The 576,716-nt window shown below is 38.7% G+C and overlaps 5 protein-coding genes across 80 annotated transcripts in view; 2 read left to right on the plus strand and 3 right to left on the minus strand.

Annotated features, from left to right (window-relative positions):
* Nucleotides 1–19,001: 19,001 nt before the first annotated feature.
* LMO7 (LIM domain 7) lies at nt 19,002–247,750 on the minus strand. 50 transcript variants are annotated; one of them, XM_017970816.4, is made up of 33 exons: nt 247,363–247,750; nt 166,823–166,893; nt 153,974–154,043; nt 121,866–121,972; nt 85,975–86,005; nt 84,712–84,825; nt 80,621–80,819; nt 77,004–77,256; nt 75,783–76,064; nt 75,259–75,462; nt 73,386–74,105; nt 72,388–72,417; nt 64,140–64,257; nt 61,669–61,811; nt 59,642–60,074; nt 57,257–57,562; nt 47,765–47,879; nt 46,557–46,718; nt 45,608–45,795; nt 44,496–44,556; nt 42,768–42,824; nt 42,576–42,617; nt 40,868–40,893; nt 40,488–40,592; nt 39,794–39,886; nt 38,711–39,066; nt 37,764–37,829; nt 35,307–35,359; nt 28,997–29,210; nt 24,601–24,897; nt 22,634–22,742; nt 21,394–21,496; nt 19,002–19,764 (listed from the first exon to the last, which is right to left on the minus strand). In XM_017970816.4, exons 1-33 carry the CDS (start codon nt 247,429–247,431, stop codon nt 19,742–19,744), a joined length of 5,220 nt encoding a protein of 1,739 aa, XP_017826305.4. In that variant the 5' UTR covers nt 247,432–247,750; the 3' UTR covers nt 19,002–19,741. The 50 variants fall into 50 exon arrangements, with proteins under 50 accessions (XP_017826305.4, XP_078200145.1, XP_078200568.1 ...); XM_078344019.1 differs by lacking the exon at nt 75,259–75,462 and having other exon boundaries at nt 45,608–45,714; nt 247,363–247,560; XM_078344442.1 differs by lacking the exons at nt 75,259–75,462; nt 75,783–76,064 and having other exon boundaries at nt 45,608–45,714; nt 247,363–247,560.
* Nucleotides 247,751–277,953: 30,203 nt separating this feature from the next.
* Nucleotides 277,954–346,429, minus strand: UCHL3 (ubiquitin C-terminal hydrolase L3). 9 transcript variants are annotated; one of them, XM_035296171.3, is made up of 9 exons: nt 346,338–346,429; nt 346,212–346,223; nt 334,737–334,865; nt 328,783–328,939; nt 328,322–328,407; nt 326,230–326,277; nt 301,014–301,089; nt 282,565–282,623; nt 277,954–281,660 (listed from the first exon to the last, which is right to left on the minus strand). In XM_035296171.3, exons 1-9 carry the CDS (start codon nt 346,377–346,379, stop codon nt 281,577–281,579), a joined length of 693 nt encoding a protein of 230 aa, XP_035152062.1. In that variant the 5' UTR covers nt 346,380–346,429; the 3' UTR covers nt 277,954–281,576. The 9 variants fall into 9 exon arrangements, with proteins under 9 accessions (XP_035152062.1, XP_035152069.1, XP_035152059.1 ...); XM_035296178.3 differs by lacking the exon at nt 346,212–346,223; XM_035296168.2 differs by lacking the exon at nt 346,212–346,223 and having other exon boundaries at nt 346,275–346,429.
* An 11,351-nt stretch (nt 346,430–357,780) lies between these two features.
* On the plus strand, nt 357,781–371,644 carry COMMD6 (COMM domain containing 6). Of its 3 annotated transcripts, none has more exons than XM_008981484.5 (4): nt 357,781–357,871; nt 357,960–358,175; nt 366,395–366,547; nt 370,315–371,644. In XM_008981484.5, exons 3-4 carry the CDS (start codon nt 366,422–366,424, stop codon nt 370,363–370,365), a joined length of 177 nt encoding a protein of 58 aa, XP_008979732.1. In that variant the 5' UTR covers nt 357,781–357,871; nt 357,960–358,175; nt 366,395–366,421; the 3' UTR covers nt 370,366–371,644. The 3 variants fall into 3 exon arrangements, with proteins under 3 accessions (XP_008979732.1, XP_078202484.1, XP_002742659.1); XM_078346358.1 differs by having other exon boundaries at nt 357,960–358,136; XM_002742613.6 differs by having other exon boundaries at nt 357,960–357,971.
* A 15,980-nt stretch (nt 371,645–387,624) lies between these two features.
* On the minus strand, nt 387,625–408,900 carry LOC144578857 (uncharacterized). The gene is made up of 2 exons (XM_078346907.1): nt 408,665–408,900; nt 387,625–387,800 (listed from the first exon to the last, which is right to left on the minus strand). The coding sequence occupies exons 1-2, from the start codon at nt 408,896–408,898 to the stop codon at nt 387,732–387,734; spliced, it is 303 nt and encodes a 100-aa protein (XP_078203033.1). The 5' UTR covers nt 408,899–408,900; the 3' UTR covers nt 387,625–387,731.
* Nucleotides 408,463–576,716, plus strand: part of TBC1D4 (TBC1 domain family member 4) — a 179,956-nt gene continuing 11,702 nt past the window's right edge. Inside the window, exons 1-17 of one of the 17 annotated variants that reach the window (XM_054252393.2) lie at nt 408,463–409,376; nt 520,346–520,927; nt 523,039–523,128; nt 526,709–526,813; nt 529,824–529,956; nt 532,473–532,564; nt 532,798–532,908; nt 536,431–536,550; nt 544,191–544,265; nt 545,597–545,823; nt 547,622–547,786; nt 551,583–551,606; nt 558,666–558,859; nt 561,348–561,557; nt 565,035–565,193; nt 569,084–569,242; nt 572,521–572,765. In XM_054252393.2, the coding sequence (XP_054108368.1) occupies nt 408,879–409,376; nt 520,346–520,927; nt 523,039–523,128; nt 526,709–526,813; nt 529,824–529,956; nt 532,473–532,564; nt 532,798–532,908; nt 536,431–536,550; nt 544,191–544,265; nt 545,597–545,823; nt 547,622–547,786; nt 551,583–551,606; nt 558,666–558,859; nt 561,348–561,557; nt 565,035–565,193; nt 569,084–569,242; nt 572,521–572,765 (3,189 nt within the window). In that variant the 5' untranslated portion in view covers nt 408,463–408,878. Of the gene's footprint in view, nt 409,377–515,307; nt 515,462–520,345; nt 520,928–523,038; nt 523,129–526,708; nt 526,814–529,823; nt 529,957–532,472; nt 532,565–532,797; nt 532,909–536,430; nt 536,551–544,190; nt 544,266–545,596; nt 545,824–547,621; nt 547,787–551,582; nt 551,607–558,665; nt 558,860–561,347; nt 561,559–565,032; nt 565,194–569,083; nt 569,243–572,520; nt 572,766–576,716 lie in introns of those variants that run through there. The other 16 variants (XM_008981661.5, XM_054252411.2, XM_078346490.1 and 13 more) reach the window with 16 other exon arrangements.

Genomic DNA, 576,716 nt, shown 5'->3' on the forward strand with positions numbered 1-576,716 from the left:
CATTCACCCAGGGGGCTGTGAGAAAGAGGAACTCCAGGAACCAGCAAAAAATAAGAGCAGTCTGGCTTAGAAGCAGTCTGATCTGCATTACATCCTAGCTCTGCCAGTTGCTAACTGGGTAATCACTGGGCAAGCTACATAACCTCTGTGAGCTTCAGGATCCTTCTGGGTAGAATGTGGACAATGCCCACCTTTTACAGCTGTCGTGGTGATTAGAGGTAACACGTACTGCACAGTGTCTTGCACACAGTAAGCACTCAATAAATGCTAGACGTTATTGTGGCATGAAATGCATGTCATTGAACCCAAACAACATTAAGGGCTAGAGTTGAGAGTACTCAAAGGCCCTATCAGAAACATCGGATTTTGTTTTACTTAATTTTTTTAATTTTTAAGTTTGTATTAAAATTTTTCATTATTTACCCTGTGTGAGATACAGAAGCAACCAGGGGTTGTATTTGCCTGCCCCCTAGTGGTGAGACTAACCTACTTCAGACATGCTTCCTAACGTCTCATTTTATTGACTAGAAACCCAAGGGCTGAAGAGGTAAAGTGACTTCCCCAAGATCACCGTGTTTTAAAAGGCGGCCCTGGAGTTCCGGTCTTGGCACTCCTCATCATGTTATTTTCTAACCACAGCAGGGCTTCAGAGATCCGAGGTAAGTTTAAGCTGGACGTTTAATGGATAAAAAGTACGGATCTCCCTCCCATCACCTCTCTTAAGCAATAAGGCTCTTTTTCCTTGTGTAATGAAAGAGTTGAAACAGCCAGCCCTCCCACCACCGGGAGCCTGGCGTAAATAAAATGGTTTCTGACAAACAAAGGGAAGCTTGCCGTGCTTGTGATCAGAGAACGCTGAGCTCCCTTGGGGCAAAAGAAGCCAAGTTGATGCATATTTTTTAAATCGTGATTCAGGGGTCACCAAGCACATATTTTACAAGGAAAGTGACAGAGGTTGAATAGAAAAGCTAAAGGCTCTCACCCTGGGGTCTGAGCTGGGAATAGTTTGCAGCCACATGAACTGGTTTGAATCTCTTAAATGTCTCTTAAGTGATCTTTGACTAATCTTCACAGACTACATTTTGTCATCTTGCCTTTGAGAACCAATACTTAGCTAAAAAAGAAAAAAAAAGAACTATATCTGAGTACCAAATGGCAAGATTTTCAAAAGGAAAGGTTGTTTTATACATAACAGAGTTTTATATAAATGCAAGATGTTACTATTTTCACATTGCAATATACAGTGGGTTGTAGATAAAAATCTACAACTTCGGGTAAATGTCTGTAACTCAGTTCTGTTCTGAAGAAGGCTTTTAACCTCTGTGAGCCTCACTTTACTCATCTTAAAATATAAATATTCACTTTACAGGTTAGTAATGAGAGTTCATGGCACATTGTCTGTGTTCGAGAAATGTTGGTTGAATCTAAAATGAAAGCAACCAAGCCTCAATTTTCTTCCTTCACTGTCTTCCCTAAAACCATAAAAATAAGCAAGCCAGAAACTAGAGATGAAACTCAAGTCAGCCAATTTGAAATTTTTATCAGAGATTTCGTTGATAGACAAGATTAAAAGCACAGCTCTGCAGATTTATAGGTGGGTAAATAGCCCTTAGTAAACCCAGATCCATTCACGTGACAAGATGGCCTGGCTATAGTGAGACGAATACCTGCCTTTTCTTTTGAAATTTAGGAAAGAGAATTTCCCAAGTTTTAGGGTTTTTCAAACTGTTTTCTCTGAAACAATAAGGTTTTGGCGGGTTGGTGATACTAGGAGAAGGATAAGCAGCCGGGCTTCTGGGAGCCCCTGATTCTCTGCATCAACCTAAGTATCCACACTTTGTATGATTTTATATGGGGGAAAAATTTCTGCTCTAAGACAACTTTTTGAAAATATGACCACAATCCTTATGAGGCCTGGTAGATACATCTATCTTGATTTGTTGGGCCTTTTTACATGTTCCAGAAGAGGCACCATGAATCCCAACCAATTCTCTTATCAGCGAGGACTGAGGATCACAGAGGGAAAAGGCTGAGAAGAAACACAGAGAGATCATTAAAGTAGCTTGCTGGTGGGTACGGGAGGCTGGGGAAGGGATAACGGGGAAAGAAGACACGTTGATCAAAGAGTCCAAAGTTTGAGTCAGACGGGAGGAATCAGTTGGTGATCTGTTGCACAGCATGGCGACTACAGTAAATCATCATGCATTGCATATTTCAAAATTGCTAAAAGACTAGAATTTAAATGTTTTCCACACACACACACACAAAAATAAGTATGTGAGGCCACAGATTTTTTAATTAGCTTGATCTCATTATTCTACAAGGTAAACCATATATCAAAACATCACATAGTATCCCATAAATATTTACAATTACTACTTGTCAATTAAAAACTTTAAAAAATAAAGGAGCTGGCAAGGACTGAATACTTACTTTGTGCCAAGTCACTGTCCTATGTCCGAAATGAATTTGGTGATTGCTCATAACAACTGCGTGATTTGTGTACTGCTGCTATGATCCCCATTTTACAGAGGAAGAAAACGGAGACACAGAGAGATTAACTTGCCCAGAGAGTGAGCAATGGCGTCCACAACAGGAAATTTGGTGCCAAAAGCTGCACTTTTAGCCTCTCTGTTAGATTGTTTCTCATGCAAGTAAGTGTAACTATGAAGAAAAACAGTCAGCTCCAGTGTTGTCGGGAGTGCACCCCGCTAGACAAAGGGTGATAGGCTATTAGAGGATCCAACTTCTCTACATTTTCCACCGAAGAAACCCTAACTGAAGAAGAGGTGATGTCCCTAAAGCAGGCCTATGCAAGGGACAAATTCTCCTAGAAGTTTGTTTTAGCTTAAACAACAAATCATATGTGGCTAAGCACAGTAGCTCAAACCTATAATCCCAGCACTCTGGGAGGCAAAGGTGGGAGGATCTCCTGAGCCCAGGATTCAAGAACAGCCTGAGAAACATAGTAAGACCCCCCATCTGTACAAAAAATAAAAATGCCAGGTTTGATCATGCATACCTGTGGTCCCAGCTACTTGGGAGACTGAGACAGGAGGATGGCCTGAGCCCCCTGGGAGGTCGAGGATGCTTTGAGCCGAGAATGTGCCAATGGACTCCAGCCTAGGTGATAGAGTGAGACCCTATCTCAAAAAAAAAAAAAAAAGTCACATGCAATCTGCACACTTTACAAATGAGAATTGTATTTTTAAAAATATTTCAGCGTTAAGATGACTAGTAACTTACCAGTGAAATCACCTAACCCTGCCTCCCCTTTATCCACCACCACACTTCCAGTGAAATCATTCCCAAAGCCACGGTGTTTAGCCCATGTTTTCATGACATACCTGCTGGTGAAGCACAAATGCAAAAGATGGGAAATCTGTTCACTATGGTCTGTTCAGTATGTTTTGAACACTGGGTTATATTAAGTTATTCTCCCAAACAAATCCGATGCTCCGGATCTCCTTTTCCCTCAATGACTTAACAGTAGGGCAGGAATATCTTCCCATTGCCCTAGAGGTGGATTATCATGGAGCTCATGAATCTTAAGGTTTAGGCCCCTTAATTGGACACTAATGCATTGACAAAGTCATAAGAGTTTGTAAAGTCGGCAAAAGAAAAATATCTTAACCACAATCAGTTGAGATCCCTGTCTCTTTTCATTTTGACTTTCCCTCTATTACATCTTCCTTCTCGTTCTTCCTTCTTGTATATCATCTTGGGGCAGCTGTGTGCAACTTTCTTGGAGAAGCAAAAGTTGATTTAAAGATGTATCATTTGTGTGAGTGAGACAGTCATGTGGCTTGCAGTCACTTCTGTGTATTACTAGCTGTCTAGGAACAGAAATGGTTTCAAGGAAATGACTGTCCTACTCTGTGCCGACACACCCTGCCATACTGTACATGAGGATGTAAGGCAATAATCAAATGAGTTATGAATAAAAATGTGGCAGCCTGCTTTAGGACTGTTCAGCAATAGGAAAAAACAAGGTTTGAAATGAACAAAATCAGAAGCTAATCTCTGAAAATGCCTCCAAATATTACAGCTCATATGTGAAGAAAATTTCTAAGATGTTTTCCCAATTTTGAGAGTCTCAGAAATTTACATGGCATAACCAAAAAGAAGTGTAAAGCTGAAAGAAATGCATAAACTGTCAATATTTGGCTCAACTATGCTAAGAGAAAGACTAAATTATCTATTATCCATCAGAAACGTATGAAGAAGCAGAGTGTCACCAAAACTGTAGGAAAAGTGATACTTACAGATGTGTCAGGCAGTTAATGAATAAAAATGTCCTTACTGGACTCTGATGCATACACCTTTATCGGCTTTTTGAATTTTGGAATTTCATGGGATTTTCTTGTTCTAAATATTCACATTTGCACCTAAGTCTGTATTCTCTCTTAAAGAGGGTGACAATTTTTTGTAAGTTTCAGATTTCAACAATCTGTACCTGCCCCTACCTGACCTGAGCCTTAGCCCTCCAGTGTCCTCAGAGCACCTGTATACTCTTCCTTTTGCCTGGAATATTCTTCCCCTAGAAAGGTGCACATCTCATTCCTTCACTTCATTCAGGTTTCCGCTAAGACATCAGCATACTCAATTTCCCAAGCAAATTCCCATCTAAAATAGAATCCCCTAGGACCCTCGTGTGCTTTTGGAAGGAATGTAAATTAGCATAGCCACTATGGGGAACAGTATGCAGGTTACTCAAAAAGAGTAAAAATAGAACTACCATATGATCCAGCAGTCTCACTGCTGCGCATGTATCCCAAAGAAAGGAAAGCAGCATGTCAAAGAGAGACATGCACGCCCATGTTTATTGCAGCACTGTTCACAATAGCCAAGATAGGAAATCAGCCTAAGTGTTGATTAATGGATGAATAAAGAAAATGTGGTACATACACACAATGGAATATTTTTCACCCATACAACATAATGAAATATTGTCATTTGCAACAATATGGATGGAACTAGATGACAATATGTTAAGTGAAATAAGCCAGGAAGAGAAAGACAGATTTTGCATATTCTCACTCATAAGTGGGAGCTAAAAATTTAAACAATTGAACTCATGGAGACAGGGAGGAGAATAATGATTACCAGAGGCTGGGAAAGGCTGTGGGGAGGATAAAATGGGGATGGTTAATGAATACAAAAATACACACAGGGTGACTATAGTTAACAATATCTTGTTGTACATTTAAAAATAACGAAAAGGGTGGAATTGGAATGTTCCCAGCACAAAGAAATAATAAATGCTTGAGGTAATAGATACCCCAATTACCCTGACTTGACATTACACACTGTATGCTTGTATCAAAACATCACATGTACTCCCTAAATATGTACAACTATTATGTATTCATAGAAATTAAAAATAAAACAAAGTAAATAGAATCCCCTGTATTCCTCACTACTCTCCATTCTTTTATATCACTTTACTTCACAGTATTTACCATCCGATGTGTCCCCCCACTATCATATAAGCTTCATAAGAGGGGTGACATCCTATTTTGTTCACTGCTTCATCTGTATTATTGAGATCGGTGACTGGCACACAGTGGACACTCGAATATTTATGGGTTGAATGAATAAACAAAAATGTGAGATATGTACATGTGTGCATGCAGATTTACAGAGGCATGATTGACAGATGGAGCGAGATGACAGATAGATAGGTAGGTAGGTAGATAGATAGATAGGTAGATAGATAGATGATAGATAGATAGATGATAGATAGATAGATGATTGATAGATAGATAGATGATAGATAGATAGATAGATAGATAGATAGATAGATAGATAGATAGATAGATATCCAAACCCATGGAATGGAAGGGTTGGTCTGGGCTCAAGAGCCATGAAAATCCAAGTCAGAAAAGGAGCAGGAGTTCCCACCTTCCTGGGTCCCTATGCCTTTGTCCAGCCAGGTCATCCCAGCTTGCATTTTAACCAATGGCAACTCCAGGAATTTACTCCTATTTTTCTCAGAGAAGCCCCAAGTAGTCATCTAAAAAGAATAAAACTTTTAGTTTAAAAACGGGCAGTTTTTAAAGTCAAGACCCCAGTGACCTGGCAAATACTTGCCTCTCCCACAGGGTCACAGAGAAATGACTTCAGCAAAATCCCACCCGCCAAAGGTTGTTGCCTTATTGTCTGGGGGATTATTGAGATTCCTGAAACCTGACAGCCTCTGTCAAAGCTGCCAGCTAGTTCCGGGAAAATCAAGGACTCTCCAGGCCGCTGTATAATGAGCTAAAGCGTTCCTAAGTCAGCTTTCGTGCAAAAAAAAAAAAAAAAAAAAAAACAGTCTTGTGCAAACCTCTAATAGAGGAATTAGGACGTAGTTCCCCCACATTGCAATGGACCACATTTGCTCCTACGAGGCCATGATCATTGAAATGTCCTGTTAATCCCTCAGCCAGTGTCCTGCAGGACTCGGCGCTGAGGTGTCCCCAGACTACCAATATGGAGTGATCAGTGGTTCAAAGGCTGACTAAAAACTTGTAAAACTGGAAAGGGAAATGGGGGGAATGAGGAAACCCGCAGTATTTTTTTTTCCCGTCTGTGCTAACACTGCCACCTAGTGTTACGAATACAAAGAACCTGCAAAATCAAAATTCTCACAAAGCAATGCAGATTTGTATTTGTAGAAAGAATTAGAACACTTATGTGTATTTATATGTTTGAAAGTAAAAATTTTAAGTTTTTCTAATAGCTCATGGAAGGACTGACGCACATATGCCTGTCTTTATGGCTGGGTTTGTCACACATGGTATAGAGAACATGACATATTCTGAAGGCAAATGGGAGTTCCACACTGTGCAGAGGTTAATATAGGTGCTCTCTTGATCATTTGCTTTCAGCATGTTGTGATATATTGTGGCATCACCCTGCAAGCAGCATTTTTAAAAACGAAGCATGAAAAACATGAAGAAAAATTCCCACAGTATTTTTCAGTGATGTTTACTGTCAAGTAAGGTTTCAACCTATCCTGATAGGATATAATATACTGTCTATAAGATAGATGCTTAGAAGCTTCTGATATTTTATTATGCAGTAGCAGATGACAGAGGTGAATACCCTCACTCTTCCTTCCATTAACCTGAAATGAGGTTAAAATGACTGAAATAACATATTGAAAATAACATGGAGATGCCTTTGTCAGCAAATTTTGCTGGGAGATTCACAGAAAACACTGAAATCCGGGAGAAATGAGTATGAAAACAACTAATTCAGTGTGGGAGGTTTGCTACACAGTGCGTTTATCCCTAACGTATCTCAGCTGATGATATTTGCAAAATTCTGTTGACAAAATAAAGAAGTGCTACTACTAATGAGCCATCCAAAGAAAAACATTCCAGAAGACAAATATAAACAATAAATTACTTCTGTATTAAAAACAATATATGATAAGATTATAAGCTTACTGTAACATTGACGGAATCGCTGTTTTGGAATAAAAAGATTCCAGAATAAGGTTTAGAGAGCCTCAGATTTCATCGTTATTAAAATGCTATCTTTACTGTATAATTTGTTGCAAGTTTTAGGCTCAAAGAAATGGAAGCCAGAAATGTATAAATGTGGTTAATTTTATAAAAACAAGGTCTTTACTAGAGTAGAATAACACTTTGAAATGAGATGAGGAATGACCTTGAACATTTTGTTTTGTTACAAAATTGTTTGATGGCTTTGTTTTCATTACTTTGGCCATAGTTGAAGATGTTCTGCATTTTTTCTTTTTCAAAAAAAAAAAAAAAAAAGCTTTCCAAATTTGTTGACCTTTTCCTTGATAAATAGTTGTCATACTTTTCCTAACAGATATTTAACATGCAAACACATGGGCAGGGTGCGGTAGCTAACACCTGTAATCCCCATTCTCTGGGAGGCTGAGGCGGGTGGATCGCAAGGTCAAGAGATTGAGACCATCCTGGCCAACATGGTGAAACCCCATCTCAACTAAAAATACAAAAATTAACATGGCATGGTGGTGCATGCCTGTAGTCCCAGCTATTCAGGAGGCTGAGGCAGGAGAATCACTTGAATCCGAGAGGGGGAGGTTGCAGTGAGTGGAGATTACACCACTGCATTCCAGCCTGGCAACAGGGGGAGAGTTAGTCTCAAAAACAAAACAAAACAAAATAAAACATTAAAAAAAAAAAACCCACATCAACTTAATTATGTTTTCTTCTCAGATAATTGTCACCATTTAAAAATAAATAAGAAAACATTTTGAATGAAATGTGATAGAATGTTTTCAAAATTAATACTTACAAAGCTCCCATTGTTATACATTTTTTGCAAACAAATATTCACAAAAATTCTCATCAGAAATCAATATGTTTAAAACTATTTTCAAATGGTATATTTTATCAGAGTTCAAACAAATTTATGACAATATACAGAAAAGGAAGAGTCAGTGACTCTCCTGGAATGGAAATTTACTAGCTTTTTTTTAACAAAGCCTCCACTTAACTCGTAGATGGCACTGAATAAAGAGCGCCATGATTTAGTAAACCAGCCAAGACCAACTCCATTCGCCTCATCTTTGTATCTGTATCCCTTTGTGAGAGCCATGCCTACACACTAGCTCACAACCGAGCCTTTAATCTTTATCAACCAAGATATTTTGTAAAAACAGACACTGTTTAATCACATTACTTGTGCAAAAATTAAAATAATTTTGAGGGAGGCAAGTTTGTTTTGCATAAAGCTTTTAAATCGCTAAAATACTGCTTTTATCTTGGTCTCTTTTATACCTTTTTAGCATAGTTTAATGATAGACACAAAATGTAGTGCTTGTATAAGATGTATACATAAATATGCATATTGGGGGCTATATGCATCTCTATTTGCTTTAAACCGAGGTGCCTTGTTTAAAAGGATGGATTTTAAATGTTTAACAACCTGGCAGTGGAAAGCCTAAAAAGTGAACTGAACTGATGAAGGTGTCTTTTCATTCCGTCTGGCCTTCCCAGCCTACATTCTTGTAACATATCTTTATGACTCCATGTGAAGCGGACTGTATTAAAACGCATTTGCACCTCTGGAGAACTGGAGCATTGGCCGTAGGATGCACTCTTTTGCTTGTTTTGTTATACCTGTAGTAGAATCTTAAACTCTTGTACACAGATCTCCGTGTGAAAAGCTGTTGGTGATCATCAGATAACACTGTCTCCCCTTAATTTTTTTTCCTCACTAAAAGGTGTTTGTTCCCCAACTCCTCAAGGGTTGAAGTTTTCTAATTATTTTGCATTGTCTTTCTGGCAATTAGCACTTAGAATGAAGGACAGGATGGCATGAAAAGTGAAGACAGCAGTTTGAGAGTGACACTATCAGAGGCTTAGTGGCTTCCTGCACCTGTAACCTGATGGCCTTACTTTCCCTCACGTGCAAAACGAAAGGGAAATGGGAGTCACTACGGCACCTCTCATGAGCTTCTTGTGACCACAAGCTAAGTGAATTCACGTGAAACTCTTGGAAAGGTGGCTGGAAAATAGAAATAGACGTTAACTCATAGCTTTTGGGAAGAAATAATACCTATACTGTTTTCTTGAAAAACTTATTTCAGCTTTCCAGATCAAACATGACTGACACCATTTTAGAAGAATCAACAATAAATGCAGGTTTAGAAACATGGACTCGTCAAGTGCCATCGAGTCTTACACTTTATTTTGGATGGCAATAACCATAAGAAATGAGTTATGTGCTGACGAAACAGGCATTGTAGGGGTCACTGTAAGAATCACTACCCCACTGAAAATTAGGTCTTGCAGACATTACAAGGTGCCACTTCATCATAACTCTTTGTGACGAGCACACACTTATAATAAAGACAATTTAAGGAAAATATTAATATTTGTAGTCAAAATCATTCTAATGTACTTTCCTTTAAAGAAGCAGAGCCATGTGGGAAAGGTACTCATGCTTTTAGCCAGTAAATATCAAAGTGACTGTGGGAAGCTGAATAATGTCTCTTCAAAGATGTTCTTCTCCTAATCTCTGGAACCTGTTACCTCAAATGGCAAAGGGACTTTGTAGGTGTGTAGAGGATCTAAGGGTAGAGATGGCCTTTTGCTGGCAGAGCAGGCCTGGTGACCCAAAGGAGTCGCACCCTGGAGGTGAAGGAATGGATGCTGACCCTGCATCCTGGGTAGGCTGTGCTGCAGATACTTTCTAGCCATGGGCCAGATGGGAAAGTGGACACCCCAGAGGAGGATGTCATGGAAGGCCAACCCATTAGAAAGACCACACAGATCAGCAGACACTGCAGTGAACATCGCTATAGAAACCAGGGAGAGCAAAGGGCTTCTACAGGCCCATGACACTGTCCCTATGCAAACATACCCAGTGATCAGATGCCACCCATGGGGGAAGGAGAGAGGGAGGAAAAAGTCTGATTTGACCGGATTTAAATCAGAAGCAGCTGCAGAAAAGAAATAGATAAAACTAGATTTGTGTGTCCTGCCTTCCAATGAAATGGAACTCCAAACAGATATCAAGTCCAAGTATAAAAAAGTTAGTGGTAATTTTCATAACTTTGTTAATGTTGATGTTCATAATTTTAGCAAGGCAGTATGAAAATACCACCTTGCTGGCGGGCTCCTGAGGCAAGAGAATTGCTTGAACCGAGGAGGCGGAGGTTGCAGTGAGCCAAGATCACACCACTGCACTCCAGCCTGGGCAACAGAGCAAGACTCCATCTCAAAAAACAAAAACACCTATTAAGGTGAACTCAGGAGGGCTAGAGGATCTTTCCTGTCTCCTCTGCAGCTGTGAGCTCTATCCCTGAGAGAAAGGCTTGATTATGCAGAATGAAGCCATCATGGACATTCTAAACCTGATTGTATATTAAAACTTCAGAGAGCTTCTTCAAAACTGGCATTTTATGGCTAGGAGATACTAGACAGCTAGTCTGATTTGGATGTAGGAGTGGATTCAAGAGCATACAGGACTGGAGGGCTTGACCCAGAAGTTCTTCTGGCCGCCTTTGATGGATGTTTTCCTGCTGCTGTGAAACAGGTTGAAAGGGCAAATGAGCTGCTGACAAATGCAGGAAGAACTCCCTATTTTAGCCTACAATGGCAACAGGCAAATCAGTGCCTTGCATGCAGGTCTGTGACACTGAATTCATTACAGATCCAAGAAAGCACTTTAAGGGGTAAAAGAAACAAGAACAGTAAATAGCATCAAAAAACATCTTGTGTTAAAAGCCTGGATGTAATGTAGAAAAACTGCTGCATTGTTTCCCTGATTCTAACTGGGTTCTGGTAGGGAATTTTGAGTAAGTCTTATTTCTTCTCCAGTCGAATTTTAATGGCCAAGAGTGATGATAAGCTTCCACAGAAATAGTGTTGTGAAAAATCCTTCTCCGTGACGAGGTTTGAGGATCTTTACAGTGAAAGTAGCAAAGAGCTTCACACAGGGTTGTCAAATGATAATCAAGTCACTTAATAGGTCACCTAAAACTGTGTTAAACAATACCATCAGATATTGGCATGTAAAATCCATAGTGTTTAAAATATAATCACAAAAGGATGAGTATTAGTTTTATGATTTGCTTTTATGAGCTTTTGTAAAAGAAACTTGAATAAGTATGAGATATTTCTCATGCTTTACAAGTATTCACAAATTACCAGGCTTCCAAGTTTTCACCTGTTACCATAAGCTGATCTTTTATATTTGCTAGAACACATCAAATTTTCAATCAAGTAACTACTCCCACACATGATCTTTGTTGGGTACAATTGAAGGAAAGATCCTTGTCCCCTCTCCTGTTCTCTCTATATTGTTTAAGAAACTCATCATTCTCAGCAAACTGACACAAGAACAGAAAACCAAACACCGCATGTTCTCACTCATAAGTGGGAGTTGAACAATGAGAACACATGGACACAGGGAGGGGAACATCACACACCAGGGTCTGTCACAGGGTGGGGGCTGGGGAGAAATAGCAGGGGCTGGGGGGATTTGGGTGGGATAGCATTAGGAGAAATAACTAATGTAGATGACGGGGTGATGGATGCAGCAAACCACCATAGCACATGTATACCTATGTAACAAACCTGCATGTTCCGCACATGTACCCCAGAACTTAAAGTATAATAAATAAATTTTTAAAAAAGAAACTCATTGGAAATGAGACAAGGTCTTGCATAAAGCAAATGCTCAGTAAATATTTTTGAGATAATTCATAATGTCTGACAAGGGTAAACACTGCATTTGACCCCAACATTAATTTCATCACACGCCCATCGGTTAGCAATGGCATGATTGTAAGTTGGTCTTCACTGAATGATTGCCATGAGAATGGGATTAACCTTCGTTCAAAAATGGACAAATAACTCAAGTCTGGCCAATGAGAACAAAAATACTTTGCTGAAAGCTTCTGGGAAGTTTTCCTACACACTTGAGAGCACTGAGCCATCTCTCTCCCAGTAGATGCTAACGAGGAAGCATGAAGCCCTTCACCTGTCTTGTAACCATGGTGGTAACTAGGCTTAGAATCGGGACAACATTGAGAATGGGCAAACGGCCTGAGACGAATATCTTGCTTTAATTACGTTATTGAACTGCTGGATGAATCAGCCTTCTCGACTTCCTTTTAGGTAAAGAAATAAACTTTTTAAAGTCCATTTGAGCATGCAAATGAATATATTAATGGATATTTCTTTTACTGTTTAAACCCAATCCCCTATTTCCAGCTACCTTTAGACACTTCTAAATGTATGTCACCCTGCGGTATGTTCTATCCAACACAGGACTTATCTCCACCTTCAACAAATATCTGAACTACCCAGGCTTCAGGTCCCAAACATATTCATTCATTCGTCTTTTGGTCCATCATCACCCAGGACAGCCATCCCCAACCTTTTTGGGACCAGGGACAGGTTTCATGGAAGACAATTTTTCCACAGATGGGGTGGGCAGGATGGTCTCGGGATGAAACTGTTCCACCTCAGATCATCAGGCATTAGATTCTTATGAGAGTGCTACCTGGAGCCTTTGCACATTCAGTTCACGACAGGGTTCACACTCCTATGAGAATCTAATGCTGCCACTGATCCGACAAGAGGCAAAGCTCAGGCAGCAGTGCTCACCTGCTCACCCCTCACCTCCTGCCATGCTGCCCAGTTCTGAACAGGCCACAGACCAGTACCAGTCCATAGTGAGGTCGCTGGGGACCCCAACCCAGAATATCTCTAGTGACCTGCTCATTCTTCTGCAAAACAGGCTAACTTTGTAAGTTCAGTAGGACTACACAGTAAGGGAAGAACCACTGTGATGTTTATCTTAACTCAAAAATAATATTTTGCTCTTTCCATGTGCTCTGTTAAGATTGTATCTGCACTTATATATGTAGTTTAAACATCAACTCTGCTGTGAGGTCATTTCCTCCCTTCTCGCACACTGTCTGTCAGAGGCCTCATCTCTTCTGCCAGGTACTAGGATACTTTGGGGATGTGCCTCTCTTCTTTCTGTGAGAATAACGATTGTTTTATATTAATCATATAAATGCTGAGTATCTACACATTTTATGAAGAAGAATCTGGAAGTTGTTTTCCTACCTCCTATGCATGGGTTTTAGGCACAAATTAGTTTTTTTTTTTTTAATGTCATTTTTACTGACATGAACTGGGTCTTGCATTAGCATGCCTTCTTCTCCCTCCTCCAGATTGCAACGATGGATGCTAAAGCGCAAAATGAAACAAGTGAAATCCCAACCCTGAGACACCCCATCAGGCCTGTCTCTCAACTCTAACCATCAGGCAGCATATTACCATTCTGTGCCTATGTATCAGAATTCAGAGAATTTCACCCTTTTTTGGCTAGTTTTCACCCTTACATAAACATTTCAAGTAAAATGCTAAGATTAAATTCCTTAGCAGAACAAATTCAATTTTTACGCTTCCCTTCCTGAACTTGGCAGATGTCCCATGCCTTCATATAGAGGGTAAAATCACCTTCTCTCCTCCTCTACATTTATGCCAACCTGGAAACATTTGCTTTCTCAGGAATTCTGGAAGAAGAAATCATTCTTCTCTCTACTCTACTCCCTTGCTTCTCCCCACAGAGGGAAGAAGGACAAACACTACCCACTTTGGGACAGACTGAATGTTAGAAGTGGCCACTCCTCACACACCTGTAATCCCAGCTACTTGGGAGGCTGAGGCAGGAGAATCACTTGAACCTGGGAGGGCAGAGTTTGCAGTGAGCCGAGATCACACGACTGCACTCCAGCCTGAGTGACAGAGCAAGACTCCGTCTCCAAAAAAAAAAAAAGAAGTAGCCCCTCCTACATGGCCTGCGCCCTTAACTATTCTTTGACCTTGTCTTCGAAGCTGCTTGCCCACACGCCACATGCAGTCCTCTCCCCTCCATTTGGTTCGTCCACAAGTACAGAGACAAAGAACCCTTCATTTCGATGCTCCATCATTAAGCTCCATCCAAGTGGGAAGTGGTCCAATGGAAAATAAGCTGATATTTTCCATCCTTACCACCTATAAAAGGTTCCCAATTAGCTCAGCACTGAGGGAAGATGGGTTTGATTACCTACACATGTCATTCTCAAATATATCAACTGAAGAAATGAATGGCTAAAGAATATACCTGTACCTACTGCCTCTAAGTCAAGGATAGAAAGATGTAAGTTTCAGGAATATTTATGACATCCCAAAACACAGAACTTGGCCAGATGCAATGGCTCATACCTACAATCCCAGCACTTTGGGAGGCCGAGGCAGGAGGACTGCTTGAGCCCAGGAGTTTCAGGCTTTAGTAAGTTGTGATCACATGGATGACAGAGCTAAATGCTGTCTCTAAATCAATCAATCACAAAACTAACCTATACCTTAATATAACATCTAGATAGCAACTTTTTATTCAGCTTCTCCCTGCTTCCCACAAAGCATAAACACATTGAAAGTAAAAAATTATTAATGCTAAGATTTAAAATTGGAAAACTAATTCTAGAATTGAGAGGGAGTTTCCATCAACTACCATATTTCTGAACTGTGTCAAAACTTAAGGACCATGTATTCATAAGGAATGCGGGGGTGGGGGAACCTTAGGGACCAAAGCTTGTTTGTAGCTGGAAATCAGACAGACAACCCTGTATCTCAGTTAAAAGACCTAGGGTTTGTATCAGAACATTGCAGAGCAGAAATGCCCCCCAGCTGGCCAGCTCACACCTCTTAGGCAGTTAGGATAGCCTCAACCCCCAAACCTTTATTTCCACAATATTCTCAGATCCTCAGAAATTATAGGACAGATGGAGGAGGAGAAGAATCACTTATGTGTTAAGTATACAACACACTGGGAAAGTTACTAGTACATTACAGGGAAGGGTGCACACAATAAGTGGTCTGGAGATGACTTTCTATGTTCTCCTTCAGCTCATCTCACTGGGAAAACTAGGCAAAAACATCAGATCCATTTAAAGACAGCCAGGCACTGAAAACTGCGCCAGCTACCATCTATGTGAGGAGCCACCAACTGAACCTTTGAGAACAATATCAAACACAAATATGTGCATGACCGGGGGAAAAGCACATTGCAAACTGATCTCCAAATGTCAACTCTCAGGCCTAATTTTACGGGATTTCTGGGAAGCATTTGACATGACAGGTGTCTCCCTCCTTAAAATATGAACTTGACTTGGCTTCTAGGGCACCAGGGTCTTGGTTCTCTCTCGTGCTCACTTTTCTGCATCTCTGATCTCTAGTGTGCTGGAGCGCCTCAAGATTCAGTCCTTGGACATCGCCTCCACTCTAGTTACATTCAGATTCCAGGTGATGTCCTCCCAATTCTCAGCTGAAAGTACATCTACACACCGATGACTCTACATTTATATCCCCAGCCTGGGCTTCTCCCTGGCACAGCCAGCTGCCTACTCAACACTGCTATTGAGGTATCTGATAGATGGCTCAACCTCACAACTCAAGAGTTTTAAAAACCAAACCTCTGATCACCCTACCCGAATGTACTCTACCCCTAAACATCTCCATTTCAGAAAAAGGCAATTCCATTTTTCCAGCTCCTCAGGCCAACATTTCAGATTCGTCTTTGACTCCGCCCTGTCTTTTGCTTCAACCAATCTATGATCGAATTCTACCAGCTTCTCCTTCAGGACACACACACACACACACACACACACACACACACACCAATCTTCCCACTCCTCACTACCTCCCCTTCACCCACCCTGTTGAAGGCAAATCTCATCTTTTGCCTGGATAATTTCAATAAGCTCCAAACCAGCCTCCCTGCCTTTGCCTTTGTCCTTCTGCAGGCTTGTTCATACAGCAGTATTGAGCAGGACTTTCAATACATCAGTCAGTTCATTTCATTCCCCTGCTCAGAATCCTCCAGTGTCTTCCTATTCCATTTAGAGTAAGAGCCCATGTCCATAGTGACTGCTGCTCTGTGCCCTCTACTTCCCCACAGCTCCTAAACCCTCCACACTCACTCCACTCAACCATGCTTGCTTCTTGGACACACCAAATACTTTCCTGTGTCAAGACGTGTCACTTGCTGCTGCCTGTGTCTGGAATGCTTTTCCATCAAGTCTCTGTTTTGCTCCCTCATTTCTTCAGGCTTTGGCCCAAAGATCAAAAGGCTGAGCACCTGAACAGAAAAGCACTGTCAAACTTCTGTTTCCAGCACTTGCATGGCTCTTACCCGGTATTTGTTCTGTGTTGCTCTCATCACAACCTGAATGTTACTTTCTCATGTATTATTTTATCACCTCCCTCAACCAGAAAAATAAGACCAGTCAGAGCCAAGACCTTGTATTTCTTCACTGTTCTACCCATGGTGCCTAAAGCAGTGCCTGGAGCATAAAGTATGAATAAAAAAAAAATTGTTGAAGGGCTGGAACCTTCCCTTGTGCCTAGGTGAAGTAACAAATACCCAGGGGCACATGTACATGTGTGTTTGTTGTGGCACTGTTCACAATAGCAAAGACTTGGAACCACCCCAACTGCTCATCAATGATAGACTGGATAAAGAAAACGTGGTGCATATACACCATGGAATACTATGCAGCCATAAAAAAGGATGAGTTCATGTCCTTTGCAGGGACATGGATAAAGCTGGAAACCATCATTCTCAGAAAACCCAAGAACAGGGAGGGATAGGAAGAGGTGACAGGATAGAGGAGGAATAGCATTAGGAGAAATATCTAATGTAGATGACGGGGTGATGGATGCAGCAGACCACCATGGCACATGTACACCTATGTAACAAACCTGCACATTCTATGCATGTACCCCAGAACTTAAATTATATACATATAGAATATGGTGAATATCCATACACCCATCACATTCTACCATTAACATGGCGTTATACTTTATTATGACTTTATACCTTAAAGTTTTCTATTTTTTTCATTAAAGGTTTAACTCCCCCAACTCACAAAAAAAGACAAACAAATACCCAGGGGTTTACATAAATGTAGAGCCAGTATCCTACAGGAAAATAGCTCTGAAAACTGTACTTCTAATTTGTACTAACGGAAATGTTATCACTAAGACAATGTGAAAAATGAGAAAAAAGTCATAAGAAAACAAGAGCAGATGAAAGGACAAAAGGCTTAGATGAAAAGGAGCGAATGTCAGAAAGGATGTTGGATAAGGAAACTAAAATGATGGGAGAATTAAGGCATGCTCTGGGGACGGTGAAAAACAGAATCAACAAGGCAGAAACTGATAGTGGTCTCTTCATTCATTTATTCAACCACTGCATACTGAGGGCTACCTCTGCATATACATAAAACAGAGAACAAGGCAAAAGAAACATATCTTCCTAAACATGTGTGAGGTGAACAAGCCCATGTGCTGCTTATCAGAGCCCAAGCCCAGAGCCTTTCTGGAAACCACGTGGGCAATATATACAATGAGTGTCTTAAAATGCATAATCTTTGAGAGACTATTTCATGTCTATGAAAATAATATAAAGAAATAGAGATGATCATAGAGTATCATAGAATTTACGTTTATATATGTAACATGCATATTAAAATTTTCCATATTAGAAACAACTGAAAAATACACAGTAATGGAATTATCAACTAAATATTACCAGGGCCAAACAATGGAGCACTATGCAACCATGAAAAAAGACAAAAATAATTTTAAGAACATGGAAAAATCCACAATCCATAGATACTTACAGGTAAATAATTATATGCAGAATGAATTCAAACACAGAGCTCTTGTCTTTGGAATTTGGGATTCAGAATTATATATTTTATGCTTTGGGGCATTTGACAAGTTATCCTCAAGGAATACATTATAAAAATACAAATAAAATTTAGAATACAAATTTTAAAATTTTTATTAGAATAAAATTCTAATTTAGAATACATTATAAAAATAAAAATAAAATTTTTGCCTTCCACATTAACATTTCTTATATATTTTGAAACTATTCCAGCACAGTTCTCAGTTCCTAGAATTGTCCATTCCACTTACATTATAAGAGATTCCAGTAAATTTAAATGTTTGCCCAGAGCATGCTTAAGTTTTGTATTCTTGCATTCCTTCTCCAGATTTTTGAAACAAGACACCACATTACATATATATATATATATATATATATATATATATATATATATATAATAAATATTCTATACTCACTGTTGTTTTTTCCTTTTATCATGGGGTAGTAAAAGAAAATATTTTATTCAAATAATCAAACAATTCATCACTCTCATGATACAAATGTATTGTATCCAAAAACATGTAACTTTACCAAAAATAAAGTGCCTTATTAAAATGTTTCAGTAAACATATCAAGACTGTGGCTTAGTTTCAAAGGTATACACCATGTCACAATTTGTCAAATTATACACTTTAAATATGTGCACTTTATTATATCAATTACAACTTTGTAAAGCTATTAAGACATAACATCCAAAAAGGCCACATACTGAAATATGACGAAAGGCCTAAAGTGAGACACACACACCAGAGAGAAAGAAGACCCACTCCTTAAATGCATCAGCAAGTTTATTTACATATGTGGTTGAACAGAAAGGCTCACGAGTTTCTGGAGAAGACTTCTAGTATACAAACCATGGTTATTTTTCATTAACGAAAATAAGCAGCTTTCTATTGGGAATTACTTAGCAACATTTCTGGTAAAGAAAATAGAGCTCCCTCATCAAGCAAATAAATGGTACACTAGCTACATTTTTAAAAATCAGAATACATAGGTAGAAGGTAGGATACAGAAAGCACATTTGGGGGTAGATTTTACTGAAATTTTCCATATGGTTCTGCATTAATTTAGAATACATTACAATAAACAGAGCAAATGCAATTACATATTTATATTAACTATTTCAAATAATGTTTAAGAACCTTTTTTAAAAAAAAACAATAAAATATCCTCTTCAAAACACCAGTAACTAGAAAGTCAAACTAGATCATTATCTGCCTCAAAAATATTCTTAAGTTCTTATTTTTTTTTCCCTTGTGCTTTTAAGATGCTGAATTCAACAAGTAAATACCGCACTTTCCCCACACACAGTTACCTTATAAATAAACAACAAAACTACAAGCTCTACAGACTACAATGTTTCTATATAATCTAAAGAGGCAAAAAAAAAAGTTATTATTTTTTTTTAAAAAAAAAGCAAAAAGGACATACAACACATATTTATAGCTCTACATCAGCAGCAACCCCCTCTTCTTCTATCTGCAACAGTGCTCTCGTATGGAGGCTTACATCACATGGCGGTTGGCCGTCCAGCTGATCGGGCAAGGAGAGAAGAAAGAAAAGAGCTTAGATTCAGAAATATGAATATTGCCACCTGGGATACATAGCAGTCATCACTCAGAAAGTGGCCCGATGAGGTAGAAAGTGTCACCTGTCACTCACTCTTAGGATAAAGCTAGGCAAATGTCAGTGTCTGGTCTGTGGAATTCTCTATTTGTAAAAATGGAGTAAAAATGAACAACTCATGCCGGGCGCGGTGGCTCACGCCTGTAATACCAACACTTTGGGAGGCCGAGGCGGGTGGATCATGAGGTCAAGAGATCGAGATCAGCCTGGCCAACCTGATGAAACTCCGTCTCTACTAAAAATACAAAACTTAGCCAGGCGTGGTGACACATGCCTGTGGTCCCAGCTACTCGGGAGGCTGAGGCAGAAGAATCGCTTGAACCCAGGAGGCAGAGGTTTCATTGGGCCAAGACTGCGCCACTGCACTCCAGCCTGGTGACAGAGCAAGACTCTGTCTCAAAAAAAAAAAAAAAAAAAAAGAACCACTCACAATAGAAATAAATTGCACTCAACTCTCTATTATTTGTTTTGGAGAAGAGAAAAGGCATGGGCAATTTTACAATAATTCCAGAAATCGTTTCTATTTGGCTTTGGAATTTGATGAGAGAGAAAAAAAAACACACACACACATACACACACCCACCAGTACATGCCCAGCCTTGACTTTCTCCAACCTCAGCATCAGCATCCAGGAAAGGACTGGACAGCTGCAGCAGGAAGGCTCAGAACCCACCGACAGGTAAGAGAGAGTTGACTGGGCTTAAACCATTTCCAAAGCACTCTTCACATAGGGGCCATACAAATACCTCAGAGCTCAAAAGCAAATGGTTTTGCTGATACCACTTGTAACACCCTTTCACAATAAGGAAGAAACACACGTTACCAGCATCAAGGTTTAAAATATAAACAGCAATAATATTTTGGTTGTTTTGCTGTAGCTATACACAATACACAACCTAGTTCTGCTAGTCTACCTTCTATAACACACAAACACATGCTTAGGGGCAAAGTAGCATTTGAAGTTTTTGAAAACTCATTTTTTCCAAAAATGACACTAAAACACCATAGTTAATACTTTCCTTTTAAAATTGTATATTGATATATATTAATATAAAGCATAAGCTGACTTATTTTGTATTACATAGAACAATAGTTTTTCAAGTTGGTCAGATTCTAAATCACATAATCAACACCCATTGTTAAATAATAGAAATAAGTTGATGATGAGAGACCAATCTTTAGTCAAGACTATAGCCTACAGCCTACATAGGAGATTAATTTAACTCTTTTGGCTTGTATTCTTGAGTCATTAAAGGTCTCTACAGACCTTGGGCAGATGACACAAGACACCATCTTGACTTTCAGGAACATGTTCCTCTCCATTCCTTGGCCCCACAACCCACTCCCGTGTAGTTGGAACCCTGAACAGTGACCCATTCTATACACAGCATTGAACAGAACACACTACGATTCCTGAAACCTGGACTCCTACAGCAGTGAACTTGAAGGGGAGCTGGCTGCAGGTTCAGGGAAATGCATGGGAACCCGTGGTCTCCTTAAAAGGCAAGAAATTTTCTCTCTGATTTGCTCTCTTACATTTGAATCTGAGATAGCAGTCATTGCAGTACAGTTGGTGGTTTCTGATTCTAACTTCGGCTCCTGAGGAAGAGCCTCCGAGGTCACACTGACAGGCAACACACTGGGGAACAAAAAAAAAAGACACCCACAATCAGTCACAGCTGAAGAAAGCTTGAGGCACTCCTGCGGGTGGGGGGGAAATGAGCAGAACGCTACTTCTAAGCTCTTAGACACATTTCAGCAAAGAAAGAAAAAGGCCGAAAGATGATTAGTAGATTAAAATAAAGCCTGCCAGATAGGATGTTAAAGAATTCATAAAGCCAATATTAAGAGCCAAGATGATCAGTCTAAATGTACTCCCCCAAAATAAAAATAATTTGCTGAATGACTTAAAGAAATTTAGTATAAAATACTAAATTCCCCTAGAGGAATGGCAGATAAGGCCCCCCATGAAAGAACTGGCCAGAGTGAATGAAGACGGGGCTCTGGCACCCTGGGGTGGGCCGCTCCCCGTGCCCCTGCTGCACTAGCGTAGCGAGTGTTCTCACACAGCGCTTCACTTGAAGGCTGGGTATTTAGATTCCACGTGCCCAAACTCTAATTATCTTGACTCATTCTGCTCTGCCTAAGAACAGCCCAAGCCAGCAACATACAAACTTAAACAAGCTGTGGTCTGCGGGCCTCCAGGATCAACAACCAGAATGCTTCTCTGGCCTAGTGCAAGTTCAAGAATTAAACAGCTATGTCTTTAGAGACAGGTATTACAAAACCAGTTACAGCCTTAGTTTCTTCCTAGAAAGAAAAACCTACCAGGTATAAACAGGCTGTGCAATTATAAAAATAGCTACAATGGTAATGGTTTTCTGTATACATTCCTCTTGCTCAAAGCTAGGCTTTCAGACATTATGATAATTGCATGTGTTCCTGCCCTTAACAGTACTAGCAAGTTATTGGTAAATTATATTTCAAGGATGCCTCTGACAGCATCTTGGAGAAAGCAACTTATGTACTGTAAATGTATAGGATTCTAACAGATTAGAAATAGAAAATGCAAAATTTTTCCAGATTTCAGTTTTAAAACAAGGTTCAAGATTTGAGAACTAGAAAGTAGCAAGCAATTTGTGATTCAAATGCAGCACAGACTGACAAATACAGCACCTAGCTTGTTAATGGCACATCTACACCCAGCGGCTCAAAGAAGCCATGCGCTCTCCAAGCAAAGCTTTGCAGGCCTGCAAGCTGTTTGTCTCAGTCTCACCTTAAAACAATGCAAATGATAACAAAGACCCAGGGACTCGATGATCATGGCGGCTCCTTTGCCCAGAATGTTATTGCAGTAGGAGCATATGCGCTTCCCACTGACTGACCTAGATGTAGAACAAGAATGGAATGGAGGCTTTCACCTGGGCAGCTCAAGATCCTTCTTTAAAGTCACACTCTGGTATTAACATTGATAATAACTTATGCAAAGCTCTATACATGTATCTGTGGGAGAATAACCTTTACCAGCCAACTAAAGAATGCCTTGATTATACTCTAACCTTGAACCATCTCCATGGCAGCTCCAAGGCCCTTGACACCTATTCACATAAATGAGCAATTTCAGTGTAATTAGTCCATCCGGCAGTTTCTGATGCTATCCTTCCTTTGATCACCTCTGTACTCGGCAACAGTCTCCCCTCATCTCATCTACCTCATCTTCTTGCCAGTTAACTGAAGCACACAATGCTGATTGTGTCCTTCTGACCCCCTCAGAACACCAAAAGAGTGGCCTCAACTTCTTTCGAGAGACTTTGCAAGTCCTCTATGACCTATTTTCTCAGCCTTATTTTTCACCCTCTTTCTTGGTCACCCAGTTTTCTAGTTAAACAGAAATGCCAGTGCTTTCCTCACTGTCCATCTGGCTTACAGGACTGTCTCTGTGAGGAAGAAAATGAAAAGTTCTTGACCACTGCCGTGGACAGAGAAAAAGAGGATTTCTACTCTACTTTTGGATAAAGATCTTTTCTCCTCTTCCAGTTGGCACAGTGGTGCCTGCCCTTCCACACCTCTGCACCCCCACAGCATGAGCACAGTACTTCAGAGGCCACCTCCTAGATCAGGACCTTCTTAGGTCAGTAAAGCCCTCAGCCCTCTGCTCTCCCAGAGTGGGCCTCTCAGCCAGTAAATGGATCCCCTCTCCTCTGCCTTCCTCTCTTCCCATAGACTGGACCTCCCCACCATACCCAAATTTACCCTAAAACCTCACCTCTGTTCTCTCAATTCAAGCTCATTGATACATACTTTATATCTCAGTACATGCAAAATTATGTTGGATTTATACAAAACATGTTTTCTTGTGAGTCTCTTATCTGATGACTTTAAAAAGTCCCAATATTAATCAGTGTGTTTCTACTTTTAACTATTCCACTTGTGCTGGAAAGGAGTAAATGTCAACAGCATTCTCTTGTGGTAATGAGAGCAGCACTGCCTGATGTACCTACATGAGGCATGAAAGATCTGTGGAGAAGCTACCCAGATCTAAAGACCAGGCAGGGCTGATATCTGAGCTTCACTCCATGTAAAAAAATTACACCCTATCACAACATATACACTTCCCACACCATATGCCCTACTGAATCCAGCTGATGTAGCCTGAACAAAACATGGGCAAACAGAATGGCCAAGCAATGATTTTGGCAATCAAAAACCCCAAAAGCAAGATCTAACTGACCACATTTCTTTAATCCAGCTAGTTAAAAGTCCCCCAGACAATGGAGCATGCCTGGAAAAGCACTGTAATGCTCTTCTTTCACACTCAGTTCCTACGAGTCTGTATGACACTATCAGGAAAATAATCAGATATTTGACAATACTGCTTTCCCTCAGAAATTTGAGAAGCATTCATGAGCTGCTATATGTTTTCATGATTCCACACCAAGAAGTATTCGGGTACGTCTTACATCCAAGACACTGACCACAAGCACAGGCAAATGAGACAGTGGCAACAGGTAGACGTCTTCAAGGTCTCCGGTGGCTTCACAAGACATCTAGAAATGCTGTTAGAGGTGCATGGAATGGGATTGAGCAAGCCTTCATTACTTTCATACAAGAATACCAAGTGTGACACATTCACAAGGGCTTCTTTTTCTTTTTTGTTGGAAAACTTGGACAGGATTTCGGGGATATTTCAATGAAAAAAATACCCAAGGCTAAGAGAAGAAAGAGAAACAAGGAGGGCCTCACCTGTTGCGCAGCTGAGAGCCTGCCTGTGACGCTGAAGGGGAGTGGCTTCTCGGGGTGGGGGACTGTGTGGCAGCCACACCTGTGGTGGAGGTCTTCACAGGGCTGGCTGAAGGCGGGGGCATGCTGGAGGAAGGGTTCCGCATGTAGGCACGGTTTGATGTGGACACCAGCTGAGGCGGTGGACGACTAAAGTCTTGCACGGAGGAAGAAGCATAGAATCCTGTGGGCTGATTGAGCCAAGGAGGCTGTCTCCAAGAATTGGATCTGGGGGAGTCCAGGTTATCTAAAGATTCGCCTCTGAAACACAAAAGAGACTCATCAAAATTATGTGATATATTCAACTAGAAATCTATTTGATTCATCATTCCATTCATTGAAAATCCATTTCATATATTTTATGTCAGGGTAGTCATCTAAGTATTCTAGTTACATACACAGATGTTTCTCGATGTCTGATGATGGGGTTGTGTCCCAAAAAACCCATCATAAGTTGAAAATACTATAAGTCAAAAATGCGTTTAATTCACCTAAACTACCATATATCATAACTAAGCTTCACACACCTCAATCATGTTCAGAACACTTGCCTTAGCCTACAGTTGGGCAAAATCGACTAACACAAAGCCTATTTTACAATAAAGTGTCAAATATACAACTTACTGCATACCGTACTGGAAGAGAACACAGACTGCTCATGGGGTACTCAAAGTACCGTTTCTACAAATGCTCATCACTTTCACATCATTGTAAAGTCAAAAATCTTAAGTTGAACCATTGAAAGCCCAGGACCCACCTGTAAAATTACCTTTAACAAGCAAAATGGATCTTCACCATCAGTGGCATCAAGTTTCATAGTTAATCAACCTTCTTCTGTTTTGTTTAATCTGTTTTTCTTTCCAACTTTTATTTTAGGTTTAAGGGATACATGTGCAGGTTTGTTACATGGGTAAACGAGTGTCATGGTGGTTTGGTGTAGATGATTTCATCACCCAGGTATTAAGCAGAGTACCAGAGAGGTAGTTTTTTGATCGTCAACTTCCCACCCTCCACCCTCAAGTGGGCTCTGGTGCCTACTGTTTCCTTCATTGCGTCCATATGTACTCAATGTTTAGCTCCCACTTACAAGTGAGAACACCTTTGTTTATTTTTATTTGTATTTATTTGGTGCTTAGGTAAAAGAATAAATACCAACCAAAGAAGAAAGAAAAATACTAAGAAAAATATTTAAAAATAAAAGCTGGCTGGGCGCAGCGGCTCATTCCTATAATCCCAGCACTTTGGGAGGCCAAGGTGGGTGGATCACGAGGTCAAGAGATCAAGACCATCCTGGTCAACAAGGTGAAACCCTGTCTCTACTAAAAATAGAAAAATTAGCTGGGCATGGTGGTGCGAGCCTGTAGTCCCAGCTACTCGGGAGGCTGAGGCAGGAGAATTGCTTGAACCCAGAAGGTGGAGGTTGCGGTGAGCCGAGATCGTGCCATTGCACTCCAGTCTGAGTAACAACAGTGAAACTCCGTCTCAAAAATAAATAAATAAAATAAAATAAATAAAAATAAAAGTTAATGATCTGCGAAGTCTAAGAAGATACTTATCCTTTAAATCTTTGTTGACACATATCAACCAGAAAATCTTTTAAAAATTCAAAGAAATACATTTTCAAAGCTTAAATAGGACAAGCATTAGGTTAGACACTTTCACAAAAATATTAAACTTATCGAATCTTCACAACTCTAAGACTTTTTTTAATCTCATAGAAGTGAGTTTCTCATAGGAAGAGCCAGTCAATGGTAGCACTGGCTTTCAAACCACAGACCATGCCTCCTGTGAAGATCTCATTTATGTACCACCGAATCCCTAAATTTAGCAACTATTTAATGTCTACATTATAGGAGCATTTATCATGCACATCCTTTAAAGTACATATGCTTTTAAAATCAGATTTAGCTCCCAGATGGATTTAAATACAACTTTTGGGAAAATCTCTCTTAAAAGTTGTGTACAAAAATGAACTCAAAATTATGAAAATTTGTCTACCTGGTCAAATTTGTTTTTATTGCTTTTAAAACTTTCTCTTATCCCAAACTTGATTTTTAAAATTTTAACATTATAAAAGTGATACATTATCATAAGGAGAAAGACTGAAACTGCAGAGAAAGACATCTGAGGGAGAAGGAAAGTCCTTCCTCTCTTATGACTCACCTGCCCTAACCCACAGAGGTAACCCGCATTAACTATGTGTCCTTCCAGACCCTTTCTCACACATGCCAGAACATACTTACATACGCATGCAAATTTACATATGTAAGTACAGATGTGTCTATATACATATGCAATGTGTTTAACAGTCTTAAACAAATGGATTACTCCACAACACAGTTTCAATAACTTCTTTTCCACTTAAAATGTATTATCTCAGAACTCTCATCATTCTGCTCATATGATAGACTATATTTCAGTGGCCTCCAGTGAACCACATCTTTTGGTATCCATGCCCTTATGTAGTCCCCTCCCACTGACTCTGGGCTTGGTTACATGACTAATTTGGCCAGTGGGGCATCAGCAAACATGATACACATGGCGGCTTGATAAGCCGTTGCTAATTAGCCATTGCCTTGGTGCAAGCTCTGCCTCTTTGAATCCAAGTCCCATGCCATGGGGCAGCCCAAACAACTATGTGGAGAGGCCAATATACAGAACACAGGCCCCTCGACTAGTAACTCTGGCGGAGTTCTCAATGAAGCCTCTACAGCTACAGGGGACAGCAAATTACAGCCTGCTGCCAAGATAGACACAGCTCACAAGCTGAGACCACTTTTCACATTTTCAAAGTCTTAAAAAAAAAAAAAATATGTGACAGAAACCTATGTGGCCTGCAAACCCTAATATCTGGTCCTTGTGCATAAAATCTTACCAACACCTACTGTAAATGACTACAGCTGCTCAAGTGCCCCAGCCAACATCATGCAAAGAACTGCCCAGTCAATCTGCAGGACTGTGAGAGATTATGAATTATTGTGTTAATTCACTAAATTTGGAGGTGGCTTATTATGTAGCAACACTTTTCTTTCATTCTTCGATAATCTTACAGTATTCTAGCTTATCAGTATGCCACTATTTACTGAATAACTAGTGAGTATTCAGTAAATATGATTTTCTTGTAGTAGACAAGTGCTTTCCTTTTCTTACTAGGAGACACTGTGATTTTCTTTTCTTTTGCCATTAACAAATAATGTGTACATCCTTGAATATACCTTTGCACATTTATCCAAATATACCCAGAAGACACAGTACTAGAAACTACATTGCTCAGAGTCAGATGTATACATTCTTGCTTAATACACACTAAAAAACTGTCCAACCAAGTGGAAACAAGAATTCCTATTTCCATATACAACTGTCCATACCAAATTTAATCAATTTTAACTTTTTACAAATCCAGTAAGTAAAAGAGATACATTCTTGGTTAGGAGTAGTATTGATCTTTTATCAATAAAAACTGGCTTTGTGTTTCTTTCTCCCATGAGCTGTCTGTTCATATTCCTTTCTCTATTTTTTATTTTTTTGAGACACAGTCTCTTGCTCTGTCACCCAGGCTGGAGTGCAGTGGCGTGATCTTGGCTCACAGAAACCACTGCACGGGTTTCAGTGATTCTCCTGCCTTAGCCTCCTGCATAGCTGGGATTACAGGCACATATTTATTTTTTATAGAGTTTGCAGGAATAATTTTCTGATTTCTATGAAGTTATTAACATATTAAGATAATTAGCTCTTTCTCTGTGATATGTTACACATAGTATTCCCCGGTCTGATTCCCCAATCAGAGTAGCTGCAGGATTAATTTACATAAGATACATCTTTTAAAATGTTCCCCTACTCATTTCCAATTAATATCTCTATCTTTATCTTCCATAAAGTTATAAAAACTAGGTTTATTACTTTTTCAACCCAGTTATCATGATTCCCATCTAATCATTATCTCATTATAAATATAAAAAGATGAAACTTCTATTTGTTGAAGTTCAGCAGCCAAGACAGTTCTAAGAGCAGTGTGCATTAAGTAAGCATCTGAACCCTCACTTCAGAGGTCCCCATCCAGATTTGCAACCTTGTAACCACAGGATTTTGTCAATGTCTTCCCTGAGTGAGCCAAAGTTTCCTCATATTGAAAACAAACAAACAAACAAACAAAAACAAAACAAAAACACAGATTATCTCTACCTCAAAACATTTTCCTCAGATTAGATGAGGTCATGTAAACCCAAAAACTGGCTGACACGTAACAGTCCCCCAGGGAGTTTGCTCTGTTCCCTTCATCTCTTCTGTCTAAAGCATGTCCACAAATTAAATATTTCTCTCTTAGTAAAGACAAGAGAACAACTCCTAAGATGTCTCGCACCTTCTCATGACCCCAGGAACACAAATCGGATCTTTGTTGACACTGGCACTGCGCTGTCGGATCCAGCTGTTGTCATTGTGAAGGGGTGTTCGCTTCCTCATTTCCTGAAGGATTTGTTGCCTCTCCAACTCTGCTTCTGATGGTACTTGTTCTTTCTTGGAACTCCTCTGTGAAGTGGTCGTGTTCCCAATTTGGTCTAAATATTTATTGCTTCCTAAATTAATTAAAAACAAAAGCTTCCAGATTAGTACATTTTAAAAGTGACAGCGATGATTGACATCACTAATGATCAGGAAAATGCAAATAAAAACCACAATGTGATACCAGCTTACTCCTTCAAGAATGGCCCTAATCTAAACATCAAAAAATAATAGATGCTGGTGTGAATGCGGTGAAAAGGGAACACTTCTACACTGCTGGTGGGAATGTAAACTAGTACAACCACTATGGAAAACAGTGTTTAGCTTCCTTAAGGAACTGAAAGTAGAACTATCATTTGATCCAGCAATCCCACTGCTGGGTACCTACCCTGAGGAAAAGAAGTCATTATACAAAAAAGGTAGTTACTCACTCGTGTTTATAGCAGCACAATTCACAATTGCAAAAATGTGGAACTAACCCAAATGTTTATAAATCAATGAGTGAATAAAGAAAATGTGATGTATGTGTGTGTGTATATACACACACACACACACCGTGGAATACCACTCAGCCATAAAAAGGAATGAATTAATGGCATTTGCAGCAACCTGGATGAGACTGGAGACTTATTCTAAGTGAAGTAACACAGCAATAGGAAACCAAACATCAGATGTTCTCACTTATAAATGGGAGCTAAGCTATGAGGATGCAAAGGCATAAGAATGACACAGTGGACTTCGGGGACTCAGGAAGGAATAGTGGGAAGGGGGTGAGGGATAAAATACTACAAATTCAGCTTAGTGTATAGTTCTTTTTTTTTCAGTTCTTAAAAGATAGGTGCACCAAAATCTTATAAATCATTGCTAAAAACATACTCGTATAACCAAATACCACCTGTTCCCCAAAAACCTATGGAAATAGAAAATTTTTTAAAATAAAAATACAAATATAAAAAGGGAGGGAGAAAGAAGTGATATAACAAGGAAATAAAATGTATTTGAAATTGCAGCCTCAAAAAATAATTAAATAAATAAAAAGTGACAGTGGATAAATCACCCAATTGCATTGCAGCTTAAAATGTGGCATTGGGCACATGTACTAACATTGCCAATTCTCAATGAGGGTGCTGCGTGAGAACATGAAGTAACCACCTCCTACTCCAGAAGGTCCAGTTCTACAGCCAGAGCCACACCACAGAACACACTTGGGAAAATGAACAAGGCCGCTCAAAAAGGAAACAATCAGTACTGGTTTCGGTATTACTTAGTTACAAAATGCTCATCTAGAAATAGTTTTTCTTCCACTCTTCCTTTCCCACATTAAATCAATCAAGAACATGCTCAAATGCTTGCTGTGACAACTCTAAAAGGAAACAGGAAGTTTTCTTCTCTCAAACAAATGTAGCTCTTCCCTGGGGAGACAGGACATAAATGCACATATCACTAGCGGACAGGACCAAAGTGTGCAAGTGACAACCAAGATGTAAGAAGAAAAGCACATTAAAACATTGAAATGGCTTTTGTGAAAAGGAAAAATATTTGAGCAGTCCAAATAATCATCCATAAATTAACATTTATATCATGTATATATCATGTATATCATTTGGGTTGGTTCCACATTTTTGCAATTGTGAATTGTGCTGCTATAAACATGAGTGAGCAACTACCTTTTTTGTATAACAACTTCTTTTCCTCAGGGTAGGTACCCAGTAGTGGGATTGCTGGATCAAATGGTAGTTCTACTTTCAGTTCTTTAAGGAAGCTAAACACTGTTTTCCATAGTGGTTGTACTAGTTTACATTCCCACCAGCAGTGTAGAAGTGTTCCCTTTTCACCACATTCACAAGAGCATCATGTAAGATAACGTTTATGGATGACTATGTTGCTTCTACTCTAAGAAACTGACACAAATATAATTTGAAAGAATTTATTCGTAACAATTAAGTCAGGTTTTATCCTGAGGACTTTGTCTCTTGGATTTGGTGATTAGTTTCTGATTGGGGTAAAACACCCACAACTCTCACATATCATTCCCACCTTAATCTGGATTTCCTAATCTCATCTAAGGATTTATTTTTTTTTTCTTTCTCTATATTTACTGCTGCTGCCATTCTTTTGAAATTTATTGTTTGTTTGTCTATGCCTTGACCAAATGAGTAAGATCAAAGGTTTCTTATATAACTGTATTTACATTTGTGTATATACAAAGCTTATCAATTTGGTCAGACTTTAAATAAATGTTGTCTTTCTTTTTTTGAGACAGAGTCTCGCTCTGTTGCCAGGCGCCAGGCTGGAGTGCAGTGGCATGATCTCCGCTCACTGCGACCTCCTCACCCAGGTTCAAGTGATTCTTTTGCCTCAGCCTCCTGAGTAGCTTTGATTACAGGCATGTCCCACCAGGCCTGGCTAATTTTTGTATTTTTAGCAGAGACAGCATTTCACCATATTGGTCAGGCTGGTCTCAAACTCCTGACCTTGTGATCCGCCCACCTTGGCCTCTCAAAGTGCTTGGATTACAGACATGAGCCACTAAGCCCAGCCTCATTTTAAAATGTCTTTTTGGTATAACCAAGTTGTTAAATCAAATATTTAATAACTTCCACTGCCTGCTATCCAAGAACTTGCAATGAGTTAATGAAGGGGGGAAACATACATACACAATAATCTGATTAATGATACAAGTCACAAATATTACCAAGATTATTCTGGAGATTCACAGTTGCCATTACTAACATGTCTTGTGTTTAAGTTCAGGAGACATAATCACTGCAGGTTAGAAATATTTCATGGAATACTGAAGTACTTAAACTATAATTTTAATGGTGGCTAAAGGCAAGTTCATCTGGCACTAGACAAGGATGCCCTCTCTCACCACTCCTATTCAATATAGTATTGGAAGTTATAGCCAGAGCAATCAGGCAAGAAAAAGAAATAAAGGATATTCAATTAGGAAAGTAGGAAGTCAAATAGTCTCTATTTGCAGACAACTCAATTGTATATTTAGAAGACCCCATTGTCTCAGCCCAAAATCTCCTGAAATTGATAAGCAACTTCAGCAAAGTCTCAGGATACAAAATCAATGTGCAGAAATCACAAGCGTTCCTCTACACCAATAACAGACTTAAAGAGAGCCAAATCAAGAACGAACTGCCATTCACAATTGCTACAAAAAGAATAAAATACCTAGGAATACAACTAACAAGGAATGTAAAGGACCTCTTCAAGGAGAACTACAAACCACTGCTCAAGGAAACAAGAGAGGACACAAACACATGGAAAAACATTCCATGCTCATGGTTAGGAAGAATCAATATTGTGAAAATGGCCATACTGCCCAAAGTAATTTATAGATTCAATGCTATTCCCATCAAGCTACCTATGATCCTCTTCACAGAACTGGAAAAAAACACCTTAAACTTCATATGGAACCAAAAGAGAGCCCACATAGCCAAGACAATTCTAAGCAAAAAGAACAAAGCTGGAGGCATCACACTACCAGACTTCAAACTATACTACAAGCCTGCAGTAATCAAAAAAGCATGGTACTGGTACCAAAACAGAGATACAGACCAATTGAATAGAACAGAGGCCTCAGAGGCAACGCCACACATCTACAAACATCTGATTTTTGACAAACCAGACAAAAACAAGCAATGGGGAAAGGATTCCATGTTCAATAAATGGTGTTGGGGAAACTGGCTAGCCATGTACAGAAAGCTAAACTGGACTCCTTCTTGATACCTTACACTAAAATTAACTCCAGATGGATTAAAGACTTAAACATAAGGCCAAACACCATATAAACCCTAGAAGAAAATCTAGGCAAAATGATTCAGGACATAGGCATAGGCAAGGACTTCGTGACTAAAACACCAAAAGCGTTGGCAACAAAAGCCATAATAGACAAATGGTATCTAATTAAAGTCCAGAGCATCTGCACAGCAAAAGAAACAGAATGGGAAAAAATTTTTGCAATCTACCCATCTGACAAAGGGCTAATATCCAGAATCTACAAAGAACTAAAACAGATTTACAAGAAAAAAACAACAAACCCATTTAAAAGTGGGCAAAGTATATGAACAGACACTTTTCAAAAGTGTCTTCATATTTATGAGACCAACAAACATGAAAAAAATGCTCATCATCACTGGTCATTAGAGAAATGCAAATCAAAACCACATTGAGATACCACTTCATGCCAGTTTGAATGATGATCATTAAAATATCTGGAAACAACAGATGCTGGAGAGAATGTGGAGAAATAGAAACACTTTTACACTGTTGGTGGCAGTGTAAATTAGTTCAACCATTGTGGAAGACAGTGTGGCACTTCTTCAAGGACCTAGAAATAGAAATTCCATTTGACCCAGTGATCTCATTACTCAGTATATATCCAAAGGATTATAAATCATTCTATTGTAAAGACACACACACGTATGTTCGTTGTGGCACTGTTTACAATAGCAAAGACCTGGAACCAACCCAAATGCCCATCAATGAAAGACCAGACAAGGAAAGTGTGGCACATATACATACACCATGGAATACTATGCAGCCATTAAAAACAATGCGTTTGTGTCCTTTGTAGGGACATGGATGAATCTGGAAACCATCATTCTCAGCAAACTGACAGAACAGAAAATCAACCACTGCATGTTCTCACTCATAGGCAGGTGTTCAACAATAAGAACACATGGAGACAGGAAGGGGAGCATCACACACTGGGGTCTGTTGTGGGGGCATAGAGGAGGGACAGTGGGGGTAGGGAGGTTGGGGAGGGATAACATGAGGAGAAATGCCAGATATAGGTGACGAGGGGATGGAGGCAGCAAACCACATTGCCATGTATGTACCTATGCAATAATCCTGCATGTTCTGCACATGTACCCCAGAACCTAAAGTACAATAAAAAAAGTGATCCCTTAAGGGAAAAATAGCTCCTCTGGAAAGTTAAACTAGAACCAAATAACAAAGGTCCTAACTGTTTGAAGAAAGGAATAATTATAGAACTGTAAATCTCAATAAAAACTAAGTTTTATAAGCTTTGACCAGAGGTTAAAAACTAGCTGCCACTAGAGTATTTGGCCTGTAGATAGATTGTTTTGCTCACAGAGGATTTTAGTTTTATTAAAAAAATCTCTTGTCCTTTTGGAGGCCAAGGTGGGTGGATCACGAGGTCAAGAGATCAAGACCATCCTGGTCAAAATGGTGAAACCCTGTCTCTACTAAAAATACAAAAAAATTACAGGTGGCGCATGCCTGTAATCCCAGCTACTCAGGAGGCTGAGGCAGGAGAATCGCCCAAACCCAGGAGGCGGAGGTTGCGGTGAGTTGAGATCGCGCCATTGCACTCCAGCCTGGGTAACAAGAGCGAAACTCCATCTCAAAAAAAAAGAATCTCTTGTCAGCACATAAAAGATAACACATGAAAACAGATACATATATATTTTGTTTTTTTATTTTCTGTTACAACAGGAAGAGTAAGCAATCAGAGGCTTGCCTTCTCCAGCATAGCAATGATAGGCTAGAGCTGGGCAGTGACTGTCCACCTTGATGGGCATGTCTACCTCAGCCTTACCTGGACCTTCATTCATTCATATAAATGACCAGCCACCTGCTTATGCAAATTTTGAGATGCAAACCCTGCTTAAAATGGTAATTATTGCTTAGGGTTTTTTTCATACATACATAATTTCAGTTACATGCATTCTTCAGAGACATATTTTATACTAACAATGTCAAGTCCTAATTGTTTTTACAGAATTAGTGAAGTCATAATTTTTTCTTTTTTTGATATTTTGGCATGTACATAATTCAAATTAGTATGCAATTTTTAATTCCTCCAGTATTTCACAGAAATCTTTTCTATACCATTTCTTCAGCTGCAAGACAAAATCTACTCTAGGCAACTACATCAGCACGACTTTGCAAAATTCCCACATATTTCATTAGCAATTTAAAAGCCATTTTAATCTCCCTATATTTTTCCAATATAAAATAAAGCCAAAATAAACACAAGACAGTTGTTTTTCTATACAGAGGTTAAAATACTAAGTATTTTAATTATGTAATCTTAATGAATCCGAAATATCTTGACCTTAAAAAATACTTATCATAACATAGCACAAATAAGCAATTGTGAAGGAATGTGGGGGGGAAATCGCATTTACCATTTTTATTTGTGGAGTAATTATCCAGTTCAGTAGTAGATCTGGATTTATTCCTAAAATACAAAACACAATATATTAAATATGTCTCATTAATAACATCTTTTTTATTTATGAAGTAAAAACACCAAAGAGATTGATTTTTAAAGCATTTGATTTATTTTGTGTTTCTGAGAGCAATTATTTCTAAACCAAGAAAAGTTTCATCTTTCACAAGCTAAAAGAAAATCTTGACATCCCTAAAAAAGAGAAGTTTGGTATGCTGGAAATACATACAGACATGCGACAGTAATTCTCCAGTTTGTATGATAATTAAGACTATAATTTATTGGTCAAGTTTTGTCAGTGTTCACTCTGATCCAGACCTTAAATCTCATCAGGCTTACAAAACGTCTGCCATCAGATCACCTACACTCAGACTGTCCCACTTCCTCCACACTGCTCAGGGTTATAATGTCAACTTCTTGGGCATTGGAGTGCCACTGACTACTGTGGAACATTAATTTCACCAATGCCATCTTAGTGTTTCAAAGAGGTACTAAAGCATACAGCATAGTCAACTTCAGGAAATGCCTTAACTTTGTACCAATACACTTTAGGTGTATAAATCAACACATGCTAATCTCATTCCCATTCTGCTAGACACACTGAACTTTCAAAATAATAGTAGTGGCTCAGCGTGGTGGCTTGCTCCTATAATCCCAGCACTTTGGGAGGCCGAGGCAGCCGGATCACTTCAGTTCAGGAGTTTGAGGCCAGCCTGGCCAACATGGTGAAACCCCGTCTCTACAAAAATACAAAAACTAGCTGGATATGGTGGCGCACTCCTGTAGTCCCAGCTACATGGAAGGGAGAATCACTTGAACCCAGGAGGTGGAGGTTGCAGCAAGCCGAAATCGCCCCACTGCACTCCAGTCTGGGTGACACAGTGAGACTCTGCCTCAAGAAAAAAAAAATTAAATAAAATAATAGTGATAACAATGCATAATATACATTATAAAATAATCTGTAATATTATTCTTATGTACGTACATATACATATATTAAATATGCATAAATCCAACAATCAATAATACATAATAATGTGTCATAAGTGGTAGACAGCTGCACTTGGGAATACTTTCACTTGTATCTACATAGAAGAAAACACTTATTACCAGATGCCTAGCCACATTCCACAATGTCTCTAGGGTATGCTCTATCAGGATTGCCTGCAGGTATTTCATATTTCCCAGGCTTCCTTAAGTTTTCTTTCTCTGCATTTTAATTATTTTCCCCAAGCTAATGAGCTATATAAATAAAGCTTTTGTAAATATGTAAGTAAATTTGTAACTTTTAAAAGGATATAAAAATTTGAATGATTTACCATTACCCTGAGAGATCATAAACAAGGTCATCTATCACTAGATTTTTCTTTGGCTTATTGTCAGCCCATTACTGCTTATCTGTTCCTTTCCTTTTCCCCTTCTATTCTGAGCCCTATTCAGTCATGCTGGTTGCTTGTAGACACAAGTCTTTCCTTATATCTAATAAGTAAGATAAAAGGAGAAATTTCAGCTCTGAAAACACTAGGGAAAGGCCCTACCCTCGACACTTGTAGACAGACTGTTAGAAGTCCTTAGTGATTTCAAAACTGCAAAGCATTTTAAAAATTTACTTTAACACATTAAAATAATGTTTTAGAAAATTTTAAGACATGTATATCTTTTCAGATATCTGAAATTTTATCTTCATTCCCCAAAACTGACCAGTAGTTCCAGCCGAACTGCCTAAAACAAAGGTCTCCATTCCCATTTCAGATATCCATACATAACCCTTTTGGGAGTAATGTTAGGCCATTATTACTAACCTTTTTAAAAGAAAGATTACATTGGATTACAGAAAATTGACACCGTCCTTTCCCAGCCCTGTCCATTTCCCTTGGTCAAGTTTTGTCAATGTTGACCTGTGAAGAGGCTGTGTTCTTCTCTTCTCCATGACCTGTGACTGTGACTTTAGTCAACAATTTAAATCTTAAGATGCCTTGTGGATTTTCTCTCTTTATTTCTCTTTCCTCTGCCCCCCTACCCCACCACATGTATATAAGACCTCACTGGCTCGGTGGATGTTGAAAGAACATCCAGTTGTTCTCACTGTCCCAGCTGACAGCCAGCCAACCCCCAAAAGCAAGGCTGCCTAGTTAATAGAAAGCAGATACATGAGCAAGTCCAGTCAACTAAAAGGCTGCCCAACTGTGCTCAGCCTACAATGCTGACCCGCAAAATCATAAGCTAATTCATTAAATTCAGGAATAGTTGGTTACACAGCAAAAGCTAACTGATACAAAGGTCAACCAGCAATTTCTCTTTATGTCCCACAGATGACAGAGGGCTAAAGTAGTTCTACAAATCGAGGCAAGCCCTGGAATATTATTTGAAGCCAGTTATCATCAATTAAATTACAATAACATGCTCTACATACTTGTCACCAGGAAGAAAACCTGAAGATTCTTCTTCTGTCTTTGGTATGTCATAGGAATCAATGGGCCTAAAAGATGGAAAAAGATTTTGCAGTCAAAATATTAGACTTTAAGCCCTTCCCTGAGTTATCAAAATAATGTCATTCTAGCCTGTATGCAAATAGTCTTTGGGCTAAAAACTAACATACAAAGGTATTTCAATGAGTAACCACAGAAAACAGACCCACTATTGCCAACAGACATTTGCAAGCCATTCATTCACTCATTCATTCCACAAATACATACTGAGTGCCCACCATGTTGCAGTACCACTGTAGGAATGAGCTACCGAGGTGTATAAAACAAACTTAATATCCTCCAAGCACTTATATCTCACTGCAGCAGACAGGCCAACAGGTAAACAAATAAATGCATAATATAAAACAAGGTAAGAGGATACAGGGAGAAGGACTGAGAAGGGGCGTGTATTTTAAATCAGGTATTCTAGAAAGTCTAAGGAAGTGAAGTTTGAGCAGAGACTAAAAGAAACTGAGAACACAAGACACACAAACATTCGATGACTTCTCCAAGCAGATGGACTAGAAAATGCCAAAGTCCTTGGGCATTTTCAAGGAAGAAACAGGAGGCCAGTGTGGCTGGAACAGAGTAAGGGGAAGAATGGGGGTACTGCAAAGTAATCTAGCTCATGCCAGCCTTCTAGGCCATGGCAAGGATGCTGGATGGGCTTCTGATGTGACAGGAAGTGATCTGGAGGGCTCTGGGCAGGGAAGCAAGATGACATGACAGGGTTTATAATTTAAAGGTTCTGTTTGGTGGCTTGTATTCACTTGTGTGGAGAATGGGTGGTAGGAAACAGGAAGAGCAAGGGGGTGCCTTTGAAGTGGGGAATGGATACAGCTAAGCCAAGCCACCCTAACAGCCCTTGTGCCCTCTGGCTGTGGGGACGGACCTCCTGTACTGGTATATTCTGACTGATGTTTCCCGCTCTCTCTCTGACTGGTGCTTCTGCTCCTCCGCAGGGCGCTTCTGCTCCTCAGCCTCAGCCTGCAGCCACTTCCGCTCCTGCTCTTCCTGAAGCTGTTGCTCCCATTTCCTCTCTCTCTCAAGAACAAGTTGATCCTGTGGCTTCTTTTCTTGGTCCTCATAAACAACTTCCTCTTGTGGCTGTCTCCTCTCCTCTTCTCCTGCTCGGGTTCCTTCCCTGTCTGAAGACTTGGACCCTTCACTCCAGGTGGCTTCCCAAGTGGCAAGAGAGGGCTCCCGTGTGGTCAGAGACATGCTGTTTGAGTTTAGGACCATCAGTTCCTAGGTGACCAGTGAAAAAAGAAATCCATCTAAATCTGTTTAGCTCTATAATTTCACATAGACATAAATATTCCGTTTCAGATGATACTAACTATAGTTGGACCAGGACTCCACTCAAAAAACATGTTAAGTGTTTTACCACTAAAAGGCCAGGTGCAGTGGCACACATCTGTAATCTCAGCACTTTGGGAGGCCGAGGTAGGTGGATCATGAGGTAAGAGATGGAAACCATCCTGGCCAACATGGTGAAACCCCCTCTCTACTAAAAATACAAAGATTTGCTGGGTGTGGTGGTGCGTGCCTGTAATCCCAGCTACTCGGACGGCTGAGGCAGGAGAACAGCTTGAACCAGAGAGTCGGAGGTTGCAGTGAGCTGAGCTCGCACCACTGCACTCCAGCCTGGTGACAAAGCAAGACTCCATCAAAAAAAAAAAAAAGTTTTACCACAAAAAAGCTACACATGAGTGACTAAGATGTGACTTAGAAGAGGAAGATGCACCTAAGTTCTATTAACGTAATTCCTTAATGATGTATTGCAAAAACTAGGAGAAACGCTGAAACATCCAAGCAAAATTCTAACAAATCAGACCTCACTGGATTTTTCAAAGAGCTACACAGGTGAACAGAGGGTCAAAGGTAGAGAGAAATGAAGTGTCTCCTGCTTCTCAGCTAATCCCACCAACAAGGTAAAGAGAAGGAAAACTAAACAGGCATGTTCTAACGCTACCTCATCCAAGTACTTGGAATTCTCTCTCTCCGCCTCCTGTTTGGCCCTTTGCCACTCTTCCCTCAGTTTCTCCTGCTCACGTTGATACTTTTCCTGTAAGAAAATATGACGTATATTAAAATAACAGATTAACTCTTCACATTAAGAATCTTCTTCGTTAGCATTTTTATGATCTCTAAACCTTCAACCTCAAACTTTTTGAGACCATGATTTTATTTTCATAAGCCAATCACAGTTTAGTCCCTAAAGTAGAAAAGAGTGGATATTGAATTAAAATGCAGACACTGGGGTAAAAGATAAGATAGACACAGAATTCAACCCGTATCCATCCTTTATCATGGCTGTAACTCATTAAAGCCTCTAGCAAACTGTATACTCTGCCATGGACCTAGCAAACAGTTTATGGGAACCAAGTCATCACAAAGTCATGCACTTCACACCCTCTAAGGGAGTTCCCTTCATACGCTATAAAAACATACATGGGGTTAATAAATAATGATTTTTAAAGGATGATTCTGGAAATCTTCAAAATGGAAAAGTACTTGTTTTATGGAAAATGTACTGCATACAAAAATATTTGTTGGTTGTGAGACTGTTGAGTTTAAAGTTAGTGTCTCAATACTGGTTGACACAGACTGGTGAAAAGCCATGAAATCCAACCTAGTTCCGACTCATCCACGTGAGCCAGAGCTACCTGCAGCAGGCGGTCCTGCTCCTTCTGCCACCTCTCCTGCCGCTTCCGCTCCTCCTCTTGATCCCACACCCAGCGGCTCGGGGCACTGACGGTTGGAACTGGAAGCTAATCAGTTATCAGAGAAGAGACACAAATAGAGAACAACTTCATTAAGTCATCTACTGAACCACTTTCGCACACATAAATTATTCATATCACAGTTTGCTTAAACTGTACCAAGGGAGATCTGGCTTTGTATTTTAAAATAAGTTTTTCAACTTGGAAGGGTAACTCTCTGATAAACTCTTATGCAACTTAAAATCAGCGTAAGTACACTACTGTACATTAATTCAGTCTCACCAAGTTCACCTTATTCCAAATGACAAACGAATGCTACTTACATCAGGAACCACAGAATCAGAGCTTCCTGTGTGGCAGCACATGGGCAAGGAAGAAAAAATACAATGTAAGTCTTCATTCCTATGAAACAATTCCTTTCAGAAACTTCTATCATTAGCTGTCTCTATGCCAGTATACTAAGTGACAACGTTTTTTGAATAGTCAGGAAATCCTTTTTTCTCTAGGTGTAACAGTTTCATCTGTTACCCATCTTTCAAATTCAAAGTTAGTAAAAGGAAGATACAGATGCCAAAATAAACCCTAGCTCTAGGTATTAGAGTAGGATCAGTGGATATTTCTGAAGAAGCTTCAAGGTTCTTTTATTAGTAAACTGGGCAGTATCTTATAGTTTGGCCTAATAGGAGAAAAAAAAAAGAATTTCAAATGTTACAACATCTACAAAATCCCAATTTTTTACTTGCCACTACTCAGTTACATCATGACAGCTGCAAGTCACATTTTTCTAGTCTTCTTACTAATGAGTCACCTTTCATAAGCAAGCCACTGCAACAAACATGTTCAAGGAACATTTTCTTTTTCTGCTCCTAGTATTTGAAACACAAGTATTCAAACTTCATGTATAAACCTATGGGTAAAGTCTTATTCTTTTTATTCTTCGGGGACCTACACAAGTATACCTTTACAGAGAACAATGATTATTTTAAAAGTAAAATATCAGAAAATATACTATCATACAGTACTTTTAAATTTTCTTGAAATCTCAGCTGTCAAATAAATTATTCACATACAATTTTTTAAAGAAAATTGCTTTGAGACCTAGAAAAATATTCTTCCCTAGAATAGCCTGTTGAAGAAAAGTGAAAGAAAATTAGAATAGAGAAAGAAAATGAATTGCTTTATTTTAGCCAGTTTTAGCAAAGAGTATCATAATGTTTCAGTTAAATAGCCATAGACAAACAGGAATTTTATTTTAAAATACAAATCAAAACCACTAAGGATACTGACACAAACAGACTTACATAGCCAGTAAGTTATTTCTGTTTACGCTCAAAAAGAGACCTTAATCCAAAGGAAAGATATTAGGTGATTAACACAAAATATACAAACCCAGTAAGCACTGTGTTATAAGACATGTTTCTCAACATGTTAATAACCTTAAAAGTAAGAAATACTAACATTTTTGATGGCAACAGCACGATATCCTCAGACCACTGCATCTCAAATGTTGACTATTACTTTTAAGTTCTTAGTAGCAAAACAGAGCTTGAACAGCATTCATGAGACAGAGCATTGGGCAAATGTTACAGGGAAGCAAATGTCACATGCACAGCACATCTTGAGGCAGCCCTGCCCAATTACACCAACACAGAGAATCTCAAAGTGCACCTGTTCTCAGATGCAACCAAAACGTATTTACTCTGCATTTACTTCAAAGTCAACAGGACAATCAAATCAACACTCCAAAGCCACCAACCCATAGCAAAAATAACTCTTCTTTATTAAGAGTATTTTCCACAACCAAAAACAGGTTAGAGTTTTTAAAAACTCAGCCAATTGCATGTTGGTGTAATCTAATATTAGGCAATTTATAGTAAGCAGTAAGGCTTAGATGAAATTCCTCATTTCTTACTGTTACCCAGTGGAAAGAAGTGTTAAGAGCATCTCCCCCAACCTTTTTTTTTTTACAAAGTTAAAAAAAAAAAAGTAAAACCTTTAGAGGTATACAAAGGACACACAAAGACCCATTACCACAGAGGTAGACCCATGAGCTGTAAGAAAAGCCTGATGTCCCTAGGGAAAGAATGGAAATGCGTTATGCTGCTTGGTCATAATGACACACAAATTGAAGAGGCTCAGTGCCCAGCACCACAGACCAGGAGGAGGAGTGGAGTGTGAGAACAATTCCATGGAAGTGCATGAATTGTTAGCTTTGTGGTTTACCTTGTTCAAAAAATTGTGATCGCCTTTTTAAGTTTTTCAAAGAAATGGATTCAGATGCTAGTTGAAAAAAAAATAAACACCAGGTCATTCATTTTGATTTCTCACCACTGGGAAATTAAATGATACTTGATATGCCTTTCCAATCTGTAGCAAGATATTTTAAAAGAGGACAAACTGATAGCCATAGAAGATATAGATTATTTCAAGGCACAGGGACACGCAATTTTAGTAGCCTACACTACATTCGGATTAGAAGGAACAAATATTTATATTAATAAATTTTAGCACGCAGCATCATAGTTCACAGCTATGTAAAGCCAAAGTGCCATTGTCCATGCTACGTCACACTGTTTTAGGGAAGAGGAAATTAATAGTTTTTGCTTAGGTTCAACAATCCATAATCTCGTCTGCTACATGGAAAACTGTCTATAACAGGTTTCACAACGCTTATAAGAAGTGAAACGTAATGGGGAAGAAAACAAACAAAATGATACCCAGAGAAAGATCAAATAAAACCAAATAATAAAGTCGCAACATTCTTCTAATTAGAATTTTTTGACCTAGTTTTCAAGATCTGGTAGCTACTAATATTAAGTCAAGCAAATGGAGTTCAGCCAAGAAAACGAAAAAAAACATTCTGACTTCTCCCATAGATCTGTCAAAGACTACAGCATAAAATATATATGTGATTATTACTTGATAGTAGTTAGTGGTTACTTATCTAAACAAAACCTTCCAATGACAGGGCCCACGTAGAGTCCCCTAGTCATCAAAGAGTTAGATGACTGATCAACTATCTCACCTGAGCCACTGCAGAACAGGACCCAGGTGCTTTGCATGTAACATCACAGTGAAAAATAAGCAAAGTTTGCTTCAAAAACTTCTTTGAAAAAGAATGCAACTGAAAACAAAATGTAGTCATTTCTTTCTTTGTTTCAGGTGAAATGAAATATGAAATTAAATAATTGATAAGAAAAGGGAAATTTATGTATTTAGGTTGGCTTTAAGATAATGTATTATAAACTGTCAAATGTAGATTTAAAGCCACCAAAGCACTGTGAAAACCCAGTCCCATTCTTGGCAGTCTAGTTTCAGGGCAGAAGTCTCACCTTCATTGTGTTCCTTCCCCTGCCTACATTGACTGGGTCTATTCTTGTTTTTCTGTGCCCAAGGAATAGCACAAAATGTATGGCAGCTAAATTACTTCCAGATGGGCAGAAGAAGGAAGATGGAGATAACTCCAAAATTTCCCTAGATACTTTGCCTTCTTTTTCATTACAAATGGGTACATCTGCTAATGACTTCATTGCCACTAGCATTTCCCTCTTATGGCTAACTGCCTTCAAGCTTGTCCCTTTCACAACAATAAAGAAGAAAGGAAACTTCATTCATAGTTTCATGCTTAGCTAAGATTCCCTGTTGCCAGCATACCATAGCAAGAAAGCTGACAGCCTCAGGAAAACCAGTCTTTCTTATTTGACTTGGGCAGGCACTCAAAGCTCTGGAATATGCTGCCAAAGCTTTGTTTGCAGTTCCTGAACTATTCAGCACTGGAACTGAACGCCCTTCCACCTGGCTGCAACTGGATCTGTGTGCTAACCTTTTTAGTTTCAACTTGCAGCAGATCAGTTTTTCTTTCACTTACAGATATTAATTTTTAGAATAGCAGAACTTGAGTGCTGTGTCTTTTCCTGTATTATAAATGTAAGTTAGAATAGTGATATTTACCTTTTGATTCAAAAGCATTGCTTTCATCATGGATTCCATTGATTTCTTTGGATTCAATATTCTGGAAAGGATAAAAGTGCTAGTTAATATTCTCTCCAGCTAGACTTTGGGCTTAAATAATGCATTTCTCATTAGTGAATATATATTTTAACAAGATTAGTTTCTCGAGATATTGATCCATTTCTTACAACCTTTTACATGTAGTAGAAACTTAAGTTTTTTTATTATACTTCAATATTTGTGGCAGAATTAATGACCAGCTGCAGGCATGAATGATTTTAAGTTGAATCAATCATTAATTTTCCAAGAAATAAAATCAACTAGATAATTATTAGTTCATTTTGCTTATATTTATGAGCACACAAAACAGTCATATTGGATTATCAAACATTTAAACCTTTCTTATACAATATGGTAAGATTTCCTTATTAAATAAAAGGAGTTACTTGGACTTGAAAATAAAAATAACACAATCTAAGAAGTGAGTATAAATGCACAATATTTAGTTGAAATTTAAATTTATTAACTTAAACAATTTGTATCATAACTAAAAACCACATTACTTCAAAGTCTATATAAAAAAATTCCTTTGACACTTAGAAAAATTTCTACATTATATTTTTTATCAAATTAATAAAACGGATTTCTCTTAACCACATATGTAAGTCTACCCATCAAATTCATCTACACAAAAACTAAAAATGCTTCATGAAGTTTTACATTACACCCAACTATTACATTTATTTGCCAGTCAAGACTAAGGAATGCATAAAGGAGTTATAGTGTATAATTTTATATAATTGCTACTTTATGCTCACAAAGATCTTAGAGGTGGGTCTAATGATGAAAGGCTGGTGGAAACACATGCAAGTCAACATTATGGGATCTTCTGATTTTACCATTATGTAACTCACAACTACTGTATGAGGAATACCTATGGTTTTCAAAAATATATTTTATAATATCTCTTTACTGTATGTTACCTTATTCAATCATTTACATTTTAAAGGTCGTATCAAAATTGCACAAACAAAATAAATTATTTTCTTCCATACACAATTCTAACGGCTGCTTTGCTCCACACCAGCACTCCTACTTCTCTAAATACTCACAGAACTGTGAAGGCTTTCGGAGAAATCAGTTGTTACAGACAGATTTGAAGATTTTTCTGAGTTGTAAATTCCAGAAGTTGCATCAATCCACTTTGTTTCAGGTGAACCTATAATTTTGGTAGCCATACTGGTGAGATTGAGGGTTTTATGCCGTATAAATGGCAGGGAAGGTTGGTCTTTGCCCCAGTCTGATTGGCACATGAAGATCAAATGAGTACACATAAATGGTGAAGTAGAAAGAATAAAGTCATTGAATACACATATTAAAAAAATCTACATAGACAAGACAAACAAATCAGGCAGTGTGTGAAATAAATCAAGAGTTTAGGGCTTTTTACCAACAGACCACCTTCCTGAAACACAAGGGTTAAATCATGTTAGTAATGAAAAAACTAGCAAATTTGCTGAATCTTTCCCATGGACCAGAAAAAAAATATTTTGATATCATAAGCTGGTAGGTCTGCAGAGGTTTAATACCCTTTTCCATCTAACCTCTAAAACTAAGAAACACATTAATGGAATGCACATTCAAAGTTATTTGAGAATCAACAGGAGTATGACGTACCAGGCTCTTTCTATATATACCAGTATGGTTCTGGCGCTGCCGAGAAAGTTAAATCATAGCATAATTCTTAATACTCAGTATTTTAAACAACTCCTGGATGCAGATACATTTGTCTTCAATTGATATTTGCATTCAGTCAGACCAGTATATAAATCATTCAATAAATAATGTAGAATTCAGTAAATTTGCTAGTGAAAAGTCCAGACAGAATATTCAAAGGGGGAGGGTTCAAGATTTGTCACAACGTGACTACAAAACACCTTTAATGCCAAAGCATAAGTAAAGTGAAAAATATAAAAAGTTATTGCAGCAAACTGTTAGAAGCACTTGCCAAGCGCCAGGCCCCAGTTTCAAAGGCCAGGCATGGTGGTAGCACAAACTCACCAGCCTTTCCATAGCGCCTCACATCCATCACTAGGTTTCCAGTTTCTTGAGCTTTAGCCATGGTTTCCTCCCACTTTTTTGTATCCTTATATGGAAACTTGATGTTGTTAATAGCAATAATTTCATCATCTACCTGTAGCTGAGAAAATTCTGCTGGGCTACCTAAAAATGCAAAACAAATTAAACAACCAGCTGGGAAAAATTCCACATGTTCTACTAGTTGCTGCTTTAAGCTTAAGAAAAATGACTCTTAATTTCAATTAACCATTTCTCTCTTTTGCAGGTGGAGAAAGGTCACTATTTTTTTAATATCGAGTATCTACGTACAACATGCAAAGCATTAGAGTTAGTTTTTAAGTTCTATAGAATGCATCTTTGTTAAGAATTAAAGGAAAAATATATTCAATAAAACTTCTTTATTAACCTCCCAAGAACAAAAAAAAAAGTAATTCTTAAATTTGAAATGTGAAATACACTGCATTTTAATGAGCTTGCAAATCAGATACATTTTGGAATGGAGCAGAAGAAAACATAGCTATTTAAAACTGCTTAAAATTACTCCATAACTAAAATACCATTATCTAAATAAGGCAATCTTAAGATGTAAAAGAAATAACTGGTGTTAACATACAATTTTATATAGCTGAAATATGTAAAAAATAAAAGTAAAAATAAAGGAACTCCTCTTAGATACAACAGCTTTCATTTTAATTTTAGACCTTGTAATGTTTTGCAAAGAGTTCCTGGGCTTGACATGGTATAGACCTGGATGGGGGAGGGGAAATTCTTTTGCAGAAGTCCCAAAGACTTCATAGGCAATGTATATTAGAGCACTCAAAAAAAAAATCACCTTATTAAATAGCACTTATATATCTACTGCAAAGTATGGTGATCATGGCAAGTTCTTTCTGAATCTTAAGTGCTGTTAGTATTTCCAAATATAATATCCAAAATGGACAAAATCTGTAAAATCACAAAACTAATGCTCTTCAAAACTAAAATTAATTAGGCAAGAATAATAAACAATATGGAATTTGTAACCCCAACTAATAATCCCAGGGAAGAGTACGTATTCCGTGGCCTTAGAGTTGCATTTCTCACACATTTTCTCCTCCTATGTTAAATAGACTAATTTCTGTGGTCCCCAACCCCACAACGAAAGATGAAAAAGGAGAAGAAAGTTCAGTAGAGCTGAATATATCATTTACCTGCTTCAACTGATGCTACGAAGAGCCCAGGAATATCCCATTTTATTGTAAACCCAAAGTCAAGACTCTTCCCAGGCGTCTGGTTTATGCTGATTCTCATATCACTGAACTGATCCTGAAAACAAAACATGAAACGCTCATATCAGGTGTCCCTGGCAGCCACATGGAGGAAAGTCTATCCATGTAAGAAGGAAGGCTGCACGCTAGGTATACTTGAATCATTTCATGATAAGCTAGAAGCTTCATTCTTTCTTCCTTGGGTTGGTAAAGCTTTCATTTATATAAATAGCACCAAGTTTATTCTTTTTCCACTAAAATAAGGAAAATCTTATTGCCAGTACATCTTTTTCTTCATATTAATAATGTAATTCAATTAGCTGTGGACAAGCTTAGGTTTCTGCCCACTGTACAATTGGGTCTAATACACAGACCATGTATTCATTGCCCAGATATAAGTACAGTGATTTAAATCATTTATTCAAAAAGGACCACCAAACTTGTAAAAACCTATACCCAATACTTGACATATTTATCTGAATAACTTCAAGTGGTTCACAGACACATAATTTAGCCTCCAGTAGCACCCACTAGGACTGGTACCACTGCCCAGTGGGTATGTGAAGTTTGGAAGGGCATTTTTGCTTGCCCAAATGCCAGGTGAAAATTTAGTGTTTAAGGTGTAGCTGTTCTAAATGCTGCAAAATGCAGAACTATGTCAACTGTAAGGAATTATTCCTTAAGATACCAAGAGGGTCCCCTATTGACACACCCTGAGCCACAGACCATGACTTCCTCAAAATAACATCAGCCCATAAGCCCCCAAAAACAATAGCCTCTTGAACAAAAGGTATAATTACTCCCATTGCTATCATTATACTACCCAATAAATTCTGAATTCCATGGAACTTAAACTATTTTCTAAACCAAATGTTTCAAGTTTTACAGTATATTGTCTGTGCAAACCTTAAGTTCTTTTGTAATTTACATATTTTGTTTTGAGTGACCAACAGACAGATCATAAATATGAATTTATGAGATTCGTGCTTCAGCTCTTTGCTTCCTAATCATAAAAAGCAGACTTACCTGTTAGAATTCTTCCTAAACCTGTTTTACTTTCCAGAAAAAGACCTACCAATCTCCATTTTAATTTGGCAGTTAAACCTAACCCAAGGACCAATTCGGCAATTCATAAAACGTTCTGCCTTAGTTCTTCTACCCATAAAACAAGTTTAAAACAAGTGGCAATATTCTGAGAAAAACTAGGATAGTACATGCCATGGTATGGATGTGATTCATCACCAAGAAAACTCACGTTAAAATTTAATGGCCAATGTGGTGGTGTTTGGAGGTGTTACCTTTAACAGGTGTTTGGGTCATGAAGGATCTGCCCTCATGAAGGGATTAATGCAGTCTCATGGGAGAAGTTCTCACTCTAGCATGACTGAATTAGCTACCACAAGAGTGGGTTGTTATAAAGTGAGGTTGCCTTGTGTTGGGTCTCTGCACACCACTTGGCTTTCTGCTTTTCCATCATATTGTGACACAGCACATGGCCCTCACCTGAAGCCAAGCAGATGCCAGTGTCATGCTCTTTGACTTTCCAGACACCAGAACCATGAGCCAAATAAACCTCCTCTTTTCTTTATAAATCAATCAGCCTCAGGTATTCTGTTATAGCAACATTAAATGGACTAAGATAGTACACAAGAATTTAAAGGAAGGTACTAAATAAAAGATTAAGAATTTGCTACTCCATATGGATATGCAGAAGTACTATGACATTTCACTCATTCAACTGTTTGACATATATTGATTGTTTACTCTGTAGAAAACATAATACTTAGCACTGTGGGAAATAAAAATAAATTAGGGCTGATTATTGCTCTCAAAATATAATTGTTGATTTTTCAGTGGGTATAGGATTTTTAGGTTTCAGTAGAAAGCCTTTTGTAAAGCAGTTGGAATGTGGAAATGCAGATGTAGTCATAACACTTGTTAATAATCACCTGATGAATGCCAATCTGAAGAATATAATAAAACTCTGCTAAGAATAGCAAAAATTACTGGTTGTTTCTATTTCCTAGCCGAAACCACCATACACTTAAGTCAGAGATGACTCAGTGAAAATAAGTGGTCATCTTCACCACTCTTACAAAAAAAAAAATCTGACTTAGAGCCAATTAAACTGCAGAATCTATTTGCTGTGTAAGAAAGAGACAAATCAGGGGTTACATATTCAAAACACTGATGTTTTCTAGTTCTAAGAATAAAAGACAGGATGGAGTCTTGATAAATACTCTCAAAGTACATTAAAAATATTTCGTGGGAGATGATAGCAAGCGAACATTATCCTTTTCTACCAAATATAGGATCAAACAGAACGAGCTTAAGCCCTAGAGGGAAATGTTTCACTCTTATATTAAATTGGAAATACTGTCTCATGAAGGACTATACTTACCTCAGAAACAAAGAAATCACTATTTGAACATCTTAAATAGTAATAAAAGGGCAGATAACCATCTCTTCTTTGAAAGAGTTAACAGAAAGGACAGCGTCCCTGTGGCTACAGCCAGGCAGACTGTCGTTGTCAGTTGCTGGGACAGACACAGTCAAAGAGAAAAGAACCACATGGGTAATTACCGGTGCATTTCTCTCATTAACCAGGTGACCACATGCATGTCACTGGGCCTGGTAAAGCCTTCTCTTTCATAGATACTGATTTTTAATTTTGGTTTTAAGAAGCCTACTTTCAAATCAAAGTCTTATGCAGAGCGCCTCTTTCCAAACCAATATACGGAAAGGATTAAAGTGAGTGGCTGTGGTTTCAAAGTAAGAGTCCCAGAGCCCCACTTGTGTGGCCTTCCCCTTATGGCACTCTTGAGGCATCTCTGTTCAATCCCATGTTCTTACAGTAAATTATTCCTGAAACTTCTTGCAAGTGAACATATCTATAATTACATTCAAGTATAAATTGTTCAACAATGATTTCAGGAAGGATTTCAACTTCCTTATTTTTCTCTGCAAGGTATATGCCAAGTGAGTACCCTACAAAGAATCCAAGCTTCAGAAGATAATAATGGCAATATCATCTTTGAACTGGATGGAACAGGAATATAAATTATTGGGGGAGATCTAGATTCCTGATGACTGATAATGAACTATCCAAGTGGTTTCAGTTGTTCATGCCAGAAAAGATAAGGCAGTTGTCTATCAACATCTCAGTATATAAAATTAAAATTTCCCTCAAATTATGTACAACGTGAGCAGAAGTATCCATTGAAAGTTCAGATGGCCCCACCAACTGTCAGACTGATGCCTGATGAAACAGAAGTACAAGATTCTACATTTTTAAACAAAAACATGAGGGGGGTCTGGAGTCCCAAAGGTAACATTTATTTCTGCTAAATCTCTTGAATTAAGATTTTCATGTCACCATAGAATTTAATTTTAAAAACAGGGCCAATCTTAAATGTCAAATCAGAAAGCTACATTCCTCAAATTTTTTCTATTAGACAAATGTGTTAAGGGAAGCCTACTTAGTTGATAAAATTAACCCTAAAAGTAAATCTGGACTGTAAAATCAGGAATATCAGAGGAAATACATAATCTTTGAATTTGTATACATATAGTTCTTTAGTGTCTTTCTTTCAGAGTCTTACTGGAATGAGAAAATGAATTGAGTAGTCGTCAAATCTTGGTCTTTCTCTCTAAATCCTTCATTCCGCTGCAGCAGGTAGTGTTTCTATAATACACCCGTCACTGTCCTTATCCCATTCCAAGATTATCTTCTACCTACCAAATGCATCTTGAGTTTTCATCCCTCCAGGCACTACCCACTATTCTTGCTTTCTGGGAAACAATCTTCTAAAGTCACCTATTATCTCCACTTCTCCAGCCTTCCTTCCCATGTCTCTTGCCACTCAGTTTCACGAGCATGTTCCTCTTTTTCTCTCCTCTTTTCATTGTGTTGTTTGTTCCTTAGTCAGTCTCCAACCTCTCTGACTACATGCTTTTCTGAGCAACCTCCAATGTCCAAGTCCAACAATTTGAAAATTAAATTCATTATCTTCCTCCCAAACCTGTTCTTCTACCTCTTGCTTTACATATTTTGGTTGATTGCATCAATAGCTCATCAGATGCCCAAGTTAGAAACACCGGATTCTTTCTGGGCCTCTTTCTCCTTCCTTCCCCTAACTGTTCCCCACTCAAATACCACAATCCCTGTACTACTACTCTCCACCATACACGCTTACATTTTACAAAGTTCTATCAAGTCCATAATCCATCTTGAATCATCCCCACTTTACCACCCTCCCTTGGGGTATCATCATAGCTCAGGCCATTATCTCCTCTAAACTCCTATGGTTACCCCGGGTTACTGGCTCTCTTGCCTCCAGCCCTTATTCTGTTCATTGTCCACACAGCTGCCAGAACTTTAGTTATAGAATATGCTATTATATCACACTCTGTTTTTAAATTGCTGGCAGCTCCTTACTGCCCTACTTGGAAGATTTTGAACTCTGCATGTTAGTTCTGGTAAGTTTCAATAAACATATAATATCACCTTTCCTCAAAATGATTTCAAGGATGATTTTATCTTTATAGACAAAAAGGCATTTCATCCCCCAGTGGTTCTAAAATCCTAAAGACATAGCAAAGTCCAAATAAGTCAACATGTATTCTCTTAAATATACATAAGGCAGTCCTCAAATATGAGTCTGTCATATTTCAAAAAACTTTCACATCAGATAAATCGCAGTTGTGGCCAAGGCATTTCGCCAGCCTGGGGCAAGTTTTATAACTTTCAAATCTCAAGTACTTCATTGGTAAAAATGGGGCTAATACACCTACTTTGCAGGGTTATTGAGATGATTAAATGAAACATTTAAAAGGTGTCAAGGCAGACATGACTGATGCCCAGTAATGGCCTTCTTTTTCCCATGGAAGCAAATGTTAAACATAATACCCATGCTGGCTAAGCAGTTTCCAGATCAATTAAAGAAAATCCCATTTAATTCTCAAATACTTAGCTCTAAAGCCAAGAAAATTTGGTCAGCATTCAGCGAACATGTACAGATCCAGGCACTTCACTGACAAGGAGGAAGGGAGGGTTGTGTTTCACCCTCATGGAGAGCAGGTTCTAGTGAAGGTGAAAAGTTAGCAAAAGTGCAGCTATATCCAAAGGGTCACTAATCGTGGGGCTGAGATCAGGATATGGACATGCAGAAAGGTTCCTTTCTTCCATATGTGTCATCCCATTTAGGGGTTACTGCTTTAAAAAATCTGGAGCAGAGTTTCTGGAAAGCGGATTTGTAGAGAGTTTGAAAATCTAGAGCTCTGAAAGGACAGAAAAAAAAAACCAGAAACCTGTAGGCAAGACCAACTTTGGGGAGAATCATGAAAACCACATCTGCATGTGGAGGGGGGTGAAGAACTCCAGGAGTCACACTCCCTCTCCTTTGCCTGGGTTCACCTCCAGAATGAGCTTGGCAGCTGGGATTGGCAAGAAAGGTAGAGAAAAATCAAAACTACAAGAGAAGAAAGGGGGAAAAAAGAAGAGAGAAGGACAAAACCCACAGCTCAGCTATGAGGATGAAAAGGAAATCTCTATGGGCAGATTTTAAATAAGACCATATTAAGTGCTTTCCTTCATTATGATTTTTCTACTTTATGGCACATGCCACCTTATTAGTGCAATTCTGAGAGGCTCCTAACTAGTCTCTGCTTCCAGATTTGGCTTTCCTAAAATAACTCTAGGGAACACCATAGTGCTTACATTCCTTTTTTTTTTTTTTTTTTTTTTTTTGAGACCGAGTTTCGCTCTTGTTACCCTGGCTGAAGTGCAATGGCGCAATTTCGGCTCACTGCAACCTCCGCCTCCTGGGTTCAGGCAATTCTCCTGCCTCAGCCTCCCGAGTAGCTGGGATTACAGGCATGTGCCACCATGCCCAGCTAATTTTTGTATTTTTAGTAGAGACAGGGTTCCACCATGTTGACCGGGATGGTCTCGATCTCTTGATCTCGGAATCCACCCGTCTCAGCCTCCCAAAGTGCTGGGATTACAGGCTTGAGCCAACGCACCCAGCCAGTGCTTACATTCCTAAAACAACCCTTAATCTTCAAATGCCCACACTAAAGAACCAATAAGGACTCTAAATTACCTGCCTGATCAAGTTCATACTTCAGCCTAGTAATCAAGGCCTTGAATACAGTTCAAGTCAGTAAAACTAAGTGCCAATTATATGTAAGAATGTACAAAGAATATCAGTGAAGGAGGAACACGTAACTATATGGGACAAGGAAGAATTCAGTGAGTGAAACTTTTCAAGGGTACGAAGTTTGATTCCAGTGGGGGAGGGGTGATAACTTGTTTCATGAAGAAAGTGGTCCTCCTGGGCTTTTGAGGAACAGTAAGACTTTAAAAGGCAGAGATGTGTGAAATAAGCATCTTCAAATGGGGAAGCAATGATGAGCTCCAGAAAGTACAGGACGTATCCAAGAAAAAGCAAGCAGCCATATGCAGGTGAATCACCTCTCTTTCCCAGGACATAGCATGCTAGCATAACGTGATACTAAATCTTGAGTCAGACTGTCTGGGTTCATATCCTGACTCCACTTGGTACCCTGCACAGCCCTGAACAAGTAAAATGCCCATGCCATGCCTCAATTTTTATGTTTATAAAATAGGGATAATCATGATCGTCCACATCGGACTGTGGATGACTTCACAGGGCTGATGTGAGGATTAACTAAGATACCTCCCTGAGAAGCCTGGTTGGCACATAATAAGCATGCTACCATCAGCTATGACTGCGCTACAAAGGGAATGAGAGATATAAGTGCTTCCCTGAGCACTACGAACTTCATTCAGCAAACCCCACAGTGCTACTAGAAGCTTTGGAGTAGAGAAATTACTGAGTCCAACCCGGCATCAAGTTAATCTGATGCCAGTCTTGTGCAGTACACACTAACACCTGTAACTATTTGCACAGATAGGAAAAGGGCCTGGATTAGCGTAATAGAAGCCAGGATAGAAATGATTATAACATCAGCTGCACATGGTGGCTCACATCTGTAATCCCAGCATTTTTGGAGGCCAAGATAAATGGATTGTTTGAGCCCAGGAGTTCGAGAGCAGCCTGGGCAACATGGTGAAAGCCCAACTCTACAAAAAAATACAAAAATTAGCCAGGAGTGGTGACATGTGCCTGCAGTCCCAGCTACTCAGGAGGCTAAGGTGGGAGGATTGCTTGAGTTCACTGTACTACAGCCTGGCAACAGAGTAAGACCCTATCTAAAAAAAAAGAAAGAAAAGAATAACATCAGGGGGATTTTGGAGTTTGGAAAAGACAGTGCCAGCAAAAGTGCAAGGTATGGAAGAGAAAAATAACCTGAAGAACATTCTTTTACAAACCTACCAAAACATTTAGATGATCAGCCACATGCTACTCTTGATTCTGCTATCCTCTGAACACCTAGAGCTACAGTGTCTGAATGAAGTCTGGAGGAGTGTTGCACGGGCCCTTTACATATTGCTCAGCCGTCATACACATTCACACCCTTCTCTCAAGGCAGTAAGCTCCTTCTGAGACAAAGGCAGTGCGGTGGTATAGAAGCTATGGCCCTACTGGCACAGAAATGGACACACCAAGCATCAGAGATTGGTAAGTCACCTTATGAATTATGTCTATGTTAAAGAATTCCAATGGCTTCCACTGTCATCAGGCCTAATTTTTCTTGGTGAAATACCATCTCAAGTTTGGGAACAAAGAAGTATAAATCCATTAATGATGAAAGCTGAAACAGTGCCACATTAATTGAAGCTCCTCTGAATTGCAATAACCTGAGACACACCCACACACCACACTTTGCCTCTGTTCCTTAATCCGAAGTTGCAGTTACTCAGCTGCCACCCTGAGGGAGGTACTAACACCCAGCATGCAGCACCTGATTCAGGCTGCTTTGTTGGATTTACTATTTGAAAAAGGTAAAGGCAAATATACAAATCCATGAAACAAAAGACACTTTGCTTTTGCTTTTATTATTCATTCCTGGTACCTTATGTTCCCCAAGTACAATACAGCATAGGCTATTGTTCTCCTCAACTGAGACTTAGGATGTTAATTATATATTTCCAGTTCCTTCAACATGGAATGATAATTTGCAACTAATTATTTCGGCAAGCTAAAGAAATTGTTTTTAGATATATGCCTGTAAATATGCAAGGGAAAAAAACAAAAGAAATATACCTAGATGTTAACAATTACCTCTAAATGATGGAATCATCAGAAATTTAAATTATTTATACTTCCCTGCATTTCCAAATTTTCTAAAGTACATAGTACTTTATAACTAGAAAAGAAAGTTTAAATTTCTTAAGTTTTCCCACACAAATAAAAAATCAATAATAATAAATATGAAATGCCAAATAATTTTACATCATTTAATTAATATAACTTAGGACAAGTCATATATATATATATATGTGTGTGTGTACACACACATGCACATGCACACACACACACACACACACACCATACACACACTGTCTTTCTCTTAAAGTTTTGCAGGGCAACAGGGAATACTAAAGCAAGTCGAAGAACCACAAAAGCTCCTCCATGCTAAGGGGTTCATTCAACTATCAAATTGCTAAGCAAGAATTTTTCTAAGAAAGAGCTTTCTGTTCACCAAAGACTTTCAGTGTGTTTTACAGGTAGGCTACAAAGAACATTTATTACCTAATCATTCTCTAAGAAGTCATCTATTAGAATTTTAAGTAGGAAAAACCACACACATCCCCAATCATTCTTCACCTGATGGTATATTTTGTTTGGACTCCAAATGTTGTGGAATACAATTGTCATATTATAACAAGCCTGGATAGTCCCATTAAGAGACAAGAGGCCATCAAAAATTATGTTCAGATGTTCTAAAGTATGAAATAGTATTAAAAGTCATTAGAAGATTAAAATAATCGAAAAAGAAATGCCATGTCCCTAGAGGCGAGCACCTATCATGTGCATCAATTTTTCCTTGTGGCCTGTTAAGTTCCCTGGGAAAGGGCTTCTGTCACCCAAAGACACCCAAAACACACAGACTCATGTTCAGCTTCCCTGGGGCAAGAATGAGGCACATTCAGACCTGCATCTAAAACCTTTAAAGTGACAACTGTACCTGAAACCTGGGACTACAGGGCACTAGCAGTATAAGGCCACAACTACTGAAATGTGGAATACAGAGAAAACACCAGCCAAATCCCAAGGAGACTGGTGCACAAAGTCTCCATAGACTCACATCACAAGTGTTATCTGGATCTATGTACCCAGAGTAGAAAGAGACAGACTTCCACCAAGATCTGTTCAATGTAAGCCATTGTATCATTTTTCACATTTTTAGCCCAGATTAACACGTAGAGATTTGAGGTTTGAGACAAGTTTCCAGTTTTAAATGCATGTCTGAGCCACAGATGATAAAGAACTTTCCCAAACTCACCTGGGATGTTGAGACTTCACTCTGGGGGGAGTTTTCCCCTTCTCCAGATTCAGACATTAAATCAAGGCCAGATGTGGAAGACAACGTAGCTTTAGAAGTGGCAGCCTGGTCTTGGGAAAGAGACGAGAAGGGGGATATGGGTGAGGGCAGCCTTGTCACATCTTCTGCTGCAGCTACCTGTTTCTGGCTAGATGAGCTTGAAGCCAGTTGGCTTGCATCCAGGTTTGGTGCAGGGGAGCTGACCACACTGTTTTGAGTTCTCTTAATGTCTTCCACATCTCCATTATACTTCCAAGCATCATCCATCTAAATAAGAAAAAATCACTTTAAACTTGATATTCTGTTACCTTTATTTCTGTTTCTAAAAGTTAATTATTAAATTACTATTTTAAAACTAAAATAACATACCTCCTACAGTAACATAACTATTGCTAAAAGCTTGGACTGAGTTCTCTCACACTAATAGACAAACACACATGTAGTAGGGGGAATCGTTTTAGCAAAAGCATTCATATCACATACAAACTTCTGAAATTTGCTTTGCTTGTTTACTCCAAGCAAACATCTTAAGCATTAAATTTCCACTGAATCTAAGCTGGCATAAAATAAAATTGCCATATATACGTGTGTGTGTGTGTGTGTGTGTGTGTGTGTGTGTGTGTGTGTTACGTGCAGTTTACACAACAAGACGGTGTAACTCCAACCTCTGTACAAGTTCACCAACATTTTGCTCTTCAGAACAGACTAAATGAACTGAGAACATTTTTTGCCATGTAAGATCTGAGGAATGATGAGATTCCCCTTGACTGAGAGCCAAAAGGTCTCAGTGATGTGTGTGTATATATATGCACACACACACACACTTTACACACTTTAAGTTCTGGGGTACATGTGCAGAATGTGCAGGTTTGTTACATAGGTATACACATGCCATGGTGGTTTGCTGTACCCATCACCCTGTCATCTACATTAGGTATTTCTCCTAATGCTCTCCCAGTCTTGTTGTTCTTTTGATCCACTCCAGGTCAACAGATAAAACTCTAACCAGTCCCTTTACTTGCTGAATATTCTGTAGTATGGACATCAACAATTTATTCATTTGATGTGCATTTAAAGTTGCTTAAAATGTTCTGTCACTTCCAAAAATACTGTAACAAATAACCATATCTCTTTATAATTGAAACTTTCATTTTTATAGCACAGATTTCCAAAAGCAGGCTTGCTGGAACAAAAGTTTTATATATATATAGTTTCTAAAAATAATTGTAGCAATACACTCCCAAAGTAATGTATGAGAACATCTGTTTCTTGGCATCCTTGCCAACGCTAGACATTTTCAATGTTTTAAGTCTATATGACTCTGATGGATAAAAACTTATATGCCTCATTTTTGCTCCAGGGATGCTGAACGTACTTCTGTGTGCTTTGTTACCAGCCATTTGAATCCCCTCTCTCTTGAAATGGCCAATACTTTTCTATATTCACTTCTCTAGTGCTTTTCCTTACCCATTTGTGGAAATATTTTCTGTCTTAGAGATATTTGCCCTTTACCTATAATACACTTTGCTAACACTTGTCTGCGTCTATACGTATAGTCTTTTGACTATGTAAAAGGTGTCTGCCATGAAATTCTATGTTCAGGAGTTGCCCAGTTAGCCTAGGTAGGCTTCTCTCACCCCAAATATTCAATTTTTTATATTCTTTTAGTGTTTGGGATTGTACATTAGCAGAGCTAAAAAAAAATTCTGAACATTAATCATAGGACTGTGTTGCTGCCTTTTGCATAATTCAGATTAACACATTCACTGTCAGATATGGTAACACTTTATTCTCAGGAAAAACGCTTCAATATTCTATATCTTCAAAATCCTGATATTAATGGAAATACATGTCTATAAACAATATGATGTATTCTAATTATTATATTCAAACATATCAAGTTCTGATGAAGTAAGAAATCTAAAAAAAGCAGAAATTTGTACATAAGCACCTGAAAATATCTAGGCTAAACCATATGAAATTGCTGTTCTGTAGGTCAAGAAGAACAATCATACCAACAACTTCATACTTTTCAACCTAATAATTTACAAAAGGTACATCTAAAAAAAATGACATTATAAAATAATACTCTGCCTTAGAATATATCTTCTTCATTCTTTAAAATGTATCAGCCCTATTTTCACAGAATTGAAAGTTTAATAAATTCTGTACCATTGCTATATCTTAAGTGTTAAATTTGCATTGAATTGGCACAAAATAAAAATTTCCTTATATATGTTATGTATAGTTTACACATCAAGTTGATATAACCCCAACCTCAGCACAAGTTCACCAGCATTTTGCTCTTCAGAACAAACTAAATGAACCAAGAACATTTTTTTTTACCGTGTAAGATCTGGGGAGTGATGAGATTCCCCTTGTCTGAGCGCCAAAAGGTCTTGGTGTGACCACAGATGTTAACCTGGCTGTATCAGTTTTCTGGTAACTTCTGGGGAGAGAAGCTGAAACACGAGTCGACTCCATTTGTGTGCTCAGTGAACTCAGAGAAGACAAAGAAGCGGGACATTGTTGCTCCATGGGACTTTGAGAAGGAAGCTGAATTTCAGTAGTTACACTGTCCTCTCTTTTTGCAAAAATGGCAGAATCTTCTTTAGGAATTTCTGAAGGATAAGTTGTTCCCTTCTCTTCTACTCTCTCACTCTGGTAACTTGCTTCTGACATCGTCAGTGTGGGGGGTCGCTTTTCTTCATCCAGCACATCATCAAAAGAATACATTCTCCTCCTCGATGGAACTGTAGACTTTTGATCTTGGGATTCCCTTAGCAGAAAGAAATGCACCATCACCACAAAGATACACATTTGACACAGAGAGTAATCAACACATAAAATGGACTGGGAATAAAAAGCTGTTAACTTCACACAAGAATCAACACAACACTTACAGAGCATAAAGATGCAATTATCTTTTTTTTTTTTGAGATGGAGTCACACTCTGTCACCTAGGATGGAGTGCAGTGGTGCAGTCTCAGTTCACTGCAACCTCTGCCATCAGGGTTCAAGCAATTCTCCTGCCTCAGCCTCCCAAGTAGCTGGGATTAAAGGCATGTGCCACCATGCCTGGCTGATTGTTTTATATTTTTAGTAGAGACAGAGTTTCACCATATTGGCCACGCTGGTCTTGAACTCCTGACCTTGTGATCTGCCTGCCACAGCCTCCCAAAGTACTGGGATTTCAGGTGTGAGCCACCCTGCCTAGCAAGATGTATGTAATTATCCTAATGTCCCAATTAAGAAAGAATAAGAACTTGACTTCTTTAATTAAAAAGATTCTCAAATATTTCACTCAGATATATATTTTTAATTGTAAAGAGATTTTAATAATGAAACAAGGAAACTTTAGTAAGAGATTATTCACAAAATTTTACCCATAACTTTATTACTTTCAAAATTAAATCATGATTGATAACCAATTTGAACCTTCCAAAGTCGTAGATTAATTGACAGTCCTGTGAGGATTTTTACCTGGAAAAATCTCCAATAATTAAGTAAAAATAAAAGATTACAAAAGACTCGGGCTTTTGTGGAGATCAAACTAGTGTATGATTTAATATAGCTTGACCGAACTTGTATGAACAATAATTAGGGATTAAAAGTTACCATTCAGATTTACAGAAAGGTTTACAAAACACCTTCATCTCTCACATTTAGAAAGGAAAACCTACCTTCCAACCTAACTGAATTACATTTAAGTGAACGAAACTGTGCTTATCATTGGCTTTTAGGGCAGAAAGCAGCCTTGTTTAATTTCATCTGACAGCATATTTCCCTTCTAACATTATTCTAAAAGTAGATTTTCCTCCTCCTTGACCTGTAAATACCCTAATGTTTCATGCAGTAACAAATGCTTTACAGGAAAGTTTAAATTTGACCTTTATACTGTTATATTGTAAAGCAAAGAATAAAACACACACATTTATAAAAACTTTCTTTAAAATATAATGAATTGTACCATTAAGCATGAAAAAGAACCTTGTTATATTTTACACAATTTAATTAAAAGAGCTGGTTTTATTGGACCATCTCATTCCTTAATTCGCTTAAGAGTAAGATGTAGTGTATTTCCTGCACCAAACATAGCCAACGGCATCCAATTCTGCATGTGAATGCATAAGGTAAGAGAAGAAATAATGAACACCTATTTTAAGTCTTCATTTATTTTGTTACTCTAAGTCACTATTTCAACAATGCTTTGCTTTTTCACTGCAGACCAAAATCTGGAACGTTTCTTTGCATATTTGATTAAAGTTGAATATTGGTGGACACTTACATCACACTACACTTACACAAAATACCTGTTTATAAGCCTGGCATCCCCATCCCTGTTACAACCAAGGTGCATTCAGCATTATTACCTGTCCTGGAGCATTTCCTTAAACGTCTTAGAGCTTCTCTCAGACTTCTGAAGTGCCTGCTTTTCAATTTCTTCCCTCTCTTCTTTTTTCTTCTGCAGATCTGAAGTGTAACTTTTTCGACGATCTTTCCATTTTGCAAGGTCCTGACAGAAAAATCACATCAGCAGGGGCACACCTGAATTTCTAGACACCATTTCTAGCAGCGAGAATGTGCCAGAGTATCTTATTACATCACTGAAACTATTCACTCCAACTGGATGCCAAGGTGCCCTAATTTTGCTTTTTATAGCCAGTGTTTCTGTACTAAGCCTTTATCTGTGTCTGTCTGAAAAACCTGACCTAATAACATAGACCCCATTTTTGTTTTCCCAGAAAGTATCTGCCTCATTGCACACTTCACAAAGAATGCTAAATGCTTGTAATTAGATCAAGAACTGTTTCAAATTCATTTTCATCTCACTCCAAAAACCTGGCTGTTACGTGAAACATGTTTCACTGGTAAGACTGAAACAGAAACGCGACTGTGATGGTTAAGCGCAGATGTAGTCTGTCTTTCATTTAACGAACAGAGCTCAATCCCTACTTTGAGACAGGCCCAAGTGTAGGAACTATTAATACATACATGCATAAGGTGTGGTTTCCCTCAAGAAACTCTCAGTTTACAGAGGAGAGACAGACATCTAAATAAAAGTTCAGGAACGAGTGTGACAGGATTGCGTGAGAGAGTGGGGTCCTAAGGAGACCATGGGGCTGGTTCTACCTCCGGAAGCGGAGGCTGTGGAGAGGCTTTAACTGGGAAGGTGAGACTTGAGTGTGGGATTTCATAAGGGTTAAGTCCACCTAGGTTAGGGTAATAAGGAACATGTGGTGAGAACAAACTCACACCTGTCTCCCATATCCCCAGGAATGTTAAGTCTAACCTTGCTGGGTGATCCCAGGGACAATCACCCTAATTCAGCTTTTCACTTCCACCCAGAAACCTAGGCTGGTTCTGACACCCAGGGGGTTAAGACAGTTTTCAAGGTATAAAGTTTTCCATGTCTCCAAAATAGAGAAACACCATGCTAAGAACTGTTAGTGGCATTCCAGTCCAAACAGAACCACATTCAAGGTCTCAAACAAAACCAAACTTCACCCCCAGGGCATGCAATGTAAGTTTGGTTTATACCCCTTGCCAGCCCACAGAGCCACTCCTGCTTTAAAAACAGCCTGAGACCAATAGGAACTTCTTCCAGAAAGAACAAAAGCAATCCACACTTAGTCCTATAGCATAACTGCCATGAATTTTTATCTGATTTAACCTAACAGATAAGCCCTTAATACTTACTCTCATACCATAAAATTCACCATGTATTTTGGCAAAGTGATACTGAACTACTGTTTCTTGACAATTAAATTGAGTTCCCAATTAAAGAAGGCACTAGAATTTAGAAAGGTAGGCAGGGCAGGGGTTTCTTCATTTCAGAGACTATTAATTCCTTTGAAAATTAAGATTCACGCTGACTCCTGTGTTCATGCTATCACTCAACTCTCACCGTAAAGTCGTCCTCAAATTTCTCTGATCATTTGTCTACTGTATTTCTTTGCATTTCTTCAGTTTTTCACAATTACTTTATTCAAATAAATGGTCAAGCTTTTTTCTTCAGGATCAAAACTAAAGATTAAGTCTACATCTATATAAACACCTGGATATACGTCAATTCTGCAAAAACATTTCTTTTTTTTTTTTTTTTTTTTTTTTTTTTTAAGACAGAGTTTCGCTCTTGTTACCCAGGCCGGAGCGCAATGGTGCAATCTCAGCTCACCGCAACCTCCGCCTCCTGGGTTCAGGCAATTCTCCTGCCTGAACCTCCTGAGTAGCTGGGATTACAGGCACGTGCCACCATGCCCAGCTAATTTTTTTTATTTTTAGTAGAGACGGGGTTTCACCATGTTGACCAGGATGGTCTCGATCTCTTGACCTCGTGACTTATTCAGCCAAAATATTGCTCTGAGTTCTATTACTTATTTCTCCCCAAATCTCCTTAATTAACTCTTAATTACTAACCATTTTCATCTTTCTTTACTGATGCCAAGATCTCAGCCAGAACCCTGTTCTTCTTCTGTCCCGAAACTTTGCCCAGGCAGGTCTTTCCCATCAGAAGCATACTCAATGTGCATATCCCAAATTCAACCAAATAACCAAGTGAATAAGTTCACTATACTGCAAGGAAGCAACTCACATTTTTGAGAACTCAGGGAATATTAGAAAATAAACACTCAGGTATATTTTTCACAATGGCCTTTAAAATATGCAACAATAATAGGAAGAAAATGGTTTTAAAATCTTTGTAAATGAAGTTGGTTACATTTTATACAGAACTGAATTCTGTAATAGCAAGGAAAATGGTCTTGAGTATATTGACTTTGAGAAAAGCAAAGAATAGTCAAACAAATACACTCTCCCCAGTCCCAACCCCCCAAATACTCACATCCTGCCATTTCTGATCTTGTTCTTTTAATTGTGATTTTAATTTTTGCATCTCCTCGTAACGAAGCTGACGCAAGTTTTGAACATCCTCTGCGCTGACATCACTCATGGACTTACTCCTACAATAAAAATACTCATGGTTACTATGGAAGTTCACATGACCAGACTTAGGGGTTAAACTGAGGTTGGACTTACATTTGGAAATTCCACCTAAATTTCTCCCTTGACACTTCAGTGATAGTGTCACAAAAGTAGCACTACAGAGATAGATGTGTTTTTCCAAAACTCAGAAACAAGAGCCTAGCACTCGAGTGTGAATTTTTTCACAAAATGGCTAGATTAGCCCTATATGAGTCTGACAAAAAAATAACCCGGTTTATATTTAAAGAGGTTAATGCATAAAGAGATTACTTTAGGGAAAAGAATAGTCACTAGAATCATCTCTTTTTAGTTTCTATCTCCCTCAAAGATAATCTGCTGAGGTTTGGCTGCCTTTGCTGGGCACTTATCAATAATTTAATGTTTACCTGATATTTTTCTCCTCAAGTTCAATGCCTTGAATAAATGTGCTGCTGCTTCTAAAAGATTCTGTGCCCTACCACAGCACTAGACCTATTCTCAAAGCACCACAGGTAGTTTCTAACAGTCCTTTATAACTCCCTCTATAACCCTCTTCTTTCATGAGGGCAGCTTGTATGCATTCAACTTGTAACACAAGGATGGACTGAGGTTAAGCTTTGGGAGAGCTCAATCCACAGTAGAAACCAATGAACAGAGTGGGGCATTGGACACAGGCACATGTGTGCTCTCTACATGCACATAAAAGAGCCTGGTAAACTCTACCAGACGGGAAAGAGAGACTGAGGGTGGTCTCAAGGAGAGGGAGAGGTCAGATCTGAATACAGAGGAGCAAGTAGGAATGAGAGAAAGAGGCTTTGAAGCTCTTTCCTACTGATCTTTTATACTGTACTCCTGACTTTATTTAACTAACTGTTCATCTCCTGCCTGGACATCTAAATTTTGCCTTCCACGAAGTTGCCATCATTATTTATTTTAAAGCATGTTTGCTCTTAGCCAGTTTAGGAATTCCTAGCTTAGCTAGCTCACGGAGTTAAAACTTCCAAGCGATTCCCAATTCCATAGTTAAGGAACCAGTCCTTCCTTTAACTCATTTTCAATTGCTCCTTGAATGAATAATTCTGCAAGGATATCCCCTAGGCACTTCAATTGTCAAAGGGCTGATTAAAATAATATCTACAAGGGATTTTGTAAACTGTAACTCACTAAATGCATGGTTATTATTAATGTGACCAAATTCAATCTTGTCCCCAAACCTGCTCTTCCACTTATGATGACTAATGATGCTACCTGCCCTCCATCTTCCACATCTGAAACCTAAGAACCACATTTCAGCATTGTTTCTCCCTTCTCCCCACTTTCCATTAGTTATCAAGTCCTTTCATTCAGTGTCTCTTTCTTTCCATCTCTATTGCCAATACCCTAGATCAGAGTACAGTCAACTCACCTAGACTTCCAAAATGGCTTCTTAAATTAATATCCGACCTCCAGTTTCAACAAACATCTTTCCTAAACTGTTCCCTCTGATTCAAAGGCCCTTTACCAGTATACATAACTTCTTAAATGCCATTCACTCCTCAGGATCCCAGAAAGGTATATCCAACTTCTATTCATTCTCCACTTGGAAGCCTAATAGGCATCTCAAGTTTGTCACAGATAGAAAACCTGATTGTCCCCTTCACAACCTGCTCATTTCTCACTTTCCTGATATCAGTAAAGGCCACCTCTGTCCTTCCCAACATTAGGTCACACATCTTGGAGTCATCCCAGATTCTCCTCTTTCTCTCATATACCATAACTAGTTCCATCAGGATATCCTGTGCCTCTGCCTTCTAAATATATCTAGAATACGACCACTTCTTACCACTTCCACCGCTCCACCCTGATCCAAGTGTCTCCTACCTGGATGATTACAATTATTACAATGATCACATCACATCTGCTACCTGGATTGTAACAATTAACATATCACCTCCTACCTGGATTATTACAATTATTATAAAAATGACATCACTTCACCCACCCCTTCCTACCCAACAGCAGCCAGAGAGGTCCTTTCCGACTGCACTCAGATCATGGTATACCTCTACTCAGCACCCACTCCTTTCTTCCCATTTCACTAAATTAAAGGCAGGTTCTTCCAAAACTTAAGAGGTCCACCATCCCTGGTTCCTACTTCCCTCTCTGTGCTCATTAGCGCCATGCTTCCACTCCCTCTGCTCCAGCCAACTGGTCTCCCTGCCCTGTTTACACCTCCTGCTTTTCTCCCTACTCTTCATCTGCCTGGAATGCTCTTCATCAGATATCCACACAGCTTTTCTCTCACTTCCAGGCATCTGCTTAAATGTGCCCTCTGTATTTCCTTCTCTGACCACCTTACCAGAAATAATCAATGCTCCTCTCCCCCGACCCAACCTGTCCTTTGCCCTTTGCCCTTTCTCTCCACAGCATTTCTGGCCATCAGAAATGCACATTTATTTACATATCACTTGCCTTGCCCTGTAAGATTATAAAGCAGGAATTTTTAATTTGTTTGCTGGTACATCACCTGTACCTGAAAGGGAGCCCAGACCTGCTGGATACATGAGTTAAATTAATGATCTAGATAATATTCAGCACTTTGGTGAAGTCTTCCCAGCTCTTCCATATCAAAGCTTCTCTGTCCCTCCTCTCAACCCCTCTACAGCTTCAGCTACACCTTTTTCATGGTACTAAACCCTCAGCCTTATATCTTGAACAGTGCACGTGTGTACGCATGTGCGTGTTTGGATTCTCTTCATTACAAGTCATGTGTTGCTTCCGAGGAAAACACATTAGCAGTACAAGGTGTGTAGGATATCCTCATTCAATATCTGTGATAAGAATGAGGTAGGTTTCCCATATTTAATCAAGTAAAATTTACTATACTTAAAATGTTTCTAATTCTTTTTGTAAGATTATTATGGCTATCCCCAGCTCTATGAAGAAAGTTTTATAGCATTTATTAAAGACTATTAAGAAATAAATTATATAGAGAGATTATATGAGGACATATATGAATATAGATGAATCTATTAATATAATATATCTAACTATAAAATATAAAATATAACTACTTATAAAACTGATTTGTGTGAATTTGAGAATATAAATTCACGTAAGTCACACTGTGAAGAATGAGGCTATTTGAACTAATACTATGACAGACTCACTAAGAAGAGGCAGGACAAATTTTTCAAGAACCAGGCATGAGGGTATCTAGACACTCAACACATGAGATTACATAAACCCCAGGACAAAAAAACAAAGGAATGCTAATGAATACTTTAATAATCTTGTGATGGGAGAAAGGCTACAAGGCCCAGGATCTCCCAGGGGTGCTCTCCTTTGGCCCAATCCTCCTGCATCATGCAATGCTAAGGTGAATTCCTGTGAAATGTCTTTCTCAATGGTAGAGGCTGCAACCTCCTCCTGGGTACCCCCAACACAAAGCAGAGCCTGGCACACAGGCAGTCCTTAATCTGAACAAAGTGAACCAAATAACTCTGAAGTAGACAAGTCACTGTGTAAGGCATAATGTGAGCACAGTTCACTCCCAAGGGTACATAAAGTTAGCCACACTGAGGCTGCATACATTGGATAGCAGCTGGAGCCAGGCACCACAATAAGCCAGGAGGCAGAGGGCTGCAAGCCCAGCCATGGTGCCAATTTTCACCCCAACCTAACACACATCAGTTCACTTCCTAGCCCCGGCTTCTCACCTGCTAAGTGAGGAAGGGATTATGAGAACTGGATATGGCTGTGTGGGTTGCATGTTTTAAACCATCTGGGCCATACACTAACTTTCTTTAAAGCGAACATGATTACATGGGATCTCCCACAAGCAAACTCTTTAAGCTGCTTCAAATCAGAGAGGTCCCCGCAGACCACAATGATACAATCTAGAACTTTTGGAGCAGAGAAAGGAGTCTCTCGGCCAGATCACAAAGAATTATTTCCTCCCTTATCAGCATTAATGGCATAATATTCAGCTTCTGTGCCAGCAACCTCGCCAAGCAGTCTATGTGAATTACCTCAGAGGCAAAGCCCTAGTCCGGTTCTACCACTCACAAGTCACATGTCCTTGGGAAAGCTGCACTATTTGTTTCTCTATCTCCACATCCCTATCTGTCAGCCTCACAGATTTGAGATAAGCACCAAAGATAGCATCAGAAAAACTGTTTGGGAAAACTATGAAGGACTGCACAGCTCTAGTATGTTTTGTTGAATGAAAGGTGATTAGATGCCAAACCACATGTCTCTGACAAGTCCTGCTTCATTTGTATTTCCTTATTTGGAAGGTCTCCAATTTAGAACTGCAACTGGATTTTTTCCAAAAAAATACACATCTAGCATCTTGCCTTTCTGTTGGACAGAATTTTTTAAAAATAGCATTTGGGAGAAAACTGAGGAAAAATGTGAAGTTTAAGGAAGAAGGTGTCAATCATAAAATAAGGTCGCTAAGTCTTACTCTCTTCTTCCACTATGTGGACTGCCTACTATGCTCCTCTGCTTACACCAGGAGTAAGAGGAGTAATAGAGGAGTAGGGGATCAAAAAGGACCAGCATGTAGCATATTTCCTCAAATATAAAATCATGGATAGCCTCACACAGCAAACAGAAATTTCATGATACTAAGGTTAGGGATCCTGGACTTTCAGAGGGAGACAGGAATATACTACCTTATGTACCTCTAAGTATATTTCCCTCAGGTATTATAGGAATCGTCTGAAAAGCAATCAGTGCTAAAACTTGGGCAAGAGGCTTTGGAATTACCATTCACTAGAATAAAAAGGCAATGTGATGAAGATATTTTCATTTAGAGTCTCAATGAGGGTTCCTCAACAGCACCACTGTTGACATTTTGGGGCCAGAAAACTCTTTGTTGTAGGGCATTCCTGTGTACTGCAGGACATTCAGCAGCATCACTGGCTACGAAGGCACTAGTTGCCAGTAGCACACACACCTCCACCCACCCAGTGGGACAATCAAAAATGTCTCCAGATGCTGCCAAATGTCTCTGGGGGGATGGAGGGAAATCCTTAGAAATAACTCACAGTGGCTTTTTTCCTCTTCTTTTTTGCTGTCCCATGGCTTTATAATTCTACAGACTCTTTTGGCTAAACTCATAAGTGAAAAAATGGAATCAGTGTTCATTTCCTATTAATACTGGCAGCAGATTCAATAGCTGAATCACATACAAGATTATTACTACATATCCTTACAAAAATTTGGTCATTAATTTCTCTGACAAAACACATACCCAGATTTTCAAGTTTCATGAAACTATACAGACATAAAACCATGCAAGACAAAAGTACATACAAGAAATAACAACCACATACAAAGCATCTTACTAAACATAAACAGACAAACTGACAGGTGTTAAATGCTAAATAAAAAGCAAGCCAGAAATTAACAGTCTCAGACTTCAAAAGATATTGCACATTTCTCTTTAACCCAGTCCCTACCAAAAAGAAAGCATTCATGTTACAGGCAGTTACTTTTCCGTGACAGCATGTTGAGCAATAATTCTTTCCCAGGTTACTATGCCAGGCTTGACAACGTACATTATGTTCAGGGACATATCACCCAGTATAAACATGAAATAAGTTCTAGATTAAAAGCCTACACTTAATCCAATTTAAATTTCTATTTTTACTACAGCAGATCGACTTAAGAAAAGCACCAGTAGGCCAGGCATGATGGCCCACATGTGTACTCCTAACACTTTGGGAGGCCAAGGCAGGAAGAATGCTTGGGCCCAGAAGCCCAAGACCAGCCTGGGCAACATAGCAAGACTCTATCTCCTTAAAAAAAAAAAAAAGAAAAGAAAAGAAAAAAAACACTAGTAACTGATAGACTACAGAGAAAAATCCTTTGTTACAGATTTGACTTATTTGACTTCAAGTGGTCCGAAACACACTTGAGTTTTCTGAAGACACATTCATATTATAATACTTTTCAGTGTTTGACATGTCATGCATTATTCAGTCTCCGTTTACAGACAATCTTGCTTTATTTATGTAGTTACCTTGGCATTAAACTGCATGCAGAACAGCCTTTAAAACAAATATTGTACTATCCAAACAACTATCTTGGGTTAGAAAACATTTGCAGCCCTAATCCAGAAAAATATTTAGCTTTTCAAGCTTTGGTTTTAGGTTTCTCTTTTCTTCTCTAACTCAGTTATATAACTTACCCTCACTAAGGGGAACACAACCAGCCATCAAAATGATTGTACATTTTGACATTCCCATCACATACTTGTACTCTGGGTATGTGTATTCCCTTTAGGAAAAGCAACTATTTTTGAGAGCTGCTTACATTATAAAGTTATTTAATTTACAAATGAAAATTACTCTGAAAGTTACAATTCAACATGCTTAAAGCTGCAAAGAGATTATAATCAAGTTAAAACAGCTTTCCTATGACTTGAGTGTAGCAAATGCTTAAGCGTCATGCGGATGAGCTGGACAGGGGATAATGTGCCTTAGCATGGCACAGGGAAAGCATGCAGGGACCCTGGTTTTTAAAATCAGTGGCTAGGCCAGACATGGTGGCTCACACCTATAATCTCAGCACTTTAGGAGCCTGAGGTGAGTGGATTATTTGAGGTCAGGAGTTTGAGACCAGCCTAACCAACATGGTGAAACCCTGTCTCTACTAAAAATACAAAAATTAGCCAGGCCTGGTGGTACATGCCTGTAATTGCAGCTACTTGGGAGGCTGAGGCAGGAGAATTGCTCAAACCCAAAAGATGGAGGTTGCAGTGAGCCAAGACTGCGCCACTGTACTCCAGCCTGGGCACAGAATGAGACTCTGTCTCAAAAAAAAAAAAAAAGAAAAAAGAAAGAAATCAGTGGTTAACAAGTATTTGCAATTTGTTGCCTATGGCTCAGTTACATCTTCAGCATCTAGAATGGTTATACCGCTTCACGTTTAGTAGCTTCCAAGATTTCTGAATCATCAAAATTACAAAAAACTATCAAAACTAGAGATTCTTATATTTGAAGTAAATCCTTGTAAGGGGAGATACTTAGCTACTGAGGCTTGAGCAGATTAAAATACTTGTCATCCTTTAACGTTCTTCCTCTTGCTCAAATACTGTTAGCCCTTAGATTCACAAAGTTACAAAGTTTGATGGAAAATATTACGATATAGCCACCTTGTGATTTTGTACTAAGAATGAATAAATGATTTATCTAATAAGTGTAGTTTTTGCCTGTAATCCCAGCACTTTGGGAGGCCCCAGGGGGTGAATCACCTGAGATCAGCAGTTCAAGACCACGCTAACCAATCTGGTGAAACCCCGTCTCTACTAAAAATACAAAAATTAGTCAAGCGTGGTGGTGCGCAACTGTAGTCCCAGCTACTCGGTAGGCTGAGACAAGAGAATTGCTTGAACCTGGGAGGCGGAGGTTGCAGAGAGTCAAGATTGTGCCACTGCACTCCAGACTGGGCAACAGAGCAAGACTTCATCTCAAAAACAACAGCAACAACAAAAGTAGTTTTTGCAACGATACTAGAAATTACAAAGATTTTTGCAGTTTTTGAAGGCCAATTTTGTACTATAAACATGGCTATGTTATAACTTTTTTTCCTGATCAGGACTCTTGAAAATATAATACTTCCAAATACCACTGAGGGAAGATTAATGCTTTCGTACTAACAAAGTTCCCAGGGGGCCAATTATATGGATATGGCAGCTGCGTGTATTCTAAACTTGAAGTAAATACTCATATCCTTTTTCTATCACAGATTCTCTAAAATATAGTAATTTTTGCTTTAGCATCCACAAATCAGGATTTTACTCTATGTAGCAATCAAATACCAAAATACATATATATACCTAGTCTTAGGCAAGTGTTTCTGTTACTTTTAATTAACTCATTAAATTTTTAAAAAGGAAAAAAAACAAAGGGATGAAGCTGAATTTTAAATTTCTAACAAAACAAACTATTTGTCATGCACTGGGCACTGAGACACAGAAATATTACCATTAGGTTGCAAAATAAAGATTTCCCATTTTAAAAATTTCATGCATAGCACACAGCATCCCCATTTAGTGACATGCCATGCCAGAAATACAGTAAGTTAAACAAAGAACAAACAATATGCACAGATATTTTACTGTGAACCATGTAACTTACCCATTCTCACCATAAATCTTTTGAAAGAGTCTAAGAAACCAGAAAACCAAAAATTAAAAAGTCATTTTTCCCAGTTGTATTAGTTTGTAAACATTTAATGTCTTTTACTTAACAATCTAATTGGAGATGGACAAATCTCAAAAGGTCACTTCTTCCATCACATTCTTGATCATGTCTCAAGTTCTCATCAATTTCCTATCTTAAGAAATTCAGATTAAGCAAAATGAAGAATTTCCTCAATTGACTGTCAGCTATTGCATCCATAAGAAAAGGATGGGTAAATTAGATTTGGATCCTCTAATTTTATTCAACCTAATTAGATTTGTCCTTTCCTATGTTCAACAAACTGAACATTCATCAAAAAGGCAAGTTGCATAATATAAACTATCAAAATGGCCATGATTACATACATATAAAATTCAGCAGACCACAAATACCATCCATGCATTTTAACGTCAAAGTTTGCACTGAACTTTATAAATAAAAATAAGTTACAAATTGACAGTCCAAGAAACCTAGGCCAAAAACAAAAATTAAGTTAGATGAAATTTGCAATGCCATATTTTAAGGGAAAATTTTACTCTCCCCCACCAAAAATCAGATATTCCAAAATGTGAGCAACGCATTAAACCAAACTATAGCCAGACTGTTACAGAAATGCCTGAACATGAGACATCTGTAAATGTAAGTTGGAAAACATTTTATGAAACTTCATATTGCTGAATAGTGCCACAGTACTGCTTAAGTGAAAGGCAACCTTTATGTATATATAGTCGTAAACAGGCCTAAATAAGTGATTTAGAGATATGCAAATATGGAATTGCACTTATTCTACAAAATGACTGAGGGTTTTCTTAAGCAAATTAAATTTTATGGGATGCTTCAAAATGGCACGCGACATGCAGAGTTGAGCAACACGATGAGCTGCTTTCTCGCATGAGGAAAGTCACGCAAGACCATCCATTACAAGCAAAATCCTTGCAGAAACAGACTCTGACCTCTCCACCATCAGCCTTTTCTTGTGCCTAAGTCTGCTGGCCTCCCGGATGGCCTCCCATCTCTGCATGTCAGCCTCACTGCAGGGGCCAGGGGTAAAACTGATGGGAGACACCGTAGTTCCCAGTTTCCACGACTGAATCTTACGCGTCAACATGTCATCTTTCTTCCGCCGATAGGAAGGAACTAATATTCTACAGCTATTACTTTTTTCTTTGGATGGGCACGTCCTTTCAAGTACACAGAGAAATTTTGCTTGCATTTCTGGAGGAAGAGTCCAGGGTTCAGGGAAAGGGACTGGGTGGTATCTATCTGGGGCCCCAGACAGCGGCACTTCTTTCTTCTGTGCTGGAATTCGGCGAACGATCATATCGTCTTTTTCCAAATCCGGAAGAACAAGTTCACCTTCTCTACACTGTAAAATTATATCTCGTTCTACAGAATCATCTTCCTCAGAGAACCTTCTAAAGTCTTCAAAAGCTCGGAGAACATATGGATTTGCATGGAAAGCCCCAGTCTTTCTGACAAAGAAATCATCATTCTCTAAGTCAGGAACCAGGGCTGCCATCTCGAAGTCATCTCTTTTATAGCCCGGTTCATAAGAGAGATTCTTCCTGCGGGTTATGAGCCTTGGGCCAGAAGTGGGATCAATTTTGGTATGTGTTTCGGAAGACAAGATGTCATCAGAGTATGTTTGGAGGGCCTGAAGCAGTAAAAACTGACTGATGCACAGAAAGGAAAAAGGAAAGAGAATCTTATTAAGTTTGGGAAGAAAAGGTAATTAGCAGACCAGCTAGCCAGTTGCTGAGAATAAATTATTTTAGAGGACCACTGGGGAGGACTCTTGCTAAGAAGACAGACTAGCATTTAATCCAACACCCAGGATTTTTCTGGATACTCTCTAAAGAAATAAGAGCAGATTATACTTCTCAGGAAAGCTGGGCACCACAGAGGCCACTGATGCGGCTGGAGAGTGGACTAAGCCAGGAGAGCCACTTCCTGGTACCCCCTTTTTTTTGAGATGGAGCCTCACTCTGTCACCCAGGTTAGAGTGGCGTTGTGCGATCTCAGCTCACTGCAATCTCTGCCTCCTGGGTTCAAGTGATTCATATCCCTCAGCCTTCCGAGTAGCTGGAATTACAGGTATTCCCTCCAATGGCTGGCGAATTTTTCAATTTTGTAGAGATGATATTTCACCATTTTAGCCAAGCTGGTCTCAAACTCCTCATTTCAAGCGATCTACCTGTCCTGGCCTCCAATAGTGCAGGGATTGCAGGCATGAGCCACCGTGCCTGGCCCCTGGTACTCCTTTCTCATTCCATTTGCCACAGTGGCCTAAGTTCCCTCTGAACAGGAGGAATAATCTTTAAAAGTTTATAAGTTTGGCATCATGCACTTTATGCAATAGGTACATATAATCAGCAGGAAAAAGGGAAAATAGACTGCTCTGAAGTTTTATAAAAGAGCTCAAGGAATCTTCCCTTTGTATTTTCCCTAGACTTGCCTTTCCCAGTCTTTACCTAAAAGTTACTTCCTTTCTCCACATCTCCACACACAGCACAACTGTAAAATTAGGTAAACTTTCTAACAAGCCTTTTTGAACTGGCTTCTCAAAGGAACTGCTACATGTAAATATATCCTGTCTCACACATTATTGTGCTAAAGAAGAATGGTTGAATCCTACAGACTTCCAAGCTGACATAGTGGCACAGAAAGCAGCATGTTATACATTATGCTTTTGTACTAAGAACACTAAGTGAGTCAGGTTTCCTGATTCAGTGCAATCAGGTCCCAGGTTAATGGAGCAGCAGAAGCGGGCTGAGGGGTGTCTGAGGCCAGACCCCCGGCAGGCAGGCTCATACAGACAAGGGGCACCTGGGCTCATCCGAAGCACTACTGCTTCTCCTGGCTGCATGGGAGTCCAGCGGTTTTACAGCCCGTTTGGTAGCTAATTCCAGCAAGAGTGAAGGTCTTTGGCAGTTGCCGTCTAGCCTATGCTCCGCCTTTCGTGCTCTACTAAAAATGGTGGCGCTTCTGTCAGAACCTGAGTCCTCATCCTCAGAGTCTGAATTCCTTTTACTGTGAGTGACATGGAGAAAAGAAGGGAGGAGGGAATGAGACAAGGAATTGGAGAAAAGCAGAACTACTAAAAATAATGCCATGCAATGGCTATGGATGGAACAGGATTTTTTCAGATCCAGGTCCTCAGGTTTAAATTTAAACAGAAATTCATTTCCATTATATAGGTTCTATAGATGCTAGAGGACTAATTAGACTTTCTCGGTCTCTCTTATTTTCATTAAAAAAAAAAAAAAAAAAAAAAAAAAAAACATGCACAGAGAACCCCAGCTGGGTTTTCAATGAACACTGGTGTAACAGAAACATGCACAATGACAAACCTGAATCCCTGAAATTCCTTATACCATGGCTTATAAGTTTCCCTTTTTATTCTTTTCCAGTTCACATCTTCTGGGGTCCAACATTTGGGAAGAAACTGATCAAAAGCATTCCCTGGGTTTGGCATGACTGGACTTAGCTTGCGCACATAAAGATCATCCTTTATGATGTTGGGTATGCTCCTTGTCTTTGCTTTTTCCTCTTCCAAATAACAAGAGGACTTTGAAGTTCCTTGTACAGTTGGCCAGTTCTCCACACTGGTGCCCCAAGTCCTCCTCTGATTACTGTTCAAAACATCCAACCGGTTAAGAGACTGTATGAGCATTTGTGACACAGAACACAAACAGCATGCTTTCTGGCTCACAAAGGTCACACCACTGTGAACAAAGCAAATTCGTTTCCATTCCTGTCACCACCACAGTTCCTAGGACAAAGTTATGATAACAGCATCTCATTTTAATTCAAGGATAGCTAGATACACATGGGCCAAAGATACTGCATTAGAAGCTGTGTTAAAAGAAAGAGGTACATTACAAACGATTTGGGGTGTTACTTTCTGAATTAAAATCAGAAGCATGATAGACAGCCAGATCCAGGACAAGTGTTTCTGACCTCATCAGTCCATATAGCCCAGTGGTGAACACATCAGCAGGAGAAAATATTTGCAGACAAAAGTTAGGAGAGGTGATTTTCGAGATGAAACTCTGGGGCCTCTTTTTCACTTGGAATCTACGGTTGGCTAAGTCATCCAAAACTACATCAGGAAACCTTCGTTCATCCTCAGAGTCCGAACCACTTTCAAAACCACATGCCGCCCTGTGATAGGAAGCTGGATTTGCAAAACCACACTCTGTTCTGCTAATTTGCTGAGAAATTAAAGGATTCTTTTCATGTCCTCTAATATCAGTCAAAAAAGGAAAAACATAACATGGCAGGGTTCATCATAAGCAACATAAATTATCTGGTAAGCTGAAAAATACCAATAAACTGAAGTCATGCATCTAAAAAAAGACCCAGCAAATCCTATGCTGACGTTCTAAAACTGAAGAAATAGCTTTGAGATATGTATAACTAAAAATAGAGGGATGAAAAATATTCTCACTAGTCAAGCTTAACGTATTATCTAGGAAACACATTTAAGAGCCATTCTTTTTTACCACATTTAACATCCCACCACATTGAAAAAGCATATGACACTCAAAAATCACATCCCATCTCCATACCTTGAAAATGTTCCATCTGCTTCTGTATAAACTGGGCTTGCCCAGCTTCTCCTGTTATCCTCATGTTTGTCCGGCTTCTTCTTCCTCAGAGGTGCTGGTACATAGGATGGCTGTCTACTTTTGTTGGGTAAAAAGCGATTGAAGGGTAATGCCGTCTTTGGCTCAACAGCTGAAATCCTTCGATACGACATATCATCTTTATTATAATCCTGCATCTTGAATGTAAATTCAGAATCTGTGTCACTTTCAAAACCTATAAAGGAGGCACAAGAATTAGCTTTACTCTCCAGATTATTCGCCTAACTGAAACCCACACAGCGCGCCTGCTTTTTCTTTGCCTTAGAAACCCAGTGCTGCCACTGCTAACTGCAGGGATTATTTTTAGAAATTTGTCACGAAGTTGCGATAAGATCCATTAGGAGGAACTTGCTTTGCATACTGGAGGCACATGCAGTACATTCTTTAGCTGTTGTGGGCTCAAAGCAGAAAAAGTCCTATTTTACTAGTGAGCCCCTTTTCTTCAGTCTCTGCCTCCATGATTTTCCATAAGATTTGTTGATGTAATACATAGAAATAAAATCTAGCAATGGAGTCACAGATACTTAAAACAACATGCAAAAATAATTCTAGGAGAACTCAGTAATTTAAAATAAGGCATGCAGCTATCTATCGTTTACATGAGGGGAGAGATCAGGAAATATGTAGAAAGAGAAGGAACAAAAAAAAAAAAAGCAGGCTTGCAAAGGGTCTGGATAGATATTATGAACCGGAGTCACACATTAACTAGGAGGTTGAACTGGATGACTTCCTAAGTTCCAAAGGAATCTCAACTCTTATGCCCAAATGAGAGCACAGAACTGACAGTTTCTTCTAAGTGGCCATGGAAATTACACTGGGAACCTGGTACTGTGATTCAACATCATTCAAACACAAATTCAAAAGAATACTCTTTGATACCCCTCAAGGTCAGAGATATACAAATAGTAATCTGCTTTCTTAAAAGAAGAAGAAGAAATCTACTCTTTTAAAGAGGAGAGAACAACACTACAGATCCAAGCCAAGTTTTTTCTTTCTTGCCCTTCTTCTCTTCCTGCCTCCTGTGCATTTGTCAAGGTTTGGAAGTGTTACTTCTCACCAGGGTTCTCTCCCGGCCTGGCTGTACACAGAGCCTGCCAGCTCTAAGCTCTCAGCAGGTGGAGTACCTGCAGGGTTAACCTGAGTTAAAGGCAGTCTCTTCTCCTCCCTCCAGCCTGGCAGGAAGCTACAATAAATCACAATGAGAAGGGTCTACAGGAAGTGGCTTAACATACAGCTGTAAAGCAGGGACAGAGTAAAAGGAGAGTAAAGTCTTAGCAAAAGAGAGAAAGTAAACGCAGTTATGACCATGAGGAGTAGTAGTCAATAATCTGGTGCTTTCTTTTTAACACCTTCTAAACAAGTAAGACATTTATCTCTCATTTCCAATAAGTATATCAACGACTCTTGCCAAAATCTATACACATGGAATTTTTAAGTCACAAATAGCCTATTTTTAATTTTTAAGATAAAGTCTTTTTTGGGGGGGTCCAGTATGGTGCCCTGAAGAGGATTTTTCCCCCAAAATATCATTCTTGATATGAGTTTTCATATAAAACTAGAGAATGTGACATTGCAATTCTGTTATCCTCAAAGTATTATCCTACTTATAGTGTTCGTCAATTTAGGACTACCATCTAGAGGGCAGCAGCAGAATTTTAACACACCGGTCACAAAAGAGCTTTATCATCCTGGTGCCTCCATTTTTTTCCCTGCTTAGTTATAATTTTCAAGACTTCATGTCTGCACTCTTTAAACAGGGTCTGCAGCCCCTTTCCAAGATCAGGAAGGGATGTGACAGTGGCCCTCTGCTTTTGGTTACATGTATAGGTGCCCATCCAACAAGGATCTGAGAAGATGACTTAGCCTCCAACCACTGGGCAAACCACTGCGTCTGAACTGACTGAAGCCTGCATATTCCCACACGCCCCCTGACTTTTCTCCTTTTATTCCTTAGCTAGATATAAAGTCAATCATTACATGGAGTAGGTTTTTCCATCAGGACAAAGAAATACACAAGTTCAGAATGTAAGCCTCTGCTTTTACAGCTCTAACCACTCAGATGAATCACATACTCAGATTCATTTCCTTAAACGTATTGTAATCGTCATCTGGGCTATGAAAATGTCACACCTAGATAGCAAATAGCCAATACATGTGGCAGTGATATAAAGATTAATGCTTACGTAGCCTTTCACATTTTTTATTTTGCATTTTTAAAAACTACTACTACTCTGAAAGATAAAGAATTCAGGTTTTTTTGTTACCATGCTTAATAAATTGTTGATTGATTTTTTTGAAAAACAAATTCCTAGTATGTCATATTTATGTAAGTTTTACATCAGACATAAAACAAAGAATAAAGTCCAGTTAATGATGTGCATACTGGAGTATTTAGGACAGGTGTAATATACTCTGAAATGCCTCAAAAAATAAGATGATTACATTGTAATCAAGAATGAAAGAGGGAGGGGGAAAGAGAAAAGAGAGACAGGTTTAAGATAAAGTATGCATAATAAAACATGGTAGAATTAGGCAGTGAATACATGTGTGTTCACTGTAGAATTATTTTAAGTTTGCGGATTTTTGATATTTTTTTGTAATAGATATGCTAGGAAAAAATATCCAGAAATATAAAAGATTCCAGATACACGAGCAATGTAAAATCCCTAACAATCAAGCACAAATTCACAGCCAGAACTCAATGTGTTCACATTGGTGTTGGCAGAAGCACAGAAATATTTCAGAAAAAACTTTGTGATTTCAATCTAGTCGAATCTGAATAGCTGGAGATGTACAGTCATAAATTGCTGACACTATACCCAACAGCCACAGGATTAAGATGTACGTTGAAATAACTCAACTGACCATAGCTTGGGATTTTGAAAGAAGTTTCCTTCCCACAACAGAATGTCTCTAACATGTTCCTTTCTCACTTGCTCTGTCTTGGGTTAGCTCTGAACCTGAAAGGACCAAAGGAGGATTTCCACCAGCACATTAGGTGGTGGTACATTACTCAGTCTACAGAGTTTAACATAACATTCTGTCATGACAGATAGCAATCATTTCCTCATCTATAGAAATCATTGCGAAAATATTTCTCTTGTTTTTGCTTAAGAGAATTCTTTTAATCTTTTGAAAAAAGCCAAGGATGAAAGTTAGTAAATAGAAGAGACTTTTTTTTTTTTTTTTTTTTTTTTTGCAGAATCTTATATTCCTTTTTATGTTCAGATACATCAGCTTATAGAACTCATGAACACAGATTATTAAGCCTGAATCTGGAGAGAGAAGAGCCAGGATAGATTACCACTGATGAAACAGGCCACAGTACTTTCCAGAAGTGAAATTTTTCAAAAATGAAACTATCACCACAATGAAGAAGGAAAAAATAACAAAACCCCCAATTATACCTGCGTCTTTATAAAAATCCACTTCTAAGTGAAATTTTTGCCTAGTTTTCACTCCATTTTTCTACTCTGTCCTGTTCCCAGTTCTCCCTTGATATGTAAACAAATAGACTGACAGCCAAAAGCACAGCACACCTTCACGTCCCCCTCTCAACGTGAGATCAGAGGAGCAGCTTGTCAATGACCTAGAACCCAAAGAGTCCAAGCTTTCAAAGGAATCTTCTCTCTTATGGTGTCTTGGAGGAGCAAGAAATTCTCCACGTTCAGGACACCAGATGTCACCGTAGCCACTGTCCCTGCCACTTCTTTTCAGGAAGCTGGAGTCTTCGAGTGCCTAAAGAAAACATGTTTTAAAGAACAGTAAGTTAAATAAACTTCCAAAAAATATAATTGGTTATTATTTGCTTGTTTGCCTAATTTAAGTTGGGCTTCATTTGACATGTGAGGCAATGAGGTTTGTCAGACATAGAAAAAAGCTGATGAAAAACAGAAAATAAACCTATAATTGTTTCCCCACAACTGATACAATAAGGAGGTATTCAATATTCAAAGCAACAATAAGGAGATATCCAATATTATTTAATAAACTAGTACCTATGTTCTACTTAAAAATAAGGAAGGGAACTCATTTAATGGAAGTTCAGAATAACATTGAAATTTTAAAATCAATTATCACAGTTCTCTAGCAATAAATATGAAAAGAGTCAAAGAGACAAATTAACCTTAACTTAGCCAACCAAAAGGAGATTAACCAGCAAGATTATATTCAGTCTATCTCCAGGAAACATTTGGGATGGCTTATATAACATAAAACCTTAACAACTGAAGTTATTTAACTTCCTTCCCCAGAAAAATAAAAAGGAGCAAGTGGGCATACATTCCACAGAATTCATTTACTTTCACTAGTTACACAACCTAGTTCTGAGGTCCTGGCAGCTGGGTTATTCTTCCTGCTGAATTGAGAAGCATACTTGTTTGCCACATATAAAGCTTATTTTCTCTGGACCTAAATTAATTATTTGTTTGGCTCAAATAAAGGATACATAGAAACATCACAAATGATGTTAACTGTAGGTTTGCGAATTACATAGAACTTACTCAAGATAAACACTTTTAATTAACATTCTTCTATGAATGCTAGTGACAAAAATATAACCTGGCTTTTTAAACAATAGGATGTGAGTAAAATTTACAATGCTCATGGCATAGCCCTGACTTATACTTATCAATGTAACTACAATTTTTTAAGATGGTGAAGATAATTTTGTCACAGTAAAAAATCAGAAATGTTGCTTTCAGATGAGCTTACTAATATAGAGACAGTTTAAAGAACCTAGTAATTACTAACAATCAAACTATTATGTGACCCTTAAGTCATGATTCAGATTAAAAAGTTCTATGAAAAATAGCTGGAGATAATTAAGAACGTTTTAATATCAATTGAATATTAGATAATGGGGAATATCTGAGTTTTCTTAAGTATAATAAATGCTGTAGCTATATAGAAGAATATTTATATTCTTAGGAGATGTATATTGAGTATTTGGGAGAGAAATACACCTGTAATTTATATTAAAATGGTTAAGTAAAAACATAGATGGATAAACACCTATGTAGATAAAGCCAGTATAGAAAAATTATAATAATTGAACCTGATGTTGTGTACCTGGGTATTTGTTGTACTCTTCTTTCAACTTTTAATTATAAATATTTTCAACATATAAAAAAGCCAAAGAGTGTTTGCAGTGAATAATTAATTAGCAGCTGTCTCAGGCATACTTTTGATGTAATACTGTCAACTCATGATTTAATTGTTTGACAAGTGTTTGGAGCATCAATAAGGTCTAGTAGCTTTCAGGGAGGTTTCATGCGCTTTAGATGCCAGAAACCCTGGAATTAGAGTTGACATCCTGTCATGAAAATGCAAGTGCCTACCTTACATCCTGCTACTTCCAGACTGATGGGGAAGCCAGGCCTAGCGCTGGTGCTGCCAAAATTCTTCTCAAATACAGATAGATTTTTTTTAATTTAAGTGTTTAGATCCATCAGGTTTCTTAGACATGTACTTGCTAAGGCCTTAGAGTTCAACACACAAGATGGATTTTTGACCTCATAAATGTTAAAGTTATTGATAACAGTCACTCCAGTTTTAAAATAACCTGTCTGACCCTGGCGCCTGACTTTTAAGGAGGCACCCTGATGAGTCACCTAAAATGAGTCACCACCAACTTAGAAGATGACTGAGGTGTTACAACTTACACCAGTGATTTTTAATTGGCATTTCATGTTCGCTTTTAGGCATTATCTGGTTAAATGGGAAAAGCCTGATGAACACATTGGTTTTGATTTTAATAGAACTGATGCAAAACCAGTGATATGGTCACATGCCTCCACAGCTACCCCCCCCCACTTTATTATAATAGAATAATAGAACCACAATGATAGTTTTATCTACCATAAGGTCTTCATCTATTCCCTCTGGTTTTGAAACTGGTAACAGGAAACAGCCTTTGACAAAGCATTCCTGGCATAGACACTGTATTAGGATTATTCAACCTGAGTCAGACTGTCATTCAAAGGACCAAAAGCTATAAAGAGAGCACTAGTACATAAGTCAAAGTCCCACACAGTTTTTAACCAAAAGTTTTCTTAGCTGACATAACTGTAAGGCAAGGCTCTCCCTATGTTCGAAGCCCCCTGAAATTCCTCCATTAGAGCCTCACCATTCTTCATTGCAGTGACCACTGTGCTCATCTATCTCAGACAATCGTGCTTTCTGAGGCTAGGTAATCTCTCACAAGTGTTTTCTCAACACTTAGTACAATGTGTATGCATGTTAATATCGCAGCTATTTCTTGAATTAACTTATTCAAGGAATTTGAACAGAGTGTTATTGACTTCTTACATTTGGGAGGTGAACAGGAATTGCTGTATCGTGGCAGGGCTCAGGCAAAATTATTTAAAGATCAGGGTAGATGCGGCTGGGCATGGTGGCTCATGCACACCTATAATCCTAGCACTTTGGTAGGCCAAGGCAGGGGGGATCACCTGAGGTCAGGAATTCGAGATCAGCCTGGCCAACATGGCAAAACCCTGTCTCAACTAAAAATGCAAAAATTACCCAGTCATGGTGGTGCACACCTGTAATCCCAGCTACTTCAGAGGCTGAGGAAGGAGAATCGCTTGAACTCAGGAGGTGGAGGTTGCAGTGAGCCTAGATGGCGCCACTGCACTCCAGCCTGAGTGACGGGAGCGAGACTCCATCTCAAAAAAAAAAGATCAAGGTAGATGCAAGGCAATGTGATCATGTTCATCCTGGTCTAAAATTTCAATCTTCCAATCACAGCAACTAACATTTATTGCAACCTTACAATGTGCTAGAGACTAACACTAAATGCCTTACTTGTGTGGTATCATTTAACCATTAGAGAAACCCATGAAACAATGACTACTAATTCGATGATGAAACACTATTGTGACTACACAATAGGGCTCTTCTGAGTCCTACAAATTTCCCTGAATAAATACCCCTACCCAGAGAATTTGTATTCCCATATAGATCTTATAAATGAAGACTTGGCAGGACTGTGGTCAGTCCTAGCACTTGGCTCTCTTCAAATGGTCCTCAAGCATTCAAAAGGCTGTCACATTGATTCCAGAATATGCATGACTAGAAATGTGTATAAAACAAAGGATTCTAACTTAAAAACTTTGTATGAAGTTCCAGTTCACACCATGTACTACTCTTTAGGAAACAGAGCAGCGTGGTAGAACTGTGGGGATATTAAAGTGTGGGCATTAAAGATCATCACCTATGACAACAGCACATTACTGCAAAGAAATTGAGTACATTCCATGCATGTTAACAGTCCAGGAAGCACCTGTCTACTACAGGTTGAGTTTACAATGAGTATAGAAATACATAAGCTATATAAAGTGTGTAGGGAAGGAAGCCAATGCATGTGTCACCAAATTATGTAGAATTAAAAGGTAAGTCTCTACATCTTGGAAATTGCTCTGGAATAGACTCAATTCACTCCTTGGTGGTGACATATAAAGCCAGTAAATGAGTAACAATTTCTTTACTCAGCCCTATCAAGTGCGACAAAGATGGTCAGAGTTGCCATACTTTGTTATAGAGGAGAAGAAGAAAAAGGAGAGAGGAGGAAGGGAGAGTAGTGGTACTGTATTACAGCAGTAATCTCACACAGATGTGGTTTACTTACCTTCGTCAACACTTGTCCTAAAAGATTCTCAAATGCTTTCAAATTAAGATGGGGACCATTATAGTAGGGGTTGCTTTGTGCTTTTCTTCCCAGCCAGTACAATGTTATCAAAACCTTTAAAAAAAAATCCATGAACAACAATCATTCTATTAGCAACCAATTGCAAGCTCAAATGTAGGTGAGTCTACACATGACTCTATTGTTGAAAAGGAGACCTTCTTTTAAGTTTATGGGAAAGTCATTAAAAATCTTAATTTTTCTTCCTAAATTCTGTCTCTGAGAAAGTTTTTAGACCAAAAGTCCAGACTCCAAAAGGTATTAATGCATATACCCTACTAGTATATGTGAAAAGGGAAAAAATAAGAGAAAACACAAATGTAACTTCTAAAGCAATCTATATTTTTTCATCGAATTTACAGAATGATCACCTAAGCGTCAATAATTCTCAGCTTCTTTAATAAGGGTATTAAGCGTTTTAAAAATAAAGCTGCAACATTTTTAGATATTCTTTCAATTTGCATAAAATATTTTAAGATGTATGAGTCTACATTGAAGAATTACCCAAAGTCCTTAAACATTTAGTGTTCTTCCTTGAAGTCTGAATTGGTAGTTTCCGATTTACTCCCATAAAAATCTGAAAATGTGTTTACTTGACTTTACCATATTACTAACACATAACAGCTTCCTAAATCTAACCTATCCTCTTATACCACTCAACCCAAATGTTTTTAAATTTAAGTTCCGGGATGCATGTGCAGAATGTGCAGGTGTGTTACATAGGTAAATGTGTGCCATGGTGGTTTGCTATCAAACCCATCACCTATGTATTAAGCCCCAAATGCATGAGCTATTTATCCTGAGGCTTTCCCTCTCCCATCACCCAACAGGCCCTAGTATGTGTTGTTCCCCTCCCTGTGTCCATGTGTTCTCATTGTTCACCTCTGGAATACTATGCAGTCATTTTAAAAAAACATGATCATGTCCTTTGCCATGGTGAGAACTGGAAGCCATTATCCTCAGCAAACTAATGCAGGAACAGAAAACCAAATACCACATGTTCTCCCTTATCAGTGGGAGAGGAACAATCTAACCATTTGTTGTAAGGCATAAATTTAAAGATATTTGCAGTTTGTAACTGATTGGTTTGCAGCAAAAAATTAATTAGAAAAGGGATATAGAGTATACTTTTAGATTCACCGCCTTCTTATAGAACATGGAAGTGAAAGCCACTTATAATGCTCCATTAAGGTAAGTGTAACTTACATTTTTTACTCTCCTATCAGTCTCTTCTTGCCTGTAAAGAAAGAAAATATCTATTAGGTAATATCTGTGAACCTTAAATAATTAAAAACTCATTTTTATTCTAAAGTTCTATGAATATTAATATCACCTGGAAGTTCAAACCTCTTAGCACTCATATGATCTCCATCAGAATTCTTCCATATTCATTGATTCGACAAAAGTATAATGCATTGATTTTCTACATTCATTGACATTCATTAATGCAATTGTCAGTTTTCTATAAAAAGCAGTGCTATTGTATTCATTTTAATCTAATTTTGAAATACATAATATGCATTTTTTGTATTTCCATCTTAAATAATTTTTAAACCCAATAAGAGGGCATCAGTTTGTTCATAAAAGAAAAACTGGGAAATGGGAGAGAAAAAAACAACAACCTTAAATATAGGAATTAAAATAGAAGCAACTTTGCACTGAGGGCTTTTTTCCCCCATCATCCATAAGGTTTTTCATCCAGGTTCCCCAGAGCAAACTGCTCAGAGACCTTGACCCTGCAAATGTTGAAAAGTGGCCATTTAAAAAATAGCCATGAACCTCTGCCTGAAGAAACTTCACTGTATTATATGAATCATGGGTTTTTTGCTTACCTAAGGAAGGGCATGATATTTATGGGAGAAGTTAAGAAGAGGCAGATGGCACCAGAGTGTCGAAGAAGCAACAACGTGCTACTTAACAAAGGGAGGGGTCATCCTAAAAGAACGCACTTCCCCTCATTAGAGACGCTTAAGCAGGATCAGTGTGAATTCAGAAACTTGTAGGAGCCTGAGTGAGAAAACTTCTAAGTGGCCTGTCCAGTCTAACGGCACAGTCGTATATTTGTAAAATAAAATACACACATCTATATATGTATGTAGAAGACATCAACATAAAACACATATATATTCATACATACAAAGAGAAAGAAAAAGGAGAGTGTGAGTACACGGAAACAAATTTTTAACTTAGCTTTCAAAGAATAAACAAGGCAACTATGATCATTCCTTTCCAGAAAACAAACATGTACTGAAATGAACCTAAGAATAGCATGCACCTCTCACACACCTCCCAAAAGACATCTAAACAATAAAATTTATCAACTCCCACACTACTGGCGGAAATGTAATTTTGTATAACTACTTAAACTCTTAAGCCACTTGGTAATACCTATTCAGGCTAAATACAATGATATTCTATGACCTAATAATTCCATTCCTAGGTATGCACCCAACATAAATGCTTATATATGTTATATATGAAAAGATTTATCACAGCACTATTCATCACAATAAAAACTGGAAGCAGTGTAGATGTCTTTAACATTGTAATAGTAAATTATGGTATATCCACATAATGAATTATTACATGACAACAAAAATAAACAACCTTCAACTGCATTCAACCACAGGTTCAACCTCTCAAACAAGGGAAAGAGAAAGAAGCCAAATGCAGAAGAGAACAGGTTGTGTCATTCCATTCATATAAAGCGCAAAGACAGGCTAAACAACAATATCCTGCTAGAAGTCAGGATGGTGCTTACCCTTGTGGGAAGAGAATGACAGAAGAGATTGAAAAAGGATGGGGGCCTCTAGGATGCCAATCATTTGTGCTTCAATCTGGAAACTGGTTACTTAAGTGCACTCCGTTTCCAAAAAGTATTTAAGTTGTACACTTATGTTTACTTTTCTGTATATTATCCCTCAAAAAAGTAAACAAGTAAAAAAATTCCACAGCACAAGTTAGCAACCCATAGCTTATCTCTTGGATAAAAAGAAAATCCTCTTATAAAAATGCACAGCACTTTAACTTGGAAGTTGTAAGCGGGGAAAGTCACTAGAAACTGACAACAAAAAATAGCAGAGTCGTAAATATATAGCCCCTTTTTTGGACTAATGACCAACATACACATGTCAAACATTAAATTAGCCAAAGCACAAAAGAACCATCAACACCTAGACAAAGAATGTACTTGGCCGATCATCCTCCTACTTTGGATCTGCCTCACACTCAAGGCAGGAGGAGAAACACAGCTCTCTTGAACCCCTGATCTCCTTTCTACAGCCCTCAATGAAGATTTCAGATCCAACACACTCATTTGCTTTTCACTTTTTATCATGATAAAGCAATCATTGGAAATACAAGGGATGGCCTATTCTGTGATGAACGCAGTGAGCAGTGACCTTCGCATTATTACCTTTTACTCACTTTATATTCCCTTCTAAATGTGAGCATTTATAACATGCTCTTGGACATGATGCATAGGCCAGCCAAATTAGTGTCCTATCTCTGAAATGCAATGCCAGGAATTCAAGCAGTCAATGATTTGCTGGAGTAAACAGAGTTCACTCTCTCACAAACAAATGCATCCCACTGCATGGAAGTCAGTAACCAAGCAGCTCCTTTGCCTGTCATGTGGCCACAGGGCATAACCCTAACTCTTTTAAAATAGAACTACTGCAATGGTGGAGGGAAGCTCACGGTAACACAGGTAACACGCACACTCTATGATCCAGCTAACCTACTGCACAAAACATCAGAATGAAATAAAAGATAGCTTTAGCTCCAAAGTTGGATAATTCTTCCATAACAAATATTTCCAAAGTTGACATGGTCTGATACTATGTTTAAGTGCATGGGCTTTGGAGTCAGATCTGAATGTCACTGTGTTCATTTGGCAATTTACTTGATTCTCATAGCTTTGGTTTCCTTCCAGAAAAAGTAGGAATAATGCCCTTCTAATCTTTAGTGGATTCGAAGGAAATGTACAAATTTACTTAGCCAAGTCCCTAGCCTCCTGGTGAAGTGTTCATCAAGAAACAGGCCAGGCAGGGCCAGGCGCGGTGGCTCATGCCTGTAATCCCAGCACTTTGGGAGGCTGAGGCGGGTGGATCACGAGGTCAACAGATCGAGACCATCCTGGTCAACATGGTGAAACCCAGTCTCTACTAAAAATACAAAAAATTAGCTGGGCATGGTGGTGCATGCCTGTAATCCCAGCTACTCAGGAGGCTGAGGCAGGAGAATTGCCTGAACCCAGGAGGCAGAGGTTATGGTGAGCCGAGATCGCGTCATTGCACTCCAGGCTGGGTAACAGGAGCGAAATTCCGTCAAAAAAAAAAAAAAAGAAAAAGAGAAAGAAGAAAGAAAGAAAGAAAGAGAGAGAGAGAGAGAGAGAAAGGAAGGAAGGAAGGAAGGAAGGAAGGAAGGAAGGAAGAAGAAAGAAAGAAAGAAAGAAAGAAAGAAAGAAAGAAAGAAAGAAAGAAAGAAAGAAAGAAAGAAAGAAAGAGAAACAGGCCAGGCACAGTGGCTCATTCCTGTAATGCCAACACTTTGGAATGCCAAGATGGGAGGATCGCTTGAGTCCAGGAGCTTAAGATCAGCCTGGAAAACATAGCAAGTCCCTGTCTCTTAAACAATGTAAAAATTAGCTAGGCATAGTAGCACATGCCTATAGTTCCAGCTACTTGGGAGGCTGAGGTCAGAAGGATCTCTTGAACCCAGGAATTCAAGGCTGCAGTGAACTATTACCACACCACCGCACTCCAGCTGGGTGAAAAAGCGAGACCCTGTCTCAAAAGAAGAAAGTGAGGGGAAGGGAGGGGAGGAGAGGGGAAGGGAAGAAGAAGAGGAAGGAAAGGGAGGGGAGGGGAGGAGAGGGGAAGGAAAGGAGAAGGGAAAGGAAAGGGAGGGGAAGGGAGGGGAGGGGAGACCAAAGAACCCATACTGGCATTGAAACCCAAATCTACAATAAAAATGGGTAGAGATGAAATATTAATAGTTTCAAAAAATACCTATCTTGAGTATGTTGATAGCCCTTACTCTACACTATGATCAAAGAACAACAATTCTTTGAACAAAGAATTAATATGAGGCTGTAAGCTACATGAGGGCAAGGCCCATCACTGGACCCCAATACTGAGAATTGCAACTAGCCCACCTGACACACCCAATCTATCATCCGTGCTTCATTTTCGTATTTAAAACCATCTACCATATCCATGTTTTTCTCTCTTCCACCTGAATCCAAAAAGATTCTTGTGTTTGTTCACTGCTATATTCCAACTGCCTTAACACAGGGTCTACCAGTTGGCAAGCACATAAAAATATTTGATTAAAAATGCCTCACATAGTACATGACACACAGGTGCTCACAAATTCTGATTAAATACATTTGTTTAACCTATAGAAACATAAATTAGCAAGAAAAAGCCTGAAATCATAAAAGCTCAGGAAATAATCCTCATACAATGTCAGAGAACAATTAAATTGCATTAACCTACTTAAAATATGTCCAATTTTGACTCAAATTGTATTGATACTCTTTATTATGTTTCTTACTAAGGTGTTATCTTTAAATTGCAATAAAATGAAATTCTTAAGAATCAAATCAATAATCCCTCCACAAAACAGATATAGAAACGAAGACCAAAGCATTTTATACAAACTTCAAAGGACTAAATATAAAGCTTACATGCTGGTCTATGTGATGAGAAAGCTTCCTTAAAGAGCTCTGAAAGACCGAGCCCAAAGAACCCACACCTGCACTGAAACACAAATCTGCATTAAAAATGGGTAGAGGGCTGGGCACCGTGGCTCACGCTTGTAATCCTAGCACTTTGGGAGGCCGAGGAGGGCAGATCATGAGGTCAGGAGATCAAGACCATCCTGGCCAACATGGTGAAAGTCCATCTTTACTAAAAATAGAAAAATTAGCTGGGAGTGGCGGTGTGTGCCTGTAATCCCAGCTATTCAGGAGGTTGTGACAGGAGAATCGCTTGAACCCAGGAGGAAGAGGTTGCAGTGAGCTGAGATTGTGCCACTGCACTCCAGCCTGGGTGACAGAGCCAGACTCTGTATCAAAAAAAAAAAAAATGGGTAGAGATGAAATATTAATTGCTGCCAAAAAAAATACCCATCTTGGGTATGTCGATGGCTCTCACTCTATACTTTGATCATACATTAACTTTTAAATATCTTTAATATTCAAGAAATCGCAAATATAGCATAGATATAATCTTTCACTCTATTAATGGAATCCCTCTGGTAACGCCTTTGATTCCTGACAAAGGGCCAGAAACTATATGCCCATCATGGACATCTCAGCTTTCTGCCAGACAGTAGGAACAAGGGAGCCCCAAGCTCTCGCAAGAACTCATCCAGCTGTAATCATCTCATCCTAATTGCTACTGTGTTCACTTAGAACCAGGAAGCTCTAGGTCTCATCCCCTTGTCTTTATTCAAAGGTTATAAATACTAGTACCAAGTCAATCAAGAAATATCATTTCTAACCAAAGGACCTGGGGAGAAAAAAGTCCACATAGATGCTGTGACTCTTCAGGGCTCCCACGCAGGGTCCTTCCCTGAGGAGGCAGCTTGGTTGAGTGTAGGAGTTTGGGTTCAGACCTCTAGAGCCTAAATTCCGGCTCCACTTTCGCTAGCTGTGAGGACTTGGTCGCATCACTTCACTGTCTCCAAAGCCGCACCTGTAAAATTGGAACAACAGTACCAGCCTCACTGAGCTTTACTGAGAGATTTAAGGAATATTTAATCAGGCTGGGTGTGGTGGCTCACACCTGTAATCCCAGCACTTTGGGAAGCCAAGGTGGGCAGATCACAAGGTCAGGAGGTTGAGGCCATCCTGGCTAACATGGTGAAACCCCATCTTTATTAAAAATACAAAAATTAGCCAGGCATGGTGGCTTGCCCCTGTAGTCCCAGCTACTTAGGCAGCTGACACAAGAGAATCGCTTGAACCCGGAAGGCAGAGGTTACAGTGAGCTGAGATCTTGGCACTGCACTCCAGCCTGGGCAACAGAGCGAAACTCTGTCTCCAAAAAAAAAGAATGCTTAATCAAAGCAGAACAAGTAAGTGTGACAATTGAAGGCTATTCCTTAATTATCCATCTCAACCAAACGACTAGGAGACAGGACAGTGGCTGAAGCAGTCAACTCAGCCCCCTTAACCCCACACACACAGTTTTCCTCCTCAGAAGAGACATTTCTGTGAAGAATAATTCAAGGCACTCTTTTACATTATAGTTTCCTTACCCTTTTGCCATAGAAGGCTTTAAGCAAGGATAAGAAATTATTTCTAGAAGGTCAAACCAAGGACAAAGCACACTGGCATGGCATTACTATCATCGTCCAAACTTCCACATTGGCACCAAGCCAGCCCTCCCCACACATCCGTGGTCTACCAGGGCCTACCTTGGCCAAATACCCATACATTTTCCAAAATCTGAGGAAAGATGTGCCTACACAGCCAAAATCTATCTTCATGTATGATAGAGTTTGGGAATAAGGTGCTAATGGGTAAGATTATAGTTTTACCAGAGTACACCAGCCAGTTATGTTCTAGGGCTAAAGCTGCACCGAAAATATTTCCAAACACCTTCTGTTTATCCAAGGAGCTAATTCAAGGCCCACACACATGCACCCGGCACAGCCTTCCCCATGGTATATTTAGAGCATACTATGCTCTAAGGAGTCTGTGTGTGGGCACAGACAGCAGAGAGCTGGAGCCCCACTGGCCACATGGTTGTATCCCAGAGTCAATCAAAGTCCTAGCTAAGAACAGCCAAGCATTTAAATGTTCATATACGAGTTACCTAAAGCCACTCACAGAACCAGCTCAGCAGGTCGGGCTAAGAAAGATGTAGGAAAATTTCCCCAAAATGAGAATAAATCTTCGTAGAGTTCACCACAGAATCCCACTTCTCAATGTTCCTCTCACATGTCTTAGTATCCCTCTTCCTCAAAGTACCAGCATTCTCATTTGCAGCACTGGAAGGCCTGATCTCCCCATGCTCTGCCCTGATATCATAACCTCCTAGGAGTTGAATTCTTTATGCTCCAAAATCATCTCTTCTCCCCACATCCCAGTCCCTATACTGTCCAAGCCAACCTTGGTTAAGATCCAATACAGTTTACTGACTGAATCGTGTATGAGTAAAAACTCATGCTGGAATTTTTGACACAGTGGGAATGCTTTTGTCCAAAATACCCCAGAGGAAGATTAATCCACATCCTAACAGAAAAGGTAAGAAGTTTACACTCACTTGCCCCCACATCCAGCTTCCAGCCCATGTCTCCGTGGTTAACAGGGACTCTGAAATTCTACAAGGGGCTGGAGCAGAGGCAACTGCCCAGTTCAGACTCCACCCTGCTACCAGAATAAGTATCCGCCTTGCTTTGTTGCCCAGAACAACTGCAACGCATGAGTGATTCTGTCCCCAGCCTCTGCTTCCTGCGGCCGCTTCCCAGAGCAAGGCGTGGGTTCTTCCTACAGACCCAACCCTTCAAACGCCAGTTCCAGCCCTGCCCTGCCCTGGGTGGCACCAGATGACCTGGGAGTTGCCTGTTTGGAAACTGATATTAGAAGAGCCAGGCTTACAAGATACTTGGTCCCTCTCCAAGCCACTAAGTAATCTCTGCTCTCCAGTTGTTGCTAATGCAGTTTGACCACCTGTTCACAAGTCTTAGAAAATCAAGAAATAAGGCCCTGAATCATGATTTCATAAGCAGCCACAGGAAGAAAAAGTATGTGGACTGCATCTGGTTTAAATCTGTCACGTATGTATGGGGCAAGAGCGGAGGCATGTGTGGCAGTTGGAGACAGTAGAGAAAATTTAAAGCAGAAGGAAGTCCTTCTGAGGACACAGTGGTGGCATCATTTTTTTTTAACACAAACTTTTGCTCTTTTTGCCCAGGCTGGAGTGCAATGGCACGATATAAGCTCACTACAACCTCAGCATCCTGGCTTCAAGCCATTCTCCTGCCTCAGCCTCCCACGTAGCTGGGATTATAGGCACCTGCCACCATGCCCAGCTAATTTTTTGTATTTTGATTAGAGATAGGGTTTCACCACATTGGCCAGGCTGGCCTCAAACACCTGACCTCATTTTTATATATGCAACAAGCCAGTCTATATGCAAATGGGAGAAAACTGCAGGTGTCCTAAGAAACCCTAAATGTACTAAGTGAAATTTTAAGAAATATATGAGAAAATAGTTTCTAATACCACTGTCTCTAAGGGAAGGGGCCACTGCTCTTCAAAACCTAGGAATTACAAAAAAGAATTTAGGAGTATATCAGGTACTGGCTTCTTGTTCTATTAATGGAAGTTCTATCATTCTATTAATGGAAGCTCATCCATCACATGAGTTAAAATAGAGAAAGTGCAATCACCATTGTCTCATCACCATGTCAAACAAAAGAGATATGTGAATAAAACAAGTTAAAGATGAATTCTTAGAATACTTTTACTTCTTTCCTTCTCTCAAAAAAAGCAAGATGCACTAAAAAGAAAAGTAAGAAACAGAATCTTCCTCCTTCCCTCCCACCTTCATTCCTAAAAATGAAACTGCATTCCATTTGACAACCTCCCAGTGACGTCTAGAGGCTTGTGACTCACTTGGTTTTAACCTGCTATTGCTACAAAACGGAGCTATGTCTAATCGTTGTGGAAACTATTAAAATGACATGAGAAAATAACATCATTCCTGGAGACAATTAGTGAGCCCAAATACATAAAGTTGACGATTTCTGTACTTACTTATGTGAGAAAAAAACTTAGAAATTCAACTTTTGCCCTAGCAACATAATGCTTATTCCAATCTTGACAATGAATAAGTACCCTCTTGTTAAAAATAATTTGTTATTAAATTTCACAGCTCTCCCACAAACTACTAAGAACAGCACTGTTTCACTTAAAGAGAAAAACACACACACACACATGCATTCAAAGATGCTGGCACACAGTCCCACTTAAGTAACACGACTGAGGAGTGCTACTGCAGGAGCTGAAAGATGGGTTTAACCCTCTCAACCAGAGACTTCTAATTCTTCTTTCCTACCAATATGCTTGTTGTTACATAAAGCTGATTTCATGACTGAGACTCACATGCATCTCCTCAGATGGTAAACCAGAAACAGAGTGCATATTAAGGTGACTACTGAATACAGAATTTAGTATTCATTATGTATGATCTGTTTATTAAATGCAGTTATAACATTCAGTTTTATAAAATGTGTTCAGGGAGGGACTAGATACCAACTAAACTTACACGTGATTTTTTTCCCTGTGATTAATAAAGTGAATAATAAAGGAAATTATTATATTACATAATTAAGTATAAAGTAGAACTTAAATGGATCACAATTAGAAAACTTTATTGCTACTATGCCCTTAAGATTTTTAAACTGTTCTGCCAAACAGTTTAAAAGGTAACAATGCTGGGTAACTGCAGCAATGAGAATAGTAGGCTTTGGTTTTAGATATGTTAAGTGTGAAACACTTAAAGTAAATAACAACAACACCAAAATGTTGAGTAGGTAAATTGGTAATTAGACATTCAAGGAAGATGCTCCAGATAGAAATTTAGAATAGGGATATAATTAGTAGAGTTGTCAGCATAGAGATGAAACAAAACCTCATAAGACTGAATGCAATCATCTAGAAAATAAATACATAGAGAGAAGCAGTCCAGGTGTAGTGTCCTCACAAACCCAACACTTAAGGGTTAAGAAGTAGAAGAGAAACCAGCAAGGCTGACAGAAGAGACACCCAGGGTGGTAGGAGTGGCCACCGCAGCGCAGGCAAGCAAGACACAGACACTTTATATCCATCATTATGTGGGATATTCTACATGATCTCCTTACCGACATGAGGATGTAAAGATGTCGAGGTTAGGCAGAGCCAACAGTGCTATTGAGAGGTGGAGCGGATTAAGGCTGAGGATGAACTCGTGGATCCTCTTCTTACCCATCATGACGTCTCACACACACAGTCACACCACACACACAGTTACTAAATTACTAGTGACTTCTCTTCAAAGGAGGACAAAGAGTAGAGACAAGTATTAACATCAACAAAAATCTTTTCCAAACCACTGAGATGAAAGAATACGGAACTAGACATTTCAGATGTCCTTCCAGACTTGATCCCATGCTCAAAATCCATATAAAATTTAATAATAGAAATCTTTTAGTCTTTATCATCATGATATTGGAATCAAGTTGCCTGATTATATACTTTCTTCCAAGTGTTTCTCAAACTGTACTGTGAAACAGGACAAACTGGCCGCATTTTAATAGGTCTGAAGGTCAAAACATTTTTTAAAGTGCTAATTCTATGCTGTCCTCTTGAATGCATGTAATGGCAAATTAAAATTATGAGAAGTCCTATAAAAAAGACCCATTTTACTTACACTTTGAAAAATTTATTTTTTGGGCCGAACAGTTTAAAAATCTTAAGGACACTCGTCTTAATGAAGTGTTTTCTAGCTGTGATCTGTTTAAGTCCTACTTTATACTGAATTACATAATGTAATAATTGCCTTTATTAATGACTTATATTAATCATTATGCTGATGATTCTACATTATCTCCTTTAATCCATACAACAAAGTAATGATTTTGAGATTAGGAAACTGCAACTCCAAAAGCTTAAGAAACTTTCCCAAGGTTACGAAATTATTAAGGTTTGATGTGATTTATAGACTCTTCCAACACTGCATTCTATTAATAGTATGAGTATAATCACAAATATTTTCTACATTGCTATACTTTAAAATAAATTACTTCTTTCTTAATCCCAAAAAGTTATTTTTATAATATCCTGAACTATAACTCAATTTTTTCTCAAAGTGTTGATTCAAACCCTATATTGCCAATAATTTCCTTCCTAAATCCATCACCCAAAGACAACGGAAGAAGTTACCCAGCACTTTTTAAAAGACTTCCAAGTAAATGAAATACTATCAATTCTCATACTGAGAGATCGACAGTAAAGTACTTTACCACTACTGGCTCTTTATACATAAGATGTCTGTAAAACGAATACCCATCAACTGAAAATAAACAAGATTACACACCAAGCATGTATAAGATTAAATAGAAAAGTCTGTTTCCTGAAGTTACATTTTATTATGTTAAAAAATAGAGATAATATCTATCTTTAGATGTGTGAAAATTAAACATATTTAAAATGCCTAGCACAAAAATATGTTTTCTTTCTAATGTACATGAAAGTTCTCTGTAAAGCATAAGCTGATATAAATTGTCGTTTGTAAGTTATCATTGCACCTATTCCTTAGCTTTGATATTAAATGTGCTGTGTGATATGAACACTGGTCAAAATAATGCATGCCAAACTATGTATGCATGCAACACATTCAGAAGTCTACATCTTACTTAAAAGTAAATTATTCTACCCTGCCTATAAGGGAGACTTGCTTCAAAATTTTAATTTTCAACCATGAGGAAAATTAGTACCCTCCCCAAACGAGATTCCAAACCCTCAAGTTTCAGGTCATAAATCACTGTAGTCCTAAATATTGCCTGCTCCACAAAAGCCTCTTTATCTCACATTTACTGGCACAATCCCAATATAGAACACACTCAATTTTTTTTACAATGTGATTTATGCCAAAGATTAATGGAGACAATATAATTTTAGATCATGGTTTCTCAACCTCAGCAATATTAACACTTGAACCTCATAACTCTCTGCTTCCAGGGGAAATTGTGCTATGCATTATGGGATGTTAAGCAGCATGCCCGACCTTTACCCACTAGAGACCACTGCCACTCCCCAACCCCAGGCATGAAAATCAGAAACCTCTCCAGATATCATCAAATGTCACAGAGTTGAGGGAAGCGGGGGTACAACATTTTCCATGGCTGCGAACCACAGTTTTTGAGGATCTAAGAATTTAGCTAACTCCACTAATCAGATAAAGCAGACTTAGGTTCCCAGAGGTCTAAAATTAGCTGAAAGGCTCATTTAAAGACTGAAACCTAGAAAAATATATTGAATGTGTGAGCAAAGCAAACAGACAAGAAAGGACTATACACCTAAGAAGTTAATAAAAAACATACTATCAGACCAAAGGGCATGATGTACCTCAGTGCCTAAACCATTAACAGACACTCAGTAAATATATATATTAAATACTAAATACTGTAAGAATTACAATTTAGTCAAGCCAGGAGCTCAACATTCTTGCTACCTTGAAAAAAAACTCATTCAAGCTGTCTCATCTTTTGGATACAAAGTGTGAGGAAATGATGTATCTGGCCTGGGAGGGTGGCTCATGCCAGTATTCCTAGCACTTTGAGAGGCTGAGGTGGGTAATCACTTGAGGTCAGGAATTCCAGACTAGTCTGGCCAACATGGCAAAACCCCATCACTACTAAAAACACAAAAATTAGCTGGGCATGGTGGTGTGCACCTATAGTCCTGGCTACTCAGGAGGCTGAGGTGGGAGGATCAATTTCAGCGAGCTGAGATTGTACCACTGCATACTTCAGCCTAGGCAACAGAATGAGACCCTATTAAAAAAAAAAAAAGACACATGATGTCTTCATTTTCTCCATTACAATGATATTGCAATGTATTTCTAGCAACTAACTGAGATGACCCTGCTCCCTCAGCTGGGCCTTATTTAAGTAATTACCTAATATTACACATTTTAGATGCCATTTTTATGTGTTCCAGAATGGTTATGTACATGCTGTAAAATACATCTGTACGTAAAATATATCGTATGTGAATAATCCATGCTGTGCCACCATAAATGGTTTTCTTAGCTTGAGAAAGAGATTCGATTTTGAATTCTTTGTTCCTACTTCACACTTCAAAATATTGATGATTTATTCAGTTCAGTGGGAGGCTGAATAATGACCTCACCCCCCACCAAGTTCTACTTCTAATCCCTAGAACCTGAGAACATTACCCTATATGGCAAAAGGGACTTTGCAAATGTGATTAAAAATCTTAAGATGGGGAAGCATCCTGAATTATCAGTGGGTCCTAAACATAATCACAAGTGTCCTTATGAGAGGGAGGAAGAGAGCGACTTGACTATTGTAGAGGAGAAGGGATTGTGACCACAGAGGCAGAGACTGGAGCAGTGATGCAGCCAGAAGCCAAGGAATGCTCGGAAGTGGAAGGAGAAAGGAGTAGATTCTCCCCTGGAGCAGTAAGAAGAAACCAACCCTGCTGACACCTTGATTTTAGCCCCTTAAGACTCATTTTAGACCTGACATCTAGAACTGTAAGAGAGTAAGTTTGTGCTGTTTTAAGTCACTAAATTTGTGGTCATTTGTTAAACTGACAGCAGAAAAGAAGCACAGGCACTATATCAGGATTCCTCTACACATTTCATATGCAGCTTAATTTGATCACCAATGCAGTTCTATATTTAGTGTTATTCCCATTTTACAGATATGAGACTGAAGTTTAATGAGATTAAGCAATTCCAGAAGTCACTTTTATTATATTGTTATAATTCAAGCCCAAGTTGATCTGACCTAAAAGCCTATTCACAGCATATGAGGATCATTTGGCCAAAGAAAATGAAACACCTACTCCTTATTCTCCTTTTTAATCCTCATCAACAGCTAATCACTGCCAACAGTTATGACAGTGAAGCTCTGTCATAAACCCTGTCTTCAATTCAGTGAAGCTGAATTGTGTTAGCAAATTTTCACATGAAACTTTTCAATTCCAATTAGTTTAAGAAAACAGAATAAGATTTAAAAAATACTCCCAAGACTTCATGTTTTCCATTAGAAAATTACAAAATGTATATTTTAAAGTACAGGTGCCATTAGAGAAAGGAATGAGAAATTTCTTCTGTGAAAGCACATTTTCAAACTTCCAAGGACTAATAAAACCAAATCTAATCTATTTCATGAATAGAAAAAAAGTTGGAGGAATTTAGCAATAGTAACCATTCAAAAAATGTAAATCATAATGTCTGTTTTTAACTAAATATTTTATATTTCAGATAACTTGTGTAAAGCTACTTGTCTTTAGAAAGTCAACCGGATGCATTATGTCCATTTTTCCATTTACATAAATTTGATATATATACACACAAGCACGCACACGCACTTCCTATCTAGCCTTCCATATAACACTTGGAATTTCAGAATATTAGAGTATCACCAATGATCCTGTATAAACCATTGAGAAAGAATGGACATACTTCAAACAAATAATATAACTGGCTTTCAAATTCAGGTTAATATAATCCTGCTGGTCAGTTAACTTCCAAGTTCAATATACATTTAATCAGATGTCTTTGAGACTAGTTACATTGATTACAATCAATTTCAATGTTCTCATTTTATGTTTGAGTATCTTGCAAAACCTTCCCAAAATTAATGAATCTTATGAGTTCTCCCCATATCCCCATCTCCTGTTCATCATGTTTAGTTCCAACCTAATTATGCTAAGACTTCTCAGGAAACTTCTCAGCTATGTCCTTTAGAATGTCACTGTCGCTATCTCTGCCCAGAATTTAAAGTTTGATAAGTTCTTAATCACATGCATTATCTAATCCTCAAGCCTGTACATCCTTCCACATGCTCTGCTCTGGCTGTGTGGGCTTGAGGATTAGATGATGCACACACTTGGATGAGGGCCCCCCCAACTTTCAGAGTCAGAAGCTGAGCCCTAAGCAAAATAACTCCCTTTCCCGAAAACTCTCATCACCAAATCCCACCAATTCCAGCTGCTAAATATCTCTTGAATTCATTCTTCTTCCTCAGAGGTAATTCACTTCCCGCCATCCTGCAGTCTTGCCCTAAACCCTTCTCCTACTCGACAGGGATGCCTCCAGAACCTTCCTCAAATAGAATCATCTGGGAGAGTTAAGGGTCTAGTAATATGTGCTTTAATGAGCCTTGCAGGTAATTCCCATGCATGCTACTGATTGAAAACCCTTGCCCTAGCAATATACCAAACTTAAAATTACGTCTGAACTGAAACTACAGCTTCAATGAGTTTAGCTATTTCTCTGAAAAAAGTTCAACTGAAACCTAAGTCCTCTAGCTATGCTCAACTAGAATTAAAAACGAACAATAAAAAAACACAAAGAAACTCAAAGTGAAAAGCCTGGAACAACTGCCAGTGATTTTCAAGTGTTGTCCCCACAAAAATAAACCGTCAATTTGCCTCACGGTGCTTACGTCTGCTTAAGGGCACCCTGTAAAAAGTCACTGTATTTGCCACGATCACTATGCACAAAGCTGGCTCTCAGCAGGCCTTGGTCCGGGGATCAAAGTACAGGAAAGGTCATTGAGTTTATTATTTCACACCTCATAAGCACTAACACTCCAAAGGATCCAGAAGAGAACTCCTAAGATTGGCGGAACACGCCTGTTGTACCAGCTGCTCGGAGGCTAAGGCAGGAGAATCACTTGAACCTGGGAGGCAAAGTCACAGTGAGCCAAGATTGCGCCACTGCACTCCAGCCTAGGTGACAGAGAGAGACTCTGTCTCAAATATGTATATAAATACCACAGATCTTGAGTCAACAGAACAAAATGTTTCAAGTAGCACAGAAGAAATTACTTCCATAAGATTTCTGAAAAGTCAACCGCAGACAGCTTTAAAGGAATCCTATTCAGAAAGGTGTTGCTTTTCTTGCATTGGTTTTAAAACGTCTTCATAATACCAAGCATTCCTGTTGTAGTCTCTGAAGAAGGGTAATTGGTGAGAAACCAGGCTAGAGAGATTTTTGTATTGCCTAATCTCTAAATTGTTTTTCCAGTTAAGAAAATCTGAAGTAAATAACATTTGAATAATTTATCTGAATGTGATGACATATTAAATGAGCATGAATATAAGGCCACCTTGTTGGAAAATCCTACTAAGAATTATAATACCAAAGTATTCTCCATAAAAATAGTGATGTGTAAATCGAGTTGTAAGGCACCAGATTTAAAACAGGAAAACAGACCAACGTTCTGAAAATAGGTACACAAAATGAATGAAGACAAGTATATCGTGGCTGGAAAGAAAAATTTAATTGCCTTGGTAAACTTTCTTCTTTGCATTCTAAAATGTGGAATGGCATGAACATACTCTAGTTTGCTGGTTAAAGGAGGTAATGTCTTCAAAATTTAAGGCTAGCCTTATTTTGTTCAGATTCCTAAATCTGAACTATAATAATAAAGCAAAATGTTAACAAAGCACCATTCGTATAAACAGTCATTCACTGAAACGAGTGAACACTAGGGAAAAAGAGAACAGTGCCCTCATTCAAGTCCTTTGCTGCTCCACCTGAGCTGATGATGAGGTGCAGTGGAAATAGCTATACCTGGACTGAGGATGTAGGACTTCAGGCCACTCACCCTTCTTGGCTCACTGGCTGATATTATAAATGCCACTTAACCTCGTCTGGGACACTTTTCTCATCTGCAAAAGGACTGCCCTGGATGAGATTATTTCCTTAGTACTTTCCAGCTCTGGTGTTCTGATTCTTACCTCTTAACAAAGGAACATTTCTGAAAAGTGCACATTTCTCAAATTAACAATTCACACTACAATTTTTCAATTGATAGGAAAATCAACCTAGAGCTTTACAAGTCTCCCTAGAGAGCCCCTCTCTCTGAGTTTTCTGGTAAGTTCAAATAAGACAGTGAACACTCATATCAACTGCATGACATGATGAAGCACTCCGAACTAATATTGAGATGTTTCCATGTATTATCTCGATTATAATTATGGGATAATATGCTCCAGAGCTGTTGAAGGCTAATAACTATTTAACACCGTATTTATCTCCTCCTAAACTATGTCAATGTTTTAGTCTTCAGAAATTAAAATTCTTTTAAAATTACAATTGAGGTGATTGGTAGCAAAAAATGGGAATGTTATTGAAGGATTCATAAAAGCTATTCCACGAAATTTTCCAAAAAGCTTTCAAATCATATAACTCCAACTTTCTTCTTACAGTTTCAATAGAATATAAAAAGAGATCCAACACCAGATTGTCAAATTATTGACTTAGGAGTGGTAGACAAGGAAGAGAATCGAGAACAATGCACCTGGAGACAAGGGAAATGAATCTACAGAAGTTCAAAGGTCTATCTAATTGAACTTCCTGCTTCTGTAACTCCCGCCATTTTATGAATGAACCAACTTCAAGAAGACTTGAGGCCCTTAGACAGAAGGACATTTTACAACTTCTTTGTAAAATGATGCCTTTCCTAGTTCTGTAATTTTCTTTAATATAACTATTACTAAAATGAGGAGGACAAATGATCCATCTGTGGACAAGTCTTTAAGGAAATAAGAAAAAAACAATCATTCCTAATAATGAATTAGATTAAACAAAAAAATAAACTGTTAGTGGGCTATTCTATAAATATTCTATAATTTTACATATTTCAAATTGAGAACACAGAAATGTTTTTCATCTTTTTCCTTCTAAGAACACTGTTTTCTGTTTATAAAAAATAGATCCAAATGTTTATAACTGTTATAGTAACCAAAATAGCCAAGAATTACAGAGAGAGCTATTATTATCTCTAAATCTGTAGCCTTTTATGCCTTAAAATTTAGATTGCCACATACTTTTTAGTTTATCCTAAATATCAGAAAACTTAAAAAAAAAAACTTTCCTCTCCATATAAAAGGGGAAGGGCCTTTAGAGGTTCTTCCTCCCCTATTATTGTAATTATTGTGGGTAGAATTCTATAAGAATATCACACAAGCCACACCATTTTCTCCTGACAAAAGGAGCCACGCTAGCCCCCTGGCCACCCCTCCCTTCCTCCACACATGCTGCTGTTTTCCTCCTTGGAGGGTCTCTCCCTTTTTTTTCTCTTCATGTGCACTGATCCTTGATTTTCCCTTCCTTCTTATTCCTCCAAGACTAAAACCATACTGCTTAGTCCAGATTTGAGAAATGCACCCTTACAACCCTTTCTTAAGATGCAGCAATACTTTTAACTACAAAATCACCTTTACCTACATCTTATTAAGTGAAATTCCTGGGAATCAGAAATTACAAATTTAAGCAGAGGCACACATAAGGGAATTAAGATTTCTATGAAAAAATATATAGATTAGTTCATATCTAAGAGAAAAAAATACAAAAAGAAAAAAACAAAACAGCAATTCGGTGGAACTTCTCCTCTTGCCTTGTACCCATCGCAAATTCCCTGCAAGTCTACGTGGATGAGAACCCATCCCCAGATCTTCTTTGCTCCCTGAGCAATCATCCTGTTCTTACTCAATCATCATTTACCACGTATTTTTAATTCAGTCTAGTTTTGGATATATTAAGAATTATTAGTTTAAAATCTACCAGAAAGGTTAAAAATGAAATAGAAAAAAATTAATGTAAATTGTACATAGCATGAAAGTTCAGAGGACAGAACTGTCTAAAATATTAATCAGAAATAGTATCAGTAATATTAAAATGGCTAATATTTACTAAATATTTGCTATTCATCAGGCCTCTAAGCTCTTTTAGTCCTCACAATGGTCCCTATGCAGTAGATACTGGTGCTGTGTCTCATGTTATAGTTAAAGAAATGGAAAGACAGAGAAGGAAAGAAAATGTGCCACAGTCCACACAGTCAGTAGTGGCTGAACTGGGACCAGTATCCAGGTACCTGGCTTCCTCTCCTAGTAAGAGATGGCTTTGCGGATGAGGCAAGATGAGCCTGGCCCCCAAGAATGGCTGTCCAGGGTGCAGGTGGGGGTGCAAGAAAAGATAAAGCTGACCTAACTTGTTGACAAAGCTTGCATGGAAGGGAAATGAAAACACAATTGAACAAGCAGCAAGTAATCAGAAGGCAGAACTGCATAAAACTCTTATTGGAGGAGTGTTCTTGGATCTGCCCCAATGGGTGAATGGGAGCCATGGTGGGCTTATGAGTGAGAATGCATGGTTCAAGTACACACAGAAGATTCGAGGAGAAGAGTAGACGAAACACCAGATCTTTCTAGAAAAATTAAGAGTCAAAATATCAATAGTATTTAACCACTGGATTGGAGTGAGCTTCCTGGAATTTAAATCATACAAAATTCTTAAAAGAAAAACAGAAGTTTAATGTGCTCAGTCATTGTAAGGGTGAAATCTATATGAAAGACACAAGCCTTATGTAAGCCAGTGATCTGCCAGATTTTAGGGCAGGCATGCAGAGGAGAGAGGACCTCATATGTACACACAAATGCACCCTAAACTTCAGAAGTTAGTGTGCCTTCTTTTTTTAATTAACAAAAATTATATATACTTATCTTGTTCAACAAGATGTACGTATTGTAGACTATAAAAATCTAGCTCATTATTATTCACATTACCTCAATGTGCCTCCACTGTGGCTGAAAACTTATTTTTATCTTTCATAAATTTAGGTGGTACAAGTACAGTTTTGTTACATGGATATATCGTGTAATGGTGAAGTCTGGACTTTTAGTGTCCCCATGACCTGAACAGTGAACACTGTACCCACTTGGCAACTTTTCAACCTTCATTCCCCCTCCATCCTCCCACCTTTTGGAGTCTATTTTTCCATTCTGTCTATCTATGTGTAGGCATTGTTTAGCTCCCACATATAAGTTCGAACATGGAGTATTTGATTTTCTGAGTTATTTCACTTAGGATGATGACCTCCAGTTCTATCCATGATGCTGTAAAAGACATGATTTCATTCTTTTTTTTAACAGGAGACTAATATTCCATGGCATAAATATATCACATTTCTTTAGCCAGTCGTCCACTGATGGACACAGATTAATTCTGTATTTTTGCTATTATAAATAGCGATGCAATAAACATGAATGCAGGTATCTTTTTGATACTATTTCTTTACCTTTAGGTAGCCACTGGAGAGATGACTGCTTACTCAAATGGTAGTTTTATTTTCAGTTCTCTGAGAAATCTCCATACTGTTTTCCATAGAAAATGTACTAATTTACATTCTCACCAATAGCATTGTGCCAGCATTCTCTTTTTTCTGCATCCTCACCAACATCCAACACCTGTTTTTGTTGTTGTTGTTGTTTAACATTTTTCATAATAGCCATTCTGACTGGTATAAGCTGGTATCTCATTGTGGTTTTAATACGCATTCTCTGATAATCAGTGATGTTGAGCATTTTTTTCATGTGATTGTTAGCCTCTTGTACGCTTCTTTTGATAAATATCTGTTCCAGTCCTTTGCCCACTTTTTGATGGGGTTGTTTTTGTTTTTGTTTTTTCTTGTTGAGTTCCTTGTAGATTCTGGATATTAGCCCTGTGTCAAATAGTTTGAAACTATGTTCTCCCATTCTTTAGGTTATATTTTCACTCTGTAATTTTTATTTATTCTTTGCTTTGCAGATGCTTTTTAGTTTAATCCATTTAAGTCTCATTTGTCTATTTTTTGTTTTGTTGAGTTTACTTTTAAGGACTTAGTCATAAATTCTTTGCCTGGACCAATGTCCAGAAGGCTTTCTTCTAGGATTTTTATAGTTTCAGGTCTTACCCTTTATCCCATCTGGAGTTAATTTTTGTACATGGTGAGAAGTGTGGGGTCTGTTTCATTCTTCTGCATATGGCGATCCAGCTTTCCCAGCACCATTTATTAAATAGTGTCCTTTCCCTGACAAGAACTTTAAGACACTAAAGGCTCAACTCAGTGAGCTTTTTGCAGATAAAGATTACCAAAACTGATAATGACATTGTTAGCATACAACATTCATTCCCACAGCTTGTTATATTTGCTATTAAGTCTACTAAAGAGGTTTATCTAAAAATATACTTAAAATATCATATCCAAAAGAACCTTCCTGACACTCTCTCTTTCTCACCCTGCTCTATTTTTCTTCATAGTCCTTATCACCTCCCATAATTTTTGATTAGACAATAGCTTTGCAACATTGAGTTAGACAAAGATTTGTTAAGCAGAATACAAAAAAGCATGGATCATAAAAGAAAAAATAATCAAATGGTAATTTCATCAAATCTTTTGCTCTTCAAAAGACAAATTGTGAAACAAAAAGGCAAGTAACAGAGTGGGAGAAGATAATTGATATCTTCTAATCACAGTATATAAGGAAATTTTATAACTCACGGAGATAAAGACAACTCAAGTTTAAGAAGCTGGCATATGATGTGTAAACATTCAGAAAATAATGTATATTAAAACAGCCATTAAGTACATGGAAAGATGCTGAAAAATCACTAGTCATGAGGAAAATGTGAGCTAAAATCCTAATAAAATACCGCTATGCCCTAGGCAGAATGAGTAAATTCAATAGACTGATAATATGAAATGTTGAAGAGAATGTAGAACAACTGATGTTCTCCTACATTACAGACAGAAATGCCAAACGGTGCAGCTGCACTGGAAAGCACTGTGGCAATATCTTACAAAGTTGGTTATACATTTCCCATATGACCCAGCAATCCCTTCCCAAAGGACTTATCCAAGAGACATGAAAACGTTCACACAAAGACTTGTATGTGAATGTTTATAACAGTGTTATGCACAATAGCCAAAACTTAGAAACGCAAATGTCCATCAACTGGTGAGTGGGTAATCTGTGGCAAATCCATATTTAAAAATACTACCTAGTAATAAGGAATTACTCAGCCTATCAATTTTTTAAAGTATGCAAATTGAAAGTGATCAAACACAAAAGACTATATACTGTATGCTCCACGTCTATGATAATCTAGAAAAAGCAACACTACAATGAACTATACCGTGGCTAGAGATCAGGTAAGACTGATCACTAAGGGACATGAGAAAACATCTAGGGTTCTACATCTTGATCATGGTGAAGGTTACCCAACTGTATTTAATTACAAAAACTCAAACTGTAAACAAAATAGAATAAATTTTGTTGTAGGTAAATTATACTAAAATAAAGCTGAAAAAAATTGTAAGACAAATAGCAAAGACAGGTAAGAAGGGTCTCCCGGAGAAAAAAACAGCACGGAGAAAGTATGGCTTGGTATTGAAGTCAGCAGTGATCATTTTACACCAGGAAGAAAGCATCGGCAGTAAAAAACAAAAAAGCAACACAAGAAAGTGCTCATTTTCAAAAAACGTATAAGGAATACTTCTGTTTCCATCTTCACTTCCTCAGAGCTAGACTTTGTTTTCCTACAAAGGACTATTATTGCTTCATAGATGCCTCCCAAATCTACAAACCCAGAGCTGATTTCTACTTAAATATATTGCCAACTCCTGTATTTCCATTTGAATGTTCTACTCTCACATCCAACACAGTGTGTTAAACACTACTTTCCATCTTCCCTCCAAATCAGCTACCTTTTTTGTTTCTGTTAATGGTTGCACAGCTCAAAAACTAACTTCTTTCTCCTTCACTTGACTCAATCCTCATCATGTCTTATTCCAAACATCTCTGGCATCTGTCTCCTTATCTACATGTTCATTGCTTTAGCAGCTGGCTTCCTTATCACAGCACTCATTGACTGCAATCATTACCTTACCTCTCTCAGCCTCCATACTTGTTCTCCTTCCATTCATTGTGTAGGCTACTTCTAAAGTTAGAAATAATTTCTAAAGACTTGGTACCTTATATTTCTAAGTCTGACTTTAACATTTTAACTTTCTGCTCAAAAGCTTTTGGTAATAATCCCATTACCTATGAAATAAAGTTTAAATCCCCTAGCCAGGATCTTTGAGGCCTCACTCAAGCTTGTCCCAACCTAGTTCTCACCCTGCCTCCAATCTACCCAACTCCATTAAAGACATGTCTTAAGCGTCTCCCATCAGAATGTAAGCCTGAAGAGCTAAGACCTTATTTAACTCATCTTTACTCCATGCTGTACCTCCAGAAGGCTCTGTGAAGTATTGGATTTGGACTTCTTGCCTCTGTGCCTTTGGACACGCAGTGGTCTTTGACTTCTCATTTAAATCCTACACATCCTTTAGATCCACACTCAAAACTTACACCTCTGCAACTTTCATTAAAGTTCACCATGTGATCACTACTTTTTAATATCTAAAGCTTTGTTACTCATTGTGGTCCTCATTGGCAAGACCTAAAGGCTTATTAAAAATACAGAGTCCCAGCCCTGCCCCAGACCTAATGAATCAGTTGGCATTTGAACAAGATCCCTGGTTGTTTTACACCTACATTGAAGTTTGAGAAACACTTCTTTAAAGCTCTCTAACTCTCAGTAAAGTCTGCGTAACTTCTCACCCATAGCTTCTAAAAATTACAAACTCTTCCATATCTCCAGAACTGCCTTACTGCCATACCTAACAGATATACATTAACATGTTTTTCTTTTTAAAAAAAAATTCCTTCATTTAGTGTTCATACCCTTCATTTGGACATAGACACAATTTTATAAGAGAAACATAACTGGGTTTGGAGTCATATGAGTTGCACCATTTACTAAGCCTGTGACCTTGAGCCTGTGTCTCAGTTTCCATACCTGTAAACTCAGTCAACCACTCTATCTTATAAAGTGGTTGTAAGATTACAAAAGGCATTAAAGCAAAACATTCAAACATTTTCTTTTTTTTTTTCCTTTGAGATGGAGTTTCGCTCTTGCTACCCAGGCTGGAGTGCAATGGCGCGATCTTGGCTCACCGCAACCTCCGCCTCCTGGGTTCAGGCAATTCTCCCTCAGCTTCCTGAATAGCTGGGACTACAGGCATGTGCCACCATGCCCAGCTAATTTTTTGTATTTTTAGTAGAGATGGGGTTTCACCATGTTGACCGGGATGGTCTCGATCTCTTGACGTTGTGATCCACCCGCCTCGGCCTCCCAAAGTGCTGGGATTACAGGCATGAGCCTCAAACATTTTCTTTCCATTCTCTACTCACTCTTTCAAAGGTAGTATTTTTCCTTCGCTTATACATTTAATAACTTTAAACCTCAAGTGTTTATCACATCTAACCCATCTACTAGTTATTTAAAGGACAATTATCCCTCTTTGTCTTCTTTTGGATATTCGTATTAGTTTCATGTGTCTTTGGCAATCTAAAGCATCTCATTCATGAAATGAAAGATTAATAAATATTTCTTCCTCCTAGTAAATGGCAATCATTTGGAAAGTTAGAAATAATTTCTAAAGGCTTAGTAAGAAATGCTCAGTTCATATATTATAAATCTTGGTAAAGAAATTCTTAAAGTATTTCTGTGCTTGAGTCATTTCTTGGGCTTTGCTTTTCTGAGTCACCATTTGATCCCCACTCTTCTTTCTGCAACCAGAGAAGAGTTTCATCGTACTGGAATTAGTCTGCACTATTTATTGTTACACTTGATGTGCTATGCTTCCCACCTGTTTATAACTCTCCAATGGCAACAACGATAGCAGGACTCTGGGCAATGTACTGAAGTAATTTTTCTTCTTTAATCCAACAGAATTGATACTTTTACTGTAATTTATCTTTCTGCTTATAATTTAGTTTCTGGAATAGAACTTCAAATTATTAATGTTTAATTCTTTGCATAAAATTTAATATATAATAATTTAAATTGCAACAAAATAATATCCCATGTTCGTTTTCTTTTTTAAAGACCACTTATTCCCAGCCAAGGATGTCTGGAGGAAAGAGACACAGTCTAGTGTGGTTTTAATGAGACTCAGTAACATCAAAAACTGGTAAACAAGAGAGTGTTCTAAATAAAATGTATTTACTAATTCTATTTTTAAAGGCAGGTTTCATGCCAGTGCTATAAAGGTCAAAGTGTGATAGTATAATCCCGAGCAATTTAGATTAGTAAGGTTTTACAATCCTCAGCACCTAACAAGAATGTTCCATTATCACAGCAAATACAATTGAACATTCATAAATAAATGCATGAAAGTCATAAAACTTATAAAGGCATTTGCGTACATATATCAAAATCCAAATATTTTATTATTTCTCACTAGCCAGTGTTAGAGGACCACATTTGTACCGTATTTCTTCTATTCTCAGGCACACATGTTCTCATTTAACATTCCTAAAATTAGGAGAGCTTAAAAAAAATTATCTGAGACTTTTTTAATATATCCACTCAAAGTTACTTAGGTCACAAACTCAGAAAAAAATTTAAGATCATTATGCAAAGATATTTGCTATGTATCAAATAAGGTATTCTCAATCATGTACACAAATTCATTCTGGGTACATCTGGCCTGGTTAAAAAGTAACTGATGACAATTTTAGTCACATAGCCCTAGAAAGAATGTCAGCAAATTTTTAAAGTCTGTTTAAGTCTGTTTAGACAACACACTGGGAGAAGCAGGAGCATGCAGGCAAAGATACCCTAGGAACTAAAAACCTAGCTTCATTACTTGTGCAAGGTCATCTAACTAAGTAACTTACTCTTCTCTGCCTCATTTCACTCCAGGCATGTGAAGCAAAAGAGAAATACCTGGCCGGGCTGTTGCGAGTTGAGAAATAATTTATGTAAATGACTTGACAGTGTTCAAAAGCTCTTATCTTTCAGTATGTCTAAACTTAATTGAATCACAGTGACAGGAATATTTCTGAGATACTCTGGAGGCTGTAATACAGAGATTTCCTAACCTTGTTGCTATTCATCACTCCAAATCCAGCATTCCCTTAGAGTTGCACACTAAATCACAAGATTTAAGCATGCTTTTCTGCTTCTCCACTTTTGGCTTTAAGATTGAGGTAGGGAAGGAGTAGGTCTTCTTTTTCTTATCTACATGCAAGATTTGGGATCTGTCCATAGTGAATATGAAATATTCAGTGGATGCTACTGACAAGGCACAAGACAAAAGGTCCACAGTGAGAGGACTCAACAGCAAGGGTAGATAGAGCATGTGAGGCTCTAGCCAAGTCCCCCACACAACCCATCCGCATCCCCATCAGCACTGGGCTGCTTTTCTCTATTTCTTAATAACTTGGTATGCTGTAGACACTTATATTTAAGGATACTGCCCCTATTTCTACTCCAGGACATGGAACCAGGTGAAAAAAAAAAATTCATCACCAAAACAAACAAGGATTCAGGAACCTTTAGGTTCTGGCACCTCATCCTGTGAGGCCTCCGAAATCTCATCCATATTCTTATTTAATTGTGTGTGTGTGTGTGTGTGTGTGTGTGTGTGTGTGCGCGCGCGCGCACACACACACACTCTATTCTTAGTCATTTTAAAAGTGAATACACCCCTATTATACACAAAACTGAGCATGAGATAAACAATAACTGTGGATTAGAGATTTTTATTTCTCAGTATGAGGCCAAAAGAAGTCTAGTAATCTGTCAGTCAAATTGTTGACCCAGATACACTAATTCCTTTGATTTTCTCTGTATCTCAGTAAATTAAATATAATACAGAAAAAAAGCATATCAAAAAATTGACAGCCACCAATATTACTATAATGTAATGAAATAGTGAAATATAGTAATGACAGTAATACTTGATATTTATTTAGGGATTTCTCCCTCAAATTGCTCAAAGCACACAGAGCAAACCCTTGTTAAATTTGCAAAGGTTAATACAAACACAGCTTAATTCACAGCAGGTGCCTCTCCCAGGCCCACCAGGACCCCACTTTTTCCTTTAGAAGCTTAGGAAAATCGTCTTATCTGAAGTGTGGTGATTCAACATGTGTTTTTAATCTAATGAGATTTTATTACACTAAAAATATCTATCATTTACATTTAGAATATTGTTAGTATGAATTACTAAGTGTACAAGCATACCATTCTTTTTTAAATTAAAGGTTTTACAGTAACTCTTTGGGAACATGCTTTTTTAGGTTTACTGTGCATATTTGGTCAATGGTGTCTGAAGCACTAATACCAAGCTCTTCAAAAGATAAAGTGACACAGAATCCTGCCTCCCAGAATAAAGGAGCACTCTGAAAGGCACGTCTCTGAAAAGCAAAGGATAAATCCATCAACCACCAATACCACCCAGGATTGCTGCTCAGCATGACAGAAACCATACCAGGACAATTACCGCTAAAACATAACTGCTCCATTAACCTAAACTCTAAAAACGGAACACTAAATAGCCAATAAAAAAATTTTATGCCTACTCTATTTAACATGTGATAGTCAGGTTCTACTTTTTTAAAGAAAAAAAATAAAGTTTTATGTTACTGTATTTCAGCATAATATTATACTTCCCAGTTTCTTGACATTTCATTGTACACAAGTAACATGGAACCAAATAATAAGCATGTCTTTCATCTCAAACACAGTACCTATTGCTATTTATAATTTTTAATGCCTAGGGTAAAAAACAAATATTTCAAATGATATAATCAAGATTTTTCATGTTGTTAGTATGATAGCCTGTCGACGAGTAAAGCGAATGAGAGAAGTCCAGAAGGAGCAGCTACGTTTTCTCTAAGAGGAAAATGTGACTGCGACATACATTTGAGTTCAGTGAAGACAAGATTTTGAACACCTATTCCAAAAAGAAAAATACTCATAAGCTCTACAAAAACCTTTCAGATAACAGCTTCTTATCTGTATAGGGGGAAAAAACCAAACAACAATAAAAATAAACCAATAAACAATGTAGTTTGGGGTTTGAATTTGTGTTCACTGACTAGTTTGGATTTTTTTAAGGGCTGTTTAAATTTTCACTTTTTTAAAATACGGAAATAAAACTTTTTAAGGAGACATTCAAATCAAATTTAAAAATTTCAAAGATTTCAGAAAATACAGAAAGAAGTTTGGTCTCTAAAAAGTTAATTCCATTGTATTGCTCCCATGTACACAGAGGCTAGAGCAAATAACTCGGCTGTCTGTTCTCCGGTCTCCAGCTTCGCTATTCTAATAAAATAATAAATTGTTGTTTTATTAACAATTTCATGAACCATAAATGTTGGAAAAACATATTTGTTTTAATATCTGCTCCCAATGGAGAAAAGGGATAAGTTTTAAATGGCCTAAATTCTCAGAAATAAAGAGCTTGTATTTGTAAGCAAAATTTAAGTAGCCAGAGGCCAGATTTTTTCCTCCATGTTTCCCTACAGGAGACACATATCTTCCTAGGATCGAAAAAAAAAAAAAAAGAAAGCCAAATTACAAAAATGATCAGAATGATCATTCAATACCATTTATGGAATACTTATTATATACAGGCACTATACACTTTAAATACCTGACTTCATTTAATCATTACAACATCTTTTTGAGGCATGATATGATTTGCCAAGTCCCAAGCAAACAGCAATTACAACTCTCTAATGTACTATTACCAGGGCTTAGCACACAGCTTGGCACAGACAAAGCAATAAATAATTATTTGCCATAAAATTAAACTCTTGGAGAAGCAAAGCCATTACAGGGAGGAAAAGTAATCTGTCTAAGGTCATTTGGCTACTAAGTGAAATGATGGGATTAAACCCAAGTAAGGGAATACCAACATTTCTACTCTCATCAAGGACGATTCTCTTCACAACCATGGATACATATCTGCTGCATGTCCTTGTTCCTTCCTGGAAAGTGACAAATTGAGCCTGGGCTTTAGTAGAAACAGCTCAAATAAACTGTGAAGAAATCTTCAAGTTTCTCTGTGTTCAGGTCCTTCAAATGTTTCTGATTATGCCAAAGTCAAAGTTAATGTGACCTTTTTTGAGAAGGGGGGCAGGCTTTGATGTTTAATACTAGACAAAGGTAAAAAGTAGTAAGGCAGGTAACTTGACTTTGGAAGGAGTGAGGCTTACTGTAAACTTGTTGGTAAAATTTCTTATTAAAGTAATATTGATGACTTCTCATAAAAAATTACTTTCCCAGCTGGGCATGGTAGCTCTTGCCTGTAATCCCAGCACTTTAGGAGGCCAAGGCAGATGGATCACAAGGTCAGGAATTCAAGACCGGCCTGGCCAAGATGGTGAAACCCTGTCTCTACTAAAAATACAAAAATTGGCCAGCTGTGGTGTGGGGTGCCTGGAATCCCAGCCAGAAGGCTGAGAAAGAGAATCACTTTAACCTGGGAGTCAGACGTTGCAATGAGCCTAGATGGTGCCACTGCACACCAGCCTGCGTGACAGAGCAAGAATCCATCTCAAACAAACAACAACACAATTACCTTCCTCATGGGTTCCTGCTTTTAAAATGTTCTATTCTTTGCCCTTGAGCTTCTTCCAATACCTAGATAACCACCGTATTTTTCTACCCAAAAGTCTCAAGTATACACTTTAGATTTGTTTCACAAGATAAAAAGTGATCAGTGATGGCCAGACATGGTGGCTCACTCCTGTAATCCCAGCACTTCAGGAGGTTGAGGTGGGCGGATCACCTGAGGTTAGAAGTTCAAGACCAGCCTGGCCAAATGGTGAAAACCCATCTCTACCAAAAATCCAAAAATTAGCTAGGCATGGTGGTGCATACCTATAATCCCAGCTATTCAGGAGGCTGAGCAAGAGAATTGCTTGAACCCAGAAGGTGGAGGTTGCAGTGAGCCAAGATCACACCACTGCACTCCAGCCTGGATGACAGAGTGAGACTCTGTCTCAAAAAAAAAAAAAAGTGATCAGTGATTATGAAGACATTGAAATGTTTCTAACACTTTATATAAATAAACATCCTTTAAATGTCAGTTAAGCATTCTTAACAATTATTATTGGCACATCAGCACAAGGATTTATTAAAACTTTGAACTACCTTGAAAGGCACATAGTCCAAAGTTCCAATTTTAGTTTATTACATACAGAGCTGAAACACACACTCCTCTTAAACTGCATAAGTTTTAGATTATGTTGTAAAATGCCATATCATTATCATTATTCTAGCATAAGTAAAAGCAACGGAAACCAAAAGTGCAGTGACTGCTTTGCCAGATTTGCTCTGCATTTGAATAATGAGAATAAAAAGAAGATGAGTTGGCAAAGATTAAGACAGGTTTTTCACAATCTTCAAAGCCTTGTTTTAAGATATCCAGGAAGTCTTTGTAATTAAAACCCAATTTTCAGATAAACATGTAAAGACTTATGGTACCAGGAACCAAGGCGCTAAAGGGAATAATACAGGCTCCCTGCCCTCAAATAGTTTCAAGTCTCTGGAAGAGCTAGATGTAGAGGAAACAAAAAGTCCTTTGAAAGACCAGATGAGAAACCAATGTCATCTCCAATTAGATGAGTTTCCTGATTCAAAAGCTGCAATGACTGCACATCTCTATATACACACAGAAACCTATGCATTTATCTTTATGTAATGTATTCCAGCTGTGAGTTTACAGGGACATCTCCCCAGTTATAATGTGAACCCCACTGAGGGCAGGTCTCCATCTTATCCATGTCTGTGTAAGTATATGCCACATGGAAGATGCTGAATGAGTGCTCATTACATAACAAACAAGTGATGACTTCTCTAAAACCAAAATTTCCTCTTACTGGATGAAGTATCATTTTCTACTCTGTAACTCCAGAAATAGATTTAAGCACATGTACCCCCAGCGCCTATACCCTCGCACAAATAATCACCTAAATCAAGCCAGAATAGAACATGAAGGTGAGGAAAACAAAAAATAATACTTCTGGTTACTGGTAAAGCTCATATTAAGAAAAAAAAAAAAACTGAGGGAACTACAGGTATTTCCGTATTAGCAATTTTAAAAGTTGGATTAAGTCAATATAGGCAGCCCTACAGACAATAATTTGAAAGAAGAATCTCTTCAACAAAAACATCTCTTTGGTTTAACCCTTCCAAGGTCCCTGTTATAAAACAAATGCTAACTGATCACGGGACACCAACAACTTTCATTCTCCCATTAAGTGACTCATGTCACCTGCTATTTAGATTGGCCATCAAGCGAGACCCTTTGGAGTAATGAAAATAAGATAGGATAGTTTTAAAGATATAGATCCGGCCGGGCGCGGTGGCTCAAGCCTGTAATCCCAGCACTTTGGGAGGCCGAGGCGGGTGGATCACGAGGTCAGTAGATAGAGACCATCCTGGTCAACATGGTGAAACCCCGTCTCTACTAAAAATACAAAAAATTAGCTGGGCATGGTGGCTCGTGCCTGTAATCCCAGCTACTCAGAAGGCTGAGGCAGGAGAATTGCCTGAACCCAGGAGGCGGAGGTTGCGGTGAGCCGAGATCGCGCCATTGCACTCCAGCCTGGGTAACAAGAGCGAAACTCCGTCTCAAAAAAAAAAAAGATATGGATCATGGCCAGGGAAGTCCACAGCCTGAAGGCTCATCCAGTAGGTCAAGACAGGCCTCGGGGCTTTTTTGGATTTGAGGGAGTACAAAGCAAAGGAAGAAACACTGGCATTCAGAAACGTGGATATCTGAGAAACAGACTAAGAACTAGAAATGGAGAAAAGCAGCTACAGATAAAACTTCAATTATTCCATGGCTTGCCCCAGCATCAGACCTGCCTCACATCCCACAACCTTTTCCTGCAACTAGGACTCTTAGATATTTAAACTCTGTCGTGAAAGAGCATTTCCAAATTTGACCATACATTTTTGTTGATGGTCTGCAACAGAGCCTTAGCAAGCCAGAATTAATGTTCCTCTCCTTCCAGTAAGCACTTCACAAAAGGGAAAGGCTGAATGCAATAGAGATATATACAATGCAATCAACTTCCTTTTTGTTTTATGCTCTTCTAATAGTTGGCAGAAAGGGTACGTTTTAAAATAGTCACAGGAGTTGACAGGTGGAAGTCACCATGCTCGAGTTGCAGATCCAAGTTTGGATATCATTAAGCTCGCTTAAAAAAAAAAAAAAAAGATTAAAATGTTGGGAAACTCATTTGAAAAATATGTACTTACCAAAAATATGTAAAACTAGGCTTAAATTATTTTCAAAAGCAGAAATTAAGTAATTCAAACTAGGTATATTTTTACTTATATGAATAAACCTTAAATACACATATACACTTACATACCTCAAGCCCAATTTGGCAGACTGTTAAAACAGAGTGCCATCTGGGAACCTGATTCCTAAGAAATGACTTTAGAGCACTGTCACAAAATCAAGCACACTTCTGAAGCTTTAGTGAACAGTTACATCCTTGAAATACCATTTTGAGACTCTTATTTTCCTGATGGAAATACGTTAACACTAATTTTTATTCCAACTACTGTTCCTTTGGCACCTAGTGTGTGTAAAGATAATTGATTTTTAATTTCTGTACTTTCATTTTAATAGACCTAAAAAAACAAACTCAGTTAATATCAATGTTTACTTAAAGTTATATTTTACACCTAAAATATCAATACTCTGAATAATAGAGTAAGTCTATACTAGAAAATAATTTCTTTGCATGACAAATAGTATTCAAAGTCATTGCCATCCTGTAATTATATTATGAACAGAATGTATCTGAAGAAGTGCTAAAAACTGGATTGGAATGGTAAGGGGGTGGAAAGAAGAAACATGTTTACAATCTGTTCAATTTCTCAGCTTAACATTTTTGATATATAGAGCAATGGTTTAAATACAAGACTTAGTTTCTGAGTCAAATTGCTAGGCATATAAAGTTAAAACCTTTAATAGTTAGACCCTACCTTTCTGCCAACTTTTAGTTCTCCAATACAGGACCTCTAGGCTACTCTGTTGAGTTGCTTTCTACTACAACCCATTGTTCTGTACCTCTCTTAATGACCAGATGCCACCACAAAGACCATGGCACTTGCCAGGGGAGCTCTCCGGTGTGCTGTGGCAGGCTGGTGGGGCCATTATGCTTGATCTCCTGCAGCCCTTTTTATGGAAGGCCTGCACAGATGGCTCTGTGGGAGCCTCACCACCTTTTCTCTGTGGAGTGTGTGTGCTCAGTATGGATGTTTAGTAAATGGTTAAGAATAATGATGCAGTTATTCATCCACACAGAAGACTGATTTTTGTGGTCTCAGATTGAGGTAGATCTCAATCTACCATTCATAAAGACTACATTGTAAATTTGTTTATTAGCATTTTGAGAAGAAAAGAGGTATATACCTGAATTGAATCTCAGAAAACATAAAGAAAAGAGGTTTCTTCTCAAAGAAGAAAAGAATGGAATCTTAATGGGACCATACCCCTTAAGTCAGGAATATCAAAATTAGAGGTATCACTTCATCCTTGAATATATGTAATCCCTAAATAAATGGAATAATTCAAACACATTTGAAAAAATTAAAACTGCTTCCTACAAAGTAAAATAATTATTAGAAAACTAGAACACAAAATAGGATAATTTACAGAACTATAAAGAATACTCTAGCTCTGTTTGATTAGTGAAAAGTTACTACTGTGAATTAAATGGTTCATTTCCAATTGCTAGAAAATTGAAAACTAGTTGGAGTCCTGGATTATTGAAACTGTTCGTTAACAACAGCTCTTGACTTGCTTCTGCTACCGCCACTCATTTTCAACACACATGACTCTCTTTGTGGTCCATACAGCAACTATCACCACTGCCCACTAACTAAAAAGTTCCCCACATTTTCCAACAGAGAGAATATTGACTGTCCTTTCCTATTTGCTCTCATTATGTGTCATAATTAGATCCAGTATGCAGCAAGGCCAACACACATCTGTGCACTGATAGATGCAGTCTGAGCAGTCATAATACAGCATTTAAAATAATCTAATCATTTGTTACACTTTGTTAAATTTAATGTATACAGATATGCAAAATAATTTCAAAGTGCTCACACATATTACCACACTCTCAGACAAGTTACAATGAGCCTTCCCATTTAAACAGACAATAAACAAACACAGAAATATATAAATTATATGTCACTAAATAAAAAGTTATATTTTAGTAGAATGCCAAAGGTGTCACAGTCAGTATCCTTCATTTCCACATGACTATTTTTCTGGCAGTGAGGGATTAAGTAAGAAATTCTAAGCCTAAAGCAAGAGTTTCTCAACTCCAGTACTATTAATATTTGGAGTAGGAAAATTCTTTGTTGTAGGGGCCATCTCATGCATTAAAGTGCATTCAGCAGCATTCCTGACCCATTAGATACCTGTAGCACCCCTACCCAGCTATGGCAACCAAGTGTCTCCAGACGTGGCCAGACATCCCCTGGTTGGCAAAACTGTCCCCAGTTGAGAACCACTGATCTAACCAACACCAAATCCTTTAATCTGCAATAATGATAGGACAAGAATTTTGACCCAAAGGAGTCTCCACATTATATATTTCTAAAAAACTAAAATGCATTACTATGTAGAAAGCAATGATTTGCTTTTCTTTAAATCTGCTTCCTTTAGAAAAAGTGCTATCTCAAGGCATAAGAGCTTAGACAACATTTTTAAAGAAGCTGCTGGTCAGTTTCCTTAGTCTCATCTGGGAGGCTGCAGTGCTTCCACTGCAGCAGACCCAGGGTCCACCCCTTTGCTCTTTGGCCCAATGAGACAGAATTATCAGAAGGAATGTTCATGAGTGAAGTCAAAGTTCCTACTCAGGCATTCTCGCAGGTACTACTTAGGCACACCTTGCTTCGACGGACTTGTGGTTTCCACCAAAACAAGTTGTTCTGCATACTTCTCGCTACAGCTCTAACTACGTGACCTCGCAGTTTCAGTTTGTCAGTAATTTAATTTCACTGAAGGCTGAGCCCAGATACTAATTTGTCTTAAACATTTTAGGCCCAACATCTCATGAAACAGGCTCCAGGCAAACACTCTTGGACTTGGGAGCCAACAAACATGTTTCGCCTAGTCCTCAGCCTACTCAAATACAGGCTACAGACTTTCAAAACAGAGTCTATGATTTTCGGGAGAAGCACGTTAATGCTTAACAAGCATCAACAACTTAAGAAAAAGACTTTCAAAGTCTAAAGCGCCTTTGCCCATCAGATAGGCCTTATGAAGAAATGTGCTGATAAGGAAAAATAAAACAAATACATCCAAATATTTCATTTTTATGGAAAGTAAGCATGACCCCACATACTGTAGAAGCACACACTTCACTTCAGTGATGAAATTTATAATCTCTAAACTATCTTTCAATTAGTCAGAAATGCAGGCAGATTCATCCCTCCCGTAGACATTTCATTACCATGGAGTTTAGAAAAGCTTATTCACCAGAACTAGAAGCAGGTAGGTTCAAAACAGCGTGTTCATTTAAAAACATATATTGTTAAACTTTAGAAGCATAATTCTACCTGGGTTTGGTGCTGTTTTGTGTACTGCTAGAAGACAACGTGTACTATCACAGATAGGTACGTCACTGGTTATTTTTCTTCAAAAAAAATTGGTCATTTAGTTTTAAAAATAACTATTAAAGCTTTTACACAGGGATATTAACCACATAAGCTAAATCTTTGAACTGGTAGAAACTGATTTTTCAATTTTCATTATTTCTATAGATAGAATAAGGTGTTTATTTTCTCCCTTACAAAAATATTAATTAGGTTTAAGAGGCAGGATGACAAAGAGATAGTTATTATAAAATTAAATAATTTTCCTGTCACCTTTATCTGGTGATACAGTTTGTTAATGATTGCCTGGAAGTAAATTAATTTATAGGAAAAATAAATAAATCTCATAAGAGCTTAAAACCAGATTTCCTGAAACTGTATACTCCCACACGAACACCATTTTCCACCTAAAATCTAAAAGATACTGGCATACGTGTTCTCACCCCCACTTTCACTTTCTCATCCACACTACTAAGATCGTGGAAAACAGCTCATTTTTAAAATTCAGCCACAGCCGGCAAGGTCCTTGGCATTACATGTTGGTGCCAGGCACTGCTGCCTTCCCAATATTAAGAGAGTCTTTTCTTACCACTTTCCTATCTAATTTTATGCTAATAATTATGTCTTCATTCCAAATATATTTAAAAAATTGAATATTGTTGTTACTCTACAAACTATAATATAATCCCCAAATTCACCTCATAAGTATAACGAATATCCTCAACATTAGCAACCAAACACTACCATGTTGGACAAGTGTTAAACTAATAACACTACTATTCTGGTCAGATTAGAGATTTATATTAAGACCATGCCATGTTACAAGTTACAAACAGCTTCACATTCACAGTCCCTAAGCCATTTTTAAAACAGTCTCTTTTAGAATGAGAACAAGAAGACAGAGAGAGAGGAAGATTTTTTTCTGTAATCATGAACTCTCAGCAATTCATTTCACTTAAGCTACAAGCCCTAAGTTTAAATGTATGTGTATATATATATATATATATATATATATGATAAACTGTTGAAACTTACTTGACAGTGACTCGATTTGATAAATCCTGTAGATCTCCAGGATGGAAAAGCTGGGCTTCTTTCAATCCAATCTGTTCACAAGCTTTCAAGAAAACGTTTATATTATCCTGTGAAAAGAAGTGGAAAGTGATTGCTTAGCCGAGCTCTCTCTCAGACAAAGGTTACAAATTTTTATGCTATAACTTCGAGGCTTCAAAGTCCAATTACAGTCAGCAAAAGAGGCGGCAGCAAGACCCATGCATATAAATATTTGAAAAAAAATACATAGGGCTTGTACAGCCTTTCAGTCCTCCAGAGCATACACGGTTGTGCTATCTTATGCCCGGACATACGCTGCTTCTGTGATCTTTGTGACTGGCACGTTAAACATTACCTGTTACAGGACAAGTGCCTAGCCACTGAGCAGTAATCTACACTTTGATGTCAGCTCTGCTCTGCAAACAAACGCCCTCTTCCCAGCTTTGCACGGCAAGCCTCACCTCTCCTCTTTAAAAATAACTCCAGCTACTGACATTCACCCACCCAGAAACTGTTGGCAGGGAAGAAATAAGAGGAGGAACATTCTGTTTCTATGATTACAAATTACAGAACGACTGTGGAATACCACACCTGGAATCTGGGTTTGGTTGCTGAGCTGGCTCTTGACAGACAGGGAAACCATACTATAGGACAGAGGAGAAACCTAGCGCTCATTGGCTAAATTGCATAGTTTGTGTGGCACATTACTCACTCCCTGCACCTGCCTCAAGAGCTGTCTCCAAAAAATATGAAAGTCTATCCACTCCCTCCAAGGTTGCCCTCATATCTAATTTCAAAACCCAAATCCTCCATTCACAAACCAGTGCTTTTCGTTAATATAAACTGCTGCACAAACACAGATTACAATATAGGTTATTTTAAAGCCAGCTACATTTCAGAGACATATGTTTGGTTACCAGAATTAGCTTAGGCTTCATCTCTACTACTCTAAAAAAAAAAGGAAGAGAAAAGAAAAGACTTTATAGGGTTAAGCTTGTGCCGAGCTTGTTCAGGCTCTCCATATTCACTGTGTTAGGATTCTCAGGTAAAGGGATGGTCCCCCCAGCATGCCAACACACATCTGTCCACTGAGGCAGCTGGCAATGCTACCTCTGTGGTGTGAGCCTCCTTGAACGTCGCCTCCCCTCCCTAACAGGTGACTTTCACAGACCAGAAGACAGTCTGTCACTTGGAGAAAGGCAATTACTCTTTTCCCAAGATAAAGTGGCTAAATTCTACAGCTTGGGTTCTTGGAGAGTAAGCGGATTTAGGGAAAGCACAAGAAAAGGTGTGGCAAGAGAAAGGCAGCACTGATTACCAGGGAAAGAGACATCTTAAAAAGCCAGTATTTGTATAGGTAGGAGGTCATTCCAATCTACTGTGAATAAAAGGCAGTGAGAACAACCTAGCTGAATGCTGAAATCCACGAATCATTTTAAATACGATAAAGTCAAAGAGTAAAGACTCTTGCAAATCAAAAGTTGAGCAGCTCAATGAAAGGTGTTTTTCATTTGACTTACTATGAAAAAAAGAGAAATAATTTATTGGCAACATTCCAAGAGGAGCAAAAAGTGATAATTTTGTTAGGCCCCCAGTTTCTAAAAACTATACTATCTGTAATTATCAAATGATACAAATTAGTGGTTCTAAAATTGGCCTTTTGAGAAGCAGGCAAGAACAAATGGTTGGTTGTACCAATACCCCAAGTTCCATAGTGATATGGTTTGACTCTGTGTCCCCACCCAAATCTCATCTCAAGTTGTAATCTTCACATGTCAGTGGAGGGAACTGTAATCCCCACATGCCAAGGGAGGCAGATGACTGGATCATGGCGCAGTTTCCCCCATGCTGTTCTCATGATAGTGATGAGTTCTCAGGAGATCTGGTGGTTTTATAAGGGGCTTTACACCCTTCACTCTCTCTCTCTCTCACCTGCCTCCATGTAAGACATATCTGCCTCCCCTTCTGCCACAATTGTAAGCTTACTGAGGCCTTCCCAGCCATTCAAATCTGTCAATCAATTAAACATTTTTTTAAATAAATTAGCAAGTCTGAGGCAGTTCTTTATAGCAGTGTAAAAATGAACTAATACATGCAGGAAGCAAGTTTCATATCAATAAAGGAAAAACAAACCATTAGAAATCTTCACACCAATTCAACCTATTCAATTTGGTTCTGAATGTTTAAAGTATTACATAAAATATTAAAATAAGATTAAACTAAAAGTTAACTTAGTGAAATGAGAGTCAAAACAATTCTTCAGATATTTTATACAAACATAATAGCATTCTTCTGGTTGACAAATAGATACAGGTTGATAAGAACAGATAAATAAAGCCACACTCTCCTCAAAAAACTCTGACGTAGAACGAAAGCATTTGGTATCTAAAGTGACTATACTTAATTGAAGACAAAGTTCAAGAGAAGATACAAATTAATATGGTTAAATTCTAGTCTTAAATAAAGCCTTTATTTTAAGAAAAAAAAGCAGAATATCTTTTAAATTGTTCAATGATGCTCAAGTTTAAAACAGAACAACTTTACAAACAAAGTCACACATGGCCTATGCAGCAGGACCAGGCTGTAGTAAGATCGGTAATGTAGCCTCAGTCATTCCTCCTGGACTTGAGCTCACTGGTAATTTATTGCTTGCAATTTCAAAGGATCCAGGCAAAGAGGTGCCTAAGCATATACATAAAATTACAAAATAAAATTGTCATGTCAGTTAAAACTTCAAGAAGCCACACCAAGCTCAACATATTAAAAGGGAAATATTTAGTTATCATTTAATGCAATTATTTTCACTTTAAATTAGCAAAAAGAAAAATAGAGGTCAAGTGAAAACAAATCTTATCTAATTGGACCAGTAGCCAGGACTCCAAGTTAGCTTTGTCCCTAAACAACTGTCTGGCTTTGGAAAGAGTGTTAACATTTCTGGACCCATTTTCCTCATCTCTGAAATGAGCAGTTTGTGAATCTGTAACCCATTATCAAGGGTAACCATTTTTCTCTATGAGAGAAGGGAAACCCAACCCTCCCTGGCCCAACCCAGCACACAAATATTTCATTGCCCAACTTCCATAAAATACTTCATGCCAAAATCCTGCTCTAAACATCTGTAAACCCTGTACTTTCAGGACCAAAAGTGGCTTCTCAAAGAGAAACCAAAACACGCGCACCTGCGCACACGCAAAAGAAAACAACGAACCCTAAATGTATCTAATAGCTCCTTTTAGCTTTAAATTTTTCCATGACTATGAATAAACACAGGCACTACATAAACAGGAAATATACATGGCTTTAAGATGTTCATATTCTCTCCAATCTCCCTTCCACCCCTTATCCTCGATCAATTATAAAGTAGTCATAACAGGTGTAGGGTGGAGCAGGCTAGGGTAAATGAGAGAGCTTAATGATCAGGCACAACAGTACTTACCACTGAGCTAAGATGGAGAAGACACAAAGATCTACCAAGACAATTAAAGTTTGTATTTGTTCACTGTAGTACCCTACTAGTTATCTATTGATGTATCTATTGATACATTATCCCGAAACTCAGCACCTTAAGGGGAATAGGCGTTTATGACTTCACATAGTTTCTGAAGGAAATTCAGGAGTGGCCTTAGCTGGATATTTCCTTATTGGGGGACAGGACCTCTCATTAGGTTGTAATTGAGATGTCAGCCATCACTACAGTCATCGGGAGGCTTTCCCAGAGCTTGGAGGAGCTGTTTCCAAGGTGGCTCACTCAGGTGACTGACAAATCAGGGCTGGTTGTTAACAGGAAGCCTTGATTCTTTACCAAATGGACACCTCCAAAGGGTTGCTTGATAGAGCCAGTGATCTAAGAGAGCAAGATCGAAGTTGGAATGTCTTATGATGTAGCTTTTGAAGTCACATTCCATCATTTCCTCAGCATCCTCTTGGTTACACAGTCAGCCCTATTCCATGCAGGGAAGAGGGCACAAGAACACAAACCCCAGGAGGTGAGAATCACGGGGTTGGAGGGTGTTCTCTGGAGGACTGGCTACTATACTTCACTCTCTGGACCCAGCTCAGTGATTCATGTACTGACGATGGGCAAAATAAACTTACTCCAAAATGGGCCCCAAAAATTTTCATCCCTTTACAAGGTGACGTGGAATCTCCTCACCTAAGTCAGATCCAGGAGTGTCTGAGACTTCTCAGGTATAATTCCTTAAGTATGGCCCTTGAATAAAGTTCCTCTCAACTTGAATGCCAGTGAACTAAGACAAGGTACCTGCTCCCATACTCCCAGCATGCAATAGAGTGACAGGTGTAAGATAAATCACTATAGACACTTCAGATCAGAGTAGAGAAATGAAAGGCACACAGGAGTCATTGGTCCACTGACATTCTGAAATCCTGCAAGACACAGGTTGGCAGTTCCTTTATGAGAACTCAAGGCCGTGAATCAAAAATTCATGATTTTTTGCTAGCCCCTCTGGATTCCTGGTGCCACCCTAAAAGTCATCTTTGCTTTTCATTGAAAAGTAGCCTATTCTTTGTGGTTATGTGGGTTTTTCAATCTACTTCTTTACCCCACCCATTCCAATTGAGAGAATTAAGGGTCTCTTAAGTACACAATTCTCTATCCCTTTCAGCCTCAGCTGGCAGTGTTTCTGCAAATACAAGTCTCTCAAAGATGCTATAAATCTTCTGTGAATCTTATTGGGGTTTATTCCATTAGACACAAGCTGCATCCACACATCTCTTCAAGAGCAGCCCTTCTCTTCCCTGGTCTCCTGCTGAGATGACTGGAGGACAATATGTTTAAGGTTCTTAGAAGCCCTATTGCTCGACTGGACAGATCCCCAAGTTACCATCTTGAATCTAAGAACCTAAAGAATTTTACAACCACATTCTCAACTCTTTTGTAGGCCTTACTTTCTTGCAAAGTCTCTGAATTTAATCTTGCAAATTCTTTGATTTTAATCTATGCCTGAAAACCATTTCTCAATTCTACCATCTTAGAATTTACTTACTAAAGAGGTGACAATTTTCAATAGCAGCAATTTCTATTTCTCCCATGTTTGTCACCCTATCCTTCAGTTTCTCCTCTCACATTTTACTATAATCCACAAAAAGAATCAAGGCATCGCTTCAATACTCTGTAGGTCACCTCACTAGAAGAATGGAATCTCCCCAGTGGATCACTTAGTTAATCTGGTAAAATTCCTAGGTACGAGTAGGTGAATATTAGAAAGTGAGAATCATTGGGACCATTTTGGAAGCTGGCTACCACAAGACTTTTAATAATAAAGAATATGGAACAATAAAAAATTTAGAATAGAAAAATGAACTTTTAGAAGTGTTGAGTTTCAGATGCTCAGCTAGTAGTTAGGTTTGCAGCCCATGAGAAATATTGGATCTTAAAACATGGTTTGGGAGTCTAGCACACACTGGTAGTAGTTGAAATTAGGGATGTCAATGTGCCCTCCTTGCCCTGAAAGTAAAGAGAAAGAAGGATTCACAATCAACCAACAGCATTTAAAGGACAGTTAGAGAAAGAAGAGTCAAGAGAGAAATATATCTGGGATCCAGATAAATAAGAAGAAAAGCAGAAGAGAATAGCATTATGGAAAACAAGGGAAGAGATTTTCAAGAATGGAGAGGCAGATGATGCAGTAAAAAAAAAAAACCACCCAGCTGGGCACGTTGACTCACGCCTGTCATCCCAGCACTTTGGGAGGCGGAGGTGGGCAGATCACAAGGTCAGGAATTCGAGACCAGCCTGACCAACATGGTAAAACCCTGTCTCTGCTAAAAATACAAAAATTAGCTGGGAATGGTGGTGTACACCTACAACCCCAGCTACTCAGGAGGCTGAGCCAGGAGAATCACTTGAACCTGGAGGCAAAGGTTGCAGTGAGCCGAGATTGTTACACTGTTCTCCAGCTTGGGCAAGAGAGGGAGACTCCATCTAAAAAAAAAAAAGAAAGAAAGAAAGAAAGAAAGAAAGAAAGAAAGAAAGAAAGAAAGAAAGAAAGAAAGAAAGAAAGAAAGAAAGAAAGAAAAGAAAAAGAAAAACTACCCAAAGAATTTGAATATCAAATAAAGTAGATATTCAGTGGGCAAAAACTCCAGAAGACCAATGAGTAAATAATAAGTGACAGTGAAGATCAGCCGCTGGCAACAGATGCGGTACCACCCAGAATCTGAAAGACCTCCTTGGTCTTTGACTCTGCAAGCCTGTCTCCTACTCAAGCCTCCTATCAGTCCTCTCAAAGCTACCACCCTCTTGACCCTCCAGTGTTAAAATGCCTCACCCCTTGAGGGAAAGGGTGAGGAGAGAAGCAATGCTCATTCTTATTCTCTTGACCCCAAGTGTAGGGTCACATTCCACCTCCACCCGATATTTTCCAGTTTGCAACAAACACAATTACACACTTCAGTGGAATCTTAATTCTTCTCTACTTCCATTATAAATCCTAAAAAGATTGTTATGAGAACAGCATAAGGCCAATATCAATATTCTCACACTGGTCCCAAGGGTAAGAGATGTCTTTGTTAACACTTCACCTTTCAGAGCCTTTCAACCCATTTTCCTTCCAAAAGCATTTGTCCAGTAATATATTTTCAAGTCATTATAGCACATTTCCTTGCTCTTTCATCAGTAAGGGAAGTGCTTGAGAAGAATGTCAGGGATCAAAAGTTGAATTCATCATTCCTATTTAAGCAAGCTCTTATCAGTCAATAGAAGGGCTCTGTCATTTTATTTTGTCATTTTTATTATTTTCCTTCTCATCTCACATTCCCACTCATTCCCATTCCCTTCTATTAAAATATTCCTTCCCCCTAGGTATATATTTTATATATATATATATATATATATATATATATATATATATATATATATATAAAATAAAGAATTTAAAAGATTCTCAAATAAGTACATTATATGTACATGCATGTACATGTCAAAAGGTACAAACAGCTCTGGTGTCTGCCAAGAGGTAAATGGATAAACATGCTGCATGGTCTATCCATTCAATGAAATCGTATTCAGCCATAAAAATAAATTATGTACTGATATGTGCTACAAAACATTACAGTAAGTGAAAGAAGCCAGCAAACAAACGTCACATATTCCATTTGTATAAGATATCTAGAATGGATAAAGCCAGAGACAAAATTCAGGTTGGTGGTTATCAGGGGCTGACTGGAGGAAGGAATGGGGAGAAACCACTTAACATTAAGAGGTTTTACTTTGAAATGTTAGAAACGTTTAGTGGTTGCTCAACTTTGTGAGTGTAGTAAATGCTACTATATTGTGTGCTTTAAAATGGTTTTAATACTTTATGTTATATAAATTTCACCTGAAATGTTTTTTTAAATTTTTTAATGTCAATAGCTTTAGGGGTACAAGTGGTTTTTGGTCACATGGGTGAACTGTATAGCTCTGAAGCCTGGGATTTTAGTGTACCCATTTCAAATTCTTTTTTAAAGATGCCTTCTCTATATGTTTAACAATGTAAATGTCTAGTTGTATTAGTTCATTCTCATGTTGCTATAAAGAGCTGCCCAAGTCTGAGTAATTTATAAGGAAAGAGGCTTAATTGACACACAGCTCCACAGGATTGGGGAGGCCAGAGGAAACACAATCGTGGTGGAAAACTTAGCAAACATCTCCTTCTTCACATGACAGAAGGAAGGAGAAGTGATGAGAAAAGGGGGAAGAACCCCTTATAAAACTATCAGATCTTGTGAGAACTCACTCACTCACTAGCACAAGAATAGTATGGAAGGAACCACCCCCATGATTCAATTATCTCCCACCAGGTCCTTCCCACAACACCTGGGGATTATGGGAACTACAACTCAAGATGAGATTTGGGTGGGACACAGCCAAACCATATCACTAGTCTAGGCAAAGAATTTATGACTAAGACCTCAAAAGCACAGGTCGCAAAAACAAGAATAGACAAACAGGACTTAAACTAAAAGGCTTCTGCACAGCAAAAGCGTAATGAACAAAGTGAACAGGCCACCTGTGGAATGGGAGAAAATATTTGCAAACTATACACATTCAACTGCTGACTGATATTCAGAATTAGTAAGAAACAACAAAAATCCAAATAATCCTGGGCCAAGGATATGAATAAATCTTTTTCAATAGAAGACAAATGGCCAATGAAAATATGAAAAAATTTTCAACACTGCTAATCAGAGAAATGCAAATTAAAATCACTATATCATTTAACATGCAAAACAATGACTATTATTAAAGAAAAAAAACAAAAATGAAAGAAATAAAGTGAATGCTTATACACTGCCAGTGGGAACGTAAATTGGCACAGTCTCTATGAAAAACAGTGTAGAGATCTATCGAACAAATAAAAATAGAACCACTATATGATCCAGCAATCCTACTACTTGATATCTACCCAAGGAAAAAGGAATCATTATATCAAAGAGATTCCTGCACTTATATGTTTTTTGCAGCACACTATTCAGAATAGCAAAGATATGGAATCAACCTAAGTGCCCATCAATGGAAGACTGGATAAAGAAAATGTGGTACACGCACACAATGGAATACTGTTTAGCCATAAAAAATAAAATCATGTTTTTTGCAGAAACACAAATGGAACTGGAGGCCATTGTCTTAAGTGAAACAACTCAGATGCAGAAAGGCAATTACTGCATGTTCTCATAAGTGGGAGTCAAATAATGTATACACATGGAAGTAGAGCATGAATGACAGACAATGGGGACTCAGAGCAATGTGGGGATGGGAAGGCAGTGGATGATGGGAGGTTGCCTGGTGAATACAATGTGCAATGTTCCAGTGATGAATGCACTGAAGGCCCTTACTTCACCGCAATGCAATATATCAAGGTAGCAAAATTGCACTTGTGCCCCATGAATATAGGCCAATTTTTAAAAATGTTCTTCAATAAGCACTGTTGCATATATATATACATATATAATCTAATTTACATAAATGCCATTATGCTCCAGATTTTTCTTATATATTCAATCATTTCATCATGCAAAAGTCTAAATCCTCATGAAAATGCACTGTATCATCCTAGGCTCTTACCCTACCCAAAGTCACTTTCATTTTTACTTGAGGGATCAAAAAAGAAATCTTTGATAAAATTTTAAGCATAACAACTTCCAACATATAGAGGGAATATTCTGCATCAGGGAACCTTAATGTAGCAATACAGAAATATCTACTCATAAAATCAAGGCAGTTAGACCCACTTCTGCAAAAACTTCCTGAGTGTACAGGGTCAAGAGCTGTCGTCATAAGTAAAAGTAACAAGACACTTTTTATAAACAGTGTAAAAATAGAGACAAGGCTAATGAAAGGGTTTATTACAAAAGTCCTAAATAAGTTCAAAATCCTAACTAATTCTGAAAATGAGTGAAGTTGTCCTGAGGACTGTGACCTAAAAGCCTTACACAGCTTAAACCAAGGCTCCCAGAATGACACCACCTGAAAGTGCTCCCTGTCAATTAACCAAATACTCTATCATGTTTACTTTGGCCCGGCATTCCCAGAAAGGGTTCTTGCCTACTTTAAACAAGTTTTCAATTAAAAAAGAGCCAAGTACATGATGATGCGGATCAATACGTCCTAAAGCCAAGATACTCGATGACCTCAATTCCTTTTCTATTTATGATGTGGCAAAGTCCCTTCCTCCTCTAACGGCGAAATTGACAGTGCCAAAAATGTTAGCAGGTATGTGCCAGCAATCAAGAGATAACTATTACTTGAAGCAGAGAAATTCAGCTAAGTCTGTATGTCAGCATTACTGTTTACAGACATGGGGCCCCAGTCAAAGCCATGACAGGGAGTTACACAGCCATGTTTAACTCAGATGTGGCTGAAGCACCGTCAAAGTGGAGGACCACTGACCCAGTCACTTGCTCCACAAAGCGTGCTCCACAGACCATCAGCATCAGGGTCACCTGGGAGCCTGCTAAAAAATCAGAATCTCTAGCCATACCCCAGACCTACCGAATCACAATCAGCATATTAAGAAAATCCACGGCCAGGTGCGGTGGTTCATGCCTCTAATCCCAGCACTTTGGGAGGCCAAGGCAGGAAAATCACATGAGATCGGGAATTAGAGACCAGCCTGGGCAAAATAGTGCGACCCTGTCTCTACAAAAAAATAAAATTATTATCTAGGCGTGGTTTTCATGCACCTATAGCTACTTGGGAGGCTGAAGCGGGAGTATACTTGAGCTCGGGAGTTTGAGGCTGCAGTGAGCCATGATTGCACCACTGCACTGCAGCCTGGGCAACAAAGAAAGACTCTGTCTCAAAAAAAAAAAAAAAAAAAAAAAAAAAACAGGATCCACTAGGTGAACTGAATTTTAGTGAACAAAAGATTTTTGGCAATTAAAGTGACCAAAATGTTTTCATTAAATATAACTTAAGACAATGTTTCTCTGCACACAAATCACCCAGAGATTATGGAGTTTATTAGATCAGCAAAAGTGCTTGAATCTTATTCTTATGCTATATTGTGACCAGTTATTTTAAAACAGCTTGTAAGTATCAGGGTGACTAAAATATATCCAAATTTGCATTTTAATTATACAATTTCCATTAAGAAAGCAGTTGAGTGTGCTTTGATGTGCTAGCACTGGTTTTTTTTTTTTTTAATCTAATATTCTGGATAATCATCACTTTTTATGGCATAGCTAATAATAAATGTAATTTATATTATGACTATATTTTATATATATTTTTGACTATAATATATAGGTAAACACTCAGAGATCCAACTTCAATAGTTATTTGTGAAGAAAATATGCAGTCAGTCTCATCCACTTTTTAAAATTTTTCCTCAGGTACCAGTTTCTCTCAAAAAAAAAAAAAAAGGAGAGGAGGTACTCAGCCATTTGCTGATAAGAAAGGAACTGAGGACAAGGAGAGTGGTAAAGTTTAGTAACGTGTGAAAGTAAAAATAGGGACCAACTAGGAGAGCTTAAAGGAATTGCCGAGAGACACTGTGGGTCCAAGGGCTTACATTGGATAGCAATGCCAGCACCATTTGGCAGAGCTGGGGCAGCAGCCAAACCTAGCCAGGCAGAGCTCAGCTGGCAAGTTAGGGCAGCAGCAGGTCAGGGAGGGAGGGCTGAGCATTCTGGTAAAGCCTAGTTAAAATGCTGCATCAAGTCGGGTTACAATTAACTACATAAAGCAATAGCAGGCTGTGGCACACTGCGGTTTGAATTAAGTGACAGTCTTGCATATGAATCATCAAATTAAACTTTACATCAAAAATGAGATAATTCTAAAACTCACCAACTCTTTTTCCAAAGTGCTGAAATAGATGCTTAAGTTCTATCCTCATTATCCTCCATGTTCCAAAGCAAAACAAATAACTGCTTTCAGAAAAAAATGTCATTGTGATGCTAAAATGCATATTTTATGAAGCACTAACATGTATTTAACAAAGGAACACTACATGTAAAACTTTAAAGCCAGCTGGAAATCGGGGCACCTTTAGAGTAGCCTGTCCCAACCATCTTTAGCATCACTTACATAGATAATGAATCTGGATCACCACCTTTTGTTTAAAATTTTCCAGCTCCAGAGACTCACTGCTTTATGTGGCTGATTCACTTTTAATCCAGCACTTTGAAAGGCCTATGCAAGAGGATTGCTTGAGCTTAGGAGTTCCAGGCCAGCCTGGACAACATAGTGAGAGCTCATCTCTACAAAAAAAACTTTAAAAATTAGCAGGGCATGGTAGCCAATGCCTGTAGTCCCAGCTACTCCAGATGCTGAGGTGGGAGGATCACTTGGAGCCCAGGAGGAGAACGAGGTTGCAATGAGCCAAGATCATGCCACTGCACTCCAGCGTGGATGACAGAGCCAGGTATTGTCCAAAAAAAAAGAAAGAAAAGGGAAGGAAGGAAGGAAGGAAGGAAGGAAGGAAGGAAGGAAGGAAGGAAGGAAGGAAGGAAAGGGAAGGGAAGGGGAAAGAAAGAAAGAAAGAAAGAAAGAAAGAAAGAAAGAAAGAAAGAAAGAAAGAAAGAAAGAAAGAAAGAAAGAAGGAAGGAAGGAAGGAAGGAAGGAGGGAAGGAAGGAAGGAAAAAAGAAGAAGAAGGAGAAAGAGGAGGAGGCGGAAAGGAAGGAAGGAAGGAAAGGGAAGGAAGGAAAGAAAAAAGAAGGAGAAGAAGAGGGAGAAAGAGGAGGAGGTGGGAAGGAAGGAAGGAAAGAAGGAAGGAAGGAAGGGAGAGAGGGAGGGAGGGAGGAAGGGAGGGAGGGAGGAAGGGAGGGGAAAGAAAAGAAGAGGAGGGAGGGACAGGATAGAGGGAAAGAGGGAGGGGAGGGGAGGGGAGGGGAGGGGAGGGGAGGGGAGGGAAGGGAAGGGAAGGGAAGGGAAGGGAAGGGAAGGGAAGGAAGGGAGGGAGGGCAGGCAGGCACGTGAATCTAAAGACTCCCTCACTGTAAAATTTTATTTTCTTCCCATGAGAGTACCTTCCCTACTTAGACAATTCTGTTGCCTCATATTCCAAGCTCACATCCTCTCTTTATATGCCCCTTGTTTCCTCAACATCTATTGTCTTTCATGTGATATTTTCCAGTTTCCCAACTGACCCTCCCCTTAATAGCTAGTTTTCCTAAGTTAATATTTACTGAGTTCTTACTATGTGCCAGGTAACATACTGAACCACTTTATGCTAATTGTCTTACTCAAATTCTAATCAACAATGTTGTGAAGTCTTGTTATGATTGCCTCTTCATACACGAGGAAACTGAGCTGTAAGGGGTTATGTGACTTGCCCAAGGTCATACATTAGGGTGTGGAGTTGGGATTCAAATCCAGCAGTTAGATTCTTGAATCCATGCTCTTAACTGCTGTATTAGTCTCCTATAACTGCCATAACAAATTCCCCACTATTTAGTTGCTTAAAACAATACAATTTTATTATCTTACAGTTCTGGAGGTCATAAGTCCAAAATCAGTCTCACTGGCTTAAAATCGAGATACCCTTGGGACTATGTTCCTTCTGCTACATATTTTAGGAGAGAATCCAGTTCCTGGCTTTTTCCAGCTTCCAGAAGCCACCTGCATTCCTTGGCCATAACCTGTTCCTCCATTTTCAAAGCCAGCAGCCTCACGCAATCTGCCTAGTAACAGCTACATTTCATGACTGTAATATATAGGTAAACACTCAGAGATGCAACTAAAACCTAGGTGCCCAACTAGCTCTCCTAGTTGGTCCCCATACATGAGGCTCCCTCACCTGCCCATCCATCTGGTCTCTCTCTTCTCATTCCCTCTTCCTCTTACAGGGATGCTTGGGATTACACAGAGCCACCTGGATCATGCAGAATAACGTTCGCCATCTCAGGATCAACTGATTGGCAACCACAGTCCCATTGAAACCTAATTCTTCCTTACCTTGTAAGAGATTCACTATTTCCGTGGATTACAACACAAACATCCTTGGGGGCCATTACTCCACCTACCACAAGTGCCAGGCCACCTTAAAGACAAGTGCCTGTGGGTTTTGTCCTCCTTCCTGGAATGAAGCATCTGTAACTCAATACTGGATTCCAGGTGCAGCTAAACATCGCATGAAGACTCTCTGATAATGCTCATTTCATGAAAGTAACAGTGTAAGTGTAAGAGTTTAGTGAGAAAAAAAGATAAAATGTGATTGGCAGTTTCTAGCATACAGTGAGTGGTTAGAACTTGCCTAACTTCTCTTGTTATCTGCTATGGGTGCTTTTCGTTGTAGCACCTGTATTAGGCTGTCAGCTAACTGAGATCATGTGTGGCAGCAAATGCCCGGTGACACCAACATCACAGTTCACAGGAAGATGGCTTGGTACCTTTAATGAACCATGGGCTAGTCAAATTTAGAAGAAAACTAAGTTGGACACAGAGAAGTAATTGAATTTTAAACCCTTTGATCATGTCAGTGAGGTACCATGGATAAAGGCTTAAAATGCATGGTTAAGTTTGTAGACAATGCTGACAAAATGGTGTGAGTTCCCGTCTGAAAAACAGCAGGCTCTAGACTTTAGGAGAGCCAATGTTTCAATCCAAACTCCAGCAGTCAGGCAGGAAGAATTCCCTCTTGCTAACAGGAGGGTTGGCCTTTTTTTCTAATCAGGCCTTCCATGACTGGATGAGGCCCATTCACAATAGGGAGAGCAATCTGCTTTACTCAATCTACAAATTCAAATGCTAATCTCATACAATAACACCCCAACAAACACACCTGGAATAATGATTGAACAAATATATCTGGGCACCCTATGGCCCAGTCAAGTTGACACATACAGTTAATCATTATAACCACTTAAATTGTTCAACTGGCTTTGCTTCATCTTCTTGATTTCTTTCAGTTTATTTTTCACATAGCAACCATTGATTTTGTATTATTTTAACAGTTTTATTAAGATATAAGTCACATAATATACAATTCATCCATGTAAAGTGTACACTTCAATGCTTTTAGTATAGTCACAAATATGTGCATCCTTCTTCACAGTCAACAGATGACCTAATGACAGACTGTTCTCAAAAGCCCTCAATACTCCTCACCACACTTCAAATAAAATGTAGGCCACCCATCAAAGCCCACAATGCCTTAACAGCCTCACCTGGCTACCTCTTCTCATTCTGTTCAGACTTTCAGGACTCTCCTTGCTGATCCCCTCTCTGTTTCTCTATCTGAAAACCTCCCACCCATTCCCATATCTTCCCAGGGCCCACTCCAGGCTCCTGATCAAATGTCAACTCAGAAAGATATCCATGAGCCCTTCTCTAAAATGCTTCTCATACATACACTCAATCATTCTTTATTTAATCACATGGTTTTCTCAATGTAACTGTTGGTAACTGTTAAGGCATTATATATTTTTACACTGTAATTTTTGGCACCTGGAGCTGATATGCCATTTCATCACCTCTAGCATTTCTTCTGCACTCTCCATGGGAACCAGCACATGGATCTGTTGCTTTAGATCACTGTGCTTCTGGTCGACAAGACTGTGCTCCCTGTAACCCCCCATCCATGGCATGTCAGCACCATGAGGGAGAAACATTCTGCCTCTTTTACAGCTGTGACTGCCTTGTTTATAGTTGTATCCCGAGTTCCCTGAAACAGTGCCTGACACATAGTAAGTGTTCAATAAATATTTTTAGGATGGGAAGCACAGTCTTGGGCCTAAGACAAACTGGGTGACCAGTGCCTTCACATCAGTTTTACACCTTGGATTCTATTTCCTGTCAACTTCATTTGCTCTTCCTTTTCCACTTTCTACATAACAAAAGGTACCTAAGGGGACACTTCCAAGTTTATCCGAACGAAACTGTCATGTATGATATAATCCTACTTGAATACTGAAACAATTACTTTTGCCTCTACAAGTTAATTACAGTGTTGCTTTAGCAATTCTAACTCATTAACGTTCAAAAAAAAAAAACTTGCCCTCAAGGCTGAAACTTGGCAAATAAATGTTCATCTTAGATTTAAAAACAGGCAGGTTTTGGAACTCTAGGAAATGTTCTTAAACTTGAGCCAATGCTGTGAGTAAGAGATTAGGCTAGAAATAAAATAGCAGTTTCTTCACTTTCAGTGCTACTTCAAGAGTATTGGAAACAATTACAATGTTGATCCCAAATTGTTAAGTTTTCTTTCTGGGTAATATTGACCCTTAATTAGGAACAGAAGAGATGCAGGAAGACAAGGAGACTCAAAGAAATTTCCTAAGAATACTTTATAAATAAACTCTACCATAATGGACTTATTTTATCTCATTTACATGACGGTGTTAAGGCATTCAGATATGTACGATCAAATATTTGTTATCTTGAAGATGGCAATGCACAATCTTCAGTCTATTCATTAATACTGGATAACCCCAAACTATGTCAAATTACAGGTGGTGATCCACAGAAACTCCAGTAAAATGTGCAGTATAAAAAATTACTTAATACTCAACCTTGAAAAATGATGTTTTCTTTTTTATTTTGTTTTTGTGGGGTTTTTGTTCCGTAACTTTTAAGTTCAGGGATACATGTGCAGGTTTGTTATACAGGTAAATTCATGTCACGGGGGTTTGTTGTACAGATTATTTTATCGCTCAGGTACTAAGCCTAGTATCATTTGTTATTTTTTCCTGATCCTCTCCCTCCTCCCACCTCCAGCCTTGGGTAGGCCTCCATGCCTGTCCTTCTCCTGTTTGTGTCCATGTGTTCTCATCATTTAGCTCCTATTTATACATGAGAACATATGGTATTTGGTTTTCTCTTCTTGCTTTGGTTTGCTAAGGATGATGGCCTCTAGCTCCACCCATTTCCTGACAAAGGACATGATCTCATTCTTTTTTATTGCTACATAGTATTCTGTGCTATGTATGTACAGAATTGTACATTTTCTTTTTCCAGTCTACCATGGATGGCCACTTAGGTTGATTCCATGTCTTTGCTATTGTGAATAGTGCTTCAATGAACATAAATGTGTATGTGTCTTTATGACAGAATGATCTGGGTATATACCCAGTAATGGGATTTCTGGGTCAAATGGTAGTTCTGTTCTTAGCTCTTTGAGAAATCACATACCTTCCCACAGTGGTTGAACTAATTTACACTCCCACCAATGTTCATTTTTCTCTGCAACCTCGACAGCACCTGTTGTTTTTTACTTTTTAGTAATAGCCATTCTGACTGGTGTGCGATGATATCTCATTGTCGTGTTGATTTGCATCTCTCTAATTATTAGTGATGTTGTGCTTCTTTTATATGTCTATTGGCTGCATGTATGTCTTCTTTTGAAAGGTGTCTGCTCATGTCCTTTGCCCACTTTTTAATTGGGTTTTTGTTTTTTTCGTGTACATTTAAGTTCCTATGGATGCTGGGTATTAGACCTTTGTCAGATGCACAGTTTGCAAAATTTTTCTCCCAATCTGTAGGTTATCTGTTTACTCTGTTGATAGTTTATTTTGCTGTGCAGAAGCTCTTTAGGTTAATTACATCCCATTTGTCAATTTTTGCTTTTGTTGCAATTGCTTTTGGCATCTTTTTTGTGAAGTTTTTGCTCATGCCTATGTCCAGAACGTTATTGCCTATGTTGTCTTCCACAGGTTTTATAATCTGTTGCTTTACACTTAAGTCTTCAATCCATCTTGAGTTAACTTTTGTATATGGTACAAGGAAAGAGCCCAATTTCAATCTTCTGCATATGGCTAGCCAGTTATGCCAGCACTATTTATTGAAGAGGGAGTTCTTTCCTCATTGCTTGTTTTTGTCAGCTTCATCAAAGGTCAGATAGTTATAGGTCTGTGGCCTTATTTCTGAGCTCTTTACTCTGTTCCATCAATCTATGTGTTTGTTTTTGTACCAGTACCATGCTGTTTTGGTTATGGTGGCCCTGTAATATAGTTTGAAGTCAGGTAGTATGACGCCTCCAACTTTGTTCTAGTTGCTTAGGATTACCCTGGCTTTGGGGGCTTTTTTGGTTCCATATTAATTTAAAAAAATTTGTTCTGGTTCTGTGAAGAATGTCATTGGTAGTTTGATAGGAATAGCATTGAATCTATAAATTGCTTTGGGCAATATGGCCATTTTAATGATTTTGACTCTTCTAATCCATGAACATAAAATGTTTTTCCATTTATTTGTGTCACCTCTGATTTCTCTGAGCAGTTTTTTGTAGTTCTTATTGTAGAGATCTTTCACCTCCTCAGTTAGCTGTATTCCTAGGTATTTTATTCTTTTTGTGACAATTGTGAATGGGAGTGCATTCCTAATTTGGCTCTAGGCATGACTCAAGTTAGTGGATAGGATTGCTAGATTTTTGTATATTGATTTTGTATCTTGAAACTTAGCTGAAGTTATTTAACAGCTTAAGGAGCTTTGGGGCCAAGACTATTCAGTTTTCTAGTTATAGAATCAAGTCATTTGCAAACAGGGACAGTTTGATCTCATCTCGTTCTATCTGAATGCCACTTGTTTCTCTTGCCTGACTGCTCTGGCCAGGACTTCCAATAACTATTGGAAGGGCAATGCTTCCAGCTTTTGCCCATTCAGTATGAGGTAATCTCTGGGTTTGTCATAGATGGCTCTTATTATTTTGAGGTATATTCCATCTCTACATAGTATATTGAGAGTTTTAACATGAAGGAGTGAGGTGTTGAATTTTATCAAAAGGCTTTTCTCCATCTATTGAGTTAATCATGTGGTTTTTGCCATTAGTTCTGTTTATGTGACGAGTTACATTTATTGATTTGCGTATGTTAAATCAACCTTGCATCCCAGCAATAAAGCCTACTTGACTATGTTAGATAAGTTTTTTGATAGGCTGCTGGATTCTGTTTGCCAGTATTTTGTTGAGGATTTTTGCATTGATGTTTATCAAGGACACTGGCCTGAAGTTTCCTTTTGCAAACATCATTTTCAATGTATAAACTAACCTTATTTTTAGTAAATGGCTAACTTTTATGCTAGAAATTCTTACACAAGTATAACAATACTATTTGATAATGGTAACACTATTGTACTCTCCTATGTCTTTATTTAGAAGAAAAAGCACTCCATGTTTTTGTTACTGGCATTTTGCTTTTAAAGAAATTGATGAAAAACTAGTAAAATAAGAACAGTTTAAATGTTAGTGTTTGAGGCATTATATCACAACTTGTGACAATGGTTCACCCTCCCTTTGAAATAAAAATATTTACTCAGTGTAGTTTTAATAAAGAGACCACAATTTGGCAGTTTTAAGCAGGTTTATTGATATCATTTAATATTCACTGTCTCTATTAGGAAATGGAAGAAAAAGTTAAAAATCAAATATTTTTAACTCAATGAAACACCTAAGTCTGATGCAATAGATATAAAATTGATCCAATACACTGAATGGTGAAAAGTAAACAAAAACTGAAAAACATAACTTACAGAAACATACAGACTTCAGTATTTATCTAAGTACCAAAAAACAAAAGCAGACGTGAGGCAGAAGTTGTGCCAGACCCATGCTATAGGAGGGGACTTCAGTGTTGCCCCACCACACCCTCCTTAAGCTGCAGAGGCTGTTTGCAGCCATCAGACAATGGAGGTCATGGCAGCCAGAATCAGCTCAGTACCAATGCTGCTCTCAGTGACGAGGCAAGTAAGTAGGAAAGGATGAGGGAGTCACAGCTTTCACCCAGTGGAAGCATTTCTTAAATTTTCTAGGTAGATCCTCTCCTCAAACAAATCTACAAAATCAGCAATAAAATTCCAGAAGAGAAAACAGATGTGAATGATCTTACCTTTAAGTAGTTATTTTAAACTAGCTCTACAATACCACCTTCGCATCTCTTCCCAAGTTGTTGCTTATATCCGTGTTTTGGTTTTTTTAATTTATTCTATTTATTTAAATATGGAGTCTTGCTCTGTCACACAGGCTGTACTCCAGTGATGCAGTCACAGCTTACTGTAGCCTCAAACTCCTGGGCTCAAGCAGTCCTCTCACCTTGGCCTCCCAGAGTGCTGGGATTACAGGCGTGAGTGACCACGCCCAACCCCAGTGTTTTGTACACTTGAACATCCAAACATACTCACAAATGTCTATATTGCTTATTACCACTAGAGAGATACTCCCTCTGAGACACACATGGGGCTTGACCCAGCACAGAGCAACCCTCCACATCACCACTCTTTGAAGCAAGGCGCACATTGTCTGCTTATTCCCATAACTCATCCAAGCCACATTCTAATATCCCTTGAGTATTTTCTCTTCAACCACACAATATTCCTGCTTCCTATCCAGAAAAGTGCTACCACTGAATGAAAACAGTAATTATATTTGTACTTGTTATATTATTTCCACTTAGATGGGAAAGAAAAGAGAAGTGTGCTTTTTCCCCCAAAAAAAGCACTCTGTCTTGAGGTCTCACATCTTGGTTTCATCTTTGGTAAGGGCTTGCAAGCTCCAGGATCCCATAAACCTCCCCTTTCCTCCTCCAGAAGAGGGGGCAAGGGGGGGTGGGACAAATAGAGTTCATGACAAGAGAATGATTTTTAGAAAAGTACAGGACAAAACTTGAGTAGAAATATTTAAATGGTATAGCAGATTTCTCAAGTGAATTTTCCATTGCTGCTGGAAAGGAACAACCCAATGTGTCAGCAGTGACCTCCACATAGAGCAGGTCACACTTTTTCGCCGTGGGAGAGTGAGAGGAAGTGTGTAGGAGAGTAAAGATGAAAGAGTCAGAAGTAATTTCACACAGGTACAAAAACATTAGCTATTCAAAACCTTCCAGAAAATAGCAGTCAGAAAGGATGCATAGACATGCCTTTTATTTATTTCCCTTGCCATTATGAATGCAAGGAAAATAGCATATCCAACAGCTTAAGCTAGCTGGCATCATTGCCCATTTTCTGCATTCTACAGCACTCCTGAATGAGGAGACAACCTTCCCAGCCTCTATGGTCACACTGTACACATTCTACTCCTGAAAGTCATCTGAAAGATGTTCAACTCAGCACCAATTTTTTACATAAATACACTGAGGATTTTCCCACTGAGCCCACTGATTGACACAGACATTCAAAGGAATCATTCAAACCAAATTTTCTAGAATATCTTTGCTTTTCAAAGAGAAATTAAAATGGGAAGCATGAGTAGGTAATCAAATCTATAGTCAGCCAGCCAAAGAGCCTGTGTGAAGCATAGTGTTTAACTTCTTGATTCTTTGGCTCCATGGTTCTCAGTCAGGGATAATTTTTTCCCATGGAAGTCACTGGCAATATCAAGAGATATTTTTACAATCTACAATGCATATGACAGACCTCCACAACAAAGAATTATCTGGCCAAAATGTCAACGGTGCCAAGGTTGAGCAACCTTGCTTTAGCTAAATGCAAATAAATCATTAGGGTTCCAGGCTGACTGTAGATCTTGGGGTTAATTACTTCCTTGATGTTAGTAAACATGTTATATTTTGTGCACACTAACATATGAGATGGTAAACATTATTCTGATTCAATAGCTGTTTTACTATCAGGATAATTAGGATATCCTACCTACTTTTCAAGGTTTTAAAATTGGGTTTTTTTTTTTTAATTCCCAAATAAAGTTTTAGTTTTGAGTTTCAGGGATTTGAACATACCCACATTTAACACCAGCTAATTTTTTGGAAGATTCAAACTCTTGGGTTAGATTTTTTTAAGAAAACATGGTTTTTGAGAACTTCCGCCAAGATGGCCAAACAGGAACAGCTCCAGGGTGCAGTTCGCAGTGACAGTGATGGAGAAGGCAAGTGATCTCTGCATTTCCAACCAAGATAGCAGGTTCATCTCAACGGGACTGGTTGGACAGTGGGTGTAGCCCAAGGAGGACAAACTGAGGCAGGATGGGGCACTGCTTCACCTGGGAAGTGCAACAGGCCAGAGGACCCCCGCTGCTATCCAACGGAGGCCATCATGATCTTTTCTGGCCACTCTGGCACCCTGGTTCAGATATTGCACTTCTCCCACAGTCTATACAGCCCACAAACCAGGAGATTCCTGAGGGAATGTGTTCTCTTTCTGGGTCCACAAGGGGGCGTAGTTCTAAGGGCAAAAACTTCCCAGTGCCATGCCCCACTCCCATCTCTCTCCATCCAGGAGATTTAATGGTTTCTGTTTTAATTTTTGCAGGCTGGGGAGAGGGTCAAAAGTCAATCGCTCCAGCAGAAGTTCCAAGAAACTCCTTTCATTGGCCAGGGGTCTTAGAGAAGGTGGGGGTACCTCCCGGGTTAAAAGTCCCCTTCTTCCATACCCCTTTGGACTGCACATTTGGGTCGCCTTCCATGAACACTCCCTTCATGGAAGCCGCCTTTCTCTCTCCTGGATTTCCCCTCTGGAGTCCGCTTCCACACACTCTCGTGGAAGCCTGTCTTCCCCTCCTAAATTCCATCTCTGTCTCAATTCCCTTCCACTCAGTGTAGAAACTGCTTTCCTCTCTTGGATTCCATCTTTCTGGATTCTCTCACTCAGTGTGAGAGTTCGCTGTTTCTTTCTCTCTTTCTCTCTACCTAAATAAATCACTTTCTACAAACACTTTTGAGTCTGGCATTTACTACATACTGTGCCATGGTCTCCTCTCCCATTCTTGCAGGAGTGATAGACCAAGAACCTCGAGAAATGTCCTCTGAGTGGAACTAAGGGCTCCCCTGAACCCGAACATTACATTCCCACCAGGCCCACAAGCACCACAGGTTTCCAGCACAAATCTGCGCAGCTGTTTTAGTTGGCACCTGGAATGCCTGTGAGACAGAGCCGCCCATTCCCCTGAAAAAAAGGGGACTGAAGGCAGGGAGCCAACTGATCTAGCTTAGGAGGTCCCACCACCACAAAGACCAGCAAACTGAAACCCACCGGCTTAAGATTTTCACAGCCAGCACAGCAGTTTGAGCTCAACCCAGGACGGTGGAGCTTGGTGTGGGGAAGGGCATTCACCATTACCGAGGCAGACCACCGTTACTGAGGCAGTTCTAACCTTAACTGTGTAAACAAAATCTAAAGGTAGTTTACACAGCAGCTGGGCAGAGCCTGCGGCAGCTCAGCAACACCTCTTCAGGCAGACTGTGACTAGACTCCCTCCTTGCTGGACACCACATCTCTAAAAAACGGCAGCAGCCCATCAGGGACTTATAAATAAGGCCCCACCTTCCCAGGACAGAGCACCTTAAGTCCACTCCCACAGACTTAAACATCCCTACCCAGCAGCTCTGCAAGGAATAATGGAGCTCCCAGCACAGCATGTGAGCTCTGATAAGGGACAGGCTGCCTCCTCAAGCAGCTCCCGGACCCCCATATATCCAAAGAAACACCTCATGCAGGAGAGCAGTGGCTGACATCTGGCAGCTACCCTTCTGGGATGAAGCTACCAGAGGAATGAACAGACAGTTCTCCTTGCTGTTCTGCAGGCCCCACAGGTGATTACCAGGCAAGCAGGGTCTGGAGTGGACCTCTAGCAGCTCTGCAGCAGAGGGGCCTGTTAGAAAGAAAACTGAAAAACAAAAATAAATAGCTTCAACATCAACAGAAAGAACATCCAGTCAGAGACCCCATCTGAAAGTCACCAACTTCAAAGACCAAAGGTAGATAAATCCACAAAGATGGGAAGAAACCAGCACAAAAAGGATTAAATCACCAAAAACCAGAACACGTCTCCTCCAAGGGATCAAAACTCCTCACCAGCAAGGGAACAAAACTGGATGAAGAATGAGTTTAGCAAATTGACAGAAGCAGGTTTCAGAAGGTAGGTAATAACAAACTTCTATGAGCTGAAGGAACATGTTCTAACCCAATGCAAAGAAACTAAGAACCTCACCCCACCTTCCCAGGACAGAGCACCTTACGAAATGCTAACTAGAATAATCAGCTTAGAGAAGAACATAAACGACTTGATGGAGCTGAAAAACACAGCACAAGAACTTTGTGAAGCATACACAAGTTTCATAGCCCAAGCAATCAAGCAGAAGAAACGATATCATATACTGAAAATCAACTCAATGAAATAAAACAAGAAGGCAAGATTAGAGAAAAAGAGTGAAAAGAAATGAACAAAGCCTCAAAGAAATATAAGATTATGTGAAAAGACCTAATCTACATTTGATAGCTGTACCCAAATATGACAGGGATATTGAATTCAAGCTGAAAAACACTATACAGGATATTATCCAGGAGAACTTCCCCAAACTAGCAAGGCAGGCCAACATTCAAATACAGGAAATACAGAGACCACCACAAAGATATTCCTCAAGAAGAGCAACCACAAGACACATAATTGTCAGATTCACCAAGGTTGAACTGAAAGAAAAAATGCTAAGGGCAGCCAGAGAGAAAGGTCAGGTTACCCACAAAGGGAAGCCCATCATACTCACAGGGGATCTCTCGGCAGAAACCCTACAAGCCAGAAGAGAGTGAGGACCAATATGCAACATCCTTAAAGATAAGAACTTTCAACCCAGAATTTCATATCCAGCTAAATGAAGCTTGATAAGTAAAGGAGAACTAAAATCCTTCTCAGACAAGCAATTGCTGAGGGATTTTGTCACCACCAGGTCTGCCTTATAAGAGCTCCTGAAGGAAGTACTAAACATGGAAAGGAATAACCAGTACCATCCACTGAAAAAACGTACCAAATGGTCAAGACCATCAACACAATGAAGAAACTGTGTCAATTAATGAGAAAACAACCAGCTAGTATCAAAATGGCAGAAACAAATTCACACACAACAATATGAACCTTAAATGTAAATGGGCTAAATGCCCCAATCAAAAGACACAGACTGGCAAATTGGATAAAATCCACAAATTGGATAAAAAGTCAAGACTCATTGGTTTGCTGTATTCAGGAGACCCATCTCAGGTGCAAAGACACACATAGACTCAAAATAAAGGGATAGAAGATTTACCAAGAAAATGGAGAGCAAAAACAAAAACAAAAAAAAGCAGGGGCTATAATCCCAGTCTCTGATAAAACAGATTTTAAACCATCAAAAATCAAAATAGACAAAGAAGGGCATTACATAATGATAAAGGAATCGATGCAACAAGAAGAGCTAACTATGCTAAACATATATGCCCCCAATACAGGAGCCCCCAGATTCATAAAGCAAGTTCTTAACAACCTAAAATGAGACTTAGACTCCCACACAATAATAGTGGGAGACTTTAACACTTCACTGTCAATATTAGACAGATCAAAAAGACAGAAAAGGATATCCAGGACTTGAACTCAGATCTGGACCAAGGAGACCTAATAGACATCTACAGAACTCTCCACCCCAAATCCACAGAATACACATTCCTCTCAGCACCACATCACACTTCCTCTAATATGGACCACATAATTGGAAGTAAATCACTCCTCAGCAAATGCAAAAGATTGGAAATCATAACAAACAGTCTCTCAGACCAAAGTGCAATCAAATTAGAACTCAGGATTAAAAACTTCACTCAAAACCACACAATTGCATGGAAACTGACCCTTGGTCCTGAATGACTACTGGATAAATAATGAAATGAGGCAGAAATAAAGATCTTCTTCAAAACCAATGAGAACCAAGACACAACATACCAGAATCTCTGGGACATATTTAAAGCTATGTCTAGAGGGAAATTTATAGCACTAAATGCTTACATTAGAAGTGAGGAAAGATTTAAAACTGACACCCTATTGTCACAATTAAAAGAACAAGAACAGCAAGATCAAACTAATCCAAAAGCTAGCAGAAGACAAGAAATAACTAAGATCAGAGCAGAACTGAAGGAGACAGAGATACAAAAGAACTTTTCAAAGAAATCAATAAATCCAGGAGCTGGATTTTTGAAAAGATCAACAAAATAGACCACTAGCCAGATTAATAAAAAAGAAAAGAGAGAAGAATTGAATAGATGCAATAAAAGTGATAATGGGGATATCACCACTGATTCCACAGAAATAAAAACTAAAATCAGAGACTACTACAAACAACTCTACACATATAAACCAGTAAATCTAGAAGAAATTGATAAATTCATGGACACTTACACCCTCCCAAGACTAAACCAGGAAGAAGTTGAATCCCTGAATAGACCAATAACAAGGTCTAAAGTTGAGGCAGCAATTAATAGCCTACCAATTTAAAAAAGTTCAGGACAAGATGGGTTCACAGCCGAATTCTACCAGACATACAAAGAGGAGCTGGTACCACTCCTTCTGAAACTATTACAAACAATATAAAAAGAGGGAATCCTCCCTAACTCATGTTATGAGACCAACATCATCCTGATACCAAAACCTGGCAGAGACACAACTAAAAAAGAAAATTTCAGGCCAATATCTATCATGAGCATCAATGTAAAAATATTCAATAAAATACTGGGAAACTGAATGCAACAGCACATCAAAAAGCTTATCCATCATGATCAAGTAGGCTTCATCCCAAGGATGCAAGGCTGGTTCAACATACACAAAGCTATAAATGTAATCCATCACATAAACAGAACCAAAGACAAAAACCACATGATTATCTCAATAGATGCAGAGAAGGCCTTCAACAAAATTCAACAGCCATTTTTGCTAAAAACTCTCAATAAACTGGGAATCGATGGAACATATCTCAAAATAATAAAAGTTATTTATTGCAAACCCACAGCCAATAACATACTGAATGGGGAAAAACTGGAAGCATTCCCTTTGAAATCTGTCACTAGACAAGGATGCCCTCTCTCACCACTCCTATTCAACACAGTATTGGAAGTTCTAGCAAGAGCAATCAGGCATGAAAAAGAAATAAAGGGTATTCAATTAGAAAAGGAGGAAGTCAAATTGTCCCTATTTGCAGATGACATGATTGTGTATTTAGAAGATCCCATCATCTCAGCTCAAAATCTCCATAAGCTGATAAGCAACTTCAGCAAAGTCTCAGGATACAAAATCAATGTGCAAAAATCACAAGCATTCCTATACACCAATACCAGACAAACAGAGAGCCAAATCATGAGAGAACTCCCCTTCACAACTGCTGTAAAGAGAATAAAATAACTAAGAATACAACTAACAAAGGACATGAAGGATCTCATCAAGAAGAAATACAAACCACTGCTCAAGGAAATAAAAGAGGACACAAACAGATGGAAAAACATTCCATGCTCATGATTAGGAAGAGTCAATATTGTTAAAATGGGCATACTGCCCAAAGTAATTTGTAGATTCAATGCTGGCCCCATCAAGCTACCATTGACCTTCTTCGCGGAATTGGAAAAAATACCTTAAACTTCATATAGTACCAAAAAGAGTCCAAATAACCAAGACAATCCTAAGCACAAAAAACAAAGCTGGAGGCATCACTCTACCTGACTTCAAACTACACCACAAGGCTACAATAATCAAAACAGCATGGTACCAGTACCAAAACAGAGCTATAGACAAGTGGAAAAGAACAGAGTCCTTAGAAGTAATGCCACACATCTACAACCATCTGATCTTTGACAAACCTGACAAAAACAAACAATGGGGAAAGGATTTCCTGTTAAAAAAGTGGTGTTGGGAAAACTGGCTAGCCATGTGCAGAAACATAAAACTGGACCCCTTCCTGACACCTTACACTAAAATTAACTCCAGATGGATTAAAGATTTAAACATAAGACCTTACACCATAAAAACCCTAGAAGAAAACCTAGACAATATCATTTAGGACAGAGGTACAGGCAATGACTTCATAAATAAAACACCAAAAGCACTGGTAACAAAGCCAAAATAGACAAATGGGATCTAACTTAAGAGCTTCTGCACAGCAAAAGAAACTGTCATTAGAGTGAACTGGTAACCACCAGAATGGGGAAAAAAATATACAATCTACCCATCTGACAAAAGGCTAATATCCAGAATCTACAAAGAATGAAAACAAATTTACAAGAAAAAAAACAAACCCACTAAAAAGTGGGCAACAGATATGAACAGGCACTTTTTAAAAGAAGATATTTATGCAGCCAACAAACATATGAAAAAATGTTCTCTCATTAGAGAAATGCAAATCAAAACCACATTGAGGTACCATCTCATGCCAGTGAAAATGGTAATCACTAAAAAATCTAGAGACAACAGATGCCAGAGAGGATGTGGAGAAATAGGAACACTTTCACACTGTTGGTAGGAGTGTAAATTAGTACAACCATTGTGGAAGACAGTGTGGCGATTCCTCAAGGATCTAGAAGTAGAAATCATTTGACCCAGCAATCCCATTACTGGGTACATATCCAAATGATTATAAATCATTCTATTATAAAGACACATGTACATGTATGTTCACTGTGGCACAGCTTACAATAGCAAAGACTTGGAACCAACCAAAATGCCCATCAGTGATAGACTGGATAAAGAAAATATGGCACATATGTACCATGGAATACCATGCAGCATTAAAAAGGATGAGTTCGTGTCCTTTGCAGGTACATGGATGGATCTGGAAACCAGCATTCTCAGCAAACTGACACAAGAACAGAAAACCAGACACCATGTGTTCTTACTCACAGGTGGGTGTTGAACAATGAGAACACATGGACACAGGGAGGGGAACATCACACACTGGGGTCTGTTGTGGGGGTGGGGGGCCAGGGGATGGATAGCAGGGTGTGGGGAGATTGGGGAGGGATAACATTAGGAAAAGTACCTAATGTAGGTGATGAGGGGGATGGAGGCAGCAAACCACCATGTCATGTGTATACCTGTGTAACAATCCTGCAAGATCTGCACATGTACCCCAGAACTTAAAAGCATAATTAAAAAAAAAACATGGCTTTTTCAATAACAGAAGGAAGAGATAGAGAACATGTATTTCTTTATAAAAATTAAACTCAGCCAAGTGAAAAAGCCCTATCCATACAAGAAAAAATCTAGGGAAACATGGTTGCTTTCCTCCCAAAGATAAATAATTACATGAATGTTTCAAGAAAAACATTCAGTATATTTCTAAATTATCTAAACATGTCTCTCTGCATTGCCATTGCTCAAGGGATGTCTTCCATGTTTTTCCCACAGGTCCATATGCAAAAGGTAAATCTGTTGCCTTGACACCAAACCTAAATACACATGGTAGCTGAGGTAACTTGGATGAAGAGCATAGCTATAGCAAGGGGTGTAAGAAAGGAGTAATGGAAGATGGGGTGTGGAACACCATAACTACTCAACTTAAACCTTTACACAGAAATTTTTACTGTATTTGAATCGCTTTGGTGTATCTACCTTACACAAAGCTCCTTCACAGAACCCACCTCAACCTGAACTGAATGACTCAAAGAAAATCAGCACTCCCGACCATAGCTCATTTGGCCAAGGTGACTGTCTTCTTATGGAACTCATCCACAGGCTAGCCAGTGACCTGTGACACCAGTAGCCTTCAAAGAAAAAGCAGCCTAACCCATTCAGATTCCTCTTTGGGAACCTCAACTAAGAGACACCAAAGAAACTGTGATAGAAATGCAGAAAACTGGGTGAAGGGTACAGAGGCTCTTTTTGTACTGTTTTTTGCAATTTCCTATGAATTTATATTTATTTCAAAGCAAAAAGGTGTGGTTTTTTTTTTACATCAAGTATCAACTAAAACATGTACCTATTCTGTATTAATTTCCTAGAGCTGTATTCAGTACTTTTTTCCTTTTGGCACAAAATACCAGAAACAAGGTTGCTTAAAACAACAAAGATATTTTGTCTTACAGTTCTGGAGGCTAGAAGTCAAAAATCAAGGTGTTAGCAAAAGCCACACTCCCTATGAAATCTATAGTTTTCCAGCAGTCTTAAGTGTTCTCTGGCTTGTAGAATTATCACTCCAATCCTCTCTTCACATGGCATTCTTCCAGTGTGTCTGTGTTTTCACAGGCCATCTTTTTATAAGGATACGAGTCATATTAGATTAGGGGCCCTCCTTACCCCAGTATGAGCTCCTTTTAACTAGTTATATCATCTCCAACAACTCTTATTCCCAAATAAGGTCACATTCTAAGGTACTAGAGTTTAGGACTTTAGTATATTTATTTTGGGGGAGAGGGACACAATCCAACCTATAGCGCTATCCCATCAAAGACCCAATTCTAGAATCTATTATTTTTCACAATGGAAATCTTGTTCATTTCTTTAATAAATCTTGATCTCCTATATATATCAGTCACTGTGCTAGATGCTGTGAACACAAAAATAATTAGTATGACAATTCTGGCTCGAGTTATTCATTCATTTTCTGTGAGTGTCAGCTAAGGTTTCTAACATCCTCCTTCTTAAGAAATTTTTAGAGGTCAGTCTTCATAGTCCCAATACAACTGCTCATAGGCATGCCACAAATGTCACCGTCCACTGTAATGCTCTGTGGCACATTTATTATGTGGTGCTTTCTTGCTTGTTTGCTAATTTATTTGTCTGGGCTCCCCTCCTTCACTAAAATGTAAACTCTATGAGGTCATGGTTTGTGATTGTCTTCGTTCCTCTGATACATACCTATAAACTAGAAAAATCTTCAACCTAGTAGGCGCTCACTTATTTGTTAAAAAAAAAATTCACTGACAATCTGCATGTCAGACTATCTATATATTATCCTTTTAGTCCTCATAACAACCCTCCCAGGCATCTGCTGGAGCCCTGATTCATACTTGGAATTAAGGCTTTGAAAAGTTTTAATATAACCATCCTGACAAACAGGCATCAGAAGGAGTCATATGAGGCATTATAACAACTTCAAACCAATTGGGCTTAGCCCAGTTCTGCAGCTGTTTATGCTCCCACAGCCAATCGAAAATGCTCCGTGCCCTGTATTCAAAAAATATTCCTATTTAATATACCGGAAATACAGTTCACTTTAATTTCTAAAGATAAAATCCCAACTAGATAGAATTTCTGATGCTTGAAATAGGAATCCTTGGAGAGATCTCTGAATTTAAAAATAAAACACATTTGTGCTTTCATGTAATCATATAATCAGAAAACTGAATATAACTTCCACTGGCCAACAACAAACCACTACAATTCGAGCATTCCAAATATGCAGGGTGTGTGAGATCAAAGTCTAATTTGCTTTAAAATGCATGTAATTGATCCAAGAAATGACGCTTTTAAATTAAAGCAATAAGCTATTTAATTCAAGCCATTTGAAAAAAATAGTTTCAATACTATTGAAACAATATTAAAAGTACATTATATAAAAATATTTCCTAAGTCATTTTTAAATAAACCTCATTTGTTTTATTAAACTGAATATTTCCTCCTAAAAAGACTTCAAGTATTAATTTTTTTCCATTTTATTCCTTAAATAATAAACCTCTTCTGACTCACTATATTACTAGTAGAAAATTGTGTGTGTGTGTGTGTGTGCGTGTGTGTGTATAATTTCTTTAACCTAACACACATATTTATATAATTTCTTTAACCTAACCAAATTTGAAACCAATAAAATTGTTAGGTCACCTATCTACTCATGATAGACATAGAATGGAGGCAACTCGGTAGGAAGGGAGGAGTTAATATTTGAGCCCAACTGCTCTGGGAACTTTACAGGTATTATGTTTTGAAGTAAAACTATTAAAAACTTTTCATTCCTTCTCTCCCAGACAGATATTTTCTGAGAAGCACTCTGCAACCAACACCCAGATTTTAATGAGATTTTCACAACTTCTGCAATAAAATTTTAAATTCTCATGCCTTTAACATCTGTAAACACTTGAACAGACAAACAGAAGTTTCCCAAATGTATTATAAACAGCATGAATAGTCTAAAAATAGTAAACTTTGTTTTTACATTCCAATTATTGGCTATCTTAAACTTCAGTGTTTTTTGAAGTTCATTTAGCTGACTCCTACCATCCTGTTGATTTTTAAGGATTTCTAACATTTTAAATATTATCCATCATTTGTATTTAATCATATATTATTTCCACAGACAGAGCCCCATACCATTATTGTCCTCTGAAATATCTTACCCCATCTGAATAGCTACCTTGAGACAGTGTGGGGTACATTTCATACACAAATTCCTGATTTGAAAGCTAGAAAGAATCTACAGAACCATCACACCCTTTTTATGGGTAATATTACTGTGGCAAAGAGGAAGACAGTGACTTGTCCAGCCTCACACAGGACTTTGGTGGAAAACCTTGTACATAAAGCCACAGAGCTAGCAGGCGTTGACTAATTTGCAAATGCACTTAGGATCTGTGTGCTGGCTGAGGGTAACGCAAAAGCATTATGTGGCAGAAACATATCCGCTGGTGAACATCTCGCAGTCTGGGGCATCACTGCGGTAGCCAGCAAACAGCGCACACAGGGCTGAGCTTCCAAGGTGGTGGTGACCCTGAACAAATGTAATTTGTGGAAGAAATAAGCTAAGAAAGGAAACATATAAAGCCTGATGGCACAAAAATCACAATAAACAAACAATTAAAAAATAAAAGCCTCCAGGCAATAGGGAAACAGAGAAAGGAATTACAGATATAATGAGGACATCACCACACTTTGCCTAAACAAAAAGACTATAACCTACTTTCAATGGTAATTTCAGATACAAATACCTGCCTCTGCCCACCTCTTTACATTTCAAAGACAAATAAATTTAGTTGTGAAGAAAATTTTCTACTTACCAATCCTGCTATTGGTGTAGACAGTCTATTGATCTTCTTAATGACGCCAGGTTTAAGCTTATTAATCAAACTGAAAGTAAATAAATAACATATGTAATTACAAGATGCCAATATCAGTTTAGTAATTTTTTGAGCATTCTCAAAAATAACATATATCAGTACTCCCTCCCCCAAATGTGTTATACAGAGCCAACAGCCCGTCAGAAAGCAAATAACCAAGAAATCAAGTTGAGAGACAAAGAAAAACACCCCACACACGGTGAGTGGTCCTCACTATTCTATATTCTCTATGTGTGGACACAGACATACTTCTATGTCCAAAGCCATCCTTCAAAGAGTTAGTTTCACATTTATTAAAGAAAGATATATTTGCTTCTGTTTCAATTGCCAGTTTAAGAACCTCTTCATCATAATGTTGTTCACTTCACCGAAAGAATACTATTTTCTACTAATAGTTTTCACTGATTTTTTTTCTCAAACTGATCATTTTTAAAAGTAGCTTCAAAACCATATTATTTTGCCACATTTAAAAGGTAAGGCAGACTCATACAAGTAGTCAGCTAACTTTCTGGTAATTCATTCAAGCCCATAATTGACTGCTTTATTGCCATAGCAGAATGATGGGGCAAACATTAAATTAAATGTACCAGAATATCCCAAATTAACTAAGTTACCTAGAGTCTAGTACTTTAGATTAAACAGAACAAGTTTAAATTAAAATGAAAGATACTGCAAAGATATATATGTCTCCGTACTCTATAAAAAAGAAACTTGGCTTTGACAACTGAAACTTGAGTACAATTTTGCTTCTAAATCTAGATTATGAAGAATCCTTTTTTTATGGTTGATCAGTAACACTGCACCAGGTCATGTAGAAATTTAATACTCTAAAAATGCTTTTCTATTAATGTTAGCTTGGTTAATTAATCATTAATCACTGTAGAGAACACTACCTTGAAACAGATTTTCCTATTCAAAAACCATCCACAAGAAACAATTTTTTATTTTGTAACAGAGCTCCAGAAAGAAGGCAAATCAAGGAGAAATCATTAAACATTCTGAATTTACTTGTCTCCTTGGCACAATGGAAAGCAGAAAAAAAGAAAATCTGAAGCCTGTGGAATGTCACTCCTTCAACATTCCAAAGACTTATATATACACTTGAGCATGCTAAAAATAAAAAAGACAAAAGTCTTGATGTAATAACCTACAGAATGTTGTTGGGCAGGATTCATAATTACAAAACTGGCTTATGAAGATGTAGTTTGGTGAACAAATGATGTTTTTCTGTTTTCATGGTTTCTACACACAAAGATCATTTGATAAGTTAGTCGATATAGTTAGTAATACCATCCTCTCGCTAGAACAATTATTCCCTGACACCTAATTTCTGATTTGTACACAGAAAGCCAAGTAGAAAGGAAAGCTTTCACCCTCATGCCCACATGATTGTTTCTCTTAACCACTAGCTAAGGAGGCAGAAAAGAATTTAGTAAATTTATCAGAAATAATAATTCCTAATTAATTCTTCTACTTGTTTCCTATGAACAAGGTATTTCTATATTTCCATCACTGGTGGCATTCTTGCAATGCACAGAAGAACTACTAACTGCAGTATTACTGAATGGGAACATAATTCTGGCAAGTATAAATCAAGAAATTATTTGCAGTTTGTGACTACTACCTTGGCACTGACTTTCTTATAGTAACTTGTATTTTGAAATTTAATCTTTAAATGACATAAATTGGAGGCCATTATGAGCTGGGGCAACATATAAAATGTCAGGGAAGTCTGGCTGGAGGAAGAGTGTCATAAATTCCTGTTCCACCTATTTGAGGCACTGGTGACTTTGCCCAGGTCATTCCGTTTATCTGTTTATATCACGTATCATTTTTATGTTACTGATATTGTAAGAGAAAGTATGTTTTTAAAAATACAGTTTCTGGAATTAGAATTAATAATATCACCTACTCTCAATCCAGTCAGCCAAGGAAAGTAGAAGATACAGCTAAAAGAAACAGAAAAGATAAATGTCGTCTCCCAGTAATGAGTTAATTAACTCCTACCTCATCAGAGGGTTCCAAAGCTATTACTTAGAAACGACATACACACATGGATTAGCATTCCTTTTCCACCCTAAACCTTCAAGTACATATGCAAACACGGAAATAACCATGAGGAAAAAACAGCACTCTGAACAACACATGAACTAGCCTCTAAAAAGTTGAGTCACTGGAGGAAAATGCTGTATTATTTTGTTAGCAGTTACAAAGGTCATCTATTCTAACACTACAAGCTGGAGAAAAGACACAGGTAGTCTTGGCAAATACTGAACATCCAATTAAATTGTGAATCATCAAAAATTATTTTCATATGCAATTGAAGGAAAACCTTTTAGACTATTTCTTCTAAGGAGAAACACAGTGAGTCTTACAAAATCTAAACGTCTGTGAAATTTAAGTGTGCCTAGAGAAATGCGGGCATAATCTTAGGTCAAATCAAAAACAAGGGCCATCTGTGGAAATGCTCTTTTCTACAAGTAGAACTTCTTTGCATAAGCGTTTTTCAATCACACATATGGAATTCCTAAGGTAACACTGGCTTCAGGTAACTGACCCTATTCAAGATTCAGGTAACATAATAACCTTCCAGATACCTCTATGTAGTAGGATCTAGAATCAGTCAAGGAGCCATTTCATCTGTTTGTTTCCCCTTGTTCCAGCTCTCTAGCCCTAGGTAGAATTATCTCTGTCTTCCTCCAAGCCTTTCCTTAAGGCCAGAGCCTGAGCTGGGTTCTGTGCTTGGTTAGTGAATCAGAGGCTTGCTCTTTTGGTAAGATCAAAACCAGAAGAGAGCACCTGGTAATTTGACACCGCCCAAGGCAGAGCATTCACAGGTAAAGCCAGCAACTTCTCTCCTCCCTCAGCTCACCCCTTGCTAGGATCGGAATGTTTACATTCTTCCCAAAACTCATACCTTGAAATCCTAACCCTGAAAATAACAGTATTAGGAGGGGGAGCCCCTGGGACATGATTAGGTCATGAGAGTAGAGCCCTCAAGAATGGGATTAGGTCCCTTATAAAAGAGGCTCCTGAAAACTGCCTTGCCCCTTCCACCACGTGAGGTTACAGTTAGAAGTCTGTCTATGAAGGAAGCAGGTCCTCATTATACTCCATATATGCCAGTGCCTTGATCTTAGACTTCCCAGCCTCCAGAACTGTGATAATAAACGTCTATGGTTTATAAACTGCCTAATGGTATCGTGTTATAGCAGCACCCCACACAAAGGTATCTCTCAAGTCGCCTCCTTCCTTTTCTTCTCACTCCCCTCCTTCAGCCTCAAACATATTGTCCACTCCCTTCAGAGGAGTTGCACGATGACAGATACTAGAGAGTTGGCTCTGTTCAAAAGCCTCGTCAGTAAATATAACCCACCTTTAAATATAACTCAGAGAGGAAATTCAGGAAACTATACATAAAGCTCTATATAACGTCTGGCTCAGTTATAAGAGCTTTAGTGAGAACTAGAATTTGATGCTGTTTCTATTAGCGTCCAGGAACTAGTTTTAAATGCCAAATTTCATTTTTCCCTTTACCAGAAAGATTTTCAGCTGAGGTACAAAACTTATGGACAACTTTTGAGCTCCTATTTCCAAAGATTTTCAAAATGAACAAGAAAGATGACTTTGAATAACATATTAATACACTGAATGAACTTTTTAACCTGGGAATTACTGTATTGTCATTCACACATACATAGTTCTAATATCTTTTTCATATGCATTTTCTAAATATCTCCTCATATTATCAAACTTCTATTAATAACTAAATTTTTTAAAGATATAATAAATGTATTACATATTGTTCACCAATTAAAGAGCAATGATTTTTGATTTTTTAATGTTTTATTTTTTATTTCAGTAGATTTTTGGAGAACGGATGGTGTTTGGTTACGTGAATAAGTTCTTCGGTAGCGATTTATGACATGCGGGTCAGAAATCGCTACCGAAGAACTTACTCATCCCATCACTACCCATCCCAACACTACCCATCACTTGAGGACTGGACACTGTACCCAGTGTGTAGTCTTTCACCCCTCACTACCCTGTACTCTTCCCCTGAGTCCCCAAAGTCCGATACGTTATTCTTAGGCTTTTCCATCCTCATAGCTTAGCTCTCACTTACGTTGAGAACAAACGATGTTTGGTTTTCCATTCCTGAGTTACCTCACTTAGAATAATGGTCTCCCATCCCATCCAGGTTGCTGCAAATGTCATTATTTTGTTCCTTTTCATGGTTGAGTGGTAGTCCATGGTATACACATTTATACCATATCTTCTTTATCCAATCACTGATTGATGGGCATTTGGGCTAGTTCCATATTTTTGCAATTGCAAATTGTGCTTCTATAAACATGGGTGTGCAATTATCTTTTTCATATAATGACTTACTTTCCTGTGGTTAGATACCCAGTAATGGTAGATCTACCTTTAGTTCTGTAAGAATCTCCACACTGTTTTCCATAGTGGCTGGACTAGTTTACATTCCCATCAGCAGTGTAAAACTGTTCCCTTTATACTGCATCCACACCAGCAACTATTTTTTTTTAATTTTTGTATTATGGTCATTCTTACAGGAGTGAGGTGCTACTGCATTGTGGTTTTGATTCGTGTTTCCCTGATTATTAGGGATGTTCAGCATTTTTCCATATGCTTCTTGGCCATTTGTATATCTTATTTTGAGAATTGTCTATTCACGTCCTTAGCCCACTTTTTGATGGGATTGTTTGTTTTTTCTCTTGCTGATTTGTTTGAGTTCCTTGTGGATTCTGGATATTAGTCCTCTGTCAGATGTACACATTGTGAAGATCTTCTTCCATTCTGTGGGTTGTCTGTTTACTCTGCTGATTACTTCTTTTGCTGTGCAGAAACTTTTTAGTTTAATTAAGTCCCATCTATTTATCTTTGTTTTTGTTGGATTTGCTTTTGGGTTTTTGGTCACGATGTCTTTGCCTGAGCCAATGTCTAGAAGGGTTTTTCAATGTTGTCTTCTAGAATCTACATGGTCTCAGGTCTTAGATTTGAGTCTCTGATCTATCTTGAGTTGATTTTTGTATAAGGGGAAAGATGAGCATCCAGTTTCATTCTTCTACATGTGGCTTACCAATTATCTCAGCGCTATTTGTTGAATAGTCTGTCCCTTCCCTACTTTATGTTTTTGTTTGCTTTGTGGAAGAACAGCAGTTGACTATAAGTACTCGGCTTTATTTCTGCATTCTCTATTCTGTTCTATTGGTCTTTGTGCCTATTTCACACATGATTTTTGTTTTATCCACTACATGGCATTAATGCATTTCCTTACTTTTCCTCTAAACACAAATTCTGCTCCTTAAGCATTTTAATGTGTACTAAATATGGCACTATGCTGGGATCGGCAGCAGAGCAATCAGACAGTCCAGCTGCTAGAGGCACAGATGACCTTCTCCCCCCAAACAGCATCGCCTAGCCCTTAGTAAAACACCTGGCATTTCACAGGTGCTTTACAGATATTTACTAAAATCCACTGCCCCGTTTTAAATGCAGAAATATTTCCGTGAAATATGAAACAAATGATTCAAAAATCTCTATCTTCTTTATAAAGAAATTTTTAAATATTTTACCTCTGCTTTCAAATGCTAGAAATGTTTTTGGCTTTTACCAAAAACACTCCTCTCTAGTATTTTTTTGTTGCCAGACAAGCCAAGCTTTGATATTCTCTTACTGCCATTGTCGATAAAAAATAAACTATCAGATATATTAATTTGGACTGGTTAGCTTAATTATGTAAATGCCTTACTAAAATTTTAAGTTAATATTTTAATATTTTCAAAGATTGCTAGCAAAATTGATGTAAGTTTAATTTCTAGAATCTCTATGGTAGTAATTTTGAATACTGCTGGATCACCTACAACACACAGTAAAAGTTAACAGTAAATGTTAACATGGGAAAGTGTATGGAACAGCAACATCAGTCCCAAAGTAATTTGTAGTCATCACTTTCTTATGATGGAACTTTATCTCATAGCCTTACTGTTCTGCTTGAAGCATCCTGAAGTGAGTCTAGCAAAGCTTGAGAAGCCTCAGGGCAGATACCTCTTATTCTGAGACCCTCAGTAATTATAGTACTAATGGGTTTCACTGAGTAGTAGAAAATTTCCCGATATCACCACAAAAGCAAAGGGCATTTAGACACAGACCTTACCCTTCACAACAATGATCTCAAAGTGGATCACAGACCTAAATATACAACCAAAAACTCTTAAAACTACTAGAAGAAAACATAGGGGGAAGTCTAGAGACTTTAGGTTTGACGATGACTTTTTAGCTATGACACCAAAAGCACAATTCATAAAAGAAATAATTGAAACAGTGGACTTCATTAAATTTAAAATTACCTGCTTTATAAAAGACACTGTCAAAGGAATAAAAAGATAAGCCACAGACTGAGAGAACATATTTGTAAAAGACTTATCTGAAAAAGGACTCTTATCTAAAACATACGAGAAGTCTTAAAAAGTCAACAATAAGAAAATCTGATTAAAAATCTGATTTAATCAGGTAAGAAAATCTGATTAAAAAAATGGGCCAAAGACCCTGACAGACACCTCACTGAGGAAGACATGAAGATGACAAATAAGCACATGAAAAGATGCTCCACATTGATATATTATCAGGGACATGCAAATTAAAACAACAATGAGATACCACTACACAGTTATTAGAATGGTCAAAACTCAGAACCCGGACAACATCAAATGCTTACAGGGATGTGGAATGAGAACTCTCATTCTCTGCTGGTAGAAATGCAAAATGGTACAGACATTTTGAAAGAAATTTTGGCAGTTTCTTACACAACTAAACATACTCTTACCATAGGATCCAGTAATCATATTGCTTGGTATTTACCAAAAGGAGCTAAAAATTTACATTTACACAAAAGCTTGAACATGGATTGTATTAGTCTGTTCTCATGCTGCTATAAAGAAGTACCTGAGACTAGGTACTTTATAAAGAAAAGAGGTTTAATTAACTCACAATTCCTCAGGCTTAACAGGACGCATGACTGAGAGGCCTCAGGAAATTTACAAACATGGTGGGAGGCAAAGGGGAAGCAAGCCCGCCTTACCATTGCAGAGAAGGAGAGACAGCAAGTGAAGGCAGATGTGCCACACACTTTTAAACCATCAGGTCTTGTAAGAACTCACTATCAAGAGAACAGCATGCCCCCATGATCTCATCACCTTCCACCAGGTCCCTCCCGCCAACATTGGGAATTACGATTTGACATGATATTTGCATGGGACACAGGGCCAAACTATACCATGGATGTGTATAGCAATTTTATTCATAATTGCCAAAACGGGGAAGCAACCAATATGGCCTTCATTTGATGAATGAATAAACAAACTCTGGAACATCCAGACTGTGGAATGTTATTCAGCATTAAAGAGAAATGAGCTATCAAACCATAAAAAGACATGAAAGAAAGTACATATGATTCAGTGAAAGAAGCCAACCTGAAAAGGCTATGCCCTGTATGATTCCAAGTATGTGACATTCTGGAAAAGGCAAAACCATAAAGACAGTAATGATCAGTGGTTTCCAGGGGTTAGAAGTAAGGGAGGGAGGGATAGGAGTAGCACAGAGGATTTCTGCAGCAGTGAAACAATTCTGTGATACAGTAATGATGGGTGCATGTCATTATAAATTCATCCAAAACCACAGCACATACAACACCAAGAATGAACCCTCATGTAAACCATGGACTCCGGGTGATGATGCTGTGTCAAGGTAGATCCACCATTTGTAACCCATGTACCCCTCTTTTGGGGATGGTGCTAATGGGGAAGGCTGTGCATGTGTGGAGGCATGGAGAACATGAGATCTTTCTGTACCTTCCCCTCAGTTATTCTGTGAACCCAAAACTGTTCTATTAAAAAGTCTTCAAAACAAAAACAACAGAAAGCAAAAGGAATCTGGCTCCCTGTACTATCTAACTATGAAGTAATGTTACTAAATTCCTCTCGATCCCTCAGGTAAATGAGAGCGATATATCAGTCACTCTTCATGATTTCAACCCTCAACTTTGAGGCCACAATATTAAAAAAACAAAAAAACTTCTGCAAAACTTGAAATGAGTCTTTAGAGTGTGTCTATCAAAAGTGAAGTGAATTTTTAAGTTGCTGTTTGCCAAGCTTTTAACTTGATATACTCTTTCTTTGAAAAAACAATCATGTTTTTTGCTAGGTATAGATATGACATCACAGGTGAAATGAACCATGATGCTTAAAAAGAAGGCATGCAGATCTCAACCGTAAAACACTGCCACAGACAGAAAGCACACTAACATTTTTACATTCATTTTTATGAACTTGAACCCTTGCACCATTGTTTGCCTATTGCTGGACTATCATGTAACATGGAAACTTCAAAGCTTATATTACTTGAGAGCAAAGAAGAAGTTTTCACAAAATTTCAACAGGCTATAAAAACAGATCAGCATCAATAAATAGTGATGGCATGCGGGAGCGCTGTATGTAAGCAACTGTCCTCCTTAGGAAATTCAAAACCAGAAACACCTCTAAGAAAAAAGGCCCTTCCCACTACCTGAAAGCCTCAGGGCTTCCCATGGAACACTGCGCAGAAGCCCCAGGGGCCTATCCATATCACCAGCACTCTATGTGTGGGTGGAGATCTCCAACTCCAGCAAAAAGATAGAAGACTCTTGGCAGGAATGACAAGTGACAACATTCTCTATCTTACCCAATGCCTTAAAATGATCATCTGAGTGCCCCACAGTAAACAGTAGTATTTGCAATATATATATATATATAACTGAATATATGTTATATATCTTTAATAAAACATTATTCTTAGGCAGATAGTTGCGGTTGCACAGCTAATACAAATAGAAACAGGATCTTTCAAACCAATAGGGGTGAACATCTTGCTCCTGTCTTTCCAAGGTGCAAGAAAGGGAAAAGAAGACCTGGTGACGGTGTTCTTAATGTGAGCCATGTGTTCAAAAAGGCATAAACTTCTGATGCGTGGCTGACTGTGGCAGAGACCTGGGATCATTCCAGGAATGGGATGTATAGACTGACTAACCAGTGACACACCCAATCAGACTATCGTCAAGCAAATCTTCTCTCTTCATCAGAGAAAAAAAAGAATGTTTTCATTTGAATATTTCCAAGATTGCCATCATAAGATGAGTAACTGGGAAATTACTGATATCATCATCTGTTTATGTCTCAACCAAGTATGCTTAGAGAAGAGGAGTAATTCTGCTAGAACCCAGGGTAAAACAAGATCATGGACAGTGATGAAGTGACACATCTTTTACATATTTTTTTGAGATGGAGTCTTGCACTGTCATATATTTTTTAAATATATATAAGGCAGTCCACACAAACACCAAGAAATACAGAAAATAGAAGACAGATTAATGAACACTACTAAAAAAAATCATAGTACATTATAACAAGGACCTAAAATCACCTTATACACACTTGTCAATCCTTTTATTAATGAGAAAAGCCAAAATATCAGACAGTGTTCCCATCTCACTGTTTAGGAAAGCCAAGAGAGACTACCATATACTTTCATCAAGGGATTATTCTTTAGCCCTCAACTCACGAGATCCCACAGTCAAACTGAATGACACTAAAACGACAGAAAGATACTAGCTTCATTAGTCAATCAGATTAAAAGGCAATGAACACACATAAGCATCCTCATTACTCAAATGTATATCTTGTCTGAAATCTCAGTGCACACTTTATCCCCACTTTAGACTACCTGAAATGTCAGTACACTTCCAATTGAGTGAAAGCTACAATAAGTCATTTGAACTCTTCACTTTGATATTTCAGAACACCCGTTCAAAAGGAAAGAGTACTACTAATGCATTTTTTTAAACTGCTGAAATTACTGAATGAAATATTAAGAAAACCCTTTAATGGTGGTAATAAATAAGAATGCCTAGAGGCTTCTAATAGGCAACAAGCAGAACCTATATTTCACAAGAAATATGATTCTGGCAGTGAGCCACATAGAAGTCAGCCTTATCCTGTATGAAAATGAATTCAGGTTTTAAAAATATCCCAATCATATTTCAGCTAACACTTGGGCTCTGCAGTGGGTAAAATATCCTGAAAGACAAACAGTTTACTATAGTTAGCATTAATTAAAAAGTCAGGGCTTGTAATACCAGACCTCTGAACAACTGACCTTGTTTCCCTCTCAGGCATTATATATAAAACGCAGGTGGATGAGGCCACAAACAGCAGTGCCTGCTTAACCATTTCATAGAGCAACCAGCCAGGCTTTCCTCAGTTACAGATTTCACACGAAATCTAGTTATCTGGACTTTTTATTCGTTAACACCACAGTTTTTAGATGAATGTGTCATCATTAACCAGTGACAATAAACAATGTGATTCACAATTTAGAGAAAGTTTTTTTAATAAAGATATTTTGCAGTACTTTGGTGTCCCACAGTAAATTACAAGCTGATCACCATGGCTTAAGATTTACTTGAGCTACTTTTGGGAAACATTAAAGAATATTGGGTACTAAGAGATTGATTAGACTTATGTGGTAATGCACAAAACTCCCAACTAGTGCTATTCCAATTAGAAAACAGTATTAGAATGAGCTTTGGAAGTCTCAGAATTAAAGTGACTTTTTAAAAAAACCAATATAACTCTAAACATTCATCCAAATGTTTGCTGTTGCCATTAAGGTAGAAATTACATATTTATTCTAACCTGTACTGCCTGTGTTCACAATAGCTTTTCATCAACTCCGAATATCTTCCCTGGTCACACTATGCTGATCTTTTCAGGCTGGGTATAGCTTTTAGAAATCACTTCCAATCATTCAGAGCCCAGCCTGGTGCATAAGATGCATTTTAAATCAAAAACTGTGTATCACTATCAAACATGTTTAATGATCTATTTATGGGCTTAATGTCCCAAAAGTGGGATCCCTAAAATATTATGGGCATAGTTGATTCCTGGAAATATATAACCTACAAAGTGACTTATTTGAAAAGATCATGTATTTGAGATATATGCTTTTGTAAATCTAAAAAGAAACCCTGTGCTTCATAGGCAAACTTCCTATAAAACCTACCCAATTCTTATTCAGACTTGTGGGGTGTATGGTTGATGGCTTTTCTTTACTGCAAACATCAAATAATAGCTAAGGTAGTTTGCAGGTCACATGCCTCTTTCTAATAGGCACTGTTTCCCCTCCATCTTCTAAACATTACTAGAATACATTTCAATCCTACAGTTTTCAAATTAAGAGAAAAATAACTTCCCATTAGTGACGAATTGGGCTACGTGGTCTACTTAAACTAGTTGAAACACTATTTGACTCATTGTCCAACTAATTTAAACACTATTCATATTCCCATGAATGTGACACTGGAAGATGACAAGAAACACACTTTAAACTTTATTCCTGACCCTTATTCACGTGTCTGTCCTGCTATACATTAGGTGAAACCACATGAAACTGACATTTCTGTCAGTCACAAGTGGTTAGACACCACCAACTTCATATGGAACAAATTAGTAATATCATCCTAAGACAAAGAAGTTTGAACACCTGCTAACAGCACGGACAAGACAGAGACTGTTATTTACATGCCCATCCTCTAGCAACAACTTGTATTCATACCAAGTTTGACAGTTTACAAAAACCTTAATATATACACATGCTGTTGAACTCAGCAACCCTGTAAATTAAGTACAACAAATACCTTGATCTCCACTTTACAGATGAGAAAATAAGGCTCAAATGTTAAGTCACTTGGCCAATGTTCAAAGATTTGAAGTGACTTATTCAAAGGTCCAAAAGTAATGGAGCTAGAAATCTAACCTAGGCCCTTTGATTCCAGACCTTTCCTGCAAACAACTCCTTGAAAAGGATTAAAAAATCTCTAAGTACTAGTGCATACACTCTCACTGCTTACATGTGGACAGATAGCATAAATGCCTGTGCAGTAAGTGTCTAAACTGAAATAATTAAGTGCTTTCAAAAATGTGGGTGAGTACTTAAGTACATTCTTAGAATTTATTTGTTCACTTCTGCAACTTCTACCTTCACCCAGGATTTCATCGTTATGCTCCACAGGCCTGCCTCTCCCTTCTTCCCAAAGGTTGCAAGCTTGGTTAACTGCACAATGCATCCGTTGGGGAACAAAATATCACACTACAGATGCAATGTAGGCCTTATACCATCATTCATGGTTACTAGCCTATTTTACTTCTTTGTAAGCAAAGTCTAGGGTATGGTTCTCAATGGTATCCATTAATTGAATGAATCGTCCTTAACTCAAATTGATTTTGATAATGACTCCACTTAAAACTTAAAAGAAAAATCTACCACTCCAATCATCATGATTGATTGATGAAGAAAAAACTTTGTGTATTAAGTTCTAAGCCAGGCAATTCTACCCATTAGATTATTCAGACTAAGAGATCAATGGTAAAATGTTGTAAGGCTTCTTTATCAACCATCCACCCACTACTGGTCCACCATGTAATGGAATCTTTCTTGTTTACTAATTAAAAATAATACGTATGTTACCAGTGCTATCTGTAGCTACAGAGACTGATAACCCCTTCTTCCTACTGTCTCGCACTGTGAGGTATCAATTTGCAGGGATCAAATCTCACCTGTGAGCAAGAACACATTTCTGCGACTATGGTGGCCTTGGGAGGAGCCAAACCCTTCATCACCCACACACACATATTTTTGCCTTTGAAGTATTTTTTAAATATTTTAAATACTTACTCACACAGCAGAACACCGTTTTCTAGAGAAGCTCGAAAATCTTTTGTTTCAAAATTCTTCTCTGTTACTGCCTGAAAGATAGATTTGGGTATTAATTTTCTCTTAAGTAGGGATAACACTCAAGTCAAATTCAATATTAGATTAATTAATATGCATTTAATGTTATACTTGAAGGATTAGACTGTTAGATCCTATAATCTGTTCCTTAAAGGACTATGTAGTGTTTGTTTTATGTTACAAAGAGAGAGGTTAACCATCTTAGTATGCCAAGTATATACAGGAAAAAAATACAATGAGGGTTTTTGGTAACATAATCATTTTATTGGATGATAAACAAAAGGTAAGAGCTCAACTAAATTTCCAACATATTTTATATATTTTTTAAAAAACTATGGATGGTCTATTCTACTGAGTGAATAAAAACAGTTTAAGATCTAAATTCAAAATACCAGCTACACTGAATACACATATCATTAATTCCAATTCCATCTCTATAGTCCTCAAGTTTCATTACAAAGATAAATAACAGAGGGCACGATGCTTTTTAAACTTATTTATGAAATGGCCATAATTGATGCACAGAGCCATTTATGGAGACACCCTAGGGAGGAGACTATTAAATCCTGGCACAGAGAGAGAGGTGAAATGGTGAATATTTTAAACAGGCAATTCCCAACTTAAGAAATTACATAGTTGACAGAGATCCAAGATGGCTAATCACTAACAGCTCAGGATTGTAGCTCCCAGTGAAAGCTCAGAGAACGAGAGGACGCCACACTTTCAGACGAATTTTCGCTGCTCACGGACCAGCAGATTTCTAGTGGAGGAGCCCCGCGGTTCACCAGCGCGACTCTTGTGGCTGGCATAGCGGTTTTGCCGGCGCCTTGGCGCGACAGCTCTTCATGCAGAGTAAACGGGACTGGTTCCCTTACTGACCGGTGTTTGGAGCTCCGGGAAGGCAGAGCTGCTTGTTGCAGACTCAAGAAGGAAGCCAGACCAGAGATTCCCGGGCAGAAGAGCACCATCAGTCTTATCGCTGCTATTTTGGCCGGTGCAGTGGGTTGCTTGAATCCCAGCACTGGTAATCAATAAATTGGACGTCGACTCAGAAACCTAATTAGAAAGGCGGTAATTGTAAAGACGACAGATGGATAAATTTATAATAAAGGGAAAAAAACAGCCTAAGAAGGCCGAGGATACCCAAAATCAGAACCCCTCTCCCTCTACAGGGGATTGCAGTTCCTCATCAGCAACGGAACAAGCCCTGATGGAAAAGGACTGTGTTCCATTATCTGAAGTAGGCTTTAGAAGGTGAATGATAAGAAACTTCTAGGAATTAAAAGAATTTGTTCTAACCCAATGTAAAGAAACTAAGATCTTTGAGAAAAGGTTTGACGAAATGAATAGACAATATAGAGAGGAATATAAATGAACTAATGGAGCTGAAAAATACAACACGAGAACTTAGTGAAATATGCACAAGTTTAAATAGCAGAATTGATCAAGCAGAAGAAAGGATATCAGAGGTCGAAGACCAACTTAATGAAATAAAATGACAAGACAAGAATAGAGAAAGAAGGATGAAAAGGAATGAGCAAAGTCTCCAAGATATATGGAACTATGTGAAAAGACCCAATCTACGTTTGATTGGTGTACCTGAATGTGATGGAGAGAATGAATCCAAGCTGGAAAATACTTTTCAGGATATTAGTCAGGAAAATTTTCCCAATCTAGCAAAGCAGGACACTATTCAACCCCAGGTAATACAGAGAACACCACAAAGATATTCCGCAAGAAGAGCAACGATTATGTAATCGTTAGATTCCCAGGATTGAAACGAAGGAGAAAATACTAAGGGCAGCCAGAGAGAAAGGCCAGGTTACCCATAAAGGGAAGCCTATTAGACTTACAGCAGATCTCTCAGTGGAAACCCTACAAGCCAGAAGAGAGTGGGGGCCAATATTCAACATACTTAAAGAACAGAACTTTCAGCCTAGAATCTCATATCCTGCCAAACTAAGCTTCACAATTGAAGGAAAAATAAAATCTTTTATGAACAAGCAAGTACTCAGAGATTTTATTACCATCAGGCCTGCTTTACAAGAACTTCTGAAAGAAGCATTATACATAGAAAGGAACAACCAGTATGAGCCTTTCTAAAAATATACCAAAAAGTAAAGAGCATCAACATAAAGAAGAATTTACATCAACGAATGGATAAAATAGCCAGTTAACATCAAATGGCAGTAACCCTAAATTTAAATCGACTAAATCCCAATCAAAAGATACAGCCAAAACCTAATGGTGTATCCAAAGATACACAAAGACTCGAAACAAAGGGTTGGAGAAAAATTTACCAACCAAATGGAGAGCAAAAATAAATAAATAAACGAAAAGCAGGAGTTGCAATTCTCACATTTGATAAAATAGATTTCAAAGCAACAAAGATACAGTGGTAAAAGGATCAATGCAACAATAAGAGATCTTAATACCCAGATACATAAGACCCATAACGAGATTTAGACTCAATGAGACAGAAAATTAATAAGGATATCCAGGACTTCAACTCAGATCCGGAACAAATAAACTCAATAAATATTTATAGAGTTCTCCATTTTAAATACACAAAATATTGATCGGCCATTATTAATACCCATTTTTAGAATGAAGCAATATCCCTGTTCTCTCTCCCTCTTTTTCTTCCTCTTCCTCTCCTTCTCTCCTTTTTTTTAACTTTTCAACAAACTAGTTCCTCACCTCTACTCAATACATTCCTCTGAACACCTGATTCCTTGTGATTCTCCCATCCCACTAAAAAAAAAAAAAAAGAAAAGAAAAAAAAGAAATTACATAGTTTTAGTGACCTCTTACACTAAAACTCACTTCAGATGGATTAGAGACTTAAACATAAGACCTAACACCATAAAAACCCTAGAAGAAAACCTAGGCAAAACTATTCAGGACATAGGCATAGGCAAGGACTTCATGACTAAAACACCAAAAGCATTGGCAACAAAAGCCAAAATAGACAAATGGGATCTAATTAAACTCCAGAGCTTCTGTGCAGCAAAAGAAACAATCATTAGAGTGAACCAGCAACCAACAGAATGGGAAAAAATTTTTGCAATCTACCCATCTGACAAAGGGCTGATATCCAGAATGTACAAAGAACTAAAACAGATTTACGAGAAAAAACAAACAAACAAACAAACCCATTCAAAAGTGGGCAAAGGATATGAACAGACACTTCTCAAAAGAAAACATATATGAGGCCAACAAAAATATGAAAAAATGCTCATCATCAATGGTCATTAGAGAAATGCAAATCTAAACTACATTGAGATACCATCTCATACCAGTTAGAATGGCGATCATTAAAAAATCTGGAGACAACAGATGCTGGAGAGGATGTGGAGAAATAGGAACACTTTTACACTGTTGGTGGGAGTGTAAATTAGCTCAACCATTGTGGAAGACAGTGTGGCAATTCCTCAAGGACCTAGAAATAGAAATTCCATTTGACCCAGTAATACCATTACTGGGTATATATCCAAAGGATTATAAATCATTCTATTATAAGGACAAATGCACATGTATGTTCATTGCAGCACTGTTTACAATAGCAAAGACTTGGAACCAACTCAAATGCCCATGGATGATAGACTGGACAGGGAAAATGTGGCACATATACACCATGGAATACCATGCAGCCATAAAAAACGATGAGTTCGTGTCCTTTGTAGGGTCATGGATGAACCTGGAAACCATCATTCTCAACAAACTGACACAGGAAGAGAGAATCAAGCACCACATGTTCTCACACACAGGCAGGTGTTGAACAATCAGAACATATGGACACAGGGAGGGGACCATCACACCTTGAGGTCTGTGGGCAGGGACTAGAGGAGGAACAGTGGGGGGTAGGGAGTTGGAAAGGGATAACATGGGAGAAATGCCAGATATAGGTGATGGGGTTGGAGGCAGCAAACCACATTGCCATATATGTACCTATGCAACAATCCTGCATGTTCTTTACATATACCCCGAACCTAAAATGCAATAAAATACATATTTTTAAAAATATATATAAAGGAAAGAGGCTGATTCCCCACAGTGGGTTCTTCCTCTCGAGGATTGCCTCATGTTTGGTCCTGCCAATGTTCATTGCATTTCAATACCTTCAAACAGTTTATTGTGGATGTTTTCCAGCTTTTATTGTTTTTACCAGGAGGTTAGTCTAATACTACTGACTCTATCACGGTTAGAAATGGTGTTCCCTCCCGCTTCTCCAAAACTCCCTAACATTTCTCTCTTTATAGATGTTTATCATCAGTTACAGTCATTTTCCTCCTTCTGGGGCACTTTAACTGCATCTTCACACAGAGAGCAGAGATGGGATTCTTTCCTTTCAAATGACTTCTGATTTTTAAAAAAACTATTTAAGGAACCTCTCAAAAAACACATAGCCACAATTTGCATCCCAAGAATCTCTAATATCTCTATGTTCAGTGGGTAATACTATATTCTCCAGCCATGGCTTACTAGGATGTTCCAGACCCTCCCTTCTGAGAACACCAGAAAAGCAGGCTAGGCATGGTAGCTTATGCCTGTAAACCCAGTGCTTTGGGAGGCCAAGGTGGGTGGATCACTTGAGGCCAGGAGTTCAAGACCTGCCTGGTGAACGTGGTAAAACTCCATATCTCTAAAAATACAAAAATTAGCCTGGCATGGTGGCATGCATCTGTAATTCCAGCTACTCTAGAAGTTGAGGCAGGAGAATCTCTTGAACCCAGGTGGTGGAGGTTGCAGTGAGCCAAGATCCAGCCTGGCTGACAGAGCAAGACTTCCATGGGTAGAAGAGAGTGGCTTACCTGTGCTTCACCCATTAAGAGCAGCCCAATGAGGAATGAAAAATCTGAGGACTAGAATTCTATTGATCTTAACATAGAGGTAACAGCAGTATTTATAGCAGCTCTATCTACTGTGTGTATACTACCTGTCTATCAGGCGTGGGGTGAAGTATCTTAGGCCCCATGGCTCCAAGGGAGGGCCCCAGGTCAGCCTCATCTATGCCACCAGGGAGCTGGTTAAAAATGCACAGTCTGGCCAGGTGCAGTTGCTCACATCTATCAGCCCAGCACTTTGGAAGGCTGAGGCAAATGGATCACTTGAGGTCAGGAGTTTGAGACCAACCTTGCCAATGTGGTAAAACCCCATTTTTACTAAAAAATATAAAAACTAGCTGAGTGTGGTGGCACACGCCCGTAATCCCAGCTCCTCAGGAGGTTGAGGCAGGAGAATTGCTTGAACCCACACTCCAGCCAGGGCAACAGAGTAAGACTTCGGGTGTTGAACAATGAGAACACATGGACTCAGGGAGAGGAGCATCACACACTGGGGGCAGCTGGAGGGGGTAGGGGAGAGACAGCAGGGGGTGGGGAGGGAGGGGAGGGAAGGGAGGGTGGGGAGGGATAACATGGGGAGAAACGCCAGATATAGTATGCACCTGAAGTGAAAGAAAGAAAGAGAGGGAGAGGAAGGGAGGGAGGGAGGGAGGGAGGGAGGAAGCGGGGGAGGAGGGAGAAAAGAAAAGAAAAAAACAGAAGTTCAAAGTCTCAGGCCCCAGCCCAGACCTACTGAGTCAGGATCTGCTTTCTGGCCAGATCACTAGGTGATTCATGTGCAAACTAAAGTTTGAGTGTTGGTGTGGACTCACTGTTTCATGACCCCTCACTTAAACAGTGGTCTAGGCTCCTCATTTTAATCCTCATAACAAGCCTATGGGGAGACACTGTTGTCATCTCACTTTAGCAGGTGTGAAAACTGCCTCTTATGTTTCTCTCCTTGTCAAACTTTTCATCTCCGTGTGGCTGGCAGCACTGGAGCCAGATCCTGGACCCACGTCTCTCTGACACCCGAGCTGCTGCACATAGGAAGTGTGGCATTACCTTGCCTGCTGGCTCCTTCTACTCTCAGTGTCTGGCTGACATCCCACATAATAATCCATTGTCATTCAGGTCTTTTTTCAAATAATTAAAAGTTTCCCACCCTCTACAAAAAAAAAAAAAAAAAAAGAAAAGAAAAGAAAAAAGAAATGACATAGGAAGAGGCACCTGCAGTTACCACCACCAATAATGCTGGTAAAACCTTTAGAAAAATATCTAGATTCTCTCTCTAAAGGGGAAGGTGGTCGGGAAAGAAAAGGGGATTCCACAGCGGAAACAGTAGCAGAGAAAATGAAGGCATGGTGGGAAAAAACTGCTCCAAGAACAACCCCCGAGTCCCAGCTCGGGGGGAGGACAGGGACCAACAGCAGTGACAGCAGCTGTCCTGGAGATGTAGCTGCCACCTAAAAGCAGGAATAGTCCTTGCTTCACCTGCTGCTTCAGAAAGAAATACATTTCTGGAATCCTGAACTGGAAAGTCCCAAATCTTAATCTTAAATCCCAAGTCAGCTCCAGGGCTCAATGAAGGGACCGTCACCACCATCCCCCAAGCTGTCCTCACTGCTTCCAGCTTCACAGTCCACCTAGAATCCCTGAGTATCTTCATTCCACAACACTGCTGCAGCTAGGCATGATATCTGTTAGCTGACAAAATATTGGCTGTGTTTCTCACAAGCTGGTCTATACATCTGGACAGGAGCCTGGGCCAGGAGGTAACATGCTGAAACTCAGAAGAATTAGATCCTTCCTATACTTGGCATTAAACTACAGAAGGGCTGCACTGCTGCTTTACTTAAGCAAAGGCTGGGTGTCTGTTACAGCCACTACCTGAATAGTGGGTAGGAATTTACCAAAAGCACTTTTTTTAAGGCAGGCAGTTCTTCCCTCAGGGAGTCCACAGCCTCATATGTAAAACATAATGTTTAAAGTACAGTAAAACATACCCAAAGAGAATGGCATATTCTTCTGAAAATAACTCTGGGAGGACCCTGGATTATCCCAAACAACCTGTGCAACACAAACTCTTTTGAATTTGCCCCAAATTATTCCAACACCAACTCAAGAGGAGTGTAGATCTCAACTACAGAAAACGTCGTAACATGTCATTCATCTGAAAACTCCTATGCAAAGCCAAAAGCATGAAAAAGACCCAGAAATATCCGACGCAGATGTTAAAGTCCATTCTCTCTAGTCATAGCAAAGCTCCTCAGAGCCACTGACACTTACTAAAATCTGGCAGTTACTTTTCCAAATCAATATAGATCAGAAACAGTGACTTAGAAGAAAGAAAGGCTGTGTCCTACAGAGACTGGATAGCAGTGAAGAATGACAGTCAACAGCAGTGAGTGGGCCAAGTAAGGGGGCATCCTGTGGCAAGCGGCAAAATGGAAAGAAAAAGAACTGAGGCTGGGCGTGGTGGCGCGCACCTGCAAACCCAGCTCTTTGGGAGGCCGAGGTGGGTGGATCACCTGCGGTTGGGAGTTCCAGACCAGCCTGACCAACATGGAGAAACCCCATCTCTACTAAAAATACAAAATTAGCCAGGAGAGGTGGCACAGGCCTGTAATCCTAGCTACTCAGGAAGCTGAAGCAGGAGAATCACTTGAACCCAGGAGGTGGAGGTTGCAGTGAGCCGCGATTGCACCACTGCACTCCAGCCAGGGCAACAAGAGCAAGACTCCATCTCAAAAAACAAACAGAAAAAAGAACTGAAGTCTGACAAAAGTCCGCTCAAATTCCATGTTCACTACCTAATAACTGTGTTATCTTAAGCAAGTTACATAACCTCTCAGCACCCCAGTCTGCTCATCTGAAGCAGGGAAAGTATCACCTGCTTATTAGTTTGTAGTGGCTGAAATGTGCAGTCAAGTTCCTGAGGGTGGCTAAACAGTACATGCCAAACCTCATCAAGTGCATGGACCCTGAAGTTACCACTCTGACAATACTCCAATAATTCATCCTCAGAAACACAACTCTGCATCATATAGGCATTGCCGAGTTGCCTATATTTAGAATATCTTTTAATAAAGTGGGAAAAAATGGAATATTCAAAACTATTCAGAAAATCTAACTACCCATAATGGTTCATCTCACCCAAAAAGACAATAGAAAGGTAAGATCATGTGTATTAGACTTCAGACCCCCCATATATCCAAATATTGATATACTCTTATACTTAGGTACTTTCCAAAACCTAAATAATGATGATAGAAGACCAGATTCCATTTATACTGTATTTTTTAAAAGACAATATAAAAACTAAATGAAGGTTTTAAATAATAGTTTACATTTTGAGGACATGACATTCTGGCATGCTCTGTACACTACTGAATATAATATGATACCACAATTCTAGAAGGTAATTAATGATATGCAACACTTATACTAGGACAACAGGACAAGCATACAAAACAGAACTGTTTCACAGCATTCCAAAGAATAAGCAGCAACAATTACAAATACCCTGAGTGCCCAGCAATAAGAAATTGATTACATTATGATATAACCATAAAACAGGAAAGTACCCAATTTATGAACCAATACATGGAGTATAATCCCAATTTCTATAACTCTATAAGAATATATCATAAGTAAACATGAAATAAATATACTAACAGTAATTATTTCTAAGTTGTAGAATGGCACCTATTTTTAACATTATCTTTTGCTTATCTATATTCTTTAAAGAGTACAGGTGTTTGTGTATAACAGATATATAAATGTATTAATATAAAAGAACAACATTCAAAAGAAGTCAAACCAATCGGATTTAGGTCAATTGCCTACATCTTCTGTACCTAAAGGAACAAATAATAGAAGAGGCAGACACCAGTTTTTGTGCTAGGTAATTTTTCTCATTATCTATGCATTCTACACAAGCCTTAAATTTAATAATTTTTATTATCTACGAAATTTGAGGCTCAGAATGTTTAACTTTCTAGAAAGTTACACAACCACCCACATGAAACAGGCACCAAAACCGACAGCATTTTTAAAATACTCACTCAGTAAAAGAGTAACTCAGTTACATTAGACCCTAAAGTATTTTCAGGCTAAAAAATTAAATTATCCTCAATCTATTTAGATATTTTTAAAGTCGGGTATTTTACCATACAATATGCCTTCAAAAATAATCCTCCTCTGTTAAGGGTATAGAAGGTAGATCAGTAAATAAAAATGTTCAATTAATCTTTTATTCCACCTTTCCTGGATAAAAAGATGTGTTAACATATCATGACTTTGTCTGTGTATGGACATAGGTGTGAGAGAGACAGAGAAAGGAATAAAGATATGATACTCTAAACTTCAATATAAGAGAGATTCCTTTAAATGTTTTAACAGCTTTGTGGACATTTTCATGAAATTAGAAAGCATTCATACTGCACATACTAGCTACTCCAACCTCAGTAACTTGGAAAATCTGATTAAGTTTTTAATTAGCAACTCCTATCCCATGCCATTGTAAATTCACCTAAGACTCTTCCTAAAAAAAAAAAAAAAAAAAAAAAAAAAGCGTATGAGTTCAAAACCAGAAAAGAAAGGCCAATTTCATAGCAGGAATGCTAGGTCTGCAGAGGCTGCCTCAGCTACTTACCTTAAGGTCACAACATGCTGAGGCCAAGTAGGGGCTGTGCAACAGGATGCTTGTGTTTAAAGCCCTGCTCTGCCACTTTCTACCCGCAATTCTGAACAAGCTGTGTAACATCTTAGTTATTCCATGTGTGAAATCCAGACTAAATATACCCATTTCACAGGGCTACGGACAGAATTAAGTGAGATGGTATGCATGAAACACTTAGCACTTGCCTGGCCCAAGAGAAGCACTCACAAATATTAGCTGTTATTATTATCTGTTACTGTCCATCTGTAGACTGAAAGAAGCTGCCTCTTAGCAGACATATGTCTGTTTTGCCAGAGGCAACATCCTTTATTTAAGGGAAGAAACTGAGTTACCAAATTATTTTCTGTGTCCTAAACACCGCAAAATTTATAAATCCACAAGCAATCTTAAAACATAGTGAAAGTAATTTGTTTAAAAATAAGAATAACTCATACTTTAAATGTGAACTCATTCTGACGTTCAGAATTCAGTATTCGGAAGGAAATTACAATATTTTAAAAGAACTGTTTAGTAGTTCTCATCTAACAATTACTCATTCAGTTTTTCTATAATTTTGAACCTTACTCGTTAGCGAGTTATTTAAGGTGTGACACATTTCACGTAATGCTGCTGTGATTCATAGAAATGAAATAGAGACCACGTGTTTCCCACTTAAATTATCAAAAGTCAACACAAACAGGAGTGATGACTGCGTAGTCAAACAGCCACACCCTGCCTTCTCTACAGTTTTTTTTCTTTCTTGTTTGCCCCTTTCCGTATTTTCCTAATGCAGTTAAATAAAATCATCCCCACCTAAAATAATCTGAGGAGATACACATTAGGAGAGAATACCTGAGGTTTAATCCTGGACCCATCTCCCATGACACACTTCTAAATCACCACTCAGTCCCTTAATTTTAAAAGAGAAATTAATATTTGCCTTATCTACCTCATAGTACACAAGTGATGTGTGAAGGTATTTTGACTCCTCTGGGAAAAAAGGGCTACACGCTAAGTGTAGGCTTCTGCCAGCCTCCTGTGGCAAAGAAGCTGGGAAGCAACAGGGCCAAGTGTGAGGCTCTCGGGGCTTCCTCTGAGGTTGTAATTAACCTACCTGACTATATGAAGGGCGGGGCAGCCCGCCAAGGGCATGTTCCACACAAACACCTCTGCCAAACCTGTCTTACCACCTGTGGCCTCCGAAGAAGCCCTTGATAGGAAGTTTTTAAAAGCAGGTCTTGTGGAAGAAAATATCTAATAAATAGAAAGGCAGTAAGTGCCAAGTGCATAAATTTCAAAAACACATCATTTCTTTTGCTATGAGGTATATTCATTTCATAAACAAATGGGAATTATCTTCACACCCTTTACTGTTTTGTTTATGGTTTTATTTTAATCCTCTTGCTGGATAAGATTTCCCGCCAATGTAAGCAACAAGTTTCCCCAAAGCTCTATCGCTCAGTTCCAGTTCTAACCACATAATCCACATGACTTAAATCCCAAACATTCCGGGAGCTTCTTGAAGACCACTTCATGCCAGACTGGTTATCAGCAAAACGCCCACTAGTGTGAGTCAGCAGGCACTCTTCTCGTTTAACTTTTTCAATTCCTTGTATAAGCCATGTAAAAGGCGCCTAGAATCCCAAAAGCACTCTCCACCATATTTATGTGTGAACCACTGTGCAAAAAACAGTGTTTGAGCTTGTATTCAAAGCTTGGGAGGGGTGTTTGCTGATAAAAACTAGGCTCTGAGTTTCAACTGGTCTCACGGTGGATTCCAAATTAAGTTACTTACTAAGCAACAGATCAGCTACTAGGTCATGATACTGAAGATACAAACCATCATCACACCAATCATTTCGACATTAGTAATGAGAAACAAAAACATCCCAACAAATATTGACATGAGAAACCACTGTGGTACAGATGAACCGCATCATGAAACAATTCCCAAGAGCCATGTTTGCCATAATTTTTCAAAGAGAAAACTGAGTGTTCACATATCATGACCTTATAATGAGATAGTACAGGGCATTGTTTCCACAGGGAGAAGCCCCAGGCTGGTATATATTGAGGAGCTAGCTGGATGCCTTCCCTAAAGCTGTCGATCAATTAAAAATACCCCTCTCTACTCCTTTCTTTAAACATTTTTGAAGCAACCATTACATGAGCCCCAGGATTCCACAAAATCGGTCAGAATTTTATAATAAATTCCATGAGATGTCTACATCATTATTTATGATGCAACAGCTTTGACAGATCTCATTGTTTACGCATCCCAAAAACTTACAAATGCCAGGATGATGGCTTACCATAAACACGTTAGGTAAAAACGGAACGTAATTTAAATGGAATAAATAGCTCCTACCTCTCTCCAGTCCCAGAATAGAATTATTGAAAAGGTTATTCATGATGTCAGAGAAGCTAGTTCTTCACAAAAGTATGGGTTTCACCCTTTTAAAACTGTACTCACAATACACACACACACACACAGACACACACACCCTGACAGAGAAGCTGAGATGGGAGTACCTGACTCCTTGGGTAATGAAAACTGTCTCCTAATTTCTTAAGGCCTCAGCTATAAAACAGACACCAGGGCTGTGACGGCCAACATTCACTCACACTGTCTGCTTTGGGCCTGAATCCTCGTAGCAACCCCATGTGGTAGCAACTCTTACTCCTGGCTTACACATAAGAAAATTGAGCTACAGTAAGGTTACTGGAGTTGACCTAGGTCAATAGGTGGTTCCCTACATAACAGGGCATTGAGCATCAAATGAGAGTGTCTGTGAAAGCACTCAGGGAACTCTAAACTATATAATTAGCAACCTACCTCCTATTCCCCAGGCATTCCAGTCTACACTGCATACTCCCGAAAGCAGGAGTCTCTTACCCAACTTCTCACTGGCTGAAATACAGCTTACACATCCTCATCACTTTTCAATCAAAGTATTCTTCCTGTAAATAGTTGCTATTTACTTATTTATAGAAATAAAAAAACAAAAACCAAACAGATGATTAAATTTCAGGTGTGTGCTGGAGGGATGAGGGAGTTAGTTGTGTTTTGGAGGAAGAACCTTCCGCAGTTCCGACATCACTGTATTAAGGTAGCCTTCTACTGCACAGGAGTATCCTAGCTTTGTCAATAGCTCAAGAATAAAAACACACAAGAGTACATGGAAATGTATCACTCTAGTGACACTTTTTGAAAGGGTATATGGTTGGATGAAATCTTCAAAGTTGAAAGCTTGTCACCACTAATAATTTGCTACATGAAAGTTCTTCCAGGCTAAAGAATATGTTAGAGTCCATTTAAATAATCTGTCTTAATTTTAACTAAGATACAAAAAATTCATTTATTCATTCAAAAATCATTTAATGACAACCTGCTATATATATATATACCTGACATGATACATAGCACTAGGAATGTAAAAAGTAAAATGAAGCAATTTTTGGAAATTCATTTTTAAAAGTCTAACCCTGTTTTTAAATTGCAGTCAAAATGGCATATGTGGTTAACCCACTGAATTACAGCATGTTCTTGGTTAACTTATACTGTATATTCAGCAAATACCATTCCTTTAAGGGACATAATTCTCAAGTCACTCATCTTTATTAAGATTTGGCATTGTACTACATAATATTCTGGAATATACTAGGACTATCTTTGCCAATACTAATATCATTTGATAGCAAAACCAAACCCAACTCGCAGTCTTCCAAAACAACGGTAATCAGAACTGCACAGATCACTGAATTCCTGATAAAACCCAAAAGTCTCATAGGGGTCAAAATTCTAAACATTTCACCTGCCCCTGTGCCCCCTTCCCCAACTTTCATCTCAGCGTGCCTAGTGTCACCTACGCCTCCAACAAGTCTTCACACAGCCAGGAGGAAGAAGTGGGAAACAGCCAGCAAAATGCAAAGCTCTGGGTTGGGTGCCCAGATAATTAAAAGCCAGCTGCCTTTATAAACACTCAAAATTCTCACTCAATCATCATTAAGCCAGATGTCAGACACACTCACATTTTGAGGGGAAAAAAAAAAAGAATAAGTTTAAACATTTCTAGTCCAGGAGAAGCCCTCTTCCCTATACCATAAACAGCTTTTAGCTTACAGTCTCAAATTATTTTTATTAAACAACAATTATTATCAAGCCAAAAATGAAATACAACTGGAAGAAAAAAACTAAATAAAACAGGGCAGAAAGGAAGGAAGACTGGTTCCAGGACTGACAATTTATGTGCGAGGTTTCATCAATCCATCAAAATCCAAGACAACCTGAGTCCTATTAGAGGCCAGTTAAGTTCAGCAAAAACATCATATACAAAAAACGTGCTAGTTTTACAGCCTATCCTTCATTATATTAACAATCACAAAAACCACTTCTATTGAGTAAATTGTATTTTGCCCATAAATATAGGCTTATACTCCAATTTATGTTGTTGCAGACAATAAGGAAAATATCCCAAGGGAAAAAATCTAGTCTTAAATTATTTTTTCTCTAGATTAAGGAGTTTTTAAATGACTGCCACACAAGGCACAAGTAGATGTGAACAGTCATTATCAGGATATTTTAAGTATAGTTCAAATGCTTAATATAATCATGGGTTCTCAAGAGCAAAAAGATGGCGTCACTTTTTGCAGAAATGTTTCACACACACACATTAGCAAGTCTCAACAACTACCTACTTAACCTCCCTGTGAATTACTAGGAGAGGCATCGCTGTGGGAACACATTCATTTTGGGAAATGGTATATCTCTATCACAGGTAAGAGTCACTACTTATTTCATATAAACTTCAAAGTGACAGTTACTCCCTTGCTACCTAGGATATACTTTACCATCCAGTTTAAATTTGATATTAAGTAATGGGGTTGAGATGCCCGGTTACACAGGAATTCCTGCAATGATTCTTCATGGTTTCCCACTGCAAGCCAACAACAACGTGGTCCTGCTGGCATCCATCTGTCAACCTTCCAGAAGTAAAAAGGTCATACAATCGATTCCCAGTGCATACCCACATGAGATGAAAGCATGCTTCCACACAAAAACTAGTCTATGAATGTTAATGACAGCATTACTCATTTAGCCAAAATGTGGAAACTACCCAAATGTCCATGAACTGATGAATGAATACATATAACGTGGTATAACTATGCAATGGAATATTATTCAGCAATGATTGGAATGAAATACAATCATTCCTGCCTCCATGGTTCCACTTTCTGTAGTTTCAGTTACCCACAGTCAACCACAGACCAGAAATATCAAATGGAAAATTTCAGAAATAAACAGTTCCTAAGTTTTAAATTGTGCATTGTTTTTGCATAGTGTGATGAAATTTCAAGCCATTCTGCTGTGTCCCCTCTGTGAACTGCCCCTTTGTCCAGCACATTCACACTGTAGATGCTCCCCGCCCATGAGTCACTTAGCAGCCTTCCTGGTTTGTAGATCAACTGTTGACAACGATGCTTGGGTGCACGTCACCCATGTTTGACATAATAATGGTGCCAAAGCACAAGACAGCGATGCTGCCAATTCCAAAATGCCAAAGGGAAGCTATCAAGTACTCCCTTCAAGTGAAAAGGTGAAAGTTCTTGACTTAATAAGGAAAATAATCCTATGCTGAGGTTGCTAAGATCTACAGTAAAAAATAAATAAATAAATGAAATCTATCTTGGAAATTGGGAAGAAAGGGAAAGAAATTCATGCTAGTTTTGGTTGTCACACCTCAAAATGCAAAACTTATGGCCACAGTGCATGACAGGTGCAGAGTTAAGATGGAAGAGACATTAAAATTGTGGGTGGAAGACAGGAACACAACTGTGTTCCGATCGACAGCAGTCAAGCTTTGAACTTTCCTCAGGCCCCTACTGGGGTGAGGAGGGGGTCTTGGAAGACACTCCCTGTATCAGGAAACATACTTCCTGGTAAGGGAAGACTGCTGTACTAATACATGCTATGACATAAGTAGACCTTGAAAATGTTAGGCTTAAGTTAAAGAAAGGCCAAATATGATATTATTCCATTTATGCAAAATGCCCAGAATAAGGTAATCCTGGAAACAAAAAGCAGATTAATGGCTGTCAGGGGCTGGGGAAAGAGAGAACGGAGAGTGACTGCTAATGGTGTCATGGTTTCTTTTGGGGTGGTGAAAATGTTTGGAAATTAGATAGTGGTGATGTCTGGGCAATTCCGTGAATATATTAAAAACCACTGAATTATATACTTTAAAAGGATGAATTGTATAATATGTAAATTATACCCCAATATGTGTTTTTTAAAAAATTCATTGAACTGTACACTTGGACATTTGTGCATTTTGTTCAAACTCAGTAAAGATAAGTTTTTGAAAGATAGTTACAAAGACCTTTCACACCATCTCATGCCCCATACACAAAAGAAGTTCAACAGAAGTTAAGCTATTTAAATGATTCATGCCTGCTCCTCCCTCAAAAAAAAAAAAAAAAAAAAAAAAAAAACACTTAAATATATTATGGTCAGAATTCCAGCACTTTGGGAGGCCAAGTGGAAGGATCACTTGCAGCCAGGAGTTCCAGACCATCATGAGCAACACAGTGAGAGGCCACCTCTACAAAAAATTTAAAAATTAACCAGGTGAGAGGCACATGTCTGTAGTCTCAGCCATTCAGCAGGATTCCTTGAACCCAGGAATTCAAGGCTTCAGTGAGCTATGATCCTGCCATTGCACTCAAGCCTGACCAACACAGCTAGACTCTATCTCTTAAAAACATACATCTGTATAATATAGTATATGTTATATACATATGTATTTATATGATATTTTTTCACAGGAATAGGTCTTAATTTGCAAAGTGGAATTTCTAGCCCTTGCTACCTTATACCCATAAATATTTTAATATAAAATTCTGATATTTCCTCCTTTCATATATTTACATCTATCTTGTTTTTAAGTATGTCATCTTTGCATTACATCTAAACAATTCCACGGAACGAGGTTTTCTCAAGTCCATTTACGTCTTTTTCCATAATTCACCTTAATTGTATGGTCTCGAAGCTGAAAACACACGTAAGGTATAACAAAGAGGGCCACAATAAATGGGCTTATAGAATTCCCCAACACCCTATTGAGAATTAATTACATTCTCAAGGACAGAATTGTGGAGTAATCAGTTTTCCTCAAATAATTTGAAGAAACAAGTTTCTCCTAATTCTTTCTAGGGCCTTAATAGATCTCAACAAACTTTCCAGTTATTTGTCTCAAAAGTAGATATGCTAACAGCTGTACAATGCATCTAATTATTGGTTTACCCTGACCAAGTAGTAATTTTATTTCCACTTATTGGAATCATTTGATTAAAGCTTACAAAAGTTGAAGCACAAAGAATAATATTTTAAGATACTTTCTGGTATGTTGACACATATAAAAGACCAATATACATGTTCCCTTTCAAAATAACAAAGAGAAGGAAGATGCTGCCTGATATGGTTTGGTTGTGTCCCCACCCAAATCTCATCTTGAATTGTAGCTCCCATAATTCCCATGTGTTGTGGGAAGGACCTGTGGGATATAAGTGAATCATGGCAGGTGCTTTCCCCCACATTGTTCTTGTGATAGTGAATAAGTCTCACAAGATCTGATGATTTTATAAAGGGAAACCCCCTTCACTTAGTTCTCTTTCTGTCTTGCCTGCCGCCATGTAAGACATCCCTTTCCTCTTCCTTCATCTTTGGCCATGATTGTGAGGCCTCCTCAGCCATGTGGAACTGTGAGTCCATTAAACTTCTTTCCTTTATAAACTACCCAGTCTCGGGTGTGTATTTATTAGCAGCATGAGAATGGACTAATACACTGCCCATACATGAGTTTGTTTTTCAAAAACAATTTTGGTGGCCTTGAAAATGTGACTTCAGGAAGTCACCTGACCTCCTTCAAGCATGTAGCTGGCTCCCTCTGCCTCCACCATCTCCTCATGCCAATCTGAATGTCTATTTGCATTCATGGCTCCCTTACTGACCTAAGCTCCTAAAGAAGGTATCACAGACCTCTGGCTAATTCCAACCTGTAGATATGTTTTGCTTGGCCCACACAGTATGTCAAAGTTGGGTTAGATCAAAAATGTGGATCACTAGCTTCCTGTAAAAAAGAAATGGTCTGGCAACATTGGGAGTGCATTACCTCACAGCCACAATTGGCTGCTCCCAAGAAAACCCACTCTCAGGAGAGTGGCAGTCCCCATACCTCCTCTCCACTCAGTCCACCCAGAGTCCACCTGTCTGGCCCCTGCAGGCAGGCCAGCGTGGGAATACTGTTTGCATCCTCAAGACCCAGCATAACGCCTGCCCTGTGGACAGGACTCAGCTGTCAACTCAGGGTTTAGTGTGTAGAAGAACTACTAAAAGAGAGCTTGTAAAAACAGTAAGCAAATAGTAGTCCCAGGCCTTCCTCTCAGAAATCCTGATTCAAATGGCCTGGATTGACAGCTGGAAGTCCGCCCCTCCCAGAAGGACACTACTGGGTTTTACTAAGAATGATCTCTGAAAGAGTTTTAGTGGAAAGAACTTGAGAGACCTGCTACTGAGTCCCCACTCTATAAACAAGTGTTTTATTTTGAACAGGTATCTAAGGTTATGAGATTTGATTTCCTTATATGAAAGAATTTTTACTAAATTATCACCTCATCTTATAGCTTTAAATGCTTCAGTTCTTTTTTTCTTTTTTTTTGAGACAAAGTCTCGCTCTGTTGCCCAGTCTGGAGTGCAGTGGTGCGATCTTGGCTCACTGCAACCTCCACCTCCCAGGTTCAAGTGATTCTCCTGCCTCAGTCTCCTGAGTATCCGAGACTACAGGTGGGGGCCACCACACCCAGCTAATTTTTGTATTTTTAATAGAGACAGGATTTCACCATATTGACCCATGATCTGCCCATCTCTGCCTCTCAAAGTGCTGGGATTACAGGCTGAGTCACCATGCCAGGCTGCTTCGGGTCTTAATCTGAAATCTAAGGAAACCAGGCATAAAATCAGTTTCTGTTCTCTGCTACCACCTGGGGGCAGATTCTGAGTACTGCAGAGGTCTAAACAGCCTTGGGACCACTGTTCTCCCCTGTTTTTATTGCATTTTAGGTTTTGGGGTACATGTGAAGGACATGCAAGATCGTTGCATAGGTACACACATGGCAGTGTGATTTGCTGCCTTCCTCCCCTTCACCTATAGCTGGCATTTCTCCCCGTACTATCTCTCCCCAACTCCCCACCCCCACTGTCCCTCCCTTATTTCCCCCCAACAGACCCCAGTGTGTAGTGCTCCCCTCCCTGTGTCCATGTGTTCTCATTGTTCAACCCCCGTCTATGAGTGAGCACAGTGCAACCAAGTTAGAACTCAGAATTCGGAAACTAACTCAGAACCACACAGCTTCATGGAAACTGAACAACTGGCTCTTGAATGTTGACTGGATAAACAATGAAACGAAGGCAGAAATAAAGAAGTTCTTCCAAACCAACGAGAACGAAGACACAACATACCAGAATCTCTGGGACACATTTAAAGCAGTCTCTAGAGGAAAATATATATCAATAAGTGCCCAATTTTTAACAGCTAGATCTAGGTACATAAAACATAAAACAAAAACAGCTTATTTCAAACTTTAAAACACATCATCAAGTAATCGTTGGTGAAAATGAAGACGATGTGTATATGAAACCACTAGTCTGTCAGCTTTATTAAATATACAAGAGCTTCTGATGTCTCTCTCCAAAACTGGTTTTGGAGCATTAAAATAGATTGGGAATTTTCAAGGCCAAATTTGCACATTAAAGTAAATAATCTGGTTGGTTATAGGTTTGCAGCCCACAACATGAAACAACTCTTTAGGGTTAAAACATTCCAGGATGGAACGATGTGCATTTTTAGAGGAAATTTCTGACATAGAAAACGTTCAGAAGCCAAACATATGTAAACCACCTGGATTCGGTGATTCCCTCAACACCCTCAAGGCTTTCTCTTCTCCAAGACAGCACGACCAAGAAGCTCATGAAGCTGGGTTCTCTGGGGCTTATGAATTTAGGTTACACACGGATTCTGCCTTCTAGCCTGCAACTACAGCTCAGAAGGGAGTTAATACAGGTGGACAACTGAACATCATAAATTGAAGATCCTTGCCTGAATGTTGAGGCAAAACTGAGAAAAATTCACACCAGGAGCCACAGGGTGTGTCGGAGTGTGTGGGAGGCAGGAGGGCACAGGTTAATCCCGAGGCTCCTGGAGGATGATGACTTCACCCTCGAAACTGTGCAGGTTGACCTGCCAGCCACTCCTTCCAGTTCCCCCTGAGCTCAACTGCTAGGCGCTCTTCCTCTAATATCATAAACTTTGTTCATTCAAGTACAAACTCCAAGCACTAGTCCTCAACGTAGTCCTCTGATTCTCCCCACTCATATTTCCTGCTCCCAGAAGAGCATTTCCCCTGGCGTGCCCTTATCTTAACTCATCCCCAGCATGGAAACAGGCCTCCCCTCTCACCCAAAACTGAGCTAGCACATCTCACTTTTCTACTGAACCCATGATACCAACATTCTCCCAACTTCCCAGTCTCAGCATCAGAATGAACTTTCTCTGTCCCTCCAAATACATGTCATTCTCTCTTCAGCCTGGTTCTAAGCTTCTCTGGCAGATATGACACTCACATTCTCCTATAGATTGTTCTGCTTCAATCTCCTCCCCCACAACCCTAACCCTTCAACGCCTGCCTGTAAGATTCCTTAAAATTCCAAACAGTCACCAGGCACGGTGACTCATACCTATAATAATCCCAGCACTTTGGGAGGCCAAGGCAGGCAGACTACGAGGTCAGGAGACCGAGACCATCCTAGCCAACACAGTGAAACCCCGTCTCTACTAAAATACAAAAAAAAAAATTAGCTGGTCATGGTGTCATGTGCCTGTAGTCCCAGCTACTCAGAGGGCTGAGGCAGGAGAATTGCTTGATCCAGGGAGGTGGAGGTTGCAGTCAGCCGAGATCACACAACTGCATTAAAGCCTGGTACCTGGCAAGAGAAAGACTCTGTCTCGGGAAAAAAAAAAAAAAAAAATCCAAACAGTCTTCCTCATAAAAACAAACACAGCTGAAAACCCTCTGGGGGTCCATTCTGCCTTCAGAGTGAGCCTTCCTACCCACCTTCCAGGCCTTTCGCCCCTTCATTCTTACAGCTGAATCCTTGCTTTTACATAGACAAGAGAACCCAGTGCCTTCATTTCTCCATCCTAACAACTCCTATTACGTCTCTTCCCTGTCCACCCCAAACATGACTGTCCCAAAGGGAGTCTTTCTCCTCCATAACTTCCGTAATGCTGATTTTCTAAGTCCCTAAGTCAGGAATTACACACCATTCTGCCTTATATCCTCCTCATTTGCTCATCTTCTCTTCCATCCCAGATTGAAATTTTATTCAGGTCAGGAAACTCCATAAGGGCTTTACACATCTTTTTCTGCATTCTCCCACTGCATAAGATGCGTGACAATAAGTATTTGTAATTAATTTTTTTTAATTTTAAGATCTTCTAAAAGCAAAATGATTAAAAGAAGAGAGACCACTGCTGAAGACATATGGAGAAGTTTTAACTCAGGTTCAGTGACTAAAGAGCACAAATCAGGAAAAAGATGTTGACTTTAGGTACAATGAGAGACAGCAAGATGGGGGAGCTGCCCAACACCCACAGAAGGCAGCCACAAAGAGGAGGAGGGGGCAAGAAAGCAAACCAGCCTCCCTGCCTCTTGGCCAGGCCACCCATGCTCCTCGGCCACACGCAGAAACCAGCGTCCCAGAGCAGACAGATGGCAGCCACGCTGGGGAGAAACACTCCCAGCCTCTGGCAGGAAATGAAAAATCTAACAAATGCCTTTACGGGAGAGGGGAAGGCCGAAACCCAGCATTAACTAATATTTTCCTCCACAACAGAGAATGATGATGATTATCCTACGTCCTGGAACAGAACATGGAGTCAGAAGATGGAAAAGCTGGAGGAAAAGGAGAACAGATTCAGTGATGGTAGGGGGGAGGTGTGCGAGTGCCCCATGAAATAATTATCACCCCAGCCTGAAGCAGAGCCAGATGGCAGCCACAGACAGGGGAGACCCACATGGCCGATATGAAATTTTGATGAATTCCTTAATGGCTGCACAATGAAGCCCATATTCCAGAAACGGGCTAATAATAGAACAAAGGTCAGTGCTGCACAAAAAGACTTAAACTTGCCTTTGTTGTTTACTCATCTGTATTTATGTGTTTACCAAAATGTGGTTGTTTAATAAGCACTTTCACCGATAAGAAGGATGGTGGATTATATCATGTATACTAGTGTTGCTTTTTTGAACTCTACGCTGATATTCCAGGCCACTGTATTAATTGTATTACCAAGAAAAAGGGCCAGATAATATGGCTACCTGTATACTTGACCCAATATTATAGCTTCAGTGATGAAGTGAGATCCGTACATGCCACTTTCTGACATGGTGGAAAAGAGCAGAGGTACAGCTTCTATATTATGGTCTTAATCTTCAAAATAGCAGACTCCCTTTCACAAGCGTATGCAGAGTGCCCTATAAACTCCAGCTTGTCTAGGCCAAACAGGATGCTTCTGAATTGCTTCACGTTTGCCTAAAAGCCTTCTTTTACCCTCCAAAGTCAAAATAAGAAGGCTGAAGGGCACCAGTATTCTCTCCTTCTATAAAAAGCCTTGGTGAAGTAAGTGAAATCTCCTAGTAAGAGGTTACACTCCAGGAAGACACTGATTGAGAAGGCACAGCCATTTGATAACCTCCCAGTTGAAAGAGCTAACACATGACTAGACAATCCTAAAAGAACACAAGTAGCAGCAAGCACACATGCAGGATCTGAAAGTAATTAGGAAAAAGTTGGCCGAGCGCAGTGGCTCATACTTGTAAGCCCAGCACTTGTAAGCCCAGGCTGGGCAACACAGAAAGACCCTATGTATACAAAAAATTATAAAGATTAACCATGGTGGTGTGTGCCTATGGTGCCAGGTACTCAGGAGGCTGAGATGGGAGGATCCCTTAAGCCTAGGATTTCAAGGCTGCAGTAAGCTATGATCACGCCACTGCATTCCAGCCTGGACAATAGAGCAAGACTCTGTCTCTGGAAAGAAAAAAAAAAAAGGAAAAGAAACATGTTTAAGAAATTGTAGCACTCCTATGGGTTATGCATAAATAATCTCTTAAATAATAGACACTGAATGAACTTAAACCCTGAAACTAGCTGGTGTCTGTTGGCTTGTGACCCATTCCACAGAACTAGGGCCGGGGCAGTCTGGAGCTGGAACAGATCAAGAATACTTGAGCAGAATGGTAACAGTTGTGTTTTCCTGGGTAGGTATAACAAGGGGACGACAGAGCAAGTTTGAAGATACGGTCACAAAACTAGCTTAGTATTAGCCTGTGCAGACTACTTTATGCAGGGGGAGGAAGAAAGCAGAGGTTTTGATAAAACAGGTATAGTTGAAGCTGCAAGGTTAAGGTGTTGGGATTTAATAATGTAAAAGTGAAGCCTCCTCAGGAAATTACTAAATCTAGTACTAAGACATCAAAGGAAGTAGCTGGAGTGGAAACAGAGGTCATGGAATAGGCAAGTAAGATAACCCAGCAGCCCCTCCAGGTCTGTCCTGTATTTACCCAAGAGGACAGCAGGGTTAGGGTGTGGAAGAAGCAGTCAGGCACAGTCTTGACTGAGTAAAGAGGGGTAAATGGGGGGTCAGTATCCAAACGAGGAGGAGGGATGTCGGATAGTTTAACCCAATGGGATTAAGCATAGATATTTCTATGGGAACAGTTCAGGCTGTCTGGAAGTAACCCCTTTTTTCAGCTCTGGAGTATGTAGGGTGCAGAGGAAACAGCAAACCCCACTGAGGAAGGCTCTAGGAGAAAGAGAGGACTGGGTTTCAAAGCCTGAAGAAATAGATAAACGTTGGAGTGTCCATCACAGAACAATTGCTCCAGAGGCCAGAGTGAAAAGGCCTAGGAGGAAGCATGGGAACTGGGCGGGGAGCCTGAGTGTTGAGCAGTATGATGAAAACTCCCCCATCCCAGGCCGTGACCGAGGCTGACATGAGATGGCCAAGTTGTTTACGATAGCACGAAATTATTTACTGTTAAGTCAGGCCAAGACCATACAAATCCTGCATATTTTCTTATAATAAAGCAGTCTGCATCTTGAAACTAAACTGAACAAACATCCTCTACTCAACACACACCCAGAAGATTGATGGCATGAATAAAACTGAAAACATGAGGTCATTGGTCTATCAACAGTGAGAACGTTTGGTTATATTCACATTACCTGAAGCAAAACTAATTATATCAAGCTTGGTGAAAAACACTTTTCTCAGACACAGTTTGGCTTACCGAAATCTTTCAGTTTTGTTTAAAGAGTACACTCCAAATGGACTTAACAAAACTTCTCGTTTACTAAAATTAAATGTCCAGTGTTAACTGTATGTAAAATATGTGTGAATATTTATACATATCTACATATATTATAAGTATGTATAAAAATATTATTTATGTGTAAAGACAACTTATCGGCAATCCCTTACATAGTCTCTGAAAACTTCCTTGCAACATTATCAGAAAAAGTAGTGGCAATTATTATTCAGCCAGTGGAAACTATTCATCCATTCAGCAAGTATCTGTGCACATTTTCTCAGCACTATGCTAAAAGTAATGTGGAAGACAAAAGAAATGACAACCTCAATTTCCAACTTTATTGAAAACCACACCTTAAACTAAGGGTGAGCAAACTAGGGCCTGTGGGTCAACCCTGGCCTATCACCTATTTTTATAAATGAAGTTTTACTGGAACGTAAGCCTTCAATTACTTACAAGGGGAGTTCTTACTACAATGGAGAGAGGGGGTTGTGTAGTCTTACCACAGACCCATGGGCCATAATGCCTAACAGATACATTATCTTGTCCCTTACAGGAAAAATTTGTCAAATGCTGTAATTAACATTTGTCAATCAAGTACTTTATTTATTCAAACACATTAGAGCCAAACCTAGTACTCAGATAGATACAAATATATATATGTCACAAAAGTGACATATGTATTATTTATATGTGTGTATATATATGTATGTATATATATAGACACACATATATACACATATTATATATATATCATATATACATACACACACACACACACACACACACACACACACGGACATCACAACATGCCCTGAAGGAGCTTTCAAATACAGGACAAAACACAAAATAAGAGCATGGGGTCCTGTGACATCTTGGGTAGGCCTCCTAGAAAGCCTAATGTAGGCAGATCAAAGCAGAGAAGACCCCCTAGCCTGGAGCACTTTTAAAGAAAAAGATCACTGTGATCATTTGACCTTTTCTGAAGAAAAGGTGGCTCAGATTGTGTGGGGGCTACAGCCTATAATCCCAGCTACTCAGGAGGCTAAGACGAAAAGATCACTTGAGGCCAGGAGGTGGAGACCAGCCTGGGCAACACAACAAAACACTCATCTCTAAAAGTAAAATAAAAATAAATAGAATTGTTGTAAAGAAAGAAAAGAGAGAGAGCGTGCATGAGCTCAGCACCTTCCAGGCTCCTTAACGAAAAAGGGTTTCTCTTTCCCACCACTGCCAAAGTGAGCGAAGTGAGTGTATTAGTCAGGGTTCTCTAGAGGAAAAGAACTAATAGGATGCATGTGTATATGGTTCATTAAGGTGTACTGACTCGCAGAATCACAACATTAAGTCCCACAATAGGCCCGCTAAAAGCTGAGGAGCAAGGAAGCCAGTCTGAGTCTCTTCAGTCTGTGGCTGAAGGCCCGAGAGCCATGGCAAACCACTCACATTAAGTCCAAGAGTGCAAAACCTGAAGAACCTGGAGTCTGATGTTCAAGGACAAGAAGCACCCAGCACAGGAGGAAGATGAAGACCAGAAGACTCAGCAAGTCTGCTCTTTCCGCCTTCTTTTGCCTGTTTTATTCTAGCCTTGCTGGCAGCTAATTCGATAGTGCCCACCCAGATGGAGGGTGGGTCTGCCTGTCCCAGTCCGCTAACTCCAATATTAATCTCCTTCGACAACACCCTCACAGACACACCAACAACAATACTTTGCATCCTTCCTGACTCAGCCTCCTGAGTATCTGGGATTACAGATGTGCACCACCATGCCTAGATAATTTTTTGTACTTTAAGTAGAAATGGGGTTTCACCATGTTAGCCAGGCTAGTCTTGAACACCTGACCTCAGGTGATCTGCCCGCCTTGGACTCCCAAAGTGCTGGGATTACAGGCATGAACCATCACTCTCAGGCTTAGCTGACAGTGTCTTCACAAACAACTTTAATTACTTTGTTATAAAAGTAATTCTTAAATCTTTAGTGGGAGACAGTAGGTAGAGTTAATATTTCAGTCACATTGTAAAAGCTGTTAATTTTCTGTTCCTTTGATTATTTCCATAAAAAGTCAAATAAAATGTACAACAAGTGCTACATAGAGGTATGTATTCAATCCTATAGGGTAACTCTGCTTGGGTAAAAAAGAAGTTTGAGAGAAAAAAGTATTTTAGTGGAGTTAACCAAGTAGAGAAAAATGGAGAAGAAGACAAGTATAAAGTCAGTATGAAGCTCTCTTCAGTCTGTCCTTTTATCCCCAAGAATCTCAGTGGTAAAATGTGAAGTTCAAGAAATCCTTGTTAAATAAATACTACCCTCTGGTGGCCACATTGTACTTTGTGCTCCAGAACTGTCCCATTTTTTCCCTTCAAAACTTACCCATCCTGTATTCCAGTCATCTAAGACTGATCTGAAATGACAGCCTAATATTTCTGACAAAACTGATGCTAATACGGTCAAGTTTTAGACTTCCCATCCAATCAGTGGTCACTTGACAGAAACAAATCCTGGAAAGAGTCACTAAAAATAAATCCAGGACAGGGATAATACCCTTCATGCAGGCAGAATCCAGAGTGGATTCCTTATTTCCCAACAGGATGAACGTAATGGACTGAATGTATCTTCCCAACATTCATCTGCTGAACACCTAACCCTCAATATGATGGTATTAGAAGAGGGAGGGCCTTTGGAGGTAATTTAGGCCATGAGAATGGAGACAGCATCAATTAAATTTGTGCCCTTAGAAGAGACCCTAGGCAGCTCTCTAGCCCCTTTTTACAGGTGTAGGTGCCCACTCCCAGCTAAGTCTAAAAAATATTTTAGTAGAGACGTGGTCTCATGATGTTGCTGAGGGTGAACACACATGGAGAGTGCCAGCTATGAACCAGGAAGTAGTCCCTCACTTCCAATTCTTCTGGTGCCTTAATCTTGGGCTTCTCAGCTTCCAGAACTATGAGGAGTAAGTGTCTGTTGCTGAAGTCATGCAGCCTATGTACCCTGTTATAGCAGCCCTGATTGACTGACAATGACCAACCAAATATTTTCTCCTCAATGTTTCTCTAGCTTTCTCACTACAAGGATTCACTTTTGGATATTGCTGCCACAAACTTTGCCTAGACCCTTCTGTACACATTCCATTAGTGAGTCAAATCTAAAATCCTCTCCCATAAAGCCAAATCCAATATATTTTATCCATTACAGAGGGTAAAAAAAAGGTAAGATGGGGCCAGGCATGGTGGCTTACCCCTTGATATGGGGTAGCTGTGTACCCACCCACATATCACCTTGAAATCTCATGTTTTGTGGGAGGGACCAGGTGGGAGATAATTGAATCACTGGAAGAAGGCTTTCCCATGCTATTAAAGATCTGATCGTTTTATAAAGAGGAGTTCACTTGCATGAGTTCTCTCTCTTCTCTTGTCTGCCACCATGTGAGACATGGCTTTCACCTTCCACCATGGTTGTGAGCCACATGGAACTGTAAGTCCAATAAACTTCTTTCTTTTGGAAATCATCCAGTCTTAGGTATATCTTTATCATAGCATGAAAATGAACTCATATACCCCTGTGTAATCTCAGCACTTTGGGAGGCTGAAGTGGAAGGTCTGCTTGAGCCCAGGAGTTCAAAACCACCCTCAGCAACATTGTGAGACCACGTCTCTACTAAAATATTTTTTAAACTTAGCTGGGAGTGGCTAAAATATTTTTTAAACTTAGCTGGGAGTGGTCACCTACACCTGTAACCCCAGCTATGCAGGAGGATCAGTTGAGCCCAGGATATCAAGGCTGCAATATGCTATAATTGGGCCACTGGCAGGGTGACAGAGTGAGACCCTCTCTCAAAAAAACAAGAAAAAGAAGAGGTAGGATGAGAAACCCTTGGTTTGATTGGTCTTCATTTCCCAGTGAATTAAGAGTAATCATTTTTTCCCTACGTATCATTCCTCATTTCATGTACATAATTCTGGCCTGTGGATATATCTCATATGTCCAGGCTTTTCCCACCTTCTCTTACTCTTCAGTTTTTATATCTATCAGCCACGATTCCATGCCTCAGAGAGCTAGCATTCAAGGGTAAGCCTGAAAGTTTGGTTTCATTTCAACACATTCTCCTGCAACCATTTTGGTATAAACAAGGAGCAGCTGCGTACCCAGTTTCCACAGGACAAATCCAAGCAAATATTCCACAGGTTCAAGTGCTTTCCACCCACTGTTGATAAGGCCTGGAGGATGCTCAGGATGGACAGATGAGAAGATTAAAATGCATTGCCAGGCTTTCATCTTTTAATTGGGCTCTCTCTTTGGCATTCTTTTGGAAGACAAAAGCGTGGGATGAGGCTTTAGTTTCCTTCCACTTCACACAAACATGAGTCACCTCTAGCCAGAAGGGGTAAAGAATACTCAAATATGAGGCCAAGCAGCCTCATTCCCAGAGGCCAGCACCATTCACAGAAACTACAAATCCAGCTTGCTCCAAGTTCATGTCTGTGTTTTACAGGATGTTCACTGAGTATCTGCTAACCAAAATGAAATCAAAGCAACTTCCATGGAAAATCTAAACCAAAAGATACTCAGGTGGAATATTTTCATGTTACCTAACAAATTCTGGGAAAATCACCCAGATGATAAACAACTGGAAAGTTATGGAAAACATTGTTTCCAGTTTCCAGTATTGCTACTTTCACACAATAATTTACTGAATCGCTGAAGATAGTGGGAATTCACCAGAGTTAACCCAACAAATCACAATGCCATAGAAGATCAAACCTTGAAGGGGCCTCTATGATTACCTAATAGCTGGTGTAAGTGTAAATCGCTACGCGTAAGTGAGAAAACTAGGGCTCTTCCCTTAAAGAGACAAAGTAAAACTGGTAGGGCTGAGCAGACAGTGTGTGTGTGTGTGTGTGTGTGTGTGTGTGTGTGTATCACAGAAAGCACAAGGTTTGGGTTAGACACAACTGTTTCAATTCCAGCCCTGCCACTCTCTAGCTATGTTACAGGATTTCTGAGCCCTCCTCTATTTTTCCTTCTATTTAACCCAATTTACCTAAGAACGTTGACCAACTCCTATGTCCTTCCCAAAGGCTTTCTGCCTTCCATGGTAAAACTTGTTTAACAGCAACAACAAAAAACAAAAATTTCAAAGTGACTAAGTTGGGATGCAAAGCACTTTTCCACTACTTCTGTACACCAAAAATAAAATTCTAAGGCCCCCCACAACCATCTGAATGGACAGCTCCTCTCAGCCAAGGGCATTGCAAAGTTAACCTGAAAAACTAGTTCAGGCTATGATGGGAAGTAGGGGTCAGATGCCTCGTTATGCCCTCCTCCCTTTTGGAATTCAGGAAAATCTGACCTGCATTAACATCAACATAGACCTTAAGTCTGATAAGATATATTCACAATTTATTCTTTCTGAAGCCTGCTACCTGGAGGTTTCATCTACCTCATAAAAGCGTGGTCTCCAAAACCCCTTATCATCACCCAGGCATTCCTTTCTATTGACAGTAATTCTATCAACACATTGCCAATCAGAAAATGTTTAAATCTACTTATGGCCTAGAAGACCCCCTGCATTGAGTTGTCCCACACTTCCAGATAGAACCAATGTAAACCTTACATGTACTGATGCATTATATCTCCCTAAAACATATAAAAGCAAGTTGTACCCTGAGGTACCCTGATATATGTAGGCACATGTCAGGACCCTGAGGCTGTGTCCTTAACCTTGGCAAAATAAACATTCTAAATTGATTGAGACATGTCTCAGATACTGTTGGGTTCACACATCATATTGCCAATGTATGTACTTACGATGCTGCCCTTGGGTTTAAAAGTACTAAAGAACAATGGCATAGCTGACTAGAAATCTGCTAAGGAAAATATAAGGATGACAATGTATTCAATAAGAATGACAATCATTGTTACAAGAACACAACTGGACGTCTATATGCAAACAAACATAAACCTCAATTCAAACTGTCCACCATATGCAAATATAAATCAAAAATAATCTTAGACCTAATTGTAATATCTAAATGTATAAAACTTTTAGAAGTTTTATAACATTAGAAATAAATTTTGTGATATTAGGCTAGGGAAAAATGTATTAGATATGAACCACAAACACAATCAATAGAAGGGAAAAAAGATAAATTGAATTTCATCCAAATTAAAACTTTTACTTTTTGAAAGGCATTGTTAAGAGGCTAAGGCAGGAGAATCACTTGAACCTGGGAGGGAGAGGCTGCAGTGAGCTGAGGTAGCCACTTCACACCAGCCTGAGTGACAGAGCAGGAACCCATCTCAAAAGAAAAAAAGAAAAAAAAGAAAACAGTCAAACCACTGGAAGAAATGTTTGCAAAACGTATCTGATAAAGGATTTGTATCTAGAAAATAGAACTCTCAAGTAATCCTTTAAAAGATGGGCAAACAAATAATCTGGACACTTCGTTGAAGATATATGGCAAATAAGCACATAAGAATGTGCTTAATATCGATAGTATAATAAAAGACACAGATTTTAGCATAAGTCTTGTGGATTTATTAATTCAATGGACATTTATTAGGCTCTTATTGTAGTAAACACTGGATTTGCAAAATCATATGACATTCATTGTTTTAAGGAATTAAATGTGCAGGGAACAAAGGTAAATCAACAATGAAATGGACTAGAATTATAGTAATCTATACCATAATCACTGAATATTTCTGAGAAGTATACCGTCAGGCGATTTTATAAAAAAAAATTAAAAAGATTGTGTTTGATGTTGACCTCTCACAGCTTTCAAGGCCCCCACCCTTCCCTTTCCTCTTCACCCCACATCTGGACAACTTAATAAGAAAGCCCATATATACCATCTATCCCTTGTAACTCATGGAAATTTCAAACTACCCATCCTGACTGGCAAAAGAAAGAACACGTCATCCAGGCCCGATCGCTTAACCACAATAAAAGTCTCAAACCACCAACCCTCTCCCCATCTCCTCAATTCAGACAAGGTCCAAGCCCTTCTCCTGTAAATCTTTGGCTATTTACTTTATGAGTCATAAACTATTTAACATCCCTGGTACCTGTGTGCCATTTGTCCTGACTCCCAGAAATTCATGGAGAAGGAGAAGGCCTAGTGTCTAACAGAGGATGCTAGGAACTCAAGCGAAACAAGTCATTAGAAAAATTCAGATTAAAACCACCTCTGCATACCTATAAACATATTGGTACTACCTTTAAGAATGGCTAAAATTTTAAGAACTCACAATAGCAAGTGCTGACAAGGGCATAGAAGAATAGAATTCTCATACATTGTTGGTAGAAACGCAGAACAGTGTGGCCAATGTGGAAAGCAGTTTGTCTATTTCTTGTAAACTTTAGCATATACTTTCCATGTGACTCATCAATTCCACTCCTCAGTATTTAGTCAAGTAAATAAAAAGCCTAGTATGAATGTTCATAACAGCTTCATGTTTGCAAAAAAAAAAAAAAAAAAACCTGGAAATAACCCAAATCTCCCTCCAGTGAATTAACAAACTGTGGTACTTTCATGCAAGGATGACTACTCAGCTATAAAAAGAAATGAGGTATGGATGATATAAACAACACTATGGATAAGTCTCAAATACATTATGCTCAGTGAAAGAACCAAGACTCAAAAGGCTACAAATAATAAGATTCCACTTATACATATATGACATTCCCAGAAAGACAAAACTACAGGTACCTATAAAGACTGAAAACAGATCAGGGGTTGCCAGGGCAGAGGGTGGAGTGGGAAGAGTTGACTACAAAAGGGTGCACAAAGAAACGTGGTGGGGGAGGGTGATGGGATAATGCTGCATTCTGTTGGACTGACAGTTACATAACTATGCATTTGCCAAAACTCAGTATACTAAAAAGGATAGATTTCACTGTAAATCATATCTCAATTTAAAAAGATGAGTCAATATTATGAAACAGCTATCAGAAATGTTGCTGTTATCTGAACTGATAGTAACAGAAATTTAGGATAGTAGCTCATAAACTGTACTGAGGATTAATAACTCAAGAAGGACTAAAGATTTAAATGTAAAACCCAAAACTACAAAACCCCAGAAGGAAATCTAGGCAGTACCATTCAGAACATAGGCATAGGCAAAGATTTCATGATGAAAATATCCAAAGCAATTGCAACAGAAGTAAAAATTGACAAGGATCTTATTAAACTAAAGAGCTTCTGCACAGCAAAAGAAACTATCATTCTGCAATCCATTCATGTGACAAAGGTCTAATATCCAGAATCTATAAGGAATTTAAACAAATTTACAAAAAAAAAAAACTCATTAAAAAGTAGGCAAAGGACATGAAAAGACACTTCTCAAAAGAAGACATTCATGCAGCCAATAAACATATGAAAAAAACCTCAACTCACTGATCATTAGCAAATGTAAATCAAAACCACAATGAGATACCAGTTAAAATGGCAATTATTAAAAAGTTAAGAAACAGCAGATGTTGGCAAGGCTGTGGAAAAATAGGAAACCTTTTTACAACGTTGGTGGGAATGTAAATAAGTTCAACCATTGTGGAAGACAGTGTGGCAATTCCTCAAAGACCTAGAACCAGAAATATGATTTGACCAGCAATCTCATTACTGGGTATATACCCTAAGCAATATAAATCATTCTCTTATAAGGATACATGCATGCACATGTTCATTGCAGCACTATTTACAGTAGCAAAGACATGGAATCTACCCAAATGGCCATCAATGATAGACTGGATGAAGAAAATGTGGTACATATTCACCATGGAATACTGTGCAACCATAAAAAGGAACAAGAGCATATCATTTGCAGGGACATGGATGGAGCTGGAAGCCATTATCCTCACCAAACTAACACATGAATAGAAAACCAAACACCATATGTTCTCACTTACAAGTGGGAGCTAAACAATGAGAACACATGGACACAGGGAAAGGAACAACACACAATGGGGCCTGTGGGAGGGAGATCATCAGGAAAAATAACAAATTCATGCTGGGCTTAATATCTAGGTGATAAATTGATGGGTGCAGCAGACCACCATGGTGCATATTTACCTATGTAACAAAGCTGCACATCTCACACACGTATCCCAGAACTTAAAATTAACTTAATTTAAATTAAAGGAAAAAAAAAGAATCACCAAGACTGCTGGGTGATCACACCTGTAATCCCCACACTTTGGGAAGCCAAGGCAGGTGGATCACTTGGGTTCAGGAGTTCAAGAGCAGCCTGGGAAACATGAAAAACTGCATCTCTACAAAAAAATACAAAAATTAGCTAGATGTGGTGGCACATGCCTACAGTCCCAGCAACTGGGGAGGCTGAGGCAGGAGGATCGCTTAAGCCCAGGAGGTTGAGGCTGCAGTAAGCTGTGATCACACCACTGCAACCCAACCTGGGTGATAGATTCTCACCTCTGCCCCCATTCATGGGTCAGTGTGTCCAGGGTAGGATCCAAGAATCTGTAGTTTAATAAGCATTTTAGATGATTCCGATGCAGGTGGTCCAAAAATTGCACTTTAGAGTTGTTATGCAGTGTTATCATGGCAAAAGCTGACAAAAACACCCTTCCACCATTTTTTCATCTGAGTCTTACTCATTTCAAGTTTCAGCAACTCTAGCTATAATGACAGAAGTATGGGCATTTTCTGGAACTGCCGCTCCCAGCTTATTGCCTCTGAATGAGTGAGACACATGAAACATGGCAGTTTGGAGCTCATCATTGTAGGTGCAAACTTGCAAACTACCTATGATACAGAAGCGCAATGTTTCTTATATGTGAGGTGCTCTATCCATGTGTTTTGAATGAAATATGCTGTGTGTGTCATGAAAAGAAAGGGGGAAAAAAAAACAATGAATTCTGGGCTCTAGAAGACTGAACCTAGTATGTGATAAAGATAGAAATAGCTGTGAACAAAGGAAAAGAAGCCTTTGTCACTGGAGGCGCCGAGCACAACAAGCATAATTGAATAACCACATACTAACATCTTTTCCAAACTTCCAACTCTAGCAGAGCTATGGATTTCAGATAATCATCTGCTTACTGTCTTGAACAGTTTTACTAAGCTGTAAAGATAAGAGAGGAATTAAATTCATAGAGAAACACAGATCATTCTTGCAACAAACGTTAATCACAGAACATCTAAAGCCCTTGTGTTTATGGCAAACTTCAAACAGAAAAAATAATTCTGCATTTTCTGACATTCATCATTCCATTTGGAACACAGACTAGAACATTATTTTTAAAGACACACTGTGCTGAATTCCTGTGTGCAAATTGAGAGGAGGAGAGCTGGTCTCAGTGAAGAGGTGTGAGGGCAAAGCAGGCATAAATTCTTATCATCCCCGGAAAAGCATCTGCTCTGTAAATCCCATCCCCATCTCCCAAGGGACACCATGTGAGAGCTGTGCTCACAGAGTCCCATTTGGAAACTTTCCTCCAAAATAAAGTTACAGGATAAATACAAAGCCTTCTACTGGGAAAAGAAATCTAGCTTATTTCCTAATATTAGATAATTTGGCTGGATTATGTAACTTCACATGTATTGGTCATTCCATATATTTGTCTGATATTTTCACTAAAATATCCCAAACATGTAGAAAACTCACTGGCTTTTTTAGCCAGTGGGTACTTAAATATTTGTTGAATAAATTAATTTCTAAATATGATCTAGCTTTTAAACAGCAATATGTGACAGATCTTCAGAGTTATTCAAATTCTCCTTACAGATATCAGTAAGAATTGAATGTCAAAGGTTAACTCTTCCAGAGAATAACTGCAATTTTAGAAACTATTAAGTAAATAAAACTCTAATTAGTCAAAAGTATTAGAGCAGACTTGTGTAGAGGACGTTCCATTGTCCCTGTCTCTGTCCAGCATCCAGGCCACCACCCCAAATATGCCAGTCATACTAATGCTAAATGTGTATATAGTCAGCTCTGTCTCTCTGAGTTAACCAAAATTATGAAGACTAAATCCTGGGGAAAAAAGTGTTGGGTTCATTCCATATCATAAATAAGGTCTTAAATGTCTTTTTTTTTTTTAAAAAAAAAAAAAAAAAAAAAAGAAAGTTGTTCTTATCTCAGATACAAAAATAAACTTGTACCACTTGAATGTGAGCCCAAAGTAAAACTTCATAGCTTTCATATTAGAATCTTTCAATTACAGACTTAAGGCTGCAATTCCAAATTACAATTTGGAACATTTGACAGGTAAAAAGCCCATTAAGAATGCCTTGCGTCCAACCATCAAAGAACTGCCACCGTATACTACCCCTGAATCACTGCTTTTATTTAAAAAATAAAATAAAGGAGGGGGTTGTCCTCAACTTATTTACATGGCACCCCCCTTAGCAGCTAAAAGCTTTGTTAATAATGCAATGCTTCTCATCTTTGTTAGCTAGTGAAAGGAGGTTTGAATTTCACATTCAGTTGGTAGCTGCTATGGAATGCATTAAATAATGAACGTCTTATTCAGAGCAGAACAAACTAATCTTCAGGTGTGGATTGATACAAAGAGAGAGACATTCACAAAATTCAAAACAGAATCAACATCTAACAAATTCTTGCTCTCCACCCGGGTGTTACATTACCTACTACATTGCTTAGAAGATTCTTTCCTCCCTGCAAAGACACTTAGAAGGTATTCATATTAATGTAAAGGAGCCAGCTTGGAATATCTGTATATAACTTAGATACAGAAGGGCGAGCTTTGAAAATCTTTTGTGTTATCTATAATTACATTAACATTCATAAAGAGTAATGAGTAGAACAGTTATTGTTAATTGATTAAGTCAGCCAAATACTGAGTCTGGATAGAGGCATGTACTTACATAACTAGTATGTTATACTTGACAGCATAATTTCTTTTTCCACAGTAACTCTTATGTAGAGCAGTAACAGCAAAATTTTACTCATCCATTTAACCAACATTTAGCGAACATCTACTATGCTCCAAGCAGGATGCTAAGGATACTCTCAACAGAAATGTGACTACATCTAACATCCTAAATACACATATATATATATACTCATTAGTAACATAGAGTCTTTTACAAACATGTGCAGCTTTAGGGAACAATTATAAAATTGTCCCACATATTTTAACTATGACTTTGCTTCATCTAAGATTCACTGTGTATATGATGTGTGCGTGCATATGCTCGTGTGTTTTACCGGGGGAGGAATTTTCCAACAGGGGGCCAATTTATAAAATGTTCTTCTATTTTATGTTTTACAAGCATCATGTCTCACTGGCCAACTCTTTCAACTAAATTAGTAACTGTCGTTCTTTGTACAAAAAGAGTATTTCAGCAAGGACTGACTGGGTAACATTGAGATACAGAACTCTGTCTCAGAAATTTCACCCACTGTATGGGAGTTTGTCTGCAATAAAGAAGTCTTAGGATTTGTCTTGTTGGTTCAGAATTCCACCAATACCATAAAAGAGACAGCAGCTTCCTAAAGAGTGCTTCTTTTTTTCTTGGAACTAAATGCTAAGAAGAGGAGAACTAAATGTGTATCAAAAATTGAAACCCAATTTTCTACTAGTTTATTTAAATATTATTTCATGAAAATATTTTATAATCATGAGACCTAGCTTAAATTTGATTTACAAAAGATTTTATAACTGAAAGGAAATACAAGGTAGAAATACGTTGTGACACTCTCCTGTTATAATTTAACCTGAAGCTAAAAATCACAAAATAACAAAAATTGAAACAGACTCTGAAACAATATGCTCACTACAAGCTATTTGCTGGCAGATTTAATCCAGTAATTCCAGTAAGATATAATTTGTACTTTCTTTCATTAAGTCTGTATTTTTTAAAGATTGGCTATTATTATTCCATGACTATAATCAGAACATTGTTCAAATAATACTTTTTTCATTTCCCTGGAGCAGGTTTTCTCTTTCAAACACTCAGCTAATACCCAAGTGAGAGCATAAATGGTTTGAGACACCATTGTATTCAACTGTAACTTTGTGTATTCCCAAACTCTCAAGTCCTAGTTGGAAAAGGCCAAAATATTAAGAACAACAACTACTAATTCATTCCTTCCATTTAGTTGCGTTCTTCCATTATATTTCCCCTTCCGCTTTGAGTTAGCTAACGTACGTATACACGGAAGCATTCTGACCTCTACTGCCAGAAGCTGGAACTTTTTTCTCAAGTGTTTTTACTTCAATTATATTTTTCTGTAAAATTCACAATATCCATAGAAATGTTTCTGAAAGCATAATCCACAACAACTTTCTTGACGGCCCACAAATGCTAGGAAATTTTTTAACCCGTTGTTTTCATTTGATGGTATCCTTCTAAACCTTTCACGAGTTATGAAGGCAAAAGCAATTCTTTTACAATGTCAATTCAAATTGGAAGATTTTTTTTTTTTTTGAGACAGAGTTTTGCTCTTGTTACCCAGGCTGGAGTGCAATGGCGCAATCTCGGCTCACCACAACCTCCACCTCCTGGGTTCAGGCAATTCTCCTTCCTCAGCCTCCTGAGTAGCTGGGATTACAAGCACGGGCCACCATGCCCAGCTAATTTTTTGTATTTTTAGTAGAGACGGGGTTTCACCATGTCGACCAGGATGGTCTCGATCTCTTGACCTCGTGATCCACCCACCTCTGCCTCCCAAAGTGCTGGGATTACAGGCTTGAGCCACCGTGCCCGGCCCAATTGGAAGATATTTTAAAATGAATAAATGTTTCTTAAATTGGAATCAGTCAACATACTTTTGGAAGTCACAAACACTGATCCACAATATTGTTCATTTCAGATGTGTTTAAGCATTGTTTTCTTTAAGAGTACAAATATAAGTTTTGTTAAAGTTACTGTCTTCTGTTGTTCTGTATTTAAATTTGCAAACAAATGATTCAAGGAATAAATGTACATTAAGTCATGTATTAAAATTTGTGAAATTGTGATTTGATAATGAATACACCATTTTGAGAGAAAGTTTCTATTTCTGAAAAAATACTAGTTGAAACTTTAAAATGACTAATAGCCAAAGAAGAAAGTAGGACTACAATCGAAATTATTTCCTTAGTTTCATTTACCAGTGAGTCCGTTCGTATATTTAAGAAACAGCTCACTATAATAGCAAATAAACTGAGATCACAGAAAAAGGTGTCAAAGCTTTAAAACATATATATAAAACTGGTTATAATAGTTACAAGATTATGAGTGACTAGTACTTTTCTCTAAGCTTTTCAGTAAATTATGGATTTTTCTCAATAAGCATTATTTCTTCCATAATCCAAAAAAATGTTTTTCAAATTACAGTATAAATTTAGTATATAATAAAGATAATATATTCTCTATGAACACATAAGATGAGAAAATAATTAAAAACCTAGTTAAAAGTGGCTTGAAGATAATGGTTTTGTTCTAAGTAGCAAGAAATCCACAGCTATACACCAGTCCCAAAATGTCCTCAGGGTGCCAGGTCCATCCTCAGTATAATGGCCTTTATCTGCATGCTTGGTTGCCTCAGGGTCACAAGGTGGCTGCTGGACATCTGTGACTCACACCCTTATCCAAATCAGAAAAGGGAGAAAGGATAAGATTAAAGGGTTATACCAGCAGCCTGTCCCTCTTGACCACCAAGGCCATGCTCTCCTGGAAGCTACACTCAGTAGTCCTCTGGGACACACGGCCACTCCCAGCAGCAAGGGTGGCTGGGAAGACACATATTTTCATCTGGATTTACTAACATTCTCATAAATTTCAGGGTTCAGATGGGAAGCAATGAGAGTATGAAGTAGATGATTTGTAGTATCTACCAGTAGATCCTGAAAAAAAAAGTGAATTCACCCAGGTCACTGTCTATCAAGACAAATCCTAAGGTTTCTAAACAGTTAAAATAGATTCATCACTCAAGCCTTACACTTAAGTTATTTCAGGTAGATGATGATTTCAAAGCATGAAAGGTGAATCCACAAAATAACCTAAAGATGCTAGGATAATTTTTACTCTCTAGGAATGAGAAAGGTCTTTGTAATACAAAACCCAGAAATCATGAAAAAAAAAACCTAGATAAAAAATATTTTAAGTTTTTCATAGAAAACAAAAGACAAATTGACACATCAAGTCACATAGTTCACATATTAGGCAAAGAGCCAATTTCTATCATAAGGAAAGAGCTCCTACAAAAGAGGGGAAGAGGACATAAAGCATTAACAGAAAAGACACAAACTTATTTAGACATATAAACCTCACTTATCAGATAAATATAAAATCAAAAGTATGAGAGATCATCTTCAGCTTTAGTGGACGGAACAAGAATGGGGTAACAACCTTTCACGTGAGGCTGATGGGAATAGAAAATGGCCAAGCACCCAGAGAAGAAAAGCAACAACTGAGCTGCTGAGAGTTTCCCTACTGCTAGAATCACACACACACAAAACCACCTGTGCTCGATGTTATGAACTGAAGTATTGCTTATAATCACAAATATTAGGGAAAAGGGCAGATAGCAAAAGAGGACAAGTTAAATGAATTCTAATTCATCCATACTATGTAATACAATGCAACTGTAAGAAAAAAAAAACTTTCTTTTAACAAAGCACTTTATGTGCCAATAGATAAGTGCAGTCAAGCTATACTGTTAAGTAAACAAGACCCAGGGACAGGATAGTGTGCATACAGTCAGCTCTCTGTATCTGTCGGTTTTACAATCTTGCATAAGGACCTTGAACAACCAGGGGTGATGGTATCTGCAGGGAGTCCTGAAGCCAATCCCCCAGGCATGCTGAGGGTCTGCTGTATTGTGCTGCCATTTGTATTTTTAAAATTAAGCAATGTATTATATATGAAGAATATCCAAAGCATTCAAAACCTCAGAAGCCCTCTGAATATTTTTGTATTTACTATGCACAGTTGACCTGCACTTTCTCACCAAGCAGTGACAACTCAGGATGATGCCTAGCCTTTATAGAAGGTGCAAGAGGCAACAGGCTGGCAATGGAACTTGAGATCCAGAGGTGACTTGAGATACTTTACTCCTTGCCAAAGAGCCTGAGGACACCAGGATCCAAAATGCCTGTAACATAAATTCAACCAGCTATGGATTCACTTTTTTAAACAAATTTCTTATTGTAAGACATGAATGTTGGTGGAGAGTTCCCTCTCATTTAATCTTTAATCAAGGATGTTTATCTTCCATCAAAGATTTTACCTAATATGAGTAGCACATTGACAGATGGCAGCTTCATGAGGGCTACAAAAAACAGGACAGTTTGTTAATTCGCTTTGGTGAGAAGGGGACACTGGGAGACAGAAAAGTCATCATGCGCCAGATAAACGTTTAGGTCAAAACCACTGACTGCAGTATGATGGTGGTCTCATAAGATTATAATGGAGCTGAAGATGTTCTATCTTCTATCTCGTGACATCGCAGCAATCACAGTATCACAGTGCAGTGCACTATGTGTTTGTGGTGATTCTGGTGTAAATGAACCTACTATGGTGCCAGTCATGTAAATGTAGAGCATGAACAGTTATGTAGAGGACATAATATTTGATGATAATGATTATGTTACTATACTGTTTATCATAGTTTTAGAGTGCATTCCTTCTACTTACTAAAACAAAACAAAACAAAAAAAAACGTTAACTGTAAAACAATCTCAGGCCAGTCCTTCAGAAGGTATTCCAGAAGAATCACAGGAGACAACAACGCCATGTGTGCCATTGCCCCTGGGGGCCTTCCAGTGGGACAAGATGTGGAAGTCGAAGACAATGATATTGATGGTCCTGACCCTGTGTAGGCCTGGGCTAATGCTTGTGTTTGTGTCTTGGCTTTTAACAAAAAAGTTTAAAAAGTTTAAAAAAAACGTTTTACAATAAGAATACAGAGAAAGAAAATACTTTTGTTCAGTTGCACCATGTGTTTTTAAGTGTTATTACAAGAGTCAAAAAGTTTAAACTTTGGATATTTTATTAAAGTAAAGTTACAGTGAGCTAAGTTATTGAAGAAAGAGAAATACTTGTTTATAAATCTAGTATAGTCTACAGTGTTTATAGACTGTGCAGCAGTGCACAGTAATGTCCTAGAGCTTTATATTTAGTCACCACTGACTCATTGATTCACCCAGAGCTACATTCAGTCCTGCAAGCTCCATTCATGGTGAGTACCCTATACAAATGTAGCATTTCTTATCTTTTACACTGTATTTCTACTGTATCTTTTCTATGTATCTGAACATTTCTGTTCAGATATGTTTCAATGCACAGGTACCACCGTGTTACAGTCATCTACAGTATTCTACATAATAACATGCTGCATAGGATTGTAGCCTAGGAGCAATAAGCTGTACTATACAGCCTATGTGTTTGGTAGGCTACACCATCTAGGTTTGTGTAAGTCCACGCTATAATTTTCACACAATGACAAAATAGCCCATATGACACATTTTTGAGAAGTATCCCCATCATTTAGTGACACATACATGTACTCTACTTCTCAGTGGCAGAAAATAAAAGAAGCAATAGAAATGAGCCACAATAGACATTTTAGATGAACTTCCCCTACTTCAGCATGCTTTTCTGATTCCCATGCTAATTCACCCTAGCATCTTCCCAACAAATAGAATTTCTCTCCGATTAAGAAAAGAGGCCAAGAGGCAGGGAGGAGGAGGGAAGTGTGTGTATCTCATAGTTCCCTACTAATCCTGCACGAAGTTTAGGGCCTTTCTCTGTTATAAGGGCCTATAAAAGTCAAGTATTAGGAAGGGTATAGCAACTTGTAATCCCTCCAGGGACCTCAGAATAAGCAGGCATAGACATAAGGGAAACCTGGGACCAGAAATGTTCTCTATACCCTTGGCACCGGGAACCACTGTTTGCACCAGATCATGTCCCTATCCCATATCCTGAAACCTCTGCCAGTGAGCCACATTAAGTCTTTACTATGTGCAGAGTAACAATAAAACCTGCTATTGGTAAATAACACCAAAAATACAGAGAAAAATAAGTCCATGGAACTCATAACTTCTTGCAATTAAAAGCTATGAATGCATGCATGCCAGCCCACAGAGCCTCTAGAATTTACAACAGAGCAGCTTTTACCAACTAAAAAAAACTCAGTACATAAGCACAAAGGGGATAATATAGCAAGTGGCCTGCAGCAGATGAGGCCAGGCTGGGCATTGCTATGCTATTCACTTAATCTTATTCCCCTCTATCATGCAATCTCTCCTCGCCTTATCACCCAGACTTCCTGAAAGAGAATTCTACACGGCTTCCTTTGCATCTCCAATTTACTTCTCAGTGAACTCCAACTTGTCTTCTACCTTCCCTCTGAAATTGCTCTAAGCCACTAGTGAACCCTAATTTGCAAACAAAATAGACATTTGGGGGGGTCACTTTTCTGAATGCCTAATTTGATACTATCTATTTCAATGTTTAACTATTTGTAGGTCACAATGTTTTCTGGAACTACGATGAATGCTATGAGACTTCTCCCCAGAAATCTCTCTCTCACACACACTCACAATGCAGAGGGTTCAGAAATGCCCTGAAACTTAATCCTGGAATAATTAGGTCAATAGATCCCAGGTTAAGAACTGCTGACCACTCTTTCAGTTTTGGCTGCACTTACTTATCATTCTTTTTCCTGGGTTCCCATTGTTCTGCTGACCTCTTACACATGACTGTTTCTAGGGTTATAAATTCAGGCCAATCCTTTCATTTAAAATATTCCTCCTTGCTCATCTACTCTCATGATCTCAGGCATCACCTGCATGCTTAGCTGTCTGAAACCTCTAACGCCAGCTCAAACCACACCTCTACGATTCTTACTTCAAAAAATCTCCACCAAAATACTCCACATGACCAAAATCAAATTCACCCCCCTTTGCTCCCCGTCCCCCATATAGCCAGGCTGTCTTTCCATTATCTCTCTTTCCCAGTTCATAACATCAAGTCAATATCACAATTCTGCTTCTGGGATGGTTAAGTAGTTCCCATTAGACCAACTCTCCTACAGATAAAAACTACAAACTTAGGACTAATGTATAAAAACACAATTTTCTGAGGATCCTGGAGAGCAACTGAAAGCAGGCATTTACTAGAGGTGAATTAACATGTAAGGAACTGCAGTAAATGAGCATCTAGTTTGTTAACATTGAGATTGTCTGAAGACAGGCCCTGGTCGGTGCATGTTAAGTGGCTAAAATTATGATGGAAAAACCAGTCTCATCTGCCTTCAGAAATAGAGGACAGAGTTCAGGACAGCCACAGTCACGGAAACTAAAGCAGAAATTTCAGGCAAGACAGAACTAGAGAGAGAAAATATAAAAACTCCCAAATCTCTAGATGGCCCTGAACCACAGATGTGCAAGCTAATTCCAAGCATCCTAGCGAAAGCAAGAAGACCTGACCTGCGATTTAAGCTGCCACCACTACAGGGAAAACAGAACTTGCAGTTTGAGTCCAGGTAAATTAAGTGCCTGGTTTGGTTTTTTGGTTCTTTTTTGAGACAGATTCTCACTCTGTCACCTGGCTGGAGGGCAGTAGCACAATCTTGGCTCACTGCAGCCTCCACCTCCGGGTGTTCAAGGAATTCTCATGCCTCAGCCTCCCAAGTAGCGGGGATTACACGCATGCACCACCACATCCAGTTCATTTCTGTATTTTTAGTAGAGACAGGGTTTCACCATGTTGGCCAGGCTGGTCTCGAACTCCTGGCTTCAAGAATCTGCCCACCTTGCTTCCCAAAGTTCTGGGATTACAGGCATGAGCCACTGTACCCAGCCTAAATACCTGTTTTAACAAAACAAACAAAAAACACTTTTCAGCAAAACATAACAGAATTGTGAGTTTCTACAACTTATCATTTATAATGACATATTACTTGACATAAAAGAACCAGGAGAGAGTGGCCACTTTCCAGGAGAAAAGACAATCAAGAGAGACTCCAAGATGCTCCAGCTATCCTAGTTAACAAGCAAGCATTTCAAAGCTGCTATCAGTCCAATACCTAGCTACGGAAAGGAAAATATGCTCATGACAATCATGAAAGAAAATCTCAGCAGAGAAACACAAACCATAAAAAATGAACAAAAAATAAGAACCAAGCCCAAAACCTGAAAAATAAAGTGGCTAAAATGAAAAACTTCACTGGATAAGACTGACAGCTGAAGAGATGACAGAGGAAAGAGTCAGTGAACCTGAATAGAGATCAATAGAAATCACTCAATCTAACATATTGAAAGACATAGATTGACAAAAGCGAACCTTAGGGACCTGTGGGAAACATCAAAATATCTAACACTACTGGATAACAACTGGTACCCCAGGAAAAGAAAAGAGTAGGACAGAAAATAATATTTGATAAAATATTAGCCAAAATTTTCTCCACTACTGGGGAAAACACATTCAGAGATTCAAGATCAGCAGATACCAAGCAGAATAAATGCAAAGAAAATGGTATGTGGCAAATCAAACCACTGAAAACTAAGTATAACCAGAAAATTTTAAAAAGCAATGAGAGAAAATGACACATCACATGCCAGAGTACCTTGATTTGAATTACAAGTTACTTCTCATCAGAGACAATGGAACTGGAAAACAGTGGCACATTACAACTGCACAAAGAAAAAAAAAGTCCACTCCGTTTATCATACCACTGGCTACTGGGCTCGGACATCAGAAACCTGAGAGTAAGCTACACTGTTTTCTCCAACACTCAAACCCTCCCAGGAATACTGATTCTACCCCCTTTAGATCTATTTGAGCCAAAACATCTCTCCCAACAAGTAGCAACTTGAGCCCTCATTTCTCTCCTGAATTCCAGCAATAGCTGCTCAGCTGGCCCCTGGGTAACTCACATTTCAGAGGATGACCAGGGCTCTCTAAGAATACTGATCAGCTCACACTCTTACAAAAGTCACTCAGTGACTTCCTACTGCATTCAAGGTAAAATCCAAACTCTTTACAAGGGAATTTTCAGACTTTTGAATCTCAGGGTCTTTTTACATTTTTTAAATTTATCGAAGGCCCCAAGGAGCTTTTGTTTAGGTGGAATTATCTATACGTATTTGCTGCCAATACAGCCTAGGACACTGAACAAATATAACCAGGGAAAAATCATGTCAGGGGAAGGCTGGAATGGCCTTAGGAACACAGTGAGTTCCCAGCGCAGCATCAACAACCTTCACAACACCACCACAGGTCACCAAGCATACTGAATATCTCATTCTAGAACCATGCAGAAATGAGAAGACTTTAGGAAGAGTTCCTCTGTTTCTAGGTCCTGACACAAAGAATTGGGACATTGTGGAACTTCACTTTCAAGAAAAAGATTAGTTACAGAATAGTCAAAGTAACACACAACTTCCAAATTGATCCATTTATGCCAGAGGTTACAAAACTTTTTTATGAAAAATCACACCTTGGCAATGACCTTGAACAGTATGACATAAATAACTCCCACAAGCTTAGCATTCCACAGTAGAGCACCAGGCATAAATGGGTTAAACCAGTTTATTGCTAACTTTTAAAACATATTTTAGTTTATATCAATAAAAATATGCATGGTCTCTAGCAATAAAAATAACAAAACCAAAAAAGTTTTTTAAAAAAGTTTAAAAGTTTTCTCTGACTCCAACTGAAGTCAGAAAAACATTAGAATATTCTATGGCAAAGGATATTAACAGGCACTTTTCAAAAGAAGACATTTATGCAGCCAACAAACATATGAAAAAATGCTCATGATCACTGGTCATCAGAGAAATGCAGATGAAAACCACAATGAGATACCAACTCTTGCCAGTTAGAATGGCGATCGTTAAAAAATCTGGAGACAACAGATGCTGGAAAGGATGTGGAGAAATAGGAATGATTGTACACTATTGGTGGGAGTGCAAATTAGTGCAACTATTGTGGTAGACAGTTTGGCGATTCCTCAAAGATCTAGAAATAGAAATACCATTTGACCCAGCAATCCCATTACTGGGTATATACCCAAAGGATTATAAATTGTTCTGTTATAAAGACACATACACATGTATGTTCATTGTGGCACTGTTTACAGTAGCAAAGACTTGGAACCAACCCAAATGCCCATCAAAGATAGACTGGATGAAGAAAATGTGGCACATATGCACCATGGAATACTATGCAGCCATTAAAAAGGATGCGTTCATGTCCTTTGCAAGAACATGGATGAATCTGGAAACCACCATTCTCAGCAAACTACACAAGAACAGAAAACCAAACACCACATGTTTTCACTCATAGGTGGGTGTTGAACAATGAGAACACATGGAGACAGGGAGGGAAATATCACACACTGGGGTCTGTTGGGAGATTGGGAGGCTAGGGCAGGGACAGAAGAGGGTGGGGAGGTTGGGCATGGATAACATTAGGAGAAATACCTAATGTAGGTGATGGGGGGTAATGGAGGCAGCAAAACACCATGGCATGTGTACACCTATGTAACAATCCTGCAAGATCTGCACATGTACCCCAGAACTTAAAGTATAATTAAAAAATAAAATTAAAAAGAATATTCTATGACAAATGTTACTTCGGGGAATATCCTAATACTTTGTTTATCATTTTTATTCTGAATATCTTATATATTCTAACACTTCTTTTAATAACCTAGAAAAGAGGATTTTAAATAGAAAATACACTTAGTTGAGTAGCAACATTTGTAACATTTATTCACTTCTGGTTTCTAGCCTCCAACATTGAACACCCATAGAACATGGAAAATGTAGGCTCAGGAGACATAAATTTCCTCTGAAGTAGAATATAATCAAGTCAATTAATCCATTCAGATTAAAAGTTTAATAATTTATAAAATGAGAATACAAAAGTAAATCTATTATTTTCCCATATAAAAATTTCTAAGTTACTACTGTACTTCAATATTTCCATAATATATTTTAAAAATAAGCATACTATAGACAGAAAATAACAGACTTTTTTCTAAAAAAAAAAAAAAGAGGAAAGAATAAACTATCAGAACAGATTTGCTTCTGTACTTTAGTTGGTTTTAAATTTACACCAAAAATTTAAAGATTTAAATATTTTAGAAAATTACTAAAAATCTAATAGGATATTCCACCCAAGGGAAACATCAAGAGAAAAAAATTGAGACTAACTATAAAACAGTGTAATTTTCTAAAAAATGAATGGCACTAAAAACATTTTATTCTATATACACATACACACACCTGACCCTCAATATTGTTATTTTAATTTAAACTAGGTAATAGAAAGCACATTTTTACCACCTTTGAGGCCCCTTAGGAATAATTATATAAAAAAGGCCTACCAAGTTGGCTACAGTAATATTATGTAATACGAATTTCGTTGTATGAATGCAGAATGAATAAAGGATGGGGATTATGAAGTCAATACAAAATCTACATAACATCTCTGGATGGTCAAGTATATTAAAGTGCAGCTGAAGAACTAGAAAACTTTTATTTGTACCTCTAGTAAGAAAGAAGCCAAACTTGCAAGTCAAAACTACAAGGAGAGATCACCTCACACCAGTTAAAACGGCTTTTATCCGAAAGACAGGCAGTAACAAATGCTACCCAGGATGTGAAGAAAAGGGAACCCTCCTACACTGTTGGCGGAAATGTAAATCAGTACAACCAATATGGAGAACAGTTTGGAGGTTCCTCAGAAAACTAAAAGCAGAGCTACCTTAAGATCCAGCAACCCCACTCCTGGGTATATACCCAAGAAAAAGGAAATCAGGTATCAAAGAGAAATCTGTACATTTAGCACAGCACTATTCCCAATAGTCAAGATTTGGAAGCAACCTAAGTGTCCATCAGCAGATGAATGGATAAACAAAATTGGTACTTACACACAATGGAGCACTATTCAGCCATAAAAAAGAACAAGAAACTGCCATTTGCAACAACATGGATGGAACTGGAGATCTTTGTGTTAAGTAAAATAAGCCAGGCACTGGATCATTAAAAAATCTGGAAACAACAGATGCTGGAGAGAATGTGGAGAAATAGGAACACTTTGACACCGTTGGTGGGAGTGTAAATTAGTTCAACCATTGTGGAAGACAGTGTGGCGATTCCTCAAGGATCTAGAAATAGAAATTCCATTTGACCCAGCAATCGCATTACTGGGTATATACCCAAAGGATTATAAATCATTCTATTATAAAGACACAAGCACACATATGTTCATTGCAGCACTGTTTACAATAGCAAGGACCTGGAACCAACCCAAATGCCCATCAATTATAGACTGGACAAGGAGAATGTGGCACATATACATACACCATGGAATACTATGCAGCCATTAAAAAATGATGAGTTTGTGTCCTTTATAGGGCCACGGATAAATCTGGAAACCATCATTCTCAGCAAACTGACACAAGAACAGAAAATCAAACATCGCACGTTCTCACACGTAGGTGGGTGTTGAACAATGAGAACACATGGACACAGGGAGGGGAGCATCACACACTGGGGTCTGTAGAAGGGGCCAGGGGAGGCACAGTGGGGGGATAGGGAGGTTGGGGAGGGACAACACGGGGAGAAATGCCAGATATAGGTGACAGGGGGATGGAGGCAACAAACCACATTGCCATGTATGCACCTATGCAACAATCCTGCCTGATGTGCACATGTACCCCAGAACCTAAAGTACAATAAAAATAAATAAAAAATAAAAATAAGCCAGGCACAGAAAGACAAACACTGCATGTTCTTATAGACCTAAAAGTTTATTTTTACACACTAATAGTTATTTTTTATAAATTTGTGAGTAAAAAATTAAAACAATTGAACTCATGGAGATAGAGAGTAGAGGATGGTTACCAGAGGCTGGAAAGAGGAGTGGGAGGTGAGAAGGAGGAGGGGAGGGCTAATGGTTACAAAAACATCAGAAGAATGACTAAGTTCTAGTATTTGCAAGGACAACAAGGTAACTGTGGTCAAAAATAATTTAATTATATATTTTTAAATAACTGAAAGAGTATAATTGGACTGTTACACAAAAGATAGATGCTTGAAGTGGATATCTCATTTGCCCTGATGTGTATTACACATTACATGCCTGTAATATATATAATATATAATATCTATATAGATAGATAGATAGATACAGGCATGTAATGTGTAATACACATCAGGCAATATATATATATTATATATATATATATATATATATAAAATGTATCAAAAAAATTAAAAGTTAAAAAAAGACCCAACTTTAGAAGTGGCCATATTCCTATATTCTCTTAATGAACTTGGTTAAATAAAATTATAATCACGGAAGCATACTTAAGAATTCACTGACATACTTCTTACATGCACCCTTCTCTATTCCAAAATCCTAGTTACAGAATATAAAACCTTTTTTAAAAAAAATCTGAGGTAACTCTAGAGAGCAGAGAGAAAATATATCACAGAAAGGAGCATTAGGAAAAAAATCCTGGCACAGGGAAGAGAATAGAATGAATTTCGAGAAAAAATACCAGATAAAAGTAAGTCTAAAAAACAAGTCAACCCTAGAGAATATATAGACATAGATACAGATATAGATGGATAAATAGATCAATCTATAATTTTTAAAAAACTTACTTATACATTTAATTAGCAACTACAATGACCCATGGGAAAATATACTCCGTGAGACAATATACAATGACTCACAGGAAAATACAATCCACAAGTAATATTGGGATTAAAAATTAGAGGTCCTTGTCTCAACCCCACCATTTGAAAGCTATATATAAGTCCCGTTAGTGGGCTTTCATTTCCTCATATGTAAAATGACAATTTTATCTGCCATTCCTAACAGAGAGGGGTTCTGAAAGAATCAGATGAAAACACACAGGAAAGTACTTTATAAGACCTAAACCACCAATGTGAATTATGTAAGTCTGGGCCAGTTAAATTAACATTTTTGTTCACACAGTCCTCATTCAAGGTTAATCATTATCTCCTTACTGACCTTTACAGGGTAATTGTAAAAACAACCTAATACTTCAAGAATGCAAAGGTAAATGAGGAAGGAAAAAAAGTAGCTGAAAATTATAATCCTAGTTAAATGATCGGCTTCTAAAAATTTCATGAGTTGGACCATACAGAAAAACTTTTGGCACATTAAAAAATGTTTTGCCAGGGCAGTGGCTCACGCCTGTCATCCCAACACTTTGCTTCAGCTCAGGTGTTCAAGACCAGCCTGGGAAACACAGTAAGACCCTGTCTCTGCAACAAATACAAAAACTGGCCAGGTGTGGGGACACACACCTGCAGCCCCAGCTACTCTGAAGGCTGAGGTGGGAGGATCACTTGAGCCTGGGAGGTTACAACCGCAGTCAGCCAAGATCATGCCACTGCACTCCATCCCGGGTGACAGAGTGAGACTCTGTCTCAAAAGCAAAAACAAACTAGTTTCAAGGTGAAAAAGACATGACAGCCGCCCTAGCCTGAGTTGTTTACTCCACTGAACAAGACTCATGGGATTCATGAAACCACTGAAGTTGTGTGCAAAACGTGTGCTTATGTTCGTGTTTTTAATAAAAGAAACCATAGCTTTCACAAGAATGCTGAGTACCACATAATGAACAAAACTGGAAGCTCTATTGTCAGGAAATAACAGTCTTCATAAAGTTTATTAAGTTTGACATATGAGTAAAGGTGAGTCATGGGTCAAAGGTGAGTAGCCTTTCAGTTAAACTGTCACTTTTTTACCTAACAGTACAAAAGAATTTTATAAACAAAATTTTAAAGAGCAAATAAATAAGAATCTGAAGTTATAAATCCCACATACCAAACACTTATAATTTATCATTGCTAGCAACAGAAAAGCACACCATTTAAGAAAATATCAGTCCACTGTAAAAAAGTAACCCTCAGAAATCACGATAAGGTGAGAGAATGCTTAAGAATCTTTCATCAAGAAGGAGAGATTTTATAGCATGCAAACTATAGCTCAAAAAAGTTGTCAAAATACAAATGATGGAGTACTAAACACTGGGGTCTATTGGGGGGAAAAGGGGAGGGCCAGTGGGAGGGGGAGGTGGGGAGGGATAGCCTGGGGAGAAATGCCAAATGTGGGTGAAGGGGAGAAGGGAAGCAAAGCACACTGCCATGTGTGTACCTACGCAACTGTCTTGCATGCTCTGCTCATGTACCCCAAAACCTAAAATCCAATAAAAAATTTAAAAAAAAAATACAAATGACATAAAAATAAAGCACAAGAGCAGACGAGAACACCTGCTTCCAGTGCAGATGTGCTCTGAATGTCACAGTCCTGGTGGAGGGGATGTTTTTTCATGCCTCCTGTGTACTCAGCCTGAGAGATTAGGAACAGGAACGAGAAACAGGTGGCAGGGGCTGGAACTCATGCCTGGTGACTTACCTACTTTTTATGGAATCTGGCCCTTTTCCTTACTTCTAGTGTCCACATTTGACCATATTCCCTCATTGCTCCAACTGAAACAGCTTCTTACTTGCTTCCTCTCATCCTCTGAACCCCATGAAGCAGGTTTTACCCCCTCTTTGCAATAAGAAAGCTAAAGCCCAGAGAAGTTCTGTAACTTGCTCATGGTCACATAAAACAGTCCACAAAGCATTTTCATAGATGTGAATTTTATTTTTGGCTTTCCAATATCAAGAAGCTACTTTCTCTGTCTAAAAGCAGGGCTTGACAATATTTCATTTAACACATCTCAACTTTTCTCTGGCACCTACTATATATACATAGTATGATGAAAAGCACAAAGATGAAAACCCAGTCTCAGCCCTTTCCGTGTTCTCATTAGGGTGGGAGACAAAGCTATATGAGCATCACTACTTTAAAGGAGATAAATATATACAACAGAGGTCCAAAGAAAGTAGTAAGATAATACGTAGAAGGAAGAATTACTGCTGGAGAGAATTATTAAAACTTCTTAGGATAAGTAATCTAAAATCAACAGTGAGAAGATTAAATGTGAAAATACACATTTGCCAAAATGTCTGTGGCCTTGCATCATTTAACCAAGTCCGTACTCTCTCGCCTACGTTCTAAATTCTGTTGCCAAGTATCTGTTATCAGTCAGCCTTAGCCCTACCTGAAATTCAAGGGATGAGGAACCACTCCTCCTACTACTCAGGAAGGGGCTCAGAAACAAAACCTCAAAGACTCAAGGGAGCGGGTTTTTAAAAACAGAAAACATGACAAACTAACAGTCATGTTTAGAAACCGAGGTCCTTCTACTCATAGACAGCACAGGAGACGGCCTACTCGACAGCCTCCTGAGACCATGAAGCCCCAGGCCTCTGGTGGGCAGAAGAATCTGAAAGAAACAGAAATAACAAAGACCCTGTGAAGAGAGAAAAGCAAGATACAGTGAGTGCTCCTGACATAGTAACGCTGTGCACTGAAGAACACTGCATCCCATCAGCTAGGAAATCAAGAAGCTGGAAAATGCAAGTGTGAAAACCAAGAAACAAGAAGGAAGGTGTAAAGAGAAGGGTAGAAATGATGCAATGGAGATTCCATTCCCTGCAAACATATCAAAAAAATTCAAATTAAACCAAAATTGATTCTTTGAAATGATCACTTAGATAAACATACCTCTGGATAGGAATTTTGTGAGATTTAAAGGATAACTTATAATAAGAAAAATACAGAGTAAAATGAAGCAATAAACAAAGATTTAACACAATGTTAGCTAAGGTGTATTTTTTTAATCTCTCTCACTAAAATGCAAGTAAGCCTCACAAGGCTACGGACTTTTCTTCATTTGATTGTTGCTGCTTCCCTAGTCCCTACATCGTCTAGAACATAGGAAGTGCTCAGTAAGAATCTTCTAAATGAATACACCAAGGTGTTTTACAAGAACATTATGAACTATTAACTACAATTTGAGAATCTAACTAGAATAGTTTTAGAATCATATAAAATTCCAACATAAATGCAGAAGGGAATTGATCTTTAATCTGTGCCCCCCTGAAATATGTCCCAGACTTAAATATTTTTACACATGACAGACTAAGAGAGAAGGCAACACAATTCATTTAATGAGGCTAATAAAATTTTGATTCCAGATCTAACCAAGGCCCAAAGACAAAATGCAGGGATAATTCACTTAGCAACATAGGCCGGGTGCAGTGGCTCAAGACTGTAATCCCAGCACTCTGGGGGGCCGAGGCGGGTGGCTCACGAGGTCAAGAGATCGAGACTATCCTAATCAACGTGGTGAAACCCCGTCTCTACTAAAAATACAAAAAATTATCTGGGCATGGTGGCGTGTGTCTGTAATCCCAGCTACTCAGGAGGCTGAGGCAGGAGAATTGCCTGAACCCAGGAGGCAGAGGTTGCGGTGAGCCGAGATCACGCCATTGCACTCCAGCCTGGGTAACGAGCGAAACTCCATCTCAAAAAAAAAAAAGACTATAAAAGAGAAAAAGTCTTAGAAAAATATCAAATCATAGAAGCTAATAAAATATTTTCAAAATTCACAATCACAAAAAAATGCTGTTTTTATCCCAAGAAAGCAAGGCGATATGGTTTTGCTGTGTCCCCGCCAAATATCAACTTTATCTCCCAGAATTCCCACATCTTCTGGGAGGGACCCAGAGGGAGGAAATTAAATCATAGGGGCCAGCCTTTCCTGTGCTAGTCTCATGATGGTGAATAAGTCTCACAAGACCTGATAGGTTTATCAGGGGTTTCCACTTTTGCTTCTTCCTCATTTTCTCTTGCCACCACCATGTATGAAGTGCCTTTCGCCTCCTGCCATGATTGTGAGGCCTCCCCAGCCATGTGGAACTGTAAGTCCAATTAAACCTCTTTTTCTTCCCAGTCTTGATGTCTTTATCAGCAGCATGAAAACAGACGAATACAGTAAACTGGTACCAGCAGAGTGGGGTCTTGCTGAAAAGATACCCGAAAATGTGGAAGTGACTTTGGAACTGAGTAAGAGGCAGAGGTTAGAACAGTTTAGAGGACTCAGAAGAAAACAGGAAAACGTAGGAAAGTTTGGAATCTCCTAGAGATTTGTTGAATGGCTTTGATGAAAGTGCCTGATAGTGATATGAACAATGAGGTCCAGGCTGACTGAGGTGATCTCAGATGGAAACAAGGAGCTTGTTGGGAACTGGAGCAAAGGTGATTCTTGTTATGTTTTAGCAAAGAGACTAGCAGCATTTTACCCTACCCTAGAGATTTGTCAGACTTTGAACCTGAGATGATTTAGGGTGTCTGGAAGAAGAAATTTCTAAGCAGAAAAGCATTCAAGAGGTGACTTGGGTGCTGTTAAAAGCACTCTATTTTAAAAGGAAAACAGAGCATAAAAGTTCTGCAAATTTGTAGCCTAATGATGCAGTAGAAAAGAAAAACCCATTTTTGGAGGAGAAATTGAAGCCAGCTGAAGAAATTTAGATAAGTAGCAAGAAGCCTAATGGTAATCCCCAAGACTATGGGGAAAATGTCTCCAGGCCACGTGAGAGAACTTCACGCAGTCCCTCCCCTCACAGGCCTGGAGGCCAAGGAGGAAAATGTGGTTTTGTGGGCCAGGCCCAGTGGCCCCATCCTGTTGCAGCCTAGGGACTTCATGCCCTGTGTCCCAGCTGCTCCAGCCACGCTGAAAGGGACCAATGTACAGCTCTGGCTGTGGTTTCAGAGTGGGGAAGCCCCAAGCCTTGGAATCTTCCACATGGTGTTGAGCCTGCAGGTGCACAGAAGGCAAGAATCGAGGTTTGGGACCTCCACCTAGATTTCAGAAGATGTATAATAACGCCTGGATTCCCAGACAAAATTTGCTGCAGGGGTGGGGCCATCATGGAGAACCTCTGCCAGGGCAGTGTGGAAGGAAAATGTGGGGTCAGAATCCCCACACAGATTCCCTACTGGGGCACTGCCTAGTGGAGCTGTGAGAAGAGAGCCACTGTCCTCCAGTCCCCAGAATGGTAGATCCACCAACAGCTTGCACCATGTGCCTGGAAAAGCCACAGACACTCAATGCCAGCCTGTGAAAGCAGCCACGACAGGAGGCCGTACCCTGCAAAGCCACAGGAGCAAAGCTGCCTAACACCATGGGAACCAACCTCGTGTATCAGCATGACCTGGATGTGAGACCTGGAATCAAGGGAGATCATTTTGGAGCTTTAAAATTTGACTGCCCTGCTGGATTTCAGACATGCATGGGTCCTGTAACCCCTTTGTTGTTGCCTATTTCTCCCATTTGGAATGGCTGTATTTACCCAATCCTTGTAACCTCATTGTGTCTAGGAAGCAACTAGCTTGCTTTTGATTTTACAGGCTCATAGGTGGAAGGGACTTGCCTTGACTTGGATTAAACTTTGGACTGTGGACTTTTGGGTTAACGCTGAAATGAGTTAAGATGTTGGGAGACTGTTGGGAAGGCAGGATTGGTTTGGAAATGTGAGGTCATGAGATTCAAGAGGCCAGGAGCAGAATGATATGGTTTGGCTGTGTCCCCATTCAAATCTCAACTTGCACTGTAGCTCCCAGAATTCCCACATATCGGGGGAAGGACCCAGGGGGAGGTAACTGAAATAATGGGGGTCAGTCTTTCCTGTGCTATTCTCGTGATGGTGAATAAGTCTCAGAGATCTGATGGTTTTATCAGGGGTTTCCACTTTTGTTTATTCCTCATTCTCTCTTGATATCAAAATGTAAGAAGTGCCTTTTACCCTCCATCATGATTCTGAGGTCTCCCCAGCCATGTGGAACTGCAAGTCAAATTAAACACCTTTTTCTTCCCTGATTAAGTATCCTGATAAATTATCAGGTATGTCTTTATCAGCAGGATGAAAACAGACCAATACAAAAGGGTAGCTTAATATTATAACACTTGCCACTGTATTTCACATTAATGGACTGGGGGAAAAACTCACATAATTTTAGTAGATGCTAAAAATTCATGTGACATAGTTCAACATCCAACTATGATGAATATTCTCAAAACATGGAATAAAGTGCCCATAAATTGATTTGTTAAAAACATGTATCAAAAGTTATAGCATAGAGTAGAAAAGCAGAAAACAGAAACTTTTGACCCATTCCTATTAAGATAGAAGCAAGTCAAAGATATCATATAACAATGAAGATGCTGACCCAGGTAATAAGAGAAAAATATGAGAGAGTGGAAGGAAAGAGACAAAACTCTGATGATTTAGAGATGATTTGGTCATCTAAAGAGAAGAAAATTAACTCTTAGAATCAATGAGTTGAGTTCCTAAATAGAAAAACATTTAGGAACTCAATAGCATTTTTCTACACTAACCAATGAGAAGATATTGTTGAATAAGATACCATTCAGAGCTGTAGGAAAAACTATGAAGTTCCTAGACTTAATCTGATAAATACAAAGTTTAGTCATATTTTTAAAAAATATATTAAAGGAATATTAAAGAAGACTTGGAAAATAAAGAAATATACCCTGTTCACAGACAAGATAAAACATTGTAAAGATGTTGATTCTCCCCAAAATATTCAATAAATTTTAATCAAACACTAGCTGGATTATCTAAAAAAAATTCAAACTAATTCCAAAGCTTGTGTGGAAAAATACAAATTTGTAAATAGCTAAACCAATTTTGAGAAACTGAAGATACACTACCTACCTGACACACCTCAAAACTGATTTAAAAAAAAAAGTGATACTGGTACAGCAGTAGACAAACAAATTAGAGAGAACTCAAAAACAGGTAAGTGTGTATGAGAACCTTGATGTATTTTTAAGGAAGCAGCAAGGAAGGAAGGATGAGATAATTCAGTATATGGTGCTAGGAAAACTGAAGGGGAAAAAGAAAAGCCAAAATAGCGCTGGGAAAGGTTGGCCACTATCTCGTACCTCACACATAAAATCCAAATTAATTGGCTATCCAAATGTGAATATAAAATTATAAAGGCATCAGAAGGATATTTAGAAGAATATCTTTGTTTAAAGGATCCACAAAACTATTAACCATAAAACAAGAATGAATGACTGTGACATCAAAGTAAAGAGTCTGTTCAAGAAAGACTCCCATGGAATAAAAGTAATAAATAGGTGAGGGCCTCACAGAAGATCTTTGGAACATGTAAATGTAACAGAGAATTATGTCTAAAAGATACAAAAAACCTTCTACATATTAATAAGAAATCCAGTAACCAATGGCAAACAGATATGAGAAGGATAGTCATTGAAAGGGAAACCCAGGAAGTATTAAATGCAATTCTTTTTAACTTGAGTTGGTTTCTGAGGAAATTGTGTCACTCTAGGAGAATCCAGTTCACTGAGTGGGCTCGTACTCATTCTCTCTTCTACCTGGCAGGGATCTGGATCATAATATCTGAGAGTTCTCGTTTTGCTGACAGTAGTTCAGGACTTTCATAAATACGCTTCAGGTGTTCCTTTGCTGGCTCATTAAACTGACCACTGCTGTCACCAAAACACACATGTATACATACACACATATGCATGAGATACTTTGCACTCATGGAATTGGCAAAAATTACCAAATAGAGATGATGAGTGTTTGCTGGTATTTCCTAGGGCTGCTGTAATAAAGTACCACAACTGAGTGATTTCGAACAACAGAAATGTATTGTTTCACAGTTCTGAAGTCCAGAAGTCTGACATCAAGGTGTCAACATGGCCATGCGGTCTCGGAAACCCACGGGAAACAGATCCTTGCCTCTCTGTTCCCACAGTCTGGTGGTTTGCTGGCAGGCTTTGGCATCCTCGGCTTGTAGAAGCATCTCTAATTCTTCATCTTCCCATGGCTTTCATCCCTCTGTGCATGTCTGCCTCTGTATCCACATCTACCGTTTTTTTCTGTATCCAAGTCTACCCTTTTTATAAAGACACAAATAACACTGGATTCATCCCACCCTAACGACCTCATTTAACTTGATTACCACTGTAAGGGCCCTATGTCCAAATAAGAAACATTCTGTGGTACTGGGGGTTAAGGTTTCAACATATCTTTTTGTGGGGACACAGAGCAGTGTAATATTAAAGAGTAAGCCTAGCTCATCCTAGGACTGATGACTCAACCAGGGAAGGGAAAAGGAGGCTCCTGAAGTCTAATCCTCTTCACAGGGTGGGGTACTCAGGGAGAATGCCTGTGTGCCAGTCCTGGGCTAAGCTCTTACCTAGCCAACAGAATCGCTGTAACCTTTCCAAGAGCCACACACTCTACATCCAAATGAAACTTGTTGGCTAGGATCTCTCTCCACTGGCGCTAACTATAATCCTTCCATAGTCTACTAACCACAAGCTAAACAGGGCATCTCAACTATGACGACCCTTTAGCATACAAAATATGCACACATTTATTCCCAAGTCATAACGTAAGAGAAAATGTTACAGTCCAGGTTTTGACATATAGAAACAATTTTAAATGATGGAAAATTTTGAATTTAAGTTTCTTTAAATATATATATTTCAAACGTGAATTACCAATTTGAATTGGTGAGTAGATGGGCAAAAATATGAAACTATTAATAGTACATCTACAGAAAGGCTAAAGCGTTTTTAAACATATTAAAAAGTTTAAAATGCTGGGCACAGTGGCTCACGCCTGTAATCCCAGCACTTTGGGAGGCCGAGGCGGGCAGATCACAAGATCAAGAGATCAAGACCATCCTGGCCAGCATGGGGAAACCCCCTCTCTACCAAAAATACAAAAATTAGCCGGGCATGGTGGCATGTGCCTGTAGTACCAGCTACTTGGGAGGCTGAGGCAAAAGGATCACTTGATCCCAGGAGGCGTAGGTTGCAGTGAGCCGAGACTGCGCCACCGCGCTCCAGCCTGGCGACAGAGCAAGACTCTGTCTCAAAAAAAAGTAGTAGTTGCATGTTAAATGCAATCTTCGTTCCTCTCCCAACTTCAAATCCAAACCAAACACCTCCCCTGGACCCACAGTTCCAGGCAAAGGATTTGGCCCCCAGAGAGCAGACATCTTGTCTGCTACAGGACTATCTTAGCTTCAGCATGAGAGAACTGGAAGACCAAGGGGGGAAGAGCCCCAAGGTAAGGCTTTGCCCACACTTTGTAGGACGAAGTGACCTACAGATAGACCTGGATCCCCAAGGGAATCACAACAACACTTGCCATGGCTTCCAGGATGAGAGGAGGTAGAGATGTTTTCCTGAAGGCAGGAAAACAAAGGAACCTAAGAGCAGAGACATCTCCTGCGGGTGTCTCAAGATGGGACAAGGACTTGCTGCAGATTCACCGCCTGTGGCATGGATAGAAACCACTGAGCTGCCATTACACAAGGCAGCCCAGAAATGTGACCTGAGCTGCAATGACAGCACAAAGAAAGACTAACCACATACCTCAGGGGGTCCCGCAGCCAAAGACAGAACAAACAAGAAACACCCTTCCAACTCCTAATGAGTTTGAGCTCCTGGAAGACGCAGGTGACAACCTGAAGAAACAACAAGCACTTCAGGAAATTCAAGTAAATATTTTTAAAAGGCCCCTTTTAAAACAAATATACATATATATTCCATGAACAAAAATATTCAGCAGATAAATTGAAGCACCAGCACCACCAACATCAGAGACCTCAAATAAGTATCAACCACAGAGCAACACTTCTACAAAGAGATAAAAATCATGGAAAGACTCTGCAAAGATCTGTAGAAAATCTAAATGCAAACAAAAGAAATTGCAAAAATATGTGAGATGAGAATCAAATAGAATAAATGTCGCTGAGTCAGAAAAAACCTGACATTCTGTGGTGAAGAAAACTATTTTTTAAAAAAATAACAAGCTTCCAGATAAGCTTGTAACAGGTTACAACAGGCTTTTCATCTACAACGCTGGAAATTAGAAGACTGTGGAACGACTCTACCCACTTCAGAGGGACAAGCTCCACAGACTGAAACTTCTATAGCTAGATAAGAAACCACTCACCTCTCAGGTAATAAGAATCTGCAAGGATTGAGAAGTTGTATTATCTAAAAAGGGATGGAAGGAAACTATTTGAAAAATAAGTATAACTAAGCATGTATTGAAGACTTTGAGATAGAAGAAGAGGAGGAGAAAATAAAACAATAGACCAAGATCCTGGGTAATAAGACTGGAATGTGTAATCATGTTAAGTAAGGAAAATCGCAAAGAGAATCTCAGTCTAGACCTAATGTTAGGCCTCAAGGAAAGAGAGATGCAGGGGAAAATGCATTCTATTTTGGTTATTTTGCTTGCCCCATCCCTAGCCCTGACACACCCCAGCCCCATCTATTATCTGGCTTCTATCAGATCCAATTACACTCCCTTCCTGTGCCATGGGAGGCTGCACGCTAGAGACCATATCATCTTGGCTATTTGGCCAGTGGCTTCTAACTAGATTAGACCAATACAATGTGTAGGCTAAAAATAAGAAAAAAAGAACAGAGAGATCAGACTAATTCTTCCCCTTTCTCTCTCATTGTCTCAAGAAATCCCATAAACTAAAACTCCACCTGATTGCCCTCACAATGGCCCCGGATTTGATTTTCTGGTTTCGGCAACAGCATTTCTTTCTCAAACCTTTTTGGCCATTCAGGATGATGTCTTCCTACTGTTGCTACCTTCTGCAGTTTGAATACTTTGAAGGTCTCCTACACATTCATAAGCTCTCCCCCTCTTTAAAGTCTCTTCATGTCAGTTGTGAACTATTTCCTGCTAGAAATTTTAATATACATTCCAAATTCCTTATTTGGGGAAAAGGTAGAGGGTAGTGTATGGATGTTAAGAGTGAGAAAGGTACTTTTTGTGTGTGAAATAAAACCTAGATTTAGTGTTGCCTTTTGATTTAATTGCATTCTTTTTCAAGAGATCCACTGTGGTTGCAAAGGCCAAGAAAAGTACACAGTGAAATTATATATTTGCTAATTTATTTATTTGCTAGGTTTTAGGTACAAACTTACCTAAGTTTACATTTGAGCAATATAAAAAATCTCTAACACTCATGATGGCAAGTTGTAAATTATCTGTTGCCTTTGGTACCAGAATTGCAAATGTAAATTCACTAGGATAACAGAAAACTATTTGCTGGACTCTGTCATTACAGACCTGTAATGTATTCCTTTTAACTGCAAAATACCTGAGCCATTACAGACTGCTACCAGGTGTACTGATGGCTTTCCTTCTCTTACTCAGCATTTCTTCCCTCCAGAAGCTGCAGGTCCAAGTCACTATCTCAGATCTCAATAAATAATACTTTATAATACCTATATTATGCACGAAGCACTGAATCCATTCAACGTGTTTTCCTTTTAGAAATTTCAGCTGGGCTATCTATCATCAAGGCTCCAGGCACTGTCTTGGTGCTGAATGGTTTAGCACCTCCCTTCAAGAAGTTTATACCAAAGCCAGACAACTAATACTCAGTGAAGTGGCGCAAGAGTGTCGTTCTCCTTTAGTAAAATATTCACAGAATAAACGTTACTGGAAGCAATTATGATATCACAGAAAGCACACCAGGACTGAGTCCAAGGTTTGGGTTTAAGGCTTCCTCTTCCTCGGGCAAGTTACCTAGGCTATTTCATCTACAGTTTTCTTATTTGTAGGACACAGTTGCTTGAAATGACTGGAACTTAGATATTCAATATACACAAGATATGTTAACTTTCTTTTTTTCCTTGAAGAGGCAAGCGTTCTTCAGAAGTTGAAGAAAAAAACAATTCATTGAATATCTATTACATGCTACGCACTGATCACTTTCTTCTTCTATACTGTGTCCTGAGGTGAATGAAAGAGTGTAGGGGAGGCGGGGCACGGTGGCTCACGCCTGTAATCCCAGCACTTTGGGAGGCCGAGGCAGGTGGATCACTAGGTCAAGAGATCGAGACCATCCTGGTCAACATGGTGAAACCCGGTCTCTACTAAAAATACAATTAGCTGGGCATGGTGGCACGTGCCTGTAATCCCAGCTACTCAGGAGGCTGAGGGAGGAGAATTGCCTGAACCCAGGAGGCGGAGGTTGCAGTGAGCTGAAATCGCGCCATTGCACTCCAGCCTGGGTAACAAGAGCGAAACTCTGTCTCAAAAAAAGAAAGAGTGTAGAGGAAAGCTGGGCTGTAAAGGGCATGGATGAGGCCATGATTCTGTCCCTGAGTTGACTTCTAGAAAGACTAAGATTATGACAATGACTTGCACAGATACCGGAACATATGGCAGGAGTTTGAATCCATCTATGGTTTAGTATATCTTTCTCATGTGCATGCTCTGCTTGTCCTATGTTCACTATCCCTTCAATTCATGATTCGAGTTTTGACTCATTATACTCCATGGATTTATGAATTATGTAAGCCCTCTCAATTCAATTTTATAATAAAGTGAGTTTTCTAAAAGTTTAATAAAGCAGCATGTATTTTACTTGTATGAAATTCTGCCTTGGAAATAATTGTAACCCTCATTCAATCCATGGTTTTCTACTCTTCTATGATGTATATCTAAAAATACACACACACACACACACACACACACACGCTGAACTTGTGGTTAAACACAATGAACTGGCTACGCATTTCTGTCCTCACTGCCTCCCAAAATGGCAGCATGAATTTAAGTCAATAACCCACAAGAGCAAAGAGACTCAGAAAAGAGAAAGCAGTAAAGGAGACATGAACAAACTTTTGGAAGATGGAAAGTAGATGGAGGAGTGGTACTTGACTGCAGAGAATGAAGGAAGTTAAAACTTCAAAACCTACAAAGGGACACTACAGCAGCAAAGCATGCACGTCTTCCTGAAAAAGTCTCAGAATCTAGAGGCAACAGGTCCTTCGGGTACGGAATGGTAGTAAGGAACATGGCTAGAGATACAGAGATTGGTTGAGAATTCAGAAAGCAGTTGGTAAAGGATCTACCCAAAGTTTAAAAGAAGATTCTAACTTACAAGAGACCAAAGCCAAAAGGGAAAATCAAAAGGAACTTGGAAGAAACGGAAACAATTCAGGAAGGAAAAAAAAAACTATAATATTATAATATCCTCAGCGAGCTAAAACGATAGATTGCAATCATAAAAAACCAAAATGCTATGAAACAGGAACAATCAGAAAATAAGTGTGGCAGAGATACAGCTGAACATTGTCAATCTCTGCTTCCTTAGTCATAGGTGACCCATATTACTGGAAGCAGTGACACACTCAGCTAAAACCTTTTTCAGACACCCTTACAGATATGGTAACCAATAGGAAGTCGGCAGAAATATTTAGTTGGGCTTTCAAGAAAGTTCTCCTTTATGGCACTAGCAGAACTTCCCTAAGGGTCTTCCACTTGATCTCCTTTAAGACCTGGACCAGCCACAAGCAGAGGATGCCTGATATCTTTTAGTCACAGACCAAGCCAAATGTGGAGGCACTGGCCACATTATAAGCTTGAGCCACAAAATGACCCACCAAAAAAGCAATTTTCCCCAAAAGTGTTTCAGTTTTACAAAGTATTTTAACATCCCACTGGCCATCACAAGTACAGATACGGTTGCTGTAACTAGCTGAATAACAAGGCCAGGAGCAATAGCTCACGCCTGTAATTCTGGCACTTTAAAAGGCTGAGGTGGGCAGATCACCTGAGGTCAGGAGTTTGAAACAAGCCTGGTCAACACAGTGAAACCCCATCTCTACCAAAAATACAAAAATTAGCCAGGTGTGGTAGCCCTTACCTGTAGACCCAGCTACTTGGAAGGCTGAGGAAGAACTGCTGGAACCCAGGAGGCAGAGGTTGCCATGAGCCAAGATCGCCCCACTGTTCTCCAGCCTAGATGACAGACTGAGACTCTGTCTAAAAAAAAAAAAAAAAAAAAAAAAAAAAAAAAAAAAAAAACTACACTGAATAACAAAACCTGAATTTTAAATAACTTTGTAATAATCAAGGAGCTAGAAACTCATCTGGAATTTATTAAGCCAAGTAGATTCATTTCCTTACATAAAGAGCATTACTGTAAATTCCAGTATGGCTGTCAACCACATTCTTTTACCAGAACTAAGGCCAAATTTCAAAAATATCAGCTATTTGGCAAGTTATACCTTTCAAGACTTACAAGCATTTTTCTAAGTCTAAAAATGTTTGCAAATTGGCTTAAAAACAGGCAGTTTTATAAGCTTTATCCTTTGAATAAAACACCTAAAACTGCATTTCTTTTCTCCGTGGAAACAATAAAAGCTTTTCTTTTCTAAAGAAAATAGCTCATTAGGTTCATTTTTAGTAAGACATCAGAAAATGTCCTTCTTCCCTGTCCAGTCTATCATTGATGGGCATTTGGGTTGGTTCCAGGTCTTTGCTATTGTAAACTGTATAGGTGATGGGGAGGAAGGCAGCAAATCACACTGCCACGTGTGTACCTATGCAACAATCTTGCATGTTCTTCACATGTACCCCAAAACCTAAAATGCAATAAAAAAAAAATGTCCTTCTTGAAAGATCTTAAAGTTACATCCTCCAAACTGAATACACCAGAAGAGCTAAATGAGTAAGATGACTCAAAGACATGCATGAAAAATACAAAAATTAATTTAAAGAAGAAAAAGTACATAAGGAACAGTGAATAGCTGAGACAAAACCATAAACATTACTGTATAGACACAAAAAAACAATTTATTTGAAAAAAAAAACTTAATGCATGTAATCTATAAACCCAATTCTAATCTGAAAATTCACACAGAGAGTAGCTAAAGGGAAGAGGACAGAGAGTACAAGAACATATGCCCAGGTTTTCAACAGTACAATAAACAGGAATTTTTTTCCTTCAATATAAAACATTTCAGGCAAGCCAACTAGCCCTAGGTTTTATTACAAATCCACTGACAAGAAAGAATATCAAAGAAGTGCAAATATGAGCACAACGATCTCTGGGGAGAGGATGATGAAGCATCATTAAGAAACAAGATGTGGCCAGGCACAGTGGTTCACACCTGTAATCCCAGCACTGTGGGATTACAAAAGGGGAGGAATACTTGAGCCCAAGGGTTGGAGACCAGCCTGTGCAACATGGTGAAACCCCGTCTCTACAGAAAATATAACATTTTTAAAACAAACTATCTTTACCAAATTACTGTGAATTAAAACCTTGGAGCTATGAAAGATATTTTCCCCTATTTTGAAAGGAGAAATAATCTCAGAAGGAGGTTAAAGTGACCCCCCTAAACAATCTTCAGTGGATCAAGCATTTCTAAAACAGAGCAGCATGCATCAACTTTAGTACTTCATATAGCAGGCCAGGTGATTCTTTCAGATTGGTTGTCTCAGAGTATAATTTCCTTAGATATTACAGGTTTCTACCTTTAATATATATCCAAGCAGGTCAGTAAGCTGACAATAGGGAATGATTTTGTGAACACAAATAAATAGCATCTTTGGGAGAATGTTGATTTCTTGGATAGCTCTTCCTTTGTGGAGTGCCTGCCTCTCTACACCAAACTTTACCAAGCTTGGCTTGGCTCCCCACCAACACTCCAGATCTATACTTTTTTTTTTTTTAAAGACTAGTCCAGTGCAGTAGTGAGAAGGGGGGAAAGAGTAGAACAAGGAGTTTGATCTGTAACTGACTGTGAACAATCAATTAAGATAACTCACTACCTTCAGACCAGCCGAGATCTATACTTTCAACAAGTGAGAGATTACTCTCTTGCCAGCTTCAACAGTCTTACTCCCATTTTCTTTTCCCTTGATCACTCCTAGTTTGGAACACTCTTCATAATCCTACTCTCTCTCCTTACCTTTCATAACACCAGTGCTTCCCTTAAGATCTCTAAACATTCCTAGTTTTCTACTAGCTTTTGTACCACCACCTCCCCCTTCCCTTCCTGTCTTCCTAACAGAAGACATTGTCCAAGGGGTTTAATCCTTAATCCTCTAATATGTAATAGGGTCTTTCCCCTCCACTGACCCATTCTGTAGAATAGATTCTAACATCATCTGAGGGGAGATTAAAAAAAAATCAAAATTGATATCCACTATTTGGTCTTAGATCTTATAATTCTTCCTACCTTCAAATCAGCACTTTCCACACTAAGTAGACTACTAGCTGCATTGTCCTGCCCAAAGGACAATTCAATGGATGCTTCCTCATGCTCGCACCACTCCTACCCAACTTGAATGCTTTCCACGATACTTCCCATGCATCAGCTTTCTGATTCAGGTCAAGAAAGACTCTCTCCATTACTTTCCAAATGCTTTTCCCATCCTCAAGCTTCCTGTAGGTTTGCTGTCCAACATGTCTGCACTTAACTCTTATACTGTCCTGTGGCTGTTTCTTCCCTGACAGGACAAGTACCAGAAGGGACTTCACACCAAGTGAAACAGGAGAAGAACCCAGAGTGCAATGAACAGACTGTTTTGAGGGGAAGTTATCACTAATTCTTTCTGATGCTTTTGGTAGATTGACAAGTGCCCTATTGTTCCCTTTCTCACCACAACACACACTGTCTCTAAGGCCCTGTCCCATCCCAACATGAGAAAGTCATTTAATAGTATCTACTTACACTTCAGTGTGAATTTATATGCCATACTTTATCTCGGCTCGCCACAACCTTCGCCTCCGGGTTCAAGCAATTCTCCTGCCTCAGCCTTCCAAGTAGCCGGGATTGCAGGTGCACATACACCTGGCTAATTTTGTATTTTTAGTAGAGACAGGGTTTCTCCACGTTGGTCAGGCTGATCTCAAACTCCCAACCTCAGGTGATCCGCCCACCTCAGCCTCCCCAAGTGCTAGGATTACAGGTGTGAGCCACCAACCCAGCCACTACATGCCATATCAAGTCTAATCACTTTTCTATGCTTTTTAACTTAGTTTCAATTGTGAAACAAGAAAGTGAGTGAGACAGGCAGATATATAGAATAGCCAATGGCACAATAAGATGTATATGTGCCACAAAACAGGCAGGGCTATGTAAGGGAGGGTGAGAAACAAAGGAAGATGAATGAAGGGGTTGAGAGCTTGATTTTTCTATTAGACAGATCTAAGTTCAAATACTGGGCCTGCCAGTACCATGGTGTTGGGGAAGAAGTTTAACTTCTCTGAACTTCTTTTTTTCTCATTTTATATATATATATATATATATATATATATATATATATATATATATAATCATTTTTAAAAAGAATATCTTTTAACTCAAGTAAGAGCTAGAAACAATCATAAAAAACAAGTAAGGTTGGGAGCAGTGGGCCAAGTCTGCAATCCCAACACTTTGGGAGGCCAAGGTGGGAGGATCACTTGAGGCCAGGAGTTCAAGACCAACCTAGGCGACATAGCAAGACCCTGGCTCTACAAAAAAAAATTTAAAAATTATTCAGGTATGGTGGTACACCTATAGCCCCAGCTACTCAGGAGTCTGAGACAGGAGTTCAAGCCTGCCATCAGCTATGATTGCACAACTGTACTCTAGTCCAGATGACAGAGTGAGACCCTGTCTCAAAAAAGAAGAAAAAGAAACTTAAGAGAAAATCAGTTTGTACAAAATTGTATCAGGAGCTTCAGCTTCCCTTTTCCCTTCACTTCTGAGCAAAACCCTTTTGAAAGCCTCCACCCTCAGTTTTGTGTGTCATTTCAGAATGATTCCATCAGAAAGCTGGTATAAAGTACAACCCTTTCAAAGCATTAAGATGGGCCTCTGATGTTTAAGTTGGAGCAGATGATAGAAACTTTCCTGTTCTCAATAAAGTTTCTATTTTTTTATTTCTAAACAGGGTAAAGCTATTTTCTGCTTTTCTGTCTCCAATTATGACTGCAGACCATGCTCAAACTGCAGGACACAACTCAATCAGCAGGTTGTGAAATCTTTGTCATGAATAGTACCCCAAAGTTTCATGATGACATATTATCCCCAAGCATAGGGTATTCAGCTAAAAAGGCTCATCTTCAAATTTACTTGCACTTTTTTTCATGATACTTGCTTACTTTTGGGCATCTTTAGAATTGGTTAAATAAAGTCAATTTGGCATGGTTTAAAAACTTGCTCTTTTCAAAAAAACATGTTCAAAACTTGCTCAGTCTAGAACAGAACTCGAAAAAGCAGGGGAAAACCCAACTAACACAACAAAACCAACTTCTCTTGTTGAATGAAGCATAACCAAGTAGTCAGTCATGTCACAGGGCTAAAAAGATTTCAAGTGCAGAGAATTAAAAGGTATTTGTTGGTTCATCCACTTACTTTTCCCAGGAATATTGAGTGCCTAGTAAACACTTGCCACTATTCATGACTTGAAAACAAAATAAGCCCTTGTACGTAACACACATATATCCTAGTGTAAATAGCTGAACAAACACACACACACACACACACACACACACACACACATATATAAAATGCAGAGGCAAGTGATGATATGTGCAATAAAATCTGAGTATGGAGGGACAAGGGAAGATAATGGCAGTGGGAGGGAAAAGGAGGTATCATTTAAGCTAAGACCCGAATAAGTGAAGAAAATGTATTCATGCAGAAGAAACAGCAACACGAAGACCTTAAGATAAAGCCCTTTTCTGTACATCTGAGGAACAGCTGGAAGCCAGCATGAACACAGTAAGCAAGTCAAAGAGTAGGGGTGGAGATGAGATAGGCAAGCAGGGGACAGATCACGTGGGGCCCAAGAGAATGGCTTAAAAATTCAGGCTTTATTCTTAATGTAATGGAAAGCCATTGTCAGGGGAGAGGGGCAAGGGTGCAGAGTCAGATGTATAATCTCTGACTTCCATTTTTAAAGAGGAAACTGGCTGCTATTTTGGAAGCAAGGAGTCCAGGCTGCTGGAACAGCATAGATGAAAGGTGATGGTGGATGTGGTAAGAAGTGGTCAGAGTCTGGATCTATTTGAAGATATAACCAGTTGGATTTCTTCAGATTGGATGTGGGGTGTGATGTTATAAAAGAACAAGAGTCAATAATGACTTCAAATTTGGGAGCCTGAGCAACTGGCTGAACAATGACGCCATCTGCTGAGACAGAAACACTGGGGAGATGAGGAGATGATTAGGAAGGGGTGGGGAGGGGGTAGGACTAAGAGTTTTGCTTAGAACCCAGTGAGTGTGACATGCTTATCAGACCTACACTGGGAAATCTTGGGTAGATAGTTACTAAAATTTAAGGACAAGGTCGGGGTCAAGAACGTAAATATGGAAGCAATCAGAACTTAATAACACTGCTAGGAAGATATTGTAGACAAAGAAAAGAAGACATAGAAGATGAGTCCTTGGATGTTCTAACATTCACTGATGACAATCATTAGAAAGACTGAGCACAGAAAAATTAGAAACACCAAGTGAAATAGAAGAAAAACCTAAAAATGGTTTGAGAAGGCAATGAAGGGTTTGAGAAGAAAGTTTTCACCAACTCTATCTAATGCTTTTTATAGACTGACAATATTTTCTTCAGACTAAAGGGTAAATTCCAAATGTGTTTGATACTGTTCCAGAGGCAATACATTCACTTACTGTCCCCTTCCTCACATAGAACGAAAAACATTAAACAGCCGTGCAAAAAAATAATTCTACAATGAACTTCCTTTTTCTTGTTTTTTTTTTTTTTTTTTTTGAGACAGGGTGTCTCACTCTCTCATCCAGGCTGGAATGCAGTGGTGCAAAATCATAGCCCACTGCAGCCTTGAACTCCTGGGTCAAGCCAGAATGAAATGTTATAATGAGACTGGCAATGACCTCCCTTCCTTTGAATGTTACCAAATGGTGCTATAACAAAATAACTCAAAATATTTCTTTCCCTGTTCACACATCTAGATCAAATTTCAGTCTAGTGCAAAATCTTTTCATCAGGGTCCCCACTTTGGTACTAACAAGTTTAAACACTAACTAAAAAGTATCCTTATCAAAAACATGACATATATTTTGAAGCACTGTACAATAACCATCGGTACAATTTAGTATGCATGAACTACAGAAATGTAGGTCACATAAGAGAAGGTGATACTTTTATAACTTATCCTACAGAAGAAACTACTTCCAGATCTATTTCCTAGTCTAGCTCAAAGTATAACTCCGTGTCATATTAAAATGTTTCCCTTTTTTAATACTTTACATGGTTGATTGAGGCTGGTCACAGTGGCTCACACCTGTAATCCCAGGACTTTAGGCGGCCGAGGGGGGCGGATCACGAGGTCAGGAGTTCAAGATCAACCTGGCCAATGGTGAAACTCCGTCTCTACTAAAAATACAAAAATTAGCTGGGTGTGATGGCGCATGCCTGTAATCCCAGCTACTTAGGAGGCTGAGGCAGGAGAATCACTTCAACCTGGGGGACAGAGTTTACAGTGAGCTGAGATCACACCACTGCACTCCAGTCTGGGCAACAGAGCAAAAAAAAAAAGGGTTGATGAACACTAACAATCACTAAAATACAATCAAATACATAAACCTAAAGCCTGCAATTGCTCAACAGTGTCTATCTGGCTGGGCATGGTGGCTCACAACTGTAATCCCAACACTTTGGGAGGCCAAGTTGGGAGGATTGCTTGAAACCAGGAGTTCAAAACCAGCTTAGGAAACAAAGCAAGACCTTTTTCCTACCAAAAAACAAATTAATTATCTGGGTGTGGTGGTGTGTGCCTATAGTTCCAACTGTTCCAGATGCTGAGGCAGGAAGATTGCTTGAGCACAGGAGTTCAAGGCTGCAGTGAGCTATGATCATACCACTGTACTCTAGCCTGGGCAACAGAGTATTTGATGATCATGTACTAATATGGCACTAACACCACAAGAAAGAATTTGTGCTGGTGAACGGGAGTTGCATAGGATTTGTCATGTACAAAAAATAGCTGATCTTACAGCTTTAGGTGGAACAAGGACAAAGAGCCCATTCCTTTCTTCTTTTTTTTTTTTTTTTTTTTTTTTGAGACGGAGTTTCGCTCTTGTTACCCAGGCTGGAGTGCAATGGCTCGATCTCTGCTCACCACAACCTCTGCCTCCTGGGATCAGGCAATTCTCCTGCCTCAGCCTCCCGAGTAGCTGGGATTACAGGCACGCGCCACCATGCCCAGCTAAGTTTTTTTGTATTTTTAGTAGAGACAAAGTTTCACCATGTTGACCAGGATGGTCTTGATCTCTTGACCTCGTGATCCACCTGCCTCGGCCTCCCAAAGTGCTGAGATTACAGGCGTGAGCCACTGCACCCGGCCCATTCCTTTCTAATTCTAAATTCCTAAACAGTGATGAACTACCAGGCCAGCGCCACTCCCAGGCAGCAGAGAATAATGACTAAGAGGGCAGGCCATAGGTATTCAAATCCTCAGCCAGCTCTTACAGCTTCTAGTGTTTCCTTGAGGAAATTATTTTACCTTTCACCCCTCTTTTCTCTCATTGGAAAGGAACATCCTCAGGTAATAATAGTCCTTCATTATAAGATACATGGATATAATGCATTAGCCACTTACGCATGTGGCAGTAACTCAAGAATACTAGTTGCTTTAGTTGTCATTTATTCAGCTTCTTTTGCAAAAAACCTTCACTAGTAGGTAACTTACTATTCAAGTCAGCTCCTCTAGTGTAGGGCACTGCTATATTCATAGAAAGGTCTTCAAAATACTGAGTCAAAAGTCTCACTGTGACCAGTTGTTACCAGTTCTGCCCTCTGAATCCATACAAAAATTTCCTAATCTCTCCTACATGACAATCCCATTGTGCTTGACTGACAGAAGGTCTAGTGCTCTCTACCAACATAAAAAACCACTCAAACACCAAACTCGGCATTCTGTATCCAGGTGTGAGAAGCAGTCTTTGGGTATACCACTGGGGTAATTCATAATCTTTGGCAAGGCTGTTCACAGGACTGTGCTGTGACTCATCAGAGTAGAACTTGCCAATGTCCATCACTTTAAGCAAAGCTGCAGGTTGAGTGTGTTAAACCTCCATTTCAAAGTTGTGTGTATATGACAGCTATTATCTTTATTAAGAGCTTTGACTACATCAAATGTGTGGGTTTTTTTGTTTTGTTTTGTTTTTAGATGAAGTTTCGCTGTTGTTACCCAGACTGGAGTGCAATGGCACAATCTTGGCTCACCACAACCTCTGCCTCCTGGGTTCAAGCAATTCTCCTGCCTCAGCCTCCCAAGTAGCTGGGACTATAGGCGTGTACCACCATGCCCAGCTAATTTTTGTATATTTAGTAGAGACAGGGTTTCACCTTGTTGACCAGGATGGTCTCGATCTCTTGACCTTGTGATCCACCCACCTCAGCCTCCCAAAGTGCTGGGATTATAGGCGTGAGCCACCGTGCCCAGCCTCAAATGTGTTTTTAAAGAAACACAACCAAAAATTATTTAACACATTCTGAAACTAAAGAGTTAAGTACAGGTATGCATAATTTATCACTTCCTCAGGCTCTAACACATTTTTGACAGTTAACAGGCTTAAGGAGATCTGGAAACATCAATTAAATAGGCCAACCTTTTGATTGAACACAAAATATTCATTCATTCAACGAGTATTTGGGAACGTTCTGGCAGGAACTGTAGGGTGCAGGAACAACATAAGCAACTCAATCTGCAGACGCTAATTCAAAGACAGACTTCACCTGCAAGGCGTATTTCCTCCGAACTAAAAGGATTGGGCAAATATGTTGATGTCGCTTTGCTTTTCTTGACTAGCATTCACAGAGCTAATGTGTTTCTATAACTCAAATGCTGGTATGTTGAGAAACAGTCTTAATAGGAAGTGCGGAGGTGAATTCACGCTTTAGTCTCAACAGCAGTCCCTCCCTGTCCAAAGCACCCTTGGCGTCCAGAGAGAAAGAGAGCTAGAGCACTTCACAGAAAGACAAGAACCAACGCAGATTGAATAAATCGGCATACTCCCTGCCGTCCAATCCAGGACACTATTCCTCTCTCCCTAAGCTTAGGAGAAGCTTTAAGGATTTGTGCTTTACAAATGGCTTAACAAACACCAAGGTTTCAAGGCTTTTTCACAAGGGCCAGTTGTGACTTCATTGAGCCTTTTTCGGCTTCGTTAAGAGGACACAGAACCCTCCTTTTCTCAGCTTCATCCTTCCTCAATGGAGGAAACCCAATGGGTCATCTATTACAAAAATGTTTAATATCACCAATAAATAATATGAGGAAAAATTAGGACAACATGTGTCTTTCATCTGTTCATTTAGAGGGAAAATACAAATCACAATTTCCAATTTGGGTCAGAATATGAGGAAAATGTTGCCCTCAACCCCTGCTCATTGTGCAAACTGCCAGAGAGGTTTTAGAGGGTATCTTGGTGATGTGTATCAAGAATTATAAATCATTTATTATTTTTCACCCAGTGGGTCTACTTCCCTAACTGGTTCAAGAATACCCTATGTATTCATTTACTTTTGGAAACAGGAACTTACTCTGTCACCCGGGCTGGAGTGCAGTGGCACAATCACGGCATACCACAGCCTCAACTGCCTAGGTTCAGGCGATCCTCCCACCATATTGGCCAGGCTAGTGTCACCTTTTTTTTTTTTTTTTTTTTGGTAGATTTCTTCTGGGTTGACCAGGCTGGTCTTGAACTCCTGGCCTCAAGACATCCTCCCTCCTCAGCCTCCCAAACTTCTGGGATTGTAGGCATGAGCCACCATGCCTGGCTGACACCCTGTTTTACTAAAGGTCCAAGTTCTTTGTATTTTTCCTCACTTTATGAAAGAGGTCATTTCTAGCTTTCAGTGCATCAGTACACTGGAAGAATCCAGAATGATTGACACAGTGCTGGAACCCTCCCAGTTCCTCAGGAAACACTTTGACATATCTGTTTACACTTCCTGGAGTCAGGCTGTTCTAACAGCGTTCCTGCCCAGGTTCCTATTTGTGTGAATCAGTTCCCTCCCAAGAGGATTTCATGAACTCCCTCATCTCTTGCCACCCCTATCTTTTCTAGGATCCTTTCTTATTTGCCATATAAAGATGCCATGTTCAAGAAATTATAAAACACTGTACAAAGAAAAAAATGGGGCCAGGCATGGTGGCTCATGCCCTGTAATCCCAACACTTTGGGAGGCCAAGGCAGGTGGATCACTTAAGGTCAGGAGCTTCAGACCAGCCTGGGCAACATAGTGAACCGCTGTCTCTAAAAAAAAAAAAAAAAAAAAAAGAAAAAAAAAAGACATACAAAAATTACGTAGGCATTGTGGTGCACACCTAAAGTCCCAGCTACTCAGGAGGCTGAGGCAGAAGAATCACTTGAACCCAGGAGGCAAAGGTTACAGTGAGCCAAGATCATACCACTGCATTCCACCCTGGGCAACAGACTGAGATCCTGTCTCAAAAAAAAAAAGTAAAAGAAAAAATGAGATGACAAGCAGGCATTAAGACATTTCTTGGCCATTCACACCAACCTTGAGAAATCCATAGTGCTAGAAATCAAAGAGTGGATCCTTACCAAAGGAGTGGAGATTGATGTGCCCTCTGGATGGGAACTCTCTTGAGTGATAAAAAGTGCTCCGTATCTTTGGCGGGTGTGGTGGCTCACACCTTTAATCCCAGCAATTTGGGAGGCCAAGGGGGGCAGATCACGAGGTCAAGAGATCAAGACCATCCTGGCCAACATAGTGAAACCCCGTCTCTACTAAAAATACAAAAATGAGCTGGGCATGGTGGCACGCACCTGTAGGCCCAGCTACTCAGGAGGCTAAGGCAGGAGCATCGCTTGAATCTGGGAGGCAGAAGTTGCAGTAAACCGAGATCACGCCACTGCACTCCAGCCAGGTGACAGAGAGAGACTCCATCTCAAAAAAAAAAAAACAAAAAGTATTCCATATCTCGCCTGGGTACTGGCGACTTAGGCATATAGGTCTGACAAAACTCCTATATGGTATACTTAAAATCAGTACATTTCACTGTGGGTAAAACATGACCTCAGTAAGGTACTTCAGCGAAAGTACTCTCAGCAACTCCTGGAAGCTATGTTGTATGCAACTTCAAGATTTCACACATGACAAGTTAAAACAGGCCAAAATGCCCCAGCCTAGTGGGCAAATGGGTCAGCCCCACTGCAGCCTCTGCTCAAATGCTGCCTTCTCTGTGCACTTGACCTGTCTCTCCAGGTAGACTCAGGCTACCTCGTCAATGCCATCACATGAAGTAGATGAACTTCACTATCTGACAGCACTGCTGGGTCTGTCTGTACATCCGCTTCTCATGGGAGCTGCCTCTCTTTGAAGGTCCAGGTAAGGGCTAAGAATCTGGTGACTGAATCCATAAGCCCAGCAAGTACCTGGCACACAGTAGGCACATAGTAGGTATTTTTGAGATAACTAAATGTAAATTCCCATGAAGGAAATCATGGAGTTGAGGGCAGGAGTAGAGTAAGGTGACTCAGGAACAGGGTTGAGGCAGAAGAGGAAATGCTAAGTAAATAGACAAGTACACACTGGCAGATGAAGACACATCCTGCAGCAGGTCGCAACCAGACAACTGTAACCAATAAAGCTTAGCACACTAAAGCAAGTTTCCACTGGAAAGATAATGAGTTCTGCTCCTTAAAACCTTTTTTTTTTTTTTTGAGACGGATTCTCGCTTTGTCACCCAGGCTGGAGTGCAGTGGCGCGATCTCAGCTCACTGCAACCTCCGCTTCCCGGGTTCAAGTGATTCTTCTGCCTCAGCCTCCCGAGTTACTGGGACTACAGGCTTGCCCCTTCACACACAGCTGACTTTTTTGTATTATTAGTAGAGACAAGGTTTCACCATATTGGCCTGGCTAGTCTCAAACTCCTGACTTCGTGATCCACCTGCCTCAGCCTCCCAAAGTGCTGGGATTACAGGTGTGAGCCACCATGCCCTGCTAAAAATGCTATTTTTTAATGTTAAAGCTGCAACTTTATTCGCACTTTCATTCAACAAGCATTCACCAGGCACCACACCAAGCACTCAAGCAATAAATAAGATATGATTCCTGCCCTCAGTCAGCTCACAGACTAATACAGAAAAACAAATAGAACTATACCACACGATGCAAAAAGAGATATTTATGTGAGTAAGACAGGGGAGAAAGGAATGAATGGGCTGGAGATTTGGTGGTTTTGGGAAGGCTTCACATAAAGATCGGTTTTAGCCCAAGTATGGAAGAATGAAGAGGCGTTTACTAGGTCAACAGGAGTAACAGGTATTCCATCCATACAAAAACATGGAGGTGACAAAACTGCATTCTGTGCAAAGAGAAGCACAAGCAATGGATTAGGGAGCATTTGCTGCTCTACCATCAGCATCCACTTAACTGGCACAACCACCAGGGGAGATTAAGAGGAAAAAAGACCTACAGGATTTGAATAGTAGAGTCCACACTTGAACGATGATTTGACTTCAGAGCTGTACCCTTAATTGCTATGCTATCTGGCAGCCACACAAGCAGTTATAGAGAAAATGATTGAAAATCCAGATTAGACTGATAGGCAGGAAACAGATTATAAAAGGCTATGAAGGCTACACTACGGGTTGTGGACTTTAAAATCTTTTTATGATTCTCAGAAAACAAGGAATTAACAAAATCAGGTTTATATTTTGAGAAAAATGATTTAGCTACAACAGCTAAAGTAAGAATTGCTTTCTAACACTACAATTTTTAAACAAATATTAATCACACTGTCTTTAATATCTGTTGATGGAAATTATAGGTGAGTACCAAAAAATGCTTCCATGAACTCAGAAACATTTTCAAATGACTGTCTTTGTCACTCTACATACATTTCAAAGGCAACAGGACAAATGCATAAGACCTGCATTTAGCCTTTTGACAATGCTGGTGTACAATGAAGATTCATGTACTGCAGGCAAACTTTTTCAGACCAGACCAGACTGACAGCTGCTAGTAGAGGGGATATTTATGAAGAAAGAGGGAAACCATTTAGAAGAATTTCACTAATATCAATGGAAGACCCAGAGTGCAATTCCTTAACATGAAACACTTTAAACATGATTTTAGCTGCAGCAGCTAGAATAAGAATTGCTGTGTAACACTACAATTTTTAACACGTTTATCATAATGTTTCAATATCTGTTGTTTGAAACTGTACATAATTACCAAAAATACTTCCATTAGCACTAAAGGCAAAACAGTTAAAAGGTGATGAACAGCACATGCATGAAGGATGAAAATTGAGGCAGGTAGAGAAACAGACCAATTAGAAGTGAGGAAGGACTCATATTCTAGTGCCAGACTTGGCGATGAGCTCAGGTTGGCATCCCTTACAGGGTGACAGCAATACTGAAAAAAATCCAATCCAAAGATAACGGAAAGGGCAGGTGAGCAGGAGGGTAGTGAATTAAGTTATCCTCTTCTGCTCCAGCCATAAAAATTACTCTTGTATTTGAACCTCGACCTAGATAGCAAAATTAACTTGCAGACTAGAAAACTGTGACCTACCAGTGCAAAGTGTTACATATGTTAGTTTCAATCTCATTAGTATTTTCTCAAGGCTTTCAGGTGACCCCAAACAGAGAGACAAAGGCAACTATTTGGCAGAGAAAATTAAAAGGTACTGCAGAAGAGGCCTAAAATTAGAGTCTTGGCTGTACTTTCTACTACTTCATCACCCACTAGGTAGTCTTGCTAGCATCAAGTTTCCCCTCTGCCTTTCCCTTCAAACCATTACATTACTTGGTTTTAAACTGGTGTTTAATCATAAACCAGCCCTGATATATTATTAATGTTCCAAACAGCCTTTCCAACCACATAATAATCCAGTATCATTATGTTATCTTAAAGGGTAGCACTCCTACATTTGCTTTGAATTGCAAAATTAGCACCAGAAGACAAGTCAGTTTGTATATATACTCAAGTATATAAATACAATTTGAAATGAATAAAAACAAGATTCGTAAAATGCTAATAATTGGCAGAATAGCAACTAGCTCTTACCTCAATCTCCTCCACTCTAAAAAAATAAACTTAAAATTTAGTTATGAGAATTACACATTAGCTAAAGTCACAGACAGAAAACTGAAATGGCAAGATGCTGAAATGGAGTCCAGTCATCATTCAAAATTTTACAAAGTTATTGGAGTCAGTGACTTTGGGGTATTCAAAGCTGCAGAGAGAATAAAAGTAACAGATTACATCTAATACATATAGAATCTATATAATACATATGTGTATATGTGCATACATACACGGTATGTACATTTAAATACCCTTCTGTATTTCAGTAATGTGTAAAGGAATAGGACAAAATGTAGCAAGAATATTAGCAAGCAGGAAAAAGAATACAAATACACATTGGAATCAACCTTTCATCTTCAAATTAGGGGTTCTTAAAGAGGTTGTGGTGATGACAGAGTCATTCATCCTGCTTCTTTTGGCAAGAACAATATTTTAAAATATGTGCTGTGGTGGCAAATGCAAAGCTGACAAGAGAGATAAATGTGGACACTGGCTGGAGAAACAAAATAGCCCCAACACTGAGCACGCTGTGGTCATTTCACATGCCCAGAGTATACTAAAACTATGTGAACATGTAAATTCCTCACATATACACAGTGAAGGCAAACATACTGTCTTGCTCCATGTGGCATGAAAAACATTACTTAATTTTAATTTCATTAACTATATTAAAAGGATATGTCAGGCCAGGTGTGGTGGCTCATGCCTATAATCCCAGCACTTTGGGAGGCTGAGGCGGGTGGATCACGAGATCAAGAGATCGAGACCATCGTGGTCAACATGGTGAAACCCCGTCTCTATTAAAAATACAAAAAAAAAAAAAATTAGCTGGACATGGTGGCACATGCCTGTAATCCCAGCTACTGGGGAGGCTGAAGCAGGAAAATTGCTTGAACCCAGGAGGTGGAGGTTGCGGTGAGCCGAGATTGCTCCATTGCACTCCAGCCTGGGTAACAAAAGCGAACCTCCGTCTCAAAAAAAAAAAAAAAAGGATATGACAGTAGCTTTAGGAATATCCAGCTTTCTGCTAATGGTGAACAAAATAAATTACTGACAAACACCTTTACATAGACTGCGACGAGAGTGAAAAGAGGCCATATGTACTATGCCCAATGATATCTTTTAACACGATACACTTTCCCCTAGTTCATTATATACAATTTTCTTGGAGAAACCCTATATAATTATGACCAAGCAGGGACAAAAAAGGAATCCTTAGTTTTCCAGACTCTACATACTAAGAAAAGGAAAGGGTGTGGAATCATTCGTATTCACGTTTCCTGAAACAAATACAAAGCATGCAGACGCAAACTCCACGCAGAAGCCATGTATGATGGAAACATGTTCCCACGTCTCCCCTTCTCCCTCCCTCCATCCCCAACACTCAAACACAAAATGGCAAGTTTGTTTTCTAAAATTATGCAGAACACATACTGCTAATGGAAAATTACAGTTGGAAGTCTTGGCTTTTCAAAGTTTATGAATGAGGGAAGTTATTTCTCTTAACTATATTGCTGAAATTTTTCCACTCTCATTTCAATTCAAAATACCGTGTTTATTCGTCTCCCAGCTTCCCATGCCCTCCCTTTACATCTAAGTCACCTTCAGACCAGTTCTAAGTTTCCATCTAAAAAGACACTAAAAGCTCATTCCTTAGACCTCCCAACTGTCCCGTGGGTAATGCTACTCACATTTCACATTCCTTTATTTAGTGTAAGAAATGTAACACTGAAAGTTTATTCTTTCTTTCCATACACATATATGTATTTCTTTAAGGAAAAATACATTATTTTCAAGTATTGTTCGCCTTGGAATTCGTAAACCTGTTGGGTTTTTTCCGTGGAATAATCTGTAAGACTAATTCGACGTTTTAAATACGTTGATTAAACCAGCACGTGGCATCAATAACTCCTAAATGACTGCAACGCTGGTGCAAGCCACAATTTTCAACAGTTGTTCCTGATTCACATCTGCTTCGAAGACTTTTGCCTCCAGTTTTAAAAGTCATCTTTTCGTCCAGTAGAATAACGGCTAGAAGTCCTGATGTTAACCTTCTACAGAGGAGAGACCCGCCCTTTTTCAGGGGGAAAGAAGGGAATGGAAGATCTTGTCTGTGAGGCACAGCTGGAAGGATAACAACTCTCAATGAGCGACCCTAGGATCTTAGTCTTATCAAAGCTGAAAATGAAGCAGCACACACCCCCTGGGGCTTGGATGCAGCTGCAGAGAAGTCATCCTTCCAGGTGCTCCTCCGGTGTGTTACCTCCTCCACCTACCCTCCCACCCACCCTTCTTTTCCGCTCCCCCTCCACACTGAATACACTGGCTTCTCAGGTATAGGTCGAGTATCACCACTTCTAGGCACCCCGAGGGAATGCACCCGGGTGCTCTGGCCCAGCTCTGCACCACGCGCTCTGGGCTGTGCCCTGCAGAGAGACGCCCCGGGCCAGCCAGGGCCGACCTGCGCTGCTCCTCCCGGACGCGCAGGGCCGGCACCCGGCGGGCGAGCGCTCACCTCTGTCCTAGGAAGCCAGTGAAACGTCGGGGGCCTGGGGTTAGGCAGCGCTAATCAAAGTGGGACATTAAGAGGCAGGAGAGGCAGAACCCGCAGAGTCCCCAAAAGTGCACAAGCAAAACAGCTTTTTCGCGCCGGCTGGGTCACACAAGGAGACCAAAGTGCAGAGTGTCCGGGGCTGCAGTCACGTAGCGACAGCCGCCCGGAGGCAGCCAACACCTGCGGAGGGGAGAGCAGTGAAAGGCACTCACCTCCACCCATCTCTGAGCCTCGGCGAAAGCCACGGAGCAGTCGGCCTCCGCCTCCTCCAGCCCTTCCATGGCTAGGACAAGGGAGGGGGAGAGAGACTCAGTGGGTGCCTGGAGGGGCGGGGGTATCCCCTCGCGTCTGGGCCCAACTGGCGGGGAGGGTTCGCAGGCCGCCGCCAGGCTCAGGCTGCGAGGGCGCCTGGGCTCTTGTTCCCTTTGTTGCGTTCTGCAGTTCGTTAAGGTTTCGAACTTACAAGAACGTGAAGACCTGGCGTTCTCTAAACTCCTGAAAGGGACCCGAGGTCCGCGGGTACCCGGGCAGCCTGGCACGACGCGCGAGGCGAAGCGGGCACCCAGAAGCAGCGCGCGGCTCCAGCCCCGACGACAGTTTGGACTTCAAAAGTCGCAGAGCAGCTGCCGTCCTCTCCGCGGTGGCCCCGCCCTGGCCCCGCCGCCGCCCGCCCGGGGCCGGCGGAGTCGCCGCTTCCGTCCGCCCCTCCCACTGCTCCCCGGGGCTCCCGGCCGCGGCCGCCTCTGCGGTCAGACTGTCTGGCCCGAGGGATGCCACGGTCCGCCAGGCTCGAGTTCCCGCGCCGCCCGCCCAGCCCGCGGCTCAGCCCTAAGGGGGGTGCCCCGCCGCGCCCGCACCCTTCCCGCACCCGCCCCGCTGGCCGCCGGCCCGCCCTCCCTCTCCCGGGCCCCTGAGAGCTGCGCCCTCCTGGCTCGCGGCCGCCCGGCCCGCCTGACATACCAGGAATAGCAGCACACAATTGTACCTTTCCCGGCCCAGAAACATCCCCCGCGGGGGAACGCGGCCCGCGGCCCTCACCTGCCGCCGGCCTGCCGAGCCCTCTCAGCGCTCTCCCTCCGCGATCCGGCCCTGCCGCCAGGTGCGCGCCGTCCCCTCCCACGCTCCCCGCCCCCTGCGGCCGTCCGACCCTCCCGGCGGCAGAGGAGAGTCGTGGCCTTGGCACATGCGGCAGCTTCCGCGGAGTCCGGCACCCAGGTGGGTGCGGTGGTGGAAGGAGGGTCCCTGTCCCTCCACCCCGGCTCGACGCCGAGGGTTCGAGGGAGAGCGAGGGAAACTTGCAATCCCCACTTCCTGCCCACTCAGCCCAGTCCGGGCCCTGTGACCCTCCCTCGCGCTGAGCGTCAAAACTCCCACCCTTCGTGGTTTGAGGACATTCAGGGGACAGCGAGGTGGCACGTTATTCGGTATCCGTAGCGGCCCTGGGTAGGTGTGCAGGGCCGTCAGGCGGGAGGCGCACTGTCGGCTTGTGCGGGTTTTTCACAGGGTGCTCAAATCAGGTGTGCAAAAAGGAGCCTGCTCCTCTGTCTACACTCCCTGGGCCCTCAGGCCATGCTCCTGAGGCAGTGTCCAGGCCACAGGTTGATGGCTCCATCTTTGGAGGAAAATAAAGACCGGTTCTTACTCTGCTGAAACAAAAGCAAACCCTGTTCTTATTTTTCTGGTCGTTTATTTTTTACGAAGAAAAACATCAGATACAGAGCAGAGTCTAATGGATAGGTGCTGTCTAAAACCTAGGGTCTATATTTAACAAGTGTTTACATTTTGCCCTATTTAATTCATCGCCTTTTCTGCTGGAGGGTTTTATTTTTTAATTTTTTAAATTTTATTTACTTGTTTGTTTTTTAAGAGACAGCTCTGTTGCCTAGGCTGGAGTGCAGTGGTGCCATCATAGCTTACTGTGACCTTGAACTCCTGGTCTCAAGCGATCCTCCTGCCTCAGCCTCCCAAGTAGCTGGGGCTACAAGCAAGTGATACCACACCCAGCTAATTTCTGTATTTTTTTCTAGAGAGAGGAGTCTTGCTGTGTTGTCCAGGTTGGTCTTAAACTTTGGCCCCAAGCAGTCCTCCTGCCTTGGCCTCCCGAAGTGCTAAGCCATTATACCTGGTGGTCAGTTTTAAAGTAAAGACAGACACCCCTAAATGGTACAATATACATATCATTTTTAAAAGGACGCTTTCCTACATAACTGTAATACTATTTTCACACCAAACTAAAACTAACAATAATTATCAACTCATATCACATTCTTCCAACTGACCCAAAAGTGTCTTTTACAGCTGACTTACTCAGACCAGGATTCAATCCATGACCGCCCAGTTTATTTGAGTACATCTCAGAAGAGATGAGACTCAGAAGAGACTCCTACTCCTCCTCACTTCCCCTTTTTCTTGAAATGACATTGCCTTGTTGAAAAACCCAGACTATCTTCTGAATTTATCATAGGCTTCTTTGTGGTGTCTTCAACATATTTCCCTTCTCTCTGTACTTCCTGTCCTCTGGAAGTTAGCTCTAAAGGCTGGATTGGAAACTATCTCTTCTGAGTAAACAGTTCACCACCCACATTCTTCCAGATTGGAGTGGTGGTTTTTGTTTGTTAGGTTCATTTTTGTTCAACCACTTTTTATTGGCACTGTCGATAGTCTGTGGGTCTGTTTAGAAAAGCTGACAAGCTTTAGGAATACAACTGTTCCTGCTGAAATGGAAGTAACCAACTGGACCACCTATTTGCCTCTTGGCTACACTCTGATCAAGCCAAACCCCCCCAAAAAATGGAATGAAGAAAGAAACTGGGAAGATATTTCTCCCTTGTTGGCTATTCAAAAAACTTTTAAGTGCGGCGGGGTGTGGTGGCTGACGCCTGTAATCGCAGCGCTTTGGGAGGCCAAGGCAGGTGGATCATTAGGTCAGGAGTTCAAGACCAGTCTGGCCAAAATGGTGAAACCCCATCTCCATTAAAAGTACAAAAATTAGCCGAGTGTGGTGGTGTGTGCCTGTAGTCCCAGCTACTCGGGAGGCTGAGGCAGGAAGATCACTTGAACCAGGGAGTCGGAGGTTGCAGTAAGCCAAGACCGTGCCACTGTACTCCAGCCTGGGCAATAGAGCAAGACTCCATCTAAAAATAAAAAAAGGATGAATGCGATAGCTCACACCTGTAATCCCGGCACTTTGGGAGGCTGAGGCGGGTGGATCACAAGGTCAAGAGATTGAGACCATCCTGGCCAACATGGTGAAACTCTGTCTTTATTAAAAATACAAAAATTAGCCAGGCATGGTGGTACATGCCTATAGTCCAAGCTACTCAGGAGGCTGAGGCAGAAGAATCGCTTGAACCTGGGAGGAGGTTTCAGTGAGCCGAGATTGCACCACTGCACTCCAGCCTGGCGACAGAGCAAGACTCCATTTCAAAAAAACAAAAAAACCTTTTAAGTAATTGGTGAATACTTCATATGTGCTAGATGTTATAAGTGATACATTTTAAAATTCTAGACACTGAATCCCATGCACTATTCAGTCCAGTAGAACATTCCGCAAGCTTCATGAGGGTTATTATTACTAGAGTTAATATATACACACATTACACCATTCAAAGCTGCTGCTGTGTAACTAGCTTTGAGGGCAGCAGCCCGGAATGTTAAGAAGTGCACAGGATTGGGGATCTGAATGCCTTACATTAGCAAACTACCAGAATCACTAAGCTTCAATTTCTTCATCTGAATAATGTGAGAATACTTCAAAGGATTGTTGTGAGAATTAAATATGATGGTGGATATAAAAGCCCAATGTATTGCTTAACATAGAGTAGCCACTCAATAAACGAAGGTTGAAAGTTATTTCCCTTTGGCCTCTTTTTCCAACAGTGTGTCAGATTTTTCCTAAAAAATGGGGATTTCACGTACTTGTTCAAATAGTTATAAGAAAAGGCTGAAGGGTTTTGCGAATCCTGTTTCAAGTTAGGCACCAATCACTGCTTGGCCTCTTTAATGATGAAAGTTTCCAACTCAGAAGACCCAGATATAATTCTTAGCCTCCTAATATCAGTCATTAGAGCGTTTTAACCTTCTGGAAAGATTTATAGAGCTCTATAGACAAAGCTCTATAGAGAAGGTACAATACTTAGGAGTTTGAAATGAAATTCACAACAATAAAACATCAAAATTTGTAATTATTTTCCAAAGGAATTGAAGTACTTTTCAATATTTAAAAATATGAAACATTGCAATTGTATGTATGCATTAGTGATGAACTCTTGATGGGAGAAAGGGGTACAATCTTTCTGGAAGATCACTTGACAGTAAATATAAAAAGATTTTCAAATACCCATGCTCTGTCTCAGCAAGTCCATCTCTTGGAATTTATACCAAGGACGTGCACCAACATATATGCACAGAATGAGTGATGGGGCACAGAGATGCCCGATAGGAGCTTCATAGGAGGATTTGCCTCACAGGAGGACTTGCTACCCAGCAATTGAGAGTGTGGTCAACAGATACCCCCAGTTATCAGCCCCTTCAGGGTTGGCCTCAGCTGCAGAGTGCAGCCTCACCTGAGGTCCTTCCCCTCCCAGGGTAGCCCTCATCTGGTCAATGAAAGGCTTAAGATTATAAAAACCCAGTCATTTCCACCCAATGAGACAACTCTGGGGTCTGCTATAGACCCTGGGGTCTGCTGAGGCCACGGGACTGTACCACAATTCACCTTCTCCCTCGCCCATCCCTGCTCCTTCTCTCTTCCCTTCACAGGGATCCAGCCCTAGTTAATATGTTACATCACCAATGCCATTTCTGTCAGCTTCTGAAGACTCAACTTGTGATGGCATTAAGCCTGACTTGTTAAGAATGAGAACCCCGTCTGGGCGCAGTGGCACATTCCTGTAATCCCAGCACTTTGGGAGGCCAAGGTGGATAGATGGCTCAAGCTCAGCAGTTCAAGACAAGCCTGGGCAACATGGTAAAAACCTATCTCTACTAAAAATACAAAAATTAGCTGGACATGGTGGTGCACGCCCGTAATCCCAGTCACTTGGCAGACTGAGGCATGAGAATTGCTTGAACCCAGGAAGCAGAGATTACAGTGAGCCAAGATCACACCACTGCCCTCCAGCGTGAGCAACAGAGAGAGATTCTGTCTCAAACGAAAAGAATAGAAAAGAAAAAAATGTAAAAGGACATTCAGTGGCACAGGGAAAGTGTTAAAATATATTGCAAAGTAAAAAAGGGCAGTATATAAAGCGCCTTTGTTTGGGTTTGTATTTTTTAAATGTATAATTTTGACCACATAGAAGAATTTGAGAAAAACATCACTGAACTTTTAACAGTGGCTATTTCTTTTCTATTTGTTTTGTTTTATTTTGTTTTTTGAGACAGGGTCTCACTCTGTCACCCAAGCTGAAATGCAATGGCACTCACTGCAACCTCTGCCTCCTGAGCTCAAGGGATCCTCCCACCTCAACCTCCCGAGTAGCTGGGACTACAGGCACATGCCACCACACCTGGCTAAGTCTGGTATTTTTTGTAGAGGCAGTGTTTCATCATGTTACCCAGGCTGATTTTGAACTCCTGAATTCCGACAATCCACCTGCCTCAGTTTACCAAAGTGCTGGGATTACAGGCGTGAACCACTGTGCCCAGCCACCAACAATGGCTATTTCCAAGTGGAGATTTTGTGCTTCTCTCTCTTTTCTAAGTGTTTTTGCAAAAGATATGTATATTACCTTTATAAAGGAGAAAATCTGTATGACACAGAGATACAATTGGCTTTCTATATGTGTAGTTTCTATGCCTGCAGATTCAACCAACTGTGGATCTAGAGGGTAGAGAGTGAGAGAAACAATAAAAAATAATAATACGATTAAAAATAACACAAATGTTAAAAAATATAGTATAACAACTATTTACATAGCATTTACATTGGATTAGATATTATAAGTAATCTAAAGATGATTTAAAGTATATGGGAGGAATATGTAGGTTTTATGCAAATACTGTATCATTTTATATAAGGGACTTGAATCTTTGGGGTTTTGGTATAAACAGGAGTCCTAGAACCAATTCCCCCAAATCCTGAGCGATGACTGTATGCCCAAATTTGAGTTTCTATGTCATCCCACAACCTTCAGTCTCCTCCTTTCTTTCCTGACTTGGTAAATGGTACCATGCCTAAAATTTGAGGGTCATGCAAGAGCTTCTCGTCTCTCATCCCAATGCCAACCCCATTCCCAGTCTTGTCAATTCTATTTCTACTACCTTAGTTCAGACTCTCATTAGCTCTCACCTAGATTTCAGAAACAGTATGACCTTCTTGAAATCTAACTCTTAAATCACCAGCACACTCCCCACTCCTGACCCAATTAACCCCTCTTTAAAGGGCTTCCAGTGGCCTTTAAAAACCATCTGACAGTAGCCAACACATTAAGTGGTGTCCTTCGGGATCTGCTCCTGCCCATTTCTCTAACCGCATCTTGACCTGTGCTTCTCCCTTTTCCAGAAATGTGTTTCTCTCCCTCCCTTTGCCTCGCTTTCTCTGACCTATTCTTCCAGGTTCAATTCAGGCTTCTTCCTTCTCAGAATTCAAAAAAACTTAGCAGATCCTCCTAAGCAAGGTGAGGCATATCTTCTTTATGCAATCATAGCCCCTTTCACGAGGTATTATATTGCCTCTTTTCCTCATTGAACCTTAAGCAATTTAAGAGGGCCAGCCTTGGTGCCTGACACATATCTAATATTCAACAACTGTTTATTAACTGGACTGTGTATATGTAAAACTTATAACAATGTACAGAATTAATAAAGCATTGATAAGAGCAGAGTAGAAAATATCCTTGCTTAGTGCCACTGATACAATAATTTCCTTACAGCAGGGTCTCTCAACAGAAGGACAATTGACAATCCGGGTCAGATAATTCTTTGCTATGGGGATTTTCCTGTGCATCATAGGATGTTTAGCAGGATCCCTGGCCCCTACCCACTAGATGCCAGCAGTATCCCTGTAGATGTGATAACGAAAAATGTTTCCAGACACTGCCAAATGTCCCCTGGGGGCAAATCACACACCCCCACGCCACCCCCATTGAGGACAACTATTCTACATAGAGAAACTGGCTTTGTTTGGAAATGCTTTTCTATAGTAAAAGTGAAACTTAGGCCCAAGTTTCTTGCAGCAAGTGGCAGGGTAGGGTGGAGAGGAGTTAGGATGAATTGGGCAGAAAAAGGCCCAAGTTTCTTGCAGCAAGTGGCAGGGTAGGGTGGAGAGGAGTTAGGATGAATTGGGCAGAAAAAGGCTACTCTGTGTTGTAAAGGAAGACGGAATGGGGCTGAATGGTACCTGGGCAGAGATTATGAGATAGGAGGCCCTGTTGGCTGGAAATAATTGAAAGAAGAAACATATGGTAGGAATTCTTCTCATAAAAGAACTGAATGTTGTACTGTGATTGGTTATGATTCAAAAAGTATCTGCCCTTATAAGTTCAGAAATAACCAACATATGGAATATGTGTGTATTTCTCATGCTTATAGGACAGCTTATTTAACACAAAGAAAGACTCCTAGAAGGTAGATTAAAAGTATATTTAATAAGAATTGTACTTACCCTATCTCTATCCCATTTTTACCCACAAAAAAATACATCCTTCAGTGTCAGTAATAAGAAGATATGTTGTCAGTACTTACATAATGCTATTCAGACAGGAAGGTTAAATTCTATATTTGGAAATCAAAGCCAGAGAAAAAAGAAGCCAACGTGTTACAGAAAATGATTAAGAAATGAACATAATAGGGAAACGTGTGTGCACCAGAAAGCAAAAGGAGAAAAACAAAGTGAATCCCATAACACAACACTCCTCCAAAAAGAAGACAACCCTTCAGGAAGTTTCCAGTACAGCTGTAGGAAGAGGAATGCTTCACCCAGTGGACTAAGGCAAGGGTCCTAAATTTGACTTCTGAAGCTACTGGACTGTTAACCGAGAAGGGATAGATGAGAAGCCCTCAAGTTCTTATCGACCTTCGTCTCATGTACACAGACATCTCATTAAGAGATCAACTGAGATGGTAACTTTCAAAACATGGGACCAACCCTATAATTTGAAAAGCAGTTGGTTGTTTTCTCCCTACTATAAAGATCTGAAGAGTTTTTTTTTTAACAAGTAGAGGGGTTTCCTATCATTGAACTTAAATCATTTAACATAAATTCAAGACCTTTTTTAAAGGTCCCCCATTCTAGCTAGAATTGCAAAACCACATTATAATTCTCTAAGTGATAGAAGTGAGATCAAAAGGACTTACCCTAGAATTAGCTTTAAAATAAACTATTGCAGCTTCTGGGAAAGAGGAAAGAGAGAATGTGTGTTTACTAAGCTTCTCTTCCTGAAGCCCATGAAATGAAAAAAAATAAACTCTGTGTTTTCCCTAGAAGGATATCTTTAGTAAGGATAATCAAAGATAAAAATAGTCAAGTCCAGTTTTCCCTAAAATATATCTGTGTGTGTGTGTGTGTGTGTGTGTGTGTGTGTGTGTGTGTCTTTGTGTCTTTTGGTAGAGAATTTCTACCTGATCACTCATTAACTTTATTTGATAAGAGACATAACCTTACTCTCAGTTCAAACTGTTCTGCTGAAAAGGCAGGGAAAAATATTTAAGCACAGTATGCACTGAATTATTAATACAGATGCTCATCCACTTATGATAGGGTTACATCTGATAGACCCATTATAAGTAGAAAATATTGTTAAGTGTTTAACCTAGCAAACATTATAGCTTAGTCTAGCTTCCTTAAACATCCTCAGAACACGTACATTAGCCTACAGTTGGGCAAAATCATCTAACACAAAGCCTATTTTATAAAAGTTGTTGAATATCTTGTAATTTAGCAACTATACTGAAAGTGAAAGACTGACTGTATGGATACTGTTAAGTATGGTTTTGGCTAAATGTGTATTTCTTTTGCATCATCATAAAGATAAAAAATTGTAAGTTGGGGACCACCTGTTCTTTAGAATTGTAATTGCAATTCTTGTTTACATTCTGAAATTGGACTCAGAGAGGAAACAAGCCATAAATTATAGGAAATTTATACTTCCTATAAAAGTTTAAACTCCTATTTTTATAATAAACATCTTTTCCCCTGTATTCTATGACTACTAGGTGGATACCAGTAATATTTTAGCTTCAAAAAGGAAAGGATAGTATCTATAGTCAACAATAAAGTACTGTACTCTTGAAAATATATTGGCCAAGTACACTGGCTCATGCCTGTAATCCAGCACTTTAAGAAGCTGAGGTGGGCAGATTGCTTTATCCCAGGAGTTCAAGACCAGCCTGGGCAACATGGTGAAACTTGGTCTCTATAGAAAATATAAAAATTAGCCGGGTGTGGGGATGTGCAACTGTGGTCCAAGCTACTTGGGAGGCTGAGGTGAGAGGATGGCTGGAGCCCAGGAGGTGGATGTCATAGTGAGCTGAGATTGTGTCATTGCATTCCAGTCTGGTGACAGAGTGAGACCCTGTCTCAAAAAAATTTAAATATATATATATGTTAAGAGGGTAGATGGTATGGTTTGGCTGTGTCCCCACCCAAATCTCAACTTGAATTTTATTTCCCAGAATTGACACGTGTTCTGGGAGGGACCCACAGGGAGGTAAATGAATCATGGGGCTAGTCTTTCCCAGGCTATTCTCATCATAGTGAATAAGTTTCACAAGATCTGATAGGTTTATCAGGGGTTTCCACTTTTGCTCTTCCTCATTTTCTCTTGCCGCCACCATGTAAGAAGTGCCTTTCATCTCCCACCATGATTCTGAGGCCTCCCCAGCCATGTGAAACTGTAAGTCCAATTAAACCTCTTTTTCTTCCCAGTCTCAGGTGTGTCTTTATCAGCAGCATGAAAACAGACTAATATAGTAGATCTAACGTTTATCACAATAAAATTTTCAAAAATCCTTTTTAAGGAAAAGATTAAAGACTACAGGACTGACTGGCCTGGAGACAAGAGACCTAAGTTGTATTCCTAGTTTTACCATTATTGTTAATCTGGGCCTCCATTGTAAGAGCACAGTGATCTTAAGCAAATCTCACCCTCACCTCTACACAGTGTGAAGAAACCTTACAAAAAGCTATGAAATGAAGTTTTTGGCTCGTCTTCAGAGCTTCAGCATGGCCGTGAAACCTTGTGTGTACCAAGACAGGTCTGGTACTCCCTCAAGAGTTGAAAATAATCATGAGAGAAAAGGGAAGCCTTGGAGCCAGCTCCATCAGAAGATTCTCTATGAAACAAGGTAATGGAGTATCCCTGAACATGAAGATCAGTTTAGAATTCTCATAGGGATCATGAACAACACCAGATGATCTCTAAGGTAAACCATCAAAGTCTCACACGCTCTTGGACTAGGAATGTTCTATCCATTACTCTATTATAAAACTCTTTGGCCCCTGTGGACAGAAATAGAACAGTGAGACCAAACTACTCCAATCTCATGTAACTGAAATTACGAAAAAGCATATCTATAACCCTAGGGCTTTCTCTAGACAGAGGGAGAAAACATCTATCTACAGCTTCATTTCTACTTACTGAGAAAATCAACTGGAGAGGAAGCCTTGCCTAAGACTTTAATATGAATCAAACACACACATGCGTGCGCGCACACACACACACACACACACACCCCTCTTCTGCTGAAACTTCACATGGTTAAAGGGCTATCAACTTCTGTTATTTAAGGAAGTGCAGTCGCAGTCTCTATTTGACTTCTGCAGAGATAGATCTCTGGGCATGGTATAGATAATCAGAAGAATATGAGAAGAAAGGCCAGAAATAATGCTACATAAATACAAAAGGCTATTTATTGTGGAAAAGAGAAATTATTTGCTAGACATAGTTTCCTTAGACAAATATCTCTGTCCCTTAATATGTGTCCAGACTGTCCAATCCTTGAGAATAGCTCTTTGACCTTGGGAGATCTTGCGTGAATGTATTTTATTCAAAAGGCACTCAGAGAAGACCAAAAGAAATCAGGAAGAATAAAAAAGGCCGTGATTACTTCCTACTGGCTGAGAAACCTCAACACAGGCAGCATTTCTCACACCGACCACCATTCTATATTTTTGTGCTATAGATATTCACCACTGTTCCCACCACTTCTACAACTCAGATTCTAGAATACATAATCCTGTATGGATCCTCGTGTCTAAGAGTGTTGATATGGTTTGGCTGTGTCCCCACCCAAATCTCATCTTGAATTGTAACCCCTACAATTTCCATGTGTCATGGGAGGAACCTGGTGGGAGGTAATTGAATCATGGGAGCGGGTCTTTCTCATGCTGTTCTCGTGATAGTAAGTCTCAGGAGATCTGATGGTTTTAAAAATAGGAGTTTCCCTGTACAAGTTCTCTTATCTGATACCATGTGAGACGCACCTTTCACCTTCCACCGTGATTGTGAGGCCTCCCCAGCCACGTGGCACTATAAGTCCATTAAACCCATTTCTTTCGTAAATGGCCCAGTCTTCGGTATGTCTTTATCAGCAGCATAAAAACAGACTAATACAGGTGGGGTTTCCCTGAACGTGAAGTTCTAGTAAGTTCCAGAGTAAAACCAAGTCCTTCAAGTAGTGAGTAAAATATTCTTAAAGTATGGGAAATTGGCCCTATGAAACATTTATGAAAGTTGCTCTCAGGCCAGGCGCAGTGGCTCACGCCTATAATCCCAGCACTTTGGGAGGCCGAGGTGGGTGGATCACGAGGTCAACAGATCAAGACAATCCTGGTCAACAAGATGAAACCCCGTCTCTACTAAATATACAAAAATTAGCTGGGCATGGTGGGGCACGCCTGTAGTCCCAGCTACTCAGGAGGCTGAGGCAGGAGAATTGCTTGAACCCAAGAGGCGGAGGTTGCAGTGAGCCTAGATCATGCCATTGCACTCCAGCCTGGGTAACAAGAGAGAAACTCTGTCTCAAAAAAAAAAGGAAGGTGCTCTCTCCTACAAATGAGAGCAGGTGGATCTTGATATAGAGCAGAGATGCTAGGAAGCTGGATAAAGCTGCAAAGGGTCTAATATTTTTGCCTTAGATTTTGGAAATAGTTATATTCAAAATACAGGTTTACAGTAGTGGTGGGATTACTGTATTCTAATTTTCTCCTGAAGTGTTGCAGGGTATGCCAATGCCCAACCAGAGGCATAGTGCTCCCTGGGAAGGATCACTGTCTGTCATAGATGAGGAGACTGAAACAGAAATTGACAAGTCAGCAGAAGTAAACCATTGAATGAGAGATGGCTGGAGATATGTACACCCCGGATAATCCATGAGATACTGGAGGAAGCCTGGGATGGTCATTCAAAGCATTCTGTTTGAAAATTAAAGGAGATGTAACTCCAAAAGTTTGAATATTTAGGAATATCAAAAAAAAAAAAAAACCTGTTTATTATGTGTTACAAACTGACTGTATTCTCCCACTAGTAGAACAGGCTGGGAAAAACGGCATTACCCATCATGTCACCGTCCAAAGTTTCATTCCTAGTTACACCACAGTCAGATCTTCAGTAATTTTTATCTCCCTATAACATTCCTAAAAACAAATCTAAATCGGCAAATATCAGTAAGCAATGTTTTCATTGTTTTGAAAGAAAAATTTTACTTGATGATACCTAAAATAAATTACCAATTTAATTTTTTTTTAATGCTTGGTTGGGCACAGTGGCTCATACCTATAATCCCAGCACTTTGGGAGGCCAAGGCAAGCGGAACACTTGAGGTCAAGAGTTCCAAACCAGCCTGGCCGACATGGAGAAACCCCATCTCTACTAAAGTACAAAAATTTGCCTGGCATCGTGGCATACATGTAACCCCAGCTACTCAGGAGGCTGAGACATGAGAATCGCTTGAACCCAGGAGGCAGAGGTTGCACTGAGCCTAGATCGCACCACTGCACTCCACCCTGGGCAACACATCAAGGCTGTATATATATATAAACACACACACACAAAAAAGATGCTTTGGCCTTTCTGATTCTGCCTTAGAAAATACAGAAAAATATTACCTTATTGAGAATAGTTCTTCCTGAATTTTCCTCAATCCTCAAAATTATATCTGTGTTAAAAGTAATGACTAGGAAAGTTAAAAAAAATACAGAAAAAAATGAAAAGTAATCAACAAATATTTATTGAATAAAAACAAATATTTTACTGAGTTTCCAAAGCATAATACTGTGTACTAGAGAGGCTGGTCCCCAAAAAAGTCAAACACAAGAAAATACTAACAATATTTTAAGTTTAATTTAAATTTTAGAGACACTTAAAATTATTTTTGCTTTTCCAGTGGTTTGCAAGAATTATCATTTTTAAAATAACTGCAATGTCAAATTAATCTTTTATTTTAGTTTCAACAAAATAATTTTATAATAACATTTTGTGCCTGCAAAATTCTTTGCCAAAAAGGTATTTTGTTCATTAAGTCCTAGTGGCCTAAGAGAAGCTTATTGACTACTAAACCAAAAAAAGCAGAGTTATTAAATTTAAGATCTGCTTTCAATTGGTATCCTGATATATTCAGCCAACACAATAAAACATAATAAAATCTTCTTATGCATAAAAAAATTATTGAAAATCAAAACCCGTTAGTATGCTCTACGCTTACTGCCAGAAGCATTGAATATATCTAATGTCAGGTTAGGAGAGTGGTCGTAAATCAACGTGACACCTCGCTCTAAGCATCCATTTCTGGTTTGATCCCTTGAAAGGTGCTCTAGACCTATAATTCTTAAAGTACTTGAAGACATCATCAGAGTAGAAATATTTTAATTATGAAGGTAGTACTTACGGACAATTACAAGATTGAGAAAAAGAATGAGTAAAAAAATTTTCAAAGCAAATTCAAGCAGGACTTAATAATACTGGACACACAAACCTAACGTGGTTGACATGTCTGCATGTACTTACCATGTTGCATGTAAAAGCGCCTTAGAAACTACAACATGTCTTATGCTGTTACAATATTTTCTCCTGCCAAGGCATATTCTACCAGTGCAAGGGATCAACAATGATCTGATAAGAGGGAGTTACCAATTTCCAGTCTTGTGGTTACTGACAATAAAAGTTGAAGTTGAAAATGCCTGGGAGGGGATGGATACCCTATTCTCCATGATGTGGTTACTATACATTCCATGCCTATATCAAGGTATCTCATGTACCCCATACACATATGAACCTACAAAGTACTCACAACAATTTTAAATGGAAAAAGGGGTGGAAAAAAAAAACCAAGAAAATGCCTGGCGAGAGTCTACAAAGTGGACTTAATTTTGTATCAGTTGCCACATTTACTTCTTGCCTTCCTACTGAATCCTCTTTTCCACCTACATGTGTTCCTGAAGAAAAGCCAAATGGAGATGCTCTGCCTTAGTTCTTTCAAAGTAATAATATAAAAGTATTCAAGGAACTGTTATTACCTTTTTTTTTTTGCTGCAGACTCTGTCCATGAGACACAGCCCACCCACGCAGATGCAGACATGAGCACATACCAGTTGCCTCAAATTTCCAGAGCTCTGAGCTTTGTTCTCTGGAAGAGGACATCCAACTGTAAAATGTGAAAATGTGGCAGATCTTAATTTTCTTCATAGCAGTTATAATAAGAAATTAAAATAGCTTTACACCATACCCATATATTGAACTTATTTGAACTATACTGGCACTCTAGCACCATATTGAAATTCATCAAAATTCAAATAGCTATAAATGAAAAATGAATGGTAATAATAACTTGAGATGTTGAAATAATTGCTCAGGGTGATTTAGATTTTATAAACATAGTTATCAAAAAGAAAAATAGCATTCTTTGCCCCCAAGAGTAAAAGATTCAGATAAAAATGTTTTCCTAATGAGCAGTGTGCTTGGGTATAGTATTACTACAGGAAAGATCAAAATTCCAGTCATCCTTGCTAAATTGCATATCTGCTAACTTCAGCTATTTTGGGATTTTTAAAAGTTAAACCATTTCCGAGTCACAGGAGAAATATGCACAGTTCCCCTGTGCATGGAAACAAAATGTAATTTATTCAATCTCCTTATTTAAATTTTTTTGAAAATTAGGTGAATCTGATGATTTATGCAACAACCTTTCATCCTAAGCTTATTGCAATCTTAGGATGATGGTAATGATGATAGATACCATTTGTGACTGCTGGACTTTATGTACTTCATTTATAATTCTCATATAAATTCTACATGAGAATATTCTTGCTTAAGATATTAATTTGCTCAGGAGCACTCAGAGTAAGTGCCAAGAATAAAACCAGGTCTCACATCAAAATTTGAGCTCTGCTCATGAAGCAATGACTTTTACATAATTGTTTGAGATCCTAATGCCTTTTTTTTTTGTACAGCCACTATATTTTATGCCATAATCTCAATGTTATGTTCTCAATCAAGCACTCTGAGAACACTGAAATTCTACATTACCAGGACCAGAAGTTTCAAAGTGAAGCACTTTTCATAATGCAGCCACTTAGTGGGAAAGAGTACCAATTGGATATTAGGAAAATTATTTTTTTCTCTTAAAAAGTTACATCTGATACAATCTCCAAACTCAATGCAAGAGGTGTGTATTTCTCCCGTGCAAGATCACTTCCCCAACTGGGTTCTAGTAAATCACTACTCTAAGTATGACCTTGGGGCCAACAGCCTTAAGATTATCTGAGTGCTTGTTAGAAACGCACAATCTCAGGCCTCACCTACCAGCTGAATCAGAATTTGCGTTTTAATTTTTTTTTTTTTTTTTTTTTTTTTTTTTTTTTTTTTTTTGAGACGGAGTTTCTCTCTTTTTACCCAGGCTGGAGTGCAATGGCGCGATCTCGGCTCACCACAACCTCCGCCTCTTGGGTTCAAGCAATTCTCCTGCCTCAGCCTCCCGAGTAGCTGGGACTACAGGCGCGCGCCACCATGCCCAGCTAATTTTTGTATATTTAGTAGAGACGGGGTTTCACCATGTTGACCAGTATGGTCTTGATCTCTTGACCTTGTGATCCACCCACCTCGGCCTCCCAAAGTGCTGGGATTATAGGCGTGAGCCACTGCGCTCAGCCAGAATTTGCGTTTTAATAAGATCTAGACTCTCATGTGCTCGTTAAAGTTTGAAATGCCCTGCTACCCTACCCCACCCTAGGTTCCTCATTATTCTACTTCTTTCCGTTTTCTTAATTTCTCTCTATTGTTTTCTTTTCCTCACATGAAAACATTCTTTTAAAAAGTCCTCTGCTGATTCTGCACCCCCATTTCCCCCATTTCTCTTCTTTTCTCAACCAAGCGTCATGAAAGAAGTTTCTAAACTTTCTGAGTCCACATTTTCTGTTCATTTCTCAACACACTGCAGTGTAGTTTAGTCACCTACCAAATATCTGGCCATTACTATGTGCTAAGCACTGTATTAGACTCTGAGGATAAAATGGTGTACTAAAGACATAGTCCTTGTCCTGGAATTACTAACCCCAAAATCATTTTGACATAGATCACCACTGATTTCTTGAATTGTCAATTCTGGGAGGCACGATTTATTATCAGTAGGAGAACAGAGCTGTCCTGCTGAAGTCAGATCTTGAAGAGATTTTGAAAAATACAACAGTGGCACTCTTCTCACTAACTTTATTAAGAAAATATTTTTATAAAAATGTTATTTATGTTATCATGTGATAGATTTATTTTTAGTTTAGTTTTAAATGAACAAATATTCCTAAATTTAATTTTAATTTTTTCTTCTTTTGAGACAGAGCTTTGCTCTCATTGCCCAGCCTGGAGTGCAATGACACAATCTCCGCTCACTACAACCTCCACCTCCTGGGTTCAAGCAGTTCTCCTGCATTCAAGCAGTTCTCCTGCCTCGGCCTCCCAAGTACCTGGGATTACAGGCACCTGCCACCATGCCCAGCTAATTAATTTATTTTAATTTCTAAGAGATAGCAATTCGTAACTCTCTAGGCTGCTCAGTAATTTTTAGAGTATAAGGGGCTCCTGGTGTTAAAAAGTTTGAGAACAACTGGATTTCATATTAAAACCTTGTTGGTTGCTTAACGATATAGTTTGGATATTTGTCCCTGCTCAAATCCCATGTTGAAATGTAATTCCCAACGTTGGAGGTGGAGCCTGGCAAGAGATGTTTGCATCATGGGAACATTCCTCATGAATGACTTGGCACCATCCTCTTGGGGCTGTCCTTGCATCAATAGTGTGAGTTGTTGCAAGATCTGGTTGTTGAAAATTGTGTAGTACTGCCCCCTCACTCTCTCCCTTGCTCCTGCTTTCACCATGTGAGGTGCCTGCTCCCTCTTCACCTTTTGCCGTGATTGTAAGCTTCCCGAGGCCTCCCTAGAAGCCTCTAAGCACTGCTATAGAGGCTGCAGAAGCTGTAGAACCTGCAAAACCATTAGCCAATTAAATTTGTTTCCCTTACAAATCACCCAGTCTCAGGTGTTTCTTTATAGCAATGCAAGAATGGTCAGATACACTCAATAAATCCAGTATCTACATAGGTGTCAACTCTAGAATACATGTGAATAAATTGCCTTAAACACTTTCTCTCCTATATTTGGTTAATTTAGCTGTAGGAGTCGCTTTCAAGAGATAAGGAGAAGATGGCCAAATTAAAAGCCTCCACCAACCATCCTCCCCACAGGAACACCAAAGTGGGGCAGAGCACCAAGAGGGCTCTTGAGGTCCCTGATTCTAGGCCTTAGCTCTTGGACAGCATTTCTGGACGTGACCTGGGCTACAGAGGAGTCCATTTCCACGCTTCCCTAAAGGGTAAGTCCCAGGCCTGGCAGCAATCATTCAACTACAAGCTGATTGGAGAGACCCTGGGGCTTCAGTGAACACCAGTGGTAGCCAGGCACTACTCACTATAGGCCTTGGGTGGTGGTGGCCACAGAGACAGACTCCTCTGCTTGTGGAAAGAGGAAGAAAGTATGGATGTCAGCTTGAGGTTTGGATGTCAGCTCAGCCACAGCTGAATTAAGCACCAGGTAGATTTTAAGATTTCCAACTCCATGCCCTGGTTCCCAAATGGCATCTCTGGACTGACCCATTGCCCAGGGGCACTCACTACCATGAAGGGAAGGACACAAGCCCGGCTGACTTTGCCACCTGTTGATTGTAGATCCCTAGGGCCTTGAGCAAACATAGGTGGTAGCCAGGTAGCAGTTACACCAGGCCTTGAGCAAGACCCAGTGCTGTACTGGTTTCAGCTCTGAAGTAGCATAATCCCAGTGGTGGTACCACAGGCGTTCTTGTGTTACCCCTCTCCAGGGTAGCTCCAGGCAGCTCAAAACAGAGAGGCAGGGGAAGACCATTTGTCTGGGAGAGAGTAAGGAAAGAGAACAAGAGTCTCTGCTCAGTAATCCAGAGAATTCTCCCAGCTCTTATTCAAGACCACCAAGGTGTTACCTCTATGAGTCTGCAGGAACCACCATGTTACTAGGCTAATGCAGATATGGTTGCAGTGACCAAACACTCAGATTACAACACCCAAGTCCCTTCAAATACCTGGAAAGCCTTTCCAAGAAAGGTGGGTGAAAACAAGCACAGACTGTGAAGATTATAATGGATACTTAACTCTTCAATCCTCAGACACCAATGAACATCCACGAGCATCAAGAGAATCCAGGAAAACATGACTTCACTAAACAAACTAAATAAGGCACCAGGGACCAATCCTGGAAGGACAGAGATATGTGACCTTTCAGATAGAGAATTCAAAATAGCCATTTCAAGGAAACTCAAAACAAACTGACAAATATCATAGGGGTTGTAAACCTCCCCTAATTCCAAGAAGGGAGAAAATATTACTCCCGGCATCACAGAGGGTCTACACCCCACCTGTGATATTGTTTCTAATAAACGGGGGTGGGGGAGAAAATGATATTACTCCTAACATTGCTGGAAATGTACACCCTCACTCTCATATTGTTTCTAACATTCGGAAGTGGGGGTGAGATTACTCCCAATATCACACAGTGTGTAGCCCCCCCCATGATATTGTTCCTAATGTCCAGTGGGGGAGAGAATGATATTACTCCTAATATCGCAGTGGGTGTACATCTCCCTAGTGTTTGTTTTTAAGCTCCAGGGGGTGATAGGATGATATTACTCCCAGTATCACACCAGGTGTACACCCCCCACCTTGACATTGTTTCTAATATCCAGGGGGAGATGATGATATTAGTCAATATCAAAGGGCCTGTACACATCCCCCATGCTATTGTTTCTAATATCCTAAGGCAGGGAAGATGATATTACTCCCAATACAGCAGAGGCTGTACACAACCCCCTGTGATTCTGTTTCTAATATTCAGGGATCAGAGAAAATGACATTACTCCTGGTCGGGCAGAAGGTGTATATTGTTCCTAATCTCCTGTTCTTGCAGAATGATATATCCTTCCTAATATCCAGGGAAAAGACGGTGACATTGCTCCCAATATCGCATGTGGTATACACCACCCCCCGTGATATTGTTCCTAATATCTAGAAGGAAAGAGGATAATATTACTCTTAATATCACACGTGGGGTACACTCCTCTTGTAATGTTGTTAGGAATATCCAAGGATACAGAGAATGATATTACTGTCAGTATTGAGAAGGGTGTACATCCCCCCTGTGATACTGTTCCTAATATCCAGGAGGAAGAGGATGATATTACTTTCAATATCAAAGAAAGTGTACACCTCCCTATGATATTGTTTCTAATAGCCGAGGGAAGCAGAACGATATTACTCCAAATAAAACCCTGCCTGCGATATTGTTAATAATATACAGAAAGGGAGAGGATGATATTACTCCCCAATATCGCAGGGAGTGCACATACCCATTATGATATTGTTCCTAATGTTTACCAGAAGGGGAACAGTGATACGATTGTCAATATAGCAGAGGGAGTACACCACCCCCCGCCCCCCGTGATATTGTTCTTAATGTTTGGGGAAGAAGAGGAGGTTACTTTCACTATCAAAGGGAGTGTACACCCCCAGGTGATAGTTCCTAATATCCAGGGGAAGAGAAAATGCTATTACTCCCCAAATCGCAGAGGGTGTACACCCCTCCTGTGGCATTAGTCATTCAATACAGATCAAGTGTGGATAATTTACTTCCAGTATCGCAGAGGGTGAAGACCCCTTGTGATGCTGTTCCTAATATCCAGCGGGGGGGAGGACATTACTCCCAATAGCATAGAAGGTGTACACCTGTCCCTGTAATATAGTTTCAACTATCCACAGAGAAAGAGAACGATATCACTCCCAAAATTGCAAGATGGTACACACCCCATGATATATTATTCTGAATATCAAGGTGAAGAGTATTATATTACTTTAAATATTGCAGGAGTTGTACACTCTGACTGTGATATTGTTCCTAATATCCAGACAAATAGAGTCCGTTATCACTCTCAATATTGAAAAAGATGTAGAACCCCCAGGGATACTGTTCCTGATACGCAGGGGTAAAGGATGATATTACTCCTAATATCGCAGGGAATGAACGCTCTCTTGTGCTATTGTTCCTAATATCCAGAAAAGAAACAGAATATTACTCTCAATATGGTAAGAGGTGTTCGCCACCCTGTGATATTACTAATATCCACAAGAAAAAAAATTATATTAAACGAAATATTGCATGGGGTGTAATCCCGCTGTGATTTCGATTCTAATATCAAGAAGGGCGAGGAAGATATTTTTGTCAATATCACAGAAGTGGGACTCCAACTAGTGTTATTGTGCCAAATATGAAAAAAGAAACAGAATAACATTATATTCTCCCTATGATATTGTTCCTAGTATCAAATTACTCCGAATATCCAAAGTAGCCGGTGAGGGCACCCCCCCCTGCCATATGGTTCTTAATAACCGGGGGGGGGGGCCTGGGTGATATTACTCTCCATAGGGGGGGATGTGGGCACCCCCTGCCATGTGGTTCATAATATCCAGGCGCGAAACCCCACAATATGGTTCCTAATCTCCAGGGGCCGCCAGAGTGATATTACTCGCTATAATACTTGCGGGGCGGGGGGAGGTGGGCGCCCCCCCACATGCGCCCGTAATATCCAGGGGCGGCTGAGGTGATATTATTTGCTATATCGCGGGGGGTTGTGGGCGCCCCCTACTCCCCGCGATATGGTTGGTAATATCCAGAGGCGGCCGGGGTGATATTACTCGCCATATCGCGCCCGAGATATGGCCGGGGTGCTTCAGGTGACAGACACCCCACTGACGTAATGATTACAAGTTGGATGCCTGTAACAAAGTATCTCATGCACCCCATAAATATATACACCTACTTTGTACCCATAAAAACAAAAAGTTAAAGGTTAAAAAAAAAATAACTTGCACTTGGTATTTCATGTACAGTTAAAATAGAAAACAAAACAAAAAAAAAACAGAAGATGGCTCCTAGTCCTTCAAAAACTAAAAGCCTTCACTGGAATCCTTGTAACAACTGACCTACATGCTTTACTCTTCCAAAAATGGGAAAAACAAGATTAAAACCATAGTCTGCTTTAGATATTCTTCAAGTTTATATTGCCCATAAGCCATGTTTTCTAAAGTTCTTAAAATTAGTACTTGTGTGCTCTTACCTTGAATACTTCAAAGTACCTGATTACAGTATTGGAATGTAGTTATAAGAACAAATGTCTTTATCATATTTAATATAAAAATATTCAAGGTATTTGCATTTTGTTTTAAAATCAGTTCCTCAGAAGAATGCATCTTTTTTTTTTTGAGACGGAGTTTTGCTCTCCTTACCCAGGCTGGAGTGCAATGGCGCAATCTCGGCTCACCGCAACCTCTGCCTCCTGGGTTCAGGCAATTCTCCTGCCTCAGCCTCCTGAGTAGCTGGAATTACAGGCACGCGCCACCATGCCCAGCTAATTTTTTGTATTTTTAGTAGAGACGAGGTTTCACCATGTTGACCAGGATGGTCTCGATCTCTTGACCTTGTGATCCACCCGCCTCAGCCTCCCAAAGTGCTGGAATTACAGGCGTGAGCCACCGAGAATGCATCTTTTAAGTTATACCCAGACTATGAAATATGATGTTTTGGTCATGACGGTGAAAAATATGCACAGAGTAACATTCCCTGCACGCTGGTATCAAACGTAAATATTTCTGTAGTGGTGGAAGAAGAGAGAGACTTCTGCTTTCAAATACTTAGCATTCAGGGAGAATAAAGAAAATGCCCCTCTTGAAAAGTACTTTCTTGGCTTAGCCACACAGGAAAATTCAGATGCAATTTTTTTTTTTTGTCATCTTCACCCATAGGTAAACTCTCAGTAAGCAATGCAACTTTTCATCAGACAGGTTTTACTGCATTTTTAAAGAACAGTCTAATTTACAACCTTTGCATGGGCTTCAAGTTTTTCATGTTTACGATGCAAATAAAACCTCAAGCAATTTGTTTTCATCTTGTAGTCATAAAACATGTGCAGGACACAGAGATCCTTTAGCTCTTAAAGGACACACATATTAAATAAACATAACTTATTTATTTGAATATCAACCATGTTTACGTGTTGAAGAAGAGCACAGTCCTGAACCAAACAACTAAATTATGCCATTCACATTACTTAGCTGATTTTTATTTTAAATAATTCAGGTTATATTCATATCTACCTTGTGGATTATGAGCTACATTATATATTTCTAAGCAATTTTAAATTAATGTTGCAAAATAGTTTTCAGTATAGGTCATATACATTTAGTGTCCCTAAACCAGGGGTTTCCTTGTCAATTAGACAACAAATAATTGCTTATAATATACAGCCTTCTATTGTCTGTATAACCTCCTATATAATATCTAGTTGTGGCCTGTGGAAAAATGTTGTACTGATAACCCTCATCTATCAAGTAGGTAGAAGCAACAGACAGGTTCAGAACCACTATCCTAAACAAAGTCAGGAGAAAGACTTAGAACAACTTTTATTCAAAAGGAAAACAAATGAGAATATTCATGAAACTGAGGCATGCAAGGTTGGTCTGATCAACTGGTGCCAGCGGTACAAGAAAATTAATGCCCTTCATGATGTGGAATCTTCTACATCACAGTAGTAATGTATGTTACGGAGGTAAAAGTTCTGAAAATCAACAGAAGCACAGGAAATGAGAAAACATTTTTGCTGCTATCTGAAAAGAATATATTCCACACTTGGTTTTTAGTAGCAATGTTGCCGAGAGCGCAAGGAAGCTCATTTTAAGATTTTACCAGGGAATCTGGTAACATTAACTATTAAACTTTATGTATGTGTATATAAATCCCTCTAAATCAGTTCTTAAAACCTTATATAATGCTTTTTTTTTATTTTGAGACAGGGTCTCACTGTCACTGGGGCTGAAGCGCAGTGACATGATCTTGGCTCACGGCAGCCTTCACTTCCCAGGTTCAAGCAATCCTTTCACCTCAATCTATGAAGTAGCTGGGACCACAGGTGTACACCAACATACCCAGATAATCTTTGTATTTTTAGTAGAGATGAGGTCTCACCATGTTGCCCAGGCTGGTCTAGAACTCCTGGGCTCAAGCAATCTGCCCACCTCTGCCTCCCAAAGTGCTGGGACTACAGACATGAGCTGCCATGCCCAACTGGTTACACGCTTTTCAAAGTGATTTTACTTAATTTCAGCCATGGATTTAAATAAAACAAAGGATTTAGACCAAGCTTATTTACCTTTTGTTTGTATGAATGTGTGAACATATATGTATAAATGTATATACACACACACATGCATGCACACATATATATACATGTAGATACATGTATATGAGTATATATATATATATATATATATATACCCACATAAGATTTACCTAAAAGAAATAAATTTCGAAATGCTAATTCGGAGAGGACTCAAGATGGCACTGTGAGAACAACCCAGGATTGGAGCTCTCGTTGAATCCGCAAAGAGGTGAGTCCGAGCTGCATTTTTAGACTGATCTTTGTTGCCCACAGAACGGGGAAACTCCCAAGTATAGAAAAGACACGGGACGCCAGGCAGTAAGTCTGCCTGGCGAGCCGGCAGCCGGGGCGGCGGCAGCCGGCCCTACCCAGCAATCCCCACAGGGCGCGCTTGTCCGGGTGCCCTGTTGAACCGGCAACCTGAGACTTGAGAGGGCTGGACTTGAGACTGAACGAGACTTGGACAGTAGGCCAGCCCAGGGGATTGCAGGGACAGAGCGTTCGGGATACCCAGTGGGACGAACAAAACCGCGATTTCAAACTATCCCGAGCAGACGGTCCGAGACGCTCTGTGGGGGAGGGGCGTCCACCACTACCAAGGCAACCCACCCCAACTGAGATACACACCCACTGCGGACTCAGCCTCCCGTGGCCGAGGCAACCCGTCCCTACTGAGATACACGCCCACTGCTGACGCAGCCTGCCGTTGCCGAGGCAACACGCTACAACGAAGAGACTCTGCCGCAGGGCGTGGCGGAGACCACAGCAGAGCCTGCAGGAACAGGGCGAATCACACAACAGCAGGGCGGAGTCTCGTCAGGCAAACAGTGGCTAGTCTGCCTCCTAGCTGGGCAGGACACCTCAAAGAACATCGAAGAATAAAGCCCGAACCCCCCAACACAGAGCATTTGAGAAAAAAAGGGTTTTTTTTAATGAGCTCTGTTGCAGCAGAATCAAACATAGCAGCCTAACAGCCCTGAATGAACAACAGAGCTCACAGCTCAGAAATTGAGCTCCTAAAAAGAACAGACTGTCTCCTCAAGCAGCTCCCTGACCCCTCTATATCCAAAAGACTGACATTTGGCAGGCATCGTCCTGGGACAAAGATAGCAGAAAAAGAAACGGGTAGCATCCCTCGCTGTGCCACAGCTGCTAGAGGTGCACCCCAGACAAGCAGGGCCTAGAGTGGACCTCAGCAGTCGTACAGCGAAGGGGCTAGGCTGGTAGAAGGAAAACCAAGTAACAGAAATACTTCATCATCAACAATCTGGGTGTCCACTCAGAGACCCAATCGAAAAGTCAGCAACTACGCAGACGACAAGCAGATAAACCCACAAAGATGGGAAGAAACCAGTGAAAAAAGGAGGAAAACACTCGAAACCAGAACACCTCGCCTCCTAGAAAGGACCAAAACTCCTCACCAGCAAGGGAACAAAGCTGGATGGAGAATGACTGTGATGAAATGATGGAATTAGACTTCAGAAGGTGGATAATGAGAAATTTTTGTGAGCTAAAAGAACATGTATTAAATCAATGCAAAGAAACTAAGGAACTTAAAAAAAGATATGAGGAAATGATAACAAGAATGGATAACTTAGAGAGGAATATGAATGAATTAAAGGAGCTGAAAAACACAATACGAGAACTTCGCGAAGCATGCACAAGTTTCAATAGCCGAATTGACCAAGCAGAAGAAAGAATATCTGAAGTCGAAGACCAACTCAATGAAATTAAACGAGATACCAAGATTAGAGAAAAAAAGCGCAAAAAGGAATGAACAAAGTCTCCAAGAAATGTGGGACTATGTGAAAAGACCTAACCTACGTTTGATAGGTGTACCAGAAGGGGATGAAGAGAATGAATCCAAGCTGGAAAATACTCTTCAGGACATCATCCAGGAAAACTTCCCCCACCTAGCAAGACAGGCCAACACTCAAATACAGGAAATACAGAGAACACCACAAAGATATTCTGCAAGAAGAGCAACCCCAAGGCACATAATCGTCAGATTCAACAAGGTTGAAATAAAAGAGAAAATACTAAGGGCAGCCAGAGAGAAAGGTCGAGTTACCCACAAAGGGAAGCCCATCAGACTCACAGCAGATCTCTCGGCAGAAACACTACAAGCCAGAAGAGAGTGGGGGCCAATATTCAACATTCTTAAAGAAAAGAACTTTCAGGCCGGGCGTGGTGGCTCAAGCCTGTAATCCCAGCACCTTGGGAGGCCGAGACGGGTGGATCAAGAGGTCGAGAGATCGAGACCATCCCGGTCAACATGGTGAAACCCCGTCTCTACTAAAAATACAAAAAGCTGGCTGGGCATGGTGCCACGTGCCTGTTATCCTAGCTACTCGGGAGGCTGAGGCAGGAGAATTGCCTGAACCCAGGAGGCGGAGATTGTGGTGAGCCGAGATCGCGCCATTGCACTCCAGCCTGGGTAACAAGAGCGAAACTCCATCTCAAAAAAAAAAAAAAAAAAAAGAAAACAACTTTCAACCCAGAATTTCATATCCAGCCAAACTGAGCTTCAGAAGTGAAGGAAAAATAAAATCCTTTGCGAACAAGCAAGTACTCAGAGATTTTGTCACCACCAGGCCTGCTTTACAAGAGCTCCTAAAAGAGGCACTAAACATAGAAAGGAACAACCAGTACCAGCCATTCCAAAATCACACTAAATGCTAAAGAGCATCAACATAATGAAGAATCTACAACAACTAACAGGCAAAACAGCCACTTAGCATCAAAATGGCAGTATCAAATTCACACATAACAATATTAACCCTAAATGTAAATGGACTAAATGCACCAATCAAAAGACACAGACTGGCAAATTGGATAAAAATCCAAAACCCATCAGTGTGCTGTATCCAGGAAACCCATCTCACATGCAAGGATACACAAAGGCTCAAAATAAAGGGGTGGAGGAAGATTTACCAAGCAAATGGAGAGCAAAAAAAAGCAGGAGTTGCAATTCTTATCTCTGATAAAATAGACTTTAAAGCAATAAAGATCAAAAGAGACAAAGAAGGCCATTACATAATGGTAAAAGGATCAATAAAACAAGAAGAGCTAACGATCCTAAACATATATGGACCCAATGCAGGAGCACCCAGATACATAAGGCAAGTTCTTAATGACTTACAAAGAGACTTAGACTCCCACACAATAATAGTGGGAGACTTTAACACTCCACTGTCAATATTAGACAGATCAACCAGACAGAAAATCAACAAGGATATCCAGGGCTTGAACTCAGACCTGGAGCAAGGAAACCTGATAGACATTTACAGAACTCTCCACCCCAAATCCACAGAATATACATTCTTCTCAGCACCACATCACACCTACTCAAAAATTGACCACATAATTGGAAGTAAAGCTCTGCTCAACAAATGCAAAACAACTGAAATCATAACAAACAGCCTCTCAGACCATAGTGCAATCAAGTTAGAACTCAGAATACAGAAACCAACCCAGAACCGCACAGCTTCATGGAAACTGAACAACTGGCTCTTGAATGTTGACTGGGTAAACAATGAAATGAAGTCAGAAATAAAGAAGTTCTTCGAAACCAATGAGAACGAAGACACAACGTGCCAGAACCTCTGGGACACATTTAAAGCAGTCTCTAGAGGAAAGTATATAGCAATAAGTGCCCATATGAGGAGAATGGAGAGATCCAAAATTGACACCCTATCGTCAAAATTGAAAGAGCTAGAGGAGCAAGATCAAAAAAACTCAAAACCCAGCAGAAGACAAGAAATAACTAAGATCAGAGCTGAACTGAAGGAGATTGAAACACGAAAAACCCTTCAAAAAATCAATAAATCCAAGAGCGGGTTTTTTGAAAAGATCAACAAAATAGACAGACCACTAGCCAGATTGATTAAAAAGAAAAGAGAGAACAACCAAATAGATGCAATAAAAAATGATAAAGGGGAAATCACCACAGATTCCACAGAAATTCAAACCATCATCAGAGAATATTACAAACAACTCTATGCACATAAACTAGTAAACATGGAAGAAATGGATAAATTCCTGGACTCCTGCATCCTCCCAAGCCTAAACCAGGAGGAAGCTGAAACTATGAATAGACCAATAACAAGGTCAGAAGTTGAGGCAGCTATTAAGAGCCTACCACACAAAAAAAGCCCAGGTCCAGACGGGTTCACAGCCGAATTCTACCAGACACACAAAGAGGAGCTGGTACCATTCCTTCTAAAACTATTTCAAACAATCCAAAAAGAGGGAATACTTCCCAAATCATTTTATGAGACCAACATCATTCTGATACCAAAACCCGGCAGAGACCCAACAAGAAAAGAAAACTTCAGGCCAATATCCATGATGAACATAGATGCAAAAATCTTCAATAAAATATTGGCAAGCCAAATGCAACAGCAAATCAAAAAACTTATTCATCATGATCAAGTAGGATTCATCCCGGGGATGCAAGGCTGGTTCAACATACGCAAGTCTATCAACGTAATTCACCACATAAACAGAACCAAAAACAAAAACCACAGGATTATCTCAACTGACGCAGAGAAGGCATTTGACAAAATTCAACAGCCCTTTATGCTAAAAACCCTCAATAAACTCGGTATCGATGGAACGTATCTCAAAGTAATAAAAGCTACTTATGACAAACCAACAGCCAATATCATACTGAATGGGCAAAAACTGGAAGCATTCCCTTTGAAATCTGGCACTAGACAAGGATGCCCTCTTTCACCACTCCTATTCAATATAGTTCTGGAAGTTCTAGCCAGAGCAATCAGGCAAGAAAAAGAAATAAAGGGTATTCAAATAGGAAAGGAGGAAGCCAAATTGTCTCTATTTGCAGACGACATGATAGTATACCTAGAAGACCCCATCACCTCAGCCCAAAAACTCCTGAAACTGATAAGCAACTTCAGCAAAGTCTCAGGATATAAAATCAATGTGCAAAAATCACAAGCATTCATCTACACCAATAACAGACTTAAAGAAAGCCAAATCAAGAACGAACTGCCATTCACAATTGCTACAAAAAGAATAAAATACCTTGGAATACAACTCACAAGGAACGTAAGGGACCTCTTCAAGGAGAACTACAAACCACTGCTCAACGAAATCAGAGAGGACACAAACAGATGGAGAAACATTCCATGTTCATGGTTAGGAAGAATTAACATCGTGAAAATGGCTATACTGCCCAAAGTAATTTACAGAATCAACGCAATCCCCATCAAGCTACCATTGACTTTCTTCACAGAACTGGAAAAAACCACCATGAACTTCATATGGAACCAAAAGAGAGCCCACATAGCCAAGTCAATTCTAAGCAAAAAGAACACAGCGGGGGGCATCACACTACCGGATTTCAAACTATACTACAAGGCTACAGTAATCAAAACAGCATGGTACTGGTACCAAAACAGAGATATAGACCAATGGAACAAAACAGAGGCACCGGAGGCAACACAACATATCTACAACTATACAATCTTTGATAAACCTGACAAAAACAAGCAAGGGGGAAAGGATTCCCTGTTTAACAAATGGTGTTGGGAAAACTGGCTAGCCATGTGCAGAAAGCAGAAACTGGACCCCTTCCTGACACCTTACACTAAAATTAACTCCAGATGGATTAAAGACTTAAACATAAGACCTGGCACCATAAAAACCCTAGAAGGAAATCTAGGCAAAACTATCCAGGACATAGGAGTAGGCAAGGACTTCATGAACAGAACACCAAAAGCATTGGCAACAAAAGCCAAAATAGACAAATGGGACCTAATGAAACTCCACAGCTTCTGCACGGCAAAAGAAACAGTCACTAAAGTGGATCGGCAACCAACAGAATGGGAAAACATTTTTGCAGTTTATCCATCTGACAAAGGGCTGATATCCAGAATTTACAAAGAACTGAAACGGATTTACAGGAAAAAAAAAAAAAAGCCCATTCAAAAGTGGGCAAAGGATATGAACAGACACTTTACGAAAGAAGACATATATGAGGCCAACAATCATATGAAAAGTGCTCATCGTCACTGGTCATCAGAGAGATGCAAATCAAAACCACATTGAGATACCATCTCACGCCAGTTAGAATGGTGATCATTAAAAAATCTGGAGACAACAGATGCTGGAGAGGATGTGGAGAAAAAGGAACACTTTTACACTGTTGGTGGGAGTGTAAATTAGTTCAACCATTGTGGAAGACAGTGTGGCGATTCCTCAAGGCCTTAGAAATAGAAATTCCATTTGACCCAGCAATCCCATTACTGGGTATATATCCAAAAGACTATAAATCGTTCTACTATAAGGACACATGTACACGAATGTTCATTGCAGCACTGTTTACAATAGCAAAGACCTGGAATCAACCAAAATGCCCATTGATAATAGACTGGATTGGAAAAATGTGGCACATATACACCATGGAATATTATGCAGCAATCAGAAATGATGAGTTCGTGTCGTTTGTAGGGACATTGATGAATCTGGAGAACGTCATCCTCAGCAAACTGACACAAGAACAGAAAATGAAACACCGCATATTCTCACTCATAGGTGGGTGATGAAAAATGAGAACACATGGACACAGAAAGCGGAGTACTAAACACTGGGGTCTATTGGGGGGAAAAGGGGAGGGCGAGTGGGAGGGGGAGATGGGGAGGGATAGCCTGGGGAGAAATGCCAAATGTGGGTGAAGGGGAGAAGGAAAGAAAAGCACACTGCCATGTGTGTTCCTACGCAACTGTCTTGCATGCTCTTCTCATGTACCCCAAAACCTAAAATCCAATAAAAAAAAAAAAAAAAAAAAAAAAGAAATAAATTTCTATGAAAGTTTTTAAAAAGTGATGAAAATATGCCTCTTTGCAATTCTTAGCAGCACCAATAGAAGAATCATAAGCCTATAGACACTTCTTTTGAAAGCTATAGTAGTAAACAAACGTTAATGGCTAAAAATATCTTTTAAGCTATATTATTTTCATTAAATAAGCAGGTTGTATGTTTTACACAGCCCGGTGATAAAGATTACCAAATAAAACTTGCACACAAATCAAAGATGGAATAAAACAAATTTAAATCAGATTCATTTAAACATTTTTATAAGGAATCAAAGATAATTTCATTTAAGACAGCTCAAACTTTGATTTGCCATAGAATACAGATAACTTCTGCTTTATTCACAAATGAACACTGAAAATATTTGGGTTAAGTATTACGGGGCCCATAAAAGCTCATCTGTTTCAATAATTTAAAGCAAACCATTATACCCAGTGAAAGATGTTGTTCCCCAAAGTCCACCAAGCAAAAACATTTAGTTCCAGCTCTCATTTTAGTTATATTTTCCCCACTATCATGGTCATTAACAGCAGTATACAGAAATAACCCACAACTTGATCAACCTTAGTGTCTCCATGAGTTTTCACACAAAGTAAACTATTAATCTTTTCTACAAAAGCCAAATTTTAAGAAAGGGACTAAGCAAAGTATTGTAGGGAATAGAGTTGAGGAGAACTAAAAGTTTACACATAACCTAAGAGAGAAGGAAAAAAGTTTTCAAGCTGTCTGTTCCACGAGGAACTACCACCTTAAACTGTGTGCCAAAGAATGCTAGCTCTAAGTGCTGCTCCATAAAATGCTTAGAAAATGTTGTTCATAATACACAGAATATTTTTTGAAAAAACTGAGGCATTCTATAATTGCCCCCCTCCAAATATACCTGTAACTTTCAAAAAAATTGTTTAACCCAGTATTTTCAAGATACTTAACTTCATAATCTTTCTTACCTATCAAGAGTTCTGCAAAGTTAGTGCTCCTTACAGCATATTTTGAGAAACTATGTAAATTCTAGGTAATGTGCCATTGATTTAGAATCTATTAAGGAATCATATGATTAAGAGAAATCCAGCAAGGCAACAGGAAGAAAACTGCTTAGGAATGTTTAAAATATTTAAGATAACACACAAAAGATAAACAGTGTAACAGAAATAGAACACCTGGTTATTATTCGTTTGGTAAGCATCATCTGCATATACAGTCTATCAAATTGTTTCAGATTATTTTTTCATCCATATTGCCAACATTTCACCCATTCCCTTTCAACCATAGAATAATGGTAAGCTTAAATATTTTCCCAAGTTATTTTCCGTGTTATAGTCTACTTTTTTAAAATCTAGTGCTTCTGAAACTTAATTTATTGCTCATGAATAAGCAGGGATCTTGTTAAAAATGTAGGTTTTGGGGATGAGGTCTGAAATTTTTCTAACAAGCTCCCAGGTAGTACTGATGCAAATACACTTGAGTAACAAAGATCTAATTGATTCTGAAAGCCATGCCTTACTACTCTTAACTCAGTGAATTGTGCATAAACATCTGTATTCAATTACTAATCCAAAACTTCATTTTGGACCTATCTGGTTTTTCTCCTAACTACTATACTCATTTCAACACAACCCTGGTTTAAGATAAAATGTATGTACAGTACAGACTTCAAATGTACAATTCAGTTATGATAAATGCATATTCCAAGTAACCCTTACTACCTCTCCTTAAGGTAAAACGCACATACAGTAAAGAACAGATTTTTAATATACAATTCAATGAGTTTTTATAAATTTTTACACCCAAGTAATGACTACACCCCTCCCAAGAAAATACAGAACACTGTCACCACACCAACTCTGTGTTCCAGCCCAGCTCTATAAATGCCCTTTCACTTTTCCACTGCCTATCCACTTGTCCTTAAAGACTCAACTGAAGCCCTTCCTTCTTCAAAGCACACCCAAAATTCACTCATGTACCACTATCTAAATGTATTTATTATTTTTGAGACACGGTCTGCCTCCATCACCCAGTCTAGAGTGCAGTGGTGCAATCATGGCTCACTGCAGCCTCAATCTCCTGGACTCAAGCAATCCTCCCCACCTCCGCCTCCTGACTAGCTAGGACTACAGGCACATGCCACCGTGTCCAGCTAATTTTTTCATTATTATTATTTTAGTAGAGATGGGGTCTCTTTGTTACCCAGGTTGGTTTCGAATTCCTGGCCACACACCTCAACATGGTGGGATTACAGGCATGAGCCACTGCACTTGACCTCTGATCTACCACTTTTTTTTTTTTTGAGACAGAGTCTTGCTCTGTCACCAGGCGCCAGGCTAGAATGCAGTGGTGCAATCTCGGCTTACTGCAATGTCCACCTCCCGGGTTCAAGCAATTCTACTGACTCAGCCTCCCACATAGCTGGGACTACTGGTGCGTGCCACCACACCCAGCTAATTTTTGTATTTTTTAGTAGAGAGGGGGGTTTCACCATGTTGGCCAGGATGGTTTCGATCTCTTGACCTTGTGATCCACCCACCTCAGCCTCCCAAAGTGCTGGGATTATAGGCGTGAGCCACCACACCCGGCCTGATTTGCTACTTTTAAGACCCAGCCATCATCATCCCACTGAACAATACAGTGGCACCTCACAAGTTTTTCTACCTCTATTCTTGCTCCCCTCCTCAATCCATAGAGTCGTCAGAGTGATCCTTTAAAAAAGCACATCCCTGTCCTGCTTAAAATTCTCCAATGGATTACCATCACATTTGCAATGAATCCAAATGCCTTTTCCTGTATCACAAAGCCCCTCTTTTTCTGACCTCATCTCTTGCTACTTTCCCTGTTACTTTCTATGCCCTGGCCAATTGAACCTCCTTCCTGGTCCTACAATACAGCAAGACATTCCTACTTTAGGGACTCCACATTAATTACTTCCTCTGCTCTTCCCCACCACCTTTATATGACAGGCTTTTAGTCATTCAGATCTCCACTTCAAAGTCACCTCCCCACATTAGCCTCCCTGACAACAAAATCTAAAGTAGCTACTCGGTCACTCCCTAACACAAATCCTACTTTAATTCTCCACACAGATCTCTAGTTGGTATTTATCTTAATGAGTTTGTTATTTATCTCCTCTCACAATAGCATAAGCTCCATGGCTATTCAATTTGTCAACAGCATTCAATGCTTTAACTTCTAAACCCAGAACAGCATCCATTTCATTACAAGTAAATGCTTAACAAATGTTTTCTTTTTGAGATGGAGTCTCACTCTGTCACCCAGGTTGGAGTGCAGTGGCGTGATCTCGGCTCATACAGCCTCCGCCTCCAGGGTTCAAGCAATTCTCCTGCCTCAGCCTTCTGAGGAGCTGAGACTACAGGTGTGTGCCACCATGCCCAGTTAATTTTTCTCTTTTTAGTAAGGACAGGGTTTCACCATGTTGATCAGGCTGATCTCAAACTCCTGACCTCAGGTGATCCACCTGCCTTGGCCTCTCAAAGTGCTGGGATTGTACAGGTGTGAGCCACCACACCCAGCCAATAAATGTTTTCTAAATAAATATGTTAACATATATAATATATACTCATATTATGCAGATGGAATTGTGTCTGATATCCCAATATAAAATTTTCTATAAAATCTAAAAAGAAAGCTATTGCTAGTTTTCAAACAAGATAAATCCTTCGTAAGAAAGAAAGAGGAGGAAAGCATTGCACCTTTAACTTGGAGCAAAAATAACATAAAACACAAGTTAAGTCAAAGTTTAATTCACATAAAGTTTAATCATCAATGAAAATATCAAAATTTTTGAGTTAGTGTATGGCAGAGAAAATTTAAATTTTGTTGCAAATAATACAATATTTGGTGTTTCCATTATTGACAAGCTATGCTGCAGAAAGAGCAATCGCATTAAATCTTAGTTCATCGGGGTCACGCTCCATAAACTTCTTGCAAACTTCTATGGCATCCTATGGAGAAAAAAAGCAAAAAAAAAATGTATGATTTTTCAATGTATAAATGTTTTGTTTACAAATGATAAATTTCATATTTTTATAATTCATACTAATTTTATACTGCAAACTTCCTTTTCCAAAGGGGAAATAAAGAACACCAGAGGAGTGAATAGTTGGGTGCCCTCATTTGCCATGTACAAAAGTATAAGATATAGTAAGTGCTCTTTTATTTTGAGACAGAGTTTCGCTCTGTCATCCAGGCCGGAGTGCAGTGGTGCAATCTCAGCTCACTGCAACCTCTGCTTCCCGGGTTCAGGCAATTCTCCTGTCTCAGCCTCCCTAGTAGCTGGGACTACAGTCACATGCTACGAAACCCAGCTAATTCCTGTATTTTCAGTAGAGATGCGGTTTCACCATATTGGTCAGGCTGGTCTCAAACTCCTGGCCTCAGTTGATCCACCCGCCTCAGCCTCCCAAAGTGCTGGGATTACAGGTATGAGCCACTGTGCCTGGCTGCAAGTGTTCTTAAAATGCTATTAAAGAACTTTTCACCTAAAAATCACATTTCATTGATTCTAAGCCACACAATTTATTCATGTTTTAAAATCTCTAAAATCAGGATCAAGATAGAATTAATGGGATCCTGGATTTGATGAAATCTGGGATATAATGAGTAAGTCTTTCAATACTATTCCTGTCTTTTCAAATTTGACAGCTGTTCCTTGAAAGAACTCTGAAAACCTCTTTGTTGTAGATTTTTAACACTAACTTAAACTTTCTTTTTGAATTTTCTAGAGAGAACAAGGATAAAGAAATATCCAAATACAGAGAAAATGTTATTCAAGTGACCTTTAGAGATGTTTTAAAGAGGATAAAATATTAATAGCACTTAAGATGGGCCAACAAGTTTTATTGTTACCTCTAATAAAGTTTCATCACTAGTTTCACCATGATTAATTGGAAATGGTTTCCGCCCATCTGTGGAAAACAGACAAACAATTGAATGCTTAGCTGGATAATGTATTTTCAACTTCCATTTTCCAATTCCCACAGTGAGGCAAGAAAAGTTAAAAGTCATTTTAAATAACATATCCTAAAACAAATGTTTTGATATGCTAACCATGAATATTTTTTATGAAAGCTTATTAGTTAGACCTTTGCTTCCATGTTTGAAAGCCTAAATTATCTTCATGAACAGAATTTATTACCATGCTGGCTTTCATTTCCTGAAAATAATACGCAAAATTATTGCATATTATTAAAATTAATTTAGTTTTTTAATTTTTAATAAAACTAAATTATTTTTAGTTTTATTAAAAATTATGACCCAAGCTTTTATCCTTAGAAATTTAAAAAATTTCTTTTCTCACTTTTAAGTAGGAAGATCTCAAGTAAGACAGACATGTTAAAAACAATGAAAGGGAACCACACTATCATGGCTTATACAACACTACCACTAATTGTGTACTACCAATGCAGTGACATAGCAGAATAATCCAAATAGCCCAGAGTTATTTTACTGATCGCTGAAATAACCAAGTTCACAATCAACATAAATAAACTACTACTTTTTGAATATTATAAAAAAAGAAAAATTCCAGAATTATTTAAACTCATGCTAACCTAAAGTCAACTGATAATTATATATCCAAATCCATAATTTCAGGTGTCTTGTAAGTGGCTCCTCATTGAGTTCAATCCACAAAACACAGCCCCTTCTACGATTCCATGGTTTCTAACCATAATAAAAATTTCTGAATATGCATATAGTAATAGACTTCATTAGACACTTTTTAGAAAATTAATGAAAATTAACACATAAATACATCTCCATATAATGTAATATTAATTTCTATAAATTATATCATCAGAATTTGTAATTCCTATTTTTAGACTAATACTGAGATAAATATTCAAAATCCTAAAGAAACTTTTCCTTAATTTACAATGCCTAAGATGTAATTCCTAAAATTTCTAAGAACCTTTAGGAAACATTTTCCTATAACTATATTACACATGAACACTTAATTATCTCTATTTCTATGAACTTATACTATCTTTCTAAATTGTAATGTACATTTCTCAATAATATAAAACATATTCTAATATATCCTTTTGTGGCAAATGCTTATTCTTCAACAGACTGTTTATATTTATTTGACTATCATATTCATTATGTGCGAACCCATTTTGGATTTTTTAAAATCTTTACATAAAAACAAAAGTATAAATAAACAATGTAGGTTGTTCCCTGCCTATCCAAATTATAAATTGATATACATTTTTTCCTTTTGTATTTTTCTTTAATTTAGAGATAGGGTCTCACTTATATTGCCCAGGCTCAACTTGACCTCCTGGGCTCAAGCAATCCTGCCTCAGCTTCCCAAGTAGCTGGTACTGCAGGCACATGCAATAGCGCCCAGCTTAATATGTGTATTTTCCTGGTTTCCATCAACTTTTTGTGTGTCATTCATGAGACTAAAGAGCTAATAAACTCAGTTATGGCTGCGTGTGGTGGTTCATGCCTGTAATTCAAGAAGATTGCTTGAGGCCAGGAGTTCAACACCAGCCTGGACAACACAGTTTAATAAATTAGCCAGGTATAAAGGCACGAGCCTGAGGCAGGAGGATCACTTGAACCCAGGAGTTCGAGGATGCAGTGAGCTATGACTGTTGCACTGCACTCCAGCCTGGGCAACAGAGTGAGATTCTGTCTCTAAAAAAAACAAAACAATAAAGTAAATAAATACAAATAAAAAATAAATGGCAGTGAGCAATTTTCCTTCAAACACAGCTACTTAAAGTAACATACAATTAATTTCAATTATTATAGACTAAGATTGTTAAACAATTGATCCTGAAATGTCAGAACTGTGAAGTTTCTTTCTAGAACAGCAGTACAGAACTATGATTTTTACTTTTATTCTAATCCTGAGGTTGGCTAACTTCAGCCCATCAGCCAAATCCAGCCCTCACTGTATTTTTAGTGCCTCCTTTAAGCTAAGACTGGTTTTTATGTTTTTAAAAGACAGTATGTTGCCCACAAAACCTAAAATATTTACTACTTGGTAAATATTTTACAGAAAAATTTTGTCAAAACAATAAAATCTAAAATTTGCTGCTGTTCCAAACACCACTAATAGAAAACTGTCATTTGCCAACAACGTTGGGTGTAATTTATGTAAATGCATACCCTGCAGAAGAATCCAAGAGGCTCAGAGACTGTCACACTTACAGGCCCCTTCTAAATGAGGCAGAAAAAAGCTGCAATTTGTGCATAGGTCACATAACCTAAAAATCTCAGTCCAAATGGGCTATGCCACTTACAGGCTGGACAGGGAAGACAATAGTAGCCTGACTTTTTGGTAGTAACTAAGCAATTCATTCGGAACTTGTTTTTTGCATAGTTTGAGCACAAGACCTCAGAGAAAGGTGACAGCAGAGTTGGACAAGAGACAAGAGACATGACAAATACCATGAGATGCTTTTTGTTGCAGATAACCAAGTAGCAGCTACCATCAAATACCCAAGGACAGCCAATAACATGAATGATGGAGCTTAAAAAGCAGAGACTATACAGAAATAAAAACTTTTAAAAAATATATAGGCTTAAAAAACAGATTATTCGGAAATAAAAACTTTTAAAAAGTGTACAGGCATGCCTGAGAGATACTGTGGGTTCGCTTCCAGAACGCCACAATAAAGCAAGTATTACAGTAAAAGGAGTTGCAAATTTTGTTTCCCAGTGCATATAAAAGTTGTTTATATTACTCTGTAGCCTATTAGGTGTACATTGGCATTATGTTTAAGAAAACAATGTATATAACTTAATTAAAAAACACTTTATTCCAAAAAACTCTAATGATTATCTCAGCCTTCAGCAAGTTGTCATCTTTTTGCTGATGGAGGGGCTTGCTTTGAAGGTGATGTCTCCTGACTGAACAGGATGGTGGTTCCTGAAGGCTGGGGTGGCTGTGGAAATTTCCTAAAATAAGACAATAATGAAGTTTGCCACATTGGACTCTTTCTTTCATGAAAGATATCTCTGTAGCATGTGATGCTGCTTCACAGCATTTTACCCACAGCAGAATTTCTTTCAAAAATGTTGTCAATCCTCTCAAATTCTGCTGCTGATCAATTAGATTTATGTAATCTTCTAAATCCTTTGTGGTTTGTGGTCATTTTAACACTGTTCATGACTTTTTTATTAGGAGTAGATTCCATCTCAAGAAATCAGTTTCTTTGCTCATCTATAAGAAGCAACCTCTTTCTTGTTCAAGTTTGAGCCTGAGATTGCAGCAGTTCTGTCACATCTTCAGACTCCCCTTCTAATTCTAGTTTTCTTGCTGTTTTCACCATATCTGCAGTTAGTTCCTCCAGTGAAGTCTTAAACCCCTCAAAGTCATCCATGAGGAGAGAACCAACTTCTTCCAAACTCCTGTTAATGTTGACATTGTGAGCTCTTCCCATAAATCATGAATGTTCTTAATGGCATCTAGAATGATGAATCCTTTCCAGAAAGTTTTCAATTTACTATTCTCAGATCCATCAGAGGAATCACTATGGCAGCTATAGTCTCGCAAACTGTATTTCTTAAATAACTAGAAATGAAAGTCTAAAGGATTCCTTGATACATGGGCTACAGAATGGATGCTATGTTAGCAGAAATGAAAATATTAATCTCCTTGTACAGATATCTACCTCAGACCTCTCGGATGACCAGGTGCAGTGTCAATTAGTAGTAATATTTTCAAAGGAATAGTTTTCTGAGAAGTAGGTCTCAACAGTGGGCTTAAAATATTCAGTAAACCATGCTATAAACAAGTATGTTATTATCCAGGCTCTGCTGTTCCATTTATAGAGCACAGGCAGAGACTATATAGCATCATTTTTAAGGACCCTAAAATTTTCTGAATATCAAATGAGTGCTGGCTTCAACTGAAAGTCACTGTCTGCATTAACAAGAGAATTAGCCTGTCCTTTGAAGCTCTGAAGGCAGGCACTGACATCTCCTCTCTAGCTATGAAAGTCCTAGATGACATCTTATTCCCAAGAGAAGGCTATTTCAGCTACATGGAAAATCTGTTGTTTACATAGCCACCTTCATGGAAGATCTGAGCTAGATATTCTGGATAACTTGCAGTTTCTCCATCAGCATGTGCTGATTCACCATGCACTTTTATGTTATGGAGATGACTTCTTTCTTTAAACCGCATGAACCAATTGCTAGCTTCAGACTTTTCTTCTGTAGCTTCCTCACCTCTCTCAGCCTTCACAGAACTGAAAAGAGTTAGGGCCTTGCTCCAGATTATGCTTAAGAAAATGTTGTAGCTAGTTTGATCTTCTATCCAGACCACTCAAACTTTCTCCATATCAGCAATAATGCTGTTTTGCTTTCTTGCCCTTCATGTGTTCACTGGAGCAGCACTTTTAATTTCCTCCAAGAACTTTTCCTTTGCATTCACAACTTGGCTTACTGTTTCACACAAGAGGCCTATCTATCAGACTCTCCGGGCTTTCAACCTGCCTTCCTTACTAAGCTTAATCATTTCTAGTTTTTGACTTAAAGTGAGAGACATGTGACTTGAATGCTGACAGGCCTCTGTAGAGTTTTAATTGGCCTCATTTCAATATTATTGTATCTCAGGGAATAAGGAAGTCCAAAGAGAGGGAAAGAGATGGGAAAATGGCTGCTTAATGGAGCAGTCAGAACATATACAAGAAATCAATTAAGTTTGCCATTGTATATGGGTATAGCTTGTGACACCCCCAAACAATTACAATAGTAACATCAAAGATCACTGATCACAGATACCATAACAGATATAATAATAAAAATGTCTGAAATGTTGGGAGAATTACCAAAGTGTGACACAGAAACACAAAGTGAGCACATGCTATTGGAAAATGGTGCCAATAAGCTTGCTCACAGTAAGATTGCCATAAACCTTCAATTTGTAAACAAACAAAAAAAATGAATATACCTAAAGTACAATCAAATGAGGTATACCTGAATTATTACTATCCTTAAAATGAGTAAATTCTACATACATAAAAGAATAGAATGCTATATTTTCAAATGCTATGAAAACTCAGAGAACAGAGTAACTCAAAAATTAAAACTACGGGCTGTGTGCAGTGGCTCATGCTTGTAATCCCAGCAATTTGGAAGGCTAAAGCAGGAGTATCACTTGAACCCAGGAGTTCAAGATCAGCCTGGGCAACATAGTAAGACCCTATCTCTACAAAATTAAAAAAAAAATTAGCCAGGGATAGCGGCACAGGCCTATAGTCCCATCTACACAGGAGGCTGTGGCAGGGGGATTGCTTGAGCCTCGGACATCAAGGCTGCAGTTTGAAGGGGTTCCTTACAAAGACCAAGTCTAAAATAATTTGAGCATAAAAATACATGATATCATGGATTATAATCATTTAAGTAAAATAGGATTCCATGAACCCATTCTGATTATAAATGAATGAATGAGAGGAAAAGGAAAGCTTCTAATGTTGGGGGAATTTTTCTTTAATTGTGATTTGGCAGCAGTCATAATGATAATCCAGTCATGAATAATAAATGGATGCAAAATCTGGGTGATAAAAGCTTGATGAGAAACTACATGACACACTTGTTAACTTTATAGTGAAGAAACTACATAAAAGTGACTAAATATCACCAGTAATGGGGCAAATTGACATCACATGACTCTTGATATAATACACTGAAAAGAACACAGCATTACTTTGAGTATTCCTGCCAAAAATGCATAAATCATGAGGATAAATCAGACGGCCCAAATTGGAGGATAACCTCAAAGTATCCTATACTCTATTTTTTAAATTTAATTACTATACTTTAAGTTCTAGGATACATGTGCAGGACATGCAGGTTTGTTACATAGGTATACATGTGCCATGGTGGTTTGCTGTATCCATCACCCCATTATCTACATTAGATATTTCTCCTAATCCTATCCCTCCCTAATCCCCTTGTCCCCTGCTATCCCTCCCCTAGCCCCCTACCCTACCTGACATGCCCCAGTGTATGATGTTCCCCTCCCTGTGTCCATGTGTTCTCATTGTTCAACTCCCACTTATGAGTGAGAACATGCAGTGCTTGCTTTTCTGTTCTTGTGTCAGTTTGCTGAGAATGATGGTTTCCAGCTTCATCTATGTCCCTGAAAAGGACATGAAGTAAATCTTTTTATGGCTGCATAGTATTCCATGGTGTATATGTGCCACATTTTCTTTATCCAGTGTATCATTGATGGGCATCTGGGTTGGTTCCAAGTCTTTGCTATTGAGAACAGCGATACAATAAACATACGTGTGCATGTGCCTTTATAAGAGAATGATTTATAACCTTTTGGGTATATACCCAGTAACGGGACTACTGGGTCAAATGATATTTCTATTACTAGATCCTTGAGAAATTGCTATTCTGTCTTCCACAATGGTCGAACTAATTTACATTCCCACCAACAGTGTACAAGTGTTCCTATTTCTCCACATCCTCTCCAGCATCTGCTATCTCCTGATTTTTTATGATCGCCATTCTAACTCATGTGAGATTGTATCTCAGTGTGGTTTTGATTTGCATTTCTCTAATGACCAGTGATGATGAACTTATTTCCTTATGTTTGTTGGCTGCATAAATGTCTTTTTGAAAAGTGTCTGTTCATATCCTTTGCCCACATTGTGATAGGGTTTTTTTAAATTATAAATTTGTTAAAGTTCTTTGAGGATTCTGATTATTAGCCCTTTGTCAGATGGCTAGATAGACTGCAAAAATTTTTTCCCATTCTGTTGGTTGCCAGTTCACTGTAATGACAGTTTCTTTTGCTGTGCAGAAGCTCTTAAGTTTAATTCAATCCCATTTGTCTATTTTGGGTTTTGTTGCCATTGCTTTAGGTGTTTTAGTTATGAAATCCTTGCCCATATCTATGTCCTGAATGGTATTGCCTAGGTTTTCTTCTAGGCTTTTTATGGTATTAGGTCTTATGTTTAAGTCTTTAATCCTTCTGAAGTTAATTTTTGCATAAAATGTAAGGAAGGGATCCAGTTTCAGCTTTCTGCATATGGCTAGCCAGTTTTCCCAACACCATTTATTAAATAGGAACTCCTTTCCCTATTGCTTGTTTTCATCAGGTTTGTCAAAGATCAGATGGCTGTAGATGTGTGGCATTGTTTCTGAGGCCTCTACTCTGTTCCATTGGTCTAGCTACCTGTTTTGGCACCAGTACCATGCTGTTTTGATTACCGTAGCCTTGTCGTATAGTTTGAAATCACGTAGCGTGATGCCTCCAGCTTTGTTATTTATTTTTTCTTAGGATTGTCTTAGCTATGTGGGTTCTTTTTTGGTTCCAAATGAAGTTTAAGGTGTTTTTTTCCAATTCTGTGAAGAAAGTCAATGGTAGCTTGATGAGGATAACACTGAATCTATAAGTTACTTTGAGCAGTAGGGCCATTTTCATGATATCGATTCTTCCTAACCATGAGCATTAAATGTTTTTCAGTCTGTTTGTGTCCTCTCTTATTTCTTTGAGCAGTGGTTTGTAATTCTCCTTGAAGAAGTCCTTCACATCCCTTGTTAACTGTATTCCTAGGTATTTTATTCTCTTTGTAGCAATTGTGAATGGGATTTCACTCATAATTTGGCTCTCTGTCTGTTATTGGTGAATAGGAATGCTTGTGATTTTTGCACATTGATTTTGTATCCTGAGAATTTGCTGAAGTTACTTATCATCTTAAGGAGATTTTGGGCTTAGATGATGGGGTCATCTAAATATAAAATCAAGTCATCTGCAAATACAGACAATTTGACTTCCTCTTTTCCTAACTGAATACACTTTAATTCTTTTTCTTGCCTGGTCAGAACTTCCAATACTATGTTGAATAGAAGTAGTGAGAGAGGGCATCCTTGTCTTGTGCCAGTTTTCTAAAGGAATGCTTCCAGTTTTTGCCCACCCTGTACTCTTTAAAATAAATGTCACAGCCATGAAAGACAAGAAAGAATTTCAAGGAATTGGTCCGGATTAAAGGAGTCAAAGAAAGATGACAATTAAATTCAACACAGAATCCTGAATAGAGGACATTATTGTGATAATCACCAAAATTGTAATGGGGTCTGTCGATTAGATGATAATACTGGATCAATGTTATAGTAATTTCTTGATTTTAATATTCATACTACAGTTACATAGGAGAGTATCCACTTTTGAGAAAATACACACAGAAGTTTTAAAGATAATGGGTCATTATGTCTTCAACATTTTTCAAATGGTTCAGAAATATGAATGGAACCTAGGTAATCTGTGGAAGGAAGATGGAAGCTCTGTATACTATTTCTGTAACTTCTATGAAAATTTAAAATTATTTCAAAATAAAATTTCTAAAACTGCTTCAAAATATTCTGTTACTTCAGGTAGACAATAATTTATTAGTTAATGGTTTTTTAATCTGATTGTTCATTCAGTTCCATATTCACCTCTAAATCCCAATGCTCTACTCTATCTGTAAGGAGTCATTACATCTATTTTAAAATATGTACTTCTTCCCCTTTACATATGCCAGAAGGTACATGAGGCCCCAAGGAAAAGGAAGGGGTGATAACAAAAGAGAAATAACTCCGTCCTTTTCATTGGTTAACCTTCAATTTATTAGAATAGGGAATGAATCCATTAAAAACTACCACCATTCTCTGTTAAATATAATTATCCTATAGAAATTAACTTGCACTGTGCCTACAATCATATAGCCTTGGTTGTAAAAATAAAGTTATAGGGAGAGGACTCAAGATGGTGCTGTGAGAACAACCCAGGATTGGAGCTCTCGCTGAATCCGCAAAGAGGTGAGTCCGAGCTGCATTTTTAGACTGATCTTTGTTGCCCACAGAACGGGGAAACTCCCAAGTATAGAAAAGACACGGGACGCCAGGCAGTAAGTCTGCCTGGTGAAGCCGGCGGCCGGGGCGGCGGCGGCCGGCCCTACCCAGCAATCCCCACAGGGCGCGCTTGTCCGGGTGCCCTGTTGAACCGGCAACCTGAGACTTGAGAGGGCTGGACTTGAGACTGAACGAGACTTGGACAGTAGGCCAGCCCAGGGGATCGCAGGGACAGAGCGTTTGGGATACCCAGTGGGACGAACAAAACCGCAATATCAAACTATCCCGAGCAGACGGTCCGAGACGCTCTGTGGGTGAGGGGCGTCCACCACTACCGAGGCAACCCGCCCCAACTGAGATACACACCCACTGCTGACGCTGCCAGCCGTTGCCGAGGCAACCCGTCCCTACTGAGATACACGCCCACTGAGGACTCAGCCTCCCGTGGCCAAGGCAACCCGTCCCTACTGAGATACAAGCCCACTGCTGACGCAGCCTGCCGTTGCCGAGGCAACATGCTACAACGAAGAGACTCTGCCGCAGGGCGTGGCGGAGACCACAGCAGAGCCTGCAGGAACAGGGCGAATCACACAACAGCAGGGCGGAGTCTCGTCAGGCAAACAGTGGCTAGTCTGCCTCCTAGCTGGGCAGGACACCTCAAAGAACATCGAAGAATAAAGCCCGAACCCCCCAACACAGAGCATTTGAGAAAAAAAGGGTTTTTTTAATGAGCTCTGTTGCAGCAGAATCAAACATAGCAGCCTAACAGCCCTGAATGAACAACAGAGCTCACAGCTCAGAAATTGAGCTCCTAAAAAGAACAGACTGTCTCCTCAAGCAGCTCCCTGACCCCTCTATATCCAAAAGACTGACATTTGGCAGGCATCATCCTGGGACAAAGATAGCAGAAAAAGAAACGGGTAGCATCCCTCACTGTGCCACAGCTGCTAGAGGTGCACCCCAGACAAGCAGGGCCTAGAGTGGACCTCAGCAGTCGTACGGCAAAGGGGCTAGGCTGGTAGAAGGAAAACCAAGTAACAGAAATACTTCATCATCAACAATCTGGGTGTCCACTCAGAGACCCAATCGAAAAGTCAGCAACTACGCAGATGACAAGCAGATAAACCCACAAAGATGGGAAGAAACCAGCGAAAAAAGGAGGAAAACACCCGAAACCAGAACACCTCACCTCCTAGAAAGGACCAAAACTCCTCACCAGCAAGGGAACAAAGCTGGACGGAGAGTGACTGTGATGAAATGATGAAATTAGACTTCAGAAGGTGGATAATGAGAAACTTTTGTGAGCTAAAAGAACATGTATTAAATCAATGCAAAGAAACTAAGGAACTTAAAAAAAGATATGAGGAAATGATAACAAGAATGGATAACTTAGAGAGGAATATGAATGAATTAAAGGAGCTGAAAAACACAATACGAGAACTTCGCGAAGCAAACACAAGTTTCAATAGCCGAATTGACCAAGCAGAAGAAAGAATATCTGAAGTCGAAGACCAACTCAATGAAATTAAACGAGAAACCAAGATTAGAGAAAAAAGCGCAAAAAGGAATGAACAAAGTCTCCAAGAAATGTGGGACTATGTGAAAAGACCTAACCTACGTTTGATAGGTGTACCAGAAGGGGACGAAGAGAATGAATCCAAGCTGGAAAATAGTCTTCAGGACGTCATCCAGGAAAACTTCCCCCACCTAGCAAGACAGGCCAACACTCAAATGCAGGAAATACAGAGAACACCACAAAGATACTCTGCAAGAAGAGCAACCCCAAGGCACATAATCGTCAGATTCAACAAGGTTGAAATAAAAGAGAAAATACTAAGGGCAGCCAGAGAGAAAGGTCGAGTTACCCACAAAGGGAAGCCCATCAGACTCACAGCAGATCTCTCGGCAGAAACACTACAAGCCAGAAGAGAGTGGGGGCCAATATTCAACATTCTTAAAGGAAAGAACTTTCAACCCAGAATTTCATATCCAGCCAAACTGAGCTTCAGAAGTGAAGGAAAAATAAAATCCTTTGCGAACAAGCAAGTACTCAGAGATTTTGTCACCACCAGGCCTGCTTTACAAGAGCTCCTAAAAGAGGCACTAAACATAGAAAGGAACAACCAGTACCAGCCATTCCAAAATCACACTAAATGCTAAAGAGCATCAACATAATGAAGAATCTACAACAACTAACAGGCAAAACAGCCACTTAGCATCAAAATGGCAGTATCAAATTCACACATAACAATATTAACCCTAAATGTAAATGGACTAAATGCACCAATCAAAAGAAACAGACTGGCAAATTGGATAAAAATCCAAAACCCATCAGTGTGCTGTATCCAGGAAACCCATCTCACATGCAAGGATACACAAAGGCTCAAAATAAAGGGGTGGAGGAAGATTTACCAAGCAAATGGAGAGCAAAAAAAAGCAGGAGTTGCAATTCTCATCTCTGATAAAATAGACTTTAAAGCAATAAAGATCAAAAGAGACAAAGAAGGCCATTACATAATGGTAAAAGGATCGATACAACAAGAAGAGTTAACGATCCTAAACATATATGGACCCAATGCAGGAGCACCCAGATACATAAGGCAAGTTCTTAATGACTTACAAAGAGACTTAGACTCCCACACAATAATAGTGGGAGACTTTAACACTCCACTGTCAATATTAGACAGATCAACCAGACAGAAAATCAACAAGGATATCCAGGGCTTGAACTCAGACCTGGAACAAGCAAACCTGATAGACATTTACAGAACTCTCCACCCCAAATCCACAGAATATACATTCTTCTCAGCACCACATCACACCTACTCAAAAATTGACCACATAATTGGAAGTAAAGCACTGCTCAACAAATGCAAAACAACTGAAATCATAACAAACAGCCTCTCAGACCATAGTGCAATCAAGTTAGAACTCAGAATACAGAAACCAACCCAGAACCGCACAGCTTCATGGAAACTGAACAACTGGCTCTTGAATGTTGACTGGGTAAACAATGAAATGAAGTCAGAAATAAAGAAGTTCTTCGAAACCAATGAGAACGAAGACACAACGTGCCAGAACCTCTGGGACACATTTAAAGCAGTCTCTAGAGGAAAGTATATAGCAATAAGTGCCCATATGAGGAGAATGGAGAGATCCAAAATTGACCCTATCGTCAAAATTGAAAGAGCTAGAGGAGCATGATCAAAAAAACTCAAAACCCAGCAGGAGACAAGAAATTACTAAGATCAGAGCTGAACTGAAGGAGATTGAAACACGAAAAACCCTTCAAAAAATCAATAAATCCAAGAGCGGGTTTTTTGAAAAGATCAACAAAATAGACAGACCACTAGCCAGATTGATTAAAAAGAAAAGAGAGAACAACCAAATAGATGCAATAAAAAATGATAAAGGGGAAATCACCACAGATTCCACAGAAATTCAAACCATCATCAGAGAATATTACAAACAACTCTATGCACATAAACTAGTAAACATGGAAGAAATGGATAAATTCCTGGACTCCTGCATCCTCCCAAGCCTAAACCAGGAGGAAGCTGAAACTATGAACAGACCAATAACATGGTCAGAAGTCGAGGCAGCAATTAAGAGCCTACCACACAAAAAAAGCCCAGGTCCAGACGGGTTCACAGCCGAATTCCACCAGACACACAAAGAGGAGCTGGTACCATTCCTTCTAAAACTATTTCAAACAATCCAAAAAGAGGGAATACTTCCCAAATCATTTTATGAGACCAACATCATTCTGATACCAAAACCCGGCAGAGACCCAACAAGAAAAGAAAACTTCAGGCCAATATCCATGATGAACATAGATGCAAAAATCTTCAATAAAATATTGGCAAGCCGAATGCAACAGCAAATCAAAAAACTTATTCACCATGATCAAGTAGGATTCATCCCAGGGATGCAAGGCTGTCAACGTAATTCACCACATAAACAGAACCAAAAACAAAAACCACAAGATTATCTCAATTGACGCAGAGAAGGCATTTGACAAAATTCAACAGCCCTTTATGCTAAAAACCCTCAATAAACTCGGTATCGATGGAACGTATCTCAAGTCTATCAAACATACGCAAGTCTATCAACGTAATTCACCACATAAACAGAACCAAAAACAAAAACCACATGATTATCTCAATTGACGCAGAGAAGGCATTTGACAAAATTCAACAGCCCTTTATGCTAAAAACCCTCAATAAACTCGGTATCGATGGAAAGTATCTCAAAGTAATAAAAGCTATTTATGACAAACCAACAGCCAATATCATACTGAATGGGCAAAAACTGGAAGCATTCCCTTTGAAATCTGGCACTAGACAAGGATGCCCTCTTTCACCACTCCTATTCAATATAGTTCTGGAAGTTCTAGCCAGAGCAATCAGGCAAGAAAAAGAAATAAAGGGTATTCAAATAGGAAAGGAGGAAGCCAAATTGTCTCTATTTGCAGACGACATGATAGTATACCTAGAAGACCCCATCACCTCAGCCCAAAAACTCCTGAAACTGATAAGCAACTTCAGCAAAGTCTCAGGATATAAAATCAATGTGCAAAAATCACAAGCATTCATCTACACCAATAACAGACTTAAAGAAAGCCAAATCAAGAACGAACTGCCATTCACAATTGCTACAAAAAGAATAAAATACCTTGGAATACAACTCACAAGGAACGTAAGGGACCTCTTCAAGGAGAACTACAAACCACTGCTCAACGAAATCAGAGAGGACACAAACAGATGGAGAAACATTCCATGTTCATGGTTAGGAAGAATTAACATCGTGAAAATGGCTATACTGCCCAAAGTAATTTACAGAATCAACGCAATCCCCATCAAGCTACCATTGACTTTCTTCACAGAACTGAAAAAAACCACCATGAACTTCATATGGAACCAAAAGAGAGCCCGCATAGCCAAGTCAATTCTAAGCAAAAAGAACACAGCGGGGGGCATCACACTACCGGATTTCAAACTATACTACAAGGCTACAGTAATCAAAACAGCCTGGTACTGGTACCAAAGCAGAGATACAGACCAATGGAACAAAACAGAGGCACCGGAGGCAACACAACATATCTACAACTATACAATCTTTGATAAACCTGACAAAAACAAGCAAGGGGGAAAGGATTCCCTGTTTAACAAATGGTGTTGGGAAAACTGGCTAGCCATGTGCAGAAAGCAGAAACTGGACCCCTTCCTGACACCTTACACTAAAATTAACTCCAGATGGATTAAAGACTTAAACATAAGACCTGGCACCATAAAAACCCTAGAAGGAAATCTAGGCAAAACTATCCAGGACATAGGAGTAGGCAAGGACTTCATGAACAGAACACCAAAAGCATTGGCAACAAAAGCCAAAATAGACAAATGGGACCTAATGAAACTCCACAGCTTCTGCACGGCAAAAGAAACAGTCACTAGAGTGGATCGGCAACCAACAGAATGGGAAAAAATCTTTGCAGTTTACCCATCTGACAAAGGGCTGATATCCAGAATTTACAAAGAACTCAAACGGATTTACAGGAAAAAAAAAAAAAGCCCATTCAAAAGTGGGCAAAGGATATGAACAGACACTTTACGAAAGAAGACATATATGAGGCCAACAATCATATGAAAAAATGCTCATCGTCACTGGTCATCAGAGAGATGCAAATCAAAACCACATTGAGATACCATCTCACGCCAGTTAGAATGGCAATCATTAAAAAATCTGGAGACAACAGATGCTGGAGAGGATGTGGAGAAAAAGGAACACTTTTACACTGTTGGTTGGAGTGTAAATTAGTTCAACCATTGTGGAAGACAGTGTGGCGATTCCTCAAGGCCTTAGAAATAGAAATTCCATTTGACCCAGCAATCCCATTACTGGGTATATATCCAAAGGACTATAAATCATTCTACTATAAGGACACATGCACACGAATGTTCACTGCAGCACTGTTTACAATTGCAAAGACCTGGAATCAACCAAAATGCCCATTGATAATAGACTGGATTGGAAAAATGTGGCACATATACACCATGGAATATTATGCAGCAATCAGAAATGATGAGTTCGTGTCGTTTGTAGGGACATGGATGAATCTGGAGAACGTCATCCTCAGCAAACTGACACAAGAACAGAAAATGAAACACCGCATATTCTCACTCATAGGTGGGTGATGAAAAATGAGAACACATGGACACAGAAAGGGGAGTACTAAACACTGGGGTCTATTGGGGGGAAAAGGGGAGGGCCAGTGGGAGGGGGAGGTGGGGAGGGATAGCCTGGGGAGAAATGCCAAATGTGGGTGAAGGGGAGAAGGAAATAAAAGCACACTGCCATGTGTGTTCCTACGCAACTGTCTTGCATGCTCTGCTCATGTACCCCAAAACCTAAAATCCAATAAAAAGTTTTAAAATAAAATAAAATAAAATAAAGTTATAGTAATCTCTCAGTAGCTGAGGGGGACTGGTTCCAGGACACTGGCCCCCTCTCATACCTAAATTTTGAGATGTTGAAGCCCTTTGACATACTCTGCCTAAATGGTATGATATTTGCATATAATGTACACAATTTGAAATAATTTAAATCATATCTAGATTACTTATCCTACATAATACAATATAAATGCTGTACTAATATTTGTTAGATTGTTTTTAAAATTTGTTTATTGTTTTATTCGTATTTATTTTCTAATATTTTAAATCCATAGTTGGTTGAATCTACCAATGCAAGAACCCACAGAGAGCCAACTGTACTTTGAAATGACTTTTTTCTTAAAAGTTATATAGTGTCTTCTTTTCTCTCTTTTTTTTAAGAGATGAACTCTTGCCATGTCACTCAGGCAGAAGTGTAGTGGCTGTTCACAGGTATAGTCATAGCACTCTATACACTCAAACTCCTGGGCTCAAGCAATCCTACTGCCTCAGCTTCCCACGTAGCAGGGACTACAGGAACATGCCACTGTGCCCAGTGCTGTTCTCTTAATCACCATTTTCTACTCACTAACTCAATACTCCTCGCTCAACAGTCCTTTTGAATTTATTAGATCCAGACCAGAGTTACTATGAGTTTCCTTAGCAATGAATCAGCAACTAACTATCTTTTTATTGTACCAATCATTGCTCTGTCATCTCAAAGATTGCTATTCTTTACCACTCTGAAATTCTTTAAACTCATTTAAAAAATCTAATTCCAATAGGCTTCTAATTCTCCATCAGACCATTCTTCTTGATAAAGAATATATAAACCAAACAAGATCTCAGTAGTTCTGCCTTTCTTTATGAAGTTGTTATTTAAAAAATTTTTTAAATCCTTTTTGTGTTGATCTTGGCATGCTCCAAAGAGCATCATTCTTCATATGTAGCTTACCCTTGATAATATGTTCTTCTTTCTAATGCCCTTTTAGCCTCTGAGCCAAGAGAACTATCTAACCAGTAAAACTGAGTTGTTTTTTTGTTTTTTTTTTTTCAAAAGACAACTCTTTCCTTCCCATTAAGATCATTAGAGAGGTTTGCTTTTGGTCTAAGTATCTTTTAGATGTTATTGTTTGTTCTGTAAGTCTCTCCTTCTGAAAGTCACAATCACATTTATAGTCTCTGGTTAGGAATCATACATATCTTTGTTCTGGCCAAATCTACTTTCTTGAAGTCAACAGAATGTATCTGGCAAGTCCCAGCACTCTCCTTACTTCCTCTTCCACTAGCTATTAATTACTATTCACAATTCAGAGCAGAAAAGCTGCTTCCAGCAACCACTCAGACATCTGAAGTCCCCAATCAATGTTGTACTTTTATCTCTGCAGATTTTATAAACTGAATTAGCTAGGCGTAGCTTCCAAACTGTCCTGCAGGTTCATTATATACTACCAGAACAATGACTTCTTTTCATTTAAGTTTTATGACTCCTCAAATCACTCTACTATTGTAGACAACCCTCAGGGTTGCCCATTTTTATAAATACTATGTTCTTTCTTTTCCTTGTCCCCTTTGATAGGGCCATTTCTTTTTAATAAAGTATGCGATCTGTTGCTAATATTCCAAACACAAAATCCACCTAATTTTATGGATCACATTTAGAGTCACAATCTGTGTTCTTTCAGAACTCTTCTACCTTTATACAACTTAAGAAAAATGAATGTGACAAGGTAATATACAGAGAGCAAATGAGAGGTAATAGAACCAAAAATTACAGTATCTAGAATCATTGAAAAAAACTTTTTTTTTGTTATTTGGCTTTTTTAAAACTCAAGAAGGCCTTATGGAAAAGAATAAGATTCATAATAAATATTGTATACCAATTATGAAAAAATTAGAAGTTTATTCTGTCTGAGTAAATTATCTTAAAATTATGTGCTCTCCTCTGTTTACAATAGCAAAGACCTGGAATCAACCCAAATGCCCATTGATAATAGACTGGATTGGAAAAATGTGGCACATATACACCATGGAATATTATGCAGCAATCAGAAATGATGAGTTCGTGTCGTTTGTAGGGACATGGATGAATCTGGAGAACATCATCCTCAGCAAACTGACACAAGAACAGAAAATGAAACACCGCATATTCTCACTCATAGGTGGGTGATGAAAAATGAGAACACATGGACACAGAAAGGGGAGTACTAAACACTGGGGTCTATTGGGGGGAAAAGGGGAGGGCCAGTGGGAGGGGGAGGTGGGGAGGGATAGCCTGGGGAGAAATGCCAAATGTGGGTGAAGGGGAGAAGAAAAGCAAAGCACACTGCCATGTGCGTACCTACGCAACTGTCTTGCATGCTCTGCTCATGTACCCCAAAACCTATAATCCAATAAAAAATTAAAAAAAAAAAAAAAAAAAAAAGAAAAATAATAAGCTAAAAAAAAAAAAAAAAAAAAATTATGTGCTCTCCTCCAACATGTGATGAAATCATCCACTAAAGGTAAACTTAAAAAAAAAGTGCAGGTATAAGCCAAAATACAAAGTAACTAATCATGGGTTCTCTGACATATGCCTGTAGAAACCAATGCCAGAAAACAAAGGCTTCTGTAAAGTCTTAAAAAATCACAGGGATAGTACAAAACCTGGAAAACTAGTGACACTCATTATTGATTACAAAGCCTAGTCATTATGACTATCACACTATCATTTAAAACTAAAGGTGGTTCAGCCAGATATTGATAACCCACTCCATAATTTTGTAATGAATGCCAGAGTGATTTGTAGAAGTTTCCTGTAATTGTTTTTACTTTCTTGCTTTGCTAAAATGAGAATATGGTATGCAAAAATTTTTGAATTATAAGTTGCTTAAACATAAAATAACATTTTTCTAGTAAACTGTCTTAAAAGGAAAACTGTCATTATGTTGAATCAATTTTATAGGGCAATCAGTTAATTTAAGTAAACACAATAACTATCAATAGTCCTGTTTATTGTGAGTAGAGACTTTCCCATTTACCATTTCTCTCCCCAGGACAAATTAAAGTAGTTCTTACCTAATTCATAGAGATGCCCATCTACATGAACTAATGCAATAAAGTGAAGATCTACTTTTTCATCTATACTTGGTGCCTGGAATAGGAGGGAAAAAAATATGTATTACATACATTAGTAGTCAAACAAATCAGTCATGTATATATAAATACATACAAATAACATCAAATGATATAAAAGAACATTAATTCAATATAATTCAAGGCTTAATGTGTGATATAATGGACAAAGAGTGACCACACCTATGTCTGTGACAATGTGCTCATTCATCAGCAAAGAAACAGTGACTAAAAGCACAACTTTCTTAATCTCTACTATCTAAAAATCAAAAATTGTGTTCACCTTAGAAGCCTCAGCCCTCAGCACGATGCCTGGTATATAGAATATGCACAATGAATACTTAATGAATAAAATGAATACATAAACTGCTTTGTATGATTTTTAAAATTTGAAATAAGAAAGTTAAAATTTTTTATGCATAACATCTTTTATTTTTTTTTGAGACGAAGTTTCGCTCTTGTTACCCAGGCTGGAGTGCAATGGCATGATCTCAGCTCACCACAACCTTGACCTCCTGGGTTCAAGCAATTCTCCTGCCTCAGCCTCCCAAGTAGCTGGGAGTACAGGCGAGTGCCACCATGCCCAGCTAATTTTTGTATTTTTAATAGAGACGCGGTTTCACCATGTTGACCAGGATGGTCTCGATCTCTTGAACTCGTGATCCACCCGCCAAAGTGCTGGGATTATAGGCGTGAGCCACCGCACCCAGCCCATAACATCTTAAAGAAACTCTTTTCCAGTTAAATTTTAAGACATCAAAATAGCTGTTCCCTTAATGACCTGAAACTGATAATCTTATGTTATGAACAGTGCAGTGCAAACAGTCTTTGAGTAAAATAAGCATTTTAACTAACTGAATTTTAAAAGTTTCAAAATGAATATATGCAGGAAAATAGCCAGACGATTAAAAGGGAAAAAAGATAAGAACAAATTAAAGTACAATTCACAGTAGCCTATGATTTTTCTCTTGCTTTGACAGGCAATAAATAATTTGAAATTAAAACTAGATCTATGTTTCTTTAGCATACCAATCAATTTGCATTAGCAGTATCTACATTTCTAAGGCATTCAGATAACATATGCAAAATCGATACACTAATTAACTGGCACTTTCTATGATATATATAACTAGACAGCTAATATTAATAAGTTAGCTATATATCAAATCTAAATGGTTGGAAATGAAATACAATCACTGTTAAAAATGCAAGTAGAACACACATTTTAAAGGAAAAGTTTTCAAGAGGCATAAATCAAATTATGTCTCAGATTACTTAATATCCTTTCAGTAACAGATAGTATCTTAACTAAAAAAATTACATTCTTTTTATCAAGTAACTATATATTTTCAAGCAGTTGTAATATGAAGTTTTGTGATGCAGATATTGAAAAGTACAGAATAAACATTACTATCTTGGATTTACAGAATGTTTCTAAAACATTTATATATACAGTGTCTCACCTAATCTCACATTATTCTTCAGAGATCATTGCTTTCAAATTATGAATGGAAGAAATTCAACATAAACTGATGTAGCAAGCCAGCTCTTTCTAACTTCACTCTAGAACTACAGAATGCCACAGGTGGCAATCAGGGTTATCTAGTTTTACTGTTGCTCCAATACTGGACTTTTCTCTACCACAGCCCCATCTTGTGGTAGCCCCTTTAATGCCAGAGGCTCCTCCACTAGGTTTTGAGGCAGTCCATTCCATTGTTACACAGTTTCATTAGAATTTTCCCTCATACTGAGGCTAAGATACGTCTCCTTGTATTTTCCAGCATCTTAGAAAAAAATCAAATCCCTACTGAACATATTTCTTCAAAGATGTGAAAACAGAAGAATAAAGAGTTTCCCTTACTTTCCTGGACAGGGAATAAAAAAAGTTTAGTGGCCACTCAATCTAATATCTGCATTTTAGATTAGAATCAAATTTTTCAAGGCTAAACCCAGGTAATTATACAAACTATAACTTCAATTATATAACAAAAAGGCTATAATGAATTATTTATTCAACTAGGAAAGAGTCTTGTTTTACTCATTTTAAGACAACTTTCCAATAGGATATGAAGTAATTCTAAATGTTTTGAACTTTATGCTTTTATAAACTATTAGTTATCTTAGCACCATCTCTTCTTAAGAATTACACATCGAATAACTTCTATTTTTCATATTGTACCAGTAAATACAACCATGCCAGAGGTAAAAGTCATACAACTGAAGTCACAGAACTGAATATGGACGCAACCCCTGCAAGCCTCTTTCTTATCAATCTCGAGGTTTAAATGAGCTGCATGAAAGTACTTTGCAAATTGCTAAGTGTTATATAAGCATTATGTATACTCCAATAATACTATATTATCACAAATGTAAGCAATTACCAAATGTAGTGACTCAAAATTGTGCATCATTTTACCTTTAATCTAAAAGTGTATACTTAAAATACAAAACTCTAAAGAGAGTATGAAAAGCCTTCAAACTATTACAAAAGATAAGCAAAGCTCAAAACTTCTAAGCCTTCCACAAAACCTCAGTACCTATGATAAGCTTTTTCTTTGGTCAGGTTCAACTATTCTCAGAGTCTAAAAATCTGTAATTACTTAATTTGTAATATTTTCCTTCATATACATATATCTGAAGAAAATATGTAATATATATCTAATTTATATATATATATATATCCCTCCTGAACATAGGGAGATATATATATATGGTGTGTGTGTGTATATATATATATATTTTTTTAATATATAATAAATTAGGGAGATACATTTTATATATATATACATAATTTAGAATGCAATACTTCTTAGTTAACTCAAAGAATTAAAAAGTGCTAAAAAAATCAATTAGATATAAATTAATCAAATACTAAATATAAACTTCATATTAAAATATACATTAAATTTAATGTATAATTGTATAGAACTTAATATATATGCCAGGCACTGTTCTAAATGTTTTATATATATCAAATAATTAATCATCATACTGGTTGAGCATCCAAATCCAAAAATCTTAAATCTGAAATGCTCTAAAATCCCCAAGTTTCTGAGTACTAACAGATATTCAAAGGAAATGCTGATTGGAGCATTATGGATTTCAATTTTTCTGGCTTGAGATACTCAACCAGGTAAGTCCAAATAAATAATCCAACCAAATTCCAAAACACTCTCCATCCCAAGCATTTTGGATAAGAAATACTCAACCTACATATAAACCCAATAAGTTATATGATTATACCCATCTTATTCTCAAGAAAACTCTTCTGTAAGCATTATGAAACATGCTCTAAGTCATGCAGCTAGTAAGTGATGGGATCTGATTCAAACCCAGGCAGTGTACATCTAGAATCCATGTTCTTAACTAGTATACTATAAAAATATTTACAGCTACAAGGCAATGGAATTAATGCAGAGCTAAGATCAATATTATATGAAAGCATATAAAACAGGAAATGACTAATTTTATATGTTCATTTATATTTGGAACATTTTTAAGTAGAAAAGAAATAATTCATGTTAGAATTGGATCAACTATGCTCATGTCAGAATTTACACCTTTAGGAGTCTACCCAGGTCATCTAATTCACTTTGTATCTCTCATTGTGCCAAACAGTATATGGCACAGTAGAGAAGCAACAAATATCAAATGGATGAATGACTAAAAATGAAGAATGCCATGACCCAATGAGGACAATGAAATAGAGAGAAAGAGAGACACCAGTTTGTTGATACTTGGCACAAATGGAAAGGTATTTGATGACTATACTGATATTTGGAGGAAGCAAATATATAAGGAAAGATTCTACTTCATAGTTTGAGTACAGCACTAGAAGGGTAAATAAGGGGAAGGAAAGAATGCTTGGCATTGACTTTTAATTGTTCTTAAGCATTAAATGTATGTATAATCAGACTTCCTCCTCTGGCTTCAAAAGCCACAATGATTTATAGAAATGTCAAGTTTCTTACAAATGTATGGCACACACCAAAGCTTTTAGATATTGCATTTCTAGGGAGGCTCTACCAAACCACAGTCATTGCCTTTAATAGTCCAAAACATCAGAAAGACAAGAGCTGTAGTTGCTTAATTGTGTAGTGTATCTCAATTATGAGAATTACTAGAATGCCATCATCGGCCTCAATATTTAAGATAATTAGCAAGATTATAAGGAAAATGCATTTTTAATAGTTTACAGATATCATTAGGCTATAAAAGAGAAATCATAAATTTGTGGGAAGCCTACATCAATACATATGGAGAAAATCTTCATTTCCTATTTGGAAAAGATCTTTAGAAACTGAATAGGCAGGAAAGATCAGATCAAGATTAAACCAAGTACCTGAGCCACCTCAGGGAATAAAATAATAGCTTAGATGAAACACCCTACACCATGAAGGATTTAGATTGAGGATAGAGTAAGTAAAGTAAGCCCAGAGCATGGCAAGAGACTAAAGTCATGCTCAGAAACGTTAAAAATAATAAAGTAATAGACGGAAAAGAACTCAGAAGGTATGCAAACATTTGTTGACCTAAGTCAACTAAATGAATTCAGTAAGCTGAAGGGTAAGAGAACACATACTCACTTTAACAATTAACCAGACTTAAACATTATCACGAATGTGGATCAGTACTCATCAAAAGGCAGGTGCCGTTATGTTGGCAGGATATGGAGTGGAAAGATGGATGTTTCGAGGCACTGGCGAAAGTCAAGCTAGACTGCAAAGCATAGAAGTATGCTTGCAATCTTATCGGGCGAGAGAAAGCTAATGGTTGAGTGAACCAAGAGAAAAGCACTCTGAAGACTGAAGTTGTTTGAGAGAGAAAAAAAAATGAATAGCCCTTGTCACTGGAAGAAGAGATGGAAGATTGACTAAACTTACAACAGAATGGAGACCCAAAGATGGTAGGCGTAAGAAGGGTCGCCAGCGACGAAGACGGAGACATGGACTGGTAGCCTTTGCAGGGCCTACATGGCTACGTTTGACCCAGGGCAGAGATGCTTGGTGACACAATGATGAGGCCTTCGTTCGGCTGTGGCTAGAATGAGGCTGTGATGAGGATGGCGAGGAGGACTACATAATTAAAAAAGAGAATATTTTACTTAGACCACATCACTGGGTGATCATTTGTTTTTAAAAGCAACGTATGGTCATGCTTGTAATTCATATGGTCTACTATTTTTAATAACCATAATCTAGCAAAGACTCATATATGAATATTGGTTCAAAGCCAGTAAAGTAGAAATATATAACCAAGTATCAGGTTATATGCCATAGTTCTATAAGTGTACATTAAAAATATCCACATATCCTCATTTGCATAGCACAGACTCTTGGAAATTAATACTTAAAAGCCACTAAAATTATTACATCAAATTGTTTTTAAAAACTAATACACACACACACACACACAAAAACCATGTAACACATATAAAATGCACAAGGAATAATGGGTAGAAAAACTGTATGGTGATAGGCATTGGGAAAAAGAATTCCCTAAAAGGAACAAGCTCCAAGGAGGAAAACAAAACAAAACAAAACTATAAACAAGAATAAAATTAATCCCTCCAAAGATGACAACCTGAATAAACTACCCTCCTACTTAGGCTGACAAGTTACATGGAAAATATCACTGCCTCTTAACTATCTTTTAGGAAACAATGCCATTAATTAAAATATGCATCTTTTTTTATGCCAGGTGCTTTTTAAGGACTTGACATACATCGGTTAATTGAACCTCCCAGTAACTCACAGGCACCACTATTCCTGTTATACAAATGAGGAATCAGAGGACAAATGGGTTAAGTAACATAAACAAGGTCACACTGCCAGCAGGTAAAAGAACTGGGATTGAAACCCAGAAAATCAGATTCTAGAGTCCAATGATCTTAATCACTATGGTGTATAGTTAAAGTGATCAAGAAAAATATGTTAATGCAAACATGGGCCAGATACTGATAAGGAGAGGAGTAATTCTGGTAAGATTAGGTATTTGGGGAATCACCTTTTCAAACACTATTGTACCACAAAAAGCAAATCTAGCAGCCGAGAGTTTTCTATGAAGTACAAAAGGGTATGGTAACATAATAGTAGTAATCCAAATGACTTCATAATTGTCGCACTCAAATAATAACACCGGTATATAAAATAAAAAATTTAATTTGAGGGAGTATGACAAAATTACAATCACTCTAATCAAAGTGAGAAGAAATAAAAAGGATGGTAATATAAATCCTTGCTCAGTGATAAAGATTTTGCTAACTATAACAACCATAATAGATTTCTCTTTAGGAAAATGAGGAGTTTTACTTCCCAAATGATTTCTAAAACTCTATTCCACTCTGAAAATCCTCTAATCTTGCTTAGTACCTTCAATCTAAAGAAACAATATACAAACCTTTAAAAAAGCTATCATTTTGATGGGGGGGTTAAAAAATATGTTCGAACATTTTAGCTGCTCACAATAACAATCAGTCAATCAAAAACACATAAATTAATTCCATATTCCATACTTGGTTCTATATGGGAACAAAAGTTATATGATAGTATCTGCTCTCACAGACATAGTTTAATCAGAAACTCATCACATTCAGTCTGATTACATTCATATGACAGGAAAGAAAGAAGGAGAGAATAGGGGCAGAAAGGGGAAACAAATAAAAGTGGGAAGAAATGATGTAAAGGAAGAGACAGAAGGAAAGGTGACTAGTAAATATTGGAGGAAAAAAATTTCTAAGAATCTAGAGAGGGAAATATTACTAAACCAGAGTTGTACACTGACAAGAATGTATAAGGTTGGAATGGGTGAAATAGGAAAATATTCTTGGCAAAGATTAAGTGTAAGAAAAAGAACAGAAATAGAAATAAGGAAAACATGTTCAGAAGAGTAGACTGTTAGGTCTGAAATTTGAGTTTTATCTTTCATTTTAATAAGTTAGCCTCTTTCATTTGGCAAAAGGCATGAGATGCCTGGGTCAGAGAAAAAAAATTTTATTACTCATAGCACAGCAAGGAACGTGATCATCAATATGTTTGTGCCAATTCACATGAGAGCAACAGACAGAGCTAGGGTGGATGGTTGCACAAAGAGTAGGCTGCATTACAGAAGAGGAACTCTGAGCTTGGGGAAAAACCACTGGTTTACAGCAAGCAGTAAGCTAACAGGTTCTTTATGCCAGAGGCAAAGACATTACCTCATCCCTTCAGATTGCTTACTAGAAACGCACCTGTAAGAAATGTGATTTCCAACTTGAAGTATGACGGCCCTCTTCTTTTGTCATTTTTGAAGAATCTTTTTGAAAACTTTTTTTTAAAAAATAATTTCAAATTTACAAAGAGTAACAAAAACAAGCATAATACAGGAAACACTCAGATTTGACTATGACCTTCCACCTCCATTTATCATCTGCACTTATACTCTTTTCCTCTTTCTTTTCTCTTTTCCTTTCTTTTCTTCTTTCTATATAACCTTTTTTCCTGAATCATTTGAGGATAACTTATATACATCATAGCACTTTAATCCTAAAGTCTGCAGTATTTCCTAGGACTAAGGGAATTATATTACATTAATATCAGCGCAGTTATCATCCTCAAAATTTTATATTGATATAATACTTTTGCCTAATCTCCTATCATATTTTAATTTTGCCAGTTATCTAGTTATGAAATTTATAGCATTTTCCCCCAGGTTCTAATCTAAGTACAGGAATTAAATTTATTCATCATGTCTCCTTAGTATCTGTTAACATGGAACCTTTCTAAACAGTCTTTGTCTTTTATCTTTTAAATAATCCCTTCCCTATTTTTCCATAAATCATTTTCTATTTAAAATGTTATGCTCTCTGTGACTAGAGACTGCTTAACTTTTTCCTTTTTAAACTATATTCCCTTTATTTCTTTTACTTGCCCTACTATATTGGCTAGGACCTCTACTACAATACTGCATTTCATTGACTTACTTCTGCTTTTATCTTTGTTATTTCTACCTTCTACTCACTTTGGATTTAATTTGTTCTTCTTTTGCTACCTTAAGGTAAAAACTTCCAACTTGAAGTCATTTTCCTTTTCTACTATAAGCATGTAATACTACAGTTTCCCTCTAATTCCTGTTTTGTTTTGTTTTTTCCTACTTTAAGCATTAAATGCTATAGATTTCTCTCCAACCCCTGTATTAGCTGTATCCTGTCAATTTGGTATATTTCTTTTCAATCAATTTGAAATGTTTTCTAATTTCTCTTGGGAATTCTTCTTTGATCTCTGAGTTATTTAGAAGTGTGCTATTTAATATCTAGATATTTGGGGGATATTCCAGATATTTTTCTGTTGTTGATTTGTAGTTTAACTCCACTATGGTTAGAAAACATTCTTTGTATAATTTTTAAAAAAATATTTAAGGTTGATTTTCTAATCCAGAATATGGTCTATCCTGTAACTATCCCATGTGCACTTAAGAAGACTACATATTCTAACTGTTGGGTTCCCAAATTATGAAGTGTCCCACAATATCAAAAGGGTCAAGTTGTTTTGACAATGTTTTTCAAATTTTCAATTTTTTACTAACCTTCTGTGTCTATTTGTTTTATTGATTCCTGAGTGTTGACATCTCCAACTATAATTGTAAATTTGTCTGTTTCTCTCTTCAGTTCTAACAGTGTTTGCCTCACATATTTAGAAGCTCTAATTGTTAGCTGCATACAGATACTTTCTGTTATGTGTATGCTACATCTTATTGGTGAGGTAACCTCTGTGTCCTTACGTAATGTTCTTCTTCATCACTGGTAATATTCCTTGTTCTGAAGTCTACTTCACTTCATGTCAATATAACTACTCCAGCTTTTTTTCTTTTTTGATTAGTGTTTATCTTTTCCCATCCTTTTGATTGCTTTCTTCTTAGGTTTTTTTAAAGTGACTTTCTTATAACAGCGTATTATTGTGTCTTGCTTTTTTTACCCAACTGATCTTTCAGTTTGAGGGTTTATAGACATTTGAGTCTTTATGTTGACATTTCATTAACTTCATGTGATGTTTGATGTGACTGAATTTAAATCTACATTGTCAGTTCTCTATTTTTTCCATCTGCTTTGTTACTTTTCTGCTTTTTGCATAATTTTTATTATTCTAGTTATCTGTACTATGGGCTTCTTACTTATACTTTTTAAGTTTTTCAGTAATTGCCCTAAGATTTACAAGATACATCTTTAGTCACAGGACACCTTCAAATAGTATTACACCACTACATATGTAGTATAAGAACCTCACAACAGCATTATCCCAATTTCTCCCTCCCTTCCTTTGTGTTATTGTTTTATTTTATTTTTATATGTTTTATAAATTTATAGTACATAGTTGCTATTTTTGATTTAGTAATCCTAATCATCTTTTAAAGAAATTGAAAATAAGAACAAAATTTATTTTACATTTACCTTCATTTGTTCCATTTTCCATGCTTCCCAAATATTTGAATAGCTCTAAGTTTCCGTCTGGCATTGTACTACTTCAGCATAATGAAATTTCCTGTAGTGCAAGTAAGCTGCTATGAGCTCTCTCAGTTTTTGTCCCGAAGTTTTTATTTTTAAAAGATATTTTTGTTCCATTGAACTCTTAGCATTCTAAATATATCATTCCATGTGTTCTGGCTTGCATAGCTTCTAGTAAGGAGTCTGCTATAATTCTTATGATTTCTTAGCATCTACTCTGCCTTTTTCATGTGGCTACCTTGAACATTTTGCATTTATCTTTGTTCTTCAGCAACATTTTGCATTTATCTTTGAACTTTGATGTGTCTCAGTGGGTATGTGTTTGTTTGTTGGACGATAAGGGTATTTATCCTTCCTAGTATCTCTGAGATTCCTGAAGCTGTGCTTTGATGTCTTTAATTATTTTTGGAAAATAGTTGGCCATTACCCTTCAAATACTTTTGTCTCAAGGCCCCAGCCCTCACTCACTCCCGTCCCCATCATATCTTTCCATCTCTCTTTTCCTTTTGGGATTCCACTTTCACATATTACATCACTTGAAATTGCCCCCACAGCTTTTGGATGAACTGTTTGTTTTATGTGGGTTTTTTTGCCCCCTTTTCCACTATTTTTCCCTTTGTGGGTAAGTTTGGGTTATTTACGGTGATTTATCCTCACAGTCACTGATTCTTTTCTCAACTTGTTGAGTCTACTGGTGAATCTGTTAATGGCATTCTTCATCTCCAGTACTGTATTTTTCATTACTTGCATTTCCATTTTATTCTTAATTATGTTAATAGTTTCCAAGTCTGCTGATATTACCCATGTGATAAAACATGTTTTCCATCTTTACACGAGTCTTTAATATATTTTAAATTCCCTGTCTGATAGTTTGACATCTAGATTGTATGTGAATCTAGTTCTGTTAAATGCTTTTTCTCTTGACAGTATGTTGATGTTTCTCCTGTTCCCTTATTGTCTTATGATTTTTGCTTAAAAGCCAGACACCTTCTGTAGGAGTATAGAGACTGCAATAAATAATGTGTATATCTAAAAATGGGCATGTCTCATCTTCTACTATGACTTAGCGTATGAGGATGAGCCAACCTAATCGAGAGTTTAACTGTTTGGGTTTTATTGCTGCTATGATTACCCTGAGAATACCATTGGTTTAACATACCATCTGGCATAACCTTGTGCTTTGAGTGGAAGTTCGGTTGCAGGATGTTTTCTTTTTCAATACTCTTGTTCCACCCTAAGCTTTAGGCTTTAGCTCAGAGGCTATACCTCAGAGAAGGTCTCTCTCCATGTTATTTATTGAACCATGCCCACACATTTGACACCTGTTTATTGGTGCTCGCTAGTCTAATGGTGGGTTTGTTGAGGCATTCTTTGTTGTCCTAGGCCTATACTCTCCCATCTTGTCCCCACTCAATCTCATGAGCACCCATTGAGGTCTGCAGAGAGTAGATATGAGCTCTCCCTTCAGGGCTGTTTACAGGGATTTTATAGTCTTATGGTGGCCTACTTGTGACCTTAAGTAATTTGTTAAAATTTTTAGCTATTGTGTTTCATTACCCATAAACTTTGGGTAATGAAACACTTCTTTTCATCTCAATAAGTATATCTCTACATCATTTTTATGGCAACATATTATTCCTTAAATAGACATATCAAAAGTGTAATATTGCACCTTTAGATTGTTTCTGGTTTTCTACAATTATGCTTTAGTGAAAACGTGCATACAAGTATCTATATATGCATCAGTCAACAGTAGTAATATTGGTATCCAAGATGATGTTATAAAAAAACAAAATAATAGTTAACATCAAGTCCTTGTACCAGATGTTCTAAACTATAGATGCTACAGAGCTTCACAATAATCCTAGAAGGTACATGTTATTATTTCTACTTTAAAGAATAATTTTGCCCAATGTTATCAGACTAGTAATTTTAGCTTTCTTTTTGATCATGTTTTCTAATAAAAACTTACATAATAGAGGAAAGAATGAGAAAAGGATAATGAGTCTAAAAGTACACTCTATTAAATGAGTTCCATACATCAAGGTTTGTGTGAGTGTGTGTTTGTAAGTGGCTAAAGTTTTACAACATTCAAGATAGGATAGCATATCAATATATTAAAATTGTTTATTTAACTACTTTGTAAGGCTTGGGGGCAGGCAAAGCTTTTATCCACGACCTTATGGCTCCTGTGATAGCATACTAAAGATTATTTCTATCAAGTATGTCAAAATGTTAAACATTAGAACTAATAATTCTAATTTTTACTCTAGTCATATTTATTTTTTACATCCTAATGCTAAACACACTATACACATATTATCTTCAACTGTATAATTTCCAGAGATAATTCATAACATAGACATAATAGTGTACGTCATATATATTTTCAATTTCAAAGAGTTGATGTAATTAGAAATATGTTAGAAAAAGACTTTCAAACAATAACATTTTAAGACATGGAAGGACTTTGAAATAAAATGTGCTATTATGAAAACCTGAAATTCATAGACTTTCCTCTTAGAATTACAAAGATTAAAGACACATACACCAACTTTTAAATCTTTATAATGTTAACTGTTAATGCAATTGCCTAAGCAACCTAATTTTTAGCTCTGCTTTCAAATATGAAAATTTAAACTGTGAGCTAAATCTTTAGCTAGATGTCTAATTTCACACTGTCCTCCATACTAACTGGAAAATATTAAATACGGTTTATTTTTGAATCTTTCATAAAAGTCATAAAGAGAGCTCATTTTCTAGAGAGTCTGAATACAGAACTCACTTCCTCAGTTTTTTCATTCTGGTGAGGAGTCCAAAATCACTAACAATTGTTTATTTTATTTATTTTATTAAAACTATTAATGACACCAGTGTCGGCCAGGACATTCAGTGAACCCAGGCCCTCACTGCTGACTGTGTGGGCATTGCAACAGTAAAATGTGACTGAAGATATACCACTTTACATGAAATATAAACTCACCTCTTCATTATAGTTCAAAAAACCTAGAACAGGCTTTTCAGAAACCTGAGGAATTTTAAAAAGCAGACTAAATGATTTACTCTTCAGAAAGAATGCTAAGATACTTAATAGGTAATTGTTGCATGATATTTTTAAGCATTCTGATTCTGATCAAAACCCTCTGAGTTTAAAAACAAAACACACATTCACTTACACAGAGAAAGTGAGCTATGTGAATACAGACCATAAGCATGACAGTTTTGGTTTATTCAGAAGCACAAGGACCTACTTGACTTGCCCAAAGCCACATAACTAGTGAGTGTGAAAGCCAGAAGCAGACTCATGACTCCCAGCTCCAATTTCAGTGTTTTCCACTGCACACAAAGCCACTCGTCCATCAATTGTCAACTAATCAGACTGATTTGTAAAGTCACATCTATTACTATTTTCTATCTGAATTCCTGAATATAATTCAAATCTACCTTCTAGTTGTCAAACTTAGAACTAGTTCAGAAAACAACAACAATCACCACCCAGGTCCTCAAAGGCCAAATTACTTTTCCTTCAGCTAGCATGCATGCCCTTTTTTATTAAAAAAAAAAAAATTACTCTTTAAACTGTATAACAAAATAACCAAAGTATTAGAAATGCTGTGAAAGCTAAAAAGAAATGATTTATACTTAAAAAAAATCTAAGAAAGCAGAGGGTCTGCCTAAGAGTACTGCTCTATTAAGAAATCAAGTATTTTGGCCAGGCCTAGTGGCTCACACCCGTAATCCCAAGACTTTCGGAGGTCAGGGCAGAAGTATCACTTGACGCAGGAGTTTAAGACCAGCCTAGGCAATATAGGGAGACCCCCCCCCACTGCTACTAAAAGTAAAAAAATAAGGCCGGGCGCAGTGGCTCAAGCCTGTAATCCCAGCACTTTGGGAAGCCGAGGTGGGTGGATCACGAGGTCAAGAGATCGAGACCGTCCTGGTCAACATGGTGAAACTCCATCTCTACTAAAAATACAAAAAATTAGCTGGGCATGGTGGTGCGTGCCTGTAATCCCAGCTACTCGGGAGGCTGAGGCAGGAGAATTGCCTGAACCCAGGAGGCGGAGGTTGCGGTGAGCCGAGATCGTGCCATCGCACTCCATCCAGGGAAACAAGAGCGAAACTCCATCTCAAAAAAAATAAAAAATAAATAAATAAAATAGACAGGTGTGGTGGCACATGCCCATAGTCTCGGCTACTTGGGAGTCTGAGGTGGAAGGATGGCTTGAGCCCAAGAGATCAAGGCTGCACTGAGCCAAGATCAAGCCACTGCAACAGAATAAGACCCTGTCTCAAAGGAAAAAAAAGAAAGAAAGAAATCAAGTGTTTGGTTTGACGGGTAATGTAAGTGCTTAAATCTAAATTATGTTAAAATTCTAAAATAAAGTAAGTAGGTTTTGATTTACAGCCAAAGCATCTTCTCATTTAAACTGACATACTATTATTGAGAAAATAGCCTTATAACTATGTAAATTCTTGAACATGAAGGGTTCATTAGTGGGTAGATAGTTAAAACAATTACTGTTTTCTAAAATATACCTAACATGATTACCAAAAGACTGCAGCTAGTTTATGGGTAAGATTTCTTGTTAATAGAAAAAAAAAATGTAGTGCATTGAATAAGAACTGACTTAGATGTAATTGCAAAAAGGAACAAAGTATTTGGCATAACTCTGAATGACTATTTGTAGCTTATTACGTATCTGCATTAAATTTCTGGCTGTGAATAGCCTTGCTTTAGGGCAAAAACAAAAATTTAAATTTTAAAAACCTCATTTCACTTTGTTTCAGTAATTTCATTTACCTACATGTTTTGTTTCCTTAAAAGCACCGGAGTACCCACTAGGACCCTGAATATATTAGCAACTTCTTAGATTTCCCATCTGCAAAATGGGGTAACAGCTATCTTATGGAATTGAGAGGATCAAACTTGGGTACATATAACACTTAGTCTACCCCATGACATGAATTCAGAAAATGGTAACCAACATTATAATAATATGGCAGACCTACTTTCAAAAGGAGTAAGAATTAAGATGATAAGAATACTTGAAAGCTGGTGAGCACCTCAAGGCATTTCTATCGTATTCACCCAAAAATGACAAGAGCAGTCAAGAAAATTCATACAGACAATTAGCACCAAGAAATAATCCCCAATGTTTCTCGCGACCCCAGTCATCTCATAGTGAGACTCTTTTGGGTTGAGAGCCTAAGATATTTATGGATTTCTAACAGAGAACAATGCGCACTGCCTTCGCCATACCTACACAGGGTAGAAATGGGGATAAAACACAACTTCCTTAGTTTGTTTAAAAATGATTTTAGCTTCTCATGATTACTAGATCACGATTCCTTTTATTGACTGATTGATCAAATACACACTTGTGCATGAAAATGAAATTGAAGCATTATTTCCTGAATGGGGGATGCTCTTTAAGACTTTAGAAACACCACTGAGTCTAGTCGAGCATGGCAGAATGCACTTATAATCACAGCTACTCAGGAGGATGAGAATCACTTGAGCCCAGGAGTTTGAGATAAGCCAGGGCAATATATTGAGACCCACCATCTCTAAGGAAAAAGGAAAGGAAAGGACTGGACCACTGAGTGTAAAATATGGCATATGGAAAAAATAATTGGGAACATCTTTAGAGCCACCAAATGCTATAAAAATTAGATTGTAAATGTGTGTACACATATGTGTAAGAGCATGTGTGTGAGCATGCATGAGAACACCTATGTGTATAACTTTATGAGTTTAAAATCAAAATTATAAATTAATTCTAAATGGATTTCTGAATAAACTTCAGTGTAATACACTGGATCACAGTAAATTTAAGGTTCAAATTTTAAAAAAGGAAATTAAAACCAGATCCATGTAAAAGATGCAAAGTTTCCTACAGAGTATCCATGTTCAGTTGGCAAAGTAGTCACAAGTTAAATATGGGAGAGATATCAAAATACACAAAATACCACTATATATTCCATGGAAAATCTGGATAAATGGTAAGTTTCTTCATTTTGCTCACCTAATAAATCAAGATGTCCACAGACATCAAGATATTCTTAAAAGACTTTTTTTCCCCTGCTGGTTTAACAATTATGTTTTCTCCTTTAAGTTTATAATTATCCATGTTAGAAATCTCTATTAATATAATACCTATACATCTACATATTACATTAAACCTAAGCTTACCATTGTTAAACTGTTTGAACTAATTCCCAGAAATTATTTTCTTTACAATTGAGAGTAGCCCCAAATAAAGTTCTCCTTTATTACAAATGAAAAAAAATCATGTATTCTAACATTACCCTCTATTCTGGAAAGTTGTGATTTAAAACAAAACTAATAGAAATCTTTCACCATCACCAAGCACAATATCAATTCTTTTTATTGCTAAAAGCATTCTTAGACTAGTTTCATCTAGTCAGATGTGGAAGGAAGGGTAAACTGGTGAGTTCAGTCTAAGAATTTTCCTTTAAAATAAGTAATAATATATCAATTTCTAAAATTCTGAGATCAGTAAAGAAGACATAAGGGAGGAGGAAAGGAGAGAAATGGAGAGGGAAAAAAGAAGGGAGGGAGAGAAAAGGGGAAAGGGAAGGCCTCTATTATAAGGGAATGATATTCAGAAGAAACAAAAAAAGAAGAGACACAGAAGCAACCTAGGGAGTCCCAGGGCATTTTTGGTTTTAAAAATAAAATAAAATAAAATTACCCCCAAAAGACTTTTAAGTCATGATGGAACAGAATAAAGAAAATGAGGTCTGAAAAGTAAAGAAAAACAAAGATCAGAAAGTTGCAGTTTCAGACTTTTGACCAAACTGGACTCTACATTTTGAACTGCATGATATATTTATTGTTTCCATCTGATTCTTCCAAGATAATCAGAAACTTACATTTTACATTATTTAAGAACTAAATTTCTTCCTAATATCCTCAGATTCTTTCAAAGTGAAGGGAGGAAAGAAGGAAATAAATTCCCAAAGGAGGGGAATAAATATGTGAGCACCTCAATGTGTGTAAATCTTTTTCGACTTATTGGAATAATTTCTGATATCTCTTTGTAATCCCAATATAATAAAAATAAAGACTATACTCCATAGTAAAATGAAGCCATGCAACTATACAAATACATCTAATGAAGATGAAACTTTATGCTGTTTATTTCTACTGACAGTCTGTACTGGCTGGGCCAAAAAAGCTAAGTAGATTCTAAACAGAGGATTTTCCTAAATTAAAAATACACACATGCACACACATACAAACACACAGATGTATCTTTAATTATGTATGTATATTTATTATCACATACTTGAAATCAGAAATTATGCACTGCTTACCCCAGTGGTCAAATAATCGCTCTTTTAAAGGTTAACATTAACCAAAACAGATTACATACTAACGTTTCATTGTAAATCAATTATAATTTTATTTTATGATTTAAATTAACTTCATAAACTTTTACTAAAGATCTTTAAAGTATCATTAGCAATCAAACATGTTATTTCCCCCTATCAAACAAGCAAAAATTTAGAAATAGAATTCAGTACTGGCAAGGGCGGTTTTCAAAGCTGTGGTCACCACTGAAGTAAAAGATTTTTGAAGACACAAATTATGACTCACTTATCTTTGTATGTACAAGTCTAAGCACAGTGCCTAGTACAGTAGGTTCTCAAACAGGTTATCTGATTGAACAAATGAAAGAAAGACAATATCACGTTATGTAACAAGAACCATAAAAATGTTCATCCCTTTGCATCAGTAATTCCACCTACAAGAAACTACCTTAATGAACCTGAAAGAATACTTAGATTAACAAGGATATTCAATGAAGTTATATTTTTAACTTGAAAAACTAAAAATAATCTAAACATCAAAAGTTAAGGAAATGAAAAATAAATTTCATTTATTTGATGCTGATGAAACAAGAAAATGTTCATGGTAATATGTTAAGAAAAAATCAGACAAAATTTCTTGATCTCAACTATTCTTAAAATGTACCAAAAAAAGAATGGCAGCAAATATACATAGTAGCTGCTAAATGTATATGGTAGCTGCTAGAAGTCTTTTGCTATTTTTCCCATACTGGTATGCTATTTTAAAAACAGAAAGCAATACTGCTTTCTCTCATTTCTGTTATTTTTCATTATTATTATTAATTTACATGGAGAGTTCTGGGCAGTACAACAAACTTAATCTTTTTGCAAAAAGTTAAAAAATAAATCATCAGGAGATCTCTATTCATTTCTGGGCTGACTCCTAGATTAACATGGACAAATCACAAATTTTAGAAATTACTTTTTAGTTAAATGTCAATGAAGTAAAAGTAGGGTCCAAAGACAAACAAAATACCCTTCTGGATTTTTCTTTCTTGCCTTCACATTTGACTTGCAGACTGTTTCCACTATTGCATCACTGATACTTGTTCACAATTTTAAAGACACTTATTAGAATCTTCTGTGACTAGAAAAACCTTAAGGAGATTTTCTAATCTAGTACACACTTTAGTGGAAGCCTAGATCATATTAACTTGGAACTTCCTGCCAATCTTATTATTCTACAATCATTCCAAAAGGTCTTAGTTGGAATGAATATACAGTCATCCCTTGAAATCCATGGACTATTGGTTTCAGGACTCCTTGCAGATACCAAAATCCACAGATGCTCACAAGCCTTGTATAAAATAATGTAGTATTTGCATATAACCTATATACCTCCTCCAGTATACTTTAAATCATTTCTAGATAACTTGTAATATCTAATACAATATAAATGCTATATAAGTTGTTGTTATAATATATTGTTTAGGAAATAATGACAAGAAAAAAAGTCTGTACATATTCAGTACAGACACAACCATCTTTTTTTTTTTTGAATATTTTTTATTTTTTGTCTGAGACAAGGTCTCACTCTGTCACGCAGGCTGGAGTGCAACAGCATGATCACAGTCTTGACCTCCTGGGCTGAAGCCATCCTTCCACCTCAGTCTCCCAAGTAGCTGGGACTACAGAGTAACCAGAACTACAGGTGTGTGCCATCATACCTAGCTAATTTTTTTGTACAGACAGGGTCTCACTATGTTGCCCAGGCTGGTCTCAAACTCCTGGCCTCAAGAGATCCTCCCTTCTTCGCCCCCCAAAGTGCTGGGATTACAGGCATGAGCTACCATGCCCAGCCTCAAATATTTTCAGTAAGTGGTTGGCTGAATCCACAAATAAGGAACCCACTGTTACAGCAGGCCAACTGTATACATTCATTCTTAAATTCTTAACTGGACATGCATATATCAGGTTATATTAATTATACAATCAGTAACTTTTTTTCTAGTAGAACATTCAACTGTATTTCGTTTAGGGTTACACATTACCATAACACACACGAACAATACATTAGTCAGTTGAAAGCTTAGTTTTATATGTCTATTATTAATTTTTCTAACACATTGCTTTAAAACTCAATCATGAACCCACTATAAAGAAATACAATTCAGGAGCAACTGAAAAGTTATCAATTTAGTATTTCTCACTCAATCTGTTTCCTATCCCAAGTTAGGATATAAATAGTCACTTTAAGCCTCATGCAAAGCACTAGTCTAATAGCACTGCTACAAATTTCGCTGTCAAACTTTTATTGAAAGTCTGGCCAGGCTCAGTGGCTCACACCTGTAATCCCAGCTTTTTAGGAGGCGGAGGTGGGAAGATCGTGTAAGGCCAGGAGTTCAAGACCAGCCTAGCCAACATGGCAAAACTCCATCTCTACTAAAAATATAAAAATCAGCCAGGCCTGGTGGCACACACCTGTAGTCCCAGCTACTTGGGAGGCTGAGGTTAGGGAATTGCTTGAACCTGGGAGGAGGAGATGTGAGTGAGCCAAGACCATGCCACTGTACTCGGGCCTGGGCGACAGAGCTAGACTCCGTCTCAAAAAAAGAAACTGAAGATGGAGGTGAGGAGAACAGAGAAACTGGGACTAGACTCTGCAGCCAGATGGTGTGAGCTCAAATTCTGGCTCTACCACTTGGCAGATATGTAACCTTGGGGCAAGTAACTGAAACTTTCTGGTGCCTCAGTTGCTTCATCTGTAGAAGGGGAACAAGGGGACAATGGTAATACCTCATAGGGCTGGTACTGGAATTAAATGACACATATCAAACTTCTTTAGCATTACCCAAAAGATGCAAATCCAGTAACACTATTTTATCCTATCTAGAATAAAGGACAAAATGGTGGTTGTAGCAAGTGGAAAATCAAAGCGAAATAAGAAAACATTCTCTGCCACTAATGATTTAATTTCCTCATTGTTTCCTCATATCCCCTTGTTCTTCTTTTATGTTTTTAATCTTAAGTGAAAAATGAAAGTGATACCTTTCAGTGTAAGTTAATGAAGCATAAGTGAGGTAGGACTACTGCTCAGATTTCTGTATTAGCCAATCTACCAAACAATCATGGTGGGAAGAAAAAACATACATAAGCAAACAATTACTCTAGAGCAGTACACTACGGCCAATCTTCTGAAAAGACTACTGTATTTTGGTGACTCAACTATAGATTTCTTATTTAGTCTACAAATCTCAGCATGCAATAAGGCTTCTGCCTCCTCCATTCCCATGAAAACGTTCTAACAAAGAGTACCAATGATGTCAGCAATGATTCTACTTGCTATTCCACTATATTATTATTGGCTCCTCTTCCTCTACTCACTCCTTCAACACCTACATGCCCCAGGGATTTATTGTTGGTCTACTACTATTCCCCCTCTGAAGAATTCTCAGGGTTCTAACTACCACCCAAAAACAAAAGACTCCAGATATCTCACCTGAGCTCTAGACTCCTACACATCTGACCCAAAACACTCACCTGAAGCTCAATAGGCTAAAAAGTAAATGCACCATATTTGATGGTTCTGCATCTATGAAATCCAAGCACCCCTTTTTATGGCTTCACCCTACTACTTCAGCCTCATCTTCCGCCATTCAGATTCATTTTACTGGATGCCTAATAAAATAAAAGTACTGCCTAATATTTATTGAATGCCCATTAAATTCCAGGCACTATTCTAAGCAGTTTATATACTTAATTCATTAATCTTCACAATAATCCCATAAAGTAAATGCCATTATTTCTATTTTGTACTGAAGAAAGTATCCTGCCTAAGCTGATAGGCAGTGGAGTCAGTATACAAACCTACATCCTGTGCTCTTACCTTTAAACTATGTAATTCCTTTGAGATGGAGTCTTGCTCTATCACTAGGCTGGAGTGCAGTGGCATGATCTTGGCTCACTGAACCTCTACTTCCCGGGTTCAAGCAATTCTCCTGCCTCAGTCTCCCAAGTAGCTAGGATTACAGGCACCTGCCACCACGCCCAGCTAATTCTTGTATTTTTGGTAGAGACAGGGTTTCACCATGTTGGCCAAGGTGGTCTTGATCTCTTGACATCGTGATCCACCCGCCTCAGCCTCCCATAGTGCTGGGATTAGAGGTGTGAGCCACTGCACGAGGCCTAAACTATGTAATTTCTTATAAATGCCTATATATGTCCAGTTTTTGTTCTGGGGATTCCAAGTGAACAAGACAAACAAGACCTATGCCCTCATGGGACTTATATTCTATTTAGCAGAATAAACAAATACACACAAGGAAGAAAAAAACTTATTATTGATTATTTAAAAGTGCCAGGAAGAAAATAAACAGGATTTTATGATAGAAAGTAAGACAGAAGGATCTACTTAGCAGTGATGAAAGAAGGCTTCTCTGAAAAATGACTTTTAAGGTGACACCTGAAAGATGAGAAGTCCCCAACTCTGCAAAGAGAAGCGGTATACCCGGAAGTGTGCTGGGTCATTAGAAAGCACAAAGATGGTATTATGGACTGAATTGTGTCCCCATTGTCAAATTAATACATTGAAGCCCTAACCTTCAATGTGACTATATTTGGAGACAGGGCCTTGAACGAAATAGTTAATGTTAAGTAAGGTTATAAGAAGGGAGCACTAATCCAATAGGACTGGTGTGTTTATAAGAGGAAGAGACATGAGAGCAATCGATCTCTCCTCTTTCGCTCTTTCTCCACACCCACCCCATATGAATACACAGGACAGGCCATGCCATGTGAGGCTACACTGAGCAAGTGGTAGTCTACAAGCCAGGAAGGGACATCTCAGTAGGAGACCACCCTGCTGACACTTTGCTTGGATTTCTAGCATCAAGAACTGTGAGATCATAAATTTCTGTTGTTAAAGCTACCTGGTAATAATGTGTGATAACTACCCAAGCAGACTAATACAGACAGGAAAGACCTAGGTACTTTGTAGGAACTGACAAAAAATCAGTGGGCTGGAATACAAACAACAGTAGACATAACCATACACTGAAGACTCTTCAGCCCATAGATGGGAGATGAATCTTTTTTTTTTTGAGACAGAGTCTCACTTTTGTCACCCAGCCTGAGTTCAGTGGTGGAATCTCAGCTCACTGCAACCTCTGCCTCCCAAGTTCAAGCGATTCTCCTGTCTGAGCCTCCTGAGTAGCTGGGATTACAGGCACATGCCACCACATCTGGCTGATTTTTGTGTTTTTAATAGAGATGGGGTTTCACCATGTCGGCCAGGTTGGTCTCAAGCTCCTGACTTCAGGTTATCTGCCTACCTCACCCTCCAAAAGTGCTGGGATTACAGGTGTGAGCCACCACGCCCAGCCAGAAGATGAATCTTAGATGAGATGATCAGAAAAATATATGGTGCAGGTTTTTGTTCTCTCAGTGACCGGGAGACACTAACATACAGCAACTAGAGGTCACTATATTCCACCCTGAAGTGCACAGAACAGTCCAACACAAAAAAGAACTGAACCCTTCCAAAATGTTAACACTGGCCTATTTGGAAACAATTGCTAATAGATAAGTTTCATTTACCTAAGGGACTACAGAAAACTAAGGTTTGCCCCCCTCCCCCTTCTTTTTTTTTTAAAAATTATTATTTCTTACACTACCAAGGACAGTTCTGGGCTATTTCTGTTTAATTAATACACATGTGTAGTACTTGTGTGTAACAGTATTGGATAATTCGGAAATGCGCAAATGAATCAGTTGCCAATCCTAGGCCTAAGGGCCCCAGAAAAGGAGATATGATACCATACTTCATCAAACTAAGGCACCATTGGTTACATGACACACCATTTTATGAAGCACTAAGTTGGGAATAACGCCAGGTAAACTGTGCTATCAATTGTAAGCCACATCTTAACTTCAGAGTTTTTAAAATGTGAAAAAAATGCACATCTTAAAAAATGAAAGAGAATATGAAATAGTTAAAATGTAAATAGTTAGAGTAGTCATATAGAGTTCATATAAAGGATAAAATATAAGCAGGTCCGATCATCAGGAACTGCTTCATGTTGAAGATCATATTAAGCTGAGTCTTGAAGAATGGATAGAAGTAGGAAGTGGAAGAGATTGAGGGAAAGAATATTTTCAGTAAGGGAGTACTGCAAGAAGAACAGCAATAACAAAATAAGGAAGTAAGGGCTGGCTAAAAAGAAATACTTAAAGTTAGAAAGACAAGTTAAAATAGAAAAAAAAAATAAGACAGACACACAAGGGTTAAAGGGCCTGAAATTGATTGCACAGCTTGAGGAATCATTCGCAAAAACTTTTTTAACTCCTACACATTTTAGTGTTATAACATACATCAAAAATATGGTTCATTCTAGTAGTGATTCTAAACTGTGGGAGATGGGAAAGGAACAGAAAAGATTAATTCTGATGGGAGTACACAGCAGTGTACTCCAGAAAATCCTAACTTCTATCTCCGCCTTGAGAATTACTGCTCTATACATTAGGAAACCTCTAGAAAAATTTTAGCAGCCACCTGATTCAGGTACATTTCAGAAAAGGGAATCCAGAAGAACTGTGTAAAAATGGATGAGAAATGGAATAAAGAGTGAGAATCTGCATAAGAAGCAGATCTTCTAAACCAGAAATTAATGAATTTTTATTAGATTAGTTACTGCAGGAAAACGTATGGTGGAACTATTATAAGAAACAGAAATAATAAAGGGAAGAAAAAGTTTAAGATACAGATAATAAGCTCAAACAAAGAAAAATGCTTTCTAAAATCAGTGGGTCATTCAGATGACGTCTAACAGGCATCTGAGACTGGAAGGAATGAAGTAGGTTAGGTCTGAAAAAACAGACATGAAGATCATTTAAAAAGAAGTATAAATGTAAATCCATAGTTTGGATGAAGCTCCAAAAGGTGGGCAAGAGAAGTATGGCAAAATTAAGTATTTTTTGTAGTAAACATCTGTTAAGGCATTTAATTGCTTTATTACAAGTAACTGTCTTTGTATCTTACAATAAACTTATGCTGATCCTCATCATCACTAACTTTAACATGATAAATTTGCAAACGAAAAAGCAAAGCATAGTGAAGGTTATGAGTATGTTCAGGATCACAAAAAGCAATACGAAACAGCATTTCATTAATTTCCAATCTGCTGTTAAAAACATTTCAACAGGTCTCTTCTGTGTTTGTGTATGCATAAACATGGTGAAAAACAATAATCTACACCTTTGAAAGCAGCACCTAAGAGCAACCTATACAGAGAGAGAGACGGGCTTGCTGTGTCCCCCATGCTGGAGTGCAATGGTGCAATCATAGCTCACTATAACCTCAAACTCCGAAGCTCAAGTAATCTTCCCATCTCAGTCTCCCTAGTAGCTGGTGCTACAGGTGTGTGCAGCACCACACCTGGCTAATTTTTATTACTTTCTGTAGAGACAAGAGTCTTGCTATGTTGCCCAGCCTGGTCTCAAACTCCTGGCCTCAAATGATCCACGTGCTATAACTTCCCAAAGCATTGGGATTGCACAGGTATAAGCCAGCATGCTCAGCTAAAATCCAAGATTTTTAAATCAAGTATTTTTTTCAAGTTTTTTTTTTTTAAGTATAAAGGCAATGTCATCTTTTACATGAAAAACTGTGGTTTCAAGTCACATATGGGATAAGAAAGAAGAAAGCCTCTAATTCTCTGGTATTAACCCTTAAATGTGCTATAAATATACCAAACAGCTTTAGTTAAATTCTTTTTGACTAAAATACCTTCTGAGAAACTTCCTCTTAGAGTGAATCAGTCAGGGCTTGAGGGAAGGAAAGAAAGGAAAGATGGAAGGAAAATGAAACCAATAAATGAAAAAAGAGACGAGAAGGAAAGAAAAAGCCACCCAGCTGAACTGGCTAACAGGGTAAAGATAGTAAAGATCATTATGTGACCCTAGAACAAGTTTACGGAGCAAAGAAAATGATATGGCTTTCTGCTGGAAGCAGGGCATGAGAAAGACACAGGCTCTCTAACTGTACAATAGTGCAGGGATTTTTCTCAACATACTTGGAAATCAAAGGAATCTGATAGGGAAAACAAGCCACCGAGTAGCCACACAAACAGCACACTACCTGCAATCTGTCTAAATGATTAGATGAACTGAAACAGCAGACAGCAGCATCTTAACAGCTTGTCAAAACATGTTCTTTTGCTGCTTTATGACTGCTTTTGCTTAAGGAAATTCTCTTTCAAAGGAAAAAATAAAAGGTCAGGTAACTTTCTAAAACTCTATGTCCTACAATAACACAACCATTAAATTTACACAGAGCAAGAAAAATTTAGAAAAAATGTGAAATACCTCAGTCTGACCTTCATGGGCACTGGTCTCATGAGTAACTCGGATGGCCTGTAATAAGAAAAAGGTATTCACTGGAAAAAATGACCATACCCAACTTTTTAAATGAAAACAACAACAAAGCTAAAATTTAAAATCTAAAGTCTTTTAAAGAAACATCAAATTGAAGGAAATTTAAGAACAGCTTATGATATCTGGGTAATCAAATGAATTGCTGTACTGTGTAACTTGCAAATCTCTAAAGACTAAGGAAACTGAATATCTGATTATTTGTAATTTCCAGGCTATAAGTAAGGGCCATTTAACTTATTCAGTTGTTAGAACTAACACTTAACACTTTATTCGATTGAGACTAGAATAAAGTAAGCATTTCACAGATAGAGACTAAAGAAGCTTATCTCATCTGTTTCTCCCAATTCCATGCTCCTCTGCAGCTCTGGCTGTATTTATGCTTAATCATGCAGTTTCAGTCAGCAATTTAGAAATGTGGAGCACAACTCATGCATTTATCAGAAGCTACAGAATTTAGTTTCCTGAACTAAAAAACAAACCACTCTTACAGTACCATTTGCAAAGATGCAGAGAAATGGGCACAATAGTAAATTACAGGTGAAAGTACAACCTTTATGAATAGCAACTGGCAATAAATACATATCCAAGCCTTAAAAACATGCAAACTATTTTATCCAGCAATTTATCTTCTAGTAGTTTGTATATTTACATATGATTATACATAATTTTATATAATTAAGGACATTTATAAAGATGTACTTTGCAATATTTATTAAATAGTGAAAAACTATTGAATTTCTAACACCTAATTTATTGTTGAAATACAATATTATATCATGGAAAGCTATGCAGCCATTAAATAATATCAAATATATACTTACTGGTATGTAATACGTTTGTGATAAGTGAAAAAAGCAAGTTATAAAACAGTATTACAGTGTGATCAAATTTTTGTTTAAAAAACTGTGTATATACATATACACTCCCTATAAAAATATTAATGTTTATCTACCTTTTATTAGTAAGATTACTGATTTTCATGTTGTTTATTTTTATGTATAATAAAAATGTCTTATGAAGTCTCCAGTTTTTTTTTTAAAGAAAAAAACAATTTAAAAACAGGAATGCTTAACATAATCAAACCAATTAACTTATCAGGCACAAACTTTACATAAGGTATTGTTCTAGCCAAATAATTTGTAGACTATATACCTAATTTCAAAGAACTTATAATCTATTTAATAATGTTATTAAAAGGTAAAAAGATTTCAAAAGAAAAATTGATTCTAAAAATAATAAATTTTAAAAACAATTTCTGAACAGTTATATGAAGTGGTACAATCATTACCACCTGCATTAAATATAACCTATATTATATATAAAACCTAGTTTATGTGGCTGGTCATTACACTGATAAAATAGCTACAGTATGGTCCAACATCTACCCTTAAACCTTTGCATTCTCCTTTCATTTTCAGCCTTCTTCCAAATTCCCAACGAAAGATACATAGGGTACTGCCAGCCATATATTTATTTTATGGAGGGAATGGTAAGGAATAGTCAGTCATGGGTATGGCAGCTCATGTCTGTAATCCCAGCACTCTGGGAGGCTGAGGTGGAGGGACTGCTTGAGGCCAGGAGTTTGAGACCAGCCTGGCCAATAAGGCAAAACCCCATCTCTACTAAAAATACAAAAATTAGCCAGGCATGGTGGCATGCGCCTGAAATCCTAGCTACTCGTGAGGCTAAAGCAAAATTGCTTGAACTTAGAGGCAGAGGTTGCAGTGAGCGGAGAGGGCACCACTGCACTCCAGCCTGGGCAGCAGAGCAAGACTCCATGTCAGAAAAAAAAATTCTCAATCAAACTGTTTTTATCCATTCAGTCAGCTCTGAACATAGAAAAGAAGTGGCAATTTATCAGCATTTATGGATATTTCAGATGAAGTTATCTAAAAAGTATTAACGGATACAATAAAATCCGTTACTGCTCAAAACTATGGTTTCAAGACAAAAACCCCCAAATACATCTACAATCCCACAAAACTTTGCCCACATGAGATCAAAACACAAAGAAGGTACCGACGTCATAGTTCTCCAGGTATCTGGCTCGTTCTTCGGGGCTCATTGACACAGATTCCTCCAGGAACTTTTTCAAGGTTGATCCAGATTCTGAAAATAGGAAAGAAGATGAAATTTAAAAGGCTTGATATAGCAGAGAGACCAATAATGAAAACACTAGAAGTATGCTACTATTTTTCAGGTAAAATCCTTTCACTGGTAAGTTAGAAATATAAGAATCTTGTTATAAATGATAAGCCTCACATTATTAATATTTGTCCATTTGCTTAACCTCTATTAGTCAACAATATAAAAGAATGAGAAGGATTAACATTTCTTCTAACAGTATATATATTACCATCATAAAAGAAGGGGGAAATGCTTTATTTTACAGTTTGAAAGAAAGAATTAGAGCACCACCTACTGCTCAATGAAATCAACTTACATCTTAAGGGGGGGAAAACGCAGTAATGAAAAATCATTTACCAAAGTGCATCTTGTCTTTATTGTTTGCAATAGCATGAATTAGTCCAATTGTTCCACAGGCATTGCTGATTGTTTGCTTCATGAAATATACTGATGATGTAACATCTTGTCCCTGAGATTTTATTTTTTCTTCCTCTTCTGTTCTGAATACTTCATACTATTAAAAAAAAGTCAATAGTGTACATGTGGAAAATAACATGTTAAAAACCTCAGTCTGTAAAAGAAAAGATGCAAATAATAAAAATTATTTTTATAAAGGAAAGAGTTTAAAATATAATTTATCACCTACCAAAGTGACAAAAGACTGAAAAATGAATAGCAGTAGCCAGTGATGGTGAAGGTATGGGCAAAAAGGCCTCTCCTCTGCCATTATTAAAAGCGTATATTTGTACAACCCCATGAGAGGGCATATGCTAACATGTATTAACATTTTAAATGATCATACACTTGAATAAGCAATTTCCTTTATAGGAGATTAGTCTAAAACATAATCCTTAAAATGATATATATAGTTCTAAGAGCACAAAACTGGAAAAATTATAAATAACCATCAATGGAGATTTGGTTAACATGTATTACAGCATATTGTAATAGAATACTATAAAGCATTGTAGATTTACATATTCTGATTCAGAACTCTGTCCATGGCTAAGCATGGTTATAGGTCAGTGTGTATTAACAACAATTCCCATTTATGTTTTTAAAATACGTATATACATATTAGAAAGTCTGAAGGGGTATGCAGAAACTTAATAGAGGTTATCTTTTGGACAAGAGATTACTGGAGAACTTTTACTTGCTAATTTTTACATGTGTACATTTCTATATGGTTTATCATTGGCAAAAATATTTTTCCTTTTGGAAAATCATACCATATTAATAAAATTCACATCATATAGTCCATAACAGACATTAACCATTATCTATAATAACTGGTTATAAAAGCAATAGGGTACAATAATAAGCATCACTGGCTCAGATGTTATTAGCTGTGTGACTTTAGCAAATTACTTAATGTCTCTGTATTTTAGTTTTCTAATAGTAAGAAAGAGTTAAAAATGGCAAAAAAGTTAAAAAAAAATGGGTGAGGTGGGGAGGAGAAAGATGGTTAACATTGTTTGGTTCAGAGTTTTCCCATAACTTTCTGTTTCCAATAGAGTAGGGTCAGCAAATGACAACCTACAGGCCAAATCTGGCCCACTGCCTCTTTTCATAAGTAAAATTTCATTAATGTATTGTCTACAGCTGTTTACAAGGCAAAGTCAAATAATTGCAACAGAGATTTGAAGGCCTGCAAAGCTGAAAATATATACTATCTGTCCCTTTACAGAAACATTTTCCTGATCCCCTGACATAAAAGAAACAAATGATTTCTATAGAGAACCTACAATTAGTTAAGAAACTGCTTCTTTAAGCAGTTTAAACTCTCTTGCCTAAGGAGAAAAAAATAATAAACTGCTTCTAACAACAAATGTATCTATGCTCAAAATATGAATTTGTGTTTCTAAATTAAATTTTAAATAACGTTTTCAGAATAAATGGACATTATTCATGTAAGTTTGACTGATAAAAAACTGGAAAGGTTCAGTATATTAAGGTCTTAGGCTGAAAGTTTACAGTTCCATAGTTCAATCTGTTGTTAATGTTTCTGTTGACAAAGCAAAATAAGATTTGATGATTTCAAGATTTAATGTGTAGGAAAAATTCCTAAAATGACTCAAAGCGAGTAAAGGAAAAAAAGAAATTATGGTAGACCAAAATATAAAATAAAATAAGGCCAAGAGATGTAAATACCAGAGAGCAATAAATCTGTAGCCCCTTTGCCTATGATTTACTGGCTGGACCGCACTATCACAAGGAACACATTCAAAACACTATCACTGGCTGAGTGAGGTAGCTCACACCTATCATCTCAGCACTTTGGGAGGCCAAGGGAGGTGGATCATCTGAGGTCAGGCGTTCAAGAGCAGCCAGGCTAACATGGAGAAACTCTGTTTCTACTAAAAATACATAAACTAGCCGGGATTGGTGGCACATGCATCTCAGCTACTCTAAGCGCTGAGCCATGAGAATCACTTGAACCAGGGAGGCAAAAGTTGCAGTGAGTTGAAATTGCACCACTGCACTCAAGTCCTGGCAACAGAGCAAGACTCTGTCTCAAACAACAACAACAAAGAACATTATCATTGATGGCAATTTTCAAAAAGAGATAATAAATGCTAGCAAGGGTGTGGGGAAAAGGGAACCCAAGTGCACTGTTGGTGGAAATGCAGATTGGTACAGCCATTATGAAAAACAGTATGGAGATTTCTAAAGAAATTAACAATAGACTACCATATGACCCAACAATTCATAGCCAAAGAAGACGAATCACTTTGTAAAGGAGATGAATCTCTACCTTGTGAAAATAACAGCCAAGATATGGAAAAACCCAAATGTCCATAGATGGCTAAATGGATAAAAACATGGTATACTACAGCCATACTACCCTGAATGTGCCTGATCCCATCTGATTTCAGAAGTTAAGCAGGGTCAGACCTCGTTAGAACTTGGTTGGAAGAAAAAGTGACATAGATACAGACAGACACACACACACACACACATACTCTCTCTCTCTCTCTCTCTCTCTCTCTCAATATTATTCAGCCTTAAAAAAAGGAGATCCTAACATCTGCTACATGGATAAACCTGAATGACATTATACTAAGTGAAACAACTCAGACACAGAAAGAAAAATATTGCATAGTATCACTGATAACATGGAATTTTTTTCTAAAGCTCAAATACACAGAGACAGAGAATGAAACAGTGGTTAGCAGGGAGGTGATGTGATGTAGGTCAAAGGACACATAATAGCAGATACGTAGGATAAACATGTAACAAGTCTAGAAATTATGTACAACATGAAGACTAAAGTTAATAAAACTATATTGCATTAGAGATTTTTGTTAAATAGATTTTAGCTGCTCTTGTCACAAAAAGAGGAACTATGTGACGATAGATGTCAATCTGCTTCAGTATTGTAACTATTTTACTATGTATATGAATCCTATATCATGTTGTACACTTCAAGTACACACAATAACATTTATTTTTAAAAACCCACCATGATTGATTTAAAGGGTAATGAGTCACACCCATAATCCCAACACTTTTGAAGGCCAAGGCAGGGGATCATTCAAGGTCAGAAGTTGGAGACCAGGCTGACCAACATAGTGAAACTCGATCTGACCAACATGGTGAAACCCCCTCTCTACTAAAAATACAAAAAATTAGCCAGGTATGGTGGCACATGCCTGTAATCCTAACTACTCCAGAGGCTGAGGCAGGAGAATCACTTGAACCTAGGAGGCGGGGACTGCAGTGAGCCGAGATGGCACCACTGCACTCTAGCCTGGGCAACAGAGTGAGACTCTGCCTCAAAAAATAAGTAAATACATACATACATACATACAGGATAATGAGGTGCCCATGACTGTTCCTTTGCTATTAGTATGCTTAAGTCATTCACAACTACATATTCAATTTTTAAATTAGAAATTCAAAGACAAACACTTTGCAGCTCCTAAAGAATGCACTAGCTATCCTCTTGATGATTTTGCCATACACCACCTATAAGCTGAAATAGGGATCTACCAAACTGTAACAGATATTTAAAAGTGGTACACACTATTTGTATTCTCTACTTATATATTATTATAAATAGTTATATTAAGTATTTATATTTACTTACATAAATTTTCTATTTATGTAAGTACAAACTTACAAAAATACTTTAGAACTAGTTCTTCCTTTCAATAGGGACAAGTTTTTAGCTCTGATAATCTACTAAATTAAATCCTATTAATAAGGATAATATGCTTTTTTAATACTGATGCCTCACTAGATGGAAGCGATCAAATCTATTTTCTTTTTCACAAATAAAAAGTCATAAAAATCAATGGTTTGGAAATTTCCAATTCAGACAAAAAACTCCCATCAGCTAAGAAACCCTAAGCTTTAGGCAACTGATTTTTTTTCAGTTCTTCACTGTTCATCACAATAGGGGTCCTGGGATAGTTATCTGTTGGCTTATTTTTGTAATCAATAAAAGGCAAAAATAACATTGGATGAAAAGAGAGTAAACTTAAGTTTTTGTCTTAACTCCTACAAATATCAATAATCATAACCTTACTATTGTGAAGGGGTTTGGTCTAATATTAGACAATCACTAAGAATTTCCCAACTCCAAATTTAGCAAAGACAGAGAAATATATTGCTCTTATTAAATAATTTGTTTTGTAGAACACTTAAGTAGAAGAGAGAAAAATTTCAATGTTATTTAATTTATCTTGAATTGAGGCGAATTTGTTATGGCATAAAGGAAATGATCCAGGAATTTCCAGGAGTAAGCAAAGTCTAAGTCTTAAATCCTGTGGGATTTGGCTCCAGTTAGTCCTGAAGAATAGGATGACCTAAACACAAATATGCCAAATCATCAACATATTTCTCTCACATCTTCCCAAACACTTACTTCTTCATTTTTCGTAACTACTAAAATCATCCTACTCTTTCTAATTTTAAAAATAAAAATCAGAATAATATAGCCTCAAAATCTGTTATAAAATGCACTTAAAAGTTCTGGCTCCACTATACACATGTATGTGTGTGTGTGTGTGTGTGTGTGTGTGTGTGTGTGTGTTTGTGTGTGTGTACATTTACATATATATACATATATATGCCTACACACAGAAACATACACACACATCATTCTAGAAGAAAAGACTAAAATATGGAGACTTGAATTTAAATACAGAGCTCAAAGAATAGGTATTTATAATCCCAAACACACCCTAAATCTACCAGTTAAATTTATTTAAGGTTAGTGATTCCCACTCGAATCAAGTTTATTTTGAAAATAAAGTAACCCTCATTATCAGTTTCCCCTACCAACTTAAAATAAGCAAAGGATATTCCTTTTATATATATATATAGAAAAAAACTGTATTTAAGTTTATGCTAGTACTCAAAATATCTAAAATATGTAAGTCAAAATATGATTACATGTGACATTAAAACTCAGCTGAGGCAACCTAACCAAATTTTATGAAAGAAGAAAACTACCCAAGCTTAAAGCACTAACCTAGGACTTTACTGTCATCAAAATCTAAATACTATCTCTTTAATAAAAACATTTTTAAGATTTCTTCACTGCCTAGATTACCTAGTTTTATGCAAGGAGGAGATCATTTACTCTTGAAGATTATATTTAACAAAAATTTTGTAAATCAAAAAAAAGAAAGAAATTGGGCTGGGCACAGAGGCTCATGCCTATAAGCCTAGCATTTTGGGAGACAGATGCGGGAGGATCACTTGAACCCATGAGTTGGAGACCATTCTGGGCAACATAGTGAGACCCTGTCTGTACAAAAATAAAATAAGGCCGGGCGCAGTGGCTGACGCCTTTAATCCCAGCACTTTGGGAGACCAAGGCGGGTGGATCACGAGGTCAAGAGATTGAGACCATCCTGGTCAACAAGGTGAAACCCCGTCTCTACTAAAAACACAAAAATTAGCTGGGCATGGTGGTGCGCGCCTTTAGTCCCAGCTACTCAGGAGGCTGAGGCAGGAGAATTTCTTGAACCCAGAAGGCAGAGGTTGCGGTGAGCCGAGATCATGCCATTGCACTCCAGTCTGGGTAACAATAGCGAAACTCCGTCTCAAAAAATACTAATAATAAATAAAATGAAATAAAAGCATTAGCTAGGTGTAGCAGAACATGCCTGTAGTCCCAGCTACTCAAGAGGCTAAGGTGACAGGATTGCTTGAGCCTGGGAGGTTGAGGCTGCAGTGAGCCATGATCACACATCTGCACTCTAGCCTAGGCAACGGAGTGAGAACCTGCCTCAAAATATATGATAAAATAAAACAAAAATTGTATTTACCAGAAACTTTCTATTTTACTTAACAATTACCTTTTCTGTAATAGGAAAGAGAAGTAATACTGCACAGACTGGTCTTGGTACCATGCTAAGGAGTTCAGGATCCATTCCATATACATCGACGAACTGCCAGTTAGGATGCAGACCTAATTGTCTGAGAAACTGGTAAAAGAAAGAAAGAAAAAAAAATAGTGGAACATTAGTTGGTAAAAGAAAACTAGTATACTATATATAGTGTTAAAAGGGAAATGATCAGCAAATAGGTACTGTGTATCTAATACATATAAGGGGATAAAATACAAATGTAACTGATGTTCAGTAGGAATGCAGTAAAGCAGCATATATCAAAACATCACAAATACCATAAATATGTGCAATTTTTGTCAATTATACTTTAATAAAACTAGGGGGAAAAGAATGTAGTAAAGCAGATTTTCTATGAATAGGGTGAGAAAAGATAGCAATTTATTTATTTAGTTAGTTTTTTGAGATGGAGTCTTGCTCTTTCGCCAGTTTGGAGTGCAGTGGCACAATCTCAGCTCACTGCAAACTCGGTCTCCCGGATTCAAGTGATTCTCCTGCCTCAGCCTCCTGAGTAGCTGAGACTACAGGCGCATGCCACTGTGCCTGGCTAATATTTTGTATTTTAGTAGAGATGAGGTTTGACCATGGCCAGCGTGGTCTAGATCTCCTGACCTCATGATCTGCCCGCCTTGGCCTCCCAAAGTGCTAGGATTACAGGCGTGAGCCACTGCACCTGGCCAACAGCAATTTATTTATAGCACATAACAAACATTTAAAATTCATAACATGTGAAATACAACCTCTTTTTTCAAACTCCATTTCTTTGGAACTAAATTTAATAAGCCTGGACTTCATCAAATATATACAACTTGGCTTGGTTGATAGCTTAAACTCATTTCCAGCACTTGGTTTTTAAGGAGAGGCATTTACATTATAGTAAATAAAGAAATATTTTATTAGGAAATCAGCATAGTTTATCCTATTTACCAAAAATGATGTCTGAGGTTTAAAGATTGATTGATAGCTGTGAATTGTATCAATGACCAAAGAGAAATATAAGCCAAAAATACATCTAATGCATTGTGTGGACCACAGAAAATGCTTAATATAGGAAGTAAACTACTGGCTTCCTGACCTCTACTATGTAATGAAACCTACCTAACTTCATTGCCTGTCTTATATCTAGCAAAATAACTGTAACAAACGATTAGTGCTTTTTTTTTTTTACAATTCCTAAGATGTCACAGGAAAATAAAATGTCAGACCTTAATCTATCACGTACAGAAAAAAATGAGAATGTCATTCTCACAATAAATTAGTAACTGTTTATATTGAAGGAAGCTGATTTTTAAAAATATATCATTACAAATTAAGTTTTAGATGATAGAAAAAAGGAATAAACAAAAATCGCATTAAAAATACATCATTATATCTTACCTCAGGAACACATTACGGTATTTGCTGATGTAACATCTGAAATTTTAAAACTAAAAACAAACAAAAAGGTGCCATAGGCATTTCTCCCTGAAGAATGATCACATGTACTTAGATCATCAAATGAGGTCTTGTAAAACCAATGGAAGCCATGATGTGTTATAGGAACAGTGTTATTCATCTCACACACATTTGAGTTTTGCAAAACAAGACCTTCTGTTTAAAGGGCAACTGTCCTTATCCCTTCATTTCTCTGCTTTTAGAAGATAACCTACTTGCCAATAATATCAATGGTCAAACATAAGGTCCTAAGTGTCCTTAATAAGAAATGTACTGATTTATAAAAACTTTCTTAGAAGAATGTGCTCAGTATAGATTAGCTTCATTCTTGCATCAAGTCACATGCCCTATAAGAGTCCGGGGCTGGCCGGGCGCAGTGGCTCAAGCCTGTAATCCCAGCACTTTGGGAGGCCGAGGCAGGTGGATCACAAGAAATCGAGACCATCCTGGTCAACATAGTGAACCGCGTCTCTACTAAAAATACAAAAAATTAGCTGGGCATGGTGGCATGTGCCTGTAATCCCAGCTACTCAGGAGGCTGAGGCAGGAGAATTGCCTGAACCCAGGAGGTGGAGGTTGCGGTGAGCCGAGATCGCGCCATTGCACTCCAGCCTGGGTAACAAGAGCGAGACTCCATCTCAAAAAAAAAAAAAAAAAAGAGTCCGGGGCTGAGGAGATCAAAGGGCTCCTCGACATTATATCCATTCTTCACTTGATTCTATTTATAGTTCACTAAAGCACTCCAAACCACTTCCTGCTCCCTTTTCCACTTCCTCCAAACTTCCCAGTCTATACTTTTTCAGTATTCAATTCTATCTAAAAACCAAAAAGGATAAAAATTAACTGCAAAGTTAAGGAAAAAAACTGTCTCATTCAATGTTTTTAATCCCATTGCCTGGCACTATACATGGCTGAATCACAGACACCCAAGTTACCTTTCTAGAACTGACTAATGATTACATCCCTACTTTAGTGGATAACCTAGCCAACTGTATGTGTATATACATCAGTGAAAGCCTGTGTACAATGAAGAAAAGAGGTAGAAAAGATACATTTGGCTCTTAATCTAAAACCTGGCATTCACTTAATCAAATCTGAATACTACTGAAATATGCCTTTTAAGGGAAAACATCAGGAACACTGATAATAGAACTTAAATTTATTTGTTAATTTTATATACGCCCAAAGTCATCCTTTTATAAAGTTATAAAACAAGATGGTACATACAACAGAGTAATTTAACGCCTGTGCTGCAAACTAAAAGTCACAGAATATTTTAGTGAAAAGTCTGGACAAAATCAGTAAGTACTGTAAATCAGTTCACTGCAAATCTACACCATGTCAGCCAAAGCTAGCAAGTACAAAGAGTACTAGAAACCAAAGGCAGCAACTGTAGTAACACCAATTAGTATCAAACTGAGGACACAACGAATGACTCCACTGTAGATAAAATCACAACTTGATGAAATTTTTACAGAAATCATGCTTTTTAACTGTTTACTCATATCAACAATTAAATGAGACAGATATAAAGAAGTTCAATGCAACTAATGTCTATTAAACATATTAGTTACATCCTGAATCCAGATTGCCATAAGTCAGTCTCACCAAAAGCTATATGAATAAAAATAAAAGCAGTTATAAAGACTACCTCTGGGAAGTGGAGAAATGGTAGAGAAGAGGGTCTTCAACTTTCACCTCTCACTTTTTCAAAAAAAAAAACCACACATTAAAATGTCCTACTTTTGCAATGAAAAAAACAAACCTGTGTTTGAAATGATCATATGCAAATACAGAAAGATAGGAAGGAAATTTTCTAAAATGTTAGCAGTTAGCTTGGGTGGTGTGACTCCAGCTTTTTATTTTCTAGTATGTTTTAAATTCATTAGTTTTGCAATAATTATATGTAGTTGTAAGTTACAAATCTATAGAACTCATACACATATGTATTCTATTTAAATTTACAAAACTGGGAGAAAACCCAAAATGATGGTCTTTAAAATATACCAAAAAAATGTTTCCAGACTACTCACAAAGATAAATATCTATATATGCATTTGCAAAACCATCCCTATACACTGAATTAGAAGCATCCCATTGACATCAAGCAGGACCGAAAGTTTCATAACCTCTAACATCAGTCTTCTGGCTTTTCTAACTTACATATTGGGTAATAAAGCAACCAAAAAAAACCCTCTGACTGATTAACTCAACAAATTTTCCACTGCCTCTAAAATGTTGGCCAATTGAGAAAAATCATTGATAAATTCTAATATTTGGTTGTCAAAAAATCTTTAGTCAACTCTTTATTCTACTGTCCAGTCACAAATTTTTCACCAGATCAAGAGTATTTAAAATTACTTGTAAATATGTTTTCAGATCCTTGTATGTAAGGAGCTAGGAGTGATCCACTTTACCTCTACTGCCATGACAAGGCAGGTTTCATTTTATTCTCTTTTCTTTTCTCCAGACAGGGTCTTGCTCCACTGGCCAGGCTGGAGTGCAGTGGCACGATCACAGCTCACTGCAACCTCGAACTCCTGAGGCTAAAGGGATCGTCCTGCCTCAGCCTCCCAAGTAGCTGAAACTACAGGCATGCATCATCACAGCCGGCTAATTTTTTTTTATTTTTTAGTAGAGACGTCTCACTATGTTGCTCAAGCTGGTCTCAGACTCCTACACTCAAGCAATTCTCTGGCCTCAGTCTCTCAAAGTGCTAAGTGTGAACCACTGCACTCAACCCAGTGTATCCTCTTACCAACCAATAAGAAAACAATGTGGAGGAGGTTAAGTGATTTTTCAAGATCACACTGCGAGAACTAGGCTGTGAACACTCTGAGCACCTATTTACTTTTCCAGCTTCATTTCTCTCTGTCCAGAGTATCTTACTGGTATTTTATTCTTTAACTTTGCCACAACGAACTCCTGAGAGTTTTCAAAGTGTCTATAACCATCTCTTCCCTCCAGGTTTTTGCATACAAACTAGACTCGTCTGTCTTAAAAAACTGCTCATACCTGTAATTCCAGCACTCTGGGAGGCTGAGGCAGGTGGATCATGAGGTCAGGCGTTTGAGACCAGCCTGGCCAACATGGCGAAACCCTATCTCCCTAAAAATACAAAAATTAGCCAGGCATGGTGCCTGTAATCCCAGCTACTAGGGGAGCTGAGGCAGGAAGACTGCTTGAACCTGAGAGGTGGAGGCTGCAGTGAGCTGAGATCATACCACTGCACTCCAGCCTGGGCAACAGAGCAAGATTCCAACTCAAAAAAAAAAAAAAAAAACCTGCTCATTCCTTTCCCTAAATTGTAATAAATTCTTCCTCATTCTTTAGGTGACAAATAACAAAAACTCTGATTTTATATATTTTGTAAAAAATAGATAAAATTCACTTTCCTTTCAAATTTGTTCTTAAAGCCACTTCCTCTGGTCTTTAATGGTCTGCTCAGGGCAGCCAGAGATTCTGCCTTGTTACTAATTTGTCAGTGATTTGAATTACAATGTAAAATTATACTTACCTAGTAACTGCATGATACCACCACCACCAAGAGTATACTAGTATTAACTGATAAAGGCAGAACTAGGAGTATAACTATTAGTTAAATGAGAAAATGGCAGTGTAGAAACTAGCAAAAATAGATTTTAATAGAGACAGAATAAAAATTTTTTAAATGAAATTATTAAAGTACATAATGAGGAAACATTGAAAACATTTTATGTGCTGATTAAGAAAAAAATGAGGTTTACTTCACTGCAGGCTCAATATGGACTAACTATAAAATTGTCAACAAAGGTGATATAATGTCCGTCTGCTTTAAAAGGGTCATTTAAGATCATGTTAATAGCCCACTGTACTCGAACGGATTATTCAACAGAAAATATGCTATAGGAGGTATATTTTATGAAAGTCAATGATCAAGAAAAGAAGGTCCAAAGGCAGGTGAACAGAATGATAAGCTTCTGGAAGACATCACAGCTGAAGTTTCTAAGCATGTTCAGAGAGGACTTAAAATTACTATGAATCCTGTCCCTAGATATTTTTAGTAATATCATAAAAGAACAATTGGGAGCCAGGTACAGTGGCACATGCCTGTAGTCCCACCCACTCAGGAGGCTGAGGCAGCAGAATTGTTTGACCCCAGGAGCTGAAGGCCAGCCTGGGCAACATAGTGAGATCTCCATCTCAAAAAGAAAAAAATGTTTTTAATTGAAAACGGTTTTTAACAAGAAATTAGATTTACTCTGTATGGCTTCAATGGGAAGAATGATAGACAACTGGAGAAAATTACAGAAAAGCATATTTTGTTTCAATAAAAGATAAAATTCTTCTACTTATATATTATTCTCATTATTATAATAAAAAAAGTAAACCACTTTAAGAGACAGAATGTTGTTCATTGAACTAGGCAAAGGATTCATGACAACATTAAAGATCACGTTGGGAGATCTTCTGGAACAGGAAAGCAGCTTCATAAGATCCATTCATTCTTTCATCTGACAACTACATATTTATTGATGGCACCATTCTCATACTTTAGATACATCCCTGCTCCCACAAAACTTACATTCTAGTGGTAAGATACACAGATAAACAAGTAAACACATAAACAAGATAATTTCACAAGGTGGGAAGCACTATGAAGAAAATAAGACAGGATGTCAGTACAGATTTGGGGGGCTAATTTAGCTGTGTACTCAAAGATTCACTGATGCGATGACTTGAACTTGAGGCACAGATGAGAAGCACCTACCATGAAACAACCAGGAGTGGCAACTCAAGCAAAGGATGAGCAAGTGTAAAGACCCTGAAGCAGGAACAGACTCCACATTCAAAGACTGCAGCACAACATGAGTGGGACAGAGACGGGAAATACCTCCTCATTCAGCCACGGTAGAAGCTTGAAGTGGAGCTGGAGGCCATTATCCTTAGCAAACTAACGCAAGAACAGAAAACCAATTACTGTATGTTCACACTTGTAAGTGGGAGCTAAATGATGAGAACACATGGACACAAAGAGGGGAACAGACACTGGAGCCTACTCGAGGGTGGAAGCTGGGGAGAGGATCAGAATAAATAACTATTAGGTACTAGGTTTAGCACCTGGGTGACAAAATAATCTGTACAACAAATCCCTGTGACACAAGTTTACCTATATAATAAATCTGCACATGTTCCCCTGAAGCTAAAAGTTTAAAAAAACAGAAAGGAAGTTTGAAGTATATCTATTCTAAGGACAAGCATTGGAAGACCAGTAGAGTATTATAAGCAGGAAGTCATAAGATGCGATTCACATTTTTTAAGGCCACTTTGGGTGTATATGGAAATTAGATTTTAAGGAGGCAAAAGGAGAAGCAGAAGAACTAATTAGGAGGCTACTACAGTTGTCAAAGCTAAGGATGATGCTGGCTTGCACTGTGACAGCTGAAATAGAATTAGCCATATTTGGAATAGCTTTGCAAGAAGAGTCCATAAGAGGTGTAGATCAATTAGATCTGAGGACTGAGAAACAGAATATTAAAAATACTTGACATTCAGGGAGAACATGCTTTGTTCAAGACATTGTTCTACATATTTTCCATGTAGTAATTTCTTTGATCCTTACAGTGATCTTACAAGATTAGAAGAGACTATAAGAAATGAAGGAACTAATTGTTGAGGCCAGGCATTTGAGACCAGCCTGGGAAACAGAGTAAAACCATCTTGTCTCTACATAAAAAAAAAAAAAACGCAAAAAGTAGCTGGGTGTGGTGGTGCAAGTTATAGTCCTGCCTATTTGGGAGGCTGAGGTAGGAGGATTGCTTGAGCCCAGGAATTCCAAGGTTATAGTGAGCTATGATTGTGCCACTGTACTCCAGCCTGCCTGGGAGATAGTACAAGACCCTGTCTTTAAAAAAAGAAAGAAAGAAATTAAGAAACTAAAGCATAAATAGGCTAGATAACTGCCCATGGTCTCAAAGCTGGTAGACAGCAAAGCAAAGATTACAGTCCAAAAATCAAGACACTATGGCCTCTCCAGAATGGCAATCTGAAAAAAGACTCAATGGCATCAACTCATCACCTTGAACACTGGATGGATGGCTATGCCCTTGGAAGACTGGGGAAGAAATGGGTTTCGAGCAGAGACGGGAAGATGAAAATCCATATTTCTTTTTTGGCCATATTAAGTTTAAGGTAACTATAAGACATCCAGATGGAGACACCAGAGAGCTGAATATACAGATTTCCAATCCAGTGGCAATGTAAGGGTTTAGAGGGACACGGGGTCATCTATGTGACAACAGATGGTATTAGAGCTATACAATAGAAAACATTATTAGGGCAAGAAAACACATCTAGGATGAAGCAGCTGAGGAGCTTCCTTAAAAGTTGGAAGGGAGATGATCTAGCAAGAGACTCTTGGAAGCAATTAGGAAAATAGAGGACAATCAGAATTATCACAGAAACCAAGAAAAGATGTTTCCATAAGGATAGAGTGGGCTATTCTACCAAATGCTGCTGAAAGGCCAAGAAATGTGGCGACAGAAAAGTGACCACTGGATCTGGCAAACTGACAATCATTAGCAAACCTGACAAAAGTAGTTACTATGAAATGGTAGACAAAGAGGCAAGCGACATAGGAACAAATACAGAAAAGAATGCGAGATGAAACAGCAGTGGCAGCAGATATGAACAATTCTTTGGTGAAAGTTTACAAAGGAGGAAAACAGATAAGGCAGCAGCTCAAGGAGGACAGGATAACAAAGGTTTTTTTTTTTCCTAAAATGGTATCTACCAATTAGAGAAATCTTTTTATGAGAATTTATATGATTTATTTTTTGTATTTATGGCAATAAGCCAGCAGATGACCTGTATTTCTTTTTCTAACTCTAAGCATAGAGGCTAAATAGAATAGTTATGCTGTAGTAAATTTATTTCCCTTTTGATATTATGCTAGAAAATATTTTGTCTCCTCAATAAAATCACAAGTAGGAATAATCCTTGGGGGAGAGAGATCCATATAAAAAAATCATTAGTTCTAAAACACAACCATGTGTAAAGTACATATAACATGGTTGTACTGTACTCAAATCACAAAAATAATCACAATGAAGATTTAGTATAGTCATAAATAATAATGATTTACCTAGACCACATTCTATACTTTTAAAAAACATCATAATTCTTGATGTTCAATTATCTGTAACTTTCTATCAGTTGCAAGCTGCATTTACCCCTTCATATGCATAGGTAAATAAAATAGAGCTTAAAATGTTTAAATAATTTTGATCACTTAACTCATTTTATTCTGATTAAGTCCCACCTGTAGCATGACACAGCATCCTTAAAAGGGGCTGACAGCATACCAACCATCAAGAGAAATCACTGTCTACCACATCTGCTGAGACACATGGTTACCAGCTAATGTCTAACAATACTCATCTGCATATAGTACACATGTGATGGCCATTCTTACACAACACTAGGCATCATCAGAGCCTAAAGCAGTATTTGCTCACACTGATTATAACAACACATGCAATTACCAGATGGTAACAGAGTGAGTTCAAGATCCTACCATTCCATTAGGTTGAGGAAATAAGAGGGTGGATGGATATTGCTGTTAAGAGTTTGGTTATTCTCTAAATTCTAAGTCAGTTAAATAAATTTCTATTCATTTTCTAGTCTTGGTTCTGCCGCTAAAACATAGAGAATAAAGAAACCACAAATCTTTTAGTTAAAACTAACCACTTCTTACATACTTGCCTATACTCCCACTAAAAGCACATTATTTCTTTAAAAAGTAAATTAACCAGCTAAATCATGTTAAAGCATGCAATCACCTGTTAAACAACATTCTCTGTTTATATCATCTCAGAAAGGTCTTCTGTCACTATTCCACTTATTAAATCTTCCCTGATGGTCTCTATCAAAGCACCATGGTCTTTTTCTTATTAATCACCAAAGTGTCACCAGCTCCTGTTCAGATTACTGGTATGAAAAAAGGTGCCCCCAAAATACTAATGTGTTTGATAATTTTTCAAGACACCCTAGGGACAAGGTCCACTAACAGCTGAATCACAGAACGTAGGTTCCCACTTACACAAGCTTATAGTTTGAGTTTTATTTTTTGGTCTACTGACATGGCTAATTACATTGAGTTTGTAATGGTGAACCCACTTTGTAAGACCAGGATAAACTGCTTTTGGTCATATGTTACTCTTTTTATATATTTATTGCTGCATTTTATTTGCTAATAGTTTGTAGAGGATTTCTTACATCCGCGTTCATAAAGGATAGTGATCTGCAGTTTTTCTTTTTTGTTTTTGAGACGGAGTCTCGCCTTGTTGCCCAGGATAAAGTGCAATGGCGCAATCTCTGCTCACTGCAACCTCTGCCTCCAGGGTTCAAGCAATTCTCCTGCCTCAGCCTCTCGAGTAGCTGGGATCACAGGCACGTACCACCACACCCAGACTGCAGTTTTTCTTATTATGAATTGTCGAGTTTGGTGTCAGGATAATGCTAGCATGAGTTTGGAAGTGTTTTCCCTCTTTTTTTTTTTTTTTTTTGAGACAGAGTCTTGCTCTGTCACCCAGGCTGTGCAATCTCAGCTCACTGCAACCTCTCCCTCCCGGGTTCAAGCAATTCTCCCGCCTCAGCCTCCCAAGTAGCTGGGATTACAGGAGCGCGGCACCACGCCCGGGTAATTTTTGTATTTTTAATAGAGACGGGGTTTCACTGGCCAGGCTGGTCTCGAACTTCTGAGATGATCCGACTGCCTTGGCCTTCCAAAGTGCTGAGATTACAGCCGTGCCCGGCCATCTTCCATCTTTTATGTTTATGTAGAATTGGCATTATTTCTTCCTTAAATGATCATCTCTCAAAAGATACAGAAAAATCATTTGCGAAAATTCAACACTGATTCACAAGAAAAACTCTCAGCAAACTAGGGGGGAAACAGAAATTTAGCCTGACTTGAAAAGCATCTACCAAAAAACCTAAAGCTAACATACTTAATGGTGAAAGATCAAATGTTTCCTCCCTAAGATAGAGAACAAGACAAGGATGCTCTCTGTCCAGGGAATTTGCCACAAGCTTTGAAAACCAAAAACCAAGTTTTTTAAGAACAGGGTGAATTGTTCCTCATTGATGAGAAGGAAGATGGTTGAGATAAGGCGAGTATGATAAACTTGGAGAGCAGTAAAAAGTAAATGAGCTGTTGAGGATTTAAAAAAATAAATAAATAAACAGGGTAAGATAAGGCACACCTGAGCAGACCAAAAGTTTATACCTGGTAGCACTTACTGTTCTTTCGAATGACTGGGTGATGTTCCCTCGCCCCTCCCAACCTCCCAACCCCCCCAACCTCCGACCTCCGACCTCTGACCTCCGACCAACACCCAAAAGGAACTTCAATTGCTGTAGATGGCAAAGAATGGCGTGGGAACTACTAAAGTGAGCTTTCTTTGATATAACAGCAACTAAGTGTCCAGCTTTAAAAGACTGAAAGATAAAGGGGGCGTGGCGGGGAGGAAAAGTGACTTGGTGGGGCAAGAGATGATTGGAAGATGATTTCATAGTGCAGGCGGTGGATGAAATTACAAGGACTGGGTGGGCGAGTTTACAAAGCTTGGAGTCAGGAAGTGTGGGCAAATTAGTCATCCAGAAGGTACACCAGGAGGAAAATTATGGAATTGGTACTAACAGGAGGTAAAACGAAGTAGGAAGAGGAATAGGAATCCAGGGTAAAAGTCTCTCCAAACCTCAGACCCGGAGTCCCCAGGATACGTGGTGTCTGGGGAATGGAACCAGAGGAGAGACTCCCAGCTGGGAGCATCTCCGGGAGCCAGGTGGCAGGGAGATGGCCCTTTCTGAAAGGGGTGGACCCGCGTAAAGCCGAACAAGAGGGGCCCTCAAGAAATTAAATCCCAGAATCGTTGGAAGCGTGGAGGTGGAGCAGACCGAGCAGACAGAAAGGACTCCGAGGTCCCGAGCGACAGACACCTCACTCACCTGGTTGGTGACCTGAAAACGAAAGAGAGAACATGTTTTAGAGACAAACTACCACGGACTCACGGCAGCAACCCGGCTCCCTCTGCGCCTGCCCAGGGTCCCAGGGCTATCCCGAAGCGCGCCCACCTCGGGATTGGCCTCCAGCGGCAGCCAGCGCTGTCCCTCCATGTCCGCGGTGTACGGCCCCTACAGCTCTGACAGCCGCCGCCTTCTCCGCCGCCGCCGCAGCTTCCGCCCACGCGCGCCTTGACCTGGGCCCGCCCAACCCACCGCCCCGAGGAGGGCGCCTAAGCATCAAAAAGAGTTTGACGGACCTCTCAACCTATTAACCGCTCCCCGCAGGGCCGTAGGTCAAGTGTCATATTTTAAATTAAGATGCTGTTGAGTAAGAAAAAACTAAGGGCCAAATTCCTATCTCGGGGGGAAAAGAGTATCTAAATCCACAGTCCTCTCCCCTCACGCTTGGACTCTTCCGAGCAGGGCCGTGCCGAGCGCTCACGTTCTACGCATGCGCTGGGCGCTGGTCTGGGACCGCGTGCTCACCGGCCCCCTCGCATTCTTGCAATGTCAACCGACGGCGCTAGGGGGCGCGCCGCGGAGTCCTATTCTGAGACAGACGCCAGGTGGCTACCCTTTGCCAGGCAGCAAGGCCGGTGGACACCGTGCAGCTGTTGTTCCTTTGTCGGGGTGCAGGAGTGATGGGCTGGCCTTGTCTGCTCTTGCGGGAGGCAGGTGGTATTTCTATATATCCGATTCCATTTGACAAAAAATGTCGAGTACTATAAATCACTGCACTAAGTGTTGCGGACACAAAGTTGAGTTCACTGTTGAGTATTAGCAGTGGACATGACAACAGAGAATCAGGATAAAAAGCATGGTACCTACATGGTAGTGATGGCATGAGGTGTGGAAGTGTTCCTGAGAAAGTGGATTCCTGGACTGAACCCTTAAAAGTTGGTAGACTTTACCCAGGCAGAGAGGAGAGTGCTGTGAAGTGGGGAAAATGCATTGTAGCTGTAGAGTAAAGGGCGCTGATTAGAGGTGATGCTGGAGAGGTAAGCAGAGGCAGTCCAGTCAAGACATCTGGGCTTCCTGAAACAGCAAGGAACCCTGAATGATCTTCAGGAGGATTTGTTGTGTGTCTTTTTCACCAAACTGTAAATTCCAGGAGGCCAGCAGCAGTGTCTCTTTTTTCTTCTTCACATTATTTATCCAGGGCCTAACCCAGTGTCTGATACACAGAAAATGCTCAGTAAACATTTGAAGAATAAATGGGATGATCAGATATGCAGAAACACCCCTTGTCAATAATGTGGAAAACATGTAAGAAAAAAATGCTGAAAAAATTAAGACAGTAGCCATGGAGAAAGGCACAGATTAAAGAGATACTGCTTTAAGGGATGATCTCTTTGATGCGCAGATGTTATCAATGATGACACCATAAATTTGATCTGGGGAAGAGTGCATATTACTATTCTGCACCTAATAGAGGAAATTCAGGGAGAGAGCAGTTCTGGAGTCAGAAAAAGATAATATTATTATGCTGAGCTTCCCTTTCTTGGGAAGCTTCCAACTCTCCCACCCATGTTCTTCTGGCCACTGTTCTTTGACCTCAGAGGCATTTCATTACCCTAACTCCTCTTCGTTGTTATCTGTCTAATGGATCACTGCTATGATCACCTAACACTTTGGCTTGGCAAAACTGGCAGTGTCCAGCTTGTGATGGGCTTAGTTGCGTTCTCACTAGTTACATGGGCAGACTCTTAGTCTCTGCTGGGCACAGTGCATGCCAGTGGCTGCTTTTCAAATTACTTACTATGAAAGGAGGCCTTGCTCCAGATCCCTGAGGGGTTCTGCACTGTGATTCACCTGTTAGGATTGCTTGAGACTTCACACAGTATCTTTTTTTTTTTTGAGAAGGAGTTTTGCTGTTGTTAATCTCAGCTCACGGCAACCTCCACCTTCTGGGTTCAAGAAATTCTCCTGCCTCAGCCTCCCAAGTAGCTAGGACTACAGGCGCGCACCACCATGCCCAGCTAATTTTTGTATTTTTAGTAAAGACGGGGTTTCACCTTGTTGACCAGGATGGTCTCGATCTCTTGACCTTGTGATCCACCAGCCTTACCTCCCAAAGTGCTGGGATTATAGGCATGAGCCACTGCGCCCGGCCTCACACAGTATCTTTATCTATCAGGGACTCTAGCAGCATTGGATCTGCTGAGACACAAGGACAGACAGCAAGACAATTTGCATCCCAGCAGGAACTTGCTGCAGAGCACTCACTTGCCAGGAATCCACTCAAATTGACAGCTTTCCATACCACCCAATAAATGTTTTGAATCTGTATTCCCAAGTACATAGTCTATCTCCAAAAGCCAAAGATCCACAAGGTGCCCTGCACTTTGCTATTAATAGGAACTGTAAGATGCAATAAATTGTATTTCACCTTATAGAGGTTGTCCTAGCACACCCCAGACCTTTAGATCCCCCTCCAAAAAACTTTATAAATGTAGGTCTCTAATTTGAAGAGTTAAACTGTACAATTTAACTTCCACCATCTGGTTCATATGTCTTATACAGTTTAACTTTCACTGTCTGGTCAGATGTACCTATCATGGTATTGAGGGCAGCATGTCTCAGATGTGCATACAAACACTTGGGGAATAGGAAATGCAGGTTATGACTGAAAAAGTCTGAGACGGAGATCAAGATTTGGCACCATTGGTTCCAATTTTTTAATCTTCCCTTTACCCACATATGACTTCGAAGTTTTACAAAGTTCTGTCCATCTTTGTTATTTATGGGTTTTGCATTTTAAACCTGCCTACATGCTAAAATAAAATAAAATATTCACAGGGTGGCAAAAAATTTTAGTTCCCCGCCAAGCTTGAGCATGGTGATACTCTGCCTTCTTTCAGCTCTTATACTGGAAACAAGTGTCCTCTTGATGGTCTATTTAATGCTAGTTTTCCCACTTTTGAGCTTTTTGTCAGTGAATTCACTGTTTAAAATGGCCCTCAAGCATACTGCTCAACTGCTTTTTAGTGATTCCAAAGCCAAGAAGGTTTTCACATACCTTACAGAGAAAATACTCGTATTAGATAAGGTTTGTTCAGGTTTTCAGTTACAGGGCAGTTGGCTGCAGTTCAATGCTAATGAATCAACAATATATATTAAATAAGGTGTTTTTAAACAGAAATGCACATAAAAGAAGGTTATATGTTGATCAGCTAATGAAAATACTGTGACCACACACTCACAGGAACCTAATCTGTATTTCCCCTAGAAGCAATGATTTAGTATTTGCTAATTCAGTGCCCACGGCAACTTTATAGATCATCAACGAAAACATTGCACATGCCCTTCCTGCGAGTAGGCACAGTATCATCACAGGAGATTTTATTAAATATTTCACAGTTTTCAATTAAATATAGTGGCATGCCTATGCACAGTGTCATAGTGTCACGCCACTTATTTACATAAATCCATGCACTTTTGGTGTCTTTAGCATTGACGGTATAATCTTGATGGTTGTCAAAGAATACAAAGGTTTATTGCCCTTTCCTACTTGACTAAGCATATAGTTACATTTTGCAGCAACTGCTGAATCATACACCTTTGGAAATTTAATAGCTTCTATTCAAAGACAGCAGGAAGTTTTTGACAATATTAATGTGCGATGCCTTAACAAGAGTTCTTGTAACTCAGAAACTGTTCTCTTATTCTTACACATTTTGTTCTATTCTGAGGGATGTGGTGGTTTCTTCAACCTTAAACTGAAGTAAGCAATTTGAGTAGCTTATCTACTCAAAGCTACCCACCTTTTTAAGGAATTGTAAATTACTTGGTTGCTTTGCAAGAATACATGGAATTGTGACTAGTCCTCCAATAATCCATATTTGCCTCACCACTACATGTTTGCAAACTGCTGTTCTGTTTTCATGCTTATTTCCATACCGAGTAAACTTTTGTTATGCCAAATCACAGCATAGTCTTTCAAAAGACATTTTACTGTCAACGTTTTAAATTTTTAAATTTTTGTGGGTAGTTAGTAGGTATATATATTGATGGGGTACATGAGATGCTTTGATACAGGCATACAGGGTGAAATAAACACATCATGGAGAATGGAGTTTCTATCCCCTCAAGCGTTTCTCCTTTGAGTTACAAACAATCCAATTACACTCCTTAAGTTATTTTTAAAATGTACAATTAAGTTATTAATGACTCTAGTCACCCTATTGTGCTATAAATGGCAATTAAACCTAGTAAGTATAGAGCAAACAATACTCATAACTCTGTAGAAGTGTAGAAGAGCTGTGAAGAAGTTCATGCATGCACCTGCCAAAACAATTGAGTCACAGCTGCTGCCCTGATGAATTGTCACTCTAAGAAGCCATCTAATGTAATGTTCACTCTAATTCCTGATGTTAAATATGAAAAGATACATGTCTAAGAACTGATGAAATCTGCTATTTGTACAACACCGGACTTATGTTTGTCATCACAGTTGTAACCAGCCCAGGGAAATCTTTTGGGTTCAGGCCCCACCTAGCTGCCCCTAGGGCTGTGGGGGTTGGGGGAGGTCAGTCTGTCTGTACACTGTAGAACTCATTCATGGCACTTCACCTTAACTACTCACTATCTTATATTACTTATCTTAATAGCAGTATGTCAGCTTTATTCCTGCTGCAGGGGTTTATACCCTGTCTCTGCCTTGAGTGTATGTTGTATTGCCAAACTATCATTCCTAAATGTGGCCTTTTGGCAGTGCTTGAAAATGTATCAAAGCCTTACATAATTTGGCCTCATCTGTCCTCAGAATGAACTCATTCTCCACACTTGATCAGAAGTCATGACTATTCTCTAAACCAGGCACTTAACCTACTTAGGTCTCTTTTTTTTTAAGACAGTCTCACTCAGTCGCCCAGGCTAGAGTATAGTGGGGCAATCTTGGCTCATGGCAACTTCTGCCTCCTGGGTTCAAGTGATTCTAGTGCCTCAGCCTCCCAAATAGCTGGGACTACAGGCATGCACCACCATGCCTGGCTAATTTTTTGTATTTTATTTCTGAGACAAAGTCTCACTCTGTCACCTAGGCTGGAGTGCAGTGGTGTGATCTCGGTCACTGCAACCTCCCCCTCCTGGGTTCAAGCAATTCTCCTGCCTCAGCCTCCGGATTAGCTGGGATCACAGGTGTGCGCCGCCACCTCACCTGGCTAATTTTTGTATTTTTAGTAGAGACAGGGTTTCACCATGTTGGCCAGGCTGGTCTTGAACTCCTGACCTCAAGTGATCCACCCGACTCGGCCTCCCAAAGTGCTGGGATTACAGGTGTGAACCACGGCGCCTGGCTGGTCTCATTTTTTTTAAACACAAGATTTTTCAACCTTTAAGCTGAAGGTTGAAAACGATGTCTTAAAGGTTTCAAATGTGTGAAGTAGGCAGGTGAAATGAAAGAGTGATGTGAAGACTGACAATTGGAAGGCATCAAACTTTTCTAAACACGTTCTCATTCAGAGTTTCTGATATCGATTGTTTTTTGTTTTGTTTTTCAATCTTGTTAGTAGGCCAAATTTGGCCCAAAGGCTAAAAATTTTAAGCCCTACTTTAAGTTCTAAAACTTCCACAATTCTAGGATTAGTGATCATGCTTATTCCCAGTTCTGCATCTTACTGATGCTGCTCATTGATTACCCCACCCCACCACCACCACAACACACACAGAATCACTCATCTTCTTCTATAGCCTGGAGTACAAATAAAACAGTCAATTAGCAGAAAGGAGCTGAAGAGCATTTCAGCAGATACACTGGGAGTTTGGAATCTCTCCAGAGCTCTCTGAAATTAGATTTCAGATGTAAATTAACATCAGACTGTTTTATTAACTAAGTGATGTTGCTCATCATTCCTGAACTTCAGTTTTCTCAGCTTTAAAATGGAGATAATGTGGCCAGGTGCATTGGCTCATGCCTGTAATCCCAACACTTTGGGAGGCCAAGGTGGGCGGATCACAAGGTTGGCAGTTCGAGATCAGCCTGGCCAACCAACATAGTGAAACCCCATCTCTACTAAAAATATGAAAATTAGTTGGGCATGGTGGCAGCTGCCTGTAATCCCAACTACTTGGGAGGTTGAGACAGGAGAATTGCTTGAACCCGGGAGGTGGAGCTTGCAGTGAGCCGAAACCACACCACTGCACTCCAGCCTGGGTGACAAAGCTAGACTCTGTCTCAAAAAACAGATAGAAACAAAAACAAAAAAACACAAATTTATATCTTAGGATCTGAAGTTCAGAAGTCTGAAATGGGGCTCACTGGGCTAAAACAGTGCTGGCAGAGCTGTGTTTCATCCGGAAATTATTGGAAGATATAAGGGAGAATTCACTTTCTTTCCTATTCCAGCTTTTTTTTTTCTTTCCAACTTATATTAGGTTCAGGACAGCTGTGTTACATGGGTAAATTGTGTGTTAAGGGGGCTCAGCAGACAGATTATTTCATCACCCAGGTAATGAGCATAGTGCCCGACAGGTTTTCAATCCTCACCTTCCTCCTACTCTCTACCCTCACGTAGGCCCCACTGTGTGTTCCCTTCTTTGTGTGTTTAGGTCCCGCTTATAAGTGAGAATATGTATTTGTTTTTCTGTTGCTGCATGAATTTGCTTAGGATAACAGCCTTCAGCTCCATCCATGTTGCTGCAAAGGACGTGATTTTGTTCTCTTTCATGGCTACATAGTATTCCATGCTATATATGTACATTTTCTTTATCCAGGTCCACCATTGATGGGCATCTAGGTTGATTCCACATCTTTGCTAGTGTGCCCATTCTAGCTTCTAGAAGTAGCCTTCCTTCTTTGGTTTTTGGCCTCCTTCTGTCTTCAAAACCAGCAAAAGCTGGCTGAGTCTTTCTCATGTGTAATCTATCACTCTAACACACACACTCTCTCTGACTCTAACTCCTCTGCCTTTCTCTTCCATCTTTAAGAACCCTGTGAATACATTGGACTCATCTGAGTAATCCAAGAAACTCTCCTCCTTTTAAGGTCAGCTAATTAGTAATGTTAATTCCTTCTTTTTATGTAACTGTGAAAGTTGTAAGAATCATAATGGAGTCACATGTGTTGAAAAAAAAGGGGGCCAGCGCAGTCGCTCACACCTGTAATCCCAGCACTTTGGGAAGCTGGGGCAGACAGACCACCTGAGGTCAGGAGTTCAAGACCAGACTGACCAACATGGTGAAACCCCATCTCTACTAAAAATACAAAGTTAGCCAGGCATGGTGGCACATGCCTGTAATCCCAGCTACTTGAGAGGCTAAGGCAGGTGAATTGCTTAAACCTGGGAGGCAGAGGTTGGAGTGAGCGGAGACCATGCCATTGTACTCCAGCCTGAGCAATAAGAGTGAAACTGTATCAAAAAAAAAAAAAAAAAAAGAAGATGAAGAAGAAAGAAACCTTGACAAATAGAGCTGGGGAAGGCCATGAGAGAGCTTTCATTCATAAATGCTTGATAAAAACTACCACAAAAGACTCTGCCAAAACCACAACCTTGCACAAAGGCCATTGCATCCTTACACAAAAAATACTTTTGCAAGGCCATCTGCCCAGCAACTGCCTGTCCAGCCTCTGACTGGCATCACCCTTGTTATTACTACTTGTTGGCAAGGATAATTATCACAAAACAATTACGTAATCCTTCTCATTTTTCCATCAGAAACCTTTGTCTTCCTTTACCTTTTTGAATATGCACATAGTTTACTATGGCATACGTATTTCCGCTGCGATGCCCTATGAGGAATACATATTTTCTTTTCGAGAGCCTCTGTTTGTTATTTAAACATGCAATATGATATATCTGTAAATTCTGGGAATTAGAAAGTATCATTTGGGGGCCATTATTCTGCCTACCATATCCATTTATTACACAGGATAGTGCAGTATAATACAGTCTAGCAGATATGTTGAGTGGACATTTATTTTGTTTCCTTGGTATATTTTCATCCAAGTTTTGTTGCATCATTCTCACCTCTATTTCCTATAGAGCACATCTTTTCACCCCTTTGGTTTCCAGTGACTCTACCAATCACAGAATTCTACCCATTATGGACACAGAAGGTAACATGGGCAAAAATAGTAATACATCACTCCAGACCCAGTATTGGTCCAAGCAGATCAACTAGAGTCCTTCTCTGAGAATTGAGATGGACGGGCAGCTTCCTCTTTCTCCTTGGATCATGAGTCATAATGCTGTGAAACCAGAGATGCTGGTGGTCATGTTTCTATATATATATACACCACTCTCCAATAACGTATGGAGAAGCTGAAGAGGACGCAGCCAACAGACAAGCAGAAGGCCAGGCCACAACTGAGAAGTGGAGATGGGACACTTGTGCTATTTAAATCTCACAAGTCTGTTGACCCTGCAGCTGGCTCCCCTGCTACATTTCAGAGGCTGCCTCTGTGAGACAGTAATTTCTGCTACTTTGCTTAGGCTACCTCGAGCTCCAATTTCAGTTGACCCTTGAACAACATGGGTTTGAAGTGGGCTGGTGAGATTTTTTTTTAACCAATCGCAGATCAAAGCTGGTATACTCCCAAGATGCTAAACCCACAAACAGGGAGGCAGACTTCTCCTATACTCAAGTTTGGCAGGACAGGCAACAGGACTGGAGTCTATTCAGATTTTGGTACACTGTCATCTGCCTTAACTGGTCCTGGAACTGATCTCCTGAGTATACTGAGGAACAACTGCATATCACTTGACACAAAAAGCCTTAAAATAAATACTTAAATTGAAGGGGTGCCTGCTTCATGAGTATCAATTTCATTTTCTACATTACACCATAATGCTCATGAGATCAGAGTTTATGCCATGGTTCTATGGATTTCTTCCTATGCATGTGATAATACTAGGCTTATTGTAAGAGCTCCAAATATATGTTCTGACATGTTATATGTCATTATGTAAAAATAAATAAAACAAAATTATACTCATGCATTTTTAATGTTAGCATTTTTTGACTCTATTCATAACATCTGTATTTTCCAAGTGCAAAGTTTGTGTAAGTTCTGATCTCTTGTAAGATGGAGCTCTGAAACATAAATAGTTTATCACATGTGTTGCTGGAGTAACAATTGGCAGAAATTACCCTAAATGCTAATGACATTATACTCTCCCAAAGCAGATCAATAGGTTTTTGAAGTGCACTCATGTTGAATTAGAACAATAGTAAAGTTTTTAAAAGAATTCATGAAAAATACAATGAAATAACAAAAATTACCTCTTAAAATATGTATCTTTTCGCCTTTTTGAAGCATTTTTACAAAGTTAAGGGGCGTGTGTGTGTGTGTGTGTGTGTACCAGCCCCTCACCTCCTCACCATGATGACACCAAGAGCTCAAGAAAAAGATTTCCTGGCAAATAGAGCCAATGCACTGACTGACCAGCTGGATGCACAGCAGTGTTCTGTCTTTTCATCAGACTTCCATAGAGAAGAAATCATCTGATTTATTCAGGGACCATCCTGAATAGTAAAAGATTTCCTGGCAAAATACATAGTACAAGCTAATTAGTACATTTTATCAGGTCCAATAACCTTTGAATCAGGGGCATTTTTTTTTTTCTTTTTCTCTCTCTCTTTTTTTTTTTTGGCCTAGTTTCTGAGTACTACATGCCAGGGACATTTTTAGGTGCTTAACATGCATTAACTAATGTAATTCTCCAACAATCCTATGAGGGTATTTGAGGTAAGCATTATTCTAAAAATTTCCCCCTCCAAAGATTTCCATCCTGATTATTCATTGAAACACTAATTTAGGTACTGATCAGAAGGAACTTTAACAATACAATTAAAATTTATGTACCTTAAGATAGAAAAAGGCCAGGCACGGTGGCTCACGCCTGTAATCCCAGCACTTTGGGAGGCCAAGGCCTGAGGTGGGCAGATTACTTGAGGACAGGAGTTTGAGATAAGCCTGGCCAAAGTGTAGAGATCCCATCTCTACTAAAAATACAAAAGTTAGCCAGGCATGGTGATGCATGTCTGTAATCCCAGCTACTCAGGACGCTGAGACAGGACAATTGCTTGAAACAGGGAGGCAGAGGTTACAGTGAGCTGAGATCATGCCACTGTACTCCAGCTTGGGTGACAGAGTGAGACTCTGTTTCAAAAAAAGAGATTATTCTTATTTGGTTATACTTGATCTAATAATGACTTCAGCCCTTAGAAACAGTGAACTTTTTCAGGTTATGATCAGAGAGATGTGGCAAAAGAAGGAACAGGAACAGGAGAGATCATACAGAAAGGGAGATCTGAGAGATTTAAAGTGTGAGGAGGACTTGACCTGCCCTTCCTGCCTTTGAAGATGGAGAACGAGGCCATAAGCCAAGGAATGCGGATGGCCTCTAGGAGCTGGGAATCCCCATCTAAAAGCCAGCAAGGAAACTGCACATAACTGCCAACAACCTGAATAAGCCTAAAAGCAGAGCTCCCCCTTTCCTTCTCCCCCTCCAAACCCCACCACCCGGGGAACCTTCACTGAGGAACACAGGCCTGCTAACACTTCACTGGTGCAGTTCTAGATTAGAGGAGACTAAAGAGACATGATCACCAAATTCCAGGCGGTCCTTAATTGAATTCTGTTTGTGGATGCGGTATGGAATAATTTTAAAGAATATTGTTGAAACAACTGAGGAAATTTTAATTTGACCTATTTATTAGATAACAGTATTTTTATCAATGTTAAATTTCCCAGTAGTGGTATTGTGGTTATTTAGAAGAATGCCCTAGTTTTTAGGAGATAACATGCTCAAGCATTTAGGAGTGAAGTATCCTTACTATATATAAGCCGAGGTAAATTAAAGCGAATGTGTACAATGAGAACGGTTGGTCAATCTAGATGAAGGGTATATAGATGTTCATTGAATTATTTTTGCAATTTTTCAGAAAAAAAAAAAAAGTTTTTCAAAATAAAAAGTTGGCGGGAAAAAAAATCATTGTGGATACTTTGTGTAGGATGGATTTGAAGTCAATAGGAAAGAATGGGAAGCCCAGATGGGAAGGTATTGCCGCAGCCAGACTGAGGGCTGGGGTAAGAGAGGGACAGCAGGGATAATGGAAAGCATCCCCCGCCCACAGCTAGGCCAGCGAAGTAACTCCGAGTGACCTAAGTTCACCCTATAACTGTAGTTCCCACATGCCTCCCACGCAGGACAAACTCCCATGGACAGAGGGGCGTGGTCGCCCAGTGGCTTCCGAGTTTGGTTGGTATTAAGGACTGGCGCAGCGGGTTGCTGTGCCCCGCCCCGCTCCAGACTGGAAGAGCCCACGTGTCAGTGTTAGGGGGAGGAAGCGGGATCCTATTAATAGGTGCTTCTCTTCTCAAAGTATCTCCCAAGCCTTTGGCCTTTTCTATACAATCATTTAATTTTAGCTCAGTGTCTCCTTAAAACTAATGCTTAATTAGGAAATAATTGAATTACATAAAGTTGCTTTTTTTCCAGCTTCCCCCGCTACGCCCGCCGCGTGCGCCAGGCCGCGAGGGGCAGGACGTGGAAGCGGAAGCGCTGGCAGAGGAGGGCGTTCGCTCGAGTCCGCAGCGCTAGCCCTACACGCTGCCCATGGAGGCGACTAGCGAGCCGCTGCTGGATGCTAAGTCCGAGGTGAGTCCCAGCCTGGAAGGAGAGCGGGTAGCGAGGCTCTGGAACAAGAAAGATGTCTCCCTAAATTGTGTTTCTGCTTCCGTTTCAGGTCACCAACCAGGTGAGTGAGCGGCCGCCCCGCCCTGTCCTCCACCGGCCCGCCTCCTACGGCCGCGAGACCTTACCACCCTGAGCCTTCCCCGTGTCTCCCCCAGTCCTGTGTCGGCGAGGCGATGACCTTCAGTCCGCATCCCTGCATTGCTGCTTCTCCTTTGCACCTGAGCTGGTAGCCGTTGCCGTTGTTATGTATCTTCACTAGCCCAAAGTGCGGATCAGGGATTGCTGGGCTTTGATTAGGCGACGTTTATTCAAAGCTAGAAATAAGACATTTTAAAGTGTGATGGGTATAGAAGAAGTTATTAAAATTTTCAGATACAGCACCCCAAACATTTTCTTAGTCTCTAAAAACGTTATTTTTGAAGATGCAGTTTAGCATTTTAGCCTTTTAGAGTGTGGATTCATAATGCTAGGAATATGAATTTGACTATTAAAGTATACCTTAGTCCCATTTCTGTTTCAAGTGTTGCTGTGCTGTTTTAGCTAATAAACTATTTTTAGGCAAATAACTTATAGCACACTTCCCAGAGTAGGAGCACTGAAACTAGAGTATTTTTAGGCCAGGACTTACCCAAGTCCATACAAAGTATAAGAAAGGGATGAGGTAAGAAATAATTAGAATACAGGGGCTGAAAGAGGTGTCCATTGAGTGCTGTCATTTTTCTCTAACTGATCTTGCTTTCGAGGATTCCTGGGAGGGAGGGGAAGTCAAAGATATGTCATCCATTTACCTGACTTTGCTTAGTTATATGACTTACCGCATTTCGATTCAATCTTTCATAAGTCATTTTATCCATTTTCTTACTTTAAAGTTTTGTATGTAAGATATTCTGAAGGCCCAGCGTGGTGGCTCACACCTGTAATCTCAGCACTTTGGGAGGCCAAGACGTGCAGGTCGCATGAGGTCAGGAGTTTGAGACCAGCCTGGCCAACATGGTGAAACCCCGTCTCTACTAAAAATGCAAAAACTAGCTGGGCATGGTGGTGGGTACCTGTAATCCCAGCTACTCAGGAGACTGAGGTAGGAGGTTGCAGTGAGCTGAGACCAGGCCACTGCACTCCAGCCTGGGCGACAGAGCGAGACTCAGTCTCAAAAAAAAAAAAAAAAATACTCTGAAACAGAATCACACTAATTGTAGAGTTTTAAAAATTGAACTATTTTTGGCTTAAACACAAATTTATTATCTTATAGTTCTGGAGGTCAGAAGTCCTAAACTAAGCCTTACGGGGCCAAAATCAAGGTGTCTGCAGGGCTGTGTTCCTTCTGAGGCGGTAGAAGAGAATGTTTCCTCTTTGTCTTGTATCTGCTTCCATCCTCAAAGCACATCATTCCAGCCTCTGCTTCTATTGTCATGTTGCCTTCTCTGACTCCGACCCTTTGTCTTCCCTTTTATAAGGACCCTTGCAATTACATTGGGCCCACCTGGATAATCCAGGAAAATCTCCCCATCTCCAAATCCTTAATTTTGTCGCATCTACCAAGATTGTTTTGTCACTTAAGGTAACATATTCATAGATTTTGGGGATGAGGATGTGGACATATTTTGGGGGCCATTATTCAGCCTACTGCACATCTTCACTGCCATCATTCACAGGTTATATGATTGTTTACATAGGAAAAGCCAAGATCATTTATAAACAGATTATTAGAATTAATATGAGAGTTCAGCAGGGTGATTCTATTGTTTGTTGTTCTTTAGTTCAGACATAAAGAGTTGGAAAATATAATTTTAAAGATGTCATTTATAACATAAAGAAATTATAGGCGAGGCGTGGTGGCTCACAACTGTAATCTCAGGGCTTTGGGAGGATTACTTAAGGCCAGGAGTTTGAGACCAGCCTGGGCAACATATCAAAACTTTATCTCTATAAAAATTTTGAAAAAGTATTCAGGTTTCAAGGCACAGATCTGTAGTACTAGCTACTCAGGAGGCTGAGACGAAATCTCTTGAACCTAGGAGTTTGAGGCAGAAGTAAGCTGTGATGATGCCACTGCAGTCCAGCTTAGGTGACAAAGTGAGACCCTGTCTCTTAAAAAAAAAAAAAGAAGAAAAATTACAGAGCACCTTGCAGTAAATTTAACAAAAGATATTTAAAAGTTTTATGAAGAAAATTACAAAAAGCAGTAGACATTTACATTGCAATCCAGCATGTAAGGAGCTTGGAAGTTACCACCTTGTCCTAACAACAAGGAAAAACTGAACAAACTGAAAAAAATCAACAGCTCCTCTTGGATCTATCAGAGAAGCGAGATCACAGGGCAAATTGCTGTCCCCCAAATTGGTGAGACAGAATGTGAACACAGAGAATCACAACTGAGAGCAGAAACTCGGCAGAAACCAAGGCCTAAACTGTAATTTACAAATTGCTGTGGCACAACTCTCCCGCACAGCTGACATACAGTCACTTCAGCATACTGTTTTCTCTGGCTCCAAATTCACCTCCTCTTGCTGCCACCTGGGTCCAAGCCACTGTTCTCTTTTCTGGAATACTGCAGTAGCCTCCTAATAGGGTCTCCCAATTTTGTGTCTTAAACTTTGTACTTCATCTGGCAGTCTGGATGAGCCTTTTGTAATCTAAGTTAGGACAGATATCTCTGCTACTCAGAGCTTTTTTTTTGAGACGGACTTTCACTCTTGTTACCCAGGCTGGAGTGCAATGGCGCGATCTCGGCTCACTGCAACCTCCACCTCCTGGGTTCAGGCATTTCTCCTGCCTCAGCCTCCTGAGTAGCTGGGATTACAGGCACGCGCCACCATGCCCAGCTAATTTTTTGTATTTTTGGTAGAGACAGGGTTTCACCATGTTGACCAGGATGGTCTCGATCTCTTGACCTCGTGATCCACCCGCCTCGGCCTCCCAAAGTGCTGGGATTACAGGTGTGAGCCACCACGCCCGGCCTTTTTTTTTTTTTTTTTTTAATCATCTGGAGTCTTGCTCTGTCGTTCGGGCTGGAATGCAGTGGTGTGATCTGGGCTCACTGCATCCTCCTCCTACTGGGTTCAAGCAATTCTCCTGGCTCAGCCTCCAAAGTAGCTGGGACTACAGGCACGTGCCACTACACCCAGCTAATTTTTTGTATTTTTAGTAGATACCCTACACTGTTAGCCAGGATGATCTCAATCTCCTGACCTCGTGATCCACCCGACTTGGCCTCCCAAAGTGTTGGGTGAACCGCTGTGCCTGGCCATACTCAGAGCTTTTAAAGAGATTCTTGTCACACTGGAGAAGTCTTAGGTATTTACCTTGGCCTACAGGGCTCTTCGTAAATGGATTCCTCATCTGTTACCACTCTTCTAGCTCAAGCTCCTCCAGCCACCTGGGGCTCATGGTTTTGTAAACACACCAAACATGCTTCTCCTTCAGTCCAGAATGCTCTTTTCTCCAGATATCCTGTGGCTTTTTCTTCATTTTATTCGGTTCTCCTTCTGTTCAAAAGCCACATGAAAGAGATCTTCTCAGGCTCTATCCAAATAGCCTTTCTGGTCACCTTGTCACTTTACCCTGCATTTTGTCACACTTTTAATGATAATACTTACTACAATTTCATTATATTTTTGTTTACTGTCTGCCTTTCCCCACTAGAATTCTGAAGGTCAAGTACTCTGTTTGATTTTTCACATCCCTAATGCCCAGAACACAATATTGCCTAGTAAATACTTACTAATGAGGCCTCTCTTTCTTCCTCAGAACACATCGGAATTGCCAGTTTTATCTTTATAGACAGTTTTTTATAGTCGTGTTTTTTATTACTCATAACTTCAGCCTTCACATCAGTTCTTGATGTGACTTCAGCTAATTTGTTTGTTTACCTTTTTATATATTTACTTTCTGATTATTCTATGTATTCATTTTACTTCTGGATGTTTTTATAATTCCTTTTTTACTACTAGCTTTTTGTTTCTTTGTATGTTTTCCTTTTTTAATACTTCATTATACATTAATTTTGGGGCTACCATGTGCGTTGTTTCATTCTTAACATCCTCCATAGTGTTAAGTGCTCTCTGTTCTGATTTTTTCTTTTATGTTCTTTTATTTTTAAAACCTGTGCAGTTCTCTCCTACTTAAGGCCAAAATACATTTATCAGAAGGCTTGCTTTCAATTTGCATTTAAAGGTTAAGGTTAGAATTTTGGAAATTCACATCACATAAACCTAGTCCTAGCTTTATTTTACTTGTGAAGACTAACTGCACAGTGTCTTGATGGCAGCTCTCCCTGTTTCCTCGCCTGACAGTTTCATCGTTTTAATAGCAAAGTTTCCAGCATTGCACACCTTCATTGCTTTTCTGCTTGAAATCTTCCAGTTTTATTTCAGAGTCTGAGAATGAAATAGGCAGTGCTTCTTTAATCTACCACTTTAATGTGGATGGTAGAAGTGGAACTTCTTCCATCAAGCTGTACAGGCTAAATAATGTTAAGAATAAGGAATTGTTGGCCAAGTGTGGTGGTTCACACCTTTGGGAGGCCAAGGTGGGCAGATCATGAGGACAAGAGATTGAAACCATCCTGGCCAACATGGTGAAACCCCGTCTCTACTAAAAATACAAAAAAATTAGCCGGGCATGGTGGCACGCGCCTGTGGTCCAGCTACTCGGGAGGCTGAGGCGGAAGAAGTACTTGAACCCAGGAGGCCGAGGTTGCAGTGTGCCGAGATTGTGCCACTGTACTCCAGCCTGGTGACGGAGCGAGACTCGGTCTCAAAAAAAAAAAAAAAAAAAAAATAGAATAAGAAATTGCTTTCTTATTTCCTACTCAAACATTTAGGGGAGAGAGGCGCAGGCAGAAGGATCGCTTGAGCCCGGGAAGTCTAGGCTCAGTGAGTCATGTTCATGCCACGGCACTCCAGCCTGGGCGACACACTGAGATCCTGTCTGGAAAAATTTAAAAAAAAAAAAGGAAAAGAAATTCCTGGTTCAGTTTTCAGTTTTTGGATATCACTGTTGAACTGGAGTTAAAACTCTCTCTACTCATGAACTCTCCTGAATTCTGTTTTTGGATTTTTAGCCACTTTCTGAACATTCCTATTGAGATATCCCTAGTATCATCTCTTAATGATACTTTCGGACTTGATATCTCAACATTCTCCCAGTTATCCAAGCTCAAATTTTTATAATTTTCTATGAACAACTATAGTTGTACTCTATCAGCAATCAAGACCTAGTCAGGCATCCTTCATATAAGATCAGTTTAATCCTCGTTGTCACCAGCTTAGTTCAGGCACTTATATAACTTCAGACTTGAATTATTGTGTTCTGCCACCAGATGAAAATCTCTCTCTCTCTCTCTCTCTTTAGAGCTGGACTCTTGCTCTGCCCAGGCTGGAGTGCAGTGGCATGCTCACAGCTCACTGCAGCCTTGACCTCCTGGGCTCAGGTGGTCCTCCCACTTTTTCCTCCCAAGTAGCTGGAGTATAGGAGTGCCCTACCATGCCTGGCTTGTTTTAGTATTTTTTTTTTTGTAGAGACAGGGCTGTTGCCCAGGCTGGTCTGGAACCCTGGCAGTCAAATGATCCACCTCCCTTGGCCTCCCAAAGTGTTGGGATTACAGGTGTGAGCCACTGTGCCCAGCCTGAATATATATCCGTTAATCAATATTTTGATATCAGTTTCTCTAATTAGAAACTTTCAGTGTATCCCCAGTGCCTACAGGGAAATTTTAAGTGACTTAATGTGGTAAGTTTTCCATAATATGATAAAGGATATAAAAGTAACATGAAAACCTCAGAGAGCTCAGTTTGCAAAGAATTATTGACTTTTTGATCACTTTTGTGTACTTTATTTTCCATATTGTCTTACAAGAGCCATCTACTTTAAGAGAGATAACTGTTCCATCCCTAAACCAAATTTTGACTTTTTTAATCTATAATTGGTTCCACCTAATATTTATTAAGTATTCTTTGCTAGGTGTGCATTTATGGTATATATAAATAAAACACATTTTCCTCTCAATTCCAGTTCTGTGTATTCTTCAAAATAGAACTTAAATGTTATGCCTTCTGTAAAGCTTTTCCTTAGCCCCCTAGACTACAATAAATTCTACCTTTCAACCTGAAATGTGCTCACTTATGTTGCTCTCTCTCTCTCTGGACTATATATGCAAAAAAGGGCACAAAAATGAATTTAAAAGTGAAAACTCATGTAACCACAAGCAAAAGTCAGTAAATGGAGTGTTACCAGTCCCCCAGAGCCCACCACACGCTCCTCTTCAATCACTTCTCTCCACCCCAAAGGATAGTCAGATTCATCTCTTTATAGTTTTACCAGCTGTTTCTCAAGTTTCATTGAACAGAATCATAAATTCTGGACTTGTTTTAACATTTTTGGTTTTACGTGTAACTGAAGTTCATTTTATTGCTGTCTAGCATTTCATTTATCCATTTTATTTCTAATGAACCTTTGGGTTTCCAGTTTAGGGCTATTATGAATAAAGCTGCCAAAGACATTCTCGTGTATGTGTCCCGTGTACATATGCACAAGTTTTTCCAAGTTCTAACCCTAGTAAAATCTGGATCTCAGGATGCATAGCTACAGTTTTACTAGCTAAAGCAAGTTCCTTAATTGACTGGCCCAGTTTACACTTCCATCAACATCATGTGACACTTCCCATTGCCTCACATCCTTCCTTGTCAATACTTGGAATTTTCAGACTTAAATTTTTGCCATTTTGGTAGCTGTGTAGTGGTATCTAATTGTGACTTTAATTTCCTGTTTCTTAAGGTGAGCACATTTTCATGTGTTTATTAGACATTTGTAGTTATTTTGTGATTTGACTTTCTCTATTTTTATATGGAAAACTTTTCTTTAAAATGAATTTATTCAATCTTTTTACTTATAAAAGATGTTAACCTTTTGTCAGCACCAGCTTAGACTTAATGCTCTAGGAGATTCGTGCAAAGCAAGTCTGAGAGAGGAGGAATTTTTGGTCCCCTTTTATAAAAATGGGGGATTTACAAATGCCTTTCCCTATTCTATACCCCAAAAGTCCTAAAATAGAAGATGGGTTATATAACTTTCGTAGTTGACCGAGGCACACGTGGGAACCATTCCATTTCTTTTTCTCACCATAGTCCTCAAGCTCAAATATTACATTAGAGTAAATAGCGGTAAGGTGATTTGGATTTCATCAGTGTTTATGATGGATATGTGGTAGGACATGTGGTGGGTTTTACAAAAATCCTAACATTTACAAAAAGAAATATATTAGCAAGTGAAGTTTTTTGCCCAGTGAGCATTAGTTTGGTAGAAAAAGGCATCAGTCAGTGAGCAAGTACTTTTTGAGTGCCTGCTATGTACCAGGCTAAGCTTTGGAAACAAGACAGACAGTATTCTATCCCTGTGTTTTCTGGTTTTGTTTTTGTTTGGTGTTTTTTTTTTTGAGACGGTGTCTTGTTCTGTCCCAGGCTGGAGTGCAGTGACGCAATCTCAGCTCACTGCAACCTCCACCTCCTGGGTTCAAGCGATTCTTCTGCTTCAGCCTCCCAAGTAGCTGGGACCAGAGGCATGTGCTACCATGCCCGGCTAATTTTTGTATTTTTAGTAGAGATGGGGTTTCACCATTTTGGCCAGGATGGTCTCAATCTCCTGACCTCATGATCCGCCTGCCTCAACCTCCCAAAGTGCTGGGATTACAGGCCACCGCACCTGGCCCTTGTGTTTTATGTCGTAGAGTCATGTTTCTGAGGCAGTATTAACAGCTGCATATTTTATGCTAGGCATCATTTAACAGTCATCGACAGGAATTAGGTAAAAAGTATTGAGACAACCAGTGGTCACTCAGCATGGGATCTTTGGAGTCAGACTTTGATTTCAGTTCTGATTCCAAAAACGTGTGACCTTATGTACATTACCTAAGCTCTCTGAAGTCGGCTTTTGTTGTCCGAAAAGTGGAAACAATAACCTATAATGTTGTGTTGATTCATGGAGATATTTAACACATGTAAACTGCATAGCACATCACCCAGGGCATGTATCTGTCATGAACACTGATGAAATCCAAAACCACCTTATCACTACACGTGCTAATGTAAGGCTTGAGCATGGAACAGGAAAATGAACTAAAAGATACTCTAAAACATTTGGAGTCCCTGAAGCACAGGAGCAAAAGTTAAGCCTGTTAAAGAAAACCAGTACTGCCACATCTTCCTTCCACTTCCATTATACATTGGAGTGGAGATTTCTTTTTTCACTTTTTGCTTTTTTCCATTTTTTACTGTGATGGTGTTTTCTAACTGTGTTTGTATCCCTTATTACCGCTACAGTTTTCATTTGATTATTGTTCCTCTAGCAATATTAAAATGAAGATATTTTAGTTAAAAATGACCATCATTGAAACTAAAAGTTGAGTGTGAGAGTAGTAAAATTGAATAAATATCTGCGGTCCAGGTAAAGTTAACTGCTAATGTATTATTTTGTCCTGTCTTATGAAAGCTTGTAGATTTCCAGTGGAAACTGGGTATGGCTGTGAGCTCAGACACTTGCAGATCGCTTAAGTATCCTTATGTTGCAGTGATGCTAAAAGTGGCAGATCATTCAGGCCAAGTAAAGACCAAGTGCTTTGAAATGACGATTCCACAGTTTCAGGTTTGTGATTTAACTCATTCAGTTTTAGTTCATTTTTTCTATAATTGTCGCTTAAACAGATGTATAAAATCTTTCTATGGGAAAACTTTAAAAAAACTTTAAAAACTTTCTACGGGCTTTTATTTGTAAATTGATTTCTAAACTTTACCTTTACTAGTAGTATATGCAAGAGATGTGAATTTGTCTTTGGGAATTTGATAAATTATTTTCAATATATTGTGCTGAATTTGTGTACTGTGCCCTTTGATCGCTTGAACAATCTCAGTATATTTAGGAAATTTTTATCGTCAGTGGCAGGATATTTACTTTGCATTTAACTGTTTGATTCTTATTCCTTTGGGCTTCATATTCAAGAATGTTAAGCTAAATGAGTCTTTCAATAGTGTTGACCCTAAATTTCTGACTAATAATGTTTACAAAATGCAGGTCAGAGCAACTGTACTTGCTGGCTGACTTTATCAGCTAGGGGCGTAAGGAACTCAGTTGTTTAGAGTTATGTTACCATATTATCATTCTACCTCTTTTCTGTAACCAAGGGGAATAAAAGGAAAGGGAGTTGTCAATAAATCAGGTTTTCTTTTAAATGTACATCCTGGGAGATGTTTCGTCATTAATTTAACTGTCCTGTACAGTTTTGTTTGGTTTGCTCCTTTTGGTGAGTGAATAGGTAAGAATCTGTTCTTAGCATTTACACTAGTACTAACTTAGTGCTTACACTTAGTACTTAAACAGCAGTTAGTACTCTAAAAGTCGAAGAAATGCAACGATCATGAATGAAATGGAAATAAAAAGTGATTCTTTGTAAAACTAACTGAAAGTATATCGTTCCTAGGGTTCCTTTTAAAGAAAAGCTTTTCATATACCACTTTATGATATGTTTGATTTCTGCTTTTATAAACTACATTTTAAATAATTTCTTTCCCTTTGATTTCCTTTTTTTTTTTTTTTTTTTTTGAGACGGAGTTTCACTCTTGTTACTCAGGCTGGAGTGCAATGGCACGATCTCGGCTCACCACAACCTCTGCCTCCTGGGTTCAGGCAATTCTCTTGCCTCAGCCTCCCGAGTAGCTGGGATTACAGGCACTCACCACCGTGCCCACCTAATTTTTTGTATTTTTTGTATTTTTAGTAGAGACGGGGTTTCACCATGTTGACCAGGATGGTCTCGATCTCTCGACCTCGTGATCCACCCATCTCAGCCTCCCAAAGTGCTGGGATTACAGGCTTGAGCCACTGCGCCTGGCCTTTTTTTTTTTTGAGACACAGTTTCACTCTTGTTACCCAGGCTGGAGTACAATGGCATGATCTCTGCTCACTGCAACCTCCACCTCCTGGGTTTAAGCAATTCTCCTACCTCAGCCTCCCAAGTAGCTGGGATTACAGGCACCCACCACCATACTCAGTTAATTTTTATATTTTTAGTAGAGATGGGGTTTCACCATGTTGGCCAGGCTAGTCTCAAACTTCTGATCTCAGTTGATCCACCTGCCTCAGCCTCTCAAAGTGCTGGGATTACAGGTGTGAGCCACCATGCTCAGCCTGATTTTTTATTTTTTTCTTTAAAATAGCTATTACTGCTTTGAAACAAAAATAATCGTCACAAATTTAACATTACTGTTAGTGTCTTGGAAGGACAGAGACTTAGTGAAAAGGAAATAAATGTATATTGTGATATGGGAATAACATTCAACTAAATATGAGGACTCAGTCAATTTGAAAAGAGAATATACATTTTGGTCTTTTTTGTAATTCACAGGTACTGGCCCAGTTCTTGTTATTCTTTGCAGCTCTTTTAATTCCACTTATAACATTTTTTCCCATAGGAAAAAAAAATCACAAATGGATTAACTTTTATTCCCCAGCTTTATTGAGGTACAGTTGACAAATTAAAATTGTGTATTTTGAAGGCATCACAATGTGATGATTTGATATACATTGTGTAATGATTACCACAATCAGGCTAATTAACATATTCACTCCCACACATAGTTACCTTTTTTTTTTTTTTGGTGTGTATGTGTGTTTGGTGAGGGCATGTAAAATCTACTTTTTTAAAAGCAAACTTCAAGTAAACAATACAGTGTTATTAACTATTGTCACCATATTGAACATTAGATCTCAGACTTACTCATTTTATAACCAAAGGTTTGAAAAGGTTAGAGCAGCAAGTACAGTTGCCCTGACCTGCATTTTGTAAACATTATTAGGTTTAAAAACTTTTTACTAACATTTCCCCATTAACCCCAACCTCAGCTCCTGGCAACTTCCAGTCTCCTCTCTGCTTCTGTGAGTTTGACTTTTACAGATTCCCCCCATGAGATCACGCAGCATTTGCCTTTCTGTGTCTGGCTTATTTCACTTTGCATAATGTTGTCCAGGTTCATCCACGTTGCAAATGGCAGGATTTCCTTCTTTTTTTTGGCTATGTGATACTCCATTGTATGTATGTATACACATAAATAGTATATCCATACAATATATGCATACATTATAAACATATTAAATATAAATATACACAAAAAACATTTTCATTAGAGGCAATTCTTTTAAAGATAGTTTTTACATAGCTTAAAACTAATCACAGGATAGCCTGTTAATCACATTACATGACTGAGAGCTAAGAAACATTCTTTGAGCTTTAATTTATATCTTTTTGATAACTAAAATTTTGAACATCGATACATATATTTAAAGAAATAGGTACACTTTGTTTCATTCTGTGACAAATTTACATATAAATGAAAACAATACATATCCTCTTAAGTAGCAAAATAGAAAATTAAGACTAAATAAGAAGGAAAATGCAGGTGTGTAAATTATTAGATGGTATCTTGATTGCTAAGGTTAAGTTTCAGATTTGCCTCCTAGCTTCCTGGCAGGTACAAGAGAAGATAGGAGAACAATTTGCTTGATTCCTTTCTTACCTGAGATTTAGAAGCAGATGACCTCTATAGGAGAACCATTATGCCAGCGTAATTTTTAAATAACAGAGAAACAAACTTCTACTGTATAAGCCATTGTTAATGTTGGATATTTCTTCTAGTAAATGAACCCATAATCTTAAATGAGACAGTCCCTACCACACTGAAATGCAGTCTTTTACTAGATTTAGTGTTTTGAGGCCTGGAACCAACCTGTTATTTTTATTTTCAGTGTCTAGGACAGTGCTGGACATTTAATAAGTCTGGTGTGATTTATTTTTTGTTTTGTTTTGAGATGGAGTCTTGCTCTGTAGCCCAGGCCGGAGTGCAGTGGCACGATCTCGGCTCACTGCAACCTCCACCTCCCAGGTCCCGGTTAAAGCAATTCTCCTACCTCAGCCTCCCAAGTAGCTGGGATTACTAGCACGAGCAACCATGCCCAGCTAACTTTTGTATTTTTTGGTAGAGACAGGGTTTCACCATGTTGGCCAGTTTGGTCTTGAACTCCTGACCTGATGATCTTTCTGCCTCGCCCTCCCAAAGTGCTGGGATTACAGGCATGAACCACTGCGCCCAGCCTCTGGTGTGATCTTAAAAGGACATTCTCATGTGCCTTTTATTAAAAGTTTAGTCATGAGATAATTATCCAACTCTACAGTAGTATTTTTGCTTACAGTACCAAATTGCACCTGTTTATTTCTTATTGCAATCTTCAGTAATTGAGAATGTAACATTAAAATGCAAACAATATGTTACATAGTCTCTACATAGTCAGATATCATTAAAATAACTACTTAAGTATCTTCTAAAAGCAAAATTAATATTATTTTCCCCCTTTCTCTCCAGAATTTCTACAGACAGTTTAAGGAAATTGCTGCAGTTATTGAAACTGTGTGAAGACGGATTATTTGGTTGGTAAACTGCTATCATTTTAAAGGCATGGACTTCACTTTCTGCAACAAAACCGCATAAGAATGAAACATGTATTGAATGAAAAATGTACTTTTGCTTTTCCATTTTTTTAAATAATAAAAAAAGTCAAACAGGAATTGGGTAGTGGTAATCAATGCACAGCTTCGTGATTGTGCTTTATAAAAGTGACTGAACTAGACACTTTAAAGAGTGTACTTGGTGATAATGTGAACCATATAACCAGATAAACAGTTGAATCATTGCTGTTGGAGGCGGCACAAATTTATGTGTTAGAACAATAGTTTAAAAACTTGTACTGGATGGCACCCATTTTATAAACAATCATATGGAGTAATGTATATAAAAATATATATACAGAAAAGTAATATTTGATTAAGATAACTTTACAAGTTTAATTTTATAGCCATCACTTATTATAATGGCAATCATAAGAGTGAGCCTTCTTTTTTCAAACATTTGTAATCAGATTAAGATTGACCATTGCTCCTTTGCACAGTATTAGTCTCACATTTGCTTGTTTCTGTTATTAAAAGTTGTAGAAAGTTCAAATACAGACAGAGATACCACCCGGCAATCCCATGACTAGGTATATACCCAAAGGGTTATAAATCATTCTACTATAAAGACACATGCACATGTATGTTTATTGCAGCACTGTTCACAATAGCAAAGACTTGGAACCAACCCAAATGCCCATTAATGATCGACTAAATAAAGAAAATATGGCACATATGCACCATGGAATACTATGCAGCCATGAAAATGGGTGAGTTCATGTCTTTTGCAGGGATGTGGATGAAGGTAGAAACCATCATTCTCGGCAAACTAATACATCAACAGAAAACCAGACACTGCATGTTCTCCCTCATAAGTGAGAGTTGAACAATGAGAACACATGGACACAAGGAGGGGAACATTACACACCGGGGCCAGTCAGGGAGTGAGGGACTAGGGGAGGGATAGCATTAGGAGAAATGCCAAATGTAGATGACAGGTTGATGGGTGCAGCAAACCATCACGGCACATGTATATCTATGTGGCAAACCTGCACGTTCTGCACATGTATACCAGAATTTAAAGTACAATTAAAAGTTCAAATACATACACAGAGTTGGAAAGAAAGATGAGTTTTATTCTGAGTTCTGTAAGACTGAGTTAACCTGTTAGCACAAATTATTGCATTAGATGATCTCTGTTAAATTTACATACATAAACCTGTTATTAAACTCTTTTATACTATAAAGCCACCACATTGTAATCGCATTTGTTTAGAAGTAAGCAAGTAGGCCACTGGAATAGAATAGATGGCCTAGAAATAAATCAAGACATTCTAGTCCTCCATGTTGGAAGTTTAAACCCTCTTCACACCCTGTGTGCATTTCTGCAGGTCTGTGTGAATCCACTTTCCTTTTTGTTTCCTGTGAGGCAGAGGTTGCAGTGAACCAAGATCGTGCCCCTGCACTCCAGCCTGGGTGACACGGCAAGACTCCATCTCAATATATACATATGTATGATCAAAGATGCAAGAAAGTGGATATATCTACTTGATAAGATGGCCTGGAGGTTAGTAGTTTTACTAGCTCATGAGGAGTGAGATATCATCTGTGTTTGAGGAGCCCAGAATTTTGGGCTTGTTCTTTTTCATGCTGTTTTGAGCTAGGTGGGACAGATGGGGAGAAGACCCACTCTTACCAGGACATTTTTGAAAATAAAAGGGGCCATGATTAATATGTTACAAAACAGATACAAATTGGGACTGCCCTGAGCAAACCAGGACATATGCTCACCCAATTCTTATCATACAAAGAAGTGATTACTTAGCCACATCTATGCTCTATTTCTCTTTGCATCATCAAGCCTGTTGAAGCATTCAATGTAGTACCCTTAATGTAGACCTAGTGCTGGCCATTCAGCTCATATTAGACTTATTGGTCATGCCCTAAGGGAAAAAACATCTTACATTTGAAAGTTAACTGTATGTATATAAAGTATTCATCATCAAATGTTGTATTAGTCCATTCTTGCACAGCTATAAAGAAATACCTGAGACTAGGTAATTTATGAAGAAAAGAGGTTTAAGTGGCTCACAGTTCTGCAGGCTGTGTAGGAAGCATGGCAGCTTCTCCTTGGCTTCTAGGGAGGCCTCAGGAAACTTACAATTATGGTGAGAGGCAAAGAGAAAGTGAGCACTTCGTATGGCCAAGAGCAGGAAGAAGAGAGAGAGGTGGTACCACGTACTTTTAAACCAGATTTCTCGAAAACTCACTATCATGAGAACAACACCAAGAAGATAAATCTGTTCCCTTGATCCAGTCACCTCCAACCAGGCCCCATCTCCAACACGGGATTACAATTCAACATGAGATTTGGGTGGGGACACAGATCCAAACTGTATCATTCTGCTACAGTCCCTCCCAAATCTCATGTCCTTCTCACATTCGAAATACAGGCATTTCTTCCTGATAGTCCTTCAAAATCTTACTCCAGCATTCACTGAAAAGTACAGAGTCCAATGTCTCATCAAAAGTACAGAAACAAGGATAGCCCCTTCCCCTTATGAGCCTGTAAAATCAAAACCAAGTTGGTTACTTCCAAGATATAATGGAGGTATGAGCATTGGGTAAATATTCTTATTCCCAAATGAAAAAATTGGTCAAAAGAAAGAGGCTACAGGCCCCATGCAAGTCCAGAACCCATCAGGGCAGTCATTACATCTTAGCTCCAAAATAATCCCTTTTGACTCCATGTTGCACATCTAGGGAACATTGGTGCAAGAGGTGGGCTCCTAAATTCTTGGGCAGCTCCACCCTGTGACTTTGCAGGGTTTAGTCCCTGTGACTGCTCTCATGACCTGACATTAAATGCCTGCATCTTTTCCAGGTGCAGGGTGCAAGCTGCTGGTGGATCTACCATTTTGGGGTCTGGAGGATGGTGGCCTTCATCTCACAGCTCCACTAGGCAGTGCCCCAGTAGGAATTCTGTGTGGAGCTCCAGCCTCCCCTTTTTTTTTCTACGCTCCCCTAGTAGAAGTTCTCCATGAGGACTCTGCCCCTACAACAGACTTCTGCCTATACATCCAGGCTATTCCATACATTCTCTGAAATTTAGGCAGAGGCTCCCAGGGCTCAACTCTTTTACTCTGTGTACCCATAGGCTTAACAGGACATGGAAGCTGCCTAGGCTTATGGCTTGAACCTTCTTAAGCAGTGGCCTGAACTGTACCTGGGCCCCCTTAAGCCACAGCTGGAGCTGAAGACTGGGATGCAAAAAGCAGTGTTTTAAGGCTGCACACTGCTGGGCCCTGGTCCTGGCCCAGGAAACCATTTTTCCCTCCTGGGTCTCTAGGCATGTGATGGAAGAGGCTGCCACAAAGTTCTCTGAAGTGCCTTCGAGGTGTTTTCTCCATTGTCTTGGCTATCAGCATTCACCTTCCTTTTAGTTATGCAAATTTCTGCAGCTACTTGAATTTCTCCCCCAAATATGGGCTTTTCTTTTCTACCACATGACTGGGCTAAAAGTTTTCCAAACTTTTATGCTCAGCTTCCCTTTAAATATAAGTTCCAGTATCATATCACTTCTTTGCTCACACATGAACATAGATATCAGAAGCAGCCAGGCCACATCTTGGACTTTTCTGCTTAGAAATTTCTTCTGCCAGATAAGCTAAATCATTGTCAAGTTCAAAGTTTCACAGATCCCTAGGGCAGGGGGCAATGCAGCCAGGTGCTTTGGTAATGCATAACAAAAATGACCTTGTCACACTTTTAAACAACCTGATCTTGTGAGAACCCTATCATGAGACCAGCACCAAAGGGAGAAATCCACCCTTATGATCTAGTCACCTCCTACCAGGCCCCACCTCCAACACTGGAGGTTACGATTTGACATAAGATTTGGGCAGGGACACAGATCCAAACCATATCAAATGTCATGGCACCAATTCATGTAATCAGTAGTTTATGTCTGAGGAAGAACTTTTAAAAAAATTACAGTAGACTTCATTTGCTTAGAGCAGTTTTAGGTTCACCAAAAAATTGAGTAGAAAGTTGCCGTATATTTGCCTCCTACCACATACACACACACACACACACACACATACACAACACACACACAAAACCCCCCATTATCAACATCGCCCACCAAAGTGGTACATTTGTTACAATGGATAAACCTACATTGATAAATTATTATCACCCAGAGTCGATAGCTTACATTAGAATTCACTCGTGGTGTTATACATTCTATGATTTGAATAAATGTGTAATGACATGTATCCACCATTAAAGTATAACAAGTAGACTCACTGCCCTAAGAATCCTCTGTGCTCTGCCTACTCATCACTGGGAGGGCCATAAGCCCCTAGCAACCACTGATCTTTTCCTGTCTCCATAGTTTTGCATTTTCCAGAAGATTATATGGTTGGTATCATACAGCATGCAGCCTTTCCAGATTGGCTTCTTTCACTTAGCGATTAGTATTTAAGTTTTCTCCATGTCTTTTCATGGCTTGATAGCTTATTTCTTTTTACTGTTGAATAATATTCCACTGTCTGGCTCAGAATTTATTTTTGCTTTCTGAGAGCAAGAAAGATGTTTAAAATACCCAACACTGTCCTAGACATTGAAAATAAAAACAAAAATGACAGGTTTCCAGACCTCAAACCACTTTAAATCTAGTCAAAGATTGTAAATCAGGGTGGTAAGTGTTGTATTATTTCGCATATGGGTCCAATTTATATAAGAGAGATCTGACATTGATAAGGTTTATGCAGTAAGTTCATTTCTCACTGTCTCTTTTGAGACAGGGTCTTGCTTTGTTGCTCAGGCTTGAGTGCAGTGACGTGATTTTGGCTTACCGCAACCTCTGCCTCCTGGGCTCAAGCAATCCTCCCATCTCAGCCTCCTAAGTAGTTGGGATTACAGTCTTGCACCACCACACCTGGCTTATTATTATTATTATTATTATTATCTGTAGAGATGGGGTTTTGCCTAGGCTGGTCTCAAACTTCTGAGCTCAAATGATCCACCTGCCTCTGCCTCCTAAAGTTCTGGGATTACAAGCACGAGCCACTGCACCTGGCCAGTATATTTCTCTTTCATTTAAGTATTTGAGCTGACATGGTGACTCTCCTTTGCAAGTCATCGAGAGCTCCCATCCAGTTTCTACATCCAGCCCGCCTAATTTCCCAAGCTGTGTTCTGTCCATATCTGTAAAATTTGCCTGGGTGTCTTAGTCCATTTTGTGTTGCAATAACAGGTTATTTGAGATGAGGTAATTTATAAAAAGCAGGCCGGGCGTGGTGGCTCACGCCTGTAATCACAGCACTTTGGGAGGCCGAGGTGGGTGGATCACGAGGTCAAGAGATCGTAGACCATCCTGGTCAACATGGTGAAACCCCGTCTCTACTAAAAATACAAAAAATTGGCTGGGCACGGTGGTGCGTGCCTGTAATCCCAGCTACTCGGGAGGCTGAGGCAGGAGAATTGCCTGAACTCAGGAGGCGGAGGTTGCAGTGAGCCGAGATCGCGCCATTGCACCATTGCACTCCAGCCTGGGTAACAAGAGCGAAACTCCGTCTCAAAAAAAAAAAAAAAAAAAAGCAAAGATGTATTTCTTTTTCTTTTTTTTTTTTTTGAGATGGAGTCTCACCCTGTCACCTAGGTTGGAGTGCAATGGTGCCATCTTGGCTCACTGCATCCTCCACCTCCTGGGTTCAAACGATTCTCCTGGCTCAGCCTCCCGAGTAGCTGGGATTACAGCATCTGCCGCTGTACCCAGCTAGTTTTTGCATTTTTCGTAGAGACAGGATTTTCATCATGTTGGCCAGGCTGGTCTCGATCTCCTGATCTCCTAATTTGCTCACTTCGGTCTCCCAAAGATCAGATTACAGGCATGAACCACTCCGCCCAGCCTAGGGCAAAGATATATTTCTTACAGTCTGGAAACTGGAAAGTCCAAGATTAAGGGGCATGTATTTGGTGAGGGTCTTCTTGATGCATTATTTCATGGTGGCAGAAGGTGGAAGGGTAACAAAACATGTAAAAAAGTGTACGGGGGAGAGAAGGAGAGAGAGAGAGGAGAGAGAGAGAGAGAGAGAGAGAGAGAGAGAGAGAGAGAGGGGTTGAACTCATCCTTTTATTAGATTCCCACTCTCACAATAACTAACTCAATCCCACAATAACAGTATTATTCACTAATGAAAGCAGAGCCCTCGGGTTCTAATCACCTCTTCTAGGCCCTACCTCTGGACACTACTGCATTGGGGATTAAGTTTCCAATGCATGAACTTGGGGGGAAACATTCAAACCATAGCACTGAGTTTCTCTTTCTTATAGGACCTTGGCAAACATGGGAAGAAGCATCCAGCACACTGATGTTCTGACATTGTTTTCTAGCTACTTCCTCTAATGCAGCAGTTCTTATCTAGGGTCAGCTCTTAAAAGGGACATTAGGAAGAACATGGGAATGTTTTTGTTTGTTGTATTGACTGAGCATTTCACGTGTTACAAGCAAAAATACTGAACATCCTCAAATGCCCAAGGCATTCTTGAACCACAGAAAAATTGCTTTACTGGAAATTCAAATATGACACATATTTAGAAACACTACCATAGAGCTATAGGCTCTACATGGATGTGGTCTAAATTTTAAGGGATCATATGGTGACAGTTTTACGAAGTGTTGAGCCAAGCAGAAGAGTTGCCAGTGTTACAGTCTACAATATGCTCATCACCTGCTGCCTGACTGCCAATGCCTCTTGTTATAGGTTTTATTACAATATCATCTTACTTTTAGGTATAAATTATGTATTAGGATATACATTTTGGGTTTACTACTACAGCATATTTTAATATGACAAATGTATTTCTTATGTCCAGGCTGGCTGCTCTACTTGAAGACATCAGGGACCTAGTCTTCTGTCTTGTAACTGCTATTCTCAAGGTACAGCCTCCTTAATAGAGTCAGGATGGTTACTCCAACTCCTGGCTTCATGTTCAACTTCCAGTAGAAGTGATGTTTTAGGGACATAACCCAGAAGTCTCCCTGTCGCTTCTGCTTACATATCATTGGACAGACATAGCAACATGGCCATAACTACCTACAAGGAAAGCTGGCAGTTTTACCTTAGCAACTCTGTGCCTACATAAAAGTTCCATAACTATAAGAAAGAAAGAACAGATATTGGAGGTGATATGATTTGGCTGTGTCCCCACCAAAATCTCATCTTGAATTTTAGCTCCCGAAATTCATAATTCCCATGTGTTGTGGAAGGAGATAATTGAATCATGGGGACGGTTTCCCCCACATTTTTCTCATGGTAGCAAATAAGGCATGAGATCTGATTGTTTTATAAGGGGCTTCCCTTTTCTCATTTTCTCTCTCTGCTGCCATGTAAGATGTGCCTTTTACCTTCTGTCATAATTGTGAGGTCTCCCCAGCGATGTGGAACTGTGAGCCCATTAAACCTCTTTTTCTTTATTCATTACCTAGTCACAGGTATGTCTTTATCAGCAGCATGAAAATGGACTAATACAGGAAGGCAAATAGTTTCTGCTCTAAGTGTTAAGATAAAGGTATGTACAGAGTATTGTATGAGTGTGGAAGAGACTAGTGGGTTGCTAGAGGCTCTAGTCCACCCTAAGGAATAAAAAATTAGAAAAGGAAGAAATTACATAGTAATAAAATTCTTCTAACTGTATCAATGTTACTCATTTTAAAACAATGTTACATATATTCATACATGAATGTAAAATTCATTATTGTAAGCCCAAAATACAAATTGTTTGGCATTACAGTCTTTTTTTTGGTCATTCTAAAATCATGTGATAAGTACATTCAAAATATATTTTGGCATTTTCATAGAGAATTGGCATTGTCAGGCAAATCGAAATATAATTTAAAGGAAAACAAGAAGTTAGATAATACCAGTGGGACCTTGTATATCACTGCAGGGAGTATACATTGGTATAACCACTTCGGAAAATTATTTGAATTATTTTATAAAGTTGAATTATCTATGACCTATGACTCAGCATTTCCACTGCTAGAAACTTTTTCCATTTATCAAGCATGTTCACAGCTTCCTGTTCACAACTGCCAAAAACTGACAACAGCCCAAATGACCATACACAGGAAAACTGATAGTGGGTTTCACAGCGGAGCATTGTACTTAAGGGAAAATCAATGAGATAAAACTACACACAACGCCATGAGTGAATCTTAGTAATATTATGTATGTAATATACGTGTATGTGAAAACACTGAAAAATAAGGCACAGAAAAGCAAAATGGAGACTAGTGGTTACTTCCAAGCTACAAGATGAGGAGAAGTTAGGGGCAGAACAGAAGAGGAGCCCATAGCAGACATCAGGTCGGGTGATAAATGTACGGTGTTATTCATATCATTAAATCCATAAAATAAAAAAGGGCTTCGACCAGTGATGTTGAAAGTGTGCAACAAGCCAAGAAACATAATTAGATGATTAATCTAGTGTACAATTCTCTGCTTCTCAAGAAAAGCAAATAAACATACAACAAAACCCTATGATTGTATGCATTTTGCTGATATAGGCATTATTTTAAAAAAAAACAAGGCATCGGCTGTCCAATATACTAGATCTTAACTCTGTAAGTTAAAAAACTCAGTCAGGCTAGCAACCCTGCTTCCAGAGGAATGATTCATCCTGAGCAAATTCAGTGAAGACTGATATGTAACTCAAAATTTCTGTTTTCTAATTTACACTGAAAAATTTAATGGCCAAGTGGACTATAACGGTTATGTTATTCATTCAACAAATATTTATTGAATATAACCTATGTGCCAGACACTTTGTTAATCACTTGGGATACAGTGGTGAATAAGAAATTTTGTACAAGGCTTGTAATCTATTTAGAAAGCCAGATATTTAATAACACAATAAAAATCAGCTGATCAGCCTACTAACTTGCTTTACACAATGTGGAGGAGTGGAAGGTTTATCCAATTTTAAGATTGAACAAATCAATGTAGCCATGTGACTAGGAGGTCTTCACCATGCCTGCTTTGCAACATTTCATCACTTCTGTAGACCAGGACTGCTGAGCTTCCCATCAGTCTCTTTCCAAATGGGAAGCTTACTTTTGTTATCTTTACTTTGCCCCTGATCCATCAGTGCATACTGGTTGTGTTAAAAGAAAAACTTAACACACTCTGTGGTTTAATTGAGCAAAGAACCATTTGCAAATCGGGTAGTTCCCCTAAACCAGAATAGATACACTGCTGGCACTGCTGTGTGGTTGGAGAGGATTCATGGACAGAAAAAAGAAAATGACATACAGAAAACGGAAGTGAGATACAGAAACAGCTGGATTGCTTACAGCTGGGTGTTTGTCTCATTTGAATATAGTATAAACAGTTGGTTGCCTTTGATTGGCTAAAATATGGTGATTGATTTAAGAATAGATTATAGTCTGTTTACACATCCAACTAGATTACCATTCACTATATACAGAGAAACCTTTAGGCTGAACTTCAAGTATGTTAGGAGGCAGCTCTAGGCTACACTTTATTTAACAGGTGTGTCATGAGTGGGTAGATATGTTGACTTCTGCTTCCTAGGTTGCTATACTATGTGGATCTACATTTAAATATGATGGTGGCAACAAGCATCAAATGGAGATCCTTCACTTAGATAAAGATGTGGTGTTTTGTATGTGTGGGAAGAGAAGTGTTGTGGATATTTGAAGGCCAGAGTGGCAGCTCCTGGCAGAAATGACTAGCTATGGCCAGATGCCTTGACTCATGCCTGTAAATCCCAGGACTTTGGTATGCTGAGACAGGAGGATTGCTTGAGCCTAGGAGTTTAAGACCATCCTGAGTACATAGTGAAACTCTGTCTCTACAGAAATTAAAAAAAAAAAATTATCTGGGCATGGTGGTAAGTGCCTGTAGTCCCAGCTACTTGGGAGGCTGAGGTGAGAGGATCAGACAATTCTGGGAAGTCAAGGCTGCAGAGAGCCCTGTTCATGCCACTGCATTCCAGTTTGGGTGACAGAGTGAACCCCTATTTCAAAGAAAGAAAAAAAAAAAGCAAAGAAAAAATGGCTATTTTTTCTCAGCTGTAAAATAGGGGGAACAACTCCTGGGATTGCTGTAAAATTAAATACTATACGTAAAACATAGTCAACACTGAAACATGTTTACGTTCTTTGAGGAATACAAATCTGAAGGATGCTCAAGGAAGATGAAATCAGAGAATGGGGAATGATGCAAGCCAGACTTAGCGGTCTTCGCCAGAAGAATGCATCTGCCCAGCAGGCCCAAGTACTTCTGACAGCTTGTTAGTCTATTCTCTTCCCTTGTAGTGCTTAATGACACATTGACTAGTTCTCAGCCTGTGGCTTTCATTTTTCAGTATTAACTACTTGCATCCCTCTTTTCCCCCACAGTCATTCTTGAGAGGTGTTACAATTTTGATATCCTCATTTTCTTCCTGTTTGTCTTCCTAGGTGGCTCATCTGAGAGGTTTTGATGTGTCTGAAAAAATATACACGATAAAGCAAGTTAGAAATGCACTGTAGGAATCAGAATACATTAATAATATTAGGAGAAAACAGTAACCCGGGATAAGTTCAGTGCAGAGAATATGTGTGTACTGGACACCATCATGTACAGTCGTTTAAGTTGGATTGCAAATTTGACTATGACTTTTTTAAAGTTAACAATAAAAACAACCTCTGCAACCCATTAGAGACACTGTAAGGAAAAATCACACATTTAGTTCAAGACGAAGCCTAATTTATTCAAGGAAAGAGATCGAATTTTACCCACAGGTTCTGCCTAATAGAGAAGGTACTATACCTTCTCTATTACGACAACATCTGACACTAGTTAAAAGAGAATTTCTCATCAATGGCTCATAATGTTGTCCTAATAGAGAGTTTCTTATCAACATCCTGATACCAGTTAAAAGAGCGTTTCTTATCAATGGCTTATGATATTGGTTACAATATTGTATCCAAAATAACAAATTATAGTTACAATTGTTATAGATTCTTGAATTGTAGCAGGCATGCTGGCCCATGCCTGTGATCACAGCTACTCAGAAGGCCGAGGTGGGAGGATCACTAAAAATCTAAAAATGCCACCCTGAGAGGGATAAAAACTTGCTTTCTAGCACAGACATTCAATCATTTATCAATCATATGCTTGGTGCCTACTCTGTACTACATATTAGGTTGGTGCAAAAGTTATTGCAGTTTTTGTCATTACTTTTAATGGCAAATTTTTTTTGAGACGGAGTCTCCATCTGTTGCCAGGCTAGAGTGCAGTGGCATGATCTTGGCTCACTGCAACCTCCACCACCCAGGTTCAGATGATTCTCCTGCCTTGCCTCTCCGGTAGCTGGGATTACACGCATGTACCACCACACCCAGCTAATTTTTTTTGTATTTTTAGTAGAGACAGGGTTTCACCATGTTGGCCAGAATGGTCTTGATCTCTTTACCTCATGATCCACCTGCCTCAGCCTCCCAAAGTGCTGGGATTACAGGTGTAAGCCACCACGCCTGGCCAATTACTTTTAATTAAAAGTAATGGCAAAAATTGCAATAACTATCTCACCAAACTAATATATGTCAAAAGACAAGGGTACTGAAATAGACCATGCCCTTGAGGATCCACAGTTCTGTGATAGTGGCTTTCAAAATTTTGGGCAAGTACAAGTCATCTGGGGAGCAGTACTCCTTATCAGTAAGTACTGGATAAGTGTTTGTAGATAGGAGTGTGCCAAGCCCTGCTTAAGTGCTTTATAAATATTCATTCATTCATTTTATTCTTAGAATAACCCTATGAGGTAGGTACTGTTATTTTCATTTTTACAAATGTGAAAACTAAGGTGCAAAAATGCTAAGTAATGCTCCTATGGTCACAGTTGGATGCTTACCCAGACAGTCTGACTTCAAAAACAGAGATCTTATCTACTAAGCTATGTTTATAGAAAAGTATATTTCTTAACAGCTCAGGAAATATGAAATGCAATCACATGACAAACCTCAGCAGGTGCCAGAGACATCTGTGAGCGTACGGAGAAATTAATGTGTACCGAGCACCAGCTTGGCTGGGAGACTTCCACCCTGGTGGTGCTGAAAGCAATGAGAAGCAGACACCCAGATAGAAGAGCAAAGTGGGTCTATCGGTGGCCAGCAGCCTACCCAGCTGAAAGCCTCAGGGGCTGACAGCATTCCAGGCTGAAGGCCCCAAGCAGATTCAAAACCACATATTTATTCTCTTAAACAGGTGATTCTTACTTATAAACAGGTGTTCTATATTTACTCATAACTCAAAAATATACCAAGTAGGCAGTTGTTATCCGCTTACCACTAATTGCAAACTAAAAGGTATTCTCCACAAGGGAGCCACGGGGCAGGGCAAACTTAATGTTTCTCAACATCTTCCCCCTTCTTTGTTTCAACAACGCTAGGTAAGCAAGTACAGCTCTATCTTGGTGAACTGTTTCTTAGAGGATTCTGGATCCGCACCTGCAGACTACACAGAGAGAAACAAAACAGATTAATAACATAATCACAACAGCAATAATAGATCCTTGATGTGTTTTCATCCAGATTTTAGGGCTGGCAATCCATCAGCAGCTTCCCAAAGCACCCCAGAGGCTGACTAACTGCCAAATCTTACATTTCTTCCTTACGAAGTTGGGACCCAGAAATCTTTTGGAAAATGGGGCAGAGGTCGTTCCATAACTACTTCCTGCTGAAAAGGGGCATCAAAGGTCTTCTGGGTCCCTTGCTCCTTGCTTGCTGTCTAAAGGTCTTTCGAGGTGATGTTTTATTCTCCCCTGTCATGTTCCATCTCATTACACTTTTAAAGTTAAGGAAGTCAATTTGCAACTTTCACCACCACAAGATATGTACTCCCCCTCCATGTTAGTCTTGCCGTATCTGTAACTGGGGGTTCCTCTGCAAGTCTCTTTTTTGGTATCTGGCTCATAGCACAGCTTTAAATGTCTGGATGGTACCCACACTGGTTGTTGATTTGGACCTGAAGAAACACAAGCAAATCTTCCACCCCATATTACTACATTGCCTTTTCCCAATTCTTTGTGAATGGATCTCACCACCAGATTAATTGCCTTACAGTTTCTTCCTTGCTTTATTCAGGTGTTGTTCATCTGCTGTTAATTGTCCTCCTCTTGGCAAACTCGAAAAATTCAAAGCCAGCAATTTCAGGTTTAACTGCATTTGTGGGGTTTGATATTCCTTGTCCCTCCTTGTTTCCGTAGCTGCTGTTTAAGGGAAAGATTCATTCACTCCACAATGGCCTGCCTTTGAGAGTTATGTGGAATACCTGTTATATGTGTGATCTTCCATCGTGTAAAAAATTCTGTTAAAGATTAATATATCCTGGGGCATTATCAGTTTTTATGGAGGATGGAATACCCATAACAGCAAAACATTGTATAAGATGTCTTTTGACACAAGCGGATGATTCCCCAGTCTGACATGTAGCCCAAAGTGTGAAACAGTATCCACACAAACATGTACATATCCTAATTTCCCAAAAGATGAGATGTGAGTAATGTCCATTTGCCAAAGTATTTGGTTCTAACCCCTGGGTGTTTACACCCCCCGATTTGGGAGGAGAATTGACCAACTGACAAGTTGGACAAATCTGAATAATCCTTCTGGTTTCTCTCCAAGTTAAGCTATATTTTTTCTGCAGCCCTGCTGCATTTAAGTGTGTCAATATGTGGAAATATTGAGCATCAGATATAACTGTAGCAACCAACCGATCTGTAGATTGATTGCCTGCAGTGAGAGGCCCTGAGAGAGTGGCATCAGCCCTAATATGTGTAATATAAAAAGGATATGTTTTTATACTAGCTTGAATATTAGCCTCATCAACCCACCAGGTCCTGAACTGAAAAAATTGAGAAGGCAATAAACACGTTAGGGTTAACATATCCCAGTCTATTGGAATCAGCCCCTAAGAAGTAGCTGTGTTCTTCAGTAATCCTAGCACAAACAGAGACCCAGGCCTGTATTGGGTAATGGCTTGTTTAAACTGCTTCAGCAATTTAAAGGGAAGGGTTCAAAAGCAACCTGTACTTGCCCCTGCCGATCTTCAGGGTGTACAACAACTGGAAATTGCCATGACTTGAAATCTCCCTCTTTTCTCGCTTGTTGAATTCCAGCTTGGATGGAACAGGTTACCATAGTTCTGGAAGTACAAGTGCCTGAACTGGTTACCATAGTTCTGGGAATAAACAGGCCAATAGAAGCAGTGGTAGAAATATCAGGAGGATCTGGCCATCCCTCAACAAGATATTAAGGCTTCGGGGAGGGGAGGCTGACAGACACACCCTTTCCTCGTTTGACTTCTCATCCTTTTGCTCTATAATTTCTCAACATACTTCATCATACTCCTTCTCTCCTGAATCATCTTCTTCCTTGTCTGTCTGAAACAGCTCCAGGGCAGACCACACCAAATAAGCCCTGCGTTTGCGTGATCTTTGTCCCCTGTTACCCTAATATCACCAAGCTCCCCCAGCTCACCCTGGGATATTTTAACAAGAGTTCTTGGGCTAATTCCAAGCTCCCCCAATTAAACCTGCAAGATTTTTTTCAAGAGTTCTTGGGCTAATTCTGGACTCCCCCAACTAACCCTGGGAGATTTTTTCAAGGGTTCTCGGTCTACTTCTGGGCTCTCCCTAACTCACCTGGGAGACTCTTTCAAAAGTTCCTGGACTCCTTCCGAGCTCCCCAACTTACCCCAGGTATTTCTTCCAAGAGTACTTGGGATACCTTCAGCTTAGCCTCTCCTCTCTCCATTGCTCAGGCAACTCTTTGTCCTGGGTTCAAGTCCCCACACTTGGGGAACACTTACTGAGTACCAGCTTGGCTGGGTGACCCCCATCCAGGTGGCGCTGAAGGCAATGAGAGGCAGACACCCATATAGAACAGAAAAGTGGGGCTATCCAGGGGCCCAGCAGGCTTCCAAGCTAAGAGCCTCATGGGCTCACAGCATTCTAGGCTGAAGGTCCGGGAGCAGATTTTCATCCAGATAGTCTCTCTTAAACATGTGATTCTTATTAATAAACAGGTGTTCTGTATTTACTCATAACTCAAAAACATACCAAGTAGACAGCTGTTACCCAACTACCACTAATTGCAAACTAAAAGGTATTCCCCACAAGGGAGCCACGGGGGCAGGTAAACTTAATGCTTCTCAACAAATGTGCCTATTTTTTATATCCATGAATTTGAGATCCATGACCTGCTAAACCTACCCTGTTTTAAATCTTAAAGCCCATGACCCAGCAACTATTAAATAGCATTTTAAAAATAGGGTTCATTCAATCCAATAGGGGGCTTGACAACAATGCAGTGTCCACACCAAAAACATTTGTAATTAATTGGGGCCGAGATTGTTTTTCATACTGAGTTGGCAACCACAGTTAAGTGAGATAGTAATTATCTTATTCAGGTGGATAATCATTTTTCCATTCCAGAAGGTTTTGAGGTAAGTATAGAAATACTTAAGAGAATTGGAGCCATAGTACTAATATTTTTATGTTAAAAGGAATATGTGCATATATGATATTTGAAGTAATTTTATAAAATAATTTGTCCTAATAGAGGGATAGCCTTCTAACTTCAATCTAGGATATGTAATTGAATAATTGATTTAGACTTGAGAGTCTAAGGTGGTAACTTCCTCAACTTATGTATGGTGATGGAACAGTTAAGACAATTTTAGTTTCAGCCTATTTGTATAATTAACCTCTTAAGTGTATTGAAGTTATTTAAACTCGGTGGAAGATTCTGTTTGTTAATTCAGACTAAACAAATCAAGTCTGAAAAATAAAATTAGAAAAATTAGTTTTATAAAATTAAAAAATCATTGAAGCTACTTAACTTTGAAAAAGGAACTGAATATTATTCAAAGTCTTCTTAGAAATGTCAGACACAAATTTTTGTAAACTGTCAACCTGACAGATTGGGTTTTGAATTTATAGCTTTTATATGTTAAGTACCAATTATTAAAACAAAAATAAACTTTGTGAGTAATATCTGTGTACAAAAATTATCTTCAAGAGAACAACAAAGCTCATATCAAAATGACACCAGAACTGCAAAGGAAACAACAGAGTGAAAAGGCAACATATGAAATGGGAGAAAAGAGTTGTAAATCTTATATCTGATAAGTGGTTAATGTAAAAAATACATAAGGAGCTTCTTCAAACCAAATTAAAAATGGGGTTTGGGCATGGTGGTGCATGCCTGTAGTCTCAGCTACTGAGGTAGCTGAGGCAGGAGGGTCGCTTGAGCCCAGAACTTTGAGGCTGCAGTGAGCTGTGATCACTCCACTGCACTCCAGCCTGGATGACAGAGTGAGACTCCATCTCTTAAAAAAAAAAAATAGGCAAAGAAGTTGAACAGACACTTCTCCAAAGAAGACATACCAATGGCCAACAGGACTCAGAAATGATGGTCAACATCATTAATCCTCAGGGAAATGCAAGTCAGAACCACAATGAGATAGCACCTCTCACTTGTTAGGATGGCTAATGTCAAAATAACAAAAGGGAGCAAGTATTGGGGAGGATGTGAAAAAATTGGAAGCCTTATACAGTTAGTAAGAATTCAAAATAGTGCAGCTGCTATGAAAAACAGTAAGATGCTCCTCAAAAACCAAAAATAGAAATACCAGCTGGTTCAGCCATCCCACTTCTGTATATTTATCTAAATTAAAGTATTAAATTATCATTATCTCAAAGAGATATTTGCATTCTCACATTAATTGTAGCATGATTTACAATAGCCAAGATGTGGAAACAACCTAAATGTCCATTGATGGATAATTTGATTTAAAAAACATGGTATATAGGGCCGGGTGCAGTGGCTCACACCTGTAATCCCAGCACTTTGGGAGGCCGAGGCAGGTGGATCACGAGGTTAAGAGATCGAGACCATCCTGGTCAACATGGTGAAACCCCGTCTTTACTAAAAATACAAAAAATTAGCTGGGCATGGTGGTGCGTGCCTGTAATCCCAGCTACTCGGGAGGCTGAGGCAGGAGAATTGCTTGAACCCAGGAGGCAGGGTTGTGGTGAGCCGAGATCGTGCCATTGCACTCCAGCCTGGGTAACAAGAGCGAAACTCCGTCTCAAAAAAAAAAAAGAAAAAAAAAACATGGTATATAATTACAATGAAATATAATCCAGCCTTTAAAAAAGAAGGAGACCCTACTATGTGTGACAACATAAATGAACTTTGAGGACATTATGTCAAGTGAAATCAGCTAGTCTCAGAGGGACAAATACTTCATGATTCTACTTACATGAAGTATCCAAAATAGTCAAATGCACAGAAGCAAGAAGCACAATGGTGGTTGTCAGGGGCTGGAGGGAGATAGAAATGGGGAGTTACTATTAATTAATTAGTTATTAATGGGTATAATATTTCAGTTGTGCAAAATGATTAAGTTTTAGAGATCTCCTGTACAACACTCTGCCTATAGTTCACAATATTGTATTGTACATTTAAAATTTTAACAGCAGAGATCTCTTGTTGAGTGCTCTTATCATAGTATTTTTTTTGAGACGGTCTCACTGTGTTGCCCAGGTTGGAGTGCAGTGGTGCAATCTTGGCTCACTGAAGCCTCGACCTCCCAGCCTCTAGGGATCCTCCTGTCCCAGTGTGCTGAGGCTGGGACTATGGGCACATACCATCATGCCTGGCTAATTTTTTTTTTATGTTTTGTAGTGACAGGGTCTCTTTGTGTTGCCCAGGCTGGGAGGATCACATGAGCCCAAGAAGCAGAAGTTGCAGTAAGCAGAGATCAGGCCATTGCACTCTAGCCTGTGCAACAGAGTGAGACCTTTACCTAAAAAAAGAAAAAAAAAAGCATTCTTATACACTCTTCACACTTTCCTCTTCCCCTCTTAAATACTGCAGTGTATATTGTATATTTTCTAAGAACAAGGAATGCCTCAACTAACCACAGAATCAATATTGAAATCAGAAAATTAACACTGCTACTGTCACCTAATCTTCAATTCTTATTCCATTTTTGCCAGTGCCCCAATGATGGCAGCAGCCCATCTGGAGTGGCTGCCTCAAAGATGCTGGCTGCAATAGGGGAGGCGTGGCCAAGATTGCACCTCTGTGGGGTGGCAGGAGCCCCATCCCCTATCAAGTTCACAGGACTGGAGGCCTGCATTTCTGGGTGCAGCTGTAGCCACCCAGTCACGGCTCTGGACCTGGGCATTCCTGTGCTCTCAGGGACCTGGCAAGGCCCTGCCCCTGCAGGCTTGAAAGTGCTGGCTCCCAGTGTCTGGCCTCTCTCTGCTCCCAGCACCCACTCTGGTGCAGAGCAAAGTTGTGACCAAGCCTGGGTGCTGTTGATACCTGGCTGGGTGTGCATGTGATCAGGGCTGTGCTAACCTGTCAGCCCCCTGCCACCTCCAGACTTTGAACGGCAATGAGAGCAAGAGGGAAGCTGGACGGGGAGCTGAGGGCAGCTCAGCAAAGGTTTGCAGGCACCCTTTGGCATGAACAGCCTTGGCACCTTGGACAGCATGTTGATGGCAGGAGGCAGACAGGTTCCTGGTGGGTCCCCAGTGAAACCCCACCTTCAAGCCAGGAATGGCCTAAAGTCTGGGGGTCCAGGCTGCTAGTTCGGGGTGGAGTCTGCAGTCCAGAGTGAGAACATAGGGTGCTTTTCCCAGCTTGCCCATGGCTTCCCATGAGCCAATCAGCATGCACTTCCTCTCTTCTGAACCCGTAAAAACCCTAGATTCAGCCAGACTCACACAGACCTCAGGACTTCCAACTGCCAGAAGGAGCTACCCACTTTGGGTCTCCTGGGAGTTGTTCTGTTGCTCAGTGAAGCTCCTCTTCACCTTGCTCACCCTTCAGTTGTCCCCATCCCTCATTCTTTCTGGACTTCAGGAGAGAACTCAGGATCCATTGAATGACGGGACAGAAAGCTATAACACAAACAGTGCTGAAACACACCCTTCCAGCCCCTACCACTTGTCACATTGTAGGCGGCAAGAAGGAGAGAGGAGTCCCAGACCTAGGGGCTCCCCCAGCCAGAGCTGTGACACCCTCTTTGGGGCTCTGCAGATCTTGGTGTCTCCAAGCTTCTGGATGCCACCACATTCCCCTTGTCCAGATGCAAGTGCCCACAGCAGAAGCTGCATGCAGTACATGTGGCCTAACTGCAGTCTTGCTTGGAGCCAGCACCTGGAGCTGCCCACCCCACCACAGCAGCTGCCATGCTTGGCCATATGCAGTGGCCGGACCCCACACTTGCTCACCCACATATCCCTCACTGCTCCACACCTGGCTCACCCTTGGCAGGTGTGGGATCCAGGCCAGTAGTGTGAGCCGAATGCAGCCTGCTGGGCTGAGTGGGTGGAATAGGCCCAGTGGGTGCAAATAATAGGCAGACAGCGCTGCCAGGAACAGAGGTTTCCAGGTGGTAGAGTGACACCTCAAGGATCCCGTGACACCAATAATGCACTTTATTATAAAAGAAAATCCAAGATGATATGTTACATTCAGTTGGCCTGTGTCTTTAACCTTGTTTATTCTGGAGCAATTCCTCTGTCTTTCTCTGTTTCTTATAGTACTGACACTTTAAAAAGAGTTCAGGTCAATTATTTTGTAGAATGTATCTCAGTTTAGGTTTGTCTGGTATTTCCTCATAGTTAGGTACAGTTTTACATCTTTGGCAGAGGTGAGATTGTGTGTTTCTTAGGACTTTGTATCAGTCCATAAAGACTTATTTTTTGAAAAGGTATTATTTAATTATTTTGAAGGGAGGACCCGAAATATGAATCTTTGTATTGCTTCAGGTATCTATGCATTCAAAAAATATTTGCTTTTTGTTTTTTAAAAAAGTGTTTACAGTGCCTCTTCCGCTTTCTCTATTTCATTACAGGTAACTAATTTTGATACAGAATACTTGAATCACTTGTAGAGCTGTCGTGCTAATATTCCATTCGCTCAGAAAGTCTCTGAACTGGGGTGAGAGTTGTTTTTGCAATATGTCAACAAATGCACTAAAAAGGATTTTATTTCTTAAGAGGAAAAGAGACTTCATTCCAGCAAACAGTTTGTAAACAGGGAGACACAGCCTTCTGTACAAAACCAAGATGTGTTCTGAGGGAACAGAGAGATGTCTTTTGTAGAAACAAGAGAACGTTTCCACCCAGGTTCCCAATTTGATCTGCTATGCAAATGAGGGATGCAAACTTGTTTAATTCTGATTGGTTGATGCTCCTTTAGTTCTGATTGGTCAGTGCAAATCACAGCCTACTGCTTAGGTCCAGAAGGCGACATAGGATTTTTCCAGCAGCTGTTGATTCAGTTGAAATAAACAGGAACAGATAGCTATGAAAGTCCCAAAGTTAGGTGAGCATATGGGTTTTCCGAGAAAGCAGAATGTGAATGGGACCTCTAGTAGCAGATGGCCGCTTTGCTGTATTTTGAATTTAGGCCCAGTGAGCTACTCAGGAACTGTATCGAAGGACTGGCCCTTTCAGGGTTCACAAATAGATACATTATAAATCATGATTTTTTACTCTTCTTAAATATTACGGTGGTTTAGAAGACTATTTTCAAGACAAGTCACCTTTGCCTCTATTTAAAAACATAAAATAGCATATAACCTTTGCGTGGAAAAATATTTTTTCAAAACGTTGCATCATAAATTGAATAATTAAGGCACTGATTCTGCTCTCAAGACATAAATCATTCATATTTTAGATATTTTTACAGATACGGAAATATCAGCATTTTAAGGATATTTCTTAGGCTGATTGCTCTTTCAGCTACGAGCCTTGTGGATTTATTCAGCTGTCCTCTATTAGCCAGTTCACATGGGTTACCTTGCAGTTACAAACAACCCTCTTTGTACAACAACTGAACCTTCAGTTCCAGTTAAATGTCTCTCGCAGGTTAACTCGGGTTCTGCTCCAGTTGTCTTCATTCCGGGACCAGCTGCTATTGTGGAATCGTAAGTCTTGTGGCACATGGAAAAGAGAAGTGGTAAATCCACTTGGTGGATCTTAAAATTTTGGAGGAAGTGAAAACATCACTTCCACTCATATTCCATCAGACAGGAAGTTATATTACTGAGCTCAACAAAAATGAGGCAGGAAAATATACCACTCCTGCAGAGAGAAGAAAATATTTTTAATAATAATACAATTTACTCCAAAATGCCTCTACCCACAGCAACTTCCAAGTTTCAGTCTATTGGGCATTGTTGCTGGTTCTGTAGCTTTCAAGTTTCACTCTTGCTTGTTCATACCTTGTGAGCTACCTAGTAACTATAAATTTCTTTTTGCTTCAGTTGGTTAGAGTTTGTTTCTGTTGCTTGCAACTCATAACGCTGTCTGATACAGAAAGTTAGGTCTGGGCCAGGTGCAATGAATGGGTCACACCTGTAAACCCAGCCTTTATTAGGCCAAAGAGGAAGGATCACTTGAGCACAGGATTTCAAGATTAGCCTGGGCAACATAGCGAGCCTCTTGTCTCTATTAAAAAGGAAAGAAAGAAAAAAGTGAGGTGGGGTCTGGTGTCCCTTGTTCATAATTAATGAAACATGAACAACATTCTGAGAATGAGAGGAGGAATGAGGTTGAATTGGGAGCTTGTAGAAAGTGTTAAATGTTTTGAACAGCTGCTTAGGAGAATGGGAAAGGTAATTAACAGGTGTGTAAAAGGAAGGACAACCTTATTAAGGGCCCTGCTGAAGCTAACAACCATAGATTTGATGAGGAAACTGGCTAATTATGCATCGCCTAGAAAACTGTGATGTTATTTATTTTGAATTTTTAAAAGAAAATTTCGGAAGTTAAAAACCTGGACATTATCGGCAGAGTGAAATCAGCATCTACAAAATCAGTGACTTTGGCAATAGTCATAAGAGTGAATGAGATAGGGTAATTATTTAATGCCTCAGGTTGCTTTTCTGGGTTGGATATGATGAAAGCTAGTTTTTAATGAACTTAACCTTTTTTTTTTTTTGAGACGAAGTCTCGCTGTCACCCAGAATGGAGTGCAGTGACACGATCTCGGCTCACTGCAACCTCCACCTCCTGGGTTCAAGTGATTCTCCTACCTCAGCCTCCCAAAAAGCTGGGATTACAGGTGCATGTCATCACGCCCAGCTAATTTTTGCATTTTTAGTGAGACGGGGTTTCACCATGTTGGCCAGACTGGTCTCAAACTCCTGGCCTCAAGTGATCCATCCGCCTAGGCCTCCCAAAGTGCTGGGATTATAGGCATGAGCCACCATACCTGGCCCAAATTTAGCCTTTTAAATATGAAAATCTTGTCAGCCCAACAGAGCTTGCAAGTTACAATGCCATTTTACATTGAAACAACTTTATTTCAGAGGTGATTTGATGGTGTGATTCTCCAAGGAAATATTTATGGATCTGCAGGCATGGTTCAATATTTGAGGATCACTGAGAACATTGACACATTGCTGAAAATCACTTTAACATTTGCCCCAGTATTTCTCAGTTAATTCTTCCTGGACAGATATCTGAAATTAGTAGTAATTCTGCATTATTCAGATTTATATTGTGGGCAAGAGATGGCACTATATACCTTGAAGTGGAGGTATAGCATCTATTAATTTCCATATTTCAGGCAGAGCAAAATTAAAATATCTTTGAGACTTCTAATTTCTCCATATGAGCAGAATAATGAGCTTTCTACAATGGGACAGAATACCAATAGGTCAGCACAGAATTACTGGGATATAATACACTAGAATGCTATTAGGATTCATCACATAGATTTGAAGATATCCTATTGATTGATTGACTGATTGTTATTTTTGAGATGGAGTTTTGTTCTTGTTGCCAAGGCTGGAGTGCAATGGCGTGATCTTGGCTCACTGCAACCTCTGCCTCCTGAGTTCAAGTTCAGCCTCCTGAGTAGCTGGGATTACAGGCATGTACCATTATGCCTGGCTAATTTTTAGTAGAGACAGGGTTTCTTCATGTTGGTCGGGCTGGTCTTGAACTCCCAACCTCAGGTGACCCACCTGCCTCGGTCTCCCAAAGTTCTGGGATCACAGGCGTGAGCCATCTCACCCAGTGAGTCTTTGAAGATACAGTGAGTAAAATCGTAGCCCCTCTCATATAACTTTATATGTTAAAATCCTATTGTAAGTTATTTGGAGAAATGGTTGATTCTAGGGCTAGTGCAGGCAAAATATAAGATGAACCTGGAACATCTCATAGTGCCAAAAAGCAAAGAAATGCTAAAAAGAAGAGAAAGAAAAAGTGCGGCACAGGAGTCAACTTGAAGGACCTCCCGATGCCAAAGCTGAAACAATTTGAAAATAAATAACATGGTATTGCTTTACGACCCAAGTATAAAATAAATATTCATTAACCCAAAGTGATATAAATAAATGATTGAATAAATGAATCATTTGGGGAGAAGGGACAAATATTCCTTACAGAATATTTTCAAATATTATATAAACATAGTCTTGTTCCACCTGGAGGTAGGAAGAACTTATTCCTCATCCTCCACCTCTGAGTGCGGGCTAGACTTAGTGATTCAATTCCAAAGAATAAAGCATGAAAATGGAAAAAATAGTAAGTTTAGAGGAGAGGAACCTGTAAACCCTATTTTAACCAAGCAGTCAAATTTGGTATCATAGGTAATAAGTCATGTTAATGCAGTAAATCCCCTGAACGATGTAATGAAAAGAAACTAGGACTCTGGAGAAATGATGGATTCAGAGTCTAGGGCAGGAAATGTAAAGAAGAACATATTGTCAAATTGATTATTGTAAAAGAAATCCAACTGCCCAAAGGTGGGATATTTTAAACACCAGTGATATGGTTTGGCTGTGTCCCCACCCAAATCTCATCTTGAATTGTAGCTCCCATAATCCCCTTGTGTCATGGGAGGGACCCAGTGGGAGGTAACTGAATCATAGGGGTGGGTCTTTCCCATGCTGTTCTCAAGATAGTGAATAAGTCTCAGGAGATCTCATGGTTTCACTTCACAAAGGGGAGTTCAAGCTCTCTCCCCTGTTGCCATGTAAGACATCCCTTTTCTCTTCTTTCATTTTCTGCCATGATTGTGAGGCCTCCCCAACCATGTGGAACTGTGAGTTCATTAAACTTGTTTCCTTTATAAATTATCCAGTCTCGGGTATGTCCGTATTAGCAGCATGAGAATGGACTAATATAGCCAGTAAGGATAACAATATAATATCTTCAATAAACTGAAATACACCAAATATGTTTAAATCTTGAATTTGCAATAACTGACTATACATTTGATATTAAGGAAGTAATATTAACATTTTTAGGTGTGAGAATGATGATTATGTTTATTTTTAAAAAGAGTCATTAGCTTCCGTATTCAGGAATTTTGAAATATTTATGGATAAAATATGATATCTGAAATTTAATTTACAATGATACAAGAGAGAAGGCAAGTCAGTGTAGTATAACTTATACCCCTGACCATAAGTTGGTTGATGAATAAGACACATAAGTCTGTCTACTTATATGTATGTTTAAATTTTCCATAATGATAATAAAATTTTGCAAGTCTTAATGAATTAATGGAACAAGGAAATGATTTTCCATGTTGAGAGAAAGAGAAACAATGTATTTCTTCCATAAAATATACAACATTGCCTATAAAGTGATTTTGCCATAAAAACCAAAACAAATACAAAAGGAAACAAAAAAAAATTATACCCTCAATCTGATCAGGATTCTAGCTCTTTGCTTTCTAATGCTATAGTTACTAACTATCTGTGGCTATTTAAATGAAATAAATGAATTACAATGGAATAAAATTAAAAATTTGGTTCCTCAGCTACACAGGTAACATATCCCTGGCCACATAGAGAGTGTGTTGGATAGTGTATAAAACATGTCCATCATGGCAGAGCATTCTATTGGACAGGGCTTAGGCACTTTCCAGGACATATAAGGACAGAAGGATATATTAAATGACACCACTGGGAGGTAATTACCAAAATCTTGACAACAAGAAACACCATATGATAAACAGGCTAGTTTCTAAAATTCTTTTTAATGCAAAACAAAAGATATGGTGGGGGAATCAATAGATTAAAAGAGAATTAAGAGAGACATGGCATGGTGGCTTGTGCTTATAATCCCAGCACTTTGGGTGGCAGGATGATGGTGGATCACTGAGGTCAGGAGTTCAAGATCAGCCTGGCCAACATGGCGAAACCCCATCTCTACTAAAATTACAAAAATTTGCTGGGCATGGTGGCACATGCCTGTAATCCCAGCTACTAGGTAGGCTGAGTCACTAGAATTGCTTGAACCTGGGAGGCAGTGGTTGCAGTGAGCCAAGATCATGTCACTGCACTTCAGCTTGGGTAACAGAGTGAAAACACTGTCTCAGAAAGAAATAAAAATAAAATAAAGTGGAAAGTCAGCAATTTAAAAAAAGGAATTAAGAGATATATCCATCTATTGCAATGCATGGAATTTAAATTATGATTCAAGCATAATGTAAAAGCAATTGTATAGCAATTAGAGAAAGGTGAACACTAGCTAGAAATTTATGATATTAAGTTGTATTTTAGGAAAAAGCAATATCAAATTGTAGTTTTAGGAATGACAATTATATTACAATTTAAAAATCATTACAGCTGAAAGGAAGGATATGAGGAGTATGATTTGCTTAAAAATCACTGGGGAGAGGTGAACGTGGTTGGAGGTATAGGTGAAAGATTAGCCATTTATTAATGATCCTTAGAGTTGGCGAAGGAGCTCATGATATTATTGTCTTTTCTGCATGTGTGTGAAAAAATTCCATAGTAAATATTTTTAAATCCTAAGAATTTACCATGTATTATGAAAAATTAAAAGACATTTACATTTTTAGTTTACAAATGTATTTGTTCATAGTCCAATGTGGGAAATGAAGATATATTATAGAGCAGTTTTTATCATGCAGCTGAGCTAAACCATACATACTGCCATAATTGAAGTGTATTTTGAGCCAGATGACGTACTTTTTCTGTTTTGATTAGTGATACGTGAACTGGTTAGCAGCTTGCTTCATAATTACACTGCTAGTGAAAGATGCTTATTTGACTCTATCAAATTTCCAAAAGTAGCTTTACAGTCAACTCATTGGGAAATACTAATTTGACTAAAATCTTTAAAATCTTTTTTAAAAATTGAGTGAAAGATAGGACAGAGGATTGTGTTAAGATGAACATAATACATAATCTATACATTTTTTAAAAAGCCCCTAGTCATGTTGTACAGTTGAAGCAGGAATTGTTGCTTGACTATATGTGAAACATAAAGCTGTGAAATAATAAAATAGTCGTTTTTGTAAAATACCTTATGCATTTTATACCCATTGTTAAAAGTTCAAACAATATCATTTAACAAATAAATGATTTCCTTCAACCTCCATTTCAGTGGTCCTACAGCTAGTGGTCACAATTTTTAAATTATTATTTTACGATTCCATCCGAAAATGGAAACACCTGGGAATATTGGGCCGGCCTGCCTGCCTGCCTTCTTTCCTTCCTTCCTTCCTTCCTTTCTTCCTTCTTCCCTCCCTCCCTCCTTTCCTTCCTTCCTTCCTTGCTCCCTCCCTCCTTCCCTCCCTACCTTTCTTCCTTCCCTCTTCTCTTCTTCTCACCTCTCTCCTTGTCTCTTTCTTTTTCAGAGTCTCATTCTGTGGCCCAGGCTGGAGTGCAGTGCCACAATCTCAGCTCACTGCAACCTTCACCTCTCAGGTTCAAGCAATTCTTGTGCCTCAACCTCCCAAGTAGCTGGGATTACAGGCGCCCACCACCACGCCAGGCTAATTTTTGTATTTAGTAGAGATGGGGTTTCGCCATGTTGGCCAGGCTGGTCTTGAACACCTGACCTCAAGTGATCCACCCAACTCGGCCTCACAAAGTGTTGCAATTACAGGCAAGAGTCACTGTACCCGGCCCAGTATTTCACATTTAAATTAATAAGACACAGAACTGGTATATATAAATTGAACATAGCCTTCTCCCCATCTGGTTAATACTGAGTATTCTTTATGCATTTATGGTATTTGATTTACAAATACTATTACATCTCCTTTACCTTAAAACCTATACTAATTATTCTCTATTTGCTCATCCAGATACCTTGTCTGCCCTTTTCTCCCTTGCCTTATGCCTTGGGTCAGTGTTGTCTGAGGACTGTATACTGGGGGTATACCAGGAGAAGATGGAAATCAGGGCATGTCTCCTCTGTCCCCTTCCTGCTCATTGCTGTGTCACTGGCATTAGCTGTGACCTTTCCCAACTACAAGTTCTGCTGGGCAATGACCCCACTGGGTTCCAATGACGTTTCCTGCTCTTGGCTTTTTAGTCCTAGGGCCAATAATGGTTTCCCACTGTTGTAAGTCTCCCAGCACCTTCATATTCTCTCTTTGTCTCATCAGTTCTGCCCATTCCTTGGTTAAGAGTTCTTTCATTAAAGACTTAATTTTAACTCACTTATGGTAATTTTTTTTCTTTCTGAGAACCTGACTGATATGACAATGTTGAAAACTAGCCCAGTGCTTTGCATTCTCAAAAGCACTGGTGCCAACAATTTTCTGCTTCCATTAAGGGTTCTCATTAAATAACGCCATGATATAGGTGCGGGGGGCGGAGGTTCCAAGGTTTCATGTACATTTCAACTAAGGCTGAAAGTTTGGAATTTTAATTTTGTGTTTTCACTATGTGCTAATAGCTCTCAATTTGTATCTTTCACCCAGATCTGTCTCTTAAATTGTTGAACTCCTCTGATTTCTTTGCTCTGATATTCCAAAGATACTAAAAATTCCAAATGCAATGCCGAATTCCAGTTCATCTCTTCTATACCTTTTAAGCAACTTTATCAGCCTGCTTCCTGTCTGTATAAAGTGAGGAGCTCTTTTGTAAAAAAAAAAAAAAAATTTAAAGACAGGATCTTACCGTGTTGCCCAAGCTGAGTGCAGTCACATGATCGTGACCCACTGCAGCCTCAAACTTCTGGGCTCCAGCAATCCTCCTGTGTCAGCCTCCAAAGTGCATAGTACTGCAGCCACTACACTTGGCTATTTATTTTTTATTTTTGTACAGTTGGCGGTCTTAATGGTTTTGCCTAGGTTGGTCTCAAACTCCTGGCCTCAAGAGATCCTCCAACCTTGGCCTCCCAAAGTGCTGGAATTACAAGTGCGAGTCACCTTGTCTGGCTCAGAAATCTCTTTACAGTCTGAATATTCATGGTCTCTCTTAGTCCCGGGGTGGCCATACTTTTGCTGACTCAATTCCTTTAAGAATTTGGGGGGCTTTCTGTATATCAGACTTGATTTCACTCCATGCTCCAGAAGCCAAACCCATGATTAGTTTCAAGATAGGCTTTTCTTCTTTAGGTTTACTTGTTACTAGTTTTGAGGTCAGGCTTCCATGCCACTCCATTTTTAAGCTTTCAGGACGTCATTTTGTTCAGCAGTGGAAACACCAATTTAATTCTCTAGAAACCTTTAAGATGTGCCTTACAGCCATACTTTGATTTGATATTTATCCTTAGCTATTTTTTAAATTTTGAGTATCTTTTATTTGCTTGAGAAGTTGGAAATAAGAGATAGCTTATCTTCCAGATGGACAAATTTTAAACCTCTATAATTCTCTAAATTCAGCTTGAAAATTGGCCAGTTGTTTCATGAGTCCATCTCTTTCTTAAAGTACCTTATTCTACACAGCTAGTGTAAACCAGCTGACACTCTCAATCTTCTGCTTGAAATATTCTTACTCAAATCCAAAAGTCCATCAAGTTATTGAGTGAACTATTTTTCCAGTTCCTGCAGGTGATTCTTGTACCACTACATGACATGGGTTTTTTAGCTTCTACAGCAGTGTCTTCAGGACTTTTTCCAGTCTCCTGTAATTGTTTTCTTGCTCTTTTTTCCAGCTTCCACTAATAGTTTCCTTTCCATCTGCCACATAATCTTGGAATCAATGTCTCATGTTCAGAGTGTTGTTATGGCACCATCCCAGTTCTATACACTGTATAATGCTGTAGCTGCCTTTCACTTGTCTGTGTTTCTTACTGGACAAGCTTCATGAGAATGGCAAGAATGTTCTCAGTCCCTGGACCATAGTAAGTATTCAATAAATATTAATAAATAAATAAGGTGATTCTTCATTCCTAGAGACCTTTTAAAGGTGTCATTGCTTAGTGTTACCTAATCTCTATTACCTTAGTAATGAGTACTCTATTTCAGCTAGTCTCTTCTTAACTATTCTCTTTAGTATGGTCCCTATCAGAGTACAACCTGTACACACATGAACAGTGGTTCTTATTTGAAGCAGAATCTACCCATCTACAAAATGTGATTCCTAAAACGGATTCTTAATGTATGCATGAGTCAGTGTTCTCATCTGTAAAAGAAGGATAATAGCGGTACTTTCGTGATTGTTGTCCAGATGTTTGCTACAGAGTAAGAATTCAACAAATGGTGACTATTGTTATTTTTTCATTTTTGCATTCATACAGAACAAACTTGTAACACAAGCTGCTTCTAAAAAAATAGGTAGCTGGGGAAAGAAGTGGAAAGGAGACTTACGTTTTTCACTATACATATTTTTTGTAGCTTTTGAATAGTATACCATCTGCATATATTACCTATTGAAAACAATGACTGAGCTGGGCATGGTGGCTCACCCCTGTAATCCCAGCCCTTTGAGAGGCTGAGGTGGGCAGATTACTTGAAGTCAGGAGTTCGAGACCAGTGTGGCCAACATGGTGAAACCCATCTCTACTAAAAAATTCAAAAATTAGCCAGGCGTGGTGGTGCCTGTAGTCTCGGCTACTCGGGAGGCTGAGGCAGGAGAATCATTTGAATCCGAGAGGCAGAGGATGCAGTGAGCTGAGATCGTGCCACTGCACTCCAGCCTGGGTGACAGAGTGAGACTCTGTCTCAGAGAAAAAAAAAAAGAAAAACAACAATGCCTGATTTAAAAAGTACTACATGTATGCATGTTCATTTTAATTTCTATTATTAATAGCTTGCGTGACATATTTTAAAAACAGCAAGAAAGACTTGGAATAATTCATCCATGACAAATTTAAGATAGATTTATTTGTTTTTTAAGAGCCCATTAGAAATAGCAATTAAACAAGAGGTATTCTTATGGGGGGAAGATTTTACTGTGGCATGAATACCGCTTTTAGTCATAAAGGTTTTCATTAGGTTAAAGAGAAAATAGTCAATAATATCAATATAAGTCCACATAATTCTGAACAGCATACATGTGAGGTTTCACTTAATGGTAAAGTGTATAGTGGAGACAGTGTTTGATCTTTCCACATGAGTACCCTCACACAAATAGCAGTATTTCACAGCTTGTGGTTTATCTCACACGCTTTGCGGGTGTGAAACTCTAGCCTGAAAGCATGCAATGAATAAATGTTTGCTTTAACTTTATGTTTCCCTTCACACTTCAAACAGGTTTTATGACAACAGAGTTTTCATATCGCTCAAGACCTTATATGTGAACCACATAGACTTCTGAATTATGCAGTAAGATAAAAATGGGTATTGGTAAAATCACACCAGCCTTTAGTGGGGGAAAAAAATCACTTCCTCTCTAGAAGTGTTTAACTTCTGAAACTAACTGATTCTGTTATTTGATGTTCAAGAGATTTCTAAATCAATGCATTGACCAGGCACTTATTAATCACCCTCTCTGTGCCAAGTATGTGCATTTGATTAGCAATTAGTTGCTCTGTATTCCATTAATTCTCTGCAATATTCCTCTTTTATTTATTTATTTATTTATTTATTTTGAGACAGTCTGGAGTGCAATGGCATGATCTTGGCTCGCTGCAGCCTCCGCCTCCTGGGCTCAAGCCATCCCCCCACCACAGTGTCTCAAGTAGCTGGGACTGCAGCACACATGTCACCCTGCCCAGCTAATTTGTGTATTTTTAGTAGAGACAGGGTTTTGCCATGTTGTGAGGCTAGTCTGTAACTTCTGAGCTCAAGCCATCTACCCATCTTACCCTCCCAACCTGCTGGGATTACAGGCACGAGGCACCACTCCCGGCCAATGTTATTTTCTTCATCCACTTATTTTGTACTTCAATTTCCTCATCTAAAATAATGGCACTTTTAGATTTCTTGTCATTCATTTATCTGCCAGGGCCATTAGGAAGCAGCACGTGTTTGGGGTGTAGGCTGAATTAAATGAATTACCTAATTTTTGTCAAGACATCTTAAACAGTGGCAAAAGACAAGACGTGATTAATTTCTCTGAATATTCCATGAGTGCTTGGAGAAAACAAATCTGTATTTTTTCTTTTTTTGTGTCCACAAAAAATAATGATGAACTGGAAAAAATATGTGAAACATGTTGGACAAAACGCTGCTATCCCTAATATAGGGAGACTCTATAATTTGACCTCAGTTTTAAAAGTAGGCAGAAGATAGGAGCATCAGATCCTTCAAGGAGAAATGTAGATGATCAATAAACATGAAAAGATTATTGATTATTTGCTGTTTTTTCCTATTGTTTTCCCATTCTCTATTTTCCTGATTTTTGGAGTTATCTTTACTAAATTCCTTTCTTTTCTTCTTCTTTTATGTAGCAAGCACAAGCAGTCTTGCTTCTTTTTTTAAAAAAATGACAAATAAACCTGTAATATATTTATGATACTGAACATGGCTCAGTTCATTTTATGGCTCATTCCAGTTATGATATTGGAATGGCTACATTGAGCTAACTGATATATACAATATCTCACATAATGATTATTTTGTGATGAGAACACTTAAAATTACTCTTAGCATTTTTCAAGAATGCAATGTATTGTTATGACTATAATCAATGTATTGTACAACAGATTTCTTGAATTTATTTCTTATATCTAACTGAATTTTGTTACTTTTGACCAATATCTTCCCTAACCCCCCTTTCTCCAGCCCCTGGTAACCACATTTCTACCCTCTACTTTTTTTTTTTTTTTATAAGATGGAGTCTTGCTATGTTGCCCAGGCTGGAGTACAGTGGTATGATCTCAGCTCACTGCAACCTCCACCTCCCAGGCTCAAGCAATTCTCCAGCCTCAGCCTCCCAAGTAGCAGGGATTGCAGGTGCATGCCACCACACCAGGCTAATTTTTGCATTTTTTGTAGAGACAGGGTTTTGCCACATTGGCCAGGCTGGTCTTGAACTCCTGACCTCAAGAGATCCACCCGCTTTGGCCTCCCAAAGTGCTGGGATAACAGGTGTGAGCCACTCTGCCTGGCTCTACTCTCTACTTCTACAGAGTCAGCATTTTTGTGCACTGAATAATATAAAATACATAAGGCATTTTCTTTTTATTGAACACAGTTAGAAGTTACCCTGAAGCTATCTCCATAGGTGGCCATGAGACTCAGGCTTGGCCAACCAGAATATTGAATATTCTTGGTACCATGATTTCTCCAAGAAAGGACATCTAATTAAGCTGAGCCAATCAAACCCATTCAAAACTAAATTGAAACTTTTTCCTGGGCAACCAGGATGGAAGTGTTCACTTTTCTGCTGTGAGTGGAGCTGTAAGGATGTTAATGTGGAGCTGGTACAAGCTTTTGCAACCTCAAAGAGAGAGGAAAGAGCCTAGTTGTGGTAGGTTTATGGCCAATCCTGATGCATACCTGTTAACACACAAAAAAATTAGAATGTGCTAGTCTCTAATTGTGGAGCAGTAAGAATTTCTTCTAATGGTAATAGGGTGGTCCCTTGAGAGTCTGAGAATCTCTGACCTGTCTGATTCCTCTGCACAGACAGGCTACTAAGAGCATCAAAGTTGAGACACACTGATGTGTATAATACTGACCTTACAGGGTTTCTTTGCTGGCTGAGGGTCAAAGGGAAAACAGTGTCAGTAAATTCCCAGTTAACATGCTTGCTAATATTTGAACTGAGATCAGCCTTTGTAGTCCAGTCTACTTTAGTGACTAAAAATGGGGCCAACAGAGAGGAACACAGAACTTAGATGTGAAGAAGGACTGGGTCCGTGAATCCCAGGGATAGTTTCCATTTTCACTAGTTCAAGGCTGTTTTTATTATTTTCTTAACTTCAATTTCTCCCATGATGCACATAAAGTTAGTTTGGGCTATGCCAGACTCCACACTGCTTTTCCAGAATGGCTGATGAAAGTTTTCCACTCTTTGTTGTTTAGATGAGACAGCTTTCCAGTCAGCAGCTTTTGTCTCTAATCAGGGAGTTCATTCCAGGTCCTAACCTCTGTTAGCTTCATCTATAATCTTGCATGAACATGAAAATATGGTCCCAGCTACCCACCCGTATTTCTAGATCTGACAGCCTCATAAGCTGTTGGCTTTCACTACCACTGACCATTGTGGTTTTGGCCTAACTCTTCACTTCTGGCATCTAGAAATCTTTCCTTCTAGTTTTCATAGTTGCTTAGGTTTAAAAAAAAGTTATCTAGTATTTTCCTGTTTGGTGTGTGGGTGGATGGGAAGCCCTTCTGAGTCAAACCAATCTTTCATAGTAGCTAGGAATTTAATTATACTCAGTATTCTTTGCCATCTTTTCTCTCTGCCCAACAACATTTTTTTTGGTGGGGGAAGGGGAATTTCCTTCTGGAGGCTTCTGTCTTTCAGCTTTAGGCTAGTAGGCTGGGTGGGATGATTTCTAGACCCCCTGTAGGGCTGTCCATCTGAGCCTTCGCTGCTTGTCCTAGTAGGTGTAGCCAGTGCATCAGCGAACATAGTCATTGCCTTGTCCTCGTTCTGACTGCAAGGGCTTTTTGGTTCACTGACTCTGGCTTGTTTCTGTGCTCTTCCTTGGCTGCAGGATGCTATATCCAGTGCTCCCTTTGCCATGCAGGGCATTTCCAGAGGCTGTTTAAGGTCTGCTGCCTAGATACCCCTCCTCTTCTTCTGCTCCCTCTCCATGATGGGCATGGGGGAAATGCTGAGGTCTGGCAAGAAAGGGCAGCACAAGCTTCTGCTCTGGAGATCTCTGTCCCACTCCTCTGACTTAATCAAGAGAGATAGAGCCCAGGTCCCCTCCCTGGAGATCCACAGGACCGGAACCCTCTTATTCCCATTCTTTTCCTTTATCTCCCATGTTAGGGGAAATTTTCTTTAGTGTCTAGGGCATGAGAAACCAACTATTGGAGCATGTAGTATATTCTGAATTTTTTGCCTGTCTTGCCAGGTCCTTGGGTTTTGCCTGAAAGCTAAGAATGGACTCTTTTGTTCTCTGTGTTCTGCTGTGTCATCCTTTCCCTGAAGTGGGAAGATGGAATGCCCTGCTGCCTGAACTGAGGGAAGGTCACAGGGAACAATGAGGAAAAACCCTGTGAATATCTTGACATTCTGTTAATCACAAATGCTTGGGTTCTGTGTGTCATCCCCAGCCAGAACTCCACTACAGTTTTTGGGAGGCATTCTATTATTTTCTAGTATGTTATAATTAGTGGATGGATATATTTAGTAGGTTAACCTGAAAGTAGCTAATTAAATCATTTGACATATCCCCTGCATTATATCAAAAATCCCTCTTTAATTTCTTAAATTCTAATCTGCTATTTTTTTTAACTCAATCCATTCACTCAGTATTTATCATGTACCTAGTAAGTGTCAGCTACTATGTTTTTTGCTGGAGGAAGGTATGAGACAAACAAATAATCCCTTTGGAGGAACCAATGACTCACATGTGTGGGAAAAATAATCCCTTCTCTCAAGATGCTCTTGTGATGGTGGAAATGCAGACAAATCACCCCAAAATTATAAAGAATGATAAGAGTTATAATAGTGAAATGCATAGAAAAGGGGGCAAAGAAGAGAAGCTCATTAACTCTGGCTGGCAAAGTAAGAAAGAACTTCACAGAAGAGATGACTCTTGAATTGGGTCTTGAAGAATGGGTCTTCAAACAGAGAAGGATAAGAAATGCAAGTTGGGGGGCAGTGGGAAGAAAAGGCAACTGGGGAGAGGAAAAAGCTGGTAAAGCCCCATAAAGACATGAACATGTGCCATGGGAAGAGTGAGACTGTGGAAGCGAGAGTAGGGAAATGAGGAGCAAAAATAAAATAATTAGAAAGATTTGAGCTTTGGGATTTAGGAAATGTATATCCATTTATTTAGAGGCAGAATCTGGCTCTGTTTCCCAGGCTGGAGTAGAGTGACAGGATCTCAGCTCACTACAACCTCCACCTCCCAAGTTTAAGAGATTCTCCTGCCTCAGCCTCCTGAGTAGCTGGAACTACAGGCACCTGCCACCATGCCTGGCTAATTATTTGTATTTTTAGTAGAGACGGGGTTTCACCACATTGGTCAGGCTGGTCTCTAACTACTGACTTCAAGTGATCACCTGCCTCGGCCTCCCAAAGTGCTGTGATTACAGACGTGGAGCCACCACGCCCAGCCCACTTATTGTTTTCTAAATTTTAGTGATCAAATATATAATTGGGGACTTTCACGTGCAGGTAATTTTGTAAAGCTCTGTAAGTGATAAGAAACTAATAGCTTCTTATGTATAGTTTTTCCATATTTTAAGAAGGCGGTAAGAAACTAATAGCTTACCATCTAATTTGTATGTGTAATAAGTCAAATAAATGTATGAATGATTTTAAAACAATTTATATAAAACATTAAGTGCTAGGGTATAATAACTTTATTCTCAGGATAAGATAGATTAATAACACATTAGAAAACAACCCACAATCTCAGTGGCTTAGTGGAACAAAAATTTATTTCTTACTCCTGAGGAGTCCGCTGCAGGCTGGGAGATTCTCCAGGACAGCTGTCTGACGTGTGTTGGCTCAGCCTATGGGGCTACTCTGGTCACAAGGCACCTCTACGTGAACACGTCTCCATTATGACCACAGGAAAGAAGAGTGGGCAGGAGCCTCGACTACTGGCAAGTAAATACTTCTGCCCAAGTCAGTTCTGTTCACATTGCACTGTCAAAACAAGTAATATGACTGTGGCTAACTTCAAGGAGGGCAAAAAAGGACTATCCGCCCAGGTATGAGGATGCAGAGAGGGTCAGGCAGTAAAAGTGCTCATCAGCATACAGAAAGATAAACATAACAATAACAATAGAAAGAATGAGGGGCATTCCCAAGCAGAAAGCAATCATACTTAGCATGTCATGTAATAAATGGCAATTCTGTTTTTCTGTCAATCGGTGAAAGGGCATTCTTTGTTACTTCACTTTATTATGACAGTAGAAACTGGCTTGCTAGAGCTATTAATTCAATCCTAGCTCCCAAGCTGGTTGATTTTGTAGAATCTACAGGACTTCCATGCTTTCTTTATATTTTTATTCCTTTCTTTTATATATCTCAGATATGTAGTCTAAGGAAATGGAATCTGGGTAAGAGTTTTTGGTAAAGTTCTGGAAAGTATCAGTCTATCTTCCAATAAGTTTTCATTGCTTCTTTGAAGACATGCGTCTTTTTGAACAAAGGTTTTTTTTTTTTAAGTGGTTGAACCAAATGACTTAACCTAATCAATTAGTAATGTCTCCATCTTGGAACTTAGATGACAAAAACAAATAGTTTTTGTTTTTGTTTTTGTTTTTTGAGACGGAGTTTCACTCTTGTTACCCAGGCTGGAGTGTAACGGCGCAATCTCAGCTCACCGCAACCTCAGCCTCCTGGGCTCAGGTAATTCTCCTGCCTCAGCCTCCTGAGTAGCTGCTATTACAGGCACGCTCCACCATGCCCAGCTAATTTTTTGTATTTTTAGTAGAGACGGGGTTTCACCATGCTGACCAGGATGGTCTCGATCTGTTGACCTCGTGATCTACCCGCCTCGGCCTCCCAAAGTGCTGGGATTACAGGCTTGAGCCACCGCGCCCTTTAGATGCCTATTAATAAGACAGCCGTCGGGGTGCAACCAGAAATTCAGCATAGGAATAATGGCAGTTGGTCATATTGATCTTAAATAAATACAAGGGAAAAAATGGTCCCAGGGCTTTACAGAAAGTGAGAACTCATTAAACAACAAGAAACCTGAATTTTCATTCTTCTCGTAGGCACTTAAGAGAAAGTCAGGAACTTGTGTGTCTTTCCTATTTATTTCGTCTTTACCTCTTACCCAATTCTTAATTATAATTCAGTAAGAGTAAAAAGAGAAAATACTTGTCTACCTGTTTTAAAATTACAAATATCAAATTATTCCAAACCTTTTTCTAGTTCTTTGGAACTATGTATTACCGTATATATATAAAAGAAAAAGAAATCTCTACATCAGCTCTCAACTGGGGATATAAAATGAAATATGACTTTTCCATATTTTAAGAAGTTGGCTGCTTTCAGAACTAGGAAGATTCAAGTTGTCAATACCGTGTTTTAAAGTGAAGTTTGGAATTGGAATTTATAATGTTGTGATTTAAAACACGGGCTTTTTTGAGATTATTAGGAAGGAGAATTCAGAAATTACCGTGTAGGCTTTAGGAGGAACTGAAACCAAGCAAATACTGTTTAAAAAAAAAAAATCCCAGTTCTGCATTGCGAGTGGCCCCCTCTGTAGGGGGCAGCAGAGACGCCAGGAGAAGACGGAGATCGAGGCGACCCAGGAGAGGCCAAGCGGGTCCGGGCAGTGCCCGCGCCAGGCTGTGGGCTGCGGTCCCAGGGGCGGGGGTCGGAGGAAGAGGCGGAGAGGCGGCCTCAGAGATAAGCGTTTGCTGGCGACGCTCTCCGTGGGTCGGACGGGAGGCGGGGTAGCAGCCGGATTAGAGAAGCAGCTTGGAAGGAAGGAAGGAAAGAGCGAGGGAGGGACGGGAACGGCAGGAGGAGGAGCAGCGAGCTGGGCTGCAGCGGCGGCGGGAGGAGGAGCGGCCCCTGCGAGGCCACGTTTTGTTTTTGTTATTTTCCATTGGAGTAGTTGTCTGAGGCCTTTCCCGAGGACAGACCGCGCCGCAGCCCGGCAGTCCCGACCTTCCAGGTGACAGCCGGTCACCCTGGTAGGAGTCAGCTCCGCCCCAAGTCACCCCCTCCCGCCCACAGCCCCATTCCCCGCCCAGCCACCCAGTGCCTGCCCGAGGCGAGCGCGGCGGCCACAGCGGGGCGGCAGCGCTGGGGCCGGCGGCAGCGGGGACCGTCGGCGAGGACCTCTGACCCTGCAGACCCGCGACGGAGGAAGGGGAGGTCCTGCCCGAGACGCCAGCCCGAGGAGGAGGATGCCCGTTTGACCCGCCCCCGCCTACCGGTCCGGCTGCCGGGCGCGCTCACCTCGGTGACCGCCACCGGAGCCTCCGAGCCGCGCCCCTGGAAGTGCCGCATGGGGCAGGGCCGCTGAAGCACGGAGTTCGGGGTCGCGCCGCTCCTAGGAGGGCGCGAGGGCCGGGTACGGCAGTTGGCACAGTTTCGGCGGCGCCTTCTGCGCGGGAGTAGGGGGCGCGGTGCGTCCGGCCGGGCTCCGCCGTGCCCTGGCGAGCCTTGAGTTATGGAGCCGCCCAGCTGCATTCAGGATGAGCCGTTTCCACACCCCCTGGAGCCCGAGCCGGGCGTCCCAGCTCAGCCCGGCCCCGGGAAGCCGGGCGACAAGCGGTTCCGGCTGTGGTACGTGGGAGGGTCGTGTTTGGACCGCAGGACCACGCTGCCCATGCTGCCCTGGCTCATGGCCGAGATCCGCAGGCGCAGCCAGAAGCCCGAGGTGGGCGGCTGCGGGGGCCCCGCGGCCCGCGAGGTGATCCTGGTGCTCAGCGCGCCCTTCCTGCGTTGCGTCCCCGCGCCGGGCGCCGGGGCCTCGGGGGGCAGCAGTCCGTCGGCCGCGCAGCCCAACCCGGCCGTGTTCATCTTCGAGCATAAGGCGCAGCACATCTCGCGCTTCATCCACAACAGCCACGACCTCACCTACTTTGCCTACCTGATCAAGGCGCAGCCGGACGACCCGGAGTCGCAGATGGCCTGTCACGTTTTCCGCGCTACAGACCCCAACCAGGCAAGACCCGGGCTCGGAGGCGTGGAGGGGGGGGGCGGGCTCGGCCTTGGGGGGTCGGGGAGCAGGGCGGAGGAGCAGGGACCCCACTTTAAGGACCGACTGAGGTTTGGCTGCTGGTGCGCGCGCTCCACGTGGCGCGCTCGAGCGGTGGCTTATCCCTTTTCCCTGACCTTGGGAGTGGGAGAGAAAGCGTTCGGGGACTGGGCGAGCGGCGGGAGCGGCTGGTAGGCTGCAGGGACCGGAGGGAGAAGGATAGCGGTCCCGGGATGGAGGAGGAACTGGCGCGTCCAAGGAGCACGCGTGGAGGAGCGCGCGTCCCGGGAGGACAGCGGTGTCTTGAGTGTGACCAGAAATGACTTGCTTGCAGTGTGTGTACGCGCGCGCGCGTGTGCGTGAACGCAAGAGAAGGTTGGGTTTTTAGAGGTCCTCACTAGTTCTCAATTGCGGTCAAATACTTAACCGGTTTGGCTGGTCGCGTCATCGTTACAGCAGCACCTGCAGGTCTGCGATCAGGGAGGCAATTTCGGAGCCGGGCTTACGGAAAAGTTACTAGACATTGTCAAATTGTCTCCAAAGTAGGATTCTACATTTGGATATTGAAGGGAAAGAATCCTCTTTTTTTTTTTTTTTTTTTTTTTTTGGCAGTTTTTAACACAGGTGTTGGAGTTAGTGTAGTAGAAGAGGTTGCTAATATCATTTTTTAAAATGTTTCCCTTTTGTTTTTAATATTTTTTTTTCCCGCATCTTCTAAGTCGAATTATCAAACAGTAAACTTTTACTTCCTTAAAAACAGATATAGTCCTTATAGAACAGGAGGAGGAAGACTTGACTATACAGTGATTGTGCCTTTGCAGGCTTTTCTCCCTTTAATTTGTAATAAGTTCCCCCACCTTCACCCCCCTCCCGCCCCGCCATATCAAAACCTTGCAAAATGCTGTTTAAAAAATGGCTAGCTAATGCTTGCACAGTACTTTAGTTTCTTTGGAAAAACAGCGTTGTCTATAAATAAAGTCTCAGGTTGCACCACGTGGCTTTCTTTTGGTAGCTGGGAAATTAATAGTAGTCAGATGAGAAAAACATCCTATAAATAAGGCTTTGATTTTTTTATTTCACAATTCTGTCTGTCATTGAAATACTTAGTTTATAGTTTTCACAAAAGACTTGTAGTTGAATTGAAAAAAATAATAGTTCATTGTCTTAGATTTCATCACTTTGTAAAATAGTTAACTATCTTCTTTTTCTGGGGGGGGGGGAATGGGGCGGAGTCTCGCTTTGTCGCTAGGCTGGAGTGCAGTGGCACGATTTTGGCTCACTGCAACCTCCACCTCCTGGGTTCAAGTGCTTCTCATGCCTCAGCCTCCTGAGTAGCTGGGATTACAGGCAACCAACGTCATAACTCCTAATGTGAAGAGAGCAATTTTAGCTTGTGATCACTTATGTTTATGGCAAAATATCGTGCTACAAATTATTTCAAGATTCTGACCACAATTTATTTTGTGATCATTTGTTCATAAGTTATTTTTAGCTTTCACATGTTAAAATTGGAAAGTTTCTGAAAGCTATTACATCTTTGTTGTATTAAATTTTTCTGGTGCTGGTGGTAAAGAGCCAGTTGCATTTTTCCAGAACTTGAAATTTTCATGACTCTTGGGGGTTTATGTTAAAGTTATTCATCTGCTTCCCATGCCACATCTGATGCCTGACACATTGTTGTTAATCTATCGATGGTCATGGCACCTTGAGTTCTCAACAGGTGTTCAGTTCCTCCTAGTCTCATTGGTAGGAAGGCAATTGTAAACATTCCTTTATTTTCCTCCATTATATATTTAAGCATTAGAGGCTGAACTATATAAATATCAATATGGTTAGGCTCATTTCCCCCTTTTTGTTCAGTGGGAGAAGTGGAAGCCATATGACTATGATAAAAGTTCAAGAAAACCTTTAACTTTCCTGTTTGTTTCCATTTTCCAGATGAGTGTTTGATCTGAAGATATTAATTACTATTTGCTCTTAACCAAGATATTCCCTGGCAGAGGATTATTAATTTGAAGGGCCAGATGTAGTGTCTCTAGGGAACATCTTCAGCCATTAATCAGTGGCTGCAAATTCAAATGACGAGGAAGACGTTTGAGTGAGGACCATCAAGGACTGGATAGTGAGTGTCCTTTCTCAGGATGCTACTTATCTCCAGTTGGAAATTGCATGAGTGGAATACAAGCCTAGCATTTCTAGAGAAAGTAGAAATCAGATTTCTTTTTTTCTTTCTTTTTCTTTTTCTTTTTTTTTTTTAAGATGGAGTTTTCGCTCTCCTTGCCCAGGCTGGAGTGCAATGGCAAGATCTCGGTTCACTGCAACCTCCTTCTTGCAGGTTCAAACGATTCTCCTGACACAGACTTCCCAGTAGCTGGGATTACAGGTGCGTACCACCATGCCCTGCTAATTTTTTGTATTTTTTTTAGAGGCGGGGTTTCTCCATGTTAGCCAGGCTAGTCTCCAACTCCTGACCTCAGGTGATTCTGCCCTCTTGGACTCCCAAAGTGCTGGGATTACAGGCGTGAGCCACCACACCTGGCCAGAATAACATCATCCCTCTAACTTCAATGAAAGTTTTAGTAACCTTCTAGTTTTGTAAGTCTGGGTGGTTTGCAATATTTTATGTTATAAATACAGTTATCCAATAATATTTGTTTGCTCACATCTAAAGATATTTTATGTATGACCCCGCATTTTAAAGTATTAGCAAATATCATAAACATTTAATAAAGAATCTTATCTGGGCCAAACAATGCACATCTGAGAGATGGCTTCAGAGACCCATGAGCTGCCACTTTTGATCTTTGGTGTAAATATTTGTTGAGTGGCCAAGTGCAGTCATTGACCTGTGTGCTGTTTGCCATATTTCCTTTAGCGCATCCGGCTTCATTTGATATGGCTTTCATAGTAGGGAAAGTTTGGACCATCATTTTTATAGAATTTACCAGAAGAATTCCCAGAAGTGTTGATTCTGTAGCTGGACATGTTAAAGGGGTCAGTTTAACATAGTATCATCCAGCAGTATGCTTCATGCAGAGTTGGCTGTGGCTAGTTCTGGGTACCCTCAAAATCAGAAGGAAGACCTGCTGTTTGCTTTGTTCTGAGTTCTACATTTGAAGTGGAGAATTATTTATTTGGACTTAAGATCATTGTTAAGAGAGTCTTCTAAGTGTTTCCCTCAGTCCTTGACAAAGTATACAAAGCCTACAAAGGCAGCTTGGAGCAGTAGACCTGTAAACATCCCCTAACATACTCGCCTCTGGTTCGTTTCTCATCCCTATTCCTTTTCTGCAATGGCCCTATCTATTGGATGACCATATACTTTATTGTCATATCTGGGACAATTTTGTCAAAAGGGGCACTACTAATAATTACACAAGTACTGTGAGTAATAAACCTGGACTGTTCAGGACAAACTGAGATATACAGTCACTATGGCAAAGTTTGTGTTTATGCGGAGCCCCTGAGTTGGAGGATTGTGGGTACTAATATAAAATGATAATATTTTTAGGAATATCTACTCACATATTCAAGTTGGATCTACATTTGACCTCAGAGCTGGGAGTGCTGTACTTGAGTCTGTTGTGGGGAGTTGCTACAGTGATGTGCCCCCTCTTGGTTCCATACCTCCCTGGTGGGTCAGAGTTCAACTTAAGGATGTGTGTCAGGAGAAGCATTCAACCAGAATGGCTCAACACACCACTGTTCCTCCCAGGTGCAAAGACAAATGGAGGTGGGGGTCAAAAATATGACAAGGCAGATCTGTCTCTATCAAGTTATTCATGTATTCAATATCAAGTATGAGGATAGGTCACTAATAAATACTTGATATTGTAGGACAGGTCACTAATATTTGACATTTCAGGATAGGTCACTAATACTTCACATTTCATATCGCGGTCCTCACTCAACCCTCTTCCGCTATCAGGTCTATGTAGTCTTATGCAGGAAGAATGTCAGGCTTAGCACATTTCAGCTAAATTTGAATATTTGAACTAGGAAAGAGGCTTAATCCCGCTGGCATGAAGTGAGTTACAGACTTAAACTGATTGGGGAACTAAGAATATCTGATTGTCTCCCAGAGGTCTAGGATAGGTCATTCATACTCTGTAAATATTTATCTACTTTCAAAAAGAGTCTGTATGGCATTACCCCAATTTTTCTGTTAAAAAATTATTTTGTTATACATATATTGCCACAATAAAAAATTAAGCAGGAGTTGTCATTGTAAATATGAGACTAAAGGTTGTTAGTTAACATGTGCCTGTGAGTTTTGAGTCATCATTATATTTCATAATTATAGGATGAACAATCATTTAAAAGATAAAAACATGATTGTTATAATGTTCATTGGTTGTGTTTGTGTATATATTTACTGAAGCTTGCAAGAATGATTTTAAAGTGTTTATAAATTGTGTTTTTAAAATTAAAAAAGGAATTCAATGCCATTTTTCTCTAACTCAGTTCTCTTAAAAATGTTTATTACTATTGGAGCTTTATTTTGTTATTTAAAAATAACTGGTGACCAGTTTTTTGTCAATATATTTTTAGAAGGTCATTCTTCAGTTCTTTTTCTAAGTTGATGGTTAGTAGCTTTGGAAATGTACTAGTGAGAATACCAGAGAAATTGAAACCTGGCAGATTGTACTTCTCTCTGCTTTCTGAGAAGTTTGTTCTATGGACAGATAGATCTATCTTTTCTTTTTTCTAATCTTTTTTTATTCTCTATTCTCCCTGTAGTCTGAGGTGGAGGTTAATTTGCCGTGGCTCTGTGGTAGAATCTTGACTGCAGTATCTGGGGGAAGGTACAAACAGCCCAGAGACTCCCAGCCGCAAGGCAGCGTGTTATGTATGATAGGAGCCCTAAGCTGAAGCTTGAAACTGTTCAGTGTCAGAGCTTGATTGTCAGAAACCAGAGATTCTCAATCTTCAGTGTGTGTGTCAAAATCACCTCGAGGGTTGTTAAAAGAGATCGCCGGACCTTTCCCTTAATTTCTGATTCTAATGAGTTCCCTGGTGATGTTCAAACTACTGGCCTGGTGACCACAGTTTCAGAAATCCTGTGCTATTTGGTTCATTTGGTTGTTGTATAACCATTTCTGGTCCCCTGGTTATTTTTGCAGTCTTTCTTAGACTTGAAAGTTCAAGTTGAATGTGATGAGAAATAATATTTGACTCTGTAATTTTTAAAAGAAGCTCTTCATCATCTAGCTTAGTGATTTGCATATCCTTTTCCTGAGATACACATTCTGCCGGGCATCATAAGACCTTGCAAATGTTGAATGAAAACTTTGCCTTTCAGCCAAAAGTTTTAAGTTCTGCAGGTGGAATAAACAGTTCATTTTGAAGGGAATATAGATAACCTAAACTCTGAAGTCAAAAGTGCTCTAAAATCAGAAATGTTTTGAGCATCAACATGACACTACAGGTGGAAAATTCTTCACCTGATTTCATGTGACGGATCACAGTCAAAACACATAAAATTATTAAAAGCATTGTATAAAATTATCTTGAGGCTATGTGTATAAGGTGTATAGAAACATAAATGAAGTTTTGTTGTGCAATGGTGCCTGCCAGTTCAGCTCCTTGCATCTCTGCCTCTTGGGTTCAAGTGATTCTTCTGCCTCAGCCTCCCAAGTAGCTGGGATTGCAGGAGTGGGCTAACAAGCCCAGCTCATGTTTGTATTTTTAGTAGAGATGGGGTTTCACTGTGTTGGCCAGGCTGATCTCAAACTCCTGACCTCCAGTGATCCACCTGCCTGGGCCTCCCAAAGTGCTGGGATTACAAGTATGAGCCGCTGCACCCGGCCAGAAACATGAACGAATTTCATACTTAGACTTGGGTCTCATCCTTAACATATCTCATTATGTATATCTAAATATTCTGAAATCTGAAAAAAAAATTCAAAATCTAAAACACTTCTGTTCCCAAGTATTTTGGATAAGTGATTTTCAACCTGTATATCCTAATTTAAAATTATGATAGTTTTTGAAAAAAATCAAAGCTTTATTAGCAGCCTGAGAAGTAACAGCGTTCAATAAGGCAGACTCTGTTCACATGCCCTTTTCTCTGTTTGGAATAAGTAAATTAATTGCTCGGTGACGATTTCCATGAATTTTCTAGAGTATCTGGCATATTATTTACCTCAGATACAAGTCAGAGAACTATCAGCATGCTTAGGATACTGGCTATTAAGAAAATCATGCAAAAAGAAGTAAGAGTTGGACAATTTAGTGAATAAGATTATGGCCAGCCTAAATAATAATTGCAAACAATTTTATTTACTTAAAGAAAACTCACAGCTTCTGTGTGTTTAAAAACATCTGGCTGGTAGTTTTAGAGTCCCATTTCCTTTAGACTTTGTTGGCATATCTGAACCAAGCCAACATGCAGTTACTTGGATGTACCCTCTTGTAAAATGAAGAACAGATTAATTATGATTTAATGTCATAGTATATCCAGACTTCTTTGACCAGCTAAAAGATTTTGCTTGACATATGATCTGCATAAAATATTTATACAAATTAAATACCTGGCTGGGATGTGTCAACTCTAAGGATGTCATTGGCTTGTTACTTTAAGGTTGGAATATGGTGTATATAATATGGTGTGTTTGCATTGCACTGTCTAGTTTGTCTCAGTAGCTCCTTAATGAATTTCCTTGGAAGTGAAAGTTTGTTGAACTCTTCCTGGGTAACAGCACTACTCTCACTACTCTTAGGTGATCACATGTTAGCTTCACAGTAACTGGGTGAAGTACATACCCGTGTTTCCTCCATTTTATAGATGAAAACTGAGGTATAGAAAGGTTAAATTATGGGCTGGGTGTGGTGGTTCATGCCTGTAATTCCAGCACTTTCAGAGGCTGAGGTGGGTGGATCACCTGAGGTCAGGAGTTCAAGACCAGCCTGGCCAACATAGTGAAATTCTGTCTCTACTAAAAATACAAAAATTAGCCAGGTGTGGGGGTGTGTACCTGTAATCTACTTGGGAGACCAAGACTGGAGAGTCACTTGACCCGGGAAATTGAGGTTGCAGTAAGCCTTGATCATACCACTGCACTCTAGTTTGGGCAACAAAGTGAGACTAAAAAAAAACAAAGGTTACATTATTTCCCAAGGTCACAGAGCAAGACTCAGTCTCAAAAAATATATATATATTTTCTTACTGATGGTTTCCTAATTTATTACCATAGCCCAGCCCTCTCCTATGAGCCCAAACTTTGTTCAGTATTTAAATCCTTACTTGATGTCTGCACTTGAATACACAGTTGCTGTTATAACTGGGAATTGTATTTGAATCCTACTTTTTCACTCCCCAATTTCAATCATTGAGGCAAGTCACATTGATTCTGCCTCCACAACTGTTTTTTTGTGGGTGGTAGGAGATAGATTCTTGCTCTGTGGCCCAGGTTAGAGTACAGTGGTGCAGTCATAGCTCACTGAAGCCTTTACTTCCTGAGCTCAAGTGATCCTCCTATCTCAGCCTCCCAAGTAGCTGAGACTACAGGTTCTAGTCACCATGTCTGGCTAATGTTTAAAAAATTTTTTTGTAGAGACAGGGTATTACTATGTTTCCCAGGCTGGTCTCAAACTCCTGGGCTCAAGCAGTCCTGCTGCCTCAGCCCTCCAAAGTGCTAGGACTACAGGTGTGAGCCCCAGCACCTGGGCGAAATTCATTTTTCATACCTCCATAGCTCTCCATTACCACTGACATCACCCAGATCTCCCTACCTTATCTTTTTATGGGAATACTGCCTCTTACCTCTTCTCCTTGCTCTCATCTTGCTCTCCTATCAATCCCTTCTTTCAGATCACGTTTCACTTCCCTATTCTGAATTTGCATTCAGAATAATCTGCAAATTCCTTATCATGTGATCGTGTATGACTCCGCCCCGTTTGCGTCTGTGTGTGTTCTTGAAGACTGCTCTCATGCATGCATTACAGTCAGACATGTAAGTCATCTCCCCCATCCTTAAACAAGCTCAACTCTTAAATTACTCCAGAGCCTTTGTATGTGTGACTGCCATTCTTTGTTGGCATAGTGTTTTTTTTTTTTTGTTTTTTTTTTTGACAGAGTCTCGTAGCCACTGCTGGAGTGAAGTGGCGCCATCCTGGCTCACTGCATCTTCCGTTTTTTGGTTTCAAGCAATTCTCCTGCCTCAGCCTCCCGAGTAGCTGGGACAACAGGCACGCACCACCACACCCAGCTAATTTTTTGTACTTTTAGTAGAGATGGGGTTTCACCATGTTGGTCAGGATGGTCTCCATCTCTTGACCTCGTGATCCGCCCACCTCAGCCTCCCAAAGTGCTGGGATTACAGGCGTGATCCACCGCTCCTGGTCGTGGGCGTAGCTTTATATTCTGGGCTTCAGTTCTCTGTTAAATTGTAAATGTCACTTCCTCAGATTGGCTTCCAGGGCTCAGTCTAAGTTAGGTGGATATCCTACTTTTTCACTTCTATCTCAGCCATTTGTTTTTCTTTTGACACTTACTCATTTAAAATTAATTTTCCTTTTTACACCTTTGGGGAGCACTGTCACCACCTCTGGAATGTAAGCTTCATACTGAGCGAGATCTTACCTGTTCATGGTTGTGTGCCCAGAACCCAGTTCCGTAGTATGGGTTCCTTCCAGCGAATTGAAATTAGGTTGAGTAAGAATTGATCCCTGCCCTCAAGAAATTTAAGTCCACAGGAGCAGATTAATGTCTACTGGCAAAGATGTATGTTTGTTTTCATATGGTTGCCTTCAGTTATCACATTATGTTTAACAAGCGGTGACTGTATTCTGTTTGCTCGATATTTTTTGTCACGGCTACTGTAATTTTAGAGCCATCATACTGCTTAAAATAGTAAAAGGGATTATAAAGTAATTTATGTAATTTCTGAAAATATTTTGTTGTCTAATTTGAGAAGGGCTTTTTTCCCCTCCTGATTAAAACATAGGAAGTTTACTAAAGTTACCAACAGGAGAATGTGCCTCTCTTTGGCCTATATTAGTTGAGCATTCAGGGATTGGAGGATGATCAGCCTTAATGATTTTGCAAATATATCCTTGCAGTAATTGGATTAATTTTTAGTTTCAGTTCAGGTCAGCTCAGTTGTTTGGGCTTCCCAGTGGTAACATGATCTCTTTTGGAAGGCTGTTTAGTCAGTGTTTGAGAATGGCTTCTGTAAGTTTTTACTCCCAAATCTAAAACTGACCATTTTCTTAGACCCAAGAAGCTGGACTAGGCCCAAGAAACTGAAGCTCTGGACCCCACTCTTCCATAATTAGTCGTGGAACATGAAAAATCCAAATCATGATTTTTTAGTTGTTCCTTTGTTCATTGCTCTGTTTATTTGAAGACCAATCAGGTTAATAGCTTTTTAAGGCCTTTCTTAACAAATCAGCAGGGCAGGCCTAAGAAGTGTTTCAAACACTGTTTGAAATCAAAAAGGGAAATGAATGAATGGAGAGGAGATCCATCTGGGTAAGGTCAGAGAATAGTAAGAAAAAAATCTGTGGCCAGTGTCTACAGTGAACTCTTTACCAATCATAAGATATAGGGTTTGTATTCTGGATTTCTTTATTTGCTAAAACAGCATACTCTTGTGACAGAATAATAATCACTGCTCTTGCTTGTATTTTATTTAATACTTGGAATAAGAGGTTTTGGTAGGTCAGTTACAGTTTTCATGGCCACTGAGGCATGCACCAAGCTACAAGTAAGATAGTGAGTAACACTGCAGTATTCTTGTGGGTTGGGGTTCTACTTTAAAGAAAAGAGCTACATAAGGAAAGATTATTTTTCTAGGAGAAGCTAAAAGGTGCCATGGTCATATGCTTTTGTAAATATAGGCTCCCTGCCTCCACCTCCTCCCTCAAAAGGTCCTTTTCTCCTCCTTTATAGTCTGTCTACTATGAGGAATACTCATTTCTACATTTCTTCAATGTTTGGTACTTTACATGGTGTAGGAGAGTCTCATAGAGTGATAGGTTCTGAACAGCTTTCGCTTTCACACCATTGATGAAGCAGTATGTGGTTTATATATGTTTTGTCATTAATTTTTATAATAATTAAAATGATTTTTGGAAACCTGCTTTTCATTATAAACTTGCGCCAAAAACATAGATATTGCTGATGATGCATTGTTCAAAACAGCAAACACAGCTGCTTGTTAAGGCAAAAGGCAAATATGAAAATAGACAGTTTTGGCTGGGCGCGGTGGCTCACGCCTGTAATCCCAGCACTTTGGGAGGCGGAGGCGGGTGGATCACGAGGTCAAGAGATTGAGACCATCCTGGTTAACATGGTGAAACCCGGTCTCTACTAAAAATACAAAAAATTAGCTGGGCATGGTGGCATGTGCCTGTAATCCCAGCTACTCAGGAGACTGAGGCAGGAGAATTGCCTGAACCCAGGAGGCGGAGGTTGTGGTGAGCCGAGATCGCGCCATTGCACTCCAGCCTGGGCAACAAGAGCGATACTCCGTCTCAAAAAAAAAAAAGAAAATATACGGTTTTATAACATGTTTGCCTGTTTACAAAGGTTGTTTTCTTTTGCTTTTGGAGTGGAGGGTAAACACACATCATTTCTGTAAAGGGACAAGCTGTACTGTACATATTGAGTATGAGAGTTACTTGTTAGCATTGAGTCATAATACATTACCCTGTTTACTTAGGAGCCAGTCAGGTTCATAGATTGTTCTGTGCATGTGATTGTACCAATTAATAGTTTCTCCGGAAATCTTGTTCACCATGATTTTTCTTCTGAAAGCAGAATTGATTCTAGATATTGGAAGTGGGAACTGACATGTATATGTCCTGTAATTGTTTTTTAGCTGTTTACCTTTTTCAGATGATTTATTATTAAAAGCCATGCTACCACCTTGAAAAAAAATTACAACAAATGCTTTGCATATATTTAAATCTTCATAATTCAAGTGGAGATTTTGAACTGATTATTAGAAAATTATTGATTTAAAAAAATGCTTGTTAAGTATCCTTAGTACCTGTTAGTGCACAGGGTTTCGTGTGTGTTTTCTGCTTTAGACTTGCTGTCAATGAACAAAATGTTGATTTGTCTAATGCAGATAGGGTAAATGCAGGAATATCCCATCCTTAACTCACGTCATTCTCTGCTCTGAATACCTTCATTATGATCTATCTTAAAAGAAGTGACTAGCTTCTGCCGTTTTCATTTGCCATTTGGTGGCTTTGCAAAGGAGAAAAGACCACTTATCATTGACTACGTAAGTGTGACCCTGTGGAACAGGTGTTGATGAAAAGTCTCAAAGTCTATCACATACTTGAAGAGATTTATTCTGAGCTAAATATGAGTGACCAGTGGCCTGTGACACAGCTCTTAGGAGATCCTGAAAACATGTGCCCAAGATGATGAGGCCACAGCTTGGTTTCAGGGAGACATGAGACATCAGTCGATACAGGTGAAAGATACATTGGTTTGGTCTGGAAAACCCTGACACGTAGAATCTGATTGGCAGTTTGTTGAAAGAGATAAGTTATGTTCTAAAGACTTAGAATCAATGGAAAGGAATGTGTGGGTTAAGATAAGGGGTTGTGGAGACTGAGGTTGTATCGTGCAGGTGAAGTCTCTAGGTAGCAGGCTTCAGAGAGAATAGACTAAATGTTTCTTGTGAGACTTAAAGAGTCTGTTCTACCAATAATTGCAAAAGGGAGGAAGGTATAATGAGGTGTGCCTGCCCCCACCTCCACCTCTATCATGAACTGAATTAGTTTTCAGGTTAACTCTGGAATGCCCTTTGCTGAGAGGAGGGGTCCGTTCAGATGGCTGGGGGCTTAGAGTTCTATTTTTGCTTTATACAGGGACCTCTAGCTTGAGAAGCCAGACTGGAACCAGGAAATTGAAGCTCTGGTCTCCACCTTTCTGTACTTAGTTATGTAACATGAAAAGTCATTTGATCTGAATTATGATTTTCTAGTTGTTTCTTTGTGCATTACCTCATTCATTCATTCACTCCCTCATTCCGTCACCCATTCCTTCATTTCTTCAGTTATGTTGTAAACTGAATGCTTCCTGTGTGTCTGGTACTGTGTCGGAGATTTACATTGTGTCGTGTATAACGCAAATGCATTCTCTGCTTCACGTATCTTAACATTTTGTGGAGGAGTGGGACAAAACTAAGTGGAAAACAGCATTAGGTGAGAGCAGAGCTCCTGGGCTCTGGAATCCGGCTGCTGGGACTCCAGGCTCCACCACTTATGGCCCTGCACAAATTCTGGCACCTCTCTGTACCTGTATGTCCTCATCTATAATATGGAGATGTCAAAATGTGCAGATTTCATAAGGTTGTTGTGAGGAGTGAGTGAATTCATTTGTATAAACCTCTTAGGACCGTAACATGGTAAGTGCTGTGTAGATGTTAGAATATTCCATTTCAAATTGTGATGAAGGGTATGAAGGAAAAGAAGGTGATGGTATGAGAAAAAAAAAGAGGAAACTTACTCTAGATTGGGTTTTGGAGTAGGTATTTTCTTCAGTTCTATTTTCCTAATAAAATCTTGTTTTTATTCAGTTATTTCTCTCTCTGCCTCTCAGCCAATAGGCTATAGGAAAGATTTGCCCCAGAATCCAGGCCCAAGCCAGTTTGTAAGTTTTTCCCTGGAGATACAGTGGTTCCAGGAAATGTGGCTCAGTTTGTGCCAATGCAAGATCAAGGACATTTGCCAGGGGCTCTGAGAAAGTTTTCTAATTGGTGGTTGCATGTAAATTTAGGGACTGGAACTCTTATAGTTATTTCACTACCAGAGAGATGATGAAGTTAACATACTGAGGAGGGCATTGTTAGGACAACTGGGAAAAAAAACTGGACCTGAATTCTAATAGAAATAAACCTGATTACCACTACCTGTGGTACTTTTTTACTTTACAAGAGTCGAGTTGGTTTCTCTGTTACTTGTAGCCAAAAGTAAGAGATGGGTCACAGAAGGTCACTTGTGGAGGTGAAGAATTCCGGATGACTTTCAGATCTGCTGATCGTTTGACTAATGGGTAGACTTGGGACCATTGACCAATATGAGGAAAGCTGGTGGAGGGAACGTGGGAGAAACAGGTTTTAGAGGCAAATCAGGAGTTCTTATTTCTATCATACGTTGGGCTGGCTGGATGTTAACAGTGGTTTACAAACTTTTTTTTTTCTGATGTAAGATGCCTCAGACTTACATCTTAATATCAGCAACTGTGATTTCTAAAGAATTGGCAGTCATTTTCACCAATATTGAGATTGATGAAATCAAAATCTTATTGGGGGTTGGTAGGAAGGGTGATATTTCAGCGTTTCTCAACTTGATTGCACATAAGAACTTTGTGGAAAGTTAAAAAAAAATCTACACATGTCAACTAGATTCTTGGTCCTTTGTAGAGATGTGGAATCAGAATCTCCAACATGGGCCCTGGGAATGTCTATTTAAAAATAGGTCATTGGGATGGAGTCAGCTTCACCATTCTGTGCAGACTTAATTTGCAGAATCAGTGTATTAGGGGACCCAAGGCTTCTTCCTATACAGGTTTTTTAAAATTTCAACTCCAGGAATCAATTCCACTTAAGCTCAGTAAACAGCAAGAGCCTTAGGATTTGCTGCAGTCTTGTTAAAACACCATGAGTAACACCATTACACTACCGCTTCTTGACGGCACTTCTGGTGAAACTGTTATGACATGTTTTTATTTTTTTCCTATAGTGATAGTGAAAACTCGATCTCTGCAGGAATATTGGCATTACCCTGAGTGCGCTGACAGTTACCAAATGCTTGGGTGTTTGATTGATGGTTATTAAAACATCTGTCACTTCAACAGCAGTTAAAATCTTGCTTTGCATATCAATAGTTGGGCCGATTTCTATGTCTGTAGAACACAACCTTGTGATTACAGGCTGATCTAACAGCTAACCGAAGTTAGCTGTTAGATCAGCCTGTAATCACAAGGTTGTGTTCTACAGACATTGCAAGGACGTTATTACCCATGCTTTGCTGACGGTAGTTAATACCGCTAGATGACATCTGTTGTCAGGTGGTAAGAAGAAATGAGTCCAGGACACATTGAAGCAGAATTATGAGCATTGTTACAAGCAGTGGGGAGGTGGGATGATCTGTGATGGTGATGAGCCAAGGAGGGTCCTGGCTCCAAGGCTGAGACAGGGCCCCCAAATAATGAGATGATCTACAGGAAGACATTAATTAATATAAGTAAGACTTTATTTATAGTCATTTGGGCTACATTGACAGTCAACCAATTTGCCCAAGGTGGTTATGATTCTCTCAGCTTTGGAAAATGATGCTGTAAATGTTTGTGTAGGAATGCGGGGGAGAGGGTACAATTTAGCTCTGTGAAATCAAATCTTTTTTTTCCTTTTTTCCTTTACCCTCCACCCTCATAGGTTTATGAGTTCTGGAAGAACATTTAGTCCTGGAAAAAGACAACATTTTTTATTCTTTTTATTATTTTTCAAAAAATAAAAAAAAGACAATATTTTTATTTTTTGAGACATAGTCTCACTCTTCGCCCAGGCTGGAGTACAGTGGCATATCTTGGCTCACTGCAACCTCTGTCTCCTCCCAGGTTCAAGTGATTCTCCAGCCTCAGCCTCCCAAGTAGCTGGGACTACAGGCGTGTGCCACCATGCCTGGCTAATTTTTTGTATTAATTTTTTGTATTTTTAGTGGAGACAGGGTTTCACCATGTTAGCAAGATGGTCTCCATCTCCTGACCTCGTGATCCACCCACCTCAGCCTCCCAAAGTGGTGAGATTATGGCTGAGCTACTATGCCTGGCCGAAAAAGGCAACATTTAACTCTTCTTCCTAGTAAGAGATAAGGTTCTGACTCTCCTTCCCCAGAAAGCAAGCAAGTTGTATATATAATGTTCTTCTCTTTGCTTATCTGTTTTTGGAGGTAATAAACACTTGGGTAGTTACCTTAGGTTTCATGTTAAACTTTAGGTCTGTATTGGATAGATTGGACACATTTGCATCTGTTCCTCTGGTTCATTTGCTCTCTCCATAATTGAACTGCCCTTCCATAATGGAACTGCCCTTCATATATATAGTTGATCTGAGAATAACACAAATAATAATGGTGTTGACATTGGAATTTTAGAGGGTAATTCTTGGTTATAGATTAGGCAGTGAGAGCCATGAGAATTTTGTAGTTGTCAGAGTGTTTTAATCATCCTTGTCACCATCATTGTCATCAGCTCCACTGTGGCCATTAGCAAATATTGGTTGAGGCTAATCAAGAGTAAGATTAGCAGGTTGGCAACTGGGAATAAGAGGTTTAAGTGATTTCAACACAGCAGATAAACACTGGTCGTAGCCTAAGCTCATGTGAATTCTGAGATGAAGCGGTAGAGATAGTACACATTTGTTGGGGCACTCGATATTCTCTGACATGAGATCTGCAGTTGGTTTTAAGGAATGTGAAAATGTCAGGGCCTGGTTGAAGAGTTTTTCAAGGGAAAAATGATAAATAATTAATATTCAGCCTTCTGCAGGTTTTCATTCTTTAACAAAATGTCTCTTAATCTGTCAGAGACTTAAAAGTCAGTATAGCTACCTGTATGTAGGAAATGAACTCATGATTAGGAAATTTTAATGATAGTGCTATTCTTTCATTCTTATATTTCTATAAAGAATATGGCATTTACAGGTTTAATCAAGTTAAACATTTCTTTCAGTGGCTTCATGTTCCTTAGAAATATAATAGTAGTACTTTGAAGGAGCATTTTGGTACAGCTGGAAAGTTTATAGTACCTAGTAATTAGTTGAGGCTATTGTATTAAAGAAATTCATAGCTCCATTATATATGGAAATGGGATCTGGAGATCATATGATAATTGAATTCCACATATAGTCGTCCTTCACTTGAAGTCCTTTCTGGAATGAGTTGAGGAACAAATAAACAGAGATGGTCTTTACATCTTTTTTCTCTTAAGCTCTTACTTGCATTTCTTTCGTGCCATTATATATTGTAGATACTAAGATGTAAAAAACAAATAGCTTAAAAAAGTGGCTAAACTGAATTTGAGCTCGGATTGCTTTGCAGACATTCAGTGGCTTCCAAATGTACAGCAGAATAGTTAGATTCAGTCTTTTGTAAGCTAGTGGCTTCAGTGATAATGATGCTATAGGAAGATGATAATGAAAAATCACGTTGGCTATTTGTGAAAACACATTTTTATGTGTGAATGGGTGCAGCCTCATACTGTATACTGCTGGTGTCCAGTCTGTAAGATTGTTGTCATTGAAGGAATAAATTTGGTTCAACCACTTACTTCATTCCTTATTGCTCTCCTTTTTTTTTTCTTTTTCTTTTGAAGCAGGATCTTCCTTTGTCACCCAGGCTGGCAAGAAGTTGGCTCACGGCAGCCTTGACTTCCCAGGCTCAAGTGATCCTCCCACCTAAGTCACCATAGTAACTGGGAGTATAGGCAGGTGCCTTTTTTTTTTTTTAAGTGGAGATATTGCCCAAGCCAGTTTTCAACTCCTGGGATCAAGCAGTCCTTCCGCCTTGGCCTCCCAAAGTGCTGGGATTACAGGTGTGAGCCACTGCATCTGGCCCCCTCTCTCTTCTTTCTTATAACCAGTCCAGTTACTCAGAGAATTCTCAAGGTCCATACCATAGCTTGGTAGTTCTGATCTTTCTCTTTGCTGAACTCCAGCTCTGCTTTCCAGCTCTCTGAACTTCTCACCATTCCTCATGCCTACCTGGCCTTTCACATCTCTCTCTTCACACACTGGTCTTTTTGTTGGGAATGCCCTCTTATCCACCTGGTTTCCTGATCTTTACAAACCCCATTCACAAGTCACTTCCTCTTCTGTATCTTCTTGATACCAACCCCCATCCTCCAGATGAAAGTTGCTCCTTCCTTTGGGCTTCACTGTTTATGGCTTTATTGCAGCAGTTGGATAGTATTGTTATTATTGATTTGCAAGGCTTTCTTCACTAGTTTGTAAACTAATTGAAAGTTCACATAGGGCCATATTTATGTCCTTAGCATTTAACACAATGGCTAATATGTATACTTTATGTGCTTTGTTGAAATAACTTTTACAAAATACATGTTTTTGTTGTTGTTTTCAAGTCTTCCTTTCTGAGTAGGACTGTGCTATGTGTCCAGGGTTATAATAAGTATAAGGCTTGACCTGGACACTCAGAGGTTCATACTGTGGTTGAAAGAAAAAGAACACACAGGGAAAATGTTAAATAATTAAAGACAGTGAATGGTCCTATCACTGTTTTGAGAAAAAGAACACAGAGAAAGTATATAGGTCCTTAATAGAGAACTAGGTAAAAGAGATTATATTTTATAGCAAAGAAGAGAGTCATAGGGAAGTGGGACAGATAATATACATGAATTTTGCAGGAGAAAAATCAAGACCATTGCAGTGCCAAAGTCCAGAAACAGACTAGATGGAATTGGGAGAATTAGCAAATTACTTAAGTCTCCCTTGCCTATAGAAATATTAGTACCTGTCTCACCAAGTTATGAAAAAGAAATAATTCGTGTAAAACATTTTGTGCAATGCCTGCAACAAAGACACTGCTCACAGGATAGCACTTTCTTACTGTCATTAGAATGACAGAAAGAACGTATAGTTGTTATCAATAAGTAGTGGTGACTAGGCATAAAAACACACATTTATGAGGGAGCCATTGAAACTGAAGCTGCAGCAATAGATCAGAAAACAGTTAGAGATGATAAAGGTAAGGTATTAGGCAAGGAATGAGTCAACAGGTAATTGAGAATGAACAGTATCAGGTCATTGTGGGGAGGAAAGGGAAAGGCAGGGAAGTTTGGGGAGCAGTTGAGAATGAAACACAAAGAACTAGTGAAAAGAATGACCTTGAAGCTAAGATATTGCTTGCCCTAGGCAGGTAAAAAAACATGCTCTCCTTCCTACCAGGACTGGAGCGGATCACAGAGTGTGACCAGCCCAGGACATCTGCAAAAGCAGGTGTGCCAATGAGTGAGCTGGTAATTAGATTAAGGTGGAGAATTGCAGTAGAGCCAGACTGGGATGAGAGAATGATGGAGGAGGTGAGGAACGAGACTCTTGAAGAAAAAGAATGGCAGAAAGGATGTGTGAAACAAGATCCCAGTTTAAATTTACCTAGTGCTTCCTCTTTCTGTGGCCCTGGGTCTGAAAGGGAAGGCCAGGAAAAGATGGTATCACTTTCATAGTCCCCTAGTAGAGCACATAGTCACTGGCTTGACTTGCCTTTCTCACAATATTAGCTAACTCCTATGTCTAGTAGTTCAGTTTTAGTAGACGTTTGTTTTATTTTTTGAAAGCATGAAATTTAAAAAGAGAAGACCATTAAAAAATTACACTTGTGGAAATGTTTAGGATTTTTGTCATGCAATATATTTAAAAGTTTTCTGCCTAAGAGGTATGCATTAAATAGAGTGGTCTTAGAATACTGTTTTAACACTTGCTTATTTATGATACGGACAGGAGGCAGGGGAATACTGGGTAAAAGAGGGTGTTTCCCATCAAAGGCCCCATCCTCCAGCCTGGAAACCCATGGCCTTAAGTGGGAACAGGCATTCCTGTTTTTGCACCCTAATGTTGCTTTTTCCAAGTCCACTCTGGCCTGCTGTATCCCTACCCCATGCCCAAATAAACCCCAAGCTCCACGAGTCGTGAGTGGAGAAGCAGAGGAGCAGAGGAGCAGCAGAATGGCAAAGCTAAGCAACAGAGAGGGAGAGAAGAGGAACATCTAAATGTTGAGAATTTGGATGGAGATGGTTGGAGAAGAGATTGGCCAGGGGACGGCTGAAGGTCAGGGGAAGACCATCTTCCCATTCCATCCCCTTTCCAGCTCCCCATCCATCGCCCTGAGATCTACCTCCATGACTCAATAAAATTCTTGCATTCACCATCCTCCGAGTCTGAGTGACCTGATTTCTTCCTGGATGCTGGACAAGGACAAGAGGAAAGGGTGTAAAAGCCTGTCACCCCAACTCTCCACTGAGCTGGTTTAATACTTAGCCATCTGTAGACAGCAACTGCCAAAAGGGCATTAATTGTAACACACCCCTAGATGCTACCATGGGGCCAGAGACCAAAAGTGCTCACCCTGGCTCTTGCACCTGCCCATCTGCAAGCTCCCCCTCCTATAAGGGGTTTGTGTGAGCAGCAGGGCCGACTGAGCAAACGAGTCACACTCCCGTTGTAAGACCCATGAGGGGGTCAGGGAACTCCCCCATTTCATTTATAAACATCACCTGAGGTGCTTGTTGGACAACAGAGATTTCTAAGCTTCACCACAGACTTATACAAACTAAATCTCTAGAGAAAGTACCTAGGAATTCATGTTTATAAGCATCCTAGGTACTTCATGTAATTAGGCAGTTTGAGATAAATATTGCTTGTATTGAGTAAAAGACTTTTAAGTCCTTCTTGTAGGTCAAGGATTATAGTGCTTAATTTCTTTCTTTTTCTTTTTTTTTTTTTTAAGAGTCTCGCTCTCTTGCCAGGCTGGAGTACAGTGACGCAATCTCGGCTCACCGCAACCTCTGCCTTTTGGTTTCAAGTGATTCTCCTGCCTCAGCCTCTCGAGTGGCTGGGACTACAGGAGCCCTCCACCACACCTGGATAATTTTTGTATTTTAGTAGAGACGGAGTTTCATCATGTTGGCCAGGATGATCCACCCTCCTTGGCCTCTCAAAGTGCTGGAATTACAGGCATGAGCCACCACACCTTGCCCATAGTGCTTAACTTATTTTTTCTTTTTGTTTGAGACGGAGTTTCACTCCTGTTGCCCAAGCTGGAGTACAGTGGCGTGATCTCGGCTCACTGTAACCTCTGACCCCCTGGTTCAAGCAATTCTCCTACCTCAGCCTCCCGAGTAGCTGGGATTACAGGCATATGCCACCATGTCCAGCTAATTTTTGTATTTTTAGTAGAGACAGGGTTTCACCATGTTGGCCAGGCTGGTCTTGAACTCCTGATTGCAGATAATCCACCCGCCTTGGCCTCCCAAAGTGCTGGTATTACAGGCATGAGCCACTGCGCCCAGCCAGTGCTTAATTTCTACGTCATGGTCTTGACTACATTGGTTCCTACTTTGAGAGGTCATAAGGAAGGTTTGCTATATTCTACAATTTATACCAGTAGTTTAACACAGGGGTTCTCAACTGTGGGTGATGTTATTCCCCAATAGACTTTTAGCAATATCTGGAGACATGGAGACACTTCTGGTTGTCATGCTGGTCCTGTGGGTACTATGGGTATCTAATGAGTGGAGAGGCCAGGGAAAATACTAAATATTCTACAGAGCACAGGACAGCCCCCCACAAACAAAGAATGATCTGGCCCAAAAATATCAATAGAGGACCCTGGCCCTAAGGTCTGTCTGTATTGATTAATATAGGAACCATTTAATTCATTAATAAAGTCTTAAATTGATGTATACTGTGTATCCCATGTCACCAATGTCCTTAGTAAAATATAGAACATTTCCAGGACTCAGTGCTTTCTTGTACCCTCTTCCAGTTGATAACGCATTTCCCCTTAGAAATCATTATCCTGAGTTCTGTCATCATAGATGACTTTTGCTTGTGCCTGAACTTTATATAAACAGAATCACTCTTTTGTGTCTGACTTTTTTTTTTTTTTTGAGACGGAGTTTCGCTCTTGTTGCCCAGGCTGGAGTGCAATGGCGCGATCTCGGCTCACCGTAACCTCTGCCTCCTGGGTTCAGGCAATTCTCCTGCCTCAGCCTCCCGAGTAGCTGGAATTACAGGCACGCGCCACCATGCCTAGCTAATTTTTTGTATTTTTAGTAGAGATGGGGTTTCACCATGTTGACCAGGATGGTCTCGATCTCTTGACCTCGTGATCCACCCGCCTCGGCCTCCCAAAGTGCTGGGATTACCGGCTTGAGCCACCGCGCCCGGCTGTATCTGACTTCTTTTACTCGACATTGTTTCTGGGAGGTATATTCGTGGTGTTGCATACAGCAGAAATTTGCCCTTTTTTATTCTTACAGTATGTATATCACAATTTAGTTACTCATTTACTGTTGATGGCCTTTGGATGGTGACAAAGTTGTGATTAATGTGAATAAAGGTGTTATGGACATTTTTGTGTATGTTTTGTGGTAGGTGTGGGCAGTCATTTCTATTGAATATATTCCTAGGAGAAGAATTGCCAGGTCTTTGGATAGTGTTGGTTTGGGCTTAGTAGATACTGCCAAACAGGTTTCCAGAGTGTTGGACCAGTTTCCACTCCCACCAGCAATGTGGACAGTTTTACTAGCTCTACTTTCTTCTTAGAGTGTAATATTGTTAGTTTTTACATTTTATCCATTCTTGTGGAGAAAGTATTTGTATCTCTTGGAGGTTTGAATTTGCGTTTCCCAGATGACTAATGACGTGCTGAGCACTTTTCATATGCGTTGGCCATTTGGATGTTATCTTTTGTGAAGTTCTTATTTGGGTCTTTGCCCATTAAAAAAATTGTCTTACGATTTGTTAAAGTTCTTTAAATATTCTGGATATGTGTCCTTTGTCATATATATATATGGCATATCCATTCTTCTAGTCTGTTGCTTGTCTTTTCATTCTCTTTTGACAAACAGAAGGTCTTAATTTTAATGAAATTCAGTTAATCAGTCTTCTAAGATAGATAGTGCTTTCGATCCTTTTCAGAAAATCATTGCTCATCCCAAACACCTGAGATCTTTGGATGCTCAAGTCTCTGTTAGCTCAGCCCTTTGTAGCGAACCAAATTTATTAAAAGATATTATGATTTTTTTGTTTGTCTTTGTGTAATACACATGGTTTATATTGGATGGAAAAAAACAAGCCAATATGAAAGCTTGAAGTGGTGCATGCCTGTAGTCCCAGATACTGGGCTGAGGTGGGAGGATCCTTTGAACTCAAGAGTGTGAGGCCAGTCTGGGCAACATAGTGGGACCCTGTCCTTAAAAAAAAAAAAAAAGCCTATATGAGTAGCAGATTAATATTTATATATGTATTTTATATATATGCATTAGAAGAGAAGTCCTTTAACTTCTTAAGTTCAGATAGGCAGTTGGTTCGTTAATATTTTCATTAAAGCAGAGTATCAGAAAAGATACATTTCCTAAACATTTTAAGCTAACCTTTTGCTAGGATTTTGGGGTAGATCCACAGCAAAGCCCTTTCTTTACATATGGGTGCATTAGTGAGAGTGGAGACTCTTCAGTTTTTGGACTATATCATACCTTAAAAGTACCTTTAGAGTTAGAATGTAAAGACACTTGTGAATTGGTTTGCGTTCAAAGTCAGCTTAAAGTTTTATAATTTTTCCTCATTTTATTTTATGATTTTTTGTCTGTACTTGGTTTGACAACTTCTCATTTTACTGAATTGAAAAAAATTCTATATTAAAAACATTTTATTTATGTGCCCAGGATGAACATGAACACCTAGGCTAAAGTGATCCTCCTGCCTCAGTCTCTCAGGCAGCTGGGACTACAGGCCCGTGCCACGGCACTTGGCTTGGCAAATATTTGTTTTGTGTACTCTAAGACTTTTTTTTAATACTCCAATTTTATTAGCTTATATTTAATTACATAAATGTAATTGTAATCATTGTGTAGTAAATACACATAGGACTGGGACAAACACAATAGACTTACAAGCACAGGGTTCAACTCAGGACAGAGATGCTTAGGTATACGGATGGGGGCCCCTAGTTCCCCATGGCCAGTGGGCTGTGGGCACATGGGACATGCATGTTTTGCAGAGGCAGTGGAGAGTGAGGGTTAATTCATCGACTTATTTAGAGAAGAGTGAGGGTTAATTTACCGAGGATGGTGGATGAAGGTTCTTCAGTTCTCATTGAGCCTTGTAGTTGCAAAAGATAGGATGGGAGGGAGGGAAAACCAGATATTTTGATCTTTTTGATCAAAAATCTCTACCTTCTCTAGAGGTACATAGAATCTCTACCTTCTCTAACTGAAGAAAACATCAGAAGCAGATGAAAGAGTAGTCATATATTTGACTAGGGAAAGCATTTATATATTCATGTTTACGTTTTTTCCCAGAGAGTACTTAGTTTTTATATTTGAAACAGTAGCTTCGAATTAGATAGAGGACTCTGACACCTTTTAAAAGTTATATTGGAGTACATTTCCAGTGTAGTTACATAAAGGACTTTACAGATCATATTTCAAAATAAAAACATATACCTTTAGATCAGATCATTATAAACCCTGGGAAAAAGGACTAGGGATTTGTGTGTTCATGTTAGGTCTTGCTTGTTAGTATCTCCAGTCATCCTGTACTAACATGCCAAAATCCACCCCATAAATTCTGTTGGAAAGCAATCTGCTGCCAGTTTGAAGCACTTATTGCTTAATAAAGTCTAGCAGTTTCTATATGTTTTCTGCAGAAACTGAATAAATAGCAAGGTAGAATCTGTATTTAATTTTGGATATGATCACATCTTTTATTTAAAAGTTGGAAGCAATTTTTACATGCAGCTGTAATTTCATGTGAATCGGATTTTTAAATGTAATATAAGGATAAATCTTGTAAGAATTAAAAATGGAACATCTATGCTAATGTTTGTATTAATCTTTTTATTAAAGCCAGGAAGAAACCCTATTAAATAGTAGGAGTAGGTATTTTAAATGATATTTCAGAATGTTAGATGGTCTACTTTCTTTTAATAAATCGCAATAGAGCCTGGGCCCTGTGGATTGTGACTGTAATCCCAGAATTTTGGGAGTATAAGTCAGAAAGATCCCTCATTTTCTTTTTCTAAGTTTTTCTTTTTTCTAGAGATGGGGTCTTGCTATATTTCCCAGACTGATCTTGAACTCTTGGGCATGGTGGTGCATCTGTAGTCCCAGGCTTCCCAGGGGCTGAGGTAGGAGGATTGTTGAGCCTGGTGGGTGGAGGCTGCAGTGAGCTATGATCATGCCACCACACTTCAGCCTAAGGAAGAGAGTAAGACTTTGTCTCAAAAAAAGTAAATAAAATGGGAGGCCGAGGCGGGTGATTCACGAGGTCAAGAGATGGAGACCATCCAGGTCAACATGGTGAAACCTCGTCTCTACTAAAGATACAAAAAATTAGCTGGGCATGGTGGCGCGTGCCTGTAATCCCAGCTACTCAGGAGGCTGAGGCAGGAGAATTGCTTGAACCCAGGAGGCAGAGGTTGCAGTGAGCCGAGATCACACCATTGCACTCCATCCTGGGTAACAAGAGCGAAACTCCGTCTCAAAAAAAAAAAAAAAGTAAATAAAAATAGAGATTTATTATAGTATGAGTTATTAGAAATAATTGTATTTTTATAGAATATTTCTTTTAGTTTCATGCTTGCTTCATTTATTATTGGCAATGCCAGGCAACAGGATCCACATATGATTTTTCTTGTTAAATATTATTAAATAAGAATCTTTTTTTTTTTTTTTTTTTGAGTTGGAGTCTCACTCTGTCCCCCAGGCTGGATGGCAATGGCGTGATCTTGGCTCACTGCAACCTCCGCCTCCCAGGTTCAAGAGATTCTCCCACCTCAGCCTCCTGAGTAGCTGGGATTACAGGCACGTGCCACCACGCCTGGCTAATTTTTGTATTTTTTAGAAGAGATGGGGTTTTGCCATGTTGGCCCGGCTAGTCTTGAACTCCTGACCTCAAGTGATTAACCCACCTTGGCCTCCCAAAGGACTGGGATTACAGGTGTGAGCCACCATGTCCCCACCAAGAATCTTTTTAAAATAGAAAATGCTTTCTTTACCTAGTGGAGGTATATATATGTTACTATACTTATAATTAATTTTCTTTTATTATACTTTAATTTCTGGTATACATGTGCAGAATGTGCAGGTTTGTTGCATAGGTATACATGTGCCATGGTGGTTTGCTACACCCATCAACCCGTCATCTACCTTAGGTATTTCTCCTAATGCTATCCCTCCCATAACCCCTAACCCCTATGACAGGCCCCCATGTGTGATGATCCCTTCGCTGTGTCCATGTATTGTCATTGTTAAACTCCCACTTATGAGTGAGAACATGTGGTGTTTGGTTTTCTGTTCCGGTGTTAGTTTGCTGAGAGTGATGGTTTCCAGCTTCATGCATGTCCCTACAAAGGACATGAACTCATCCTTTTTTATGGTTGCATAGTATTCCATGGTGTATATGTGCCACATTTTCTATATGCAGTCTATCATTGATAGACTGGATATCATTCTATCCAGGGCATTTGAGTTGGTTCCAAGTTTTTGCTATTGTGAATAGTGCTGCCATAAACATACGTGTGCATGTGTCTTATAGTAGAAAGATTTATAATCCTTTGGGTATATACCCAGTAATGGGATTGCTGGGTCAAATGGTATTTCTGGTTCTAGATCCTTGAGGAATTGCCACACTGTCTTCGACAACAGTTGAACTAATTTACACTCCCACCAACAGTGTAAAACATTCCTGTTTCTCCACATCCTCTGTAGCATCTGTGGTTTCCCGACTTTTTAATGATTGCCCATTCGAACTGGTGTGAGATGGTATCTCATTGTGGTTTTGATTTGCATTTCTCTAATGACTAGTGATGAAGAGCGTTTTTTCACATTTTTTGGCCACATAAATGTCTTCTTTTGATAAGTGTCTGCTCATTTCCTTTGCCCACTTTTTGATAGGGTTGTTTGCTTTTTTTTTTTGCAAATTTGTATAAGTTCCTTGTAAATTCTGGATATTAGCCCTTTGTCATATGGATAGATTGTGGAAATTTTCTCCCATTCTGTAGGTTGCCTGTTTACTCTGATGATAGTTGCTTTTGCTATACAGAAGCTCTTTAGTTTACTTAGATCCCATTGGTCAATTTTGGCTTTTGTTGCCATTGCTTTTGGTGTTTTCGTCATGAAGTCTTTGCCTATGCTTATGTCCTGAATGATATTGCCTAGGTTTTCTTCTAGGGTTTTTATGGTTTACGTTTAATTCTTTAATCATCTTGAGTTAATTTTCATATAAGGTATCAGAAATGGGTCCAGTTTCAGTATTATGCATATGGCTAGCCAGTTTTCCCAAAACCATTTGTTAAGTAGGGAATCTTTTCCCCATTGGTTGTTTTTGTCAGGTTTGTCAAAGATCAGATGGTTGTAGATGTGTGGTGTTATTTCTGAGGCCTCTGTTCTGTTCCATTGGGCTATATGTCTGTTTTGTTATCAGTACCATGCTGTTTTGATTACTGTAGCCTTGTACTATAGCTTGAAGTCAGGTAACGTAATGCCTCCAGCTTTGTTTTTTTTTTTTGCTTAGGATTGTCTTGGCTATACTGGCTCTTTTTTGGTTTCATATGAAATTTAAAGAAGTTTTTGCTAATTCTGTGAAGAAATGGTAGCTTGATGGGGATAGTGTAGAATCTATAAATTATGCTGGGGAGTATGGCCATTTTCATGATACTGATTCTTTCTATCCATAAGCATCTCCTCCATAGTAAATAAAGATACTATCTTGGAGTTTATGACCAAAAATAACCCCGAATTAGTATACGAAAGCTCCATGTTTTCAGATACTGTGGATATGCCATATGAACATATCTTGATAAAACTATGAGCAGGTATATAAAACTGTGAGCATATCTTTGTAAAACTTGTCATAATGTTTGATAAAGCTAAATTAAGACACTAATTTAAAAAACAAATATAACTTGAAACCTTTATTAACAGGAGCAGTAAAAGCAATAACAATGAGAAAATGTTTTATCGAAACTTTATTTTTATTTCATAGTTTTCTAAGAACGTGCTAACTAATTTTGATGACTAAACCTTAACCCACATTCCATTGCATAACCATTCCACAGTTTTTACAAATTGCCGTAAGTAATTTTCAACCAAGAAACTGGTGGAAGTTGAACCATATCAACCATATATCCTGAAAGACTTCAATCCCTGATATGTGCGTGACATGGAGGAGTGAAGTAATTACCTGGATCACAGGAGAGAAGATAGTAATTTTAGGTGTGGTGATCTTGACATGTCATATGAAAGTCTTTTTTTTCTCTTTTTAAAGTGTCTGCTTCCAGCTTTTGGTGTGGCCTGAGGCGGCCATCAGGGGATAGCATCTTGAGGGCCTTGGCCTCTTGCTCAACATCTTCAACCAGAGCAGCTGGTTTTATTTGATTTATATGCTGGTATTCTCTAAAAGACATCTTTTGAAAAAAAAGAATTCTCTGAGTCCCAGAACTAGGCTGGTTTGGAAACCACTGACCTAACAGAATGTTTAAGTATTTTTGACATAAGCTGAGCAGTGGAAAATGATACTGGAACATAAGTATCATTTTCCACTTCACATGACAGAGGGGAGATTAATTTTCTCTCCACATACCACAGTGAACATGAGAAAAATGCAATATGATTGTTTCATTGCTACCCATATGCTATTTGTTGGAATTATGTTGTACTTTAAAAAATTTAGGTAAAATGCTTATAAAGTGAACTATTTTAAATAAAGGAGACAATTCGTAGCTTTTAGAACATTCGTAATGTTGCATCACCTCTCTCTAGTTCCAGAACATTTTCATCACTGTGTTGTACTTTTATTTATGGAGTTTATTTGTGCTGTGGTTCTTTCTAAAAAAAAGTGTGGGAGTGGCTTCTCATTAAGGCTGTTAATAAAATAGAAATGAAAGATCAGAACCAAGGAAAGGAGAAGGAAGCTCACATGTAATCAACATGTGTTAATGTAGTTTTTATTCAACATTGGGTTTGACATTTAAGCTTTCCAACAACAGACCATAAAGGTACATCTGATAAGTTATCCAAAAGCAGAGCATAATTCCAGCTCCTCAGTGAAAACAATTTTTCTTGACACTGAATTCTAAATGAAATTTCTCAATTGGGACTTGATACGACTTTAAATGACTGTAGTTTCACAGTGTATACTAAAGCATTTGTAATATGTTTTTTTCTGTAATAACCTTAAATAAAAGCAGATTTTAGAGGTAGGAGAACTGTGAATATTTGACCTCTACTAGCTTGATCTCAAACTAGTCCAGATGGTGGTAGTTTTTTTTGTTTTGTTTTTGTTTCTGTTTCTTTTTTTTTTTTTTGTAACAAACAGATAAAGTATGAGATTGCAAGGAAGCCCTTAAGAATGTTTTATCAGGCTGGATGTGGTGGCTCATGCCTGTAATTCCAGCACTTTGGGAGGCTGCGGTGGGTGGATCACCTGAGATCAGGAGTTTGAGGTCAGCCTGACCAACATGGAGAAACTCCGTCTCTACTAAAAATACGAAAGTAGTCAGGTGTGATGGTACACGCCTGTAATCCCACCTACTTGGGAGGTTGAGGCAGGAGAATCGCTTGAACCTGGGAGATGGAGATTGCGGTGAGCTGAGATTGTACCACTGCATTCCAGCCTGGGCAACAAGAGTGAAACTCCCTCTCAAACAAAAACAAAAACAGAATGTCCCATCAGTAGGAATTGTGGTGGTCAAGGCAGCACCCTCAGCAGAACCTGAGGGGGTGGGAACAGGTTGTGCCAGGGATATGTTTTGCAGTTAGGAATGAAATATTACAGATTGAAAGCCAAAATCCTTTTTTATATTTTTAGGCAATGATGTGTAGGTTACAAAATAAAAGCCTCATTGTGCGCAAAGATATACAACTGTTGCACATGGTTACAGGAGTCACATTTAGTCAGTGGACTTGGTGGGTGACAAATGTAGAAAATAATTGGAGGATATTTATAGGGAGAAAGTATTTAGTAGATTTGGTAAATTTATATCAACAATAGAAGTATGGAAGGATTAAGGTAGATTTTCATTGGTTCTGTACTCCTACTTTCAAGTTGCTGTTCCTAACCGTTTTGATAATTTGCAGTTACAGTTTCATTACATACTTATAAGCCCTGGGTGTAATCATTAACACTTTTTTTAATATAAATGCTAGAAAGGAATCTTGTTACTTATATTTTCATAGATGAGGATACTGAAGGCTGTGATGCTGTAGGGACATCAGATTGTAAGCTGATGGTTATGCACAGTGTGTGTGTCTGTGTGTGTGTATGTGTGTGTGTGTGTGTGTAGACAGTACTGATCAGTGGCCTGTTAGGACCCGGGTGGCACAGCAGGAGGTGAACGGCAGGTGAGGTAGCAAACCTTTATCGATATGTACAGCCACTCCCTATTTCTCACTTACTGCCTGAGCCCCACCTACTATCAGATCAACAGCAGCATTAGATTCTCATAGAAGCAAGAACCCTGTTATGAACTGTGCATGCGAGGGATCTAGGTTGCATGCTTCTTATGAAAATCTGACGCCTGATGATCTGTCACTATCTCCCATCACTCCTAGATAGGACTGTCTGGTTGCAAGAAAACCAGCTCAGGGTTCCCACCGATTCTAAATTATGGTGAGTAGTATAATTATTTCATTATATATTACAATGTAATAATAATAATAAAGTGCACAATAGATGTAATGCTCTTGAATCATCCCTAAACCATCCCCCCAACCAGTCCATGGAAAAATTACCTTCCATGAAACCTCTTCCTGGTGCCAAAAGGCTAGGGACTACTTTAATCCCTTTTGCATTCATGCTGTCTCCTACAGGGCCTGGTATAGAGTAGATGCTTAATAAAAGTTTGCTGAATGAATGAACCAATGAATGAGCTGGGACAGAGGTCTCTTTCTTTCAAGTTGGATGCAGTGTTACAATGCATTTATGTGAAAATTTGTTTCCCATGTTTTAAAATACACTATGCTATATAGTGAACATATTAATTAAAATAAGCATTTTATATGGTGTTTGGTTAAATAGATGACTGACTAAAAATCTAAGCTCTAAAGCATGTGAAATGAGTAGACTTATTGAAAAAGAAACAAAACATTTTGGTAATGAGAAAGAAAATTAATATATACAAATAGGCAGTTTTCTTTAAGTGACCTAAAATACTTCCCCAGGTCATGTTTAAGAAATAATAAACTTTAGCAACCCACTTTTTAAAAAATGAATGAAACCAGTCTTTGAAATTATAGCAGTCTATGTGAAATTTTGTACAAGTTGCTGCAGTTATTGACTCCTAAAATGTGACAGTGACACTCATAGTCCGCTTTTGAAATTCACATACACAAAGGGGAGAATCATGTATATGCATTCACATATTTGAACTGTATATATATAATTATATACATATCTAATTGTAATTACATATCAATTATACTTACATTACATAATATTAACACATATAACACTAACATGTGTTGTATACAGTAGTCCCCGCTGTGTCCTCGAGGATACTCTCCAAGACTCCCAGTGGATACCTAAAACTGCAATAGTATTGAACCCTGTATGTATATCATACACACACACACACACACACACACACACACATACACAGTTTTTTTCCTATACATACATACCTATGATAAAGTTTATTAGTTAGGCACAGTAAGAGATTAACATTGAACAATTGTAACAATATGCTATAATAAACGTTATGTGACTGTGGTCTCTCTCAATGCTCTCAATGTATCATATTGTATGCAATATTTTTGGACCATGCTTGACTGCAGGTAACTGAAACCTGAAAGTGAAATTGCAGATAAGTGTAGGGTACTGTAACACAGTCTTTTACATTAAAATGACACACATGTGCACGCGTGCACACACACACACACACACACACACACACACACTTTTAACGTACATAGCTTTTTTTTTGAGATAGAGTCTCACTCTGTTGCCCAGGCTGGAGTACAGTGGTGTGGATCTCAGCTCATTCCAGCGTCCACTTCTTGGGTTTAAACTATTCTCCTGCCTCAGTCTCTCGAACTATTGGGATTACAGATGTGCACCATCACCCCTGGCTACTTTTTGTATTTTTAGTAGAGATGATGTTTCACCACATTAGCCAGGCTGGTCTTGAACTCCTGACCTCAAATGATCCACCTGCCTTGGCCTCTCAAAGTGTTGGGGTTACAGGCGTGAACCACCACATCCAGCCAAATGTACATAGTTTTAAATAAGATTCCATAGTCCTTTAGGAGTGGATTGCCAGTGGTACTGTGGTGTCCTACCATTTGATGATTCCAAATAAATGAACTCTGATACATTTTATGTTGTTTTGTTTGGATACATAAACATTATAAATTGAATGTTGGGTTAGTTAGCGGTTATTGCAGGGAACTGTTATCACTCTGGTTTTTTAATCAGAAGAGTTTTATTCCAAGCAATTACCAAATTTTTTGGAAGAGCTTGAAGAGTAGTAAAATAAGGGGCTGGCATTTGATGTTAGCATTTGCAGTTTCACCACTGAAGTTGTGATAAAGCCTTCTGGAAGATTTTGTGGAAAGGGCAAGGGCATGAACTTCTATGTCTCAAGTAGAGAGGATTCCAGGTGTCAGAGCAGGGACCTTTTCAAATACATTTGAAAAGGAAAGGCCAATGCTAGCCAGGCAGACACCAGACCCAGGATTGTACCAGGCACTTGTGTATGTGTGTATGTATGTATGATTGTGCACACATGTGTCTGTGTGCATGTATATCCTGGGGAAAGTTATATAAGGTCTTTGTTCTTAAGGAACTTTATTTGGAGGTGCCAAGATTATATGTAAGAAGCAATTTAAGAACATTGACAATAGAAGTAGAAATTGAAATCCAGAAGGAACTTTAGAAATAGTCAACTCACATTCCCTCTCTTCACAGATGAAAAAACTATCACAGGAATGTGATGATTTTCTCAAGATCACAAAAGAGACCTGGGCTGAGAACAGTGTATGTTTAGAAAATCTGTCCAAACCTGACCAACTGGCCCTGACATTATAAAGGATCATTTATTTAGTCAACAATTAAGATCAATAGTATAGTGAGTTTCTGCAAAAATAGTCATAGTAACTTGATCTGATTGTAAAAATATGAATACAACAAGGTTTGTTTCTGATTTATTTTAAGACTATGAAGTGTCCAGAGGTATATAGATTGTTTACAGATTAAATGTTACTAAATTGGGTGCCTTCTTTATCCTGCAATAAAGGTGTGAGTCTACAATTTACCTCTATTTTATTAATTCTTAAATGCATGTTTTCTTCCCACCTTTTAATATCACCGTGGTCTGAATGTGTCTTAGAATGTATGGCTTCCTGGATTTGGTTAAAAACAGTAATCATTTGTTCATGCCTGTAATCCCAATACTTTGGGAAGCTGAGGTGGGCAGATCACTTGAGGTCAGGAGTTTGAGACCAGCCTGGCCAACATGGTGAGACCTCATCCCTAGTAAAAATACAAGAATTAGCCAGGCCTGGTGGCGGGTGCCTGTTATCCCAGCTACTCGAGAGGCTGAGGCAGGAGAATTGCTTGAACCCGGGAGGCAGAGGTTGCAGTCACCGAGATTGTGCCACTACACTCCAGCCTGGGCGACAGAGTGAGACTCTTGTCTAAAAAAAAAAAGTAATTGTAGGAGAATCTACTGAAGTGGTTGTCTGTAACTTAAAATAATGTGAAGTATCTTTTTAAAAACGAAAATGTCTAGGCTCTGACTCAGGCTTGTTGAATCAGCAATCATCAAATCAGATTATGAATGTGATAGTAAAGTGTTTTCCAGCAATATTTCACAACTTTTGATCTGCTTACATTTTCTTTACGGAGTAGCATGAATGGTAAATTCTGTTTAGACTTGAAACATTTTCTATCTTAAATCAGTGTATGTCATATGTTGGCAAATTGTAAGCTTTGCCAGTATGATGTTTTTCTTTCCTTTTATACTAGTAACAGATAACAAATTAGATGAAGCTAATATTGCTACCACTAAATTTTACTGCAGCTGAGATTGATGGTTTTAGCACTCTAGGACCTACCTTATTTTACAGAAGATTGTTACAGTTTAGAAAATATTTTGCATATTCTATCTCAGTGGATTCTTACAGTGGTTTCTGAGGAAAATACAACAATAGATATTGTTACACTTTTTGTGCAAATGAGAAAATAATGTGCCCAAAATCTATAGTTAATTCCTATTTGAATATCTACTGCAAGCCCAGTGTCTCAATGTAGACAAAGAAATGTGCTGTTATAGATATTTTAAGACATTATTCGATAACCACTTGCATATTTTTGAGAACAGTTCCATGTACTGTTCTATGTATTGTATGGATTAGAGTGATGTACAGTATATACACATAGATTATTTAAATTTCTGTTAACATGTAAAACTAAGAAATAGCAGTTATCTGTGTGATCATCTTCTCTGGTATCTGCATGATATTATTAGAAAGTTCCTGTTTCTGTGTAGTATGAGGAAAAAGCATGGGCTTGAGGGTTCGTATAGTCCTGGGGCTAACACTTAGCTCTTCCAGTGGCTAAGTGTCTACCTTGGGTGAGTGACTTTTTTGGGGGCTGTTATATGGAAAATAGAGATGATGGTATCCATTCATAGAGATTTTATGAGGGCTAAGTGAGGTAACGTACATCAAATGCCTAGTAAACTGGCTGGCCCATAGTAAGCAATTGATAAATGATAGCCATTAATGTCATTGTGTTCAATATTGAAATAAAAAGTAGAGAAATATAGACCCATGAGTCATAATTAATTTATGTTATAAAATATTAACACACCACCAACACAGAAGTTGAAATATAGGTTTATGAACAAACATCCAGACCGCAGTGATAAATGATCAACCCCAGAGACAGGAGTATTTTATTTTATTTATTATTTCTCCTTAGAGTTGTTTTGTAAGTCTAAAGGTGGCTTACAGAAAAGCTGGAGAATGTACCATAGTTGTTTTAAATCCAGGATTCCAGATTTCATTGGGGTCTACAATAACACCAAAAGACATGAAAAATGAACAACATGTCTCATTTATAATGTGATATTATTGAACTTTCAATCAACTTTTATTCATTCCCTTGGACTTTATTATTGTCTTATCTAAATCATATTCACAGCATTTAATTTTTTACTGAAGAATTAGAGGCCAGGCAAGGTCGCTCAACCTCGTAATCCCAGTACTTTGTGGGGTCAAAGCGGGTGAGGGGGGGAATTGCTTGAAGCTAGGGGTTTGAGACCAGGCTGGGCAACAAAATAAGACTACAAGAATACTTAAATGAGCCGAGCATGGTGACGAGTGGCTGTAGTCCCAGCTATTCATGAGGCTGAAGTGGGAGGATCTCTTGAGCCCGGGAGTTCAAAGTTGCTGTGAGCTATGATCACACCGTGGCACACCCGCTTGGGCAACAGAACAAGACTTTATCTCAAAAAAGAAAAAAGAAGAATTTATCATTTCATTCTACCATTATATTTTTCCACCTTTTCCTCAACAGCTAAATATTTGTTCTTTAGCTTTTAGGTATGTCCAATATCAGCAGTTACTTTGCCTTTGTTCTCTGCTACCCTAGCATCTACAGCCGTTTTTTATGAGGTGCTCAGACCTCTTCTCTTTGCCTACTCTATGCTAAAAACAGTATCACCACTTATCTGGAAGAAAGGCACCAGAGGTGATAAATGGCTACATGTATCATTGCGCTGTTTATTTTATGAAGTTTATCATAGCTCTCTGGGCTTAGGCAAGTAATTAGTTACTTCAGTTTAGAGACCTCCAGCCAGATGCAGCCAGATGCAAAAGTGAACGCAGAGTGGCTAGCACATGTCACTGACAAATAACTGGGTAACTACTTTTTTCTCTGTAGAAGTTAGTTATCAAGAATGAAAAGGCAGTATTTGTCACAGTGTTTCTGAAGGAACATAAAAATAAGAATCAGAGACACAAAAGCACCTAGACTGACCAGGTATTTCAAGTGTTTGAGTATTTTTGTTATAATCCTCTTAAAGTACTAAATATAGCATTAAATAATGCAAAAATATTGTAATTATATCTAAATCAAAGCATACTGCCAAATGTGGTTAATATCAGGGAAATTGTTAGGCGAGTTCTCATCATAACATGTCTAGAATACAGGGGAGCTGGGCTCCCTAGCAGAGAATATAACACCTGTCAGACACTGCCTTCCAGGCACCCTTCTAAAGCAGAAGTTACAGCTGAAGTGGCAGTCAAAGGAAGTGTTCCACCTTCCCTGTCTTAAAGAGGGAAAAAGGAAGAACCTCAATCTAAATGAATAGGGGCTTTTTCCACTCAACATTGCTTTCCTTCACCTTAAAGGGACAATAGCGCCTGTAATCCCAGCTACTCGGGAGGCTGAGGCAGGAGAATCACTTGAACCCAGGAGGCGGAGGTTGTAGTGAGTGGAGATTGTGCCATTGCACTCCAGGCTGGTGTGCAAATCCGTGGTGGCGCATTCCTGTAAGCCCAGCTACTCAGGAAGCTGAGGCAGGAGAGTCGCTCGAACTGGGGAGGTGGAAGTTACAGTAAGCCCAGACTGTGCTACTACTGCACTCCAGCCTGGGTAACAGAGTGAGACGCCATCTCAAAACAACAGTGACAACAACAAAAACCTTGCTGGCTTTTCTAAACAGTGGATACAGCAAAACTAGTAATTGAAATAAAGAAGCATAGGTTGAGGGGTATGTTCTACACAAGCATAAATCAGTTATTTAGCTATTTCTACGAGGATTTGAATATAGTCAGTGGTTTACAATTTCTTTTAAATACTCTGGATAGCAAACAATCTTACTGTTTTGTGTAATTAATATAGTATCTCTAAGTGAACATAGGATTTGCATTGGAGAAAGAACACAGTTTAAAAGCAAATATATTAGGCTTACTATAGTAAGTAGCATATTCAGGCGGATAATAAAGTATTATGTTTGAACTGTGAAGAGTGAAAATTATGAATTTTATCACAACGCTTGGCCTTAAATGAATCAACATCAACATAAATAGAATAAAAAAACGGCCGGGCACGGTGGCTCACGCCTGTAATCCCAGCACTTTGGGAGGCTGAGGCGGGTGAATCACGAGGTCAAGAGATCGAGACCATCCTGATCAACACAGTGAAACCCTGTCTCTACTAAAAATACAAAAAATTAGCTGGGCACGGTGGCGCGTGCCTGTAATCCCAGCTACTCAGGAGAATTGCCTGAACCCAGGAGGCGGAGGTTGCAGTGAGCCAAGATCGCGCCATTGCACTCCAGCCTGGGTAAAAAGAGCGAAACTCCGTCTCAAAAAAAAAAAAAGAAAAAAAAAATTATGTATGAAATATGGCGTAAAGACATTTAGATGTGGCAAATTTCATGTAAAATCGCTATCAATAAACTGGAATTACCTCTAGGATGAGGAACTAGGCAGTTTTCGGGAGATTTTGCCTATGGCAACCATATTTATAGAACTTTTAAAGGGAAGCATTAATAGTGACGTTGCTTGAGCTTATCTTCAGCTGCAGAAGCTAAGCTCTTTGCTCTCATAATGTATAGTTCACATAATACTGTCCAAAATATTTGACAGTAAAATAATGTAGCTTTCCACTTAAATTACTTTGAACAGGAAATACTTTTATCTCATATCATATGCCGTTTTGACTACATATATATGTATCTGTAGGAAACTGTTTCTATATTTTCTAAAATATGAATCTGAGAGACTTGGAGCCTGTTTATCTATAGACGATAAAGTCAACATTAATCTGCTTCAAAAAATAAGTGAGGAGACACGCCATGTTTCTGCATGAAACGTCTTAATACTGTAAGAGTTTTCCCTAATGTTTTACTGTTTATCACTTGAATTCTCAGTGTGTTATGGCTTTGCATGGTCTCTTCCTTTTAGATCTATCATTGTTATAGAAAGTAGCGACAGGTTTGCTGGCCAGCCTTTCTGAAACTGATTTCCAAGTGCTTTAGAGGACATTGATTGGATTTGCCCCTTTTTATACATCTAGGATAGAGCTCTTCTCTTTTTTTCTATCCTTAGGCATTTACAAGTGACTGGGCTTTTGTTAAGGGGGTATTTCAGGAGCAGCTAATACTGAAAGGCACAGTTAATGAAATGTTTTTAGAGAAAACTGAATGTAAGCATGGCCCAAGTGCAACATTTGGAATTGTTTTGTAGCATGGGAACATTAACAGAGATGCTTATTTGCTTCATTTTTTAAATGAGTTGTGAATTTCTAGAAGTTTCTAGGAAAATACAATAAAGGTGTATGTACAAGAGTAATATGCTTCAAGAGAGGGAAGCTTGACCTTGAGATTTCAACAGGTGGAAGTTGTCTCTTGAAAGAGCAGTTCACCATCATATCAATTATTGGATATAGCAGGATGAGGAAAAAAAGTTTATGACACTGGAAAATTGTGGTGTGATGGGAGAATCTGCAGATTTTCTTTTTTCCCTATTTGTCTTGCTTTTTGGGTATTTTCTTGGCTAAGGACATTTTCCTCAATTGTAAGAATTGCAGATCTAAAAGATTTTAAAAACCAGGTTTTTAGTAATATCAAGCACAACTCTGTGCCCTTTTGGCAGACCTCTGCCAGCCACCAGAAAGAGTTAACGCATCTTCAAATGTAACTCACAGTGAATAGCAGCGACTTCTCACTGGGAAGGTCAGGGCACTTAACAGCTTGCTCTGTTTTATAGAGGAATTAGCTGCTACTGGTGAGTTTGCTATTCTCTGAGAGTCAGTTTTCCACTGGTGAATTGCCAAACTTTTAAAGACATCAGCTACTTCTTAGTATCCCAAATCTAAAAAACTGTATATTAGTGTATCCTAGATGAGCCAGAAATAGCCCCATTCTCTAAAAAAAAAATGCTTATAATGTGAATATTACTTCAAGAAATCTAAGGGAATTATTTTCTTACTGGACTGCTCAGACAACTAAAGTCGATTTAAAAAACCTTTTTGTTTTAAAATAAGTTCAGACTTAGAGAAACATTGAAAGAATAATACAAAAACTCTCTTACTCCCTTGACTCACATTTCACATTCGTTAACATTTTTGCAAAATTGCCTTATAATTCTCAATGTAGTTCTCCTTGTTGCTGTATTTTTTTGAACAATTTAAAAATGAGTTGCAGGTATGATGCTCCACTGCCCCCTTAATGCTTCATTGGTTGGATGTTTTCCTGAAAACAAGGGCACTGTTAGTTAACCACTGTGCTAGCATAAAAATTGGGAAATAAATATCAATCTATTGTTACCATTTACTTCACAGACCCCATTGAGATTTCACTGGTGATCTCAATAGTGCCCCTTTAGGCCTAGGATCCATATGCAGTCCACGTATTTATGTTGAAGTCTCCCTTAATCTGGAATTTTCCTAGTCTTTTCTACTCTCTCATTACCTTGACATTTTTGAAGAGCACCAGTTATTTTTGCACAGGCATTTTTAGGATATTTCTCAATTTTGGTTTGGCTAATGTTTTCTCATTGTTAGATACAAATTATGCATTTTTGGGAGGCATACCACAGAAGTGTGTTCCTATCAGGGCATTTTACCAGGAGGCAAGAGATGTCAATTTGTCTCATTACTGGTGATATTAAGTTTTATCACCTGAGAAGGTGGTATCCTCCAAGTTTCTCTAATGTAAGATTAATAAGAATTTTTTACTTGTCAGTAGTAAGGATTCTGTGGGGAGTTGCTTTTCATCAAACATTTTACCCATTAGAGTTCATTGATGATTCTTGCCCAAATCCATTATTGCCATGATGGTTGTCAAATGGTATTTTTTTTTTTTTTGAGACAGGGTCTCACTCTGTCACCCAGGCTGGAGTGCACTGGTGCAATCATGGCTCATTGCAGCGTCAGCATCCCCAGGCCCAGCTGATCCTCCCACCTCAGCCTCTTGAGTAGCTGGGACTACACGCACACACCACCACACGCAGCTAATTTTTGTATTTTTTGTAGAGATGGGGTTTCACCATGTTGTCCAGGTTAGTCTTGAACTCCTGAGCATAAGGGATCTGCCAGCCTTGGCCTCCCAAAGTGCTGAGATTACAGGTGTGAGCCACTGCACCCAGCCTGAAATGGTAGTTTCTGATTCTACCATTCCTTCTTCATGAACTAGTTGGCATTTATATTAGTCCGTTTTTATACTGCTCTGAAGAAATACCCAAGACTGTGTGATTTATGAAAGAAAAAGAGGTTTAATGGACTCACAGTTCCACATAGCTGGGGAGACCTCATAATCATGGCAGAAGGGGAGGTAGGAGCAAAGGCACATCTTACATGGTGGCAGGCAAGAGAACATGTGCAGAGGAAATGCCCTTTATAAAATCATCAGATCTTGTGAGACTTATTTGAGAACAGCATGGGAAAATGCGTCCCCATGATTCAGTTACCTCCCATGATACATGGGAATTATGGGAGCTACAATTGGAGTTGTGTGGCGACAAGGCCAAATGATAACATCATTGTATATAAGATATAACTTTCTTTTCTTGTCTGTTTGTTTGATTATATCTGTGTAGATTCTTATTTTGGTCAGTGGACTATAACCAGTTCCCGTCATTATTATTTCCCAGAGTTGACCAGTGGCAACTCTTTTACCCTGACTTCTGTATCTTTTTCCGATACTCTAGTTATTCTTTGAGTACTTTTGGCACAAAAATGGATGTCAGGCTCATTTTATACTTACCTAGCTTGCCAGTCAGCCATTTCTTCAAGAAACTCTGGATTCTTTTAGTGGAGAATGGTATTTAGAAACCCAAACCTGGACACTTGGTGTATTTGTTGCCACTGGTGTCATAGCTTCTAGAATCTGTCAGTGGACAGATGTATGAAATATATGTATATTTATGCATACAGATTTATTGCATCTAGAAACAACATGATGACCTTGTGTTAAAGATTGTCGCTTACCTTCACATTTCAGTATCTAATATTTGTTTATAAAGATTAAATTAAAAACCTAGTTACAGAGTTATTTATTATTGAAGTTTTCCTTTCAAGTTATCATGACTGAATTATATCTTACAAAGATGTTTTAATTATATCACTAATATCAGAGGTTTTTTTTTAGTTATATTTGTATATATTTTTTTTTGAGACAGAATCTCCTTCTGTCATCCAGACTAAAGTGCAGGGGCGAGATCTCGGCTCACTGCAACCTCTGCCTCCCGGGTTTAAGTGATACTCCTGCCTCAACCGCCTGAGTAGCTGGGATTACAGGTGCCTGCCATCACACACAGCTAATTTTTGTATTTTTAGCAGAGACAGGGTTTTTCCACATTGGTCAGACTGATCTTGAATGCCTCGCCTCAGATGATCTGTCTGCCTTGGCCTCCCAAAGTGCTGGGATTACGGGCATGAGCCACTGTGCCAGGCCTGTAACGGTGTATGTTTTAGTTGAACTATTTTACCTCCCTCCTCTTAATATGAAAGAAACTGTTTTTAGGTCTCTGAAACTCTCAGAACTTTTTTGTTTTAGAGATTTTGAAATATGCAACTTACATTCTTTTTATAGGTTGAGTCTGTTATTAATATTTCATCTTATATATAAAGTATTTTTAGTTTATGAAGCTTTTTATTGATTTTCTAACTTTTATTTTAGGTTTGGGGGTACATGTGAAGGTTTGTTATATGGATAAACTCGTGTTATGGGGGTTTGTTGTTCATATTACTTAATCACCCAGGTATTAAGCCCAGTACTCAATTGTTACCTTTTCTACTCCTCTTGCTCCTCCCACCCTCCACCCTCAAGTAGACTCCAGTGTGTGTTGTTCCCTTCTTTGTGTACCTAAGTTCTTACCATTTAGCTCCTACTTATAAGTGAAAACGTGATATTTGGTTTTCTGTTCCTGTGTTAGTTTGCTTCCAGCACCACTCATGTTCTTACAGAAGACATGATCTCATTCTTTTTTATGGCTGCATAGTATTCTATAGTGTATATGTACCACACTTTTAAAATCGAATTTGTCATTGATGGGCATTTGATTCCATGTCTTTGCTATTGTGAATAGTATGCCATGAACGTTCGCATGCATATGTCTTTATGGCAGAATGATTTCTATTCCTCCAGGTATATACCCAGTAATGGGATTGCCGAGTTGAATGATAGTTCTACTTTTAGCTCTTTGAGGAATTCCTATATTGCTTTCCACAATGGTTGATCCAGTTTACACTCCCACCAATAGTGTATAAGTATATCCTTTTCTCTGCAACCTCACAAGCATCTGTTTTTTTTAAATTTTTTAATAATCAGCATTCTGACTGATGTGAGATGATATCTCATTATGGTTTTGATTTGCATTTCTCTAATGATTGATGATATTGAGCTTTTTTTTTTCCATATGTTTGTTGGCCACATGTATGTCTTCTTTTGAGAAGTTGTCTGTTCATGTCCTTTGCCCTCTCTTTAATGGGGTTGTTTGTTTTTCTCTTGTAAATTTGTTTGAGTTCCTGATATATGCTGGATATTAGACCTTTGTCAGATGCATAGTTTGCAAATATTTTTTCCCATTCTGTAGGTTGTCTGTTTGCTGTTGATAATTTCTTTTGTGAAGCTTTTTAATTCGCCATTCTGTTTTATTTATAGTATAAATCATTATAATATGGTATAATATGATAATTGCATGTATTAGAATAGATGAATCAAGTACGTTAGGAAAGGTCTGTCTCTCTTGGAGGTAATTTATATAGTGGGTTAAACAGCATTCATTGCCTTTGTCTTTTACTCATATACTTCCCTGTCTGTGTATAATAGGGAAAAACATCTTGTGTTTTCATTTCTTAACAAGGGACAGTAGATTGTTTTTATTTTATGACTTATACTCTCTTGTCTTGATACTGTGAGTAGATATATTAGGGCAGGAATGGGAACAGATTGTACAAAGGATCTATGAACCCTTTAAAAAATCTTTACTTCCATACATACTTAGTGAGTGCTGCATAGTAGGGCAGTATGGTTTGGAGAATGTTTTGGATAAATGGACAGGACAGCTTCCTGTGTTTTCCACTGTGTGTGAGAGAATAAGGCTGAGGAATGCCACTAGCACCTGAGAGGGATCTGATGAATGGGTGGCAGTATGTTGGTCACCATGGCATGACAGAAAATGACTCAGGCTTAGAAAATATTCAGTATTTATTCAATGGCATGGAATGGTGAGTGAGAGTTGAGGCACTAAGTGTAAGTGAAGTAGAGTAGGCTCTTTTGTATTATGTGTGTGTTTGTTTCCTTTGAGTTATTTGCTCTAATCCTTAGGAGAGGCACCTTGCAAAGAGCATATGCACTGTGACAGACAGGCATGATTGTTAGTGCTGATGCTACTTCTTGCTAGCTGTATGTCTCTTGCAGCCTATTTAAATCTTTAATCTCAGCTTACTCATTTATAAGATGAAGATGATAATACCTACCTTTTGGTATGGTTGTGAGGCTACAGGATGTGTATAAGACACTTGAAAATATTAGTTCCTTTCTTCTGCTGCTTTTGTTTAAGTGTTAACTATACATTTTAAATTGCTTTCTCTGTGTCATTTGATTTTTAACTAACAGTAGTTATAAATTCCTATACCTACAGGTCAAACGTTACCTTTCTTTTTTTCTTTTTGAGACAGAGTCTCACTCTGTACCCCAGGCTGGAGTGTAGTGGTGCAATCTCAGCTCACTGCAACCTCTGCTTCCTGGGCCCCAGTTCAAGCGGTTCTCCTGCCTCAGCCTCCCGACTAGCTGGGATTACAGGCATGAGCCACCATCCCCAGCTAATTTTTATATTTTTAACAGAAACGAGGTTTCACCATGTTTGGCAAGCGGGTCTTGAACTCCTGACCTCGTGATCCGCCTGCCTTGGCCTCCCAAAGTTCTGGGATTACAGGCGCGAGCCACCATGCCCAGCCTATGTTATCTTTTTATATTGCTAGCAGTACGCAGTTCTGCCCTCTTCATAGTCCTCAGTGCTTCTCTCCACCCCACCCATGAGGTTTCATTTATTTGTGTGGTTGTTGACATTCCTGCAGGGTCATGGACATTATTGTTTTGTCTGCTCAGGACCACAGTCTGCTAGAGAAAACTGCTGCCTCAGAATATGAAGTTTCAGTGGACCTTTTAGTCATAGTCCCACCAGGTCCCTGGGGCCATAGAACATCTAGGCAGTTAACACATTTATTTCTTGGTTGGGGTGCTTGTCCCAACGATGGGCCAGATCAAGTGGAGCTTTTCCTTGGATATTTCACACTAGAGCCCATTCTCTACAGTCGCAGAGCTAGAATGGTTCTAGTTTGATGGTAAAGCTAACTCCACACTGCCTACTTCTGGTTACACTAAGAAAATAAGTGCTCTTTATTACTTAAGCTAGTTTGAATTTTGTGTCTGTTACTTTTCACCAAAGAATGGACTTGACCTGGAATCTTTCTCAGCTTTCTTACTCCAGTTGAGTAAGCTTTACTGATTCCTGTAGGCCCAGTTCAAGCAAATCTAATTCTTCTAAAATTTCCATTCTTAATCCTTAGACTGGAGTGAGGCTACTCCTTCCTTTCCTAGTTTCTCTCAATATTTCTTAATGAGTAACAAGCTGTTTTAAGATTTTAATTTGCATGAGTCTATGTTTTCTTTCATATCCTATTTCTAGAGTATAAATTATCTGGATCTTTAGTACCAGGACAGATTCTGATACATTATGATACTCAGTAAATGTTAATTCATTGAAAAGGTGATGATTTGCCTTTTGAATTCCATAAAAATAGTTCCTTAGTAAAGATCTTTAGTAAGAAGAGTGCAATATGAAATTCTTTTTATTTACTATTATCATTACAGTTGTTACCTAAGTCCAATGCTTAGATCAACAGACCAAAGCTTGAGATCCTTAGTCCCAGCAGACCAAACCAAAATGGAGTTACTCATGCTCAAGTCCCCAGGAACCAAGTAGAAATTAAGTTGTTTATCCAAGGCAGATGTTTTTGTCTCAATTTTATAGATTTGAAAATAAGCTTTTTTGTGACAGTTAGATATCATACTGAAGGTCACCCAACAGCTTTATCGAAAGAAATGGCATAAGAACACAGGATTAAGATAATTTAGAAAGTTAAAAAAAAAGTACAGAAGAGTTTCCTATAATCCTGGCACCCATATACTTGATAGACTTATGGAACCTGTTTTCTCAAAGTTCTCAGGAATGAAAATTGCATAGAAACAAAGCCAAAACTCAGATTGCTCGTGATGATAATTTGCATGTATAATCACTAGCTTCTATATATCAACTAGCTAATTGCACCAGTTATAATTGCTAGATAATCTTCTATAATTGATTGTTTAAAGGAATTTAGTACAGCTGTTGTAAAGCCCACTGATGCTTCATTTCCTTTTTATTCTCCCTGGGACACCTCCAGAAATAGCTTAGCTTAAGCTTGCCAGGAGTGTTCATTTGCTGGGCACCCCTCAGGAGTTGAGTTTGAGTCATTTATTTTAACCACAAAGCTTTGGTTTACCTTGTGTTTGACTGAATGGTGATCAGCAAGGACATTTTCAGTTACAGGGGCAAGATTGTGGGTGGCATGGGGCATGGGAAGGCATCCCTAAGAGCAAACACACTTAGGGATGGAGCCGCATTGGCCATATGAAAAGGAAGGGGTGGGTGGAGAGAGAGTGAAGTGCCGTGCCTGAGGAGCCCTAATTATATATGAAAAAGCCTTAAGGGAGCAACTGTTCATATCTACACAAATCAATGAGGAAATAAAAGAATGGAAGATTCAAAACAGAAACAGCCATCTGCACATAAAATAAACATTTGGTAAGTTGTAATTTCTCCATCTGTCCCCCAAAGAACCTGGAGTACTAAGCTGATGTAAAGCAACGACACTTAACAAGAAAAGCCCTTGCAATGTCCTCTTCCCTGTTTCTGTTTCTCATTCTGCTAAGTTCAAGTAGTGTGACCCTTTGGTCATGTTTGGAAAGAAACACAGATATGAAGAAAGAAAAGAGGTTTTCAAGTGTTTGCTTGGATGGGCACGAGGTGACAGTGTGGATTGTTTTGAAAATGGTCTATTTAATTTAGAATTCAGAAAAATACCATTTGTTTAATTTTTAAGAAATGAAACAATGCTAAATGACTCATTTTTCAGAGTAAAAGCTGTCAGCCTTTAAAGTTGATATAAGTTTCACAGTGAGAAAGGAAAGTCTTCCAACTTAAAAGGCTGTAATTTTTGTCATCTATCAAGATTACAAAGTAAATTGTGTAGTTTCCGGTTACAGAGTATATCTATGGTGAGATGTAGCTACAGATATTATGAGAATATTTCGTGTAAACTGGTATTCTCAGCTGTCATGTATATTTGTTGTAATTTTATTTCTCAATGCTCATTGTCTGTGTGCAATGGTAAATGGGTAGATTGTCCTGCTTAACTCTTCTCTGGAGATTTAGAGTGAAATACTTTCATCTAGTCTTGCTCATTCTTTGTGGACTGACTCTAGCATTTCTCCTTTTCAAGAAGGGTGCTTTTTGGAGTACATTATTATATAGAGTACAAAATTCAGCTAAAAATATGTTTATTCTGTTCAAGTTCTGCAGACTGTTCTATGCCGTGAAAGTCCTGTAGGTTCTCAGACTAACGTTTTTATAAGGTTTTCTTTGCATTTCAGTGCCTTAGAATTTTTTTTTTTTTGTTTTTGGTCCAGTTTTTCTCTCTCTTCCCCTCCCCAGTTTTCTCACCTTTTTTCTTCCTAGATTTTTTCCTGTTTCTGTCAGGTGTTTGGTTTTTCTTTTCCCCCCAATATCTCTTTGAAAGAGTAGTGGTCCAACATAAATAAATTTTAAAAGCATTTTGGGATCATTTTAATCAATATCTTTTATTTTATCTTGCCAAATTGCTTTGGAAGAAAATTTTTATCAACTTTTTTTTTCTTTCTTTCTTTCTTTCTCTCATTTTTTTCATGTGGCAAGAATATAAATGCCTGGGCATGAAAATCTCAGCAAATGGTACCACATTTGTCAAGCCGTGAAGGCTTAGATGTTGCAAATCAAACCAGAAGATCCAGAAAGCTCTAGGTCAACCTTGAATCACTCTGTTACACACACTCATTCCTGAAGTTCTGTTCCAGATTAAGACTTTGGGCTCATTCATTGATCTCTGGAACTGGATGGACCTTTCTTTGTGATTAGATGAAAATAAGATTTACTTTCAGTGATGGAGATTATGGAGAGGGGGAATTATGCTTTGTCTTCTCTAGGTTGTTGATTTCCATATGGATTTATTTTTTACGTTAGGATAAGACAGTTACCTTTCTTTCCTGTGTTACCGGAAAGATAGGCTTCATTCTTTTCTCTAACATGTGACTTTATGATATGAAAACATACATTTGGTGGTTTTAATACTTAAAAAGAAAACACCAAAAAGCTTCTCACAGAAAACTAGGATTGCCACCACTTGTGAGTCTTTGTGATCATAAGCCAGGTATGTGGTATGAGAACTTTGTGGTGATCTGTGATTCAGCAATGGCAGTTTCCACACTTAGTTCGCTCTTCCTCTGCAGGATGCAGGAGTGTGTAGGCAGGGGGCCTCCAGTCATCGTTACTGCTCTGAAAGTTAGCCATGCTCCATCAAAGACCAAAGCTGTCATGGCTGGAAATATGGGAGCCTATGAAATGTGTGATGAAAGCGGTTGCAGCGAGGGTGGCATTCTCCTATTTACTTCACCCTCAGTCTGCCCTGTTTATGTTTGCAGTAAACCTCTTTCCAAGAAGGCAAAGACTTTTGCAATATTGCTTCAGATGAAGAGTGATTCCATTTCAAAATGATCAAGATGAAATAATTCAGGGAACTGGGTTGCTAAAAACCATTTCAGAAGAAAATTGCTCCTTGTCTGTCTGTTATACTTTTATTTCTGTTGTGTTCAGTCCCCTGGTTCTGTATGTAGCGTGATTTAGATTAAAGGAGACTTGATTTTATGCATAAGAGCTAAAGGAAATTATTATACATTAATTCCTGATTTGTTTGTTCTTCTAGAAAAATCTTGCATAGATTCATACCAGCAAACATTACACTGATTTTCTGTGACTGTATTTAATTCACATACAACTAACGAAAGTGTAAGGGCAGAGGGCGAAGCATGCTGGAGGGATGTGTAAAAAACATGAACATTGCCCAGATAAATTTTCAGGTTTTTTTCCTTTAAAATCTTCTTTGCTAGTTCACCTCAGACCTTAGCACAGAATGTTACAAAAGTGGAAATGTGCTTGAGATTTGTTTCATGAGACGAAGCATCTTACTGTAATGATTGAGCTTTGCTTGTTTTGTCCCTTCCCTCTACTCCCTCCAAATCCTCCCCAAAATAATAAACACATAAACCCAACAGTACTGAAGCACCCAAGTAATGAAGGCTGCATTTTATGTCTCCTGTAGATTTTATTACTTTAGAGAATGCCAGATATTACATGTTTGCTTCCAGACATTAAATACATATGCTTGCTTGCTTCCTGATGTTATTTTAATTTTTCTTCCCAGTATAGTCTGTTCCTTTCTTCCGCCCTTCCTCCTTGTTGATAAGTTGTCAGAGGATTATTTCCCAAAGTATATCAGAAATCCATGTATAGTTCACAAAATGAATTCATAAAAAAGTAATTTGGCATTTTCTTTTTGTTCTTCTAAGCAACATAAAACAAGAATACATAAATGTGGGCTTTCAAGACTTTTCACTTAAACAGTAAATAAAGGACAGTTGGAGATGTGTGAAGGATGCAAAGATCAGGGACCCAGGGATCCTAGCTCTTATAGGATCTTATAAGTCTAGTGAAAGAGAGCAAAGATTATGAATAATTTGAGAGCGAGTCCCAGGGGAGGTCTGAATATAGAAGGAGCCAGCTTCAAGCTTCAAACTGGAGCAGCAGTGGTATGAGGTTCACTAGCTGCTCTGAAAGTTCTATCTTCTTTTTTCTTTTTTTCTTTTAATATTTAATTTAAAAATAGAGACAGCGTCTTGCTCTGTTGTCCAGGTTGGTCTTGAACACCTGGACTCAAGTGATCCTCCCACTTTGACGACCTGAAGTGCTGAGATTACAGGCATGAGCCACTGCACCAGACTTGAAAGTTCAATCTGAATAATATAGACAGCAGATACTTAAAAGTTTATATTTTACAAATATTCACTCTTTTACCCCCAAGACTGTCTCTTGTTGTCCAGGCTGGAGTCTGATGGAACATTCATAGCTAACTGCAGCCTTGACTTCTCAGGTTCAAGCAGTCCTCTCACCTCAGCCTCCCAAGTAGCTGGGACTACAGGCATGCACCATCATGCCCAGCTGATTTTAGTTATTTTTTGTGTATGTTTTTTCCAGACTGGGTCTCCCCATGTTGCCCGGTTGATCACAAACTCCTGGGCTTGAGCAATCTACCTGCCTCTGCCTCCCAAAGTCCTGGGATTACAGGTGTGAGCCACTGTGCCTGGCCAATATTCATTCTTTCTACTTTTGTTTAAAGCTTTCTGTTTTGGGAATGCTTTTTCTTTCATTTACTTTTGGACATGAATAGCCTCTTGTGGTTATTAAGAGACGTGGGATTGCACAAGATTGCTTCCAAACCTGTGTAGGTATTTGCTCCAGCAGGTAAGAAGTTTGAGCCAGTGGCTGAATAGTTCCTGGGTCTCGTGCCAGTGTTGCTAGGGAATAAATTCAGTGCAAGGTGAATAAGAACAGGCATTATTTGACTTATATGTGTTTATCCTACTGTGTCTAGAATCACAGTCTTTGATATAGCCAGTAACGAAAAGGGTCAACCTCTTCCCATTTATTACTCAGATACATGTTTCTGTGAAATCACTTAGGAAATTCACTGATGGTTATTTTGATAAGTAGACCATCTGTGACTTAAGCATGATCAAAAAGGATTTTTTTTCCCTTTTCTATACATTCTTCCAAACATTTGTGATTTCTTCTTCTCTTTTGGATAATAGGCTTCCTAAGAGGACTGAGGCGATATCGCATTGTGCTTTGGCTTTGCATTTCCCTAATGATTAGTGAAGTCAAGCATCTTTTCATATACCTGTCGGCCGTTTTTATGTCTTCTTTGGAGAAATGTCTATTCAAGTTTTTTCCCATTAAAAATTTTATTTCAATCGAGAAGTAAAAATGTTATACGTTTATGGTATAAAACATGTTTTGATACCTATATACATTGTAGGATGGTTAAATCAGCCTATTTAAGATATGCATTACCTCACATACTTAACTTTATTGTGTGGTGAGAACCTTTAACATCTACTCTCTCAACAATTTCAATAACAAGTTCCATTGTTAATAACTGTGGTCACCATGATATACAGTAGGTGTCCTGAACATGTTCCTCCTGTCTAACTGAAATTTTGTGTCCTTTGACTAACATCTTCCCAATATCCCTACACCCCAGCCTCCACCATTTTACTCTGGTTCTCTAGTGAAATCATGTGGTGTTTGTCTTTCTGTGCCTGGCTTATTTCATTTAACGTCGCGTTCTCCAAGTGCATCCATGCTGTTGAAAAAAATAGGATTTGCTTCCCAGGCTGACTAGCGTTTCACTGTGTATGTATACCACATTTTTTATATCCATTCATCTGTTGGTGGACACTTCCATCCATTTCCTGTCTAGGTTATTGAGAAGAATGCTGCAGTGAACATGAGAGGTAACTTCTTCAGCATACTGATACCATATCCTTTCAATATGTACCCAGTCGTGGGATTGCTTGATCATATGGTAGCTCTATTTTGAGATTTTGAGGAACCGCCGCACTGTTTTCCATTATGACCATAATAATTTACATCCTGGCCAATAGTGTGGTTCCCTTCTCACCACATCCTCACCAACACTTACTTGTCATCTTTTTGATAACAGCTCTTCTAACAAATGTGAGGCATTGTGGTTTTAATTTGAATTTTCTTGACGATTAGTGATGTAGAACATTTTTTCATACAACTGTTGAACATTTGCATGTCTTGTTTTGAGAAATGTTTCTTCAGATCCATTGCCTGTTTTTAAATTGTTTTTTTTTAACTATTGAGTTGTCCCATCCATAATTTTTAAGAATTACTTTTTATCAAGAGAGATTAAAACCTTTAACGTAAAAGTAGAACAAAGATCATAATGGGAACTATGTTAGGAAGAGCTTAAAATGGAGACTAAACAGAAAATAGCTGCAGAATTACTCTACAATGGAAGTTTTTGTTTTAGACTCATAGAGAAGTCATTCTTCTCTTGCCTTTAATACCTAGAATCAGTAGAGGAATTAAAATGTCTGGAATTGATTGATGTCTTTACCTGCTTTGGCTTTTTATTTAATCTCTTCTAACTTTGTTATTTAATCACCCTCTTTCCTTTTACTCCGCCTCCCCCAGTTTTAAGGGAAAACCCTCTCTCTCTTTTTCTTAAAATAAATTTTAATTTCTTTAGCAAGGTGTTGGCCCTAACAAACCATGCATTGTTAGAAACAGTGCTTCCTTGTATTTTTAATGCTGGAATAACTGGGTGAAAAACACATTATTATGCTGCTTTCTTTTGGAAATAAGTTATATAGCAACTTGTTGAGATATTTCCTGAAAACTTACCAGTTGGCTTTAAACAGAGAAAAGAAGCCACTTAAATATATAGAGATCTTGAACTATATAAATTAAAAATTAATGTAGAGAAATTAAAATAAAGCTTTCGTAACTTTTTACGGAAGGCTCTATTTAGACCTAGTTTGTGATAACTTTGGGCTAATGTTTATAGTTTCCAACTGAGAATGCTGTTGCTTTTTGAAATTTTCCCCTAAGATTAACTCTGGTATTGCATCATTAAAATACGTTTTCTCTGTCAGCTGTGTCATTTAGCCTAATAGCGAATGCAGTTCTAAAATTGGCCTGATTTATGAAGTTTAATTTGAATAAAAACTGTAAGGTAAATTAAAATAATTGATTAACAGATAGTGGCCTGACATACAAACAAATGGAAAGCTAGGGCAAAAATCCATTTTTGAAAATCCAAGAGTAGCTGAATACTTGATTGAATTCTCTGTTTTGCTTGCTTAGACAAATTATCAAATTAAAGATAATCCCAAATATTCTGTGATATTTAGAAATGCATCGAGGAATTTTATTTCCCCCTTACTCCCCAGTTTTACTAGGACTAAGGTTTCATTGATATTATCTTTAATATAAATGCCCAGAGAAGACACTTTCCATAATCTTCCTGGCAGTATCATAAAAGTGAATTCAATAAGCAAGTTACAAAAATACAGCAGTTTTTAAGAAGATGGATTTAAATATTGTAAAGAATTAAGTTTGAAAGGAGTTTCTTTGACAATGAAAGATTTCTAGTAGAAATTCTCAATATTTTAAAATGAATTTCCAGTTATTTCTGAGTCAAATTAATTTTCCATTTGAATAATGACTTTTTGCCTGATAACAAAAGTAATGTGGTTTTCAAAGGATTTTATGATGGAGATAAATGAACCTGTATCTGAGCTGTATCTGTATTATAGTTTCTCATTTCCATTATAGGAAAGAAATGACTCTGATTTCATCCTGCAGTAGCTTCCTAAATTCAGGCCTGAATTATTTTGATTTTTTTTTTCACAGCCAGTTTTTTAACACTGTATTTTTCTGGTCAAAATGACAAGGAACTCCATGTGATTGAGGGGCAGATGAACTCATCTTTGCTCAGTATTTCATAATTTGGGTCAGCATTATTAGCCTCTTGGAATAAGGTTTATGTATAGCACAATAGGTGACATTTAAAACAGTATTTAAGACCAGGCGTTGGTGGCTCACGCCTGTAACCCCAGCATTTTTGGAGGCCAAGGTGGGAGGATCACTTGAGCCTAGGAGTTAAAAGACCAGCCTGGGCAATCCGGCCTCTAGTTGAACAAACAAACCCAAACTCCAGTATTTAACACATGAAATGTTCATTTGAGTGTATAATCTTTGTACACCCTGTATGGAGAGGAAATGGATTTGTAGAACATTTGATGAATGGAAAACAGAGAACATAAGGGATTGCTGCATCTCAGTATCAGTGATTAAGCCACAATAAGTAACTTTAAAGTCAGTATTTTTTATAGATTTGGAATATGGTTGTATTTTGTTAAGAACATTGTAACTTTTAAAGTACTTCTTTGTTTTTAATATTAAGGGAAATGAGGTGCATTATAATCCAAAAATTATTTTCTTATAAACATAATTTATTAGAGAAGTTCTGTTTTCCCAGTCTGTGATATGCTGCTTCATATCAGGTTTTTCTTCCAAGAGTCTACACGCAACCAGTAGAGTATCATTAGTGCTCCTTTGAAGTATAATTGTTCGTAACAAAAATAATTATTCTGGAGTTCTTGTTATAGAACATTTTGTAACAGGAAAGCATGTATAAATACACTCCAAAGAACTACTTAGTAACAGTTTCCCATCCAATAAAAAATTACTAAGGAGTGTCTGCCATCGGGGGTTACAAAGATGACTGTGACCTAATGCCTATCTTCAAAGATTTGGTGAACTCATTTGAGTTCACCAAATCTTTGAACTCAGTTGAGGAGTTCACAAAATCCCCATGTAGTTAGCGAGACTGGAAATCAAATAGGAGAGGCTGAAGCCAAGTACAGTGGTGCCTCCAAGGATGGAAAGATTGTATGTGACCAAAGAGTCAGAAAAGGTTTTGTCAGAAAGATGGTTTGTTTTATCATCACTGTTTTAGGCATCATCTGCACACAATGAGAGAGAAGCACCTCACATACCTGTGCTGTGGGGGAGCCAACCTGCTATTCCCCTAGTTATCATTTCTCCAAAAGAAACTTGGAAAGCAAATGTAGATTTTATTAGCACTTCATTGTAGGTAAGTGAATAGAATTCCCTTTGATAAGCAATCTTCTAAATTGCAAACAAAGAATGTTTTGATTTGTTGCTGTATCTGACTGTCTAGTGTTGGGCTCTTGAGAACCAGGGGGTAAATCTGCCTAAATCATTCCCCCTTTAATAACTGCTTTGCATTTTCTGTTCACTCAAGGTCCATCTTCTGAAGGCCTCGTTCAGCTCTTCTAGAGGGTACATTTCTTCTCTAGATTTTGTTCACCCTTTCCCCCCACGATTTCCTGCTTTAATACTTTCTTGGACTGTTTGTTCTCTTCCTGTCCCCGTTGCATCTGTGTACCCCACTACATTTGGTGTAACTGGTTAAATTACGGTTCTGTAGAATTTACAAGGATCTCAGGAAGCATAGCTGTGTCGAGTTATTAGAAAATTGCTGTTATTTCTGATTATGTTCTAGAAAGCTTTACTAGAGATCTAATTAGGACTCCTGATTATCTTCTTCAAAATAGAAGTATCTGCATTCCACGTGACTTGCAGCACTTCTGAATTCCTTGCTTATTCGCCTCACCAAATTACCATTCGAGGCCCATGTAGTTTCACACCATAGAAGGAAGTTTATACATGTAGATTTGTTGATTACTCACTGATGTAATACTCTAAAAAGAAATTCAAACCTTTAAAAAATCTAAAAATTATGCTGACTCATTATTTACACACTATAAACTCAGTTTTTGTTTTTGTTTTTAACTATTTTTGTGGCTCTCTGAATTGCAGACATGTAGGTAGAAAGGTAGTGAGCATTCATTGCAACTTTTCTGGGACCAAGTGTCTCTCAGATAAGAGACGTCTTTTGTCCATTCCTGATTCCACTACTCTGCCCAGCATAAGTCCCCCACCCCTTCTGGTCGATGGCAGCATCTAACTTCTTCCTATAGCCACTGAGGAGTTTTCTGGATCTAGGCTCTCCAGTCTTCTTTGGTCTATTCTGTCTTTGCCAAAATGTGGTACTTGCCCTTGTTCTGATACTTTCCCCCTGTCCTTTTACTCTGGGTTTGTTCATGCAGTGTTCTCATTTCTGCCCAGTGACATTCTGCTCTTCCTTTAAAATCTAGCTCCAGGCCAGGTGTGGTGGCTCACACCTGTAATCCCAGCACTTTGGGAGGCCAAGGTGGATGGATCATGAGCCCAGGAGATCCAGACCATTCTGGCCAACATGGTGAAACCCCGTCTCTACTAAAAATACAAAAATTAGCTGGCATGGCGGTACATGCCTATAGTCCCAACTACTCAGGAGGCTGAGGCTGAAAAATTGCTTGAACCTGGGAGGAGGAGGTTGCAGTGGGCTGAGATTACCCCACTGCACTCCCACCTGGGCAACAGAGCGAGAATCTGTCTAAAACAAAACAAAACAAAACAAAACAAAAGACAAGACACAACACCACACGACAAGACAAGACACGACAAGACACGACACGACGTGACACGACAAGACAAGACACAAGACAAGACACGACAAAACACGAGAAGACATGACAAGACAAGACAACACACAAGACACGACAAGACAAGACAAGACAAGACAAGACAAGACAAGACAAGACAAGACAAGACAAGACACAAGACACAAGACAAGACAAGACATCCTGCAAGAGGCCTTCTGATCCTTTGGGAAACTGTGATCTCTGCTAGATGAGAGATACCATATCATATAATCTGTTTTTATATTCTCATAGTGCATAGTATGGAATCAGGCACATGGTAAGTACTCAGCAAAGATTTTTCGATTTAATACAATTCATGAGTTCCACACATGTACCACGTGGAGGTGACTGGGAGACCACAGTTAATGTATGATGCCCGTTATAAACCTTTACACTACTGTGTGGATCTCATTCAATTCCTATTGTAATTTCAGAAATACGTCTATTAGAGTAGTTAGAAGAGTATTTATTTTCCTTTAACATGATTTTTGATAATGTATTCCATACAACTTTGTGATATGCCTTATCAGAACTCACATATTTGCCTTCTCTATTTTCTTAAAACGGGTGATCGACTACAAAAACTAAAAAGTTGGTAAAAGTCTGTGATCCATACTAGAGATATACATATTCATACTAGAGATATACATTGTTAGGCAGAAATCCAAGGAATAGGGTGAAAATGTGGCATAAAACTTCAACCGCTCCTTTTCCTCCTTCAGCACTGGAATGAGAAGAGGCAGAGCTATAGAAAGGCCAAATGATTGCTTAAAACACCTCTTAGGTTGCCACAGAGCTTGACCAGCAAAAAAAACCTCCAGCAAAACTTTCCTTAGCAATTATCTGAAGGAATTGTAAAAACTGGTTGGTTACAGTGAAGTACCTAAATAAAGTCAATTTGAATTACTGTAAAAACACCCAGAGTTATATAATCTCCACTGGTGTTTGTGTGTATGTGTGTGGTGAGAGAGAGAGAGAGAGAGAGAGAGAGAGAAAGCGAAATAATTAATAGTTACAGAAAACAAACATCTAGCATATAGATCAGTGGTCCAGCCCTTTTGGAGTTATGACACCCAAGTGTCCCTACATGTGGTTTTTGTCCCTTGGATAGTGGCTGCTCCTATTTTGCCTCAGCCTTCAATCCACGTTTGGCACATCCAGAACTGCTGCTGTGATAGTAACAGGGTGCATGTGAGTTTATTTTGTGGAGGTTGAATAGGGAGTGAATAAAGAATGTAATTCAGGCATAGCACTTGGAGTCATTAGAATATCTGCGATTCCAAAAATCGAGAAGAGGAAAACTGTTGAAACGCAGTGTTTAGCAGAGCTGGCCCATCTGAGAAATTATTAGCAATTGCTTATGTAAGGCTGCGTCTTCATGCTGCCTGTATTTTTCACCTTAACACTGCTTGAAATATTGACAGTTAAATATTTACATAGATAACAAGTATTCTATTTTAAGAACACAGACCTCTTTAGAAAAAGGGACCTCTCTCGGAGTAATTAACAAAAAGATTGGCTCAATATGTCTTTCATTGCTTAGGATCTTTTGTTTGCTAGAAATTCTCTTTTCCTTCTTTTTCACCTGGAAAATTCCTACTTATCTTTTCGGGCTCAGCTCAAATGCCACATGTCCCAAGTAACTGTCCCAGATCCATCTCCTGTCTGGCAGGAAAAGCAGTTATCCCTCCATCTGGATTCTCATTTAAATAGGTCTTTTCACACATTTGATTACAATTTTTCTTTATATTCTTATTTCCCAATAGAATAAATAACATGGCATACTCAGGGCTATATTGATGGGGCTTAGTACTGACAAAAATGCTGGTTGAGTTAAAAATTTTTGGCAATTACTTTAATTTTAAATGAATCACACTCGGTGATTTTCAGGTCAATCCTTGCCAGATCTAACATTTTATGATCTCAGGAGAAATGCTTAAATTTTAGTCATTGACAATTATGATAAAATAATAATAAAATAATAACAAGTATAGTTAACATATCCAGAGAGTTTTTTATATTTCCCATCCTGTGATTTATACTCACTTCCATATAATTTTAACAACAACGCTGTGGTGATGGTAGTATTATTACCATGTTGACAAATGTGGAAGATTATGTGACTTCCTCGAGATTGCATAACTAGTAATTGGCATGATTTGAGTGTAGGACTATCTGATTTCCAAGCTTATCTGTTAATCAGCAGAGTTGAAACTGAAAGGTAAAAAGCCAGGCATCCACCTGAGGCATTTATTTCTAAGGGTTGCTAACATATGAATCACTGGAATAACAATACTACTACTAGTTAAAAGAGTTTTTCCTATCTTAATTCTTACCTATCTGAAAACAAGACAAAACAGAACACACTTGATTCCTCGAAGGAGGCCACATCCTTTGATGCTTGCCCCTCTTCCTCTGCCTGGTCTCCAACTGCCCCTGATCTCCATAATGAAGGCCCTTCATTAAACCTACCCTGATTCCCTATACCAAAAGCCGGAAGGAGCCTCCTATTCTGAACCCAGGCAATTTCTTTCATTTTTATGACTCTGATTTTCAATCTGGTATTATAATTTTAGTGGGATGATAAGATGAAATCCAGTTTGAGCTGAGGTCCTATGTGCCTACCACTCTTAGACTCCAAAGGGCAGGTTTACCCCTCCCAGGCAGCACTTACCCAGGGCAGGTGGTGCAGAACACAGATGTGGGGAAGCCAGCTCAACACACACATCCAGCCTGTAAATGAGGCTGGAAGATTTGGGAAATAGAAGGAGGTGATGTGTCTAAGGCAAGTGGCAGTTATGCTGTGAGCCCCATCCCAGTGAGCGAGCAGCAAGGAAAACCTGGCCAGTGGGCCCCGGGGCTTAGGGGACAGGGTGTGGTATGTGTCGTGCCAGTGGCAGAAAACAGAAGGTGGTCGGTGAGAAGTAACTGCTTTCCTGATAACAGTGGACCAGAGATACTGGGTGGAATTGTAAGCGACCATCCAGAGCAGGTGCTTTCAGGTATGTCAAGGACGGTCCACCTATGAGCAGAGCAAGCAGCTTTGAGCATCTGCACTGTAAGCCAATGAAGATATTTGCAGGGCAGTTTGACTTTCCCTGCCCTCTTTGCTCCTCCAGGGGTCAGAAGAAACTGCTAGTCAGCCAGCAGGATCTAGTGCTGGGCACGTGGAGAGAGGAAGCCCAACCTGCCCTGGTGCCCCACGGCTGCCTCAGCCAGTGGATGGTGATGCTTTCCCTTTGATGAAGTCCACAGTTTCGTTATTCCATGGACTGGGTATTTAATCACTGACTGGAGACTATTTTAGGGGCTTTTTATTATCCACAGCCTGGCACCTAATCATGGTGCCTGTCTCAGATTTAACCCAGGGCTGGAGGAAGATCTAGCTTGGTCAAATAGGTTTCCAGGGTTGCTTGCTTTGTGACTTTTGAGTCTTGCTTGTGTGCCGCTCTTTCCGTGTTCATTGGTCTTATTTCTACTTGCCTGCACTTTTGGCTCCTTGAGTGCTGCTGCTTGGAAATGAGAAGGAGCTGATGTGTCAGCTGTCAGCACTTAGTTACCTTCGTACAATGTACGCAGCTGAGCATTCAGCTGTTCAATACATGTTTGTTAAATAAATAGTTTGCAAAATTAAGCCAAATATAATATCCATTAAAAATTTGTGAAAAGAACAAGGATTACTTTTTAAAGGAAACTAATTTCAGAGTAGTAATTTTAGACCCAGAGAGAAGCTATAAAGATACTACAGAGTTGCCACACACTACATGACTAGTTTCACTTCTTGTTGACATCTGACCTGAGTATATTTGTCACTACCAGTGAACCGGTAATTGCTTTTTGTTTACACAAATTATGCTTCTTAGAGCATAAGATAATAAAGAATGCCACAGTATTTTTCTCAGAGTAGCTATTTTGATTTCCAGATCGAGGTTTTGTACTATTTGCTCAACTTTTTTTATGAGTTTGCTATGCACAAGTAATGTGCATAAAATTTCAGTTTAAATCAAAGTGTATTGCACAATTCCTACTGAGTCAGATTGCTAAGTTCTGTGACCCTTGAATTTCATAAAGTAGTTATGCCTTTCTTTAAAATGGCCAAGGAGGAACTTGGTATTTATGTGGACTGTGGTCTTCGGTCTGTGTACTGACTACTTCATGTTGTTGCCAGAAATAACAGAAATTAACAGTTAAGATCATTTTTGGTACAGGTGGTTTTGTACAAAATCATAAAATATAACAAGATGAGCAAGCAAAACTTTTTTATCTAAGAAGTTTTCCCTTAAAGGCAGCTCGTCCTTTATGTCTGTGATTTCAAGAAATGTTGTGGCCTTCCTCGTAAAATAATTATAAAGAAGAAGTCAGTTAATTTGGGAAAAATGCTTAAAAAGCCAGAAGACTCTAAATAAATTCAAGCAACAAAGTCAGTTCGGATTAGTGTGATCCAATCTTTGTCACTATTTGGAACCACATTTGGTGGCCTGTTATTTAATATTTATGTGTTCCCAAGTAGAGTTTAAATTATTTAAGTGACCAGTGCTCAGAGTGAAGTACTCTCAGATGGTTTAATGCCTACATGAAAATGGCTCGATAAACTTGTGTTTGCAGATGACCTAATCATCTGTAATGGAAATGTCATCAATCTAATATTTTTCTCATGTCACCATTCTCTGCAGTACGGCAATCATTGGGACTTTACAGCTTAACAGCCACCAGCACTGGTGAATGTCTACAATTGAATGTCTTTTGTCAGTCCTAACTCAGTAGGTCTAAAACCAATTCTTCTTTTAAAGTCTTAGTAAAGTCTGAGTATTTCTCTTGAAATCCCAATTTCAATTTATAATAATAAATCAGTGACCTATCCTACACCTCATACTTTACGTTGTGTGTGTGTGTGTGTGTGTGGTTTTTCTTTTTTTTTTGAGATGGAATCTTGCTCTCTCACCCAGGCTAGCATGCAGTGGCATAACCTCAGATTACTGCAGCCTCCGCCTTCCTGGTTCAAGCTTTTCTCCTGCCTCAGCCTCCTGAGTAGCTGGGATTACAGGTGCATGCCATCAGGCCTGGCTAATTTTTGCCTTTTTAATAGAGATGGGGTTTCACCATGTTGTCCGTGCTTGTCTTGAACTCCTGACCTCATGATCCACCTGCCTCAGCCTCCCAAAGTGCTAGGTTTATAGGCATGAGCCAGTGCCCCTGGCCCATTCTTTTTATTTGCTTTCTTTCCATCCCTAGATTTAGTCTTCACATTGCTGATTTTGAATGGCCTTTCTATGCATTTTTTCCTATTCACTTCTAAATCCCTATTTTAAGGATCACCTCTTATCTGGATTATTGACATAGTATTCTGACTGGTCTAGCCTCCTCTATTTTCTCTTCCCCCAGCACACACACATGCACATACACACAGACCATACCCACACAGACAACACCTACATACCATCCTGCATACCCTTTCTTCTCACAGCATAAAGATACACAAACATCAGCATCCCCCTCCCCCATATTCTTCCTCCATGTAATACACATATGCACACACTTCATTAATTGATCTAGTCCATGGTCACATTAATCATCCTAACGTATTTATCCTCATTTCAGTTTACTAAAATCTTTTCATGGGCAGCTCCTCATGCTTATGGGATGTGGTCTGGACTTCTCAGTCTGACTTTGTAGGCAGGTATTAAAAAAAATAACCATGTGTGTGTGGAAGCATGTGCCTGTGATCCCAGCTACTCAGGAACCTGAGGTGGGAGGATCACTTGAGCCCAAGAGGTCAAGGTTACAGTAGGCCATGGTTGCACCCCACTGCACTCCAGCCTGGATGATAGAGTGAGACCCTGTCTCAAAGGAAGGAAAAAAAAAGTCTTTTAGCCATCTGTGCATTTAGAAGCCATAAAGGGCTTACTTACCTAACTTAAACTTTATTTTAAAAACAAGCTGTTGTGTAAAGTAGAAAACTGGATTATCATTCAGATATGTGTTTTATATGAGGGGAAGCACTATTAGGGTGAATTGGGAGGAGATAGCCCAAACTTATACAGCCCTTACAAAATTCAAGGTCTCTTATTCATTGTAATTTATAGACTTCTCTTCTTCTCCCAGACATGATAACACTGCTGTCCCCAGGCCTGCCACCCAACCTATTTGGATTGCCTGGTTATTATCTGGAGTCGTTAGACTAGTGCCATTTCAGTAAGTGAATCTTGGTAAACTGACAGGTTCATGCTTAGCCTTATGAAAATTTATGGGATCCAGTGAAGTTCATATTGCAAATGGAAGGCAGTGCTTTTTGAACCCTACGGTGTCTTCAGAAGTTCTGTAAGCATCCATGGGCTGGGTGCAATGGCTCACCCTGTAATCCAAGCACTTTGGTGAAACCCTGTCTCCATCAAAAAGAAAAAAAAAATCCAAAAATTAGCTAGGTATGGTGATGTGCTAATAGTCCTAGCTACTTGGGAGGCTGAGGCAGGAGAATTGCTTGAACCCAGGAGGCAAAGGTTGCAGTGTACCGAGATTGCACCACTGCACTCCAACCTGGGAGACAGAGCGAGACTCTGTCTCAAAATAAAAAGAGGCTCTGTATGCGTTCTATGGTTGCTTAACTCTATAAATTGGGGCTATTACTATGGCTTCACACAACCATCTCAGTATTGTTTTTTGAAACACTTTCACCAAATGGCCCTTGTCATTGCAGCATTTTGGGAAATGTCCTTTACTCCAGATGTTTGTGGATTTGGGAGGAATCCTAAAAACCTATGAGGCAGACATAACAATAGTATTAATTAGATTTTACATTAAGATTTCCTGTGTCATACTAAGTGGTAACTAGTTCTATTTCATCACATTATATAATAAGGTGGGGAATAAATTTATTGTGTATTTCATTTAACTCTTAATTACCAGCATTAGAATTTGAATTATTGTCATATTTTCTCTATGCTTGCCTTCTAGGCTCAGTAAAACAAAGGAGCAGTTGTGGAGAAGAGCACTTAAACCATTTGTTGGAAAACAGCTGGTACAACGTTTGGGTTCTTTTGGCTTTTTTTTATCTCTGTGGCCTGATAAGCTTTTGCCGTGTGGATTCATGGTCTATGTGAAATGTCTTACATTTTATATTAGTTAAAATATTTTGTGTCTGCAGTTAGAATATAGGCTAAATTTTCCCCTTCGGTATTTCTAAAGTAGTTGTTTTCTCTTTGAATGTCCATGTGGTAATCCTGAAAAAGAGACAGGTGTTTAATTTCTTGATAACCAAATATAGACCCGCACATCATGTAGTGTGGTGTGCCCTGACCCAGCTTCTTCAGCAAATATGGCATGTGTGGAGTTTATTTATAGTTTGACCTCTAGTCTTCATTGGCTTCTCGTTTATTTGGGGCATAATTCATTAGTGTGACGGGCTGTGTATTTCAGGATTAGTTCTGAAGAGGACAGAAGAAGAACCACTGTTCTAATGTTTGTATACCACTGTGCTGTGTACACACGAGGATTACTGTGTGCGTGGAGATGGGTGTGGGTTAGGCGGACCATAGGAGAGGGGAGACTGACAGTATAGGAACCTTTGGAATGAAAAGGGGAGATGGCTATAATATAGGAAAGCTTTTAAGGGGGACATGATGAGAATGTATTAAGAACACAGTAATTACGGCTACCATATATTGAGTGATTATCATGAGCATACACTGTTATTTACATACATTAGGTTATTTAAACCTCACAGCAATATTCTGAGAGTGCTGTTATTTCCTTTATACAAAGCAGGCAACTGGGTTTTAAGGTAAGTGGCAAATTAGGATAAGATAAACAAATTTGAAAATCAAAAAGCTGGGGAAATCCTTTACAACTTCTGTCAAGTGGGTGAGAATATTTAAAAGAAGTTTTGCACGAAAATTTATTTCCTCCAGCGATGACATAGCAGGGCAAGTATAAATTAACACTAGTATCTTCACATCCAAAGATTAGGAGGCACCTTTACAGCTATCTAGAAAAGGGTTTGGTAAACTTATTAATTGAAATTACATAAATGTCTAAAAGAGAAGCTGAGATTGCAGAGAATATCTATTGCCTCCTTGAAAGCCTTTGTTGACAGCATAATATAAATTTATTAAAGAGGTTTGTGGGCTGGGCACGGTGGCTCACGCCTGTAATCCCAGCACTTTGGGAGGCCGAGGCGGGTGGATCACAAGGTCAAGAGATTGGAACCATCCAGGTCAACATGGTGAAACCCCGTCTCTACTAAAAAATACAAAAAATTAGCTGGGCACGGTGGTGTGTGCCTGTAATCCCAGCTACTCGGGAGGCTAAGGCAGGAGAACTGCCTGAGCCCAGGAGGTGGAGGTTGCGGTGAGCCGAGATTGCGCCATTGCACTCCAGCCTGGGTAACAAGAGCGAAACTCCGTCTCAAAAAAAAAAAAAAAAAAAAAAGAGGTTTGTGTTTTTGTTCTTTAAAATTATATTTAAGATTCTATATGTTTTACTGTGAAGTTTCACCTAGTATCAGTCTGCATCAAACTGTGGAATGAACTAAATTAATTTGCAAAACTTCAAGAGAAACCCAATACTTTAAATTCATCTATTAGCCAGGGTATTTTGAAGGGGGTAAAAGCCCCTTAATGAGTCTTTGGGAATCAATACACATAAGGAAGGAATGGAGTGTTTTGATTTGAAATGGGCTACTGAAATGGAAGAACAAATTAGTTGTGAACCCAGCCACTATTTTCCTATTTCTAAATTGAGTCACTTGAAATTTCTGGGAGGAAATGAGCACATATTTAAAATGAATCTGAATTTAAAATTAAAAAAGGTTTTGTTATAGGAAATATTTTAAAACAGATTGAGCAAAAGGAAAAATTTGCCAAATATCAGGCATTATGGTGATAAAAACATTGTTGAGATTCTGGTGTTTATATTTCTAGCCTTTAAAACAACCCGCATATATGTATATCATTGTGTGAAGACACACATATATATTCATATTATAACTTTAAACAAAAGTTTTCTTGAAGGCAAGACTGGTAACTGACCAATAACTCTTTATGAAAAACTATATATATATATATATATATATATATATATATATGTGTGTGTGTGTGTGTGTATGTATTTGTGTATTTCTATATACGTATGCATACAATCATATATCAGAGGGAACTTGTAAACAGCACGTGTACAAGATTTTTACAACTTAATAATAAAGATAATGCAATTAAAGAATGGGCAAAGTATTTGAATGGTCATTTTTCCAGAGAAGATATTTAGATGGCCAATAAGCACATTAAAAATGCTCAACATCATTTGTCATTAGAGAAATGAAAATCAGAATCACAATGAGATAGTACACCCACCAGAACAGCTATAAAAAAATGACTGATAATAACAAGTGTTGTTGAGAAAGTGGATAAATTGGAATCCTCATACACTGTTGGTGGGAATGTAAAATGGTGCAGCCACTGTGGTAAATGTCTGCCAGTTCTTTGAAAGGTTAAACATAGAGTTACTAAGTAACTCAGCAGTTCCACTCCCAGATACCTACCCAGGAGAAATGAAAACATAATTCTGTACAAAAACTCATACATGACACTATTTGATTGACGGTTACACTAAAGGCCTGGACTTCACCATTAGACAATATGTATATGTATCAAAACAGCATTTATACCCCCTAAATTTATACCAAAAAAACCCCTCATAGATGAATTTTCATTGCAGCATTATTCATAATAGCCAAAAAGTAGAAACAGCCCAAATGTCCATCCAGTGATGATTGGATAAACAAAGTGTTTTATATCCATATGATGGAATTTTACTTAGCAATAGAAAGGAATGAAGCACGGATACATGCCGCAACATGATGAACCCTAAAAAGTGCTTAAATCAAAGAGGCCAGTCCCAGAAGACCACATATTATGACACTGCTTATATAAAATGTCCAGAGTAGTTAAATCTATACATAAAGAAATTGTATCAGTGTTTGGCGGAAGGGAGTAAGGTCCTGGTATGGAGATGTGATAGGTACAGGGTTCTTTCTGGGATATTGAAAATGTTTAAAATTGGATGATGGTGATGGTTGCACAACTTTGTAAATATGCTAAAAAGCAGTGATTGTATGCGTTGAAAAGGTGAATCTATAGTATGTAAATTATACATTAATAAAGCTGTTAAAAATATGGTAGCTTATTTTCTGAGATTTCCCAGCTTGTTCCTCTCTTTCTCTTTTATCTATACCATCTCTTTTCTTTTCTTTTTTTTCTATTTTCTCTTTCCTGATCAAGCAGTTTCTTGTTGGGGTGAGTTATTTTCTTAGATGTGAGTGCTAGAGTGTCAGTTTCCAATTTGTACCCTTAGACTTTGCTGTGGACCCTTCTCACTCACTCACTCACTAATGGAGTAGAGAAAAACTTCTGGTTTCAGCTGTTGTACTCCCATAGGCAGGCCATGACTGACAGTGAGTACCTGTTGGCTGCCTTGGAGATCTGTTCTCTGGCCCATGAGTCACCTGGCTGCTTCCCTTTGCATCTTTCTGCAGAGATGCCAAGATTCTGCAAGTCTTGTATGTGGTTTGTACCAAAGCCACTGCATTTTTGGATTCAAGAGGATACTTCCTCACCTAATTTTGTTGTCAATGTCATCCATGGGTTTTGGTTTTGATTCAGTTGTTCTGTTTTGTGTGGAGATTTGGGAAAATCAAAAAATTATGCTTCCTTTGCTGTGGCCATCTTCCTAGAATTCAGAAGTGTAATCTTTCTGGCTGTTTAGGAAGAGATTTGGAGGGAATTGGTCTGATGAAAACAGAAGATATTGTCCTGGAGATTTTAATGTCCTTGAGGAAAGAACTCGTGGCCTATTAATCTCTTTAAATCCAGCACCTGTTTAAACTCATGCCCTGGCATGACTAAACACTCAGATAAATATTCTTTGAATGTTGTTGAATTTGTTGAACGTAGATGTGCAGAGAGATGAATGACCGTCTGAACGATGTAGGCTAGAATTTATAGCTGTTACCCACTCACCAGTGTTGTCATCTACGGGGACTGGGTGAATAGTTTCTCCTCCTTATGGATGCAGATCAGAAACACTTCTGAAGTTTTGGTCGGCTTGTCTCACCTGCCTCAGTTTATTATGAACTTCAGAGATGATATGTAACTTCTGAAAAGATACATAACTATTGTTTTGGTCTCACTAGGGTATCAATACTAGGATATTTTGTTACGTAAATGATGCAGATCCTACATGCATCTGAATAAGTGTGCTGGACCCTTAATTAACCCTTAGGGGCTGGGTCTGTTTTCCACATCCAAGACTTTGGATTCCATTTCTGTCCACTAAAGTACCATAAACCCTGCTTGTGGGTAGCCAAAGCACATGTCATGGTTTAGTCATGCAGGACCTTTCAACTTGATATGGAGGGAACTGCCTGATTTTTCCTGAGCTCTCTTTTCTCTAATAATCACTTCTGTTTATTTGACTCTTATGTGAATCATAAAATGTTAGTAACTAGAACTATGTATGTTACAGAGATAAATTCCCTAAAGGCCTCGTGGATGACAACATCGTGATGTGCTCTGTCCTTCTTGGTCCTCTTATCCTCACCAACATTTACCATCAGAGGTTTCATTTCCTTCATGCTCTGTTTTGCGATGTGCCCTTGGAGAAAATTGTGCTGAGGTTGAAATGAAGGACAAAGCCCTGAAATTGTGCTGTGTGTCAAAGACAGCATATTTACTTGTGTTTTGACAAGGGCTTGCAATGGTTTAAGTCCAAGTTGAGTTGGGTGGCAATTTAAGTACTTTGGACATTTTTCAAATCTGGGTGCTGTCCAGTGATCTTGGCTGTACATAAATTACATAAATAATAAAATTATAAGGAATATAGTGTTATTTTCTGAGTGGCAGTGAAGAGGTTTACTGTTTTCCTTCTGGGTTGGCTTCTTGGATGTGTTTCGTAATAAATGCTCTAGAGATATGTGTGTCAAGTCAGCTTGTTAAAAAGCAAAGAAACACGAAGGCATGTAGCCCTCACAGTTGGATGCTTTTAAACACTGCAGCTGTTTGAAAGGCCGGAGTGAACTAATTCAATTATGACTGAGAAACCCTGTTAGTGCTTGTCATGAACATCCTTCTTAAAATAATGGTAGCCAAGGGAAGAGATATGTGCAAGGAATATAGACAGCTTCATTTAATTTCAATTTAACAAGGAACAAAAGACAAAAAATAAAATGATACTTAATTCTTGAAAGATACATGAAATATTATAGTCTTGGTTCTCCATGCTAGAAGTTACTGAAACTTCCATTTTTTTTGGTCTACTCTTTGAAACTCTGTCTTATTTTGTAAACAGTGGTTAATTTAACTCTTTAAACAAATGAGGTTTTGGCTTAAAGCTTTTCTGCCTTGTTATTTACAACCTTCTTTTGGCAATAATAAAAGATGATTATGGTTAAGTTTATTCAATTAAAAAAATAAAAAGTTAAGAAAAAAAGAAAACTAACTTTCAATGTTTTTTTCTCTCAGGAAATTATAGATTGATGCATACCCTAGACTTAAAAAAATGCATGTATACATGTACACGCAAACACATGCATAAAATTTGTTGTGATGTATAAATTACGAAAATATTTTTGCAAAAATTGTATATTTACTATTTTTATTATATATTTTGTTTTGTTTTGTTTTTTACCTAACAGTTCATGACGTTCTCCCCATATAGCTGAGATCTGATGAGCTGTATTCTCTCTTTTTGTGTCAGTAAGGGTATTAGATACATAATGGCCCATATGTAAGAAAGATGTCAGAGGAAACTGCAACTCTACCAAAATAGTTTATCCTTCTCAACCCCTAGTCTAAATGGATGTGCAGTACCTAGAAGTCACTTAACAGCTGTCAAATCAATTGCCTGATTGCTGGTGACATAGAGGACAAGCAGCAGCTGTCCAGCAAGTGCAACCATCCCCATTTCTCTGCATGGGTGGAGTGGGGACAGCAGCAGATGGACATAGTTCTACTGTTGTTCAATTTTTAACTGTAATCAAAGGGCCTTCCTTTAGGTGTGTAATTTCAAAGTCATAAAAAGTGGTTTCAGTGAAATATTGAAAAAATGATTTAGATAAATTAGAAGAAAAGAATTATCTGTAGTCCCTCGCTACGCAAATTTAATTATTGTTAACATTTTGTGGTATTTCTTTTTGTTCATGCCTTCTCCTGAATCTGTTGTTAGAAATGGCAGTTTGCCTCTGTGGTCTTCCTCCCTAAAACCCGTCGCTCAGTCTGACGGGTTTTTAAAAATATTAGATAAATGTTGATTAAGAAACATTTTTTTTAAAAAATGCCTCTTGAGAGCATCTCAAAACTGCCACAGCCAGGAGGAGCTTAGGGAGACATGATGACTAAATGAAATGTGTTGTCCTGGATGGGATTCTGAAACAGAAGAAGGACATTTGGGTGTCCATACTGAAGAGGGATATTAACAATAGAAGCAGCTGGGTATGGATTATAAAGAAACTTTTTCAACTATCTTCACCTTTTCTGTAAATCTGAAACTATTCTGAAATAAGATCAAATACATATTTTAAAAAGTATTACTGTAATACTATGCATGCAGTGTTGAACTCTGCTTTTTCTGTGCCATCATTTAAAAAAATCTAGTGATTGTTCACTATTTCTCAAAATGAATATGCTTTGATTCAAGTAACTGTTGCCTTTGCTAGGGATATATGTATGCACGTGTGTGTATATATGTGTCCTCTACAAAAGCCTATTCTAATTTGCAGTTATGCCACACACACACACACACACACACACATTTATATATATAAATACTCGATTTCCTTGAACTTTCTCTAGCATTTTGTATAATCTTTTATATCATAATCTTTCCCAAAACTAGTACCTTGATTTAATCTGTATTTCTTTAGTGAAGTTCAAATGTAAGCATTTCCCCATTAGGTTTATTTTACTACTTCTCTTAAGAAGTCTGTGTTCACATTCATTTTTCCACTTGAGCCTATGTTTTTCCTCTGTTTTCTTGAGCTCTTTCAATAGTTAACTCAAAATTTTTAATAGTAAGCACAGACAGAGTTGGGAAATTGGACTTGATAAGTACTCTTTTGTAATGATGCTATAGAATGCAACTAGGAAGAGGAAAATTATAATTTATTAAGGTAAAAACTAATGTAATTGAAATTTATATCAAAAGAAAGTGCAGAATGAGGTAAGTAGTAACTCATTTTCTTTGTATTTGCTTTACTTTGGAGTAGCATGTGTATTTTGGAAATGCTGGAGTTGTGCAACAAAGTTATTTATACTTCCTGCCTTTATTTTCTAAGGTATTTGCTAGCTCAAAAATAATACATTTTGTAACCACAGGGTAACATACAAGAAAACAAAACATTTCGAATGCAATTTATTTAAGCAATATGAATAGAACGTATAATTAAAATATTTTGTTTAGTAATCATGAAAAACTAGTTGTTAGTAAGTGATTTTGTTGCTAGCCATGAAACTAGAACTAATAATTATCTTAATCTTTTCTCCCCTGCCCAAAACCCCACAAACCTTTCCCTTAAAAATAAGTCATGTTGTAAAGTGGGGGATCCAGTGGAATTAAAAAGGCATTGACCCTGGATCGCCTAGTCCCTGGCCATGTAGAGGAGTCGGTCTTCATCCATGAGTGAAAGGCAGTTCAGTCTCCTGGTCTGGTTTATTTTGGCTCTGCATGCCTGGAGCAGACTGAAGAGAGGGACCTGGGAGCACGGGGGCTGCATGTTCTTTCCCCATGACTGCAAATGCCAGACATACTGTGAAACTGGACTGCGGAGCTCATTAACCCATGGCCTGGTGGCTGGGAGGCTTCACGGCTTCCTCTAATTTTGACAGGGAATGGAAGATACTCTGACACCTTGTGTGTATAACTTATTCTTTTTGTGAGCTCTATTGTTGCTTTTAGTATGTATTTTTAGATATAAAAAGTCTCTTCTATCTCGCTTATTTTTACCTTCTTTATAAATTCTACCTTTTTTTCTGTACTAAGCCGAATTAAAATACACATACAAAATGATTAGAAATCTTTTCATCACAGATCATGGATGATACAGTGTGTGTGTGTATGTGTGTGTGTGAGTGTGTGTGTGAATGTTTACTATGGTGGAAGACCACATGGAAAATGAAGTTGTTTTTAAAGTAAAAGTGTATGTACCAAGTAAAATATATAAATTACGGTAGACAAATGATATTTTAAATGGAGAATGTTTCAGATTGTTCAATTTAAAATTTTTTATCCTTTTTTTTTTGAAGCTATTACCTGAGAATGGAAGTATTTATTATACCAGAATCATGATTATAAGCCTGGGTTAGTTCTTATATTGAAAGAATGGAGAAATGTTCTGTTCAATCCTTTGACATGTTTCAACTAAAGCTTAAGGGCGGAGAAGAATGAAGTTGTATTTCTGAGGAAATGGGGGACAAAACCCTTTAAAGTCTGCCACAAGCTCTAAATTACTTTGATAACTTGTTGGATATTAAGAAGTAATTCAGATTTTAATTTATTTGATAATATATCTTATGTATTTTAATATAAACATGTTTTTAAAAGCTTGGCAGTAAAATTATTTAACCTCCCACTCTCCAATGTATAAGTCAGAATGATTCTACTAGAATCTGTGCCATGTTCATCCTTGACTTTAGGGCCTTGGCGCGTGGCTACACATCCTACAGGGTACGTATAGCTCAGTTAATACAGCTTTGCATTAGGTGGAGGCAGAAGGGCTCAAGATCTACGTGTTTCAAGAGATTCCAGGCAGAGTTTGTGTTTGAAGTGTTCATGTCAGCAAAAGTCTACAGGTTTTCATGATTTGAATAATTCCTCGCTGTTTAATGTTCATTTTCCATTAATTGAAACATTCCTTCATTCATTTGACAAGTGTTCCAGTCTCCAGGACTGAGAAAGGGTCTGTCTTCATGGAGTTTACAGTGCAGCTTTTCCTATGAGTTCCAGTTTGATAGATACATTCTAAAACTAGTTAAAACTTGTTGCTTTTATTCTCCTGTAGCTTTTAACAACAACAACAAAAATCAACCCCAAAGCATGTTCATTATCTGGAGAATAAACCTACGGCATTCTGTGAGTGAGAAAATGTAGATTAATCTATATATTCTGTTAATCATTACTATAAAAGAGAATTTCTTATTGCCAGAGTTTTTATTTTGTACATAACTCTTGATAGGAAAGAATAGATTGTGCTATTCTTGTGCGAAGGTGAATTCCTGTGTGCTTTCTGATTGTAATTTATTTTCAGCTATTGAAAAAGCTGCTTAATGCCAATATCACATAGTATCAGGCACTGACTAAAGATAGTTATGCGGGTGGACCTTGACTGAAGCACCTGATGCAAAAACAGTTCTTACTGACGAATTGAATCAGGAATTCACTACCACTGTGCAATCCCCCACAAATGTGGAAACTATTGTCACAAGGAAGCCTGGGATTTGGGAGATACTGGGACTTTAAAGGAAGAAAAGGGGAAATTAAGAACAAGTAAGAGAGCTAATCCTGAAAACAAGCTCTCACACAAGCTTTAGGGTAGAGCTGGGTCAGGGAAAAGGGGAGAATGTGGAATTTCCCTTTTGAAAATATTTTCCTTATTTTTGGACTCATGTTTGAAAGCATTTTGATACCACAGCATATTAGAGATGGATGAGCGATCAAGAGATCATCTCAGTGTGGTCTAACACTAATATTTTGTAAAGGAAACTAAAGCTTGTTTAAAGTGACTTGCCCAGGGTCACATGGTTAACTAGTGACAGCATATAGGCATCTAGATTCTAGAAACTTTTTCTGGGTTTTTCCTATGAAGCTTACTCTTTCTCTGGAGTGCTCTTTGCCAACGGGCGATAGTTGCACATGAAGCTGGGGAAGTGATCTGACGCCATATGGAGAAACCCTTTGTGTGTCCTTGTGAAGAATTTCACCATACATGTGTGTGCTAGGGAGATAGTGCCGATGTTAAGCATGGATGTGATATTAGATATGTATTTAGAAAGAACACCTTGACCGTGATTTGGAGAATGGGGTGTATTGGAAGTAGCTGGATTGGTAAACGGGCGGAGGAGCATATTAGGAAGCTACTGCGAGTTGTTCATGCAAAAAATCATGGAAACATGAAAACAGCGGAAGTGGAAACAAAGTGGGACTGGTTAGAGCAATATTAAAGAGGAAGAGCAATAAGTTTAAGTGATTGTATATTGGGGGTAGGATGGGATGAAGGAGGGAGAGAAATGAAGTGTTTGGTTTTCTAGGGTACATAACAATTCACCTTTCTAATTAATCGCTTAAACCAACAGCAGTTGTTTATTTGTCCACTCTTTTGCAATTTGGGCCGGGCTTAATGGATGGCTCATATGTACTCCATATGATGTCTACCAGAGCTGGAATTTGCAGGATGACTTTTTTACTGAGTGGTGCCTCAGCTGAGCTTGTGGTGTCATCTAAGTGCTAGCTGGGAATGTCTCTCCTTTTGGTTTCTCCCCAAGGCTGGAAGTACCTGCCTTACAGCATGTCAGTCTCATGGTAGTCTGACTTCCGCCATGGTGGCTAGCTTTTTCCTAGACCTCAAAAGTAGATGGCCTTCTTCATACTGGGGTGCAGAAGTCCCATAACATTAGTTCTACTGTATTCTATTGTTCAGAGCAGCCAGAGGGCCAGATTGCATTCAAGAAGAAGGGAAACAGCTCCCATCAAAGAATTTATGGACTCAATTTAATCCATCACAACCTGCCCTCTGGCCACAAATTATTTACATTTCTTCAAAGACAAACCACACTTGCTCACTCCCAAGATGCCTGGCAGTATTAGCCCATTATAGCATCAGACTCCAACTCAGATACCAGAATTGCGTTCATTAAATCACATGGAGTGTAGATGAGGTGGCTTGGGTGTGGTTTCTCAGTTGCAGAGGTGTGTAAACTAAATAAAAGGACAAGTTATTTGTCCACCAGCCCCCGCATATATACAATGGGAATGTAGCAATGATATAAGCCCAGTAGACACCCCTGTTCAAAATGGATGTGTGGGAGTGGGTTACAGCATCATAGAATACATACTGGTCCATAGAAGTTCTAAAATTCAACCAATTTCTCAGCCTCCGCTCTCACTGGGAATGATTTTTTGGGGTTTTTGACTCCATCCTCTGTGTTGTCCTTCCATTCCAATAAGAAACAGCTGATGTTTGCAGCAGACTCTTTTTCAACCTGTTGCCTGCTTATAGAAGTTTGGGGGTTCAGAGGACTCCTTTATTTTGGAAGGTCTTATTTCATTTATTCCAATCTGGTGTGGTACCCCCAGATTTAAAAAACTTTCTGTATATCAAATTATAGTCTACTCTGGGAAAAGTCAAACCCAGAATATCTTTGAAGATAAGATTGTTTGTTCTCTACTTTAGGCTGGGTGTCAGGTTGCTGTGGGACAACATCCTTATAAGTCTTAGAAACCCCCTTCTCGAGATAAGTGGGTCTGGAAGGTAGGTTCTCAGATCTTTGAGGTTTTAGAAAAAGGAGTCTTACTTTCTTGATACTAACCGAGGAACATTTTTACTCTCAGAGTCCTATTTTGGTCCTTGACCTGAGGCTACTTTTTTACTTTGAAAGTCTTTTGCTGAGAGGGGCTGCAGATGGAAGCAGCTTTACTTTTGGACCCATAACATTTTGGGTCCTATGTACTTCCTCTGATTTCTGCTTTTCTTAGCTTATCTTGCTTCTCCCACAGCTGATCACAGGCCATTAAAGGAAGCCAGTTATACTTCCAGCTTTCTCTCTGGAAATCCCCCTAAGTTGACCCCCAAGTTCATTAGATACTCTTTCTGTTGTGTGCATTACAGCAGGCTTACGCACTGCCAGTTCACAGCATGTGTCCTCTTCTGTCCCACCTTCAGTGGCCGTTTTCTCACGAGCAGCTCCCACTTACCCACCAGCAGTTTCCTCGAGGCCCTTCAGGCTCCACACAAAACCCATTCCCAGAGCCAATGCCACACGTTTTAGATTTTCTTATGCCAGCAGCCACTTCTAGATTCTGATTTTTGTCTCGTTCATTGCATAACAAACCACCTCCAAACTTAGTGGCTTAAAATGAGAACATTTATTTACTCAATACCCTGCCATTTAGATTCTCCTTGGTAAGAACAGCTTATGTCTACTTCACATGGCATCTGCCAGGACTATTACATCCAAGGCAGCATCTTCCCCCTTGTGTCTGAAGCCTCAGCTGGGTGGCTGAAACGTGGGGCTGGCCAGGTATCTCCTTCTCTCCATTTGGCCTCTATGCTGCAAGCTTGGCCTTCCTCACAGCATGGTGGTCTCATGGTAGTCATGACTTTTGTTATAGCTGCTGGATATTTTCAGAGTGTGAAAGTGGAAGTAGCCAAGCCATCTTAATACCTAGTCTTGAAGAGCCCAACATGGTCATTTAATTGTTTCTGTTAATCAAAGCAGGCACCAAACCAGGGACACAAACGGTATCACCTTTCATTGGGAAAACTATGAAGAATTTGTCTACCAGAATAAAATAATTCCTCAGTTTTCCTGGTTTAGCATTGGTAGATTATACTATTCCCTTGAACCCGGTTTTCTGGAAAATTTCATGGTTCATTTACATTTCGAAGAAACCAACTCCAAAACCAGCCAACCCACCAAACAAACAAACTAAAGCAAATAAAACGAAAATAAAATAAGAAAAACACAAAACACAAACAGAAAAAAGCCAAATAGGAAAAGAAAGACGCGTTAGAACTGTAGACTGACTTATAATTATCTTACTGTTTTCATCTTCTGCCATTTATCTCAGTTTCCTCTTTTCCAGCTATAGACAGTATCTCTTACATGTCTGTATTAGTTCTACTGCCTTTCCGTCTCTTTTCCTCTACTTCCACTTTACAGTTTCTGGTATCTGCCCTTCTTTTTTTTTATGTTGTTAAATTGATACCATCACATCATGATGTGTTCATAATTAATTTCATGCTTTGTAAGTTGATTTTAGGAGTTATTACTGGACTAAAGGTTTTATGCTAAGTAGCCAAGCCGTCTTAATACCTAGTCTTGAAGAGCCCAACATGTTCATTTAATTGTTTCTGTTCATCAAAGCAGAATGCTAATATGACTGTGTCAGTATTCACTAAAAAGTTACTGTGCCATGACTACACTTTTTTTGTTGGGCAGGTTTTTGTTTTTCCTGGAGTTTCTGCTTACCATTTTTTTTCTTGCCTTCTCTGCTTTAATCAGACCCTTAAATTCTTCTAACATCTCAGGCATACTAATTTACCTGTGAAATCCATTCATTTCCTAGATCCTCCTTAGCTAGAGCCCTCAGTTGTCCTGTTTCAATTGGGACTGATGGCAATGTATCTACAAGGTTAGATTCTCCATTTCTTAGATTATATGGCTTCTTGTTTCTTATTTTACTCTTGTTTTGCTTCAGCATATCTTTAACCTCTCTAAAATACTTTTATGTGTAAGATCTCTGAATGCTTTCTCCTCTAAAAATGTGTCTGTTCTTTAATCAGAATTTTTTTCAGTGTTGTAGGCAAAGAAATGCTCAGGTGCTTAGAATGTTGTTCCCTAAGGATGCTGTAAATCCATTTAAAGAGGTGTGATTACTTGTTTCTGTTGTTTTCCCCAAATTTGTTTTATGATCTTATATTTCTGCTTCATCATTTAATTTTTTTCTTTTTCTTATTGATATTTCTGAATTTTAGGAATTATATTCAGACATTAATTATTCAGTTTTATAAACTGATAATTAATTACACTAGATGACAAACTTGTGAAATTTTCCCTAAATGACTTCACTAGGAAATCATTGTTGTGATAAAAATAGATATATACCTATGTTAGAAGAAAACTGTAAAATGTCTGGAAGATCTACCCCTTTCAGTCCTTATTTAAGATCTGCTTGCTTTTGTTCTGGTGAGATAAAGTTGGATTGCTTAAAACTTTTCAGGACAGTTTGTTTCTGTAGGGAGCTTGAGCTTTGTCTTTTAAAAACATAGTCCTCAAGCTCTGGAACATTTTAGGCCTTTGGCCAGTGGTGCTTTTTGAGTCAGTTCTGTTGCCCTTTCTTTGAAACAGCTGCTGAGACAGTAAAGGTTGAGATATAAACTCCATTAACAGCATTCATGGCTGGAATAAAAATATGCTTTATTGTTTTAGTATAATGAATGAAACTGTCTGGAAGGCTGACTGATTTTTTTCTACTTCTGTAGAGATGTGAAATTTGCAGTGTGGTTTTTAATGAAGGAAACTGGATTAAACATTTACCCTTTACATAAATTATAAGCAGGTGAAATAAGCCTGTGGAACACCTTGTGTGAAAGCAGGAGCTACATTAATAGCAGGTCATGAGATGAATGACAGGCTTTGTAGGGGAGTCCAGAGCCAATGGGTTGCAAGACTAACCTGATTCTGTTTATAAATAAAGAAGCTTAAACAAGCCAACCAATTAAATGGGAGGGGCACAAAAACTTACTGGTTATGGATCCATGATACTTACCAACATATCATTTCTTTTCTTTCTTTTGAGACGAGGTTTCACTCTGTTGCTCAGGCTGGAGTGCAGTGGCACGATCTTGGCTCACTGCAACCTCTGCCTCCTGGGTTCAAGTGATTCTCCTGCCTCAGCCTTCCAAGTAGTTGAGATTACAGGTGCACACCACGTCACCTGGCTAATTTGTGTATTTTTAATAGAGACTGGGTTTCACCATGTTGGCCAGGCTGGTCTCGAACTCCTGACCTCAGGTGATCGACTTGCCTCAGCTTCCCAAAGTGTTGGGATTACAGACATGAGCCATTTTGCCTGGCTGTATCATTTATTTTCACTGGTGGATCTTCATAAACTTTTTAAGATTTTGCATTTCCAGCAACTCATAGAAAAATACCTTTGTAAATAGGCTTTGATAGTATACAGATTATTGTCTTATAATGTTGGAGGAATGGATTTCATATTGTGACTTTTGTGGTTCACCACTCACTTTAAAAAGCATTTGAGAAGGGCTGGGCTCGGTGGCTCACACCTGTAATCCCAGCACTTTGGGAGGCCGAGGCAGGTGGATCACAAGGTCAACAGATCGAGACCATCCTGGTCAACATAGTGAAACCCCGTCTCTACTAAACATACAAAAAATTAGCTGGGCACGGTGGCACGTGCCTGTAATCCCAGCTACTCAGGAGTCTGAGGCAGGAGAATTGCCTGAACCCAGGAGGCGGAGGTTGCGGTGAACCGAGATCGCGCCATTGCACTCCAGCCTGGGTAACAAGAGCTAAACTCCGTCTTAAAAAAAAAATCATTTGAGAAAAGGGTCTTCTAGTTTGAACTCAGTCTTGTACATGTTTGTTCCTGTTTAGATATACCACAAAGAGGCACAGTCTCTGTGGTGAGGAGTTGCTAAGGAGGAAGTAGCAACAGATAGATCTGTTTTATGCCTACCCTTATCCACTGCTGAGTGGTTACCAACCAGTACATTTCAGGAAACTTGTGCCTTTGTCCTACAATGCCTGTCACAGGCCTCCTGTAACACATAAAGGAATTGGCAACATTCTTTTTAGATAATATATTCAAGTTGGATAAATATCTTTTGATTTCGCATACTTCTGCCTTCAAACACACTTCTGTACTTAGTACCTATACTCTGATTGAAAATGGTTGTTTTTATACTTGGTATCTTCTATACTGAATGATTCTCTAAGCGGTGATCCCTGCGCCCCGCCCCACCTGTATACTCTGCCAAATTGTAGCAAGGTTTTGCACATTGGCTGCTCAATAAATGTTTGTTGAATGAAATTAATTGGCTAGGGTCTGTTCCTGTTGTTTCCCTTTAACTTAAATCTGTACAATGTTACTGTATTGAAAGCACAATAGAATTATTTTCAGTGCTCAGAGTCATTGCCAAGGATATATTTGATTTGTAGCTTATATTGAGAAGTAACAATGAACAAATGAATGAACAAAACATCTAGCTACATACTTTTAAATTTTAAAGACTGGCAAATCTAGCTTCTATTGTCTTTGAAATATAAAATATGTTTATATGTGCTATTCAATAATAAGGTTTATATTTTGGCAAGTATTTGGTGGTTCTCTCTGAGCATTCTTTTTTTCCTGTGTTTTCCTTAAAATTAAAAATATATATATACAGCTGAAAAATCTGGCAAATCTGATTTGAGAAAAGGGTCTTCTAGTTTGAACTCAGTCTTTTATATGTTCGTTGAACTCAGTCTTGTACAGCCCAAATTGCCATTGTTCTTTCCACGATTGTCAATTCTTTTGATGACTTCTTGTGTTTAATAATGTCGTTTCTTTTTTAAACTTCACAAGGGTTATGGCTAGATTGAAAATCTGAGGAATCTAAACTATGGTTCTGCTAAACCTTTGTTAACAAATGAAGAAGTAAAATGAATATGAATTTGAGCTCAAAATTAATGGATCTGAGATGACAGGAAACTTGTGTTTTAAGTATCTGAGTTTGTGTGTCAGCTCTGTTTACCAGCCTCATGACTTCTCTTTCTCTAAGTTAATTATATTTGTCTTGTCCTTTAAGGTAATGTAAGAGTCAACAGTAGTTGAAAAGCACTTTGTAGCTATTAGCTGTATATATAAGATTATAATTACCAAATCATATTATATAACCCTCATTTCAAAGCAATTCACATAGGCATTTTCTGAAACCAAATTATTCTGATAGACTGACTCATATTCTTCCTCTAAGAAAATAAATATCTGTATTACTCAAGAAAGATTTTACTTATATTATTTTAAAACATTTTCCCCAGGAATGTGTAACCTACAGATTTCTCGGGTTTGAGTAACTCTAAAACTACTGTGTTGTTGCACTGAAAAATTTGCTGTTTATAGATCTGGCTTGTGCACAACAAGCCAAGTGGCTACGAGAAGGTAGAAAGTTATCTGGTGGATCTCGTGCAGGAAAGGATATTCACCATCCATTCAGACTTGTAAAACGTTTGGAGCAGAGCCTGTCAGACAATATGCCCCATATAATTTTTATTGTATAAATATTAAGAACTGAGACAATATTAATTGTTCTACTGAAAAGCTGATTAAATGTAACATTCCAGAGGCCAGCCTGGGAGAATGTGGGTGAAATGTGTGAATGCAAAGCTTCTAGCAGTGCCTAGGAGATAGGACTATCTACCACTTGTTTAAAGAGTTTGGCAGCAAAAGGAAGGAAAAAAACAAATGCAGTAATAAGAGCAAACAAAGGCAGAGAGAGAGAGAGAGAGTGAGTTTGTGTGTATTTTAATTTAAATTTGATTTTTTTGACATTACCAAAGAAATGACACCCAGAGGGAAGAAATGACTGCAGGTCTAAATCAGGAAGTGTATATTGTAGGATTTGGAGTTCTAGTAAAATAGAGATGGATTAAGGGCTCAGCAAAAATGAAAGGAATAAAAGGCTGGGTACAGTGGAGGAAGGCTCCTGCTCTGTGGAGGACCAATCAGAAGGCCATGAGGCTGGAGTGGACTGAGTGAGGGGGAATGGCAGGCGAGGAGCTCAGGGAGGGAGTAGCATGGTGCCGTGTCTTGTAAGCCAGGAGACTGCGTGAAATGATTAAGTGGAGCAAGTGTAAACAGAAAAGAGAAAAGGGAGGCCAGGCATGGTGGCTCACACCTCTAATCCCAGCACTTAGGGAGGCTGACGTGGGTGGACCACGAGTTTAGGAATTCGAGATCAGCTTGTCCAATATGGTAAAGCCCCATCTCTATTAAAAACACAAAAATTAGCTGGGCATGGTGGCACATGCCTGTAATCCCAGCTTCTTGGGAGACTGAGGCAGAAGAATTGCTGAACCTGGGAGGCAGAGGTTGCAGTGAGCTGAGATCATCTCATTGTACTCCAACCTGGGTGACAGAGGGAAACTCCATCTCAAAACAAAAAAAAAAAAGAAAAAGAAAAGAGGAAAGGGCTAATCATGGAGCCCTGAGTAGACCCAGAATTAGAGTTCTGAGAGATGAGAAGGAGTAAGCAAAGGAGACTGAAGGAGAGCTAGTGAAGTGGAGAAAACCTAGCACAGTGCAGTGTTCTGGAAGCCAAGTGAAGTATGTCGAGGTGAGGAAATGCTCTTTTTCTGTCTAATGTATCCCATGGGTCTAATGTGATAGGGTCTGGGAATTAACCATTGGATTTAGCAATCTGGCAGCCATACTAGTTGCTTTGCAGGGGTGGCAGGAGTAATTGCCTCGTGTTATATGGGTTTAAGAAGAAGAGGGAGGAGAGAAATCGTAGACAGCAAATGCAGGCAACTCTTTCGGAGTTTAACTGCATCTAGGAGGAGAGAATTGGCCAAGTAGTTAGAGAGGGAAGTGGGGTCAAAAGAATTCTTTTAGGATGGGAGATAAAAACAGCATGTATGTAAACTGATGGGGAAGATACAGTAGAGAAAGAAAAATTGTTGTAGAAGAGAGGGCGGAGAACTACTACAGCAGTGTCCTGAAGTGTGCAGGAGGCCATGGCATCTGATACACAAGTGGTGTGTGTGTGTGTGTGTGTGTGTGTGTGTGTGTGTGTGTGTGTGTGGTGGGGGTATGGTGGGGGAAAATGTGGCCTTAGTATGTTCATGCATAGTATCAGGAAAGAAGGCATAGTGTAAGCATAGTTAGATGTGAAGGTCAGAACTTGTGGAAGCTCTCTCTGGATATATATCCAAAGATAATATAGATTCTATCTATGTATCTATGTATCTATCTATCTATCTTCCATCCATTCAAGCATACATCCATCCATCTGTGCTTCTTTCCTTCTATCATCTGTTTGTCCATCTTCACACACACACCTGTACATATGTAATGATTTTCACACAATAGAAGAGAAAGATGAGGTTTTTCACTTTTGGCAATTACTCCCTTATATACCTCGAAGTCTGCTGTTATTTTTCTGGTCTTTTTGTAAATCTCTTTGAAGGTTACATGCCACATCCTTAAGCTTCCATCATTCCAAGTCTTGAGGAATTACTTTTAGCAAGGCAGGATGTTAGATTCCAGTTTCCTTTCATTATTGTGTTTTAACTCTGGAGCTGCAATTACTAAATGAGAATGGGAATCCATAAGTGAGTGAATCGCTGAAGGTGGCGGTGAAAGAGTCTGTTAGTGTCAGAAATTAGTAGTATCACCTTTTAGAATACTCTTCAGCAGTCATGGTGCTGAGTTCATGTTGGAAGCCCTGTTTCAGGTGATTCCACATCCTAATCACTCTTGATGTAGACTTGTACCTAATCTCCGGACCCAGACCTTTTGACCATTGAGACCTGACTATCAATTTAATCTCTGTTTGTTCTGACATTTTCTCTTTTCTTCTTCTTCTTCTTTTCTTTTTTTTTTTTTGAGATGGAGTCTCTTTCTCTCGCCCAGGCTGGAGTGCAGTGGTGCGATCTCGGCTCACTACAACCTCTGCCTCCTGGGCTCAACGGATTCTCTTGCTTCAGCCTCCCTAGTAGCTGGGCTTACAGGCCCCACCCCCACCCCCCACCATGCCTGGGTAATTTTTTTTTTTTTTTTTTTTGTATTTTTAGTAGAGACAGGGTTTCATTATGTTGGCTAGGCTTGTCTGGGACTCCTGACCCCAAGTGATCTGCCCGCCTCAGCCTCCCAAAATGCTGGGATTATAGGCGTGAGCCACCATGCACAGTCTGTTCTGACCTTTTTATTTTAAATTTTTGGTTTTGTTACCTGTCTTCAGGGCCCAGATTTCTGGTTTGCTGAGAATTTCCTACAATCTTTAGAGTTTTAACTTGTAAATTTTCTGGCCTTTTCTGCCCACATTGTCTGCTGGTCCTTGTCCACATCTGACTAGCATGATCGTGTTGATGCCTGCTATTGTGTGCAGTAGCCAACCGTGGGACCATAATCGTTTGGGATTTTTGTGATTATTTTTTATAAATTATCATAGTTGCTATGATGAAATTTATCAAAATGATTTCCTAACATTATGGCACTACTTAATTGGTTAAAATATCATTTTTCTTCTATATTTTTTATTTAACCAGTTTAACTGTTTCTCATAATTATTATAATTTTGTCATTAAAAAATAAAAACTAAAACCAATTCTGGAGATACAATAGTTAGATAAAGTCGAACTTTTCTACACGCTCGTCTGTTTTTACTTACACTGCTTTTCTGAAAAAGCAAAATACATTAAAAAAGCTAAGGTAGCCTCAGAATTAAAGTACACAGAAAAGAGATGGGGTGTAACCTAACCTTAATATGAAACAGTGAGAGTATGATGAATAGTTTTGACTTTTTTCCCAACGTCTCCTATTAAGTCTGTTTATAGTTCATTTTGGCTGCAGGGTAGCTCCGTGTAACATGCGCATGATCATTCTATAGAATGAGTACTCCTGGAAATACATTGGAATCAAGTAAGCATTGCAATTTCCTGTTTTAAGTGTGACAAGTTAAGAAAAGTCTGGAATATTGCAGTAGGTCTGTTATTTTTAAAAAACAATCACATGCAAAAAATTTGAACCCCGAATAGATGGTGGGGAACAATAACTACCATTTTAGTGAGCACTTATTTCCAGGCATGTGTCTGCTGTCATTTAATTTCACAAATCCTTACAATAATCACTCGAAGCAGATATCCGTAAACCATTTTATGCATAAAAAACTAAAGTTAGAGCTGCTAGTTGTAAATCCGTGCAAGGCCATGCAAGCCAGTAAACTGGAGAGCTGTACTGGAGCCTATTTGAACAATGTTGGAGGGCATAAAATTCTAATTATAACCTATATGCCCATATGGCGAGCAGATAATTGAATTGGGTCAATGTTGTCCTACTTTAATCACTGTGGACATGTGGAAGAGTTTAGAACCACGGTACTCAAGTGTGGTTTGCAGAACTCTGGGGTCCCCTGAGATACTTTCACAGGGTCAGCAAATCAAAACTATTTTGATCATAATGTTAAGATGTTATTTGTCTTTTTCACCATGTTGACATTTGCGCTAATGGTGCAAAAGCAATGGTAGATGAAACTGCTGGCATCTTAGCATGAGTCAATGCAATGGCACCAAACTCTACTTGTAGTCACTGTATTCTTCACAATCAATAATTTATAGCTAAAAAAAAAACCCAGCCAGATCCATTTCAGGGTGATCTTCATCTGCTTATTGAATCAGTAGAGTTTATTCAATTCTGTAAAATTTAACCCTTGAGAACACATTTTTAAAAATACATGAGAAAATGGGAATGGCATGCCAAATACAGTGCTGGTGTAGAGGAAAAGCATTTGTACAATTTTAGGAGTTGTGTGGTAGATAGAATTATGGCCCCTTAAATATGTCCTTGCCCTCGATCCCAGGAACCTGTGAATATATTACCTTGTATGTCAGAAGTAACTTTGCAGGTGTGATTAAAGTTAAGAACCTTGAGATGCAGAGATAATCATGGATTATCCAAGTGGGCCCAGTCTTATCACAAGAGTTCTTAACAGGGAAGAGGAAGGTAGAAGATGGGTTAAAGAAAAGTGAAGTGGGGGGGACTCAACTCACCATTGCTGGCTTTTCAGATGGAAGAAGGGGGCCACAGGGCTGGGAATTTAGATGTCTTTTAGAAGCTGGGACCAGTCCTGAGGTGACAGCCTGGAAGAAGATTATAAAGCAATGAATTCTCCCTTAGAAATTTTAATAAGGATTGCAGTCTACCAGCACCACGATTTTAATCTGATGAGACTTGTTCTAGACTTCTGTCCTACAGAACTGTAAGGTAATAAATGAAGTTTGTGGTTCTTTATTAAGGCAGTAACAGAAAGCTAATACTAGCTGTAAGCTAACTAGCCTTTTTTATGTGGAACACCATTTTTACTTGAAAGAATGACTCATAGCAAAATGTGCTTCTTCAGTCTTGAGTGTTTGGCAGACATATTCTTGAAAATGAACAAAGTGATCTTGCCGCTTGAAGAAAAACAACTGACAGGGTGTGTTTAGACTTTGGAAAAACTTCTGTTTGTCACTGTGTGCTTGATAGTTTGCTGAAGACTCAGATGAGATTGGTGGTGATATTAATGAATGTGATGTCTTGATGACATTTAATAAAATATGTCAAAATTTGCATAATCCAATGAACCAATATTTCCCAAAAGTGTATGAGTTACAAAATCATGGATTGTTAAAAAGATCCTTTGAAAGTGCAAGATAAAGCAACGGATTTCAATGGGACAGAATGTAGAAAGTTCCCTGATAGAGTTTCAAATTTTGCCTTGCCACAAACATTTAAGGAACAATCATACATTGGTGGATACTATCAAAAAATAATATTAACCGTTATCTGAAAAAGCTCTGAAAATATACCCTTTTCCATTTATATATACTTGTGGGAGGTTAGATGTTCTTCATGTCATGGCAGATTGAGTGCAGAAACAGATAAGGGAATCCAGCTGCCTTTTACTAAGTCAAATGTTACATTTACAAAACTGTAAAACAGTACCAGTCTCCACACACACGTTTTTGTTTTAAAAGTGAAGTTATTGTCATAAAAATATTTATTATATAATGATTTGTGGTTATATTAAGTGAATTAATCATATTTAAAATTTTCTCAGCTATAATTTCTAAAATGATGAATATTGATTGATAGAACCATAAATACAAAAGCTCTTAGTGGCCTCTCAGCAGTCAGTTTTCAAGAGTGAGAATTGCTGTTTTAGAAAGCACTTTAAAAATAATGATAAAGATCTAAATTATCAACAAGGAAAAATACCTAAACCATGTTTTCAAGCACAAAAAGGAGGTCACAAAACTTTGTTTAGAAGGAATCTATTTATTCAAAATGTTGTACCTATGTTAATTAAGTATTTTAATATTGAGAGCTGTGTGGAGAAATGTTCACTAAAATTTCAGAAGCAATATTGTCTGGATCAGTGTTTTCTTATTTGTACTCATTTTTATGCTTTTATTATTTTACAGTGAGCATGCATCAGGAAAGAAAATAGCAAATCTGTATTAAAAAGCACATTTTATTATTTTACAGCATGCATGTTTATAAGAACTGTGAAGCCATGTAAAAAGTATATAATATGTTCGTGGAAACTTTTCTTTCACTGCATTTGTTTTTAGAGCTACTAAATGATAGTCACGGTTTTTGGTCCAAATTTATTGCTCAAGATTTTAATGCAGTAGTTTGAATTTGTATGTTTCAGATGGTCTTATTGGTAACTTGACCCAGTTGATATAGATATCTGTTAATGCAGCAGTGTGTTAACAGCTTCATTCATCCTTTTGTTTCCTGTTTAGTATTTACTGATAAGCCTTGTAGGGTAGAATTAAACTTAGGATGTCTATAAAAATATTATTAATTGTTCAGGATCATAGCAGGACACAAGGGCTTTATGGTGCACGCCATTAGTCATAAGCAGACACTGACACAGAGACCGAGTGTTTGATGTCTAGTTCCTGTTATAATCTCATAGTCTTTGATGTTACCGTCTCAAGACTGGAAAATGTCAAATTCACTTTCTTGATCCAGTTGACATGATTTTGTGAGTGGGTTTAATAAATTAGCAGAATCTAGAACAGTTTCTTAGCAGCGAAATGAAGATAATAGAATTACCTCAAAGGATCAAAAGATAGTTGTGAGGATTAAAGGAGATAAAATATATTAAGCATTTAGAACAATGCCCAGCTTATAGGTGCTCTATTAGTGATAGCTGTTATTATCTAGAAAGTACACACAGTAAGTTCATAGCAAATATTATTTACAAAGAACTAACTTTCCCAGATGTTCACGTTCAAATTGTTCATGTATTTGCATTAGCAATGGGTCACGCAGAGGCTGCTATCAGCTTTTCTTTATAGAACAGGCACCGGCTTTTCAGGTGACACTCTTAATTTGATTAATACTCTCTTCTCATATGCAAACACTCTAGGTTCAGGGAAGAACCTGTTTAGTATGGTGATCTAGGAGAGTGAGCAGAACTCCCATTTTCTCTTTGATTGTTTGCTTGCTCATTCATTGGTTAGTTTATTTCACAAACATCTATTGAGTGGGAGTCATGTGCTAGGCCTCGTGCTTGGGACAGATAAGAGGCATGACACACGTCCGTGGGAGAGGAAGATGCTATTGGGTGGCTAAATATAGTGCCATAAGGGCTCTGAGGGGGAAGCACCGGGTTGCTGTGGGTGATTTGGAGGTGTGCATTGCTGTCGCAGGCTCTGGGGTAGGGTGCCGTTGGAAAGGGCTATGGAGGGAAGTTTCTCTGAGGGGAATTGTGAGCAAATGGGCCTTCCAGGCTGCTGAGCAGTGAGCAGCCTATGCTCTGTTCCTCCTTCTCTGAGGACATCTTACTATCTGCTGATGTACCTTATGGGCAATTTGCATGGAAGATTTATTAGTGATTATTTTATGTTCTTCACTTTCTATTTACTAGGCTCAAAGAAGCATAAGTACTTTTCCAATATTTATAGGGCAATCAAAATTTTTAGGAATATTTAATAAAGGCATAGAGGTTTCAGAAAGATTTTTCTTGAGTGATTTTAACTATATAACTGGAGTTTTTAAAAATTTAAGGATGATTTTTGTTTATTTCAGAGTTGTGGAAGGAAAAATCTTTCCCAAATTCTTTTTCTCTGAATCAGCCCACAAATTCATAGATTAATCATAAGAAAACCATTTAGCTGGTATTTATGTAAAGAAATCTTTTATCATCACTGAATTTTCAAATTTTTAGGCTCATTTTGCAGTGGCAACCTTTTTTTTTTAAAGAAGGTTTTTTTTTTTTTCCTTTATCTTTTCTGGTTCCCAAATTGAAGTAGAATATTTGAGAAACTGGAAAGTTACTGCCAGGTTGACTGGATGCGGTGCTGCAAGTGTCCAGAAAGGAATATGCAAATCACTAGAGTTTTTTTTTTTTTTTTTTTTTTTTGGAGTCGTGGTCTTACTCTGTCATTCAGGCTGGGGTGTATTGGTGTGATCTCAGCTCACTGCAACCTCCACCTCCCAGAGTCAACTGATTCTCCTGCCTCAGCCTCCCGAGTAGCTGCCATTATAGGCACCTGCCACCACGCCTGGCTAATTTCTGTATTTTTAGTAGAGATGGGGTTTCACCATGTTGACCAGGCTGATCTTGAACTCCTAACCTCAAGTGATCCACCCACCTCAGCCTCCCAAAGTGCTGGAATTCTATAATCCCAGCACAGGTGTGAGCCACTGCGTCTGGCCTGGAGAGAAGTTTTGAAATGGTTTAAGAGCTGTAGCGCAGCAGATGAGAAGCAATAGTTCTTCTATTACTATAGACCATGTACTCAGGAAATAGATGATGAGGTAAGAAAGAGTGCTAAGCAAGGAATCGAGACTCTTGTAGGAGACATAAGGCAAGAAGACCAGTTACGGATGTCTGAAACTGTGGATGGTACCAAACTCTATTTATACTCTATTTTTTCCTTTATATACATACATACCCATGGTAAAATTTAATAGGCCCAGCTAGAGATTAGCAACAATAATAATGATAGAACAAATACAACAGTATACTGTAATAAAAGTTATGTGAATGGGGACCCTCCCCAGAATGCCTTATTGTACTATACTGCAGGTCACTAAAACCACAGAAAGTGAAACTGCAGATGAGGAGGGACTACTGTACAAGCCCAGATGTATTAAGGACAATGAAGATAAAAACAAAATGCTTTAGCCATTTATTCAGTACATAATAAATTTGTTGCGTGCCTACTATAGTCATGGTTGAGGTCGGGGTAAGGTCATTCCTTTTTAGAATTTACTTTAAAGAATTCAGAATTCAGGATAGGCTTTTTTTTTTTTTTTTTTTTTGAGACAGGGTCTCACTCTGTCTCAAAGTATAGTGTAGTGGTGCAATCTCAGCTTACTGCTCATTGCAGCCTCCACCTTCCAGGTTCAGGTGATTCTCATGCCTCAGCCTTCCGAGTAGCTGGGACTACAGGCACTCACCACCATGTCCAGCTAATTTTTGTATTTTTTTGGTAGAGACGGGTTTCACCATGTTGGCCAGGCTGGTCTTGAACTCCTGGCCTCAAGGCATCTGCCTGCCTCAGCCTCCCAATGTGTTGGGATTCTGGGCATGAGCCACTGTGCTCAACCCAAGATAGGCTTTTAATAGCGTTTATGACATTTAACTTCCCCTTAAAGGGTATATAGAGATAGAATTCTAATGCAGTTGCTGTCCAATTAAAATGTAGTATGAGGCATATGTGTAACTTAACACTTTCTAGTAAATACATTAAAATAAGTAGAGACAGGTGAAATTTATTTGAATTGTATATATTATTTAACCCAAAATGCCCAGAATATTATAATTTCAGCATTATAATCAGTATAAAATTATTGAGGTATTTAACATTTTTTATTCTAAGTCCTTGAAATTGACAGCATTTTATATGTCCAGCACATAGCACATCTCAATTCAGAAGCTTACTTTTCACTGGAAATATGTGATCTAAATATAGAGTGTACAAAATTTAACAGTTGAGAAACAAAATTCACATACAGTTTCTTCCATTCGTCATACTGTAAAGTTTTCCAATAACTGAATAGGGCATCTGTTTTAAAATTTGAATATATAAAACGATCCAAGATGGCCGATCGCTAACATCCCGGGATTGCAGCTCTCAGGGAAGGCGCGGAGAACTAGAGGACGCCACACTTTCAGACAAATTCTGGTCGCTCACGGAGCAGAAGATCTCCCAGTGGAGGAAACACACGGGTGGCCAGCGCAACTCTCGTGGCCGGTGCAGCGGTTCCGCGGGCACCTCGGCGGGGCAACTCTCGGAGCAGAGTAAACAAGGTCGGAGGACCCGCAGGGGTCCCCAGCACGACACCAGAGCCCGGCGCAGGACTGTGACGGCACCTCGGCGCAGAGTAAACGGGACCGGTTCCTTTCCTGACCGAGGTTTGGAGCCCCGGGAAGGCAGAGTCACCTACTACGGACACAAGAAGGAAGCCAGACAGGAGAATCCTGGGCAGAAAAGCACCATCAGTTTTAACGCCACTGCTCTGGCCCTGGGAACTAACAACCTGGACGCCCACTCAAGAGACCTAATCTGAAAGTTGGTAATTTCAAAGACTACAGGAGGATAAAGTTACAATCATGGGAAGAAACCAGCGTAAAAAGGCTGAGAATATTCAAAGTCAGAACGCCTCTCCCTCTAAAGATGATCACAGTTCCACATCAACAATGGAACAAGGCTTGATGGAGAACGAGCGCATCCTGATGACAGAATCACTCTTCAAGGAATGGATAATAACAAACTTCAGCGAGTTAAAAGACCACGTTGTAGCCCAACGTAAAGAAACTAGGAACTTTGAAAAAAGGTTTGATGAAATCCTATTGAGAATAGACAACTTAGAGAGGAGTATGAGTGAATTAATGGAACTGAAGAATACAATACAGGAACTCGGAGAAGTATGCACAGGTTTAAACACTCGAATTGTTCAAGCAGAAGAAGGGATATCAGAGGTCAAAGTCCAACTTAATGAAATAAAACGTGAAGAAAAGATTAGAGAAACAAGGATAAAAAGGAATGAGCAAAGTCTCCAAGAAATGTGGGACTATGTGAAAAGACCAAATTTACGTTTGATAGGTGTACCTGAATGCGACGGAGAGAATGAATCCAAGCTGGAAAATACCCTTCAGGATATTATTCAGGAAAATTTTCCTAAACTAGCAAAGCAGGTCAACATTCAACCCCAGGTAATACAGAGAACACCACAAAGATATTCCTCAAGAAGAGCAACCCCAAGGCACATAATCGTTGGATTCACCAGGGTTGAAACGAAGGAGAAAATACTAAGGGCAGCCAGAGAGAAAGGTCAGGTTACCCACAAAGGCAAGCCCATCAGACTTACAGCAGATCTCTCAGCAGAAACTCTACAAGCCAGAAGAGAGTGGGGGCCAATATTCAACATCCTCAAAGAACAGAACCTTCAGCCCAGAATTTCATATCCAGCCAAACTAAGCTTCACAACTGAAGGAAAAATAAAATCTTTTATGAACAAGCAAGAACTCAGAGATTTTATTACCACCAGGCCTGCTTTACAAGAGCTTCTGAAAGAAGCATTACACACAGAAAGAAACAACCAGTATTAGCCTTTCTAAAAATACATCAAAAAGTAAACAGCACCAACATAAAGAAGAATTTTCATCAATGAATGGAAAAAACAGCCAGTCAACATCAAATGGCAGTAACCCTAAATTTAAATTGACTAAATCCCCCAATCAAAAGACACAGCCAAAACCCAATGGCATGTTACATCCAGACCTGTTTCACATGCAAGGATACACAAAGACTCAAAACAAAGGGATGGAGAAAGATTTACCAACCAAATGGAGAGCAAAAATAAATAATAAATAAATAAAAAGCAGGAGCTGCAATTCTCTTATCGGATAAAATAGATTTTAAAGCAACAAAGATATAGTGGTAAAAGGATCAATACAACAATAAGAGCTAACGATCCTAACACCCAGATACGAGACTTAGATTCAATGAGACAGAAAATTAATAAGGATATCAAGGACTCGAACTCAGATCCGGAACAAGTAAACTTAATAAATATTTATAGAGCTCTCCACTTCAAATACACAAAATATACATTCTTGTCAATACCACATCACACCTACCCATAAGTTTAAATGAAACATTGATTGGCCATTATTAATACCCAAGTTTTTTCAAAATAAAGCAATATTTCTATTTACTCTCCCTCTTTCTCTTCCTCTTTCTTCCTCTCCTTAAAAAAAAAAAAATTTGAATATATATTAAAGTTAATTCTAATTAAAAAATATTTTTCCTAGTCATATTAAATTCATCTCCACTCATGGCTAGAAGCTACCATCTTGAATAACACAATTTTAAAGAGATGTAAAAGAAGATTTTGTAGGCAGAAAGACCCGTATGTGCAAAGGTGTCAAGGAAACAAGTTGGAGCAGTGTTGAGGAAGCAGCCAGCAGCCCAGTGTAATTTATTTGAAATGAGATAGTGAGAGAAAAACATGGAATGATACTTGGGAGCCCTGGATGCATAGTCTCCAAATTGGAACTTCATGTAAATAGACATTGAGCACTCACTGAGTAAATTTTTTGGGAAAAACTTTGCAAGAGGAATGAGGGGCTGCATGCTTGATTTAGGCTGAATAACCTGGCTGTATTGTTATTGAGAGGCAAGAGGAAGGAGGGGAGCTGGAGGTTAGGATATTAACAAAGAGCTAATCACAGGTAGAAAGAGCGCCTGAAGTAGAAAAATGGTGGAGATTCTCCATTTTACAAAGATTCCCTTTCACTGAATCAGCCTCCCTCAATGGGTTTCTAGTGTTCAACTGTCTTTCTGTGCTACAAATATCATGTGGTGTCTGTAGTGTATTGTCTGCCAGTATTTCCTTTATTAGTTTCACATCCATCTCCGTAGATTGGTATGGTAAACGTGTAGCCATACAGCACTTATTTCATTGTGTGTCATTGTATATGATTTTGTGTGTTTCGATTTATTGATTTAGAGAGACCATTTCCTTTTCATGTTTGTATGCATAGCGCCTAGCACACCATGCCTTCCATGTTCTTGTTGCACTGAGAAGGAATTCAATTTTTTTGATTTGAGTGAACCTGCAATGATAACTATCATTGTGGATGGTACAGACTTGGGGATGCCAATAACTTTCACTCATATTTGGGCAATCAGAAAGCAGCTGGAAGTGGGGAGTTCATTTCAAGGTGAATTGCCAGAGGTTTCAAGTCAAATTTTTATTAGGGAAAAGTTGAAGCAACAATATGAAGCAGTTTCTGGTATTCTTGTGTTTCTTTTTAAGAATACAGAAGAAATTTAAATCATTTGATTAATCTTGTAACTTGATGTAGGCAAATATATTACCCCTTGCCATTTGTTTAAAATGAGAAATCCTAAGGCTGAAGTTGAAAAGCCAGGTATAGTCATTTCGACAGTGAAATAAATGATGGAGTGACAGTTATAGCCCATTCGCTCACTGGACAAATAGGGACCGTGAGGAAGGACTGGTGTTTGTGGGACATGATGATTTCCTCGTAATACACAGGAGACTTTTTGTACATCGTGGAGTTGGTTGATAATGAAGAGGTGGAGAAAAATAGTTAATATTTATTACCAAGTTAATAATTCATCAACTTTATTAACATTATTAAGAATCTATGTTAGATACAATATTAAGTACTTTATATAAACTTTATTCTCACAGTTTTTTATAGGTTACAGGTATTATCCCTATTTTATAAAGGATGATACTGAAGTTAAGAGAGTTTTAAAAGTGTGCCCAAAAATCACATAGCTAATACGTGGTCAAGCTGGGAATGGAAACCAGATCTGTCTTACTGTAAAGTTTTTGACCCATTCGTAACTGGGAATACTAGTTGTTACAGAGAGGGCATTTTGGAGTTAAAAAAAAAAAAAACAAAACAGAGAGTAGGGGACTAGGGGGCAAGAATCTTTTTGTAGAACAGAAATTCTCTTCTGTTCATTTGGATGGTGATGATGAAAACTCTTCCAGTGGCATAATACCAGAAATTATGGGGTCTCTATTAGACTAGCTTCATCAGGACTCCCATGGGAAGTGGTCTTGTGGAAACCATGATAAAGAATAAGAAGGTGTGAGTTTTCTTCCTTTTCTCACTTCTTCACATAGAGTAGAGTTAACGTGTGGGAACATAAAATGCTGAGAAGGTGGAATGAAGAAAATAAGGGCTGATTGTTTATAAAGTCAGTGTTAAACATCCCTTGAAGATTGAAAAAATAATAATCTTACTAGTTCATTACCATTCTAGAGACAGATTAAAAAGTGTCTGCCTCTTAATAGAAGAGTTCGGATGAGACAGGGTGTGGTGACTCACACCTGCAATCCCAGCACTTTGGAAGGCCGAGGCAGGCAGATCACTTGAGGCCAGGACTTTTGAACCTGCCAGGCCAACACGGTGAAACCCTGTCTCTACTAAAAATACAAAGATTACCTGGGCATGGTGTTGCATGCCTGTTATCCCAGCTGCTTGGGAGGCTGAGGCATGAGAATCACATGAAACTGGGTGGCAGAGGTGGCAGTGCGCCCAGACCACAGCACTGTACTCCAGCCTGGGTGACAGAGCAAGACTCCTTCTCAGAAAAAAAAAAAAACAAAACCGAAAAACTAAAGAGTCAGATGAACAAAACTGATATACTTCAACACTAGCTTTCTTTTAGATATCTCAGTTTTATAACAGTAATGTGTTGTTCGGTTTTTATCAACTAAAACTGGGAGTTTTAGCTGACCCAGGAGAGTGAAAAGGTCTGTTTTTGAGACTGATGAATTATTTTCTGACATGAGGCTTTAAGACCTCAATGACTTCTAATGTCAGTTAACCATCAAATATTTTAACAGTGCTTAGTCTTTGCTCAATATCTTGGTCCATTGTATGTTTGTAATAGATGTAAGTCAAATTGACATTTTGGTTTATGAGATTTCACATTTCAGAAGAGGCTGTTGGATTCTTAGAGTGTTTGTTCAGTCATCAAATATTTATTGAGTTTTGAACTCCTGTTAGACATTGTGACAGACGTGGGTGTTTAGTGGTGAACAAAATATATATTTTCCTGCTGTCATATTCCTTGAAATCTAGTGAGGTTGGCAGACTTTAAAAAGACACTAATGCAAAGGAATATACTGTCATACATTTTGATAATATTTGGCATTGAACATATTGATTTCATTGAATACTGGAGATTTACCTTCTTTAAATAGATGAATCTTGAAAAGCTGTGTGCCTGTGTGTATGCATATATGTGTGTGTGTGTGTGTGTGTGTGTGTATGTATAAAAATTCACATTTGTGTAAATCAAGTAATAATTTTGCTTTGTGATTTTTGACCTAGTCCTTTAGCTTCTCTTTTTATTTTCTTTTTTATTATATAGCAATTTTTGAGCATATTTGTAAAAGTTTCTAATGTTAAATTCAGTCATGATGTTGTTATGTGATTGAGATGTTTATATACGTTTTTTATATATACAGGGTTTTTAAAAAAATGTTGCTCAAAACCTAAATTAGTTCATTTTTTATACCTGAAAATAGAAACTAAGACTTGTTAAATAATAAATTTACCCAACTGACATCAATAGTTTATAAAGCTGCCATACTGGAAATGTTGAATGTTTTGCAGAAGCTTAGATAGGAAGCTTCGAAAGGTACTGTAGAAGTTCTAAATTCTGAGTACTATTCAAAACCTGTTTATTTTCTCCAGCTGCGTATGTATTTGATGTGAATCTTCTGAACTTGAAACAAACACTTAGCCTCTCTGATCATCAGTTTTCCAGTGTATTATTTTTTAACAGATTTTTTTTGGGAGCACATTTAGAAGTATAGAAAAATTGAGAAGATAGACCAATTTATTTTCACAAGTGGGATTAATAAGCCCTGTCTTGGATAGTTGAGAGAATAAGAATTATTGAATGTAAACATTTTAGCATAGATCCTCATTCTTATTATTGTGATCAACTTTTTCCCTTCATCATTATGCTAATTCCTGTACTGAAGAGAGAGCTAGGTATCTGTTTATCTTTTTAGTTAATACGAGAAAAAATTTTATTGTCATGCCCAAATTTCTTTCTATATCACTGATGGCCACTGATCACAAATCTGTTGCACCAGGTGATGTTTTCTATTATTGTTTAGGTAATTAGTTTGGCGATCTTTGTTTCCTTTTTTCCAACCATGCAGTTTCATGAAAATCTAGACATCAAGAGAAAGCAATGTAAGACTGAGTAGGTGACTTTTGTATTTTTTTCAAAAGCTGATCCTTTTAAAACAAAACATTTCAAAGTTTCTAGTTATTAATATAGATTTAATATGCATTTGAAGAATTTTCAGTAACTTAAACTAACTTTTAGTTAAATTGAACTTTAAATTATATTGATGTATGTTTATTACATAAGTTGATATGTATGGAAAACAGGTGAAGATTGAACAAAAGATAAGGAGTCAAATCATGCTGATGGATTTTGCACTTACTAAATGCCACATGTAGCCATGGTACTAATGCACTACTTGTTAACATATTACAGTAATTTTAATTTATGGCTTTGAAACTTTCAAGGTATAAAACCCCGAAATCATGTTTATATTTGAAAGAGAAACTTAAGGCAACAAGCAATTCCTAGCTATTAGAAGTGTATTTTGCATGCCATTGACATATAAATACATACTACTTTTATATATTCATTGTAGCAAAGATTCCCCAGTGAACTCTCTCAGACTTGGTTTTAGATAGACAGACAGATAGATAGGTAGATAGATAGATCCTGGTTTAAGATAGATAGATAGATTAGATAGATAGATAGATAGATCCTGGTTTAAGATAGTTAGAGAGCTAGATAGATAGATACACACATACATACTGATAAAGACTGATCAGAATATATATATGTATTACATATATAATATATATTTTTGGATCGGTCTTTATCAGTGAACCCATGCTTGAATAGTTAGTAGAGTAACTGAATGTGTTGCTTTTGCTCATTGTGTTTGAGGTATAGTTGCAGTGTCCATAGGATAGTGCAGTGCTATTCGCATCACATCATTGTTGCATCTGGGCCCTTTTATTCCCATTGACTTTCAGGGCCATTCTGAAACCTGCATTAAAGAAAATTTCTGAGACATTTTCTAGAAATAAGCATGGTGTTAGTAAAGAATCAGAAAATAATTTGTATATCAGACCTCTTCATTTTATGGTTTTGGAGAGCAAAGTCTCACAAGTAGCAGTTGGCCATAGCTATCATTCACATAGAGCTCCAGCTTTCATAAAAAGGTATGTTTCCTGGATACAATCTGGGGCCTGTTTGCCATTTAACAGCCTCACTCTGTTTGAAGTTTAAAGTTCTCCACTCTACTGTGCCAACAGTTTTCGATATTTAGCAGCTGGCTAGGAACAAGAGAATCTTGTGTTGCACGGAAGGCATGATGTTCACATTCTGAATCAGGCAGAAACATTTATATTATGCCTGATATATACTGCGTATGAAGACAGCGATGTATATACATTCTCCAAATGATTAGAATGAAAAGTTACAGACAACGGTTAGTCCTCAATTACTCAGTAAATTCTTGTGATAGGGTAAATCCTGGTTACATACATGACACTTTTCTCTGTGTTTGGCCTATTGGAATGAATTGATCTATATTTCCTAAGCTGAAATGAAATTAAGGAATTTAATTTATATTATACTTATTGATTAATTACATTGTTTTGTGACTGTGCCAGAATAATACATGCGGAAACATATTACTGGTTGAAGTAAGTTTCAGATTGTTATTTGTGGGTTATTGCCCTATTACTGTCTCTATAGAGAAATAAAGGTTTACTTAAAAGTCAGCAGAAGGTAAGGTTTGGTGACTTATGCCTGTAATCCCAGAACTTTGGGAGGCTGAGGCTGGCAGATCACCTGAGGTCAGGAGTTTGAGACCAGCCTGGCCCACAAGGTGAAACCCCATCTTGTCTTTATGACAAATACAGAAATTAGTTGGCTGTGGTGGTATACGTCTATATAATCCCAGCTACTTTAGAAGGCTGAGGCAGGAGAATTGCTTGAACCTGGGAGGCAGAGGTTGCAGTAAGCCAAGTTCATGCTACTGCGCTCCAGTCTGGGAGACAGAGAGAGACTCCATCTCAAAAAAAAAAAAAAAAAAAAAGTCACCAGAAGTACATGGTTCTATTTGGAAAAGATACGCATTTCACTGTATCTGTAGATGCGGTTTAATCATATTACTAGCAGATGTGCTTTGTTATCTTTGGGTGAAAAGGAATAGTCCTATGACAGTCTTTGAAAGTTGGTCATAAGGTTTCTGGTTTTTTTTTTTTTTTCAATTTGAGAAGGTTTTGAAACACCTAGTTCAGTCATAACTTTATTAAGGACATATCTCTACAGCTTTGACTTGAGTTCTTTCTTTTTAGAAGCGTTACAGAATTCAAGTATGTTGACTGCGTCTATCCCCAGCTTTTCTTTGCTATCTAATACATCATTAGATACAAGAGAAGAATACAGTTGTTCCTGAAGTCTGTTCTCCCTTCTTCTCTAGTAATGGAATTTTGAACTAGATGAATGGCTATCTAGAGTCAAGACTGCATTTCTTAGCTTCTCTTGTTGCTAGGAGTGCCCCTGGTTCTGACCACTTGGGTGTAAGTAGATTTGCTGTGTTGCAGCTTGCTTAAGAAACCTTCCTTAAATAAGAGAGTATCCATTATGGTGTGCGTGGCAGGGCAGGGGTGGGGGGGGGTGGGAGTTGCCTTCTTTCTCTTTTTCTTATTAATTCCTTCTTTGTATCCTGCTGCCTGGAATACAGTTGCAACTATTTTGAGCTACTGGGTTGAGACCCCCAAGATAGAGACACAAGATAGAAGGCACCTGGATCTTTGATATTTAATGACAAGCAATGAAGTACCAAAACAATCCCAAATCACTAACTACACTTTCATGTGACAGGGAAATAAACTTCTGTTTTGTGTAATCAGTTGCTATTTTGGGTTTCAGTCATTGCAGGTTAACCCAATCCCAATGATTGGGTTTCACAGGTTATATATAACATTCACTCATTCTTTAGCAACTCTGTTAATATATATTCTCCTAGACTTGTGTACTGGTTAGAACTCTTAGAGGCAAGGGTGAAAACCATCACCTGTGTGAAAGGACCCTGGAGTGGCCCCCAGAATTGGAGGAGACCAAGAGCTCATTCACCACACCTCCAGGGATGTTCACCGCCGGAGACTGGACCCCACCAGGACTTTTTCTCCCCACATGGATCTCATTTCGTTTTCCTCTTGGTTTTATTTTGTGACTGCAGACTGGCTCTCTGCAGTGAAGGAGTATGGTACCAGACTAATTTCCTTAACACTTGAGACTTCAGATGAGAAACAGTGTGTCTCGTCTTCTGTCAGACAAATATTAGGGAGCAATTCACATTGACCTGGCTTGGGTCACATGCCAGGTGCAGCCCTTTACCTGTCACTGGACCAGTTTTGATTACCTGCAGTTTATTTTGGCTACTTTGGAGGAAGGTGGGTGGGAAGATTGGATCTGGGGGAGGGTGCAAGGATTGACAGCATCCACTGAAACCATTTGTTCTAAATGAAGTGGGTGCTATTTTGACATAACAGTGTCTATTATAGCTGGTACATCATTTATAAATGATTTACAGTTGGGATCATCTTACCCTTTCTTGAAAGCAGTTCATTTGTGAAAAGAAATGAGGGCTGCGAGTTTGCTTTGAATTTGGTTTCTGACTTTGAAGTTGTGAAATTTGGCAAGACTGTAGCTTAGATCCTTTGTTTGGGAATTTTGATGAAAATGATTTCAGGCCCCATTATTACATTATACAGGCTAATTATTGGGAACCACAGAACAGATTTCCTTATCTTCTTCGATCTTCAGTCTCATTGGGAAGCATTGCTATAATATTCATCTCTTAAATGTAGACCTAAGGGTAATCTTTTGGATATTAAAAAATTAAGGCTATTATGCCCTGAAAAATAGTGTCAGAAATTATACTTAAAATTTTAAAGTGAGAGCTTTAAGGAGTTAAAATTTGACATTTAAGAAGTTAAAATTTTATGTATGTTTGACATACGTAAAATTTGAGAAGTGAAAATTCTTTTGAAGAGGCGTTGCGATACTGAGTTTCCATAATGTACTTGAAATACTAACAAATGATGGAAGAGAAATCAATTGAAAGGTCACGGTGTCCTGGGATTGAGTTCTGTTGAGGGAAAGAGGACATCTCTGTCCTCAGGGCATGCGTTCAGAGAGTGGGCAGGGCCTGGCATGGGCTGGGCAAAAGCTGGTCATGAGACAGCGCCTGCTTCCAGGTGGCTTTCAGGCAGTGTGGTGACATTTCAGAGACTTCAAAAATAGAGGTGTATTTTTTGTGGAAGTATTATATTTATTAATCTGATTTCAAGTCAGATATGTGTGAGGTGCATAGAAAAAGCATATTCTTTCTCCAGGATGCTGAAAGTCTCAAGCTTTTTATTTTATTTTTATTATTTTTTTTTGAGAGTCTTGCTCTGTCACCCAGGCTGGAGTGCCACTGGTGCAATCTTGGCTCACTGCAGCCTCTGCCTGCCGGGTTCCAGTGATTCTCCTGCCTCAGCCTCCTGGGTAGCTGGTAACAGGCACACGCCACCATGCCTGAGTTTTGTATTTTAGTAGAGACAGGGTTTTGCTGTGTTGGCCAGGCTGGTCTCAAACTCCTAACCTCAGGTAATCTGCTCACCTCGGCCTCCCAAAGTGCTAGGATTATAGGCATGAGCCACCGTGCCCAGCTGCTTTTTATTCTTTTCTGCAATCAAAGATGACAGGAAAGTTGTTTTGTTTGGGTCACCTAAATCGCTATACACTTTATCTTGGTATCGTTTTGCCAGCCCATCGTGCAAGAGCAGGGGAGGGGAGGGGCATTTGATATGAATGAACAAAGAAGCGTACCTTTCAACAGCTGGGTCAGCTCTGAAAATGCCTTTTCTGATCAGAACCTTTCCTACATGATGTTCACTATAGTCCCAGACAGGAAGAGGGAATGAGGGACAGAAAGGCAATCTTGCTGCAAGAGGTCATAGGATGAATTTTTCATTCCTCAGGAGCAGCCGCATCAGGCACACTCCATGATGACTCGCCTTGTTTGGGGAAGTTGACCTCTGCTGTGGGGGTTGGAGGTCATGTATGTAGAGCTGCAATATGAATGGTTACTATGTGGAGAGACTAGTACTTTTCCTTCACCCACAAAAGGTGCAGGTCTGGGTCAGAGATTAGGCATCCGGTTGCTTGCTCTCGCCTTCCTTCCAGCCTAATTTTGGAGAGAGGTGAATGTGTGTTTTCATTTTGATCCCCCAGTGGCCTGCAGTTAGGATTTTTCTTCTTTCAAGAAGGGAGGTATATGCCCCTTTAGCAGGTAATGTTTATAAGGACCTGAAGTCTTTGAATAGAAGCCTGGGAATGTCATATTATTTTCATCAGCAAGGTGAATAATCTGTTAGGATGGTATAAGTATCTGAAGTAATATGGAAGGCCAGGACAAAAATAGGATTCTGAGAAATGTGTGGCATTTTTTGTTTCCTGATAATATTCCAGCTTTATCCACTGACCTCAGCTAGTTTGCCGTGTCCAGATCCCTCTGGGCTGAGCCGTCGCTCCTTTGTCTCCTTTTCCAAAGCCCATTTGTTGCACAAACAAGCCTTGCTCAAAACCCTCTTCTCATGGATTCAGACATATCATTTCGCACTTTGTTTAGATGACTTTATACTTCCTATGTCACGATGAAGGACAAAGATCTGTGTGTCTTACTGTGTTTAGTGTCCTGCGTTAAAATATCTAGCAAATGAAATGTCATCAAGTCCTGATTTTGCTGCATTCAGATTTTTTCAGCCTAACTTTATTATTTTATTGCCAAACTTGTCTAACCAGCTAAGACTCTAGTTAACTTACTCTTTATGAGCCTAAGATGAGAGCATTAGTAATAATATTTTGTAAGCAGTGGGAGCATTTTCTTTCTCAGTATTATGAGAACCTTTAAAAAAAATTTTTTTTTTTTTTTCAGTTTAAACCAGTTAATGTGGGAACGCTCCCTCTAGTGTTTCTTGGAGCAAGTACAAGTGGTATTGTACTGCTTTTAAAAAAGTGAGCCTTAGGGCGGGACACAGAGGAGGGACACAGAGGCTCGTGCCTATAATCTCAGCACTTTGGAAGGCCTAGCTGGACAGATCACCTGAGGTCAGGAGTTTGAAACCAGCCTGGGGAACATGATGATGAAACCCCGTCTCTACTGAAAATACAAAAATTAGCTGGGCATTGTGGCGTGTGCCTCTAATTCCAGAACCTTCTCTCCTCATGAATTCAGACATATCATAAGTTAAAACTGTTTAAATGACTACTACTTGGGAGGCTGAGGCAGGAGAACCACTTGAACCCAGGAGGTGGAAGCCTGCATTAAAATGAGATCATGCCACTGCACTCAAGCCTGTGCGACAGAGCAAGACTCAGTCTCAAAACAAACAGTGAGCTTTAAATAATAGGACTAATTTGATAAATAGAGAGCATCCTGTTGAGTAAATAGAGAGTAGGCTGATCTCATGCTGAAAATGCTTTGCAGTTGGGTAGAGGGATATGCTGTATTAAAAAACATGGATCTCAAAAGTAAAGAACAACGTTTTAGGTGTGTCTCTTGGATGCCCCTAGAAAATGGAATATTAACTTTCTTGATTACATGTTTATGAGATGCTTTACTTTCTTGTTTTGATGACTTTGTTTCTATTTCACCATTTTAGAAATCATGTCCATAGAAATATCCATATCTAAGAAAAAAAGGTAGGGTTATTTTTCATAAGTGACACAATTTTTTTTTTTTTTTTTTTAACTTTGAGACAGAGTCTCGCTCTGTTGCTCAGGCTGGAGGGCAGTGGTGTGATCTCGGCTCACTGCAATCTCTGCCACCTGGGTTCAAGCGATTCCCCTGTCTCAGCCTCTCAAGTAGCTGGGACTACAGGTGCGTGCCACCATGCCTGGCTAATTTTTTGTATTTTTAGTAGAGACAGGGTTCCACTATGTTAGCCAGGATGATCTCAGTCTCCTGACCTGTGATCCATTTGCCTTGGCCTCCCAAAGTGCTGGGATTACAGGTGTGAGCCACCACACACAGCCGTGACACAAATATTTTAAAATCAAATTATGTTATTCTAATTTTGGGAAGGCACAGACTAGAGTATTTTTGCATAACGACATGCAAACTTTTTTCAAAATTTATTCCTTATATAAATATTACTTTTGTAGGATAGCTTCCAATCTCATCCTAATGGCAGAGAAAACATTTTTACCTACATGGGTTCATTTCACAGGGGCAAACGTCTCATAATTAGTGGCTGATTCCTGAGTTTTACCTAAAATACTCGATGCCATGTAGGGGTCACATTTAGCTATCCAGATAACACAGGAAGAGAAGCTTGGGGGTCCCAAAGATGCCTTCACCTCACAACTTACTCTATAAACAGGCTTGAATTAAATTTATGTTGATGCTCGATGTTCTGTTAGATTTTCTTCCCAATCATCATCTTAGCTAATAGCGAGCTTTCTATTTTACAGAGAAAATTAAAGCAGAGGAGAAATTCTGTAAACTCCCATCACACCATCTGCCTGCACCTGTGCCTTTCAGTTCTGCCTTTCCCTTTCAGACTGCCGGTTCAGTTGAGCCTCTTCCTCAGGCCTTGATTCTGTCCCCTTTTGTCTACTTAAGGACATTGCTCCAACAATTCTGCCCTCTTTCTTGAGATGATTGGTTTCCCCTTTACTGTTAGTTATTCTCTATTGGAAGCTGTCATTTCTTCCATTTCTTCCAAGAGAGAACCCTCTCTTGACTCACTGTTTCTCCTGCTGCTGCCCTCATAGGTTGTCTGTTCCTATGCTTCGAATTTCATTCCTGAAATTTGCTGCATTAAGACTTTTGTTCTTAGCTCCCATCATTTTTCTTGTCAAAGTCACCTATGATCTCCTGTTGATTACTCTCTTATTTTGGAAACCTTTCTTACTTGGCTTCAGGATGCCATTCTCTCTAGTTTTACACCTGGCTCTTGCTGTATTTTCTTTTATTCATATTTCTCCATCTTTCAAACTGTAAGCATTGTGGCCTCAGGGCTAGGTCCCAGAGATATCCCTCTCTCTGTTTGCCTAGCTCTCTATGTCTCTGTCTCTCTCTGTGTTCTATACTCACGCTTGTGATGAACTCATATAATCTCATGGATTTAAATACCATCTAGGTGCTAATAACTTCCAATTCTCTATCTGAACCCTGATCTGTCCCCTGAGCTCTAGACACATATAATCAACTACCTACTGACATCTCCCCTTGATTGACTATAAGCTTCTCAAAATTAATGTGTCCAAAACTAAGCTCCTGATCTCTTAAGCCATCACCCACCTTCAGTCTGTCCTACTGTCACTCCATTTTTTTCTAATTCCTGTGGCCTTAAACCGTGATGCCATCCTTGCCTCCTCTCCTTCTCCTAGACCTCATGCTAGATTCATCAACAAATCACCATGTCTGTACCTTTAAAAATATATCCAGAAGCTGGCCGCTGCCTAACCACCTCCCTTGCTGTTGCTTATGTGTAAGCCACCAATGGCTCACCCTGGATGAGTGCAGTAGACACCTGCCCATTACCCTTGTCCATTTGCCACACAGTAGCCAAAGGAAGCTTTGGAAGCATCACTTAGATGATGTCATTTCCATCTGAGCACTGCACTGTACCAAGGGCTTTCTGTCTCACCAAGAGTAGAAGCCAAAGCCCTTTCAAGGCCCTGCATGATTTAGATCTCCATGTCTCCCACAATGGCCTCTCCCATAGTCGGTGCTCACTCACTCCCATCCAGCTGTGCCGCTTCCTCACAGTTCCCTGAACGCACCAGGAAAACGTGTGCTTCAGGGCCTTTGTACTTGATGTTCTGTCTGCCCAGAACATTCCTCCCTCTCATATTTGTATTGCTCATGACCTTGCTGACTTCAGGTTTCTCCTCATGTATCATCTTACAGAGAGTCCTTCCTCTAAAATTGCAACTCTTTTCCTCAATTTTTTATTTCTTTCCAAATTTCTTCCTTCCCTGCATTATTTTTCTCCTTGGAAATTTTCAGTAAAATCACTTATATTTTATTTCTCTTATATTTTACTGTTTCTTGCTTATCTCCCTGCCCCAATTTAAATTTCATGAATGCAGGGAGTTTGCTTTAGCAATAGTTTCTCGCTTATTTCATCTTATTATGTACCACATGTCGGAATTATATTTTGATTTAAACGTTATTAAATGCTTTCATTGTTGCAGCACTGTGTCAGGAACATTTTCACATTTAATTCATTTTTCTTAGGTTGCCCTTCAGATGAGCATTGTAATTTCCATTTTGCATATGAAAAACTTGAGACTGAGAGGGGTATTCTATCTTTTCTATAGCTAAACATAGATACTGCAGCCAGACTTAAGTGAAAGCCCTCTACCTGCATGTTGTGTACTTTTCTAATATGCGAAGCTATGGACGACTTCCCTTTAAAAATGGTAATTTTGATTTTTTGTGTGTGTGAGACAGGGTCTCACTCTGTCACCCAGGCCGTAATGCAGTTGCGTGATGTGATTACTGTTCACTGCAGCCTCGACCTCCCAGTCTCAAGTGATCGTCCCACCTCAGCTTCCTAAGTAGCTAGGGCTACAGGCACGTGCCACAATGCCTTGCTGGTTTAAATTTTTTGTAGAGATGAGGTCTCCCTATGTTTCCCAGGGTGGTCTTGAACTTCTTGTTTCAAGCAGTTCTCCTGCCTTGGCCTCCACAAAGTACTGGCCTCATAGATGTGAGCCACCATGCCCCACCTGACTTTGCTTTTGAAAGCGAATTGGAAAGTGACAGTTCTTGCCTGTTCCTTTGTCATCTGACTTCTTCCTAAGCATGCCATCTTCTGTCTTGAAACACCAGCACTAAACTCAGCCACTATTGAGGAGATTTCATTCTCTCTCTCTCTTTTTTTTTTTTTTTTTTTTTGAGATCATCTCACTCTGTTGCTCAGGCTGGAGAGCAGTGGTGTGATCTCCGCTCACCGCAACCTCCGCTTCCCAGGCTCAAGCAATTCTCCTGCCTCAGCCTCACCAGTAGCTGGGATTACAGGTAGACACCACCATGCCTGGCTAATTTTTGTATTTTTATTAGAGATGGGGTTTCGCTATGTTGGCTAGGCTGGTATTGAACTCCTGACCTCACGTAATCCATCTGCCTAGCTTCAGCCTCCCAAAGTGTTAGGATTACAGGCATGAGCCACTGCACCCAGCCTTATAGCCTCACAGCCTCATTCTCTTTATCAAATCATGATTCCCCAGAATTTCTCTTGTGAGTTACTCTTGTGTATTTTCTATCTGATGACTTTTACACATTTGTAACAGTCACAGGATAAGAAGGCACAAGTCATTATCTTGTACAGAAAGAATTCAACCAGATGAGCAGTGAGATGGCATGAGAGGAGAGAATTTACTAAAAAGGTTTAAGAAATGTCTCTCTGATAATTTGACCTAACTTAGAAGCCACCAGGAAGGCAGCATGTAGAAAAGAGCTGAACCACAAATGGGTTTGGAGCACAGTGGCCAAGAATGTCTAAGAACTAAAGGCTGGTCTGAGAGGAAACTGTCTTGGCTCTAGCGCAAGGATCAAAAACAAAGCTACTTGTATGACTCTGGTTTAAGTCACAGATATACTCTTGCTTTCTTTGGCCCCGAATAGTCTAGTCTCTTATAATCTCATTATTTTCCTGTTCAGTGGTTTAACTTTTGATGTTAACAATTTATTACCACATCTGTAAAATAAGACAATCAGGACGGACCCGTTGTCTGAGTAACTAAGGCTACTCTTGGTTTTACAGTTCTATGATTTTAAAATCAGTGTATGACTCTATTCTACTTTGAATCTAGACTCAGTTTCAGACCTCTGTTTTACTATGGAAAATTTAAAGTAATAATTTAGATTTTTAACTAAATACAAAGAATCTCTGAAGTATTTTAGAATAAAAGTTAAAGTGAGATTGTCAGACAGCTTCACCCTAAAAACTATGGCACAAACTGGCTCTGTTTCTAAGGCCACTGGAGCTAGAAAAATGGCTAGAAATGGTTAGTGTTTCTTTTAATACGAATAAACTTATACTTGGCCTCTGTATACCGCCCCAGCATTTTCCATTACATGAAGATGAAAGTTTTAAACACCCAATTAAAAATCATAGCATTAAATGACCAAGTGAGTCCTTTCTGAAAATGCTGAAGTTTACTTCATACCGTTGTACTTTCAGCATCGTCCTATGTTGCCTGGATAGTCTGTAAACTAATCTTGATGGTTTCTTAAGCAGAATTATAAAGGAAATCTACCCTTCCCCTAATGCCATGCATTACTCCAAAGCAAATGTATTTCTTTTCCACATGGTCTCTGAGTGAAACTAGTTTAAATTGCTTTTCCTTCTCACTAGGCAGTTTTTCAGTTTACTTGAAATGTTCCCTAATATTTTTCCTCAACTTTTTTTTTTTTACACTTCTCTAAATCTTGCTCTGCCTACTATAGTTATTATAAAAGATGTGGCCGGGCGCGGTGGCTCACGCCTATAATCCCAGCACTTTGGGAGGCCGAGGTGGGGGGATCACAAGGTCAAGAGATCGAGACCATCCTGGTCAACAAGGTGAAACCCCGTCTCTACTAAAAATACAAAAATTAGCTGGGCACGGTGGTGTGCACCTGTAGTCCCAGCTACTTGGGAGGCTGAGGCAGGAGAATTGCTTGAACCCAGAAGGCAGAGGTTGCAGTGACCCAAGATGGTGCCATTGCACTCCAGCCTGGGTAACAAGAGCGAAACTCCATCTCAAAAAAAAAAAAAGATGAATAATAGCCAGCAGTTAAGCTTATATTAATTATAAAAGAATTGATACAGTTTTTTTTGTTTAAATATATTTTAGGAAGCTTATTCTCATATTGATATTCGTCATATCTATTTTGAAACATTTATTGAAGTTCATCTGTTATCAGTGAACTGTGTGAAGAAAAAAGACATTGTACTATATATTAATCATCTCTTCATAATTAGTAAGCATGGGACACTTGCTATTATTTAAACAGTATAAGAAAGACTACAGTCATCAAAACTAATTTTTTTTTTTTTTTTAAGGAAAGCCAAAGCTTTGCTCTTTAGTCCCAAACAATCTGGGTATTTCCTGATTGCAGAGTCAGGAAATACTTAACTTTTGAAGCAATAACGGTTACTCATGGGAAGTTTTATAAATGGCTGCAGAGGGATAACGTGGATGTTAATAAATACAATGAAAATACCACTGGCTTATTGAGAAAGAGAGAACTTCTTAAGTTCCACAGAGAGAACTAATACTGAGGACTAGACCAGTTTGGCAAAATCATTGCTCTTTGTGAACAACTCCAATTTCCAGCTGGCTTCCTGATCAAAGGTATCTTTCCTTAGTGCTTTTTCACTCTCCAGATTGTCTCCCGTGTTTGTTCAGGCCTTTGAACATCAGTGTGTGGTAGTTGTAGAATTTGTTTTATTTTGAAGTCAGGTAAAATGTAGTTTATAAAATGTTAATGAGTTTCTTGAAGTCTGTTAATTAACTATAATAACGAATTAATGAGAAAGAATAGCATGACATCAAGGAATGTAGAGGTTTTCTTTTTGTCTAGAGTGAGGAATTGCTTTACTGTCTGAGTCTTGGTATTTGAGTCTAAATTGTTTCAGTGAGGTCACTGAAGGTGTAACAACAAAATACTAGCTAAAGGTGGCACTGTGCTTTTTCTAAGTATCATGAGGCCCTTATTTTTGTTGAATTGATTGCTGTGTGTTAATGGAAATGAATCATTTTAACAACTTGCACACTACTTCGGGTTTAATCATGAAGATGATTTTCCCTCTCTTGATTGTACATTATCTTGCTTTTATATTGGCCTTAATCCAAAAATAAACTTACAGAATGTGGATCTCGATGAGACCTTACTGACCATCTATCAAGTTCCCCCATCACTTTGCTCTTGAGGATCCTAGCTGGCAGAGGTGCAACAACTATTCCCAGAGGCCCTGAGCGAAATATTGGGGATAGAAATAAACCTCTCAGTCCCTAGTTTGGTTGAGTCTTTTTCAGTATCATTGTTTGTGTTAAAGATTAAATGCTGCCACTGAGTAAAAATCTTGCCTTGAATTGGTGTGTGTAAATCGTCATCAGGCTCTGTGGGTTGTAGGCAGATTCTGAGCATTGGAATTAGTTGTAGCTAGGATGTGTAGCTTGAGGTGCTCTATAACATTTGGAGTTGTTCTGGAAACATGCAGTCACTTCCTGGTTTGGGTGAAGGGTGAGCAGAGTGAGAAGCCATGGTTTTCTATTTTTGGGTGTGGTAGATCTCTTGAGTCATCAACAGGAATTTACTAAAACTGTCTCAGTCCTGAAGAAGTTATATCAGAGTTCTAGGCCTCTGTTTGCTGATAGCATTCACTCAAGTTCTTCTGAGCACAGACCATTTTCCCAGTGGCCATAGGGAAGAACTCTAGTAAGCAACAAAATCACCCTAACTCAGTCTTCCACTTAAGAGCTTATGGTACGATGGTATAGGAGAAAGAGATATTGAAGAGATATAACACATAAAAGAAAGATTCAGATTCATTCAACAATATTTGTACATGTATGTATAAATATATGTCAGTTAACACTATGCTATAGGAGAATCCTATTATTCCAAAATATTGTATGCATGTATAAGTAGTGGATAGCAATTTTATTTCTCTTGCATTGTTTCTGATGAATCCCTTAAGTAACTGCTTCAATACAGGATTTTCATGGTTCTCTGATTGCTCATTTCCCCACTATGGATATTTTACTGTGCTTACATGAGCAGTATGTCCCTTCTGGTATGGCCTGAGCGTGTAGTCAGGGGCTGTATAATCCTAGATTTTATGCTGTGTGTTTCACATGAGGATAAGCAAAAACAGAGCTGTTGTTAGATCAGTTTTGTAGAGTCTCTGCAACCCATGTCATTGAAAGTTGTGGTTCATCGTAACCTGAGAGAAGGCAGCAAAAGTAACTAGAACTGCTTTTGTGTTCTGTTAGCATCTTAAATGATTAAAGGTGGAATTACTTACTAATTTCAGAATTCAAGATGATAAGCTTTGCTTATATAACTTGACCGTTTACCTGTAGTCACAGGGAAGGGTCCTGGGAAACTATAGAAATTCAGCCACAGATCCATTTTTCATGCAATAACTCTTGATATAGTGGTAGAGAAATTCAGAAGGCTTGACACAATTGAGGTGGAATTGACTTTATGTGCAATCTCAGCTGTAGAGTGAAACTCTAAGGCTGTATGTAAATTATTTAAACATTTGTAATAAGATAATAAATCTGCAGTAAAATCAGTGCTACAGGTTATATTTTTGACCGTACTCTTTAGAGACACTTTTGGAGATTTAGGCATACTTGGGTTAAAAAATCAGATGAAAAGTATTTAGTGGAAATCAGACAAAAAGATTTAGTTATACTTGGGTTAAAAATCATATGAAAATTATTTAGCAATCAGATGAAAAATAGAGAGAAAGAAGACATCATTCTCCTAGGGCTTTGCCCACTAGCACCTTTTTACTTTTTGCAGGTTTGCAGGGTTGAGTGTCAGGTGGTTCACTCTCCATAGCTTTGGCCCTTGTCAGATAAGGTATATCACATATTAAGGCAGGAAGAAATTGACAGCGGGTTAAGATTGCTAGTCACATGTTAGCACAGATACTTGACTTTGTCCCTGAGACATGGCAAGTGTTCAGGGTGAGTCACTGAAACTATAGCATATGGACTTTATCCTTTCAGAAGAAATACTTGGACTAGCAAGCTGAAATTCTTGTGATTTTTAAACTGTGTATGCTCTAGCAGTATATCCCAAATAATTACAACAGCCCCTCCTTATCCACAGTTTCTCCTTCTGCAGTTTCAGTCACCTGTGCTCACCTGTGGTCCAAAATATATTAAATGGAAAATTCCAGAAATAAGCAATTTATAAGCTTTGAATTTACATCCATTCTGAGTAGTGTGATAAAACCTCATGCTATCCCTCTCTGTCCCTTCTTCTTCACAAGAAGAAAGTGAGTACAGTACAATAAGATAGAGTGCACATTCACATAAATTTTATTACGATATGTTATAATTGCTATTTTTATTATTAGATATTATTGTTAATCTTTTATGGTGCCTAATTTATAAATTAAACTTCATCACAGGTAGGTGTGTTTGTATAGAAAAAAAACCCATATATGTAATTATATATAATATAACATATATAATATATAATTATATAAATATATAATATAAATAAATTATATATATCATATATTTATTTTATGGTTTGATACTATCCTTGGTTTTAGGCATCCACTGGGGGTCTTGGAATGTACCCCCAACAGATAAAGGAGGTTACTGGATGTGAAAGAGAACAAATTCTGCTTTTAGAATTGGCACTAGAAGATTTAAAGATTACCATATATGTCTGAAAATAAAACAATCCCGAGTATAAGATGATCTGCCCTTTTCTGGAAAGATGAACATTAAAAAAAATTTTTTTGAACCAATACATACATGGAAAACCTCCTGGGTACCAGGAATTATTCTAGGTTTTGGGAATACAACAAGAAAAACAATGAAAAAAACAAACAAATATCACCATCCTTCTAGAACTTACATTCTCACTTGCTGTATTCGTCCATTCTCACACTGCTATAAAGAAATACAGAAACTGAGTAATTCATAAAGGAAAAAGGTTTGATTGGCTCATGGTTCCACAGGCTGTACAGGAAGCATGGCTGAGGAGGCCTCAGGAAACTTACCATCATGGTGGAAGAGAAAGCAGGCACGTCTTACGTGGCCAGCACAGGATGAAGAGAGAGAAGGGGGAGGGCTACATACTTGTAAACAACCAGATCTCATGAGAACTCACCATCATGAGAACAGCAAGGGGAAGATCTGCCCACATGATCCAATCACCTCCCACTGGGCACCCCCTCCAACATGAGGATTATAATTCAACATAAGATTTGGGTGGGGACACAAATCCAAACCATATTACTTATGTAATCAATAAATTATACTGAATAGTAAAGGTAGTAGCTGTTAGGTAGAGCAACAGAGCAGGGAAAAACCCAGAGGAATGTTGGCTGTGTGAGTATGAGAGTGAGTGTGTGTGTGTGTGTGTGAGTGTGTGTGGTGTGTGCTTGTGCACATATAGGTGCATTGAGGTGGGAAGACACCCTGGGATGCTGCCTCAGGAGGTGACATTTAGAACATGGATTTACATAAAGCGATGGAAGGAGCCATACAGGTATCTGGGGCAGGAGTGTGGAATTCAGAGACCTTGAAGGAGGAATGTGCCTGGCATGTTGAAGGAGCTTTTGGGTCACAGATATGTGCTACACATGGTTACATTCTTTTGAGTTTCTGATTAGCCTTTCAAAGGAGGCAATCAGATATGCATCTATCTCAGTGAGCAGAGGGGTGACTTTGAATAGATGGGAGGTAGGTTTGCCTTAAGCAGTTTCCAGCTTGAGTTTTCCTTAGTGATTTTTGGGGCCTAAAATACTTTCCTTTCACAGGGTATTGGGACAAAAGTACCTTTGAATATTTGTTTGTAGGCTCTTGTGTGGACATGTTTTCCAGTCTTTTAATCTCTAGGAGTGGAATGGCTAGGTTATAAAGTGGGTCTATATTTACTCCTAAGAAACTGCCAAACCGTCTTCTAGAGTGGTGTGTCATTTTATACATCTGTGTACAATGTATGAGAGTTCCAGTTGCTCCCACGTCCTTGCTGACAGTTAGTTTTCTTTTGATCTTAGCCGTTCTAAGAGGTATACAGTGGTATCTTATTGTAATTTTAATTTACATTTTCCCTGATAGTTAATGCTGGTGAAGGATGTCTAGGTTTTAATCTCCTCATCAAGAAAGGTTATTTTATCCTCATGGTTGGGACTTTGGTTCCTTTCAGCTGAGGCACAACATAACTTTTAAAAATAATCAAAAGATATTTTATAACATAATAGGTGGGCAGTGTGTTATATAGTTTCATGGTTTTGTTTCTGGGAAGCTCATTTAAAGTGGGAAAATATAATCCTGTTATTCAATTTCAATTAATTTTCATTACATTTTAATTTTACCTTGAAGTCATTTATATCAAATACTGTAAGTGTATGCTCTGTCTTGTATAGTGTCTATTACTTTGTATATTACTTAGGGTGAAAATACATTCCATGTGGCTAGGTAAATGTAAATTGTCTGAAAACATTCAACTAGAATCAGGATTTTAATTTTTTCCCCCAGGTTCCTGATGTTATTAGCAGCATAAGGCAATTATCTAAAGCGGCCATGAAAGAGGATGCCAAACCCAGCAAAGATAATGAAGATGCCTTTTACAATTCTCAGAAGTTCGAAGTCTTGTACTGTGGAAAGGTGACCGTGACCCACAAAAAGGCCCCGTCAAGCCTCATCGATGACTGCATGGAAAAGTTCAGCCTGCACGAACAGCAGCGCCTAAAGATCCAAGGCGAGCAGCGCGGTGCCGATCCGGGAGAGGACCTGGCTGACTTGGAGGTAGTGGTGCCCGGGTCCCCTGCAGACTGCCTGCCGGAGGAGGCGGATGGCACCAACACCCACCCTGGCTTACCTGGCGGAGCCAGTCAGCCTGCCCTGACCAGCTCTCGGGTCTGCCTACCTGAACGGATTTTGGAGGATTCTGGCTTTGATGAGCAGCAGGAGTTTCGATCTCGGTGCAGCAGTGTGACAGGCGTGCAGAGGAGAGTTCAGGAGAGCAGCCAGAAATCCCAGCCGCGAAGGAGACATGCGAGCGCGCCCAGTCACGTCCAGCCCTCGGACTCCGAGAAGAACAGAACCATGCTCTTCCAGGTATGGCTTGCTCTTCCAGGGCACTGTTCACTCCTCTCAGCTCTACCTCTGTATAACGAATAATCTAACTTTTACTTGTTTTCCTCTTCAAAGCAGCTAAGGCAGGTGGAGAAAGAGTGCACAGGAAAGTAGAGAAGGAGCAAGAGGCAGACTTGGGAGTTTGGAGTGTAAGAAGCAAGGGAGTAGTAGGGAAGGAAGAGGAGAGGAGGAAGCAATTCGTGGAGCATCCTGGACACCTGGTGGAGAGAATAAGAATCTATCACCAGCATTTGCCTTGGGTTGAGTCTGAAATAAATGCATTAAAAAAAAAAAAAAAAAAATCATAGGCCAGGCACGGTCGCTCACGCCTGTAATCCTAGCACTTTGGGAGACTGAGATGGGCAGACCACTTGAGGTCAGGAGTTCAAGACCAGACTGCCAACATGGCAAAACCCCATCTCTATTAAAAATCAGCTGGGCATGGTGGGGTGTGCCTATAATCCTAGCTATTTGAGTGCTGAGGCAAGAGAATTGGTTGAAATGTGGAGGCAGAGGTTGTAATGAGCTGAGATCTCGTCTCTGCACTCCAGCCTGGTGACAGAGCAAGAGTCCCTCTCAACAACAACAAAAAATTGTACAAAGTCGATCTTTAAAGATATGAATCTGAGAGAGTGCGACTCGGCATGGAGAAACAAGGGAATTTTTTTCTGGAGAAGAGAGAAGTCCAGAGACTCATGTATATTTTGAGATGAGAACACACCAATTTATACTGTCACACAAAAGAGGTTAAAGAAACACCATTGACCTAAAAATGTACTGAACTGGATACTAAAATAATTTGATGCAAGCTGTAGTATTGGTATAAAAGATCATTCTTAATTCTGAATATTTTTGAATGTTGTACCAGGTATAGAAGGTGTCAGGTTCCACTTAAAATAACTTAATTCATAACAACACCCTGTAGAAAGTCTTTAATCCTCAGCTTGTAAGATTTGAGTTTCCTTGGAAATAAAAAAAAAAGAATGACTATCTTTTTTGTCCTATTTTAAAGGTTTCCTTAGAAGGAAATTCCAGAGTATTTTGGTGAACAGTACCAGTGTGTAATATAAGAAGTTTGCTTCATCAGAAGTTCATGAGTTTTTTTTTCACAAACAATAGTATTTTATTATAGAAAAAGCATCCCAAATGCAGGATTTTATAAACACTGGTAGGCAAACAAGTACAGCTTCAAAAGCAAATTCAAAGTAAAGCGGTAACACTTACAAGCATTTTTCCTTAAGAAGAAAATGTGATGTTCTCCTGCGGAAGTGATCCCATGCAAAACACAGATGTGGCTCCATCTCCATGAAGGCATCAGATTTGTTTTCGGAGCTCGGTATGCCCATTTCAACAATTGAAAATGATGGCAAGAGGTGGCATTGAATATGTCACTACTTGATTAAAAAAAAATCAAACCCTTGATGATTAAAAAAAAAAAAATTAAGAGACAGGGCCTCGCTCCGTCATCCAGGCTGAGTGCAGTAGTGTGATTATAGCTCACTACAGACTTGACCTAAGTTCTTATTTTGTTCTTTTTTTTTTTGTGGTAGTTGGTTTTGTTTTTAATGAACTCAATTTATGTCATTAAAGCCTCACTACTCTTTGGTGATGTGGTAACTGAAATTCCCCTCTTCTCTGGGCTATCAGATTTATTCTTTATGCTATACTTTATTCCTTTTTTTTTTTTTAGCTAGTCACAGTCCTTGTTAATTTTTCGGAATGGTTTATTTTCAAAATTGTTAATTCATTAGTCCAATTACAGATATATCCTTTTGCTGACCATTTGGGAGAAAGTATTATTATAACTGATTTTTTAAAATTACTATTTCTGAAAAAAAATTTGTTTGTATCTTATAATGATTGAAGACCAACTTAATTTTCATACTTTTTTTGACAGAAGGAAGAAACGTTTTGAGGCAGCTGATATTTGGGGTTAAAATTATTGGTTGAATTGGATGTTTAACGACATGTGAATTAGATATATCTGGGATATTGCATTTGAATTGGTAGTATTCCTGGTTTAATATTTCATTATAAAGTAAGAAGTTAGATCCTTGCGAGTTGAAATTAATTGAAATGCTTTTATTTTTAAGGTTGGGCGATTTGAAATTAACCTTATCAGTCCAGACACTAAATCAGTTGTCCTAGAAAAGAATTTTAAAGACATCTCCTCTTGTTCTCAGGTATGTATCAAAGTATATCATAATATTTGAAGAGACCAATTCAATCTTGTTTCAAAATTAACAATAAAATAACTGGGCTTGACCCCCTTCAAAAAAATTTTTTTTAATTTAAATTTTTATTCTTAAAGGGAGTTTGTCCTAAACGAAGGGCTCCTGTGTTTATGTCTATGCCAGTGCCAAAATCCTGTCCAAGTCCCTTGGTATCTGTCCTAACAGTTTTAGTCAACTCTCACACTGTAATGTCACTTCATCAAATCCCTTCCAGGGATGGAATTTTTGTGGTGGTGAGTTCTTTAGAAAATAACTTCATGGTTAGTGTTGCTTGGAATCTTGGACCATGAGACTTGTACGTATAACTGAGTCATGCTTGCTTTTTATACCATAGTAGATAGTAAAGGAGAAGTTGGGTTTCTCTTATTTTAATGTAAATACTAAATTTTGAAAATATTTTTGTATTTTTGTTCTTTTATTTATTTTTAATTCACAAACTGCGTGTTTGTTTTTAAACTAATCAATACAGTCAGATATGTACAAGAATATATTAAGCATAGACATACATCCTAAGGATCATAGTAACAGTCTAGAATATCTGTCCTGAAGTTAGAGCTACCTAAACATATTGTAAACACAAAAAGAAATTTTGAAGATGTCAGATGGAGGGAGTATCTAAATCTAAATGTAGGAAGGTTTAAAAATGCACCTCTAAGGAAGTTCCTGGAATTGAGAATTCACTTTTTTTCTGCCTAGTGACTTAACTTACCTTCAAGGAGCTAGATCTTGCCAGGTTCCTTACTTATATTTTAATGTTGAAAAATCATGACGGCCTATCATGTTTTCTTTATTTACTATGTTTTTAAAAATCATTCGAAGTTAGCGTTGCTATACATATGATACTCAGACATTCTTCCTTTTGAAGATAACAAGACAGTTTTTGTACTTTTTTTTTTTTTTTGAGACAGGGTTTTCCTCTGTCATCCTAGCTGTATTGCCATGGTGTGATCCTGGCTCATTACAGCCTTGACCTTTTAGGCTTAAGCAATCCTCCCACCTTAGCCTCTGGAATGGCTGGAGCCACAGGCATGTGCTACCGTGCCTGGCTACTTTTTATTTTCTTACTTTTTTTTGTAGAGATGAGGTCTCATTATGTTGCCCAGGCTGGTCTTGAACTCCTGGCCTCAGGAGATCTTCTTGCCTTGGCCTCCCAAAGTACTGCAATTATAGGCATGAGCCACCATGCCTGGCCGGTTTTTGTGCGTCTTGTTAATTGTTTGCCTCAGTCTCAGCTAATACAGTTCACTTATGATATTTTGTTTTAATATACTTTCTATTACATGGAGATATAAAATTACATTGTGTAGATAAAAGTTTTCTACTCTGATAACTTTGTCAACAGTTGAAATATGGAGGAATATCTTGTATATTTCTAAATTCCTAAAGGACACAGAAATTTTAACTGAGAAGTATTTATTAAGCATTCTTGTAATTATCAGTTTACTGGTGGTCCCTTCAAGAATGTAAGTGCTGTGAGGGCAGGTGTCTAAGGCTGTGGTGGTGTTCTATAGGACATTGGAATCAGATGTACTAAGACAGAGCTTAACCCTGAGGTGTTAACACGTGTTGAATGAATGAGCGCTTTCCATATGGTGGGCCTTATGCCAAATACTAAAGAGAAAGTGATGTCTAAACCGAAGCAGTTCCTACCCTGCAGAGCACCAAGGGGCATCCTCAAAAGCTGTGCCTCCTAACCCACTTTCCCTGACCCTCCTGGTGAGAAAACTCGCAATGCTCATTGGGCAGTTAAAAGAAAAAAAAAAAATAGAAACAAAAAATAACTCCAAAAATTGGAAGTTCAGATATGATTTCTTATTTCTCCTTTGTATTTTTTTAAAGTCAAGATTTGCATTCTGATATTCTGGTTCAAAAAAAAGAAACAGAAGCATAAGGGAAATGTGTGGAAAGGCCTGCCTTTCATCGAGGTGATTGTCAGGTTAGCTATCTGCTCCTTACTGAGTGGCTGGCCCTGCTCGTATTTCATCCTTCCATGGAATTGAACTCATATGATACGGCTGCTTTCAGGAACAAGCTGATTTTTAACAGTACACACCCACAAATGCTTCTTTCTTCAAAATCTGTTGGACTGTTTGCCTGGCAAGTGTGAGGACCAGCGGAGTGGTTTTCTTTCCTGGAAGCATTGCCACTGCCTCAGGACTCCCTGAGCTAATGAGGTCCTGTGAATTTTTCCCATTTAGTACTAAGCTAGTAAAGGAAATTCTTAAATCAATAACAAGTGCCAAATTGAGGCCAGTGTGGCTGGACTTGGGGGAGTGAGAAGGGAATGTGGGAGGAGATAAAGTCAGAGGGAAGGAGATGAGAAGGGAAAGATGAAACTTGAGTTGTCTATCTAAAGGTCATATGGTGGGCTTGTAGTCACTGTGCAAATTTCATGTTTGTGGATATCATATGTGGATGGCTTACTTTCATTTCATGAATTACAACCTCTCTTCTCTGTACTTTTTACTTTTACCAGGATTGATTTCCTTTTTCTATTTCTATTGGATAAATTGAGCTTATTATAACAAAATAGTGGTTACCATTTATGAAACATCCAAGGAATTATATTTCTTAGTTCTAAATCTCAAACATTCCTGACAGAAGGTGCTGTTACTACCGTCTTATAATGAGAAATGTATGCTCAGAGATAATTATGAGCAACCAAGTGCAATATTGCATATCTCACAATTAGTTGAATCAAGATTTAAGCCCAAATCCAACTTCAAAGAAAGTTTTTTCCTTTTCACTTGAATTTAGGGTATTTTAGGACAACTTTGAATATTTTGCCTACCTGCCTTATCTAAGTACTGTGCTTGCTATTAAGGTGTGGTCTACTTATCGGTATGTATACCTTCAAACTGAATGAAAATCACAGATGATTCTGATTTTTTAAAATGAGATACAGAGGAGGTTATTTAGCCTGGGTCCAAGAAGTACAATGATTTGTCAGTGTAGATAACTGGCACCTGCAATAATTTCTTTAATGTATCAGTCTTTTAAAAAGTGTGGCCCCTTGAGTGTCTATAAAGAGGAACATTCCAGTATTTTAATGCATACTTTAGAACTACATGCCATTTAATCTGAGTATTGCCAGTATTCGTTTTTCTCATATTCTTTGCCTCTGATAGATGAGAACAGGGTTTATGTGAATATCAGACAGCTAGCTGTGCTAAGAAGACAGTAAATTGAAAACTCCTTTACTTGCAGACATGGAATATGTTTTATTACAAGACACAGTGGATCCCACCATCAGTGTTTTTCCTCCTGTGGCCTTGAGTCAGAGTGTTTATCAGAAGCTAAACAATCTGAGTTGGTCTCACCTTTTATTTTACGTGTCAATGGGCACATTGCCTATGAATGCCTTCCTATTACTTGTATGAGTTTGCTGGGCCATGATGTCCTCCCTTTACTGCTGTGAAAGAAAAATTCGTAGAACTGTGAAGGCAGAGAACTGAGGTTGCTTTCCATATTGCTGATTAAAAGATATGTTTCTGTAAATTCTGTACTGCACTTCTTCCCCTCCATACAGGGTATAAAGCATGTGGATCACTTTGGCTTTATCTGCCGGGAGTCTCCAGAGCCTGGACTTAGCCAGTATATTTGTTACGTATTCCAGTGTGCCAGTGAATCTCTGGTAAGTGGCGTTATTGCTGTCTGCTTGCTCCTGCCGACACATCTGTTGAACCGAAGACTTGTCCCTTGGGACCCCAAGCCTTGCAAAGTGGCTACCTGCGGGAAAAGAAGGCATCTAGAAATACGTTTTTCCCCTTCCACAGCGGTTGAAAAGCGCAAACAAATTGTCATGGTAAAATGTATGCCTAGATACTTTCTTGGATTTAATAAATCCAGTCATGGAACCTTGAGCATTTTTAAAAGGTAGGAAAAGACCAGTAATAGGAGAAAAGCTGTTACTTTTTTCATTACTCATATGAGAAGATAAGGAAGGCCACCGATCTTTGTTTATTTTCTTAATTGCTGTAACATTGCAGAGCAGATCATGCTTATATCAGCAGAGAGCTGTTTTGGTTTTCTTTCTTTACTAGCCCCTTCTTCATTTTTAAAATACCATATTCTTTGTGCTCTTATTTTAACCTTCATTTTCTTTCTTTGGCATTTAAATGTCAATTTTTCTAACACTACCCCTCTCCTGCTCTCGACTGAAGGTAACTGGAATTCAAGAGGAAACGTGTAAAGCAGGCTTGGACATGTATCAGAGTGGTTAAGAAATATGGTGATTCTTTTTCCCTCAAAGTTTTTACTTATTCTTGCACCTATGCATCTCCCCATATTATTTTGACACAGACCTTTAGACATATATGTCACCATTCTTAGAAAAGTTTTCAGAAAATTATTTTCTTAGACATTTGATCCTCCCACCAGGATTTCTCCCAGGAAAACACATACAACTCGCCCCCACTTTTTTTTTTTTTTTCAGGAATCGCCTCCTTTAGTTGCTCTGTTGTTAGTTCTCTTACTATACTTTATTCCTAGTCTCTAACTGTTCCTGCGCATCTCCATACTCACTTCTCTGTTGCATAACTGCCTACTCTACTCGATTGTGAGTTTCACAGATTTTGAACTATCTCCTTACACGTTGTGTCATGGGGGCTCAAGGAGAGCAGGTGCTTGCTACTTTTGTATTTTGAGTGATGGAATGACTGCGTTACTCTTCAGGTCATTGTTTTCTAGGTGCTGGTTAATCTCTGGTCACTGGAGAACTTGCACTAAAAGGAAAATGATGTAAAACTTTGTTACTTCTAATCTTTTTTACAGGTTTTGTTTTTAGTTTTCGGTACTTTCATTTTGCCCTCAGGCATGTAGAATGAGTTTTGGAACCAGAATCACAGTAGAAAGTCTGGGAACGTGCTGCATTTTCCCACCTAGCATGCTCTGTGACTAAGGCAACAGACTTGACTGCCTGTGAATGCCTTCCTATTGCTTGAAGCTGTGTCAGAATCTGAGTTTTGGCATAATTGTTCTTAAGAATACCATATTCTTTGTGGTCTCATTCTTTATGGTCTTTCAAAGCCTGTTTAATTTTATCAGTGAGCATCTTAACTGACAAGTGAGGCATCAGAACTACAAGCATCAAGAAAAACTGAATGTAAATTTCCTTCATAATGGAGGATGACTTAAGCAGCTGATACAATAGACCAAAACAAAACAGTCAGTTAAATATTATCAGTGTAAACAGTGTTAGGAGTGAGGTGGCTCGTGTAAGACAGTGTCTACCGCGCATGCTGACTTACCTTCTCTGCGTACCAGGAATACACAATTAGCATTTTCTTCTGCTTCTTTGTAATAATTGCTATGAATTTGTAAACAGCGTAGTGTTCTGATGGCCCCTGGAGGGCTGTGCTGGAAGGTTAGATGCTCAGTTCTTCCTTTTTCCTCCCTTTGTCTCTCCTTTTGCTTATAGTACAGAATAATATTTTATGATAAATTACATTCATTCATGGCATAGTAAGAAATTCATAAGTATTAAGGTTGGTGATATAATAAAACATAACTGAATAATGACTGGCTGCTTGGTGTTTGATCTCTTCTTTCAGAAATAGTAGAAGAATAGTCTCTCTTTATTTTCGTTTCCTCCTATACTGAGATGTAGAAGTAGATTACATTCTTTAAATAATAATGTATTCTTAAATCAGGCCATGGGAGAGGGGAAAAAGGAAATAAAAGGGTGCTTACCAAGCATGGTGAATGGTTTTGAATATCAGAGCTAGTTTGGATGAGGCTCCTAGTGCTCAGTGGCTCTGTCATGAGGGTTTCATAATTTGATCTAAGTTCTATAGCGTGTAGGAAAATTACACCTTACATTTGTGATTGTTTATAGAAAAGGAGATACAACCTAAAATTGGTTTAACAATGCATGGGGATGAGCTGTTAGTTGGTTTCAAAGAAGCAACCAGGAAACAAGAAGGCTAGATTCAAACTTTTTGACCGGGTCATGGAAGAACAAAAAAGAAATTAGCTGGTAGTTTGCAAGCTGCTGGCCTAATGGTGAGACTCAGCTGTTAGACGCCTCTGTGTAAGACCTTCTCAGTGTCACAAATCTAAAGTGGAATGATAATATTAATAAATCAGAAGTTGCAGGGATAAGCCAGCAAGGCTGGCAGACTTTCCCCACCATTGTTTCAATGGAACTCATTTTTCTCCAGGACTTTACTTATAAACACTTTTTGTTTGCTTTTACACTACAAGTAATCCAGAAGAGTAAAGTAAATAGGATACCTATTAACTAAGTGAATATTGGACCTGTTTTGTTGTTTCATATGAGTGGCAGATAAAACTTTCAAAAGGATCTTTATCTGATAAATTACATAATTATACAGAAGAAGGATTGACTAATCTGTCTCTGAGAGCATAGACCTCAATGCAGTCTGAAAATAGCATTAAATTTAGAATTCACAGAGTGGTATTATATTACACACATTGAAATTATCTTATTTCATCCAGCTTTCAATTATATGTATGATACATCTCACCTCAAGACTTAGTATTTTCTCTTGGCTAGCTCTGTAGTCATCAAAATTCTGTTTAGTGTCTAGTTCAGCATCAGCAAAGGCTCACATTGCTGTTGAGTTTTGAATGTTGCCATGCAAGCCAACCTTTGTAGACCTGAGTTTTTTTTCTTCCTGTAGGTTGATGAGGTAATGCTGACTCTGAAACAGGCCTTCAGTACGGCGGCTGCCCTGCAGAGTGCCAAGACTCAGATTAAACTGTGTGAGGCCTGCCCGATGCACTCTTTGCATAAGCTCTGTGAAAGGATTGAAGGTACAGTTTAACATGGCCTTGGCAAGAGAGAAGTTTGCTTTGGCACTCGAGAAATGAGAAAGTCCCTGCTGTCATTGAATAGTTCTTTGTTTCGATGTGAAATAAGAACCCAAAGAATCATTTCTCATGTCCGCTCAAATGGGAATGTGCTATCTGTCTCTGCCAGGTGCTTGACTTTTTCCTTCTCTCTCTCTCTCTCTCTCTCTCTCTCTCTCTCTCTCTCTCTCTCTCTCTCTCTTTTCAAGGCAAGCTCAAGGAAGGGATTTGTATTTCCCACAGTTTTTAAGACTCTGCTAAGTGCATGATGTAAACTGACCAAATATTTGTTGAATGAATGGAGACAAAACCATCAGCGAATGTCAAGTGTTTATTTAATGTTTCCCCTTTTCTAAAAATTTGGAACTTTAATGAAATCTCCTTGGCTTTTGAAGGACATTTGCCAATGACAGAGATGATAGAGGCGATCATATAAAGCAGGTTTTTTTAAATGTGTTCTGAGGAGGGAAGGGCATGAGAGAGAGAGATGATCCACTCAACTTCTTTTTCTTCTCATTATCTCTTATGAACAACAACAACAACAAAAAAGCTTGAAAACTACTATCCAAGACAAAAACCACAATTTAATAAACACGAGTGAAATGTCTGTTCTGGACCGGGCAATGTGCTAGGCACTGGGGGTTACAGAAATGATTGAGACATGGACTAATCCCAAGGAGCTTGCAGTCTAGAGTGAGAGACAGGTATATTAGCAAATGTAGTGCACAGAGTACTTATAGACTAACACATGGTTTATTTTTAAATTCTGTGATGAGACTTAGCAGAACAAATAAGCATTTTTGACCAATTACTTTGTCTTATTCTTTGTTAAAAAATATAATGAATACATGGAAACATTCAAATTATGTCATAACATTGCAAAATGTATTTAATTATAACCTGAGAAAGATAGCAAAGGCAGCCTTGTAATGACAAATGATTTTAAAACCTATAAGGATTATTAAATATTATATATATACAGATATCCTGTTTATAATCTAAATATAGTAACAATACTCTAAGTGGAACCTAACTATAATGAAAATCTGTTCTTTTTCTTCTTTTTTTTTTTTTATTTTTTGAAATGGACTCTTGCTCTGTTGCCCAGGCTGGAGCACAGTGGCCTGATCTCAGCTCACTACTACCTCCGCCTCCTGGGTTCAAGGGATTCTCCTGCCTTAGCTTCCTGAGTAGCTGGGATTATAGGCATGTACCACAATGCCTGGCTAACTTTTGTGTTTTTAGTATAGACGGGGTTTCACCATGTTGGTCAGGCTGGTCTCGAACTCCTGACTTCATGATCTGCCTGCCTTGGCCTCCCAAAGTGCTAGGATTACAGCGTGAGCCACTGCACCTGGCCTCTTTCAATCTTCTTTTGAAGAAAGAGAAATTCTGTTCTATCTGTTCTTTAAAAATGGATGGTCTGTTGAAGTACTGCAAATATAAATTAAACGTTGTTTTTTCAAAAAAGTATAAAAACAACCTCTTCATGAAAAAAGATTTTCCCAAGGACTTAATATAAATTATGTGTAAGAATAGGAAAGATTAATGAATATCATAATATAAAGAAGTAAATAATTTCCTGACAATAACATTGAAAGCTCACTAAATACTAATGCTATTCTTAAAACTATTCTCATAGAACAAGAGCTATATCAGGGGAACAGATCACTGTCTAAGCTGTAGTATTGCCTTTAATATTATTACTTGTTCTTTCTTCTTTTAATGTCAAGTTGTAAGCTTAAAATTTTTGGCCAAGGCTAGTCTTTAGCTTTTGTTTCCATGTGAGGTCTTAGGTTAAATCATCTGTCAATTTCTATGGTGGTTGTTAGTGTAAAGTGGTACCTGGCTGTGCTCAGTATTGTTTAGAAGTTTGTTGTTAGTAAATTTTTTTTTTTTTTTGAGATGGTGTCTCGCTTTATTGCCCAGGCCAGAGTGCAATGGCTCCATCCTGGCTCTGCCTTCTGGTTCAAGCAGTTCTCCTGCCTCAGCCCCCTGAGTAGCTGGGATTACAGGCTAATTTTTGTATTTATATAGAAATGGGGTTTAAAAGAACTAGAATTTGCTTCATGCTTGTCAGAATGTACACAGTGCTGCCATACTGTGGCCACACTGTCACCCAGCCTGTTTTAAACTCTTGTGCAGTACTGAATGAGAACTAGAGGAAAAGTTTCCGAAAACTCTGCTTCACTTCCCAAAGTGTTGGGATTACAGGCGTGAGCCACTGCGCCCAGCTTGCTGTTAGTAATTTTAGTGCCACGATCACTGCAGAGGGCTGTTGATTTTGGTGGAGAGGTTTTTCATCTCATCTTAATCATTTCAATGTAGTATTCCAAGGTTTCTTGTAGGCAGGAACACGTCGCCTTGAGAAGATTTAAGTTCAGAGCCTGCCTGGGAAAAGGTGAAATGTAATGCATTCTCTGCCCCTGGATCTCTGCTGCTAAACTCTGTTTAATACCTTCCCTCATCATTTTCCTTAGGTCTCTACCCGCCAAGAGCCAAGCTGGTAATACAGAGGCATCTCTCATCACTGACAGATAATGAGCAAGCTGACATCTTTGAAAGAGTTCAGGTAACATTATTTGTAGGTCTCATAAATAAGACATAAGGAATGCTGTTTTTATGCATTCCTGTTTTCATGCTGCTGCCTATAGAGTACCATTGGATAGAGTTAGAATGCCACTGTACGTTTGTTTCTGAGCGAAGTTAAAGCTGTGAGCTTGATTTACGTTTGCCTGCCAGACAGAATAAAAGGAGGGAAGGTGTGTTGCCATACACCTTCTGTTTGGTTTGTCTGTTGAACAGAAAATGAAGCCGGTCAGTGACCAGGAAGAAAATGAACTCGTGATTTTACACCTGAGGCAGCTGTGTGAAGCCAAGCAGAAGACGCACGTGCACATCGGGGAAGGCCCATCGGTGAGAAGATATTTCCTCCTTGACCTACTTTTGTTGTTGTTGTTGTTGTTGTTTATGGGTTTTGTTAAAATAGGACAATGGATCTGGGAGGAGATTCTTCCCTCTATACTCTCTTGTTCTTTAGGGCTAAAGTCCTATCAGAGTTTCCCATCCTCCTCCACCTGAGCATTTTAGTAATTTTATAGGAAATTTTAGCAGGGACTGACACATTGAGCTGAACTAATGATGGTTTTAAAATATAAACAAAATTGTAGGTTTTGGTAAAAAAAAAAAGCATTAATAGTACATGTTCATGATTTAGAATGAACATACATTATTTTTAGTTATAGTAATCTATTATTTTATTTCCAATTCATATGAATGTATAGCTTTGTAACCAACCTGCATGTTCTGCAAATGTACTCTAGAACTTAAAGTACAATTAAAAAAAATAGTGGAGATAGCCCAAATGGTGAAACAGCAGTAATATCATGTAAATGGTACCCTCACTGCCAACTGAGGGATGGTGTTTTTGTACATGTAGTTTAGAATTTGTCCTCTGCTGCATGTAGAAAAAGCAGGACCACCAGCAGTAACATCAAAGGGCATTATGAAATATTAACTCTTGATAACACTAATTGAGGTTATGTCTTTATTTCACTATATTCAGAACAAATCACATATTAGTACACAGTCATTCATTTAGTTATGGAACAAGCACTTTTTGAGAACCTTCTATGAGTTAAACTATGTGATGGATAAGGGTGACAAAAGAACTGACAAATGTCCCCTCCCGAGAACAGCTCAAATATTTGAAAGGGAAATGCAAACAGATCAATAGATACAAAGAATAAAGTCAATAAGTGGCTTTAAAAATGAATCTGTAGTGAGTGCAGAAGTAGCTGTGTCTTTGCTTTGGAGCTGGAGTGGAAAGTAAAAGGAGAGGAGATTTGAGAGGAAGGATGTTCTGGGGGAGCTGGAATTTTAGGGGAGCTAAAGCTTGCTGTCAGAACAGTTGAGGAACTGTACCTTAAGAAAGGAACATAGAGCACAAAGTTATGCAGTGGCGACCCCGAACTTCCTCCATGCAGGCACTGGAAGGAGGTGCTGGTTTTGAAGTTGTGCTTGGGGATTGGTAGGGGAAACAAGGCTGGGATGATAGGCAGAATGAGGTGAGGAAGGGCCTTAGTGGTAAGCCGGACTTTGTCACAGGAGGATTTCAAGTAAGGGAGTGAGAAGATCAGATCTGCACCACAAAGGGAAAATTCAGCTCTTCTTCTGATTAGTTGGGGAGGTTGCTGGGTGAGGGGGTTGAGGGTGTTAGGACTAAGTCATATTCTCCAGTTGGGAGAATGTTTTAATAGAATATGTGATAAGTGATTTAATAATTACAGAAATCTTTACGAGTACAGACTGTATACTTGGCAACCGTGAAGAATAATGACAGCCCTTTCCTGCCATCTTCCTGTTTAGGAGGAGAAACCAACATGAAACCAAATAAAATATGATGGGATTCGTACAGTGGTGTATGCACAAGTTAGAGGTCGCATTGGTACATAAGTAGCTTGAATAATTTTGTCTTGAAGCATTTGTTTGACTCAGGATAGAGGCTGAGCTACAGCCCTAGAGAAGTGAGGGAGGCACTGAGTGAAGAGCTAGTTAGACAGCATTAGGACTTAGTGATTGGAAGAATCTGTAAAGGAAGGGAAAGGGAGTTTCTGTGAACAATGTCAGGGTTTCCGATGTGGGGAAAATTGATGAAACAGAGCCAGGAAATACAGAAAGCAGACAAGAGCCGGGCAGGGGATGAGAATAAAAAGTAAGAGTTCAATCTGAAATGTATTTCAAATTCAATTAGAAAAATGGATTTGGTGCCCACAGAGGAACCTGAGGTGATAAATATGGAGATTGGTAACATTTGGTGCCTGTAGAGGAAGTTGAGTATAAATAGGGAGACATGAGCTTTGGTGTGGACTTGAGGTTAAAGGAGGATGTACATGAGATGTGCATTTCTTTGTGATGGAGAAATCATCACAAAGAAATTGATTACTTAAGGGACACAGAGTCAGTGTGTTTACCCTACCCCCACTTCTTTCTTCTCCTTCATTTCCTTCCATTTATTCAAGTGGTATTTACTGAGCTGCTACTATGTGTCTTATATTTGCTGAGTGTCCATACAATGTTCTATTTTGCCACATTTGTTTATCTGGAAGTCTTAGAATAATGAGTGATCCCAGTGTTTTATACACACCCTAAGCCCCATCCAGCCCACATCCATACCCATTGTTTTCTCTCCTCTCCTTTCCTTTCTTGGTGGGCCTTTCTTGCATCTGTAACTTCTTAACCGATAACATGGAGCAGGTGCTAATGTGGTCCCTTATTGCCTCCTGCATAGACTGTGCTGAAGCCTCCAGTTCAGTTTGATCTTTCAGCCTCTGATTTCCCTGTTTTTTTTTTAGGTGTGTTTTTGAACACTCCTTTTAGGTAACTCTCCCTAAAACATTGCAATCACAGGGATTTCCCTCGGGTTATAAATTTGGACTACGAATTCTTCCTATTTACCTGGCACTTAAGAACGTTCAAGGTTTTTTTTCCCAGCGTGACTTTCTCATGTTACCTTCTACTTCTGCCTTCTATTAGGCAGGTGCAAAAGTAATTGCAGTTTTTGCTATTAAAAGTAACGGCAAATAATGTTTTAACCAAATACGTGCACTGACTCTGTGTCACTTAAGCAGTCCACCCTTTAGCATTTTGCCAACAACTATCTCCAGTTTCTGGGGAAGTCTTCATCCCTTTCTTCCTGCCTGTCTGAATCCTATGTATTTGTTTCTTCCTCATTGCTTAGACCCACAGCCAATCTTCCTGCTTTCGTATTTGACACTTACATGTGCTTTGTGTTGCTATTTCCTCCCTAAGCAAATCATAAGGTTTCTTGATTGAAAGTTTTCTGCTACTAAGGACCATGTGATATACACAGTAGCTGCCTACTTCAATGGGATAAAATACACAGAGAACCTAATATAGTGGACACATGGTAGATTCTCACACAGGTTGGTTCTATACTTGTGATCTAAGCAATAAATGACCCACTCACCAATGAAAATGGAATTGTAACAGAGGCATTAGCAGAATCCAGTTTTGTTTGGAAAATGCTTTGTTCTTTGGAACTTGTGTTCTGTGATTTTCTTGGTAATTTGGAATAAAATATCCATCTTAGAAAGGGATGGTTGTAGATGTTAATCAGAATAGCAGCAGAAAAACTGACATCTCAAGTATAATTTTTGCTAAATGTATCAGGAATGTATTCATGGAAAGGAAAGGCATGAAGGAAATATTTTGCATCTGTCTTTTTGTTACTTAAAATATTAAAAATTAAACCCCTTTCCTTATAATCATTGTGTTCACAGTGTGGGATCTAAATTATTACTTATTTGAGCTACTGAAGAATTCTTGTGTTTTTTAATAACTTAGTCTTAAGCCTATAAAGTCTCATTTAATCTTGCGTATTTCCAAACTAAAATGTATCTGTTTTTCCTTTTTTAGACTATTTCAAATAGTACAATTCCAGAAAATGCAACAAGCAGTGGAAGATTCAAACTTGACATTCTGAAAAATAAAGCTAAAAGATCCTTAACTAGCTCCCTGGAAAATATCTTCTCAAGGGTAAGATTGCACTGGTGGTCTTTTAAGTATGTATGTACATGTGTGTTTTCTAACAGTTTAGCTTCAGTCTCAACTGGCTCACAGATTTCCTTAAAAAAAAAGAAGCCAAAACCTAAATAACTTTTAAAAATTAGTTGTTATCAAAATGATTTTTCTTTCTTTCCTTTTTTGAGACAGTGTTTCACTCTTATCACCCAGGCTGGGGTGCAATGGCGCAATCTTGGCTCACTGCAACCTCCATCTCCCAGGTTCAAGTGATTCTCCTGCCTCAGCCTTCCGAATAGCTGAGATTACAGGTGCACACCACATCACCTAGCTAATTTTTGTATTTTTAATAGAGACAGGGTTTCACCATGTTGGTCAGGCTGGTCTCAAACTCCTGACCTCAGGTGATCCACCTGCCTTGGCCTCCCAAAGTGCTGGGATTACAGGTGTGAACCACCATGCCCAGCCCCAAATGATCTTTTGTAATAAATTTCCTTCTCAGATTGAGATTTATTCTGGGGCCTTTATTTGAATTTGAGCAATAGAGATTTAGTAATAGCAATATATATGTGTAGAAAAGGTGAAATAGAGTACTGATGCTCAATACTGTAAGAACTTTAAAAATCATTTCTCATAGAATGTTATAAAGAAATTCTTCCTTTTCCCATTATATTAGTTTATTCTAACATTCTATAAAGAAATACCTGAAACTGGGTAATTTATAAAGAAAAGAGGTTTCATTGGCTCATGGTTCTGGAGGTTATATAGGAAGCATAGTGCCTTCTGCTTCCAGAGAGGCCTTGGAAAGCTTCCAGTCATGGTGGAAGGCAAAGAGGGAATGAGACATCTCACATGGTGGGAGCAAGAACAGGAGAGAGAGAATGAGGAGGTGCTGCACACTTTTAAACAACCAGATCTTGTGATAAGTCACTATCATGCGAACAGCACCAAGGGGATTTTCTGAACCATTCCTAAGAAATCCATCCCCAGGATCCAGGTACCTCCCACCAAGCCCCAACTCCAACATTGGAAATTACAATTTGTCATGAGATTTGGGTGGAGATACAGATTCAAACCATATCACCCATTCTTAGGAACTTAGAGGAAGTGCTGAACAAAGTATAAATTAATAGAAATTTATGTATTAGCAAATGTATATATTCCATTTTGAAATAAGCAAAATGGTTCCCTTTCAATTTGATTTTCCTCTTGATCAGTCCCTGTGTGTATATACCCATCTCCACAATGGTCACTGCACAGACACTTCAGGCTATAATTATATATAAAATTTTATATAAAATTAATAGAAATTTATATAGTAGTACATGTATATATTCCATTTTAAAATAAGCAAAATAGTTCCCCTTCAATATCATTTTCCTGTTGCTGAACAATTCTATCTTAGAGCTGTTAGGTGAGGTCAAGTTAGGTGGGCGTCTGGGCTGTGGCAAGGGTGACCCATGGTGACTCAGAGCAGGGAGACTATCCTAATGGGATGTGGAACATAGGGGTGGCCCAATGCAGGGTGTGGGAGCCTCTTGCAGTGAGGAGGGAATCAGCAGAGAAGGGGAACCTGGTTGGGGAGGTCCCAAGGGGCAGCACGCTGGCAGAGGGAAGGCCCAGTGCAGGGTGTCAGAGCCACAGTGGAGGGGAGTGGGTATTCACAGGGATGGGTGAATACCTGAGCAGGCTGAGGATGTGCATGTGTTGGGGTGGCAGCCCCAGCATGGAGTGGCACAGCCTGAAGTGTCTGTTCAGTGGCCATTGTGGAGATGGGTATATACACACAGGGACTGATCAAGTAAGTAAATGTCTTAAGGATAGTGGGATCCAGGGAGAAAGGAATTAACATAAATGATAGCAATAGAGACTCTAACCTGTTGCATAAAATAGGAAACTACTCTCTGATATGAAAAATAAATGAATATATTGAAAGTTTGATCATAAAGTTATTTGCTGTATGTAATTAATATTTGTTAATTACTAATGGGAAAACACCTTTACAATGGAGAAGGCTGGCAGACACCACCCTAATGAAGTGATCAAATTGAACATCAGCAATGGGACCAATTTCAGTCCTGTGTCACCTGATAATAAACAGAACTGCTTCTGTGATATTCTTGCCAAATAGGCAGTGCCTGAATCTAATCATGGGGAAATGTCAACAAACCCAAATTGAGGTAGACTTTACAAAATAACAAGCCTGTTATCTTCAAGAAAGTCAAGAACAGGTTGAGGAATAATCTGGAATTCCAGATTGAAGGACCCTAAAGAAACAGAAAAACTAAGTGGAATGGGAGGTTGTGAATTGGATCCTTTTGCCCTAAAAGCCATTATTGGGACCACTGATGGAACTGGAGTGAATTCTGAAGATTCAGTAGTAGTACTGTATCAATGTCAGTATCCTAGTTTGGAAAGTTGTATTTTAGTTATATTGGAGAATGCCCTTGTTTATACAAAATACACAGTAAAGTAGTTCAGGGTAATGGAGCTTTATATTGGTAACTTATGTGTAAATTGTTGTGGGAAAAGAACATTTTTGTACCATACTTATAACTTTCCTCTGCATTTGAGATTGTTTCAAAATGAAAAAAGAGAAAAAAAGTGGTTGCTTTAAATCAGCTTATCACACAGAACTCGCAAAGCCCACTCAGGGCATTTTTTAAAATTTATCTTTTCTGCTTGCTGTTTTAATGTGTTAATAAATAGCTCAGGTTATTAATGGATCAGAATGATCATCAATAAGGGCTCTTTTCTGAACCCACCATACTGCCTGTGAAAACCAAGTAGTAAAACTGGCTCATAACTCCTATGAACTAAGTTTCAAATTGTACCCTTGATGACCTTTTTTTTTTTTTTTTTTGAGACAGAGTTTCACTCTGTCACCCAGGCTGGAGTGCAATGGCGCGATCTCGGCTCACTGCAACCTCTGCCTCCCAGGTTCAAGCAATTCTCTTGCCTCAGCCTCCTGAGTAGCTGGGGTCACAGGCACGTGCTACCGTGCCCAGCTAATTTTTGTATTTTTAGTAGAGACGGGGTTTCAACATCTTGGCCAGGCTGGTCTTGAACTACTGACCTCGAGATCCACCCGCCTCGGCCTCCCAAAGTGCTGGGATTACAGGCGTGAGCCACGGCGCTCGGCCTCCTAGATGACTTTTTAAAGTCTTTTGTCCTTTATGTTAATACACAAAGAAAATTTCATCTTCAGTCTGTAAATGTCTTCCTTAGTGATTTCTAAGTGTCTTTAAAGAGGCAAATGAGTGATATAAATTCTTAGACTTTGAGAGGAACTTTAAATTAACCACTTATTTGCAAATGCATAGTTTTTAAAAACTCTGTTTAACCTTAAGAGCATTATAAGAATATTTTCAGTTAAATACTTGGACACATTTTGAGTTTTTCCATGTTTGTTAAAAGATCATTAGGACCCAGTAACTTCTGATATCCGGTGTTCCTAGTTTCGTTTCTTTGTTATGGCTCAAAATACTTTCCTAGCAGATTTTACATTTAAGATCCTGGATAAATGATTTTCCTTTTCTAAGCCTTAGTTTTCTCATTTGTGAAATAGACATATGAATACCTACTTGCCTCATGTGATTGTGAGGATTAAATGTTAGTATGTTAGGGAAATATCACATTGTAGATAGATATGAGGTGGTATATTCAGTGGTCATTTACAAAATGGCAGAGGGTATTTAAGGTGTTACTTATTTCGTCTTCATTTAGTACCTTGGCATCCTGCATAATACCTGCAGCGCCAACGTTGAAGTCTTTTCTCACATGCCTTCAACTGCTGTAATGACACTGTCAGCAAGGGCACAGCCAATCTGTTTTGATAAAGGTGGATACGGTAGCTTTTGTTTCCCAGAGTGATGCCAAGTGACATAAATTTTGTGACCTAACAAGGTCTTGCTTGTACCATGTGCAGCAGAATGCACTTGTCGGGCAGGTTGGCAGCTCCCCATGTTGTATTAAAGGTTACGTAGCAAAAGCGGTTTTGTTTACTTCTAAAACTTGTCTTTTTTTTTCCTGCTGAGTTGGATCGTAGAAAATTCACACTTCAGTTACAGAGTTTAGTTCATAATTGCTTCCCTTTTTAAATATCAAAATATTTTATATAGCTAACTGTAGTTGTTTATGAAATAGGATCCATTTTTTTAAAAGCTTGGAAGCTCAGCTCGTTAACCACTAAAAAGCAGGTCCAAGGGAAAGGGCCTGACACATGAATTAGCAAATCATAATGTAGTAAAACAGGAAAAGGTATCTGTTCAAAGGTGAAAATCAGAATCATGTATTGTAGTTGCTGTCTGTTTTTTGTTTTTTGTTTTTTTCAGTTGCTTTCCAAAACAGAGTATTTACAAATATAAATTTTATTTTATTTTATTGAGATAGGGTCTTGCTTTGTCACCTAGGCTGGAATGCAGTGGTGTGATCATAGCTCACTGTGGCATCAAACTCCTGGGCTCAAGCAGTCTTCCCGCCTCAGTCTCCCAAGTAGCCAGGACCACAGGCACATACCACCAAACCTGGCTAATTTTATTTTCGTTTTTTGTGGAGACAGGGTCTTGCCATGTTGTCCAGGCTGGTTTTGAACCCCTGTGATCAGGCATTCCTCCCGCCTCAGCTTCCTAATGTGCTAAAATTACAGGCATGAGCCACCATGCCAAGCCAATATTTACTAATGTAAAATGCAAGTTATTTTGAAAATAGTCCTCATTTTCTATTTTCTTCAGAATAACATCCATGTCTTTACTTGTTGAAATGTGTGAAGTGATAGAGTATAATTTTAAAGTAACTTTGTTTTTCTTTGTGCACAAAGAAAGCACATGTGGGTAAAACACCACTATGAGTAAAATAGGTGATTTCAGTTGTTTTTCTAATAACTGGAATGGTTTGATACCCATCTGACTACTTTGTCTGTTATGACCAAATAACCTGTCTGAGATAACCAGGCACACTGGCATGTAGATAGCTGTGTAAACTTGGGCAATGTAATCTTTCAGAACCTCAGTCTCTATCTGTGAAGATTGGCTAAATAACTATACTTACCTCACAATTGTTATGAGGATTAAGTGAGCTAATGCAGTGCCAAATGCTTCACATAGTATATGGCACATGATAAACCTTCAACAATATTTGGTGCAGCTATTTTATTATTGTTGTAGTTATGATATAGTAAGCCATTGGAGATAAAGCTATAATACATACAGATAAGAATAAATACTGCTTTATGAAACAAGACAGGATACCATAAATAAAACATAGTCATTTGAAAACAAGAAAGAATGGTTAAAACTTTCTAATACTACATGTAAAAAGAAAAGTTCATTAGAAGGCTAGGAAACTGAGTTGAAAAAAATCCTTTCAGAAAATGGAGCAAAAGGACAAAGAAATGGAAAATAGGAGAGCAAGGTACAAAGTTAAAGGATCAGTCTGGAACCAAACAGTAAGACTTCCAGTAAGAAAAAATGCATACAAGGAAATTTTGAACGAAATAATTTAAAAAATTTCTCAGAGCTAAAGAGCTTGAGTTTCCAGACTTAGTGAACTCAGAAAGTGCACAAAAGAGTGACTGAGTAAAAGTCATGTTAAAGCATGTTGTGAATTTCGCAATGCCCAAGGGCAAACTTAGATTCTGTTCCAAAGAGAAACAGCATGTCAAACACACAGGCTCTAGAATCACAATGGCTTTAGACTTCTGAACCAAAGGACATTTGAGCAATGCTAAGATACTTGGAAGCAAAATTTCTAACCACTATGATATACAATATCCAGGCAAACTGTTAATGAAATAAAAGCATAGATTAATGACATTTATGGATTTGTGCATTTGAAAAAAAATTTAGTTCCCACTCTCCCTTTCTCAGAAAACACCTGGAAAATGTGCCTCACCAAAATGAGGAAGTAAAGGAAAAAAGGAGACGACAGGGAACCAAGGAAACAAATTGCAACAGAGTAGAGGGTCAAAGGAAATTTCGGGGTTGATAGTGAAGGGAAATCCTAGGAAGATTTGTAGAGCAAGCCTACATTGTAACATGTCCAGAATGGGACAGAAACACAGAGGTCCCCATAATGGTAGCTTTAAAAAAAATAAATAAAAAAAGAGAGAGAGAGAGAGAGAGAAGGAGAGAGGGAGGAAGGAGTTGTAATTGATGGTTTATGTGGTGATGTTTGACATATTGTGAACTGTAGGAGAGTTTTGTAATAAATTTGTGATTGCTGAAGTAGTCACTAACTCCATGAAAAACAAAATATACAAGATATGAAGTGGAATCAGACATAATCATAGTAAAATATGTAGCTCAGCTGCAGACAATATTTACAGAGTCATAAGAATATAAGCACAAAGTACTAATTTAACCAAAATTCGTGATGTAACTATATTGAAGGAAGAGGGCAAGAGAGGAGTGTGTGTGGTGTGGTGGAACTGGGTGTATAACGAAGTAAGAATATTAAAGTTTCATCTTTTAGTGTTAGGAAGTCAGTAGATAGTTTCTAAAATGGAAAACTTAAGGAATGGTAGAATAAAAAGCCAAATACCATAAATATCAATATAAATAATTCCAAGGTTTGCTTTTGGGGAGCGGGATTCAAAGTGCTACAGGGGGGGGTGGTGACTACCACTTCTCAGAAGCTTGATAGCACAATTTCACTTTTGAAATTTTGTGCTGATATTGCTTTGATTAAAAATTAAAATGAAATTCAGCCCCCTCTTATCACCACCCCCCAAATAAACCCAAGAATGTTTGGAGGTAAGACTTTAAGCATGGAAAGTGTGATGCAAATGTTACGCATTTTTAAAAAATTTCACAGGGTCACTTCACTGTTACATGAAGCTGACTGGTGTTTCCACTCATTCTCAGTCTGTGCTTTGTCTTTTAAGATCTTGTGGATGATGAGGTTTCCAACCTGACTTGTATCTGCTTTCCTTCTACAGTTGACCTCAGTTTCTTCCTAAAGTGAGGGGAACAGGCAAAATGATCTCTTGGGTTCTTGTGTTTCTTAGATCTTAGGTGATCTCTTAGATCTCTTTCTGAGATCGTTTATAAAATTCACACAAAAGGACTGTGTGAAAAAAAATTGATAACCAGTTCACCAGGATTGAAGCAGTCTGATATCGAGTCTTCCAGAATTAAATGATTTATTGAAATCATTTTACATTATGCAATAATGAATGAAACAAAACCTATAAATTTTAGAATGTGCTTTCTTCTATGTTGTTTTTAACTGGTGATAATTATAATCCTATAATGTGAATTATGGTGTGTTGATCTAGGTTATATGCATTAAGTCATTTTCTGCATAGCGTTTGTTTGTTCTGCTCTATCTTCCATATCTGAATCTGAGGCAGAGTTAATAGGGCCCTCACTGGACTTATGGATGAATAATATGTAACCCTGTAACCAAACTAACTTCAAGAAAGCTTGGTCTAAGTATCTAGTTACCTAACAGCTGATTTAGAAATAATGGAAATAGATCAGGAATAGTTCTTTTTACCATGCTGTAATGACTATTAATATAGCCAACAAATTTGAGTGAACCACAAAGGGATTAATTTAATGCTAACATCAAGAAGCCACCTGGAACTACCTTTTATAGTTTTGAAGTAAAATTTTAAATCACATAAAGCATTTCATTTTATTCTTTTCACTCAGGGAGCTAACAGAATGAGAGGTCGGCTGGGAAGTGTGGACAGTTTTGAACGGTCCAACAGTCTTGCCTCAGAGAAGGTATCTAACTACAGCTTGTTTACACTAATTGCAGCTTAACAAAGTCAGCACTGATACGGTAATATGCATGCTTCATTATTTTACTATGAATGCTTTATAGCTTTTTAAAAAATAAATATTTGAGACTTTATTATTTTAAAAAAGAAGATTCTAGGCATTAGCATGTAGCTCTATATTCCCTTACAGGCGAACTGTGCTCTGATAGGCTTTTTATTGTTTAGAGATAATATGCTTTGGGCAGCAGTGTTTGATCAACTATTGATCCAAACCTTATAAAAATGAGCCACATCTTACTAATTAGATTACTTGTACAGTGATTTTTTTTTTTATTCCCTTCCCATGTTACTTTTCCCCCTCATTTTTGTTTTTTATCATTTTAGCTGCAACACTGGGATCTTCTTTATCTCATTGACAACTCTCAGTAGGTTTGGTTTCCTGTTTCCTGCAGTGCAGCATGTCACCTGAGGCACATGCAACATATTTTTTTAAGTGGAAATATATTAAAATATTTCGATTCAACTTTCTGTTGATGAAAGTGGGGACTTATTCCAGCCATGAACCTATTATCACTAACCCATGTTTATCAAGCTAAACATTTCTACGGTGGTGCCCATTCTGGAAAGTTGTAACAGCATACCTGTCTAAATGGAAAGATTTATTATGTCTACCCATGCAATATGAGGCGCATTCCAGCATAGCTTGGTTTTCATTCATTTCCTGTTTTTCATGTGCTTTAAAAGAAATTTACCTCAGGGAACATGTAATTGGATAGAAACATCCACAGTGAAGGAAGATACTTAACAGACTTTATTTTCCGGAAGGCTTTGCCATGAGACTTGGACACTTAGGCATTGTAATACTGTTTTGGCAGTACGGGAAGCATGCAATTGATATGTCACGGAAGCCAGGAGATCCGGAAACACAGACTCCACCCTCTTTTGGTCATGATCTTTTTTCATCTTTCTGGCAACACTGAGAGAAGTACAGTAGCTATAGCATTTCACCACCAAGTGTCAGGGAAGAGAATACCTTTTGGTTTATTGTCATCCCTTTCACTTTCTGGCCTGTCTTTACGGATGCTCTCACAGCTGTCTATCTGAAGATAAGTGAGTTGTGGTAATACTGATTAAAGCTGCTTATCAGAAGATAATGGGTTGTAGTGATACTGATTAGCCTACAGCATAAATTGAGTAAAAGGGGGAGAAAAACATAGTTTTGTCATGACTCAAGAGGAAGATGAGGCACACTGTCACTTTTGAGTGCTCTGTGTTTTAGCAGGTCTGCCATGACCCACACAGGAAATAAGGGGCTCCCTTCTGCTTGTGTTTCAGGACTACTCACCAGGGGACTCTCCACCAGGGACACCACCAGCATCCCCACTGTCCTCAGCTTGGCAAACGTTTCCGGAAGAGGATTCTGACTCCCCGCAGTTTCGAAGACGGGCACACACGTTCAGCCACCCACCTTCAAGTTCAAAGAGAAAGCTGAATTTGCAGGATGGGAGGGCTCAGAGTGTACGTTCCCCTCTGCTGAGGCAGAGCTCCAGCGAACAGTACAGGTGAGTCTGACCCTCTCTCCAGAATGCGACCTAGATTCTCATGGCACACAGTTTTGATTACTCTGGAGGCAGGGTGGATTGTGGCTTTATGCTGTAGCTAACTTTTAGTTTTGAGAAACATCATAAAAACAAATGAAGTTACCTCATTTACTAGGGGAAACAGGCAAGGTTAAGGCATACCCAAAAAGAAGAGTTAATTCATTTGGGTGGAAACCCTTTTTTTCCCTTTTAGGAAAGTGGAAAAAACAAGATAACTGTGCAATTGTTTTGTCTGAAATCTGCCGATAACACGTTACTCAGTGTCTTGATGGTGATTCTAGAGAAACAAAGTCAGCAGATTTGAAAATAACATAGCAGTAGAACTTCCTGTTAGCTTACAATAAAATACCAGCGTTTTAAAAGCCACCTAAGTTACTTTCATACATGAGATAATATTTGATTATATTTTGTTGCATAATAAATTAAAGCTAAATATGAAAATAGTTATCAATTGTATCTAGAATAAGGTGATGTCTATCAAGAAGACTATATATACCATAATTGACGGGCAGTGTCCACTAGAAATGATCTTACGTGATATTTAAAACATAATTTAACAAAACGTTGTTTGACATTTGGTGAGAAACAGTAAAGAAGAGAAACTTGGAATGATTTCCTTCTTCCTGTGTAACACAGATCAAATTTATATCTTAGAACTCATTTTGTTTTTCTTCTTTACCTATGAACCTGATACAGAAAATAGGGTTAAGTTAAGATGCTGGTTGGAGAGAAAAAAAAAAAATACAACTAGATGTGAAAGGAGAAGGCTAATTTTTATATCAGGTGTTATCAAATTTGCCAGCATTTCTTTTAAGGTTTTATTTTCACTGTTGTTTTCTGAATGTTTCAAATTTTAAAAATGAGATATTTTAAGATACAAAAATAAAATTAACAGAATTCATTATTCTCAGATTTGTTTTTGGTGTGTGTGTGTAAAGGAAATTAAATGTTCATATGTATATCAAGATATTTAAATGATCACTTCCTTTATATTTACTCAAGACAATAGAACTCTTTTTTCCTTAGGAAAAAATATTTTCAAGAATGAAAGATATCAATCATTTTAGATGATAAATGCCTTAATTCTTCCCTCTGTTTTCCACATTTTATAATGTATTAGTTCAAACAATTTCTATCACTATAAAAAGATGCTCCCTGTGTCATTGTGAAAACTTGCTATGGAAAGAATTTTCTAGATTTTGGGCTTTCAATTCAACCATAGTGGCACAATTCCACTGTCTTCAGGAAAGAACACGGACATCAATGTTTGTTAAGCCAAACGCATTATAATAACTTCCAACAACCAAACGTGTTGTTCTTTAGTATTTAGAAGGGTTTATATCTTTAAAATAGTCAAAGTCTTTGAACTAGTGATAATCAGTCTTTCCTTCTGGAACTTGTTTCCTGTAATTATTTGTGCTTTCCTACTTTTTTCCCTTGAAGTGTCTTTTGCATGTGAAAACAAATACTTTTTGTCCTCACGTTGTTAAGAATTTTTTGGAGACAAACACAGATGCTTAGAAATATTGCACAGATAAGGAATTCAAATTGTGAGAGAATGAAATTAGGTCATAGTTATTATCTAAATAGAGAACTGCATGCTTTTTTTTTTTTTTTTTTTTTTAAATGTAAGATTCAGCCCTGAGCCTTAGGAAAGATTAAATCAATAGCAAGAACCTGTTTATATGCTTTTTCATAGTGAATGAAGATTTTGCCAAAATATAAATTAAGACAAATTTGCTGTATTTTCTGTACTCAGCACTCTTTCGTCAGTTCGACGCATGTACAAGGAGAGTAATTCTTCCTCCAGTCTTCCAAGTCTTCACACTTCCTTCTCTGCCCCTTCCTTCACTGCCCCCTCTTTCCTGAAAAGCTTTTACCAGAATTCAGGTAGACTGTCCCCACAGTATGAAAATGAAATCAGGTGAGATCAGTGTCCTCTGTTTGCAAAGCGAAATTTTCTGCAGTGATATGCTGATATGTTACTAAAAAGTGGTTGATTAATTTTGGAGTGACATTTATGCATCCCTGTGTTGTGCTTGTTCTAATCTGTTTCTAATATATTGGTTTCAATTCCAATTAATTTTATTAAGAAAATTTTTTCAACCAGTAGTTTTAAAGCTTTTTGATGACATGATTATCTTTTGAATTATGTTTTTTTGTATTATTTGTGTGTTTCTTTTTCTCAAATTCCAAAGTCTAAGCTTTGTATTGTTAGCACGTTGACGCTGACATATACTAAGCAGAGCTTCCCTAATCATGCCTTTTATTTTCTTGGCCTTTCTAGACATATTTAATGGAATTCCAAAGTCACTGATTGAAAACAACTGTACTAAACTGATAGATACAATAATATCTTTATTTTTAAATATATAGAATATTTCCTAGGCATTTCTTTGAGTTTTCAATGACAGACTTTTCTGAATTTCAATATAAATCACACAGTGGTTTCAAGGTCATATTGATAGCAACTCTCAGGATACGGGATCTACGAGGGATCTCTTGAATCTTGTGAACATTCTATTTTGTTTTGTTTTTATCCCCAGTATGGAAAAGGTATAGCCTGTTAAATCTTACTGCTTGTTCTTTTAGTAACACAAAATTAGATGTAGTGATTTTTGGAGAATCACTTTTGAAAACAATTGAAATTATACATGCAGTAATATTGATCACTCAAATTCTTAGTGAAGTGCTGCAGCCTCTAGAAAGTAGTGGACTTAGTTGGGAACCTTTCTAAACTTGTTGGTGGAGTAGATGATTGCGAGGTTCATTCCTGCTTCTGTATATAACTTGACTTATTCATTCTTATTGCTGTGCAATATTCCATTTCATACATTGCAGTTTATTCACTCTCTTGCCGATGGATATTTGGGTTGTTTTTCATTGTTTAATAATTGGCAGTTTTTGTAGTCATTAGAAGAATACACATTATCCACTAGCCTGTGTGCCATTAACATCTTCTTGGATATTCTTTTGGCCTATTTATCTTAGACACAGGAAATGCTAAAAGTTAACAGATAACTAGGTAGCACTCACTCACTAGTTAAACTAATTCTTGAATTATCTCTGAGTGTCTTTTGTCCACGTGTGCTTTTTTTCACTTTAAGAAAGATAACCAGCACTGGATTAATTTTATTTTTATCCTGAACTTTCCTCTGAATTAGTACAAAGTCATATTGAAACATTGAATTTGATTTATTGTGAAGAAAGTATATGAACAATTTACTGTAGAGTGCTTTCAAGAACAACCTTATGGAGGAAATTTTAAAGGAAATAACCACAAAACTAGTATAAGATATATAGAATATGAAATGAATTTAGAAAACCAGGAATATACATAAAGACATCAATTGCCTTATCTCTGTAATCCTGCCTACTAATAAGAACACAACACTTTCAACCAAACCTATTTGCATTTTCTTATTGTTATTTTTGGTTAAACTGAGCATGTGGGGAATGCCAGTTTCCTTCCTGAGCGAACCAGGCCATTAAGAAGATCAAAGGTTAGCTGTGACTAGGATGTAAAGCACAGAAGTGGTGGCTTCTGATTGTTCATACTGTTTAATATAAGGTTATTCATTTGCTTTCAGGAGTTCCTGCTTAGTTGCCTGTATTACTTTTGCCAGTAGCTTCCCAAAGCCCTCTCTACCTCATTCTAATAGAAGGATATTGAAGTCACAGGGCAAATACACATTAGTTTTCAGTTGAAAAATTTCACCTTGTTGCAGCTGTGTTGTTTGAAGTGCTAAATTGAAATATGTGGCAAACTTTTAAATTTCTAAGATCATTAAAAATCATTGTTTTCTGTATGTTTTAATGTTTTCTTGGTTGTACGCAATTCTAAATATCTCAGAGTACGTTTTTGAACCCTTCTCTATACTTTCTAAGTTTGACAGCATAAAATCAATAGGCCAAAATTATACTTGAAAAAAATTGTTTTCCCAGAAAAGGACACCAATTAAAAGCACACAGCTCAGTGGATTATCACAGAGTGAACAGCACTGTTTTTCCTTCACCCCTGTCAGTACATGGAATGCTCGCAGCATGCCTGCGGCTCCTCCCATTTCCCCATCTAATCACTATCCCCATGCTGACCTCAGATATCCTAGATTAGCTGTGCTTGGTTTTGAACTTTTATAAATGGAATGATACAGCCTATATTCTTTTATTTTGCATCTTTCACTGACATTCATTTGTGAGATTTATTCCTGTTTTAATGAGCATTTATTTCATTCATTTTATTGCTATATAGTATTCCATTTAATATATCTCAATTTTTCCATTCTTTTGTGAATAGACATATGGGTTGTTTCTAGGTTTTTGGCTTTGAAGAGTCCTGTCTTCTCTATTATTGTACATGTCTTTAAGTGTACCTACATATGCGTTATTGATGAATATCTTCACAGTAGTAAAACTGTTGGACAAAAATGCTCTCTTAATAGGTTTATCTCAACTAGTAAGTCACTTTGACATAAATTTACTAGTTAGAAGCTTGGAGAGTTTTTAATTTGCATTTTGAAATAATTTATACTAAAGTTGCAGAAATATTGCAGAGGAGTCCTGTTAACTCTTTATTTAGGTTAATCAATTTTTTATATTTTGCTACATTTGCTTTATAATTTTTGGTCCATTTACATATATATACATACATATGTATGCATATCTCTATTTCCTCATTCTAAGCCATTTGTGAATAAGTTGCATGCATCATGTCCCTTTACTCTTAAAACTTTAGGGTATATTTCCAAAGAAAAAGGATATTCAACAGCAAGGTTTCTGAACCCCACTGGCTTCTGAACTCTACATTCTCATTATCACTTGTTTTAAAGAGAATATCATGTATACATAATTACCATGCTATCTGGAACTATTCAGAACAGTGAGCGGAGAAGGTTCATAGTACTGTCAGTTATAATTTTGTTGTCACTTGAGTACCTATAACCTTATCAGTTGCATAAAATGGATTTCTAAATATGCATGTCAAGTAGGGAAATAGGAAAGGGTAGGAGATGGGTTAACAATACTACTACTTTTTTTAAAAGCACATTAATTTGAAATTTTAAATTCAGATTAAGCATCCTTTTCCAGGACCGCTATCCTGAATTATTGAAAACAGGTTACTGTTTTTAAGCAGGCTGAGAAAAAATTTTTTAATAGTTGGTTAGTAGGTTTATTTGCACATAACTGAAATGATAGAAGAGAGGGAATGGGTGTATTTTTTTAACCTTACTGTGAATTAATTTTTTAAAGTTTAATGTTGTTTCATTGTTTAGTAGTTAAACTATAATTCTATATGATGATATGGTATGTTTTATAACATCTGTTGATTAAGTATTATCACAGGCATATTTGTTATTTGTTACAATTGCTTCTCAGGTTTTAAGCCTGTTCTTAAAAACTTACTTATATTGAAATACATTGCTCAGAAGTAAATGACAGTCAAAAAAGTAAATGATAGCTGTGACTTCTATTTACTTATAAAACTTTTCAATGAGAAACTAAAATCTTTGATGATGAAGTACTTTATGGTAAAGTTTGTGTTTTATATTTCTCTTTATTCTGTGAAAAAAAAATAGTGTAATTATTTATTGTGGTTCATTATTGAAGTAACCAATATCAACTTATTGATGATTTACGGGAATGCCTTTTGTTCTGAATCCTGATTTGGACATATCTCTCTGTGTGTGCTAATTCCATTCCTTGTTTTCCTGTTGTACTAGACAGGACACTGCTTCAGAATCAAGGTGATTAGAGGTCTAAATATTTTTATTTAAAACAATTCACAAATTCTTCCAACTGAACATCATCATTAGTTTAAAAAGCAGTTTTGTTTGTCTTCTGAATGCATGCCATCTTTCTGAATGCTCTGAGGTCTATATAGTAGGGAAGATGTGACCCTTGGTGTAATCAGAGACCATGAATTACTATGTAAAATGTTGATTGCAAACAGAAATCCCATTTCTACTCTATTCCATTCTGAAATTTCCTTAAAGCTGTGCTGTGGCCTTCAACCAAAGCCTAATTTTAATTTTAAATCAATAAAAGTGAATTTGCTAGTTAAGGGGTACATATGTACCTAAGTGGAGTTTATTCCAAATGCCAAGAAGATGCAGAAATGAGCATCCTAAAAGAAACACACTCCCAAAATTGAATCTGTTTTTCAACTGAAGAGGATTAGTCTATTCTGTTCACCTAAATTCCTGTCACATTGGTCACTTTGGGACATGGCTAAAGCCATTCAGATCTTCCATTTGTCTGGACACAGAAAACACCTAATTCCTTATTATGGAAGTGTGACCACATCTGTTATGACATCTCTTGACTCACATGCTTTTGTTGTGACAGACATTCAGAATCACTGCTGAACAACCACAGCAAATAACTCCTCTGCTTTATTCCAGTTTCTACGTGTTGCTCTTATGAGCCCAGTGAAAAGGATGCATGCTCATCTTCCTATTTGGGGCCACTATTTAGATGTTTATATAGCTGCTGTAAAAATATAATATTAATTATTGCACTAGAATGAGATGTTCAAGGAGATAAAATCCTCAGAAAATTATTTTGGCAACAATAAGATTAGAAAGTGACTTTTTTGAGATTTGTAATTAGCAAGTGTCAGTCATAGTTAGGGGTAAGACCATTTAAATAATACTGCTTATCTATTCTTAAAAGCCTAATGGAAATGTTAGTTCTGGCTTGTGCCCTTTTAGGTTTTGCTACAGGTATAGAATTAGGTCTGTTTATTCCTTTAGAGATAATTTAGCCTACAATATCCTTATTTTACACATGGTTAGATTGAACCCCAAAGAGGTTTTATATTTCACTTGTTTTTTTTTTCAGCTTAGGTAATCAGGATATAAATAAACGTATGAGATACCCAGAGATGTTTTAAGTTCCAATATACTAAACTTCTTTTCTTAAAATCTGCAGTGTGTAGAGTTTAGAAAATAAAACTCTTTGTTCTTTTCCTTCTTTTATCTACGTGTTGTTCCACTGACTAATATATCTCTTTTGACTCATAGGTCAAATACTATATATTGATTTCCACTAGAATAGGTTAATCTAAATTTTATTTAATTAGAAAAGATTTTCCATACGATAACAGACATGTACACAGTTGAAAACCAGAAACTATATAAACTGTAGTGCACCTGATGCAATTGTGAGTTAAATTGTACTCTGGATCCTTTAGAAAAAATATGGTTTCATTCCTATATTGTTCCACTTAGCCTTTCTTAAGGCTTACAAAAGAAGGCTTTTTGTGCTTTCTGTTCAGTAGTTGCTATCACACTAATCAAGTTTTGATATCTATCTTATGTTGTAATTCATTGTGATTTAGATGTAGATTTAGCCAGTGTGTAGTCATTTATTTGGACTTTAGAGATAGAGTCTTGCTGTGTCACTCAGGCTGAAGTGGAGATGCTGGGAGTTTCAGCTGGCTGCCGGAGGGCTGGGGGATAGGAGGCAGGTTGCTGATCAGCAGAACACCACCTTTGTAAGACTGGTCCTGACAGAAGGGTTTACCTTTGTGCAGAGTGTACCTATGTTGCCCTGGCATGAAGTAAAATCTGACTCCATTCTTCTTAAAGTTGAGTCTCTATGAGTGGTCATTAGAGCACCTTCATTCTGTACAATAGTCAATCAATTAATTCTTTTTAAAGCAGGCAAGTAGGTTTTAAATTCTGTGGTAAAATAAGAAATATGATATTAATTTAAGAGTTGATCTGGTAAAGGCTATAACTGCTTGTTCAAGGATATGTTAAAGGTTAAATTGAAGCCTTGACAAGTTCATAGTATAGCCAAAGCATTTGAGGGATGCTGCATACAAAGGACTTGGAAATAGCTTTCCTACCCTATACTGGGGGATACATGTAATATGGGATATTTTCTCCCCATATAAAGTCTTAATTTGTGTTCATGAATTGTGGTTCTTAATTACTTGGTGAGTAATAAGAGAGAGCATATATGCAATATGCCAATAAAAAATGAGTGGAACTTTTCCAAGATATATTTCCTTCCTAGATATTCATTCTTAACTTTGTGAATTTTTGAGAGGTGGTGCTGGCACAGAATACTTTTCCTGAATATGTCACTTGGGAAGCAGTTTTATAATACACATGTTTCGATTCCCAAATACAAAAGAAGAAGGAAAAAGATTTTATGGAAACATAAGGAAATGGTTATAATTTGTTTCATCATTTAAAAAATGTAAAGATGATTAAAATACCAGTGCAGGTATAATTAAGGTGTTTTTCATTTGGTCCTCATATTTACAATAAAAAGTATATACATTTTTTAATGTAATTATTTCAAAGCAAAGAAAGGGAAATGAGACATTTACATAAATGAGCACCTAATAGTACTCTGAAGTTATTTCTCTGCTGTTATAAAATTAATCCATTAAAAAATGGAAAGAGAGATACCCAACCAAGAGGCTTAGTGCTAACTGGAGACTTAATTTTTCACCAGAAATACAAAGAATCCTGGGGTTCCCGACAGCTTTGTTTCTGGGGTCCTATAGAGCTTTGTTCAAAATGAATGCAAAGAGTATTTACACTGGCAGGATAAGCTGCAGTGCTTGATGTCTAGATTCTGGACCGCCTAGGATTGCATCCTGGCTCCTTCACTGTATTATCCGTGTGACTGTGGGCAGATTACTTGGCCTCTTTCTATTTTAGTATTGTCACTAAAAATGGAAGTAGTAATGACACCTACCTTGTAAGGTTGCTGTGGGGATGAAATTAATTCATACTTGTAAAATGTTTAGAATAATTGATACCCAGCATAAAGTAAGTGCTTTCTGAGAGCCTTAGCTTTATTATTATTATGGTAAACACATGTTGTTTTGTTTTTATTTTTACTCAAAAAGTAGACACATTATGCTTGCTTACCTAAGTTTAATTAAAGGAGACGTTAGTGTGATAACTAATGTAATAAAAAACAAACCGAAAGAATTAAACTCCCTGCCCCCATCCCAGTGTAGTTTCTAAGTTGGGTTATAGGAATTTTGATGCAGTGTTTCATGTGGTTTTGATTCTTGCAATTGCCACCGTAAGAATGTCAGATTGCTGACTAAATGTAAATCAAACAGGAAACTACTATAAGTTGCCTAATTGCACTGACTGCTTAAACCTTTACTGGGAACTTGACTTCTGAATACAGATCTTCTCTTATTAAAAGCGGAGCTGCTTTTGCCATATCTCAGCAACCAACTGCTTTTTCAAGATGTCGATTTTTAGTACAAGATAAAGGGTCAGTGGTATGTTATGTAAGTTCTTCTTTTCAGTATATTATTATCTTCTATTTTGACTGCTAATTTTTTGGCTTATTACTAGTCATTAAATTCTAGACATGGGAGAACAATTTGTCATTGGGAAGTTTATTTATATGATAGGATTTAAAATTTTAGATTTATGAAATTTCCAAATACATATCCGTGGGCTAATGTAAATACCGTATGCACCTCTTTTATAACATAGTCCCCCAAACCTTGTATTTTATAGGCAATCATGAAACTGATATGAGTACAACCCAGTTTTATTTTTAGTACCTTCTAAACACTTGATATGTCATTAGCAGTGAATTGGAAGGTGATTCTTAAAAGCTGTATTAATTCCAGCATTAAAATATAAACATTTCAGAATCCTTTGATTTGGTCAACTCTGGTTTGTTAGAGCACTTTAAAAGTCAAGAGGAATTAATATTTGTTAACTTCTGCCCTGTGGGGCATTGAAAATAAGTACATTTAAATAAGGATTTCATTTAGCTTTCAAAACTTAAATTATAAATTAGATGCCTTTATGTAGGAAATAAATAACATTTACTGGAAAAAATATGCTTTTTGTTTTTTATTAATAGCATTGTCATGGTCTATACCTACCAGTGCCATCAAGAGTTCAGAACATACATTCAAGACACAAAGCTATTAGAGCTTTCTGCCAGAAAGACTTGAAGTCAGGACTCACAATAAAGGGTTTTAAGAAGGTAGATCTTTTATTTATTCCTGACATGTTAGCCTAGCCAATATTTTTGTCTATTTTACTTAACCTTCTGAGTTAATGTTTCATTCAGTTTTACGAAATACTATTTTATTAAGCGGATATTTACTGAGTGCTTATTATTTGCTCATTACTACACTAGAAGCTAGAAATATTCCTATGAATTGGGCATTTAGCAAATAACTGCAAGCAAGACCATGTTGTAAAAATGAAGGTATTGAGTACTTCCGCAGTATTTATTGGGATGTAATTATATATAGAACATTTGAATCATATTTTTAAAGGGAAATATTTGGATTAATGTTTTCCAAAGTGCAAATAAAGGCAAAGCAAATATATATGTGTATTTTCAATATTTCAGGAAGTTTTGTTGTTTTGTTTTGTTTTGTTTTTTTTGAGACAGGGTCTCACCCTGTTGCTTAGGCAGGAGTGCAGTGGTGTGATCTTGGCCCACTGCAACCTCTGCCTCCCAGGTTCAAGTGATTCTCCCACGTCAGCCTCCTGAGTAGCTTGGATTGCAGTTGTGTAATTAGCCACACCTGGCTAATTTTTGAGTTTTTAGTAGAGACAGGGTTTTGCTATATTGGCCAGGTTGTTCTCAAACTTCTGACCTGAAGTGATCTGCCTGCTTCAGCCTCCCAAAGTGCTGGGATTACAGGCATGAGCCACCATGCCCAGCCTCAGAGAGTTTTTTTTTTTAATTTTTTATTAGAATTTTATATTATTTTGAGACGGAGTCTCACTCTGTCACCCAGGCTGAAGTGCAGTGGTACATTCTTGGCTCACTGCAACCTCCACCTCCCGGGTTCAAGTGATTCTTGTGCCTCAACCTCCTGAGTAGCTAGGATGACAGGTACCTGCCACCACGCCTAATTTTTTTTTTTTTTTTGTATTTTTAGTAGAGACAGGGTTTCACCATGTTGGTCATGCTGGTCTTGTACTCCTGACCTCAGGCGATCCACCTGCATTGGCCTCCCAAAGTGCTGAGTTTACAGGCGGTGAGCCATGGCACTGGCCACTGCCTCAGGGGGTTTTGAACAGTGGACACATATTAGGGTTATAATGTTATCCTGGATACATAATAGCCAGTTTGACTATATTGAGATATATGTATCAGGTACTGTACTTTCTAAAGTATCACATCATAATACTTGCTCTCTGCATAGCAGCTAAGAACTCTTTTTTTCAACTTTAATTTAGCTATTCCAGAAGTAATATTTCTATAAAATATATCCAGACTAGAACTAACTGAATTACCTGAGTAAATAAAGAGATGATAGGCAGGTGCTGAATTGTTCTTCTGACTATTGATTGCCTCAACATTATTGAGTTCCTTTGAGTATCTGAGAGTGGCTTGTCTGGATGAGCTTTATTTCTGACCTCAGAACTGTCCTTTTTGATTCCATCAAAAGACTTATACCTTCGTTTGCTGGTATCACCACTTGTAAATATTGGTATCCTCATTATTCTCTCAGGCAAACTCAGACTGTGAAACTTAAAAATGTAAGATACTCCTGCCACTAACAGCAACAATTATTGTGAGGTCTTCCAGCAGCATAGTTGGTCTCAAAAATAATTTTGAGCCATACTGACCTTTTTTGCAGATAGGTCTGGCATAACTGCCTAGAAAAGAGTGGTCTTTTCTAGGAGATGAAATTTTTAGAGTAGAGGACCATTTTCATATGCACTAATATAGAATGATGTGACACTGCTCTCTGTCCCCCCAAAATTGAGGGAGGTGATTCTAGAGTCAATTAATTTCAATAAGTTGGGGAATTTCTATACACTATTTCCCTGTTGGAGAGGTACAAGGCATGCCAGAATATTAAGTCTCTAATCAGTTGTGCTATAAAGAAATATGTTTACATTTTTTTAACAGTCTGGATATGGTACCTCATGCCTTTAATCCCAGCACTCTGGGAGCTGAGACACGAGAATTGCTTGAGCTCAGGAGTTTGAGACCAGACTGGGGAACACAGTGGGACCCTGTTTCTAGGAAGATTTTTTTTTTTTAATAGCCAAGTGTGGTGGCGTGTACCTGTAGTCCCAGCTGCTCTGGAGGCTGAGGCAGGAGGATCTCTTGAGCCTGGGAAGTCGAGGCTGCAATGAGCTATGATCGCACTACTGCATTCTAGCTTGGGTAAAAAAATGAGACCTTATCTTACAAAATAAATAAATCAATAAAAATATAACAAGCTCTATATTTTAACTTAGCTATCCAATCTTATTTGACCCTAGTTTTTTCTTAGTATGTCACCTAACAATACTCCCAGGGTTGACTCTTCTGCTTGTATTCAGTTTATGTTTTGCCATGATCCAGCTATTGGCAGCTGACAGTTAGGAGACAGATCTTAAGAGGCATAGGCGATTAGAAACAGTCTTTATTGACCTATTCTGTAAGAGCTCTAGCAGAAGCTCTTCGTGAGCCTCTTATGGAATATTTACCTTGTTTCGAATAAGCTGTTCATGTTATTTCCTTAGCAAAGCATGAGTTCATGGCTTAAGCAACCTGTACTCCTCCTTACAAGTACTTCTGTTCCTCAGAACAGAACTGGGACTGGTTGGCTGCTATGGAATGAGTAGAAACAGGGGAGCTTCTCATAACTGGGCTGTGGCCTAGATTGCAGTTTCCCTAAAATGTGGTGGCCTGGGTCACAGTGTGCCTGGTGACGCATCGCTCCATGTTGCCTGTGGCTTGTGCTTGTCTGTGGCAGAACTTGTGAATGGCTTGTGCTACCAGTTGGTTGTGAAGTGCCCTGATGGGTAGCTCACCTTACAAGTGATATATTTATTTGCTTTCTACAGTGATGGAGAAGGGAGGAAAAGGACCTCATCTTCCTGCAGCAATGAGTCCCTAAGCGTGGGAGGAACCTCTGTCACTCCTCGCAGGATCTCCTGGCGGCAGCGCATTTTCCTCAGGGTTGCTTCTCCCATGAACAAATCTCCCTCAGCAATGCAGCAGCAAGGTCTGTGTGGTACTCCCGAAGGAACTGCTCCTTGTGAGTGCCAGAAATTAGCTATTGGAATGCAAATGCTGTGTATAAAGAGATTTAAGTGATTACAGTGTAGAAACAACTTTCTGTGTGTGATACATTGGTTTCCCTTTCAGGTATCATTAGAAAGCATTAGACATTCAACACTTGCTTGTTCAATGAATGAATGAGTGAGAGAGTTTCCAAAAACCTGTACTTGTTGAGGGAACTATGATCATGCTAGGAAAGAAGTTGTATGTCCTTTTTCTTTTTCTTTATCTTTTTTTTCTTGAGATGGGGCCTTGCTCTGTTGCCCAGGCTGGGGTTGCAGTGGTACAATCATAGTTCACTGTAGACTTGAACTCCTGGGCTCAAGCAGTCATCCCATCTTAGCTTCCAAAGATCCTTTATTATTAGAAAAGCAGCATAGTCTTTTATAAGAGCTCCACACAAAACAAAGTGACATATAAATATTGAACAATAAAGGAATGTGTACAATACAGTACGCAAATACCGAGCAAAAGGGAGCACAGGTAGCTCTCTTCAAGTAATTGACTTATTAAAGCAAAAGCATCCAAAGAGGCAAACAAAAAGATTGAACAATCATGAGAGCATATGTCGTGATGTAAGAGCTAGAAAATAACACCTAAAAGAATGCTGGAGTGAAATCACTAAATTAATAGCTCCCATAGGAGATTTTAACATATTTCTCTCTAGAAATTAAATATAGATAATATTTGAGTAACACAAGTGAATAAGCTTGACCTATATTTATACGGAACTTCACCTCCTATAGAGAAAACCCATTCATTTTTGGTACACTTGGAACATTCATAAAATGTAATTATGTACCTGTCCACAAAGATGTTTAAGTAAATCTTTTTGAAATCCAGATAATCATGATCATTTATATGATATTCCCTGACCACAATGCCAAAAAAAGAAAGAAACCAAGGATTAGAAGGCAACTAAAATGTTTGGGAATAGAAAACTACTCTTAGAAACTAGAAGGAAGAAAATTCAATGATTAGAGCCACCTATTGAAATGGATCTAAGGAGCAGTTAAAAGCCGTGAGTATATTTACATAAAATCAAGAAGGACAAACGTTCGTTGTACTGAGTGTTTAACTCAAAAAGGTAGTAAAGGAGCCAGATATTAAAATTTTAAAACAACAGCAGTAAAACATACGGAAGTAAATGATAAGAGTAAAGGCAGAGGTCAATGAATTAAAAAAAGAGAAAAACAAGAAGAAAACAAGAAAACAACGGATGTTACTAAAGATGAAGTTAACTCTGTCTGAGGTGGTCAGAAAAAACTTAACAGAACAATTAGGTATTTATTTAAACTTGTTACTGGAAGAACCATGCTTCAGAAAATAGGAATGATGAGGCTCTGGAGTCATTTGAATGAAATTTGCAGATCAGAGAATCATGAGAAACTCAGCATGATGGGTTCAAAGAATGGGAGATTGAGATATCAGGCAGGAAGTCTTAGTGGAGAACGGAATCTGAAGGGACTTAAACACTAGTGCCAGTTTGTTCTTGGGAAAGAAACAACCATTGAAATGTCTTAAGAGATGTGCTCCTGGTTGTTAACAGGAAACTCACTGGTGGTAGTGTGGAGGATGGCCCGGAAGGAAGGCAGGGATGAGCAGCCTGTTAAGAGAGTGTTGCACAGGGAATACTGCACAGCCATTAAAAAGAATGAAATCATGTTCTTTAGAGCAGCATGGATGCAGCTGGAGGCCATTATCCTAAGAATTAACACAGGAGCAGAAAATGCAATACTGCATGCTCTCTCTTGTAAGTGGGAGCTAAACATTGAGTACACATGGAAACAAAGAAGGGAACATTAGACACTGGGAGCCCTGTGAGGGTAGAGGTTGGGAGGAGGATGAGGATTGAAAAACAACCTATCAGGTACTCTGCTCACTACCTGGGTGGTGAAGTCCTTTGTACACTGTATCCCAGAGTCACAACATAATTCACCCATGTAGCAAACTTGCACATGGACCCCTGAACCTAAATAAAAGTTGAAAAAGAAGAAGGTATTGCAGGAGGAGTGAGTAGAGGGAGTACTGTGCTTGGCCAGGAGAGGCCCAGCGTTGCTCAGTGGCTGTGCTCCTAACAGATTCTGATGATTGAGGTAGACCTATGGAGATCACTGGTACCTACTTACTTAATCTTCTTGTTCCTCACAGCCACAGAATATACATAAGTAAATTGCAGAAGTGTTGGACTCAGGAAAAGCAAGTTGGTTTTGGGGCACCTAGCTTACAGAGCTCTTTGGGTAGAAAGAAGAAGTGGTGAAATGACCTGTACTTTTGTTTCATCATGACAGGGAAATCTGGAAGGGGAATTCAGTCTAGTGAATTTACTTAAATATTAGTTCCAGAAACTAAGTTATAGGGAAAGCAGCTTCTGACATTTTTAAGTGTAGAAGAAGATCAGACGGGAAACTTGTGTCGTCTCGGTTACTGCTAAGGAATGCCTCTCACTGTGTTCTTCTCTGCAGATGGATTGGACAGGAGCGAGCTGCTGCCACTGTCCCCCCTCTCTCCAACCATGGAGGAGGAACCGCTGGTTATATTCCTGTCTGGGGAGGATGACCGAGAAAAGATTGAAGAAAGAAAGAAATCAAAAGAACTGAGGAGTTTGTGGAGAAAAGCTATACACCAACAAATCTTGTTGCTTCGAATGGAAAAAGAAAACCAGAAACTTGAAGGTTAGCCATTCTAACAGACTAAATGCTATGATGCTGTGATTTAAGGGTGTAGGTTAAACCTACCTTTCTCACCCCCTACGTACCAGCTGCACTTATTTTTGGACTGTAAACTCACTGTAAGATGAATATATACTGATTATAATTGTTGATTTCCATTTTTTGAGGTAGTTATAACATGGGAGAGGTCAGCTTCAGATATTTGGGGTTTTGCTTTAAATGGGTTTACATTTTAAATAAATTTAAGACATTAGAAATGCTTAGAGTATATTTAGGTAAAATAGAATTTAAATAATGGGGAATCAATGTATTTGATGTGACTAAAAGTTTATTATTTTAGTGTCACTTCTAAAAAATCCTTAAATATGAGAAAGCAATTTTTTTTCTTTGAATGTGATTTTGAAGTTTCAGGTTAATTACATTCATAACAGGAGAAATATGTCCACTTCAAATAAATTCTACTTACATTGTATCCAATTTAACTATTTAATTACAATTACCTGTTATTAAGCCAAATCTGTACCTATTTTTTGTTAATGCTTTATAAATGTTCTGTTTAACAAAATTACATTCAAATCATTACATTTAGAGTCAAATAATTTATAATAGCTTTTGTGCTATTTGAGGTACTTTATTACTAAGTTTTTGATTGCCAAATGCTTTGGAATATACTTTGCAGCCTTTGAAAGAAAAGTTAATTTACCCCAGTACTGATAGAACCACATGCAAGGAGTTGCTCAAAAATCCAAAAAAATGTATAAATGTCGTTATTTTGGGAAAATCAGCTAACCTGAAAGGGCCTCATTTTTATATTTGTAAAATGAAAGATTTAACATAAGTGGTCATTTGACTTTTAAGATTATTGGCACAAGTAATATTTAGGTATTTCTCTCACTTGCTTTTATTATGTTGTCTTTCATAGAGCTTTTTTTAGTACAGGTAGTCCATTTCTGAGTTTTATCATCTACCTTAAGATTCCTGTTACTATACCTGTGATTCAATTCAAGGTTTTGTTTGAACAATATATTGTTTGCAAGAGCACATTTTTAAAAATTGCTGTTAGCATAATGAAAAAGTACATAGGATTTTAAGTATCCTTTGGAAATACATCTTCTTTTCTTTTAAATAAAAATGCTATTAATTGTCATTGACATAATTTTTAAAGTTTGCTGTGATAAATGGTATGCCCACTTGAGGTTTCAAAGGCTTCAAAAGAAATTGAATTCATATTTGTAAGCAAGTGGTTATATCTTGAATTAACTCAAATAAAGAGATTGAAAGAAGAAGATGGTCATCATTCCCTCAAAAAATTTAATGCATTAAACTATACTTCATTTGGGAGTGTGTACAAATAAAATCTGATATTAAATATCAAAAGATAATTTCAGAATCATAGGCTATTTGTAGTAGTAGCTTTAGAAATTACTTAGCTAGATTCTTCATTCTACAGCAGAAGTAGTGACTGGCTTGGGGAAGGTAGGGAATTAACCTAAAGTCAGATAGTGACATACTGGCAGAGCAAGTACCAAAACTCAGGTTTATTCATCCTGGTTCTCGGGCTTTCCCCAGTACTCCACAGTATTTCTCAGCTTTGTGTGTTAATATAAAGAAACAAATGTTCTAATATAAATGGCTACATGTGTATTCTGAGGTCAGTTATACTATGTGATTTTAGAGGATAAGAAAGGAGGTGACATTTAGAATATATTCTCAGAAACCTTTATCAGTTCTCAGTTTCTCTGCTTATATAACAAAGATGAAAAATAGTTTAACCTATGAAAATTCTAACCAATGGATAATTATTTCTTGATAGTTCTTCAGTCTTTTCTAGTTAAACAGTTAAAGGCAGATATTAATCTCCCTACTCACCATTTATCCTCGGGGTGTGTGGTTGGCACTTAAGATGTTTATGATTATTTTAAATGCACAATAATCTAGAGAAGATTAGAGAAGAACTCTAAGGAAGTATTATGTTTTGTCCATGGTGAAGAAAATAACTAGTAAAGTTATGTATCGGAGTATATTTGTTTTCAGCCTTAATAAACCCTTGCCTTTTAAAAAATTATTTGGTTATCAGAGAAATGTAAAGCAAATAGCCAAACACCCAAGCTAAACAGTGTTAAAAAGCCATCTGTGGTATCCAGAAGGGATAGATTTGTACTGCAATTTAGATTATGTCTGGACTTTTAAGTAGGAATTTTTACTGCCTTGCTTGAATAATAGTTTGTTATAACATATTTTAAGTCTTTAGAAATGGTTTCCAACATACTGATTAAAGAGTAACTTTCATTCTGCTATTGTTTTTGTGCTGTCGAGGACTTGGGATGTATGACAAAGATTTGTGTTGCAGGAGGTAAGGTGACTGAGCACTGTGAGCATGCATGAATACTGATTGCTCTGAGATGTTCCTGTCCCTGGGATCCTAATGAAGAGAAGAAATAATATGCTTATGTCTGTTCTCCCTTCTCTTTTGAAATCAATTTGTCATGATAAAGACCAAATCAAGATACTGGTTGCTTTTATAGACATTGCTTTTAATGAACTCTGGGCATGTATGTTAGATCATCAAATTAGAGATAATTCTATATTATTTAAAAAGTAGAATTAGTGTTAACTTCAGTGAAAGGAAATTTTCTTTTTAAGTTTATTACAAATGAACCCAGGAAGGCTGGGTGCAGTGGCTCACACCTGATATCCCAGCTCTTTGGGAGGCTGAGGTAGGAGGATTGCTTGAGGCCATGAGTTTAAGACTAGCATGGGCAACATCGCAAGATCCCATCATTACAAAAAATTTGTCAAGTTAGCCAAGCATAGTGGCACATGCCTGTAGTCCCAGCTACCCAGGAGGCTGAGATGGGGGCTTAGGAGGTTGAGGCTGCACTGAGCTATGATTGCACCACTGCATTCCAGCTTGGGGTACAGAGTGAGAACCTGTCTCTAAAAAACAAAAGAAAGAGAAAATAATGAACAGGAACACATAAGCTAGTTTTATTAGTTATTAAGAGCAGTGTGGATAACTCCAGAAGCACTTACAAAAACATATTTTGTTATCATAGTTATAGATTTTTCAAATCAAGTCCTTGTCTTCTCACATATAGCTCATATAAAATATTAACACTTTCATGGTGTTTAAGATGATATGAGGTATCACTTCCAAGTCTATTCGTCGCATTTGTCAAAAAATGGAAAATTATAGAATGATCAACATGGTTTACTTTTTATGCTCAGCAGAGTTACAGTATGTAAGATACAGAATAAAACCTTCTTAGGAAATTATTCCTCATTTTTTTCACATGAAATGACTCAAAGCTTGAGATCCCTTTCATGTATTCTCAATTTGTTTTAAATTATCTTTTTAAGAATAGATTATCAGTTAGTTCCTGAAAGTCATTCGGTATGGTTTTACAAATGCAATCAAATGTTTAAAATTTTGCATTTTAAAAACACATTGGTCTTATGTAAATTCTGTTTTTTCCTTAGCAAGCAGAGATGAACTCCAGTCCAGAAAAGTTAAATTAGACTATGAAGAAGTTGGTGTGTGTCAGAAAGAGGTGTTAATAACCTGGGATAAGAAGTTGTTAAACTGCAGAGCTAAAATCAGATGTGATATGGAAGATATTCATACTCTTCTTAAAGAAGGTATTTGGGATAATCTCAATAATCTTTTCTTTAAAAGAAAAGCCTGGGGGACTATTGTTGTTGTTGTTTGATTTGTGGAGCTCAGATGTTATTTTGTCCTTTTGTTTTGCTTATTAAAGAAAGAAATAATTTGTTTCTTCCTGTAGTTTAGTGACTCTCTCTGAGGAGGTAACACAGACCTTTCCTATTGTTTTTCTTTGCTTACTTCAACCAGCTATTTTCAGCTTGGTGGTGTTGTATAGTAAGGAGGAAGTGCATGCACTGATACAAATCTTTGATCACTGCCATAAAAATATTAATAATTCAGTCCTTTAAACTTGACTCATTTTTATCATTCACTCAGAAGTAATTATTTACATATATGTGTATATTTACATGGACGTGTATATATACTTTTATGTATTTATCATGTAGATTTATATTCTGGTTAAGTAATCAATCAGTTTTCTTTCATCCATCATTTCTTCACTAACTTTGGAGAAGTTCCTTTTATTTAGCCATTATATTGCATTTATTCTTTTATTGCTGCTATGCCATATAAAATGCCTGATATTTAAGAATTTTAAATTTAAAAATAAAACTAATAAGTCAATTTTTAGTTGCAGTTTCTGTGACTCAGATTAAATATGTTAAAATTAGAATCTCCATGGCCTGCATAAACCATGGGTGTAAAATAAAAATTCCGAAATACCCAAAGAAATCCTATAATAAATGTTGTTTTAAAAGCCTATGCTAATGTGTGAGACTGTTGCACAGTTAAGTTTAAATTAAGATTTATTTTGAAAGCTGCCACATTGACAAGCTTAATATAGTGTTCTTTATCCTTGAAGGTAAGGAAATCCTAAAGATTTTCATTGAATGCTTTATTTGGGAGATACCATAGTGGTTAACAGAATGTCTGTGAGATATAGATTACACCATTCTTTGGCATGACTTTCAAAGATGTTTTAGGAGTGCTTATCTTTCCATTTATTTTCTTTCTTGTTTTTTCTTTTTGAGACAAAGTCTCTCGCTCTGTCGCCGAGAATCCTCTGCCTCTCAGGTTCAAACAATTTTCCTGCCTCAGCCTCTTGAGTAGCTTGGGACTACAGGTACCCACCACCATGCCCAGCTAATTTTTGTGTTTTTAATAGAGATGGGGTTTCACCATATTGGCCAGGCCGATATCGAACTCCTGACCTTGTGATCCACCTGCCTCGGCCTCCCAAAGTGCTGGGATTACAGGCATGAGCCACCACTCCTGGCCCTTCCCATTTCTTATTGGATACACTTTAAACTTCTTGGCCCTGTGCCCAAGGCCTTTCTATTAGTCCCTTTTTATGCTGCTGTTATAGACCTACACAAGACTGAGTAATATCTAAAGAAAAAGAGGTTTACACCTTGCCATGTACGTAATTTTGCAACAATCCTGCATGATCTGCACATGTACCCCAGAACCTAAAGTACTATTAAAAAAACAAAAAGAGATTTAATGGATTCACAGTTCCACATGGCTGGGGAGGCCTCACATTCATGGTGGAAGGCAAAAGGCATGTCTTACATAGAGGGAAATAAGAGAAAATGAGAACCCAGTGAAAGGGATTTCTCCTTAAAAACCATGACAGGTTTTTAAGGAGATTTCATGAGACTCACTCACTACCATGAGAACGGTGTGGGGGAAACTGCCCCTTTGATTCAATTATGTCCCGCCAGGTCCCTCCTACAAAACGTGGGAATTATGGGAGCTAAAATTCAAAATGAGATTTGGGTGGGGACCCAGCCAAACCATATCATTCTTCTATAATCTCTCCTTCCACCTCTAAATCATAATTTGTAATTTAATATTTATGTATATATTTGTTGAATGTTTTTCTTACCCTACCACTGCACACCTGGCACCTAAGACAGTATTTTGCACTCATTATCAACTGAATGAATGGAAGAATGAATGAATGAGATGATTTCCCTGAGAATGGATTTCTTTATCACTCAGTGATGAGGTATCCTGACTGACTTGCTTTATTCTCTGCTATATACTGGATGCTCAAGAAATGTTTGTTTAACTGGAATGAAGTTACTTTTTGTACATATATTATTGGATGGATAATAAAACTGCCCACTCATGTTATCAGTGATTCATTTAATGGGCTCATAGTTACCTTCTATAAATGTAATTTTCTATGTTGTAATTCATTCATTCATTCAACAAACGTATGAGCAGCAAGGTGTATTCTTGGATTTTATCATACGTAGATGAAAATATGCTTGCTATTTTCAAGGATGATTTAAGTAGGGAAAAGAGACATAGAGCTAACTGTAATCTAATATGGTAAAGCTATAGTATGAGTCAAATAGTATGAGAAAAGGGACTGATTACATCTCGAGATGTTAGGGAGAGCTTCAACAGAAAAGGTGACACTCAAGCTCATGCATGAAAGATGAATAGACAGGTAATGGGTAGTCAAGTGAGGGAGCTTGAAATTCCATAAAGGCAACAGTAGGAGCAAAAACTAGAGGAATGAAAATGACCATAAGCGTCTAGTATACAGCAGGGACTGGGAAGTAATGGGACTTAAAAAGGTAGTTTGGAACGGTGTCGTGGAGGCCTTATAAATCATGCCAGCGAGCCTTGGTTTCACCTGTCCAACAATAATACTTTCAGCTTGTACAAACTGTGGCATTCAGTCAGAAGAGATTACGGCCATTAAGCCTTTCCTTAACCAACTGGAGCAAAGGAACCTGTTGCAGATTCAATCTGTCCAAACTGAAAACTCTTAGTGAGTAAAATAAAGTTGCCTGCACTGTGCAGAATTGAATTCTGTCCCTCCCAGTGCTTACTTCATGTCCCTTGCTATAAAAAAACAGTCATAGCATCTTTTAACTGCTGGTGATACATTTTGGTGTTCAAGAATAATAATGTTTCATTATCTGTGCTAAGCATTTTTTTCTCAAAGCACAAATGATGTTCTGGAGCATGTCAGTTATGCCTTATTGTTTACTACTTTTATTATTATTATTATTTGACACAGAATCTTGCTCTGTCACCCAGGCTGGAGTGCAATGCGCTATCTCGGCTCACTGCAGCCTCCATACACCAGGTTCAAGTGATTCTCCTGCCTCCGTCTCCTGAGTAGCTGGGATTACATGGCGCATGCCACCAGGCCCACTAATTTTTATATTTTTCATAGAGACAGGGTTTCACCATGTTGGCCAGGCTGGTAAGGAACTCCTATCTCAAGTGATCCGCCCGCCTTGGACTCCCAACGTGCTGAGATTACAGGTGTGAGCCACCACTCCCGGCCTATTATTTCATTTTTAACGCCCACATAAGAATGCTGTTTGATTCTGTGTTATAAAGTTACTTGTTGTTGGCAAATTTTTAGTGTTGTAAATGAGGATTAGCATTTGTTGCTATCCGCACGCCAAATAAAGGGTGAAAATAGGCAGTAACACACTTTGGGATTTCAGGATTTGGCTTCCGGAGTTCTAATTCTAAACTGCCACTTCCTAGCCATGTGAATTTGGGGCAATTACTTAATCTCTTTCTGCCTCAGCTTTCTGTCTATAAAGTAGGCCTAATAGTAATTGCCTACCTTATAGTCGAGTCATTTTCTGAGTACATGTGCTTAATAGCTAGGTACCCTCAATAAGCGTTGTATTAATGCTCAGTCAGCGGTAGGTGATGTTATTGTTAAGTTCGTCATTATGGTAAGTGTCGTATGAGGGTTTTCTTTTGCTAGACATCAGGAGTTATAGGATTAAGCTTGCCAAAATATGCGTCTGTCAATCGTATTGTGTGGTCTTAGGGTGGCGTGCAATGTGCAGCTACCTGTTTACATAGTGAATCGACTGGGATCTAGCAGCTTCATTCTAGAGAACAAGGCCTTGCTCATTCATCTCCTTTATTGTAGGAGTTCCCAAAAGTCGACGAGGAGAAATTTGGCAGTTCCTGGCTTTACAGTACCGCCTCAGACACAGATTGCCTAATAAGCAGCAGCCTCCTGACATATCCTATAAGGAGCTTTTGAAGCAGCTCACTGCGCAGCAGCATGCGATTCTCGTGGATTTAGGTACGTTTGTCATGTGCATTATAATTTACAAAAGTTAAACAACTGGTCCTTCTATTGAGTTGTTTTTTTATTTTTTAATTTCATTTGTTCTTGGTGTCGATGAAGAGTACCTGTTGGCATGTACAGAGCCACTAACTTTGTCCTTTACTGAGGGCAAGTTGGTCTTATACCTGATTGACAATCCCATTAATGACTGCGTATTAAATGAAGTTTTCACCCCAAAGCTTTGCCTCTGCAAAGGGAACCATCTTATATTTAAATTATTATAAAGGTTATATTATAAGGTGCTCTCAGTTACTGCATTTTGAATAACTGACTTTTTAGGGCAGATAGGTGTATCTTTATCAATGCTGGTTTTTGAAATAGCTTAGAACAGGTTAAAAGGGGGACCAAAAAATTTAGTGAAGGTGTACTAGGTAGTCCACATTGCTGAAAACAATCCTTTGTATATCACTTTAAAAAGCACCACAATAAGTTGTGTTGGTGGAAATTATGACCATACACCTATAGGGTGAGTGAAAATTAGTTGCCGTAGTAGTGTAGGAATGGGTACTCATGACCTGGGGGAGAATTTCCAGTGACAGATCATAAAGCAGTCTTTTTAAATGCTGAGTTTCAAATAACTTATGGAATTAAAAATGGTTTGATTTTTAACAGTTTTATTGTCTCTAATTTTTCTCTAGACTAAAATACTTTATTATTTTAAAATATCTACATTATTATATTAAATATTATACATTGGCATTTGACCATTTTATTTGTACTCCTAAAAGTTGATATATCTCAGGTGGCCAGATAACGTTATTTGAGCCCATTTGGAAAAATACAAGATTACTACACGTGGGGTCATCTTATAGCAGGGCATATGAAAAATCACTAGCCAAACTCTAGTTTTACCTTTCCTTTTGGATAACAGATGGCTCTTGTTAGGAAAGGGCCCAGCTCAGTTAATTATTTTTTTTAGCCCAGCAGAATTAAAAAGGGATTTTACAGAGAAACTGAAAACCTGAGTCTTTGTGCTGATTTTGCCACTAATTGTGGTCTTAGATGTGTTACCTTGCTTCTGAGTATCAATCATCTCTACTAAGTGGGGACATTGAACAATCCCTGTGTTCCCAAGCGGATTTGTGGTTCTCTGACCATAAATTGGTGATACAATCAGGGTTAGTCATGATATCCTTTCAAAGAGAGAGAATGAGATCACGTTACAGTCAGATAAAAATGGAGCTAGAATCAAGTTAATGGATAGAAAGAGTATTTATAGTTTTTCTTTAGTAGAAAAGCTTTTTAAATTGCATTTTAGGGTTTGGGGTACATGTGAAGAACATGTAAGATTGTTGCATAGGTACACACGTAGCAGTGTGGTTTGCTGCCTTCCTCCCCATCACCTGTATCTGGCATTTCTCCCCATGCTATCCCTCCCTAACTCCCCACCCTCCGCTGTCCCTCCCCTGTTCCCCCCCACCACAGACCCCAGTGTGTGATGCTTCCCTCCCTGTGTCCATGTGTTCTCATTGTTCAACACCCACCTATGAGTGAGAACATGCAGTGCTTGATTCTCTGTTCCTGTGTCAGTTGCTGAGAATGATGGTTTCCAGGTCATCCATGTCCCTACAAAGGACATGAACTCATTGTTTTTGATGGCTGCATAGTATTCCATGGTGTATATGTGCCACATTTTCCCTGTCCAGTCTATCATTGATGGGTATTTGGGTTGGTTCCAAGTCTTTGCTACTGTAAACAGTGCTGCAATGAACATTCGTGTGCATGTGTCCTTATAACAGAACGATTTATAATCCTTTGGATATATACCCAGAAATGGGATTGCTGGGTCAAATGGAATTTCTATTTCTAGGTCCTTGAGGAATCGCCACACTGTCTTCCACAATGGTTGAACTAATTTACACTCCCACCAACAGTGTAAAAGTGTTTCTATTTCTCCACATCCTCTCCAGCATCTGCTGTCTCCAGATTTTTTAATGATCACCATTCTAACTGGCGTGAGATGGTATCTCAATGTAGTTTTGATTTGCATTCCTCTAATGACCAGTGATGATGAGCCTTTTTCATATGTTTGTTGGCCTCATATATGTCTTCTTTTGTGAAGTTCATATCCTTTGCCCACTTTTGAATGGGATTATTTGTTGTTTTCTTGTAAATCTGTTTTAGTTCTTTGTAGATTCTGGATTTAAGCGAAAAAGTAAAACCATCATTTTAAAAATTGCTTATTTGGCTCTACCTGTAGTCATCTGTGTTTCTTGGGCATGCAATTTTTATTTGCTCATATCTTCCTCTTACTGGCTCTGCAGAATTAATCTTATTGGTTCCTGGGGGAAAACCACTTTTAAGCATATGTGGGAGAAAACATTTTAAAGTCTGGCACTCTTGCAAGTTCTAACCGACATGAGTAATCATTTCACAAGGAAGCTAACATCTCCCTTGATTTTTGTGGCACTAGGAATGTCCCATACCAGTATACACAGCTTGAGTGTGAAGATGGGTTTGTTTCAGTATATGTAACTCTCCTTTTAGTGATGCAGGACTCACACTGCCAGCTCGAGTGTCTCTGTGGGAATTTTATACCCAGAAGTAAATTTTAGAGGGGACTTTATTTGAAAATGACCCTTTAGTTTCCTTGATATTTTTAGATATTGAAAAGAGAAAAGTGGTTTACATGGCACATGGAGGAATCTGAAGAGCAGAGAGCAAAAGATATTTGAAAAAGAAGTTTTCTTCTGAATGATGATCTGAATGTAAAGCCAAACAAACCCAAAAAGTCCCTCCAGTGTCTTATTGCAAGAACAGCAGAAACAAATCTTTATAGACTACAAAGATTTTCTTTTAAATAATCTCTCTTCTAGGCTTCTGGTTGCATTTAGAAGGTAGTCTTTATGTGAATTTAGAATTTACCTTGCTTTATAGTCAGAATAAATTTTATATTTCATATTTTTGGTATCTCTCCTGAGTATGTCATCAGTTTGTAGATTTTTATTTAATTGTGTGTGTGTGTGTGTGTGTGCGCGCGCACACACGCATGCTAGAAAGAAGTACTGGTTAGCATAAAATATTTCCTCCCATGTAATATATGTGAAGATGTTATGGTAGCCTGACAGGACTGGGGACGAGAGAGAGAGACCTTACATGGCAACTTGAAGCAGCTCTCACTGGTTTGGGAAAGAGTGTTCATTTATTCTTGGAGGTCACTGAATTGTGATTTCACTGTGGTCTCCAAGGAATGAGGACATTTCAAAAACTCTTTTTCTTCTTTTCCTCTGCAGGAAGGACATTTCCTACTCACCCTTACTTTTCAGTACAGCTTGGGGCAGGGCAGCTGTCGCTGTTTAACCTCCTGAAAGCCTATTCTTTGCTGGACAAAGAAGTGGGTTACTGTCAGGGGATCAGCTTCGTGGCTGGAGTCCTGCTTCTGCACATGAGTGAAGAGCAAGCCTTTGAAATGCTGAAATTCCTCATGTATGACCTTGGCTTCCGCAAGCAGTACAGACCTGACATGATGTCGCTGCAGGTGAGGCACTTGTCCTCCTCAAGGAAGGTGTGAGACTATTACCAGAAATCTGGGCCCTCTTCTCAATTATGACAGTTCAGATTTAAAGAAATTTAGACCCAGTGTCTTAGAAGTTGGGTAAATACTGGGGAAAGTTTTAATTCACTTAGCGTGGGATTTGCTATGTAGGTAAACTTCTAAGTGTATGAGGCCCCTAGGCAGGAAACCTTTTCCATAAAATTCCTGAAGTGAGTAAATAAGTAATTTAAGGAAGGATGGAAGGTGATGAGGACCCAATTTATGCCCTAAGTCTATGGGTTACATGGAGAAGGTACCAGGCATTCTTTATTCACTTCTCCTCCACTTGTCAATTGAAAAGGCTCATAGATCTTTTGTTTACAATGTGAAAATGTCTTTATCCTTTTACTTCTGAGTGCACAAATAGCAGATATCAGGTTATGGTTCTTTTTGAACCTGTCATATCTCTCCTCCTTCATCTTCATGTAAGATAGGCTTTTATAAAGGAAATGTGTGAAAGCCAGTGGTGCTTTTTCATTCTGTTTGTGTGTGTGTGTGTGTGTGTGTGTATGTGTGTGAGTGTGTGGGTGTGAGTGTGTGATGGTGTCTTGCTTTGACACTCAGGCTGGAGTGCAGTGGTGCGATCTCAGCTCACTGCAATCTCTGCCTCCCGGGTTAAAGCGATTCTCCTGCCTCAGCCTCCTGAGTAGCTGGGATTACTAGCAGGTGCCACCATGCCTGGCTAATTTTTTTTTTTTTTGTATTTCTAGTAGAGACAGGGTTTCACCGTGTTGGGCAGGCTGGTCTTAAACTGCTGACCTCAGGTGATCTGCACACCTCAGCCTCCCAGAGTGTTGGGATTATAGCCATGAGCCATTGAGTCTGTTCTGAGCAGGCTCTGAAGTAGCACCATTAAGATTTTTCAGTTATTTTGAGTGGGGTATTAACTGCCACGACTGTCTTTAGCTTACTTCAGACTCCCTGTTTACGCATTGCTCTCCTAGTTTATCACTTCTCTCAGTGGGTTGGTTGCTAATAAACAGTTAAAATTTTGTCTACAAATATTTATCTGAAACAATCACTGCCTGGCAATTTAAAGCTTTCAGTGGTTACAAATGTAAAACTATAAAAGAAGACTTTAAAGAGGATTTTCAGGTTTTTCCTCCCTTGAAATGAAGTATGCATGACTCCCAGTTCATCATAATATTATGCTTTAGATAAGAAGTAATACTTTAAAGACGCTTTTAAAATAATAGTGTTTTTCCTGGTTCCCAGAGATGAGTTTTGGCTTTAATATCTCAATTGCCAATACATAACAAAAAAGAATTGTGTTTTTACTCTGAGCATTATAGTAACTGATATTTTTGAGAGTGTGAATGGAGATAAAGCATTCCATTTTTCTTACTTTCTCACAGTAACATTTTGGCTGGGTCGATAGGGCTTTGCTATCAACATTCGGTTTTCTGGTGTGAGTTCATATGATTTGATTCCTCATTGATGACTAGTCATAGGTTTAACAAGTCAAATAATAAATGTGGAAGGTTTTTTTTAAAAATTTCTAAACAGTTTATTTGTATCTTTTGTTTTGTTTTTTTTTGAGACAGTATCTTGCTCTGTCGCCCAGGCTAGAGTGGTGGCATGATCTTGGCTCACTGCAACCTCCGCTTCTTGGGTTCAAGCAATTATCTTGCCTCAGCCTCCTGAGTAGCTGGGATTACAGGCATGCACCACCATGCCCTCCTAATTTTTTGTATTTTTAGTGGAGATGGGGTTTTATTATGTTGGCCAGACTTGTCTCAAACTCCTGATCCACCCACCTCAGTCTCCCAAAGTGCTGGGATTATAGGTGTGAGCCACTGCACCCAGCCACCTGTATCTTAATATCAGATAGGAATCAGACGCTCTTATAAGGAATTAAGTAATTCTGATTTTCAGAAATAACAATTTGGTAGCTATTATTAGAATTTCCAAGATATAGGGAAGTACCTGTGAACGTAGTGTTTAATTTGGGTCCATAGGTAAAAAGATATAGCTATCAGTTTAAAAATACAGTTTTCAGCTTAAAAATCCTTCATCAATTTGACATTACAAAAATTCATGTTAATGGGATTTATACATTTATTTAATATGGCCTGTAAGTACCAAGAAATATTTTATGTCTATAATTTTGAAGATGCAGGTGTTTAAAAATCTTTGGTGACAGCGTTGCTATAGGCCACAGTATTGGGGACCTTATTCTGGGAAAATGGGTCCTTTTGCTTTTTAAAGTAAAGTATAACACTTTTCCAACTTCAGGAGCAGGAGATAGTGTCTGGGTCTAGCCACTAGGATGTTTGGAAGTGTGCTGAAATGCCTCTTCCAGTGGCCTTGGACTCACTCCATAAGATTTTTGATTTCTTGCTTCTCTGTTGGTGGCTCAGATACTCCAGGCTCTCTGCTTCAGTTACCTTATCTGTAAAATGTGGGGGTTGAGGTCTTTTTCAACTTTAAATATCTATATCTCATCACATTTGTTTCTGCTGCTTTCCGTGTTAAAGGCATCATATCTTTTCCTCTGAAGCCTTTGGTCTCCCCTTTTCTTTATCTTCTCTCTGCTACCCTTATCTCTGTCTCTGCATCTTTTCCCTCCAGTTATGGCTCTTTAATCTGAAGGTTTGCCTTGGTATCTATAAGGTAGAATTGAAGAATTATTTGTTCTTAGCAAATAGAATTTTATCATTAAAGCTTTCTTTGAAGGAAACCTGAATTGTGTTCTTATTTGCCCAAATATCTCTTGTTGGAAGAAACCCTCTTAACCCCCAGTTGAGAATGTAGGGTAGGAGGGAGGGGGAATAGGATTCTCTTTAAAAAAATTAAATGTTGAAGTATTGCTTCTTTGTATAATCACAAGTGAACAGGAACAGTGTGCTTTTGATGATGTGCTTTCTTTTTATGCTGCTAATGAGACATTTTTGATTTTTGTGCTTACCAAAATACTGATTATTCTTCTGACAGATGCTCAGAATTTCTGGTTTCTACAATGTAAATGATCTAAAGGAAATGCATGATTTTTTTTCCCAACATGACTTGTTGAGATAATCTCATTAAAAAAAAAAAAAGAACCTTTCTGTATGCCTCCAGCTAAGCTTCTTATTTTATAGCTACGACTTCCTGTGGCTCTTTAATTCCCTTTTATTTATAGTTTGTATGGAAACTGAGTTTCCAAAGATATTGTTGTGGATAAGGATTGAACAAATAATTTTTTGTATTTATGTATAGTCCTTGATTTTTTTCTAAAGGATTCTGTTGAGTTTTAGTTCTATATTCTAGAAATAATTGTTGAATTCGCAACATAATTGTTTATTTTTATGTATTGTCATAGAGATACTTAAGAGTGATGTTTTAATAATTTCTTCTGGTGAAAGAAGTTCTGCTAGATTTAATAAAAATTTAATAAAACATTTTATACATTTTTACACCAAAATATCAAGCTTATATAACTGATCAGGGAACCACCACTTATCTGTTAACTGTGTGGATGAAAATTTAATTAAAACACAATTCAGGAATTTGTTTGTTACTACTCCTTTATCTTTAGTATTACAGATGTAAGAGTTTGAAAGTTTCTGGATGCTGTTTTTATGATTTTTTTTAAATGCCAGTAATCAACTCAATAGCCAAATGAAATAATTTTTTCTTTTAGTTCTAGAAACAACCACACTTTTTGCTTTAACCTATTTGTCATGAAAAATATGCTGCTGGAATAACTTATATATTAGAAATAAAGTCTCAGGCTTCTGACCCTGGAACATTTTAAGCTTTAATTCTGTCCTTATGGTGCAGATTGTCTGGAGAGCCAGAACTCTTTCATAAATCACATGCTAGTCCCAGCAAATAGAAATAAGCTTCTGCATTGAACATAGTAGATTCTTTAGAATGGAGGCTCTTCTGGAATTAGTCTGAAATTAGAAAGGA

Source organism: Callithrix jacchus, chromosome 1 (assembly GCF_049354715.1).
Source record: "Callithrix jacchus isolate 240 chromosome 1, calJac240_pri, whole genome shotgun sequence".
Taxonomy (NCBI): Eukaryota; Metazoa; Chordata; class Mammalia; order Primates; family Cebidae; genus Callithrix; species Callithrix jacchus.

Coding starts and splice junctions, on each gene's coding strand:
- LMO7 (XM_017970816.4), bottom strand. CDS start 247,431: ATGGAAGGGCTGGAGGAGGCGGAGGCCGACTGCTCCGTGGCTTTCGCC. Junction 84,826..85,974: donor CTGATAGGAGAGTAAAAAAT/GTAAGTTACACT, acceptor TTTTTTTTAAAG/GTTTTGATAACATTGTACTG. Junction 74,106..75,258: donor AGTGCTTCGGATGAGCCCAG/GTGCCCCTTGTC, acceptor TCTGTGCATCAG/TCAGTTTTTACTGCTTCAGG.
- UCHL3 (XM_078345930.1), bottom strand. CDS start 346,379: ATGGAGGGACAGCGCTGGCTGCCGCTGGAGGCCAATCCCGAGGTGGGC. Junction 328,940..334,736: donor TCTTTCCTATTACAGAAAAG/GTAATTGTTAAG, acceptor TTTTTTTAATAG/TATGAAGTATTCAGAACAGA. Junction 306,146..326,229: donor CCCATGAAGGTCAGACTGAG/GTATTTCACATT, acceptor TTAATTATGTAG/TCCTCCTCGCCATCCTCATC.
- COMMD6 (XM_002742613.6), top strand. CDS start 357,830: ATGGAGGCGACTAGCGAGCCGCTGCTGGATGCTAAGTCCGAG. Junction 366,548..370,314: donor TGACGATTCCACAGTTTCAG/GTTTGTGATTTA, acceptor CTTTCTCTCCAG/AATTTCTACAGACAGTTTAA.
- LOC144578857 (XM_078346907.1), bottom strand. CDS start 408,898: ATGCAGCTGGGCGGCTCCATAACTCAAGGCTCGCCAGGGCACGGCGGA. Junction 387,801..408,664: donor CTCCGGTGGCGGTCACCGAG/GTGAGCGCGCCC, acceptor ATCTCCCTCCAG/CCCCTGACAACCACCATTGT.